The sequence below is a fragment of the Manis javanica genome, chromosome X, assembly GCF_040802235.1.
Source record: "Manis javanica isolate MJ-LG chromosome X, MJ_LKY, whole genome shotgun sequence".
NCBI lineage: Eukaryota > Metazoa > Chordata > Mammalia > Pholidota > Manidae > Manis > Manis javanica.
Genome location: NC_133174.1, coordinates 141,131,670 through 141,708,385, shown reverse-complemented (window position 1 = coordinate 141,708,385; position 576,716 = coordinate 141,131,670). Strand labels below are relative to the sequence as shown.

Here is a 576,716-nt window from a genome sequence, read left to right as displayed (position 1 = left end):
CCTGCTCCCGGGACTTCTCTCTCAGCTTCTCTCTGCCCCACTCGCAGGTGTCCTTTCTCCTCTCCCATTGCTTGTCCCTGTGCCGCTCGCCACGAGCCTGCTCCCTGGCACCATGGCCTTCCTGTCCAGCCATCCTCTCCTGGGGCTTGTGCTCTCTGCACCTGGGGGAGTCCGCTCCTGACTCCTTGGACAGCTTCCATTCCCTGTGCTTCTCCTCTTTGGGACCACCTGATGGTGTGTTCTGAGCAGGAGACAGGCCCTCACAGTCACACCCAGGGACAGACCCCCAGCTGTGTGCCAGCCCAGCAAGGCGGGCCTGGACCAAGCCTTTCAGAACAGACAGAAAGGGGGTCAGATGTAGCATTTCTATGCTTGCCATGGTACCCACTTAGCAGACCCTCACGCCTAATGGCAAATCAAATATAAAATTCCACACTGGTTAAAAAGAAAAGGAAGGGTACACTGGGCTGGGCTTTAAATCTGAGACATTAACTGCCTGGGTCCCACTCAAGGAGCAAAGACCCTCTTTATAAAATTCTCAGGAAGCCTCCATCCCAACTGCAAGGCCCCTCTATACATGCACACACACACACATGACCGCACAGACAAATGTACTCACACACATACACACAGAGACCACACATACATGTACATGTATACCCAGAGACCTCACACACATGCAAACATGTGTATACAGAGACCACACACAAATGTACACACCACACATATAAACATACACACACAAATGCATATACACACATGGAAACCACACCAATGCACATACCACACATGTATACATATACAGAGACCATATACACTACACACATGCATGTACACATACACAGACCAGATAAATGCACGTGCTATACATGTACACACATGTGCAAGCACATACCACACATACATGCACATCTGTAGACATGCACACACTCTCTCTTACACACACAAACACATACACACAGCCCAAATTCTGAACCATGACAGAAACCCGACCATGAAGGTGGAACACAGGCTGGGCTGAGAAACCTGGTACCACCACTTCCAGGGCTTTGTCTCTGAAATGAGCCACATGCAGGTGCAGCTGTGCAGTGCGACGTGGACACCACCACCGGAGAAGCCAGCCCAGCCCCAGAGACCCCAGCTCAGTTCTGTGAGCACATTACCCAAAGGTGTCTCCTCAGGTTGTCTGCTTTCCAAGTGTCATCTTTGGTTTTTCTCTAAAAAGAAAAACAGAAAGAACTTCTGTTTTTACATTTGCTATTTTTAATTTATTTAAGCAACACAGAAAAAAGTTCATCAAGTTAGAAATTTTATGGCTTTAAATAACTAACTTTGTATGCTCTAGTGAGCTGCTTTTTCTTTAGGCCATTTAAGTCAACGGCAATTAGTCCTTGATATGCAAGAAGTTACTGTCTGCCTACTGGAATGAAAGGCAAGAGAAATACAGATTTTCAGAAATCATTCACCAGTCTAAAATCACCAATAAACAATTGTAAGGTGCTCCTTTGGCTGCTTCACAATATAAAGTCCCTGCTGCTTTAAGGCTTGGGCACAGACTGCACTCACCCCTCACCTTGCCCACAACACCCGGGACCCTCCCTGGGCCAGGCCTGAGCCCGACACAGCGGGATGCTGAGGGAGAGTCACTCAGCAAGCCGGCCAAGGGCTTCCCGCCAGAGAGCAAGACAAATTCATCCTGTTTCATTTTCCCTTTGAGAGGCACTGCCTTAAGGGGTACAACTAAAGGAAAATTTGGTTGGTTCCAAATTTAAAGCAAATGCACAAATGAAAAATAAAAACTTATTCATGAGGAAGCCACCAAACATCTTCCTTGTGATGTGAAAATTAAGCACACAGGAAGAGCTCAAGTCAGCCCCTCAGCACATTAATTAGGAAAGAGTGAAAAATCAGTTATAAGAATCTAGCCAAAGTATACAATATTCACAAAATTTACTGTGATGTACTATCATTAGAAAACATATTCTTTTTTGATAAATTGGTCTATATAACAAAATGAGTCCACTGTAAGGGAGAGTGTAAGATGATCAGCTGCAATTACTGTAACTATAACTTACACTTTCTGAAATGTAAAATCTTTTCTCTCTCAAGCTACGAGCTCTGCATAGAGGTTATGATGTTCTCCAAACAAACAGTCCAAACTTCACACAGTTCAAACTCCAAACACATGGTCCAAAGACAGTGTGTGCTGCTGGAAGGGTTGACGACAGGGCAGAAACCCCTCTGCGCAGGTGGAACAGCCCCAGCTCAGGCTGGGTGTCTTAGGCAGCCCCCCTGGTCCCACTCATTTCCAGAAAGCAGTTTCCCCAAAGCACACAGATCCGCAGAAGGAATACCACATCCCAGCCAAACAGCTCGACCACCTGGGCCTGCCTCCAAGCCCCACAGCGCATGGCACTGACTCCCACAAGGTCTTGGGGTGTCCTGGACTGGCAGCACAGTGCCCCTCCCGCCATCAGCACCCAGCGCCAGCTCAGCTCAGCAAAGGCGAAAGTGGAATATCCACTAACTAGCTGGATGCATGTTCAGGAGTGCTTAGAGGAAGTGAGCGGCCTTGCTTACTACCCCATGTGGGAAACAGTCATGGTTCCTTGAGCCTGGGCGCTAGCACCCTTCCCCACAGGGCTGGTCTGCCTCCCAAGCCTGGCTGCATGGGTCAGACACACCCATCACCACGTCTAACTCTGCCACGGTTCCTGACCCCACACGTCCCGTGCAATTCCACAGCCACGCACCCAGCACAGGATCTCACGTAGTGGCAGACACAGCGCCTAACTGTCTACAGCACCCCTGGCCAGGCCCAGTCCAGGGGGTCTAGTTTGAAGCACCAGGGGTGGTGACCCTGCCTGACACCAGCAAGAATTCCCAGAACTGCAGGTCGGAGTGAGCAGGGCCCTGGAGACACAGAAGGGAGGTGACAGTCTAACTGGCACATTCGCCAAATGACCCACAAGGGGTGAGGCTGGTTCACACAATTCTAGGACCGAGATAGAACTTACCTTTGACTACCTTGTTTTTTAATTATCCCTCATACTAGAAATGATTTTAATTATCAAATTCAATTGTTTAGGAACAAACTATGAATGTGGCCTATTCAATTTCTTGGCTGCTTTTCCTTTTCCTTATCTGCTGTTTAAATGCTGGCTCCATGGCAATAAAGTGGCCTGGGAAGAAAACAATCATCAAGGAAACTGAGATTACTGACTGAGCCCCTGTTATTCCCTACAACCCCCACATTCACGCTTTACCATCAGCTCACGCCTGAGAGCTCGTAGGACGTTCACACTGCAGATGACAAACTCCTGGTCTTAGAGTCCATGTATCTGCAGACGAGAGCCCTGCTGTGGGGGTGCTGCACCAGCTCTGACAGCACTGAGTCAGAGGCCCATCCTGCCTGAGGGCTGCATTTCCAAGGTTCCAGAGACACAGTCCTGGGTTGTGCAGACACCCAGACATCTGAGAGGCACAGAGGAAAGACACACAATTGTAAATGTGATAAGAAATGGGGACAGGTCTGTCCAGGTGTTGGCCAAACTGTCATTCTTTTGAAAGCCAGTCAGTCTCTTCCTGCAGGAGACCCACACGAGTGGGTCAGTAAGGGCCAGCCCTCAGAGAGTCCAGTGCGGTCACACCACAACAGCCAGCCGCTCCACAGGTAGGGGGCAGCAGCCCTCACTGACCTGAGCAGTTCACACAAGCAGATGGTGAGCCGCTTAACACAGTAGTTTGTATTTCACATCAGCATTTCAAAGGGAGGGTAGAGATTTATTCTAAGGATAACCTAAACACAAACTACATGTATCTACATATGTAGTTACTTATGTACATACATTTAGATTTCTGTAGACACATATCTACTTCTAACCCTAACCCAAACCCGAATTCTAACCCTAACCCTAAACGCTCACCATCACCCATATATCACCGTATCCTTGAACCTCAATCTCGCTCTTGACCTCACATCAGAGGCAGACCTGAACTCTAATCACACCCCAATTTTCCACATAAACCTAACAAAACACTTAACCAAACCCTAGCACTGGCCCCTGGATCTGACCCCTCACCATCATCATCGTCATCACCCACATATCACCGTAACCCTGAACCTCAATCTTGCCCTCGCCCTCACATCAGAGCCTGACCCTAACTCTAACCGCAACCTTATCTTCCAAGTAAACCTAACTGAATGCCTAACCATAACCCTAGCCCTGGCCAGAGGACCTGACCCTTCACCAACACCATCTATGTCACCCACACATCACCATAACCCTGAAGCTCAATCTTGCCCTCGTCCTCACATCAGAGTCGGATCCTAACTCTAACTGTAACCCTATTCTTTCCGTACACCTTACCGAATACCTACCCAAACCCTAGCCCTGCCCCTGGACCTGACCACTCACCATCACCATCAACGTCACTCACGCTTCACCATAACCCTAAATTTCAATCTTGCCCTCTCTCGCATATCAGAACTGGACCTTAACTCTAACTGTAACCCTATCTTCCCCATACACATTACCAAACACCTAGCCCAAACCCTAGCCCTGGCCTGTGGACATTACCTCTCACTGTCACCATCAATGGCTACACCTCACCATAACCCTGAACCTCTATCTCGCCCTCGCCTTCACATCATAGCTGGACCCTAACTCTAACCGTAACCCTATCCACCCCGTACACCTTACCAAACACCTAACCCTAACCTTAGACCTGACCCCTGGAACTGAACCCTCACCAAAAGCGTCAACATCACCCACACCACACAGTAACACTGAAGTTCAATCTCACCCTCGCCCTAATATCAGAGCCAGACCCTAACACTAACTTATAACCATATCCTCCCTGTAAAACTTACCAAACACCTAACCCTAAAACTAGCCCTGAACACTTGACCATCGATGTAAACCACGCCTCACCATAACCCTGAAACTCTACCTCACCCTCACCCTCACATCAGAACAGGACCCGAACTGTAAACATAATCCTATCCTCCCCGTAAACCTTACTGATCACCTAACCCTAACCCTAGCCCTGGACCCTGGACCTGACCCTCACCGCCACCACTGACATCACCCACACTTCACCGTAAATCTGAAGCTCAATCTCACTGTCACCCTCACATCAGAGCTGGACCCTAACTCTAACCGCAACCCTCCATGTAAACCTTACCAATCGCCTAACCCTAACTTTAGCCCTGGCCCCTGGACCTGACCCCCCACCATCACCATTGACATCACCCATGTTTCACTTTAAATCTGCTCAATCTCACCATCGCCCTCACATCAGAGCTGGACCCTAACTCTAACCGCAAACCTATGTTCCATGTAAATCTAACCAAACACTTAACCCTAACACTAGCCCTGGCCCCTGGACCTTACTCCTCACTGTCAGCATTGATGTCACCCACAACTCACCTTATTCCTGAAGCCCAATCTCGCCATTGCCCTCCCATCAGAGCCAGAACCTAACTCTAACTATATGCCAATCCTACCCATACAGCTTCCTGAACACCTAACACTGACCCTAGCCCTATACCCTGAACCTGACCTTTTACTGTCACCATCGACTTCACCCAGGCCACACCGTAACCCTGAAGCTCTACCTCACCCTCGCCATCACATCACAGCCATACTGCAACTCTAACTCTAACCCTATCCTCCCCATACACCTTACCGAACACCTAAGCCTAACCTTAGACCTGGGCCCTGGACCTGACCCCTCACCATCACCATCAAATGCACCCATTCCTCCCCTTAACCCTGAACCTCAATCACGGCCTCGCCCTCACATCAGAGGCAGACCCAAACTCTAACTTTAACCCTGTCCTCCCCATACACCTAACCAATAACCTAACCCTAGCCCTGGACCAAGAACCTGAGCCCTCACTGAAACCATGGATGTCCCCCACACATCACCATAACCCTGAAGCTCAATCACACCCTCGTCCACACATCAGAGCTGGACTGGAACTTTCACCATAACCCAATACTCCCCTTATACCTTACCGAACACCTAACCCTAGCCCTGATCACTGAACCTGACCCTTCACCATCACCATCGATGTCATGCAACATAACCCTGAACCTCAATCTTGCCCTTGCCCTCATATCAGAGCCGGACTCTAACTCTAACCATAGCCTTGTCCTCCCTGTAAAGCCTACCAAACACTGAACCCTAACCCTAGCCCTGGACCCTGGACCTGACCCCTCACTGTCACCATCAACATCACCCACATATCACTGTAACCATGAAGCTCTACCTCGACCTCACCCTGACATCAGAGCCATACTGTAACTCTAACCATAACCCTATCCTGCCTGTACACCTTTCTGAACACCTAAACCTAACCTGAACCCTGGCCCTGGGACCTTACCCCTCACTGTCACCATCAACATCACCCGCATATCACTGTACCCTTGAACCTCAATCTCGCTCTTGTCGTCACATCATAGGTGGACCTGAACTCTAACCACACACCAGTATCTTCCATGTAAACCTAACTGAATACTTAACCCTAACCCTAGCACTGGCCCCTGGACTTGACCCCTCACCATCACCATCACCCACATATCACTGTAACCCTGAAGTTCAATCTCGCCCGCACCCTCACATCAGAGCCAGACCCTAACTCTACCTGTAACCTTATCCATGCCATACACCTTAACAAACACATAACCCTAACCCTAGCCCTGGCCCCTGGACCTGACCCCTCACCATCAGCATTGACATCACCCACACCTCATCGTAATCCTGAACCTCAATCTTGCCCTCATTCTAACATTACCCTCGGACCCTGACTCTAACCGAAATCCTTTCCACCCCGTACCCTTTACATGAAACCTAATCCTTATCCCTAGGCCTGATACCTGAACCCAGCCCCTCACTGTCACCATCAACGCTACCCCCATGTCAACATAACCCTAAACCTCAATCTTGTCCTCGCCCTTATATTAATCCTCATCCCCAACTCTAACAGTAACCCTATCCTACCCATTCCCCACACCAGAACACTAACCCTAACGCTAGGCCCGGCCTGGGAACTCAGCCCCTCACCATCACCCTCGACATCACCCACACCAGACTGTAACCCTGAACTTTAGACTCATCCTCACCCTAACATTTCCCCAGATCCTAACTCTAACCATAAGCCTATCCTTTCCATACCTCCTACCAGACACCTAACCCTTACCATAACCCCGGGCCCTGAACCCAATCTCTCAGCATCATCATCAACGTCACCCACACTTCACCATAACCCTGAAATTCAATCTCGCCCTCACCCTAACATTAGACCTGATCCCTAATAACCCTAAACCTACCCCAATCCTAACCCTAACAACCCTCTATCTAAAACTCTAAATCCCTAAAATCCTAACCCCCACTTCAATCCTAATCAATAACCCTAACCGTAAACCCAACCTGCACCCTAACCCATACTGTAACCCTAACCCTGACCAGTACCCTCACTAACCCCTCCTCTCATTCCTATCCCCTGATTTTAAACCAAATCCCTAAGACAAACTACTCCTCACTGGTTTTCAAACCTCTCTATTTCTTAAATTCTAGTAATTAACATTCTAATCCTAAATATCTAAATTCTTAAATCCCAAAGCTCTGAACTGTTAAATTCCCAAATTTAAGCTAGTAATCTGAGTGAAGTTAAAAGAGAACACATTTTTTTTTGTATACATGAGCAATGAATAATCTCAAAAGGAATTTTTTAAATTCCATTTTAAATAACGTCAAGATTAATGAAACACTTAGGATTAGAGATATTCAAGGTGCAAGTCTTGTACATTGAAAATTATAAAACATTGGCGATTTAAAAACTAAAGAAGAGCTAAATAAATGTAAAATCCACCCATATTGATGGAAAGACTTAAATACTGTTAAGGGGCAAAGGCAAATATTCTGCCTGCAGTGTCAACATGATTCCTTTGAAATTTCACACAGACTTTAATGCACCAGCCAATCCTGACACATGGAATTTCAAGGGGCCCCAAAGAGCCTTTGAAAACAATCTTGAAATAGAAAATCAAAGCTGAAGGCTCATGCCTCCCAAAATCAAATCTTAGTACAAAGTAACAGTAAACAAAACACTGTGACACTGGCATAAAGACACACAGTTGGCCCTTGGGCAGCAGGGGTGTGAATGGCCCAGGTCCACTTGAGAAGACTTTTTCCACAAATATTTTGAAAAAATGTTTAAAGACTTATGAAAATTTGAAACATTTGCTTTTTTCTAGCTTACCTTACTGTTAGAATACAGCACAAAATATATATAATGTACAACATGTGTGTTGATTGACTGTTTATATTATTAGTAAGGCTTTCAGTCAAAAGAGATGACCAGATTTAGGCTAACTTAAGCTTTGGGGTAGTCAGATGTTTTATGTGGATTCTGACTCTGTGGGATGTCAGCTACACAAACCCCCATGTTGTTCAAAGGTCAACTGTATGTACAGATCAACAGAACTGAGAGGATATCCCAGAAATTACCCCAACCATCTACAATCATTTACTTTCTGACAAGGGTGGACAACATTAAATTAGGGAAAGAATGGTCTTTTCGGTAAATGGTGCTGGGCAAATGGCTGTCCATGTGCAGAGAAATGAAACTGGACCCTTAATATATACCAGATACAAAAATAAACTCAAGATAAAGGGCTTACATGTAATAGGTAAAATTAGACTCAGGAAGAAAACATGAGGATAAACGTTCATGACCTTGGATTTAGCCATGGTTTCTCAGATCTGACACCAAAGGACAAGCAACAGAAGAAAGCTAAATTAGAGTTCCCCCAAATTAAAAACTTTTCTGCATCAAAAGTCACCAATCAGAATGTGAAAAGCAGCCACAGAATGGAAGAAAATATCTGCACATTGTACATCTGACAAGAGCCTGTTATCCAGAAAACACCACAAACTCATACAGGGCAACAAGACAACACCCAAATTTTTAAAGTGGACAAAAGACTCCAGGTAAGACACACAAATGATCAACAAGCACATGACCAGGCAGCACACAGCATTAGTCATAATGGAAATGCAAATTAAACCACAATGGCTCCCCTGCATGCATGCATCAATGGCCACACTCAGGAAAATTCAAAATCACATGTTGCCAAGGATGTAGAGAATTGGAACCCGTAATCTTTGCTTGTGGAAATGTAAAATGTGCAACCTGTGTACAACAGCTTGGCATTTCCTCATAATATATAATACAATTATCTAATTCTGGGTAAACACCCACTCTAGATAAATACCCAAAAGTAATCAAAATGTTGTTCAAACAGAAACTGGCCCGTGAGTTCTTGGCAGCACTGCTCATCCACAGCAAAAAGGTAGAAACAACTCAAATGCCAATCAAGATGTAAATGGATGAACAAGACAGTGTTGACCGATAAACTGCATTATTCTGCCAAATACAGAATTAAAGAAAAATGGTCCTAAGCTCTTTGAAAATAGTGGGGGGGTCCCCAGAAACTCGAACATAGAATTAACATGATTAGCAATTCAACTTCAGGGCATTTGCCCAAGTGACACAAAAGCAGGGACTTAGATGGTTGCACACCCATGTTCACAGCTGCATGATTCACAACAGCCGAAAGGTGGAGACAACCCAGGTGTCCACAGAAAATGGATGAACAAAATGTGGTCTCTACACAGTGGAGTGAATAAGGGAGTCCTGGCATCTGCTGCACAGATGGGCCCCAAAGCCATTATGCTCAGTGAAATGCCCCCCTCAAAGAAGGACAAATATTATGTGATACCACTTATGTGAGGTCCCGGAGAGCCCAACTGAGGGAAAGTCTTGGGAACAGTCCCAGAAAAAGGAAACTGCATCAGGACAGAAAGACGTGTGCACACAGCTGGGGCGGGTGGTGACAGCTGCGGTGGATCTGTGCACTGGATCATCATGTGGAGACCCTAATGCTTCCTTCATTTGGGGTCAGGTGGTGGTTCCCTGGGAATGTGTCCCTGTTTGGGGTAGGCGCTCCAGCATTTTGTGTGAAGTGGCAACTACGGTAAGGTGAGATGCTGGGGAATTCAGTATAAAGAGAATTTGTACTGACACTGCAAATTTTCTGTATTCTTGAAATTGCTGGAAAGTAAATTATTTTGCAAAACAACCATGAGAAAAGCAGAGCAGACATCACACTGTGTCAATAGGGGCCAAGCCTCCACATCCAGTTTACCCGAAGGGGATGCTACTCACCTTGCAGGGGTCCAGGGGTGACTAGAAGGCACGTGGGAGGATCCCCTGTAGCCACTGGGCCTTGGGATGACCTGCCGTACAATCAGTGGGATTTTAGAATTCCAATTTCCCACACCACTCCACCAAAGACTTTGTTAGAACTAAAAATGAATTCAATAAACTTGTAAGAGATGAAACCAACATACAAAAGTAGGTTGCTTGTATTCACTAATAACCGACCATCAGAGAGATTAAGAAAGCAATGCCCTTTAAAATTGCATCGTAAAATTTAAAGTGCTGTGGGTAAAACTGCAGTATTTCCAGAATCTCTTGTCTGGCCTCAGTGCATCACCTTATCAGCAGGTGTTTCCAAAGGGTGGAGAGAAGTAGTCCATCTCTCTATCAACAGGTGATTTCAAGGGCGAGCGAGGGCATATCTGGACTGCAGACGTTCAGCAGGGCCCCTTCTTCTGCAGCCAGGTTGTGAGAGACACTGGCGAGCAGAAGTGTATGGCTGCTAGTAAGTAATAAACTGATTTCTCCCACTTTATTTCTCCCTTCGACTGATTTCCGTTCAAAGGTACTTTGCCCCAAAATTTTCCCCTGGAGTTACAGGTACCTAAGAACAAGCTTAACCAAGGAGGCCAGAGGCCTGAGCTTTGAAAACTGTGGACACTGCGGACGTGGACGGGAAGAGTTAGATTATTACAAGTCCCCTCGGCCCACAGCACCGTGCAGACTCCGTGCGACCCCCACTAAAAGTCCGTCGCACTCCTCACAGCAGCAGACACCCCGCAGTCTGGATGGAACCCCACAGGACCCCATCCCCACAGCCGTCCTGGGAAAGCAGAGCCGGGGCGTTGCGCCCTGACCGCCCAGGACACTGAGACCCCGCGTGGCGGCAGAGCAGACGCGGGTGCGGAAACAGGACACCGGGCGCCCTCCGCCGCGCAAACCCGCTCTGCCCAAAAGGCCGGCTCACGAGGCCTGGGCGCAGGCCGCGGGTGGGGGCCGCCCTCGGGGAGCCGGGCTGGGTCAGCGCCGCGCTGCGCCCCGGGGGCCTCCCAGGCGGCCGCCACCCCGGGGACCCTTCCCAGGAAACCTCCCCGTGTGCTCGGCGCACAGCAAGGGCTGCGCCCCGGTAAGCGGGCCGCCTCAGCAGCCGCGTCCCCTGACCCCACTCCCGTCTCAGAGCCTCGTCAGGAAGGACGCCTGGAGCCGGAGGGCGTCCCGCAGGTGCGGCCCGTCCACGGGGGCCCGGGGCCAGGAGCGCGCGGCGCGGAGACACGGGCTCGCGGGGACGCACTGGGCGCCGCACAGCCGCCCCGGCCCCGCACCGCCCGCCGCACCCGCGACCCGAACTCACCCGCGCCCGCCGCGTCCCCAGACTCCGCGAAGACCCCGTTCCCCGCCGCAGGCCCTTCCTCCCCCGGCCCCTGTAAGGGAGCGCTCGGCAGGCGGCGCACGGGGAGCCTCTCCTCACCTTTCCGTTCCGCGGCTCCCGAGGAAACCGAGCCGTCACTGCGGGCGCGGCCCGCGCGGTCCCGGGGCCGCCGCGGAGCCGGAGGAATCTCGGCTCCCGTCAGCGCGAGGAGAAAGTCCCGCGGCCCGAAAGCGCATGCGCCTCGCGGGTCCACAGTGAGAGCATAGGCGCGCTCACAGCCCGGGAGAGGTGGCGCCCCCTCGTGGCTAAACTGACGAACCACAAAACTTTGGAAATTCAAACCCCAATGGGCACGAATTTTCCGTGTCTTCTCCAAACAGTTCGTTAGAGACCATACGGAATGAAATGAAGGTAGACACAAGCTATACAACTCACGCAAAAATTCACTCAGAATTGTCCATGGACAAATTTTAAATGAAAAATTACAAAAATTCTAGATAAGAGCAAGAAAATCTACACAATCTTGCTGATGACTTTTAACACACAACACCAAAAGCCTAAACACAAAAGAAAAATAATTAATCACGTGGGTTATATAGAATTATAATTTTCTACTCTAAAAACCTTGTTCAGAGGATCCAAAGGCAAGACAGAAACTGGGAGAAAATATTTGCAAAATACATATTTGATAAAGAATTTGTACTTGAGATACCTTAAAAATCCATAAAACAAAAAAGAACCATTAAAAAATATTTTACCATTAAAAAAATAAGTCTCACCTTAGGATCCAAAATTGCTGCTCCAGTATTTAGACAACTGCTTAGAAAACCTATGTCCCAACAAAAACCACCATGCGATTTTACATAGTAGCTCTATTATAATGCCTAAAAACTTACAGATATCAGAATGCTCTTCAGTAGATGAATTGGGTAGCAAATTGGGGTACACCCATGGGAAGGAGAGCAGAATATGCCACCCCAAAGTATGCTTCTTTGGCACAGGATTATGTTGGGCTGATTAATTTTTAAAAACAGCAGACAGAGAGACTCTCTGGAAATTGACTGTCTTGGCCCCAGATGTCCAACCCACCAGCCCACACCCTGCAGCCCACCTGGCTGGAGTGGGAGTGGTCACTGAGCTCAGGAGACTTGGGGTCACCAGAGCAGTTGGCAGCTGAACACATGCTAGATACATGGGAGCCCTGGGGCTGCACGTATCTGTGGCGGGGGAGGCATGCCAGGCTGATGGCAGGGCTCCCTGGGGCCCAGGTGGCTGCATAGCCGGGACCTTCCCCAGGGTGCTCCATGTCCCACTGTGTCCATGTCCTGAGTGGAGGGCAGCCTCCCCAGGGTGCTGGAGACCTGGGTACTGCAGGACATGGCAGAGCCCTGGACCCAGGACAATATGCTCTTGTGGGAGCCACGGGGCCCTCATTTGGATGTGCATCTGAGTCACTGCCCTGGCTGGGTGGGGAGGCCTCGGGGGTGCCCTGGACATCAGGACATGTGAGAGAAACATGGACAAGGTGGCTCCTGAGGTCCTCACGTGGCCTCTGGAGACACAGAAAGTGCTGTTCTGAGAGACAGAGATAGAGAGAACGCAGGAGAGAGGGGTCCAGCAGAAGCCAGGTGTCTTATAGCTAGTCTTGGAAGTGACACCCCCCCACTTGCCATTTGCTGTTCCTTAGACCCTGCCACAAAGTTCACCTGCCCTCCAGGGGAGTGAGGGGGGTGGCACATGAGAACCAGGAGGAGGGAACCCTGGGGCCGTCCTGCTGCCGCCCCCACACCCTGAGACAGCCCCTTGGACCTCAGTGTGAGCCTGGCAGAGGCCCTAGAGGTGTGTGTGTCTGTGGGGACCGCATCTGTCAGCACCATGAGGAACTGGGAACAGACAGGAGGGGAGGTGACCCTGTTGGATTCTCCCTGAGGAGGACGCCGCCCCAATTCACTCACGAAAGGCGTCCCTTGATGCAACAAGCAAGAGGAATTTATTCAGGAACCAGCTAGCTGGGGTCCAAGCATCAGCCCGACACAGCAGGTCTCAACAAGGACCCTGAGCACACAAAGCCAGAAGGTTTTATAGCATTTTCAAAGGGGGCAACATTTTCCACAATCACAATACAGTGTTTTTTCATAGACACATAAATCTTTGGCTGGCGCCACATCCTGGGGTCTGGTTAGATAAGATCACCTTCAGAATGTTTAGGGTGGTTCTAGCAAGATAAGCTTGGTGTGTATGATTAACTGATTTGAGGTCAGCTAACTAAAGGTCACTACATTTAATACTGGCTGACTGACTTGTTTTTCAAGATTCTAATAATTTTCCTCCTTCTAGGTTAGGGGGTGGTATTTAAGCCTTTAAGATGGCTGTACTTATGCTAACTTTTGATTTTTCAGATCCTACATTTCCCCACTTCTCTTCAGGGGCATTCCAGTCATGGAATGTTTGTATCTTCTTGTGGGGTGAGTGAATGATATTGTTGCCTCAACATCAGTACATGAACAGCACTCACTCTTTCTCTAACAAAAGTTATCAGCCGATTTAATATGCAGGGTCCTAAAGTGAGGAGCAACACAAGGATGAGTAAGGGCCCAGCCAGAGTGGATATCAGGGTTGTAAACCACGGGGATCTAGTGAGCCAAGATTCAAATAGCCCTTGGCCGGCTTCCCGTTCTTTCTTTCTCTGGTCTAGCCTTTCCCTAAGCTTTGACATTGAATCTCTTACTATTCCAGAATGATCTGCATAAAAGCAGCATTCTTCTTTTAAAGCTGCACACAGTCCTCCTTCTTTTAGGAACAGCAGATCCAGCCCTCGTCTATTCTGCAAGACTACTTTTCAAAGAGGGAAGTCAGAGATTCTTCAAGTTTTGTAATGGATTGCTCTATGGTTTTTAGGTCTTCATTAATAGCTGTCCTTAGTCCTTCATAATGTTGGTTCCCTTGGACAATAGCGGCTGCCCCCGTTCCCACTCCGGCTGCGACTCTTATCTCTAACAACACAGCTAAGGTCAGCGAGACTGGCTCTCTTCTAAACCTCTGGTTGGACTCAAATTCTGTTATGAATGATGAATTATCATGGTACATCAGTCTAGGTACTAGTTGGACCATAATACAGAAGTCACGGGAGGAGTTGAAGGCGGAAGTGGAGACACATGGGGTTAGTCCAGTATTACAAGCCCACTATCCCTCGGGAGGAGGGATTAAATACCTGTTTTTACCAGGGAAGGCTATGGGTATGGTCTCATTCTTTCTTCTACAGATAGAGACTCTAGCTGCTGCTAGGGAAAAGGGGCGATGACCGCTCTGGCTGCTTCGTGCTGAGAAGGGGGCGCAGTAAAGGGTGCAGCTAGGTCTCCATCACTGGTCAGTTGAGGGGGCCTCAGAAGGCTGGCGCTTCTATTCTGGGTTTCATTTCTATTACTATTTGCAGTTTTGTGGCTTCTAGGCAAGATAAAACAAATTGTGTTATTAGGTTTGTAAAGGAGTGCAGAGAGCATTAAGAGTCAGGAAAAAGAACTAATAAAACTTAGCTAAACCTTAACAGCAGACCATTCCGGAATAGTAAGAGATTCAATGTCTAAACTTAGAGAGAGACCAGATCAAAGGAAGAGAGAGCGAGAGGCCTGCCAAGGGCTATTTGAATCCTAGTTTACTAAATCCCCATGGTTTACAACCCTGATATCCACCCTGGCAGGGCCCTTGCTTATTTTTATACTGCTTCTCACTTTAGGTCCCTGTATCTTAAACCGGCTAATAGCCTTTGTTAGGGAAAGAGTGAGTGCTGTTCAGGTGCTAATGCTGAGACCGCAGTATCATTCACTCACACAGCAGGAAGAAACAAACATTCCATGATTGGAATGGTCAAAGGAAAGTGGGGAAATGTAGAATCTAAGCATTAGTAAGATTAGTAAATTAACATAAGCATAGCCATCTTAGAAACCTAGAAACCATTTTCTGAGAGTGTGACTCAGAGGAAAAAAAAAAACAAAAAACAAACCCTGGGCCTGGGTAAGGCCTTGAAAAACAAGTTAATCATGAGCACCGGGTGGTGGGCAGCTGTGACCCTTGGTCAGCTAACCTTGGTCAGTAAATCTTACATACCAAGCTTATCGTGCAGAACCTCCCTAACCATTGAGGAGTAGTCTTACCCTGCCCTTGCTTAACCCCAGGATATATGTCTTGCAAGAATAATGTATAGTTATAGAAAATTGCTATGAGTTAAGTGCTTTGAAATTGCTATATAAACCCTTGGCTCAGAGTGCTCGGGGTCCTTGTTGAGACCCGCTGCGTCGGGGCTGACTTGGACCCCAACTAGTTGGCTGAATAAAGACTTTGCTTGAATTTACATCTCTATGCCTGTGTAGTTTGTTCTCTGGGGAAGCCTCGGAAGCCTGCACCCTAACAGGTTATGTAGCAACATCTGGAGTTGGATTTTTTTATTCTGGAAGGAGGCTGCATTATTGAAACAATACTTCTCTCTAAAATCACTCTCATTTTTACTAGAAGTAACTAGGTTAAGAAAATAATTAACAGCTGGCTTGATTATTTGCACAGGTGCAGCAAGAAGAGCAATTGATTACACAGGCTCTTTTAAATATGCTTTGCTGGAACTTTTTGTAAGGAATTTCAGATTGAACTTTTAAAGGCCTCTTGAGGTCAGACAGCCAAGCTAGACTTGCCATCAGGCTTTGCCTGCAGTACCTGTAGATTTGGATGAATTCTTCTCTTCTCGAGGTCTCTGCACCTGCCAGGAAGTGACCTTCTTTACTCACCTGGTAAGGCTGCTGGGAACTCTGTAAGCAAGGTACCAGGCCAGTTCTTCCAAGGGGCTTTGTTGGCTTTATAAAGTCAATCTTAGTTCCTTAAAGTTGTTCACATCTGAGTCTATACACATGTCTCTCAGGTACGACATTCCAGTCAAAGCCCTGGTAGTATAACCAGTGTTCTTAAGTAGTCTTCTCACAAGGAAAGCAGATTCTTATTGAACTCGTGCAAATAAACATACTGCCATGGAATACAAAAACAGTCACTGAAAGTTTTTAAACTCTGGAGGGATCAAGTAGAGAGAAGGATGTTTCAATTCTGCTCATAAAGATAGTCATTTACTAAACTGTTGTCAGTTTAAGAGAACAAGGTTAAAACACTTTATCAGCAACATTTGAAACAAAAAGACACCAAATCATTTTCTTTAGTTTATGTAATCTTATGTAACTAATACCTGTTCTGCTGAAATCTAGTTCTTTACCAGTTTAGGGATAATACTATAAATGACAAAAGACTTACAAATGACAATGGTTAAAGATCTGATGAGAGCTTACTGTAAAACAGTTGACATAAGGAAATTCTGATATTTCTGTAATACAAAACATTCAGTAACAAAGTTTAGCATCATTCTCTTTGACAGTGCTTTCCTGGTAAATAAATAAATAAATAAATATATATATATATATATATATATATATATATATATATATATCAGATAAATAAGCAAATTAGTCAAGTACTTTCTCTAATGAGAAAAAATTCTTCTGACATGTTCCAGGAGCCCTCTGGAAAATATCAGAGTTAACTAGAGGTAAAAGCACTTTTTTTGCATTAATTCTATTAGAACTGTCTATCATTACACATTTATTATCTATATACCCAGCACAGTAAACGAGATACCTTAAAAAGGTGGGGCAGCAGGGGAGACTGCTGCTGTCAGTTTTAAAAGACAATATATAGAAAGTCAAAATAATTCTAGGTTACCAAGCATTCTTGAGAGAATGGTAGCAGATGGTAGATTCTTCTGCTTTCATCTTCAGGAAGGGAAAAAAAGCTACAATAAGAATTCACATTTAGCTGACAGAACTGTCTAAACTCAAGGCAGAGTATAATATCACCAGGCATACAAAAGACCTGTTAGAGATACATACAAAGAATGAATATGGCTATAGTCAAATTCAACTTAAAAGTTTAAGCAGAATCTCAAATTTAAATGTCTCTTTCCTTCACACAGATATTCAGATATGACCAGAAATATGCTTTGAGATGAAAGAGATCAGGCATTTTACTTCTTCATTTAGGGACTGAGAAATGATGACCTTTGGCTTACAATCAATAGCTTACAAACAGTGAAAATAATAAGAACATAACTCAGAATAAGTGTCTAAGACCAGATACAAAAAAGCAGAGAATGTGCTTAAGTCTACAGGTCTTCCCTGAAAGCTTCAAGAATGTTTTACTCTTTAATAGTAGATAGAGCTTTTAATAGAATTTGCATAGCAGCTTATAAGATCATTTGCATTAAAAAAATATGGAGTCCTCCATGTTTTTTAAAACATACAAACATATCCACAGCATATAAATTAAACAAGAAGACCTGGTGGTTCTCAAAAAAATCTATTACAACTTTTCTCAAAAGTGGTCACATGTTCATCCATCTAAACCTTTACAGTGAAACCTGTTTTTCTGGGAGAAACATAATCTTGTCTAAATTCTACACAGTAATTTTTAAGAATAAATTTTGGTTTGTTAACTAAGTGCATTTAATCAGCTGAAAAAAGCTTTGTTACCATTCTGCTTAGGATAAATTAAGAAAACAATCACTAACAACTTTAATCATTTGTTGGTTAGAGATTTTTCCACTTATAAAAATATATGGAATAAATAATTCAATTTCTCAGGCCATGCAATCATTTTCAATAACAAAATATTTCAAAGGCAAATAAAGGTTATACAGTTGTTAACAAACTTTAGCTTTTAGTCCCTTTAACATTACGATTTCATTTTTTTAAAAATATTCTGGCAACTCACTGAGACTTTAAGCATGAGAAACTGCTTTGATCTTTCAACATTACAGTTGAAACAGTTACAGACTAACAGTTAAAGAAAACTGTTTAACTGGAAACGAGATTCTAATTTTGCTGTGCACTTGATATCAAGACTCACTTGCTTTAATTTCACTAGGCACGACTATATCTGTAAGAATATAGTAATTTATTCCTCATTTGCCCCATGGTCCCAAGCACATAAGCAGGTGAGAATTATGCCTGGGCTTGCCTGCGGCTTGACTGGGTTTATCTCACCTTATCTCTAAACATCCTGACCCTCCCCCCAAAGCAACAGGCTGAGCGGATCTTCTACAACAAAAGGCACCACGCTGTTTTCTCTCTTTGTCTCTCTTTAAATAAATAGCTGTACTTTAGAACAAAGTTACTTTCTTTTATCACAAAACACATTCTTTAGCATGCAGAAGAGTTTTCATTCTTTATACTTTTTCTTATTAAAACATACATCTTTTAGCATAGAGAAATGTTTTCTTTATTACTTTAAGTAGTTTTAATTAGAACTTAAAACCATTAGAAACTTTAACTTCAAGTGAACACTGAGAAGCAGGACACTGCAAACTGTCAAACTAACATTCTCTAGACCGACAAACTTACGAACACATTCTACAATTTCTGCAACCATGAGCTTCACAGCACAATCTCCCAGCAAACACAGAGCACATCTTCTCAACTTAACAAAACTCTAAGGCTTTAAGTTACTACAAAGATTCTCAGGCTGCAGGTAGGCATACACACTGCAACACACAATTAAAAAGGTGTTCACTTGCCACACTTATCCAGCTCACCTACCTGCAACAACTATGCTAGCCTACTCACAAGACCCCCACTGAACACTAGACAAAGCCAAGCTTCTAAGCATTCTATTCTTAAAAGATTTAGCAGATAACATGACTCAAATGACTCTAGGTAAACTCAGGCAGCCGACAACTACCAAGACATGCCCGCCTTAGGCAAACTCAAATTAGCATTAATGCTTAACACTTTTTTATCAGGTTTTCTGGAAGTTTTAGAATACTCAATTTTCACAAGCGCTTGTCTTTAAATCAATTTCATTAATACCATCTGGAGGTAGAAAGATATATTCATTTACACACTTTGGGGGTTGTCTGAGTCTGTCCCATTGTCAGTATAACAATTATTAGGCACGTGAAAGACACAAAAAACAGAGACACACACAGATTAGACACACAGCGGCCGCTTTTTGTTTTCTTCAGATTTTTGACTAAAAACCGAAAAGAATCGGTGGGTTGATACTCTTGGTGCCCTAAAATCAACCCTATCTCATCAGATTCACCTTGCCGGAAAAACAGGTGAGAGGCCACCAGGCGTCCCTGGCCCTCCAATCTCCCTGAGGCGTCCCCCAGGGTTGCAGCCTGCGGTGCTCCAAGTACGTCTACCAACCGCAGTCTCGACCCCTTTACGGGATCGGGACGACTGCCAGACAGTGGGTACACCCTTTCAGAATTCCGACCGGTCTCGCTGAAAAACAGAAGACAAAACACAGACAACTCAAGGCGCCACTAATCTTACCTCTTCCTCCACGAGCGACTTCGGGAGTGAAGCGGGGTGAGCACATGATCCCAGACGAGCCCCCAAATGTTGGATTCTCCCTGAGGAGGACGCCGCCCCAATTCACTCACGAAAGGCGTCCCTTGATGCAACAAGCAAGAGGAATTTATTCAGGAACCAGCTAGCTGGGGTCCAAGCATCAGCCCGACACAGCAGGTCTCAACAAGGACCCTGAGCACACAAAGCCAGAAGGTTTTATAGCATTTTCAAAGGGGGCAACATTTTCCACAATCACAATACAGTGTTTTTTCATAGACACATAAATCTTTGGCTGGCGCCACATCCTGGGGTCTGGTTAGATAAGATCACCTTCAGAATGTTTAGGGTGGTTCTAGCAAGATAAGCTTGGTGTGTATGATTAACTGATTTGAGGTCAGCTAACTAAAGGTCACTACATTTAATACTGGCTGACTGACTTGTTTTTCAAGATTCTAATAATTTTCCTCCTTCTAGGTTAGGGGGTGGTATTTAAGCCTTTAAGATGGCTGTACTTATGCTAACTTTTGATTTTTCAGATCCTACAACCCCAGTCCCCAAGCAGACCCAGGCCCATTTCATTTGCACTCTGGGTGCCCCCAGCCCTCCACTTTGTGCTGCCAGTGCTGAATCTGCACATGAGCGACATGTGAAAGTAGGAGCTCCAGACATTTACAGCTCTGCACACCCGGTGACCTCCTAGGAGGTTGGCTGCAGTGACCCCTCTGTGTGCATGGGGACCCTCACAGATGATGAGAGGGAATGCGTTTGGCATGCGGCCGAAAACCAGGCTGATGAGTCACACACAGCACCAGCACCCTGCTGATCACACTCCAGCAGCCCGAGTGGTCTCCGGGGCCAAGCCCCAAAGCCCGAGTGGACACCCTACTCAGAGGCCCTGGGAGGGCAGGTCGTGATCACATGATCACTTGCCTCCTGGCGGGGATGGAAAGAAATGAAAGTAAACAGGTCAACCAGGAGTGCCTCAGGGAAATGACCCAGGGGGCAGATGAAAACCCAGCTCTCTTTATGAACCGCCTTTCAGAGGTGCACACACACCAGCCCTAACCCCCTGAGGGCCTTATTCTCCTACACCTACACTTCATTTCCCAGTCTCAGCCAGATATTCGTAAAAAGGTCCAAAAATTAGAAAATGGACCCCAAACACTCCAGAAAGAGCTTGTAGGCCTTGGCTTTAATTTTCAACAATCTGGATGAAGAACAAAAAACTCAGAAAGAAAAACAGGCTAAAGCCAAATATCAGATCCTGGCCTTTCTAGTTTGACCTCCCGCTGACATGCCTGCAAAGGGCTCCACCCCACACCCGCCTGGCAACTGTTTCCACTGTGGCAGTCGGGCCCCGGGGCAGGAGCTTGCCCCATCCCAGGCCTCCTACAAAGCTGTGTCTGCACAGTGGGGTCACTGGAGAGTGGATTGCCCTCTAGGGAAGTCAGCCCCTCCCTTGAGTTCTCTCCCCTCTAGGCAACCGGACACACCTGGCAGTCCTCATGGCCTTGTCTTCAGCGACAGATTGACAGAGCCTGGATCCCAAGGCCCCCTCCACAACGACACCAGCGGATCCCGGGTAACAATGGTGGTCGCAGGAATTCACGTTTCTGTCCTGGTCGAGGGGCCAGTCTCTCTGTGCCTACTGAATACTCGGGACCTCTGCTCCCCTCCTCTATCTGGGTCGCTGGGATGAAAGTCTTAATAGAAACGTTAGCCCAAAACCGCTCCTTTATATTGTTCCTTGGGCCCTTACTTTCACTCATCCTTTCCCGTAATGCCCCACTGCCCGAGCCCCTTCTGGGAGGAGATATTCTCCACCGCATGGGGGTGTCCTTACACCTCCCCTCACTTCCCTCGGAACCCTCCCTCATTCTCCCAGTCATACCCCCTAAGGAGGCCCTCCCCTCTGAGGCGGTACAGCTTATTAAATCACAAGTTGACCCTATCGTTTGGGACACGAAAAACCCTTCTAGAGCCTCACATCACCAACCCTTCAAAACAGCCCTGAGAGATCCTACTGGAGCTCACAGTTAACCAATACCCCACGAGCCCTGACGGCCATTGTGGCCTCCAGCCCACCGTCAGCCACCTTCTTAAGGCCCAGATCCTCATCCCTACCCACTGCCCCCAACAATAGTCCCAGCCTTCCTGTAAAAAAACCTGAGGGCTCCTTCCCGTTAGTGCAAGACCTCCAAAAGATTCACGAAGCTGTAGTTCCCACCCACCCAGCAGTCCCCAACCCCTACACCCTCCTCTGCCATATCCCCCCAGTACTCAGTACTTCAGTGTCCTAGACCTCAGACACACCTTCTTTACCATTCCCCTCAGCCCTGACAACAAGCAACTTTCTGCCTTCACCTGGAAAGACCCCGTATCTGTTGAGCCAACAACTCACTGGACAGTTCTTCCCCAGGGATTTCGGGACAAGACCCCGTCTTCAGCCAAGCACTGCCAGGGGACCTCCAATCCCTCGTCCTCTCCCCTAGCCGCCTGCTCCAGTACGTCGATGACCTCTTGCTTTGCAGACCCTCAAAAAATGATTCTATATCCCACAGTCCCCCTCACTAGATGCCTGGGGAAAGAGGGATACCTCTCCGACCTTCTCAGCAGCCATGCTCTAACCCTCTTCTCCCCAGCCCGAGTCCAAGTCTTACACTCTCAGCTCCTACAACCCTCAGTTACCTTCTAGCTCTCCTGGCCCCATTAGCCTTTATCACCCTCCTCCTTCTTTTCCTTCCCTGCTAAATTAACTTATTCCAAAGTTTTTAAAGGGATCGAATGGCAGCTATCTCCTAGGCAACTACTCGAGAACACCTCCAAATGGTGTTTCAAAATATCAGAAAATCCCCTTCACTGCCCCCCGTCCTCAGCAGGAAGTATCCAAGAAAAGAATGGTGACCCGTCTCCCTATACCCCTTTAGAGCCAGAAATGATAGAGCCTGGACCGGAGGACCACCTTTTTGAATAAGCAACCCACCATCTCAGAGAGACCCAGGTTTCATCTGACTTAGGCTGCAAGTATTGTCCAGAGGACCCGTCAGCAGGCCACAAGCCTACCTTTTCCCCAATCTCTCCCCTTGAAAGTCTGCCAAAAAACTGGCCCTAAAAAGCCTCTTAGCCCATAAGAGACACTTTCTTTGTTCTGCTCACCAGAACAGAGGGTTCCCTCTCAGGTTTAGCAATAAACCTGCTTGGACTATGGAGTTTGTGTCCCTTCTTTTCCTTTTACTGAGGACCATGCACCCTGCAGGGAGAGCTAGGACTTCTCCAGTCATTGCTTCGGCTTGGGACCCAGGATTGGATCATGAGCCCACATCCCTTTAGGAGAGCTGCTCCTGCACCAGCCTCTGCGGAGACCCAGAGCCGACTCAGGACCCTGCAGCCCTGCAGGGACAGCCTGTTCTAGAACCGCCCTCAGCACCGGCTCCCCAACCACTCAGTCCACCTGCTCCCCTATCAGAACCTTCCTTCCCCTCTCGTTAGTGTCTGCATTTGGTTTTGGTTGAGTTTTCCATTTTTGTTTTATATAGTGCATGGTGTATCTATTTTAAAGTACAAGGCCCTCAGGCTCCATGTGAACCGGCATGGTGATCAGCCTCAGACCAGAAGAGCACACAGTCCCGTCCCTACAGCAGCCATTAGAAACACAATGCAAAGGGTGTAACATAGATGGCAACATACCTGTGAACTCCATTCTAAAAAATACTCCAGTCATCCAAAAGGCAAGGAAGAAGAGAGGGAGAAAGATTAAAGGAACAAAAAAACACAGATGCACCATGTAGAAAACTCACAGTAAACTGGGAGACGTCAGTCTGACCATGTCCATGACATGAGATGTTATCAGATGAAGCACTCAAATTAAAAGGTAGACTTTGTCAGGGTGGCTAAAAAAAAGTACTCACCATATATGCACTGCCCATATGTGTAATGTAACAGGAAGGGACGGTCTGGTCTTTGTCCCCAGTTCCTGACAGACAGCTGCTAAAACCTGTTGCCTCTCTGGAGTGATGAGTGTCTTCTGTGTGCTCATCAGACAGTAGGTGGCTGGGGACCCCTGGAGGGCCTCAGTGTGGGGCTGGTCCCCAGAAGGACCAATGTGGGACAAGAGGGTGGTAACTCTCAGTCCCACACCCAACCTCCAGGGACGAGAGGAGCTAGAGGTTGAGCTCAATCACCAATGGCTAATGGTTTAAGCAACCATGCCTACATAGGGGAGGCTCCATAAAGAACCTAAATTGTGGAATCTGGAGCACTTCAGGGTGTGTGTCCAGAGGGCATGGAAGTTGTGTGCCACCCCACACCTCACCCTATATGCCTCTTCCATCTGGGTGTTCCTGTTTGTATCCCTTATGATAAACTTGCAATAGTAAACTGTGTGCCTGGCTTCTGTGAGCTACTGAGCCTGAAAGCAGGGGTGCACATCAGACATAAGTGTGGAAACCTGGGCCCAAATGCTGGCAGTGGGCCTCTGAAGTGGGGTAGTCTGGGGTCTGCCACTAACTCCAGGGAGTTGCTCTCAATAGAGTAAAAGTAAAATGGACAGAAGAAAGGGACGTCGTGCAGAAGAAATGCGAACGAAGGCTGGAATGACTACACTGACCTAAGAGAAGGTAGATTCCAACACTAACAATACTATAAGAGAGAAAATGTATCTCAGTAATGATAAAAGGGTGCATCTTTCAGGAAGACGGACGATCCCAATGGGTATGTAGTAACATAGCTTCCAAACACTTAAGGCAAAAACTGATGGAATTAGAGAGAGAGGGAACTCCTTCCCACCTGCCTGTAGCAACAGATCTAGGCAGGTAAGTGGTGGCCCAGGAAACACAGGCCCCTGTATGAGGACCTGAGTGTCAGAGGTCTGCCCTTCAACCATCCATACACTGGTGCCTGCAGGCAGGCTGTAAACTCACTGCAGCACCCGCTGTCCCATGGGCACCGCACAGCCCTCCTGCCCCATGTGCCCCAGGGCTTCACTAGTGCCTAGTGTAGAGACAGCACAGGTCCTGATTGCAGAAAACAGCTTCCAAGGAAACTGGATGGAGAATGAAAAATCTAAGAAGAGCTTCCCAGGGACACGTGAGGGCTGAGTTCTGAGTCTGCCAACTCTATTCCCCAAGCAGTGCTGCACGTCCCATGATGGCATGTGGCAGGTCCGCCGGTGACAGAGCAGAAGTCACATCACAGAGCAGAAGTCACGTCCCTGTTAGCATGTGGAGGCCTTGCTGCTCAACTGTGGCACCTGCTGGACTGCACGGCCCACAGTCAGCAGGACCCCTGCAGGTGGCCACCCCTCTTCCTGTTGCCCCAGAGGGCACAGGACCAGTCCCTTACCCCTGGAAGTAGGTGGAAGGGGCAACCAGTGTCAAAATTCAGGCTCTGGCTTGGGTGGAGTCCAGTCCTGAGTCTGAGGAAGGAGTTAAGGCAACACCCCAAAGGGCTGTGGGGAAACAGGCAGCCAGGACTTGGGGGACCCCCCCCAACCACAGCTGGCACAGGCCACCTCCACATGAGTGACACAGCTTGGCACTGTCCTGCTGGGAGGGGTCATGACTTACCTCCACCAAGTCCCCTTGGAGGCAGATTTCACGCTGCAACTTCCATGTAAATTCCTACTTTCTGTCTGTACATGGGCGACTTCTTCCTTGAGTTCTGTCTCAATAAGCACGTCATGGGACGTGCAGCACTGCTTGGGGAATAGAGTTGGCAGACTCAGAACTCAGCCCTCACGTGTCCCTGGGAAGCTCTTCTTAGATTTTTCATTCTCCATCCAGTTTCCTTGGAAGCTGTTTTCTGCAATCAGGACCTGTGCTGTCTCTACACTAGGCACTAGTGAAGCCCTGGGGCACATGGGGCAGGAAGGCTGTGCGGTGCCCATGGGACAGCGGGTGCTGCAGTGAGTTTACAGCCTGCCTGCAGGCACCAGTGTATGGATGGTTGAAGGGCAGACCTCTGACACTCAGGTCCTCATACAGGGGCCTGTGTTTCCTGGGCCACCACTTACCTGCCTAGATCTGTTGCTACAGGCAGCTTCCTGTGCTCAGCTTCCAAACCCAGGATGCTGGCTGCCACCTCCGTCTCTACTTCCAAGGTCATGTCCTCTGCACTCCCGAGTGGCATCTGAGCAAGCTCTACAAGGGGCTGAGGACGCAGGAGGACAGTCTGCATGACCATGGTGACCCCCACGGGCTGCAGAGAGAGGACACTGACCTCCAACTGCCTCAGAAAGTGCTGTGCCCCAGGCCACCGGAGACACCCACACCTAGCCACCAGCTCTTACCCTTCAGTTTGGGTACCAGATAACTTATCAGCCATGGGGCACACACAGCCTAAACCTGAAAGCTAAACCTAACTTTAAACATAACCAGAAACTCACCACCACCCAAACCGTAACCCCTGACACTCACCTTCATCCTGACCCACAGCTCACTGTTAGCTGAAAGCTAAACTTAACCCTCACCCTAACCCCAATCCTGGACCCTAACTCCAACAGAAAGCATAACTTCATCCTAACCCCAAACCAATCCCTAACCCAATCCTCACTCCTGATGCTCCCCCTTACCCACCTCTAACCATACCCTAACTATAAGCCTAACCCTCACCTTAATTCTGAATGCTAAACTTAATTCTAAGCATAACCTGCTCATTGAACCCAAACCATAAGCTTCACCCTAACCCTAAACATATCCCCTGACCCGGACCCGCACCCACACCTATTAGGCAAAAGCTAAACTTGACACTCACCCTAACCCTAAGCCCAAACCCGAACTCAAACTCTAACCAGAACTTCACCATACCCTAACCTTATCGCAAACCCTCACCCCTAACCTTCAGTCACCCTCACTCACCTCTAAATTACCCTAAACCTAAACCTCAGCCTAACTCTGAATGCTAAATGTAACTCTAAGCAAAATCAGAAACTCACCTGAACCTGAACACTAAGCCTCACCCTAACCATAACCACTGACCCTCACCCTCACATACACACATTAGTTGAAAACTAATCTTAACCCTAACCCTAACCCATAATCCTAAACCAAACCCTCACCCATAACCTTCAACCTAACTCTCAGCCTCTCACTTCTGTTCCTTAAAACTGAAGCTAACCCTTAGCCAAAACCTGAATGCTAAACCCCAACTCTAAATATAACCAGAAGCTCAACCTCAACCACACCCTAATCATAACCCCTGAACCTCAACCTTACCCATACCTCTGTTAGATGAAACCTAAACTTAACCCTTACTCTAACTCCAAACCCTAACTTCCCCTAAGCCCAAACCTACACCAAAACCTAACCCTATCCAAAAACCCTCACCCCTAACCTTCACTCTCTCACCCACCTCTAACCCTAAATCCAAACCTAACCCTCAGCCTGACCTAAGTCCATGCATAACCAAAACTCCTCACCTGAATCCTAAGCCTCACTAACCCTAACAATAACCCTTGAACCTCACCCTAATCCACACCTGTTAGATGAAAGCTAAACTTAATCCTCACCCTAATCCTAACTCAAACCATAACCATAACTTCACCCTAGCCCTATACCAAACCCTCACCCCAACCTTCACTTATCCTCACCCCAAGCCACCTCTAAATTACCCTAAACCTAACCCTCAGCCTAATCCTGAATGCTAAACCTAACTCTAAGCATAACCAGCTCACAGGAACATGAACCCTAAGGTTCACCCTAACAACCATATCACCTGACCCTGAACCTCACCAACATGTTAGCCCAAAGCTAATCATAACACTCACCCTAACCCTAACCCCAAATCCTAACTAAAATACTAAACATAATGTCAGCATAACCCTAATCTTATCTGCAACCCTAATGGCAAACGAAACCCTCACCCATAACCTTCACCCTCTCACCCACTTGTTATCCTAAAAATAATTCTAATGCTCAGCAAAACTGTGAATGCCAAACCTAACTCAAAAAGTAAACAGCTCACCCTCACATGAAGACTAAATCTCACCCTAACCCTAACCATATCTGTTGACCCTCACCGTCACCCACACCTCAGTGAGCCGAACGCTAAACTTAAAACTCAACCTAACCCTAACTCTGAATCCTATCTCAAACCCTAACTTCACACTAGCCCCAACCCTATCCCTTACACTAACCCACTCACTCCAACCTTCACCCTCTCACCCACTTCTAATGGTTACTGTAAAACTAAACATAACCATCAACTTAACCCTGAACACCAAACCTAACTCGAAGCCTCAGAAACTCACTCACCCTAACCCAACCCTGTCCCTATCCGTAACTGAAAATTTAGCCCCTCACCTTTATCCTAACCCTAACCCACATCTAACCATTACCCTAAACCTAAACTTCCCCCAACCCCAATCCTAACTCTAAGTGTAACCACAACCTCACTCACCCACACCCTTACCCTTAGCCTAACCTTAACCCTAACTATAACCCTTAACTCACCCTCACCCACACCTGTTAGCTGAAACTAAACTTAACCATCACTCTAACCCTAATCCCTAGACCTAACTCAATCCATAAACATAACTTCACCCTAACCCCAACACTATCCCTAACCCAAATGCAAATCCTAGCCCCTCACCTTCACCCTCACCCTCAGCCACATATAGCCATTAACCAAACCTAAACCTATCCCTTCTAACCCTAAATACTTACCCTAATTCTAAGCCTAACCATAACCTTACCCTATCTTACCCCTAACCCCCAAACCCAAACCCATATCCATACCCTAATCATACCCCTACTCTAACCCAAACTCCCAATCCTAACCCATAATCCTAACTAACCCTTATACCTAACCTTCTAAATGGAACCCTTACCCCTAACCCATCCTCTGAATCATAACCCCTCCTCTAAATCCTACCCTCTCATCCTAATTCAAACCCCTAAAGCCAGATCCTAATCCTCACTGGGGTCCAAGCCTCTATCCCTTAAATTATAGGCATTAATATTCGAATCCTAATCTAAATCATTAAATTCCAAAGCTCTGAACCCTTAAATTCCCAAATTTAAGCTAGTAAACTACCTGAGCAAAGTTACAACAAAAAAGACCAGGACACAAGCATGTTTTATTGGTACACATTCACAATGAGTAATCTCAAAGGCAGTTTATTTAAATTCCATATTTTAAAACATCAACATTAATAAAATACTTAGGAATAGACTTAAGGTGCAAATCTTGTACATTGAAAACTATAGAACACTGATAATTTAAAAACTAAAGAAAGCTAAATAAATGAAAGGTCCATCAACAGTGATGGAACACTTAATATCACTATGATGGCAATGGCACAAATGCAAACTACAGATTCAATGCGATTCCTGTGAAAATTCCCAAAGGCTTTTGGAAAGAAATGTGCCAGCTGAACGCAACACATATGGAATTTCAAGGGACCACAAGTAGCCCTTGAAATTAATCTTGAAAAAGAAAATCAAAGCTGGAGGCTCATGCTTCCCAACCTCAAATCTTAGTACAAAGCAACAGTAAATAAAGACACTGTGACACCAGCAAAAAGATACACAGTTGACCCTTGAAACTGTGTGGACTCCGTAGAAACTCAAACATAGAATTAACATATGATTTATTCCATTTCAGGGCATTTGCCCAAATGACACAAAAGCAGGGACTTAGATATTTGCACACCCATGTTCACAGCAGCATGATTCACAGCAGCCAAAAGGTGGAGACAACCGGGTGTCCTCAGGCAAAGAGGTGAACAAAGTATTGTCTCTACACAGTGGAGTAAACAAGGAAGTCCTGGCACCTGCTGCACGGATGGACCCTAAAACCACTATGCTCAGAGAAATGCGCCCCTCACAGAAGGACAAATATGTGATTCCACTTACGTGAGGTGTCTAGAGTCCCATTGAGGTAAAGTCTGCAGAACAATTCCATAAAAAGGAAACAGAATCAGAATGGAAAAACTTGTGCATACAGTTGGGGCGGGCGGTGACAGCTGTGGTGGGTCTGTGCACTGGATCATCATGTGCAGACCCTAATGCTTCCCTCATTTGGGATCAGGTGGTGGCTGCCTTGGGGTAGACGTTGCAGCATTTTGTGTGAAGCCGCAGGTGTGATAAATTGGGACAGCTGGGGAATTCAGAGATAAAGAGTATCTATAGTGACACTGTAAGTCCTCTGTACACTTGAAATCCCCAGAAAATAAATTACTTTGCAAAACAACCATGTCAGCCCTGCCCCAGAAAAGCAGGGCAGACATCACATCCGGTCCAGGAGGCCAAGCCCTCCCCGGTCCAGTTCACCCAAAGTGGGGTGCTACTCATCTTGCAGGGGTCCGGGGGTCATTAGGAAGCACCTGGGAGGAGTCCCCTGTGGCTACGAGATCTTGGGTGTGGGGAAGGCCTGGGGCAGAAACAGGACACAGGGAGGCCCTTCCGCAGGGGGCCGTTCTTTGGTGGTTTCAGGCCGCGGGGTGGGGCGGGTCCAGAGTGAGGTTCACGGCATCCAGCACGACTCCAGGAGCTCGTCTCTCCACGCCGCACACCCCAGACCCCAAGCAGATCTGTCAGCCGCACCTGCGGGTTGACTTCTGGGCTCTGGCTCCAAGGATCCAAGTTAAGCATCCCCGCCTCATCCCACACCCCGAACTCGCCAAAGACCCAGGTCTCCACTGCAGGCACTTCCTGCCCGGCCCCTCAAGGCGCTCAGGAAGCTTCTTCTCACATGCCTCACTTCTCCCCACTTCTCTTTTCCTCCCACGCAGGCACCTCCCTGTGTCCTGAGGGGATCGAACACCCGTCAGCGCGACACGGCCCCCAACTGTCCCCAAACCAAAAGAAACCACGGGTCCTGAGGAGACTGAGAAACTGTCAGCCCAACGCAGAGCCAAGCCCGGGAACTGGGCGCATGCGCCAAGCTGATCAGCGCTCTGGGGCGGGCGCCCCCTGCGGGCCCTGGGCGGCAGTGCAGACTGGGCGATCCACAGCTCAGAGGAGGGGTCGCCCCTGCGAGCTGTGGACCTGAAGGAAGAAACGGGAAAATCAAACTGACAGGGAGTCCAAACATCCTGTGCCTTCTACACATAGTTGATGAACAACTCAGGGGAAGCCATATGGAATGAAATGAACGTAGACACAGACTTTACAACTTACACAAAAATTTACTCAAAACTATTCATACACACATTTAAATTGCAAAACTGCACAAATTCTAGAAGAAAACCAAAAAGGAAAGCTGCAGGACCTTGGGCTTGGTGATGAGTTCTAAAACCCAACAGCAAAAGCCTGTCCACAAAAGAGAAAAATAACATGGACTTTGTAAAATTAAAATGTATCTCTGTAAAAGACATTGTTTAGAGAACCTAAATACATGCCACAAACTGGAGGAAACTGTTTGCAAAACATATATGATAAAGGATTTGTACTCAGAATATATAAAGAACTTTAAAACAAACAACCCCATTAAAAATGGGTAAATATCTGAACACACTCCTTGCCAAGGATACACAGTGAATAAGCAGATGAAAACATGTTCAACATCACTTATCATTAGGGAACTACAGGTTAAATGGCAATCAGCACTGCACACCTGTGAGAACTGCTCATCTCAAAACCGTGACACCGACTGATGGAGCACCCCCGACTGACAGCAGGGACTACCCCCACTGCTGGTGGGGCTGTCTGCACGCACAGCCACCTCGAGGACAATGTGGAGCTTAGGATGCAACAATTGCACCTCAAGTATTTACACAACTGCTTTGAAAATTTGGTTCCATACAAAAACCAGTATGGATTTATGAACAGATCTGTTCAAAGTGGCAAAAAAGGTAAAGAAGTAAGGATGTCCTTCAATAGATGAATGCATAAATAAATGGGATACATCTGTTAGGGAGGAAGAATTTTCCTCTGCCTCTCAAGGTTTCTCTAGCTGGTGTTAAGAATCAAATTAACATGAGAAAAAATAAGTTTAATTATATTTGTACAGGTAATCCATAGACATAGATTCCCAAGGCAGTTAGGAACAATGAGGTACTTTTGTCATCCTGAAGAAAGCAGAAGGGGGTAGGGGTCTGAGACTTCAAAGGAAAAGAGAAGCAATTCACAGGAATATGAAAGAGTAAATATTTGGTAAACAAATGTTTGCTGGGCCACACAGAAACCATGGGACATAGAGAGGAACTTTAGCACTCTGCCACATCCTTCCCAGACTACCACACCCAGGTAATAATATGATGTAGTTCTCTATGATGATAGCTCTCTTCCTGAAGCAGGTCCTCTATCAGAAATCTTTTCCTTCAGCTGAGGGAGGCATCTTCTTCTTTCTGAGTCTTTTGGGTCTTTATTGTTTTCAACTCTGAAATAATCTGCACGCCACAATGGCATAAATCGGGGCAGCATGCTCTTGGCCCCTACACATCCATGTGAAGGAGAGAAGACTATGCCACCCCAAAACAGGCCTCCGTGGCTTAAGAATCATTTCTGATCTGATTAACTTTAAAAAATAGCAGACATGAGAATCTCTGAAAACCAAGTAGAAAATACCCTTTCATCAGTGAAATCTACATCAGGGAAATCTCCCTTTTTAAAGGTGTCCCCCTCCCTAATCCAGGAGTAGAAGGGTGGCTGAATCTCGACACTTATCAATGGAGAAAGCCTACATCTGCTTAACAACTATGTCCTGGTTTACTGTGCTTTGCCAGATAACCTCCCACAACTGGCTTCCCCTCCCCCCAACATCATTTTTTTTTAGCTCAAAATGGAATTAAAGGTGATAGCTTGGGCTATTTCAGGGAGTTCCTAAGTTTTCCTGGGCACCTCTCACAAATACAGGGGGTATACATGTTATTAATCTTCTTACTGATGTAAAATAAATTAATAATATCTTTAAAAATAGAATTAATAACTGTAAAAGTCAAGTCTGACTGGATTTGGGCGTGGCAGGTCCAAGGGCTCACACTCTCCCAGTGTGAACTGGACCCTCTCCAACCCTCTGACCTGCTAAGTGCCTTTGGCCCCATTCACAGGCACAGTCTCTCTCGCTGCATCCGGGGCCTCCAGCAGCTCCAGGCTGACACTCACCGTTCATTCTACCAGGAATGGTTTCTCTTTCCCTAGGGATCCACAAAAAGCCTTGGATTTAAAAACCTTTTGCCTGGTTTTCACATTCCCATCCCTGAACCCATCAGCGAACCCAGAGGATGGAACATGGGGTTAGCTAAACTCGGATCACACACGCCTCTTCAGGGCAAGCAGAACGTGGGGCAGAACTGCTTGGACTGGAGCAGGGAGACATAGTTCCCAGGAAGCTGAAGTACTGGACTGGGCATGATAAAGATGCTGGGCGGGGAAAGCAGCAGACTGCACGTCACTGGCGGCCCAGTGCACATCTGAAGCCCAAGAGGAAGGACTCGCTTAGGGCTGTGGCTGCAGCCATCCATCTGCTGCTTCTGGTGTCCTCCCACAGCTGCAGGAAGCTCTCTGCTTACAGAAAAAGCAGTGCTCCTGGTGGTGGTAAATGCAAAGCTCCTACCTCAGGTATAGGGTCCTGGCATCTGAAGATGGGCCCAGAATAGCCCCTGTGCCCTGGGAAGGCACAGACCTCATCCACATCCCTGGGAGCTAAAAACTCTGATCCCTGACACTTGACCCCAACCCAAATCCCTATTTCAACTAATTCTTGAAGCATAAAATCACTTGGAGGAGTGTCTTGCAAATGGATTTCAGCCCCGGGCAAGTTCACTATGGATTCAGTGTGACCAAAGAAATGACAGTACAACATTCTTGGGGTGAAAGGGTTATACCCAACTTTGTTCCCACAGTGGCAGGTCAATCACTAAAATCCCATTCATTCAGAGCGATTCTACATGCAGCAAGCTGGTCTCTGCCCCTGGGCCTCTCTGCCTGCACAGCCGTCCCACGCTCTGTCCTCAGCACTGCCACCACTCCAGCCTCTGCTCTGCTCTCCTGCACTCTTGCAGACGTGCCACCATGTGGCCCAGAGCACTGGGCAGGGCTCTTTATATAGAGTCAATAACAATGCATTGTCCACACGTGTGTAGTGAGCTAGCCAACCAGGGCCAGGTGAGAATCCTGGCCACAGGAACCTTCATTTTATTCACACTCCACCCCTCCAGGATTCTTGTCTCTCAATTTATGTGCCCTCAGTCCTCTGCAACGGTCCCTGTGCAAGGAAGCTGGAGCATTGTAACCAAATTCCATAATCTACTGCAATATGCAAATAACAAAAATTACAACAAATTATAACCCTCAGGCCTGATGAGATCCACTGCCACCAAGTGGTCATCCTGGCTGTATTCAAACCAGTTCTACTCAAATGAGTTAACCAAAAGGACCATGGGTGGGCCTTACAGTACCCACCTTCTCCAGCCTCTCCAGCCTCTCCAGGAGAAAGTTGTGCAGATACACAGGCCGATCTTGTTGCTTTATCTCTGCCTCTGTGTCATCCTCAGCAGCCAGAACCGCTGCTCTGGTCCATTGTTGCCACAGCTCCAGTCATCCAATCTCTTTGTTTGCTCCTGCCTTTTTATCTGGGTCCTGGGGCCCTTTAAATTCCTTCAAGAAGCAGACCGTACTTCCTTTTATGCTTGAGCTTGAGGGTAGAAGCAGAGTATGGAGCGCTGCACAACCTGAGGAGGGGGCTGCACCTCTCCTGAAAGAAGCTGTGGTTGCCGAGTCCTTCTGGCTTTCCACCAGGTGGGGTGTCAACCAAGGAGGGGCCGATGCCTCTGGCACTGGCAAGGACTCCATCCCCACCTGTTAGTCAAACCTCCACTGCTCCACTTCTGGGGCTGACAGCTCCACTACATCTTTCTCTTGCCCCACAGCACCTGGCAGCCTGCGCTCCCATACTGCTGCTTCTTATGCTGCTCTTTCTCAGGCTGCTTCCTCTTGGGCCACAGAACTTCACAGTGACACCATTTCAGTTAGCTTTCTCTTGGGGTGGACCCCAGTCCTCCACCCCTTCACAGTACCACATGTCCACAGGGGATACTCAAATGTCCCCCCGTCCATAGGTGCAGCCTGCTGAAACACTCCTTCTATGAGGGCAATCTGTTCTTTTTTCTTCGGTCACCAATGAACCCTACCGATTGTCATCAATTGTCTTGCCAATGGGTTTCAGCCCTGGACAAGTTCACTATGGATTCAATGTAACCAAAGAAATGACAGCAGAATGTTCTTGGGGTGAAAGGGTTATACCCAACTTTATTTCCAGGTGGCAGGTCAGTCACTAGAATCCCGTTCACTCAGAGCAAGTCTGCATGCAGCCAGCCAGTCTCTGCCTTTGGGCGTCTCTGCCCGCACAGCCATCCTCTGGGCCTCTCTGCCCACACAGCTGTCCCGTTCTCTGTCCTCAGCACTGCCACCACTCCAGCTTCTGCTCTGCACTCCTGCAGCCTTGCAGCCATGCCACTGTGTCATCCAGAGCACTGGGCAGGGCTCTTTATATAGAGTCAATAATGATACATTGCCCACACATGTAGTGAGCTAACCAACCAGCACTAGGTGAGAATCTTGGCCACAGGAACCTTCATTTTATCCACAATGATGATCATATATCTGTTGTAGCATAACAACCACCCCCAAATTTAGTGGCACAAGCTTGTCCACACCAAGGCCAAGACACTACAAGCAAGCAGAAGCTCTTCCCCAAGTCCAGGTGTTAGTGAGAGCTCACATGCATGGAACAGAATGGAGAAACTATACAACTGTTGCAAAGATTGCTTCACCTTCACAAAGAAATCCAGGGCATATCATTTTATGGAGAATAGGGCATGTGTTGCACGAGCAGAAAAGCAATGTCAGTCCATCCCGTAAACATGTGTTTCCCCATCATCATCATCCCACTTGAATGTACTGTCCTGCCCCTTCCTGAATTTTCCATGGAAATTTCCCATAGAATTTAAAAAATGAGGAAACCTACTGAGAATATTGAGGTCCTCATCTCCTCCCTCTTGATGAATGCAGAATCATTCCATTTTAAACATTTCTACATGTTCCCCACCCGTAACCCTGCACACTCTGGCCCACCTGTCTTGCTTTTTGTCTGGAAACAGACCAGGTAGTGATGTAGGAGACAGTTCCTGAGGGTTTGTCTCCTGAGTCCCTTTAAAGAGGACAAGGGAAATCACTCTGTCCTGGGGAAGGGCAGATAGAGACCTCCCGTCTACTACCCCTCTTACATCCTCAGAGCCTCCCGCTTATAAAGCAGACCCCAGTCTCAGGCTGAAAGCCCCGCCCTGGGCAGGGGAGCCCCAGTCTTCTTCTCACCAAGAGCCTCTCACAGGATGATAGGTGTCCTGAGGCTGCTTCCCAAGGTAAGTGTCTTGGGGATTTTAGGAAAGGGACCTGGGCATGCAGTTTATGGTGTGTTGACTGACAATGATGCTCCTTATTCCCAGGTATCCTGTCCCAGGTGCAGCTGCAGGAGTCAGAGTGCGGCCTGGTGAAGCCCTCACATACTTTCTCCTTCACCTCTCTGTCTCTTGGTTCTCTTTAACCATCTGTGGTGTGAGCCGGATCTGCCAGGCTCCAGGAAAAGACTGGATTGGATTGGTGTGATATAGGATGATAGAAGCCAAACTATAATCCCCCTTAAGTCCTGAATCAGCATCACCAGGGACCCTCCAAAAGCCACATTTATTTAACACCACGCAGCCCCAGAATGGAGGACACAACTGTATGTTACTGTGAGAGAGGGAAGTCAGTGTGAGTCCAGACGCAAACTTTGCAAGGAGACTAGAGGGTGCTGGGCTGAAGTGGACACTCAGGACGAGTGGTATCTCAGGACCACCAGAAAGTATTCAGGACCACTAGAGTATACTCAATACTACCAGGTGAAGCTCAGGACACAGCAAACACAGAGACTAGCCCCAGAATAGGTTTGGAGGGGAGTGAGCATTTCCTGTTGAAGTACTGGTTTTTCCTTGCTACTGAGCTACTTATGAGGGCTTTCTTCCCATTTGATTAATGATTTCATGAATAGACTCAGTGCTTTCATCAATTTTTTGGACCCACTCCCTGTGCAGAGCGAGGGCCTACTCCAGCCCATGTCTCCTCTTCCATTTCCTTCCTCCACTAAAGGTCTAGTTGAATTTTAAGGGTACTTCCTAAATGTTTCCCAGATAATTGTATCTTTTTCCTTCCTACGTTTGCTCCAGTCATTCAGGCTTTACAAGTAACCTGAGTGTAATAAAATCCCCTACATCAATCATCTTGCATCCTCCTAGAGCAGAAATCCAACCTTCACACTGAAGGCAGTGTGAAATGATCATATAGTGTGTGTACCGGGCCCATTCAGTCCTTTTATATTACCAGAGATAAGCATTTTTCCCTATTCTACATGCACATTCCCCCATCAAAATAGCCTGTCTAGGCATTGGTGACAGCCTCACTTTGAGCAGACAGCACAGTGCAATGATGTTCACCTCTGAAAAATGTTCAAAAACATGATCAAGGTGCACAGTCAAGCATCAGTGTGACCAACTCAGTGCAAACTTGTCTGAGTGTGCAGTGGGCTCCCTTAGGCCTCATATCACATAAGTGATCATAGGGTCCTGCCTCAGGGCGATGGGGAATCTTACCAGACCACAACTGAATGGAGAAGCCTCTGGATGAGACCTATGAGACCTTGACATGAGAAGACACTGGGGCCAGGACAGCTGTGTGGAAATGCCTGGTAGGCAAAGACCCTGAGATGGTGAGAGGAGAGCTTGCCCTCTATCTGAGCATCACCATTCCTTCAATTCTAGTTTCTGGGCCTCCAGCACTTCCAACTCCACCCCAGCTTCATGTATTTTTGTCTCTGAAGCTCAGGGATAACACACCTTCAGAAAGTCAGTATCTCTGCCAATTAGTAGAAAAAGAAATGATGCTTACTGCCATAGCCTCATGCTCTCTGACCCTTGTTCTGGAAGGATCAGTGAAAACAGAAGCTGTGTTCACCCTGAATCACAGCTAGCACCCTCCTCCCCAGACAGTCCCAGACAAAGGGACCAACCACTAACACTTCCAGGCTTTATATACAAACATGCCATCCCACACAAATAATGCTCTGGGATCCATGGTGAAAACAAAGTACTTCTGCTACTCAGTCATCTTCCTGGATAAAGTTCTCTGGCTTCCATATGATTTATCCAAAAGAACATGAAATGCTTCTGTTTATTCCTCCTCTTGGTCACACATCTCAACCGTGAGCATCTCTGGATCCTAAGAATGGTGGTGAAGATAAAATCTGTCAAGTGGGTGGCTCAGTGTTTTTCCTGTTCTGCCTGTTCTGTCCCAAGTACAGTTGTAGGAGGTGGGCCCAGGACTGGTGAAGTCCTCCAGACTCCCTCACCTACTGTCTCTGGAGGTCCCGTGACAGTAAGTGATTACTGGCATTGGATCTCCTAGCCACCAGGGAAGGGACTGAAGTGGATGGAGTGCATGGGTGCCAGTGGAGGTAATACTTTAGCCCATGCTTCCAGAGCCACACCTCCATCTCTACAGCCATACCCAAGAACTATTTATCACCACAGCTGAACTCTACCACTGCTGAGGACATGGTATCTTGTATTACTGTACAAGATACACATGAAGGGACATCAGTGTGAGCCCAGACACAAACCACCCTGCAGGGACTTAGGAGGGGTGAGCTGCAGGGGGCGCTCAAGACCCACCAGGGAGTTCAGGACTACCAAGCACAGGGGCCCAGCTCAGGAGCAGGTGCCCAGAAGCAATGGGGAGGGGCTTCCTATAAGGATCATTGGCTTCCTCCCCACTTGTAGCTCTCAACGGCATCCTGAGACATTTCACGGTTTTTTCTTTGTGTCTCTAATTTCTCACACTCTCACTGCACCCATTAAAGTACAATAAATCTGCCTGCATTTGACTACTCACTAGGGCCCTTATTTTCACCATATTCCCATATTATGTTTTTCCTGACTGACAAACCATTCTACGGATTCTCAGAGTGTTCATTGTGAAATATTTCCCCAAGCTACAGAGCAGCGCTGTGCCATGCATCTGTGAATGTGTATGCTGAGCTCACGCTCTTCCTTCAGGAAGGCAAATAACCCCACATGAGCAGGATCAGCCCCCACAATTTCTGCCCCCTGAGGATCCCTGTCCTTCTGGGGGCACTTTAGCCTCTTGCTTTTCACCCACAAGGATGAACACTGATGCTCAGGGTTTGACACTTTTAGTGGCTGTCCCTCAGTCTCTTGGATGGAGAAGCACTGAACTTGAGAACCTCACACAGCTCTGAGAATTCTCCATGAAGCAGTCAGAAGGGCAACAACTGCAAAATGAAAACCTGTCACAGTCCTGCTGGGCCATGTTCTGAGACAGGTATCTAAAAGCAGTCCTGGGGACTGAGCCCTAACACAAGTCTCTCAGCTTAGAGAATCCACATGGATAATGGGAACTAGCTGGAATAGATTTCTGATGCCTGCCTACCTTTTGCTGTCCCTCAGAACACCTGCCCCAAAATCATCCTGTTTTCTACTGTCCAAACTCTCACTAAATCTGCCACTGAGCTCCATGAGGTTGGAGCCCTTCTCCCTTCTTCCCAACTTTCCCTTGAATTCCAGGTACAGAGGGGAGCCTTGCTAAAGTTGGGGCATAAAGGTATCCCCACTTCATCCCGTAATATCCACCTCATGCAGTTGTCTATCCCTGAGCTCCCCAGGGAAGGCTACACTCAGGCGGCCTGCAAATGGTCTCTACCACCCTACCTAGCCCACATTTTGTGCACACATGATTCCTGGTCACATAGCTTCTATTGCAGAATAGGCCTGTGTTAGGTGGAGACAGAGCCGGCTGCTGATCTCAGGGCACCTCTAACTACTCATACATTATTCTGCTGAGAGAACCTCCAGACTGTCCCATGAACTGCAGAGCATCAAGGGTGGACAACCCCATTGGTGACTGAGGTCTGACAGAGGTCAGAGAATGGTCTGGGTGGCCTTCTCATTCCAACATCATCGATGTCCCTATTGACCATAGCCCAAATACACAGGCAAATACCTGTAAGCCTGGAAGTGTAGGAACAGACCTGAAGTGGAACTGAGAGGAATCCACAGATTAAAAACCTATTAGGGAAAATTTAATAAATAGCAAAAAGAAATGATCTAAGAAATGAGCTCTAAGAAGCTGGACAAAAGATAAGGTGTATTAATGAGTGCATGTCTTAGTTTAAACAGTAATCCTGTTGCTTTTTATTTATACTCACATTCTCTAAAAGTACCAAATAGGTTATACACCTACATTGCAAAAATGAAATCAGATACTTTCACTAGTGTAACTAATAAAAACACTACAAATGTTGCAAGGTAACTCATCCTTTTCGACCTCCTGTTCCTCTCCTCTTCACAGCCTGCGGTAGAGGGTAAGGCATCTGGGTCTCACACATCTGCATGTCTCATAGTGACCCCTAGGGGACACTGTCACCTCCAAAATCCTGTACCTGCACATCTCCAGAGTGGTTTTATTAGCGACCTACCCTGGAGAGGCTTCAAAATCCCACTTCTTATCGAAGTGATAAGTATCTACTACTCTTCATAGACAAACTACTAGAGTTGAATAAGCAGCAGAGTTAACCCTCAGCATCCAGTCCCAAGAATCCTTTGCCACCTGTAACTCCCTATAATCCCGAGGCAGTGGAGGCACAAGCCTTGCTGGGCAGCGCATACAGGTCCCACCGGGGAAAGACATGCAAATGTTCCTCCCGATTCATGAAAATCAGCTCACCTCCTGTCCCTGCAGATCCTGCTGAGCACTCATTCCCAAGTTTGTGCCCTTCCTCAGTGTCCGTTCCATTGGGTCTGTGCTGACCTGGGCTTCCTTTCTCATCACTGTCAAAAGTGAGTTCTCTGAGCCTCTCATACAAAGCGTACACAGGTCTGCCAGGCTTCAGGGCAGGGACTGGAATGGGTGGCACAAGTAGCCAACCAACCAGAAAAAGTCCATGGTAAGCTCCACAGTTCAAGGAAGATTCACAATTTCCAGAGACAACCATACAAGCAGTTTCTCTTAAAACAACCAACTTGAAATCTGAACACAGATATGTATTACTGTGTTAGAAGCATGGTGAGGGAAACAGACACAAACCTCTCTGCAGGGAGAGAAGAGGGGGCTTGGCTGCATGGGGTGTTCACATTCACCAAGGAGGCTCAGGCTACCCAGGGGTAGATCAAGGCCACCAGGGGTGCTCAGGACACACTGAACACAGGAGCAGGTACAGTGTATATGCAAAGATTCATTTTACACCCTGGTGTTTCCTGTCTCTTAAGCAAAAGTTTTATCCAGAATTCTTGTTTTCTCCATTGGTAACCCTGGTTTCCCACTTTACAGTAGATACTGTAGAACAAAAATTAAATTCAATTCTCTTTATATAATGATGAAATTCATATACCATTAGGTTCAATATTTAACCATTTAAAATTGTACAATTCAGTGGTCCTTAATATACTGATACCATTCTGTTACTATCACCACTATCTAGCTGCAAAAAAATTTATTCCTCCTCAAAATGAAATGTCATACTGTACAAGCAATCACTTCCCATTTCTCTCACCCAAGCCTCTGGAAACCATTCATCTGCTTTCTTTCTCTAGGGATTTGCCTGTTCGGGATATTTATATGTGACCTTTTGCATCTGCTTTCAACCAGTATGTTTTCAAGGTTGTCCATACTATAAGCTATACCTGACCCCTAACCCAGACTCTAGCACTGACCTCGACCTGGACCCTGAGTATCTGTTTCCAAAAGCCAACAGTGCCAAGATTCAGAAACCCTGGTCTAAGCAAGACCTTTCTACTCTACCTAATACCATGTGAGTCATGAAGTTTTCCAGTCCATCTGGTGGGTACAGGCAATATTCCTGGTCCTGCATGAGTGTAGGATGCTGGTCCAACCTTTTCTGAGTTCCTTCCTTGGCACTGGGTAGTTTCTTTAGATCTCAAGTCCTCTCTCTGCAGCTCTCTCCTCTCCAGTGCCCTGCCGTGCAAAGACAATAGTCTTGGAAATCTCAGTCATGTGTCAACCAAGGGAATTTTCCAGGATCTTCCTGGATTCTTCCTTACTAGATCATGGCCTGGATACTCTCTAAACATACTAAGCTGTGGCTGTTGTTGGGTTCACCTCTTTAAAGTATCACTGCCCTTCACAGCCAGGAGTCCAGTGTCTTAAAAAGTGTTGTTTCATATATTTTGTTATTTTTTTAAGTTACTTAAGGCAGGAGGGTAAATACAATCCCTGTTTCACTCCCTCTTGACCAGAAGTGAAAGTACAAAAGGGGTGTACTCTTGAATTTAATGTTTTCTCCTTGGGCATGAAACTCTTTAAAGTTTTCTTTATGCTGTTCTAAAGTTGGAATCAGAATAAAAAAGGTAAGTCAGGGTATAAACCTGTAAATACGAATTTCTTATATTGTCATGGTTTTCATTCTCTTTGGAAAAGAGATGTAAAGAGTTACAACATATTTCAGATTTAGGTAATGTTTTGGTTTAATAAATAATAACCCACGAATCCAAAATAATTTTGTACAATGTACTCTAAAAAACAATGTTTCAACTTACCCAGAGGATCCCTCTCTTTCTCAGAGATAAAAGCAGTTGAACTGATCTAATGAAGAAATTAGATTCCAGGAAGAAATTCTAAAACAAAAACTTACTGCATTACTCTTAAATTTTATTAGTGCCTTCAGTATGTGCATCATTTAAAACAAGATATGTGCTTTCAAAAGCATTCTTATACATAAATAGACCAAGGGACGGTTGAGTAATTTATCCCTAAAACATGCACATCATTTTTAGTCAGGTGTGTATAAGAAAGGGAAATAAACTTGAAGTTCTTTTCTTTGGATTAAAGACATTTGGGAATTCTTATTCAGGAATGCCAAATGTTTTCTTGGAACAAACGTGTTTTCCAATAGGAAATGCTAATGTAATTAAAAAGCATTAGTGTTGATAAAAAAGACTGAAAAATATTTTCACTATGCATGATCATCAGGAAAAGTTCCACAGGGCCTAAAATATATGTCAAATAAATCAACCAGGTAGTATGAATTGAAAGGTTTGGATGGAAGAACAGGTAACATGAGCCAGATTATGTATTCAAGGCACATGACTAGGCTAAACAGGTGGGTAGGTTTTATAGACTAAGTTATTCTTTCATTGGGAAAATAGTCAAATGTAATATAATTTCCATTTACTGGCATTTATTCATAAATAAATGCAATTACATCTAGGGTAGCAAATGTTCTCCATTCAGATACACACCAAAAGTACATACTAGCTAACAGATGCTACAGTTGCTGAAGCAGCATGATTATACTCCAGTTTTCTCACACTGCAGTTAAACAGATGTTAAACTGTCTTACATTTCTTCTATACATCATACTGTCTACTCTCAAGTTTCACAAAAGAAGTCTTCAGATTAGGCAGATTAGAGAATTTATTCAACCACAAAAGGATGCTCAAACTAGTATTCAACAGCAGTCAAATACAAACCTTGAAGTTGACTGTTAACTATGTTCTGTTTGGGCCTTGCCCAGACTGGAAAAAATTTCCCTCACTACCTCTCCTCATACATCTAAAATGTTAGCACATCCTGTGTTTCTCTTCTTTTCCTTTGGTGAGCCAGAGGAATTTGCCTCTCCACCTCCTCCAATACCTTAATACCCACCAAAGAAAAAGAAATTTATAAAAAAAACACAACCTTCAACAATATTTAAACCATCATCTCCTCAACTCAACTGCAATGGGGAAACAGAGGAAATCAAGTTCCACAGGTTGTAAATGGTCAAAACTTTCTTCCTGAAAGTGAATATTAGAACAAGGATAATTCTGTGTGCTTCTAAGGGACTAGTGAAATGTTCCCCATCTGACTGAGATAAAATGTTGAATACTTACCTGTTTGGGCTCTTAGAAATAAGCAGCACCAGCAACTCAATTACAATTCCCCAAATAACGATTCTCCATTTATATTGTTTTCAAGCACCTAAAACTCTTCAATAACAAAAGACATTAAGATGAGATGTTAACAGTTTTATCTCTCCTGAATACTTCTGTGTGCACATACAAAGTTCATCCACAATTTAGCTCTTAAGACTGGTGGTTTCTATCTTGGTGCTAGCTTTGTGCAATGACAAACAAAAATGTTTCTCTAAGCAGATGACACTAGTTAACAAACCCAAGAAACAAACAAAAAGCCTTTTTAAGACTATCGCCACAATAAATGGTTCAATCCGAAGTGCACTGGAGTAAATTGGTTAACAGGGCAAAGATAAATCTGGAGGCATAGAACAAGATTTAAAAAAATAAAAAGAAGAGGGTTGAAGAGACTGGCAGATACCATCTGTCAGTATTAAAAGGCTTGAATCACAAGGATTGCTTTTAACTCCTCATTCTCTCATATCCTTGGTTAAGGAGAACTTTCTCTTATTTTTATTTCTTCACACAGCTTGGCCACGTAAATCCACCACAGAGAGGTGACACAATGATATAGATGAACACCTAGAGGGAGGGGGAAGGCAATTTTATTTTCTTGCATCTATCACATGTTCTTAAATAATACATAAAGCAAAAACCTATTAACAAATACTGATTCCAATAGAGTAGCAGTTGTATAATAATACAAATACACTAATCAAGTATTTTCAAAGGTAGAAATGGAGTTAAAATTATCCTTTCTGATACAACTCTCACCCACTTGAATTTCACTGTGCTTTCTTCAGTTGCAGAGAAAGCAGTGGGGTTGTTTTTCTTCACTGGGAACTAGGCAAAATCAAGGTGTATGAGCAACTCTTACCAATAACAGAATTAATAGTCATCAAGATCACAAGTGACCAAAACTCCCTGGAAGAATTATTTTATTATTAAGTACATTTTTACTTTTATACATGGATTAATTTTTCATTATTGGAAAGATAACATTAAAAAGCATGAGTAGAGACTCTACATCTCTATCACCTATGAGCAAGAATGTTGCTATGAACATTTCAGTGACACAATAATTATAGTTACCAAATCAAAGGAAAGCTGATGATACAAATAACACAGCAAAAATGCCAGTCCTATTATAGATGTGTTAGCTTTTAAATTATAGTATTTAAAATTACGATATCTGAAAGTTACATGCTTGTGCACATTAATATATTCCAAAAAATAGATTTATTTTAAACATAAGGTTCATTAAATTAGTCGTTTTATTTTGCTTGACATTACAACTTTTGAGATCTTTAAGTGACTGGTTTCATTACTCACATGCTTGGAAAAAAATAGTTATGAATTCCATGACCCCTCGCAAAAGTCAGCAAGGTGGTTTGCCTTACTTCTCTATAAATGTTGGGGTTAGGGGTGGGAGTTACAGCAAATTCTGGTCATTAATGAATGAACAGAATAATATGTCATATTCATGTATGTGTGCATGCATGCATACGGCGGGCGTGCGCACACACACATGCACATACACATAATCTGATTGGATATAAAGCTATCTGCCACAGTTGAAAATACAAGGATTTTTAAAGCTGAAGTACAAGCTAAAGTGACAACACCTTATGGCCAAGATTGATAGTGCATGTAGAGCAGTCCTCTGCATGTAATAAGTAATAAATATAATCTGAATTTAACAATAATCCAGCTTCACAAATCAATCTAAATTCTCAGACCAAAGAAGAAAGAAAAAGGTAACCTGAGAAAGCCTAGAAAGTACCACCTGAGTATTCTGAGCAAGAAGACATTCAAGGCCATGGCATAATTTCCAGTGTAACATTCACAGATCTATGGGTGCCCTTCTCTGTTAGGTAGACCCAGCTGTCTAAGGTGGAGGACCTTCAAGGGGGAGTTGAGAAGTGGAGCTGAGTCAGAGGTACCTGCCCAGAGTTAACTTTGGGCTTCTGCAAATGACAATAGGACAGGGAGGGAAGGCTGCTTTGTCCAGCCACAAAGTACTCCCAAGGAAAAGCACATACCCTTGTTTAGACCAGCAGCTCTCACTTTTGGTTTGAGACCTCCTTACACTCTTAAAAATTAGGACTCCAAAGAGCTCTTATATTTAGGTGGGTTATAACTATCAACACTTACCACATCAGAAATGAAAATTTAAAACATACCTATATAATTCATTTAAAAATAAAAATAATAAATCTATCACATATAAACATAACTGTATTTCTGTGAGGTCAGTTTTATCTACCACCTTGGCTAGGCTACAGTGTGCAGTTATTCAATCAAACACTACTCTAGGTGTTGCTATATTTTGTAGATTTGATTAAAGCTCATAATCAGTTGATTTTAAATCAGGCAGATTATCCTACATAATCTGAATGAGCCTGATTCAATCAGAGGCCTTAAGAGCAGAGCTGATGATTCCTCAATGAAGAAATTCTACTTGTGAATTACAGCTCTGCTCTTGCCCTACAAGTCCAGCCCGCCCTTCCTAACAGCCTGCCCTACAGATTTCAGACTTGCCTATCCAGCTCCCACTATCATGTAAGCTAATTTCCTGTAATATATCTCTTAATATATGTCCAGAGAAATTCAAGAGGGCACATCTGTTAACAAGAACAAGTTCCATGAAAAGAAGGTTAAACTAAGAGTTCTTAGAAAGTTAAAGCATGGCTGTGAAAAATAAATAAGCAGAAGAGTTGGACAGCAGAATGGACAGAGTTAAAACTAAAATCACTTTGCTGGAAGAGTTAGTGGAATGATTCTTCCAGAATGCAATGCAAAAAAAGGAGTGTAAACATATTAAAAAGGTTATTAGACATGCAAGATAGTTCCAGAGGTTCAATATCTGTTCATGTAGGGGTTCCAATAGGATAATAGCATATAGACTAATGTATATTTAAAGACAAGAGAATTACTAAATATTAGCAAATTGAACTCATGATGAATTAAAAGACTACATAATGACCTCTTAGTATTTATTCCAGAAATTAAAGGAGTTAATTACATTTATTAAAGTTATTGAATACAATAATATTAAATGTAAATAGTCACATTATCAGTTCATTGGGTAGAGAACTATCATTTCCTAAAATCAAATGCCCAACCCTGATAAAAACTTTTAGCAATGTAAATAGAAGAGTAAAGTTCTTTAACTTGGCAATAAAAATATAACAAGAATTTATAGTAAGTATCACTCTTGCAAATGAAATATTAGAACCATTCCAATTAAAAGCAGGAACTAAATAAAGATGTTCATTGACACTGCAATTATTCAACATTGCTAGTAAATGCAATATATATGTATGTAATTATAAAAAATTATATATACTGTGTGCAGGTATATGTGTGTACATATATAAAATCATTAACAGACTTATCATAATTTCATGTACCTATAGCGCTGGGGTAAGCCAACTATAGCTCTTGGTCTATGAGCTAAGAATGGTTTTTATATTTTTAAAGGGTTATTAAAAAAAAAAAAAGACTATGTAACAGAGACTGTTTGCAGCACTCAAAGCCTGAAATATTTACTATCTGGCACTTTACAGAATGTTTGCTGACTGCTGACCTACAGCATATAGAAGAATCAACTGACAAAACTATTAAAAGTAGTAAGAGTTTTGCAAGGTTGCCAAACACAAACCATCAACTATAAAAGAGAAAACAGAAATAGAGAATGGAGTCAACTGGAAAATATAAATACAATTTAAAAATATGGAGTCATTTAGAAAATGTAACTTTTAAAGAATCCCACTTTGGTAGAGACAACATTAAATATCCAGGTATACTTGAAAAGCCTTACATGATTCCTTACATACATACAAGAATTTTCAGTAGGGAAATGGGGTTTAAAGTAGTGATAGTATTTCGTAGTGACTTCATAGAAAAGCTACTGCTTGGTTCATGTATTTCACCACGAAAAGTTATATGTAGCTCATTTTATAGTGCTAATCATTGAGAAAGAATTCCATAACCTAATTTCTTAGAGATTGAAAAAATAAACTCACACACCAAAAGAACAAAAACTTACGACTGATACTATGATGACAATGATAGTGAGCTTGAGATTCTTCATACACATGGCTCGGGCAAGATTTCTGCTGGTTGTTTTGAAGGTGACAGACTAGAAAAGAAGCAAGAATTGTTTGACCTCTGGCACTGACTACATGATTGATTCACAGTAATACCTGTTAAATTTCTACTTTTGTTAGTTCTGTTGAAGTCTTAACATTCTTGACCCATTTTCTTTCTTCACAGTTACAGACTGGCAATTCATAATCATTGGTTCCCCAAAGCAGGACTCCGCCAGTCTCTGGCAAGCACTATGAGCCCACTGAAAAGGCTTCCCTCCTTTTGCTTCACCACTGAAGCAATACACATGATTGATGTTAAGCAATAGAAATGGCTCTTCCTGCTAGTGGAATCCTTTTCCTCTTTGTGCTTCCAACAGGAAAGGCTCCTTCTAAGCCAGCTGCCTGCAAATACATTTGCTTCTTCTGCTCAGTATAATCCTGGAATTTTGAGCCATAAAAAAGTGTTCAGTTTCCATAGAAAGATATGTATGTACTTGTATGAGGGCCAAAACCCAAAGAACTTCACTCCTTCAGTTATCCATTTTCTTTTGCAACATCAACTTCTCAACATCTGAACTACTCTCACCATGACAATGTCACCATGACAACTATGGCAATTTAAAACAAATAAACAATAAAAACCCTAATAGCCCAGCAAGTCCACTCCTAGGTATATATGCAACAGAGATACATGCTGAAGTTCACCAAAAGACACATATAAAATGTTTGTAACTGCACTATCTGTATTATTTCAAAATTCGAAAAGATCCAAATGCCCATCAACTGCACCGTGTACTAGAGAACTTAACCTTGCCCAAAAAGGGGTCTCACTTTTACCCTCAGCTCATAAGAGGTAATCTTTGCTGTTGTGGGGGCCATGGGCTAACCAAATAGTAACAATATGACTTAGTGTAGGGACTAGGCACTCTAGAAATACCAACTTAGGGTACAGGATTTGGGTCACACCTAGAGGAGCTAGAGACTGGGACTGAGATCAAGCAAGTGGGCAGTGAATATGTAATTATACCTCAATAAAAACTGAATGAGGATTAGGCAAGCTTCCTAACTGGACAGTACTCTGTGATACTGCCACACCTCTACGCTGGAAGAGTTATGCGTCCTGACTCCATGGGCACAGGACAACAGAAGTTCTGGGTTTGGTACCTCCCCAAACTTCACCCTGTGTGCTTCTTCCCTTGGCTGAGCTGAATCTGTATCCTTTGCCTGTAATAAAGCACACCTGTTAGTATAAAAGCTTTCGTAGTAGCCTGTGAGTCCTTCTAGTAAATTATTAAACCTGTGGGAGGTTTGGGGAAGAAACAAACTTGTAGTTGGTATTAGAATTGAGGGTAGTCTTGGGGACTGTGCCCTCTAAACTGCATATATGGTGAACTTCCTAGTTGCCTAAACCCTGCAATTACTCACAAACTAAACCACAGTAAAGAACCCAAGAAAAAGGAAACTAATGTGGAAGAGAAATAGTAGTGAGCAATGAAAGTAATAAAACTAAATATAGTCATGTGATTCAATAGGTTGAGGTAACAATTCCTCCACAATCCTTAGGTCAATATTTGAACATTGGCAAATCACCTATATAAAACCAGTTCAGCTATAAAGTGCAAGTGTTACACCTTACCAAAGCTTCCCTTGGGGATGGGGTGGGATGGGTAGAAGAGAACAAGGTAGAAAAATAACTGTGAGAATGAGAAGGGCAAGCTGACCAGCCTGATGGTCTCTTCAATTCTTGTAGATAGTTTCATTAGCACCTGATGATACCCTATTAAAAAATGGGCAAAGGACTTGAATAACTTCTCCAACAAAGATGTACAAATGGCCAATAAGCACATGGAAAGATGCTCAACATCATTAGTCATCAGGGAAAATGCAAGACAAAAACCACAATAAGATACCACTTCATACCCACCAGAATGGCTATAATAAAAAGATGGAAAATATCAAGTGTTGGTGAAGATGTAGAAAAAATGGTACCCTTGTACATTGTTAGTGGGAATATAAAACAATGCAGCAACTATGGAAAACAGTTTGGCAGTTCCTCAAAAGCTAAAGAGAATTATCATATGACCCAGCAATTCCTAGGAACAGATCCAAAGGAACTGAAAGCAGTGACTCCTACAGATACTTGCACACTAATGTCCATAGCAGCATTATTCACAATAGCCCAGAGATAAAAACAACCCAAAGGTCCATCAGCAGATGAATACATAAAATGTGGTATAGACATACAATGGAATATTATTTGCCCATAAAAAGAAATGAAGTTCTCATACACGCTACAACATGGATGAAACTTGAAAATATTGTGCTAAGTGAAATAAGCCAGATGTAAAAGGTCAACTACTGCAGGAATCCACTTACATCAGGTACCTAGAAAAGACAAATTCATAGAGAAAGGAAGTAGATTAGAGGTTACAAGGGGCTGGGGTACAGGAAACAGGGAGTAATTATTTAATGGATGCAGAGGGTACATCTAGGGTGAAGAAGTTCTAGAAATAGATGGGTGTTGGTTGCACACCACTGTGACTGTAACTAATGTCACTGAATTATATGTTTAAAAATGGTTAAAATGGCGAATTTTATGTAATATATATTTTACTACAATTTTAAAAGTTATAATGTAATATACCAAAACCCACTGAACTGTACACCTTAAGTGGGTCCACTGTATGTTCTGTGAATTATTTATCAATAAAGAAATAATTCAATAAGGCAGTTAAAAAACCAAAAGGTGATAAAATTAAACATTTTTAAATGAAAAAGAAAGAAAAAGAAGGACAAAGAGGACAGGACAAATAAAAATCAAAGAGCAACAAAACTTCTTAAATCCAACTCTATCAATATTTACATTACATGTAAGTGGAATAAACATTTCAATTATAAATCTACTTCATATATTCAAGAAGGTAGGGGAAAGCATGCACCTGGTAAGGAAACACATGGAAGATCCAGATCAAACTTCTAGAGATGAAAAACACATGAAATGGGAGTAATAGCACATTATAAACTACAGAAGACAAGATAAGTAAACTTGAAAACAGCAATAGAAACTATCCTAAATGAAACACAGAAGGACAAAAGAGGAAAATGGATAAATTATAGTAGGTAGATTTATACAATGGAATAGTACAATAAAAAGGAATAAACTATCAGTATATTCAACATGGATGAATCTCATAGGAACAATGGTGAGTGAAAGCGACCAGACATGAAAGAGTATGTAACATATGATTCTATATACATTTTAAGAATAGGCAAAGTATTATCTAGGATGATGTAAGTCAGAGAAATGGTTACCTCTTTGGGGGATTATTAACTAGAAGGGGTATGAAGGAGCATTCTAACGTATTAGAAATGTTTTATACCTTGACCTAGGTAGCGATTACATGGGTATAGACATATGTAAAAAAAATTACTGAGCTGCACAATTAAAAGTAGCATACTTGCTGTATTTTATTGTATGTATGTTATTCCTTCATAAAGAGGAACACCTGTTAGTTAATGACTACCTTTTATTATTCTGTGTCATGTAGTCAACAAAATTAAAGTGATTTTTCTTTGGAAAGTACAGACTATATACTACTACTAGTCAAACACAGACCATTCCACTTAAACAGGGTAATCTTCAGGGATTAAGAATAGCTATGAAATGAACTGGAAGTACCAAAGAATTTGGTCTAAAGATCTGGGATCACATACACCTTTGCCCTCTTTGCCCCCAGCAATGGGTTACAAAGTAAGCCATTATAGAACCCCAGTGTTTTGACTTGCTGTATGGTGCCATCCTTCTTCCAATGACCATGTGCTTTGATGAAAAAAACTGTTATTCTCCTAGGACCTACTGTTAATAGATGTCCCTGTGAAATCGACAATAACAGTAAACATTTAAATGGCCCTTACTATATTTTACATGAATTATCTGATTTAACCCTCAAAACACTATGAAGTAGGTACATTTCCATTTTACTAAGGCATAAAGAGGTTAAGTAACTTGTCTAAGGTCACATAACTACTTAAGTGGCAGAGACTGGATTCAATCACAGGCAGCCTAACTCTAAAACTTGTGCTCATAACCTTGAAAAACTCACGGATCAGTTTCAAAGTGTAAATTTCTCTGCATTTAAATTTGTAATTGTGTAGACCTAAGCTATAACTGATCTATATGCCCTCCTTCTATTTACTCTACATATATCATCTTTCTTAAAAACCTTCATCCACTTAAACCAGATGGAAAATGCAAAGACACATGTAACTGTAGCATATGTAGGTCACAGGGACACAATGATTCCTTTAAGACTCATCGGCCCTTCCTAATCTCTGACTCTTGCTTGATACAAGGAAAGCTCAAGCTATCACAGTAAGCAAAAGACTGAGTGAACTCACCAGTTTTCAGGATTCACAGTGGGTGGTAACTTTCTTTTGTTTCATGTTTTACAAGATGTACAGAAACAGCAGTGTATGCAGCTTAAGTGCAAAATTATGTAAGCATCATTCCAAAGCTTAAAAAAATTGTTTCTGTATACTGAGTATGTTTTCCACAAAAAAACTTTCTTAATGGTTTGTGGCTTTTTTTCCTATTCCTCATTATTGTCCTCATTATCACAATTTAAATCACATAATGGAGGTTAGAAAGAAAAAAAGCAGTATTAAATTTAACACATTTTCCTATTATGTTAGCCATCAACCATAGTTTCTCTACTTCACAACCTGAAAAGTGTTATCATATCCCATACTTACTGAATCCATGAGATTTTCTGTTTTATCTATCAGTAATTCCAATCTTTCTCCTCGCTGAGCTACCAGATCTGAAAATGTTGGAAAAACAGAAAATACCATGTTCATATTACAAACCTGCTACTTTTGTCATTAAGCAAACTCTGATTTTAATTACAGTTGGTATTCTTGACAACTCACATTTACTACAGAAGCACTTATATATTTAAGTAATAAAAGACTTTGTTAAAGACTATCAACTAAAGTATGAATAGCAGTTTTTTTCCTGTAAAGGGCCAGATACTAAAGATTTTTGGCTTTGTGTGACAAACAGTCTTGGTCACAATTACTCAACTCTGTCAGACATAAACAGTATGTGAATAAGTGGGCATGACTGCTTTCCTATGAACCTTTATGTAGATTTGACCCACGAACTATAGTTTGCAAACCTCTAAATTAAAAAGGTATGAGCTATGACTAAAAATATATATATATATATATATGTATATGGAACCCTGAAAATGAGTGAGAGTTGGGCACTTCTGGAATCGCAGTGTGAAGAAGCTCCACCAACCCTCTCTCCAACAAAACCACTATAACTGGCAAAAATTATAAAAACAAACAGCCACCATTTAAAGTCTCTGAAAACCATGAATGTCCTAAGATCATTCAGCAAGTAAGAAACATTTATACAAGAAAATCAACTAACTCTCAGTAAGAACAGTGAAAACTCTGTGGCATCTGAGCCATGACCTGCTCCATCCCTTAGCTCAGTGAGATGGAAGCTTTAATTGCAAGTAAAGCCTAAGGGCTCTCTTTCCCACCCCCAGGTCCCAGTCAAGGACTGCTTTTTCCCCAGGAGGGCAAAGTCAGCGGCATTTCTCCTCCCACCTCACCCCATCCTCAGCCCCATGATGCAGAAGCTCTATTCCAGGCAGGCATGACTGATACATCTGGGGTTCTCTTCCTCCACCAAGCCCCTAGACACAGGGCAGAGGCTCTACCTCTGGTGGCAAGCCAAGAATACTGGGCCTTGATTGCCCCTGCACCAACTTACTCATGGAGTGGAGATACCATGCAGGGAAAGGCAAACCATGGTTACCCAGCACTCCACTGGTAGATCATGGGTGTCATTCCCACAGAAACAGTCCACTGTCCCTATCCACAGCTCTAGAGCAGTGGCTCAGAAGTTGTTCCCAGGGGAAGAGGCAGGCCTTAGTAATAAGAGAGCTTTCACCAGAAATATAGACTTTATTTTGAGAAGACTATGGGGACATTCAAGCCTAAGGGTTGGATGGAGACTCTGAAGGTAAGCAGTTAAGATGAGATGAGGAGCTTCAAGAGAACTAGCTAAACCACAAGCCAGCTAAAACTTTAACTGACAGTACAAGGGGAAAAGAGAGCTAAGAACTCTCCTGCGGTCCGAACAAGCATCTAAGACTGGCCTCAAAGACAAAGGAGCCCAAATCTAATTAGATCAGACTGGAGCAATTTATGTCTAGGGACCTGTCAGGGAAAAAATAGAGCAATTAGACTGTAATTAGCATAGGCTAACAGCTGAATAAGACACCAAGAGAGGCAGACCAGCTAGAAGCTTAACAGGAAGATCAGGAAAAGAGATACTCAAAGAGAGTTGTCATTCCAAGGTGACCATGCACATGCTCGAGGCTGTTCCCTTTGAAAATTGACATTACAGGCTATATACTATGGGAAAATTTACTTCAAGAAAAATGTCCAGTCCAGTCACAAAATAATAAACAGGCACACACCAAACTGTGGGGGTTGGGAATCAGTATCTACAGTTACTATGACACATTATCTAAAATGTCCAGTTTTCATGAAAGAATTATGAGGTATAAGAAGAAACAGGAAAGTGTAACCAATACACAGGAGAAAGAGCAAATAAATTTACTTTGAGGGGCCTCAGCTGTTGGACTTGGCAATGGAATGAAATTAGAAATTACTAATAAAAGGAAAACCTATGGGATGAAGCAAAAGCAGTAACAGAAGGACATTTATAGCAGTAAACACTGATGTTAGAGACTGGATTGTGTCCCCACAAATTCATATATTGAATCCCTAACCCCCAATGTGATGGTATGTGAAGATGGGGGCTTTGAGAAATTATTAGATTTAGATAAGGCCATGAGGGCTTATGACAGGATTAGTGCCTTTAGACACCAGAAAACTTGCTCTCTGTCTCACTTTCTGTCATGTGAGGACAGTGAGAAGGTACCATCTGCAAGCTGAGAAGAGGGCTATCACCAGAATGTGACCATGCAGGCACCCTGATCTCAGACTTCCAGCCTCCAGAACTGTGAGAAAATAAGTTTCTGTTGTTTACACCACCCAGTTTATAGTAATTTCTTATAGCAGTCTGAGAAGACAAAGACAAAAGATCTCAAATTCTACCTTAATGTACTTGAAAAAGAAAAGCAAACTACATCCAAAGCTAACAGAGGGAAGGAAATAGTGATTAGAGCAGAAAAAAATAAATACAGAAGAACAATAGAGAAAATAAATGAAACCAAAAGTAAGTTTTTTGAAAATATCAACAAAATTAACACACACCTTTACATAAATTAACCAAGAAAAAAAGGACTCAAATTACTAAAGTAATCACTATTAATTTCATACAAATGAAAGTGATCATAAGAGAATACTATGAATAAGAGTATGGTCAACAAATTAGGTAACTTAAATGAAATGGATAAATTCCTAGAAAGACACACAACAGATTCAAGAAGAAATAGAAAATCTGAAAAGAGCTACAACAAACAGACTGAATCAGTAATTTTTAAACTTTGCACAAACAAAATCCCAGACCCAAATGGCTTCAATGGTGAATTCTACCAAACAGTTCAAGAAGAATACCTCTTTTTCACAACCTCTTCCAAAAATAGAAAAGGAAGGAACACATCTCAAGTCATCCTATCAGACCAGTAATACTCTGATAACAAAAACAAAATACATCACAGCAAAAGAAATCAACAGATCTCTTGTAAATACAGACATAAAAGAATCCTCAATTCCCTAAATTGACCTATAGATTCAACACAATCCCTATCCAAATTTCAGCTACTATTTTTGCAGAAACTGAAAAGATCATCCTGAAAGTGTTCTGGAAATGAAAGGTACCCAGAATCCTCAACAAGTATAACAACGAAGCAAAACTGAAGGAACAAAATAGCAGCAGACTCAAAGATTCCAAGGTACTAGCAGTTACCAAAGGGGAGTGGGGGAGAAGGAGGAAGAAGGGGATTATGGGGTATCATGATTAGTGCACATGGTGTGTGTGGGGTCACAGTGTAGGTCAGAGAAGACAAATAGGGTCTCTGTGGCATCTTACTACACTGATGGACAGTGACTGCAATGGGGTATTTGGGGGACTCGAAAATAAGTGTGAATGTATTAACCACATCATTTTTCTAGTGAATCCTTCGTAAGAGTGTATATCAATGAAACCTTAATAAAAAAAGAATCCTCAACAAAATACTTTCAGAATGAATCCAGCAATATATAAAAAGGGTTATACACCATAAGAAGTGACATTTATTTCGTAAATGCAAGGTTGATTCAACATCCAAAAATCAATTATTGTAATATGCTGTATTAACAGAATAAAGGACAAAAACCGTATGATCATTTCAATTTGTTGTATGATTATCCAACAAATGCAAAAAAGTACTTGACAAATCCAACACCTTTTCACTATAAAACCACTCAAAACAAAACAAGAAATAGAAGGAAAGTTCCTCAACCTGATAAAGGGCATCTATGAAAGACCCACATCTGACATCCTAATTTACTATAAAAGACTCCCCCTAAGATCAAGAAAAGACAAAGATGTCTACTCTTGCCATTTTTATTCAACATTGTACTAGAGGTGCTAGCCAGAGAAATTAGGCAGGAGAAAGAAATGAAAGGCATATAGACTGGAAATGAAGAATTAGAATAATCTCTTTTCAGATGGCATAATCCTGCACATAAAAAATCATAAGGAACTCACTAAAAAGCTATTAGAAGAAACAAATTCAACAGGATTGTGCACTACAGGATCAATATACAGAAATCAATTTTATTTCTATATATTAGCAATGAACAATTCAAAAATGAAAGAAAAAATCCATTTACAATAGTGTAAAAAATACTTGGGAAGCAAAGTAAGAAAGATGTTCAAAGAGGGACACTATTAAATAGAAATTATTTTGACACCCCTCAAAAATAGTAAGGAAGGAAACAATAATGATACGTTCAAAGTGTTCAAAGCAAAAACTGCCAACCAAGACTACCATAAGCAACAAAGTTATCCTTCAGATATGAGGGAGAAATAAAGATGTTCCTAGGCAAAAAAAAAAAAATGAATTCAAAAACAGATTAATATGATCATATGCCATGACCAAGTGGGATTTATCCCTGGGATAGAAGGGTAGTTCAACATACACAAATTAATGTATGTGAGATATACCACATTAATAAAACAAAAGATAAAAATGTATGACTATCTTAATAGGTACGATATAGGAAAAATGTTTGACAAAATACATCACTTCACAATAAAAACCCTCTAAAACTTGATCACAGAAGGACATAACTCAATATAATAAAGGCCATATATGACAAATCCAGTTAATATCATATTCAACAGTGAAATATAAGGCCAAGGACTTACACATCAAAGGTAGACGATGAGGAACTTGATCAGCCATCAAGGGTGATCAGCTATCAAGGGTATGGGATTGACTTAGCTGGATTCTTTGCTAACATGGGGCTTAGGCAGGCCAATGACAAAGTCAAAGAATGAGGCCTAATCAAAATGACCGTTCAGAGGAGCCTAATGTTTGGTGAAGGAGAAAGTCTTTCTCATGTAAGACCTGTACACTGAAAACTACAAAACACTGTGAAAAAAATTAAAGATGACCTAAAGAAATTAAAAGGCATCTCATGTTCATAGATCAGAAGTTTGATATTGTTAAACTGGCAATGTTCCCTAAATTGATCTATAGATTCAACACAATTCCCATCAAAATTTCAGCTACTATTTTTTCAGAAACGGACAAGACCATCCTAAAAGTCTTCTGGAAATGAAAGGTACCCAGAATAGACAAAGCAATCTTGAGAAAGAAGAACAGCATTGGAAGATTCATACTTCCTAATTTTTAAAACTTACTATAAACCCATAATAATCATACAGTGTAGTACTGGCATAAGGACAGACATATACATAAATGACACAGGACTGAGAGTACAGAAATAAACCAATGGATAATATAAATATTATCTACTATATTATCTATTATATTATCTATATTACCTATTATCTATAAATATTATCTATCTATAATAGAACTAAACCTATGGATAACTGATTTTTCATATGGATAACTGATAAGAACATTCAGTAGGGAAAGAAGTCTTTTCAACAAATGTTGCTGGGACAACTGGATATACATATTTGAGGGAATTAAGTTGGAACCCTTCCTTACCTTATAGACAAACATTAATTCAAAATAGATCATAGACCTAAATGTAAGAACTGAAACTACAAAACTCTTTGAGGAAAACACAGGAGTCCATCTTTGTGACCCTGGCTTAGGCAATAGTTTCTTACATATGACATCAAAAAACAGAGAGAAAAAAAATTAATTGAACATCAAGTTTTAAAACTTTGTCCTCCAAAGTTCACTATCAAAAAAGTGAAAAGACAACCAATAGACTGGGAAAAAATATTTGCATATCATGAATCTGGTAAGAGTCTAGCATCCAGAATATACAAAGTAGTCTTACAGCTCAACAATAAGACAACCCACTTAAAAAATGACAATGGATTTTGAACAAATATTTCTCCAAAGATATACAAATGGCCCATAGCTCATGAAAAGATGCTTAACATCATTAGTCATCAGGGAAATGCAAATCAAAACCACAATAAGCTACCACTTCATACATACTAGATTGGTTATAATAAAAAAGACAGATAATAAATTTTGGTAATGATGTGGAGAAATTGAAATTCAAACACTGCTATTGGGAATGTACAATGATGCAGTCAATTAGGAAAGTATGGCCTTATTCAAAATGTTAAACATGGAGTTCCCACGTGACCCAGCAATTATACTCTCAGGTTTCAGAGAACTGAAAACATATGCTCACACAAACACTTGACAAATGTTCACAGAGCACTATTCATATTACCCAGAAAGTGCAAACTACCAAAATGCCAAACAAATGATAAATGCCTAAATAAGACATATCAATATATGAAATACTATTTAGCCATAACAAGGAATCAAGTACTGAAACATGCTACAACATGAATGAATCTCAAAATCATTATGTTAAATAAAAGAAGCCAAGATACAAAAAGCCACATATTATATGATTCCATTTATATGAAATGTTCAGAGTAGGCAAATCTATTGAGACAGAAAGATTAATCGTTGCTAAGGTCTGGAGATTGAAGGAAAAAGGAATGATTATAAATGATTATTGGATTTCTTTTCTTGGGGTGATGTTCAAAATGTCCTAAAACTGATTATGGTGATGGTTGCAGAATTCTGTGTATTTACTAAAAACACTGGACTGTATACTTTAAAGGGGTGAATTGTATGGTATGTGAATTATACCTTAGTAAAGCTGTTGAAAAGTCAAAGGGAGATGATCAAAAATGTTTTTGCTACATTTTTAATTTGCTGTTTTTGTAACTATAAAAATAAATAAGTTGTTAAAAACAAGTTGATGAAAAATTCATTTTCGGAGATTCAAGATGGCGGCATGAGAGGTGAGACAGAGAACTACCCCCAAAACCACAAATAGTATGAAAATATAGTAAACTAAAAGAACTAACCCTAAAACAGCAACAGGAAAGAAGTCTGAACCAGACTGCATACAGACCTCACGAAAAGAGCAGACCTCATGAAACAGGGTAACGTACCAACGCCTTAATATGGCGGGATCCAGGCCCTTCCTCCACCCCAGCTCACCAGTTGGAGGAAGAGAAATGAAGTGGGGAGGGGGTGGAAGCCTGGGACGGTCTGCTTTGGAGCACAGGCCTACACTGTGTGGTGCTCTGGAGGTTGGTGGGGTTGGCAAGGTGGGACAGGCAGAGTGCTTGAGAGGCTGAGATTCCAGCCATTTGTGGAGGATGGGGATCCACATCTGGCCGCTCTGGGACAAAGGAAAGGTGGGTGGCCTGAGAGGCTTCCTAGCAGCTAGACAGCTACTGAAGGGGCAGGGTTTGCACAGAGCTTGCAATGTGGGGGAGGGGAGACCTGAACAAGGTTGCCTGGGCATGCTCTGCCCAGCTGGTTGGGAACTTTCAGGAGCTTCAGGCACCCATCCCCCTGGCTGCTCAGCTCTGAGTCCCCCCACTGTGATATGCAGCCTGCTGAGCCTTCCTCCTAGCCTGCTGGCACCAGTTCGCAAACTGGCAATCACTGCGCTGGCATCAGACCAGCCAGAGGGAGGCCCCGCCTACAACAGCTAGAGATGCAAAGTCCAGAGGCTGACACCTGTGTGCTCGGCCCACTGGCTCTGACACTGGAGACAGGCACTGCAGACAGGAATCAGGAAACAGCTCTTTCCTCCCCCCAGGCACCAACTCCGCTCACCTATGACCCCCAACCTTACTCTAGGAGCTGAGCAGCTTCCGAGACTGGAGCTTCTGGGCACTAGTCAGCACCACACAGAATTATGAAATGTCAAAAAAACATGGTCCTGAGCAAAATCTCACAAACCCAAGAAAAACGGCCTGATGAAACTGAACTCACCAATGTGCCTGAAAGAGAGTTCAAGATAAAAATCATAAACATGCTTATGGAGGTACAGAAGAATGTTCGAAAACTCAGGAACAAAATTAAGATGGAGAGTCAATCACTAACAAACTCCATATCTGAAATGAAAGATACAATGAGGAACTTAAAAGCAGATTAGATGTAGTAGAAGAGATGGTAAATGGAAGAGAAATTGGAGAAGAGGAATACAAAGAAGCTGAGGCACAGAGAGAAAAAAGAATCTCTAAGAATGAAAGAATATTGAGAGAACTGTGTGACCAATCCAAATGGAACAATATTCACAATATAGGGATTCCAGAAAAAGAAGAGAGAGGAAAATGGATAGAAAGTGTCTTTGAGGAGGTAATTGCTGAAAACTTCCTCAATCTGGGAAGGAGATAGTTTCTCAAGCCATGGAGGTGCACAGATCGCCCAACACAAGGGACCCAAGGAAGACAACATCAAGACATATAATATTTAAAATGGCAAAGATCAAGGATAAGGACAGACTTTTAAAAGCAGCTACAGAGAGAAAAAAGATCACATACAAAGGAAAACCATCAGCCTATCAGATTTCTCAACAGAAACCTTACAGGCCAGAAGGGAATGGCATGATATATTTAATGCAATGAAGCAGAATAGCCTTGAAACAAGAATACTCCACCTGGCAAGGATATCATTTAAATTTGAAGAAGGGGTTAAACAATTTTCAGATAAGCAAAAGCTGAGAGAATTTACCTCCCACAAACCACCTCTACAGTACATTTTAGAGGGACTCCTATATATGGAAATATTCCTAAGGCAAAAGAGATGTCACCCAACGGACAAAGAGTACAGAATATGATTCATAACATACAAAGAATGGAGGAGTAAGGAAAAGGAGGGAAAAAAAGAACCTCTAGGTTGTGTTTGTAATAGCATACTGAGTGAGTTAAATTAGAGTATTAGATAATAAGGGAATTAATTACCCTTAAACCTTTGGTAACCATGAATCTAAAGCCTGCAATGGCAATAAGTACATACCTATCAACAATCACCCTAAATGTAAATGGTCTGAATGCACCAATCAAAAGACACAGAGTCACTGAATGGATGAAAAAACAAGACCCATTTATATGCTGCCTACAAGAGACTCACTTCAAATCCAAAGACATACACAGACTGAAAGTAAAGGGATAGAAAAAGATATTTCATGCAACTAATAGCGAGAAAAAAGCAGGATTTGCAGTACTTGAATCAGACAAAATAGACTTCAAAACAAAGAAAGTACCAAGAGACAAAGATGGACATTACATAATGATAAAGAGGTCAGTCTAACAAGAGGATATAACTATTATAAATATCTATGCACCCAACACAGGATCACGTACATATGTGAAACAAATACTAACAGAATTAAAGGGGGAAATAGAATGCAATGCATTCATTTTAGGAGACTCCAACATACCACTCAATCCAAAGGACAGATCAACCAGACAGAAAGTAAGTAAAGAGACAGAGGCACTGAACAACACACTAGAACAGATGGACCTAACAGACATCTACAGAACTCTACACCCAAAAGCACCAGGTTACACATTCTTCTCAAGTGCACATGGAACATTTTCAAGAATAGATCATATACTAGGCAACAAAAAGAACCTCAGTAAATTCAAATTTTTGAAATTGTACCAAACAGCTTCTCAGACCACAAAGGTATGGAACTAGACATAAATTACACAAAGAATACAAAAAATCCCAGAAACATATGGAGGCTTAATAAAATGTTCCTAAATAATCAATGGATCAATGAACAGATAAAAACAGAGATCAAGCAATATATGGAGACAAATGACAAAAATAATTCAACCCAAAAAATCTGTCGTATGCAGTGAAGACCATGCTAAGAGGGAAGTATACTGCAATACAGGCCTGCCAAAGGAAAGAAGAACAATCCCAAATGAACAGTCTAAACTCACAATTAATGAAACTAGAAAAGGAAGAAAGATTGAGGCCCAAAGTAAGTAGAAGGAGGGACATAATAAAGATTAAAAGAGAAATAAATAGAATTGAGAAGAATAAAACAAGAGAAAGAATCAATGAAAGCAGGAGCTGGTTCTTCGAGAAAATAAGAGAGATAAACCCCTAGTCAGACTTATCAAGAAAAAAAGAGAGTATACTCACATAAACAGAATCAGAAATAGGAAACAAAAAAATCACAATGGACACCACAGAAATACAAAGAATTATGAGAGAATACTATGAAAAATTATATGGAAACAAACTGGAGAACCTAGAATAGACAACTTTCTAGAAAACTACAACCTTCCAAGGCTGATCCAGGAATTAACAGAAAAACTGAATAGACCAATTACCAGCAAAGAAATTGAACTGGTAATCAGAAAATTACCTAGGAACAAAACCCCTGCACCAGATGGTTACACTGCTGAATTTTATCAAACATTTAGTGAGGACTTAATACCCATCCTCCTTAAAGTTTTCCAAAAAGTAGAAGAGGAGGGAATACTCTCAAACTCATTCTACAAGGCCAGCATCACTCTAATACAAAAACCAGGCAAAGACACCACACAAAAAAGAAAATTACAGACCAATATCCCTGATGAACATAAATGCAAAAATACCCAACAAAATATTAGTGAACCGAACTCAAAAATACATCAAAAAGATCATCCATCTGGATCACATGGGATTCATCTCAGGGATGCAAGGATTGTACAACATTCAAAAATCCAGCAACATCATCCACTACATCAACAAAAAGGACAAAAACCACATGATCATCTCCATAGATGCTGATAAAGCATTCAACAAATTTCAACATCCATGCATAAAAAAAAACTCTCAACAAAATGGCACAGAGGGCAAGTACATCAACATAATAAAGGCCATATATGAAAAACCCACAGCCAACATCATACTGAACAGTGAGAAGCTGAAAGCCTTTCCTTTAAGATCGGGAACAAGACAAGGATGCCCACTCTCCCCACTTTAATTCAACATAGTTCTGGAGGTCCTAGCCACGGCAATCAAACACAAAGAAATAAAAGGCATCCAGATTGGCAAAGAAGAAGTCAAACTGTCCCTGTTTAAAGACCACATGATATTGTACATAAAAAACCCTGAAGACTCCACTCCAAAACTACTAGATCCAAAATCTGAATTCAGTAAAGTTGCAGAAAACAAAATTCATACACAGAAATCTGTGGCATTCCTATACACTAACGATGAACTAGCAAAAAGAGAAATCAGGAAAATAATTCTATTCACAATTGCATCAAAAAGAATAAAACACCTAGGAATAAACCTAACCAAGGAAGTGAAAGACCTATACTCTGAAAACTATAAGACACCATGAGAGAAACTAAAGAAGAGACCAATAAATGGAAACACATCCATGTTCATGGATAGGAAGAATTAATATTGTCAAAATGGCCATCCTGCCTAAAGCAGTCTACAGATTCACTGCAATCCCTATCAAAATACCAACAGCATTCTTCAATGAACTAGAGCAAATAGTTCTAAAATTCATATGGAACCACAAAAGACCCCAAATAGCCAAAGCAATCCTGAGAAGGGAGAATAAAACAGGGGGCAGATTATGCTCCCTGAGTTCAAGCTCTACTACAAAGCCACAGTAATCCAGACAATTTGGTACTGGCACAAGAACAGAGCCACAGACCAGTGGAACAGAATAGACACTCCAGACATTAACCCAAACATATATGGTCAATTAATATACGATAAAGGAGACATGGATATACAATGGGGGAAATGACAGCCTCTTCAACAGCTGGTATTGGCAAAACTGGACAGCTACGTGTAAGAGAATGAAACTGGATTACTGTCTAACCCCATACACAAAAGTAAATTTGAACTGGATCAAAGACCTGAATGTAAGTAATGAAAACATCGAACTCTTAGAAAAAAACATAGGCAAAACACTCTTAGACATAAAAAAATAAACATGAGCAACTTCTTCATGAACATATCTCCCCAGGCAATGGAAACAAAAGCAAAAATGAACAAGTGGGACTATATCAAACTAAAAAGCTTCTGTACAGCAAAGGACAATATCAGTAGAACAAAAAGACATCCTACAGTATGGGAGAATATATTCATAAATGACATATCTGATAAAGGGTTGACATCCAAATTATATAAAAAGCTGACACACCTCAACAAACAAAAAGCAAATAAGCCAATTAAAAAATGGGCAGAGGAGCTGAACAGACCCTTTTCCAAAGAAGAAATTCAGATGGCCAACAGGCACATGAAAAGATGCTCCACATCACTAATCATCAGAGAAATGCAAATTAAAACCACAAGGAGATATCACTTTACACCAGTTAGGATGGCCACCATCCAAAAGACAAACAACAAATGTTGGCAAGGATGTGGAGAAAGGGGAACCCTCCTACACTGCTAGTGGGACTGTACATTAATTCAACCATTGTGGAAAGCAGTATGGAGGTTCCTAAAAAAACTAAAAATAGAAATACCATTTGACACAGGAATTCCACTCCTAGGAATTTACCCTAAGAATGCAGGAGCACAGTTTGAAAAAGACACATGCACCCTTCTGTTTATTGCAGCACTGTTTACAATAGCCAAGAAATGGGAGCAACCTAAGTATCCATCAGTAGATGAATGGGTAAAGAAGAGGTGGTACATATACAGAATGGAATATTATTCAGCCATAAGAAGAAAACAAATCCTACCATTTGCAACAACATGGATGGAGCTGGAGGATATTTTGCTCAGTGAAATAAGCCAGGCAGAGAAAGACAAGTGCCAAATGATTTCACTCATCTGTGGAGTATAAGAACAAAGCAAAAACTGAAGGAACAAAACAGCAGCAGAATCACAGAACCCAAGAATGGACTAACAGTTACCAAAGGGAAAGGGACTGGGGAGGATGGGTGGGAAGGGAGGGATAAGGGGGAAAAAAGGGTCATTAGCATGTATAATGTGGGCGGGGGACAGGGGAAAGCAGTATAACACAGAGAAGACAAGTGGTGATTCTATAGCATGTTACTACACTGATGGACAGTGACTGTAATGGGTATGTGGGGGGGACTTGATAATAGGGGCAGTCTAGTAACCATAATGTTGTTCATGTAATTGTACGTCTAGCAAAATAAAAATAAACACTGTTAAAAAAATACTCATTTCCTGGGAACTTTGTGCATCTGAAGTAAACAATACTGTAAGCAGTTGGCTGCTTCCACTTTCAGGTAAAATAAATATATTTGGTGACTAAAAAATAGGGAAAAGAAGTATTAGTCTTTTTTTCAATAAGTTCTCTACGTCTACATCTAGATATACATTAAAACTAAAATGAATTGAAGAAAATCACTCCAAATAGCCAAGAGACATATATATCAAGAACTGCAAAAATGTTTCTGCCTTTTGATTATTAATCCATTTCTGGAAATTAATCTCAACAAAATAAGGAAAACACAATAGGCACAAAAACATTTTATAACAGTATGGTGCACTGCAACACAAACCTCTAATCAGTGGTACCTGTGTTTGCTACCGCTTCATTTAAGTTTCTAGCACACAATTTAGTCCATTTGACATTTTCATAGCAAGACGTTCTAAATGAAGGAAGCACAGCACTGAAGTACATTCTGGAGCAATCTCCCTATCTGGTTGTAAACAACATTCTGAGTAACCCTGCCCTAAAGAGCGAAAGTGCCCAAAATAAGGACATTATTGATAACTTTTAGGATATAACTCATGAAATACCATGAAAGTATAAAATAGAGTAATGGCTAACAATCATTCACCTCTTACTATGTGCCGGACACTGCACAAAGTGCTTTACACACATTACCTCTTTTATCCTGGTAACCTTAGGTTCTTATTATCTTCTTTTAACAGATTAGGAAATAAAGCTCAGGGAGGTTAGAGGATCGGTTAAGGGCCAACAGCAAGCAGGAGATGAAATCAGGACTCAAACTCAGTCACATATGACTCCAAATCTTGATCACTGTATTATACTGCCTCTACAAAACTGACTATAATTACAACTATGTATACATGTTGTATAGGCATAAATTTTGTGCCTATGTAGACAAAAATTTAAAGAAAATAGAAATGAATCTTTAGAATGGTGAGACCAAGAGTAAATTTTTTAAATGTCTTCTCATAATTTGTGACTGTTTAATAATAAACGTAAAGTAATTCAAATAGTAAATCTAAGATTAAATTAAATGGACATTTATGAAATTAGACATCGCAGTTAAATATAAAGAAATTATACAGTCACACTTATTCAATATTTTAAGTTACTGTCTGTGAGATACTGCCAATAGAAGATATATTAAAAAGAGTGGTTCTCAAACTCAGATATGCACTGGAATTCTCTGGAGGGCTTGTGAAAACATAGATTGCTGAGCCCCACTCCCACTTCTGATTCAACAGGTCTGGGGCGGGGCCCAAAAACTTGCCTTTCTAACAAGTTGCTAGGAGGTACTGCACCAGGGGATGGCCTGGAGACTACAGGTAACAACCAGTGCTTTTAGAAAATGAGCATCATCCTAAGTCTAAACACAACTGTATAATCAAATCAAAAATAAACTTATGTACTTTTGTACATTATTTTAATGTGCTAAATAGGTTCTTGACAAAACATAAGCCAATGGAATTTATATCTTAGTTCACTTTTTGAAGCATACAAGTCAATTCTTGGCCCAATTTGTTCTTTCAATCAAGAGCTACAAACTTTCTAAGGAGGTCAAATAGTTATTCTTTAAGTATCTACTGATAGTATCAGCTATCTAGGTAGCTCCAGCAAAAACTGACAAAATCATTCTTAATTGCTGAACTGTTGTAACAGTCTCAGAAATTTGTTTGACTAAGCAAACAAATTTAGAATGAAGAATAATCATAAGCACTGAGAAGAAACGATTCGTGCAGTAGTGTCACAGGTAAGTAATCTCCATATTTCAGCTGACAATCGGCTTCCAATAGTAAGAGTAAGGAAGTGCTATTTATGTCTGTCTAGAATAATTTGACAACAGTCAAGTAATCTATTATCATTTTTGCCCATACGCATGTGGACTATGCCATGAAACATACCTATGTTTCTGACCATGATTCCTTTCAGTTCATCCACTTGGGCTTGAGTCTCCATTACTTTGTCTAGGCCCTTATTCTCAGAATGATGCTTCTGTAAGAAAATAAGATTTAATTTATGGTATCTAGACAATATTTACAATGAGGAAGCAAAAAGAAAATGAATGGAATTGACTAATGCTATAAAATTATGTCTCTTGATATAAAAGATGTATGTCATTTCATTAAAAAATTGTTACTAGACCTAGGGAAAAATATAGACAGCAAAAAAAATGGTATTACATGAAATAGTGGTGTCGTAGCATAAAAATATCACTTTATTTTAAGCACAGCTAAATATATTATATCAGGAAGATTCAAAATGGCAGCATGAGAAGTAAGACAGAGAACTCCTCCCAAAACCACATATTATAAGAAAATATAGTTAATACAACTAACCCTAAAACATCAAAAGGAAAGAAGTCTTCATCAGACTGCTTACAGACCTCATGAACAGAGCAGACCTCACAAAACAGGGTAACGTACCAAAGCCTTGATCCGGCGGGACCCAGGCCCTTCCCCCACCCCAGCTCACGGGCAGGAGGAAGAGAAACACAGCAGGGAGAGGGTGGAAGCCTAGAACTGCTAAACATCCAGCCCTGGAGGTCTTCTTTGGAAGCAAAAACCTACATTGCATGGTGCTCTGGACTTTAGTGGGGTTGGAAAGCTAAGACAGGCGGTATACTTGGAGAGACTGAGATTCCAGCCATTTATTGAGGACATGGATCCCACATCTGGCCACTCTGGCACAAAGGAAAGGTGGGAAGTCTGAGAGGCTTCCTAGCAGCAAGAGGGCTCCTGAAGGGGCGGAGTTGGCACGGAGCTTGCTGTGCAGGAGAAGGGATAGGTGGACAAGGTTGTCTGGGCACACTCTGCCCAGCAAGTTGGGAACTTTCAGAAGCTTCAGGGGCTCCATCCACCTGGCTAGCAGCTCAGCTCCAACGCCCATCACTGTGATGAGCAGCCTGCTGCACCTTCCTCCTGGCCTACTGGCACCAGCTCGCAAACCGGTAGTCCCTGCGCTGGTGTCAGCCAGAGGGAGGCCCTGCCTATGGCAGCTACAGATACAAAGCTCAGAGGCTTACACCTGTGTGCTCGGCCAACTGGTTCTGACAGTGGAGACAGGCACTGCGGCCAGGAAGCAGGAAACAGCTCTTTCCTCCACACAAGCACCACCACCGCTCCCCTGCAAACCCCAGTATCACTCCAGGGGCTGAGCAGCTGCAAAGACTAGAGCTTCTGGGCACTAGAGGGAGCCACATGCAAATATGAAACATCAAAAGAAACCTGGTTCAAACGAAAATCTCAGAAACACCAGAAAAAGAGCCAAATTAAACCGAACTTACCAATCTTCCTGAAAGAGAGCACAAAATAAAAATCATAAACATGCTCATGGAGGTACAGGAAAATATACAAGAACTCAGGGATGAATTTAGGACAGAGATTCAATCATTAAGAAATTCCATATCTGAAATGAAACACACAATGGAGATATTTAAAAGCTGATTAGATGTAGTAGAAGAGATGGTAAATGGAAGAGAAATTAGAGAAGAGGAATACAAAGAAGCTGAGGCACAGAGAGAAAAAAGGATCTCTGAGAATGAAGACAGACTTTTAAAAGCAGCTAGAGAAAGAAAAAAGATTACATACAAAGGAAAACCCATCAGGCCATCATCAGACTTTTCAACAGAAACCTTACAAATATGAAGGGAGTGGCATGATATATTTAATGCAATGAAGCAGAAGGACCTCAAACCAAGAACACTCTCCCCAGCAAGATTATCATTTAAATTTGAAGAAGGAATTAAACAATTTTCAGATAAGCAAAAGCTGAGAGAATTTATCTCCCACAAACCATCTCTACAGTACATTTTGGACGGACTGCTAGAGATGGAACTGTTCCTAAGGCTAAATAGCTGTCACCAGGGGAAATAAAACCACAGCAAAGAAAGTAGAACAATTAATTACTAAGTAACTGCAAAATCAGACTAAACTACCCCCAAAGTCAATCAAGGGATAGATGGAGTACAGAATAGGTTGTGTTTCTAATAGCATACTGAGTGAGTTAAATTAGAGTATTAGATAGTAAGGGAATTACCCTTAAACCTTTGGTAACCACAAATCTAAAGCCTGCAATGGCAATAAGTACATACCTATTGATAATCACCCTAAATGTAAATGGTCTGAATGCACCAATCAAAAGACATAGAGTCACTGAATGGATAAAAAAACAAGACCCATCTATATGCTGCCTACAAGAGACTCACTTCAAACCCAAAGACATACACAGACTGAAAGAAAAGGGATGGAAAAAGATATTTCATGCAACTAATAGGGCGAAAAAAGCAGGAGTTGCAGTACTTGTATCAGACAAAATAGACTTCAAAACAAAGAAAGTACCAAGAGACAAAGAAGGACATTACATAATGATAAAGGGGTCAGTCCAACAAGAGGATATAACTATTATAAATATCTATGCACCCAACACAGGATCACGTACATATGTGAAACAAATACTAACAGAATTAAAGGGGGAAATAGAATGCAATGCATTCGTTTTAGGAGACTTCAACATACCACTCATTCCAAATGACAGATCAACCAGACAGAAAGTAAGTAAAGAGACAGAGGCACTGAACAACACACTAGAACAGATGGACCTAACAGACATCTACAGAATACTCCATCCAAAAGCAATAGGATACACATTCTTCTCAAGTACACATGGAACATTTTCAAGAATCATATACTAGGCCACAAAAAGAACCTCCGTAAATTCAAAACAAGTGAAATTGTACCAACCAGCTTCTCAGATGACAAAGGTATGAAACTAGAAGTAAATTACACAAAGAAAATGAAAAATCCCACAAACACATGGAGGCTTAATAACATGCTCCTAAATAATCAATGGATCAATGACCAAGTAAAAACAGAGATCAAGCAATATATGGAGACAAATAACAGCAATAATTCAATACCACAAAATCTGTGGGATGCAGCGAAGGCCGTGCTAAGAGGGAAGTATATTGCAATACAAGTGTACCTCAGGAAAGAACAACAATCCCATATGAACAGTTTAAACTCACAGTTAATGAAACTAGAAAAAGAACAAATGAGGCCCAAAGTCAGTAGTAGGAGGACATAATAAAGATTAGATCAGAAAATCGAGAAGAATAAAACAATACAAAGTATCAATGACAGCAGGAGCTGGTTCTTCGAGAAAATAAACAAAACAGATAAACTCCTAGCCAGACTTATCAAGAAAAAAAGAGAGTCCACACACATAAACGGAATCAGAAATGAGAAAGGAAAAATCATGATCGACACGACAGAAATACAAAGAATTATGAGAGAATGCTATGAAAAATTATATGGTAAGAAACTGAATAACCTAGAAGAAACGGACAACTTTCTAGAAAAATACAACTTTCCAATGCTGACCCAGGAAGAAACAGAAAAACTGAATAGACCAATTAACAGCAAAGAAATTGAATTGGTAATCAGAAAACTACCTAAAAACTAAACTCCTTTACTAGATAGTTTCACTTCTGATTTTTATCAAACATTTAGTGAAGACCTAATACCCATCCTCCTTAAAGTTTTCCAAAAAGTAAAAGAGGAGGGAATACTCTCAAACTCATTCTACGAGGCCAGAATCACTCTAATATCAAAACCAGGCAAAGACCCCAGAAAAAAAGAAAATTACAGAGCAATATCCCTGATGAACAGAGATGCAAAAATACTCAACAAAATATTAGTAAACTGAGTTCAAAAATACATCAAAAAGATCATCCATCACGATCAAGTAGGATTTATTCCAGGGATGCAAGGATGGTACAACACTGGAAAATCCATCAATATAATCCACCACATCAACAAAAAGGACAAAAACCATATGATCATCTCCATAGATGCTGAAAAAGCCATTCAACAAAATTCAACATCCATTCATGATAAAAACTCTCAACAAAATGGGTATAGACAAGTACCTCAACATAATAAAGGCCATATATGACAAACCCACAGCCAACATTATACTTAACAGCAAGAAGCTGAAAGCCTTTCCTTAAAGATTGGGAACAAGACAAGGATTCCCACTCGCCCCACTTTTATTCAACATAGTTCTGGAGGTCCTAGCCACAGCAATCAGATAACACGAAGAAATAAAAGGCATCCAGATTGGCAAAGAAGAAGTCAAAGTGTCCCTATTTGCAGATGACATGACATTGTACATAAAAAACCCTAAAGAATCCACTCCAAAACTACTAGATCTCATATCTGAATTCAGCAAAGCTGCAGGATACAAAATTAATATGCAGAAATCTGTTGCATTCCTATACACTAATGATGAACAAGCAGAAAGAGAATTCAGGAAAACAATTCCATTGACAATTTCATCAAAAAGAATAAAACACCTAGGAATAAACCTAAACAAGGAAGTGAAAGACCTATACTCTGAAAACTACAAGACACTCATGAGAGAAATTAAAGAAGATACCAATAAATGGAAACACATTTATTTAATCTGTAAATTGCTTTAGGCAGGATGGCCATGTAACTACAGGGTTATATAATCTGTGTTCAAACAAGAAAGAAAGGACTAAAGAAGACTGTACTTGGGGCATGGGGAACAGAGCAGGGAATGGACACCCTAAATTATTCCCCATTTCTGGGTAAGATGAGGTAGGGGCTGGCCAGCTTCTGAGCATGTGTTGGGATCAGAAAATGTGTCCTCATTTTCACTGGTTTCTCATAAGATCTAGAAATCTAAGACACTGTTGACATGACTGCTCATGGATAGGAAGAATTAATATTGTCAAAATGGCCATCCTGCCTAAAGCAATCTATAGATTAAATGCAATCCTTATCAAAATACTAAGAGCAGAAGAAATTCAGATGGCCAACAGGCACATGAAAAGATGCTCCACATAGCTAATTATCAGGGAAATGCAAATTAAAACCACAGTGAGATATAACCTCATACCAGTTAGGATGGCCAACATAGAAAAGACTAGGCACAACAAATGCTGGTGAGGATGCGGAGAAAGGGGAACCCTCCTACACTGCTGGTGGGAATGTAAACTAGTTCAAGCATCGTGGAAAGCAGTATGGAGGTTCTTCAAAAAACTAAAAATAAAAATACCATTTGACCCAGGAATTCCATTCCTAGAAATTTACCCTAAGAATGTAGGATCCCAGTTTCAAAATGACATATGCACCCCATGTTTATCGCAGCACTATTTACAATAGCCAAGAAATGGAAGCAACCTAAGTATCCATCAGTAGATGAATGGATAAAGAAGATGTGGCACATATACACAATGGAATATTACTTAGCCATAAGAAGAAAACAAATCCTACCATTTGCAACCACATGGATGGAGCTAGAGGTTATTATGCTCAGTGAAATAAGCCAGGTGGAGAAAGACAAGTACCAAATGATTTCACTCATCTGTGGAGCATAAGAACAAAGCAAAAATTGAAGGAACAAAACAGCAGCAGAATCACAGAACCCAAGAATGGACTGACAGTTACCAAAGGGAAAGAGACTGGGGAGGGTTGGTGGGAAGGGAGGTAGAAGGGGAATAAGGGGCATTAGGATTAGCACACATAATACAGGGGGGAACACGGGGAAGGCAGTATAGCACAGAGAAGACAAGTAATGACTCTATAGCATCTTACTATGCTGATGGACAGTGACTGAAATGGGGTATGTGGTGGGGGACTTGATAACAGGTGGAATCTAGTAACTACAATGTTATTCATGTGAGTTTATATTAATGATACCAAAAGTGTGTGTGTGTGTGTGTGTGTGTGTGTGTGTATATATATATATATAATATCAAATATACATCTGAGACTCTTGAGGCAGAAATAGGGGGTTATATCATCTGTGCTCAAACAAGGAAGAAAGGACTAAAGACTATACTTGGGGCATGGGGAACAGGGCAGGGAACGGGCACCCTAAGTTATTCCCCACTTCTGGGTAAGATGAGGTAGGGGCTGGCCAGCTTCTGAGCATGTGTTGGGATCAGAAAATGTGTCCTTATTTTCACTGGTTTCTTATAAGATCTAGAAATCTAAGACACTGATGACAATACATATTTTCAAATTATTATCCATTGCTAAGAACTATGGTGTGCTTAATACACAGTACTCCAGTCACTTCACTGTGCTAAATGCTTTAAATAAGGGTTATTATTTAATTCACCTAAAAACTCTATGAAGATACTATTATTATCTCCATTTACAGACAAGAGTCCTGGTACAGACTTCTTCAGAGGGTCACAAACAGATTTAAAGCTAATGACAGACTGGCTAAGTTGAAGGTTTTGCTGCTAGCTGACTCTCTTCACTTCTCACTATGCATTGGTATATTTTTGTTGGTGATGTTTCAGTTTCATATATATGAATGTTGGCAATATGAAACAAACCAACTTACTGAATAATAAAGATTATAACTATTTAAAGAAACTTCACCCCCAGGGGAGTGCACATTTAGAAGTGTAAGACTCAAAAATACTATTAAAAAGAACACTTATAGGAAAAGTTAAAAGGAAGTTACTCAATTACAGTAAGTCTTTTTTTCACAACACAATCATAGAATGTTATGTCTTTGCACTCAAATAGTTTCATGGATTAAATTTAGTAAGTAATTTTTAAAGGTCTCAACCATTAGTTATCAGGGAAATACAAATTAAAACCACAATGAGATACAACTACACACTCACTAGGATGGCTAAAATTTAAAAGACAGACCATAATAAGTGTTAGTAAGGATGTAGAAACACTAGAACTGCTAGAGGGAATGTAAACGGTACAACCATTTTGGAAAAATATTTAATAATGTATTATAAAATTAAATTTCATTCACCATATGAACCAGTCATTTCATTCTCAGGTATTTACTGAAGAGGAATAAAAAGACTTCTACATGGATGTTCATAAAAGCTTTGTTCATGATAGCTGAAAACTGGAAGCAACTCAAATATCCAAAAAAAAGTGGATGGATAAACAAATTGTGATATATGCATAGAATACTACTCAGCAAAAAAAGGAACTACTGATTTACACAACACAAATGAATACCAAAAGTCTTACAATGAGCACAACAAGATACAAAAGAATACATAATGTGTATGATTCCATTTATAGGAAATTCTAGAAAAGACAAAACTAATTTTTAGTGACAACAAAGACAGCAGTGGTTGCCTGGGGCAGAGTGTGAGGGAGGGGACTGACTGCAAAGGGACATGGAACTTTCAGGATCATGGACATGCTTTCTATCTTGAAAAGAGGGTATTTCACAGGTGTTTACATAAGTAAAACTTCACTGAGCTGACAATAAGGTATTCATACAGATGAACAGACTTTCAAATGACCAATCTGAGCTGTTCAAAAAATAATTCTGTCTCATAGGAGGGTAGGAGGTTAATATATACACAGGTTAAGAGATAATTTGGTATGGTGAGTGGACTTATACACTAGATCGGTAGTTGAAATAGACAGTCGTTAATGTTTCATCTCAAGACACTCTGACCACTATTAATAGAGAATATCACCAATTATTAACTTCTCACCCTAAAATGGTGCCTTAATTTTTTTTTATCCTGTAAGTTTTATTATGCTGGTGTATAATAACACAGTCAGAAAAATATATTGCAGGTCAGGGTTCCCTATATTCATGGCACTTTAAGGTAATACAGAAGATATAAATCAAAATACTGTATCTTGAAAAATATCTTACCAGCTGTGCAGCCAAGACACTTGAGAACTCACTATTCATGGCATATGGGAGTGCTGTCTGTGCTCTTGAACCATATGTAGTCTGGAACCTCTTCCTTATCTCATTTAGAAAATTAAAGGCTCGGGAACGTTCAAAATCCTGAAAAGAGACCAACACAGAGTTCACATTAGAAAGGAAACAAAGATGATATGCATGCATGATTAACAACAACCGTAAGAACAAATAACATTTACTGAGCAATGGTTCTATAAAGAGGAAGTAGCACTGACCTCACTTTATAGATAAGGAAGCAAAGGTTCTGAAAAGAAAACTAACTTTCCAAAGGTCAAACAACTAGTAAATGAAAGAGCTGAGTGTCCACTCCAGATGTTTGGTTATTGCCAACTGAAAATAACAGCACCTAGGTTAGCTTCCTGAGAGATGGAATTGGGTTTTATTTCCTCCATATCTTTCACAGGATCTATTATTAGAAGGCCTAGCACAAGATGATTAATAAATCCATAATAATAGTCTTTCACACATTAACACTACTGTCATAAAGTGTGAAATGATTTTTATCAATAGTGTTGGTACATTTAAAAAGAACAAGTGATGTACTCTTGTCTACTCCCAGCCATTCAAAAAGTGTGTGTGTGTGTATCAATCAAACAATAGCTCAGAAAAATGTAAGGCTAATCCACCATCCCAAATGTAGTGATATTTCTCATCTACTCTAATTTTTATATCAGTTATTTCAGATATGGCTGGATTTTTAAAATAATTGAATCCAGGGATAAAAATCATTGAGATGATCACTGTGATTGACACTCATCTCCATTTCACCCAAGATGATTAGTCTAAGCCAAGGGTTCTTGAACTGGGGTCAATGGTCCAAATTCATGGGGCCCATATACTTAGATAGAAAAAAAATTACACTGTAATTTTCACCATCTTTAAATTTCAATTGTGAATGTAGGTAACAAATCAGAGTAATATTACACAGTACCTATGATTCTGTCACCAACAGAAATCTTTTTTTCATACACTATCAGCTTTAGACATCTTGAAATATCATTTATACTCATTACCACTTCAAAATTATTAGTTACTAGACTCATGATTAGATCTTATTTAATGAATGCATAAAGAAGTATACACATCACCATATCAATTTTTAGAATACTTTGACTTCAATATAATTGGTTTCACTGATAAGCATGTGCTTTTTTTTATTAGGGTATAATTGAAATACACTCTTATGAAGGTTTCACATGAAAAACAATGTGGTTGCTACATTCATCCTTATTATCGAGTCCTCCCCCCATATCCCATTGCAGTCACTGTCCATCAGTGTAGTAAGATTATAAGCATGTGTTTTATTTCAAACATTTTAAGACATTCTGGGAGGGGCCCATGAGTATCAAAGGGGTCTATGACAAAACAAAGGTTAAGAACCCTGACCTATGGTAATCATGCAAATTTCATGCCTCTTGTCAGTGATCAATTAAGAAATAAGCATGTAACCTATTCCCAGCCAATAAGACATGAAAGGAAGTCCATACTGAAGGCAGGCGTGCACACTAGGAGAAGTTTCCTCATTCCTACAATAAGATACTCGGGAAGACATAGTCCCTCTTCTCTGGACATGAATAAATAAGCACAAAGCTCCATGCAACCATAAGGGGAATGTGTCTATGAGAAAGCTGACACTAATGATACCAAAGAGAAAGGACCATGATGGTGCTGTTAAGTTTTTGAGCATTTTGGATCTAGAACCTACAAACATTCAAAAAACAACCTAACAATGTGACAGAATTATAAAGCTGACAATGTATTGTGATTTTGATTTCCCAAAATCTACATACATTAAAATATTATTAATTATAGTATGAAATAATATATTTAATATTTCAGATAAAATTAGAAATGATTTGATACCAAAGGGTCATAATTATGAACATCAATTCTTACTACATGAAAGGATAAATGTGGAAGTCACAAGAGATTAAGCTAAAATTCTACCGAAAGTGAGTTGATTTGCATATAATCAGATTATCAACTTTTCTTGTCATTTGCTGCTCTATATGATAAATGCAAAGTATAGAAAAAAATTTCCAGCTATGGACAGTTACATTCACATCAGCTTTACCCACCATAGATACAGATAATTAGGAAACTGACTTTATTAACAGTACATACAGTTAAACAGCAACATGTCTTCAAATTACTTACATCATCAGTGATACAAAGATATACAATCCTGTCTTGGCAGATGTAATGAAACAAATAACTGTAGAATAAAAGACATAAAACTTATTGTGGTTATAAGCAATATCTCTCTCACTTCTATCTTTTATATTGTAAGCAAATTTAGGACTGTCAAGGTGACCATATTATTTACAGATATTGTCTATTCTCTTTCCCTCTCCTATATACCTGTTTCCCTCAAATCAAACTGACAGGAATAAGTAAGAAATTAAATGGTCTCCACCCTAGGTATATAGCACATCACCCATTAAAATGGTAGCTGAAAGTGTATGATTTGGACTCTGAAGGCCTGAACAAGAGACGACATTTCAGAAGGGACATATAATTAAAATTAATCTCCAATGGGCCATGAGGTCTTCCTTGCCTTCTTCTAAAATCTCAAAACAAAGACTTTTTCTACCAAATACTTAATAACATTTGTTTGGTATATACTTTGAGCCAGTTACTGGGCTGCATCTAAGGATACAAAATATGCAAAACTATCAGTTGTGTCTTCACAGAGATCACGGTGAAGGGATTAGAAAGAAGCATGGTAATGAGGATGATGAAGAGTTAAAAAGACAGTACATGGAGCTGTGTGAACATACAGGAGGCCCCTAACAGAGTTAAGGGTAACATGGAAGACGTCCTGGAGCAAGTTTTGTCTGAGCTGAGCCCTGAAGAATGAGTAAGAGAGAGCAAAGTGAAAAGCAAAAGAAGAGTGTTCCAGAGTGAGAGACCGATAAGCATAAGGGAGGGCCTGTAGATAAAAGAGCACATAATGGGTTTAGAAAGTAAAACTAGTTTCCATTACTAGAGTATAGAGCTTTGACGAAAAAACTAATTGCCTGTGACACTAGATAAGTAAGCAAATACCAGGTTACACAGGACTATTAAACCTCACTATGCATTATCCTAACAATAATGAAAAAGCATCAAAAGGTTTCAGCCTGGGGAGAGTGTGATCAGATTTGCCATATAAAAAAATACTTTGGCTAGAATGTGGAGAACTGACAGAAAGGAAGACCAGACAGGAGACTACTGCAGCACTGCAGGTAAGAAATGATAAGACAAATAAAGAAGAGAGAAGAAACAGAACTGAACTTGGTGATTGGCTGTTGGAAGATGCAGAGAGATAACTCAAGTTTGCTTCCTAGATCGCTACTTGGGCAAGTGGCTAGACAGAACTACTTGTTGAATTATATTATTAATGTTCACATAGAAGCTTGCTAAGAATTTCAAGGAAGTATGGGAACTCAGGCAAAATGTCTTCCCTTATTACTCTGAAACTGTTTACATCAGTTCCACCAATGACTTCCACACTGCCGTATGGCTCTCATATAGAGTTCACTACTTTCTTCTTCAAAATATTTTTCTGTCCACTAGATTCTTTATACCAGGCTTGCCTGGTTTATGCAGTAGTCTCCCTCTTTGTTGATGTTTTCCAGTATCCTCAGACCCCTGGCTTTTCTAACAAACACTCCCTGGGGGCAGCATCCTTGCTCATGTTTTATTGTTTGTTTTCAGCTACCACAATTACAATGATAATTCTGAAATCTATATCTGACTGAAAGGAAGACCAGACAGATGACTACTGCAGCACAGGAGACTACTCCTGAGCTCCAGGCCTGCATATGCTACTGTCCACTACCATATCCAACTGGGCATACCACAGACAACTTAAACACATGTCCAAAATGGAAGTCATCGTTTTCCCCACAAAAGTTTTTTGTCCTTCCTGGGAATAACTTGGTGCAAAGACACCAAAAGCAATGAGGTATGGTCCCTGCCATCCGGAAGCCTATAGTCAGGGAACAGAGACAAAAATAAAGATAGACTTCAATTCTAATACACAGTGGTAAGTGCTACAATATGAATAAACACAGGATGCTACGGAGACACAAAAAGGATGCACTTGGCCCAGTATTTGAGTTCAGGGGTTTCTAGAAGAGGAAACATCTAAGCTCAGGAAGACAGTCAAGTTTTTAAAAAGTAAGTAAGATAAACATATTCTAGTAAAAGGTAATAGCTACTGCAAAGACTAGTTATAGAGAAAGAAACCAGCACTGAAAGGCAAATTAGTAAGTATGGGTGGAGAACAAAATTGAGGGCTAAAGTAGCAACAGTTGGGGCCAGAGAAGGAAACAGGGCCAGATCCTAAAGACTCTTTCAGGTCATGTTAAAGAACTTTATTTACCCCAAGGTTTGGGAGTACCTGCTTATGGGAGGACATGATCAGAATGGTCCTTTTAGAAGGATTAAAGTGATAATAAGAAAGTATTTCATTTGGGACCTATAAAATGAGAAAAAGTTTACCAGGAGGCGTAGGAAAGAAAACATATTCCAAGATAAAAAAGCATGAAAAAGCTATACCAAAGATCAAAATAACACAGCTAGGTCAGGGAATGGCAAGGAGTCCTACAGAGATAAGGATAAAAGGTCAGGAGCAGACAAAATGGTGAAGACCAAGTTTGGACTTTATTCTAAAAGCAATGGGTTTTAAGCAAGAGAGTATTATCATAGGAATGTGATATACAGATTTATGGAAGGAGTGGCTAGAAGCAGAAAAAGCAGTTAAGAGGAAGCTATTAGAAATGAAAAACCATAAAGACCCAAACTAACAGTACAGTGAGGAGGGATAGAGAAGGACTGGATTGAAAATCCTCTTGTAGGAGATTGGCAAGGATTTGGTGAAGAAGTCAAATATGTTTCTGAAGTTTTAGGTGTAGCCAACTGAATGGCTGGTGGTGATACTGTTAAAGAGAAACGAATAGCAAGTGGAAGGTCATATTTCAGGGGGGAAATAATTGTCATGCAGATGGATAACATCACTTTGTTGTACTGTAACATTTTCATTGGATTACATATTCTACTTTCCCTGATAGCTACATTCAGCTATGTGACTAAGTTCTGGCTGATAAAATATGAGTGAAAGATGCATGCCCTATTTTCCAGTCTTGCCTCTAAAAGGACTTCATGTGCTCTCCCTCGGCATTTTCCTAGGAATTTACTAAAAACACAAAGATCATAAGCCTAATGTTTTTGAAGAAACTATGAAGGCACAGTCACAAGAAACTGGGATTATTTACCCCTAAGGCAACCTCTGGGCCCCTAAACTATATCGCTAAGCAACAGACTACAAAACCCGTACAGTTCCGAAAGATGACATATTCTCTAACTCCCACTCTGGGAGTGGCCCGAGATGATAGTGGACCAGGAATATCCTCCTGGAAAACAAAGCCAGGAGTCAGGAGGAAAAGATGAAAGAGGTCCTCCAATAAAGCAGACCTACTACCCACTCCTGTATCAGAACACAGAATCTCTGAAATTGCTGTGAAGTAGTTATTTGAACACTGCTAGGAAGCAGTGACCTCTATGTCCTTCTCATTCTTCCCTTTTCTAAGGAGGAGTTTATAACCTCCACTGTGATGATGATGTTCTTATTCCAGTAGCTATTGGGTTGGGCTGGAAGAACAGGGGGAACCTAGGATTTATCTTTAGGTTTATTGCCAGTGGGCCACAGAAACGAGCCCAGGTGCCTGTTGAAGAACCCAGACTCTGTGAACCTGGAGCTGGACACAATGACCAGGTGAATCTTTGGGATCACCTTCTACAGAAAGGAGGTATGTCCTATGTTTCGGAAGAACAGTACACCCAGGTATCTGGGTGAACCAGAAAAGTACACTGGAAGATTAAAAGCTGTCTCCTGATACCCTTTAACTTCTTGCAGAGTAACAAAATTTTAGCTGAGAATATGGCTACACAGCTATAAATGACAATTCCAGCCTCCCTTCCAGGCGGTTTAGCTGTGCAACTATGCAGAGAATAAAATGTAAACACGTAGCTTCTGAACAATACATTGTCAGGCTACTACTGGATTTTGCTTAAATATATATATATACTTTTGTGTGTGCATACTGTAATGGGCAAACACTGAGAGATACCAAAAGCTGAAGGAGTTGCCTTGGCCAGAGCTGGAAGATAGCAGAGTTATCCACGCAAACCCCAAAGTACACATCTCTGGGATATGTCATTTAAGTTAACATTGTATTTTGGGGTCTCTCTGTTATAGTAACTTACACTAGATACTAAATTTACAAGGAGTTAGTCCCTGAAAGCAGTAAGGAACTCTTTCTGAGATAAGAACCAAGGACATGAGCATGGGTTAAATAACAGAAGTTTCTTAAGTATTGATGAGAAAGGTTGAGTCACTTTTTATCTGATTACTAAGATTCTCCATCTGTGCCCTTTCTGTTCCATTTTCCAACCGGTCACCAGGGTGATCTTTCTAAAGCAAAACCTGACCATGTAACACCATGGCTGAAAACCTTCAGTGCCTTCCCACTGTCCACAGGGTAAAGTCCAATTTTAACATGGCCTATGAGTCCCAACATGACTTCTCTCCACTCATCTCTGTAGCTTTATTTTCATCATGTTCTGTACCAGTCACAGAGAACCACCTGCAGTTCCTAAAATATGCCCTATGATCTCATGCCTCCATACTTCACTACCAGCTGTTTTCTACCTAGAATGCCATCCCTCTGGTCTACTACCTCCTGCTATAATTATCTATGGATTTGACTGCTCCTTCATTGAACTATGACCTTTGTGAGGGCAAATACTGTGTAATTTCTTATTGTATCCCCAGCACCAAGAAAAGTGCCTGGCAAGGGCTCAATAAATAATCAAAGAGTGAAGGAGTATTATTTGTCTTACCTGTATCAAGTTTCACATATCCTAGAGCTCTGTAACAGTCATTTTTATATCTAATATTCCCATATCTTTAAAATATTAGTATCACTTCTATGATAGAATAAAATAATTTCAAGTTAAATTTATAATAGAACCAGACATTTTCCATGCTGATAAAAGTTACCATTTTGTCAACTTATTCAGGTTATCTTTACCAAGAAGATTGTTTTCTAGTTTTCTACTATTCTGATTATAGTACAATTCAGTTTTTTTACCCTCTACCCATGCAGAGCAGAACTCACTTGCCATGTGAGTATGTTAGTTTGTTATTTTCAGAAGGTATCTTAGCCAGAATCTGCTCTGTCACCTCCAGGAAGTTTCCTCCACACCAAGCATGTTTGGCAAGGATAGTGGTTCCCCTGGCAACAACAGCAAAAAGAATGGCCATGACTTCAATCTATTAAAAGGAAAAAAAGACACACAAGACTTAGAATATTTCTTTGACATGATCTTTCAAAAGTAAGTTACTATCATTTACCAACATCTACCTGGAGACAGTATTGCCCAAGGCACTATAACATTAATATCACAGACTTAATAATAGGCTTAACAAGGTCACAGTCTTGTACAAATTTCTGACCTAAACCACACTGATATGCATACACACATAAACACACCAAATATGTATATATATACTTTTGTGTATGTATAATGTAATGCATATATGATACACACATACATTTCATTAATAGGCTGCCTTTATAAATTGGACACCACAGACTAATATCACCCTTTGAAAAGTACTGACCATAGACAGGAAAGGGACATAATGATGTCTTCATTCCTTAATACAGTAATCCCCTCCTGATAAATTAATCCTAGGTTAACAGTTAAATGGAAGTTAGACTCTAGATTCACAAAGATACCTATTACCAGTAACAGCCCATATTTATTAAGTGCTTACTGTGTGCTAGGCACCACTGTAAGCACTTCACAATTATTACCTCATTTAATTCTTACATCAATGAAATTATGGACTTTATGATACACTAAAATGAAGAAACTGAAGTATGGGTAACCTAAACAATTTGCCCAAAATTACACAGCTAATAAGTGCTAAGAGTTGGGATTGAAACCCAGGCAGTGTGGTTCCAGAACACACAATCTTATCACTATACTGTGCACTGCCTCTCTTCCAAAGGCATTATCCATAATACAAACAAGTGAAAATAACCCAAACTTTTCACAAGAGAAATGGTTCTATAAACCATGGAAAAATCCTTAATTAAAAAACATTTCTAAAACAATAAACTGCATGAGTTTAAGATTACTTTTCTCATGTTTATGAAACTGTACTACTTTTCCCATGCTCAGTTTTTCTTATGTAACAGTACAAACTTATAAAAAGAAATTAACAAATGCCTTCCTATTCTTCAACTTGTGTTTACATGTTCAGTTTCATCCAATAAACCAGTGGTTCTTAAACTGTACTGTGAATGAGTTATCTTAGGTGACAGTTAGAATCACTTGGTAAAAAATAAAATTCTTGGCATCATCTCTTGAAATTCTGACTTAGTAGGCCTGAGGTGGGGTTCTAAAATAAGTATTTAAGGCAAGCCTGTCTGGATACATTTGATTCACACAACCATATTTTGTGAAACACCTTTACGTCCAGGAATCCACTGATTGCTTCTTGGAATCCCAGCACTGAAGGACAGCACACTATAAAAAATGCTCATCTGTCTCTTGAGCTGAACTCCTCTCAGGGTCTCTTCATTGAGGGTGTTCTCCATAATTATGTCCTCAGTCATCTTCTTTCTGGATTTATCCTTACACATATGTAGCAAGTTGTAATCTCCAAATCACTTCCTCATACATTATTTTCCTTGATCCTAAAAGCCTCCAATGATCCTGTAACATTCTAGGTACTGCTCCATTTCTTAAAATCATCATCTGCACACTATCTCTGCTTATCTACCTCCTTCTAACTCTTCAACTTACTATAATCTGGCTTTTGCTCTCAGCACTCCACAAAACCATCCTTACTAAGATCACCAACAGCCTCTATGCTGCAAAATTCAGTGGTCACTTCTCTGTTCTCACCTGACTTGACCTCTCAGGAACAGTCAACCCTGCTAAAGCTCCTTCTTGAAATACTCCTACATACCTAGCTGCTCCTTCTGTTTTCTTGCTGAGTCCTCCTCTAGCTGACCTCTAAATGTTGATTTGTGGGGAACGGTTCTGCACTCCTTGATCCTTAGATGAGCTCATCTAGACCTGCCATTTTAAACATGATTTACTTGCTAAAGATATATTGTATACAGAAAAAAACTAAAAGCACAACGAAAATTGAGGGAAAACCAAAGATAAAACCTAAAGTGCAATAGATAGTTGAGGGAAGGGCAGATGAATAGGGACCCACAAAGAAGACTGAGAAGCATCAACTGGAAAAGTAAGAGGAAACCCAGAAGAGTATGATGGCCTGGAAGCCAAAGAGAAAAAAGATTCAAGAAGAAACAAGTGTCAGCTCCTAGCTGTGTTCAATGATACACAGTGTGGAGACTGTAAAAGTCACTGAATTTTTTTTTTTATGTACAAACACTTTCATTGCAGAGCTATTTATAATAACAAAAATTAGGAAACAACCTAAATTTCCAAAAAAAAACAGACTAGGGGGCAGGTCCTAACTAGCTTTCCATATATCTTTTTTTAAATTTTGTTATCATTAATCTACAATTACATGCAGAACATTGTTTACTAGGCTACCCCCTTCGCCAAGCAAAGAGCAGTGGAGTGGAACAAAAACACAAAGAGAAATAGGTAGAAGAAATCATATGGTCCCTGAGGCATACAGATGAAAGAGCAGCAACCTCAGTCCCTTAGCCACTTCAAGAGCTAAACTGAGTTTGGCAACAATACAAAAAGACCTAGTGTCTTATGAACTGAAATGAGGCAATTGCTTAAAATGCTTATGTAATCTTCAACTGTATTAAGAAATGTGGATTTGCACACAGGTGCCAGTGTGGAAGAAGAAGTGGCAGGCTGCTTATCGTGGTGGGGGGAACTTGGGGCTGCATTGCCAGCCAGGGGGATGGAGCGCCTGAAGCTCTTAAAAGTTCCCAGCCTGCTGGGCTGAGTGTGCCATTATACTCTGTGCTAGTTAGAACACACGTGTAATACTGAGTTTAATTCCAGGTATAGCATTTCAAGATTGCATGAAAGAACAACAGCATAGGTAAAAGACATGGGCACTGTATCATTTGAAGAATAGCTAGAACTAGAAATGTTTAACATGAAAAAAAAGACTTAAGGGAACATGACAGCAGTCTTCAAGTTTATATAAAGCACAGACATACGAAGGAGGAAAAAAGATGGTGGCGTGAGAGGTGAGGCAGAAATCTCCTCCCTAAACCACATATAATACGAAAATACAGCAAATACAACTATTCCTAAAAGAGTGACCAGAAATAAGATTGCACCAGTGAGTCTACATCTGCGAAAAGAGAATATCTCACGGAAAAGGGTAAAATAATAAAACTGCGACCCAGCAGGACCTGAGCACTCCCCCCACCCCAGCTCACCATTGGTAGGAAGAGAATCAGTGCAGGGAGAGAGTGGAAGTCCAGGACTACTAAATATCCAGCCCTAGAAATCTACTCTGGGAACACAAACCCACATTGCATGGTGCTCTGGAGATTAGAGGGGCTGAAAACCGAAGTCAAAGACTACGACTGCGAACAGGTTCCCAACAACTGGCTGCCCTGGGACAAAAGAAATGTGGGTGCTTTGAAAGACTTCCCAACAGTGAGAGGGCTGCTTAAAGGGCAAGGATTCAGGAGAAGGAACAGGTGGACAAAATCGTCCCAGCACACTCAGACCAGCAGGTTGGGAACTTTCAATAGCTTCAGATACTCCATTCCCCTGGCAGGCAACGCAGCCCTGAGGCCCCTCACTGTGATCAAGCAGCCTGCTGCTTCTTCCTCCACGCCAGCAACTGTGCGAAAACCCACTGCCCCTGTCACCACTCCTGACCAGCTGGAGGGCAGCCCCACCTACAGCAACTACACAGCGTAACACAGAGGCTGCCTCCTGCATGTGGCTCACAGGTCCTGACACTGGAGGCAGGCACTGCGGCCAGAAAGCAGGAAAGGGCATGATTTTTAGGGCAGACACTGGCACCACTCAGCTGCAACCAATGCCATCGCTCCAAGTACCAGGCAGCTCCGAAAAGCAGAGCTTCCGGGCCCTAGGGGGCACTGCCTAAACAAACCTAGTATTTCTCACTATCCAATACAATTATGAAAAGGCAGAAGAACCTTGTTAATTCAAAATCCCTGAAAAACCAGAAATAGGGCTCAGTGAGACTGAAATCACCAATATTCCTGAAAAAGAATTCAAAATAAAAGGCATAAGTATGCTAATGGAGCTACAGGAAAATATTCAAGAGCTAAGGGATGAATTCAGGAGGAAGATAAACACGTTAAAAAATACAGTAGATGAAACATAAAATGGACATATTTAAAAGAAGATTAGATGAGATTGAGGAGACAGTAAATGAAATAGAAATGAGAGAACAGGAATACAAAGAAGCTGAGGCAGAGAAAGAAAAAAGGATCTCTAGGAATGAAAGAATATTAAGAGAACTGTGTGACCAATCCCAACAGAACAATATTCACATTATAGGGGTACCAGAAGAAGAAGAGACAGAAAAAGGGATAGAAAGTGTCTTTGAGGAGGTAATTGCTGAAAATTTACCCAAACTGGGGAAGAAGATAGTCTCTCAGGCCATGGAGGTGCACATATCTCCCAACACAAGGGACCCAAGGAAGACAACACCAAGACATATAATAATTAAAACAGCAAAGATCAAGGACAAGGACAGAGTATTAAAGGCAGCCAGAAAGAGAAAAAGATCACCTACAAAGGAAAATCCATCAGGCTATCAGACTTCTCAGCAGAAACCTTACAGGCAAGAAGGGAGTGGCATGATGTATTCAATGCAATGAAACAGAAGGGCCTAGAACCAAGATTACTCTACCCGGCAAGGTTACCATTTAAATTTGAAGGAGGGATTAAACAATTCCCAGATAAGCAAAATTTGAGGTAATTCACCTCCCACAAACCATCTCTACAGTGTATTTGAAAGGGACTGCTCTAGATGGAAGTGCTCCAAAGGCTAAATAGCTGTCACCATAAAAAATAAAACTACAGTAAAGGAAGTAGGCCAACTAATTACTAGCTAAATGCAAAATTAAATCAGCTACCCACAAAGTCAGTCAAAGGATACACAAAGAGTACAGAATATGACACCTAACATATAGAGAGTGGAGGAGGAAGAAAAAGAAGGGAGAGAAAAAAGAATCTTCAGATTGTGTTAATAATAGCATAATAAGTAAGTTAAGTTATATGGTTAGATAGTAAAGAAGCTGTCCTTGAACCTTTGGTAACCACAAATCCAAAGCCTGCAAGGGCAATAACTACATATCTATTGATATGTAAATGGACTTAAATGTAAATGTAAATGGACTGAATGCACCAATCAAAAGACATAGAGTCACTGAATGGATAAAAAAGCAAGACCCATCTATATGCTGCCTACAAGAGACTCATTTCAAACCCAAAGACATACACAGACTAAAAGTGAAGGGATAGAAAAAGATATTTCATGCAAACAAGCAAACAATAGGGAGAAAAAAGCAGGAGTTGCAATACTTGTATCACATAAAATAGACTTCAAAACAAATAAAGTACCAAGAGACAAAGAAGGACATTATATAATAATAAAGGGGTCAGTCCAGTAAGAGGATACAGCCATTATAAATAGCTATGCACTGTAGATACCCCAGCAGTTAAACTCGCTCTAATTTAGTTCCTGCTTAAGCTTAATCTATAGTCAAAACCAATCTAAGAGAAAAGAACAATAGGTGCTGCATCTTGGAATCTGGTGTGAGTCATGAGTGGTGTGACAAGGACTGCAAAACAGTTCTCCTGATCCTTTCTGAGGCAAACGCAGATAAGGAACACACCTTGAGACTCAAGTGGTGGATGACTTGAGGAGACATAAGAGAAACTTTAAGAGGATTGGTTTGCAATTGTTTAGATGATGATAAAACTTATCATATAATCCTGTCTTTTTGCTTGCTGTAACTTAATAAAAGTGCAGGGGAGCACTGACTTGGTGCTTAGTCTCGAGAGGATGTCTAAGCCCTCTGCATTAAATGTCATTCTGACTCGGTTTCTCATTTTCACAGGCCCTGACCGCAACAATGCACCCAACATAGGAGCACCCAAATATGTGCAACGAATACTAACAGAATAAAGGGGGAAATAGAATGCAATGCATTCATTTTAGGAGACTTAACACACCACTCACTCCAAAGGACAGATCACCAAGACAGACAATAAATAAGGACACAGAGGCACTGAACAATGTATTAGAACAGATGGACCTAACAGACATCTACAGAACACTCCACCCAAAAGCAACAGGATACACATTCTTCTCAAGTGCACATGGAACATTTTCCATAACAGATAACATACTAGGCCACAAAAAGAGCCTCAGCAAATTCAAAAAGACAGAAATTGTACCAATCAACCTCTCAGGTCACAAAGAATTGTACTAAGAAAACATAAGGGCTCACAAACACATGGAGGCTTAACAACATGCTCCTAAATAACTTCTGTGGGACGAAGTGAAGGCAGTTCTAAGAGGAAAGTATATAGCAATTCAGGCCTATTTAAAGAAGGAAGAACAATCCCAAGTGAACAGTTTAATTCACAATTAATGAAACTTGAAAAAGAAGAAGAAATGGGGCCCAAAGTCAGTAGAAGAAAGGACATAATAAAGATCATAGAATAAATAAATAAAATTGAGAATAACAAAACAATACAAAGCATTAATAAAACCAAGAGCTGGTTCATTGAGAAAACAACAAAATAGATAAACCCGTAGCCAGATTTATCAAGAGAAAAAGAGAGTCTACATACATAAACAGAATCAGAAATGAGAAAGGAAAAATCACTATGGACACCATTGAAATACAAGGAATTATGAGAAAATACTATGAAAAATTATATGCTAACAAACTGAGTAACCTAGAAGAAATGGACAACTTTCTAGAAAAATACAACCTTCCAAGACTGACCCAGGAAGAAACAGAAAATCTGAACAGACCAATTACCAGCAATGAAATTGAGTCTAATCAAAAAACTACGCAAGAACAAAACTCCCAGAACAGATGGCTTTACCACTGAATTTTATCAGACATTTCGAGAAGACCTAATACCCATGCTCCTTAAAGTTTTCCAAAAAGTATAACAGGAGGGAATACTTCCAAACTCATTCTATGAAGCCAGCATCACTCTAATACCAAAACCAGGCAAACACACCACAAAAAAAGAAAATTACAGACCAATATCCCTGATGAACATAGATGCAAAAATACTCAACAAAATATTAGCAAACTGAATTGAAAATACATCAAAAAGATCATACACCATGATCAAGTTGGGTTCATTCCAGGAATGTAAGGATGGTACAACATTGGAAAATACATCAATATCATCCACCACATCAATAAAAAGGAGGACAGAAATCACAGGATCATCTCCATAGATGCTGAAAAAGCATTTAACAAAATTCAACACCCATTCATAATAAAAACTTTCAATAAAATGGGTATAGAGGGCAAGTACGTCAACATAATAAAGGCCATACACGACAAACCCACAGCCAACATCATACTTAACAGTAAAAAGCTGAAAGTTTTTCCTCTAATATCAGAAACAAGACAAGGATGCCCACTCTCCCCACTGTCATTCAACATAGTACTGGAGGTCCTAGCCATGGCAATCAGATAACACAAAGAAATAAAAGGCATGCAGATTCGTAAGGAAGAAGTTAAACTGTCCCTGTTTGCAGATGACATGAGATATTGTACATAAAAAACCCTAAAGACTCCACTCCAAACTACTAGAACTAATATCTGAATTCAGCAAAGTTGCAGGATACAAAATTAATACACAGAAATCTGTTGTACTCCTATACACTAACAATGAACTAACAGAAAGAGAAATCAGGAAAATAATTCCATTCACAATTGCATCAAAAAGAATAAAATACCTAGGAATAAACCTAACCAAGGAGGTAAAAGACCTATACTCTGAAAACTACAAGACACCCATGAGAGAAATTAAAGAGGACACTAATAAATGGAAATTCATCCCATACTCTTGGGTAGGAAGAATTAATATTGTCAAAATGGCCATCCTGCCTAAAGCAATCTACAAATTCAATGCAATCCCTATCAAAATACCAACAGCATTCTTCAACAAACTAGAGCAATAGTTCTAAAATTCATTTGGAACCACAAAAGACCCCAAATAGCCAAAAAATAAAGCTGGGGGATTACACTCCCCAACTTCAACCTCTACTACAAAGCCACTATAATCAAGACAATTTGGTACTGGCACAAGAACAGACCCATAAACCAATGGAACAGAGTAAGAGCCCACATATAAACCCAAGCATATATGGTCAATTAATATATGATAAAGGAGCCATGGACATACAATGGAGAAATAAGAGCCTCTTCAACAACTATTACTGGAAAAACTGGACAACTACATGTGAGAGAATGAAATTGGATTGTCATCTAACTCCATACACAAAAGTAAACTCGAAATGGATCAAAGACCTGAACATAAGTCATGAAAACATAAAACCCTTAGAACATAGGCACCAAGGCTTTCCCAACCCCAGCGCTGCGCCTGGTCACCCAAAGGTATACCTGAAATCTTGTGGATCAAGAAAATGGAAAATTTAATCTAATGATTCTATGTTGGGGTGAAGGACATGGCAGCAGTATCCATGATCACGCAAATTCCCACTGCTTTCTGAAGATGCTGCAGGGAAATCTGAAGGGAGACATTATTTGCCTGGCCTGACAAAAAGTCCAATGAGATGATCAAGAACTCTGAAAGAACCTTGAGGGAAAACCAGTGTGCCTACATCAATGATTCCATTGGTTTACATTGAGCAGTGAATATTAGCCATACGGAACCTGCTTTGAGCCTTCACTTGTACAGCCCACCTTTTGATACATGCCATGCCTTTGATCAGAGAACAGGACATAAAAACAAAGTCACCATGACATTCCATAGCAAATTTGGAATCAGGACTCCATTTACAACTTCAGGATCACTGGAAAACAACTAAGGAGGACCAGATCCTCTGAGCTTTTACTTTAAGATCCGCTGAAAGTTTTACCTTTGACAACAGGGCTTCCCACCATTTGCTGTCCAATAACATACTTTACAAAGCCAATACTTAGATCTTCAGTAAGGAAGATGCGAATTATAGGGTGTTAAGTAAGCAAATAGTGCCCTAAGCTACTGCAGAAGAGAAATCCCCTAAAAAAAAGAGGCTTGTCCACAGGGATCCGGACGATGCTGCGGTTGTGGCTGCATCCAGCCCACCGTCTCCTGGACTTGCCATAAGAAGGAGGAGGGAGATGTCTAGGCTGGCATGTGCATACAGTGAGACAACGAATTTGACTGGATCTGTACTGTTGGAACTCAACCAGGAGTTGGGAGGGGTGCAAGTTGTAGCACCCCAAAATCTCATGACTATAGACTATCTATGGTTAAAAGAACATATGGGATGTGAACAGATCCCAGAAATGGGCTGCTTTAATTTGTCTGATGGTTCAAGTACAGTTCGAAAATATCCATCATATCATAGATAAATTTTCACAAATGCCTAGGGTGCCTAAATGGTTTTCTTGGCTTCACTGGAGATGGCTGGTAATTATAGATTTGCTTTGTTTATGTCACCGTATTCCTATTATGTTAATATGTGTGTGCAAATTAGTTAGTAGTTTAAAACCTGTACATACTTAAGGTACTATACAAGAAGATATGTCAAAGAAATAATCAATCCTCCCAAGTTTCCTTCATATGCTACATCTATAGCTTTTCTTCTTCCTTCCTAATTACAAACCTTAAATAGAATTCGTGCCTCATATCGAATTTACCGAGTATCATAGTTCCTCCAGGTGGTAAAGATACCTCGAGACAAGTGCTGGGCATAGAAGCCACAGGGCATAAATCTGCAAAGAAGTTAAAAGCTAACCTTTGCAAACAATATGGCTTCTCTCTCACTTACCAACTTTACATTTCCCTGTATGGCCCCGGAAGATGACTGGTTAGCCAGAGACGGGTAAGATTCCTCAAGGGAGGAACAACCTAAGACAGGCACAGTCGCAGGGGGGCCATCAGGTGAGAATTTGGGGATCAACAGAGGTGAGGCTCAGAACCTCACCCCCCCTGCTTTGAGAGAAATCTTCTGCATCCGTGGATGTCTTGCTGCCCTTGTCTAGCCTGGATTAATACTTAGTCCATAGGCACACACCTGATCATCTGATCATCTACATTTGCCTTCTTACAGCACTAAACTATGTTTTCTACCTTTATCTTGCATCTACCTACCACTTCAGCATTTTATTAAAAATAAAAATAATAATAATAATAGGAGAAATGTGGGATCAACATATAAATCAAGTACAAAAATCAAATGAATATTCATATTTGACCTGATGGTTTATAGGTCATATTGCATGATCAAAACCGAAAGTTTCTGTGATGAATGCCCTTGTACTGTTCACCATGTAAGAATTTATTCACTCTGTAAGAATTCGTTCACCATGTAAGAACTTGTTCGTTATGCTTCAGAAGATTGGAGACTGACGAGAATTAGGCTTGAGATGGATTAATGATTGTACATTGAGCATTGACCCCCCTATACTGAATTTTATTGTTGTTAACAACCATTTGATCAATAAATGAGAGATGCCCTCTCAAAAAAAAAAAAAAAAAAAAAAAAAAAGGCAGCCTGATCTACCTACCACTTCAGCATTTTATTAAAAATAAAAATAATAATAATAATAAAGGGAGAAATGTGGGATCAACATATAAATCAAGTACAAAAATCAAACGAATATTCATATTTGACCTGATTGTTTATAGGTCATAATGCGTGATCAAAACCGAAAGTTTCTGTGATGAATGCCCTTGTACTGTTCACCATGTAAGAATTTATTCAGTATGTAAGAATTCATTCACCATGTAAGAACTTGTTTGTTATGCTTCAGAAGATTGGAGACTGACGAGAATTAGATTTGAGATGGATTAATGATTGTACATTGAGCATTGACCCCCCTATACTGAATTTTATTGTTGTTAACAACCATTTGATCAATAAATATGAGAGATGCCCTCTCAAAAAAAAAAAAAAAAAAAAAATGCACATTAAATCATGCCCTTGTATTATGCCCAAAAAAAAAAAAAAAAAAAAAAAAAAAAAAGAGGCTTGTGACTTTTAAACGCCAAATCAAGTGCTCTCCTGTAATTAGCAATAAATAAAAACCAGAAACTGCAGACATCAAATGCCAGCCTTGTTACTTGGAGGACTAAATGTATTAATAACATACTTTGTATGTTCTTAATATTTGAAGAGGATTTTTTGAATCTGTGGATTTTAGTTTTTCAATCTTATTTTACAAGTTCCTGTTCTATAAACAATAGGGTATTGTAGATAAACTTCAGACTCTTTGCCATTTGGTAAGGAAATGAAGTCCAGAAGATTTAGAAAAGTACATGTACCCAAACCCACAACAAGCCAAATATATAAACTCGTATTTTTGTGTCCCGTGCTTACAAAGACTTTGTACTATTACCAAAATTGCCAAATAATTTTAATAAAGCTGGATTTGAACACACACACACACACAACATGGGCAAAAATCTCCTGAATATAAACATGAGCAACTTTTTCCTGAACACATCTCCTCGAGCAAGGGAAGCAAAATAAAAAATGAACAAATGGGACTACATCATGCTAAAAAGCTTCTGTACAGCAAAGGACACTATCAGCAAAACAAAAAGGCATCCTACAGTATGGGAGAATATATTTGCAAATGACACATTTGAAAAGGGGTTAACATCCAAAATATATAAAGAACTCACAAGCCTCAACACCCAAAAAGCAAATAACGCTATTAAAAAATGGGTGGAGGATATAAACAGACACTTCTCCAAAGAAGAAATTCAGATGGAAAACATGCACATGAAAAGATGCATCACATCACTAATTATCAGGGAAATGTGAATTAAAACCACAATGAGATATAACCTCACACCAGTAAGGATGGTCAACATAGAAAAGACTAGGAACAACAAATGCTAGCAAGAATGAGGAGAAAGGGGAACCCTCCTACACTGCTGGTGGGAATGTAAAGTAGTTCAACCATTGTGGAAACATAGAGGTCCCTCAAAAAAATAAAAATAGAAATATCATTTGACCCAGGAATTCCATTCCTAGGAATTTACCCTAAGAATGTAGGATCCCAGTTTCAAAAAGACATATGCACCCCTATGTTTATTGCAGCACTATTTACAATAGTCAAGAAATGGAAGCAACGTAAGTGTCCATCAGTAGACGAATGGATAAAGATGTGGTATACATACACAATGGAATATTATTCAGCCATAAGAAGAAAACAAATCCTACCATTTGCAACAACATGGATGGAGCTAGAGGGTTTTATTCTCAGTGAAATAAGGAAGGAAAAGAAAGACAAGTAACAAGTGATTTCACTCATCTGTGGAGTATAACAAAGCAAAAACTGAAGGAACGAAACAGTAGCAGATTCACAGAACCCAAGAATGGACTAACAGTCACCAAAGGGAAGGGGGATGGGGAGGGTGGGAGGGAAGGGAAGGAGAAGGGGATTAAGGGGTCTTATGATTAGCATACATAATATGGTGGGTGCACGGGGAAGGAAGTATAGCACAGGAAAGACAAGTAGTGACTCTATAGCATCTTACTATGTTGATGGACAGTGACTGTAATGGGGTATGTGGTGGGGACTTGATAATAGGGGGAATGTAGTAACCACAATGTTTCTCGTGACCCCTGAGCATAAGATTATATATCAATGATATCTTAATAAAAAAAAAATACAGTCACCTGGAACATGGAGGTTATTTGGAAAATAAGTAGGAACAATGGATTTAAGTTATAGAGTAGCAGTGTTTTTTTCAATAAAAGTGGTCCCCAATTTAAAAATGCCTGTTAAACACTAGATACACAGCAAATAGAAACTTACTTTCCTCTTAGATGTTACTAATAGTAATTTCTTACTCTCTTCTATACTGTTAAAAATCCCACCTATAGGGGTGGAGCCAACACGGCAGCATGAGTAGGACAGTGGGAATCTCCTCCAAAAAATATATAAATTTTTGAAAATACAACAAATACAACTAATCCTAAAAGAGAGACCAGAAGACACAGGGCAACAGGCAGACTACATCCATACGTGCGACAGCCCAGCACCTGGTGAAAGGGATAAGATACAAGCCCCAGCCCAGCAGGACCTGAGCACCCCTCACCCCAGCTCCCGGCGGGAGGAGAGGAGTCGGAGCGGGGAGGGAGAGGGAGCCCAGGACTGCTAAACACCCAGCCCCAGCCATCCGCACCAGAGCGCAGACACAGTGCATGCGTGGGGTCCTGGATACTAGGGAAACAGGGCAGCAGGACGGGTGAGCGGGTCCCGAAGCTGATGCCCCTGTGACAAAGAAAAGCGAGTGCTTTTTGAAAGTCTTAAAGGGACAGGGACGCAAAAGCTGTACGGAAACAACACAGGTCACGGTCCAGCGGCTGGAAATTACAGGGAAAACTGGGCGCCCTAACCCCCTGGGCAACAGCTCTGAGACCCCTCATGGAGGTAAACAGCCAAACAGCCCCCCGTCCATTACCCCTCCGGGGCGCAGCGAAAGCAGAGAAGCAGACTAAGGCTGGCCACGCCCTCAGAAAGGGAGCTTCCTCCATACCGGCTGGGCAAGACACAAAGACCCAGTCTACACGCAATTACCCAACACGAGCCACTAGGGGTCGCAGTTGTTCCAGTAAAGAAAGGCCTGGAGCAAGTGGAAAGTTTGGCCCCCCCAGCTGATAGTCAATAGCACCTATCAACATGAAAAGGCAAAAAAATATGATCCAGACAAGACTAACCCAGACAGCTTTGGCATCTGCTACATCCTCCCCTGAGAAGGAACCTGGGGAGATAGATTTAACCAGTCTTCCTGAAAAAGAATTCAAAACAAAAGTCATAACCATCCTGATGGACTTGCAGAGAAATATGCAAGAACTAAGGAAGGAGAATACAGAAATAAAACAAGCTCTGGAAGGACTTCAAAACAGAATGGACAAGATGCAAGAGACCATTAATGGACTAGAAAACAGAGAACAGGAATGCACAGGAGCTGATGCAGAGAGAGATAAAAGGATCTCCAGGAATGAAAGAATTCTAAGAGAGCTGAGTGACAAATCGAAAAGGAACAATATACGCATTATAGGAGTACCAGAAGAAGAAGAGAGAGAAAAAGGGATAGAAAGTGTCTTTGAAGAAATAACTACCAAAAACTTCCCCAAACTAGGGGAAGAAATGGCCTCTCAGACCACAGAGGTACACAGAACTCCCATGACAAGGGATTCAAGGAGGGCAACACCAAGACACATATTAATTAAAATGGCAAAGATCAAAGACAAGGACAAAGTATTAAAGGCAGCCGGAGAGAAAAAAAAGGTTACCTACAAAGGAAAATCCATCAGGCTATCATCAGACTTCTCAACAGAAATTCTACAGGCCAGAGGAGAATGCCATGATATACTTAATGCAATGAAACAGAAGGACCTCCAACCAAGACTACTGTATCCAGCACAATTATCATTTAAATATGAAGAAGGGATTAAACAATTCCCAGACAAGCAAAAGTTGAGGGAATTTGCCTCCCACAAACCACCTCTACAGGGCATCCTACAGGGACTGCTCTAGATGGGAGCACTCCTAAAAAGAGCACAGAACAGAACACCCAACATATGAAGAAGAGAGGAGGAGGAGTAAGAAGGGAGAGAAATAAAGAATCATCAGACCGTGTTTATAATAGCTCAACAAGCAAGTTAAGTTAGACAGTAAGATAGTAAAGAAACTAACCCTGAACCTTTGGTAACCACAAACTAAAAGCCTGCAATGGCAATAAGATCATACCTCTCAATAATCACCCTAAATGCAAATGGACTGAATGCACCAATCAAAAGACACAGAGTAATAGAATGGATAAAAAAGCAAGATCCATCCATATGGTGCTTATAAGAGAATCACCTCAAACCCAAAGACATGCACAGACTTAAAGTCAAGAGATTGAAAAAGATATTTCATGCAAACAACAGAGAGAAGAAAGCAGGTGTTGCAATTCTGGTATCAGACAAAACAGACTTCAAAATAAAGAAAGTAACAAAAGACAAATAAGGACATTACATAACGATAAAGGGCTCAGTCCAACAAGAGGATATAACCATTATAAATATATATGCACCCAATACAGGGGCGCCAACATACCTAAAACAAGTACTAACAGAACTAAAGGAGGAAATAGAATGCAATGCATTCATTCTAGGAGACTTCAACACACCACTCACTCCAAAGCACAGATCCACCAGACAGAAAATAAGTAAGGACACAGAGGCACTGAACAACACACTAGAACAGACGGACCTAACAGACATCTACAGAACTCTACATCCAAAAGCAACAGGATACACATTCTTCTCAAGTGCACATGGAACATTCTCCAGAATAGACCACATACTAGGCCACAAAAAGAGCCTCAGTAAATTCCAAAATATTGAAATCCTACCAACCAACTTTTCAGACCACAAAGGCATAAAACTAGAAATAAACTGTACAAAGAAAGCAAAAAGGCTCACAAACACATGGAGGCTTAACAACACACTCCTAAATAATCAGTGGATCAATGACCAAATCAAAATGGAGATCCAGCAATATATGGAAACAAACGACAACAACAACACTAAGCCCCAACTACTGTGGGACACAGGAAAAGCAGTCTTAAAAGGAAAGTATATAGCACTCCACGCATCTTTAAAAAAGGAAGAACAATCCCAAATAAATGGTCTAATGTCACAATTATCGAAATTGGAAAAAGAAGAACAAATGAGGCCTAAGTTCAGCAGAATGAGGGACATACTAAAGATCAGAGAAGAAATAAATAAAATTGAGAAGAATAAAACAATAGAAAAAATCAATGAACCTAAGAGCTGGTTCGTTGAGAAAATAAACAATAGATAAGCCACTAGCCAGACTTATTAAGAGGAAAAGAGAGTCAACACAAATCGACAGTATCAGAAACGAGAAAGGAAAAATCATGACAGACCCCACAGAAATACAAAGAATTATTAGTGAGGACTATGAACACCTATATGCTAAGAAGCTGGGAAACATAGGAGAAATGGACAACTTTCTAGAAAAACACAACCTTCCAAGACTGACCCAGAAAGAAACAGAAAATCTAAACAGACCAATTACCAGCAACAAAATTGAAGCAGTAATCAAAAAACTACCAAAGAACAAAACTCCCGGGCCAGATGGATTCACCTCAAAATTTTATCAGATATACAAGGAAGACATAATACCCATTCTCCTTAAAGTTTTCCAAAAAAATAGAAGGGGAGGGGATACTCCCAAACTCACTCTATGAAGCTAACATCACCCTAATACCAAAACCAGGCAAAGACCCCACCAAAAAAGAAAACTACAGACCAATATCCCTGATGAACGTAGATGCAAAAATACTCAACAAAATATTAGCAAACCGAATTCAAAAATACGACAAAAGGATCGTACACCATGACCAAGTGGGATTCATCCCAGGGATGCAAGGATGGTACAACATTCGAAAATCCATCAACATCATCCACCACATCAACAAAAAGAAAGACAAAAGCCACATGATCATCTCCATAGATGCTGAAAAAGCATTTAACAAAGTTCAACATCCATTCATGATAAAAACTCTCAGCAAAATGGGAATAGAGGGCAAGTACCTCAACATAATAAAGGCCATATATCATAAACCCACAGCCAACATTATACTGAACAGCGAGAAGCTGAAAGCTTTTCCTCTGAGATCGGGAACTAGACAGGGATGCACACTCTCCCCACTGCTATTTAACATAGTACTGGAGGTCCTAGCCACGGCAATCAGACAAAACAAAGAAATACAAGGAATCCAGATTGGTAAAGAAGAAGTTAAACTGTCACTATTTGCAGATGACATGATATTGTACATAGAAAACCCTAAAGACTCCACTCCAAAACTACTAGAACTGATATCGGAATACAGCAAAGTTGCAGGATACAAAATTAACACACAGAAATCTGTGGCTTTCCTATACACTAACAATGAACCAACAGAAAGAGAAAACAGGAAAACAATTCCATTCACAATTGCATCAAAAAGAATAAAATACCTAGGAATAAACATAACCAAAGAAGTGAATGACATATACTCTGAAAACTACAAGTCACTCTTAAGAGAAATTAAAGGGGACACTAACAAATGGAAACTCATCCCATGCTCGTAGCTAGGAAGAATTAATATCGTCAAAATGGCCATCCTGCCCAAAGCAATATACAGATTTGATGCAATCCCTATCAAATTACCAGCAACATTCTTCAATGAACTGGAACAAATAATTCAAAAATTCAAATGGAAACACCAAAGACACTGAATAGCCAAAGCAATCCTGAGAAAGAAGAATAAAGTAGGGGGGAATCTCACTCCCCAACTTCAAGCTCTACTATAAAGCCATAGTAATCAAGACAATTTGGTACTGGCACAAGAACAGAGCCACAGACCAGTGGAACAGACTAGAGACTCCAGACATTAACCCAAACATATATGGTCAATTAATATTTGATAAAGGAGCCATGGACATACAATGGCAAAATGATGGTCTCTTCAACAGATGGTGCTGGCAAAACTGGACAGCTACATGTAGGAGAATGAAACTGGACCACTGTCTAACCCCATATACAAAAGTAAATTCAAAATGGATCAAAGACCTGAATGTAAGTCATGAAACCATTAAACTCGTGGAAAAAAACATAGGCAAAAACCTCTTAGACATAAACATGAGTGACCTCTTCTTGAACATATCTCCCCGGGCAAGGAAAACAACAGCAAAAATGAACAAGTGGGACTATATTAAGCTGAAAAGCTTCTGTACAGCAAAAGACACCATCAATAGAACAAAAAGGAACCCTACAGTATGGGAGAATATATTTGTAAATGACATATCCGATAAAGGCTTCATGTCCAAAATATATAAAGAGCTCACACGCCTCAACAAACAAAAATCAAATAATCCAATTAAAAAATGGGCAGACGAACTGAACACAGTTCTCCAAAAAAGAAATACAGATGGCCAACAGACACATGAAAAGATGCTCCACATCACTAATTATCAGAGAAATGCAAATTAAAACTACAATGAGGTATCACCTCACACCAGTAAGGATGGCTGCCATCCAAAAGACAAACAACAACAAATGTTGGCGAGGCTGTGGAGAAAGGGGAACCCTCCTACACTGCTGGTGGGAATGTAAATTAGTTCAACCATTGTGGAAAGCAGTATGGAGGTTCATCAAAATGCTCAAAACAGACCTACCATTTGACCCAGGAATTCCACTCCTAGGAATTTACCCTAAGAACGCAGCGATCAAGTTTGAGAAAGACAGATGTACCCCTATGTTTATCACAGCACTATTTACAATAGCCAAGAATTGGAAGCAACCTAAATGTCCATCGATAGATGAATGGATAAAGGAGATGTGGTACATATACACAACGGAATACTACTCGGCCATAAGAAGATGGCAAATCCTACCATTTGCAGCAACATGGATGGAGCTGGAGGGTATTATGCTCAGTGAAATAAGCCAAGCGGAGAAAGAGAAATACCAAATGATTTCACTCATCTGTGGAGTGTAAGAACAAAGGAAAAACTGAAGGAACAAAACAGCAGTGGAATCACAGAACCCAAGAATGGACTAACAGGTACCAAAGGGAAAGGGACTGGGGAGGATGGGTGGGTAGGCAGGGATAAGGGAGGGAAAGAAGAAGGGGGGTATTAAGATTAGCATGCATAGTGGGGTGGGGGAGAAAGGGGAGGGCTGTACAACACAGAGAAGACAAGTAGTGATTCTACAACATTTTGCTATGCTGATGGACAGTGACAGTAAAGGGGTTTATAGGGGCGACCTGGTATAGCGGAGAGCCTGGTAAACATAATATTCTTCATGTAAGTGTAGATTAATGATAAGAAAAAAAAAAGAAAGAAAAGGGGGATTACTCCCTGATAGGATAAAACTGACTGAAAATCAACAATTAATACATGCTTTAAATATCCTTAATTTTGATCTTTCAAAGGGTGTCAGATGATCAGTTATGGAAGTACATTTTTCTGATAATATTCCTTTCTTTTAAAAAAAAAGCAGTTCCTGTGTGGTGACCTGCAATGAGTTCTACACAATGGTATAAAGGGCATATCAAAGTGTGGGCAAAGGGTCTGTTTGTGTTTATACAGAGGATCAAAGACTAATTTGGCTACCCAGAAAATGAACTAAGATACGATATGAAGAAGAACTTCCAACATCAGCACTCTCTGGAAGAGTCATACCAGAAGATGATCATCAAAAAACCTCAACAAAGATCCAGGCGATGCTACAGCTGTAGCTGCATTCATCCCACTGGTTCCTGGACTTGCCATGGGAATGAAGAAGGAGATATTTTAGCTGGCCTGTGCATACAGTAAAACAACAAATTTGACTGGATCTATACTATTGGAACTCAACCAAGAATTAGAAGAAGTGCAAGTTGTAGTGCTCCAAAATCTTACAACTACAGACTTTCTACTGTTAAAAGAACATATGAGATGTGAACAGTTTCCAGGAATGGGTTGTTTTAATTTGTCTGATTTCTCTCAGACTGTTCAAGTACAGTTGGACAATATCCATCATATCATACATAAATTTTCACAAATGCCTAGGATGCCTAACTGGTTTTCTTGGTTTCACTGGAGATGGCTGGTAATTATAGATCTGCATTGGTTATGTAACTATATTCCTATTATGTTAATGTGTGTGCACAATTTAATTAGTAGTTAAAAACCTATACATGCTGAAGTTACTCTACAAGAAGATATGTCAAAGAAATAATCAATCCTCCCATGTTTTCTTCCATCTGCTACCTCTATAGCTTTTCTTCTTCCTTCCTAATTACAACCCTTAAATAGAATTCGTGCCTCATATCGAATTTACTGAGTATCATAATTCCTCCAAGTGGTAAAGATACCTCAAGACAAATGCTGGGCATAGAAGCCACAGGGCATAAATCTGCAAAGAAGTAAAAAGCTAACCTTTTCAAACAATATGGCTTCTCTCTCACTTACCAACTTTACATTTCCCTGTATGGCCCCGGAAGATGACTGGTTAGCCAGAGACAGGTAAGATTCCTCAAGGGAGGAACAACACAAGACAGGCCATCAGGTGAGAAATTGGGGATCAACAGAGGTGAGGCTTAGAACCTCACCCCCCCTGTTTTGAGAGAAATCTTCTGCATCCGTGGATGTTTTATTGCCCTTGTCCAGCTTGGATTAACACATAGTCTACAGGCACACACCTAATCATCTACATTTGCTCTCTTACAACACTAAACTATGTTTTATCTTGCATCTACCTACCACTTCAGCATTTTATTAAAAATAATAGTGATAATAAAGGGAGAAATGTGGGATCCACATATAAATCAAGTATAAAAATCAAACGAATATTCATATTTGACCTGATTGTTTATAGTTCATAATGTGTGATCAAAACCGAAAGTTTCTGTGATGACTGCCCTTGTAATGTTCACCATGTAAGAACTTATTCACTATGTAAGAATTTGTTCACCATGTAAGAACTTGTTCGTTATGCTTCAGAAGATTGGAGACTGATGAAAATTAGGCTGGGGGTGGATTAATGATTGTGCATTGAGCATTGACTCCCCTATATAGAATTTTATTGTTGTTAACAACCATTTGATCAATAAATATGAGAGATGCCCTTTCAAAAAAAAAAAATCCCACCTATATTCAAGTCTCACCTGCTTCCACTGTAACTCTCTCACAATAGAATCTGCAAGTGTCTTAATGAGTACTGGAATAATAGAAACAATTGTGGCCGAAAGAATACTGCATTTAAAGTCAGAAAACCTGCCTCTGGCTAATTATTGGAAGTATATGAATGTCTAACAAACCATAAAGTGCTATATAAATATAATATTCAAGAAGAAAAAAGGATGATGAGATAAGCCTGAGAGAGAAAAAAAAGATAATGGAATATAAAGGAAAGCTGTGTTCCAACAGTGTTCCTCCCTATTCTCTTATTCACTCCTCACTTGGTCGCAGAGCCACCATCCAATTCTATTTCATTCCTATTAAGAATCCTCTTTGAGTTTCCTGTGGGTGCTGTGCCAAGTGCCAAATGCTGCAAGGCTTAAAACAACAAATTTATTGTCTCACAGTTTTGTAGGCCAGAAGCCTCAAATGAAGATATTGGCAGGGCCATGCTTCATCTGAAATCTGTAGGAGAGAATCCTTCCTTGTCTCGTCCTAGCTTCTGGTGGTTTGCTAACAATACCTGGTGTTCCTTGGCTTGCATATCCATCTCTGACTCCATAGTCACATGGCTTTCTCTGTGTCTCTTATCTTGTTATGAGGACATTCTGTTACTCGAGTATGACTTCATTTTAACTTACATCTTAATTACATCTGCAAAGACTCTATTTCCAAATAAGGAAATTACATACATTCACAGGTACCAGGGGTCAGAATTCAACATATCTTTTTTGAGGACACAACAAACCCTCATCTTGGAAGCTCACCACTCCTCCCAAATCACTCCTACCCTCCCCTCTCCACATATTCATAACACCCCTACTTGCCTCCCTCTTCTCTCCAAAATCTCTCACTTTCTCTTTCCTTACTCACAGTGGAAGTCTGCCCTTAGAGCTATGGGCCAGAAGGGCAACTTCCAACAGCTTGGAGTTAGAAAGGTATGTTTCTATTGCCCAGAAGGTTCCAAGAAAAGAATATTTTTGTTCCAGTTGCCAGGATTCAAAAAATAGATGATACGGGGGAATGCAGGTGAGAATTATGGATGCAGTTTTTTATAAAAGAACTATTATAAATTGTAGTAAAGTTCTTTAAGTCCATTAACTTAGCTGTTAAGTAAGGCATACTGATTGGTCTAACAACTGAAATGTCATGAACAGCATTATTTATAGAGGAAAATGCATCCAGAGTTTCAAACAATAATCTTACAAAGGAACTTTTGGAATATATCCATTTTTAAGTAAGGGACTGCCTGTATTGAAGGAAAAAAAAGTAACAAAATAGTTTGGCAATGATGCAAACACTCCTCTTCAGTGGAGACCTCTTCATGTGGAGGACAGTTTCAGGGAACCGAGCAAAGAAAAAAACCAAGTCAGCATTTCTGACACTTAAGTCCATGTATTCTGAGAAATTTTTTAATTTTGTATTTTTATTTTGATAACATTAAAAAATGTATATAAGTATTCTGGATCATCTATATTTACACCTTATAAATGAGCTAACACACACAATCTGGTGCTGTATTTGTGTTACGAGGGCACAGGTGCCAAGAAATTCCCTAAAATGACAATGCTTAATTTTTAATGTTTTAGAAGCATGTCTGGCTGCTCTGAGGTTGGTACATCATAAAATCATAATGATAATCATGACTCAAACACTCTTGTATTCCTGTTGTGTTTTTAAATCAGTTATAAAGACAAAATTTATCCATTGCCATAACAATTTACAATCAAAAAATATCTGCATGGGAAAAAACCTTTCAAGAACTGAGAACTTTTATCTGACATTCTGAAAATGATAGTGTGGCAGAATATCAACATGTAAGTTATCTCAGGCAAAGGAAAAAAGTAATACTCAAAGATGTGTTTATACCAGGTAGAAACCAAATGATACCATAATGTGCTGTACGAATAAACATTGCGAAACTGTTCAAACAGAAAAAAAGAAGTGTAAGAATCAACTCGTAACATACCATATGGCAATAGTCGATGCAAAATCAAAAGAAAGCTTTCTGAATCATTATTTATATTATTGCAAAGGGATGTATTATGTTAATTACATATTTAACATGTGTTAAACATTCAGTTCATTAACAGAATGTTTCATAGGAAATACACAATGGAAATTAGATTTTTCCACCCTTGCTTCATGGGGCATACTATTAGTCTGGTCAATTAAATTAAATGGGGGTGGAGGCATTGAAAGCTCTTAAGAAAGAAATGTGAACTCATTTTCGGGGAAGCTACGGAACAAGAGAAGGCATAGAAGTGAGAACAAGCTAGGGAAGGTAAATAAACCAGTCTGATGAGATAGAATGGTCCACATTTGGTGAATGAGAAGTTTAGGGATATGTTTAATGGCCTCATATACAGAAGACCTTGTATAAATTAATTTGGGTTGCATCAAATAGTTTTCCCACTTCAGTTCACCAATGCGTTATAAGGGTTTACTATACGACAGCCAGTATAGTAGGCACTGGAGGTATGAAGGCCGATAAGAAAGGACCTCTGTAGTCAAGGGAGCCACAATACAATAGGGAACACAGACATAAGTAAATGCAATAAAGTATAATGAGTGGATAATCTAAAAATGTACACAATTGTTCAGGAGTTTCTTATAAGTTTGGTGGTTATCTCACCTTGGATGAAGGAAGAAATAATGCAGGTGCCAGCCTACATATTAGGAATTTCCTCCATATACTGTTACAATTATTTCTCCTAGGAAGAGAGGTCAAAGTGTCTATTTCATCTTCACTACATTCCCAGTGCCCAGCACAGCACCTGACATATAATAGTCCCTCAATTATTTGAATAAATGAATGAACCCTGAGCATGTTTTGGTTTTAAATATACTATAAATGATAGATAACTTTATATTCAGTAGGTAAGAAGAATATTTTCTATCTCCCCAAGTAAGACAAAGCAATTGAGCTGAGAATCCAAACCCCAACCCTTCTGTCTGGGTTTTAGAAGGAAATACCACCAATTCAAATGTAATAACCTTAGAGAAGACAGAAGAATGAGAAGCAAACATTGATGACAGAGGAAAAGAGGTGTTTATGAAAAGCCTGAAGTCTGGTCACAGATCAAGACTATTCTTTTTGGTATTACAAATAGTCTTTTTCTGTGATGCTGTAAGACCAAACCCAATCCCTCTGATTTTCTCAGGATAGATGCCTACCCAGTCAAGTCACCTACCTCTTCAATTTTCCATTAACCACTAACACCATCTAATATCATGTTGATTATTCCTGTTTGCCCCCTCACACATACAAATATATAAACTACTGAGAATAGTGATCTCCTATGTCTTATTTTTAGCGATATCCCTTGCACTTAGAAGTGTCTAGCACCTATTAGGCATTCAATAAACACTTGTTAGACATATGAGTGGGTCTGCTCTCAGCCACAGCTATTCAAATGTAAAGAATGTCCCAAACATGACAGCGTCCTCTGGGTTCAAGGGTGGGACAATGAAGGTACAGGTAGTCCAGAGCAATTAATAAGTAAGAAAGGAAAATAAAGAAAGGAAAGGAAGGAAGAAAGAAAAGGACTTGATAACTGATTGCTTGTGGGGGTTTTGGGAGAGTAAGATGTGAAGTGTTTACCAAAGACAGTACATGGTCAGAGTTTGTTAAATATTGGTCAATAATAACAAAAACATAAGGGTCTGATGCTGAGGGAAAACTCTGGGCGGAGAGACACAGAGTTCCTATCCGAACTGAGAAAAAAGAGGAATGTCAACACTGGGCGGTGGAGGAGAGGCACGCAGAGGGCTAGAAACCCACGAAGGATCTCAGAAATAGGAGGTGAAGCAGAAAAGTGACGTCACTGAAACAAGGGCGTAACGAGTTTTTATAAGACTCCTGAGATTTTAACAGATTCAAATGCTACGGAAAGGTCTTGCACAATGCGAACGGAGGGAAAGTTAATTTTTTTTCCTCGTGTAACCAAAATTAAGTGACGCATTCTGACAGTCTTTAACTCGAGGCCATTTCCGCACCATCTAACGCACTTCGCCAAAACTAGACCTGGCCGACAATTCGAACAGTCGACACCACAGAAGCCCAAGTCACCCCTGCACTGCCACCTCACTCCACCCTAGCACCTTCTCCTTAACACCTCTGACCACCCTCCGCCGTCGTCTCCCCGCCTCAGACCAAGCGTGCCCCACTCCATTACCTGTCCAGGCACCCTCTGAGAGCGCGCGGACTCGGAAGAGAAGTGAGCGTATCGACGCGAGGTCGCGAACTGCCCGCTCCCAAAGGAGGATGGGACCAGACGCCACCGGCTTCCGCGTAAAGCGCCCCGCCGGCGCGCGGCCTCCTGGGAATGCGAGCGCTCCTCCAATGGGAGAGGGCGACGGGGCGGGGCCTATGCGTACCCAGCTCCTGCACGTCCCAAGAGCCGCACTGTATTCCGGGAATGGTAGTTCTGACTAGTATATCGCCGAGATCGCCGCACGTTGGGTCAATACCGCTTGTCGTAAACAACATCAAGCGCAGTTTCTCCGGAAAAAGAGAGAGTACAGGGCCAGAAGAAGTCCACCATCATTGAGTCGGCGTAGTAAATGAAGAGCCGAGCTTGTCCTGCCATCTCCACATTTAGTCTCAGGAGGTAATACCGCTTATGACTTCACAAAACAGAATTTATCTGACCGGAACTCTCAATTCTTGCCACGAAATTTTCTAACCTCCGTGGACCCCTCAAAAACCCTTTCTCTCATCCTTGCAATAGTAGTAATTATTAAATATTACAATATTATTATTTTATATTATACTGTTACTATTTTAAGAGTTATTTTTTTAAAAACTACTCTCCTTTGATCTAAGCTCCCTGTGCCCTTTACATCCCTATTCTCTCTTGTCAGCTCAGAGTCTAGCTCTAATAAACCCTTTTGACTTGTCGATGGCTCCATGCTTCCTGCTTCTTTATTATAAGCATTTAAGGAATGTCAAAGTTTCTCTCATCTAAAACATTCTGAAGTCTCCTTTCTCACCCCACATCCGCCAAACTCCCACCACGTGCAAACTTAACCGGGTGGTCTCTCTCCCACTTCTTTGCACTCAAAATTCTCAACAGTTTTATGAAAATAAATGGACAATTTTCAACCATTAACATACTTCAACTCTGCAGGATTTTACATTGATTATTCCCTCCTTCTTGAAACCATCTGCTTTAGTTTGAGCTGCTTTGACAAAATACCATAGACCAGATGACTTAAATAACAAATGTATTTCTCACAGTTCTGGAAGCTGAGAAGTTTTAGGCCAGGGTACCAGTATGATCTGGTTCTGGTGAAAACTTGCTTCCTGGCTTGCAGACTTAAGCCTACTTTCTGTATCCTCCATGGTGGAGAGACATCATCTCTCATAAAAGCACTAATCCTATTTATGAAGGCTCCAGCCTCAAGACCTTATCACCTCCCAAAAGTCCTGAGGATCAGGGCTCCAACATAAAATTTGGTGGGGAGGGGAAACCATATTCATTTCATAGCACTTTCTAAGCTGCTACACTCTCCTGGTTCCCTTCCCATTTCTGTGGCAGCTCCTCATTTTCCTTTGAAATGTTAATGTTCTGTAGGGCTCTGCCCTACACACTGTTCTTATTCTTTACACTTTTCTTGGGTGATCTTAACCATTCCCATTGCTTTGGTTGTCATCTGTATGCTGTTTTCCTCATACAGAAACCCAGACAAGATATCTGTAACACAGACTGAAATACCTAGTGAGAGCTGAGCATCTTAAAACTTAAGGTCACCTCAATTGACCTAAAATGTTTCTACTCTTCCCTCTCCCATAACATGTTCCTTCTCCTCTAATGTCATCTCAGTGAATGGCACAACCATGCAATCAGTTGCCCACACCAGAAAACTGGGTATCATTTTGAATGCTTTCACTCCCTCAAAGCTTTTATCCAAGCAATCAGGAAACCATATTAATTCTGTCTTCTAAATATCTCACTTGTCAAGCTTCAGTTTTCTCTTCATTAAAATGACTATAATAATAGCACCTTTTTTTGAAGATTGTTGCAATGATTACTGAGCAATAGTGCCAGACAGAGAGTAAGCACTCAAGGACAAGTATTAATTGAACAAGCATCATGTTTGTCATGAGTTTTCCTTCATTAGGCTTTACATAATGTTAGCTAGCATTTACTTTTATTTAGCTCATATATTTAGAAAGAAAGAAAAGGAAAAACAAGAAATGGTGAGAAAATCAAGAAATTATGTAAAAATTACCCACACTCAATTCCTCAGCGTTTTTCCAAGCATGACAAAATATAGTACTAGCCTTGAGGAACTATACACATGGTTCTACTCTAATAAGTGTAGGATATACCTTAGTTATTTTTATCAGCTATGAGTGGGCTATAGAGACCCTGAAGTACATTCAAAGAATTGAGACTAAAATGATCTGGACACTAAACATCAGCAGAAATGCCTCTGTACTGTAGTATCTCCTTCACCATCTTCCCCCTCCCCAAACTCATTGTTACTTGAGATTGCTCTATCTAAAACAAAATCTGACCAACTCCAAACCTAGTTAAAACCTTCACTGGCTCCCCGTTATATAGAAGGTAAAGTCTAGGATTCTCAAAAGAGAATACAAGGCCCTCTGTGATCTGACCTTTTTTTACCTATCCTGCTTAATATTCTTCTCTCACCAACACACCCTGTGTTCAAGCCATGTTCCTGTATGGTGGAATTCACCCATTCATCTATCCATTCCTTCAACACATACTTACTAAGTGCCTGGTATGAGCCAGGCCTGTTCTGGATACTGGAGATACATCAGTGAACAAGACAAACAATGCCCTTGCCTACACTGAGTTAACACTTTCATGCCCAAACATGAAACATGCTCTTTCATGCCTCAGTGCTTTTGCACATGCTGCCTCTTCTGTCTAAATAGTATTTATTCTTCAAGACCTATCTCAGTATTGCTTCTTCATTTTACAGCAAGGTATGTTTCTTTTTTCAGCTCTATCTACTCAAAAGTAAAAAGGTTTGCTTTTCATATTAATATTGATTTAACTTAATATTCTACACAGCATAGTATCTTAAAATGAGTTTTGAAGCCAGACTGTCCTGAGTTAACAACTGTGTGAACCTTAACATTGCCTTAACTTAGAGATTTTAGAGCTCTATCAAATCCCCTCTTACTCCATATTCCCTCCTAAAGTATCTCATCCATGCTCCAGAATTTGTATCTCTAGCACAAGCTTTTACATTGGGAAATCAGGGAAGGTCCCTGAGGAGGTAACATTTTAGCTGAAGGCTGAATGTCAGGAAGGAATCAGCCACAAGAAGAAAGGAGGGAAAAGAAATAAAGCCAGAGTGACTGTAAGGTAGTGGAAGTGAGGGGTGAGTGATAGGGGAGGAGCTCACACTGGCCTTCTTCCTGCTTCTCCGGAAGGTACTTCCCACTTTCTGATCTTCACACCACTTCTCTCTGCTTGGAATTCTTGTCTTCTTGTGGCCAGAGAGTCCTGCAAGGCTGTGTAAGCCAGGAATAGGAATTTGGATTTTATTCTAAGCATAATAGGGAATCACTAGAGAGGTTCACGCAGAAGAGTGTTATGATATGATGTATGGGTTTTAAAAAAATTATCTGACTTTTTTTAGCATGTCAATACACTGTCTATCCTGGTAATAAATTAATGTGTACAATTTTCAAAATATGTTGGGTAGCTTCCAAGAAAAGTGTTTCTGAGCATGTACACTGAAGTGCATGTAGAGCCATTTAAATAGATGGCTTTATAATTTTACAATTTTCGAATTCAGGGGTTCTGTTACAATTTCATAAAGTTGCTGAAGAATGGAAGCTCTTTCTTTATAATCCAGGCTTTAAGGTTGAATTTGTTTCAACTTCATTTCATGTCCTGGAACTACAAAGCCTGCAATTATAGATGATGATGGTTTAGATGACCTAATCCAGTCTCATAATTGTGCACATGAGAAATCTTCTGTCTTGACAAAGATTACAAAACTAATAGATGGAGCTTGAATTACAAACCAGCTCTCATGTACTCAATGTTCCAGAAATGTCTGTTGGGCTAAAACAAGAGATTTATATCACTCAGAACTCCAGTGTCATATCAGACAGACCCTGGTTTTACATTCTGCTTAACAGGATTGGATCCTGATGTGTTATTTTGTAGTTGTAGTCACTGTTGCTTTAGCATGAAAATCATTCACATAATTGTAATTTATCATGACCACCAGTGCTGTTTATGCCTCTTTTCTCCTGGATATTTGGATTTGGGCAACTTTTCTTCCTGCTGTCTATGCTCAAAACAGATCTACCTCAAGAATGCCTGTTCTCTTTTGAAATCTGTTATCAGCAGAATGAACTAACATGTCATCAGTATTTACAAAATCATCAACATTTGAGTATGAGATAGTTTGTTTCTCTTTGCAGCTCATTCTAGTCAAAGTCATTATGTATCCTGCTCTGTTCATCTGAGCCATCAGTGGTTCCAACATCAGCACTGACAAAGCAATTGTAGATTACATCTGAAGTGTGTATCCCACATAGCAATGAAATATTTTATCATCATATCAGGAACATGACATTCATTTACATCTGAAATACAACAATGCTACATAGCTGTAATGCTGGTAGGCAAAAAAAATAAAAAAGACTACAGACTTGTTTTCACTTAAACCTCTAGTGTCTGTGTGCAGCAATAAGTAATAGAATGTTCACATTCTGGTAAGACATTTTTCTCTCATTGTAGGAGCCATTTCACAAACAACCTGCCACACAATGCATTTTTGTTGATTTTATGTACACACAGGAAAGGTGTGCATACAAAGGGAGTTTTCAAATTTCCACATAAGTGATTCTGATTTCTTTGCTCCTCTAAGCACTGTAACTGAGGAAAGGCAGAGACCCATGTCTTTTTATAAAATATATTTCTTTTTCTTCTGGACAACATTCTCCTGTCAGAGTATGCCTCTGGTTAGGCTTCAGACTGTAGAGGTGCATTGGATGTGCTCTCATGGACACATCTAATCTGATTTGGCTCTCTGTTTTAAAGGTGATCTTTGACAAACAAGGCTATTGCAGATGCTTCACTTTTTACATGAAGTGACATGATATTGTGATAATGCTGAAAACATTGTTACTAGCCATAAAGACTTGATATCAGCTCCCATCTTGAGCAATTTCATCAGACTTTTCTAAAAACCAATGAGCATTCATATATAGAAATATCTGCCCTGGTCTGGAAAATTTCTAAAGCATTGTATTTACTAAATTGGCATATTTTGCTCCTCTCAGTCTCAGTTTTACCTCTCTTGGTTGCTTGACCTTCATCTTTTCCCAGTTTTCAGGAGATATACAGAATATTCATAAGGAAATTGAAAATTTTGTGATCATTTCATTTTTTGGCTTTTCTTTGCTATCCACTACTGGTTCTATAGAAATTGGTAGCCCACTATATTTTATCTTCAGTGGCATGACTAACACTGCATGGAGTGTAACAGAAAAGCCCTACTTCACAGAACACAAGTATTCTAAAAAAGACAAGACCAAGTGCAAGCCTAACATTTGGTACAGGAGCTTGAGGTACAGTACAGACTAGGAAACCCTTTCTTAAGTTTCAAAGTTTCTAAAGTAAAGGTGATGTAAAATTACAAGAAGCACTAATTTGAATCAACTGAATAACCAACTCTAAAATAAGGGATACTAAGGACTTTGAGGTAGATTCTGCCGCTATCAAATAGCAAGTGGTTAGGTTTAAGACCTTAAAATGGTCTAACAGGAAACAAAAGCACTGATTTGAAGTTATCCTCCTTTAAAATTTGGTTGGAAAATTAAGAACACTTCCAGCTCAAAGTTCTAAGCATAAAATCCAGGTATGTCCCTGTTGGCTTGCTTCTAATTTGATGTAACAAATCTACATTCTACTGGAATAGCAAAGCACAATACTGGCGTCCCTGTGAAAGAGGTCTGTAACTCAGCATTTGTTGTTGTTTCCACTTTGGCTCTTTCCCAATTGTTCAGGATTTTGACTGCTCAGGCCTTCAGTATTTAACCAATTATTTGTTGACGGTAGGGGCTGCAAATGCTTCTCCATATGTAAACTGATCATAGTCATCAATCACTTTCATAATGAGAGAACATTCAGGACACATAGCCACATCTTCCCCATCCTCCAGCTCTTCCTTGGTGAGGATGAAAACGGCCATATAATTATCCCTACACGTGCCAGGGTAGAAATTTATGGTAATCAAAAATTTTTCATTGCTTACTTGCTGATTGTTTATTTTCCCCATTAAATTTCATTCTATAATAGAAAGTATAAATTCTGTATGGGCAGGAACCTTATTGCACTTGCTCACTATTCTATCCAAGCTGCACAGAAATTGAGAGATGCCAAGGTTTGCCTCCCACGGTCTTGGCTTGTGGAACCTGGCCCCTCTTGCATAAATTTCAGGACGCTCTTTAAGAAGAAACACAAGGAGGGGTGAGCAATCAGTCCTGATTGACAAAATTGCACAGTCCCAGGTTGATACACAACCTGTTTGCTTCCACATGCCTCCTCCATTTCAGTTCCCACCTCTGAGGCCACTTAGCTTTGAAAGGAGGTAATTAGGACACCAGGATGGAGGAAAGAGCAGAAAGCATACATTTCACAGCAAAATGGTTGGAAGACAGTGAGTAAGTGCTAGAGAGGAGTGAAGTATTTCAGAATACACAGTTTAGGGACGTTGGCAGAAATGCCCCCAAGGGTTACAGACCTTCATGCAAGGACCCAGGACAGGGTAGGGAGAGAAGGAAAGGACCAGGCAGGCCAGATTTTGGGTCACTGCTAGCAGCAGTTGCTCTGCTGGAGGGATGGGGCAGGGTTCCCTCCCTGTAATTCTCTTCCCTCCAGCAGGGAGTGTCAAGGACGGTTCTTCTAGATACTGAACATAGTCCCTGAATGCAAGCTGGTGACTTGGGTTTGGGAAAGTGGTGGGCAATGGACAGAGCCTGAGACCTTCTTTGAGAGGCAAGGGGATGTAACAGTCATGTAGCCAGGTTAGCTTTGGTTTTCCTTTGTCTCTTCTATGGCTCCTTGAAAACAAAGTGAACAGGGTTTCACCTCATCTCCATCTCTATTGGACTCGGGATTAACATGGAGCTCTTCTCCGAAAGAAAGGAGACTTGGGTTAAAATAATTTGGGGAACACCGCTGATGGAGTCCACCCCTTTAGTCTAATATAGTACGCTTCAAAGGGGTTGCTCTAAATCACCCCATAGTTCCAGACAGCATTGCTAGAACTAGAATCCAAGGCAGCTGCCTCCTGAACCCTTGCTCTCCCTAATGCATCTCAAGGCTTTTTCTTCCCACTACAGCTTTCAATTGTATTTCAAATCTGGGGCACAATGGTTCCCTGTAAGAAAAAAACCAAAACCTACAGATAGCTTGCACACAAAGGTAGTGGCTTCATGTTGTTTTAGAGTATTTGAAAGCTGTGTGTCCATATGTAACACAAAATACATCAATATATGTATATATTTCATTCGTCCATCTTACTCCCTTCAGGAAAATAATGGCTGAGTGTTGTAGAAGCTCTGTAAAAGAAAGTGGTAGAAATTCATTCAGCGATACTGTGATTCACATCACTAGGATATATTTATCTCGACTTTGAAGATTGCTACATCTTCACACAGCTGTACAGGCTCTTGACTTTGTTGAGAGATGGAAATGCTTTTTGTAAGAAGACAGTAAGTTTCTAAGTATAATGGCAAATTATTACCATATAGAGATTTAAGAGGATAAAAGCAACATATAGGCCAATGGCTGCTATTTAGCAAGCCTTTATTTAAACCTGCTGGAGACCAGGAACTGGGAGACTGGGAACTGGGACATTACAAACAAGGATAAAACCATGTGTTCATAATCTGGGTGGAGGTATAAAATAGACAAATACATATGCATGGTATGATAATTGATATGAGAGATATTTTTTGAACAAAGTAGGCAGAGGAAGAAAAGGAAACACATTAATATTTTATTCATTGAACATATATTTATTGAGTTCCTGCTATGTCCAAGCAACTTTCACAATAGTATGCAAAACACAGTCCCTGCCTTCTTAGGGATCACATTCCTTGAGTTCCTACTAAGTATCAGGCAAGCTTTCTTACATTCTGGGTTTTTAAAAAATATACATGATCTCAGTTAATAGTCCAACAACTTTGGGTAGTATCATCTTAAGGTGTATCTCTTGAAATTTCAGCAACTAGAACTTTTTAAAAAAATCCATAGACATCTCCTTATGTAGATGTAAAAGGATGCAGTGAAAAGTGGTAAGAAAACTTAGATTTAAACAGGTTAAGTACCTTGTTAAAGGTTAATAGCAAAGCTGAAATTCAAACGCAATGTTTCTTTTGACTCCAAAGTCCCCTATATACCTTTATACAATGCAGCTTCCTGTGGGACCAAGCCCAGACTGACTTCACAAACAGCATCTTAAAGGATGAGTGGGACAAGAGCATAATAGAGAAAAAGCTTGCTATTTATGTAATATATCCCACAGAAGGAACCTTTTTTTTCAGTCAGAAAGGTAACATTATTCAGTTGTCTAGACTTATTGAGAGAGTTTTTATACAATTTTAGCCTGTCAAATTAGAAAGGCCAACATTCTAGGAATTTTTTTTTTACTACCTGCAATTAAACAGAACAGTTAAGTTCAACAAACTTTTACTGAGGTATTATGTGCCAAGAAGTATGCTAAGTACTAGAGGTACATGTGCTCAAGAACTCAAATAATACACATAATTGGTGCATTAAAAAACATGCAAGTATAAAAGTCATTGTGTCCTGGATTTTGTTACAACTCTGGTTTCAATACGATTAATATGACTTTACTTTTCTGACTCTGTAAAATTATGAGGTTGAATTGTATTACCTGGTCTTCAAGAAAAATTTTTATGATCAAGCTATATTGGATTCTGGCAAAAATACTGCTTTAAGTCATTGCTTTTCTCTTTCGAATTTTGCTACATTCTATTGTTTAGCAGTTGACACTGAGGAATAACAGGTATCTTCTGCTTTCTCTTGATTGGCAGGTGCCAGCATTTGATACAGACAGAAATTTCAACACATTTGTATTACCCATGGAGAGCTATACCTTAAGAAACTCTCTTCATTATATGCTCATGAAGAAATGAGTGTAAATGTCCATTCACCAAGAGTTTGGTGGTTTCCTCTTAGAACAATTGGACTAAAACATTGATTCTTTTTTTAATTTTTATTTATTTATTTTTTATTAAGGTATCATTGATATACAATCTTATGAAGGTTTCACATAAGCAACATTGTGGTCACTTACTACATTCATCCATATTATCGAGTTCCCCTCACCCCACCACAGTCACTGTCCACCAGCCTATCAAGATGCCACTGTCCCTACTTGTCTTGTCTGTGTTACACCATCTTCCCCATGATCCCCCCCACACCATGTGTGCCAATCATAATGCCCCTCAATCCCCTTCTCCCTCCCTTCCCACCCACCCTCCTCCACCCCTTCCCCTTGGAAACTGGAAGTCCCTTCTTGAAGTCTGTGATTCTGCTGCTGTGAAACCAGTGTATGGATAAGTCTACATCAAAATCACCTGGATGTTAACTGTTAACATAGATTCCTGGCCTACAGAGTCACATTTTTGAGGGGTGGAAGATGGCGATCTGTATTTGTAGCAAGAGACCAAGGTGATGGTGATAAGCTTATAAAACAATGGAAAAGCAGAGACTATGGAAACCTATTTATTTAATCCCCCAATCTCAACATAGAATCAGATTTTTCAGTTTGTGGTAGTGCCTATCAGAGTTAAAAACACGAAGTGTCAGAATGTTATTTAGTAGATATAACCTAAATCTTTCATTCTGCAGCTTCAAATCTCTTTACTATCCCTGGCAACTGGTCCCCTATAATTCTGGGCTTAATGACTCTAGGATATATTGCTTCGAAGGCCTAATTTCAGTCTCCAGTTTGTAAAATCAATGCAAATGAAATATGTCACTAAGAGACTATAAGCCTCATTATTTAAAAATATTATTCAAAGCTCACTTCCATTTGATAAGTGATAGATGTTTTTGTTATGCCTGCTCATCTCTGGAGCATGCCTACACTCCTTCCTTGAGTGTGTACTTTGCCTTATTAAACTACTCTTTACTTGTACCTGCTCTGCCTGCTTGTGATTCTTTCTCAATCAGAGTCAAGAACCCTCCCACGAATTGAGGTCTCACCTAATATGCAGGAAGATTTCACAGAATGGATTGCTCAACAACATTTTGGCAACCACAAAGGGACACTTAGCATGGTACTCATTAGTGGTCTAGTAGCTGGGCTTGGTGGTAGAGATACAATGAATACAGAAGTTTAACTTTGGTTTTTTTTTTCAGGATGTATTTATTTTATTAATATTTTTATTTTTTATTTTTTTAATTTTTTGTGGTATCATCATTAATATACAATTACATGAGCAACATTGTGGTTACTAGATTCCCCCCATTATCAAGTCCGCCCCACATACCCCATTATAGTCACTGTCCATCAACAGCATAGTAAGATGCTATAGAATCACTACTTGTCTTCTCTGTGCTATACTGCCTTCCCCACTACATTTGTGTGCTAATCGCAATGCCCCTTATTCCCCTTCTCCCTCCCAACCCACCCACCCGCCCCAGTCCCTTTCCCTTTGGCAACAATTAGTCCATTCTTGGGTTCTGTGAGTCTGCTGCTGTTTTGTTCCTTCAGTTATTGCTTTGTTGTTAGACTACACAGATGAGTGGAATCATTTGGTACTTGTCTTTCTCTACCTGGCTTATTTCACTGAGCATAATACCCTATAGTTCCATCCATGTTGTTGCAAATGGTAGGATTTGTTTCCTTATGGCTGAGTAATATTCCATTGTGTATATGTACCACTTCTTCTTTATCCATCCATCTACTGATGTACACTTGGGTTGCTTCCATTTCTTGGCTATTGTAAATAGTGCTGCGATAAACAAGGATGCATATGTCTTTTTGAGACTGGGAAACTGCATTCATAGGGTAAATTCCTAGGAGTGGAATTCTTGGGTCAAATGGTATTTCTATTTTTAGTTTTTTGAGGAACCTCCATACTGCTTTCCACAATGGTTGAACTAGTTTACATTTCCGCCATCAGTGTAGGAGGGTTCCCCTTTCTCTGCATCCTTGCCAGCATTTGTTGTTCCTATTCTTTTCTATGTTGGCCATCCTAGCTGATGTGAAGTGATAGTTCATTGTGGTTTTAATTTCCATTTCCCTGATAATTAGCGATGTGGAGCATCTTTTCATATGCTTGTTGGTCATCTGAATTTCTTCCTTGGAGAAGTGTCTGTTCATATCCTCCACCCATTTTTTAATAGGGTTATTTGTTTTTGGGTGTTGAGGCATATGAGTTCTTTATATATTTTGGATGTTAACCCCTTGTCAGATATGTCATTACAGATATTACATTTACATATGGGAGAAATATATTCTCCCATACTGTAGGATGCCTTTTTGTTTTGCTGACAGTGTCCTTTGCTGTGCAGAAGCTTTTTAGTATGATGTAGTCCCATTTGTTCATTTTTAATTTTGTTTCCCTTGCCCGAGGAGATACGTTCAGAAAAAAGTTGCTCATGTTTATATTCAGGAGATTTTTGCCTATGTTTTCTTCTAAGAGTTTTATCATTTCATGACTTACATTCAGGTCTTTGATCCATCTTGAGTTTACTTTTGTGTATGGGGTTAGACAATAATCCAGTTTAATTCTCTTGCATATAGCTCTCCAGTTTTGCCAACACCAGCTGTTGAAGGGGCTGTCATTTCCCCATTGTGTATCCATGGCTCCTTTATCATATATTAATTGACCATATATGCTCGGGTTTATATCTGGGCTCTCTAGTCTGTTCCATTGGCCTATGGGTCTGTTGTTGTGCCAGTACCAAATTGTATTGATTACTGAGGCTTTGTAGTAGAGCTTGAAGTCAGGGAACATAATCCCACCCCCCACCCCTGCTTTATTCTCCCTTCTCAGGATTGCTTTGGCTATTTGGGGTCTTTTGTGGTTCCATATGAATTTTAGAACTATTTGCTCTAGTTCATTGAAAAATGCTGTTGGTTTTTTGATAGGGATTGCATTGAATCTGTAGATTGCTTTAGGGAGGATGGCCATTTTTTATTTTATTTTTAATTGAAGTATTGTTAATATACAATCTTATATCAGTTTCAAGTATACAACACATTGGTTCAATAGTTACCCCTACTATTAAATCCTCCTCCCAACTAGTACAGTATCAGTCAACATAAGAAAATGTTACAGAATCATTGACTATATTTATATTCTACCTGCTGTACTACTATTCCCATAACCAACCTACATTATGATTGAGAATTTTTGTGCCCCTCTATCCCCCTCGACCTCCCTATCCACCCACCCCTACACCTCCTTGAAGAAAAAAAAATCCCTGATTTGAAAAGCTATATGCACCCCTATGTTTACTGATGCATTATTTACAATAGCCAAGACATGAAAGCAATCTAACTGTCCATCAAAAGAGGAATGAATAAAGAAGATGTGGTGTAGATACAAAATGGAATATTATTCAGCCATATAAAAAGTTAAAATTTCTTATTAAGCAAAAATGTGGATTCAGAAAAGTGCCCAGGAAGATTGAATCTCAAAGATAAGACACAGGAACAAATGGTAAAATATATAAGTGCTTTGATTCTTCCTGCAGAAGAAACAGTCTTTTATCTTTCTCCCTATCCCATAAGGACTCTTGCAAAGACTTTGTTTTCTTAATGTTGGGTTTACAGGCTGTGCATTTGGGTCAGCTGCTATCTGGCAATATGAATCACTGAAATTCAGAGCCCAGAGTTATTTTAACTGTATAAAAGCTGATTGGTTAGATAGCATAAGACCACAAAAAGAAGGAGACTTCAGAAAGAGTAACAAGTGGTGGAATAACCTAAGTGATGGCCAGCAGACTGTGACAGTGTTATTTACAGCGTAGTTATCTCCCTTTCTACTTATAAGGAAACTAGCTTTCAGAGAAGAAACTTTTTGAAGGTCACACTGCTAGTTTGGGTAAGAGCAGCTCAAATCATAAGGGATACATGTAATTTATTTTAAGGTAGAGTCCAGTCAGTGGTGAGGTGAAAAACCCCTCTCACATCCTACCTTCTCCCCTTCACTTTATTCCAGATATACTGGCCTTCTCTCATTTCCTAAACATACCAAGTTTTCTCCTGCCTCAGGCATTTACCCAGGTTAGTCTATCAAAACAACCCCCTTAACATAGCTTACTCCTACCCATTCTTTAGATCTCTTAACTATCACCTTTGGTATGGTCCCTTGAAGACTAGATTATGCACTCAGTGCTCTCACCACTGGTAATTATCTAATGACATGTGATTATTTAATCACATGCTTATTTCTTCTACTGCTAAAATATAAACTTCATGAGGATAGGGATAGTGACTGTGCTGTCTTTTGTTGTGTCCTCACTATCTGGCATACTGTAAAACTGCTGGAAAAAATAACACATGTCAATGTACTACAGTCTACTCCACTGATAAATAAGAAGTTTCAAAGTATTTCTCATTATAGATGATTAATGTCATTACTCCCTTATGCTAAGGCATAAAATTTACAGATAAATGTATTTCAATCATGTCTATGATACAGACCTAAATTTCATTCTCTTTTACAACCCTATCATAAAATGTGCCAGGCTTGTTGACTCACAATTTTTAATTCCTATTATATACTGCTTAAAACTCATGCATTATTCATTCAGTGTCAAAATGCCCAGAAGCACTTTTAATTCTTCCTTATTTCCTACTGTCATTTTTTCAAATCCTGCTGGGTCAGTCAGCACTGACTCATCTTAGAAAATATGCTCATTTGACTTCACTTTGACTTTCAAATAGGAGTTCCTTATATATAAAAAAGAAAAGAAACATTTTCTCCTCTCTTCTCTCTTCTCTTGGATACAAAGCCAAAACCAATTCTATGTTTCCTACAAGAGACTCACTTTATTATAAAGACACAGATAGATTAAAAGGAAATATGTGGTAAGTGGTATACAATACAAAAAATAATCCAAAGAAAACTAGAGTGGCTATATCAATATCCCATAAAATAGATTACATAATAAGAAATATTATCAGGAATAAAGATAGGCATTCCATAATGACAAGGTCAATTCTCTAGGAAGACATAGCAATGCTAAATGTGTATGCACCTAAGAATAAAGATTTAATATAAATGAAACAAAAAACAACAGAAATGAAAGTCAAAAGAGACAAAATACTATAGTTGGCTATTTCAACACACTTTTCTCAGTAACTGATGAAACAAGTAGACAGCATCAGTAAGGATATAAAAGATTTGAAGAATTCCACCAAGCAACATGATGTAATTGGCATTTATAGAAAACACCACTCAAAAAGACCAAAATGCACATTCTTTTCAACTGTACATGGAACATTATTTGACCAGAGTGGAATTAAATTAGGAATCTATAACTATAAGATATTTCAAAAATCCTTATGTATTTGGAATTAGAAACACACATTTGTGCATAGTACATGGGTCAAAGAAGAAAGCATAAGTTAAATTATAAAATATTTTTAACTGGATGAAAATGAAAACATGGCATACCAAAATTTGTGGGTTGTAGCTAAAGCCATGCTTAGGGGAAATTTATGGTGTTAAGTGCTTATTATATTAGAAAAGAAGGAAGTATTCAAGTCAACACTCTAAACTACCATAATAACTAGAAATAGAAGAGCAAATAAAGAAAGAGAATGAATGAAATTGAAAACAGAAAAATAGTAGAGAAAATCAGTAAAACCAATAGCTGGTTATTTGAAAAGAATCATAAACCTTAACTAATATGATCAGGAGGAAAAAGGGAAAAAAACTATGAATACTAGGAATGAAAGAATGTCATTCAAGTCTTACATATATTAAAAGGATAAAAGGAAATGTTATGAACAGCCTTATGTCAAGATATTTCACAACTTAGATGAAACTGACAATTCTTTGAAAAACCAAATTTTCCAAATTAACTAAAAAAATAGAAAACTGAGTAAGCTATATTTTCTAAAGAAAGTGAATTCATAATTTTAAATACTACAGGATCAGATGGTTTCACTGATGAATTCAATGAAACATTTAAACAAGAAATAATATCAATCTTACACAAATGCTTCCAGAATTTAGAAGACAGAATAGTTCGCAGGTAATCTTTAGGCCAGGATCACTTTGATATTAAAACCGGACTAAGACACCAAAAGAGAAAGCTACAGAGAAACATCCCATGTGAATAAAGATACAAAATGACTTAACAAAATATTAGCAAATTGGATCCAGTAGTATATAAAAAGGATAACGCATAATGACCAAGTGGGGTTTATTCTGGCAATGCAAAGTTGTATTAACATTTGAAAACAAATTGTTGTAATTCACCATATCAATAGAATAAAGGAGAAAAGCCACGTGATCATCTTAATAGATGCAGAAAAAGCATTTGAAAAACAAATCAAGACTAATTCATGATTTTAAAAAAGGAACGCTTAGCAAAAGAAAATGAAGGGTACTTCCTTAACCTAATAAAGGGCATTCACAAAAACAAAACCTTACTGTTTTACCTTTAAGATTGAGAACAAGGCAGGGATGTTCACTCTTGTCATTTCTTTCCACATTGTACTGGGGGTCCTAGCTGTTGCAATAAGGTCAGTATAAAGAATAAAAGAGATAAAAATTAAGAAGGAAAAACAACACTATCTTTTACATAGAAAATCCTAATGAATCTCCAAAAAAACTATTAAATACATAAGTGAGCATGGTCACATGATATAAGATTAACATATAAAACTCGACTGTAGTTCTAAAAACTAGAAAATAACAATTTGATATTGACATAAAGTGGCAATTACATGTAAAATAGCATCCAAAAACATGAATTAGTTTACATTTAACAAATTATGTACAAACTTGTACATACAAAACTTCAAATTTTGCTGACAAAAATTGAAGAAAACAACTAATTGGGATTGCTCTGAATTAACTTCCATGTAAAATTAAAGGGTAAGTGATCAAAATGTGCTAATTTGAGGGTTACATATAAATTGTTAAAAGTAAGTCTTAGAAGTAAACAATAACAGCATCAAATGTTTAGAACTTATTCCAATAACATATTTTATCAATAAAAGGATGTGAAAAAGAATATCACACAAATATTAAGAAAAGGAAAATGGTGTGCCTACATTTTTCAGATTTCAGATAAAACAGACTTTTACACAAAAATAATATTAGGTATAGAGAGGATCATTACCAAATTGTAAATGTTTAATTCAAAATTTAAATATACTTATAACATCAAAATGTGAAGCAAAAATTGATAGAATTACAGAGAGAAGTTGACAAATCTACCACACAGAGGGAGAATCTACCACATTTCTCTCAATTAGTGTTAGGTCAAGGAGATGAAAATAATTCAGAAAAATATAAAAGATACCAATATCACAATTAAAAAGTTTTACCTTAACTTACAAATATTGACCCAAAAAAACAAATATTTTGAATAGTCCTAGAATCATGAAATAAATTAAAGCAGTATTTTAAAATGTTCCTCCAAAGAAAGCATAGGCAAATTTAATGAAATTTCAAGATCATCCTAATTTTAATCAAATTCCCACAAGCAACAGATTAAAAAGGAATAATTCTTAACTTATTCTTTGAAGATAATATAATCATCATGATACCAAAACCAAAGACATCATGTGAAAGGAAAATGATATGTCCATTTCATTTATGAATATGAATGTTAAATTCTGTGTGAAATATTAATAATTGAATCTAGTGGTTTGTTTTATGCTGGAGTTGCAAGAGTGGTTTAATGTATAATATATAAAACATTCACCATATTAACAAATTAAAAGAGAAAACATGATAATAGACATTTACTATCAAAAAATCCTTTGAAAAAATTTTAACTGTGGGATGCAATTAAGTCTATTTTCCACTAGACAGGAACAAGGAAAGATGTAGTCCTGATGTGTGCCAGTAGCTATCTTATGACTTTAAAACATACCAGCTTTAAGACAAATCTGACACCATGGACGGAAGAATTCAAAAGAGAGATTTGAACAGGAGATACACATTTTGTATTATCAGCATACAGGCATACTTTGGAGATATGGTGGGTCCCATTTCAGACCACTGGAATATCGTGATAAAGTAAATATTTCAATTAAGTAAGACAAATGAATTGTTGGTTTCCCAGTGCATATAAAAGTTATGTCTACACTATGTTGTAGCCTATTAAGTGTGCAATAGAATAATATCTTTAAAAATGCACATAGAAGATGGCAGCATGAGTAGGGTGGTGGAAATCTCCCAAAACCATATATATTTTGAAAATACAGCCAATACAACTATTCCTAAAAGAGTGACCAGAAGACACAGTATACCACCTAGGCTACATCTACATCTGTGAGTACCCAACATCTCATGGAAAAGGGTAAGATACAAATCCATGACCTGGTGGGACCTGGGCACTCCCCCAACCCCAGGTCACTGGCGGGAGGAAGGGAATCAGAGTGGGGAGGGAGTGGAAGCGCAGGACTGATAAATAACCAGCCCTGGTGGTCTGCCCTGGGAGCACAGACTCACATCGCATGTTGCACTGGATATTAGAGGAGCAGAAAAGCAAAATCTGAGATTAAGACTGCAAACAGGTTTCCACAGCCAGCTGCCCTGAGACAGAAGAAAAGCAGGCACTTTAAAAGTCTTAAATGTACAAGGGTTTAAAAGGTGGACAAAGTCATCCTGGCACACTCAGCCCAGCATGCTGGGAACTTTAAGGAACTTCAGGCACCAAAACACCCTGGGTGGCAGCGCAGCTCTGAACCCTCTCACGGCGATAAGCAGCCTGCCATTCCTTCCCCCCCAGCACTTCAAGCAAACCAGCTGACCTGCCATTGTTGAGGAACAGCCGGAGAGCAGCCCTGCCTACAGCAACCACACAACTTAGCACAGAGGATTCTACTTGCACATGGCTAACTGGCCCAGACCTAGAGGCTGCTCCCTGTCTGCGGTTGGCCGGCACATCAGCAGAGACAGGTGCAGACACCAGAAGGCGCAAAAGGGCTTTACTCTTGTGGCAGAACACATGCCGCTGGCCTTCAACTCCTGCCAGTGGCTTAAGTCATCTCGAAGGTCATCCCACCACACCAGCTTAGGGGATTAAACCAGAGGCTGCTCCCTGTGTGCAGATAACTGGTACAGACAGTGGAGACAAGGCAACCTGCAAGAAGAAAGGGACTTTGTTCTCCCAGCTGACACACGTGCCACTCACCAGCAATCACTCCCATCACCATGAACAGGCAGAAGAACTTTGTTCAGTCCAAAATCCCTCAAACACCAGAGAGAGGACTTGGTGAGACTGAAATTGCCAATCTTCCTGAAAAAGAAATCAAAATAAAAGTCATAAGCATGCTGATGGAGCTACAGAGAAATGTTCAAGAGCTAATGGATGAATTCAGGAGGGAGATAAAAGAAATGAAACAAACAATGGAAGGATTTAAGAGCAGACAGGATGAAGAGTAAGAGACTGTTAATGGAATAGAATTCAGAGAACAGGAATACAGAGAAGCTGAGGCAGAGAGAGATAAAAGGATCTCCAGGAATGAAAGAATATTAAGAGACCTGTGTGACCAATCCAAATGGAACAATATCCACATTATAGGGGTACCAGAAGAAGAAGAGAGAGAAAAAGGAATAGAAAGTGTCTTTGAAGAAAGAATTGCTGAAAACTTCCCCAAACTGGGGGAGGAAATAGTCTCTCAGACCATGGAAGCCCACAGATCTCCCAGCACAAGAGACCCAAGGAGGACAACACCAAGAAGTATAATAATTAAAATGGCAAAGATAAAAGACAAGGACAGAGTATTAAAAGCAGCCAGAGAGAGAAAAAAGATCACCTACAAAGGAAAACCCATCAGGCTATCATCAGACTTCTCAGCAGAAGCCTTACAGGCCAAAAGGGAATGGCATGATATACTCAATGCAATGAAACAGAAGGGCCTTGAACCAAGAATACTGTATCCAGCATGATTATCATTTAAATTTGAAGGAGGGCTTAAACAATTCCCAGATATGCAAAACTTTAGGGAATTTACCTCTCATAAACCATCTCTACAGTGTATTTTATTATATTTTTTTAAACTTTTTTTTGGTATCATTAATGTACAATTACTTGAACAACATTGTGGTTACTTTACAACCCCTATTATCAAGTCCCCACCACATACCGCATTACAGTCACTGTCCACCAGCATAGTAAGATGCTACAGAATTACTACTTGTCTTCTCTGAGCTATACTGCCTTCCATGGGTCCCCCCCTCCACTACATTATGTGTGCTAATTGTAATGCCATTTTTTTCCACTTATCCCTGCCTTCCTGCTCATCCTCCCCAGTCCCTCACCCTTTGGTAACTGTTAGTCCATTCTCGAGTTCTGTGAGTCTGTTGCTGTTTTCTTTCTTCAGTTTTTTTGTTGTTCTTATATTCCACAGATGAGTGAAATCATTTGGTACTTGTCTTTCTCCACCTGGCTTATTTCACAGAGCATAATACCCTCTAGCTCCATCCATGTTGTTGCAAATGGTAGGATTTGTTTTCTTCTTATGACTGAGTAATATTCCACTGTGTATATGTACCACCTCTTCTTTATCCATACATCTACTGATGGACACTTAGGTTGCTTTCATTTCTTGGCTATTGTAAATAGTGCTGCAATAAACATAGGGGTGCATCTGTCTTTTTAAATCTGAGAACTTGCATTCATAGGGCAAATTCCTAGGAGTGGAATTCCTGGGTCAAATGGTATTTCTATTTTTAGTTTTTTGAGGAACCTCCATACTGCTTTTCACAATGGTTGAACTAATTTACATTCCCACCAGCAGTGTAGGAGGGTTCCCCTTTCTCCACAACCTTGCCAACATTTGTTGTTGTTGTTGGTTGGATGGTGGCGATCCTTACTGGTGTGAGGTGATATCTTATTGTGGTTTTAATTTGCATTTCTCTGATGATTAGCGATGTGGAGCATCTTTTCATGTGCCTGTTGGCCACCTGAATTTCTTCTTTGGAAAAGTATCTGTTCAGTTCCTCTGCCCATTTCTTAATTGGCTTATTTGCATTTTGCTTGTTGAGGTGTGTGAGCTCTTTATGTAATTTGGATGTCAACCCCTTATCAGATATGTCATTTATGAATACATTCTGCCATACTGTAGGATGCCTTTTTGTTCTACTGATAGTGTCCTTTGCCTTACAGAAGCTTTTTAGTTTCATATAGTCCCACTTTTTCATTTTTGCTTTCATATCCCTTCTGTGGGGTGATATGTTCATGAAGCAGTTGCTCATGTTTACGTCCAAGAGATTTTTGCCTATGTTTTTTTTAACAGATTTGGTTTCATGACTTACATTCAGGTCTTTGATCCATTTTGAGTTTACTTTTGTGTATGGGGTTAGACAATAATCCAGTTTCATTTTCTTCCATGCAGCTGTCCAGTTTTGCCAATACCAGCTGTTGAAGAGGCTGTCATTTCCCCATTGTATATCCATGGCTCTTCTATCTTATATTAATTGACCATATATGCTCGGGTTTATATCTGGGCTCTCTAGTCTGTTCCAATGCTCTATGGGTCTGTTCTTGTGCCCATACCAAATTGGATTACTGTGGCTTTGTAGTAGGGCTTGAAGTCCGGGAGTGTAATTCCCCCTGCTTTATTCTTGATATCAGGATTGCTTTGGCTATTCAGGGTCTTTTGTGGTTCCATATGAGTTTTAGAACTATTTGCTCTAGTTTGTTGAAGAATGCTGTTGGTATTTTGATAGGGATTGTATTGAATCTGTAGATTGCTTTAGGCAGGATGGTCATTTTGACAATATTAATTCTTCCTATCCATGAGCATGGATGTGTTTCCATTTATTGGTTTCTTCTTTAATTTCTCTCATGAGTGTCTTATAGTTTTCAGAGTATAATCTTTCACTTCCTTGGTTAGGTTTATTCCTAGGTGTTTTACTCTTTCCGATGCAATTATGAATAGAATTGTTTTCCTGAATTCTCTTTTTGCTAGTTCATCGTTAGTGTATAGGAATGCAACAGATTTCTGTGTATTAATTTTGTATCCTGCAACTTTGCTGAATTCAGATATTAGTTCTAGTAGTTTGGGGAGTGGATTCTTTAGGGTTGCTTATGTACAATATCATGTCATCTTCAAACAGGGACAATTTAACTCCTTCCTTGCCAATCTGGATGCCTTTTATTTCTTTGTGTTGTCTGATTGCCGTGGCTAGGACCTCCAGAACTATGTTGAATAAAAGTTGGGAGAGTGAGCATACTTGTCTTGTTCCTGATCTTAAAAGAAAAGATTTCAGCTTCTCGCTGTTAAGTATAATGTTGTCTGTGGGTTTGTCATATATGGCCTTTATTATGTTGAGGTACTTGCCCTCTATACCCATTTTGTTGAGAGTTTTTATCATGAATGGATGTTGAATTTTGTTGAATGCTTTTTTGGCATCTATGGAGATGATCATGTGGTTTTTGTCCTTCTTGTTGATGCAGTGGATAATGTTGATGGATTTTTCGAATGTTGTACCATCCTTGCATCCCTGGGATGAATCCCACTTGATCATGATGGATGACCTATTTGATGTATTTTTGATTTTGGTTTGCTAATGTTTTGTTGAGTATTTTTGCATCTATGTTCATCAGAGATATTGGTCTGTAATTTTATTTTTTTGTGGGGTCTTTGCCTGGTTTTGGTATTAGAGTGATGCTGGCCTCATAGAATGAGTCTGGGAATATTCCCTCCTCTTCTTTTTGGAAAACCTTAAGGAGGATGGGCATTAAGTCCTCACTAAATGTTTGATAAAATTCAGCAATGAAACCATCTGGTCCAGGGGTTTTGTTGTTAGGTAGTTTTTTGGTTAACAATTCAATTTCTTTCCTGGTAATTTGTCTATTCAGATTTTCACTTTCTTTCTGGGTCAGCCTTGGAAGTTTATATTTTTCTAGAAAGTTTTCCATTTCTTCTAGGTTATTCAGTTTGTTACCATATAATTTTTCATAGTACTCTCTCATAATTCTTTGTATTTCTGTGGTGTCCATAGTGATATTTCCTCTCTCATTTTTGATTCTGTTTATGTGTGTGGACACTTTTTTTCTTGATAACTATGGCTTGGGGTTTATCTATGTTGTTCATTTTCTCAAAGAACCAGTTCCTGCTTTCATTGATTCTTTCTATTGTTTTATTCTTCTCAATTTTATTTATATCTGCTTTAATCTTTATTATGTCCCTCCTTCTAGTGACTTTGGGCCTCATTCGTTCTTCCTTTTCTAGGTTCATTAACTGTGAGTTTAAATTGCTCATTTGGGATTGTTCTTCTTACCTGAGGTAGGCCTGTATTGCAGTATACTTTCCTCTTAGCATGGCCTTCTCTGTGTCCCACAGATTTTTTGGTGTTGAATTACTGTTGTCATTAAGCACAGCCTTTGCTGCATCCCACAGATTTTGTTGTACTGACCCTTTTGTCATTTGTCTCCACATATTTCTTGATCTATGTTTTTATATGGTCAGTAATCCATTGATTATTTAGGAGCATGTTATTAAGCCTCCATGTGTTTGTGGAATTTTTCATTTTCTTTGTGTAATTTATTTCTAGTTCATACCTTTGTGATCTGAGAAGCTGGTTGGTACAGTTTCAATCTTTTTTAATTTACTGAGGTTCTTTTTGTGGCCTAGTATATGATCTATTCCAGAAATGTTCCATGTGCACTTGAGAAGAATGTGTATTCTGTTCCTTTGGGTGGAGTGTTCTGTAGATGTCCATTAGGTCCATCTGCTCTAATACATTGTTTAGTGTCTCTATCTCCTTACTTATTTTGTCTGGTTGATCTCTCCTTTGGAGTGAGTGGTGTGTTGAAGTCTCCTAAAATGAATGCATTGCATTCTATTTCCCCCTTTAAGTGTGTTAGTATTTGTTTCACATATGTAGATGATCCTGTGTTGGGTGTGTAAATATTTATAATAATTACATCCTCTTGTTGGACTGACCCCTTTATCATTATGTAATGTCCTTCTTTGTCTCTTGGTACTTTCTTTGTTCTGAAGTCTATTTTGTCTGATACAGGTACTGCAACTCCTGCTTTTTTCTCCCTATTAGTTGCATGAAATATCTTTTTCCATCCCTTTACTTTGGTCTGTGTTTGCCTTTGGGTTTGAAGTGAGTCTCTTGTAGGCAGCATATGGATGGGTCTTGTTTTTTATCCATTCAGTGACTCTGTGTCTTTTGATTGGTGCATTCAGACCATTTACATTTAGGGTGATTATTAGTAGGTATGTACTTATTGCCATTGCAGGCTTTAGATTCGTGGTTACCAAAGGTTAAATGGTAATTCCCTTACTATCTAATACTCTAACTCACTTAGTATGCTATTATAAACGCAAACTAAAAGTTCTTTTTTTCTTCCTCGTTTTTCTTCGTCCTCCCTTCTTTGTATATTAGGTATCATATTCTGTACTCTATCCTTTGATTGACTTTGGGGGTAGTTAAATTGATTTTTCATCTGCTTAGTAATTAATTGTTCTACTTTCTTTGCTGTGGTTTTATTTCCCCTGGTGACAGCTATTTAGCCTTAGGAACAGTTCCATCTCTAGCAGTCCATCCAAAATGTACTGTAGAGGTGGTTTGTGGGAGGTAAATTCTCTCAGCTTTTGCTTATCTGGAAATTATTTAATTCCTCCTTCAAATTTAAATGATAATCTTACTGGGAAGAGTATTCTTGGTTTGAGGTCCTTCTGCTTCATTGCATTAAATATATCATGCCACTCCCTTCTGGCCTGTAAGGTTTCTATTGAGAAGTCTGATGATAGCCTGATGGGTTTTCCTTTGTATGTAATCTTTTTTTCTCTCTCCAGTTGCTTTTAAAAGTCTTTCTTCATCCTTGATCTTTGCCATTTTAATTATATGTCTTGGTGTTGTCTTCCTTGGATCCCTTGTATTGGAAGATCTGTGCACCTACATGGCTTGAGAGACTATTTTCCCAGATTGGGGAAGTTTTCAGCAATTAACCTCCTCAAAGACACTTTCTGTCCATTTTCCTCTCTCTTCTTCTTCTGGTACCCCTATAATGCGAATATTGTTCCGTTTGGATTGGTCACACTTTTCTCTCAATATTCTTTCATTCTCAGAGATCCTTTTTTCTCTCTGTGTCTCAGTTTTTTTGCGTTCCTCTTCTCTAATTTCTCTACCATTTACCATCTCTTCTACTACATCTAATCTGCTTTTAAATCCCTCTATTGTATGTTTCATTTCAGATATGGAATTTCTTAATGATTGTATCTCCATCTTAAATTCATTCTGAGTTCTTGAATATTTTTCTGTACCTCCACAAGCATGTTTATTACTTTTATTTTGAACTTTCTTTCAGGAAGATTGATGAGTTCAGTTTCATTTGGCCCTTTTCCTGAGGTTTGTGAGATTTTGGTCTGAACCAGGTTCTTTTGACATTTCATATTTCTATGTGGTGCACTCTAGTGCCCAGAAGTTCCTGTCTCTGGAGCTGCTCAGCCCCTAGAGTGAGGTTGAGGGTTGTAGGGGAGCAGAGCTGGTGCCTTGGGGGAGGAAAGAGCTGTTTCCTGATTCCCGTCTGTGGTGCCTGTCTCCAGTGTCAGAGCCAGTGGGTCAAGCACACAGGTGTAAGCCTCTGCGCATTGTATCTCTAGCTGTTGTAGGCGGGGCCTCTCTCTGGCTGGCCTGATGCCAGCACAGTGACTGCTGGTTTGCCAATCAGTGCCAGCAGGCTAGGAGGAAGGCACAGAAGGCTGTGTGTCACAGTGAGGGGCCTCAGAGCTGAGCCAGCAGCCAGAAGTATGGAGCACCTGAAGCTCCTGAAAGTTCCCAACCAGCTGGGCAGAGTGCGTCCAGACAACCTTGTCTAGCTCTCCCCTCCCTGAAGCAACAAGCTCCGTGCAAACCCTGCCCCTTCAGCAGCCCTCTCACTGCTAGGAAGGCTCTCAGGCCTCCCGCCTTTCGTTATCCCAGAGCAGCCAGATGTGGCAAGTTCCTTATGAATTCAATGAGACTGAATAAAGGCAAAGGCAAGAAGTTAGGGAGTTAAACAGGGTTTGATCCTCATAGCAGTAAGTCTCAGTCTCTCATCAGCTCTAGCTTCCCTCTTCCAGCCTCTGTTCTCTCCTAGTTCTCCTGCCATGCTTCCCTCCTCTGCTTTCCAAGCTCCCTGCTCCCACATTTGGGCTTAATTCTCCTAGGAGCACTGGGCTCCATGTCTCTCTCTCTCCATTCTCCCAGTGGCCTCCTACTTCCCTGACCCTAGCACTGGGAGGCACTCTGTGGGTGGGTGTCTGATGACTGGCAGACACTTGACCAATTATGTACCAGGAATGGGGGGAGGAGAGAATGGGTGTTTCCTCTCTACTCCTCCCATTGGCCAGTACTCCTGTGAATGATCAGCTGCTCTGTCCCCAGTAAACATTCCATGGATGTGCAAACAGACTCTTATTATATATGCAATGGGCATTTTTAAGGCCAGGTGGGAATCCTGATCAGAAAATTTCATTTTCTCCACAGATCATCAATGCTTTTCTGCAAATAAGTAAGTGTATTATGACTGTTACTTTGAAATTTTTATCAAAAACACTGGTGATCTCCATTTCATTTAGCCCTCTTTCTGGTATTTATCCTGTAGTTTTGTTTTGAACATATTCCTCTGCCTCCTCATTTTGTCAGGGTTTATGTGTTTCTTCCTTTGTATTAGATGGATCTGTTATGCTTCCTGGTCTAGAGAGTAAAGACTTTATGAAGAAGGTGTCTTGTGGTGCCCAGAAGCTCAAGACTCTTTATTCTCCAATGCCTGGTGCTCCTTTATGGTGGATACCCAGTTGCTGCTGGTGGGCAATGTGTGGGGCCACCTTTCTGTCTGTCTGCTGGCAGTGGCCTCAGTTTGCTTCTGCCAGCAGTTTGCCACAGCCAGCCTTCTGTGTTCGGAGCAGGGGCCTCTCCTGGGATAGTTGTGAATGGGACCTCTCTCTGCCTTCCCTGCAGCAATGGTGGGGCTGCCGTATAACAGAGTGGGCAGGGTGGTCGCATGGCTCTGGGGCAGGGCACAGTGGAGGCAGGCCACATGGGCGCCCCCTGGTGGCAGCGAGACACCGCACCTGGCTTCGTCACTCAATGGGAAGAAGGAGCTCTAGTATCTGGCTCCAGCAGACTCTTCCCCCATTGGGCTGAGACAGGGCCAAGAAAGCTGGGAGAGCCTCTCTCTGCCTACCAAGCAGCAAAGCCTGACACTGCTGGGCCGGTGGTGTGCACGGAAGAGCCTCGGGGATGAGCTGCCAGGGAGGGGGATGGAGCATCTGGGGCCCCCAAGAATGCCCAACCTGTTGGGCCAACAGAGGGATGGGGAGGTATCACAGAGCCTTCCTACTCCATCTGCCCTTTCTCCTGCAGAGAGAACTCCATCCAACCCTTGCCCCTCTGGCACCCCTCCCCCTACTGGCAAATCTTTCAAACTACAGCCTCTGTGTCAGGTCTCAGTAGGACCAGTAGAGCATACCTGTCCTCCATAATTGTCTGGCATCAGCCTCACAGAGTGTTCCAACTCTCCCTGGTGTCCAGCCCCACTAATCACCCAAGTCCAGTGCAATGTGGACTCGTGCTCCAAGAACAGATCTCCCGGGTCAGCTATGCAGAGTTCCTGAGCATGTAACCTCTCCCTGCTCTGTTTCTCTTCCTTCCACCTGTGGGCTAGGAGAAGGGCTTGGGTACCACATGATGGAGGCTCTTTCACTTTACCCTTTTCTGTGTGGTCTTTTCTTCTTCACCAGGTGTAGGTGGTCTGTTCTGCAGTCTTCGGGTCATTTTCAGTGTTAATTGTATTTCCTATAGTTGCTTCCTCGGTGTGTTGTGGGAGGTTTCCGCCTTGCCTTCCTACTCCACCATCTTTCTTCCCCATCTCTACAGCTTTTGATTTAAAGTGAAAGACATGCAACTCTTCTTTTCCTTGACACTTAGAGGCTATTGTAGGGTTATTAATTGGCCTAATTTCAATTTTGTTGTGTCTCAAGAAAAAGGAAGGCCTTTGGAGAGGGAGAGAGATTGGGGAATGGCTGGCCTGTGGAGCAGTCAAGAACACACACCTTTATATATTAAGTTCACAATCATATATGGGCATGGTTTGTGGCTCTCCAAAATAATTACAATGGCAACATCAAAGATCAGTGATCACAGATCATCATAAAAATATAATAATAATATAAAAGTTTGAAATATTGTGATAATTACCAAACTATGACATGAGAGAGTGAGAGAATGCTATTGGGAAAATGGTGCTCATAGACTTGCTTGATGCAGGGCTGCCACAAACCTTCAATTTGTAAAAAACAGAAAACATTAAAACAATATTTGTGAGATGCAATAAAGCAAAGCTCAACAAAATGAAGTATGCCTGTATAAATGGTATTTCACACTATAAAACTGGTTGAGGGAGGGGAGTAGATCAAAGAGTAGATAGAAGGGAGGGAGGGAGTAGATAGAACAGCTAGAAGAGAGTCAAGGATAGAGCCTCAGTATTTGGAAGCTATTCAGTTTTATGGGAATGAGGTGAGACTTATCTTAAAGGGTCAAGGGAACAAAATCATAGTCACCCTAATAAAAGAGCAAATTCTGGGCTAAGAATCAAAACTTGATAATCAAAGGGTCTATAAGGGCCTAAAGATACAGGTTCAGGTGTGGCCCGAGGCTGGTGTGACCTTCCTTGGATTTTTCTTATTTCTGAGAGAGAATAGGCCAATATTTCCCCCCGGTTGAGGAAAATATCTGTGACCTGGATTCAGAGGAGAAACTTTGGTAGGTCTGAGGATGGGATTAATCTAGGCCATGTCATTTTAAGGTTTAATTTTCAGTATTGCCTATATAGGGTTAAGGATGGAAGAATAAACAGATATAAGAAAATTATCACTGAGTGTAAGCAGAAGGACTTATTGAAAGTACATTAAGGAAAAAAAGCTGAACTGCGAGTTTCTATCATATGTGTTTCCAAAATTAACTGCCCTATGGTTATCTTATGCAAAATAGTAGTCAGAGGACAATGATGAATTAGAACAGTTCCACAGGGAAACATAAGGACCCTGATATATGTACATTTTTAATTAGACACCACAAGGGTTCATTATATGAGGTCATTAGAAGAACAACTGCTCCAGATTATCTCTCTGATATGTGCAAAAGTGGCAAGTTGCAATAGCAGATGTACTTCCTCAGCAACAAAAATACCAAGCCCTAACCTAAAGTAGAACATCACTGAACTGGAATTGGTCCAGAGGATAAGGAGGTGATAGGAAATAAAATAACTGCAGGAATTTTTAGTCTGAAAAAGAAATGATTCTAGGGTGCAGGATCACTGTCTGCAATTACTTTAAAAAAGTCATTTAAAAGATGAAAGAAAATTAATTTGTGTAGCTCTAGTTGAAATTGGAGTGATTTCTTGAAGTTGCAGAGTTGCTGATTTAAGATAGCTAGGTACAGTTCTAGCTCTTCAACAATTGAATAGTCTGTTTCATTAAATAATGAATTCTATGTTCAAAACAACATTTAGGATACAGAATGAGTCTTTTCTGAGATACTGGTGAGAGTATTATGGCATTCAGTGGCTGCTGGATGAAAGAAACTTTGAGATCTAATTTAAGATTATTTTACTTTATGAAAAAATATTTTATTTGATTCAATCCTGTATATTATTCATGGAATTATTATTTCCTTCAAGATTTATGTGATCTGCATTATTTTGTTCTCCCTTTCTCGTCCACTCTTTGACAAACCTATTAAATAGTACCACACTATGGCTTTTCAGGCAGACAGCAATCTATGAATGAAAACACTTTGGACACAATTGCACATAATAAGTATGCAAAGTAATGAATGAATGAATCTGCTATGAATATCTTAACAATACCATTCAACCTACATCTCATCATCCTATTTAAAAGAATAGCATCCAGACACCCTTAATATACCAAACCACAAGCCTATTAAGAAATGGAAATAATAACAATAACAAAAATGGCTGATATTTATTGATCACTTATTATGTATGAGACAGTCTTTTAAAACTCTTGCATATAATAAATAAATAAATAAATAAATAAAACTCTTGCATATATTATAACACAACTCTTTGAAGTAAGTTATTTCTATTTTAAAAATAAGGAAATAGAAGCATAGAGAATTTATGCATCTTGCTCATATACAGCTATTAAACTGTCAGGATTCAAACCCAGGAAGTCCCACTTCAAACCCTCTGTTCCTAACCACTTCACTATGTAGTTTGGTATGACTTGATTCCAGATAGTCACATGTAATTTCTCCATTCCCTTAAAATTAGATAAAAGATAATTTTGCAAGTAATATATAAATATCTTTTCATTATAAAATTAAAACACTACATATAAAAGCTAAAAGTCCTTTTGACCAGCCCCCAAATCCAGTATCTTATTCAAATATAACCAGTTATGTTTGTTGTATACATTTTGAAATGTTTAAATTTTTAATACATATACAAGTATATGTATACACATACATGTGCACACAAACACATAGCTTTTTTTAAGACTTATCAACATAGAAATAAAAGTATTCCTTTACAACTTGCTTTCCTTATTCAACATATATCTTGGAGATCCTTTAATTCCAGTACACAGATAGCCTGCACTTTTGAACTGTTGCATTGTATTCCACAATATGGAAATATTTTTAATTTAGCCATTTCCTTATTGGTAGACATTTGGATTGTTTCAGGTTTTTTTGCTATTACAAATAAGGTTGCAGTAGTATCATGTTTGCTTGTCATGTCTACATTTGTTCATGTGCAAATGTTACTCTAGGGTAGATAACAGAGAAGTGGAATTGCTTGGTCAAAGAAAATGTGCATTTTAGTTTTAATACATACTGCTAACTTGTCATCTAAAATAGCTGAACAAACTGGCACTCCTTTGTAGGAGTGGTAGAAACTGCAAAGAACAAAATAACCCCTAACTAATCTCCAAAGTATTAAAGACATGGATAGATGAGATCACATAGAGAAAGTGTAAACTATAGAATCTCGTGACATCCAAAGTTACATCTCCAGTGTGACCCTCAGCTGAGCACTGGACTCTTATATCCAATTACCTGCTTGATATCTACACTTCTACATTTAATAGACATTTCAAACTAAAGTCAAGTATCAAATACAGAACTTCTGATCTGCCACTTCCCTTGTCCCAATTAAAACCTATTTCTTTCTCTGAGTTCCCTAGACAGAGAAGGGGATACCATGCACCCAATTGCTCCAGCTAAAGCCTAGGTTCTTAGCCAATAATTAATCTATACCAGCCACCCATGGCCATCCATTTTGAAACAAGACCAAGATGTATCATTTCATCCAAAAATACTTCAGTATATATCTCTAAAAGATAAGGACTTGTTTTTAAGAATAATCGCAATACCACATCTAAAGATAACTATTCCCTAGCTGTATCTACAGATATTATCACACCTAAAGATAACTACTCCTTAATGTCATCAAATATCTACTCAGTGTCTAAATTTCCATGTTTGTCTCTTACATTTTTTAGAATTGGTTTGTTTGAATCAGAAGCCAAGCAATGTGCATAAATTGGAGTTAATTGATATACTTATTTAATCTCTCTTAATCTATAGGTTCTATTTCTCTTCTCCTTCCTTTCAATGTATTTGTGTAAAGTAAACATAGAGTTACTATATGACCCAACAATCTGATTCCTGAGTCTCTACCCCAAAGACATGAAAACTTATGTCTGAGCACCAATGTTTATATCAGGTGCATTCATAACTGCCCAAAACCAGAATTCAAATGCCCTTCAATGGGTGAATTCATGAACAAACTGTAGTACATCCACACAAAGAATACTACCCTGAATAAAAGGAACAAAGCATTGATGTACACAAGTTGGATCACTCTCAAAGACATGATACTGCATGAAAGAAGCCATTCTCAAATGGCTACATATTGCATTATTTCTTTTATATTGCATTCTGAAAAATGCAAAACTATATAAAGATAGAGAATGGATTGTCCTCTTGTATTCACTATTATGTCTCTGTGATATAGTCTGGCATAACATGCTGTAATTCTATTTCTTAATACTGATTACAGCTTATATCTACATTTGTGGTTTATTTTGATCGTATCTTGTTTCTCTCACATGGCATGCTTCTGGGCTAGTGGGGTGGGCAGGGTGAGTGCATGGTGGCCAGTGGGACCACCCAAGAGGAGGAAGGATCACTTGAAGCTGGATTGTGCCTCCCCAGTTGGGCTGAAAGAGGGTGGAGACAGTTGGGAAAGACTCCAACTGACTGCCAGTCAGCAAATTCTGACACCACTGGGCTGAGTGGGTAAGCATGCTGGTAGTGCATAGGGTATCGACTTGGGGCTGAACTGCCAGTGAAGGGGATGGAACATTTGGTGCTCCCAAGAGTGGCTGACCTGTTGGGCCACGGGAGAGCTGGGGAAGTGTTGTCCACTGCCTTTTCTCCTATGCATAGAGCTCGGTCCAACCCTCACCACTCTGGCACCCCTTCTTCTGGGGTATAAGATAATATACAGAACAAATCACCCTCCCTTTACTTCCTCAACAATGCTGCTCTCTTAATCTCACAGGAGATTTTAAATTCCCATTATCTTTACAACTTATACCAAAGGGCTTCCTACTTAACTGTATTCATTTTGTATGTGAATAATAAAGGCTGCCATTGCCAAATACCTACCATGTGACGGGCAACATTATCATGAGGTACATATGTATTGTTATTATCATTATTTTAATTTTACAAATGGGGAACTGAGGCTCACAGAGGTTAACTCCCCTAAAGCCACACAGCTAGTAAATGACAATGACAGGATTCAAATCCAGCTTTATTTGACTGTCAAACTGCCTGTCCTTTTTACAACACCATTACTACCTCCAGTCATTAACAACTGTATTGTCATTGCATGTGACTAACTCCTCATAACTTTAGTACTCTCACATATTATCTCATTGAATCCTGTTTCAAAGGTCTGGGAACAGAGCTCAGAGAGAAGTCCCTTGACCAAAGTCACAGAGTAATCTCATGGAATCCAAGGCTTCTGACTCTTAGGCCACAGGTCTTTCCATTATACCATGCTGTCTTTGTAAGTACTCTCAGACAGGAATCTCATTTCTTTCTCATGTTCTCCTTAGCACAGAATTGAGTACAAAGTAGCTGCTAAATGTGTTTCTTGGTCATCATTCGACTTAAAAAAATTCTCAAGTTTTTACAAATACAGGTCCGTCCCTGACAACTTGAATGATAATATCTATTTCTTTAGTTTCTCTGAAAATAGAAAATTTTCTCCATTGATCTGCTCACTAGGTATATGGCCAACTCTTACTTACTTCTCACTTTTGAATCTTCAATAACTTAACACTTTCCACAGCTCTCTAAACAAGATCAAACCATCTCACTTTATGATCCCTTTTTCTAAGCAACTTCTCTTTACCTTTAATCTAGTCTATCACTTAAATACCAGTTCAAAGAAATAGCAAAGAACTTTTCTATGTACCTAAGAACTATCACTATTGTACTCCTTTTGAATATTCTTATATTCAAATACATAGTGAATTAAAGATGGTTCTTGTCTCAACTATTCACATTTCATGTATGTATTTTCTTTCTGTGGACACTAACACAGGCACTGTTGCTATAGATCAAGCAATACTGTGTAGTTTTCTGTGGGGGAAGGAATCAGTCTTGGGTGAAAGGGTATAGTGACAATGAGTCAGGAGCTTGAAAATGGCCTACCCTGCTGCCAGCATTGCTACAGAATCTCTTGGTGGAGAGCCCAGATCATCCCTTCCAGTAAGCTGCTCCAAATGTTTGACTCCATTTTTTATTTGGTTGCCAATTCATTAAGTGGTTAACCTTGGACTGCATCTAGCCAGCATTTAATTAATTAAGGCCAGTTTGAAATACCTTTAGAAATCTTACTAATTTCAGTACACCAAGCTGGCACATTTATAAGCATCCAGCAATTGCTGAAATACTAAATCATCTTCACTAAGATGTAGTAGTTGCCAGCAGATCATTAATCAACTCAAGAGCTAATTGGTAAGCTGAGAGACTAAAAGCAATCCAACATTTCTTCTCATTCTCCCCACAGTTTGAGAGGAGGATAAAAAGTGGTGAGAATTTCAGCTTCATGGAATTTCAGAGCTACAAGGACCCTCAAAAACTTCTAAATTTATTCTCATTGTAAAATGGGGAAAGTGATTCACAGAACAGTGAGTTAGTACCAAAGTCAGGTTGGATCTCATGGCTCCAATATATAAGTATTCTCCATTTTCAGAATATTTCTTATTTGGAAAATGATTCTCACTACTTAACCACTTTACACTTCTATAGAGAATACTGGGAGGTAAAATGATGCTAAACAGCATATATGCATCCCGTAGAAAATTGCTGACCCACCTTGTTGTTTTATTTTGTATCATATTGGTACAGAAACCCAGGGCATATTCTAGGTCTAATTCTAGACCTAAAAAAGTCTAATTTTTTGAAAGTCTAATTCTAAAGCCATTGCTTTCTCCTAAAATGAGAAGTAATCATTTTCCCCATTACCTTTACTTACTACAGATGTGCCCCTGACACATGGAGTATCAGACCAGAGTGGTACCTATAGCCATTGAATTACAAACAGTGGTTTACACAAATAGCATTTCCATTTGGCTTTGAACTTTAAGATATGGTTTGTGGAAGCACTAAAACTCATTAATATTATATGAAGCCAAACAAAATGGCTATTTCCATTCTCAGTCCACACCATCTGAATGTGTGGTTCTACATGTGATAACATCAGCAGAAAGATAAAAATAAACTGTCTGTAGATTCTGGGAAACCAATTCCACCACAACACATTAACAGTGTCTGAGAGAAAAAGAGGGAAAGGGGATCAGATACAAAGTAACCCTGGATAACAATAAGTATGTCAGTGGTGCTCAAAATTCAGTGTGTATAAAAACCACCTGAGAAAAATTGCTAAAAATAGGCTGATTGTAGATAGAGGTAGCAACGATTCTCAAACCAGGCTATGTGTATGGTGGTTACTCAACTGTATATACAGTTACCAAAATTCATCTTATTGTACATTTAGAATGGATGAATTTTATTGCATATAAATAATGTCTTTATAAAAATTTTAATGTTATTGTGTCATTTTGTTCCCAAATCTACGTAGGCATAGAAGTAAGCTCAATAAAATCTTATTTCAAAAAACAAACAGTAAAGATGCTAATATTGACCTGAGGAAATACTAGGAGAAATAAATATTTAAAAGAGAAGCAATGAGCACTTCTCAAAATGAAATCATCTTATTCTTCAAGAAGTCAATAGGAACCACAATTGGCTATTACTTTATTTCTGTAACTATGAGAAATGAGGCCAAAACTTAATAAATTGGCCAGTGCATACACAGACCACATGGTGAAGGACTGGTAACAGAAACCCAGACACACCCATTGGCATAAGGCAAGCACCACAGAGCAGATTCAACACAAATGACACAAGAAATTTCAGTCAGGTAGTTAGGCAAAGCCTAATATCTGGAAAGTGTTAACAAGCTACAGAAATTGGTCCAGGTATACAGTCAATTTCTTGGGGGGTTTTGCAGCAGAGGACAGAGGCAGGAAGGTGACAACCATAGGAGTGAAGTTTAAGGTTATGACTACTACTATAGAAAAGAAGTATATGAATATAAGGAAGAATTTCAATATAACAGCACAGATTTGGAACAAGACAGGGAATGTCAAGGGATCTGTAATTCAAGTTGGTAGTCTGGTCATGTAAGGAGCTGAAGTGGGGAGCTGTCCAGAGGGTTGGTTAAGATATTTTGATAGGAAGTCCCAGGAATATATGAATCCTAACTTACTCTTACTATCCCTCCTTTCTATGAGATCCCTGGGGTAGATATAGCCACAAGGAAGACAAAGAGAAAAATGTTTTATTGTTAGCTAATAAGTTGGACTCTAATCTTAAATAAAAACTGCAGTAGGCTAGTCTGAGTGACACAGAAAAATTCTCTCTTTTTTAGCCTGAAGTCTTAAGTGGCTTCCTTCCAAACCTAAACCTGAACCTTTGATGTTACCTTCCATTCTCATGGAAGGCCACATCTTCCATTGCCAGAAAAATGGTTTAAGAAAGAAAAATATTGCTCAGTACCTAGAGCTGAAAGACCTAGACTGCTTTCCCTAGGCCCAGGTACCATATGAAAAGAGAGAAAGAGGACAGGAGAGAAAGAGCTAGGGTTTCTCCTAAGGGATGCAGGCTCCCAGTCATTTTATCATTAAAACTGCTTATATGCCAGTCTCCTACCTCTTTAACCATCTGCACTCTAAGACAGCACCCACTAAAGACTTCTTTTTAGCTGAATCAATGAACACTGCCTAGTCCTCATCTCATTTGACCACTCCATGCAGCGTTTTAATTAGTGAAACACACTCTATTCTTCTGCCTTCCATGACACCACAGTCTTCAGGCTTTTCTCCTACCTCTCTGGAGTCTAGGCTGCATTGGGAATGAAGTGAAGTCATATATGGAAGAATGAACAGCCTCTATTACCAAGTGCTGAAGGGGAGGCAGTATAATTTCAGGGTTTTAGTCAATTCCAGACATGGAGAAATAAAATAAATAGAGGTTCAGGGGGCAAGGGAAAAGTTTTGGGAGGGAAGAGAGTAGAGCAGTGCATAGAGCAATGTCTGGCGCACAAGACAGATTCAGTCAATATCTGTTAACTTCAATAAAGACTGTTCCAGTTTAAAGTTCCACAATATCCATTTATTTATTCATTCAACAGTAAAATATAATAAGGTACTAAGAAATCCTATGGGGGAAAATGAAGCAATACAAGAGGATAGAATGGCGAGCAATGGTGATTTAGGGTGATCAGGGAAAGCTGCCTTGAGGAAGGGACATTTGAGTGGACTTCTGAATTAAGCGAGAGAATGGGCCACGAAGATATCAGGAGAGGAACATGTAGGGTGTTATAGACTCAAGGAGCTGCTGCAGTTATCAAGAGAGAAGGCAATGGTGGATCAGACCAGGTAGTAGAAGTGATTATAGAAAGAAATGGTCAAATTCTGGATTTATTTTTAAGGTAGAGCCAGCAGGATTTTTTGACCTATTGAGCTGAGAAAAAGATAGGAGTCAAGGATACCTCCAAATGGTAGGCTTGAGTCATTTTCTGAGGTGGGGGAAAACTGAGGGAGGAGCAAGTTGCAGGGGTATAGAAATCAATATTTCTGCCTTCAATGTGTTGTTTTGTATTATCATTAAACTTTTAAGTGGGGATTTTAAGCAGGCAGTGTGAAATTCAGGGGAGACGTTGGGGCTAGAGGAATAAAGGTGGGATTTGTGAGTATATAAATTGTTTTTAAATGCAGCAGACCAGATGAAATAACAAAGAGAGGTATAGATAGAGAAGAGGACTAAGAACTGAAATCTAGGCCTTCTAATATTTAGAGTTCAGGGAGATGAGAAAGAACTATTAAAGGACTTGGAGAAGAAGAAGTCAATGAGGTAAAAAGAAACCTAAGAGTGTATGGTGTGCTGGATACCAAGTAAAGAATGTGTTTTTTTTTAAAAAAAGAAAAGGTCTGTTGAACATCTTTTATACCCATTTCACATACTCTTGGGCCACCTTTTTGTTCAGGACATTGCTGCAGAGCTGTACGAAGGTATAGCTTGATGCTGCGTTACTCACCTGCATCTCATATTTCCTGCCCAATGACTTCTCTGCTACCACCAGGTGAGACACCAGCAGGAGCCTGCATGGTGATTCTAGATCATGAAAAACCTACAAGTGCCAGTGTGTAAACACCCTCTAGGATTACCATGGGTCAGTGGGAGGTGAGACCTGGTGGATAAATACTCTTCTATGTCTGGTGGAAAATTCTGAGACATGTTCCACACAGTTCCAAAGAGATCCCTCAGTGTGAATAATCCACAGTTGCCTACAGTAGTAAACAGATAAATAACATACCCTTGAATTGATGGTTCCTCCTTTCATGGTTCACTCTTCTCAGTCTCCTTCTCCTGTTTCCTGAATCACCTCCCCAAATAAACCAACTGCATTCAAATCCTTGACTCTGCCTTTGCCAGGCTTTTCTGGGGGAAGCTAATGTAGAGGGCATGATCATCCTAGACAAATTCTGCTGATGAGTTGATAAAATGAAGACTGAGAATTGACCATTGTATTTAGCAAGGTAGAATCACTGTGACATTGATAAGAGCCATTTCTCAGTGGAGGGTTGGTCCAAAAGACTAGCTGGAGTGAGTTCAAGAAATAATGCTTCTATTTTCTTAAAGATATGTGGTAAGGTCATAGGCTGGAGTGGGTGTATAGAGAACATAGGAGTATTGGAAGTGTGATGAGAAAGAAGTGTGAAGTAGCTTTTTCAAAGAGTTGGAAAATAAACTGAGAAGGGAAAAAAGTAGAAATGCCTGGTCATACTGAGGACCCATTTGAAATTTATGATTGTACATTTTTCTCCAACCACATTCATCTATTTAGATGAAAATATGGAACAAGTGGTTTTACTTAAGGTTAAGATTTTGTTAGCACAAGTGTGCTAGAGGGCCAGAGAATGAAGGGCAGTGTTGTAATGGACCAGCAAATGTACTCTGGGTAAGAAGGGCTTGAGGTGGGTGGAGACAGCAAATAAAAAAATTGGAGGTAGGATCAATTTTAGGTGGTGTTTGAAGATAATAGAAGTGAAGGGCCAACATTGAAATTACCCAGATCTTTATTCATGCAATAATTTTATTAAAGTTAGCCAATTAAATATTTTGACTAGTATATGTTTGTGGATAAAATGAGAGTTCCTGTGGCCAGGATTTTCATCTGGCCCTTGTTGACTAGCTCATTGCACACCTGTGAGCAATACATGGCTGTTGACTCTAGAGCTCCGCCCAGTGCTCTGGGCATGACACGGTGGCAGGGCTGCAAGGCTGCAGGAGAGCAGAGCAGAGGCTGGAGTGGTGGCAGCACAGAGGACAGAGGTCCAGAGGACAGTTGTGTGGGATGGCTGTGCAGAGGGGCCCAGAGGATGGCTGTGCAGACAGAGAGGCCCAGAGGACAGCTGTGTGGACAGAGGGGCCCACAGAATGGCTGTGCAGGCAGAGAGGCCCAGAGGACAGCTGTGTGGACAGAGGGGCCCACAGGATGGCTGTGCAGGCAGAGGTGCCCAGAGGCAGAGCCTGGCTTGCTGCATGCAGAATCACTCTGAATGAACATGATTTTAGTGACTGACTTGCCACCTGGAAATAAAGTTGGGTATAACCCTTTCACTCTAAGAACGTTTTGCTGTCAATTTCTTTGGTCACATAGAATCCATAGCGAACTTGCCTGGGCTGAAACCCATTGGCAAAACAATCTTATATACAGGTCATCTCAAGATAAGTTCTCAGATGGTAAGTATTTTGGGAAACAGAGGTTAATGAGGCTGTCCTGGGCATATTGGGACATATTATGACTCTACTCATATAGCCATTTTTATACTGAAAAGAAGTAGATTCTCATAAAGAGCACAAAATTTTTAGAGTCATGGTTCTTCGGTTCAAAAACAGAAAACCACATCAAGAGGATCATACACCATGATGAAGTGGGATTCATCCCAGGGATGCAAGGATGGTACAACATTCGAAAATCCATCAACATCATCCACCACATAAACCAAAAGGACAAAAACCACATGATCATCTCCATAGATGCTGAAAAAGCATTTGACAAAATTCAGCATCCATTCATGATAAAAACTCTCAACAAAATGGGTATACAGGCAAGTACCTCAACATAATAAAGGCCATATATGACAAACCCAGAGCCAATATCATGCTGAACAGTGAGAAGCTGAAAGCCTTTCCTTTAAGATCAGGAACAAGACAGGGATGCCCACTCTCCCCACTGTTATTCAATATAGTACTGGAGGTCCTAGCCATGGCTATCAGACAAAACAAAGAACTAAAAGGCATCTAGATTGGTAAAGAAGAAGTCAAACTGTCACTATTTGAAATGACATGATATTGTACATAAGCAACCCTAAAGAATCCACTCCCCAAACTACTAGAACTAATATCTGAATTCAGCAAAGTTGCAGGATACAAAATTAATACACAGAAATCTGTTGAATTCCTATACACTAACGATGAACTAACAGAAAGAGAAATCAGGAAAACAATTCCATTCACAATGGCATCAAAAAGTATAAAATACCTAGGAATAATCCTAACCAAGGAAGTGAAAGACATATACCCTGAAAACTACAAGACACTCTTAAGAGAAATTAAAGAGGACACTAACAAATGGAAACTCATCCCATGCTCTTGGCTAGGAAGAATTAATATTGTCAAAATGGCAATCCTGTCTAAAGTAATCTACAGATTCAATGTAATCCCTATCAAAATACCAACAACATTCTCCAATGAACTAGAGAAAATCGTTCTAAAATTCATATGGAACCACAAAAGACCCCAAATAGCCAAAGCAATCCTGAGATGGAAGAATAAAGCAGGAGGAATTATACTCCCTGACTTCAAGCCCTACTACAAAGCCACAGTAATCAAGAAAATTTGGTACTGGCACAAGAACAGATCCCCAGACCAGTGGAACAGAATAGAGAGTCCAGATATTAACCCAAACATATATGGTCAATCAATATATGATAAAGGAGCCATGGACATACAGTGGGGAAATGATAGCCTGTTCAACAGCTGGTGTTGGCAAAACTGGACAGCAACATGCAAGAGAATAAAAATGGATCTTTGTCTAACCCCATACACCAAAGTAAATTCAAAATAGATCAAAGACCTGAATGTAAGTTCTGAAACCATAAAACTCTGAGAAAAAAACATAGGCAAAAATCTCTTGGACATAAACATGAGCACCTTCTTCATGAACATATTTTCCTGGGCAAGGGAAACAAAAGCAAAACTGAAGAAGTGGAACTATATCAAACTAAAAAGTTTCTGTACAGAAAGGACACTATCAGTAGAACAAAAAGGCATCCTACAGTATGGCAGAATGTATTCATAAATGACATATCTGATAAGGGGTTGACATCCAAATTACATAAAGAGCTCACACACCTCAACAAGCAAAATGCAAATAAGCCAATTAAGAAATGGGCAGAGGAACTGAACAGATACTTTTCCAAAGAAGAAATTCAGGTGGCCAACAGGCACATGAAAAGATGCTCCACATCACTAATTACCAGAGAAATGCAAAATTAAAACCGCAATGAGATATCACCTCACACCAGTAAGGATCACCACCATCCAAAAGACAAACAACAACAAGTGTTGGTTAGGTTGTGAAGAAAGGGGAACCCTCCTACACTGCTGGTGGGAATGTAAATTAGTTCAACCATTGTGGAAAGCAGTATGGAGGTTCCTCAAAAAACTAAAAGTAAAAATACCATTTGACCCAGGAATTCCACTCCTAAGAATTTACCCTAAGAATGCAGGAGCCCAGTTTGAAAAAGACATATACATCCCTATGTTTATTGCAGCACTGTTTACAATAGCCAAGAAATGGAAACAACCTAAGTATCCATCAGTAGATGAATGGATAAAGAAGATGTGGTATATATACAGAATGGAATATTATTCAGCCATAAGAAGAAAGCAAATCCTACCATTTGCAACAACATGGATGGGGCTAGAGGGTATTATGCTCAGTGAAATAAGCCTGGCAGAAAAAGACAAGTATCAAATGATTTCACTCATTTGTGGAGTATAAGAACAAAGCAAAAACTGAATGAACAAAACAGGAGCAGACTCACAGAACCCAAGAATGGACTAACAGTTACCAAAGGGAAAGGGACTGGGGAGGATGGGTGGGAAGGGAGGGATAAGGGGATAAAAAGGGGCATTACTATTAGCACACGTAATGTGGGGGGGGGGTGCAGGGAGGGCTGTATAACACAGAGAAGACAAGTAGTAACTCTACAGCATCTTACTACACTGATGGAAAGTGACTGTAATGGGGTATGTTGGGGGGACTTGGTGATGGGGGAGTCTAGTAAACATAATGTTCCTCTTGTAAATGTAGATTAATGATACTGAAATAAAAAAATAGCAAAAAAAAAAAAAACAGAAAACCTCAGTAACTTGCCAAAGTTGCCTAGCACATGGTGGAGCCAGCTATAATCCTTTGGATGAAACTTATCAACACTGGCTCCTCCCATCTTATACGTCTTGTGTGTTATTATATTTACTTTCTGATTCTAAATTCAGTGTTGCTTCTGGACTTCAGGTTATGCTCTAGCCTTTTAAGCAATAATTACTTTTCATTCTCTTTCTCAGGTCCAATCACCATTCTTCTGTTTATTTGAAGTTCTCTTGAAATAGTTTTCAATATCCCTACTATTAATGCCTGTCTGATACAACCAAGTTTGACCCTTCCTTTAGAACTATACAGAGTCTGATTTCTCATTCTGTCCACATGCTTTTTTATGCAGTTCATCCTATGTTCTTATGCTAATTTTTGTCAAGCAAAAGACAAGCTCTTTGTAGGCAGTGTAGCTGTCAGCAAGGAGCTTTTTGGGTTATATTTTGTAGAAAAGCATAGACCTCTGAAATATGGCCCTTAACAACCTAATTTTTCCTGATCATGGGTCACCACCTCTAAATTACCTGAGAGGTAACCCCTGACTGATGCAAGTCTGAATTATAAATTCCCATCACTCCACTTTCAGATCTGTTGATTCTGACTAATTCTTTATCTCTCTACCCCTCCTTAGAAAGGAGGCATTTCAAGATGAAATGAGGATATATTTACTAAATAGCATTTTAAAACTAGCTTGTAATGTAACATATAGAAATACCTAGTTTAATCATAGCTTGTTTTTATTTAACATGGCTCAAATAAGAGGATAAAGAATCACTTTATTAAATGTGTGTTTTTGTATTTAAAATAACTTTCAGGGGGGTGGAGTCAAGATGGTGGCATGAGTAAGGAAGTGGAAATCTCCTCCCAAAACCATATATATTTCTGAAAATACAACAAATACAACTATTCCTAGAAGAGAGACCAGTGGGTACAGTACAACAGCCAGGCTACATCTACATCTGCAAGAACTCAGCATCTCATGAAGGGGGTAAGATACAAAGCCACAACCTGGCGGGACCTGAGTTCTCTCCCCACCCAGCTCCCTGGTGGGAGGAGAGGAGTCGGAGCAGGGAGGGAGTGGGAGCCCAGGACTGCTAAATACCCAGCCCTAGTAATCCGCACTGGGAGGCAGACACAAATTGCATGGTGTGCTCGATATTAGAGAAACGGAAAAGCAGAATCTGTGAGCAGGTCCCCGCAGCTGGCTCCCCTGGGACAAAAGTAAAGTGAGTGCTTTTTGAAAGACTTAAAGGAACAGGGGCCTCACAGCTGGACCAAATCATCCTGGCACACTCAACCCAGCAGGCTAGGAACCCTGAGGAACTTCAGACACCCCAGCCCCCTGGGTGGCAACGCAGCCCTGAAGCTCCTCACAGTGATAAGCAGCTGGCATGGCCCCATCACAGTGGCTGAGCAGCCAGAGAGTGGCTGCACCACAGCAGCTGCCCAGAGTCTCCTCCCAGCGTGCAGCCACCTGGGCCAGACCCAGTGGCCACCGCCAATGCGCAGCTGCCTGGCGCAGGCAAAGGAAGCCAGGACAAGGTGCAAAGGGGCTCCGTTCTTGCAGGAGAGCACACCCTGCATCCTTGCCACTCCCTGCAGGGCTCTGGGCTGCCCCAATGGCAGCCCCACCCATGGCAGCTCAGGAGATTAACCTGGAGGCTGCTCTAGGTGTGCGGGTAATTGACACAGGCAGTAGAGAAGGGCAAAGCGACCAGCAAGCAGGAAGGGACTTTGTTCTCCCAGCTGACACACATGCTACCTGCCTACAACTACCTCTATCGCCATGAAAAGGCAGAAGAATATGGTCAGGTCAAGAATTACCCAGACAACCCCCAAGAGAGGGCCTGGGGAGACAGTTTTAACTAATCTTCCTGAAAAAGGATTCAAAATAAAGGTCGTAACCATGCTGATGGACCTGCAGAGAAGTATGCAAGAGCTAAGGGATGAAGTCAGGAGGGAGAATACAGAAATAAAATAATCTCTGGAAGGACTTAAGAGCAGACTGGATGAGGTGCAAGAGACCACTAATGGAATAGAAATTGGAGAACAGGAACACAGAGCAGCTGAGGCAGAGAGAGATAAAAGAATCTCCAGGAATGAAAGAATATTAAGAGAACTGTGTGAACAATCCAAACTGAACAATATTTGCATTATAGGAGTACCAGAAGAAGAAGAGAGAGAAAAAGTGATAGAAAGTGTCTTTGAAGAAAGAATTGCTGAAAACTTCCCCAAACTGGGGGAGGAAATAGTGTCTCAGACCATGGAAGCCCACAGATATCCCAACACAAGGGACCCAAGGAGGCCAACACCAAGACATATAATAATTAAAATGGCAAAGATCAAAGACAAGGACAGAGTATTAAAGGCAGCCAGAGGGAGAAAAAAGGTCACCTACAAAGGAAAACCCATCAGGCTATCATCAGACTTCTCAATAGAAACCTTACAGGCCAGAAGAGAGTGGCATGATAGATTTAGTGCAATGAAACAGAAGGGCCTTGAACCAAGAATACTGTATCCAGCACGATTATCATTTAAATTTGAAGGAGGGATTAAACAATTCCCAGACAAGCAAAAGTTGAGGGGATTTGCCTCCCACAAACCACCTCTACAGGATATTTTAAAGGGACTGCTCTAGATGGAAGCACTCCTAAGGCTAAATGGATGTCACCAGAGAAAATAAAATCACAGGAAAGAAAGCAGACCAACCAAATACTAACTAAAGGCAAAAAATAAAATCAACAATTTACAAAAGCAGTCAAAGGAAACACAAAAAAGTACAGAATAAAACACCTAACATATAAAGAATGGAAGAGGAGAAATAATAAGGGAGAGAAATAAAGAAGCACCAGACTGTGTTTATAATAGCTTAATAAGAGAGTTAAGTTAGACAGTTAGATGGTAAAGAAGCTACCCTTGAACCTTTGGTAACCATGAATCTAAAGCCTGCAATGGCAATAAGTACATATCTTTCAATAGTCACCCTAAATGTAAATGGACTGAATGCACCAATCAAAAGACACAGAGTAATAGAATGGATAAAAAAGCAAGACCCATCTATATGCTGCTTACAGGAGACTCACCTCAAACCCAAAGACATACACAGACTAAAAGTCAAGGGATGGAAAAAGGTATTTCATGCAAACAATAGGGAGAAAAAAGCAGGTATTGCAGTACTTGTATCAGACAAAATAGACTTCAAAACAAAGAAAGTAACAAGAGATAAAGGACATTACATAATGTTAAAGGGGTCAGTCCAACAAGAGGATCTAACCATTATAAACATATATGCACCCAATACAGGAGCACCAACATACATGAAACAAATACTAACAGAATTAAAGGAGGAAATAGAATGCAATGCATTCGTTCTAGGAGACTTCAACACACCACTCACTCCAGAGGACAGATCCAGCAGACAGAAAATAAGTAAGGACACAGAGGCACTGAATAACACACTAGAACAGATGGACCTAACAGACATCTACAGAACTCTACACCCAAAAGCAGCAGGATACACATTCTTCTCAAGTGCACATGGAACATTTTTCAGAATAGATCACATACTAGGCCTCAAAAAGAGCCTCAGTAAATTCAAAAAGATTGAAATCCTACCAACTAACTTCTCAGATCACAAAGGTATAAAACTAGAAATAAATTGAACAAAGAAAACAAAAAGGTTCACAAACACATGGAGGCTTAACAACATGCTCCTAAATAAGCAATGGATCAATGACCAAATTAAAATAGAGATCAAGCAATATATGGAGACAAATGACAACAGCACAAAGCCCCAACTTCTGTGGGAACAGCGAAGGCAGTTCTAGGAGGAAAGTATATAGCAATCCAGGCCTATTTAAAGAAGGAAGAATAATCCCAAATGAATAGTCTAAAGTCACAGTTATTGAAACTGGAAAAGGAAGAACAAATGAGGCCCAAAGTCAGTAGAAGAAGGGACATAATAAAGATCAGAGAAGAAATAAATAAAATTGAGAAAAATAAAACAATAGCAAAAATCAATGAAACCAAGAGCTGGTTCTTTGAGAAAATAAACAAAATAGATAAGCCTCTAGACAGACTTATTAAGAGAAAAAGAGAATCTACACACATAAACAGCATCTTACTACGCTGATGGACAGTGACTGTAATGGGGTATGTGGGGGGAACTTGGTGATAGGGGGAGTCTAGTAAACATAATGTTCCTCATATAAATGTAGATTAATGATACCAAAATTTAAAAAAAAGCAAAAAAAAAGCAAACAGAAAACCTAAGTAACTTATGTGTGAATTTGTGGGTATAGACACACATACATGAACAGAACAATTTGGAGCACCTTTGACACACACATACACACATGTGCATGCAGACCCACACAGCAATAGATAGTTTTAATCTCATGCTTTCTTTCGTTTTCTTAACCCTCCTAAAAGGGTGTAAATAATAGAAAGTCAGAGCTAGATCAGACCTTAGCAATTACCTAATTAGATCCCTTCATGCAAATGTAGAAATTGAGGCACTAGAGGGAAAATAAATTGCAAGGGTCACACAATGAGAGTAAGTTTAAGAATCTGAGTTTCTGACTCACAGGTTTGTTTTACTGTCACCATTCTGCCATATCAATTTTACAGATGGGGTAACCAAAGCATCCTAAGAATGTTGATGGTCAAGCTCCTGTTACTTGTCCATTGAAGCAGGACTTGGAATCAAATCTCTTTTATTTTAAATATGAGGCTTATTTTCATTCAAGTACTTCTGTCTGGATGCCCAGAAGGAAGACCCCTACTATTGAACAAAATAATGGGCTGAGGTTAATTTACAGAAAGCTTTGTCCTTCACTCTTTATGTAAAAGAGATACCTTATTTTCAGAAGCCTGCCAGTCCCAAGGAGGCGCCATGAAGGCAGGGATTCTGTCTGTCTTCCCTATTGAATCCACAATACGTAGCGCAAAGGAAGGCACTCAAAAAATATTTGTTGAATATAGGATGTACCAAAGGCAGGAAGGGAGAGTAGGTTGGGTAATGGTTTCCCAGTGGATGATGGATGGATAATCTTTATTAGCGCTGAAAAAGTGGGAATGAATGCAGGAAAGGGGTGGGAGAAGTCCTTAAACAAAGGAGATCGGTCTCTTTAATTGAAGCTGCAGTCACTCAGCAATGGCTGAGTGGCTTGGTAGGAGTGTAATTAGCAGATATATTTAAATGAGGCCTCCCTAAAACTGTTACTCTCCACCTCACCCCCTTCCCCTTTAAATTTTGTTTCAGTCATTACCCAGGGACCGGATACAGAGATTGCTATGGGGAGTTCCCATGGGTCGATTGCGTTTCAACTGCATGACGCCACTTAGCTAAGCATTAAGAGGTGCAGCTGCGGGAAAGCAAACGGCACAGAGAGAGGGAGAGAAAGAAATTGCAACAAGGCACAATAAATCCCTTCCTTCTTATCCTCCCCTATAACCCATTCACAAGACCTCCAGAAATCATCTGCATTCACAAAACAGCCAGCTAAACTGAGCTGAACACACTACAATGTCACCCCCGCCCCTCTCTCTGCGGATTATATACCAACACGCCCTGAGCTATATAAATAATCACACACTAGCGGTTATCGGTTGCTCTGCTGAGATGCCCTGTGTCTGCAACTGCAGTTTCTGCTGCTTCAGTTCATCGGTCAGATTGGAAGAGACAAGGGGAGGTGGAGGCGGAGGCAAAAGCGAAGCAGTGGGAGGAGGTAAAAGAGGAGGAAGCGGAGGAGGGAAGAGGGAGGAGAAGAGGAGGGGAAGGAAAACGCTGGAGGAGGGAGAGGAGGAGGAGAAAGAGGCGGAGGAGGAGGGGGAGGAGAAATAGGAGGAGGCGAACAACTTACCCTGCGGAGGTTTCTTTGGGGAATACGTGCATCAAGATTTAGATCTGCCTGTAAAATCTATACAAAGTATCTACCTCTACCGGTCTGAGCCTCCAGCCCTCCACCACCGTTTTTTTTCCCTTCCGTTCCGTTTTCTCTGCTGTGTCAGAAAGACCGCGACAGAACTATCTCTGCTTCTCGTTCCACTACCAGTGAAGGAGTTTTCATTCAGACTTTCCGAAGACAGGTAGAGAAACCCAGACTCAGGAAAAGAAGAGGTCCTTTGAGGCAGATGTGGCATTAGTTCTGCTTTCTTCAGCATGGATAAACCCTTTTCTCAAGGTAAGCCTTAGAGATTAGCTCTTAAAGTCTCCAAAATTCTTTCTATGCAATGTACAGATTACCATTCATTCCAGCTATCCTGAGTGTGTGTGTGTGTGTGTGTGTGTGTGTGTGTGTGCGCGCGCGCGCGCGTCCGCGTGTCTGTGTGCGCGCATAAGCGCAAGCGCGTGGGTAAAATAAAATGAAAACCATTTAAATGAGATTTAAATGAATCAGCTCTTACAGAAAACTTCCCGTATTGGAAATTTATAAATCAAAATGGGACTTCAAAATAACCCTTTTGTAGCCAAATGTCAATTAATTTCTATCCTGTTGCCCTTTAAATGCGTTTTGATGCTTGCCTGAGCCCCTTACAGCTCAGCCTAACCACCCAAGCTAATGCCAGTCTGGCTGTCCAGCCGGCATCCTGTCAGCGTGAGGCTAGTGTGCTATTGGCTCACAAGTCTGGGCTGTGCATCGTTCAGATTTCATCACATCACCTTGCCCTGGGTAGAAATGGCGCAAGCTGACACGGCATAACCCCCTGCTTACATTGAGTCAGAGCAATGATTTAGAAATCTCTGGATCCATGCCTGGGTGTGTGCGCACATGTTTCTGTGTGGCATATGGAAATTTTGTCAAAATAAGAACTTATGAGCATTTCTTGTTAGCCAATAGGCATTTGAGAGGACCAAGGGCAGTGGTTTACAAACACTCCCTTCCATTCCTTTAGCTTATAGTTATCACTCACCTCTGTATGCTGCAAACCAGGCAGGATGAACATAAAACAGACCTTCAACTCTTAAACAGAAAATCTATTTTGAAATGCAAACTATTGTTGCTACTGTGGGTATATATTAAAACCTCACTATAACATAATGTGTTATCACATGAATTTGGATGTACCAGGTGTTAAATCATGTTCCCAAAAAGTCCGCTGCATACATACATACAAATAAAGCACAGGCTAGCAGTTTATCTATAAGGAAGTATTAGTTTTGTTCCCTGTACCTCTAAACAAACATTTACTAAGACTTTAATTATAACAGTGTATACATTTTGTCTTTTTGTATGTTCTGTTTTTAGGTCTTTTTAGTTGTGTAACATTCTAGATAGTCATCTGAGTGACTTGAATTTGGAGGTATTTTATTCAGAGTTAAGAAGTGAGGAAGTAAAAATCCTGAAGTAAGGAGACTAATTCTTCATCAAAGATTTTTGAAACAGAAAAATGCAACCAATAAACCCAGCATAAAAAGTTTAGAGCATCAGGACAAAAAGAGGCTTTAAAAATCCTTCTTTCATACCCCTCATTTTACAGATGAAGAAACTGAGGTCTAGAAGAGAAGCCACTTGCCCACAGTCACACAGCAAAGTAGAGGCAGAGTTAGGACTAAAACTTAAGTTTCTTGTCTCTTATAAAATGATTTGGGGTTTAAAGAAAGATTCTTACTTTTTAAATGAACGACTAGAATTTCCTTCAAGATTAGAAGTATGTGAATTCATTTTATATTACAGCTTCTCCCTGTATTGCTCATTACTAAAACACCTATATCATTAAAAATGCAAGGTCTTAAAACTGCAAGCCTCCCTGGTTTAAAATAAACTGCTATGAGTTTTAATGAAACTATTAAAGTAATAAATAGGACTAGGGTAGCAAAGTGACAACTTAAGAGTTAAATGTGGTGAGAACCTGGCAGCTCCAGCAAGATGTATGCGGTAAGAGGGAGGCCCAGGCAGTGGCCTAGAGGTTAGTAATGTAAACTATATACAACTTGGTATTTGTAAGGGGGCAGTGCTTTGATAGAGATGCAAATGCTTTTGCACAGAGAGGGATTTTTAGAGAGCAGACTCTGGAACAGTAGAACTAAGAAAACATATAAAGCCATAGCAGAAATTCCCCCTATGTTTGCTTTCAGTTATTCTGAGAATGAGTGTATATAACAGCAGAGCACAGAAAAAAGCAACCCAACCCAGAGCTGTTACACAGCAAGGTACAAAACAGCATAGAACTCACAGAAGTCGGAGAAAACAGGAAACGCCGGGCTCTCCTTCTCTTTCCCCTCTTTGAAATCAAGATTGAGTCCTATTGTATCAGAAAGGATTTATTATAGAAATCAGAGTTCTAGCTTAAGGTGTTAGCATAGAAGGGCTTTGAAAGGAAAGTTTCAACTTTATTATCAACATGACAGATTTTAGGCTCCATGGAGGATATACATTTTTCTTTCATTAACAAACAGCATTTCTTGAATGGAGTTAGCTTTGTAGTCCCTAAATTGGCATAAGAAAATAAATCTCTGTTTAGGTTGAACATAGCAACATTCAGGGGTACAGAAAAACTGTTGAGAAAGCTTTGAGCACCTAGCCAGAGAGACCGACATGGGAGTGGGTTTACAATGCATCGTTCATTACTGTAGAGGCAGTACGTGACAGAAATCACTAGGTCCCATCACTGCACAGCCAAGAGTTGTAATCACCTTGGCTCCTGTTTAATGATATGTGATATGCATAGTCTCTCTCATTTAATAGAATATGGAATTGATGAAAAGAACACAGTTTCTTAACTGTTTCTGCTCACAATGAATGGCCCTTTAATGGGTGGATTTCTAAATCATAAACATGCATGCAATAATAGTTTTTTGTCTGATGTATGTGCTACAGCAGTCTCTTTCCTATTTGCTTCTCAACTGTTTTTCCCTCTTACCTTCCCTTACAGTATCCATTTCAGTTCATACTGTTAGCCAGATCGGATTTAGCACTACCGGAATGGCAAACAATTTATTGTCATTCAATCCTGTTTTATTCTACTCAACACCCTGATTTTACCCAGGTCCAACTGCTTACCATATTGCAGATCTTCCACAATCCATTCTAATAAGAGATTTTACAGGACAGAAACCTCCTGAGCTTATGAAGTTACCCTTACCCATAAGCATCCCAGACTGATGCCCAAAGCTTCCTTTAATCATGCAACCAAGCATCTCAACTCCTCAGTCTTGCATAGTAATATCTAATTAATATCCAAATACACCTTCTCAATCTAAGCACCATATGCCCTTCTGCTGCCAAGACAGTATCTCCTTTTAACATTGTTCTGAGTCATTTCTATTATGACCTAGATTCTTCCAAGCTTAGCTTTACAACCCTCTGGGCATGTCCCTGAGATACCTAGTGCCATCCTTGTGATCCCATATGATTACCTCCTGTAACTTTAAGACTTTGTTGCCTTCCTTTGAGTCATTGATTCTTATAATCTCCAATATGTTTTGAATCTAGTTTCCTTTGGGAAAGCAGTGAGTCTAAAATGCATCCAGTGTGTATTATTGTTCTTGTAGTGTAAAGGACCTAAAGAGTCCCAGACCTTCTTCATTTGATCAATGGGGAATAAATCCATTTCTTATTAATTTGTCAAAAGTCTTTTCCCGATCTAAAGCTCCTATATCCACATACCCTGCAAGTCAACCAAGCAGTGTCCTTGTTTATTTGTGTGTTCAAATGAAAAATACTTGTTCTTTTCCAATGATAAGATTATGAATCTTAATAAAGGTATGGGAAAGTTAGAGGTGGGAACCTGCAGAAAGCTGTGAGTCCAAGTAAATAAAAGAGACATCATTTTGCTTTTGAGTGCCCATATAAGGACATGATGCACTGTTTACTCTCAAAGACTACAATACTGAAGGTGTGGATGAAAAGAATTATTATGTCCAATTGTGTAGTTACAGAATTACAGACTATAATGGGGTAGAGTTCTTCAAAATCAGCTAGTTCACCCTTGTAATTATATACATAGTGAAACTGAGGCCCAAACAAGCAAGGGATTTGACACACTTTACATAGATATTTCAGTGTTAGAATATCCATAGCGTTTATGTGAGTTCTCTTGTGCTGCATTAAATAACATCAAAACAACAAGCTAAAAAGTGAAATCATAGTCACACTGGTTCTCTGAGATGATGTGCCAAAAGTTATTTTTAACCAAATTAAATGAACAGATGTAATTCAAATAAACTTTTTTGCATGGGGATATAGCCTAAAAAGTCAATGAGTCTGGTCACATTATTATTAGCCACTGAGTCCTTTATGAACTGTGTCCTTATTTTTCCTGTTATTGAGCTTTGGGAACATTTCAATGTCACGTTTGCTTGCTTTGAGAAACGTAATCAAGCACTGTCCTCTGTCACTTGTTCATTTCTATTATTCAAGCTTTACATCCCATATAGTAATGTGAGTAATCGATCTATTTTGAGAAGGCCTGAAATCTGATGGATTTCAAATATAAACTTTATTCATGCTAGTGTTTCCTAGGTCCTAATGCCTCCAGGATGACTCTGGGATTTGTATGTAGGTTTTCTTGTGTATGTCTTTTTGGCTCAACCAAAACCTTCAGGGAAAGACTACCAACTCTTCCTGATTGTGGTGGACACAAACATATGCTTTCTAGATATTCAACATATCTTAAATTCGATATAAGAACATTGTTGCTCTTTAAAGAACACCAGTTTATTGTGTAAGTAAAAGGTAGAGAAAAGCAGTCCAAGCAGATTCTGCCTAGTAAATCCTATCAATGTCGACTTGACTTAAGATGGTAGGTAATAGGTACAGTTACAGGTGATATTTGAAATAATTCAGGGATCATTTTCTGTGGTTTCCCCATTCCCAGTGTTACTGCCATACATATAAAAGTTTGATACTGGAGCCATACTGCCATTTAGAAAGAATTGCCTCCTCCATAAGATAAAGCAGCCTGTGAGGTGAGAAAAACTGCAAGATGATTAGTGGTGGCTTCCTTATACTCTTGGGGGCCTTTTTCCTATTATTCTACAGATTTTTGCTCTCTGTGTCTTTGCTGTATGTCTGCCTTTACTACATTTGGGTTGCTTGCCTATATTCATTGAATCAAGCGATTCTTTTCTTACCTGTTTATTTATGCTTCTCACAAATATTTCTCATGGAAGACTTTTGAAGCTTTCTCTTTTACATTAGCATTGCTTCAGGAAGTGGCCTAAAATTAGGTTCCATTTTTATTAGAATTCTGATGCCCAAGGCCTACATTTCTCTTCTAGCAAACATTTGAATGAGCGAGCTGCTCCTGTAACCCTAGTCATATGACAGAATACAAAAGGAATGAATGAGCTCTTTGCTCCCAAAGTGCTTTGCACTTTGGATAGGATGACCAGACATGCCTACACAGACGTAGTGGTGGTGATAGGGCCCAAGCTTTGTTGGTTCCCTGCAATGTACTCATACCTGTCTGTTCTTATTTACTGTTTCTATTCCTTCTCTCCTAGGATTTTCTGATGTGCCCTAACGTCCATGTAACTACAAGGGCTCTTTATCACCATAAGTGCCACCCTGACCCAAAACCACTCAGAACTCAAGAACCAAGGCAAAATGGATGCCACAGTGACAGATGATTTACAACAAATTCTGCCTATTGAACAGCTGCGGTCTACTCATGCTGGCAATGATTATGTGGAACGGCCTTCAGCCCCCTGTAAACAGGCCCTCTCCAGCCCTTCCCTTATTGTGCAAACCCACAAATCTGAGTGGTCCCTGGCTACCATGCCTACTGCTCTTCCCCGCAGTCTCAGCCAGTGCCATCAATTGCAGCCCTTGCCTCAGCATCTCAGCCAGTCTAGCATTGCCAGCTCAGTATCCCATAGCACCACTGCCTCTGATCAAAGGCTTTTGGCCAGCATTACTCCCTCACCTTCAGGCCAGTCCATCATCCAAACCCAGCCTGGATCAGGGGCCCACTTAAAGGCTGATGGTGCTCTGAAGGGAGAAACTGAGCAATCTGCAGTGCACCCCAGTGAGCACCTCTTCATATGCGAGGAGTGTGGGCGCTGCAAATGTATCCTCTGCACAGCAGCTCGTTCTCTCCCCTCCTGCTGGCTGTGCAACCAGCGTTGCCTTTGCTCTGCTGAGAGCCTCCTTGATTATGGCACTTGTCTCTGCTGTGTTAAGGGCCTCTTCTACCACTGCTCAACTGATGATGAAGACAACTGTGCTGATGAGCCCTGCTCCTGTGGGCCTGGCTCTTGCTTCATCCGCTGGGCAGCCATGAGCCTCATCTCGCTCTTCCTACCTTGCCTATGCTGCTACCTGCCTACACGTGGATGCCTCCATCTGTGCCAGCAGGGCTATGATAGCCTCAGGCGACCAGGCTGCCGCTGTAAGAGGCATACCAACACTGTGTGCAGAAAAATTTCTTCTGGTAATGCGCCTTTCCCAAAGGCCCAGGAGAAGTCTGTATGACCTTCCCAGAAAATGGATCCAGAGCTTTGTCCTTCTAGCCCCCATCAGTAAAGCTTAGGCCTCATCTTTGAAGAGGAGAGGATGGGTCAAGTTGCCAAAGTTAGGGACTCACCAGTTTTGTTCCTATAGTGTCAGGGGAACGGCCAAGTACATCCTGGTGTAGGATGCCCTGTTCTTTCTCACAGTATCTATCCCACTCTACTTAAACCTTTTACACCCTGCCATCTGCCCTTATGGCTGTCTTGGCAAATTCAGGTGATATATAGGCATGAGATTTGGACGCTGAGGACTGACAGAGCCAGCAACATGGAGGTTTAGGGGCCCCCCAATATAATGCCTCTCGATGCAGGCTCTGAGTGTTACTCTGCTTTCCACAGCGCCTTTGGAAGCTTTCTTCTAAGATGGTTTTCACAGGTCCATGTGGAGCGACATTCAATACTCCAGGGAATCTGACCCCTTCTCCCTCTTTACTGCTTTTCTCTTCTTTGCTCTTCTCTCTTTCTCCTCTCCTCTTCCTTCATTATTTTCTGTACTCCCTCCCTCTGCATTCTGACTGTCTCTCTACTTTAACTTTTCCTCTCTTTCCTTTCCCATCTCTTTCCTTTCTACTCCTTCCCTTCTCCTCTTGCAGACTAATCCTTTCTCTGCTTGTATTTCTATTTTGTTTGATCTATATCTCTCTACCTGTCTGTCTTTCTCTAACACATCCAGAAGTGCTGTTTTTCAGTAGGTGTTTCCTTCTATGCCAAACTTTGCTCTGTTACACTATTTACTGATTTTTATTAAGGGAAATGGATTAGTATAATGAACTGATCATTAGCAATAGTCTATATCTTTGATGTGTGTGTGAACCCATAAATACATTCACCTAATTTGTGAGCATATGAGGCAAAATTATCTTACATTTCCAGGTCTAATTAGTTGGAGTTGCACTCCCTTTCCTAATAAACTTATAGTACTGACAGATTCCACTAGCATGCTGAGTAGGATAGTAAATCAGGATGCTCATAATTTTGTATGTCTGACCCAAGTGCCAAAGGCAGACGTGCTTTATAGCTAAATGGACAAAGCAAAGGATATTACAGAGGTCTATTCTCCCTTAGAAGCTAACTTCCCTGAGACTGCATGGCTCAGGCCTTAATAATGGACATAGAAACTCATAAGACAATTTTAGAGCTGGAAGGAATCTTAACTGTTAATCTAGTTCAATGCCCTTATTTTACAGATGGGAAAACTGAGGCCTGGAGATAGGAAGAGATTTGCCTAAGGCCACACACTGACAGTTGGAACTGGAATACATGTCTTCTGACTCCTAGCTCAATACTTTCTACCCTGTGCCACATTAAGTCATGGGACTTTTCTCCTAGAACTCTATTAACAATAACAGAAAGCCATTGGCACTAAATTTTCAGGAACCATACCAAGTTAGTGTGATGGTTTTTATGCACTACATGGTGGGTAGCTAATTAACTATCAGGTGTTGAGGCTGCCCCCAGTGGATATCACCTTTGGCTCTGTCACCTTGTAGAAGCTCAAGTGTGGAAAAGAAGTACTTAAGAAAACCCTAACCAAGCTGTATCTTCACCACTGCACCTACCCTTTGCTGTACACACTTGTCACTCCTGGCTTTGTCTGCAATAGCAGTTGCCTGAGAACTTAAATATCAGCAACAGTGGAAAACTAAGATGAAAGATGTATAATGCAGAGAACTAACTTTTCTTTTAAAAAATATCAAGAGCCTGTGCTGTGAATCCCCTTCAATGGGAAAAGGCTGCAGTGCGGAAGGCAGGCTCCTAAAGACTGCTGCTGAAAGACACAAGAATTAGATACAGTTACCCTCTGTGAGTGAATCTGAAAATCCCTAAAGAATTCAGAGATTGAGGGCACTTGCTTGAAATCAAGGTGCTCCAACTTAGTTTAAGACTTCCATACTCTAAGTTTATATATCATCTCTTTTAAAGTGTGCATGGATGTGTATTACAGGGTAGAGAGGTGGAGAGAAATGTGTAGTCATACATGGGGGAAGAGGAAGGGAACATCCTCATCCCTTTGTTGGATACATCCTATAGAAATATGCGTCATAGTCTTTGGTGGCTCTGAAACTTCCTGAAGTGTATGACATTTGGGCTGCACATAGCCCCACACCTTCACTTTCACCTCCTCTTCTAGAATTGCTTTGCTCTATTTTTGTATATATAAATATGTTATGATGATTACTAATAATGTTAATAATATTGCTGCAAATGGTGCCATATATAAGGTTTGGCTTCTTGGAACATTTATAAACCCAGACCAATACCTTTAATCTCTTATGTTGCTTTCAGAGCCTTCAATTTTAAATAACTTTTTTAAAAAATCTTATAAGTCTTCCTGATTGAACTTTGAACTTACCTACCCCTAAAAGCTGTGCTCAGTTCTCTGAGTCAACTAGATGTTGATGAGTAGCAACACACTTCTCCCTGCGTCTGCCTGAAGTTTGCTTAGAGCTGAAATATATAAGGATTTTATGACACTAATGCATTGTTCCTGGAGCTAAAGTTACTATATGGATGTTTGCTTATTAGTTTCAGGGCCCAAAATAACACAAGTCACTCCTTCTTGATATCCCAATCCTGCAGTCCTGACTCAGGCAAATCATGCACTGCCAGAGGGGTCCTGGGCTCTGCCATACACCCAGTGCAGCTCTTCTCGGTGTATTTCTAAATGGCCTTACACATGGTATAAGAAACTGAAGGGTTACTCAAATGCAGATACATCTGCAATCTGCTGCTGAGTCACGACTTTCACTTGTGTCCAAGTTGGCCTGATATGGACTGCATCTGGTTTATGTAGAGATGGGTCCTGTTGGGGTATGTGCTCAGACATTTGAGTGTGCATATGTACACCTTCTGTGATTATATACATATATATATATACACATATATATATATATTCACACCTCTATATATTTTAATGTATTGCACTTGTATATTTAAAATGTATATGAAAGAACTCGAAATCCTGCAGAGAGGCTCTGTTTTCATTATTTTTCTACTTTGTGTCTGTATAAACAGGAATATTTAGAGGGTGTTTCTTGCTTAACATTTTTTTGCAGTTAAGTCATCTGTTACCCCCTAACTCTACTGCTTTTCACATATTGGTCCCTTGATACATTTAATATAGCTTTAGCCAAGAGTTTTCCTTGGTTCCAGCCCATCTTGCCTCATCATGATAGCTAAAATACATATAGTGAATACTTATATAGCTTTTACTATGTGCTAAGCACTATTTTAAGCACATTACCTATGTTAATTTACTTAATTTCCACAATAACTCTATGATGTAGGTACTATTATGATTGTCACTTTACAGATGAGAAAACTGAAGCACAGAGAGGTTAAGTGACTTGCCAAAAGTTAACAAAGCTTGTAGATGGTGAGGCTAAGATTTGAACCTAGGCTGTCTGACTCCCAAGTCCATGCTCCAGAGTTAGGTATAGAAGTCCAGAGCATAATGTAAACCTTTGTGGTGTAATAAGCCTCAAATGATGAATAGTCCTTTCCCTAACTCCAGTCTGCCTGCAGCCTAAGAGTTTAAACCAATGTGCTCCTATGTTAGTAGTGAAGGAATAGTTACAGACGTCATATATTAGCTCTCTTACCTCTCAAGATAGTGGCACTACAAAGTTCTCCACTACTTTGAAAACATGCTTGCAGCTAGTTGCCATGTGTCAGAGAGCTTATGGTGTAGAGCTAGTAGAGAAGTATTTTCACTTGTGCCAGAGAAGGTAAGTTTATTTGGCTTTATCTTTATAGGCCCAGGAGAACTGATTCCATTTCTTTCTGCAGAAAGTAAAACTAAAACTATTTTTGAACTTAAGATTGGTTGGAACTGTTAACATTCAAGCTCATGTATTATATTGAGTACATTCCGATTCAAGTGTAAGCAATCCACTGATGACCATTAGTAAATACCTTTTCCCATCACTTCCTTCACACTGACAGTCCTTTACCTTGGCATTATTTCAGAACCAGGAAGACCCTTAAAGAACACCTACTCCAACATCAACATTTTATAGTTGGAGAAAAAGACACACAGATAGGAAAATAACCTGTTCAAAGTCACACAGTTATGAGTTTGGGGGGAATTCCTAATTTCCAGATGCCTTAGTCTGAGTTTCTTAGAAAACAGAGCTTAAAGCAAAAGCTTACGTGAAATCCCAGGGAAGTAGGAGTCAGGAAAAGAAGTAGTGAGGTAGAGAAGGAAAGAGAGCAAACATAAAGCAGTATATCACTTGTTGGCCACAGTCTGTTTCATGACAATCTAAATTCTCAATCTCTTATGGTGGGCTATACTGAATTTTCATACAACCCATATGGAGGGAGAGAGGGAGAAGAATTCATCTCCTGTCTCTCATATCATCAGTCAAATTCCTTCCCTATGGGATATTAACTCCCCTGAATTTCTAACTAGTGCATGTATGGGTGCCCAGGCATGTACCTTGGCATCTCACATCTCAGCAGCAGTGGGGTAGCATTTGGCACCACTACAGACAGCAAGGCAAGTGTGTGGATATAGGGAGGCATATGAATTTAAAGTGGTACTCTAGGCTGGTGCTTTTCCCTTCTATCTTTAATCATATTAATTCAAAGCAACTTAGACATAACCTACCATCTTCAAAGTACATAAAGCTTTGTTGTGGTGCTCAGAAATGTACTCAATTTGCCTTCCTGAACCTACTGTTCTCTGACTTGTTTTGAAGGGCTTCATTCTGCATGGAAATGAAGGCTCTAGTTCAACTAGAGGAGTAGCAAAGTCTTCAAAAAGCGTGTCTAAACCAGTACATGTACATAAATGCACCTATGTTAATTTAGGCTCAATGAGCATAACAGCAGGAGAACTGGTCAAATTAATAAAATCAGAAAAAAATGGCCAAACAAAATTTTTGGCAACATAAAAATAAAACATTATTGGTTGATTGGATTCTTTTCTCTTTCAGCCACTAATTATGACATCATGTAGACACATTATATGAGCTATACTATCTTTTATTCTCATACACAATCCTTCTCTGTGCCCTATAGACCATTCTTACATGGAGCCAAAGCATCTAGGTAATAAAAACATCCTATTGATATGGTTTCATATCTGTCGGCAAGGTCATAAAAGCACTGAATGCATACCACTGATTTAATTCTTGCTCCTTCATGCAAGGCAAGATAAGCATAGGGGAATTCTGAAAAATGTTCAAGGTGAATAATAAAATCATGCTATCACTCCAGACAATTTACCAAAACTCTTCTCCAATGACTTCTACTTTAGTAAGAGTGATTACTTCTCAGTTCTTATTGTACCTGATCTATCAGCAACATTTGGCACAGTTGCTCATTCTGTCCTCCTAAAAACACTTCCACCACTTGGCTTTCAGGATACCACCTTCTGCTGTTTTTCCTCCTATGTCAGCATCTGCTCCTTTTCTATATTCTTTGCTATATCCCCTCATCTCCCTCACTTGTTCATGTTCAAGTATTATAGGGATTGGTCCTTGAAATCTGCTCTTTGGGTACCATTTACACAGTGACTCAAAATTATGTTTCCAGCCTGGACTACTCCCTCTAACTTCCCACTGATATATCCAACTGCCTGTTTCAAAGCTCTATTCCAATATCTGGTAAAGGTTTCAAACATAACATGCTCAAACCAAGCTCTTAATCTTTCCTATCTCCTTTAATGCCAATTACAAACTTCTAGTTACTTGGACTAGAGACTTTGTAGTTATCCAGTAGACTTTATTAGTGGTGAATAAATATAGCCAAAGTTCTCAATGTCTAAATCTTCAATTAGTCTTTTACTTTGGTGATTTTGGCTGGATCACATATGGTCATTAGTATACTTTTTGAACCTCTGACCTGAGATTTGGTAAGGCTGAAATCTTTGGTCCCTTTATCCTAACCTGGGTCCATATCCTATGACCCTCAAATTTATCATCACAACACTAACAGTATTGCTGTTTTCAAAGGCCAGGATAGACAAAACACATGGCCCTCAAGGGAAGACATCTTGGGAATGACACTGCTCATTGTTTAGGGATTTTGATGTAATTATGTTCAAAGTTATATATATTGCCCCAAAATGTTATTTGTTGACCACTTCCCTGGAAAAGAAGGAGGTAATCCTGACCTACAAATTATTCACTAACTCCCTAAAGACTCCACTCCAAAACTACCAGAACTGATATAGGAATACAGAAAAGTTGCAGGATACAAAATTAACACACAGAAATCTGTGGCTTTCCTATACACTAACAATGAACCAATAGAAAGAGAAATCAGGAAAACAACTCCATTCACAATTGCATCAAAAAGAATAAAATACCTAGGAATAAACCTAACCAAAGAAGTGAAAGACCTATACCCTGAAAACTACAAGACACTCTTAAGAGAAATTAAAGGGGACACTAACAAATGGAAACTCATCCCATGCTCTTGGCTAGGAAGAATTAATATCATCAAAATGGCCATCCTGCCCAAAGCAATATACAGATTTGATGCAATCCCTATCAAATTACCAGCAACATTCTTCAACGAACTGGAACAAATAGTTCAAAAATTCATATGGAAACACCAAAGACCCCGAATAGCCAAAGCAATCCTGAGAAGGAAGAATAAAGTGGGGGGGGGGGATCTCACTCCCCAACAGCAAGCTCTACTACAAAGCCACAGTAATCAAGACAGTTTCGTACTGACACAAGAACAGAGCCACAGACCAGTGGAACACATTAGAGACTCCAGACATTAACCCAAACATATATGGTCAATTAATATTTGATAAAGGAGCCATGGACATACAATGGGGAAATGACAGTCTATTCAACAGATGGTGCTGGCAAAACTGGACAGCTACATGTAAGAGAATGAAACTGGACCACTGTCTAACCCCATACACAAAAGTTAATTCAAAATGGATCAAAGACCTGAATGTAAGTCATGAAACCATAAAACTCTTAGAAAAAAACATAGGCAAAAATCTCTTAGACATAAACATGAGTGACCTCTTCTTGAACATATCTCCCCGGGCAAGGAAAACAAAAGCAAATATGAACAAGTGGGACTATATAAAGCTGAAAAGCTTCTGTACTGCAAAAGACACCATCAATAGAACAAAAAGGTACCCTACAGTATGGGAGAATATATTTGTAAATGACAGATCCGATAAAGGCTTGACAGCCAAAATATATAAAGAGCTCACCCACCTCAACAAACAAAAAACAAATAATCCAATTAAAAAATGGGCAGAGGAACTGAACAGACAGTTCTCCAAAAAAGAAATTCAGATGGCCAACAGACACATGAAAAGATGCTCCACATCGCTAATTATCAGAGAAATGCAAATTAAAACCACAATGAGGTATCACCTCACACCAGTAAGGAGGGCCAACATCCAAAATACAAACAACAACAAATGTTGGCGAGGTTGTGGAGAGAGGGGAACCCTCCTACACTGCTGGTGGGAATGTAAATTAGTTCAACCATTGTGGAAAGCAGTATGGAGGTACATCAAAATGCTCAAAACAGACTTACCATTTGACCGAGGAATTCCACTCCTAGGAATTTACCCTAAGAATGCAGCAATCCAGTTTGAAAAAGACAGATGCACCCCTATGTTTATCACAGCACTATTTACAATAGCCAAGAATTGGAAGCAACCTAAGTTGAATGGATAAAGATGAATGGATAAATAAGATGTGGTACATATACACAATGGAACATTATTCAGCCATAAGAAGAAAACAAATCATACCATTTGCAACAACATGGATGGAGCTGGAGGGTATTATGCTCAGTGAAATAAGCCAGGCAGAGAAAGACAAGTACCAAATGATTTCACTCATCTGTGGAGTATAAGAACAAAGGAAAAACTGAAGGAACAAAACAGCAGCAGAATCACAGAACCCAAGAATGGACTAACAGGTACCAAAGGGAAAGGGACTGGAGAGGATGGGTGGGTAGGGAGGGATAAGGGGGGGGAAGAAGATAGGGGGTATTATGATTAGCATGCATAATGTGGAGAGTGGGAGAAGGGGGAGGGCTGGGCAACACAGAGAAGACAAGTAGTGATTCTACAACATTTTGCTATGCTGATGGACAGTGACTATAATGGGGTTTGTGGGGGGGACTTGGTATAGGGGAGAGCCTAGTAAACATAATATTCTTCATGTAATTGTAGATTAATGATAACAAAAATAAAAGAGAAAGAAAAGAGGGATTACTCCCTGATAGGATAAAACTAACTGCAAATCAACGATTAATGCATGCTTTACATATCCTTAATTTTGATCTTTCAAAGGGTGTCAGATGATCAGTTATGGAAGTACATTTTTCTGATAATATTCCTTTCTCTTAAAAAAAAAGCATATCCATCATATCATAGACAAATTTTCACAAATGCCTAGGGTGCCTAACTGGTTTTCTTGGTTTCACTGGAGATGGCTGGTAATTATAGATCTGCTTTGGTTATGCAACTGTATTCCTATTATGTTAATGTGTGTGTGCAATTTCATTAGTAGTTTAAAATCTATACATGCTTAACTTACTCTACAAGAAGATATGTCAAAGAAATAATCAATCCTCCCATGTTTTCTTCCGTCTGCTACTTCTATAGCTTTTCTTCTTCCTTCCTAATTACAACCCTTTAGTAGAATTAGTGCCTCATATAAAAAATTACCGAGTATTATAATTCTTCCAAGTGGTAAAGATACCTCAAGACAAATGCTGGACATAGAAGCCACAGGGCATAAATCTGCAAAGAAGTAAAAAGCTAACCTTTTCAAAGAAAATTGCTTCTCTCTCACTTACCAACTTTACATTTCCCTGTATGGCACCGGAAGATGACTGGTTAGCCAGAGACGGGTAAGATTCCTCAAGGGAGGAACAACCTAAGACAGGCACAGTCGCAGGGGGGCCATCAGGTGAGAAATTGGGGACCAACAGAGGGGAGGCTTCACCCCCTCCCCTCGTTTTGAGAGAAATCTTCTGCATCCGTGGATGTTTTGTTGCCCTTGTCTAGCTTGGATTAATACTTAGTCTATAGGCACAGACATGATCATCTACATTTGCTCTCTTACAGCACTAAATTATGTGTTCTACCTTTATCTTGCATCTACCTACCACTTCAGCATTTTATTAAAAAATAATAATAATAATAATAAGGGAGAAATGTGAGATTCACATATGAATCATGTATAAAAATCAAACAAATAATCATATCTGACTTGATTGTTTATAGTTTATGATGCGTGATCAAAACCAAAAGTTTCTGTGATATGACTGCCCTTGCACTGTTCACCATGTAAGAACTTATTCACTATGTAAGACCTTGTTCACCATGTAAGAACTTGTTTGTTATGCTTCAGAAGATTGGAGACTGTTGAGATATAGGCTTGGGGTTGATTAATGACTGTGCATTGAGTCCCCTATACAGAATTTTATTGTTAACAACCATTTGATCAATCAATATGAGAGATGCCCTCTCAAAAAAAAATATTCACTAACTATGCAGGCAATTCTTTTGACTGTACCAGATCATGGTCATGTCTCAAATGGTAAAAGACACATGTGACAAGGATCCAGAAGCCCCAAAGTCCTTGAAGAACAGACTAACACTGCTGTTGCAGGTTACTAAGGAAGAAAAACAGAGACAGTTGCTCAGGCAAGCATCCTATTCTTAACAATATGCAACTTTAATCACAAGTTACCTGTATGATCTCCAGCCATTTGTGGAGGATGGACATTCACATTCGGCTGCTCTGGGACAAAGGAAAGGCAGGTGGTCTGAGAGGCTTCTTAGCAGCAAGAGGGCTGCTGAAGGGCAGGGTTTGCACAGAGCTTGCTGCACAGGAGAAGGGATAGGTGGACAAGGTTGTCTGGCCGTGCTCTGCCCAGCAGGTTGGAAATTTTTAGGAGCTTCAGGCACTCCATCCCCCTGGCTGCCTACTCAGCTTCAAGGCCCACCACTGTGATATGCATCCTGCTGTGCCTTCCTCCTGGCCTGCCAGTACCAGCTCACAAACTGGCAGCCCCTGCCCTGGTGTTAGGCCAGCCAGAGAGAGGCCCCACCTATGGCAGCTACAAACACAAAGCACAGAGGCTTATACCACCTGTGTGCTCGGCCCACTGGTTTTGACAGTGGAGACAGGCACTGCAGCTGGGAAGCAGGAAACAGCTCTTTCCTCCCCTCAGGCACCAGCACCACTCGCCTATGACCCCCAATTTCACTGAGCAGCTCCAGAGACAAGAGCTCCTGACCACTAGAGGGCACCACATAGAAATATGAAACATCAAAGGAAACTGGTTCAAACAAAAATCTCACAAACACCAGAAAAAGGGCCAAATGAAACTGAATTCACCAATCTTCCTGAAAGAGAGTTCAAAATAAAATCATAAACATGCTCGTGGAGGTACAGAAAAATTTTCAAGAACTCAGGAATGAATTTAAGGTGGAGATTCAATCATTAATAAATTCCATATCTGAAATGAAACACACAATGGGGGGATTTAAAAGCAGATTAGATGTAGTAGAAGAGATGGTAAATGGAATAGAAATTAGAGAAGAGAAACACAAAGAAGCTGAGGCACAGAGAGAAAAAAGGATCTCTGAGAATGAAAGAACATTGAGAGAAATGTGTGACCAATCCAAATGGAACAATATTCACAGTATAGGGGTAGCAGAAGAAAAAGAGAGAGGAAAGGGTTATAAAGTTTCTTTCAGGGGGTAATTGCTGAAAACTCCACCAATCTGGAGAAGGAGATAGTCTCTCAGGCCACAGAGGTGCACAGGTCTCCCAACACAAGGGATGAAAGGAAGACAACATCAAGACACATAACAACAAAAATGGCAAAAATCAAGGATAAGGACAGATTTTAAAAGCAGCTGGAGAGAGAGAAAAGATCACATACAAAGGAAAACCCATCAGGCTATCATCAAACTTCACAACAGAAACCTTACAGGCCAGAAGGGAGTGGCATGATGTATTTAATGCCATGAAGCAGAAGGGCCTGGAACCAAGATTACTCTCCCGAGCAAGATTATCATTTAAATTTGAAGGAGGGATTAAACAATTTTCAGATAAGCAAAAGGTGAGAGAATTTACCTCACACAAACCACCTCTACAGTGCATGTTGGAGGGACTGTTATAGATGGAAGTATTCCTAAGGCTAAATAGCTGTCACCAGGGGAAATAAAATCACAGCAAAGAAAGTAGAACAATTAATTACTAAGCAGATGCAAAATCAAATCAACTACCCCCAAAGTCAATCAAGGGATAGAAAAAGAGTACAGAATATGATACCTAAGATATAAAGAAGGGAGGAGGAAGAAAAAGGAGGGAAAAAAAGAACCTTTAGGTTGTATTTGTAATAGCATGCTAAGTGAGTTAAACTAGAATGTTATATAGTAAGGGAATTATCCTTGAACCTTTGGTAACCATGAATCTAAAGCCTGCAATGGTAATAAGTACATATGTATTGATATTCACCCTAAATATAAATGGTCTGAATGTACCAATCAAAAGACATAGAGTCACTGAATGGATAAAAAACAAGACCCATCCATATGCTGCCTACAAGAGACTCACTTCAAACCCAAAGACAAACACAGACTGAAAGTAAAGGGATGGTAAAAGATATTTCATGCAACTAATAGGGAGAAAAAAGCAGCAGTTGCAGTACCTGTATCAGACAAAATAGATTTCAAAACAAAGAAAGTACCAAGAGACAAAGAAGGACATTATGTAATGATAAAGGGGTCAGTCCAACAAGAGGATATAATTATTATAAATATTTACACACCCAACACAGGATCACCTACATTTGTGAAACAAATACTAACACACTTAAAGGGGGAAATAGAATGCAATGCATTCTTTTTAGGAGACTTCAACACACCACTCACTCCAAAGGAGAGATCAACCAGACAGAAACTAAGTAAGGAGACAGAGACACTAAACAATGTATTAGAGCAGATGGACCTAACGGACATCTACAGAACACTCCACCCAAAGGAACAGAATACACATTCTTCTCAAGTGCACATGGAACATTTCCAGAATAGATCATATACTAGGCCACAAAAAGAGCCTCAGTAAATTAAAAAAGATTGAAATTGTACCAACCAGCTTCTCAGATCACAAAGGTATGAAAGTAAAAATAACTTGCACAAAGAAAACAAAAAGCCCACAAACACACAGAGGCTTAATAACATGCTCCTAAATAATAAATGGATCAGTGACCAAATAAAAGCAGAGATAAAGCAATAGGTGGAGACAAATGACAACAATGATTCAACATCACAAAATCTGTGGGATGCAGCGAAGGCTGTTCTAAGAGGGAAGTATATTGCAGTACAGGCTTGCCTCAACAAAGAAGAACAATCCCAAATAAGCAGTCTAAACTCACAATTAATGGAACTAGAAACAGAAGAACAAAGGAGGCCCAAAGTCAGTAGAAGGAGGGACATAATAAAGATTAGATCAGAAATAAATAAAATTGAGAAGAATAAAACAACAGAAAGAATCAATGAAAGCAGGAGCTGGTGCTTTGAGAAAATAAACAGAATAGATAAACCCCTAGCCAGACTTCTCAAGAAAAAAAGAGAGTCTACACACATAAACAGAATCATAAATGAGAAAGAAAAAATTACTACAGACACCACAGAAATACAACAAATTATGAGAGAATGCTATTAAAAATTATATGCTAACAAACTGGATAACCTAGAAGAAATGGACAATTTCCTATAAAAACACAACCTTCCAAGGCTGACCCAGGGAGAAAGAGAAATTCTGAACAGACCAATTACTAGCAATGAAATTGAATTGGTAATCAAAAAACTACCTAAGAACAAAACCCCTGCACCAGATGGTTTCATTGCTGAATTTTATCAAACATTTAGTGAAGACCTATGTGTGTGTGTGTGTGTGTGTGTGTGTGTGTATAATTTCTAAGCAATTCCAGATCTCTGCCCAATCATAATTTTCAGAGACAAGAGATTTTCCTATGTAAATTCTTTTGTGGCTCAAACCTCTTCAATACTCTCAATGTTGACTTTTGAGTTTATCAAGATCATGCAAACCATTAAGGCTAATCTATATGTTCATCTGCAAAAGAGGATAGATTTACCGATATATTCATTCACCCACTTATTCAATAGCTATTTATTGCATACTAACTATGTGCCAAGCACTCTACCAACTAGATCAGGTCAAACAAAATAAGGTTTAAATTTTTGCTTCTCAATTTATAAGCTGGCTTTGGGCAACTCAATTTACTTCTTTGAGTCTGTTTCTTCATCTTTAAAATGAACATAACAATAGTACCATCATCACAGGAATTGTGCTATTTCCTGTAGATTGAATAAGGTCTTACATTTGAAAGGTTTAACATGTGTCTGGTCTATAGTAAGTGCTCACTGAACAGCAGACATGAATATTAAGAAATGTGCTTACTTAATGTAGCCCGTAAGAGAGGCAGGAGGTGATTATTTCAATTTGAAATCCTTTTATTTTTTTAAAGTCCAGCTTTAAATTTGACCACATATATGCCAAATGTATCCTCCTTAAATGTGGCTTATTTTCTCACTTTATTCCTTTGTTGCAAAACTTGTTTCTAATTCCTAGAACATTAAGTCTGAGATATTCTATCAATCATGTCATTCCCCAAATCTATACATTCTACTTCTTTCCTCAACATATCTCTGAAGAAAGATTGAATGTTTCACATTTCTCAAATACTAGTGCACAATGCTGGCTACCAATCCAGCTTTCCATATGTATCCTTCCAATGAATTATATTTATCCATTTTCTACCTTCAGATCCTAATTCTTCTGTCAATCCATCCTTGACTACTAAGGCTCCTTTCTGCTCTAAAGCTCTGTGATAGTTTTTACTGATACCCTAATTTATTTCTACATTTGTAATGCCTACAATATTTTCAGCTATGTGCTGTCCCCATTATTCAGTATACTCTGTTAGATATACTTTCCCATCTTTCAAAACCTTTTTGGGTCAACTGTCATGTCAGAAATTATCTAAACAACCAGTTGCTCTAAAGTGTGGAAGGATGTGTTTAAGTGCATACCATTATGATTTTAATACCATAACTTAGAGACTTCTAAAACAGTAGTAAAAAAGATACTTGGATGGCAGAGTGACTTTTCTGGTGTCCTTCAAGGTTAGAAATCACTGACTTTTAGAAATAGATGGTGAGATCTATGCTGAAATAGTATTTCCAAATTCAACTGGAATTGAATTAGTGTCAGCAAGGGATCTAGAAAAAGAAAAAGGCATGAGATTGGGAGACAGGAGATCTGTGTTTACTTCTAAGCTCACCACTGTCACTAACTAGCTGTATGATCTTGGACGACTCAATGAATCTGTCAAAATGTGTTTCCTGAAAAGCATGTCATTAACTAAAGAGCTAAGAAAACATGTTTCTTAAAATACATTGAATCTAACAAGTTTGTAAAACAAGTCATCAAGTAAGTATCACACAGTGAATGTTGTGATGTGTCAACATAAATTTCTATATATAATTGTACTATCCCAACATCCTATCAAAAATCGTGAAACTGCAAATTGCCTTTTAGAAATAAACATCTTAAAACGCAAATAAAAATATTCATGTAGATGTCCAAGAGTCATTTATTCATTCAATAAGCATTAATTGACCAGTGTGCCAGGCCCTGGGATACAGCAGTAAAGGCAAATACGATAAATGTTACATCTACCCTCAAAGAGATCACTGTGTAGAATGGGAGACAGATAATTATAATAAAGGGTGAAAAACAAGAGGAGAGATACCTAAATTGGTTTTTTGAGTAGGAGGTTACTAGGCAAGGTTTTTCCTGGAGTGAGTGACTTCTAGGCTGAGTTCTAAACCTATGGGTTAGTGAGGCATTTCAGGAAGAATTAACAAGATATTCAAGTCAAGAGGGTATACAGCAACATGGAATATTCCGGGATATCAAGCAATTTGGAATAGAGCAAAAATCCTTGAAGGAATCTGTGGATGAAAGGGTTCTGTGGTGTAATGGTTAAGAGTGTAAGCTCTAGAATGAGTTGGTCTGAGTCAAATTGCAGATCTGCAACTCACCAACTGTATATCCTTGGCCAAGTTACTTAATGTCTTTGGGGTTTGGTTCTCATTTGTAAAATCAATATGATTTATAAATATACCTCATAGGGTTGTTGTGAGAATTAAATGGGTTAAAACATATAAAATGCTTAGAATAGTGTTTGGCACAGAGTAAACATCTCTCCCTACCCATTTGAATGTCAACTCTGTGAAGAAAATAAATTTAGTTGTTGAATTTAGTTTAACACTTAGATAGTAAGTAGTCCATAGTAAGCATTGTTGAATGAATAAATGATCATTGACATAATAATTATTTTTGATTCTCAGGTGAGAAGGATGAATAATCTCAGCTGTTCTCATTGTTGCTTTAATATAGGCCCACAGGAAAATCATACAGTAATAAATTAATATAGAAAATAAACAAATTAATGTTATATTATTAATATAGGTATACAGTTACATATAATAATTATTGTTCATTAATGTGTAATTAGTGAATGAGTCCCTGCTCTCAAGGGGCTGATAACTTAGTAGGAAAAACAGCAAATAGACAACTGTAATAATAAAAGATGGAGGTGATGAATACTGTATCAAGCATCTGGCCACGTGATGCTTAGATTCTGGTATTTACTTAGCAGGACACTTCCCTGCCTGACATACATATCAACAGGCACTTCACTTTCTTCAGCTATGTAACTTTTTTGTCCACATTAATCAGAAGTTTTAAACCTTGGGAATGGGGCAAGGAGGCAAAGCAAGGCAAGTCCTTGCGAATGTCAGGAGTTCTGAGGTAGCTGATCTGTCCACACTGTGCATCCCCTACAGAGGAGCCCAGCCTGCTGCAGGTGACAACAGCACAGAGAATTACATTTGGCTCTGCAAGCAGTTTATTTTCAGAACTGACATCCTACCCAGTACTAAATATAGCCAGTCTCTTCGTTTCAAACAAGGGTTTCTTTTCTGTGAAACTTCAATAAAGCTCTTAGCTCTATATTACCAGGTCACACTCCCACTCCCCACCCCCTCCCACCCCTCCCATGAACCTTATTCTTGTTCTTCTCCCTTTCCCCAACCACCTACTTTCCTCTCCCTGCCTCCTTGGTTTCTTCTTCTAACTTTCTTCTCTTTCCTATTTCTCTCCTATGTTTTCTTTGTGTTTTTCACTATCTCTCTGATGACCCCAGTTTTAAATAGAGAATCTCTTAGGAACATCCTTCCCCAATAAGTCAAGATAATATAGTTGTCCTAAGGCTAAAATGAACTATTTTGTTTGCTCTTTTAAAATCTTCTCAGACTGGAAATAGCTATGTCTGTCTCCATATATGCCAACTGATTGACATGTAATATTAATGACATGCTAGCATTTATTGAGCATTAACAGTATATTATTCTAAGTACTTTATACATATAATCCTCATAGAAGTCCTCCAAGAAGGCACTAAAATTATCTGCAGCTTAGGATGGTGCGACTGAGAGCAAGAGAAGAAAGGTAAGTTACCTTGGGTCCAACAGCACACATATAGCAGAAATGGGATTTGAACCCAGGCAGTCTGACTCCGGAGCTCATACCCTTAACTCCCATAACATACTACTTCCATACAGTAGAATCATTGTCTATTTGTAACAAACTTCCTGAGCAGTTTCTCTGTCTAAAATACACATACTCTCACATACACACACATACACACATATTCAGCTAGATGTCATGGTATAAGATCAATATGCTAAAAAGACTGTATTTCTATACACTAGTTACAAACAATCTGAAAATGAAAAAAATAAAAAAAATAATTTCATTTACAGAGCATCATAAAGGCTAATATACTTAGGATTAGATTTAACAAAAGAAGTGCAAGACTTATACACTGAAAAATACAAAATATTATTGAAAGAAATTAAAGAAGACCTAAATAAAAGGAAGGCCATTCCATGTTCATGGATCAGAAGACTTAATATTGTTAAGATGGCAATATTCCCCAAAATAATCTACAGATTCAAAATAATCCCTTTCAAACTCCAAGCTGTATTTTTTGCAGAGGTTGATGAGTGAATCCTAACACTTTTATGGAAGTTCAGAGGGCACAGAACAACCAAAACAATATTGAAAAGAAAGAATGAAATAAGAATACTCAATCTTTCTGATTTCAAAACTTACTACAAAACTACAATAATCAAGACAGCATAAAGATAGACACATATATCAATGCAATACAATTGAGAGTCCAGAAATAAACCCTTTCATTTATGGTCAGTTGACTTTCTATAAGGCTGTTAGGACAACTTAATGGGGGTAAAGAATAATCTTTTTAACAAATGGTGCTGGAACAACAGGTTAGCTACATTCAAAAGAATGAAGTTGGACCTCTACTTCAAACCATATACACAAATTAACTCAAAATGGATCATAGAACCAATATATTAGCTAAAAGTACAAAATTCTTGGAAGAAAGCATACAAGTAAATCTTTGCAACTTGGATTAGGCAAAGTCTTTTTAGATAAATAACAAAAGCACAAATGACAAAAGAAAAAATAGATAAATTACACTTCCTCAAAATCGAAACCTTTTTAACTGTCAAACGTAACATCAAGAAAGTGAAAATACAACCCAGAGTGGGGTAGGGTAAAAATGTTCTCAAATCATATGTGTGATAAGGAACTTGTATCCACAAGGGATAAAGAAATCTTTTGACTCAACAACAGAAACAAATTGAAAAATGGGCAAATGATTTGAAAATGCATTTCTCCAAAGAAGACATACAAATGGTGTGTATGTGCATGAAAAGATGCTCAACATCATTAGTTATTAGGAAAATACAAAACAAAATACAGTTACATACACCTCTTCACACCCACTGTGGTTGCTAAAATTAAAACAATAGACAGTAAAAAATGCTAAAAAGGATCTGGGAAAATTGGAAGCCTTGTGCACTGCTGGAAAGATTGTAAAATGGTGCAGTCACTTTGGAAAACGATTTGAAAGTTCCTCAAAATGTTAACATAACATGGAGTTATCATATGATATTGCAATTCCTTTCCTAAATATATAGCCAAATTCTTGAAAACATATGTCCACAAAAAAACCTGTACACAAATATTCACAACAGCATTATTCAGAATAGCCAACAGGTAGAAATAACCAACCTGATAACTGGATAAATAAAATGTTGTCTATGCACACAATGGAATATTATTCGGCCATGAAAAGGAATAAAGTACTGATTCATGCTACAATCTGGGTGAACCTTGAAAACATCACAGTAAGTAAGAAAAGCCAGACACAAAGGTCCCACACTGTATGATTCTATTTATATAAAATGTCCAGAATAGGCAAATCCATAAAGACATAACATAGATTAGTAAAGTCAGGGGCTGGGGAGGAGGGGAAAGGGGAGTGACTAGTAATGAGTATGGGATTTCTTTTGGGTTGATGAAAATGTTCTGGAATTAGATAGTTGTGATTACTGTAGAACTCTCTGCTTAAACACCACTGAATTGTTCAGTTTAAATGGGTGGATTATACTGTACATAAACTATATCTCAATAAAGCTGTTTTTTTAAAAGAATACATTTTGGAGCCTCTTCAGTTCTCATAAAATGAGACTCCTGTCATGTATGCCTTTTTACTTTGCCAGAAATACCTGAGTCTAATCGCTGACTAATGGACATTTAGAATGTTTTCAGGTTTTTTGTATTTACAAACAATGCTGCATTAAATACCTTTTATATACATTTTTGGATATTTGTGCTGATCTACTTATGGGATAACTTTCTAAAGTGAAAATGCTGAGACAAAGAATACATGGATTTTAATTTTGCTTAATATTACCAAATTGTTCTCCAAAAAAACTTATACCAGTTTACACTGCTACCAAGACTTTAGGTGAATGCCCTTATTTCTCACATTCTTGCTAAGTATATTATCGAATTTCTTGAGCTCCCTCCATCTTAAAAATAACAAATGATACCTTGGGTTTCTAAAAATATGGGTGAGATTTAACTTTTTCATATAAATATTGGCTACTTATATATATATATATATATATCATTCCGAGAACTGTATTTTCATGCTTTTTGTCCATTTTTCTAGTGAGTTGTGTTTTCATTATGGACCTGTAAGAACTTAATATATACATTTAAATATCAATATTAATATATAAATATTAATGCAATTAGGTCTTTGACATAAACACTAATTTCTTTATCAGTTTGTCATTGGTCTTTTAACTATTTATAATGCTTCATGCTTTGTAAATGTTCTAAATTGTTATGTAGTCAAAACTGGTCAATCTTTTCCATTAAAGGATTATGACATCTAGGTGTAGTGCTGTATCTCCCCATGTTTTCTTCTAATATTTGTTATATTTTGATGATTTCATATATTTTGATAAATCTTTGATACATTTGAGTTTATTTAGGTGTAGGGATGAGTTAGTGGTCCAGCAGAACTACACCATAAGAATGTGTGCCTTATGCACTGCACAAAGGTGGCTTGAAGAGGATAGTTTCTTTGACTTCAGAGCTTAAATTTTTTACTAAGATCTATCTAGGTGTGCATAAAATGAGAGTTCCTGTGGCGAGGATTCTCACCTGGCCCTGGTTGACTAGCTCACTGCACACCTGTGGGCAATACATAGCTGTTGACTCTATATAGAGAGCTCCGCACGGCATGGTTGCAGGGCTGCAAGGCTGCAGAAGAGCAGAGCAGAGGCTGGAGTGGTGGCAGCGCTGAGGACAGAGGCCCCGAGTATGGCTGTGCGGGTCCACTGTGCAGACAGGCCCAGAGGACGGCTGTGTGGACAGAGGGACCCAGAGGCAGAGACCGGCTTGCTGCATGCAGACTCGCTCTGAGTGAATGAGATTTTAGTGACTGACCTGCCACCTGGAAATAAAGTTGGGTATAACCCTTTCACCCCAAAGAGCATTCTGCTGTCAATTTCTTTGGTCACATTGAATCCATAGTGAACTTGCCCTGGGCTGAAACCCATTGGCAAGACATTAGGCATATGTCATCATTCCCATTATTCTTGCTTGAGATTTGGTGGGTTCTTTAAGTCTGAAGACTTAAGTCATTCTTCAATTTAAGGAAATTTTAGTCCAGTATTTCTTTCATTCTTCCCTTTCTCCCTCCTTCCCTCCTCTTCTCCCTTCCTTTGTACCTTTCTTTCTCTTTTATCTCTGTTTCTCTGTTTGTCTCTGTCTCTCCCTTCTCTCCCCTTCGTTTCCTTAGGAGGTCTCATTAAACAGATATAAAAATCCATATATCTCTTAATTTTTCTTATCTTTTTTCTGTTTGTGTGTGTGTGTGTGTGTGTCTGTGTGTGTGTGTGTGTGTGGCATCCTGTGATAATCTCTATGTTCAATATTCAATGAAATAATTCTGGTTTTAGTTGTATGCATATTGCTAGTCACCAATTTAGTAATGGGTACACTTTTGGCAAATGTTTTTAATTTCTAAAACATCTATAGTACACATTTGTCATATTTGTGTCTGACCAACATATTATGAATAGCTTTTTTATATTTTGGAAATTCTTACCTTATAATTTTTACCTCTTAAATGTAGGAGTCAAAATTCAAACTTCTAGTATGTGTTCTAATATGTAGGAATATGACTTAGTTTCTTCCATATACACTGACATGAGACTTTGATTCAGAATTGAAGACATGCATAAAGTGATACTGTATGGTTTCCATTTTGCTAGAATAGGTAGTAGTGAAAGAACTTGGCTTTGAAGGATAGCAATGATTGCAAGGTCAAGTCCTTAATAAAGTAGTGGCATCAGTGTTGGCAGGAGAAGCTGTTGCAGTAAAGTAAATTTCTTGGCATCTAATGCAAGAGCAAGTCTTTCTTAGGCCAGTTCTGTGGCATTGGTCCTGGGCAATTGCTTCTGGAAACTGAGCCTCAGGATTGGTTTTCCAGCCTCTCTTTAATAAATAACTGTGCTATGTATATAACCTCAAATTGAGCATCCCTTTCTCAAACCACTTCTTCCTATCTTTTCTACTCACTCCTTCTAATGCCCCAATCCCAACTTTTTTTTTTTTTACCTCACTGAAACTTCCAATCCATTGATCCTGCTACTTTTCCTTCTAATGACTTTATATTTCATAGTCCATCATTACAATCACTGATCCCAGGCATATACCATTAACTCTTTTGTCCCTCTTTCTATTTATCATACTCACCTGGAAAAAAAACAAAACCTGCTTAAGTCCAATTCTCCACTTGTTCTGTTTCCATGTAAACTGGTTTGATCTTAATTTAATTTTAGTTTTCAAATTCATGACCACTAACCTCAGAGGGCTTTTCAACATTATGACATTTTCATGACTATTTTATGTCATCTACTCTCTCTTTAAGCCTCTAATATCTAGTACTCCATTCTCACTCTCAACTGATGACCCTATTTAATAAGATACCCTTGTTAAAGTTACCAATAACCTCCATATTGCTAATTTCAAAGGTTAATTATCAGTCTTCATCTTACTTGACCTGTCAGTATATTTACATAGTTGATTACTGTCCTTCTTGAAACACTTTCTTTACTGGAACTCCAGGACACCTTTATGCTTCTTTTCCTATCTCACTGGTTATTTCTTCTCAATGTCTTCTGGTGATATTTTAATTTCCCAGTTACACAATATTGAAGTAACACAAGACTCAATCCTTAGTCCTCTTCTCTTCTCCTTAGCTGATCTCATCTAGTCTCATGACTTTAAATTCCTTCTATATGCAGAGGACTCTAAAATTAATATCTATAGTCTAAGATCCCTTCCCTGAACTCCAGAGTAATATATCCTACTACCTACTCAACATCTCCACTTGGATATGTAATAGATGTCTTCTACTTAGCATATCTAGAACCTCAACTATTCTTTATCCAAGAAAAATAAAATGGTTTTCTACTGAGATTTTCTACATTATAATAAATAGCACATTAGAACTAATTGCTCAGGCAAGAGTCTTGAAATTATTATTTTCTTCTTTCTCTCATGCCCCAAATTCAATCCACCAGCAAATCCTGTCCATATTCCCTTAAAAAAATATCTGGAGTCTGACCATATATCCTTACTCACACTCCCAACACCCTGCTCCAACCATAATCATCTCATTCCTGTATCTGTAATACTTCACTAACTGGTCTCCCTATTTTTTACCCGTGCCCTCTGGCCTACTGTCTACACAACCACCAAAGTGAAACTGTTAAAATATCAGTCGAATTATGTCAGTCTTCTGCTCATAATCCTACAGTGGTTTTCTTTTTATTATAATTTGTTTGTTTAGGTATTATTGGTATACACTCTTATGAAGGTTTCACATAAAAAAATCAATGTGGTTACTATATATCGTGTTCCCCCCATACCCCATTGCAGTCACTGCCCAACAGAATAGTAAGATGCCACAGAGTCACTATTTGCCTTCTCTATGCTACACTGTCTTCCCCATGATAGCCCCAAAACCACGTGTGCCAATCATAATGCCCCTCAATCCCCTTCTCCCTCTCTCCCTACCCGCCCTCCCATACCCCTCCCCTTTGGTAACTGCTAGTCCCTTCTTGGAGTCTATGACTCTGCTGCTGTTTTGTTCCTTCAGTTTTGCTTCGTTGTTATACTCCACAAATGAGGGAAACCATTTGGTACTTGTCTTTCTCCACCTGGCTGATTTCACTGAGCATAATATCCTCCAGCTCCATCCATGTTGTTGCAAATGGTAGAATTTGTGTCTTTCTTATGGCTGAGTAGTATTCCATTGTGTTTATGTACCACCTCTTCTTTATCCATTCATCTACTGATGGACACTTAGGTTGCTTCCATTTCTTGGCTATTGTAAATAGTGTTGTGATAAACATAGGGGTACATATGTCTTTTTGAAACTGGGATCCTACATTCTTAGGGTAAATTCCTAGGAGTGGAATTACTGGGTCAAATGATATTTCTATTTTTAGTTTTTTGAAGGACCTCCATGTTGCTTTCCACAATGGCTGAACTAGCTTACATTCCCACCAGCAGTGTAGGAGGGTTCCCCTTTCTCCGCCTCCTTGCCAGCATTTCTTGTTCCTATTCTTTTCTATGTTGGCAATCCTAACTGGCATGAGGTGATATCTCATTGTGGTTTTAATTTGCATTTCCCTGATAATTAGCAATGTGTAGCATCTTTTCATGTGCCTCTTGGTCATCTGAATTTCTTCTTTGGAGAATTGTCTGTTCATACCCTCTGCCCATTTTTTGATAGGGTTATTTGCTTTTGGGGTGTTGAGGCATCTGAGTTCTTTATATATTTTGGATGTTAACCCCTTGTCAGATATGTCATTTACAAGTATATTCTCCTATACTGTAAGATGCCTTTTTGTTCTGTTGATGGTGTCCTTTGCTGTACAGAAGCTTTTAAGTTTGATGTACTCCCATGTGTTCATTTTTTCTTTTGTTTCCCTTGCTCAAAACAAAAGCTAGATGCATTCAAAAAAAGTTGCTCATGTTTATATTCAAGAGATTTTTGTCTATGTTTTCTTCAAAGAGTTTTATGGTTTCATGACTTACATTCAGGTCTTTGATCCACTTTGAGTTTACTTTTGTGCATGGGGATAGACAATAATCCAGTTTCATTCTCTTGCCTGTAGCTGTCCCATTTTGCCAGCACCAGCTGTTGAAGAGGCTGTCATTTCCCCATTGTATGTCCATGGCTCCTTTATCATATATTAATTGACCATATATGTTTGGATTTATATCAGGGCTCTCTAGTCTGTTCCATTGGTCTATGGGTCTGTTCTTGTACCAGTACCAAATTGTCTTGATTACTGTGGCTTTGTAGTAGAGCTTGAAGTCAGGGAGCATAATCCCCCCAGCTTTATTCTTCCTTCTCAGGATTGCTTTGGCTATTCTGGGTATTTTGTGGTTCCATATGAATTTCATATTTATAAATGGCATTTGGTTTCATTGATACAATCTGCATAACCATATGTTTACTATGTCCTTAAGCATGGTCACCAATTTGCATTTAACATATACACACATCTGGTGCTTAGCAGCAGCAGAGTTGCTTAAATTAGTAAGTTGCTTGAACCATACTCAATGGATTAAGCTGTCAAATGCAATCCTCATCCTTTCTTATTTGTCATGTGTTCCACCAACCAAGTCCTAAAACTGTTGTACCAGTCTCTGATAACTATGATAAATATACAAATCATACAAGTACAGTAAGTATACTGATCAAATATACAAACAGTAAGTAAGTATTTACAAATTTTAGAGCATTTTAATATTGCTCCTACATCCAAGTGCCTGAGTTCCTATTTCACAAAAGTCTATGACATTGGAATTAAAAATAAAAAGGTCTTTCACCACAGAGAGTTGAGAAGCTCTGCTCTGGAGTGTCTCAATAATGCTTTTGGTCAGGTGGCATAGTTTCCCTTCTTGCATTATGTTTGTCTTCCTCAGGGTTGGCCTTTACACCAGGGACCTGGCTGACTTCCAGGCAGTCATTTCTGCATAGTATAATAGCTATAGACAGTGAACTGAAAGTACATTTCCTGCCACAGTACTGTAAAATTATTATTAATGTAATAACAGATTGCACTCCTGGTTTTGGGACTGATGTTTGGGATGCTGCATCACGGCTGGTAGGTTGACAGAGTTGGGTAATAGTTTGGAGTATGGATTAACAGAGAAATACTTCCTGTTAAAACATGCTACATTTGATCCATCTAGAGATAACTTGATAAGATAATATGTTAAAGGAAAATAGGGAAAGATTGCTTCTTATATGTAACCATGAATCTTTTCTCAAAGAAAATTTTACAGAGGTGAGTATTACCTCATTCTAAGAAATACTTTCCTAACAAGTTATCAGGTTTAAACACTCAATCAGAAACTGATTTATAAACTATCATTCATTTGTAGTAATGAATTCTACAATGAGTTGAAAATTAGACAAAGCTCTTGTTCCCTTTCTAAAACAAGGTGCTGTAATTATGTGCTGGGGCAATTTAGGCATCTATGGAAAAAAAATTAATTTTGAATTAGGAATCACTAGGTGTGAGGCCCTGTGATTCCCCTTTAAAGAAAAATTCTGCTATACTTCAGAAAGGATGAAATACTAAGGGCACTTGAGCAATGAAAGATTACTTGGAGATATATATGGTCCTAAATCCATAGTTTGGAGCCAAGAGGAGACAATTAAGGAGTTACAGAAGGAATTAATGGAAGTATAGGCATAAATACAGAAACATAGTACCTGGAAACCTTATGTATAAAGTGAACACTTCCAGTAGCCTTCCTACATAGAACAATCCTGACCATTCAGTTATTCATCTTTCAAAAGCTATTTTCCCATGCTTATAGTCTAGACTAAGGTACATATTCTGAAGGAGTTCATTTATTGGGGTCATGCAGCAGTCCATTGTAGATCAACCAGGTTAGTCTTTCCAGAATTTGAGGGTACCCTAGTGAAGAAAGACTAATGAAGGTGTGCAGTTATTTATTAATGTTAGAGAATGTAAGACTCCAAACACAACTAGGGTAAAGCAGAGAGTGAAAAGTAATTGATTACTATAAGAACCATCTGAAGACTTGACAAATACATAAATAAAAATGCTATTCTCTCCTTTACAATTATACATTGAGGGTTAATAGCTATCCGAGTTACTGTTGGAGATATGAAATTCTGGAGAAGAGTTAAGTTGGTTGAGAGTGAGAAGTTGTTCCAATTGTTTATAAGGTCTTTATATTGTCTTTTGTTCATTACAATTTTTTAAATTGTAATAACAATATTAGAAAAGTAATATGTTACTGATGAGGATCTCCTCTACTGAACTAATTTCTTAAAATAAAAACAATAGGAAGAATTTAATGTCAAACTACCTATAGTGTCTGAATCAGTTTATTTCTGTAAATTATTCTTGACCAAATGTTCCAGAAACAAATCACTGTAAAAGACTATTAATATTTGTTTGCTTATGGATATAAGAAAAAGTAACATGACATGCTTTTTTAAGAAAAGAGAATTTTGTTACAAGCCAATTCATATTGCTGCAAATATCTTGGATCTAAGACTGAAAGGCAGAAATGTAAATAATGATAGCACTGCTGCTGCTGTGCTAGATTGAATTACACAGCAAGCACACATTTAGAAATTTATGCTGGAAAAATCCTTTCAAATGTGTCTGAATACAGAACAGTTACAGTGTTTGTGCAGTTATGAAGTTTGGACTTGTGCCAAATGTGACTCTCTTATTCCTGGTCCCACCCTTCTGATGAGGAATCTGAAGGCCAGGTTACGATTCAAGGAATCTGAGTCAAGTTCTTACCCAGTGTTTCAGAGCCTTTAGCCTTACTAAATTTGATAGTGAGTAATAATATTAACAATCATTGTTACTTACTATGTATCAAGCATTATATAAAGCTAATTACGTATTTTGTCTCAGTTAAGTTTCAGAAGAAATCTAACAGGTAAGTATTCTTATGTTCAGATGGGGAAATTTATGCTCAATGAGGTTAAAAATTTACTCAAGGTCAAATTATTTTATATGCTCAATTAGAAGTCTATTGAGATGACAGTAGTCTCTTCTGATGACAAAGATAATTTTTGTTTGGAAGACAAGCCAGGTATCTTAAAATAATAAGGTCTCCCAAGACTGAACGTTTAGCTGCCGCTCTCAGAGGTGACTCCCATCCACAGAAGCTTTTGTCTATCATTCCTGATGGCTGCTTTCAGCCACGCCTTTAAACAGTTGTTGTTGGCCCTCAGTAGCGGTGCTTCATGATAGTCCTTGTACCAGCCCCGAGTCTTATGAGTTCCTCAGTTGGGAAATAAGTTAATATTAGAATGGGGTCTCTAATGCATCCTTACTGATTATTAAGCAGTAAGTCAAAGACCTTTACCACTGCTTCAAGGAAACCAACCTATGGAACGCCAACTGGCTAACTCCTTCTAATTGCCTATCTTTGATTTAAACAAACTTTGGGAAATTAAAGTTGTTCTGGGATAAGTTGAGTTTCTCAAGCTTAAAGAAAGATGTTTTTCTCTAGAGCTGTTCCTGAGTCTGCAGTCGCATTGGATCTCTCTGTTCTCCATAAGGAATGTTGGAGTGGTGAAAAGAGATGAGGGATTGAAAAGAGCTTCTTAGACATGAGTTCAGACATTACTGGAAATTACTGGCTGGACATTGCATTCACTACTTTACCATCCTATTCTTCATTGATTCCCTGTTCTCCTAAAATACAATTAGAATCAGTCACACATCAGAAAGAGTTCCTCAGCCTCAGTCTAATGAAGTGTAAGAGCTTGAAAATCTAGACATCACCTGGAAAGACTGCCGTGAAATAATCCACAAGTAGAGTGGCCCTAGACCAGGTAAAGGGAGTACATTGCTAAGAGTGGAGCAGTAGGTTTCTATGGAAGGCTTTGTTTCCCTCAAGTAATGTTCTGCCCAATGTGATCAATGGTTGTGTGAGGCTGTAGCTCTGTCTCTCTGACCTTAGTACCCTGGATATGCACTCGTGTTGTACTTTTTTCTTCTTTTCATTTGTTTGTTGTGTGTGTGTGTGTGTGTGTGTTTAGCTAATTCTTTCTGCAGGATTAGTATTTTTCTGTACTGAAAGAAACATTTTAAATCACATTTGCCAGGAAAAGTCCCTTCACATTGGAATCTGAAGTGAAACCAATGCCACACTTTTAGGAGATACAGATGACAGAATTCTCTAAGGGAAATGTCACCCCAATCACTCCAAGAAGTAGGAGCCCTTTTGCTGGTCCTTAACCACTTCTTGCCCACTATTGTCACAGGTTGTGTCCTTCCACACAAATTACCTCAAGAGATCTTCTCAATAGTATCATGTCTCTCTGCCATTGCAAGAGCAGATATAACAGCAGGATGTCACCTGTTCATACTGTTCTTGTCTATCCAACACTCTTGCATATTCTTAGCACTTGGCTGGAATTTCTACTGTAGGGCTACCATGGAATACACACACACACACACACACAAAAAAAAAAAAAAAAAAAAAAACAGGGTTTCAGAGTTGCCTTGACACTTTTTGAAGTCAGACTTAATTTTCCCAAACTTCAACCTGGTACATAGGTGGCTTTACCTCCAAAATCCAAGAATGGCCAGATGCCCTGGGTCTTCGACTCTCTTCCCTCTCCCTTCTCTCCCCTCTGTACCCACTCCTGGCAGAGTTGCTGGGCGACACTAAATTGCGTGTCTTGCTGTGTTGCATGCTTCCTGTGGGTAAGCCAGCTCCCAAGAAGAGAAAATTGGGCTATGCAAACACAGTTTTTCCTTAATATAATATAAATATATAAAATATATGACATAAGTAGAACCATACAATATCTGCGCTTTTGTGTCTGGCTTATTTCACTTTGCACATTGTTTTCAAGTTTCCTCCATATTGTGGCATGTGTCAGAATTTCATTCCTTGTTAAAGCTAAATATCCATTGTATGGATAGCTTATCTACCTCTCCATTTTGTTTATCCATTCATCTGTTGATGGATATTTGGCTCCTGTGAATGGGTGTTCTATGAACTTTCACTTCTGAGTATATACTTAGGACTTTAATTGTGTGTCATATATTAATTTTGTTTAACTTTTTGAGGAATTGTCAAACTGTATTCTACAGTGGCTGAACCATTTAATATTCCCACCAACAATATACAAGAGTTCCAATTTTTCCACAGCTTCACTAACACTTATTATTTTCCATTAAAAATTTTATTGTGGCCATCCTAGTGGGTGTAAAGTGGTATCTCATTGTTGTTTTGATTTGCAGTTCGCTGATACAGGAGTGAGTGAGGATCAGAGAAAAGACAGATAAGTTTTTGTTTATCTTTCACATAAGATATACCAGGAAGAACTGTTTCCCTCATAAGAGATCTATTAGGTACATATTATTATTACTTTTATAAATGAAGAAACTAAGATTCAGAGAGCTAAAATGACTTTCCCAAAGTTACACAAATAGGTGGTGAAATCATGTCATCCATGCAGTTTGACTTCAGAGTCTGTACTACTCTTAACTGCAATGTCACAATGACATTCTGAGACTGAACTAAAAGTTCCCCAACAGCAGACACCATATATCCTGTGTCTTCTAGGCTTGCTCCACCTCTCTCACAAACTAGACAACATTGGACTTTGCACACAGGAAGAACTCTAGAAATGTCTGTTAACCATGGAAATACCAAAAGCCTTGCTGAAGGGACCAGAATTATTGAATTATTGAAACTGAGACTATGAGTACTTATAGTTAGAAAGGCTTTTATTAATACTCCTTGCTGCAGCTCTTCTGAACTGAGCACTTCTTATCTGTTTTCTCCCTGGAAGCTGTACATTCTTTTCTTGAGGATCTACATTTTTCTGTGTACTGTGTACATAAGAGAAAAATAAATTTTTTTCCTTGTGGGAAGATATTCTTCCTGCTTAAAGTTCAAACTTAAAACCCATTTTGCATTTTGCACAAGCATGTATGATAGGAAAAATAATTAAATAAAAGTACGTAACAACCTCCGCTCCTCATATATCCACTAAAGAGAATTCTGTTCCCAGACATTGTTCCAAAGGTCACAATGATTGTTAAGAGAGAGAAACGAAACAAGCCAAGATTGATTTGATTTGCATTGGAAAGGGCAGACAATAACTAAAGTAAGAAAAATTAACTGAGCCTAGATATCAGTGTGTTAGGGAATTTTGAATGTGATAGAAAGAAATAGGAATACGTATTTGACATAATGAGTGGGAATTTCAAGGAGTAAATGGGTGAAAATTATTTTTTAAAATAAACTTTGCTGTGTGTTGTGAAAGGCATATTGAGAGGGAAAATAAAATGTAAATTCTTTAAACTTATTTTTGGATTTTAGACAAGTGTTTATTTGGATATGACACCATGCTAAGACTGCCATGAGGTGGACTGATTTCATATAGGTCACACCTGGAATATAAGGTCTAATTTTAGGAAAGGTGTAGGAAAATCGTGGGAGTATAAATTGCTGAAGCCATTTTGGAGTACACTCTGGCAGTGCTGGTAAAACTGATAATGTTAATAACCTATGACACACTAATTCCATTTCCTTTCTGGAGAAAAATACACAGGTGTCAGGAGACATGTACAAGAATATCTTCTACAACCCTGCAGAAATTCAAAAACAGCCTGAATGTCCAATAATAGATAGTTAAATTAAAAACTGTGTATTCAGTAGAATGCCATAAAGCTGTCATAATAAACTAATTAAATCTGTATGTATCAATATGAATATATCTTAAAAATAAAACATTGAATGTAAAAAGCAAGTTACCATATGATATTATGTAGAAAGAAGCACACATAAATAACACTACATATTTACATATATTTTTATAAGTACATAAATGTGTGCATAAAATGTAAAAGAATTATGGAAGGATACATACTAAATTCATAGATGTAGTGAGATCTGGGATCTGGGAGAAGTGAATGAAATCAGGGATAGTGACCAAAAGGGATTTTAGATTTATATGTAATGTCTAATTCTTCCTAAAAACTTTATTTTCAAATAGGAAGCTGCAAAAATAGTCCAAAAATCCTGTGACTCTTCTCCAAGCTTCCAATGATGACATCTTACTATAATGTAGTACAATATCAAAACCAGGAATTTGACATTGATACATTACTGTTAACTATACCATAGACTTTATTCAGTTTTCACTGTTTTAAAATCTGCATCTGTGTCTGTGTTTGTGTGTTGGTTTGATGCAATTTTACCCCATGTTTAGCTTTGTGTAAGCAACACCACAATTAAGATACAGAGCTGTTCCATTACCATAAAGGAACTCTCCCTTGTGCTCTTTTATTCTCATTCACCCCCTACTACACCCCACCCTCATCCCTGTCCCCTGACAACCACTAATCTGTTCTTCATATTTCTAAATTTTGTCATTTTGTAATTTTATATAAATGGAACCATAAAGTATGTAATTTGGGGGGATTGAATTTTTTCATTAAGCATAATACCCTTGAAGTCCATCTAGGTTGTTGCATATATCAATAGGTCATTCCTTATCAAGGCTGAATAGTATTCCATGGTGTGGATATTAACAAAGTTTGCTCAACCATTCACCTGTTGAACAGCATTTGAGTTGCTGCCAGTATTTTTGTATTATTATATTAACACTCCTGTTCATTTTTATATGAACATAGGTTTTCATTTTTCTGGATAAATGTCCAGGTGTGTAAGTGCTTCATTTTATGGTAATTGCATGTTTAGTTTTATAAGAAACTGCAGCAATGTTTACCACAGTGCCTTCACTATTTGGCATTTCTACCAGGAATGTATTAGACATCCAGTTTGTATATCCTCACCAACATCTGGTATTATCACTATTTTTCATCTGAACTATTCTAAAACACAATTAAAACACTGTGGTTTTAATTTGTGTCTCCCTAATGGATAATGATGTTAAACCTCCTTTCATGTGCTTATTTTCCATCTGTATATTATTCATCTTCTTTGGTGAAATACATTCATGTCTTTTGACTACTTTCTAATTGGATTGTTTGATCGTTTTTATTGTTGAGTTTTGAGCACCCTTTATATATTTTAGTTACAAGTTCTTTGTCAAATACATGGCTTGCAAATATTTTCTCTCAATCTGCACCTTGCCTTTTCATCCTCTTAAAATTATTTTCACAATGCAAATGTTTTTAATTTTGATGAGGTCCAATTTATCAATTTTTTATTTTATGGGCTGTCCTGTTGGTGTCATGTCTAACAATGCTCCCTCTATCTCTAGGTCCCAAAGATTTCATCCTATGTTAAATTCTGAAACTTTTATAGTCTTACATTGTACATTAGGTTTCTGATCTATTTTGAATTAATTTTTGTATTAGGTATGAGGTTTAGGTCTTAATTACTGTTTTTAGGTGAATGGATTCATATATTACTTGGATAATTCAAATTTAATTAAAAATAGAAATCAGAGGTGGTAATAATAGAAGGTTAAACACACTACTATGTTTCTTTATTCCAATTCATTCTCCATTTTGAAGGGAGAGAATTTTTTTAAATGCAATTTATATTATGTCACTGACCTGCTTAAATTTCTTCAGTGGTTCCTCACTTCCCTTAGGACAAATTCCAAGCTCCTTAACATGAACAAAAAGCTTCACATAATTTGTATACTCTCTAATCTCATTTTGCCACCATGACATCTACCTTCCAATCACATTGCATAATCCATCCACAATGAACTTCTTTAAGTTCCTAAAAGTGCATTGCTAAGCATCATCTCCAGTTCTTCAAACATGTTTGGAACATTTAAAAATTCTCCTTTTCCTAGTTATCTCCTATCCCTCATTTAAGTCTCACTTTGGTCATAATTTCTTCCAAGAAAGCCTTCTCAGACTCCCCAATCTGTATTATATGTGCCCTACCTACATTCTTACATAGAACTCTGTATGACCCTCAATTATAGCACTTTTTACATAGTATTATAGTTGTCTGTTTGCTTGTCTGCATCTTACCTCTAGATTGTGAGTCTCACAAGAACAAGGATTTTATTTTGCCTATCATTGTTTCATAGGTAGCTAACACAGTGCCTGAATCATATTGATTTTCAACAAGTATTTGTTGAATAAAGGACATTAAATATTTGAATAATAAAATTAATTAACAATATTGAACAATTTAGCATATCGTTAAAAGTTATATTTAAATGTCTACATGAAAGTTATAAAATTCATTGTATAATATGCTATCAAGAAAATTCAAAATTTTTAAAAATAAGAAACTTAGAGGACAAATTCCCTGACCACAATTTAACTAAAATGAAAATCAAATAAAAAGCAAAATGCAAACACCTGGAAAATTTTAAACTTTTTACTTTAAACATGTTAGGCAGGGAAAATTCTTAAAATGTGATAACTTAAGAAATCACAAAAATTAAATTGACTTCTGTTTTCTGATATGACATGTAAAGAACTTGGAAGTCACCATTCCTGTCTTCACAACAGGAAAAACACTAGAAACTGAAAATGAACAACTCTTTTTAGATACATCAGAAAATTGAGGTCACAGGGCAAGCCACTTCCACAAAAACTGGAAAGAAGGCGGACAAGTGGATATGAAGAATCACAATTTAGTGGAAGGAGAAATTGCACTGAAGCCAATATGGGATAGAAACACTTAAAGGGTAATTGGCTAGCTGTTGGAGACTGAGTGTGGATTAATTTGAGAGATTAAAAGATCCCAGAGGTCCAGCCTTAAGGAAGCCCCCACGCTTTCATGCGTTTTACCACTGGGAGCCCCACTGTATTCTTAGGGTGGCAATCAGAGAAAAATCCTCTTATGCTTCCAGTAAAGGGAGGGAGAAAGTAACCATTTTGAAATATACCCAGAATGTTCTATTCTCCTTAACAAAACCCTGCCCTCAAGAGAAACTACTTTACCAGAGCCTAACCAATATGAGTTTTACCAGAGCCTAAACAATTTAGGGTAAGGGAAAAACCCAACTCTAGCCTGAAGCACTTGTGAGGGTAACATCCCAGAAGAACAAACTCACTAAAAGACTGTTAAATAATCATAAGACTATAGAACATTCCCCACACCCCCACCTTCCCATCACATCAGTCTGACTCCTGTATAATAAGAGGGGATGGCTTCTGAAAAGAACTATAAAGTTCAGATCCTATTTAAAAAGAACTCTCTAGGAAAATCAAAACAAAAGATAGAAAAACAATGACACTAGAGGAGATTTTAGCCTCTGATGCCTATAGCTACATCAAATAGTAAACACAGCTTAACTCTTAGACAGGTAAAAACCTCACACTAAAGGCCTACTTACCTCAGTTTCTTTTATCAAATAGACCATATTCATCTTTCAACAAACAATTAAAAAGCATGCTGAAAAGCAGAAAAACACAGTCTGAATAAATAGGGCAAGCATCAGAACCAGACCTGGAGATAGCCCATAGTTCAGAATGATAAGACCAGAAATGTAAACTAACCATACTTAATATGCTAAAAGCTCTAATGAAAAAAGTGGACAACATGCAAGAACAGATGGGTAGAATAAACAAAAACATGGAAATTCTAAGAAACCATCAAAAGAAAATGCTAGAAATTAAAAAAAAGCACTATGACAGAAATAGAGAATATCTTTGATGGGCTCATCATTAAACTGAACACAGCTGAGAAATAAATAGTGAGCTTGAAGATATGTCAATAGAAACTTCCCCAACCAAAAAGCAAAGAAAAAAAAAGACTGAAGAAAAAAGCAGAACAGAAAGTCCAAGAAACTACAAAAGGTGCAACATAACATGTAATAGAAATATCAGAAGGAAAGGAAAGAGAGAAGGAAATGTAATAACTATTTGAAGTAATAATGGCTGAGAAGAGTCCAAAGTTATTAACAGATACCAAACCACAGATCCAGGAAGATTAGTGAACACCAAACTGCACAAATGACAAAAAAATCAACACCTACACATATCATATTCAAACTGCAGAAAATCAAAGGCAGAGAAAATCTTGAAAGAAGCCACAGGGATAAAACACCTTACTTTTATAAGACCAAGGGTAAGAATTACAGACTTCTCATCAGACACCATGAAAGCAAGAAGACAGTAGACTGAAATATTTAAAGTGCTGAAAGAAAAAACCCTCCCACCTGAAACTCTACACCCAGTGAAATTATCCTTTAACAGTGAAGAATACTTTCTCACACAAACAAAAATTGAGAGAATGTGTCATCAGTAGAACTGTCTTGTAAAATATATTAAAAAGAAGTTCTTCAGGGAGAAGGAAAATTTTATAGGTCAGAAATTTGGAGCTACATTAAAAAAGGAAGAGTGTTAAAGAATGCACAAATTAAGGTAAAATTAATATTTTGTATTTACTATTCTTAAATGACTTAACAGAGAAGATTACTCAAAGTAATATTGTCAACAATACATTGGATGATTACAGCTTATGAATAAGTGAAATGTATGACAGCAATGTTATAAGGCATGGGAGAGAGGAACTGGCATTATTTTGTTATTATAGGGTATTTTCACTTACCCATAAGGCAGTACAGTGTTATTTGAAAGTGGATGAAAGTTAGTTGTAAATGTATATTGCAAACTCTAGGACAACCACTTAAAAATTTTTAAAAGGAGTATAATTAATGTGCTAAGAGGGAAGAAACAATGAAATCATATAAAATACATAATTAAAACCAAAGAAAACAAAACAAGAAAATAAAGAAAAATAACGATAATGATAATGACTAGAAAACAGTTACAAATAAGGTAGATGTTAATATATTATAACAATAATGACTTCAAATGTAAATGGCTTAAAAACACCAATTAAAAATCAAAGATTATCAAAGTGGATTAAAAAAACAAGATCCAACTATATGTTGTCTACAAGAAGCCCACTTTAAATATAAAGATGCAGCTATATTAAAAGTAAAGGGATGGAGGATGATAGATCATGCTAATACTAATCAAAAGAAAATAGCTGTATCTATATGAATTTCAGACAGAGCAGATTTGAGGGTAAGGAAAAGTTTCAGGGATAAAAAGGGGAATTACATAATAATAAAGGTGTCAGTGCTCTAAGACAACAATCCTTAATGCAAATGTTCCTAAAAACAAAGTCTCAAAATTCATGAGGCAAAAACTGATAGAACAGCAAGAACAGTTAGACAACAGATCCAGAAGACAGAAAATCTGTAGGGATATTATTGAACTTATTAGAACCATTAATTAACTAGATCTAATTGACAGTTTCTAGAATGTTTCATTCAACAACAGCAGAATATACATCCGTCTCAAGCTCACATGGAATATTCACCAAGACAGACAACATGCTGGGCCATAAAACATACCTTAACAAATATAAAGAAATAAAAATCATACATACAGTGTATGTTCTTAGACTGAAATGGAACTAAACAGAAAGACAACTAGAAAATCCCAAGTTATTTGAAGATTAAACAACACACTTCTAAATAACACATGGGTATAAGATTAAGTCTCAAAAAGAATTAAAAATTTTTTGAACAAAATGAAAATGAAAATACAATTTATCAAAATTTGCAGAATACAGCAAATGTATGGTTAGAGGGAAATTTATAACAATAAATGCATGTATTAGGCAAAAAAGAAAGATCTAATATCAATAATCTAAGCCTCCACCTTAAGAAATGGAAAAAGAAGAGCACATGTAATCCAAATTAAGAAAAAGAAGTAAAATAATAAAAATACGGTAGAACTCAATGAAACTGAAAACAGGAAATTAATAGAAAAATCAATGAAACCAAAGCTGGTTCTTTGAAAAAAAATCAATGAACAGATAAAATGTTAGCCAGGCTAACCAAGAAAAGAAGAGAGAAGACAGACATTACTAATATCAGAAATGAAATATGAACCATCACAACTGACCTCATAGACATTGAAAGGATAGTTATGTTATATTATGAGCAACACTAGCCCACAAATTTGATAACTTAGATGAAATTAAACAATTCCTTGGAACACACAATCTACCAAAACACACCAGAAGAAAAAGGTAATCTGATAAGGCTTATATTTAATTAAAGAAATTGAATCAACAATTAATAACCTTCCAAAACAGAAAGTACAAGGTCTAGATGATTTCTACCAAACATTTAAAGAAGAAATAATACCAACTTTCTACAATCTCTTCCAAAAAAACAGAAGCAGAGATAACACTTCCTAACTCATTCTATAAGGCCAGCATGACCTTTTTTAAATTAAACTATCATTGATATACAATCTTATAATGGTTTCACATAAACAACACTGTGGTTTCAATATTTGCCCATATTGTCAAGTCCTCACCCCCTTCATTGTAGTCACAGTCTATCAGCATAGTAAGATGTTATAGAGTCATTTCATTAATTGTCTTTTCCATGTTGCACCATCCCCATGACCTACCTATATTGTGATTGCAAATTATAGTGCCCCTTAATCCCCTACTCCCTCCCCACCCACCCACCCCAATCTCTCCCCTTTGGTAACCTTCTCGGGGTCTGTGAGTCCACTGCTATTTTGTTCCTTCCGTTTTGCTTTGCTTTTATACTCCACAAATGAGTGAAATCATTTTGTATTCGTCTTTCTCTGCCTGGCTTATTCTACTGAGCATAATACCCTCTAGAGCCATTCACATTGTTGCAATTGGCAAGATCTGTTCTATTCTTATGGCTGAACAATATTCCATTCTGTATATGCACCACCTCTTCTTTATCCATTCATTTACTAATGGACATTTAGGTTGCTTCCATTTCTTGGCTATTGCAAATAGTGCTGTGATAAACATAGAGGTGCATATGTCTTTTCAAAACTGGGATCCTACATTCTTAGGGTAAATTCCTAGGAGTGGAATTCCTGGGTCAAATGGTATTTCTATTTTGAGCTTTTTGAGGAACTTCCATATTGCTTTCCACAATGGTTGAGCCAATTTACAATCCCACCAATAGTGTAGGAGGGTTCCCCTTTCTTTGCATCCTTGCCAGCATTTGTTGTTGCTTGTCTTTTGGAGAGTGGCCATACTAACTGGTGTGAGGTGATACCTCATTGTGGTTTTAATTTGCATTTCCCTGACAGTTAGTGATGTGGAGCATCTCTTCATGTGCCTGTTGGCCATCCAAATTTCTTCTTTGGAGAAGTGTCTGTTCATATCCTGTACCCATATTTTAATCAGGTTATTTATTTTTGGGCTGTTAAGGCATGTGAGTTCTTTATATATTTTGGATGTTAACCCCTTATCACATAAATCATTTATGAATATATTCTCCCATATTGTAGGATGCCTTTTTGTTCTGATGATGGTGTCCTTTGCTGTACAGAAGCTTTTTATTTACTTTGATTTAGTCCCACTTGTTCATTTTTGCTTTCGTTTCCCTTGCCTGAGGAGACGTGCTCAGGAAAAAGTTGCTCATGTTTACACTCAAGAGATTTTTGCCTATATTTTCTTCAAAGAGTTTTATGCTTTCATGACTTACATTCAGGTCTTTGATCCATTTCAACTTTACTTTTGTTTATGAAGTCAGACAATAATCCAGTTTCATCCTCTTACATGTAGTTGTCCAGTTTTGCCAACACCAGTTGTTGAAGAGACTATCGTTTCCCCATTGTATATTCATGGCTCCTTTATCATATGGGAACTGGCCATATATGGTTGGGTTTATATCTGGGCTCTCCGTTCTGTTCCATTGATCTATAGGTCTGTTCTTGTGCCAGTATCAAATTGTCTTGATTACTGTGGCTTTGTAGTAGAGCTTGAAGTTAGGGAGCACAATCTCCCCAGCTTTGTTCTTCCTCCTCAGGATTGCTTTGGCTATTCAGGGTCTTTTGTGGCTCCATATGAATTTTAGAACTATTTGTTCTAGTTCTTTGATGAATGCTGTTGGTATTTTGATAGGGATTGCATTGAATCAATGAGGAGTACAAGAATAATGTTACAGTAAATAACAAGAAGCCAAGGATGCAGAGACATAGTTATGAAAGAGAAAATGATTTAATAATGAGGATTAGATCAGAAATTAATAAAATAGAGAATAGAAAATAACATAGCAAATTAACTCAAAGCTTGGTTCTTTGAAAAGACCAACAATATTGTCAAACCTTTACATAGACTGGCCAAGGAAAAAATATAAAAGACTCAAATTACTAAAACCAGGAAGAGACAACATCACTACCAATCTTACCAAAATAAAAAGGATTTATAAGGGAATATTATGAATAGGAATATGCCAACAAATTAGATAACTTTGATGAAATGGACAAATTCCTGGAAAAATACAAACCATTGAAAAAGACTAAAAAAGAAATTTAAAAATCATCATAGACATAACAATAAAAGAGATTGAAATAACAATTTAAAAAAATTTACACTAAGAAAAGCCCAACCTATATGGCTTCACTGGTAAATTCTATCACATTCAAAGAATTAACACCAACTCTTCATAAACTCTTCTAAAAAACAAAAGAGGGGGATTCCCATTTTATTCCATTAATTAGTATATCCTGATACCAAAACCAGGTGAAGATATCAGAAGAAAAGAAAACTAAATACCAATATCCCTTATGAATGTAGATACAAAGGTCCTCAACATCACATTAGCAAACTGAATCCAGCAGCACATTATAAGGCTTATACACCATAACCTAGTGGGATGTATCCCAGGAATGCAAGGGTGGTTCAACATATGAAAATCTCTCAATGCAATATACCATATTGAGAGACTGAAGGGGAAAAAACTCATATTCGATCATCTCAATAGATGCACAAAAATCATCTGAAAGGAAACCAAAACCTTTTCATTATAAAAACACTCAACAAACAAGAAATAGAAGGGAACTTCCTCAGCCTGGTAAAGGCAGCTATGAAATCTCCACAGCTAACATCATACTTAATGGTGAAAGACTGAAAACTTTTACTCTAAGATCAAGAAAAAGATAAGGATGTCTGTTCCCACCACTTCTACTCAACATTGTACTGGAGGTTCTGTTTGGCCAATTAGTCAATAAAAGGCCTTCATATTTGAAATAAAGAAGTAAAACTGTATTTTCAGATGTTATGAACTTGTATATAGAAATTCTAAAGAATACATACAAACCACTTAAGACTAATTAAACAAGTTCAGCTAGATAGTAGGATACAAGATTCATATACTAAAATATATTTCTGCTATATTGTATTTCAATGTGTTTCAATACAATAGCAATGATCAATCAGAATGAAAGTAAGAAAACAATTCCATTTACAAATGGCATCAAAAAGAATAAAATACTTAAAAATAAACTTTAAAAAAGAACTGCAAAAACTGGGCAGCTATATACAAGAGAATGAAACTGGATTATTGTCCCATACACAAAAGTAAACTCAAAATGGATCAAAAACCTGAATGTAAGTCATGAAACCATAAAACTCTTTGAAGAAAATATAGGCAAAACTCTCTTGAATATAAACATGAGCAACTTTTTCCCGAATGCATCTCCTAGGGCAAGGGAAACAAAATAAAAAATGAACAAATGGGACTACATGCTAAAAAGCTTCTGTACAGCAAAGGACACTATCAGCAGAACAAAAGGCATCCTACAGTATGGGAGAATATATTTGTAAATGACAGATCTGACAAGGGGTTAACATCCAAAATATATAAAGGACTCACATGCCTCAACACCCAAAAAGTAAATAACCTGATTAAAAAGTGGGCGAAGGATATGAACAGACAATTCTCCAAAGAAGAAATTCAGATAGCCAACAGGTACATGAAAAGATGCTCCACATCGCTAATTTATTTAATGCAAATTAAAACCACAGTGAGATATCACCTCATGCCAGTTAGGATGGCCAACATAGAAAAGAATAAGAACAACAAATGCTAGCGAGGATGTGGAGAAAGAGGGACCCTCCTACACTGCTGGTGGGAATATAAACTACTTCAACCATTGTGGAAAGCAGTATGGAGGTTCCTCAAAAACTAAAAATAGAAATACTATTTGACCCAGAAATTCCACTCCTGGGAATTTACCCAAAGAAAACAACTTCTCAGATTCAAAAGGACATATGTACCCCTATGTTTATTGCAGCACTATGTTTATCGCAGCACTATTTACAATAGCCAAGGAAAGGAAGCCACCTAAGTGTCCATCAGCAGATGAATGGATAAAGAAGAGGTGGTACATATACACAATGGAGTATTATTCAGCCATATTCAGCCATAAGAATGAAACAAATCATACCATTTGCAACATGGATGGAGCTTGAGGGTATTATGCTCAGTGAACTAAGCCAGGTGGAGAAAGATAAGTACCAAATGATTTCACTCATTTGTGGAGCATAAGAACAAAGCAAAAACTGAACAAAAAAGGAGTAGAATCACAGAACCCAAGAATGGACTATCAACAGTTGCCAAAGGGAAAGTGACTGGGGGTTGGGTGGGAAGGGAGGGAAAAGGGAAATATGGGGCATTACGATTAGCACACATAACATGTGGGGCGGCCCGGGGTAGGCAGTATAGAACAGAGAAGACAAGTAGTGACTCTATAGCATCTTACTACACTTATGGACAGTGACTGTAATGGGGTATGTGGTGGGGAATTGATAATGGAGGGAAACTAGTAACCACAATGTTGCTCATGTAATTGTATATTAATGACACCAAAAAAAAAAAAGAACAATGCAAAACAGAAGGAACAAAACAGCAGTAGACTCACAGACATGGAGAATAGACTAGTGGTTACAAAAGTGGGGTGGGGAATGGTGGTTAAGGGACACAATAATTCACAGTCACAATATAAAGTTGATCACGGGTTTGGTAGCACAGAGAATACAATTAATGATTCTGTAACATCGGACTATGTTGACAGATAGTGACCACACTAGAGGGGGTGAATATTTAATAATACGGGTAACTGTTGAACCACTGTGTTGTACATTTGAAACCAACATAAGATTGTATATTAATGATATTTTAATTTTTAAAAAAGGATAATTTAAACACTAAAATATAATTTTTAAAAACCTGCAAGGCTTGTACACTGAAAACTATAAAATATTGTTGAAAGGAATTAAAAACCTAAATATGGAAACACATTCCATGTTCATGGATCAGAGGGCTAAATATTGATAAAATGGAAATATACCTTAAATTGACTTACAGATTCAATCTAATTCTCTTCAAAATCCCAGCTGGAGTTTTTGCAGAAATTGATAAGTGATTCCTGAAATTCATATGGAAATGTAAGGGGCACAGAATAGCCAAAATGAACTTGAAAGGGATAAACAAAATAGAAGTATTTTGTTATTTATTGTCTTTCTAATTACAAAACTTCTTATAAAACTCCAGTAATCAAAAAAATATAGTATTGGCATATGGACAGACATATAGATCAATGGAATAGAATTGAGTGCCTAGAAATAAACTCTTACCTTTATGGTAAATTGATTTTTTACAAAAGTATCAGGAAAATTGTACCCCTATCTCACACTGTATAAGAAAATCAATTCAAAATGGATAACAGATCAAAATATAAGAGCTCAGACTATAAAAAATCTTAGAGGAAAATATAGAAGTAATCTTTACTACCTTGGATCAGACAATGGTTTCTTAGATGCATAACCACAAACACATGACAAAAGAAAATATAGATAATTTGGACTTTATCAAAATTAAAAATTTTTGTGCTGTCAATGAACATCAAGAAAGTAAAAAAGACAAACCTTGGAATGAGAGGATAATTTTGAAAATCATGTATCTGAAAAGGGACTTTTATACAGAATATATAAAGAACTTTTACAACTCAATATTATGACGATAAATATCTCAATTGAAAAAAGGTAAAAGCACCTGAATAGACATTTCTTCCAAATAATGACATACAAATGGCTAATAAGCACATGAAAAGATGCTCAACACCATTAGCCATTATGGAAATGCAAAGCAAAAGTACAATTAGATATCATTTCATACCCACTAGATGGCTGTAGTACAGACATTAAGAATGAGAGGATATGGAGAAATGTCAGCCCTTATACGCTGCTAGGATGGTAAAATGGTGAAGCTCCTCTGGAGAACAGTTTGGCAGTTCCTCAAAATGTTGAACCATAGAGTTGCTATATTACCCAGCAATTCTACATCTAGGAATATGCCAAAGAGAAACAAAAACATGTATCTACATAAAAATGTGTACAAGAATGGTCATAACAGAATTACTCATAATAGCCAAAAAGTGGAAATGACACAAAAGTCTATTAAGTGGTGTACAAGATCAAACATTGTGTATGCATACAATGGAATGTTATTTTGCAATAAAATGTGAAGTACTGTTACACACAATATCATTGATGAACCTTGAAAACAAATTAAATTAGTCCATTCACAAAATACCTCATTTGTATAATTCCATTTATATGAAATATGTTTTATAGGAAAAATTATAGATAGAAATTAGGTTAGTAGTTTCCTAGGACAAGGGCACAGTGATGGGAGGAAAGGGGAGTGACTTGTAAAGGGCACTGGGTTTCATTTTAGGGTGATGAAACTGTATTAAAATTAGATTGTGGCAATGGTTGCACAACTCTGTGTATACACTAAAATTCATTGAATTGTACACTTTAAGTGGGTGAATTTATGATATATGAATTATATATCAATAAGCTAATTGTAAAGATTAGGTACTTATTACCTACAGAGAAAATTTTGACATCTTCCAAAAGACAGACTACTTTTTCTGGATGTAGGCAGTAAAATTAGAATATAACAAAAACAGGAGAAATAACAAAACCTAAACTGGGACCATTGTGAAATTTTAAAGACTGTCTCCTAAATAACTCTCATGTCAAAGAGGAAATCAAAGCAGAAAATGTAGAGAATCCAAAACATAAAGTCTACATTATCAAAAGGTATGAGCTAAAGATAAAACTGAACTCAGAAAAATTTTAATATTTTGTAATAAAGAGTTTGACTCCTTTTTTTGATGTTTGACTGATGACAGCTTTTAAGCCGTACCCTTCCCTCTTCTCCTTCAGCCCCATGTCTGGACAAGCCAATGAATAATCCTGGGTGATCCCTCCTTTGGTGCAGGCAGGAGATTCAAACCACAGAATGCCCTCCCTCCCCATGCGCAGGAATCCTCACCCTGGCTGCACTCCTTAAGCACCATACAAATCTAACATCATCTCCTTTCCTTGCTCTCTCAAGCCATTTTCAGACCAGCTTGAAAGGCCTGCCCTGTTCTCTATAGAAAGTCTCATTTTCTAAGTAATAAAACCTTTCATACCCTCTTACTGTGTGGGTGTGTGTGTGCTATCACCAATCTTGACATCCAAACCAAATTTTGGATGAGAATCTATCTTGCTTTTGCAATATGGCCACAACATACTTTTGTTACATAACATGGAAAACTTAAGCTAATTAAATATTTAATTTAAAAATTCACAAATAAAACCACAGATAAAAGAACATTCTGTGGGAAGCATAAGAAATGCATCATAGGGATAAAAGGGGAAATTAATGATTAAGATTAATGAAATGTAAATAATTACAATAACCTTTTCTTAAAAAAAACAAAACCATTGGTAACAACTAAAATTCTTCACAAAAAGATCTCAAGATAGCCAGAAAACAAAATAGTGCTGAACTTCATTAATCAACATGAAATGCAAATTGAAACTGCTATGTGATACCATTACATTCGCACAAAAATAGATAAAATAAAAGACAGACAATATACTTTAGCAAGGATAAAGAACAAGTAAACTCATTATTGCTTTAAGGACTGTCAATTGGCAAACCATATTGGTTAACTGAAAGTATATGCTACAGCTGAGCATATACATATCCTATGACATAGTGTCTTGCCTGAGAGTTTCAGCCCCAGGTAAGTTCACTGTGGATTCAGTGAGACCAAAAAATGACAATGGAACAGTATGGGTAAAAGGGTTTATACCCAGCATTATTCTCATGGTAGCAGGTCGAGCACTAGAACTGTGTCCACCTCTGGGGCAGTCTACATGCAGCAATCTAGTCTCAGCCTCCAAGCTTCTCTGCCACCTCACATCCCTTACCTCCACTCCTGACTCTCTCTTGCTCTCTTCTCCAGGCTCTGCCTCTGCTCCAGGCTCTACCTCTGCCTCCAGTCTCTGCTCTCCTCAAGCACTGGGAAGAGCTCATTATATAGCAACACAGGCAATGCTGGCTTTATTGCCAATGGGTATGTAAGCATTAGCCTAGCAGTAGGCCAAATCACATCATCAAGTAGATGAGGGTCAGGTGAAGATCCTGGCCATGGGAAGTTCCATTTTCCCTACACTCCACCCTTCCAGGATTCTTGCCTCACAATATACACACCCTCAATCTTCTGTGATGGTCCCTGTGCTAGAAAGCTGGAGCATTGTAACCAGATTCCATAACAGCAACAGAGGCTACAACAACATACAGATAACAACAGAAATCATGTGATAATCCTCAAGCTTGAGGAGATTGATTGCCACCAAGTGATCACTCCAACTGTATTCAAACCAGTTCTATTCAGATGAACTCATGACTCACACTTTCCATGCTTACCCAGCAAGCAACAGTTTTTGCTAGGGTGTATGCCCAATTCAGTCAGACATTAGAGGAGATTAACCTTAAGGGTGATAAAACACATGTTTTAGTGACACCAATATAGGAAAATCTTGTCCATCAGGTAGGATGCATGTGAGAGAGTGGTCCTGTGATAGGACCATGGCAGGAAGGGGTCCTATTCAGCTCTAATATACCATAACTTTACCCCTCTCCTTGTGAAGGTTACTGAGGGGTCTAGGTATAGAAGTATATGCACTGGCCATAAAGATAAAATGAAGCTCCCTGGTAAGATGATCTTACCTTCTGGGCATTTAGGGTACACTACTGTGATCTCTGGGGGCCACTCTGCTATTACTCCAGGAAGACACAGGAGGCCCAGCCTCCAGGTCTTGTCCCCAAGGTGCCAGGAGGGCCAGCCATCACTGGACCATGTGTCAAAACATGCAAGGCCACATCCACTGATTAGAGTTTCCAGATTGCTGTGGAACTCAGTCACACAATGCACCCCTACCCCTACTGGGCTCTGCTGACTTCCTCAAAGGCCAAAGTCAAGCCCCACAAATGGGCTACAACCCACATTGTCTTCTGCCCCACAAGCAACAAACATTGATGTAACCACTGGGCCACATCAGAGGCAGTCTTTCCTTCTATCAAATGCACCTGGGCCAATGTGCCTGCTCATCATTTCCTTTGTTGGGGCTCTTCTGTTGATGGGCTCCATAGACAGCAAGGCATGGTACATGGTAGCCAATTGCTTCTCTGTGAAGGGGTGCTGGACCTCTGCTCATTTACTGAGTTGCGACCAGAATCCAATGAGTCATCAAGTCTATTCAAGCCACTGCCAGAGGCCCTGGCCATAACCATCTTTGGTTTCATGAACATCCAGCTCACAGGACCTTGAGAGATCTATCACACAAGGCGTACGTGGCCTTCACTGTCCATTTTGCAACAGCAAAGGCAACTGCACATGTTTCATTCCAGACCCATATGACACCCTTTCATATCAAACAGTATTAGGGCCTCAGATTTGTGCCAAGTGCAGGATAAACACTCTCCAGCAGCCTAAAAAACCCAAAACCTATACCAGCTCAGCCTGTGTATAAGGGCAGAGCACAGAGCGCTCCACAACCTCGGGAGGGGCCTGCACCTCTCCTGGAGGAACATGAAGTTGCTGTGTTTTTATTTTCTTGACTACAACTGGGAGGGCTTTCAAGAAAGAGAGTTGGGTGCCTGCATCACCACCCTCTCATCCTTCTCTGATGTACCATCTGTGGCTTCCAGAGCTGATGGCAGCTTCCCGGTTGCTGCCCTGAGCACCTCCTCTGCTACCTCCTGTACCCGTCCTACAGTGCCTTGCATCGCAACAACTCTCTTACCTTCTCTTCAGTACCTCACAGCTGGTGTTCTCACGCTGCCTCTTATGCTTCTCACAGGAGCACATCCTCCTCCTTCATGGCCTTTACCTCTTCCTGCAATGCTTTGCTGCAATGTGTTCTCATTCTTCAACAAATCCTTTTCCTCTTCCGCAAAACCTCACAGTTTACATTCTCGTGCTGCCTCTTCTCGTGCTCCTTGCAGGAGTTTGTCCTTTTGTTCTCTTAATAATGTCCTTCACGGTGTAAATGGTTGTTAAATTATAGTGAAATACAATTAATGATTTAAAATGGATTTTACTTTTGATATCAAATCTAAAACCTCTTTGCTTAACTCAAGGCCACACAGATATTTTCTTATGTTTTCTTCCAGAGATCTTATGATTTTACATCTGGGACTATGATCAATTTTGAATCAGTTTTTAACAGCTTTATTGAGTTGCTAATTGATATACAAAAGAACAACATATTTATAGTATATCTTTTTTTATTGAAGTATCATTGATATACAATATTATATTGGTTTCAAATATACAACACAGTGGTTCAACAGTTACATATATTATTAAATGTTCACCCCCTCTGGTGTAAAAGAACTGAAAATGTCTAATGGGTATAATTTAATGAGATTGGAATATGCAAACACCTGTGATACCATCACCACAACCAAGGTAAAAGACATATCTAACATCTTCCAGGGTTTCCTTGTGTCCCTTGTGTCCCTTGTGTGTGAGGGTCAGGGATCAGTGCTAAAAACACTTGACATGAGATCCATCTTTTCAACCAATTTGCAGTATGCAAAACTTTATTCATCACTATAGGTACTACGCTGTACAGCATATCTCTAGAACTTATTCATGCAGCATAACTGAAACTTTATGTTCACTGAATACAAACTCTCCATTTCCCCCCCTCCACCTCTTCGCAACCACTATTCTTTTCTCTGCTTCTGTGAGTTTCATTATTTTAGGTACTACATATAAATGGAATTATGTAGTATTTATCCTACTGTAACTGGCTTATTTCACCAAGCATAGTGTTTTAAGTTTCATTCATCTTGTAGCATGAGAGGATTTCCTTCCTTTCTAAGGCAAAATATTCCATTGGATGTATATAGCACATTTTTTATCCATCCATTTGTTGGTTAATCTGTCAAGTTAATTTTTGTATAGGGTATTAAATACAGAACATAATTTTTGGCACATTTGTCCAATTGACCCAGTGCCATTTTTTGAAAAAGATGTCTTTTCTACTCTGATTTATCTTTTTATTTTTTCAAATATCACATGACTGTATTTATATGGATTTATTTCTGGGATATCTTTTCCCTTCCATTGATCTATGTGTCTATACTTTTTTAAATATCATACTATATTGATTACTGTAAGATTATAGTCAGTCTTCAAATCAGTGTGAGTACTACAACACCATTTTTTTCAAAATTAGTTCTGATTCCTTTGGCTTTCCATGTGAATTTTAGAATAAACTCATCAACATCTACAAGTAAAAAAGCTTTCTGGGACTTTTATTGGAATTTCATTGAATCTAAAGAGCTAATTGGGAGAACTGACATCTTAATAATACTGAATCTTCCAATCTATGAGCATGGTATATATCTTCATTTATTTAGGTCTTTGATTTCTTTCAGTGGTGTTGTGTAGTTGTCAGTATACAAACACTGTATATATTATATATATATATTATATTTATACCTAAATATTTCATTTTTGTGCTATTCTAAGTAATATTTTAAAAGAATTTGAAACCCATTGTACATTGCTTGTCAATAGAAATATAGTTGATTTTTGTACACTGACTTTGTATCTTACAACCTTGCTAAACTCATATATTATATCTAGAATCTTTATGTGTAGATTCTTTGGTATTTTCTTCATAAATAAATTATGTAATCTGCAAGTATAGTTAGTTTTATTTCTTCTCTTTCAATCTCCATGCGTTTTATTTCTAATTCTCTATTACTGCATTGATTGGGACTTCCAGTAGTTTTCTGAGGAGTCATTGTGAGAGAGGATTTCTTTGCTTTGTTCATCTCTCAGGGAAAGTAGTAAATCTCTAACCATTAAGTATGATATTAACTGTCAGGTTTTTGTTGATCCCATTTATGATGTTGAGGATGCTTCCTTCTATTCCTAGTTTTCTGGGAGATTTAAAAAGTCATGTATAGATGCTTACATGGTACATATATACAATAGAATACCATTTAGCCATAAAAAAGAAATCCTGCCATTTGCAACAATATGGAAGGACCTAGAGGGTATTATGCTAAGTGAAACAAGCCTGGCAGAGAAAGGCAAATACCATATGATTTCACTTATTTGTGGAATATAAAAACTAAAGAGAATAAAATGAACAAAACAGCAGTAGGCTCATAGACACTGAGAAGTGATTGGTGGTTACCATGGGGGAGGGGTTGGGGCAGAGGCAGGAGGGGGAGGGAGATCAAAGGGCACAAAAATTCTCAATTATAATTTAAGTTGGTCATGGGGATACTAGTACAGCATGGAGAATATAGTCAATGATTCTGTAACATCTTTCTAAATTGACAGATAATAACTGCACTATTGTGGGTAGGGATTTAATAATATGGGTAACTGGTGAACCACTGTGTTGTATACTTGAAAGCAATATAAGACTGTATATCAATAATAGTTCAATACAAAAATTAATGCTTTCTCTGCATATATTTAAATAAACATATTTTTCCTATTTCGTCTATTAATCGGGTGAACTACTTTGATTTTTAAATGTTGAACCAGCCTTTTCTTTATTATAATAAACCATTCCCACATTGGTCATGATGTATTATGCATTTTATATATTTCTAGCTTTGGTTTGATAATATTTTGTGGAGTATTTTTGCATCTATGCTCTTGGTTTCCAGTTTCTTTTTCTTGTAATATCTTTGATTTCATATTTTTAATGCTTAAATGAGTAAGGAAGTGTTCCTTCTATACTCTTGAGACTGTGTAGCATTGATATTATTTCTTCCTTAATTAAGTGTATGGGAGAATGCATCTCTGAGACTGTCTGGGACTGGTATGTTCTTTTTTGGAGCATTTAAACAATAAATACAAAATTTTAAATAGACATAAGATTGCTATGGTTATCTATTTCTTTTTGGGTGAGTTTTTGTAGGCTGTCATTCAGGGAACTAGTCTATTTCATCTAAGTTTCATTTCTGAGCATCATAAAGTTTTCCATGCTATTCCTTTATCCTCTTACAATCTGTGTGGCCTTTAGTGACATTCCCATTTTTTATTCCTGATATTGTTAATTTTCCTGCTTTTTTCTTGGTCAGTCTAGTTAGAGGCTTATCAATTCTATTGACCTTTTAAGAGGCAACTTTTATTTCACTTATTTTCTATTTCAAATTTTGTTGATTTATCTTTATGATTTTCTTACTTCTGCTTGTGTTGGGTTTATTTTGAACCTCTTAAGTTGAAGCTTAGATTATTTAATTGAAACTCATTCTTTTCTAATGTAAGAATTTAACAATATAAGGTTTTCTGTAAGCACTGATTTAGTTGCAGCCCACAAATTTTAATCTGTGGTATTTTATCTTCATTCAATTCAAAAGATTCCAAAATTTCTATACAGATTTCTTCTTTGATCAATTTCCAAATATTTAGAATTTTCCAGTAATCTTACTGTTATCGATTTCTGGTTCAATTCTACTGTGACCTAAGAACATAGTTTATATGAGTGATAATTTTAAATTCATTGAGGTTTGTTTATGAAACAAGATGTGGTCTACAATAGTGTATGTCATCCCATGTGTACTTGAAAAGAAAATGTATTCTGCTTTTGTTAGGTGCAGTGTTTTATAAATATAAAACAAGTCTTGTTGTTTGATAGTCTTGTTCAGGTCTTCTACATTCTTACTGATTTCATGTTTACTTGTTCTATCAGCTACTGAGAAAGAATTGTTGAGGCCTCCAACTATAACTGTGGATTTATGTACTATTTTCAGTTATAGTAATTTATGATTCTGCCGATTGGTTTTTTAATTTCTGATGGAGATATCATTCATTTATTTATATTTATTTTTATGCTGTTTTTTCATCTCCATGACTAATTTGTATTACAATCAAGATTTTGTGCCTTGATCAGATTAAAGATGATGGAATAGGAAGGCAAGATGGAAACCTCCTCCCAAAAACACATAAAAGAGGAAAATACAGCAAATGCAACTAGACCTGAAAATGACCTGAAGACTGCAGAGAAGGCCCCCTGCACCTGAGGAAGAGGAGAGGACCACACAGAGAGGGGTGAGGAGGCAAATCCGAGATCAAGTGGGACCCAAGCACCCCCCCCCACAACAGGCTACAGGTAGGGGAAAGGGGAACAAAGTGGGAAGGGGGTAGGAGCCCAAGAGTGCTGCACACCTGGCCCTGGAGATCTTCTCTGGGAGCATGAGTCCACATTACATTCAGTTCTGGTGATTACTGGGGCTGGACACCAGGGACTGGTGTAACACTCTGGGAGGCCAAGACTCCAGCCAGTGTGGAGGGCAGGCGCGCTTCACCAGTCCTGAGACCCAAAGCAGAGGCAACAGTTTGAAAGACTTGCCAGCAGTGGAAGGGGAGCCAGAGGTGTTGAGTGTTGGATGAAACTCTCTGCTCAGTATGAAGGGCAGGTAGAGGATACCTCCTCAGGCCTTCCTTAGCCCAAAAGATCATGAACTCTCAGGAGCTCCAGGTGCTCCATCCCCCTTGCTGGCAACACAGCCATGAGGCCCCCTCCCTGCACGCTGCCAGGAATCAACCCACTTGGCCCAGAAGCAGCATAAACTTTGCTTCCTGGAAGATAAAGGAAGACTTCCTCAGCTTGCTTATCTCCATTTCATCATAACAAGAGAGGTGCCTGAAGGAGCCAACCCAAAGAGCTCCTTCTTCCCTGCAGGTATCCAAACCTGGTGCTGTGTGTCTAGCTGGGGCACATTGGTCATACTACTGTATTAATCCTGCAGCCCTGCCATTTATGCAGGCCAGACAGAGGGTGGCCCCACACACAGTGAGCTCAAGGGAGATTCCTGAGCTGATCACAAAGGAAGCAGCTCAAGCAAACTTCCCACCCAGACTTAGACCACTACAGAAGACAGACAGAAAGGTGCCCCATCCATAGCACACCAACAACTGGAGCCCCACAAAATAGAACCAGACACTACAGAGTAAAGAATCTTGAGCTTCTGGGCACCATAACATACCTTCTTCATAAAGCTATTTATCTTTAGACCAGAAAGCATAGTATATACATATAATGCAAAGAAAGAAACACAGAATCCCTGAAAAAATGAGCATGCATAGGAGTTTGATCCAATCAAAACTATAAGACAGAACCCCAGAAAGAGGGCTAAATGAAACAGAGATCACCAGTCTTCTTCATAAAGACTTCAAAATAAAAGTCATAAACATTTTCACAGATTTACAGAAAAGTATTCAAGATCTTGGGGAGGACTTCAACAAAGAGATAGTAAACCTAAAAAGAGCCACTCAGAGTTGAATAATACAGTATCTGAGGTGAAACATACAATGGAGGGATTTAAAAGTAGATTAGATCATATAGAGGAAACAGTAAATAAAGTAGAAATTAGAGAACAGGAAGACAAAGAAGCTGAGGAACAGAGAAAAACAGATCTCTAGAAATGAAAGAATGAAAAGAGAGCTATGTGACCAATCTAAATGAAACAATACTTGCATAATAGGGATACCAGAAGAAGAGAAAGACAAAGAGATAGACAATCTCTTGATGGAAATAATTGTTGAAAACTTCCCCAATCTAGGGAAGGAAATAGACACTCAGGTCATGGAAGTACAGAAATCCCATCACAAAAGGAACCCTGGCAAGACAACACCAAGACATATAATTAAAATGGCAAAAATCAAGGATAAGGAGAGAATGTTGAAAACAGCCAGAGAGAGAAAAAAGTTTATTATAAAGGAAATCCCATCAAGCTATCAGCAGGCTTTTTAACATAAACTCTTCAGGCCAGAAGGGATGGGCATGATAAATTTAATGTACTGAAACAGAAGGACATCCAACCAAGAATCCTCTATGCAGCAAGGTTATCATTTAAATTCGAAGCAGGGATTAAACAATTTGCAGATAAACAAAAGTTGAAGAGATTCACCACCATTAAGCCAGCCTTACATGAGACATTAAAGGGATTGCTATGGATGGAAATGACCCTAAGACTAAATCTTAGCTTTCTCCAGTGAAAATAAACCCACAGCAAAGGTAGTACACCAACTAATTACCAAGCAAGTTTGAAATTAAAGCAAAACAAAAGAAAAATCAACTATACACAAAATCAGTCAAGGGACACACAAAAAGACCAGATTATAACATCTAATACAAAAAAATGTGGAGGAGGAAGACAAAAGAGAAAAAAGTACCTTTAGATTCTGTTTGAAATAGAGTAATCAGCAATTTAAGATAGACTGTTATATACTAAAGAAGTTATCCTTGAATCTTTGGTAACCACAAACCTAAAGCCTACAATAAATACACACAAAAAAATAAATAAATTTTAAAAAGAGAGAAATTCAGTTATAACACTAAAGAAAACCATCAATAACAATAGAAGAATATAAAAACAGCAGAAAACAATTAATAAAATGGCAATAAGTACATATCTATCAATAATCACCTTAAATGTAAATGGACTGAATGCACCAATTGAAAGACATAGAGTGGCAGAATGGGTACAGAAACAAGATCCATCTATATGCTGCTTACAAGAGACTCATTTCAGACCCAAAGACATACACAGACTAAAAGTTAAGGGATGGGAAAAGGTATTGATATTTTATGCAAATAATAGGGAGAAAAAAAGCAGGAGTAGCAGTACTTACATCAGACAAAATAGATTTCAAAACAAAGAAAGTAAAAAGAGACAAAGAAGGACACTGCATAATGATAAAGGTGACTGTGCAATGAGAGGACATGACAATTATAAATATCTATGCACCCAACACATGAGTACCTAAATATGTAAAACAAATACTAACAGAATTAAAGGAGGAAATAGATTAAAGCATTCATTTTAGGAGACTTTAACACACCACTCACATTAATAGACAGATCAACCAGACAGCAAAAATAAGGAAACAGAGGCACTGAATAGTACACTAAATCAAATTAGCTTAACAGACATCTACAGGACACTCTATGCAAAAGCAGTGGATACACATTCTTCTCAAGTGTACATGGAACATTCTCCAGAATAGATCACATACGAGGCCACAAGAAGAGCCTCAATAAATTTAAAAAGATTGAAATTGTATCAAGCAGCTTCTCCGATGACAATGGTATGAAAATAGAAATAAATAGCACAAAAAAGACTTATAAACACATGGAGTCTAAACATGCTTCTAAATAATGGATCAATGAGCAAATTAAAATAGAAATCAAGCAATACATGGAGACCAATGAAAACAAAAACACAACAGTCCAAAATACATGGGATGTGGCAAAGGCAGTTCTAAAAGGAAAGTACATAGCAATACAGGCTTATCTCAAGAAAAAAGAACAATCCCAAATAAACAGTCTAAAATCAAATCATAATTAAAGAAACTAGTGAAAGAAGAACAAATGAAACCCAAAGTCAGTAGAAGGAGGGACATAATAAAGATCAAGCAAAAATAAATAAATAGAGAAAAATAAAACAATACAAAAAAAAAAAATCAATGAAACCAAGAGTTGGTTCTTTGAGAAGATAAACAAAATAGATAAAACCCTAGCCACACTTATCAAGACAAAGAGAGTGTACACACATAAAAAGAATCAGCAATAAAGAAGGAATAATCACAATGAATACTGCAGAAATACAATGAATTATTAGAGAACAGTATGAAAAATTATATGCCAATAAATTGGACAATGTAGAAGAAATGGACAAATTCCTAGAAAAATACAACCTTCCAAGACTGACCCAGAAAGAAACAGAAAATCTGAATAGACCAATTACCAGCAATGAAATCAAATTGGTAATGAAAAAACTCCTCAAAAAAAAAATTCCAGGTACAGATGGCTTCACAACCAAATGCTACCAAACATTTAAAAAAGAGCTAGTACCCATCCTTTTTAAAGAATTTCAAAAAGTTGAACAGGAGGGAATACTTCCAAACCCATTCTATGAGGCCAGCATCAGTCTAATACCAAAACCATACAAAGACAACACAAAAAAAGAAAATTACAGACCAATATCCCTGAAGAACATAAATACAAAAATCCTAAGCAAAATATTAGCAGTCAAATTCAAAAATATACCAAAAAAATCATCCACCATGACCTAGTGGGATTTATTCCAGGGATGCCAGGATGGTACAATATTTGTAAATCAATCAATATCAAACACCACATTAATAAGAAGGAGGATAAAAGCACATGATCATCTCAATAGCTACTTAGAAAGCATTTGACAAAATAAAACATCTATTCATATTTTTAAAACTCTCAACAAATTGGGTATAGAGGGTATGCGCCTCAACATAATAAATGCCACATATGACAAACCCACAGCCAACATCATACTTAATAGCAAAAAGCTGAAAGCTTTTCCTCTAAGATCAGGAAAAAGACAAAGACTCTCACCACTTTATTCAACATAGTACTTGAGGTTCTAGCCACAGCAATCAGACAACACAAAGGGATAAAAGGAAGCCAAATTGGTAAGGAAGGTGTTAAACTCTCACTATTTGCAGATGACATGATATTATACATAGAAAACCCTAAAGAATCACCAAAACATCTATTAGAAGTAATAACCAAATTCAGCAAACTTGCAGAATATAAAATTAACATACATAAATTTGTTAAATTCCTACATACTAACAATGAATGAGCAGAAAGAGAAATCAGGAAAGCAATTCCATTCACAATTGCATTAAAAAGAAGAAAATACTGAGGGATAAACCTGACCAAGGAGGTGAAAGACCTATACCCTGAAAACTACAAGACACTCATGAAAGAAATTAAAGAGGACACCAATAAATGGTAATACATCCCATACTCATGGATAGGAAGAATTAATACTGTCAAAATGGCCATCCTGCCTAAAGCAATCTACAGATTCAATGCAATCCCTATCAAAATACCAAAGGCATTCTTCAATGAACTAGAACAAATAGTTCTAAAATTCATATGGACCCATAAAAGACCCCAAATAGTCAATGCAATCCTGAAAAGGAAGAACAAAGCTGGGGGGATTACACTCCCAGACTTCAAGCTCCACTACAAAGCCACAGTAATCAAGACAATTTGGTACTGGCATAAGAACAGAACCACAGACCAGTGGAACAGACTAGAGAGCCCAGATATAAACCCAAGCATATATGGTCAATTACTATATGATAAAGGAGCCATGGATCTACAATGGGGAAGTGACAGCCTCTTCAACAGCTGGTGTTGGCAAAACTGGACAGCTACATGTAAGAGAATGAGACTGGGTTACTGTCTAACTCCATACACAAAAGTAAACTTGAAATGGATCAAAGACCTGAATATAAGTCATGAAACCATAAAATTCTTAGAAGAAAACAAAGGCAAAAATCTTTTGAATATACACATGAGCAATTTTTTCCTGAACACATCTCCTTGGGCAAGGGAAACAAAAGCAAAAATGAACACATGGGACTACATCAAACTAAAAAGCTTCTGTACAGCAAAGGACACCATCAGCAAAGCAAAAAGGCATCCTACAGTATGGGAGAATATATTTGTAAATGACTCATCTGATAAGGGGTTAACACATCCAAAATATATAAAGAACTCACATGCCTCAACACACAAAAAACAAATAACTAGATCAAAAAATGGGCAGAGGACCTGAACAGACTCTTCTCCAAGAAGAAATAGAAATGGCAAACAGGCATGTGAAAATATGCCCCACATTGCTAGTTCCAGCAAAGCACATTTAAAAGAGACTATGTAATCAATTGCTCTTCTTGCTGCACTGATGCAAATAATCAAGCCAAGTGTTTTATTTTCTTAATCTGGTTACTTTTAATAAAAATGAGGGTGATTTTAGAGGAAAGTATTGTTTCAATAATGCAGCCTTATCTATACTAAATCCTAATAGTCATTGGGACATAAACTAGATTCAGAATTCTAGTTTCTTCAAAATATCTGGCTATGATTTTCCAGATGTTTTAGTTTTCTCCCATCATTTCAATTACGGTTTTACTATTTCTAGTCCTCATATTCAGCCATACATTCTTAATCTCATCAAATTTGTCCTTCCAGAATGGAAAATTCAACTCCAGATATTGCTACTTAACCTAATAACACAATTTGTTCTATCTTGCCTACAAGCCACAAAACTGCAAATAGTAATAGAAATGGAACCTGGAATAGAAGTGCCCATCTTCCGAGCCCTCTCAACTGATCACTGATGGAGACCTAACTGCACCCTTTACTGTGCCCCTTCTCAGCATGAAGCAGCCAGAGCGGTCATGACCCCCTTTCCCTAACAGCAGCTAGGGTCTCCATCTGTAGAGGGGGGAATGAGACAGGGACCGTGGGTGTAGTCAGAGTAGGGTGAGGGCCTCTGGGAAAAACAGGGCAGAATATTTACGGTCAGATCAATGTAACAATGGGCAAAGAAGTCCCTATTGAAACTGTGTTAAGCATTATGCAAAGTCAAGGTCACACTAATTCTCTAGGGAAAAGATACTGGACTAGGAATATAGACATCTTCAGTGAGATCAGTTAAAGGTCAAAAGGCCAGGAGCAACTTGGCCTGGAATGTTTGAGTGTTCCGCAAGGGTATCAGCATAACCCGGGACTTCACTGTAAACAGCCCTAGCAAACAGACAATAACCCAGCTCAACTTGGGGGCAGGGCAGGTGGTACAAGTCCACACCCTAAGCCCTCAGTTCCCAAAAGTCCTCAACTGCCCATGAATCCCCTAGACAATGCACCACCCTGGGCTCTCTTGTCCCCTCCTGGCATGAGCCAGGAGCTCTTTCCTCTCACTTAAAGTATTTCCAAATAAAAGCCTGTACCTTGCTCTCCTACCTTGACTGTTTGCTAAGTTCATTCTTTGACTCCTCAAACAAGAACCCTGGCTTCATAAGGATAGGGATCAAATCTGTTGTTTGCTCATAATGAAAAGTTTACTGCCTTATATGTGTCTGACACAGTAGGAGTGCAAAAACCTTTGTGAAATGAATCTATCTTCTGTCAGTATAGGTTACGGTGTGAAAAAACTCACTATACTCTGATTTTGGTTGAAAAAATATAATTTTTCAAAATTCAACTTTGCTGAGAATATAAAACACACAGTAATAAGTGAGATTATAGATGATAGGTTTCTCACCCACATTTAAATAAGATCTCGTTTAGACTGACTTGTCTTGCATGGTTTACAAGGCAGTGCAATTTCCTATTTCCTTCCCTTGCTTCAACAAAGTATTAAAAAACACCGTCCAAAGCCACTCTTTTCCACTCTTTAACAGTATAGTTATTCCTCCTCTCCCTCTTTTTGTCCCTTTTTTTCTCCAAGGGAAAGGATGATTTGGGAGCTCTGGCAAAAACACAGACTGTTAATTTGCTAAGTATTTGCTAAGGGGTTTCTCCAGCCAGAAAAATAGGACATTAGAATTGGATACTTTATAGATTAACATAACAGAATCACAAATAGACAGGCCAGCATCTTACTCAGCATGGCTTTTCCTGTCCCTTTTGAAGGGTACTGGAGTCATTCTGCTGCAGTCCTCAGTTTTTTTTTCTTTCTCCTGATATAAGATTATAGGAATTCCCTCCTTACTGCATTTTAAGAAGTTGAGGGCAGATTGTTTTTTCTAAATTCAGAGCTCAGGCAATAAAGATAATGAGAGGAGAATTTATTTTACACAAAAGCCCCCTTTGACAACAAGCCCATTCAGTTTAGAAGTAATAGTCCATTAGAATCTGTAGGGATCCTCACATTTCAGACCAGGCCATCTCTTCCAATATAACAGTGCTGAGATACCCTAAAAATATGTCTGCCTTGTTCAAAAAGCCTACAAGCTTATATGCAAGGTGCCAGTATAGCCAAGCATCAGTCTAAGGTTTTTGATTAAGATCCAGATCTTGTGTGTTGTCTTTCTGGTGGGAGTTTCTCAAGGTTACTGGAGTGTTCAGTGCCAAATAATCACTCAGTTGGCATTTAGTCTGTTAGTGGAAGTAATCATGAAATCCACAAAGTTTTGGCCAGGAAAAATTATCTTTCTGCTCTGATAAGACATTTTTTTGAATGACTCCGCATATACACTGTAGAGCATAACTGAAGATCACAGAGCTTACATGTGCTTTCTAGGTTTGTAGGAGCTCTACTTTGTTGTAAAGCCTTTAGGAGGCCACAATAGAACTTCCCCTTTCTTTGCCTGAGTTTGGAACCACTTGAAAGATGATGAAGTCATGCACCTAGACATCAAAATGTCAGCTTTATTACTGATAAAGCTAATATTGATTAATGTGGATTCCCTAAAATTGCACCAAATAATTAGTCAGACTTACCCATCCACTCACAGGTATCCTTATGGGAAAGTCTGTCCCTGTAAAACTTAAGCAAAGAAACAGACAAGAACACATGCTTCCTGTGGGCAGCCAGCAACTCAGGAAACAGAGGAAGAGATTCAGTTACATATTCTCAGTTCATGCTCCCAAATTTGTCAGTTAGGTAGACTTAGTAGGTGAGGGAAAAGAAGAGTGAAGGGAAAATCTTTCCTCATGGAAACCAAAGGAGAGTAGAAAAGTTGGTCTCTACCTTCCAGAAGATCAGCTTTTCATGAGCAACATAAAAAAAGTCCTAAAAGTCAATGTCTAACATCCTAAAAGTTGATGTCTACAGGTAGAGTAATTAGAAATTTACTAGTAATTAGATATTTCCAATTAGTAATTAGATATTTCAAAGCTTTGCGTTATTGATGAGTATTTATTTTTAACTTGATGTTACTGGTAAATTTACAGTGCCTCTACAAATGATTATTTCTAATTTGCTGGTGTTTCTCACTATGGACATGCTGTGAGAGATGCAACTATATAATTCTATGATTCATTAACATCTATAATCACTGATCTGAATTGGCTAAAATGCAACAACACATAGACGAGATAAAAAAAAAACAACCATAGGAAGAACACTAAGGGGCCCAAGACGTCTGTAGGGACAATGGATAAAATAAAAGCGGTAAGCATTCATGACTATAGAAGTTTCAAATTCTAATATACTCTTAGCATCACAGAATCTGTAAAAGATCTTAGACATCATTTGTTCCACTTATTTAACACTGAGGTCCATAGAGAGGAAGCAATTTGCTAAAAATCACAACAACAAATATGAGCATAGGGAGGGAAGTGGGATTAAAATTCAGGTCTTCTGATTCCCATTACAAGATAGATCACCAAGATTTATCCCTTGATCAACATTCATTTATGATGATTCATGTGGGAAAAAATTATTGGGTCATATATTATGTTAACATGTGATAAAGAAAAAGAGAGATCAGAATTACTCAACTACCCTTTTCCCCCCATCCTCTCTACCAAAGGCAAAGATTTTATACTGGACATATTAAAACTTTGGGAAAAGAGATTTTAAGCCCAATGTAAGTGATGAAACAGAGAAAGTTATGGATGAGATCCTTCTTGGTGATCTTTGAAGACTTAAGAAGAATAGGAGAACTCTGAAAGGTGCTCAACATCACTAATCATCAGCAAATCTAAACTACAATAAGAAATCGTCTCACGCTTGTCAGGATGACTACTATCAAAAATAACAAGTATTAAGCAAGATGTGGAGAGACGGGAACCCATGTGCACTATTGGGACTATAAAATGGTGCAGCCACTATGGAAAACATATGGCAATTCTTTGAAATATAAACAAATGAATTATCATATGATTCAACAATTCCACTCTGGGTATATCTCCACGAGAATTGAAATCAGGATCTCAAAAATTTATCTGTACTCTCATCTTCTTTGCAGGATTATTCACAATAGCCAAGACATGGAAACAACCTAAAAGTCCACTGACAGATGAATGGACAAAGAAAATGTAGTATATATATTTATTGGAATACTATTCAGCCTTAAATAGAATGAAATATTGCCATGTAAGACAACATGTATGAAGCTAAAAGACATTACTCTAAGTGAAATAAACCAATCACATAAGGACAAATACTGCATTATTCCACGTACAGTGGGAGGTGTTTAAAATAGTCAAACTCATAGAAACAGAGAGTAGAGTGGTGTTTTCCAAAAGCTGGGAGAAAGGGGAAATGGGGAGTTGTTTTTCAATGGGTGTAAAGCTTCAGTTATGAAAGGTGAATAAGTTCTAGAGATCTTCTGTAAAACATAGTGCCTATAGTTAGAAATAATATATTGCACACTTAAAGTTTTGTATCTCATGTTACATGCTCTTACCCCACAATTTTAAAGTATGGGCAAAAGATCTGAACAGACACCTTGCCCAAGATGATGTACAGAAAATAGCTAATAAGCAAATGAAAAGATGCTCCACATCATATGTCAATAGGAATCACATATTAAAACAACAAAGAGATACCACTACACACCTATGAGAATGGTGAAAATCCAGAAAGGATGTAGAGCAACAGGAACTCTCATTGCTAGTGGGAAGGCAAAAATGGAAGACAGTTTGGCAATTTCTTAAAAACTAAACATGCTCTTACCATATGATCCAGCTGTCACACTCCTTGGTATTTACCCAAATGAGCTGAAAATTTACTTCTGCACAAAAGCTTATACATGGATGTTTATAGCAGCTTTATACATCATTTCCAAAATTTGGAAGCAACCAAGATGTCCTTAAATAGGTTGATGGATAAATAAACTTTGGTACATCCAGACAATGAAATATTCATTTATGTTTATTCATTATTATTCAAATATTATTCATAAAAAGAAATGAAATATCAAGCCATGAAAAACAGAGAAAGCTTAGATGCATATTACTAAGTGAAAGAAACCAAACAGAAATGATTACACACTGTACAATTCCATTTATATGACATTTTGCAAAAGGCAAAACTGTGGAAACAGTAAAAAGATCAGTGGTAGCCTGGGGGGGTGGGGACAGAGGGAGGGAGTAACAGGCAGAACACAGAGGATTTTAGGGCAGGTAATGTATTTGGTATAATTTGTCCAAACCCATAGCATTTACGACACCAAGAGTGAACCCTAATGTCAACTATGGACTTTGGGTGATAATGATGTGTCAGGGTAGGGTTATCAGTTGTAACAAATGTATCACTCTAGTGAGGGAATGTTGGTAGTGGGGGAGTAGCTATGCATGTGTGAGACAGAGGTCATATGGAAATTCTCTGTACTTTCTGCTCAGTTTTGCTGTGAATATACAAAACTGCTCTAAAAATACGCAGTCTATTTAAAAATACAGACTGGAAATACAGTCCTTAGTTTCCAAAGAATAAGGGCAAATTTCAGAACTTACAAAATATGATCTCAATGTTTAGTCAGGGCTTTAGAACTGATTACCAAAAAGAATTATTGAGGAGAAGAAAAAAAAAGTGATTGCCAGTAACTAATATGTATGAGCAACAGTTTTGACAGAATATTCTAATTTCCTACTGAAAACTCCATGCTGATTTTTCATAGAACAAAAAGCCCAAGTTAAGTTATTATGACTATTTTATTTTGACTTATGGTACAGCTAAAAATATCTGTTGAACTGAGGCAAACAGCTTTATCCCTACACATCATATTTTGCATATTGTATACCCTTGGCACAATGTTAAGAAGCAGAAAACAACAATGACATTGTCAGTACCTGGCATATGTAGCTGGCCAGCCATACATTTCCCACACTGCCTATTTCAGTCTTTTGGATGTCCTTTGTCTCACTCATAACGACCAAAGTTGTAGAAAATATTTCTGTTTGGGAACCACCATCTTTGTCGTGTGTCTCCTAAAATCTTGTCCATCTTCTCTTGCAGGTAAATTTGGAGTTACTGACATATCTTTAAGCTATGGGCTGGTCACTCTCAATTATTCTGATACATATCCCTTCTTATTCCATGACTCCCAAAACTTTCCTCTTCTCTTTCCATGCAGAGACATATTTCTGGTTTCCCTTGGAGCCTTTATCTTCACGCAAGCCAGAGACTCATCTCCACAAACTCTTCCTGTGTACTTACTGGCAAACAGCAGCTAAGTTTCCAATTTACAAACATGTTGCACTTCCTTTCTGGGGTTATTAGGTAAGTAGATAAGGTGAATGCTATATACACTGTGTATATGAATTGAACAATGCACACACTTGACAAAGTTTCATGAGGTACACTCATGAAAAAAAAAAGAAAGGTGACAGCACAATTAGATGGACTCACAGCTAATTAAACAATTTGACCAGAACAGTTCTGTTTACTGGATTAACCATAAGCTCCATGAGAATAGGAACTGCAGGTAATTTTGTTCATTATAAAAATGTGCTCAAGAAATATTAAGTGAAATGATAAAAGTATCAAATATAGGGATGAATGGAAAAAAATCCTTCAAATATACAGGATGGAGCAGACTTAGCTAAAGAACTTCATATGTGAAAAAAAGACTTAGAGGACTTAGTTGACAGTAAGCCTATGAGTAAACAGTGTGTAGTTACTAGAAAAGCTAATAAAATCTCAGTCTTCATTAACAAAAGTATAGTATACAGAGGAAAGAAAGTGTAAAAATTCTAATCAAATTTGCTCTGACCAAACCCTACCTGAAGGAATGTACTCTCTTCTGAAAGGCAAATTTTAGTTTGATAACAAGTAGAACTGTATAACCATTAGATGTAGTGAACAACGAAGCAGATTTCCTTCTTTGAGAGGCAATGAGATTCCCATCACTGGACATATTTAAGCAAATAGAAATTTCTTTGGACAGACTTTGTACAGGGAATTCATTTCAATATGAGAGGATGGTGAAAAATAAAGGAAATTGGAACCTCCCAATTGGTATGTTGTCTTTGGCACACTGATTCTCCACAAATGGACTATAATTATGCAATAAGATATTGATTCCTTCAGCTCTCATGGTGACCAGACATGGATGTGAGTAGCTGGAACCTCCCAGCCAGTTGCCTCTGGCTGCAAGCACCCTTACAAATTTGTCCCAGTGAGATATACAAACACTATTTTCTATTTGTGTCATGATATTAAAAAGATTGGAATGACTATCCAAAATGAATTCTGGGTTCCTTTCAACTATACAACTGAGTTGTCCAAGTTAGTGTTAGAATTGTCACTAGAAATTAGTCCAGGGTTCTTTCTAAATTACAGACCCATAAAAGAGAGTAAAACATCTATAGAGTACTGAATTGAAGCAAAATAAAGACAGATGCTATGGAATTTGATTTAGAAAAAGATGACAAACGGGATAGGCTACAGTGCTAATGGTTTGGTGTAAGGAGAAGAAATCCATCCCATCGCAGTGACAGTTCACTAGAGGCAAATAGAGCTGCCCTCTGCTTAAGTGTATCCCAAATCAGTCTTTATCTCTAAGTGCTTATCTTTAAGCTATGAGCTGATCACTCTCAATTATTCTGATACATACCCCTTCTTATTCCATGACTCCCAAAACTTTCCTCCAAAACCCTTGGAGAGGATTAGACTCTCCAAGTCCATAGCCTCTGAAAAAGAGTATAGATACACTTTGAGCAGCAAAAGACTAAATAGAAAAACTCTAAGCATTAGCTTCCCAAGTAAAGCAGATCTGAGTGAGATGCAAAAAGATGAGGTCTTGGAAAGCTGGGGGACAGTTTGAAGGCATTGGAGGTTTGAGAGCCAATAGTCAGGGAGGTTGGAAGGGCACCAAAAAATCTTGGCTGATTTCATACTTTGGCAGTATTTCTGACAGACTTCAGCCAGAAACCTCTCCCACAGTAACGTCCCCTCTTGAGAATACCAGGCAAATTTACTAAAGCCAATGAATGGTGTTCACAGGAGCAATACCAACATGTTTTCAAATCTACTTCATATTTAACAAGCAAAGAAGAAAAGTGTTATATACATGTAGTAGTTTGACAACATGTCATACTGATGATCATGTTGTGCTCATGACATGAGGTCATTTAAGGCAAAAACTGTCTTGAGCTTTTGTATTTGCATTCTAGTGCCTAATAGAGCACAGAATAGATGATAGAGGATTGATAGATAAATAGATGATGATAGATGATAGATAGACAGATGATAGGTATAGATAATAGAGACAATTGCTATACATAGATAATAGATGTAGATATAGATGCAAAGGTTATAGATAGATGTAAATAGCAATAGGTAGATTATAGATAATAGGTGATAGATAGATACAGACAGATGCTAGAAATACTATGGGTATCTGCTTCAAAAATGTTTGAATGAAATAGTTGGATAATTGTTAAGATTTGGAATGATAACCATTATAAAATGGAGAATGAGTTGTCCTAACCATTGGCAAGCCCTTCCTGCTTCTTCACCAAACCCAAACACAAACCTTCAAGATATCTCCATCCTCCAGACATTAGGAGAAGCAATAACCTTCCTGCAGAAGAAAACTGGCTCCTTGCCTCAGGGATCAGAATGACTCAGGGGAGACAGACAGTGATTAACAAAAATGTTATCAGGCTAAAAGATTACTGTTTAAATCATGAGGAACCTAGAAGAAAACTATTTAAAATAAGTAACTGTCTTCCTCTTCCCACCCCACCATTTCCCTGTCTTCTAGTTCTATATCCCCAAGCTCCAAGATTCCTCATCAACTCTAAAATAAAGTATTACACCCCAGGAGGTTGTCTCAGTACCTTCCAAAGCCTCAGAAGGTGGGAGTACAGTGGTTTAGCAGGAGATAGATAGAAGTAAATAACACAGGATTTGCCGATCTGGCCTATTTGTAAAATAGAAAAAAATAATACCTACTTCGCCTAACTCACAGGTTGTTATGAGGTCAGATGAGGAAGTATTACAAAAGAACTTTTAGAACTATAAAGCAAAATACAAAAAAAAAGAATTTTCTACTCCAATCTCTTCATTTTACAGAACAGACAATTCTGAAACCAAGAGATACAATGGTACTTGCTCAAAAATACATGGCTAGCGATTTTCTCAAGATGGCAGCATGAGTAGGGTGGTGGAAATCTCCCAAAACCATATATATTTTGAAAATACAGCCCATACAACTATTCCTAAAAGAGTGACCAGAAGACACAGTATACCACCTAGGCTACATCTACATCTGTGAGTACCCAACATCTCATGGAAAAGGGTAAGATACAAAGCCATGACCTGGTGGGACCCAGGCACTCCCCCAACCCAACCCCAGGACACTGGCGGGAGGAAGGGAATCAGAGTGGGGAGGGAGTGGAAGCGCAGGACTGCTAAATAACCAGCCCTGGTGGTCTGCCCTGGGAGCACAGACTCACATTGCATGGTGCACTGGATATTAGAGGAGCAGAAAAGCAAAATCCAAGATTAAAACTGTGAACAAGTTCCCACAGCTGGCTTCCCTGGGACAGAAGAAAAGCAGGCACTTTAAAAGTCTTAAAGGGATAAGGGTTTAAAAGGTGGAAAAAGTTGTCCTGGCACAGTCAGCCCAGCATGCTGGGAACTTTAAGGAACTTCAGGCGCCCAAACACCCTGGGTGGCAGCACAGCTCTGAACCTTCTCACTGCGATAAGCAGCCTGCCATTCCTTCCCCCCACTGGCACTGCAAGCAAACCAACTGACCTGCCATTGTTGAGGAACAGCTGGGGAGCAGCCCTGCCTACAGCAACCACACAGCTTAGCACAGAGGCTTCTACCTACACATGGCTAACCGGCCCAGACTCAGAAGCTGCTCCCTGTGTGCAGTTGACCAGCACATCAGCAGAGACAGGTGCAGACACCAGAAGGCACAAAGGGCACATGTGCTCTTGTGGCAGAACACATGCCACTGGCCTGCAACCCCCGCCAGTGGCCTAAGCCATCTTGAAGGCCATCCCACCATGGCAGCTTAGGGGACTAAACCAAAGGCTGCTGCTCCCTGTGTGTGGATAACTGGTTCAGACAGTGGAGACAACCAAGGCAACCAGCAAGAAGGAAGGGACTTTTTTCTCCCAGCTGACACATGCGCCACTCGCCAGCAACCACTCTCACTGCCATGAAAAGGCAGAAGAAACTAGTCCAGTCCAAAATCACTCAAACACTAGAGAGAGGGCTTGGTGAGACTAAAATCACCAATCTTCCTGATAAAGAATTCAAAATAAAAGTCATAAGCATGCTGATGGAGCCGCAGAGAAATATTCAAGAGCTAAGGGATAAATTCAGGAGGGAAATAACTGAAACGAAACAGACAATGGAAGGATTTAAGAGCAGACTGGATGAAGTGGAAGAGACTGTTAATGGACTAGAATTCAGAGAACAGGAATACAGAGAAGCTGAGGCAGAGAGAGATAAAAGGATCTCTAGGATTAAAATAATTTTAAGAGAACTGTGTGACCAATCCAAATGGAACAATATTCACATTATAGGGGTACCAGAAGACAAAGAGAGAGAAAACAGGATAGAAAGTGTCTTTGAAGAAATAATTCCAGAAAACTTCCATAATCTGGGAAGGAAATAGTCTCTCAGAACATGCAAGTCCACAGATCTCCCAACACAAGAGACCCAAGGAGGACAACACCAAAACATGTAATGATTAAAATGGCAAAGATCAAAGACAAGGATAGAGTATTAAAGGCAGCCAGAGAGAGACAAAAGATCACCTTCAAAGGAAAACCCATCAGGCTATCATCAGACTTCTCAGCAGAAGCCTCACAGGCCAGAAGGGAGTGGCATGATATGTTCAATGCAATGAAACAGAAGGGCCTTGAACCAAAAATACTGTATCCAGCACAATTATCATTTAAATTTGAAGGAGGGATAAACAATTCCCAGATAAGCAAAACTTTAGGGAATTTACCTCCCACAAACCATCTCCACAGTGTATTTCAAAGGGACTGCTCTAGACGCAAGTATGCCTAAGGCTAAATAGCTGTTACCAGATAAAATAAATCAGAATAAAGAAAGTAGACCAACCAAATACTAACTAAAGGCAAAATAAAATCAGCTGTCCACAAAATCAGTCAAGGGACACACAAAGAGTATAGAATAAAACACCTAACATATAAAGAGTGGAGGAGGAAGAAAAAGAAGAGAGAGAAATAAAGAATCATCAGATTGTGCTTATAATAGCATAATAATGAGTTAAGTTAGACAGTTAGATAGAAAAGAAGCGGCCCTTGAACCTTTGGTAACAACGAATTGAAAGCCTGCAATGGCAATAAGTATATATCCATCGATAATCACCCTAAATGTAAATGGACTGAATACACCAATCAGAAGATGCAGGAGTCCAGCTCCAGCTTAGGGGTGGGATGCCTGAAGGTGCAGGATGGAGTTGGCATATGGAAAGACAGGACACGGAGTCAGCTGGAGGAGTTCTCTCAACAAAGTGCCAATGACAGCTTTATTTATGCCATTTTGCACAAGGATATGATTCGTTTTTAATGTTCTGTTGATTAATTGGTATAGGCCATTGATTAATAGGTATAGGCAAGCTTTTTTCTTTCTATTTCTTTCTAATCTATACATGGTTGGTCAAGTGTTAGACAGGTGATCTTTTTTCTTTTCCTTGACCAAAACTTCTCCTAGCAACATGTACTCTTCTATGTTTTATGTTTCTATGCAACACAGTTTCTAAGTAGTGCATGTGACCGCAGGAGCATGCAGTATGTAGCAGTGACTATGGAGTCTATAGGCTCAGGGTGAAATACAAGTCACCTACTGCCACAGTTAGCTAGGATTCTTTCCCACAAAAATATTCTTAGAGGCTTTAATAAATTTATAATCAATCTAAAATCATAAACTCATATCTTCATTATACACCCCTTTATAGGGCACAGTAGGCAGCAAACTAAATTTCCCTTTCTTATCTATATTTCTCTTTCTTCTGGGTGGATACCAAAATCTCCATGACACATAATATGTAGGTCTTTATGACTCCACTACTGCAGGGACTAAAGAAGTTTTTACATGATGAACAATGCAAGGGCATTCATATCATAGAAACTGTTTCTGTTTTGACTATAAATTTTAAACTATAAACAATCAAGTCAAATATGATGTATAATTATTCATTTGATTTTGATTTTTATACTTTACATGTGAATCTCACATTTTCTCCTTTACATTTCTAATAAAATGTTGACGTAGTAGGTATATGCAAGATACAGATAGAAAGCATGATTTAGTGCTGTAAAAAGGCAGGTGTAGATGGTCAGGTCTGTGCCTATAGACTGAGTATTCATCTAAGCTGGAAAAGGGCAACAAAACATCCATGGGTGTAGAAGATTTCTCTCAAAACTGTGGGGGGGTGGTGAGGTTCTAAGCCTCACCTCTGTTGGCCCCCATTTTCTCACCTGATGGCTCCCCTGCGACTGTGCCTGTCTTAGGTTGTTCCTCCCTTGAGGAATCTTACCCATCTCTGGCTAACCAGTCATCTTCCGGGGCCATACAGGGAAATGTAAAGTTGGTAAGTGAGACAGAAGCAATATTGTTTGAAAAGGTTAGCTTTTTACTTCTTTGCAGATTTATGCCCTGTGGCTTCCATGCCCAGCACTTGTCTTGAGGTATCTTTACTTCTTGAGAAATTATGGTATTTGGCAATTTCACATATGGGGCACAAATTCTAGTACATGGCTGTAATTGGGAAAGAAGAAGAAAAGTTGTAGAAGTAGCAAATAGAAGAAAACATGAGAAGATGGATTAAGTGTCAGACAGGGTTATTCTATTCAATATTCTCTCATAACTTTATTTATATAAAACTCTCCATCACTAGTTTCACTAGCATTATGATAAAAAAGGGGGGGAATTCCCATTTAGAGGAGATGGGGCAGTCAATGTTTGACTAACTAACAGTAAGTTTCAGTATTTTATGCCAAGATCACCATCTGGCCCCTGCATGTTCCATTCTTTAGGAGCACTGTCCTGAAAAGCTTCTGGGAACCTTATGTTCTTATCTTCTCCACACTGTTCAGCAAAGGTTAGTTAACCATTGGCAAAAATGCAAGCAAAAGCAAAGCCAATAGTATAATGGAGGAAAACAAAATCAAGGTGGGTAATAGGGGGAGCCAGCTGCGAAGGCCCCTGCTTTGTGGGGGTCTTCCTCCAGCCTGAGCTTTGCTACACAGCTTGAGTAGCATGGCTCCCACCAAGAAGACACAGAGTAATAGAATGGATAAAAAAACAAGACCCATCTATATGCTGCCTTTGAGAGACTCACTACAAACCCAAAGACATACACAAACTAAAAGTAAAGGGATGGAAAAAGATACTTCATGAAAACAATATGGAGAAGAAAGCAGGTGTTTCAGTACTTGTATCAGACAAAATAGACTTCAAAACAAAGAAAGTCACAAGAGAGAAAGAAGGACATTACCTAATAATAAAGGGGTCAGTCCAACAAGAGGATATAAGCATTAGAAATATCTATGCACTGAACACAGGAGCACCTACATATGTGAAACAAATACTAACAGAATTAAAGGAGGAAAAAGAATGTAATGCATTCATTTTAGGACATTTCACACACCACTCACTCCAAAGAACAGATTAACCAAACAGAAAATAGATAAGGACACAGAGGCACTGAACAGCACACTAGAACAGATGGACCTAATAGACATCTACAGAACTCTACACCCAAAAGCAGCAGGATACACATTCTTCTCAAGTAGACATAGAACATTTTCCAGAATAGACCACACACTAGGCCACAAAAAGAGCCTCAATAAATTCAAAAAGATTGAAATTGTACCAACCAACTTCTCAGATCACAAAGGTATAAAACTAGAAATGAATTGTACAAAGAAAACAAAAAGGCTCACAAACACATGGAGGCTTAACAACATGCTCCTAAATAATCAGTGGATCAATGACCAAATGAAAAAAACAGAAATGAAGCAATATATGGAGACAAATGAAAACAACAGCACAAAGCCCCACTTCTGTGGGACACAGCGAAGGCAGTTCTAAGAGGAAAGTATATAACAATCCAGGCATATTTAAAGAAGGAAGAACAATCATAAATGAAAAGTCTAAATTCACAATTATTGAAACTGAAAAAAGAAGAACAAATGAGGCCCAAAGTCAGCAGAAGGAGGGACAGAATAAAGATTACAGCATAAATAAATAAAATTGAGAAAATAAAACAATAGAAAAAATCAATAAAACCAAAAGCTGGTTCATTGAGAAAATAAACAAAATAGATAAACCCCTAGCCAGACTTATTAAGAAAAAAAGAGAATCTATGCACATAAACAGAATCAGAAATGAGAAAGAAAAAGTCACTACAGACACCACAGAAATTCAAAGAATTCCTTAGCGAGTACTATGAAAATCTATATGTTAACAAACTGGATAACCTAGAAGAAATGGACAACTTCCTAGAAAAATACAACCTTCCAAGACTGACCCAGGAAGAAACAAAATATCTAAACAGACCAATTACCAGCATGAAATTGAATTGGTAATCAGAAAACTACCTAAGAACAAAATCCCTGGATCACATGGCTTCACTGCTGAATTTTATGAAACATTTAGTGAAGACCTAATACCCATTCTCTATAAAGTTTTCCAAAGAGTAGAAGAAGAGGGAATACTTCCAAACTCATTCTATGAGGCCAGCATCACTCTAATACCAAAACCAGGCAAAGACACCACAAGAAAAGAAAACTAGAGAGCAACATCCCTGATGAACAGAGATGCAAAAATACTCAACAAAATATTATCAAACTGAATTAAAAAAATACATCAGAAGATCATACACCATGACCAAGTGGGATTCATCTCAGTGATGCAAGGATGGTACAACATTCTAAAACCCAACAACATCATCCACCACACCAACAAAAAGGACAAAAACCACATGATCATTTCCATAGATGCTGAAAAAGCTTTCAACAAAATTCAACATCCATTCATGATAAAAACTCCCAACAAAATGGGTATAGAGGGCAAGTACCTCAACGTAATAAAGGCCATATATGACAAACAGACAGGCAACATTATACTTAACAGCAAGAAACTGAAAGCTTTTCACCTAAGATTGGGAACAAGACACGGATGCCCACTCTCCCCACTGTTATTCAACATAGTACTGAAGGTCCTAGCCACAGCAATCAGACAAAACAAAGAAATATAAGGCATCCAGATTGGCAAGGAGGAAGTCAAACTGTCACTGTTTGCAGATGACATGATATTGCACATAAAAATCCCTAAAGAATCCACTCCAAAACTACTAGAACTAATAACTGAATTCAGCAAAGTTGCAGGATACAAAATTAATACACAGAAATCTGTGGCATTCCTATACACTAATTATGAACTAGCAGAAAGATAAATCAGGAAAACAATTCCATTCACAATTGCATCAAAAAGAATAAAATATCTAGAAATAAATCTAACCAAGGAATTGAAAGATGTATACACTGAAAACTACAAGACACTCTTAAGAGAAATTAAAGAGGACACTAATAAATGGAAATGCATCCCATGCTCTTGGGTAGTAAGAATTAATATTGTCCAAATGGCCATCATTCCTAAAGCAATCTACAGACTCACTGCAAACCCCATCAAAATACCAACAGCATTCTTCAACAAACTGGAACAAATAGTTCTAAAATTCATGTGGAAACACAAAAGACCCAGAATAGCCAAAGCAATCCTGAGAAGGAAGAATAAAGCAAGGGGTGATCTTGCTTCCCAACTTCAAGCTCTCCTACAAAGCCACAGTTACCAAGACAACTTGGTACTGGCACAAGAACAGACCCATAGACCAGTGGAACAGAATAGAGAGTCCATATATAAACCCACACATGTATGGTCAATTACTATATGATAAAGGAGCCACAGATATACAATGGGGAAATGACAGCCTCTTCAACAGTTGGTGTTGGCAAAACTGGACAGCTACATGCAAGAGAATTAAACTGGATTATTGTCTAACCCAATGCAAAAAAGTAAACTCAAAATGGATCAAAGACCTGAATGTAAGTCATGAAACCATAAAACTCTTAGAAAAAAATATAGGCAAAAATCTCTTGGACATAAACATGAGCAACTTCTTCATGAACATATCTACATGGGCAAGGGAAAGAAAAGCAAAAATGAACAAGTGGAACTATATCAAAGTAAAAAGCTTCTGTACAGCAAAGGACACCATCAGTAGAACAAAAATACATCCTACAGTATGGGAGAATATATTCATAAATGACAGATTCGATAAAGGGTTGACATCCAAAATATACAAAGAGCTCATGCACCTCAAAAAAAAAAAAGCAAATAATCCAATTGAAAAATGGGCAGAGTATCTGAACAGACCCTTCTCCAAAGAAGAAATTCAGATGGCCAACAGACACATGAAAAGATGCTCCACATTGCTAATCATCAGAGAAATGCAAATTAAAACCACATTGAGATACCACCTCATAGTAGTTAGGATGGCCAACATCCAAAAGACAAACAACAACAAATGTTGGTGAGGATGTGGTGAAAGGGGAACCCTCCTACACTGCTGGTGGGAATGTAAATTAGTTCAACCACTGTAGAAAGCAGTATGGAGGTTCCTCAAAAAGCTCAAAATAGAAATACCATTTGACCTGGGAATTCCACTCCGAGGAATTTACCCAGAGAATGCAGGAGCCCAGTTTGAAAAAGACATATGCAGCCCTATGTTTATCGCAGCACTATTTACAATAGCCAAGAAATGGAAGCAACCTAAGTGTCCATCAGTAGATGAATGGATAAAGAAGAGGTGGTACATATACACAATGGAATACTATTCAGTCGTAAGAAGAGGGCAAATCCTACCATTTGCAACAACATGGATGAAGCTAGAGGGGATTATGCTCAGTGAAATAAGAAGGCGGAGAAAGACAAGTACCAAATGATTTCACTCCTCTGTGGAGCATAAGAACAAAGTGAAAACTGAAGGAACAAAACAGCAGCAGACTCACAGAACCCAAGAATGGACTAACAGTTACCAAAGGGAAAGGGACTGGGGAGGATGGGTGGGAAGGGAGGGGAAAGGGGAAAGGGGGCATTACAATTAGCACACATAATGTAGGGGAGGGGCACAGGGAAGGCAGTATAACAGAGAGAAGACAAGTGGTGATTCTACGGTTGGAAGTGCTGAAATGGATTCCAAAGTTACAAAACAGGAAAAGTTTGCAGTTTACAAGGCCACTTCACACATTTCAGATGATGAAAATACAGTCAGGATGCTGATCAGCACTGCCCTCGGGGCTCTTCACAGGCTCGTATAATGATGATGGCTGCGGTATTCCTACTAAGTGGGTTGTCAGAGCCCCGGACACCATGCCAGGAGCCATCTAGCACACTTAGAGACCAATCTGGACAGCAGGCAATCCCAAATGTGTGCTTATGGAAAAAGCTGTTGTTAGTTTTGTGAAGCCTTGCATTTGCTAGAGGAAGGGTTTAAGAACACTATAAATTGAGGCCTTGTAAAAGGATGGGGTTAATTGTTAATTATCCATAAACTGTAGGGAAATGTGGATGTTCAGCTGTTGGCTTTGCCTTTTATTCCTGCCATCAAGGACAAAGGCACCCATGTCACACACCACCTAGTCAGGTCCTGAGGCAGAAGTGGGGGCACTCATTCTATTTAGTGACCATATACCTTGAAGATACCATCTCCAAGAATGAATTGCTGTTGTGTATTTGCCCTGTAGGACTCAGGTGCCAAGGGCAGATGAATGATTTATTTTTTAAATGCAACAATACTGACAACAAAAGTCTCTATCAGAATTTTCTACACTGTCAACAGAGCCATGGAAATGTTAGGTGTATGAGGGTCTGGAAGTCCTACAGCTGCAGGCTTTTGTTGTGCTGTGATGACACTAACGCTCAAAGAAGCAGATGACCTACAGGAGCTGCCCCAGCAGAGGAGTGCGCTGCCTCCGTGCCCTGAGCACAACCACCTTGCCCTCTCTGCAAAGGGAACCTTCTTCCTGTACCATGACGATGGGGGTGGGGAGGAATCTAGCTCTGTCTTGCCCCAATCCAGTGAGCTTCCCAATACAGCCAGGACACCATTCAACCCGAAGTATTAAACTCAACCTGAGACAAAAGATGTATGAACATGCCAGGGGATACCAGTCCTTCCATCTGCCTCGGAGTTACTTTTGTTCATCATTGAGGCCTCTCCAACACCCCCAAAGATGCCTCGTCTTCTGAGAAGCTCCTTGAGAGCAGCTCACAGGGGCACCCACTCCCTCCACCGAAGGTGTGGGGAACATGGAGGGTAAAGCCTGTCATCTTCTCATAAGGAGTTGAAGAGCCAAGGAGGGAGTCCTAAGAGGCATAACTTTTTATTTAACTACTGCCTCCAGTGAATTCCCTTATTATTAGCCTCTTAATGGTCTAGCCTCAGATACAAAGTGCCCAAAGAAATGGGGAAATAAACCATGATCAGGAGAGCCTGGGACAAGAAGAAACTCAAATAACATTCTCTGATAGTACCCAGGGAGTTAGAGGTGTGGGAGGACAGGATCTGTTACTTGTGCAGGTCAGCCGAAATGTGTTCCCAGAACCTGGGCTAAGCCTCTTCACCAGGATGAAGATATCTGGGGCCAGAATAACCACCGATTAGTCCCCAGAAACCACAGAACCCAGGTGAGTGCAAAGGATCTGCAGGAGTGGGTGTCAGCACCTCAAAGTGGGAAGGAGGCTTTCCTTAATGGCCCTGCTTCAGCCTCTACTGCATCCCTTCCAAGGATATGCACAGAGCCTGTGTTTACTTGGAATCTTCCAGGCTTTCTGCACCTAATTAGATAGGGCCAAGGGGTGCAGAGTGTCACTCTCAGCTCCAGAACACACCAGTTAGAAGCCAGCATATGGTAGTGGTTAGGATACCAGGAACCATATGCCTACATTCAAAACCTGGTTCTGATGCTTTCTGTGTGACCATGGATCAATTAGTACATCTATCTGTGCTTCAACTTACTCATAAGTAAAATGGAGGCCTCACTGGGTTGTTGTTTGGATTCACATATGAAGTACTTATAAGAGAGTCTCGTATATATTGAGTGTTAGGTAAGTGTTTGCTTTTATCATCATTTCCCTCTGGGACTGTCACGTGTTGAATCCTACTACGCAAACACACAGGAAGCTGCTGTATTAGCCAGAAAGTCAATGCATAATTTTTCATTGTTACATATAACCAGCAAGTAGATGGGAAGTCAGATTAGTTGGATAGTATATTTTCATTCATGTAAAGTACATCTACTTGAGAAACTAGATTAAAACTAAAAAGTTGCTTTTTGAACCCCAAATCAGATCATCCCAGTGGTCAAGCAAAGAAAGTGTGAGCCACCTTTCCACTTCTAAGCATCCCTGCCAAGTGGGTCTGAATTCTGTGTCAGCTGGTCAGGACACACTCTGCCCTAAATGTGCTAAGAGGCAGAGGGACCACCTCTTCATGCCCAGTGCTTTTTGTTAATATTCCATTCCATGTTGAGCATTGGGAAAGTTTGGTTTCAGCTTACTCATAGCAAGACAGCAGGTTTTTCTGAGAGGGAGAAGACAGAAGAGGAGCTGTTGAAAACAGGAAGGCTAAAGCACCGTAGAATCAGTGGTGTGTCCAGAGAGGAGGGTCACGGCCAAATGCCAGCATCCAGAGTTGTCGAGGGCAGCTGCACTGAGGACAGTGTATTTACCACATTGCTTATATAGATACTATAGAAAGTTTATGAACGTGAAACTTGAACGTCTGCCCATCTCTGCTTTGTTGCCCAGCCACTCTGCCATGACTACAGAGGACCAGCTTGTAAGCATGTCTACCCGGTCTGGATTCAGGGACCCCACCTAGGTGGCTTTAAATCAGCCATGTTGGTAGTTTTTTTTGTTATCATTAATCTGCAATTACATGAAGAACATTATGTTTACTAGGCTCCCCCCTTCACCAAGTACCCCCCCACACACCCCATTACAGTCACTATCCATCAGCGTAGAATCACTACTTGTCCTCCCTGTGTTGCACAGCCCTCCCCATGCCCCCCCACATGCTAATTATACATGCTAATCATAATACCCCTTTTCTTCCCCCCCCTTATCCCTCCCTTCCCACCCATCCTCCTCAGTCCCTTTCCCTTTGGTAACTGTTAGTCCATTCTTGGGTTCTGTCATTCTGCTGCTGTTTTGTTCCTTCAGGTTTTTTTTATTCTTATACTCCACATATGAGTGAAATCATTTGATACTTGTCTTTGTCCGCCTGGCTTATTTCACTGAGCATAATACCCTCTAGCTGCATCCATGTTGTTGCAAATGGTAGGATTTGTTTTCTTCTTATGGCTGAATAGTATTCCACTGTGTATATGTACCACATTTTCATTATCCATTCATCTACTGATGGACATTTAGGTTGCTTCCATTTCTTGGCTATTGTAAATATTGTTGCAATAAACATAGGGGTGCATCTATCTTTTTCAAACTGGGCTACTGCATTCTTAGTGTAAATTCCTAGAAGTGGAATTCCTGGGTCAAATGGTATTTCTATGTTGAGCATTTTGAGGAACCTCCACACTGCTTTCTACAATGGTTGAACTAATTTACATTCCCACCAGCAGTATAGGAGGGCTCCCCTCTCTCCACAACCTTGCCAACATTTGTTGTTGTTTGTCTTTTGGATGGTAGCAGTCCTTACTGGTGTGAGATGATATCTCATTGTGGTTTTAATTTGCATTTCTCTGATGACTAGTGATGTGGAGGATCTTTTCATGTGTCTGTTGGCCATCTGAATTTCTTCTTTGGTGAACTGTCATTTGTGTCATTTGCTGTGTGTCATTTATGAATATATTCTCCCATACTCTAGGGTACCTTTTTGTTCTATTGATGGTGTCTTTTGCTGTACAGAAGCTTTTCAGCTTGATATAGTCCCACTTGTTCATTTTTGCTTTTGTTTCCCTTGCCCGGGGAGATATGTTCATGAAGATGTTGCTCATGTTTATGTCCAAGAGATTTTTGCCTGTTTTTTTCTCAGAGTTTTATGGTTTCAGGACTTACATTCAGGTCTTTGATCCATTTTGAATTTACTTTGGTGTAAGGGGTTAGACAAAGATCCATTTTTATTCTCTTGCATGTTGCTGTCCAGTTTTGCCAACACCAGCTGTTGAGCAGGCTATCATTTCCCCACTGTATGTCCATGGTTCCTTTATCGTATACTAATTGACCATATAAGTTTGGGTTAATGTCTGGAGTCTCTATTCTGTTCCACTGGTCTGTGGCTCTGTTCATGTGCCAGTGGCTTTGCAGTAGAGCTTGAAGTTGGGGAGTGAGATCCCCCCACACTTTATTCTTCCTTCTCAAGATTGCTTTGGCTATTCAGGGTCTTTGGTGTTTCCATATGAATTTTTGAACTATTTGTTTCAGTTCGTTGAAGAATGTTGTTGGTAATTTGATAGGGATTGCATCAAATCTGTATATTGCTTTCGGCAGGATGGCCATTTTGACGATATTAATTCTTCTTAGCCAAGAGCATGGGATGAGTTTCCATTTGCTAGTGTCCTCTTTAATTTCTCTTAAGAGTGTCTTACAGTTTTCAGAGTATAGGTCCTTCGCTTCCTTGGTTAGGTTTATTCCTAGGTATTTTATTCTTTTTGATGCAATTGTGAATGGAATTGTTTTCCTGATTTCTCTTTTTAGTAGTTCATTGTTAGTGTATAGGAAAGCCACAGATTTCTGTGTGTTAATTTTGTATCCTGCAACTTTGCTGTATTCCGATATCAGTTCTAGTAGTTTTGGAGTGGAGTCTATAGGGTTTTTTATGTACAGTATCATTTCCTCTGCAAATAGTGACAGCTTAACTTCTTCTTTACCAATTTGGATTGGTTGTATTTCTTTGTTTTGTCTAATTGCCATGGCTAGGACCTCCAGTACTATGTTGAATAACAGTGGGGAGAGTGGGCATCCCTGTCTTGTTCCCGATTTCAGAGGAAAAGCTTTCAGCTTCTCACTGTTTAGTATAATGTTGGCTGTGGGCTTATCATATATGGCCTTTATTATGTTGAGGTACTTTCCCTGTATACCTATTTTGCTGAGAGTTTGTAGCATGAATGAATGTTGAATTTTGTTGAATGCTTTTTCAGCATCTATGGAGATGATCATATGGTTTTTGTCTTTCTTTTTGTTGATGTGGTGGATGATATTCATGGATTTTTGAATGTTGTACCATCCTTGCATCCCTGGGATGAATCCCACTTGGTCATGATGTATGATCCTTTTGATGTATTTTTGAATTTGGTTTGCTAATACTTTGTTGAGTATTTTTGCATCTACATTCATCAGGGATATTGGTCTGTAATTTTCTTTTCTGGTGAGGTCTTTGCCTTGTTTCGGTATTAGGGTCATGTTGGCTTCATAGAATGAGTTTGGGAGTATTCCCTCCTCTTCTATTTTTTGGAAAACTTTAAGGAGAATGGGTATTATGTCTTCTCTGTATGTCTGATAAAATTCTGATGTAAATCCATCTGGCCTGGGGGTTTTGTTCCTGGGTAGTTTTTTGATTACTGCTTCAATTTCTTTGCTCGTAATTGGTTTGTTTAACTTTAGTGTTTCTTCCTTGGTCAGTCTTGGAAGGTTGTATTTTTCTAGGAAGTTGTCCATTTCTTCTAGGTTTTCCAGCTTGTTAGCATATAGGTTTTCATAGTATTCTTTTAAGAATTCTTTGTATTTCTATGGGGTCCATCGTGATTTTTCCTTTCTCGTTTCTGATTCTGTTGATGTGTGTTGATTCTCTTTTTTTCTTAATAAGTCTGGCTAGAGGCTTATCTATTTTGTTTATTTTCTCAAAGAACCAGCTCTTGGTTTCATTGATTTTTTTCTATTATTTTATTCTTCTCAATTTTATTTATTTCTTCTCTGATCTTTATTATGTCCCTCCTTCTGCTGACTTTAGGTCTCATTTGTTCTTCTTTTTCCAATTTTGATAATTGTGACGTTAGACTATTCATTTGGGATTGTTCTTCCTTCTTTAAATATGCCTGGATTGCTATATACTTTCCTCTTAAGACTGCTTTCGCTGTGTCCCACAGAAGTTGGGGCTTTGTGTTGTTGTTGTCATTTGTTTCCATATATTGCTGGATCTCCATTTTAATTTGGTTGTTGATCCATTGATTACTTAAGAGCATGTTGTTAAGCCTGCATGTGTTTGTGAGCCTTTTTGCTTTCTTTGTACAATTTATTTCTTGTTTTATATCTTTGTGGTCTGAAAAGTTGGTTGGTAGGATTTCAATTTTTTTGAATTTACTGAGGCTCTTTTTGTGGCCTAGTATGTGGTCTATTCTGGAAAATATTCCATGTCCACTTGAGAAGAATGTGTATCCTGTTGCTTTTGGATGTAGAGTTCTACAGATGTCTATTAGGTTCATCTGTTCTAGTGTGTTGTTCAGTGCCTCTGTGTCCTCACTTATTTTCTGTCTGGTGGATCTGTCCTTTGGAGTGAGTGGTGTGTTGAAGTCTCCTAAAATGAATGCATTGCATTCTATTTCCTCGTTTAGTTCTGTTAGTATTTGTTTCACATATGCTGGTGCTCCTGTGTTGGGTGCATATATATTTAGAATGGTTATATCCTCTTGTTGGACTGAGCCCTTTATCATTATGTAATGCCCTTCTTTATCTCTTGTTACTTTCTTTGTTTTGAAGTCTATTGTGTCTGATACAAGTACTGCAACCCCTGCTTTCTTCTTGCCATTGTTTGCCTGAAATATGTTTTTCCATCCCTTGACTTTTAGTCTGTGCATGTCTTTGGGTTTGAGGTGAGTCTCTTGTAAGCAGCATATGGATGGATCTTGCTTTTTCATCCATTCTGTTACTCTGTGTCTTTTGATTGGTGCATTCAGTCCATTTACATTTAGGGTGATTATTGAAAGATATGTACTTATTGCCATTGCAGGTTTTAGATTCGTGGTTACCAAAGTTTCAAGGTTAGCCTCTTTAGTATCTTACTGTCTAACTTAACTCACTTATTGAGCTATTATAAACACTGTCTGGTGCTTCTTTATTTCTCTCCCTTCTTATTCCTCCTCCTCCATTCTTTATATGTTGGGTGTTTTATTCTGTGCTCTTTTGTGTTTCCTTTAACTGCTTTTGTGGATAGTTCATTTTATTTTTTGCCTTGAGTTAGTATTTGGTTGGTCTGCTTTCTTTCCTGTGATTTTATTTTCTCTGGTGACATCTGTTTAGCCTTAGGAGTGCTCCCATCTAGAGCCGTCCCTTTAAAGTACCCTGTAGAGTGGTTTGTGGGAGGCAAATTCCCTCAACTTTTGCTTGTCTGGGAATTGCTTAATCCCTCCTTCATATTTAAATGATAATGGTGCTGGATACAGTATTCTTGGATCAAGGCCCTTCTGTTTCATTGCATTAAATGTATCATGCCATTCTCTTCTGGCCTGTAAGGTTTCTGTTGAGAAGTGTGATGATAGCCTGTTGGATTTTCCTTTGTAGGTGACCTTTTTCCTCTCTCTGGCTGCCTTTAAAACTCTGTCCTTGTCCTTGATCTTTGCCATTTTAATTATTATGTGTCTTGGTGTTGTCCTCCTTGGGTCCCTTCTGTTGAGAGTTCTGTGTACCTCTGTGATCTGATCAATTATTTCCTCCCCAAGTTTGGGGAATTTTTCAGCAATTATTTCTTTAAATACACTTTCTATCTCTTTTTGTCTCTCTTCTTCTTCTGGTACCCCCATAATGCGAATATTGTTCGATTTTGATTGGTCACACAGTTCTCTTAATATTGATTCATTCCTGGAGATCCTTTTATCTCTCTCTGTGTCAGCTTCTATGCATTCCTATGTTCTGGTTTCTATTCCATCAATGGCCTCTTGCATCTTATCCATTGTGCTTACAAATCCTTCCAGAGATTGTTTCATTTCTGTAATCTCCTTCCATATGTCATCCCTTAGCTCTTGCATATTCCTCTGCAGCTCCATCAGCATGGTTATGACCTTTATCTTGAACTCTTTTTCAGGAAGATTGGTTAGGTCTATCTCCCCAGATTCCTTGTCAGGGGAGGATGTCTGGGTTAGTCTGGTCTGTATCAAATTCTTTTGCCTTTTCATGGCGATAGAGGTATTTGTGGGGAGCTGTCACGTGTGTTGACTGGGAGAACATCCCTTCTTGCTAGTTGTGGCCTTCCTCTCCTGGGAGAACAGCAACCCCTAGTGGCTTGTGCTGGGCAGCTGCACGCAGATGGGGTTTCTAATTCTTGCCTGGCCGCTGTGAAAGAAGCTCTGCCCTGCTGACTCAGGCTGCTTCTCCACTATGGTGGAGCCTCGTTGGAGGGGAATTGGGTGGAAAGCTGTTTATCTCTGTGAAGGGCCTCCAAGCTGTGCTGCCGCCCAGGGGTTAGGGCGCTTGGAGTTCCCCAGGATTCCCAGATGCTGGGCTAAGTGTCCTGGAATGTTTCTGGTCAGCTGTGGGGTCCTTGTCCCTTTAAGACTTTCAAAAAGCACTCGCTTTTCTTTGTGCCAGGGGTTCCTGCTGCAGGGACCTGCTCACAGGTTTTACTGTCCTGTTTCCCTAGTTTCCAGCACCCCATGCATGCACTGTGTGTCTGCGCTCTGGTGCGGATGGCTGGGGCTGGGTGTTTAGCAGTCCTGGGCTCCCTCTCCCTCCCTGCTCTGACTCCTCTCCTCCCGCCAGGAGCTGGGGTAAGGGGTGCTTGGGTCCCGCTGGGCTGCTGCTTGTATCTTACCCCCTTTGCAAGGTGCTGGGTTCTCGCCAGTGTGGATGTAGCCTGGCTGTTGTCCTGTATCTTCTGGTCTCTCTTTTAGGGATAGTTGTATTTGCTGTATTTTCAAAAATATATATGGTTTTGGGAGGAGATTTCCACTGCTCTACTCATGCCGCCATCTTGGCTCCCTCTCCGCCATGTTGGTAGTTTTTATACCACTGAAATGTGTGAATATTTTAAAACAACCAGGTGTTAAACATTTACCAGCAAAGGGCTGCTTCACCACTGCTGGACTGAAATAACCCTTAGGGAAGCCAAATGACTTCATGTCTCTAAATCTAATGGATGCTGTCTAGTCTTTATTTTTCTTGAACCCACAAGAGTGTCTGGTGTTGATCATTTTCTCCCTCTTGAACCTCCTCTCATTCTACATTCTGTGATTCTTTGCCAACATTTATTTCTAAGCACATTTTCTTAGGCTCCACAAGATTCTCTTCTCCCACCAGGTCCAGAAATGTTGGTATTCCCCATGGTTCTATCTCTCTGATCATTGTAACATGTCCTTTAAGACACTGAGTCATTGCTTCCTCCAGCAAGACTTCCTTGACCTGTCTGGTCTGGGTTATGCCCATTCCTAGAACACTTCTCTCCTGACCTCCATCACAGATGAATGGCTATCTGCTAATGTGACCCCTCTGCAAGAGGGTAAGGACCAGGAAGACAAGAACTTGGAACTACAATAAAATACAATAATGAAAACAAGCTCTCACTGGCACCAATGATCAGCTAGGCACTGTCTCCAAGCTCCTTGCATAGATTTTTCCTTTTACTCTTTACACCAATGCATGATCTTTCCCACAAGACAGGTGACAGTACAGAGTTGAAATAACTTGTCCAAGATTACACCAACTGATATGAACCCCAAAGAGCAGACACAGAGGCCAACACATGTAACCATTGCCCAATGATGCCTTTTCTAGTTGTAGTGCCAGAATTTGATTCAACACATGTCTGAGAAAAAAATATGGAGAGGCAAGGACATTATGTAAATGTTCTGCAACATAAATACCAGCTCTTATTTATTACATTGTTGAATAAATGAAACATTTCCTAACTCTAACTTACTTAATTCTTTACAACTGCTGTTTTCCAGGTCCATGAGGCTGAATTTTGTATTGTGAAACACAACCTATGGTTCCTACTTACCACTATCTTAGTGAAAGTACTAGTGCAGTATGGAAGAACAAAAAAATGCTACTAAAATCTAACACTCTTAAATCTTTCCACACAAGAAGGAAAACACTTGAAACTATGTAAATCTATTACTAGTTCCACTGGGTGATTGGTATCCACGTATTGTCTCTATAGTGACTCTGTTTTGTTTTTTTATTAAATTTCAAGTTTCCAAAATATGAAATGAAAAGGTGTCCTCAGAGTCTGAACTCTTGTTAATCTTTGTGACTGGGAAGAAAAGTGCTGTGATACATTGGAGCAATCTGCAGAGCTGTGACTTGCTTCAGATCCTTGGGGCGATTAAAGCAGGCCAGGCACTTGCTGAAGACTTATGTTTTTGTATGTGCAGTGGAGGCAGTGTGTGCTCAGAAATGCTCAATGAAAGTGTGCAGGGGAGACTAATAGGTCACTAAATGGCCTGGGAATTCCTCTGAATTCCTCTCCTTGCACAACCCACAACACTTCTCAAGAGTGACCTACCCTTTACAGTGATGCTGTGGGATAGTTTACTAGAAAGTTCTGTACAGTTAGCCATGGAGAATCCTCCACTAATGGAAGGAATGTGACATGTGGGCAACAAATTTGTGCTTGGCTTTGAAGCCCAGTGGGAAAGAAAGAGTGACAGGGAGAAAGGGAAAGAGAGAAGGAAGAGGGGAGGAGAAGGGAAGCAGAGGAGGAAGGAAGGGGTAGGAAAAGAGAGAAAAGGAATGTCATTGCAAACATATGTTCTGGATCCATAAATCAGAACAGAATAGAGAGCCCAGATATAAACCCACACATGTATGGTCAATTAATATACCATAAAGGAGCCGTGAATATACAATGGGGAAATGACAGCCCCTTCAACAACTGGTGTGGCAAAACTAGACAGCTGCGTGTAAGAGAATGAAACTAAATCATTGCCTAATTCCATACACAAAAGTAAATTCACAAATATCTGAATGTAAATCATGAAACCATAAAACTCTTATTAGAAAACATAGGCAAAAAATCTTTTGAATATGAACGTGAGCAACTATTTCCTGGACACATTTCTTTGGCCAAGGGAAACAAAATAAAAAATGAACAAGTGGGACTACATCAAACTAAAAAGCTTCTGTATGGCAAAGGACACCATCAACAGAACAAAAAGGCATCCTATAATATGAGAGAATATATCTGTAAATGACATATCTGACAACGGGTTAAGATACAAATTTTTTAAAGAGCTCACAAGCCTCAACACCCAAAAAGCAAATAACCCAATTAAAAAATGGGTGGAGCATATGAAGACACAATTCTCCAAAGAAGAAATTCAGATGGCCAACATACATATTAAAAGATGCTCCACATCTCTAATCATCAGGGAAATGCAAATTAAAACCACAATGAGAAATCACCTCACACCAATTAGGATGGCCAGCATCCAAAAGACAAGAAACAACAAATGTTGGTGAGGATGCAGAGAAAAGGGAACCCTTAGCCACTGCTGGTGGGAAGGTAAATTGGTTCAACCACTGTGGAAAGCAATATGGATGTTCCTCAAAACACTAAAAATAGAAATATCATTTGAACCAGTCATTCCACTTCTAGGAATTTACCCAAAGAAAACAAGATCCCTAATTCAAAAAGACATATGCACCCCTATCCTTATTGCTGCACTACTTACAATAGCCAAGATATGGAAGCAACCTAAATGTCCATCAACAGATGAATGGATAAAGAAAATGTGGTACATATACACAATGCAATATTATTCAGCCATGAAAAGAAAACAAATCCTGTCATTTGCAACAACATGGATGGATCTAAAGGGTATTATGCTCAGTGAATTAAGTCAGGCAGAAAAGACTAAAAGCAAATGACTTCACTCATTTGTGGAGTATAAAAACAAAGGAAAACAGAAGGAACAAAAAGCAGTAGACTCATAGACACTGAGAAGGGATTAGTAGTTACTGAAGGGAAGGAATTGGGGAGGGTGGGTGAGGAGGGAGAAGGGGATTAAGGGCCACTACAGTTCACAATCACAATATAGGTAGGTCAGTGGGATGGCAGTACAGCATGGAGAATACCAGTAATGACTACAGCATTTTACTATATGCTGTAGAGAGTGACTGCAGAAAGGGAGTGAGTGAGATCTTGGTAATATGGGTAAATGCTGAACCACTGTGCTATGTATGTGAAACCATCATAAGATTGTATATCAATAATACTTTAATAATAAATAAATCAATTAATTAATAACATCTGTTCTGCCCAGTCTGCAGACCTTCCTGCTCCAGCCTTGTGCTGGGAGCCCAGGAATGAGATCCCTGCAATGATCCCCAGAGTGTAATTCACCAAGAATTTGACCCTATTCCCTTCTTTCCAGAAGAGAGTATGACTTCCTATACATTCTCTCTTGCCCTAGCACTGGATTTTGGTGAAATAAGTCCCTTTACACACCTTCACTGAGAGGGGAGGTCTGCCCCTCCACCTACCTTGGATGACCCAGTTCCCGAGGTAGCTGCATTTCCTGCATTATGCACATGAGAAAGCCTGAGTCTCATGCGTCACGTCTGTGATGTGACCGAGATGTGTCTTGTATGGATGGCGGCTCTAAGGTCACTCCCCTGTCACCACTGCCAGAGGAATGTCAGCACTCCTGGGTTTTAGGGAGCCAACAGATACTGTCCCTTTCTTCTCCTGCTGAATTGACAAAAAGCAGAAAAATTAATTGGAGAAAAGATACAGCAAGGATAGAGAGGAAAGTGTGAGCTTTGCTCCCGATAAGCCAGCCGGGGAACTGGACCTCAGACCTCTGAGTTGGTCAATACTAGGCCTTTGAGTTGACTCCTGAATTCCACAGCCCTGTCCGTGATCCCACGTACCTAAGGACAGCTGCAGTCTTGCTGGCAAAGGATTCCAGGCTCCTCATTGCTCTTCTGCTCCACAGCACAGGGTGGAAAGGCAGGGAGGCCCTGGTGACCCAGGCTCAGGAAAGCCAAGGCTGGGGGAACACAGGTTTTATTTTGAGCGTATTTTCTCCTGGCTACCTCCCAGCTTGGAGGCAGGCCTTTCAGGAAAGGAAGGCTCAGCCTAGTGGGGACAATTCAAAGTCACCCAGGCAAGAAGGAAAGAGGGTGAGCACCAACAGTGCCAGCCATCTGGGCCAGCACTGCCAGCATGGTACCAGCAGCAAAGCAGAGGCCGTAGCGGCTGAAAGATGTGGCTGAGCACTGTTCACAGGGAGTATAAGAAAAAGACTAAAGATGGGCTCTTTTCTGATCAGTCTTATAGATCTTCCACTAGAGTAAACAGCTTCATTTCTGTAGCCTTCTATCATCCAAGGAGAGAAACAAACCTTGATTATATCATTAGGGATTGCATTTGTAAAATGATTCTGCTGATAGCAGAAGCCTTTCCAAATAGCTGTCTATGACCTCTATGTATATCCTCTACCACAGAGGTCAGAGGTTAGAGTTGTCTGGGCTGCAAAACAGTGGACGAGCTCCCACGTGTCCAACCACACCACTAAGTGCTCAGATCCTCTTTCTAAACTTCCTCTGCCTGCTCTAAAGTTCATCAGTTCACGAGATTTCACCCTGCTGGCCCTGTCAGGATATGATGGTAGCAGGAGAGCTAGAGATTTTCTAGAACTACTTGAAGAAGTATCTGAGAGTGGAAACATGGAATGGGCAGAGAAAATCAAGCCCAGAATAACACACAAAAGTGCCAACTAATACAAATAGGTAACATTTCCTGAGCATATACCACAAGCACTGTTCATGGAGTTTTATGGGTATCAGTTCATTTCACCGCATACTGACCTTCAGGATAAGCACTACTATTAGCAACTTTGTACAGATGGAGAAATTGAGGCACAGAGACGTGAACTAATCCGATCACTCAGTTTGTATACCCAGCCAGGTCTTCGACCCTCTCCTTAACCACCATGTTGCACTACCGGACCGCAATAGTCAGGCACCGGCCTTCAAGGGGAGAACAGCCTCCCCCCTTAGTCCATCTCAGGGAATGGCAAATACACCTTCCCTAGTCAAGGAGTAATAGCTGCTGAGTCACAGAGCTTTCTTCTCCCCTGTGTCAGTGCTCAGCTGGAAATTCAACGACTGGCCCAGCCAACAGGTACATGAAATGGCGGTCACATTGCTGATCGTCAGGGTGACTGCCACAGTGAGAGATCACCTGTTGGAATGACTATCATCAAAGAGACAAGAGCTAATGAGGGAGGATATGGAGAAAAGGGAACCCTCATACACTGTTGGGAACGTGAACCAGCGCAGCCACTACAGAAAGCAGTATGAAGTTTCCTCCAAAAATTAAAGCTAGAATGACCATATGAACCAACAATCCCATTTCTGAATATATACCCAAAGGAAATGAGGTCAGGAGCTTGAAGAGCTATCTGCACCCCTATGTTCACTGCATTATTCACAATAGCCAAGACATGGAAGCAACTAAGTGTCCATCAGTGGAAAAGTGGATAAAGAAAATTATTCAGCCATAAAAAATAAGGAAATCCTGCCATTTGTAACAACATGGGTGAACCTTGAAGGTATTATGCTAAGTGAAATAAGTCAGTCAGAGAAAGACAAATACTGTATGTGGCTCATCGATATGTGGAATCCTAAACACAGCAGAACTGATAGAAACAGAGAGTGGAATGGTGGTTGCCAGGGGCTGGGGGTGGGGCTGGGGGAAATGGGAAAATGTTGGTCAAAGGGTACCAACTTCCAATGATAAGGTGAATGGGTTCTGGGGATGTAACTTCACGTGGTAACTACAGTTAACATGCTGTATTGTGTACTTGACAGTTCCTAAGAGGGCCTATCTTAATGTTCTCATCACCACCATAACAACAAAACAGTAATGATGTGAGGTAGTGGTGGTATTAACTACCCAACTGTGGTAATAATTTTGCAATATACACATACATCAAATCATCATGTTGTATACCTCCAACTTACACATCTCATGCGTCAGTTACATCAATTCTATCTCAATAAAGCTGGAAAAACAAAGACCTGGCCCATTCTAAGAGTAAGTGGCCATTTGCCTACAGGGAGGTGGGTATAAGCCTGGGCCACGGGGACAGAACTGGGCTTGAATATTTGCCACTCCCTTCTGTGTTGGGAGCAAATCTGTGAGCCTTTAGGCAGATTCGGTCACAAAAGCCTTAAGACAACAGCAACGTTTGAGTAAACATCTTTCCTGTAAAGTCAGCTAAAAATCTTTCCTGTAAAGTCAGCAACAATGAACTCATCCACGCGTTAGAAACAAGTTTTCCTGTATTACCAAGAAGCGCATTTAGTGAACTCCTAGGTTAGAGCTAGGGGTTAGGTTACCTCGCAACATATGCATTTCTAAGTTAGAGCTAGTGATTAGGCTACCTCGCAGCATGTGCCTTTTCTGTCCTTTGTTAAGCTAGAAACATCCTCTGCCCCAGGGGAAAGCCCCTCCCTTAAAACCTCCCTCCCAAGGGCCCCCACCCCCAAAATGGGGAACTCCCCGCTTCTCTTCCGGGTCCTCCGTTCCCGCCAGCGCCAACCAAGACCCAATCACCCTTCTACACCTCCCTGCCGGCGTCACCTAAGGTCCAATTATCTCCTGACCCACCCCTTACTTGCTAACCTGTATAAATTGAGCCTGCAAACAATAAACTGTGCCAGCTTGATCAGACATCCTGTCTTGCTGGTCGTTCTTTGTGTCCCTTGCCCCATTCTTTTTTTTTTTTCAATTCTCTCCTCCAGGTCGTCGACCCCCGTTGATAGTCCTGCAGGTCGGGACACTTCTGGGGTAACCTGGGCAAGCTGAGCCTCAGGTCCTCATCTACAAAATGAGTATGACAACATTTTGCTGCCAGTATCCTGACAGTGATTGAAAGAGCTCATACACACAGAGTGCTGGGTGTAGTGCTGCCACACCATAAGGAGTCAGTTAAGTGGGACCATTATCTCACAAAACACAGGGCTGCAGCAGAATATGTGTGTCCTCTGGGCTGGCTTAGGTCTAGCAGTAGAACAGAAACTGATGGGGAGCATGTTTCCCACATTCAAAACCATCAGGAAGCCTTAAGTTCAAATCCCTGCCTTCTGTTAGGAGCCTTGCTCCGGTTCCCACAATTATCCAGCAGATCTGGGAACCAGGGCCCCTATCTCCTGATGGCTGCTGTCCTCAGAACCTCAACGCAAGCTCAGCCAAGCATGTTACGGCAAGTGGGCAGGGCTGGACGGCATGGAGAGGGGCCTGGTCTATTCTCCATGAATTATCCAGCATCCTGGTCTCCCTGGGACCTAGGTTTTCTGCCTCTGGATGTGGTTCCATCTAAGAGGGCTCACAGAGTGGAGAGAAAGCAGTGTGCAGGTCAGAGGATGGGGCTCCGAGGGCTAGCGGTCCCCCTCCTGCAAGACCTCGGTCAGTTGCAGCCTCTCTGCTCAGCTGTATCATGAGGACAAAGCACCTGCCTCCACTTAAATTACAGAGCTGCTGTGGCTGCTTCCCACTCAAGGCTGCATAGCTGAGACAAGGAGAGAAAGGGCATTTCAGTTGGGTTTTTTCCTCCAACCTCAATTAGCCCCTGGCAGTCAGGACACCAATTACCCATATGATGCCCAGTTCTGCCCTGTGGTGCCCGGCCCCCACTGCCCACCCAGAGCACTGCAGACAGTCTGACTGCAGCCGCTCACTGGTCCTGCAGGCCCAGGCCCCGGAGAGAGGCTGGGCTCTTTTGCTTTCCCAGTAACTCCTGTTTCCAAGAGCTCCCCACCAAAGGGAGAGGAGGGAGCTGGCTGCAAACAGCCACATCCAAGGCTCTGTGCTCAGCCCAGGGCTGAGGCCGAAGTACAGTCCCCAGAGGCAGTGGGCTCTGCCTCACAGGCCTCCCTGCCTCATGCCCACCTTCACCAGCTCACTTGTGACAATTTCCCTTTTGAGTCATTGCTCTGAAGGCAGTGGACAGGAATTATACTGTCAAAGTTCTGCTTGTGTCACAGAACAGAGGCGGGGTAAAGCCACTGGAGGTCACAGAGAACCCGAGTGGCCTGGAATCAACAGGTGCTGGGAGGTTGGGTAGCTGGTGCCAAAATGCTGTTGACAGGTGGGCCAGGTGAACAGATGCCAACACAAATACTATCTACTACCCAGGGCCAGTTCTGGCCAAGGTGCATGTGTGTTTGTGTGTATGCCTGCTTCACACAACCTTCTTTCAGCCCTACATTGGGAGCCATATAGCTCGCAGGGGATGCCCAAACCCAGGAGCAGGCAGACCCGGGTTCCAGTTCTAGCTCTATCACTTTCTAGCCTCCTGGCTTCCACCTGTTCAGGCCTCAGGTGTATGCTCTGTAAAATAAAAATATCGTACAGGATCAGTATTTCCCCAAGTGTGATTCTATGGCACACTGGTGTCCAGGAAAAAGGATTCTGGGATCAACTTAGTTTGGAACACCTGCCAAGGCCCATGCATGCACACCCTCTGCCACCCCTGGGGATGCACACTGCAACTAGCAGTCATGCCCTTCACTTGTCTCTAGTTCTAGACACACAAGAGACAATTAACTGAGACTTGACACATTTGAAGCAATCCTTAGAAAAACTCCAAGTAGCACTTGCAAATATGTGGTAAATTCTTACTATTCTCAGGAATGAGTCAGCTTGAGATAATTAAGATCCTCAAATTCCTGGAACTCTGAACAGCATCAAGTAAGTGCTTCCAGAAAGTTCCCCAGAGAAGCTAGGCATGCTGATCTATGTCTTCAGTGAGACAGAAATTCAGTCTTCTCTGTGCAGATGCTGCCTGACACTTTTGCTAACAAGTCAAAGATTTACTATGTGTTAATATATTTCACTGATTGCTTATCAATGTGTGTCATCTTCAAAGGTGCTGGCACTTGCACTACTTCCTGTGCCCTGTCTCCACCAGCCCAAACTGCACAACACCCATCTTGTGGCATTGCCTGTCTTGCTACATTTGCTCCCCCTGAGACACAAGTCTGTACCAGACATGGACTTGGTTGAGCAGTAAAAATTGGGAAATACATGGGCAATGGTCTCAGGCCTCAGAAGCTGCACTTACACCCTGAGAATGCAGATAGGTAAACACGTATCTGTGATAGACAGTGACAGGAGCAGGGACTGCCAGCCAGGATCAAACCACCTATGAATGCTCTGGGAGTCCTGGGAAGAAACTGCCTGGGGCTCTGCCTGCAGATATGGGCCAGTGGCGCCAGGTGGCCACATGGTGCAGGCTGTGCAGCAGGAATGGATTTTTCAGGTGAGTGAAAGCATTCAGGCACAAGAAGGTAATGCAAAGTCCCAGAGACCTCCAGATGCACAGTGTGGTCAGTGGCAACATGTATTCAAAGGCAGCAGGGGTAAAAAATTTGGATAGGCAGATTGACTTGGGCCCCATTATGACTGATTTGGAGTGTGACACTAAGGAATTTGGTCTTGGCGTGGTCAGGTCTGAGGTTGAGAAGAAAATCAAGTGGAAAAGACACGGGACTGAGCTCAGACAGGTGCTAACCCAGGGAGTCAGCTGTGCTGCTACAGAGAGTTCTCCTTGGGTGCAAACATGAAGGATGGATTGCAGGAGGGCAGGCAGGAAGGCCAGTTAGGGAGGGGCTGGCTAGTTCGAGTAAGAAGCGTGCATGGCAGCAGGAGTGGAGAGTTAGGTAACAGACTAAGACATGCTCAGGGGAGAGATGCCTGAAAGACTGAGTAAATGGGTGCACCAGCAGGGTGGGAGGCAGAGGAGGGGCTCTTTCCCCTGAAAAGGTTGAAGGTGACTCCCAGGTTTCTGGCTTCAACAACTGCACAACTAGTGTCCCTGCACAGTGGGATGAGGAAGCAGCAGGAAAAGTCTGGTTAAGTGGGGACAAGGAATTTGGAGGACAACGCTGGGCTTGAGGTAGCCACAGGAGACTCACTGGGACCTATCAAACAAGCAGGTAGAAATGTGTGTGTGCAGTTCACTGGCTGGGCTGGGCTGCGCTCCAGTGTCATCAACTCTAAATTCCACCCAGTAGATGGACAGACAGACATATGGGCAGAGCATGTGCACTGGGCAGCCTCCACCCATGTCTGCAGGCCCAGCACAGGGTCAGAGCGTGAGATCAGGCAGGTACTCCACAAGCAAATGTGCGCTCAGTGTTCACAAAACATGCGTTGCTTCTCATTTTGACTTGCATTTGAATAGGGGCATTTCCTGTGCCCCAGGAATTCCAAAGGTAGATGGACCTATTGGCCAGAAGGGGTGGAGCTACAGCTGTCATCCAACAGAGCGCTCCGTGCACTGCATTCTGAAGGCCACACGCTCTGGCAGCATATAAAGAGTTTCTGTCACCCAGGAATCTTTCTTGCATTGGAGTTGTTCTCACACCTTTCCTGGATGGAAAAAGTAATTGGCCTAAGAGATTTTCTTATCTGAGGGCTGCTTTTGAAAGTGAGGTCAGTGAGATTGTGAACAGAGATGACAAACGACTTCATAATGAGCATTCTGATTACTTTACTGTAATCAGACTTTGCTTTGGATAAAGAACTGATCAAATCAAACAGTAGGTCCAAGGGAGTCTGGGAAGGCAGACAGAATCATAGGGGGAAGTTTTTCAAATCATGAGACAGGCATTCCCCTTATTCTGGAAGATTCTGAAGTCCCACTGTCTACAAGTGGCCTCAGAACAGAGCCTTTGCACGCAATCCCGTTGCCCTGGCCCAGGCAGGGGGCTTCCTGTCCTCTCCCAAGAGCTGAGCTCCCAGTCCAAGGTGCACCCAGTGAGCTGACTGGAGGTAGCAAGGTGGTGATAAGAAAGCCCTTTAATGCACCAAGTCCTGTGGACATCCTGGATCTCTGAGCACGGCACTGACACTCCAGTGTGAGAAGCCAGGCCAGGGGCTCCATAAAATTTAGTGACTGTCAGGACACGTGTCATTTCCATGTGTTTTCAGATAAAGAATGTGCCAGAACAACTATTCAGAGGACACAGAATGCCTGTGGCCAGAAGTTCCCACTACAGAAGGCTGAAAAAGAACATAAGGCCCTCCTGAGCAAGCCACTTGTATGGTTCAATAAATTAGGAGGATAATTCTTTATTAGAAATGTTGTAAAACGGATAGACTACCACACTTCCTCAGATCAACATTTATTAAACGAAGAAGCTTGGGATTTCCTTAGAAGCAAAACACAGGTTCACTGATGCCTCTATATTTTGTCTCAAAAAACAAAACCCCAAATGGGAATGGATTGCAGAGTAGAGACTCTTTACGGGTTCTGCCTTGAAGTACATAAATCATCTGAGTTAAAATGTAGGGGCCATAGTTTCTGAAATCACCCTGGGGTTGAAGAAGTCTCAAAGGGAATATTTAATCAGAATTGGGGGTGCCTGTGCAGCGCCCCACTTAAGCAGCAAGGAACTAGAATCAAAAGAACTAGTTTCTCCTCTTTTTCTTCTATATTGAGTATTTCTCCAACTTTCTACTTCCTTACAAAATGAGGCCACTTATTGATAACAGGCTTTTTGCCTTAATGTATGCATTCAAACATCTTCTAGTTGATTGTAAAGAATTTATATAATTTATACACCTTTTGGCATTCCTCTCCTCTCCAGAGGTGGCTGCTGGGGAGCTCATGGGACGGTCTCTGCAGCCTTTACCCAGAAGCCTGGCTAGAAACTGTGTTAATATTTCTGGATTCAATATCTCAAATGCCAAAAGCTCACAAGTGCTCATACAAACATGGTATCTCTCTTTTTTTAAATTAAAATATCATTGATATACATTCTTATGAAGGTTTCACACACACAACACAGTGGTTCAACATTCACCCATATTATCAGGTCCTCACCCCCTCCAGTGCAGTCACTCAAACATGGTATCTCTCCACCAGACAGAGCAAGCCACGGTGGCAGGATTCTCCCCCTGCCCCCCCAACCTGATCCTGTTCCTGACTTCACCATGTGATTGGCTTATCATGAAAGAGACTCCGCAGGAGGGGCCTCTGAAAGGGGCCACTGAAGGGCTGCAGCTCCAGCCTGGAGCTGTCCTTTACACATGCCTGAGTCCATACAGTTTCTCCTTCGAGGCACAGCATGCCTAATCCTGTGATGGCAGCTGGGTAACATGAAGTAATGACGTCTCCCAGGATCCAGTGAGCCAGATGTTGGAGTCTCTCACTCTACACTCCCATTCCCCTGCACCAGGCTCCAGGAGACGGCCATAACTACCCAAGAACACAGAAGTTCCAGCATCTTGCCTGAATTGACTGCGTCTCCCTCTAATCAACTCTTAAAATAGGGCAGGAGCTTGAAGGCCCTTTGTTTCCAACACTAACCCAAAAGCCAACCCAAGTTTTACAACTCAAGAAAACAGAATGAGTGGTCCACATAATCCAAAACAGGTACTAAGTCACCATTACTGCTCAATAAATAACAATGATAAACATTTACTATCAGCTATAGGACTGGATGGACCCAGACAATCCCAGACATGTGTATTGTCTTCCCTAATTTAAAGGGAGATTGCACCCCCTTTCTAAATTTCTGTATCTGTGCATTCTTTTCAATTACTGGATAGTAACTTTGTACATTTTTGCTGATCTCTAATTATCTTCCTCCTAATTAACTCCTAACCCCAATGCAGAGATTACATCACATCACACATATTGAGATATTTTGGCCTGTCTAAACCTAATAAAAATACATTTGCCATACCAGGCATTGCACATATAGCAGATAGCATGTCATTTACAGGCCACTCATTAACAGATTAATCTGCTTTGATTTGATTCTGCTTCCACCAGGCTGGGGCAGTCCCCAGATTGCAGAGGTTCAATGGACAACTGAAAAGCTGAGTTTCAGGAACCCATCGGCACAGGTCCTTTCTCCTTCCTTACAGCGCACATGAAATTCCAAAGATCATTTGCATTTAGCATTGCTTTATGAAAGTAAGCATTTTTAAGACTATGGCAAATTCAAAAAGGGAACCTAGGGATTTAACTTCTCAGTAAGGTGTTCTAAATCTATAGGGAAAAACCTAGCCCCAAACACACTCCATTTTCTTTCGAAAACAAGTTTGCTTCCTGAGTGTGTAAAGGGGTACCCAGCACATAGTAGGTACTCAATAAACAGTAGTTAAAACCTACCTGAGATTTCTCGGTCCTTTGTTCTCTTTGGTCCCCCATTTGGGTAAAGCTCAAACTGATGTATCTTGGGAGTTCTTTATGGGCAAAGTATCTGCATCATTCAAACGTTCTTATGCTGGAGAAGAGCTGGAGGAAATGAAGCCATCTCAGGCTGAGGTGGGCGCCCACACATGACCACATGCTTCGAGAAGATGCGCTGCCATAGAGGTCTACCACTGATGCACGTGAATAATGGAAAAACAAGCGAATATCCTTTAGTATTTTCCATTTCACAGCAGGGAGCCAGGTTCAGCTATTGCTTGCATGTGGCGACACTGAGAATCAAAGCATGAATGAGGTCTTTTTGAAGCTGAAAAGTGATTATCCTTCACCAAAGAAATGTGAGTGAAGTACTGCACAGGAAGGCATTCTGTGACTTACAGATTCAGGCTGTAGAGTACTGTTTGTCTTGACGCGAGCCCATCAGTGCCTGGGCTCTGCGTGTGTTTCTCATCTGTGGCGTCTAGCATGGTAACATACGCACTTGGTGCTAACAGCTGTTGCTGCTCTCTGATAATGATGACAACACCTACATTATGTCCAGGTCACTGTCCCAGGCGTTTTAACAGAACACACCTCCCAGAGATCTGGTTAGAGCACAAATAAAGCTCCCTAGCTCATGTCAGCAAGTATGAAGCTTCCTTCATCTAGGGAGAGCTCAGCTGGTGGCAGATGGTAAATACAGTCCTACGGCAGCTCAGAAGAACTGGCAAGATGGTATGGAAGAATTGGCCAAGGATATGAATGAAGCAACAATTTAGAGGTGGAATGGCTGCAATATGCAGGAAGGAGCTGACACCATCATTTGGGGGACACCTGGGCCACAGACATGCCTCTCTGTCAGAAGACAGACACCTGTGCTGGCTTAGGGTTCAGGTCATAACAGCCCCCTTCCATAACAGTTACTTGAGAGCCAATGTCCCTTGCTGCTGAAGTGCCTTCCAGAAAGGGAAATTCTGTTCCTTCCAGATGGTAAACGCATCTGTGGGAGGACACTTTCAACCCGGAAGGCCAACGACCTTGAGTTAGCAGAGCTGTGAACTGCAGGACATGGCCTCCAGAATGCCCCAGCTTCAATCACTGAAGTTCAAGTGTAGTCTCTGCAGCGGGAACAGCTGGAATGTCACAGCCGAGTTCATTTCTCAAGGGGGAAGACAGATATTCCATGACCATGGAGAGCATTACAGATGCACCAACACCCTGCATTCAGGAAATAAGAGCAGATACCACAGAACCCAAGGGTGATTTGAAAAGTGTTGTTTTGTTTTTTCCAAATAGACACTGCTCCCCACAGTGCATGAACCTAGCAAGGGGAGAAGTGCCAGCTTCCCTCTCGAGGCTGCAAATTCCTACAGGAAAGGAGCTGTGCATTTATTATTCAGTGTTCCCACTGACAGGGGCACTGTAGGGGTCCCATACATGTTGAGTGAAGTCAACCCTGAACTCCACAGATAACTTCATAGCCCTGTCTTACCATTTACCATAAACATCCTAGGTTACCTGAAGCACTCAAAGGAAAGAACATACTTTGCTCTCCCTTAACAATGAGAAAGTTAATAAAAACAGACAAAATAGCCATGAAAAAAGTGCAGAAAAGAAAAAATATATATGGGTGGGACAGGTGGCCTGGTGAGCATGGAGGAGAGGAATTGATCTGAAACATGTCTTAGCCAGGGTTTCCAGAGAACCTCCTGACTTAAATTCTGAGCCTCACCACAAGATTTCAGCATCAGAATATTTGAGGATAAGGATCCACGCATCTCCACTTTCAAACACCCTGCTTCCTAATAAGCAACACTAATTTACAGACTACAGAAGGAAGCTGGGGGGATAAGTCCCTTCCGTACACATGCCCTGCTCTCCTCCCTGCCTGTCACTTGGTCTTGCTGGGCCATCTCCCCTCCTGGGACTGATAGCTCCCTCATCTCCACCCTTCACAGGGCACCTTATGCATGCCAAGGATGCAGCCCACAGACTATATTCCCAGACTTCCCCATGGCTGCTTCTTCCCCAGCAGGTCCTGAGCCCTAGGTGAGCAGGGGGACAGAAGCAAGGCTGGGGCTGCTGCACACAGCCATGGAGGTGTTAAATTTATCCAGGGCCAGCTACAAAACCTAGAGTTCAGTGTAAAATTAAATGGTAGGGCCCCTTACTCAAAAAGCAGGGTGAAAAGTTTTTTTCCCCTGCATCCACAGTCTCTCTCAACTTGTTATGGTGTCTTTATTTGCTATTTAATGTCACATACCCTTGGGCAAAAAGATGCAGGCCAGTGCCCGCGTCAACCCCACTGCGGTCACCAACCGTCCCCATGTCCTTGCCCAGGCCAGCACTGTGGGGACTGCCAGTGGTCACTGGGGAGGGGCAGGTGGATGGGTGACTGAGAATCCTCCTGGAGAGGCAGTCAGGTTGTAGAGGTGGAAGCCCAGAGCATGTTCATCGGACTTGACTTGAAAAGCACAAATGCAAAGATAAAATGATTAATAATTTCAAGCTGGTCCTGGATTTACCACCCACCACAGCTGCAGATGTCCAAGGGAGCTAGGGGAAGGGCTGAGTCCACAGCCGGCAGCATCTTTAGTGATCCCCCAGATTTAGATCCTTCCTTCCATCTCCCTGGAATCATTTTGAGAATCATTCCTGGAAGCTCTGCATCTCCTGCGCTTCCAAGTGCATCAGCACCTGCCTCCCTCTGTCATGGGCTGTTTGAGTCCCAGCCCCTAAGCCCCAGTGTGAGGGGATCTGGAGATGGTCTCTTTGGGAGGTAATCAGGTTTAGATAAGGTCATGAGCGTAGGGCCTTCTGATGGAATTAGTGCCCTTAAGAGAAGTGAAAGAGACTTCAGAGCTTTCTCTCTGCCATGAGGGGCCACAGTGAGAAGGCAGCCATCCACAAGCCAGGAAGAAAGTACCCCCAGACACCAGACACCAAATGTGCCTGCACCTGATCTTGGACTTCAGCCTCCAGAACTGTGAGAAAACAAACATCTGCTGTTTTAAGCCACCAGCTGTGGTATGTTGTCACAGCAGCCCCAGCTGACTAAGACACCCTGTGCTACATCCTTTGTGCTTGAACAGGAGTTTCTCCTTCTGGTACTGAACCCTGACCAGTATACTCTATCCTCCCAAAGCCCTGGCTCCTGGTCCCCAGGTGTGGCTACAAGGTGGCTGTCCTAAGTCAACCACTTCCTGGGACCTCTTAAGCACCACAAGCAGGCCAGAGCAGATGGGAGCCACAGAATCAACCCCCTGGGAATAGTTTTTGTTTCTAACCAGGAAAATGAGTGTCTGAACAACTATGCATTTCCAAGAAGACAAACTGCTTGTAACCTAAACTAGTCTTTAACTTCCTGATCATGGGAAACACTTCTTCATCTGTGACACTGAGCAGCCTGAATTCACTGACTCCCTGAAAACTTACTACAGTGTGGTAAGAGCATAAAAGAGGTTTAAAAAGACAGAGCCATCATAACTCTGAGGGTTCCACGGCCCCTCTAACTTTTGGCTCTGTGGAGACTGAGGCTCAACTGCAAGGCATTCATAAGGCAAGAGAAATACAACTGAGATCAGCACATCTTAAAGTGTAGCTTGGAAATTAGTTACCTATAAAAATAAGGATCACATCTATCGACTTTAGTGTGGTTGAGCAAAACAAACTAGTTTGGTATAAAAGAAATTACTGCACCTTGAAATACTTGGGGTAGGCTTGCTAGGCAGTGGCCAGGTTCCTCTAAATCACATTACCAACAATTGGACATGGCCTAGTGTTCCTCCCTGTAATATAAATGCCATCAGGCTCTTTAGATGAGCTCATATCTCATAATGACATACACAGTAATTTTACTCCCAAGTTTTAATTAGAGAAGAAGGGATCGCAAATTCCCATCTGGCCCAGTAACTGCCCAAAGGTGATTACCAGTTGAATGGCCCAAGCTTAGGAGGGCAGGTAAGTCCAGAAGGCTCTAGACTGGGGGAAGGGGAAGGAAATAAAGGCCACAAATCACTGAGGATTTTATTTTAAAGAAATATTCAGAGCTAGAAGATAAAGAACGGTTTGGCAAACAGACCGAGGACAGTTGGTGTGTTGTTACCAGAAATCACAAAGCGGACCTCAAGGCCTACTGCATTTCCACCTCATTCACTCATTCACTCACTCGCTCACTTCTTCATTCACTCATTCATTCACTAATTCACTCACTCATTCATTCATTCATTCAATAAATGTGCCCAGCATTCTAGATGCAGAAATGGACACCAATCAGTCCTTGTGTTTGATAAGCTTCTACCCAGAGGGAGAAAGATAATAGTCACATAATCATACTGTGTAGATTATGTGCCCTAAAAACTGCTGGCAACGGCCTACCACTTGTTTTTGTAAATAAAGTTTTTTACTGGAACTCAGCCCACTCATCATTTACATATTGCCCATGGCTGCCCTTGCATTACAACAGCAGAGTAGCTGCTTGTATGGCCTACACAGTTTGATATTTACTACTGGGTTCTTTTCGGAAACACTTCCTGAGCTCTGGTCTAAGAGAATAACATGGGACCCTAATGTAGACTGGAGTTTTGGAAGTCTTCCTGGAGGAAGTGACATTTAAGAGGCGTCTGAGAGATGAGGAAGAATAAGCCAGGCAGAAAGAAGTGAGAGAGGTATGAAGCAGAAGGAACTGTGTGGGTAAACGCCAGAGGTGGCAAAGAGCTCGGCATGTTCAAGGACTGTAAGGGTGAAGCAGACACGGCTGAGAGGTAGTAACAGCTCCAGGATTTCTATCTGTAACAGCAGTAGGAGAAGGTAGCCACCGGAGGAATGGCAGCAGACACTGAATGGCTATGGGCCAGGCTATGTTCCAAGCACTCAGAACATTAACTTTTCTCCCTTGAAGGGGCTTATGGGTTCAATGTGTTTGGAATGAGGGATTTGTAACTGTGTCCACATAGCACTTTACCTAATGTTGAAAAGATGCCAACTGGTCCTATCAGAGAGCTAGGGGATGAGGCTGGGCTGAGAACTCTGGAGGACCAAATCCCTGTCCCCCGCCCTGTCAAGTACCACCACTGTGGCAGTGTCCTTGTTCAGAGGAACTGACGTGCAAGATCTTGATCCCTGAGGCAAAATAATTTCATCTATTTAAAGTTAACTGTTGACATTCAAAACAAAGATACCCTGGGCCAGTAAATCACAAACTTTATTTGTGATTTCAGATCTTAAATCTGTACTGAAAATACTGAATAATAAGAAAAATCCTGATTTTCAAAATAAGAGAAAAGGGTGGATTCCAGAAAAGGAAAAGAGAGTTGATACCTGACATTATCATGCTTGTGAAATTATAGTGTGAGTAATAAATGGGGCATGCAGAAAACACTAAGGTGATGGCTGAGCCATGCCAGCCTCCTTTCCTGTCCTGGCAGGGTCACTGGGGTGGCAGGTCAGGAGAATGCCACGGAGGGTATATGTTCATTTCAGCCCAGATGGAACAAAACTTTTGATAAAGGAAGACACAAACAGGCTTTTAAAACCTCTGTTATGCAGATGTCTAGCTTGCTGCACAATCAAGACCAGAGAGAACACTGAAGTAGGTGGGAATTGTCTTATTTCTGGGTCTTCCTCCACGTAGGCAAAGCCCACCCAATGAGAAGTGAAGGCTGGATGCTGAGAGCTAGGCAGAGCAAGGGAGTCAGCCCCACCACTCGCTGATCGCCATCACTTGCATTTGAGAGACCCAGAGGCAGCAGGCAGGGGAGTGGGAAAGCTTGGGGGTGACAGGGGTGTACGGGGGGGCTCTAAGTGTGCCCTGACTAGAGGCTGTCAGCATGGGGAAGCTGCAAACAGGGCCAGCTGGAAGTGCGGCATCCTCTGTGGCTGGTTAGGGGAGCATATCGGGCTTTCCCTATGCTGAAAACAAAGACAAAACTTTGTGAAGTGTCAGTAACTGATCAAGTCTTGGCCATTTAGGGCCAACTACCACGGTGGGTATTGCTCGGCTCCCTGGACTGGTTGCTGCAGATTAGGGGTCAGAGTTCTGGTGCTGCATATGGTCTAGCCACTGTCTGTCTGTATCATTGGTCTTCCACCCACCACATGCGGACAATGGTTAGACTGTTCAGATCGGATTCCTTGAAAGTAACATAAAGACGTTTTAGAAAGTAGACAGAGGGAAAAAAACAAGCAATTAATTAGCCCTAAATTCAGAGGAGATGAAATTAAAAATCAATTAAATATATTCCCCAAGGAAAACCAGGGGCCTCAAGACTGGTGAAATGTAAACGCACCCACCCCGCAGGTTTCCCTGGGGCAGATCCGTGTACGAGCACAGTGGATGTTCGATCACATATGCTACATCTGCCACCCTGGGCAAGCCACTTGATCTCTATCAGCCATTCCTGCTCACCCGTGAAACAACTAGGTTGAATTAAAATCTCTCTGGTCCTTTGTGGTGGTCAGATTTTATGGTCTATGTTTCTGGTCACTGACCAGTTCTTTTATTCTCCATGTGGTCGCTTTATTGCTTTATCAGCTAGATATGATGATTCATTAGGAGCTGAATTTGAAAAACAAAGCAAATCACAACTGTGTTTTGTAAAAATGCATTCAGGTAACATCTGATAAAACAGTAATGTGACTAAAGCCTTCCCCTTGGGGCCATGGGAGAAACAAGAGAGAAGACTGAAACCTGGCCCCAAAGGGTCATACTTGAGAAGTAAAAATATGCACAAGATTAAAGCAAGAAGCAAAATAGGCTGCACCCTAAAATGGATACAGAAAGGGCTACAGAAAATGACAGATACTCCATACAAGCTGAATGCCTTCCCTAAAGGTTATAAAAAGAATGATCAGCCAGCGATTGTATTTTTAAGCATACTGTGCAAAGAATTTTCATTTGCTCCCATTCCTTTTCCCCTGGCTTTGGGGTTGGGGGGTACACTGGAGTTATACTAGCAGGTCTCTACAGCAAAGGACATTAAAAAAGAGAGCTTTGCAAGAATATTGGCAACTCTACACTTTACAGGATGTTCTGGCTAGAGAAAACCTGGCCTCAGAAATGACTAAGTAGATACAATGGAGAAGCACACATGTTCCGATGAGGCTTATTTTCTTTAAAGTCTCCGTTCCTTGCAAGTGGTACTTGATGAAAATTGCCATTTCCTGCTACCCTCCACCCACATCTGAACTACTTGCTGTGTTGGAGGGGTGGATTTTTAAAAGATGTAGTTTTGTACCACTAGACTGCCTTCCATTTTCACTAGCAGGAGAGGGGCCAGGGAAGATTATTCACTTGCTCCTTCCTGCCCAGGAAACCTGTCCTGCCATCCAAAAATGCTTCATTTTTCTCCAATTTAAGAGAAACACATGCAAATTACAAAAACAAAATGCGCTCTCTACCCAGCACAGCCACTTTATGCAGCCATGCTCTTCAGTCTGTCTCCAGCTGCAGTAAACAAGTCAGCCTCCCTTGAACACCACACAACTCCAACTTAAACTTTACAGTCCGCTCCCTATGATGAAAAAGACACAGAAAGAGATATGCCTCCCACGCAGAGGGAATCACAACTCCGCAGAGCACAAGTAACTTCTTGAGCAGCAGTCAAGAACGGCAATTGGTCCACTTCAACGGGAAAGGCTTTCTTTCTCTAATTTCTTCCTCTCCTGGGAGAGATGGTAGCAGGTGCACTGGAGGCAGGGGGAGCTGCTAGCAGGAAACAGGAAGTTCTCAGAGACCAGTGGCTCCTGGCTTGTCAATTGCCAAAACCACACACTCAAATTCTGACTTAATATTTACTAAACCTGACAAAGGATTTGGAAGTCCCACCCGATATTTGCAGTATTTATTGCAAATCCCCAAACAATTAGCAGACACTTTTTGAGAGTAGGGTTTCTCCTTGTTTCCTACAAACTCCCATGGGTGTGCCTCCTATTTAAATTATTTGACTGAAAGCCTGGGAGATGATGCTAAGTATGCAGCCAGGGTGCCTAATCATTATTCTTAAGAAGTTCGCCATCTTTGGGCAGCCAAACCAGCTGCAGGGCTCTCCCCACCCAGTCACATCTGGCAGAGTTCTGTGCCTTGCAAGCTGTCATCCATATATGAGATACAAAGGGACAAAGAGTAGCTGCAGTCCCCAGATGCCCTGCCAACTGCAGTAAGTACTGAGATACCCCAGTGTTTTTCATGCCCTTTGGAATAATCACTTATTTTGTACTGATTTGCTATAAACCAACTCATTTCAACACTACATAGATGTGAACTCCTTTACTTAATATTCATGTTCTTCTGCAAAGCTCCATGTAAATATATCTTCTAAAAAAAACCCACTAAGGAAGTCACTGCTTAAAAGAGCTTGAAGGCAGTGTCTTCGCTAACTCAGCATATCCTTTCTGCAGCACGGCTATTCCTCATTTATCTCTTGGGTTTACTGACCACAGGGCCATGTAACTACAAAAACATCTACAGAGATGCACAGGCAACTCTGCGTGTTCTCTCTTGAGCATGAACAAGAAGGGTGGGTGAAAATACTTTTCTAAATGGTATGGAAAATGAACTGGTTTATTACAAGAAGAAAATGAATCCATGGCAGCCTCCACACACCACCACACTTGTCCTTTCCTCCAGGGCATCACTGTTCCTGTATGTGTGTGTTGGTCTTGTCCAAGGGTTCTCAACCATGGCAACACATTGGAGCCACTTGTGTTTTGTTTTTCTTTTTTTTTAATACTCATGTCCAGACTCCAGTGGTTTTAGTATTCAGCCAGAGTCCAGAACACAGGCTACAATCAAAGCTGGTAAGTCACTGCAATCCATCACCTAACCCTGATAAACGCAGGCAAATAGAAAGTCCACATGCTGCTAGCTCCCAATCTCCTGGAATTTTGTACACAGGATATTATTAGAGGGGCTCTAAACTGCTGTTTGCACCTGCTTATTGTGAAAGTCAGAGTGTATTTTAGGAAAGCAGTTGTGGGCTGGCTACCCCTCAGTTGTTGCTTATTAAGTTTAGGTTATTTACCATCACAACCTCTCTCAACATGGCAGAAAGTCTGTTTTACTTTAAAAGGAAAGGAAGCCATAAAGCCTGAGTATGGTACTCAGAGATCGTTTAACAACTAGACAAATTTATAAAGGAGGAAACTGAAGCCAGGAGTGAATAAAATGAAAACCACTGGTGGAAAGGCACACAAGGGAGAGGAAAGCAGGAAAACAGGACCACAGTCCAAATTTCCTTTCAGTGGGTGAGGAGGTCCCAGGCCAGTCTCTGCTCCTGGATAACTCCGGTGACTCATGCCCCCTATCAGTGTAACAGGAGATCGCCAAAGCTGTTCTGAGCACCTGTGTCACACAAGTTCTCACCTGTCAGTGATGGAAAAATCTGTACAGGAAAGGGAAGGGCTCTGGGTTTTGTTTTCATTTTTTTATTATTTTTCATAAATATTTATTCTTTATTCTGAGATTCCCACCTTTCCTGTATTTTTAACAATGCAAAGTTTTTTTGTGAAATAATTTTCACAACAGATTTAGTTGGTTTGGATGTGTGTCAACAGCATAACTGTTTGACAAATGTTTCCTGAACAACTGAAGTGAAAGCTCCTGCACACGGAAGGAACTGCATACTGTGAGGCACTCTGTACATTTTTTAACCACAAGAGCAGAGATTGTACCCTCTGGCAGGCAGCAACTAATTAGTACTTCAAAGAAGAGAGAGATCTTTGCTCACCCACCACATATTTCAATGATTCTATTGTGAAGGTAAGTGACAGAGAGAGCCCTCCCCGTGCACGCATGTGGGTCTCTCTCTTGATCTGTTGCTCTCCTTCGGTTTCCCATACAAATGCCTCCACTGAAATCCACAAGGAAAAGAGCAGAGGTCAAAACACGGTTTGCCTGAGAAATTAGGTTATTGTTTGCTGCCCATCACCTGGGGCATGAGAAGGGGCCCTCTAGGGACAGGAAGCGAGACCCCAGAAGTGAACAAGGGAAGGGAACCAGTCCTTCCTCTCTCCACCTACATGTGAGGAGGTCTGTACACCCCGCATTTTCCTTCCAGGTGGCAGGTGAGAGAGAGCAGAAGCACCTGGGAATGAGCAGGTCCTCAGACAGACTACAAGGACTGGACATTACAGCTGGGCTATGGAGAGCAAACTCTACCCCTTGAGGGACAGAAATATCTTGGTTTATGAAACTCTGCTTAACTTTTTCCCTTGTAGTAACAGTCTACACTGGTATCCTCCGAAGTGCCCCAAGTAAGAGACCAAAGGAAGAGAGACCAAAGAAGGCTTTGTTGCCGGCATCCAGGCCCATGCGGAAAGGGACAGTGATGGGTGGTCACACTCCCCATTATAAGACATTGAGCAAAACGTTCCTCTTGGGGCTGTGGAGAGGCCATGTGCCAGGCTCCCTCTCTTTGGTGAGGTCTTCCCCTGGAACTAGGTTCAGAGAGCTGGTGCAGTTTTCACCAAAGGAAGTCAGACTTCCTGGCCAGGTGATTGGATCTTCGTGCAGCTTTTCTTTCGTACATTGCATTGGCTCTCACATAAACTTCCAGACTTTTCAAATACATAATTGGTCTAATTTTATTGAACCAGGGCTCTTTACCACTTGGAGTCCCAGAAGATGGCACCATCAGGGGTACAGCAGCTCCCCCTGCCCTGTCCCGCCATCTCCCCACCTTGGAACACTAGGACCTGGGCCATGGCTTTTTCAAATCCAGCCTCCAGCCTTGAGGAAGCCTCTAGCTCTGAGAAGATCCCTAAGGGGCTTAGGAGCCAGGTAGAAAGTGAGCGCTCTGAGTGAAGAGGACAGAAAGAAGCCGTCTGGAGCCTGGGCCCTTGCTGCAGCCCCTGCAACACACAGTAGGACACAACTCTGGGGGGACCCGGCTGCAGGAGGAAATGTCAGTGCCGTGGGGCTATCACATGCCTGACTCTTGGATTCAAAATTATCTGAGAAGTTTACAAAGGATTAAAAACAGTTACAAAAAAAAAGAGGACATTTTTCTTGCAAAAAATCAGCCAACAGGATGCTCTGCATCTCTCTGAAGGCAGAGACCCTCCTTACAAAGCACCCTTGTAAGAGCGAGTAGAGAATTTTACTGTAAGCAGAAACAAGTTCTAAATGCCTCAGTTCCAATAATTATGCATTTTTAAATCCCTGAACCCCATTTAAAAGTGAACACACTTTTGAGAATCACATAGGGCAGGTAACTTTTGGTGGGGTGCTGGGTTCACAAGGATGCCCCCTTTCTGGGCACAGGTCCTGAAGCACCAGGATGGGCACCCACAGGCAACAGGTATGCCATGTGAGCCTGACTCTACCTGCCTGGTCCAAGGATAACTCTTGAGCCAAGATAGATCGATGCAAGTTTGGAAAAGGAGAGAGAGAGAGAGGGATGAGTGGGTCAGACTTAGGGTTGAGCTAAACTAACAGTTATACCCTAGAAAGATGATTATGAATTCCTAAAATGACATTCCAGGAATAGAATTGATTCCAAGAGAATCTTGGTTGTTAGTTTTTCCTTTGGTTAGCTAAGATAAACTAGTATTCTCCTAGTAAATATCTTTTGCTTAAGCTAACTGGAGTTGCTTTTCCTTAACAAAGAAATGCTAAAGGTCTGTGTAAGCTGAAAAACAGAGTATGAACAATTTAAAGATATTTAAAATATCTTCCATAACTTGTGGAAGACATCATATTGGTTTGGTGGGAGAAAGCCATTGTGTTACTCATCCAAAGCAGGCCTTCCATTAGTGTTGGAGTCTATGAATACAAATGTCCCCAAGGGCTGTACCCACAAGGCCACTTATCAGAGCAGTGATCCTGGCAAATCTCTTGTCTCAAAAGGCTGAGCAAAGTGGATAGCATTGGTGGTTTATCCACCGCAGCTGACCCTCAGTTAAAACTTGGGCCAGGCATACTTCAGAGTGCTCCATTCTCTGAGGAGGAAATGCCCTCTCGCACAGCACACATGCTTCTGTCCTGAAGCCTCTAGTGGGCCTCTGAATGACCCAGATGGCAGGCCACTGGAGACCAGCCATTGCAGTTCGGGCTGATCTTCATGGCCCCCTGGGCTCTGTACCTGGTCGCTGCAGTTAAGAAACAACTGCAGTCAGAATGGAGACCCTGGGCTGAGGAGAGTCTTGGGCCATGGAATCTGTGGCTGAGCCCAGCAATATGGGTTTTCACCAGCCCTCCGGATAGTTCAGAAGCCCCTGACGTTTTGGAGTCACCACTTAGATCTACAGTTAGTTTCAAAAAGGAGGCTGAGTCATGAATTTCTCAACAAGGGCTTCTCCTCACTGTCCCTCTTTGTAGGGGTGACAACACATGTGGTCTGCCTACCAGCTCCCCGCCTAATGACAAACCAGCCTGTCCAAACAGACCCCCAGCTTTCGTAGCCTTTTCAAACAGCTATGTGTGGTTTCCGGTATTGCAGTTGGTTAGCTTTCTTTAACGTAGGAACTGGAATACATATTTGTATTAAGAGGCAATACAGTATACAAGAAAAGGCTTAGATTCGAGGAAGACCTACATTTTAATCTCAGTTTTGGCAAGCCACTGAACCTTTCTGAGTTCAGTCAGCAAAATGGAGATTCAATACCTGCTCTGTGGTGTTGGTATAAAGCCCAGAGATAAATAGGCACCACAACAAGAATACGTGTGCTCGCCAGTGGGAATGCTGCTGTCATCACCATCCCGCCTCCTCTGCCGAGTCGTACTTACGGCTGCCTTCTTGGACAATGGCCTCTATGGCTTTGGCAAAGGAAATCCAATTTTTTCTTCCTGGAGAATCATGTTACTCATCCTTAACTATTGCTTACAACTTATTGCTGCTTTTCCAAAGAAAGCAATATACCCGTATAACAAGCCTCTTAGCCTTGTTAACTTTTTATTTTCTTACTTCCATAAATCTGAAGGTTTAGGCATCCTTTTAATAATCTACACTCACACTAACCAGAACCTGAGATTTTCAAGTCGAGCTTTCTGCTCTCCAAGCACACAAAGACAAAAAGGAAAATAATGCTCCCAGGCATGCAAAAATTGTCTCTGCTGAAAATATGACAATACTGTCCTCAGTCTCAGGGAGGGCTGGGCCTTGGCATCTGCTGCCTTTAGAAGCCCTGCCCTTTTCTGATTGTGTGCTCATCACGGAGTCGAGCTGAGCTGACCAATCCCTATACCAGCCTGTCTGGGCCAAGAATGGCCATTTCTGCCACACCTCCTGCCACCCCAAAGAGCCAGGTTCTCGCTCTTGAAACTGGCCAGGAGCTGATGCCTGCTCCCCACTGACAGGATGATGGGCTCAAGTCCATTCTCCTCTCTCATGAGCAAAGCATGTTGAGTTGTGGTGCTGCAGTTCATGCAGACAGTGCCTCTAACCAGGCTGAGCCTCAGTTTATCCAACTATTAGGAAAAGGCTACTTTAGATACGGTTGTTTTGCTTCTCCCATTTTCCATCTTTACACGTCTCCTTCTCTCTTCGTCTCTTACATCAATGCAGACTTTTTCTATATCTGCTTTTCTACTTCTTCAAAAATATTTTATGTGTTGCCTTGAAATTAGATTTGGGAAGTGTCTGCCCTGTAAGTAAATAACACCACAAAAACTATAAGCTCCATAATCCACCTGCGGTCTATAACACTGATGATGGGATATACTGTAATAACAAAAGACTCCATCCGTGGGACCAGGGTGGGGGTAAGGCTCACGCTGAATCTCACAGATCTGTCCCCTGAAAGCCAGAGTCAGACCAGCAGCTCTCTGCTGCCTAGCAACCACCCACCATGATGCTTGCCACTTTTTATTCCCTCTGAGCTACGTTTAATATCTACTTATCAAGTAGAAAATTCATTTCAGAACTATTTTCAGAGCAAGTATAAAGACTCTTTAAGGATATACGATCTACGTTACTTTAATCCAATGAAATACAGCTAGGGAATCAGTTTCTATTTGTGGAAATACACTTCAAACCAACTTACCTTGACCCAGGGGAGCATTCATTTTAAAATACAGGTGCATTACCCCTTTGTTCTTGGGCTAGGAGACTCACTGGAAAGGATATCTAATGCTTGAGTGAGAACGTCTTTCTGTAAGTTTGCTTTTATACCTAGAAAATGTTACGTACTGGTGCATACAAGTTGGAGGAAAATTTCGTGGCTTCTTGAACAGGTGGGCCTCTCCTACAAACAGTTCCTGTTCTTGGTGGCTAACTCAGGCTCTGATCAGTGGCTTCCCCGTCTCTGCTTCACCCACCCTGGGCCACTCTCAGATGACCCAGCATCTCTCAAAGCCCTCTGGTGTCCGTGGCAGCCCTTCCCTTATTTCTAGAACATCCTGGAAAGGTACAGAGAGGGCAAGGGCCAAAGGGGGCAGAAAAGGCCTAGAGGCGGGGCTTGAGTATTCAGCACGGGCCTCTAGCGGCAGGCAGCCGACAGGGAAGGTGGGGAGGACAACCTCACTCCCCGAGCAGCACTTCCCACGTTTTCCAAAGTACCGCCCAGTCTGCGGCTGGCTTCTCCCTGGTGAACCTCGGAGAAGCAGGATCTTCATTCTAGCGACAAGAAAGTGGCACAAACGTCACCAAACACACCTGAACTGGGCACGAAGCATTCCTGATGCTTCATCCTAAATGCTGGCTCTGGACTGGGGCTCAAGCTCCTTTCCAGTGAGCTACAGAGGACAGGAGGCAGCGCGCGCCCGAGCAGGAGAGTGACACTGCAGCACCGCATTACCATGAAGGCAGGGGAGGAAGGGACAGCAGCACATCCAGCTGGGTCACCCAGGGAACTTTTGGAACCAGACACCATACCCAACACCAGACGCTGGCCGAGCTCCGGGGCGGAGTCCAAGTTCCTGCCAAACATGACAGGGGATTTGAAAGATGAGGAGGAGTTATTTTTCTGCATCCCCAGAGGGGCGCTCTACCACAGAGCCTGCATGGTTTTGTGGGAGCAGTTCTCATTTAGGCCAGAAACCATTACTGTGGCTGCACAGGTGCTTGAGTTAGCTACATGACCTTGTGCCAGCCACTTAAACTTTCCAGACCTGTTTCTTCACCTGGAAGTCAAGAGGACTGGACCAAGATTTCTACACTCCATGTCCAGTTCTAATGCCCTATGACCCATGTTAGGGAAGCTGACACAGAGAGAAAAAAAGGGGCAATTTCTATAGTTGTTTTCAGCAAGAAAAACAGGAAAGCTGACATACTCTTGACCATTCTGCAGCTACACTGGATTTTATCAGAGCAGCACCCTCTCCTGGACGAGGGCCAGCCCCCTGACTGCTGCTGGCACCATTTCCTCTGCCAGCAGGGCTCCCCTGTACTCCAGTGGAGCACCTTCCAGGGAAGACACACTTGGGTGATGTTACTTCTGGAAGGCGCCATCTCCCTATTCCTCATCTAGTAGGGCATCCCCTGTACAGGTAATAACAGAAACAGCCGACATTTGGAGAAGCCACACTATGTGCCAGGAATGGTTCTAAGTCCCTTGGATGAACTGGTTCTTTAATCCCTACAACTGTATAAGTCAAGCACCAATATATCATCCCCATGTTCCTGACAACAGAGACACAGAGAAGAAATAATTTGTCTAACATCACACAGCTTCTAAGTAGAACAGTCCGATGAAAACAGGCAGAGTGGTTCTCAGATCTCCACCACTATTTTATACTGCCTCTCTAATGACAGTACAAAATAAATAATTTGAGATTTTTCTTTTCACCGTGAATGAGCACCCTTACATGCAGTGGGCAGCTGCCTACATCAAGAATATGTGGCCCTGTCTTAAAGAGACAGCATGGAGACACCAGACAGATCAAACCCATAATGGAAAAGATGGATTGACCTGGGTCTGACCCCCTACTCTACCTGTAATTATGTGGCTCCCAGAAATTTCTTTAAAAGTCCCAGTTCCTCATCTGTAAGATGTGGATAAATGATATCCACTTCATATGTTTACTGTGGGGATTACATAAAAAAAATTCATTGTAGAAGGCCCAGCTAGTTTCTAAATTATGACAGTGAGTATATATATCTGTATTGAAATCTCAAAGGACAGATATAAAATTGCTCAAGATTTCATTTGCTACGTTGGGGCAAGAGGTTGAATTCTGAGTTTTAGAGTTACCAGTCTGTTAATTTAATTCATTGACATCTATTTCAATATAATGAGTCATAAGCAATACATACTTGGTCGTTCAGATGACCAAATATGTGTTTCCCAGGAATATCTGATCTCATCTTGTCCTGTTAATCAGAGACTTTTGGACTCCATCCAACGGGGCTGGAGGTTGGATCAGCCAATGGTCAATAGTTTAGTCAATCATGACTAGGCAATGAAGCCCTCACAAAACCCAGGAGAAGAGCTTACTGCTTTCTGCTCTCTGGGATCCTGCTTCTTTGTCCCAGAGAGAGCTTCTATGCTTGGGGAACCAGAACATGCCTCCATATGCCATGAGCCAGGCCCCAAGCTCTACAAGGACAAAAGCTCCTTTATTTGGGAACTTGCCCTGTGTATCTCTTATCTGACTGTTGTCTCCTTTACAGCATCCTTTATTAAACTGCTAAACCTAAGTGTTTTCCTGAGTTTGTGAGCTGCTCTAGCCAATTAATTGAACCTAAGGCATAGGTTGTGGGAACTTCCAATCTGTAGCCTGTAGGTCAGAAGCACAGGTAATTTGGAATCAGGGGTGAAGGGCAGTCTTCCAGGACAGAGCCCTTAACCTGGGGAATCTGGTGCTGTCTCCAGGCAGAGAGCATCAGAATGGAGTTGAGTTCCCTGACACCCTGCTGGTGTTTGAGAACTGCTTGGTGGTGTGTGTGTGGAGGAAGGTATTCCTCCTCCCCACCCACACACATATTGGAATTGGTCCGAGAACCTAAAAGAAGTTAAGCACATCAACGCACCACCTGTTAACATCTATTGACATCTATTTTCTATTGAAATCTATTGACATTTATTTCTTACTATTCTTTGGGAGTCATAAGATTGTGGATCCCTCTCAGTTGTTCCTAAAGTATCCAAAGTTCCAATAGTAGATTCCTTAAAGAGGGGGAGGCCAGGTATCCTAAAAGATGAGAACAGTTCTGCAAGCGAGAAGCTCTCTGCTGTCTGCCCTGCTCTATCACTCACCCGAAGACACACTCTGCCCTTCAGTTTCTCCTTCCATGATATGGATACAACAGTTTCTGCTGAGCTATACTCTTCCTATGTTTTTACCTTACTTATTCTGAACTCATATAATAGTATAATTGGAGTGGTAATGTCTAACATTTAAAAATTTTGAAGTTTAAAAAGTCTTTTCATGTGCCTTATTGCCTTCTTTAGTTTCCTTGACAACACATTTTTAACAGCCTTGAGGGTAAATTTACTAAATTAAGCAAAAAGGACTGTTTTGCTCTTCAGTGGAAAGATATTAGAAAACTAAAATGTGTTTCAAATGTGTGTTTATGTGTATATATATACATATGGACTATATTACCTATACATGCATCCGTGTATGCACATATACACATACATATGTGTGTGCACCTAGCAGACTGAGCCTGTGGCCTCCAAGAATGAGGACACTACATCTCTCATGGCTCTGTATCTGCTCACAAATATTCTTGCCTAAAAAAATTAGGTTCCCCAGTAACACCTACCACATGTCTGAATCACACAGGTAACAATATCTGCTAAATATTTATAAAGGAAAATGGCAAATGGCTACAAAATGGATATTAAATCCAATTTATTAAATTCCATGCCACTACTATTTTAGAAATTATTCCTTTAATTGTGTGTTTCCTGAAAACTTCAGACCACCAAAGACTCTGGCCTCAATTTTAAGCTGATTCTGAGAAAAAAAAAGTCACTTATACAGCTTTAAAATGTTTAAACCACCCAAATGGTGACCCTGGATTTCAAGTATATAACATAAAATGTATTCACCAAATTATATATAGTTTAATCTAGATGAGTCACAAGTAAAACTTCATTAAAGTCATTTATCTACCTATAAAAATGAGGCCAAAACCATGCATGTAAAAAAAAAAACAAACAGGATGGACACAACCTAAAATTTAACAGATCTTTGGTGTATTTTTTTTCTGTTATTCCCATCCTGCTCCATCTCAGCAGGACCCCTTGTACCTAATCTTTCATGCTGTACAATCCTGCAATATAAGCAATTCTGACTTTTTGGGAATATTCTGCAGCAAGATCAATATACACTTCTATTAAAATCACTTAGTGAAATTTGCATAAATCATTAGCTAAGTAAATTTACTGAGGCGGGGGAAACATTTGCCAAGATACACTGTTAGAGGAATTTAAACTACCAGCTAATCTACTGTGGGCTGCCTGAACCTCCCAGCCCACACCCAGATTAGATGACGGAGACAGACCAGGGAAATAAGCATGCTAATAACTGACACCGTTCCTAAAAGTGCAATAAAATACACTGTTTCTTCAACTATGCTAAATATCTGCAGGGTAACATATATAGTGCAGTAGGTGGTAGGAACAGCCAGACTAGATTTAAGCCGACTCTGTTGCCTTAAGAGAATCGTCTTCCCCAAAAGCACACCTCCTCTTCTAGAGCGCCCCATACTGGCTGATGCACCTGCCATCCCTGGGGTCACCAAAGCCACAGAGACAGGCTCAGCACAGATATCCTCTGCACCCTAATCCGTCTTCACTGAGTCAGTGCCAAGCCCGGTGTTTCTAACCTCCTTACCATCACTGCTCCCACCGGCTCTCACCACCACTGGCATGCTTTTAGTTCTAGGCTGGAGCCAGGAAATCCAGTCTCAGGAAGCAGGCCTCACAGACAGAGTCCAGAGGGACAGAGGTAACCTTGGTGCCATGGTGTCATGTCTAAAGGGATCACAAGGAACGGCCCCCCAGCAAGTACTACCAAGTGGGGCTCCTGAAGCAGGGGCATCTCAGGCAGGGGAGGGAGAGAGGCAGGGACCGGGTCATTTGGGCAGGAAACCATCTGTTCCATTTGGGGTATAAACTACAGGGAGGTGCATGCCAGTCAGGAAGGTCACAGAGGAGTTAGGATTCTCCCCAACAGGTGACTGTGGAAGGCGGGGAGGGTCAACATCAGACAGGCACCGAAGTGCTCATCTGCCTGGTGTTGCAGGAGCAAGGGCTGAGGAACTGAGGCGGCCTGTTCCATGGAGTCACATGTCATGCAATGTTGGGGAGGCAGAAACCACGGGCAGGGGAGGCCCCAGAGGCTTGTGGTCACCGGACAGATGATAAACCAACACACCAGCTCAAGCTGCTCTGAGCGCTCCCGCTCATAGTTAGGGATAGCCCCAATTCTATTTGCCTGCCTCTCCTAGAGTTCTGTAAGTAATGCCCAAGAAATTGACCGCATTCACTGGTGCTGGATTTCAAATCAAATAAAAAATGATTTTTATTATCTGCCATGGACAAAGCACTGCATGAGGCCACTTGTAAGCACCCAATGAATCCTCCCTGGCTGTAAAGTTGCACTGGTATCAGACCAGTTTTACTCCTTAGATACATACACACTGTTAAGATGAAATAAACAATGACTACCAAATGGTGGTGTGAACAAAGCTGAGTCTACTGTCTGCCTGGCAGGGGCGTCAGATCTGCAAGGGCTTTGCTCCCAGAAATAGGGGCCTTAGGTACAGAGCAAAAGCAGGAAGCACCCCTATGAGGCAAAATTTCGAGGTCAGGTCTCTGCCAGGGCCATCGGGAAGTGTCAGCTCTCTGAGACTCAATGCTGTCGTTGAGCCTGCTTTGAACCGGTCCAGGATGGGCTGGTGAACATTCTGGCAGGCCTGTGGCCAATCAGCAGACATGCCCACACATGCATGCTCCAGGTTTGGCAACAGTGTCACTTCAAGCACGAACACACACAATACAGCAATAACCTCCACCAAATAACTCATCATATCCCTCAGCCTCTGTTTTACTTGTATTGCACATTTTTGTTTTTGTTTTGTTTCATTTCAAAATCAAGTAACTTTTAGTAAGGGTTTTCCAGGACAGCCAAGGGCTTTCTAGGATCAAAAGAGATATACTTGACTCTTTATTTGTTACCATGTGGCCATAAACCATGACTTTTCACACTTGCTGCCTGGGTCCTTAATTCCAAAACTACCTTTCCAGAGAAAAGGTCTCTCTGTATTAGAACACTGTGTTCTACACAGACAAGATAGATTCTTAAAAAGCTGCATTGGTGTCTGAGAAATTGAAGTATCAGCCTTACCAGCTTGGCCATTTTCAGTCATTGGAAAAGTGGTTTACTTCACCCTGAATTGATGAATTTCTATTGAGGGGTATGTTTCTCTAACACACACAATAAACTGGCACTTGGCAGTAATTTAAACAAGTGAACAGAGCCAGCCTGCCATAAGAACAAAGTCACAGAAGCAGAAGCAAGACAGATCTAAATGAGTTAATCTGCAGAGAAGCCTCTCTCTGCAGACCATTAATACAAAACCAGCTGTCCTCTCCTTTGGGCACTAAAGCTGCTCCTCCGGTTAGTCTGCACGGAGAGAGACACGACTGGTCCAAGGACCAGAGAGTCAAGCAACTGCAAGGAGCACCTGGGGCCTGTGGAATCCCGCTGTGGCCTGGTTAAGGTGCTGACACGCTCTCCCCATGATCCACCCTGCACTAAGCCCAGCACGTGAGAGGGCACGCAGTCTCTCAGATGGGCCTGCTGGGATGGAGGAGAGTGTGCAAACACCCAGATGAGCAGGGCACGGGCAAGAATTTGGGGTAAAGCTGGTCTCTGTGGGACCCTGTCTACAATGATTTAAGTATGGAAAGTACCAAGAGTTTTGTTTGTGTATGTTGTTTCAGAAAACTCTGACATCCAGCAAGCCCAGATCACAGCTGTGCTCCAGGCCTCGAGGGTCTGCAGGCCATCTCCGTCGGGCTGTTCCCAGGATCCACAAGCACAGCAAGTCTGCTTCAGAACTCATCACCTGCCCTCCTGTTCTTGTATTTTTATCTCAGGGAATGAGATCGTTACCCACTCACTTATCCAATCAGAAGCCTAGTAGTTATCTATCTCCCCTCAAACCTCTCTGCACTCCTTCCAAATCCTGAAGTGCTAGAGATTCCATGTTGCAAACACACTCCTATTTATCTCTTCCATCCCAACCCACAGCCTGTTTTAATGCGCTGCTTCACAGACCCATCCAGTGGCCTCCTAAGTGCTCCCCTGCATTGAGTCTTGCCCCCTCTAATCTAGTCTCCTAAATTCTGCCACCTTTATGAGACAATCCTGATCACATTGCTCCGTCCATTGAAACCCTTCAATGGCTCCCCACTGTCTGCAGGATGAAGTGGAGTGTACAACACCCCACAACCCGACCTCTCCAATCTCATGTCTCCCACGCCCCACCCTGAACCCTCTGTCCCAGTCAGATGAGCCAGGTGGAGGTCCCAGCACTCCAGCCTGCCTCCCATCTCCTTACGCCTGTTTGGGCTGCTCCTTCTAGCTGGACTGTCCCTCCACCTTTCTGCCCTCAGCAAAGCATACTCATTGTCTGGCCCTACCTCCTCCAGGAAACCTTTCCTCACCCTCGACCCCAAAAGAAGAAGGGGCTGCCCTACCCTGAGCCCCCAGTCAGACATCTCTCAAAGCATCTACCATGTTACTGCACTTGCTTACTAACACCACTGGGAGCACCTGGAGGGTGAGAATTCTACTGTATCTTTTCAAACTCAATGCCTACCAGTGCTGCCTGATGCAGAGGAATTTAATAAATATTGGGTACATGAATGAATGTTTCAGTGACAGCATTTTAACTGTGGTTCCAAAACTATTTTCTTTGCAACTTATATACTTTGCTTTCAACTGCTTATGATGTGGAACCGCCTCTTACTCTACTTGTAAATCATTTGCAGAGGCCCAAAAAATAAATCAGCCCAGGAGATATGTCACCTTCTCATCCCCTGAGAAATCATTTCTTTGTTCTTTTTTCCCGGAAAAGAGGTCACACTTCGAGGCACTCCAGCAGCTCATAGTGAGAAACTATCAAAATTAATTATTCCAGATTCCTGGCCCTCCCTGCTTTTAAATGCCTCTTCCCTGGAAGTGGTTACTGAGTTGAGCACAGGGTGAAGAAACGAATTAAATCAAAATGACCATGGCATAAACCAAGACTCACTTATGAAGTCTACATCCATGTCCCCTGCCCGTGTAGCTAGACGGAAAATAACACAGAGCAAACACGGACATCCCCAGCTTTGTGGCCTCTAGGCCTATGAGGGAGACACATGGAAACCAAGGCACTGTTCTCATGTCACCACCCCTGTGCCCCAGGTGGAGCCTCTGGAAGGCTCTGGGCCCACCCAGAACCCCATCTAAAATGTCAAATACCTGCAAAGTGGCTGCAACTTAACACCAAACAAATACTCTCTTTTCCAAGTGATTCCATATTGGAAAATGAGCAATTTAAATAAATATTTCATTAACATGGCGTTTTTATGCTTGATGCTAATGTACTTAGAGTAATTTGTTTTCCCAAATTCTCTTCCACAGAATTATTTCATGCAATGCACCACAGATCCATCTGCAACTCTTTTGGTCCCTAATAGACAACCCAGGGAACCTAGAAACCAGCCAAACAATGAAACAAGTAAGTGGAAACCCTTTCACTGAAAAGCTATCTAGACCCATTTGCTCTGGGACACATATCACACGTGCTGCCGGATGGGACAGGCACCCCTGACCCCCTTGGTGGCCCTGGGTCTGTTCACTGACCAGGCTCTGGTGGTCCCAGGCAGGGACAAGGGGCAGAGGAAGGTTACTCAGGAAGAATGTGGGGCTGTGACATTTTGTTTTGTGGGCCTACAAGGCTTGTTGCCATTCTGCTTTCCTTACTCGTACAAGTCTTGCTATGGACTGACCCCAAATCCCCAAAATTTCAAGGCTATTTCTAATATCCTTTATTAATAGAAGCTTTTAACTTTTTTCACAGCACAGTGCTCAGATATGCTCTGAACACACAAAAGCAGGTGCCATATAAGGGTCTGCTCCCCTAAACATTTTGAGGAGTGGTGGAACAGCTTGATCGTGATGATGCGAGAAGCAAGCTGGACACCACACTAGTGAGTGATCACTTTTTGGGTGGCTCCTCTAGACTTCTGCTTCCCTTGGATCAGGGCCCTGATTATCCAGTCAGCCAGGGAAAGAGGTCCATCCCACTGGTTACCTTCTCAGAACCGCTATCTCATTCTCTATGCTGCTTTCTTTGCCCTTCAGCGCCTTCTTAGGAATGCATTTCACTGCAAAGAGTTTACCAGTTGCCTTCTCTTCGGCTAAGACCACTTCAGAAAACGCTCCACTGTGGACAAAGAGAGAGAAAAAGAAGTGGCTTAGATTCAGCAATTTACATTCAGGAGTCCATAATGGCTCCTCCTATTCCACTACCTCAGTTGGAGCAATAATCACATGAACAAACACCAGTATGACAGTTGCTATTTTTATCCAGCATCTCTCCTTGCCATACTTGTTTATGCAAAGAAGTGCACACACGCAAATGTGCCCTCGTGCAAAGAGCCATGTGGATGTCCACATGGGTCTGGCCAACTCCCAGGGCCACCTGCCACCCTGCAGAACACCACTGTAGAAGTCACACTGGAGCCAACTGGGAGGTCCCAGAAAGGTTCCCACAGAGAAAGGTGGCCTCCATCTGAGATTGTCAGTTCCCCCACCCCAAAGCAGATGAGAGAGTAAAACTAACATGTCTAGGTTCCACACAGACCCTTTTATCCCCAGAAAACTTCAGAGCACTTCACAAACATTTAATTAATTCTCACAGATAGGTAAGGATATAATTTAAATGTGAGTTGGTGCAACACATGGTACTGACATGGGGTTAATTAATTGGTAGGGGCAAGCTCGTCTTCAAAACGCAGCTTGTTTTTTTTGAAACCAAATAAACAGACAGAATATATATGACATCCTGAGTGGGGGACTCGGTTGCCTAGAAATATGAATTTAACTCTTTGAGGGCAGAGCAACAATGTATGTAACCAGGACATTCAGAGCTAGAGAGCTTGTTTCTCCAGAGAGTCCTGTGGTCAGTGAGCCCCGGAGCCAGCACCTCAGTGGCCTCCTTGTCCCTCCATCCTGGCCCCTCCTCTATTGGCCAGCAGGTAGTATCCAGGCACCTGCTCAGGTTAGGGACAAAACTTGCCTGATGACTCAGAAACAAAAATAGGCTGTTCCACTGTCCACTCTTATCTCAGCAACTCTGGCTCTGCGCACATGGGCCAAGGAAAGCCACGACCCACTGAGTCATTCTCTGTCCCCAGACTTCCAGGAGCAACTCTTATTTCCTCAGAGAAACACTAAGCATGGTCTCCACACAGTTATGATTAGAGACACACCCTCCTGCCTCTAGAGAAGCCATTAGAAAGGCCAATGTCATCCCAACATTGGTTCCTCAGTGGCACCAAAGAGAGGCCTCGGCAAGGAGGACCCACTCTTCTCTTCCTCTGCCTGCCCATCTGACAAGGAGAGGTATTTGTCACTGGCCCAAGGAAGACAAATATATATGTTTTAGACCCTTTCTGGTGAGAGAAATTAATTTCCCTTAGTTCAATTAACTATGAGTCTTTGGGTCCATGTTCCTACTGGAACGTAAAGTCTTGTGAGGGAAGTCTGTCTTCCTTCAAGCTCTGTACCTAATCATACAAGCCTGACGGGCAGAAGATGGGCATTCACAAATGCACCACATGGAAAATGTCAGAACAGGAGATATTCCAGCCAAATCCACAAATTATTGGCCAAGTGGAATTTCCCCCTCATGGTAACACATGCTTCCCATATACTCATAGACATTGAGAAGGGACTAGTGGTTACCAAAAAGAAGGGGGTGAGGAGGGAGGGAGAAGGGGATTAAGGAGCGTTATGATCAGCACACATAATATTTGGGAGTCACAGGGAAGGCAGTACAGCACAGAGAAGACAAGTAGTGACTCTGTAACATTTTACTTACTACACTGATGGACAGTGATTGCAATGGGTTTGGCAGGGGGCTTGATAATATGGGTAAATGTTGAAACCACAATGTTGCTCATGTCAAACCTTCATAATATCAATGATACCTTAATTTAAAAAATTCTTGCTCTGAGGTTTTAAGTGTTGGAGTTGGATTGAGACTTATTTGAGTAGGTCCTATTAGAACTGGTATCTTTACATTCTGAACACATCTATTCCCTATTTTTAAGCCATTTAAAATATCTCTTTGTATAGCTTTATGATTTGAGGTAAGAGTTCTTAAATATCTCCATTTTCTTAGGTATATAATATAATTTTAAAAATTAAATGTAAACTTTTTTACATTAATGAAAATTAAAATTAAAATTTTTGAACTAACACTCAACAAAATGGATTTCTCTTCTTTTGGTGTACAAGTTCACAAATTTAAAAACATACAGATTTGTGTAATTACTATGTCAATCAGGATACAGAGGAGTTCCATCATACAGAAAAAAAACTGCTTGCTGTTTCTTTGTGGTCATTCCTCCCTTCACACCCAAGCCTTGGCAACCACAGCTCTGTTACTATTTCACTTTTTGAGGATGTCACATAAATTGAGCCACACAGTATGTACCCTTTAGAGACTGGCTTTTTTTTTTTACTCAGTATGATGCTTTTGAGGCTCATCCAAGTTGTTGCCGGTACCAGAAGTTTATTTTTTTATTGATGTGTATTATAACATTTTATGGATGTACCACAGTTTGATTAGGTTGACCTGCTGAGGGGCATTTGCATTGCTTCCTGTTTTCAGGAATTTCATTTCATTAGAGCAAACATCTAGGGGTAGAACTCCTGGGTCATTAGGTACATTTATGCAGAAGATTTTGTAAGATGTCAAACTTATTTCTAGAGGGGCTATAACATTCTGAATTCCCATCCCTATTCTGTAAGAGTTCTAATTGCTCCACGTATTCACCAACACAGTGATGTCAATGTTTCTTATCCATTCTTATAAATGTATAGTGGTATCTGTCGTAGTTTTAATTTGCAATTCCCTAAAGGCTAAAAATGCATATGTTCTAAAGCACTTACTTGTCTTCTAAATATATTTGTGGGCTGTCTGTTAATCTTTTGCTTGTTTGTATAATTGAGTTTTGAAGTTCTTTGTGTATTTGTATGTTATATCCTTAATGATTTTGCTGAGACCAGTGTTTAAGACTCCAATGTAATTGTAATATATGTTTCTGCTTTCAGTTCATTCCATTTTATAATGTATTTTGAAGCTCTGCTGTTAAGTGCATATATGTTTGGGATTATGTCTTCTTGATGAGTTGAGTCTGTTGCCATTATGTAATGTTGCTTTTTTATCCCCAATTTTCATAGCTCTGAAGTCTCACTTGTTTGCTATTAGTATAACCATGGAAGCCTTCACATGGTTATCATTTTCAGGATACATTTTGTCTTCCTTTTATTTATTAATTACTTATGTCAATATTTGTGATGTAAGGTCTGGATAAAAACTAGTTTTTATGTCTTGAAAAATTGGTATTTTAATTGTGATTTTGACCTTTTATATTTCAGGTATTAATTGATATGTTTGGATTTAGTTTGATCATTTTATTATTCCTGAATGTCCCTCTTCTCTTTCCCCTTTCCTGTCTTTTCAGTTATGTCAACACTTCCTAGTGTTACATTTCAGTTTACATTCTTTCTTACCATATCCTTCTGTGCAAGATATATTTAGCAGTTTCTGGGGTGGCAATATATATAAATTTTAATCTTCTTAGAATCAATATTTAATCACTTTAATGGAATGTGGACAACATAGGTCTCTTTGTGTCCCCTCCACCACTTTTATGGTTTAGTCTTATTTATTATATCTACATGCAATTAAAACCACATTAGTCAATGCTGTAATTTTTGCTTTCAGTCATAATGTATATTTTAAGCAACACATGAGGAGAAATATTCTATGTGTGGAGTATTTATCATTACTCTTGCTTTGCTTTATTTCATTTGTAGTATAGTTTTACTATTTATGATCCAATAATGATGAATTATTATTAAAATCCATAATTACATTGGGGTACACTATTTATGTTGTGTAGCTATGTGTGTTTGAAAGAAATACTGCCCTAAAAGTCCTCTGTGCTCCACTTATCAATCTCTTACCCTTCCAACAATTCCTGGCAACCACTGATCTTTTTTATTCTGCTATGGTTGCTTTTTCCAGAAGTCATATAGTTTGAATCCATCAGTAGTTAAACTTTTCAGGTTGGTTTCTCTCACTTAGCAGTTTCTTTTATGTATTTTCCCAGCTTGATAGCTTATTTCTTATCACTGAATAACATTCCATGTAGTATGGAAGTACCACATTTTTTTAGCCATTACCTGGCTGAAGGATATCTTGGTTGCTTCTGATTTTTGGCAATTATGATTAAAATGTTATAAACATCTCTATGCAGGTTTTTCTGTGGACCTAAGTTTTTTTGCTTCTTTGAGCAACTGCAGCCACATGGGTCCCTCCCCAGCACCGGATGCCAGTCACGAAAACTGCCAGACTGCGCCTGCGCACAGGACACTTCCTGAAAGACACGCGCATTAGCCAAAGTAGCCAATCCCGCAGCAGGGGCAAAGGCCAGCCTGCTCTGCCCACCTGAGTCCAGGACTGGGTTCTGCTTGTGACTGACAGGCACGGCTTGCCATACAATCCTCCCGTTCAGTCCCTCCTGGCCTCCCATTGGCGGGACCGCTCTGATCACAGCCCTGATTGGCGGGTTGTGCCTGAAAAGGCACAGCAAACCCGTACCTCGCCTTCTCTGACATCCCACCTTCCAGAGAGCGGGAATTGCACGGACGTCACAGAGAGTTCCCGTCCAGGGTAGGCCGCATAGTAGCAATGTCGGGGAAACCAAGAGGAAATTGGGAGCCTTTGCCTTTATTAAGGGGCCATGTGAAAACCTTTCTGAACTCTCCACCCTAGATCTTAAAGAGAGCCTCCAGCCTGAGACAGCCCGATCCCCTCACCCACCCTGAGAGGGTCCAGATCCCCTCAGCCTCACAGGACACCAAATCCCACCACCTTGAGGGATCCTAAATCCGCTAACATGGAGGGATCTCCCATCTCCTCAGCGTGAGGAGCACCTCACCCAAACCACCTCATCTTCAGAGAACTCAGAGCCCTTCACCCACAGAAATACTAAATCCTCTAAGGCTTAGACCCCTCCCCATACCCTCAGTAACCCCAGCAACCCTCAGCCTGAGGCACTCCCCAAACTCTTCGCCCAAGTAACCCTAACTATAGCAACTACAGAGAGAACAAATTTCCTCAGTCTCAGAGACCTTGACTACCCCAAGCCTGAGAACTATTAATTCCCGTTCAGCTTCAAAAATCCAAACTAACCTCAACGTCAGAGGTCCTAAGCCCCTTTAATGAGAGACTCCAAATTTCCTTAGCCTGACAGACCTCAAATTTCCTCAGCCTCAAAGATTTAAAATCCTCTCAGCCTGAGCATTCCAAATCCCTTCAGCCTAAGACTCCAAACCTTGTCCTGAGAGACTGCAAATGCCATCAGCCTACGGGATCCCAATTCTCCTCAGCATGAGACCCCAAATCCCCTCACTCAGCAGCCTCAGTTTCCTGAGCCCAAGATCTGCATTCCTTAGAGATCAAGGCAGCTTTACACCCAGATTTCTCCAGAATCCACAGGTGGAGAGCCCCAGATCTCTTCTTTGAGAAATATTCCTTTCCTCTCGCTGTATCAGTTCCATGATTGTCAGCCTGACCCCAGTCCTGGCATCCAGTGCTCCGCATCTCCCTGCAACTCCTCCAGCCATGCCCTCTGAGGACTGCCCTCAAACACCCGCAGCCAGGGCCCTCGAGGCACCTTTGCCGCCTTTCCTCAGAGGGCCTGAGCTGCAGGGAACTAAAGAAACAAAATTCAGCTCATGTTAGGCTGGTTGTGGCCACTGGAGATGCTCCCATCCCACCAATGCCCCCCCCATCTTTCCCCACTGGTTCCCCACATCTTCCTGCCCTGGACAGGAAGACAGACCTGCATCAGGGCAGTGGTCTGGGCTGTCACCCCCTCTCAGTACCTTCTCCCTTCACAGGTGTCTTGGTTTTGGGGCTGGAAGATTTAGGGACACTTGCGGCATCAAAGTCCCAGCAGGACCTGTCTGGCCGTCCCAGCACCATGAGCTCTGACAGGTCCCTGGAGGAGAACAATGAGGGACACTCAAAGGCAACAAGCTGGAAGGCCACGGTGAGAGGTGTGGGAGGTGAAACCAGGCTCCAGATGGGGTCTGTAAGAAGGAAGGGAAGAGGGGCTCGGTGACAAGGAGCCTGCACCAGTAGGCGACCCTCTCTGTGAGTGCATGCAGGATGTCTGAGACATGGGGAGAAAACAGCACCCTAGCATCAGCAACTGCTCCACATCAGGGGAGGGATGGGAAAATTCTCGCTTGGTGTTTGCACAGTAATTCAGGACCCAGTCAGGAGACAGAGTCTTCACCCTTATTTCAGAGACCACCCAGCGGCCTCAGGCTACATACACCCTACATGAAGACGGAGCAGAAGGCCCAGCTCACAGTTCTAACTTGTATTAGTAAATCACTGATGGAACCTTTTATTTTCTCTAGGCCAGAGATGCTTTCAAAGACATTTCCAGATACTTCTCCAAGAAAGAATGGACAGAGATGGGAGACTGGGAGAAAACCCGATACAGGAATGTGAAAAGGAACTATGAAGCACTGGTCGCTACAGGTAACACGACATGTGGAGTGCAGAGTAGCCTGGGAAGCAAGTCTGCAACCCCTGCATGAGCCCGGCTCTCTCTCAGGTGGCTCCATCTGCCCAGTTCCCTTCTGTGTGGAGACAAACCCAGAGGGAAATGCCCTCTGTATCAGTGTGCGGCCAGTACCGGTGATGCGGAGCTCACCTCCTGCCTTACTCTAGACCCTCCCAGCACATCCCACTGAGTCGCTATGACTTTATAGTGCTTTCATTTCTTGCTGTGCTTTGTTCATTCTTCCAGCTCTTCCCTTTTAAGACAAAGATTTTGCTTCTTTCCAGGTCTCATATCTCCTCGACCAGCTCTCACGCGTTGTCGCAGGCAGGCCACCAAGCCCCAGGTGGATGACACTGAGGATTCTGATGAAGAATGGACGCCCAGGCAGCAAGGTGAGGAGCCAGGAGGATTTAAAGGTGTCCTGAAGCTGACCTGGGTTCAGGTACCAGCTGCGTCTCAGGAGGGAACAACAGAAACACTATTTCCTCAAAATCACAGACGTTCACAAAGCAAGCAAGATACAAAATAGCATATTATACAGTAAGAGGCTATTCATATAAAGTTTTTAAATGGGTAAAGTAATTATATATGTTATTTAAAGATATATTAATAAGCAGCAGATGTATAACAATCGGAACGTGATAAGAAATACCAAATTCAGAATAGTTATCACCACAAGAGAAGAAGGAAGGGCTGGCAGGTGGCGTCACTGTATATTGATTAGTTTTCTGTTTGTTTTTATTTTTGTGTTTGATTTTTGAAGTAGAAATAAAGACCTGAAGCCTTTTGTAGCAGAATGTTGCAATAAGACTGAATGGTAGTCGATATATAGGTTTTCCAGTGTTAACTCTCCATATTTTAAAATATATTGTTATTTGCTTTTGTAAAACATTGTTAACTAATGAAAAGGCAGTTAAGGAAATCTTAATTAGACTATAAATCCAAAAGGGAGCTTTCTAACACTAATCTCATGATAGTTCAGTCATTGGATTAAATGTCTTAGAAGAGGGAATGATTAATATATTATGTGAAGTTACATGATTTATGTATGTATATCTAATCATACCACATGGTGTTCTTACCCAAAAGTGAATGTGATTCTTTGCCTGTATTCCAAGAAAGTGTTTGAGAGCTAGTTAGGGTCGCTGATCTTTCCCCCCTGTCCCTGACCAGAAACAGCATCAGCTAAGTAAGTGAGGTACAATCACTATAAAACAGAAATGAGAGGCTCACTTCTGCTGCCCCTCAGACAGGAGAGTTTAAGAGAAGAGTCAGTCTGCCTAAACTGGGGAAAGCAGCTTGGATTAGGTCCATTATTCTCCATGTACACATTTCTGAGTCCTTAGGATCTTAAAAGCAGTGTAAGAGATCTGAAATCCACTAAGGTTCTGACATGGAAGGAGAGTCTTCGGGGGAAACCGTATGCCCATGGTTCATCGTACATCTGTGCATCGCTATCTGGATGCAATTAAAACCCCCACCCCAGTCAACTTCTTTATTTATTTTTATTGTGGTTTAAAAGAAAACAAGAAAAAATATTAAGTTTTTCCTCTGAGCAGTTTTTAAGTAGGCAACATGGTATTATTATTTTTTTAATTAATAGGCTTTATTTTTTAGAGAATTTTTAAGCTTACAGAAAAATTAAACAAAAAGTACAGAGAGTTCCCTCTTTCCCTCTGCCCACAGTTTCCCCAATTATTAACATCTTGAATTGCTGTGGTGCGTCTGTTACAATTCATGAACTGATACTGATAGACTATTATTGACTGGAGTCCACGGTTTATAGTAGGGTTCAATCTTTGTGTTGTTCAGTTCTATGGGTTTTAACAAATGTGCAATTCTATGTGTTCACCTTTTACAGTTTTACCCAGAATAGTTTCACTGCCCTAAAAATCCTCTGTGCTCCACCTATTTATCCTCCTTCCCCCCAGCCTCTGGCAGCCACTGATCTTCTTACCATCTCTACAGTTTTGCCTTTTCCAAAATGTCATATAGTTGGAATCACACAGTATGTAGTCTTTTACACTGGTTACTTTTACTTCGCAATATGCATTTAAGTTTGCTCTCTCTCTGTGTGTGTGTGTGTGTGTGTGTGTGTGTGTGTGTGTGTGTGTGTGTGACTTGATAGCTCTTTTTTTCCCACACTGAATAGTATTCCACTGCATGGATATACAACTGTTTGTTCATCCAGTCACCTTTGAAAGACACTGGTTCCAATATTTGGCAATTATAAATAAAGCTGCTATAAATATTCATGTGCAGTTTTTTATGTGGACATAAGGTTCCAAGTTATTTGGGATAATACTAAGTATGGTGATTGCTGGATTATATGGTAAAAGTATATTTAATTTTGTAAGAATCTGCCAAACTGTATTCCTAAGTGGCTGTGCCACCAGCAGTGAATGAGACTCCCTGTTGTTCCACATTTACTGTTGTTAGTATTTTTTTGTAGTCAGTACTATTGTTAGTTAGCCATTATAATAGGTAGTTGATGGCATCATTGTTATTTATCTTTTCATATGCTTATTTGCCATCTGTGAGTCTTCTCTGATGAGATGACTGTTCAAATCTTTTTGTTTGTTTGTTTGTTATCATTAATCTACAATTACATGAAGAACATTATGTTCACTAGGCTTCCCCCTTCACCAAGTCACCCCCACAAACCCCATTACAGTCACGGTCCGTCAGCATAGTAAGATGCTGTAGAGTCACTACTTGTCGTCTCTGTGTTGTGCAGCCCTCCCCGTGCCCCCCCCACAATATACATGTTAATCGTAATGCCCCCTTTCTTTTTCCCCGCCCTTATCCCTCCCTTCCCACCCATCCTCCCCAGTCCCTTTCCCTTTGGTAACTGTTAGTCCATTCTTGCGTTCTGTGATTCTGCTGCTGTTTTGTTCCTTCGGCTTTTCTTTGTTTTTATACTCCAGAGATGAGTGAAATCATTTGGTACTTGTCTTTCTCCACCTGGCTTATTTCACTGAGCGTAATACCCTCCAGCTCCATCCATGTTGTTGCAAATGATAGGATTTGTTTTCTTCTTATGACTGAATAATATTCCACTGTGTATATGTACCACATCTTCTCTATCCATTCATCTACTGATGGACACTTAGGTTGCTTCCATTTCTTGGTTATTGTAAATAGTGTTGCAATAAACATAGTGGTGCATCTGTCTTTTTCAAACTGGGCTGCTGCATTCTTAGGGTAAATTCCTAGAAGTGGAATTCCTGGGTCAAATGGTATGTCTATTTTGAGCTTTTTGAGGAACCTCCACACTGCTTTCTACAATGGTTGAACTAATTTACATTCCCACCAGCAGTGTAGGAGGGTTCCCCTTTCTCCACAACCTCACCAACATTTGTTGTTGTTTGTCTTTTAGATGGTAGCCATCCTTACTGGTGTGAGGTGATATCTCATTGTGGTTTTAATTTGCATTTCTCTGATGACTAGCGATGTGGAGCATCTTTTCATGTGTCTGTTGGCCATCTGAATTTTTTCTTTGGAGAACTGTCTGTTCAGCTCCTCTGCCCATTTTTTAATTGGATTATTTGCTTTTTGTTTGTTGAGGTGCGTGAGCTCTTTATATATTTTGGATGTCAACCCTTTATCGGATCTGTCATTTATGAATATATTCTCCCATACTATAGGGTATCTTTTTGTTCTATTGATGGTGTCCTTTGCTGTACAGAAGCTTTTCAGCTTGATATAGTCCCACTTGTTCATTTTTGCTTTTGTTTCCCTTGCCCGGGGAGATATGTTCATGAAGAAGTCGCTCATGTTTATGTCCAAGAGGTTTTTGCCTATGTTTTTTTCTAAGAGTTTTATGGTTTCATGACTTACATTCACGTCTTTGATACATTTCGAATTTACTTTTGGCAACGCGGTATTATTCACTACATGCACATTGCTGTACAGCAGATTGCTTGGACTTTTCGTCTTCTATGACTGAAACTCTATAGCCAGTGAACAACTCCCCAGGGGATCCTCCCCCAAGCCCCAGGCAACTACCATTCAATTTTCTGTTTCCATGAATTTGATTACTTTAGATATCTCATATAAGTATTTGTCATTTGTGATTGTTTTATCTTGTTTAGCGTAATGTCCTCAAGGTCCATCCATGATGTAGCATATGAGAGGATTTCCTCCTCTTTTAAAGGCAGAATAATATTCCTGTGTGTGTGTGTGTGTGTCTGTGTGTATAGCGCATTTTCGTCATCCTTTTGTCCATCATTTAGGGTGCTTTCATACCTTGGATACTGTGAATAATGCTGCAGTGGCCATGAGTGCAGAAATATTTATTCAAGATCTTGTTTTCAAATTCTGTTCATATATACCCAGAAGTTGGGTTGCCAAATCATAAAGAAGTTCTATTTCTAATTATTTGAGGAAACTACACACTGTTTTACATAGTGGCTGCAACACTTTACATTTCAACAAACAGTGTGTAAGCATTTCAGTTTCCCAACATCCTTGTCAACACATGTTATTATATGTTATTTTCATATTGGCCATCCTAACAGGTATGAGATGACATGTTGCTGTGGTTTTCATTTGCATTTCCATGGTGATTATTGATATTGAGCATCTTTTCATATGTTTGTGGGCCATTTACATGTATCTTCTTTGGATAAATATATATTCAAGTCCTTTTTCCATTGTATTAGTCAGCTTAGGCTGCCATAATGAAATACCATAGACTGAGTGACAATCCACAGAAATGTGTTTTTCTCATTCTGGAGACTGGAAGTCCAAGATCAAGGTGCTATCATGATAAAATTCTTTTCCTTGCTTTTAGGCACCCTCCATCTTGCTCTGTGTTGGTACTCTTCTTTGTGCATGCTCTTAGGGAGAAAGACACAGATCTTTCTCTTCTTCTTGACAAGACCAATCCTATCATGAAGGCCCCACTCTCATGACCTCATCCACCCCTAGTTAAGTCCAAAATGCTCCATCTCCAAATACCATCACATTGGGGGTTAGGGTTTCAACATAGGAGTTTTGGAGGGACACAATCCAGTCCATAGCACCCAATTTTTAATTAAGTCACTTGATTTTTTACTGCTGAACTGTAGGAGTTCCTTATATATTCTGGATATTAAACCCTTATCATATGTATGTTTTACAAATACTTCCTCACATTCTACATGCTGCCTTGTCACTCTGTTGGTTGTGTCCTTTGTTTCACAGAAATCTTTAGTGGTCTCATCTATTTTTTATTTTGTTTCTTGTGCCTCTCATGCCATATCCCAGAAATCATTGCCCATTCCAATATCAGGAAGTTTGCCCTTGTTTTTTCCTAAGAGTTTTATACTTTAAGGTCTTCCATTTGGGTCTGTAATCCACTTTGAGCTGATTTATGTATATGATGTCAAAAAAAGGGCCCATTTTCATTCATTTGCATGTAGATACTCTCAGCCCCACCATTTGTTAAAGAGACTGTGTCCTTTCCATTTACTGTGTCATCTTTAATTTCTTTCCACAGTGTTCTCTGATTTTCAGTGTGCAAGTGTTTCACTTCCTTGGTTAAGTTTACTTTTAATTACTTCATTCATTTTGTTGCTGTTCAAAATGGATTGTCTTCTGAGCTGCCTTTTTGGATTGTTCCTTGGTAGTGCATAGAAGTACAAGTCATTTTTGAGTGTTAACTTTGTATCCTGCAACTTGCTGAATTTATTAGTTCTAACAGGATTTTGGGAAGAATCTTTACAATTTTCTCCATATGAGATCTGCAAACATACATAATTTTACTTCTTTCTTGCCAAGTCGGATTCCTTTTATTTCCTTTTCTTGTGTGATTCCCTGGCTAGGTCTTGCAGTACTATTTTGAATGGAAGTGGCTAGAATGGGCATCCTTGGCTTGTTCTTAATCTTACAAGAAATGCTCTCATTTTTTTCACTGTTGAATACAAGGTGGGAGGTGGACTTTTCATATTTGACTTTTATTATAGTGAGGTAATTTCCTTCTACTCCCAGTTTGTTTGGTATTTTTGTCAAAAAAAAGGCCAATTTATTATTTAACGATGAATGCAATAGATAATTTATGAACATAGGAAGAAATATAAATGACATTTTCTCTAGTTTTTAAAAAAACATTTTTTTTTTTGCTTTGTAACCGCTTTATTAAGAATAATCAGTACAGAGAAACAGAAGAGCTTTTCCTGAACAATATTAAGGCTTCTGATCCATGAAAATGGGATGTCTTTTCATTTCTTTAGGCCTGTAATTTCAGGTACAAGTTTTGCACTTCTTCTGTTAAATTTATTCTGAAGTATTTTATTCTTCTTGATGCTGTTATAAATGTAATTGTTTTCTTAATCTCATTTTCAGATTATTATAGCTAGCATATAGAAATACAAATGACTTCTGCCTCGTATTCTGCAAATTTGCTTATCTTATTAGTTCCAATAGCTTTTTAGTAGATTCCTTGGGTTTCCTATATCCCAGCTCACGCTCTCTGCACATGGGGATAGATTTACTTCTTCCTTTCTGATCTGGATGGCGTGTGTCTTGCTCTTCCCTGATTACCCTGCACAGAACCCCCAGTAAATGTTGAATACAAGTGGCAGGAGCAGAGTCCTGTTCCTTTTTTGTTCCTCATGGCAGGAGGAAAGCCTCTAGTTACTATGCATGATAATAGCTGTAGGTTCACTTCTAATCTTAGTTTGTTAAATGTCTCTAGAAGTGTGTTGAATTTTGTCAAATACCTTTTCCACATCTACTGAGATGGTCATGTGGTGCTTTAAAAAAAATCCTATTGATATGCTACATTACATTAATTGATTTTTAGATATTAACCTAACTTTTTATTCCTGAGATAAATACCATTTGGTCATGGCATAGAATCCTTTCTATATGTTGCTGGATTCAGCCTGCTAATATTTCATTGAGGTTTTTGTGTCTATATTCATAAGGTATATTGGTCTGTAGTTTCCTTTTCGGTCATGTCTTTGATGTCTGTGTCGTTTTTGTTTTTTTTTTTGAGAGGGCATCTCATATTTATTGATCAAATGGTTGTTAACAATAAAATTCTTTATAGGGGACTCAATGCACAATCATTAATCCACCCCAAGCCTAATTCTCAACAGTCTCCAATCTTCTGAAGCATAACGAACAAGTTCTCACATGGTAAACAAATTCTTACATAGTGAATAAGTTCTTACATGGTGAACAGTGCAAGGGCAGTCATATCACAGAAACTTTCGGTTTTGATAGCGCATCATGAACTATAAACAATCAAGTCAGATATGATTATTCATTTGATTTTTATACTTGATTTACATGTGAATCCCACATTTCTCCCTTATTTATTTATTTATTTTAATAAAATGCTGAAATGGTAGGTAGATGCAAGATAAAGGTAGAAAACATAGTTTAGTGCTGTAAGAGGGCAAATGTAGATGATCAGGTGTGTGCCTATGGACTAAGATTAATCCAGGCTAGACAAGGGCAACAAAACATCCACGGATGCAGACGATTTCTCTCAAAACAGGGGGGGTGAGGTTCTAAGCCTCACCTCTGTTGATCCCCAATTTCTCACCTGCTGGCCCCCCTGCAACTGTGCCTGTCTTAGGTTGTTCCTCCCTTGAGGAATCTTACCCGTCTCTGGCTAACCAGCCATCTTCCGGGGCCTTACAGGGGAATGCAAAGTTGGTAAGTGAGAGAGAAGCCATATTGTTTGAAAAGGTTAGCTTTTTACTTCTTTGCAGATTTATGCCCTGTGGCTTCTATGCCCAGCATTTGTCTTGAGGTATCTTTACCACTTGGAAGAATTATGATACTCGGTAATTTTCGATGTGAGGCATGAATTCTACTAATAGTTTTTAAACATTTTTTAAAAATTAGTTGATGACCCCAATAGAAAGCCCCGATGATGCTTCAGAAACCATTTTCCTAGCGCCCTTCAATGCTCCTTGTAGTCATCACTCTAGTTCAGACAGCCATGGCCCTAGTGCGAATGTCCAGAGTTTGGAATTACTCACAACTGAAACATCGATTTTTCTTCACCTTTAGGTGAACCTTCTTGGGTGGCCTTCAGAGTGGAACGGAGTCAACACCGGAAGGTGAGTATTTCCTAAATCCTGTTGACAAGAAAATCTTTCTCACGGACCGAAACACAGGTAAGACGAGGAGAAGGCGCCGAGTGCGCTGGAAGCTGCTGCCTGCCTCTCCTGGTCCCTTCTGCACAGTGTCTGCTATTACTTTCATAGCGAGTAAGAACAGCAGCAAAGCAGCTACCACGTGTTTCTATTTTCACAATACTTCAGACTTTATTTTAAGCATTTTACATGAATAACCTGACTTGAGCCTTGCAGGAACCCTATGAGGTAGGTACTATAACCATCACCATTTATAGATGAGGAAACTGAGGTAAAGAAATGTTTGATTACAGGCCTTGGATCACAGTTTCAGTGGTAGTGCAATCTGATCCAAAGCTCCTTCTCTAAACCACTTACAAGCCCATTAAAACTTTCCTAGTTGTCTAAAACTCACACTGTCTTTATTCGTAACTTCACTCATCTTACATGTGATAACAGCTTAAGCTCCTGTCTGCTATGCTACAGTGGGAGATATGCTAAGACCCTCTGACTAAGGGAAGCTTACAAATGGTCAGTACTGACACTGAATAGTCCCATATGAAGGAGATAGGATCCCCACCCTCACAGCCCCCAACTCTAATCCAAAGAGGCATCTCCCAGCCCAGAGGAAATCCAGGTTTGATGGTTGAGGAACAACAAATAAGAAAATAGGACTTCATATAGGCTACACACTATTCAACCAAAACACATCCATCTGGCACTGCTTTCCAATGCTCATCCTTGTAGGAGGAAGTGAGTCTTTCCTCCGAGCCTTACTCAGGCCATCACATTTATTTGTAATCATCTGTGTAGCCTGCCTCTGAAATGGGAGCTCTTTGAGAACCTTGTTCATACCTCACTCTTCTCAGAAGTCCCAGGACCAGCTCAAGGCCCTGTATATTTTCTGAGTAATTCGCATTAAACTAGATCAAACAAATTAAACTAGATTTAAGAGGGTCAAGGAAAGCTGAAGATCGTATCTATAAGATAGACTTCAAATATGGAGGCCAGGGAGGAGGTAAGTTGACAGCAAGACTAACCTCACATTCATGCTGCATTAGCTCACAAAATTATTTGGTCACAAAACAGTATGACATTGCATGTTCATTATAACATTAAGAATTCACATATTTGCCAGTTTATGGGTCAGGAAACTGAGGAAAACTAGCTGGCGTTACAACCTTATTCAGACAGAATTGACAGGGACCAGCTAATCCAATTCCAGACACTCTTTCCAGGACCTGGCAGTCTGCAACCTTTGCCATCTTTCCTTTATCGTCTAGCTTTCTCGGTTCTCTTCCCAATCTCATGTTTGGTCACTTCATTTCCCGGATGTACTTGATACCCTCTGTACATTTCTACATTTCCTCTCCTGAGCAGGCCCAGAAGCCAGTTTCCCCTCCTGGAAAAGCAAGTACCTCTGGACATCACTCTAGACAAAAAATGGGTAAGAGGAAAAACTTTAGTCCTCAGTCCTTTAGGAAGGCTGATGAATATGGTGAAAGCATGCGGTTTGCACTTTGGATAGGCCCGGGTTTAAGCTGGACTAACCTGAGGCCTGAAGTTAACACTAGGGCCTCGGGTAAATCTTATAAATTCTCTGAGTTCCTGAATGTTCATTTGTAAAGTGAAGATAAGGATGCATAGCTCATGTATTGTTTGAAAACATTAATTTAAAAATAAAAGAATTGGCCTGTGCAAGTTGTCCAATAAATCCATCTGTGATAACAGACCATACTTTCTTGGTATTGTATGCCCAGACCTTTGTTTAATGCCTACCATGTTACATGCCCTCAACAAATATTCTCTGAATGAATAAAAGTGTGAATGAACCATTTTCGAAGTACAAACTTTGGGAAGTTTAACCTGATAATGAGAATAACTGAAATTCAATTGAGCATCCCTAGTCAGTGTTGAATGGTAGTCTCTCTGCACCAGTGGTTAATGGGGTGAAAACCAGTGTGTGTAGAAGGACAGGGGGTCATTTGATGGGAAGAGATTTCAGTTTCTGACCAAACATGGACTAACATTCCAGACCTCACCAACCTCACTTACCTACCCTTCTCCAACTTAGAACTTGCAGGAGAGGAGACTGAAGGAAAGACGTATAACCTACGAGAAAGAAAGGGCTGTGTGTACCAAGAGGTCAGCGAGCCCCAGGATGACGACTACCTGTGTAAGTGACCCTTTTGGCCCACTCACAGAGAAGGCTGTTGTGTCTTGGTACAATAATTTCATGTTGTCGTTTTCAATTCCCACATTATTCCCTTCCTCTAATGACTTGGAATGCGGGACTGAAGCTAAATGGTGTGAGTGCCTGCACTCTTTCTGGAGCTCTTTACATCCAAGAACGTGCACTATGCTTTCCCTGACCCCTGCTGATCTCACCTGCAGATTGTGAGAAGTGTCAGAAAGTCTTCATTGACAGTTGTGCTGTTCATGGGCCGGCTGTGTTTATAAAGGACACTGCAGTGGACAAGGGACATCCCAATCGGTCAGCTCTCACTCTGCCCCCTGGGCTGAAAATCAGACCATCAAGCATCCCTGAGGCTGGGCTTGGAGTGTGGAATGAAACATCTGATCTGCCGTTGGGTGTGCACTTTGGCCCCTATGAGGGCCAAATCACAGAAGATGAAGAGACAGCCAACAACGGGTATTCCTGGCAGGTTAGAACATCTATCTCTTCCCCTGTCCTCCGGCTTCCCACATCCCTCCTGTGGATTGATGGGACCTGACCTTCTACATACCAGAACATGGATGGAGATAACATGGTCAGCTCTGTGCAATGGGTGGACTTTGCATCAGCATGGAGCTCCCAGGTAACGATCAGAAGGTAGGTGGGAGCACAGAAGTACAGACATAGACAAGTGGCTCCTCCCTTGCAGGGCCCTTGCTCTGAGTGGGCAAATTGACTCAGATATGTTGACGATGGCTGAGGAGCATGTCACATTCAGTTGGTGCCTGAATCCATGCAGGATGAAAGCACATTGATAACAATACGGTGTAACACTTCTTCTGTTACCTCCCCCGGCAAAAAATCCTTTAACTTCTCTTTCTGAAATTCAGATCACCACAGGGAGAAACTCCTGTTTGTACGTGGATGGAAAGGACAAATCTTGGGCCAATTGGATGAGGTAAGGCCAAGTTTTCTGAGTTTCAGAGAGGACATCTGACTCTCACAAGCCCACACTCCTTCCCTTCTCATCATGCCTCCCTCAGTTGTCTCCCTCAAGCCTCTGTTTCTCTGTTTACTCCATACAGTGTTTTATTTCAAGAGCCATTTAGAAAAAAACAAGAAATAAAAAGATAGTACGTGTTCTAAAATATAAATCTCTATGCTAGACAAAATTTCAGCCCTAGAAGAAACCTTGAGGAGCCTAGATTCACACACTTTAACTTATCTAATCAACATTTATTAGGCATTTACTATGTTCCAGTTCAGACAAGGGAATTCTTTAACTAAACACATTATAATTCATGTCCTTATGGAGGACATATTGCAAAACCATTAAAAAATTGATTTCAAGATTTAACAATAATTTTCCTATTTTTTCAAGAAGTACACAGTGCCAAGATAAATTAAAACAAGGGAGGGAAGCACATCTTTAACCTGTGAGAGCAGCAAATCTTCTTAGATTCACTTCTAATTAGAACTGGGTTCTGAAGGCTGCATTCAAATAAGCTGTAGTATGGCCGCAGGCCTCTGGGCTTCATGACCCAGCCCCTTCCCTTACCAGGGGGACACAAAATGTGAATGAACCATTGTTGTCCTGTGCTATTATGCTAAGGTAAAAGGACCTCCATTTTCTATAGAAGCCCGGGGGAAGCAAGTAAATGGTACCTTAAAAAGGGTGGAGAGATTGGACAAAGGCATCTCAAAACAGGATATGAGTTAGGCTGATATGTGCTAATCTAAAAGCAGAGTCCATAATCAAGCCTAAAGTGCTGTGTTACAAAACAGACTTAATTTAGGGAAGCTAAACATCAATGGATTTTATGGCAAACTGAGGTGGAGGCTAAATCTGAAATCAGGCTTTGGAAAACACTTACTTAGGCAAGGGAGGGAAGCATTCTAGGCAGGATGAGCACAGTAAGAAAGACATGGCAGTAAGAATTCACATGATATCGTGAAAGAGACTGAGGTATGTACGGAAGCTTCCCCAGGAACAGTGAGGGGAGGGGGCAGCGTCCAAGCCAGCCATAAACACCGGGCATGGAGCTGGACGTGGACATGGTAAGCGGCAGGAACTCACTGCCGGTGGTTTCTTCCCTTTTGCCCTCTGTGATCCCAGGTACGTAAACTGCGCCAGGGACGACGAGGAGCAGAACCTGGTGGCCTTTCAGTATCACAGTCAGATCTTCTACAGAACGTGCCAGCTCATCAGGCCGGGCAGTGAACTGCTGGTCTGGTATGGAGATGAGTATGGCCAGGAGCTGGGTATCGAGCGGAGAAGCAAGTGGAAGGGAGCGCTCACAGCAGGGAGAGGTGAGCACCACTGTTCTTTAAAATGGAAAGAAATGAAAGGATTCTTGGGAATTTCATAGTCCAACTCTTAAGAAGAGTGAAATCCAGAATAAAGTCAGTAAAATTGCAATTCAGATGCTTCAGAAATTAAGGACTCATTTCATATGCCTTTGACACTTAGGAACACTTTTTACTTTTAAAATTTTGCTCTGATTTTTGTAATACTTTGTGCGTAAAATATATCACAGCATACACAGAGTACTGGAAGACTTAGGGGAAAAAAAAAAAGTTTCCAAGCACCTACCGACTCTCTCCCCAACACAGTTTCTTCTGGCCCTTTTAGCTGCTGCTTCTTAATTTGTTCCATATTTCTGAATGACGTGTGTGTTGATGTGCACTCATTCACAGTTCAGTCAGTTCTCGTATGACTTCCTGCTCTGTGCCCAACAGCAGCAATCGAGAATCACCCCTCGAGCAGCTGATGGGTGAACAAGGGTGGGTGTATGTGCACAGCATCAAACAGCAACGAGTGCTTTGAGGGGGACTAATCTAGGGAAGGTGTCTAGGAACCATGAGGGGGGCCATGAGGTGTGGCAGAGAGGTCAGGGAAGGGCTCTCTCAGGAGATAACATTTGAGACATGCAAGTACGTGTGGGCAAAGAAGTCCAGGCAGAGGCACCAGCTAGTGCGCCATCCAAGGCAGGAGAGGTGGGGTGACAAGGACTGGCTGGGAGACCAACCAGGGGAAGGAGGCCTAGAGGGCAAGAACAGAGGTTGGGTCCATACATGGAAGCCCACGGCCTATGACCTATAAAGACATGGGATTTTCCTGAGTGAGATGGAACCAGTGTGCAGTTTTCAACTGGAGAGTCACATGTGCTCTGGTCTGAGATAATGTTTTCATTAATTTCTGGAAAACAGACTGCAGAAAGAGGATGGTGGGTTGATTGGAGAGATGGGAGTTGGGGCCATAAGAAGTATGATTTGGGATATATTTGAAACAGGACTTGTTACTGCAATTAAAATGCTAAGGCTGAATGAAATAAGTCAAGTATGAATAGGTGGTGTGACTCTTGAAGAAGGATATACTTTCATTTTGTGATTTGTAGAAAACTGACGAAGAATCAATTTGCAGTCTAATTGAGGCAACAGGAGCCCAGCCCTTTAGTCAGTGGGGCCTGGACCACTCGCCCTTGTCCAATCCGAATCCCACCTCCTGGTGGGTATCCAGAAGCACAGGGGTCCTCAATTAAATATGTCTTTTTGAATGTGGATGATCAAATTCAGACTTACCCACACATGCTCTCTTTAAGCACTATTCTAGCCTGCCTTCCACATTTCTACATCTCCAGGCTGAGTGGCTCCTAACTTAGTGGATCCCATTCCCCTCAGAGGAAATACCTAAGACCGATTACACCTGAGTCATCAGGAGCATTGTTACCTCTCCAAAGAATAAGATAGCTGCAGACACTGTCACAGGCAGATAGGACATTGACAATACTAGGATGTAGGAAAAGGCCACTGCAGGTCCATCTGTGGGAGGGGGAAGCTGCCTCTGAAGACACTTGAAAGTTCCTGGACTGAGCGATACATATAAAATGCCCTGGATGTGGGTTTGGGGGATTTCTGAGGAAGATGCAGTGAATAAAAATGGAGTGGAGATGTGTGAGAAATACTTTCACTGGTCCGAACTCAGTAAGCCAACACAGAGACAAAAAGAACGACGGAGCGAGGCTTTAATGGCTGCCTTGCAAGATCAGGTGTCTGGGGAGCAGGCCCACTCAGGGCCCTTACAAAAAGCAACTTATTCTTTAGCACATGAGTCCCTCCCCTGGTTCCTCATTGGCTAATCTCTCCCTGATGTTGCCTAAGCAAGTTATATCAATATTAAGCTTTCTTTATATTTGTCTTAATTTTTTTGGTTGGTTCAAAACTTTTTCTGCATTTTTCTGAAGTGATGCACAGCCCACACTTTCTCAGTCTCCCTCCCCAGCCCAGCTGGAGTGACTCCCTGGTACATGTTCTGACACATAGGCTGCTTGTCAATACCCTTTTGTTTAAACGTTAATTCCTCTGAGAATAAATCACATTTAGTTTTATGCCATTCCTAATAGATGCCACACACAGCTTGTGCTGTTAGCACAATAAAAATGATTAGTGGGGCAGGCCCACCAGAAGACAAAGCATCCCACCCAGACAGCTTTGTCAACATCTATCTGACCAGAAACTTCTTCTTTCAGCAGAACCAAAGCCAGAGATCCACCCCTGTGCCTCCTGCTCTCTGGCCTTCTCCAGTCAGAAATCCCTCAGCCAGCATGTGGAGCGCAATCACCCCTCTCAGGTCCCCCCACAAACACCTCCGGGAAAACATCTCCAACCAGAGGATCCCTGTCCAGGCCAACACAGCTGGAGTGACAAAGCTGAAGGTCAAGAGGTCAAAGAAAGTTCCAAAACTTTGCTTAAAAGTTTAAGGCAGAAGAGGATTTCGGGGACCTTTTCCAACCCACCCAAAGGACAAATGGGGGGCTCCAGGACACCTAAAAGAATGATGGAGGCCAGCACAGGCCAGAAAGTGAATCCAGAAGACACAGACAAATCATTTGTGGGGGCAGGTATGTCAACTGGAAGAGTCAAGAACAGAGGGTGGGGTCAAGGCTGCACTGATAGGTCAAATCTCACCCAACACCAGAAAGGACACACCAGGGAGAAGCCCTATGTTTGCAGGGAGTGTGGACGGGACTTCATGCACACAGCACACCTCATCCGACACGAGAGGATACACACCAGGGAGAAGCCCTATGGTTGTGGGGAGTATGGGCGGGACTTCACAGAGAAGTCAAGCCTCATCCAACACGAGAGGATACACACCAGGGAGAAGCCCTATGTTTGCAGGGAGTGTGGGCGGGGCTTCACGCAGATGGCATACCTCATCCAACATGAGAGAGTACACACTGGGGAGAAGCCCTATGTTTGCAGGGAGTGTGGGCGGGGCTTCATGCAGTCATCACACCTCATCGACCACAAGAGGATACACACCGGGGAGAAGCCCTATGTTTGCAGGCAGTGTGGACGGGGCTTCACGCAGAGGTCACACCTCATCCGACACGGGAGGACACACACCGGGGAGAAGCCCTATGTTTGCAGGGAGTGTGGGCAGGGCTTCACGCAGATGTCACACCTCATCCGACACAAGAGGGCACTCTCTGGGGAGAAGCCCAATGTTTGCAGAGAGTGTGGACAGGGCTTTGCATTCAAGTGGACTCTCATCCAACATGAGAGGACACACACCGGGGAGAAGCCCTATGTTTGCAGGCAGTGTGGGCGGGGCTTCACGGTGAGTTCACACCTTCTCCGACACCAGAGGACACACACCGGGGAAAAGCCCTATGTTTGCAGGGAGTGTGGGCGTAGCTTCACACAGAGGGTACACCTCACCCGACACCAGAGGACACACACGGGGGAGAAGTCCTGTGTTTCGGTTATGGTGAGTGAGCCATTGCCAATAAATAGCATCCCAACAACCACAGGAGAACAAATGTAACCATATATACTCCATACTCATGCTGTGAGCAATCTTCAAAGGAAGCCTCCTGACCCCTTACACTCCAATTATGAGTGCAAAAATAAGTGGTGCAGAAATCTCACTTTCAGTACAAGAAATGAAGTATACAAGTGGGGGAGAAATTCCTCAAGTGCTTTGGGGATGTTAACACCAACCCCCTACATGGCTTTTTGGCTTCCTGTTCCAATAAATTTTGTCTCCAAACAAATCTTAAGTCCAGACCCCATGCTTCCTTCCCCCCTTATCACTGAAAGCAGGATCTGAGAGGACCACAGAGAACACAAACTCTCAGCCCAGGTCTCCACAGGCACTCAGGCCCTGGAAAGGCATATGTCTGCAGTCAATTGGGGTAGGTCTTTGGAGAATTGATTAGTGGGCCCAGGGAGAGAAGTCTAGGATTTGAGACAGACTCATAAGGAAAGGGAATCCCCTGGTATCCTGAAAAATGTGGTGTTTCCTCCTATAGACCCCTTCCCTCCACTGCCGCCCTCCTCTCTTGCCTTCTCCTGGCTCCACTCCTAGTTTCCTCGGACCACTGTAGCCTCACAGATGAAAGCCAGAAAGGGGTGTGTGCATGCACATGTGCCTGGCTCAGCTGGGTCACCTGGTCTTCCTCTCTCTCTCCTTGCTGCCTGCTCAGCATCAGCATCTCATGGTGCATAGCACATGGACTCCGTATCAGACTACATTGGGTTTACGCTCTGATCAGACTATATTGAGCTCTGCCTTCACCAGCTATGTGGCCTACGGCTACACATTCACTCTCTGTGTGCCTGTTTCCTAATCTATGAACTGAGAACGTGGCACAGAGGGTGGCTGAGAATGCAAGCCCCTTCCTCATTGTCAGTCTCCAACTGCACTGCTTTCAATGCCTATGCCTTCCAGGTCCTTAGTGCTGGGCAAGGGAAGACAGACACCATAGGGGCTGGGGAGCCACATTCAGAGACTACACAGACACCACTGCCCCCTCTGCACAGACTGACTTCTCAGAATTCTCATCTACCCTGAGAAGGAGGTGAGAGGTCAGGGATGCATCTGTCCTCCCCACTGAGCCTGGAAGCCTCGGAATCTCCCTCCACACAGGCAGGCAGAGCTGTCAGTTACATGTGAAGCCAGCCCCCGCCCACTCTTTGATGATCCAAATGGATTCTAGAGGAGGAGTAGAGAGAGGTCTGTTTCCTCTTCCTCCCCTTCAGTAATAACCCTCATTCCTAGGCTGACCACCAGCCTCCAAGGTGGCCAACAAATCCCCCTCCTGTTATCCACACTCTGGTACGGCGTCCTCCTTCATGGGACAGGACTGACAGGTGTTGTGAAAGTGCTGTACGACTCCCTAGGTCATAGGAAGGCATTTGGCTTCAGCCTTGCTCTCACCATCTCGCCCTGTGCAAAGCAACTGGGGGTTCATATTATTTTCAATGTGCATTGAACATTCACAAAGACACAACCACCTGGATCATCATACCAACCTAAAAGTCATGTGAAAGAATTGAAGTCATAATTATCAAATTATGCTCTCTGATCAGAATGCAATTGACTTAGGATTAAATCACAGAAAATTAAAAAGAAAATCTCCAAATATTTGTAAATTACATACATCTGAATAATAAATGGCCAAGAGGAAGTTCAGAAATATTTTGAACTGAATAAAAATTAAAACAACATATCAAAATTGGTGTGATTCAGCTAAAGCGGAACTTAGGGAAATTTACAGCATTAAATGCTTAGGTTAAGAAAAAAGAAAGGTATTAAATCACTGATCTTTAAAAAACTTTTTTAAAGGACCAAAAAATAAACCCAAATCAAACAGAAGGAAGGGGGAAAAAAAACTAAGTACACAAATGGACAAAATTAAAAACAGAAAACTAATAGAGAAAAATCAATGAACTAAATGGTTATTTAATATCAGTGAAATTTATAAATGTTAACAAAGAAGATACAAATGATCAGGATCAGGAATGAATGAGAAGATCTCAGTACAGACTCTGTTAGATATTAAAAAGATAGTAAGGAAATACAATGAACACACATAAATATGACAACCCAGGTAAAAAGGACAAATTCCTTGAGAGAAAACTAACTCATCAAAGAGAAAATAGATAACCTGAAGAATCCTTTAATTATAAAGAAATGAATTCATAATTAAAAGCCTCTCAAAATTTTTTGCTCAGCCTAAATTCTATTAAACATTTAAAGATGAAATGATACCAATTCTACACAAACTCTTCCCAAAAAGAGAAAAGGAGGGTACACTTCCCAGCTCATTTTTACAAAACCAGCATTAACCTGATACCAAAGCCAGAAAGAAAAGAAAACTATGGGTTAATATCTCTCATAAACACTGATACAAAAATCAAACAAAATCTTAGCAAACGGAGCTCAGAAGTATTTATTACATTATGTACTACAATCAGGTGGGGCTTATCCTGAAAAGGCAAGTTGCTTCAATATTTGAAAAAAAATCAATCAGAGAAATGCACTATATTAATAAAGAAGAACAACTATACAATCATACCAACTGATGCAGAATTAGCATTTGAAAAACGTCATCCATTCAAGAGTTTCAAAAAATTGTCAGTCAACAAAGATAGAAAGGAACTTCCTCGGCCTCACAAAGGTCACATAAAAAAAGCTGAAATGTGATATTATACTTAATGATAAAAAGACTGAAAGCTTTCCCCTGAAGATCAGGAGCAAGGGAAGGAAACAAGGGAAGGAAACCTCTCTCACCACCGTTATTTGAATTATACTAGAATTCCTAGGCAGTATAATAAGGCAAGAATAAGAGATAAAAGGCATACAGATGGGAAAAGAAGAAATAAAAATGTCTCTACTTGCAGATGACATGATTAAAACCAAAAAAAGTAGCCCAAAACACTTCTCTTAGAACTGAGTTAATTAAGGTCATAGGACATCAAGAAAAAGCTCTTAAAATAATTTTAAATCTATATACCAGCAATGCTGTTTCCAATAGCTCCAAAAATATTGAAATACTTAGGAATAAATTTAACAGAACATGAACAGGATCTGTAAGCTGAAAACTATAAAACACCAATGAAAGAACTTGAAGAATATACCTCTCCACCCAACTGTCAGCTGCTGGTAGCCAGAATCCTTGTTTGGAGAAGAGGCTCATAGGTGTGAGTACTGCCTAAGATTCCACTGGATTCCAAGTTTCCATCTCCTGGCAAACTGCTGAGAAGCCCTTCACCAAGGCCACCGTCCAGTGCCTGTAACACCTGGCAGGCCTCCAAGACCTGCTGGCTTCCAGCACCTCCACCTGACACTGTGATTGCCCTCGTTGGGGCAGGTCGATAGTCCTTGGGCAAACACACCACCAGCTGAAACGATGGGACACATGGCCAGCCTCACCTGTTTTCGCTCTGCTTGTCTGCTGCCAGGTAAGGATGCTGTTGGCTTGATTGGGCACCATAGCTGGCAGGTGAGGGGGTCACTCACCAGGACAGTCAGCCAAGAGCTCAGAACAGCAGAGTACCCAACACAGCTGGGGTCTGGGAAAGCCTCACAGAGGGCCAAGAGCACATGACAGTCATTTGTCTGAAATTTGGTAAATTTCTCTTTGACCCCTGGACTCTGCCCTGCCTGGCCCCAGGTTAGGTCCCAGTCCTATCAGTCTGGCCTATGACCCCATTACATGAACCAGTCTCCCTTGGGGAAGGGTGTTGCCCAGAGTTGCTGTCTTCACAGATCAAGCTTCTTGAAACTTACAGAAGAAAGTGTTTTAAAAACAGCTTTTTTCAAAGTAACAGGCTGTTAATCATATCACCAAGAGAAAACTCCTGTAATACTTTGAAATATGCACTTTAAGATATTTTTCAAGTTCTCACACTTAATGGAAACAACTTTATTGTTCTTTTCCTTATATGCAGTTGTTTGTTCATTTGTTTGTTTTAAAGTTTAGAAAATAAAAACCACCCATGTCATAATCTGGAGGGAACACAGCACAGCAAATTAGAACTTTCTGTCCATCACACACAGACAAATGTGCACTCAGACAGACACACTGGCACTCTTTTCTTTTACAAACACTGTAGAGCCCCAATCTCCCTTCCTCACTGGCCTCTTTTGCTTTCTAAAGGAACTTAAACTCCTTCCCTTCATTCACATCATGGGTTGGTCTCTGGTTGAACCAACTGCCTCTTGCTAGACAGGAAGGATATTTATGAAAAGAGTTTGTGAACCAGAACCTGGCCTAGTTTTGGTACAGATTTAAATACACAATGTGTTCAGGGCCCAGAAGATTCTCATGATATGAAGTGAGGGAGAACACATTCGACCGCTCTGGGACAAGGGAAAGGCCAGTGGTCTGAGAGGCTTCCTAGCAGCAAGAGGGCTGCTGAAGGGGCGGGGTTTGCATGGAGCTTGTGGTGCAGGGAAGGGGAGAGCTAGACAAGGATGTCTGGGCATGCTCATCCCAGCTGGTTGGGAACTTTGAGGAGCTTCAGGCACCCCATCCCCCTGGCTGCCTGCTCAGCTCTAAGGCCCCCCACTGTGGCACACAGCCTGCTGCACCTCCCTCCTAGCCTGCTGGCATCAGCTCGCAAACTGGCAATCACTGTGCTGGGATCAGGCCAACCAGAGGGAGGCCCTGCCCACAACAGCTAGAGACGCAAAACACAGAGGCTTACACCTGTGTGCTTGGCTCACTAGCTCTGACACCGGAGACAGGCACCACAGACGGGAATTAGGAAACAGATCTCTCCTCCCCCGGGCACCAGCTCCACTTCCCCTATGACCCCCAACCTCACTCTAGGGGCTGAGCAGCTCCAGAGACTGGAGCTTCTGGGCACCAGTGGGCACCATACAGAAACAGGAAGCATCAAAAGAACGTGGTTCAGACCAAAATCTCACAAACCCCAGAAAAAGGGCCAAATGAACTGAACTCACCAATCTTCCTGAAAGAGAGTTCAAAATTAAAATGATAAACATGCTTATGGAGGTACAGAAAAATATTCAAGAACTCAGGAACGAGTTTAAGTCAGAGATTCAATCATTAAGAAATACCGTATCTGAAATGAAACATACAATGGAGGGATTTAAAAGCAGATTAGATGTAGTAGAAGAGAAGGTAAATGAAATAGAAATTAGTGAAAGGAATACAAAGAAGCTGAGGCACCAAAAGAAAAAAAAATCTCTAAGAATGAAATAATATTGAGAGAACTGTGTGACCAATCCAAACGGAAAAATATTCACATTGTAGGGGGTACCAGAAGAAGAAGAGAGAGAAAAAGGGATAGAAAGTGTCATTGAGGAGGTAATTGCTGAAAACTTCCCCAATCTGGGGAAGGAGATAGTCTCTCAAGCCATGGAGATGCACAGATCTCACAACACAAGGGACACAAAGAAGACAACATCAAGACATACAATAATTAAAATGGCAAAGATCAAGGATAAGGACAGACTTTTAAAAGCAGCCATAGAGAGAAAAAAGATAGCATACAAAGGAAAACCCATCAGGCTATCATCAGATTTCTCAACAGAAACCTTACAAGCCAGAAGGGAGTGGCATGATGTATTTAATTCAATGAAGCAGAAGGGCCTGGAACCAAGAATGCTCTACCCAGCAAGGTTATCATTTAAATTTGAAGGAGGGATTAAACAATTTTCAGATAAGCAAAAGCTGAGAGAATTTACCTCCCACAAACCACCTCTACAGTGCATTTTGGAAGGACTCCTATAGACAGAAGTATTCCTAAGGCTAAGTAGATGTCACCCAAGGGATAGACAAAGAGTACAGATTATGATTCATAACATACAAAGAATGGAGGAGGAAGGAATAGGAGGGGGAAAAAAGAGCCTTTAGGTTGTGTTTTTAATAGTATACAAAGTGAGTTAAATTAGACTGTGAGATAGTAAGGGAATTACCCTTTAACCTTTGGTAACCACAAATCTAAAGGCTGCAATGGCAATAAGTACATACCTATTGATAATCACCCTAAATCTAAATCATCAGAATGCACCAATCAAAAGACATAGCGTTAATGAATGGATAAAAGACAAGACCCATCTATATGCTGCCTACAAGAGACTCACTTCAAACCCAAAGACAAACACAGACTGAAAGTAAAGGGATGGAAAAAGATATTTCGTGCAACTAATAGGGAGAAAAAAGCAAGAGTTGCAGTACTTGTATCACACGAAATAAATTTCAAAACAAAGAAAGTCACAAGACATAAAGGACATTACATAATGATAAAAGGGTCAGTCCAACAAGAGGATATAACTATTATAAATATCTGTGCACCCAACACAGGAGCACATACATATGTGAAACAAATAGTAACAGAATTAAAGGGGGAAATAGAGTGCAATGCATTCATTTTAGGAGACTTCAACACACCACTCACTCCAAAGAAAAGATCAACCAGACAGAAAATAAGTAAAGAGACAGAGGCAGTGAACACTTTTAGAACAGATGGACCTAACAGACATCTACAAAACTCTGCACCCAAAAGCAGCAGGATACACATTCTTCTCAGGTGCACATGGAACATTTCGAAGAACAGATCATATACTAGGCAACAAAAACAACTTCAGTAAATTCAGAAAGATTGAAATTGTACCAACCAACTTCTCAGATCACAAAGGTATGAAACTAGAAATAAATCACACAAAATGAAAAATCCCACAAACATGTTGAGGCTTAATAACATGTTCCTAAATAATCAATGGACCAATGACCAAATACAAACAGAGATCAAGCAATATATGAAGACAAATGACAACAATAATTCAACACCACAAAATCTGCAGGATGCAGCAAAGTCCGTGCTAAGAGGGAAATATATTGCAATAAAGGCCTACCTCAGGAAAGAATAATCCCATATGAACAGTCTAAACTCACAATTAATGAAACTAGAAAAGGAAGAACAAATGAGGCCCAAAGTCAGTAGAAGGAGGGACATAATAAAGATTACAGCATAAATAAATAAAATTGAGAAGAATAAAACAATAGAAAGAATCAATGAAAGCAGGAGCTGGTTCTTCGAGAAAATAAACAAAATAGATAAAACCCTAGCCTGACTTATCAAGAGAAAAAGAGAGTCTACACACATAAAGAGAACCAGAAATGAGAAAGGAAAAATCATGATGGACACCACAGAAATACAAAAAATTATTAGAGAGTACTATAAAAAATTATATGCTAACAAACTGGATAACCTAGAAAAAATAGACAGCTTTCTAGAAAAATACAACTTTCCAAGGCTGACCAGGAAGAAACAGAAAATCTGAATAGACCAATTACCAGCAAAGTAATTGAATTGGTCATCAAAAAACTACCTAAGAACAAACCTGTGGACCAGATGGCTTCACTTCTGAATTTTATCAAACATTTAGTGAAGACCTAACACCCATCCTCCTCAAAGTTTTCCAAAGAGTAGAAGAAGAGGGAATACTTCCAAACTATGAGGCCAGCATCACTCTTATACCAAAATGAGGCAAAGGCACCACAAAAGAAGAAAATTACAGACCAATATCCCTGATGAACATAGATGCAAAAATACTCAATAAAATATTAGCAAACTGAATTCAAAAATACATTGAAAAGATCATCCATCATGATCAAGTAGGATTTATTCCAGGGATGCAAGGATGGTACAACATTCAAAAATCCATCAACATCATCCACCACATCAACAAAAAGGAGGACAAAAACCACATTATCATTTCCATAGATGCTGAAAAAGCATTTGAAAAAATTCAACATCAATTCATGATAAAAACTCTCAAAATGGGTATAGAGGGCAAGTACCTCAACATAATAAAGGCCATATATGACACACCCACAGCCAACATTATACTTAACAGCAAGAAGCTGAAAGCTTTTCCTTTAAGATCAGGAACAAGACAAGGATGCCCACTCTCCCCACCTCTATGCAACATAGTACTGGAGGTCCTAGCCACGGCAATCAGACAACACAAAGAAATAAAAGGCATCCAGATTGGCAAGGAAGAAGTTAAACTGTCCCTGTTTGCAGATGACATGATATTGTACATAAAAACCCCTAAAGAATCCACTCCAAAACTACTAGACTTAATAACTGAATTCAGCAAAGTTGCAGGATACAAAATTAATACACAGAAATCTGTGGCATTCCTGTACACTAATGATGAACCAGCAGAAAGAGAAATCAGGAATACAATTCCATTCACAGTTGCATCAAAAAGAATAAAACATCTAGGAATAAACCTAACCAAGGAAGTAAAAGACCTGTACTCTGAAAACTACAAGACACTCATGAGAGAAATTAAAGAGGACACTAATAAATGGAAATTCATCCCATGCTCTTGGGTAGGAAGAATTAATATTGTCTAAATGGCCATCCTGCCTAAAATAATCTACAGATTCAGTGCAATCCCTATCAAAATACCAACAGCATTCTTCAATGAACTAGAGCAAATAGTTCTAAAATTCATATGGAACCACAAAGACCCTGAATAGCCAAAGGAATCCTGAGAAGGAAGAATAAAGCTTGGGGGATTACGCTCCCCAACTTCAAGCTCTACTACAAAGGCACAGTACTCACGACAATTTTGTACTGGCACAAAAACAGACCCATAGAACAACAGAACAGACTAGAGAGCCCTGATATAAACCCAAGCATATATGGTCAATTAATATTCGATAAAGGAGCCATGGACATACAATGGGGAAATGACAGCCTCTTCAACAACTGGTGCTTGCAAAACTGGACAGCTACATGTAAGAGAATAAACTAGATTATTATCTAACCCCATATACAAAAGTAAACTTGAAATGGATCAGAGACCTTAATGTAAGTCATTAAACCATAAAACTCTTAGAAGACAACATAGGCAAAAATCTCCTGAATATAAGCATGAGCAACTTCTTCCTGAACACATCTCCTCAAGCAAGGGAAACAAAAGCAAAAGAGAACACATGGGACTACATCAATCTAAAAGTTTCTGTACGGCAAAGGACACCATCAACAGAAGAAAAAGGCATCCTACAATGTGGGAGAATATATTTGTGAATGACATATCCGACAAGGGGTTAACATCCAAAATGTATAAAGAACTCACATACTTCAACATGCAAAAAGCAAATAACCCAATTAAAAAATGGGCAGAGGCTCATAATGAAATTATCGAGTATCACAATTCTTCCAAGTGGTAAAGATACCTCAAGACAAATGCTGGGCATAGAAGCCACAGGGCATAAATCTGCAAAGAAGTAAAAAGCTAACCTTTTCAAAGAATATTGCTTCTCTCTCACTTACCAACTTTACATTTCCCTGTATGGCCCCAGAAGATGACTGGTTAGCCAGAGACGGGTAAGATTCCTCAAGGGAGGAACAACCTAAGACAGGCACAGTCACAGGGGGGTCATCAAGTGAGAAATTGGGGATCAATAGAGGTGAGGTTTAGAACCTCACACCCCCAGTTTTGAGAGAAATCTGCTGCATCCGTGGATGTTTTGTTGCCCTTGTCTAGCTTGGATTAATACTTAGTCTACAGGCACACACCTGATCATCTACATTTGCCCTCTTACAGCACTAAACTATGTTTTCTACCTTTATCTTGCATCTACCTACCACTTCAGCATTTTATTAAAAATAATAATAATAATAATAAGGGAGAAATGTGGGATTCACATATAAATCAAGTATAAAAATCAAATGAATATTCATATTTGACCTAATTGTTTATAGTTCATAATGCGTGATCAAAACTGAAAGTTTCTGTGATGACTGCCCTTGCACTGTTCACCATGTAAGAACTTATTCACTATGTAAGAATTTGTTTATCATGTGAGAACTTGTTTGTTATGCTTCAGAAGATTGGAGACTGTTGAGAATTAGGCCTGGGGGTGATTAATGATTGTGCATTGAGTCCCCCATACAGAATGTTATTGTTGTTAACAACCATTTGATCAATAAATATGAGAGATGCCCTCTCAAAAAAAAATGGGCAGAGAGGATATGAAGAGACTATTCTCAAAAGAAGAAATTCAGATGGCCAACAGACACATGAAAAGATGCTCCACCTCACACCAATAAGGATGGCCAGCATCGAAAAGACTAAGAACAACAAATGCTGGTGAGTGAGGATGCAGAGAAAGGGGAACCCTCCTACACTGCTGGTGGGAATGTAAGCTAGTTCTACCATTGTGGTAAGCAATATGGAGGTTCCTCAAAAAACTTAAAATAGAAATACCATTTGACCCTGGAATCCCACTCCTTAGAATTTACCCAACGAATGTAACTTCTCAGACTCAAAAAGACATGTGCACCCCTATGTTTATTGCAGCACTATTTACAATAGCCAAGATACGGAAGCAACCTAAGGGTCCATCAGTAGATGAATGGCTAAAGAAGAGGTGGTACATATACACAATGGAATACTATTCAGCCATAAGAAAGAAACAAATTCTACCATTTGCAACAACATGGATGGAGCTGGAGAATATTATGCTGTGTGAAATAAGCCAGGCAGAGGAAGACAAGTGCTGAATGATTTCCCTCATTTTTGGAGTATAACAACAAAGCAAAACTGAAGGAACAAGATAGCAGCAGACTCACGGACTCCAAGAATGAACTAGTGGTTACCAAAGGGGAAGGGTGTGGGAGGGTGGGTTGGGAGAGAGGGAGATGAGGATTGAGGGGTATTATGTTTAGTACACATGGTGTGAGGGGTCATGGGAAAACAGTGTAGCACAGAGAAGGCAAACGGTGACTCTGTGGCATCTTACTATGCTGATGGACAGTGACTGCAATGGGATATGGGTGGGGACTTGATTATATGGGTAAATGTAGTAACCACATTGTTTTTTCATGTGAAACCTTCATAAGAGTGTATATCAATAATATCTTAATTAAAAAATTTAAAAAAAAAGAACCTTGACTGGTGCAAACCATTACTTTGTCATGCTTTATAACAGGTGCTTAGTATTCACTATGCAATTTAATCTTCATTTAGAGAAATCATTTCTTGTAGAAACTAAAGCAATTGGCAAGAGGCACTTATTTCTTTTTTGTTCTTTCCTGAGGTATTTCTGTATTGCAATATGCTTCACTCTTAGCACAGCCTTTGCTGTGTCCCACAGATTTTGCAGTGTTTTGTTATTGTCATTTGTCTCCATGTAGGCTATTGATCCATTGCTTAGGAGCATGTTGTTAAGCTTCCATGTGTTTATGGGATTTTTTGTTTTCTCTCCATAATTTATGTCCAGTTTCATACCTTTAGCCGCCCTCTTGCTGTTAGGAAGTCTCTCAGACTGCTGGCCTTTCTTTTGTCCAGAGCAGCTGGATACAGATCCCTGGTTTCTACAAGTGGCTGGAATCTCAGTCTCTCCAGGTATTCTGCCTGTCTTAGCTTTCCAACCTCCTAATCACGAGAGTCTCGTGAAAGCACCATGAAATGTAGGTTTGTGCTCCCAGAGATCTCCAGAGTTAGGTATTCAGCAGTCCCAGGCCTCCACTCCCTCCCTCACTGTGTTTCTCTTCCTCCTGCCGGTGAGCTGGGGTGGGGAAGGGCTTGGATCCAGCCAGGCCACAGCTTTGGCACATTACCATGTTCCTTGAGGTTTATTCTTTTCTCCAGGTGTATGCTTTTCGGTGCAGCCTTCATTCCTGTTGCTCTTTCAGTGAGAGAAGCATGAATGCACAAGCGAGTGAGCATGACAAAAAATAAAGTATGAGACTTTTTGCATTTTCAAGGGAATATTTCTGAGAACTTCATAAATTCTCCTAATTAAATATGACCACTATAACATAGAATTTCTTCATAAAACACAGTAAAATATGATTGTGTAGTATACAATCTTGTACGATTGTCTTAAGTGTCTCTTACCCCTATTAACATGGGTACCACTAGGATAACCAACCATCCCAGTTTCTCCTGGACGGGACTGGTTTCAGCAAAGTCTTGTGTCCCAGAAAATCTCTCAGCCCCAGGGAATCTGGGATGGTTGGTCACTCTTGAAAACTGTCCTTTAGCATAGTATGGCATTGTTCACCTTATTACAGTTGATTGATCCTGGATGGTTACCAAACTTACACTTGGCCGGATTTATGGAAATGGGACCATAGTGTCTGTGGCAACCATGGAGGTGTCTTTCAGCTTTTCTTTTAAGAGAAAATCTACTGTGAGGAGTGGAATCAGACAACAGCCTCCAACTGTAGCACTTTTGAGATATTTTAGCATCATTCCATCTAAGGACATACCCAACCCAACCAATTTCTGAGCACAGGAGTGATACTAGGGCCATTTCTGCTCAATGTGGGGTTCCTCTAATCAGCACCCTTTGCTCTGGAGTTCCCAGTTGGGCTGGCTGAGACTTTCATAGAGTTGCACTGTAATCTGAAGCATTGCCAACTCATTCCTTCTTCATTTCCTCTCATCTAATAAGTGTCAGACCTGTTCTGTGGTCTGAAGTCTCTCCCTGCCTATTACCACTCCTCATCTTTATCTTATACACCATTACTCACAGTAGATCTCTGGACTTCTTACTCTATCTTGGCATCCACTTTTCAGAGGACTCAGTGTGACATAGTGTCTCTTACCAGTGGTTGAAGCTGGAAGATGAAAATTAAAGAAGGTGTCAGTAACTGTATTTCCTGCTGCATGCACTTGAGAAATTAAAGGAGCTTTTGGGGGTAAGTGAAGAGGGAAGGTGGAGGGAGAAGGAGGGAGACAGATGGGGTGGGGGGTGGAGAGAGAGAACATACAAATAAATGTACAGGGAAGGGTAGAGATAAAAGAATGATTATAGTCTTACTGGTATTTTCCTTGGTTTTGACCATTCTTGAGGCCTAAGTGTAACTTGCCCTTTCCAAGTTTTGATTGTTCCACTCCTTGAATTTTGTAAGACACAAAAAAGTTATGGGACATAAATCACTCTTTCACTTAAGTTTCAGGTAAGTTTTTTTCACTTTCAACTAATGAAATACCTCTACACTGCAAAAGTCATTGTACAGGCTACTGAGTTTGTACTGAATTATATTTCTGTGACAGTCATAAATGTTCATATCCTCAGACACAAATTAATACACTTTTCAGTTTTTACCAAATTCTCAACTATCAGTAGTCAAGGAAAATTTTGCGTGGCCTAGATGATTTCTGAAAAGTTTGAGCATTTATTTGTTTCTGTATAGGGTATATAGCAGAATTGTTGTCATAGTCCAAGGCCTCAGCCAAATTCAATATTGCACTGTGTCCAGAATATTTATTTTCTGGCTAAAAGCCACTTCAATTACATAATAAAGTCACTTTTACTATGATTCTTCTTCATTTTTAAGACTTTTTCAAAGATCTGTAATAACTGCTTCTTTTAAGGATCACCTTGACAAATCAAAATTCAAAATCATATTACACAGTTTGAATCACTTTTCAACAACTCTTAAGGTTCTGAACAGGATTGGAGAGCATGAAAGATTCATTGAGACTGATAAAACTAGATGTAGATTTTGGCCAAAGATGATGGCTCCTACACATCATTCTTATACAAAAGTCCATGGAAGAAACGGAGATAATTTAGTCTAGGGCAAGGTCATCAAATTATAGCCTGCAGGCCAATTCTGCATCCTGCCTGTTTTTGTAAAGTTTTGTTGGAACACATTCACACTCTTCATTTAAGTATTTTCTGTGGCTGCTTTTGCTCAATGAAGGTAGAATTGAGTAGCAGCAAAGTCTTGGTGTGTCTCACAAAACCTAAAATATTTACTATCCGACCCTTTACAGAAAAAAATCACCAACCCTTAGCCTTGACTGTTAGCAGGGCAGGTAGAGAGAAATAGATAAGCAGATCATATTTTTGTAAGCAGAGCAGGAACAAATCTGGTGTATTCTGGGAATACAAAGAATACCAGTGTGGCTGAAACATAACAAAAGCCCAGATGGTATTGGGTTTTTTTTCTTTCTTATTTTACCTATTTGTACCTATTGCTTTTATTCAGACATTAATTAATTCTTTCAACAAATACTCTTTTAAGTTTCCACTCTGTGCCAGACACTGTTAGCTGCTTCATGCACACACAAACACACAGAAATTGTAATGAGGGAAACCAACAGGTAAACAATTACAACATAGAATAGTAAGTGCTAACTGAAAATGAGGGGGGGAAAGGATGCAGTTGATGCAAATAGGAGGACATACACTTCTGTTTCACTAACCATTCAATATTTATCTGATATTCCATGTCATCTTCCTCAAATTGAACCTGAACAACGTCCCTGACTGATCATGCCTCTGCTCCTTCACTCACTTAAAATGTATCATTATAATAGTAATAATCATCATAGCAGGTAATACTTATTAAGCATTTACTGTGTGTCACACATGGTGTACTTTACACACATTGTCTCTTTAATAATCACAGTGACGCACAGATACTATTATTATGCCCAATTGTGAAATAGAAAATTGAAGGTCAGAGAGGTGAAATCCTTTGCTCTGTCCTTTGCTTTGTGCTCCACAAAATAGCACTCAGGTCACTACTATTTTCTTCTTCCTCTGCTCTAGCATGCTTCTGATGTGCAATGTCATGATCATTTCTGCTTGATTGTATCACCTACTAAAGACACTACTATCACTGCCAATACCAACCAATGTCTATGCCAAAATCATGTCTAGAGCATTAATATTTGAGTGCAGAGTATTTCTTGAAGCTCTTAGTATTATTTATCATAGATGCCAAAAATCTGCGAACAATGAACAAATTCTGTGAAAGAGTTCTTTGTAGTTTTTATTTGTGCTTTTATTACAATTCCTACCCTTGGGTCTGGAACCAGGTTACCTATGTTTGAATGCCAGCCCAAACTTAACTGATGTGTGATCCTGGTGAAATTGCTTAACTTCTTTGTACCCCAGTTTCCTTACCCTCAAAGCAGGTAATAATATTATCTACCTTGTTTTAAAACACTTAGCCCAGCATTTGGCATACAGTGAAGGTTTAATAAATGTTGGTTACTATTACTCAGACAACTGGCTTCTTTTTCCAAATCTTAAATTAACAGGCTTTATCAATCAATTTCTTGCCTCTTTTTGGGTATTTTATCTGCTGATTTCACCTTACCTTTATTGATATTATTCACTCTAATTAATACTGTCATGCTCCTTCCTATTATAGGATCTTGATCATGCTGTTCCTTTTGTCTAGAATGTTCCCTTTCCTGTTTTCCCAGCCGATTCTTAGTTATTCTTTAGATTCCGTAAAGGCGTGGACTCTATCCGGTTTTTGTTTACCATTTTATGTCAAGAGCTTAATACAGCACCTGGTGTACAGCAGGTACTTATTAATGTTTGTTACATGGCTGAATACCATTCTAGAATCTTACCTTGTTCAGTTATTTCTTTGTATATTAATTCAAATTCCTACCTATAACTTTTTTTCTGTGCACTCACTGGGTCTGCACAATTTTCAACAAATATTCACTAAATACATATTGTATGTTAGGTTCTATACTCAGGTCTTGTAAAATAAATTTTAAAAATATGAGTTTTCTCCTCAAGAAGCTACCTGTTCATTGGAGGACCCAGGCATTTTAATTATAATTATAATTATATCAAATTATAATCCAGAATGATAAGTGGTATGTTCAAGGCCTATATTGGATCCACTCGGCACAGTGGACCCATTGAAAAGGAGAATACAAAGTTATGTGGTAAACAGAGGGAAGCATTCACAGAGGAGGTAATACCTAATTTGAGCAAAAAAAGTTTTCCAAATTGACATGTAGGGGCAGAAAGAATTTCAGGGTGGAGTATGAAGACTTTTTCTTCTTTTGTTGTTCCTGACTTGTACAAACTATCTCCTTTACTACCCTTTGACATTAGACTAATATTTTCCATTTGTAATAACTCCAGTACTGCTGAGTTTCCCATTTTCTCATGTCTACACATTACATTTCTTGTTTGTTTGCTCTTACTTTTGATTTTTTTCTGTGCCTTGGATTCACATTGTATATACTATCCCAGGGGACTTTTTGGTCCTTCTTTGTAACACTTATTGTTTGATAAGGCACGAGGGAAATCGTGATAGACATCTGCTTGGCCGAACTTAAGGGTGGGTCTAGGATCAGCTGTGTGGCAGGACCTGGTAAATGCTTTGGCCATATTTTTACTCTGTTCATTCATTCTTTGCCTTATCGGTTAAATAAGATGTATATTTCTAATGGTCCGTTATCCTCTGGTGCTCACTGTATTTAGCACTGTACTTGGACCCCGGATTCAAGGTGCTCAACTGAATTCGTGGGAGTCCAGCAGTGAGTGGTACGTGATATTCGTTCAAGAAAGCGGTGGAGGGATAGTGGAAGTTTTTACTTCCAGGAAGCATCCATAAGTAAGCCGCCATAAACAGGAGCGCAGTGGAGAGACTCCAGAGGAGCACCGAAACGCTAGCGCGGCCCCCCGGGTTTTACAGGCAGGATCGACTTATGCGTCCGTCTGTTCTCTGCGCCTGTGGCTGTACATCTGTTAAATGAAGGCGATTGACTAGAGCTCCCCAACTCGATCATCCTGGACCCGAGGCTCTTGGGCACCCCCACTCCACCCTGCCAGCCGGAAAGAGCGGGGCGGAGCCTCCAGCGTAGCTGCTGGTACCGAACGGGCTGGGGGAGGGGAGCGCGCGGCCGACAGTTTCAGGGAGAAAGCAAAAGGCAGGCTCGAGGCTGCCTTTCGGTGCTCTCCTTGCTTGCAGTTCCTCCCGCTTTGCTGCCCTGGGAGTCGCGACCTCCAGCACAGGTGAGTCCCGCCCCGTGGATCGGGAAACGGGTGTCTTGGGTGGGTGCGATGTGGATTTGTCCAAGCGCTTGTTTTCGGGGCTGGCGCATTCGGAGACGGCGGCTCCCACCCCGGTTGCTCGGCCCTAGGGCGGTGGTACGCACCTTAAACCGGGAAGAAGAGACGGCCACCCGTGTCTTACTGCAGGGCTGTCGTCACAGTTTGTGCCAGTTGAGTGACAGCGTCCGCTCAGGGATCAGAGCAGGGCCAGAAGGGCCTAGCGCTGAGAAAGAGCTGCAGCAAGCTTGCATTGGGACTGACCCCCAATGTACATTGTTTCTAACGCGATCCTACTTCGCCGTGTATTTGTCACTAACTTGGTGTCTAGCTTTCAGCGAGTCCCCACCCAGCCCTTACTGCCCTTTGCTCGGCAGTGGAGTGGAAGGTGAAATTTGGCTGTCTGCAAAACCTTGCAGCACTGACTTTGTTTCGTTCTAATATCCACTAATGTTCTCTGCCCAGATTTTACCCATTGTCTGCCCCTCCCCATTGTCTGCCCCTCCTGAGCAGGGATACCTAGTAAGAGTCGGGAGTGGCAGCACAGTGAAGCTAGGCAAGGAAGCTCTCTCTCCGTTGTAAATACAGTTGATGCCAGGGTTCTTGTTCACGAAGCCGAAAAATGAGCTTCACAGTCAAGGTAGGACAGCAAGGTACAGGCTTTTATTTAGAGATAAAGTGAAGGAACAGAGCTCCCGGCTCTCGCCAGGAGGGGACAAGAGAGGAGGGGTGGTGCGTTGTCTAGGGGGTTTTATAGGCAGATGAGGGCTTTTCGAGAACATGAAAAAAAGCTTAGGGGTGTGGACTTACTAAGTGGTCCTAGAACATTTACAAGTACCTTGATACAAGTAACCCCCTGCTCTGTTGATTTCTCCCCGAGATACCAGCATCTTGGTCTCGGGGCATATGAAACAAGGCCACCTGCTCAGCCCCCAAGGTGGGCTGAGGCATTGTTTGCTAAAGAGTAGGTCAAGTGCAATCTTATCTTTAAGGTGGAATCCTTCTTGCCTTTTACTGTGTTATGGCTGGGCTTGCGTGCTAAATTAATGTGCCCAGTTTGCAAAATCACCTCATTAAATCTGAAGGAGGAAAGACAGCACATAGGCCTGGGCCTTTTAGCCTGTTAAAGTGAATCTTATACATAATTATAAATAATTGGCATAAAATAAACATGTGCTACTCTTCTTTATCTGGGGGTACACCAACAGATCTCACTGAAGAATGACTCCAGAGCTGAATGTTTAACACAGAGTTTTACTAGGGGGTTTCCTTGCATGTAGTTACATTGCTCTGACTGCAGATATTCTGCCTTGCTTTTTTTGGAGGCCCTCACCCTACTCTGACTACACCCATGGTCCCTGTCTCACAATTATGAAAAGCCTTTTAAATACTGTTGACCGCTCTGAAAACTGGGGAAAAAACACATTCATTCATTCAGAGCCTTAGCTGAATGTCAGTTCTGAAAAATGCCCTTCTGAATGCTTTACCGTTAGATGATTGTTTTACCAAAATGTTATGTGTTGAATGAGCATAATACACTGCCTAGCAAAAAGTCTCATCATAAAAGACTTGAGTGACTTAACTGTATACCTAATTGCTGGAAAAAAAAAACCTCAGCCTGTCATGCAGGAACACTCACATAACAGTATAGCAAAAATTACATACAATTTATTTTACATTAAATTAACTATAAAGGCAAAGAAGAATTACAAACACTATGGGCCAACACTGTGATGTTATTCTGATTCCACCTTACAGGGAACTTGGGATAATGATAATAATAACAATGATACATTATGCAAAACACTATAATCTTCACAACAGGTGAGAGGTGAATGTGTTTATTTCTCACCCTACCTAAAAGAGGTTATACTTTATCTCAGAACTAGTATGGTGAAAGGCATGTTCACTGGGTTGGTTGAGTCTGGGGGTACCTGTTGCATACCCCACCTCATTCCTTATTTCTGGGAAGTCTGGACTGGGACGGATCACTTCCTTGTTTTGGTATCCCTATCAAGAGCCACAAGCAGCTCTGTGTCTCTGCTTGTCAACCCTGGGAACGGCAGTATAATACCCAAACTAATCAATTGGTGTCTGTATTGTTTGTGGCAGCTATGTTTTCCGCCTGCCAGGACTGGGAGGGAGGGGTGGTGTGGTGTGTGTGTGTGTGTGTGTGTGTGTGTGTGTGTGTGTGTGTGTGTGCATGCACATGCGTGCGCGTGTGGCCGGCCTGGGTTAACAAACCTCTTTGGTATCAAGAGTCTCTTACTGCTTGGAGCCAAAGTGAGCTCCCCAACCCGATCATAGATCCCCCCAAAGTGAACATAGATCCGTCAGTTGGGCACCACCGTGACCCTCTTTCTACAACTCCAGAGGTCCCCCTTGCTCATATAGGCTGTACATGCATCTGCCATTGCCTTCATGTAAAGAATACAGGCTCTATGGTAAAACCCGGGCTGTGCCACATCTGCAGGTTCTAGGCAAGGATTGGCTGATATGACGCTGGGTGTTCTTCTGGCCATGGGCTCTGATGGTTTCCCAAATGGTCGATAAGGCACGAGGGAAATTGTGATAGACGTCTGCTGGGCCCACCTTGAGGGTGACTTTAGGATCAGCTGTCTGGCAGGACCTGGTAAATGCTTTGGCCATATTTTTACTCTGTTCATTCGTTCTTTCCCTCCAAAGACAGTCAGTTAATGCTTACTCTGTGCCAGGAGGCTGCTTCACTCAGAGGTTAGTAGCACCGGAGGACACAGTAAATTTGGGAGGACAACAGGAATTGCACTTGGAGCATGCTGTCTGGGGCATCCTCACTCTTTCCCATTCCCTATGTCTAATCAGTACAACACCTTGTCACTTTTGCATCCTGAATATTTTTTAAACCTGTCTACTTTTCTTTGCACCCACTGCTACTCCAAATTTCAAGCCAGCAGCTATCTTTTAAATTTTTTAAAATTTTATTTTAAAAGATCCAAATCACTATTTGACCCTCAGCCCTTATGGGAAAACCACCATTCATGCCATTACAACAGCAACAACATAGAGCAGCCTAATGAGCTCTGTAGGGTCCCTAATAAGTTGGCAAAGATATGAACTGACTTTCTTTGTTCCTCTGCTTCCTAGGGTGTTTTTAAAATTTTGTATTGAGATGTAATTTACATACTTTAAAATTGATCCATTTTAAGTGTACAGTTCACGGATTTTTAGTAAATTTATTGAGTGGTGCAACCATCACTACAATCCGGTTTTTTATATTTCCATCACCTCAGTGGCATCTCCCTTGCCCATTTTCAGTTAATCCCTGTTACCACACCCAGCATCAGGCAATCTAAGCTACTTCCTGCACCTATGGATTTCCCTATTCTAGACATTTCATTATACATAGAATCATACAGTATATAGTCTTTTGTGACTTGCTTCTTTTATTTAGCATGGTATTTTCAAGGTTCATCCATGTTACAGCATGAATCATTGCTTCATTCCTTTTGAGGGCTAAATAATATTTTGCTGTGTGTGTATACCACATTTTGTTTCTCCATTCATCTCTTTATGGACATTTGGGTTATTTCCTCCTTTGGGCTATTGTGACTAAAGCTGCTATGGATATTCATATGAAAATTTTGGGGTGGACACATGTTTTCAATACCTAGAAGTGGAATTACTAGGTCAATTTGCAACTGTATGTTTACATTTTTTCCAATTTGTTTTTCCAGGGTAGCACATTTTACATTTATTGTATTTACATGCACCAGAAGCAATGTATGAAAGTTCTAATTTCTCCACATCCTCACAAACACTTGTACTTTTTCCTTTAAAAAACATTAGAGCTGCTCTTGTTAGTGCGAACTAATAACATCTCATTGTGGTCTGGATTTGCATTTCCCTGATCACTAATAATGAACATCTTCATCTGTTTGTTGGCCATTTGTATGTCTCCTTTGGAGAAAAGTCTATTAAATATGTTGGCCATTTTTTTAATTAGTTTCCCTTATTATTGATATGTAAGTGATCTTTCTATATTTTAGATAAAAGTCCTTATCAGGTATATGATTTGAAAATATTTGTTTCTAGTCAGTGGCTTGGCTTTCCATTTCTTAATAGTGTCTTTGGAAGGGCAAAGGTTTTGAGTTTTGATTAAGTCCAATTTATTATTTTTCTTTTATGGATTGTGCTTTTTAGTGTTTTATCTAAGAACTCTTTGCCTAATCCAAGGTCATGAAGATTTTCTTCTAAAAATTGTGGTTTTACCCCTTACATTTAGCTCTCCGATCCATTTTGACTGACTTTTTGTGCATGGAGTGACATAGGCGTTCTAAATTCATCTTTTTGTATAAAGATAACCAGTTTTTCCGCCATCATTTGTTTTAAAAGAACTATCCTTTTCATATTGAATTGCTTTGAAACCTTTTTTTGAAAGTCAGTTGGCCAGTTATAAGTGTTTATATCTGGACTCTCAATTGTGTTTCATTAGCCTATTTCTATTCTTGTGTCAGTCCAGTGCTGTTATAAATACTGTAGCTTTGTAGTAAGTATTGAAATTGGGAAGTGTGAGTCCTTAAATTTTGTTCTTCCTTTTCAAAATTATTTTCGCTATTCCTTAATTTCCTTCAACAATATTTTATAGCTTTCATTGTAAAAGTCTTCCATTTCTTTTGTTAATTGATTCCAATTTTATTCTTTTTGATGATACTGTGGAATTATTTTCTTAATAATACTCTCTGAATTTTCTATGCAAGTATGTAGATATACAGTTGACTTTTGTGTATTGATTTTGTATCCTGTAACCTTGCTGAATAGAATTATTAGTTATAATAATTTGTATGTGTGTGTTGTGTATGGGTCAACATTAGGTTGCAGTGGTGTGTGTGTGTGTTCCTTAGGATTTTCTCATACAGGATTATGTCAAAGACCATTTTACTTCCTTTTTTCCCCCATTTGGATACTTTTTCATTCTTTTTCTGACCTAATTCTCTCCTTGCTAGAATCTCCAGATCAATGTTGACTAGAGGACTCGTCTACTTATGATCTTAGGGGAAAGCAGTCTTTTACCATTAAGCATGTCTTAGCTGTATCTTTTTTGCAGAATTTTTTTTTTAAATCATGTTGAGGAAGTTGTTTGTTTGAGGTTTTTTTTTTGCTAGTTGGTTGGGATTTCTTTCATCATGAATGGGTGTTGGATTTGCTCAGGTGCTTTTTCTGCATCTATTGAAATGATCATGTGTTTTTTGTCATGTATTCTGCACTATACATGATTAACTAATGTAATATGGTGTATTACATTAATTCATTTTTGGATACGTAAAACAAGCTTGCATTCCTAGAATAAATTCTTCCTGGCCATGGTATATAATCTTTTCTTATATGTTTATAGGTTTGGTTTGCTAACATTTTACTGAGGATTTTTGCACTTGTATTTATTTGGGACATTGGACTGTAGTGCAGTTTCTTTTCTTGTGATGTATTTGTCTTCTTTGTTGTAAGATACCAATCTCATGGAATGAGTTGGGAAGAGTTTTTTTGTTAATGTGTGTATGTTTATAATTGTTATGTCTTTGTGATGAGTCAACCCTTCCATCATTGTAAAATGTCCTTTTTTTTCTCTTTTCTCCTAAAGTCTATTTTGTCTGATATTACATATAAGTCTAAGCACTCCAACTCTTTTATGGTTGCTGTTTGCATTGTATAAATTTTTTCATTCTTTTGTTCTTTCAACCTACTTATTTCTTCACATATAAAATGTGTCTAAAGTAGATGGCATATCCTTGGAGTCTGTTGTTTTATCCAGTCTCAGAGTCTTTGTCTTTTGATTAGACTGTTTATTTACATTTATTGTAATTAAAATCACTGTAATTAATTTAATTTACTTTGGATTTTTATATTTTTATTATAATTTTGAACTCTTTTATTGATTGCTCTGGAAATTATGTGTATGTCAACTTAATATAATATACTTCAGAGTAATACTATTAAAAGTTTAATTTCAGTAACAGGGAAGCTTTTAAATTACTGTTTTATGTAGTTGCTCTTTAAGAGAAAAGAAGAAATATGTACACTCTCTTTTATGTTTACCTGCATAAATACCTTTACTAGTGCTCTTTATTTCTTCATGTGGATTCAAGTTACCATCTAGTGTCATTTCCTTTTAGACTAAGGACTTCCTGTAGTGTTTTTTGTAAGGTAGGTCTGCTAGCAATGAATTCTGTCTGTGTATTGTGGAATTTCTTTATTTTACCTTCATTTTTTTTGAAGGAAAGTTTTGCTGGATATAGAATTCTTGGTGTACAAGGTATTTTTCTTTTTCTTTCACCATTTTGCATATGCCATTCTATTGCCTTCTGGCCTCCCCTGCAGTATGTGGCTTCTGATACCTCTACTCAGTTTTTGTTGCTGTTATTCTTATTTTTTAAGAACTAGCTTCCTTGGGGTCACTCCTGGACCAGTGTATCTTAGTAGTCAGCCAAAAAATCATTGGTGACATGATTTTCTAAAATAATGAATAATTTTGTATATTTGGAATGAGAGAATCACTCTTCTCTCAGTTTAATTGTATTATTAGAAAATTCGGTGTATATCAAATTCATGCAAGCATACCCTGCTTATATATAACTAAAGGAGTTAGGATCTAGGCTCCAGTAATCATAAGGTTTTTACATCTATAGGCATGTCAAGGGTAATATTAAAAAGTTAGTCAGAATTCTCCATTGTCCAAGACTGTCCAGAATATTTCAGGATACCTAATAGCCCTGGTCCCATTAAATACCAGCAATGTCCTGCAGTCATTTTGATAACCAGCCACCCCTGCACATGTTCAACATATTCCCTAGAGCTGGTAAGATGTCTGTTGAGAACCATCATTCCTGTACAGAAGTTTTATTGTTAGGTGAAAGTATATGCATATCTTCAACTCTAGTAGATAATACCAAATGGTTGCATCATTTTTTTTCCATGTAATTTTTTTGATATCATTAATGTACAATTACTTGAACAACATTATGGTTATTAGACTCCCCCTATTATCAGGTCACCCCCATACACCCCATCATAGTCACTGTCCATCAGCATAGTAAGATGCTTTAGAATCACTACTTGTCTTCTGTGTGTTGTAAAACCCTCCCTGTGCCCCCGCACATATTATGCATGCTAATCATAATACCCCCTTTCTTTGCCCCCACTCTCCTTATCCCTCCCTTCCCACCCATACATTCCAGTCCCTTTCCCTTTGGTAACTGTTAGCCCATTCTTGGGTTCTGTGAGTCTGCTGCTGTTTTGCTCCTTTAGTTTTTTCTTTGTTCTTATACTCCACAGATGAGTGAAATCTTTTGGTACTTCTTTAATACTCTCTAGCTCCATCCATGTTGTTGCAAATGGTATGATTTGCTTCCTTCTTATGGCTGAATAGTATTCCATTGTATATATGTACCACCTCTTCCTTATCCATTCATCTACTGATGGACACTTAGGTTGCTTCCATGTCTTGGCTTTTTGTTCAAAGTTTTTATCATGAATGGATGTTGAATTTTGTCAAATGCTTTTTCAGCATCTATGGAGATGATCATGTGGTTTTTGCCCTTCTTTTTGTTGATGTGGTGGATGATGTTGATGGATTTTCGAATATTGTACCATCCTTGCATCCCTGAGATGAATCTCACTTGATCATGATGGATGATCTTTTTGATGTATTTTTGAATTTGGTTTGCTAATATTTTCTTGAGTATTTTTGCATCCATGTTCATCAGGGATACTGGTCTCTAACTTTCTTCTTTTGTGGTGTCTTTGCCTGGTTTTGGTATTAGAGTGATGTTGGCCTCATAGAATGAGTTTGGGAGTATTCCCTCCTCTTCTACTTTTTGGAAAACTTTGAGGATGATGGATATTAGGTCTTCACTAAATGTTTGATAAAATTCAGAAGTGAAACCATCTGGTCCACGGGTTTTGTTCTTAGGTGGTTTTATGATTACCAATTCAATTTGCTTGCTGGTAATTGGTCTGTTCGGATTTTCTGTTTCTTCCTGGGTCAGCCTTGGAAGGTTGTATTTTTCTAGAAAGTTGTCCATTTCTTCTAGGATATCCAATTTGTTAGCATATAATTTTTCATAGCATTCTCTAATAATTTTTTGTATTTCTGTGCTGTCCATCGTGATTTTTCCTTTCTTATTTCTGATTCTGTTTATGTGTGTAGACTCTCTTTTTTTCTTGATAAGTCTGGCTAGGAGTTTATCTATTTTGTTTATTTTCTCGAAGAACCAGCTCCTGCTTTCATTGATTCTTTCCATTGTTTTATTCTTCTCAATTTTATTTATTTCTGCTCTAATCTTTATTATGTCCCTCCTTCTACTGACTTTGGGCTTCATTTTTTCTTACTTTTCTAGTTTCATTAATTCTGAGTTTAGACTGTTCATTTGGGATTGTTCTTTCCTAAGGTAGGCCATTTTAATTATTGTATGTCTTGATGTTGTCTTCTTGGGTCCCTTGTGTTGGAAGATCTGTGGATCTCCATGCCTGAGAGACTATGTCCTTCCCCAGATTGGGGAAGTTTTCAGCAACTACCTCCTCAGTGACACTTTCTATCCCTTTTTCTCTCTCTTCTTCTTCTGATACCCCTATAATGCAAATATTGTTCCATTTGGATTGGTCACACAGTTCTCTCAATATTCTTTCATTCTTAGAGATTGCTTTTTCTCTCTGTGCCTCAGCTTCTTCATATTCCTGTTCTCTAATTTCTATTTCATTTACCTTCTCTTCTACTACATCTAATCTGCTTTTAAATCCCTCTATTGCATGTTTCATTTCAGATATGGAATTTCTTAATGATTGAATCTCTGACTTAAATTCGTTCCTGAGTTCTTGAATATTTTTCTGTACCTCCATAAGCATGTTTATCATTTTAATTTTGAACTCTCTTTCAGGAAGATTGGTGAGTTCAGTTCATTTGGCCCTTTTTCTGGGGTTTGTGAGATTTTGGTCTGAACCACGTTCTTTTGATGCTTCCTATTTCTGTGTGGTGCCCACTAGTGCCCAGAAGCTCCAGTCTCTGGAGCTGCTCAGCCCCTAGAGTGAGGTTGGGGGTTGTAGGGGAGCGGAGCTGGTGCCTGGGGGGAGGAAAGAGCTGTTTCCTGATTCCCGTCTGCCCTACCTGTCTCCAGTGTCAGAGCCAGTGGGCCAAGCACACAGGTGTCAGCCTCTGTGCTCGGTGTCTCTAGCTGTTGTGGGTGGGGCCTCCCTCTGGCTGGCCTGACACCAGCACAGTGACTGCCAGTTTGAAAACCAGTGTGGACAGGCTAGGAGGGATGCTCAAGTAGGCCAAGTGTCACAGTGGGGGGCCTCAGACCTGAGTAGCCAGCCAAGTAGATGGAGCTGCCTGAAGCTCCCCAAAGTTCCCAACCTGCTGGACAGATGGCGCTCAGACAACCCTGTCCAGCTCTCCCCTCCCCCACGCAGCAAGCTCCATGCAAACCCCACCCCTTCAGCAGCCCTCTTGCTGCTAGGAAGCCTGGCAGGCCACCTGCCTTTCCCTTGTCTCAGAGCGGCCAGGTGAGGATCCCATCCTCCACAAACGGCCGCAATCTCAGTCTCTCAAGCACTACGCTGTCCCAGCTCCCCAACGTCCAGAGCACCACACAGTGTAGGTTTCTGCTCCAAAGCAGATCTCCAGGGCTAGGTGTTCAGCAGTCCCAGGCTTCCACCTCTTCCCCTGCTCCATTTCTCTTCCTCCCACAGGTGAGCTGGGGTGGGGGAAGGGCTTGGGTCCTGCCGGATCAAGGCATTGGTATGTTACCCTGTTTCATGAGGTCTGCTCTGTTCTCCAGGTGTATGCAGTCTTGTGCAGCCTACTGTCCTGTTGCTCTTTTAGGGTTAGATAATTTTAGCTTGAAAACTCTTCAATGGTTCATCACTTCTGTCAGAGTAAAAACTAGAGTTTTTATGTGTTAGTGTACAAAGCCCTACATAATCTCATCAACCTGTCCCCATCTTTCTGACATCTCCTATTAGTCTACCCCTTGCTTACTTAGCTTCACACTATTTTTATGCTGTTCTTTTGCCACAACAGATACAATACCAGCTTAGAATCTTTGCATTGGCCTACTTTGCACTGGATATGTTAATGACTAACTCAATCTGTGTTCAAGTGTTATCTTTTTCAATAAAGTCCATTTTAAAAGTGCTGCTACTTCCAGCACACTCCTTTATCTTGCTGGAGTTTATTCCATAACTCTTATCACCTTATACTGTATAATTACTATGTTTATCTTTAATTGTCTACCTCCTCTCACTAGAAGGTAAGCCCCATGGAAACAGGAATTTTTGTCTGTTTTGCTCACTGATATATCCCAAGTGTCTAAAATAGTGTCTGGCACAAAGTTGGTACCAAGTAAATATTTGTTCAATGAATTAACTAATTATTTAACAAGGATGTCATGGAATGTTTCTTCAGTGGATTTATATTTAATCCGAGACCTGAAGAATGAGAGGGAGAACATAGTAGGCAGAGGAAGCAACATGTGTGAAGGCTCTGAGGCAGTGGGGCAAGATGGATGGGGCCAGTTATGTAAAGCCTTGAATGCCATTATAAAAAGATGACTAAATCTTTTTGTCTGCCCTCAAGGAGCTTTCAGCAAATGGGGAGACAAGAATAATTAAATAGGTGATATGTGTTAGGAAGATTTCACAAAGAAGGTGACATTTGAGCTAGGTCTTGGGCAGAAGAGTGACATGATAAAAGTGTTTTAAGAAGATTAATCTGGCACTAGTATGGAAAATTGATTGAAATATAGATGGACTGGAGGCAAGGAAATCATCTAGTCTATGGCAGTAGTCCAGGTATGAGGTGATGAAGGCATCTATAGGAACGGAAAGAGAAGGACAAATCTAAGACATTTGGAAAGAAAAATTGATAAGAACCAAATGGACTCTTGGCTTTAAGCCTTGCAGGAGGTAATGCTTCTTCCTTAGTAATGACCATGAAGAGATTCAGATTGACCTATTATGTAACTGCATACTCTGACTAGAATTTCTAGCTATAGCTATTCTCCAAAAGTTTCTGTTACTGTGATTGATACTTGTTGGACCTTAATGTACACTAAGATGGCTTTAGACTCTAAAGGTTGGGAAGCTCTCAGAAAAATAATTTTGTCTGTGAAACAGCAAATAATTCTATCAGAGGAGAAATGAGGAACACCATGGGGCTGCATAGGAAGTTTTCCAATGAGTTCATAGTTCCTTTTTTTTTAAGGATAATATATAAAGGATGAATATAACAGGTGGCATGCACCTAAAGGATTAGAATTTGGAAGGATAAGGCCCAAGATTACCTCAGGCTTGTACAGATAAATATTTGCAAAGACAGCAAGAACAGTATTTGGAGTATGTTTCAGAAATAAAAAGTACCTGTGAGCTGGCATGGATGGATAAGTTATAACTCAAATGATTATCATTAAACTACTCTCAAAGATCAAAGGAATTAAGAAGGATAGGAGAGGTGCTTAAAGACTGGATTTATGCAAATATATTACCACTTCTAATAATGAAAAAGAAGGGAAAGTTTTCAATCTACGAATCAGTGAGCTAAATATCTCCTGGGTGAGCTTATAGAACAGATTTTCAAGTAGGTACTTAGGAAATTACAAAGGTATCAACAAAGACATTCACACAAATCTAATTTTACATCTGACATGATTATTAGAGGTAGTTTATGGAAATACAGCAGACATAATGTGTACATTGAATGAATGAAATTTCAGCAAGATTTTAATTTCTTTTATGACACTCTTATGAACAATAATTATGAACCTCTATTGGTGGGTTAGATAATTAATACAATTATATATTAATTAAATTACTACATTCAAAGAGTGCTGATTAACAGACCATAGACAAAGGAAGAGTTTTTGATGGCCTACTGCAAACCCTACCTTTGGCTTAATGTAGTCATTATTTTCCTAATATTCTACTTAAGCTAACATTTAGAGCAGATGTCTTATAGATTTAAAGAAAATATGAAGCTGGAAGAAAAGTAATTCAATCCAATTCCCACAAACATTTATAGATTCTTCTAAATACTAGGAACCGTGTGATCTTCAGGTACAAAAATGAATGAGACAGGTCTTCCTATTGAGATGCACCCAAGTGTTAGTAGTATTAAAGACATAAAAACATAATTTCAACAAAATATATTAAGAAGGAAGATAGAGACATAAGCAGAGTATTAAGAGAGAACACAAGAAAAGCTAGTTCATTCTGGAATGTAGGGAAAAACTCTTAGATGACACGATATTGCCACTCTTTCTTGAAAGATGAATGTAAGGGAGAGTAGGAAACGCTCCCAGTTTGAGGGAACAAAGAGCATGAACATGAATTTCCTAGAATCAGCAAAGAGTATACTGAGTCTGGGAAACTATAAACAATAAAGTACAAAAAGGTAAATAGCAGGAATGAAGCTGAGATTTAGTTTGGAACCAGGTAATCTGAGGCATTACATAACATGATAGGAAATTGGATTTTACCTTGAGGGCCCTAGGGATCCAGTCAAAGGAAATGACATACATACCTGTTTTAGTTCATTCTTCCTACAGTGTGCAAAAGTGGTTTGAAGGGAGGACAAATGTGTGTATGGAGAGACTAATTAGGAGGTTATTTCAATCTCTGAGTGAGAAATAATGGTGGTCCTGGGCTAGGCTGGTGGCAAGTAGAGGTATAATACATTGGATCAAGTTTTAAAATCATTTATGGGGTAAAAGTTATTGTAATTTGACAGTTATCAACAGGGGAGAAATTTGAAAGAGAAGGTACGAAGTTTGAAATACAGATTTCTGATTGAACCAGTTGTAACTGATTGTATGGTTCAGCACTTGACTGTGAGGAAGAACTGTATGGAAGGGGCCAGTTTAAGTGTAAGGAAGATTACGGTGACAATAAAAGGTGGTTCATGAAGACAGGAATATTTGTTTTGTTTGGTGATATATTTCCAGTACTTATAACAGTGCCTGCCACCTAGTACATGAAAAGATGATATATTTGTAATAGGAGTTTTAGGAGGAGAGGAGAGAGAATGGTACAGAAGCAGTATTTGAAGAGATGATGACTAAAAGTTTTCCAAAACTAGCAAAAGCACTGTATCATTTGGTATTGCTGCATACCAATTTACCACATACTTAGTGGCTTAAACCAACACCCATTTGTTAGCTCACAGTTCTGTAGGTCAGAAGACCTGGCATGGCATGGCTGGGTTCTCTGGTCATTGTATTAAAGGGTGAAGTGGGAATGTTGACAAGGCTGTGTTCCTTTCTGGAGGCTTTGGCCAACAATCCACATCTAGCCTCATTCAGATTGCTGCAATTAGCCCTCCATGAGATTAGTCTTCTAGCAGAAGACTGCTAAGAGGTCCTGAGTGGCCATGCAGCAGCCAAGATAACGGGATGTTTGTTTCTTGAGACAGTGGAAAGTGTTATCAAGGGGAGAGACACACTTCAGCATCGCCTGGAGGAGCTGGGGAATGACCTATGGGATGCCCTTAAGAAGGAAAGAGTTATTGAGAATACGTGTTCTAGAAGCCACCGGGGGCAGGGAGGGAAGAGTGGTGCCTTCAGCCCTGGAGATGGTAGAGTAGATGTCAGGGCAGGATGAAGGGGTGGGGCCAAGGGCCTAACTGTTGCCGAGGCCACCACCTGAGGCACCAGCCTCTCCCGTATTAAAGTCCCTTCCCGGTTGTAATTAAGAAAGTAAAAACGCAACAACCATGGGCTCCTTGGGGAGAAGCAGCCCCCTCCCCAAGGTGTGGAGCACTCTATGCTCCGCCCCTATACCCAGGATGAGCTGGGGGACATGAGCATCTGATTTCAGCAGAAGCCGTAGGAACCTCTGCCTACATGGCTTTTGCATCTCTGGGATATGGGGTTGGAAAACATTGTTGTGTCGGGTTCTGACGTGGACCAAGTGTCCAGCGGTCCTCTTCCTCCGGCCTGTGGGCCGGGGTAGGGGTAGGGGGTCAGTCCTGCTGGATCACGGCTTTGCCACTTTACCCTTTTCTGTAAAAAAATAATAATAAAAAGAAAACTAGAATATCCCTCTAAAATAAGTATCATCCTTTTAAATAACCTGTAGGTCAAATTTTAAAAATCACAATGAAAATTAGAAAATAATTTAAACTTACTAAAAATGAAAATATTGCATATCAAAACTCATGGTGAACATCACAGTAGGCAGAATACAGAGGATTTTTAGGGAAGTGAAGAGGTGAGACTCGGTATGATACTGTAATACATGCCATTATACACTTGTCCAAACCCATAAGCATAGAATGTACACCACCAAGAGTGAACCCTGATGTAAACAAACTGCGGACTTTGTAGATAATGATGTTCAGCAGTTGTAAGTAATGTGGTACAGGATGTTGACAGTGGTGGGAGCTACGTGTATATGGGGAAGGGGTTATATGGGAAATATCTGTATCTTTCAATTTTACAGTGAACCTAAAACTCTAAAAAGTATGTATCTTTATATTTATATATATTTCTGTTGTAGTTGATACACAATATTATATTGGTTTCAAGTGTACAACATAGTGATTTAACAGTTATGTACATTATTAGATGCTCACTGCAATTAGTGTAGTTACTATCTGTCCAGTTAGAAAGATGTTATGATATTATTGACTATATTTTCTATGTAAAAAAGTAAAATCTTAATTTAAAAATTTATCAGTGGCAAAAGATCTGAATAGACATTTGACTAAAGAAGATATATAGATGGCAATTAACACAATGAAAATATGCACAACAGCACCATACATAATTAGGGAAATGCAAATTAAAATGAGGTATCTCTGTACACCCATTAGAATGGCTAAATCCAAAAAACTGATAATGCCAAGTTGTAGTAAAGATGCAGAGGAATGGGAGCTCTCATTCATTACTGGTGGAATGCAAAATTCTACAGTTTGGGAATTTCTTATGCTGTTAAATATAGACTTAGCATATGACCCATTAATAGCACTCTTAGGTATTTACCCAAGTGATGTGAAAGCTGTGGTCACACAGAATTTTAGTATTTTAGTATGTGTGTATGGCAAGTATGGAGATTTCAACTGTGTATGATCTGGAAGCTGGTCCTGCAAACTGTTGATTGTTGATGAGGTTTCCTTGAAAGAATGGGAATGATAAATAATGAAGAAAAGAGACTTTCAGTTTTTATTCTATGTATTTCTGGGCTGTTTAGGTCATTTTTCTGATCTTTTTTCTTTGTCCAATAAACAAGTTTTATAAGTAAACACAAAACAGTGAAACACCTCTACAAAAAACACTAATCACTTGGGGTGCTCCTGTTTTTCCTGGGTACAGTTAACTACTTTCTTCTTTGCACATTTTCACTGTACTCTGCGCTAAAGAATATCCTAGGTAGTATTCATTCTCATCCTATATTTGTCTTTGTTCCCCATTAGATTGTGAGCTTCTTGAGTGTGCCTAGAATTGCTGACTAATTTGTGTTTGTATTCTCAGTACCTAAGAATGTTCATATTGTACACATGCTCAGTAATATTTTTGGGGTGAAATAATGAAGAAATGAATGAATATACTTCCTTAAGAGTAGACTTGTATGGAGTAATCCAGTGTAAAGTGAAAAGAGTATTTGATGAAGGATTGAGCATTAGACCAGGAGTTGGAAAATGTTTTCTCTGAAGGGCCAGATAGCAAATATTATAGACCCTGCAGACCACATATGGTCTTGATCTCATATTCTTTTGTTTTTATTTACAACACTTAAAAAATGTAAAATCCATTTTTAGCTTATGGGCCATATTAAAATAAGCATAGGCCATAGTTTGCCAGTCTCAGTCCTAGACAATACCTGTAGTTGGGAGGTTGAAATGAGGAAGTGTAGAAAATAATGTAACCCAGATACCAGCAGAGGCCTCTTTATGCTCTGCTCCTTGCCTCCACCTGTGAAATCTCAATAGGTTTGAAGGTAGCTCTCAATTTCCTAGCCTGTCACTTCAGAACCCTCCAAAAGTCATTAGCAAATTATGTTATAGTTCTAGCTGTGACCTTTGTAAGTGATTCGTTTCATCCCACATCAACAAGAATCTCAGTTTCTTCATCCGCTTACATCACACACACGCACATGCACGCATCTGCTCAAAATAAGCATTTTGTGGGTTTAGCGACCTTAAGCAGTTATTGAGAAGGTTCACATCAAGCACCGTACAGCTTTTCTGCAGTTACATGGCTTTCTCCCTCTTTTTTTCCACAGGACAAATTAATTCTTTTTAAGGTCTTATGCATATAAAGTTGCTTTATTAATCTTTCTGAAACCATGACATTCAAGGAGTCATGATCACGATGATGACGGTCAGATCTAGGGCTTACTGTGGAGAGACACAGTTCCAAGTACTTTAGTCCTCACACTAAACCCATTAGGTAAGTATTATTATTATCCTTATTTTACAAAACAGGAAACCACAATCACTGATAGTTTAAGAAAGTTGACCATAATCACACAAAATCAGTGAAAAAGAAAGTTTCAAGGAGTCAGGATGAGGATGATCAATACTGTCACAATTGGAGAGGTCCAGAAAGAGGAAACCTGAAAAGCAATCTTTATATGTTGTTGGAAAGTTAAAATTAGTGAATTTTAAAGAACCACTTCAGTCAGGTAGTGGAATAGACGCAAGATTGTAAGGCGTTAGGTAAGAGTGGCTGGTGAGAAAATGGAAGTAGTGGTTATAGAACACTTATGCTTAACTTTTCCGAATTTCTCCTTTGTTTAATCGTGTGCAATTGAGATAATTAAATCTGTTATTTTACGTAGTTACATCTGTAGTGTTACTCGTATAGCCTCATAAAAGCTTTTTTATATTGGTACTAACTCTCTCTTCTTATTGTCAAATTTTCTAGGATGTGGGGCCACAAGTTGTCGCATCTACAAAGCAGGCTCCAGGACCTGCTGAAGGGAGGAGTTGTACATTGGGCCCTTCAACAGTGCAATTTCAAAAGCTTATTTCCATTAGCTATCAATTCTATCAATTGGCACCATACAGCCTCCAAATCTCTGACCTGTGCTTGGCAACAACATGAAGATCATTTTGGTAAGATACGTGGAGACGGAAACTTTATTTTTAACTGTGATAAAAACATCACATAAAACTTAACATCTTAATCATTTTTAAGTGTATAGTTCAGTAGTGTGAAATATATTTACATTATTGTGCAATGACAGATACTTTTCATGTGGATGGAAAGTACTTTCCATGGAGTTGTAAGGACCTCTAACTATTTATTTAAAAGATTATCCTACAGTTTACAAGAAACACAAAAATAATATAGGGCAACAATAAAAGCTCATCCCAGCTATGGAATGCTGACAAGGGAACACTGCCCTTCTCCAACCCTGTCTCCTTATCTCATCTAAATAAAAAAGAAAGAAAAACCTCAATGTACAGGCGAGAGGATTTCAAAGACACAGACTGGGAATACTACAGCTAAGGAAGGGTTAGGTATCAAAGGGGAAAGAAAACTTGACCCCTGTGTATTAGTTTCCTAGCACTCCTGTAACAAATTGCCACAAACTAGTTTAAAACAACAGACATTTATTTTCTCATAGTTCTGGGGGTTAGAAGTCTGAAATCAAGGCACTTGTAGGACCGTGTTCCCTGTGAAGTCTCTGGGAGGAGATTCTTCCTTGCTTCTAGATCCTTGGTATTCCTTGGGCTGTGGCAACATTACTCCACTCTCTGCCTCCCTCATCACATGCTTTCTTCCCTGTGTCTCCTCTGTGTCTTCAAATCTCTCTCTCCTTATAAGGTCAGAAATTATAAAATTATTAGATTTAGGGACCACCCTATTCCAGTATGACTTCATATCTTTTCTTGATTATCTCCAAATATCCTACTTCCAAATAGCATCTATTTCACAGGTTCTAAGGCCTAGCACATCAACATATCTTTTTGAGAAACGGTCAACCAGCAACACCCTGGAAAGGGACAAAAACAATTGTGACTCACAATACACAGGCCCACTGTGTAGTCCAAAGACTGAGATTTAATCCAAAGATTAGAGAATGCCCTGCTCCCCACCAACACCACAACCAACTAATAAACCTCCAGTTAAAATAACAGTGGATTACAACTGGAAGAGCTGCAAGAGACAGACTGTTTCTAAGGTGCAGCACAAAGGGAAGGGCCAAGGCCAAGAGGGGAAACAAAAACAAGATCACTAGAAGAATTTGATGCCTCTGGTATCTATAGAGAAAACAAACATCAGGTATAGTCTAACTCATGACCAGATTGATATAAATAGTCACCTTGAAGTCCTGTTTAACTCAGTATCTGGTACTCTATACATGTCTTGCTTTCAACAACACAGTTACAAAACATGATAGAAGGTAAGAAGTAACAAAATTTTAAGTGACAAAGTACCATCAGAACTAGATTCACATATGACATGGGTGTTGAAATTCAAAATAATTATGTTTAATAACTTAAGAACGCTAATGGAAAAAGTAGACAAAATGAAGGACCAGATGGATAGCAATGTGAGGGAAAATACAAGAAATAAAACAATCTGACAAATAAATCACAGAAACAAATGAATAATGACTTTGTTTGGTTCATCAGCAGACTTGACACATCCAAGGAAAAAATCAGTGAATGTACAGACAGGTCAAAATACTGCCATTTGTGATACCATGGATGGACCTAGAGGGTATTGTGTTAAGTGAAATAAGTCAGACAGGAAAAGACAAATGCTGTATAATTTCACTTATTTGTGGCATGTCACAAACAAAACATGAACAAATAAACACAGAGAACAGACTAGTGGTTGCCATATGGGAGGGACCCAGGGAATGGGTGAAATAGGTGAAGGGGGATAAGTGATAACGTTTGCTATCTTGATCTGGGCAATGGTTACATGAGTGTATACACATGTCAAAATTCATCAAGCTATACACTAAGATTTGTACATTTTATCATATGTGCCCCAATGTAAAAAATTTTATAAAGTAAAGAAAATTACAATCAAAAAAGGGAAAAGAAAAAAGATTAAGTATATGTTGTCTATAAGAACGAAAGTTTAAAATGTTAAGACTTAGATTAAAAGTTAAGGGATGGTGTAGTGGCAGGGGATATATGGGAACTCTGCGCCTTTGTCTCAAATCCTAAAACTGTAGCAAAAACTGATAGAATTATACATAGAAATAAACAAATCCATAATTTTAGTTGGAGATTTTAATACATTTCTCTCAGTAATTGATAGATTAAGTAGGTAGAAATCAGTAAGAATATAAATAACCTGAATAGCACTATCAACCAACTTGACCTAAATGACATTTATAGAATAACCTATCCAACAACAGTGAACTATACATTGTTATGAAGTATAAATGAAGCATCCACTAAGATAGACCACATTTTGGGCCATAAAACAAAGCTCAACATATTTAAAATCTAAAACCATAGAGTATGTACTCTGATCATAATGGAATCAACTAAAAATTTTTTTTAAGTCCCAAACATTTGGAAATTAAGCTATGTACTTAAGAAGTCTTTTCTTAAGAAATCTCAAGGAAATTTTAAAATATTTTGAACTCAATTAAAATGTATATACAACTGCAGCTACAATAGTGATTGGAGGGAAGTGTATGGCAATAAATAAATGAATACATTAGAAATGAAGAAAGGTCTAAAATCAATAACCTACTAAATTAGGAAATTAGAGAAGAGCAAATAAACCTAGAACAAGCAAAAGGAAAGAAATGATACAAATTCGAGCAGAAATCAATGACATTGAAAATAGAGGGGAAAAACAAGAAAATCAATGAAACCAAAAGCTGTTTATTTGAAAATATCAGCAAATGGAATTAAGTGGTACAAACTTCCAGTTATAAAATAAATAAGTCATGGGGATAAAAAGTACAGAATAGGAAATATAATCAATAATATTGTAGTAATTCAGTATGGTGACAGATGGTAACTACACTTATCATGGTGAACATTTTGTAATGTACTTAATTGTCAAATCACTGTGTGTTACACCTGAAACTAATACAATATGTCAACTATACTTCAACTAAAATTTTTAAAACTAAAATCATAAACGTTAATCTTATCTTTAAAAATGGATATACCTGTAGCCAGAGTAACCAAGAAAAGACAGGAAAAAAATAAATTACCAATATCAAGATTTTTTACCACTGATCCTACGGACACTAAAAGGACAATAAGAGTAATACTCCAAACAATTGTATGCCCATAAATTTGATAATTTAGATAAGTTGCACCAATTCCTAGAAACATACTACTATGGACTGAATTTTGTTCTCTCCAAAATTTGTATGTTGAAGCCTTAACCTCCCACATGACTATCTGGGAGATAGGGTCTTAAAAGAGCTGATTAGGGTTAAATGAGATCATGAGAGTGGATCCCCAAACTGATTGAACTGGTGTCCTTATAAAAGAGGAAGAGCCTCCTACACTGCTGGTGGGAATGTAAACTAGTTCAACCATTGTGGAAAGCAGTATGGAGGTTCCTCAAAAAACTCAAAATAGAAATACCATTTGACCCAGGAATTCCACTCCTAGGAATTTACTCTAAGAATGCAGGAGCCCAGTTTCAAAAAGACATATGCACCCCTATGTTTATCGCAGCACTATTTACAATAGCCAAGAAATGGAAGTAGCCTAAGTGTCCATCCATAGATGAATGGATAAAGGAGAGGTGGTACATATACACAATGGAATATTATTCAGCCATAAGAAGAAAACAAATCCCACCATTTGCAACAACATGGATGGAGCTGGAGGGTATTATGCTCAGTGAAATAAGCCAGGCAGAGAAAGACAAATACCAAATGATTTCACTCCTGTGTGGAGTAATAAGAACAAAGGAAAAACTGAAGGAACAAAACAGCAGCAGAAGCACAGAACCCAAGAATGGACTAACAGGTACCAAAGGGAAAGGGACTGGGGAGGAGGGGTGGGAAAGAGGGATAAGGGGGAAAATGGGGCATGACGATGAGCACACATAATGTAGGAGGGGGGGACACGGGAAAGGCAGGATAGCACAGAGAAGACAAGTAATGCTTCTATAACATCTTACTACACTGATGGGCAGTGACTGTAATGGGGATGTGGGGGGGTCTTGATAATGAGAGGAGTCTAGTAACCACAGTGTTGTTCATGTGATTGTATATTAATGATACCATAATCAAAAAAAGAGGAAGAGACACCAGTGGTCTCTTTCTGTCATCCCTTCTCTCACCAACCCTCTCTCATAGATATTAAGGCAGCCATCTACAAATCAGGAGGAGAGCTCTCACCAGGAACTCAATTGACTGGCACTTCGATCTTAGACTTCTACCCTCAGAACTGTGAGAAAATAAATGTCCATTGTTTAAGCCATCCAGTCCATGGTATTCTGTTATGGCAGCTGGAGCACACTAAGACAAATACAAACTATCAAAACTTACTCAAGAAAAAAATTAATAACTTGAAAAGCACCATATCTGTTAAAGAGGTAGAACTAATACTAAAAATTTTTTGAAAAAAGAAAACACCTGGCCAAGATAGTTTTATTCATGAATTCTACCAAACATATAAGAAAGAAGTATTACCAATTCTACACATTCTCTTCCAGAAAATAGAACAGGAACACTTCCCAACTTATTTTATGAGGTCATCATTACCCTAATACCAAATCTAGACAAAGACAGTAAAAGAAAGAAAATTACAGATGACTATTACATGAACATAGACTTGAAAATCCTTGCCAGAATATTAACAAATTGAATCCAATGATATATAAAAAGAATAAATACATCAAAACCAGGTAGGGTTCATCTCAGGTATACAAAGCTCTGTCAATAATAAAAACCCAATCTATATAATTCACTATATGAACAGACTTAAGAAACACCATATTATCATCTCATTAGGTTCAGAAAAATTTACCAGAATTCAATACCCATTTATTATTTTTAAAAATCTCAAAGAATTAGAAATAGGAAGGACTTACTTAACCCAATAAAAGGTATACATGTCAAGAAACTGAATGCTTCTCTCTGAAGATAAGAAACAAGACAAGGATCTCCTTTTCTCACCACTCTTATTCAACATTGTTCTGGAAATCCTAACTAGTACAAGAAAGCAAGAAAAATTAATAAAAGACATGCAGATTGGAAAGGAGGAAATTAAACTCTTTTTCACAAATGATATTTTCTATATAGAAATCCCCAAAGATTCTATAAAAAAACAAACAGGTTTAATGAGGTTGTATAATACAGGGCCAGTATACAAAAATATAATTCTTTCCTATATAACAGCAACTGACCGTTGGGATTTGAAATTAAGAAAACAATGCCATTTACAATAAAACCAAAAACTAAGTACTTAGGTTAAGTACTTACATATATATATATGCATAATCTGTATGATAAAAGACATGAAACAACTAAATAATTGGGAAGAAATTCCATGATCATAGATTAGAAGACTCAGTATTGTTAAGGTGTGAATTCTCAATATGATCTCTAGATTCAATGAAATCACACTCAAAATACTAAAAAGCTTTTTTTGTAGATATCAACAAACTGATTATGAAGTGAATGTAGACAGGCAAACATACTGGAATAGCTAATACGATTTTGTAAAGAAAAAAACCATAGTCAAAGGACTCAAATCACCTAATTTCAGGACTTACTGTAAAGCTACAGTAATCAAGACAATGTGGTGTAGGGAAAAGATCAGTGGCATATAGATCAGTGGAACAAAATAAAGAGCCTAGAAATAGACTCATAAAAATATAGTCAGCTGATTTTTGACAGAAGTAAAAGGTCAATTCAATCCAGAAAGGATCATTTTTTTTCCAATAACTGGTGCTAGAACAATTAGATATCCAATATACAACAAAACAAAACAAAACCTTGATGCCTTCTTCATATTTTGTGTAAAAATTAACTCACAGTTGGTGCAGCCACCTTGGAAAGCAGTATGGAGGTTCCTCAAAAAACTAAAAATAGAAATGCCATATGACCCAATAATTCTACTTCTAGGAATTTACCAAAGAAAACAAAAATCCCTGATTTGAAAAGATATTTGCACCCCTACATTTATTGCTGCATTATTTACAATAGCCAAGCTATAGAAGCAACCAAAGCATCCATCAATAGCTGAATGGATAAAGAAGATGTGGTACATATACACAATGGGATATTACTCAACCATAAAGAAGAAAGAAATCCCGATAATTGGAACAACATGGATGGACCAGAGGGTATTCTGCTCACTGAAATAAGCCAGGTGGAGAAAGACAAATACCATATGATTTCACTTATTTGTGGAATCTAAAAACAAAATGAACAAAATAGCAGTAGACTCAGAGACACTGAGAAGTGACTGGAGGTTACCATGGGGGAGGGTTTGGGGTATGTAAGAGGTATAAAAAGGCACAAAATCTCAATCATAATACAGGCTGGTCACAAGGATGGAAGTAGAGCACAGAGAATATAGTCAATGATTCTGTGACATCTTCCTATGTTGTTAACAGATAGTAACTGCACTAGTTGGGGTGAGGATTTAATAACGTGAGTAATGTGAACAACTGCATTGTATACTTGAAACTAATATAAAATTATATATCAACTAAACTTCAATTAAAAAGCAAAGTAAAAAAAATTAACTCAAAGGTGATCATAGGCCTAAATATAAAATGCAAACAGGAGAAATTGTTTACCTTAGGTTAAGCAAAAAGTTCTTAGATACAACTTCAAAAGCAAAATCCATAAAGGAAAAAATGATAAATAGAATGGTATCAAAATTCAAAGTTTTTTCTCTGTGACATACATTGTTGAAAGAATAAAATGAAGAGGCATGGAGTTGGAAAATCTACTTGCAAACCACATATCTGAGAAAACAGTTGTATGAAAAATATATAAAGACCTCTTAAAATTTAACAAAAAGGAAACAACCCAATTTTTGAAAGCGTGGAAAAATCTGAAGAGACAGTTCACCAAAGAAGATATAAGTATGGCAAATAAACATATGGAAAGATGCTCAACATCATTTTCATTAAGCAAATGCAAATTAAAGCCACAATGAGGTACCATTACACACACATCTATCAGAATGACTAAAATCCAAAAAAGCTGACAATACTAAATGCTAGCAAGGATGCAGAGCAGCAGAAACTGCTATTCATTGCTGGCGATAATGCAAAAAATGGCACAGCCGCTCGAAGACATTTTGGCAGTTTCTTATAAAGTTAGACATGGACTTGTCAGCCATTGCCCTCCTAGGTATTTACCCAACTGATTTGTAACTCTGTCCACAGCAAAAACCCACACATGAAACACAGCTTTATTTCTAATCATCAAAAATGGAAAGTGACAAAGATATCCTTTGATAAGGTTAATTAATATATAAACTGTAGTACATCCATACAATGGAATATTATTCAGCAATAAAAAGGGATCTATTAATTCAGACAACACATGAATCTTAAATGTAGTGGCAATGGCTCTTCATTTGAAAAAAACTCCATAGAACCTTACAGCAAAAAGTGAACATGTATACACATTTTAAAAAATTCAACCAGAAAGTAAGTTACTAGGATGAAATTCAGCCTGTGACAAATCTGACTAGTACAAACATGTAACATAATCCATTGAAGGGAATGGTGAAGGTGGTGGCATAAATAACATTGGAAAGAATGTTTTGACTGGAAACCTTAAGGCTATAAACAAGGAACTATATAAACACTACACTCTAATTGGTAAAGTTGTTTGTTACATGGGTACAGATTTACAATTCTGGAACTGCTATATATGTGTACTGGGAGTGAATATATAAGAGCATAGCAGATGGTGGGAGCTAGGGTAACAAATAAGCATAGAGGGAATGCTAGAATGAATCATGTGGTACTGGATTACAGTTGGAGACATCATTATGAACTCATGTTTAGCTTAATACAGATACAGATGGATACATGGGGAAATAATTATATAAATGTTTTACACATGGATTAGCATATTTCCTAGCCCTGTCCACTGAGAAGGCCTAGAAGCAATGACACCCAGTAGCAATGAGCATACTCAGTGACCAGATCTTGGTTTCTGAAACTACTCTGCAATCAAAGGAACCAAGGACTCCTGAGAGAAATGGATGATTCTAGGGCTGGGTCAGGGAAAATACTAGATGAGCCAGGAGAATCTTGAAGTGCTAGAAAGTAAGGAAGTCCCCCATATCCCCCTCCCCAAAAAAGGATGAGACAATGTTAAAGAGTTTCCAGTGGCCAAAGCTGGAACAATTTGAGCAAGAAACTGAATAACATAGTATCGGCTTATAACCTAAAGTACAAAATAAATATCCATGAGTCCATGCTGATATAAATAAATGATTTAACAAATGAATAAATGGAGAGAATGAGACAAATCTTCCAAATTCCAAATACTTTATGTGATATCCCCCCAACCCCCACTATAGAGGTGGGTCTTAACTCCGTAGTTCTGAGGAAAGCATCAGACAAACCCAAATTGGGGAACATTCTAACAAAAATGCCTGGCCAGTACCTCTCAAAACAGTCAAGGTCATCAAAAACAAGGAAAGTCACAGCCCAGAGGATCCTGGGACTGAAAGTAATGTGGGTCCTGGATGGGATCCTGGAACAGAAAAAGGGCATTATGGAAAATTAATAAAATTCAAATAAAAGTATGGGATTTGATCAATAAATAATGCATCAATATTTGTTAGTTGTGACTAATGTAAATTATAATGTAAGATATTAATAGGGGAAACTGGATGAGGGCCATATGGGAACTCATTGTATTTGCAACTCTTCTGTAGATCTAAAGCCATTCTAAAAATTTAAACAAGTTTATTAAGACAGGGAATTGGAGAAGATAATGGAAACTTCAAGCTGTAAGTTTCACAATAAAGAGTAATATAAATGAGATGGGGTGGTAATGAGAGGGGTACATAGAGTGAAGGGCAATACTGTTTTAAGATGGGAGATGTTACAACATGTTCACTGATAAGAATGATGGAATAAGGAGGGAAAATTTGATGTTGCAAAAGAGGGGGATGGAGCAATTTCAGAAATGTAGTACCTGGCTAGGAGAAAAGAGGATCTAATTCATTAATGGAAGTGTTGGCCTTTGTTAAGAGCACAGATATTTCAACCATAGTAACAGGAAAGAAGGTAGAACATATGGGTACAGATGTGGGTAAGTGGGTGGATGTGGAGCATGAACTTATGGAGATTTCTCTTCTAATTGCTTCCATATTCTCTTTGAAGGAATAAACTGTCATCAGTTGGGAGTGGGAAGGCAGAGGTGTTGGCAGTTTGAGGACACAAGGTGACAGTGTGAAATATTCTTGGAGAGAGTGATTTTACTAAGAAATTATGCAAGAATTGTTTGGCAGTGTTGAATACTCATTTGAGATTTTTGATGATTTTAAAATGAAAGTAGCTAATGCAGTTTGAAAAATTTTCTCTGGCAATGTTCATCTACTTGGCTGCAGGGACAGAGGAGGTGGAGACTTGAGTTTGTGAGGGTTGAGGCTTTGCCAAAAAAATATGGCAGAGGGAGAGAGCAATCTGAATGAGCATTGGTGGTACTTAATCATTTTTATCACTTCAAGGTCATGATTCTCAATATTTTTAGGTTATGGATCCCAAAGAAATTCTGTTGAAAACTATGGATCCTCTGTGTTGAAAAATGCAGGGTTACTCACACTCACACACACACACACAACTGATCCTAGGTCACGAACTCCAACTTTAGGTGACCACCAAATAAATAGCCCAATTCCACAGTATCAGCAGTTGTTATATCCGAGACTTCCAACTAACTTCAGAAATCTGTATTTTTAAGCATTCAATTGGTATATATATGCCTTGAAAGCACAGATGCTTTTATAAAGCATGAATGTCATACAAAATGACTCCATGTAAACCAACTGCTAACTCATAACTAGATTATACAGGTACATGGAGATGATGCGATGCTGGTCCACTCTGCTCCTCTCCTATAAACCCAAGGATGGGAAACACTTTCCTGTTTCTATACATGTCTCATGATTTTTTCGTTGAAAACCTGGGCATTTTAGATAGTTTGGAAATTGATATCTGACTTCCCCAGGGAGATTGTTGCTGTATATATATCCCCACTGTTCTTTCCCAAAGTTCAGCAATTTTTCTTGAACAAATGCTTCTTAATTTGTTGTATGCCTTTGATCAATTTCCAGAGTCCTAAAATGATTGTTTTTGATAATTTTATTCAGTTTTATCATTCAGTTGATAATTTTATTCAGTTACTGACTCCTGGAGTAAGTTTGTGGAAATCTGTCTCCCCTTCAATATGTAGCCACTGATGTTGCTGCTAAGGTTCTATTTTTACTTTTTGTTTTTAACTGTGGATTCCTAAGTATCACATTGGAATCAGCATGGCTCAGTGGTTTTCAACTGGGGGAAATTTTGCCCCCCAGGCGACATTTGGCAATGTCTGGAGGAGGATGCTTCTGGCATCATGTGTGTGTCAAGTAGGGATGCTCCTAAGCACCATAAAATGCACATGACTTGCAACAAAAAATTTATCTCACCCTAATTGTCCATAGTGCCAAGGTTGAGAAACCTTGGATTAGCTTAGTGGCCAGCCAACAGTTGGTCAGAGGTTATGCTTAAAAACCACAAGCCAGTAAGGCTTCCACACTTTGCCAATGGATCTATGTTTGGATTGGTGGACACATTTGATTTTAAGCTGTTTATAAGTCTGCCCAGGTTTTTACTTTGTGCCATTATTCATACGTCTTCTTTGTGCCTCCACAAGACCCCACATTCTTCCAGAACATGGAGATAACTAGTGCCTTTTCCAGTCCTGAGTATACACACAGCTCTGCGTGTGTGCACAGCCTTACCAAACACCAAGGTCTGGTCTGTTAGATTTCTGGCTGGTCTAGTCTGTTGCTTTACCCCAACTCGTATGCCTTCCCTGATTGTTTTCAATGCCCAGAGACATGGAGTTTTTTGCACTGTGATGCAAATTGACTTAGTCCCCTTCAGCAGCAAAGCTGATGCTTTTCTTGATAGAACTACTATTGATAGGGCTGGTGCAGGAGATGGGGGGAGGTAGGAAGCATGAGCACCCCAAGCTAAAACACACATATCCCCACTGTTCTTTCCCAACGTTCAGCAATTTTTCTTGAACAAATGCTTCTTAATTTGTTGTATGCCTTTGATCAATTTCCAGAGTCCTAAAATGATTGTTTTTGATAATTTTATTCAGTTTTATCATTGTTATTGAGGGAGAGGATTTGCCAAACTCTTTATTCTGCCTTTCTAGAATTCTCACCTTCAGAAATTCCCAAGGCTGCACTTTGAGAGACAACAGTGTAGTGGGCTTTGGGGTTGGACAACTTGAGTTCATGTCCTAGCTCCATCACCTCATGATTATATGATCTTGCAAAGTTATTTAACATCTCTAAGCTTTAGTTTCCTTGACTTTAAAGTGAGAATAATAACAGGCAAAGTCAATGTGAAGAGTACAGGTATGTTGCATTTTTTTAAAACTATTCCTTAGTATCTTATCATGTAGATATACCACAGTTTATTCAGCTATTTCTCTACTTCCCCCACTGATAGACATTTAGTCTTATTTTCTAACCTTTTTCTATTATATACAACACTATTATGAATATATTTATGTGCACCTCCACATGTGTGACAGTTTCTATAAAGTAAATACTGAGAGATGAATTTCTAGGTCAAGTAATAAATACACGTTTAAAAAAACTTCCTCACTGCCATCCAGTGTGGCTTCACAAATTTTTTATATTCATTCCCACTACCAATGTTTGAGAGTATGCATTTACCCACATCTTGTGAAACACTTGCTTTAATCAAACTTTAAAAATTTCATTCTGATGGATTAAGAATGGTATCTTAATATACATTTCTCTGATTAATAGTAAGGTTGGTAGGGTGGGAGGGTTCATGTGTTTACTGATCATTTCTGGATATCTTCACTCATTTTTCTGTTGAGTTTTTATCTTAATGATCACAGGGATTTATTTTCTGTGTGCTTGGTATTAATCTTTTTATGTTAAAACTGTTTTTTAACTGTTTCTTGTATTTGCAGAACAATGTTTTTATTTTCATTTAGACAAATTTATCTTTTATGCTTTTTGTGTTATATTACAACAGCGTTTCCTACTTCAACATCAACATATAGTCTGTTTTATATTTTAATCTATCAGTAATTTACTGTTTTGAATGGTGTGAATCCCTTGATTTGTTCATATGATTCGCTTGATCTGTTCATCTACTCAGAATGAATACCATACTTTTTAAGTCACTATAGTTTTGTTTTTATATCTGGTAAAACAGTTCCCTCCCAGATGCCTTTCTTCTTTTTAAAAACTGTAACTCTACTAATTCTAAATATGAATTTTGGAATTACCTGCCCAGTTCATGAAAATTTCTACTGGGATTTGGATTGGAAGTACATGAAATTTTGTGTATTGATCTGTGGGAGAATTTTTATCTTTTCATTCATTATTGAATCTGTCCATCTGTGAGCATATTTTTTCATTCAGGTTTCCTTCAAGTCCTTCAGGATAGTTTTATAGATTTCTCTGTAATAGTCTTCCACATTTTTGTTTATACCCAGACACATTATAGCTTTCGTTCCTCTATAAATTTGATCTCATTTTTATTTACTTTTTCTAAATGAGTAACCTAGTGTATAGGAAAGTGTTTGATCTTTTGGTAGCTTCTTATTTTGTTATAACTTCAAACTAATAGAAGTTTCAAGAATAGTACAAGGAACTTTTTTATATCCTCTATCCACCTATGTTTCCTTTTTATATACTTGAATGGTTTCATTTTCCAGATTTAGAACTCTGATCTACTTTGAGTTTATGTTGGAGACCTGGTGACAATATGAGGTATGAACCCAATTTTATCTTTTTCCAAATGGCTATCTAGTCCCAACACCGTTTATTTTAAAAATTCATATTTTCCCCAGTGATTATAGCTGCCAGTTTATTACATACCATATTACTATATGCATTCAGGTATATTTTTGGGCTTTTTATACTTTTATTGTTTTATCTGCCTATTCCTATGCCAACATCACACTTTTAGTCATTGAAGTGTTATATCTAGTGTCTCCTTGTTTCTTGGTGGAAGACTTTTTGAAGAAAGTTTTCTGGCTAATGTTTTTTTTAAGTTTTCCTAAATAAATATATCATATATTATATATTATATTTATTATAAAAGAAATAATATACTAAATACTAAAAAGTAATTGATCTTTTCCCTAGAATTGCAGTATGCTAACACCATGATGCGCTTTGATTATGTTTGGCTTCGAGACCACTGCCGCTCAGCATCTTGCTACAACTCTAAGACTCACCAGCGCAGCCTGGACACTGCCAGTGTGGATTTGTGTATCAAGCCAAGGACCATTCGTCTGGATGAGACCACACTCTTTTTCACTTGTGAGTGGACAGGAGATTTGGTCTTCTTTGGGGCACTCTTCTAAAGAACAATTTGCAAAAGAATGGTTTGCCCCTTTCCAAAATAGGATATTCTTTAGTTACTTCTCCTTTTTCCTCTGTTTAGAAGCATGTATTTTTTGAGCCTTTTATTTTTCTCTTTAAATAAAATTGCTGTAGTTATTGGTTTACAGGCTCCTCAAGAGCTTCCCAGGTATGATCTGAAACCTGCACTGACACTCAGAGGTTGGGGAGAGACCAAAGAAAGAGGCGAGCCACTCCAGATTGGTAGGTGGCATGTTTAATAAACAAGGGAACTTACATGGCTTGTCTTGGATGGCCATAAGAGCAACAGATCTCCACAACCACCAGCCAAACCTTAAAAGTTTATACAGAAGCCTTAGCTCGATTTAGTCATGTATATTTCACAAATGGTCTTAATTTTACATCACTATCTCAAGGCTGTTTCCTTTGGTCAGCCTCTGGGAGTGGGGAGGGCGGGCAGAACCCATGTTCCAAGGATATGTGAAGTTGGGGAGGAGCCTCTGAGTGCTGAGGCTCAGCTCACAGGTCATCTTTTTGGTGACCTCTTCAAACAGTAATCCACAGCTAACATCATACTTTTTTAAATTATTTTTTCAGCTTTATGGAGATGTATTTCACATATAACATTGTGTAAGTTTAAGGTATACAGTGTGATTACTTGATATCTGTATACATTGTGAAATTGTTACCAAAATAAGCTCAGTTAACACATCCATCAGGAAAGAGCATAGGAAAACATCTTCTGGACCTAGAACTAAATCCTGACTTGGACTAGGACTGGACTCTCAAAACTCAACATAGAACAACAAACAATCCAATCAGAAAATCAATAAAAGACACACACAGACATTTCGCTGAATAGGATATGCAAATGGAAAATAAACACATGTAAATATACTTAGTATCATTAGCCATTAGAGAAATGAAGGTTAATATCACAATGAAATTTCACTGTATACCTAGCAGAATGACTAAAATAACAAATAATGACAACATGAAATGCTATAAAAGGTAGAGTAGTTCTACCAATTGTGCATTGCTGGTGGGAATGTAGAATGGTACAGCAACTCTGGAAAACAGATTGTCAGTTTCTGAAAAAACTATACAACCCAGCAATTGCATTTCTGGGCATTTATCCCAGAGCAATGAAGACTTATATTCACATAAGAACCTATACATATATGTTCACAGTAGCCTTATTTCCAGCCAAGACCTGGAAATTACCCAAATGACCTTAAAAGGGTAAATGGTTAAACAAACTATCCATATAATGGAACACTACTCAGCAATAAAAAAGAATGAACTATTGACACACACAATTTGGTAAAACCTCAAAGGAATTATGCTGAAGGAAAAAAGTAAATCTGCATGATTCCATTTATGTAACATTCATAAAATAACATGGTTATAAAAATAGAGAAGAGATTAGAAGTTGCCAAGAGTTATAGATAAGAGGAGGAGTGGGTGTGGCTATAAAGAGGTAATATGAGGGAATCTTGTGCTGATAGCACAATTGAGTATATTGACTGTACTAGTGGTTACACAAAGGTGCACATGTAATAACACTGCATAGAGCTACACACACACAAATGAGTATATGTATAACTAGTGAAATCTGAATAAGCTCTATGGATTTTGCCAATGCCACTTTCTTGTTTCTGACATTGTATTGTGGTTGTGCTTGCACCTTTCCCTGAGCCTTTCCCAAAGTTAGCATCTTGCACCACCACAGTGCAATATGCATTTCTCTGCAACTTCCTGTGAATCTATAATTATTTCAAAAGAAAAATTATTTGCAACAAAAGTATTTAGCATCAATACATTTGACTCCAATTTCTCTAAAAAAAAAAGGCCAAATAAATTTCTATCAAAAAATAATTGCCTTCACAGAATACTTTCAAAATATAGGACAAAGACTAAAAAACATAAATACTAGTGCTAATGTCATTTTCTAAGAAAAGCACTAGTATTTCAATAGAAAAATGTGAAGAAGTAAACAGACAGATCATTAAAGCATGAGTCAGCAAACATTCGGACCAGATAGTAAAGATTTGTGGGCTTTGTTGGCTATAGAGTCTCTGTCACAACCATTCAACTATTCAGTTCTTCAGTAGTAGGGTGAAAGCAGCCATAGACAAAATCTAACCAAATGGGTATACATAATACCAAAGCAGGTATTACAAAAACAAGTCCCACACAGGTTTGGCCTATGGGCTATAGTTTGGTAACCTGTGCATTAAAAAAAAATAGATGTCTAAAAAATGTTTGTACTAGCTTTATTATTAAGATAATAAATTAAAATTTACTTATTAAATATATTTTACTTATTAAATTAGAAGAGTATATTTTAAAATAAGAATACTCAGTTTTGATGGACATGCATATGTTGTTGGAGGGAATGAAAATTGGTAGACTTTCTATAAGGTAATTTGGTTATGTTAATCAAGACATTTTTTGGAGAGAAAAAAGATGGCAGACTAGGAAGGCCAGGTGGAAACCTCTTCCCACAAACACACCAAGGAAGCAACTGCAGCAAATACAACTAACCCTGAAAATGACCTGAAGACTGCAGAACAGACCATCTACACCTGGTAAAGAGAAGACAACACAGAAAAGGGTAAAGTGGCAGAGCTGTGATCAAGCAGGATCCAAGCCCCTCCAAGTCCTTGCCCACAGATGGAAGGGAGAGGATAGGTACTCAGGAACTCTGCACACCTGGCCCTGGAGATCTGCTCTGGGAGCATGAGCCAACATTGCCTTAGGCTTCGGTGATTAGCAGGGCTAGACACCAGGGAGAGTTGGAACACTCTGGAAGGTTGAGACTTCAGCCACTTGTGGAAGATAGGCATGCTGTACTGGTTTGTTGAGACCCAAAGCAGAGGCAGCAGTTTGAAAGATTTGCCAGTAGTGGGATGGGTACCAGAGGGGCAAGGGTTGGACAAAGCTCTCAGAAGAAAGGGCAGGTAGACGATACCTCCCCAACCCTCCCTTGGCCCAACAGGTTGGAAACTCTCAGGAGCACCAGACACTCCATCCCCTTCACTGGCAATACAGCCCCACAGCTCCTTCCTGCACACACTGCCAGCCAACCCACTCAGCCCAGAAGCAGCATCAGACTTTTCTGCCTGGCATACAGAAGGAGACTCTCTCAGCTCCACTTCAGCCCAACTTGGGAGGCGCCTGCAGCAGCCAGCTCTGGGAGTTCCTTTCTCCCTGCAAATGGCCAAGCCCAGTGCTGTGTGCTTGGGCACAGCCTGGGGGAACCCAAATGACTCACTGCTGCAGCACCCTGCCCTGCCCTACAGCTGTGCAACTGCCACACCTAACCCCACTAACCCTCCAGCCCTGCCATCACACAGGGCCAGCAGAGGGTAGCCCTGCCCACAATTATCTCAGCAGAAACCACTGCTCTGAACACAAAGGGCCAGCTGAGACAAACTGACAACTGCAGAAGACAGACTACTTCCAGCAGACAGAAGGGTGGCCCTGCCCATTAGCCACCAGCTAATTAGCTCCACAGCAAAGGAGAACCAGGCACTGGAGAGCAAACAGTCTTGAGCTTCTGGGCACCATAGAACACCTTATTCATAAAGTCACTACTCTCTAGACCAGGAAACAACAGATCCATCTAATACAAAGGAAGAAACACAGAAACCCTGACAAAATGAGGAGGCAGAAAAATATGTTCCAAACAAAACTATAGGATAAGACACCAGAAAGAGGGCTAGATGAAACATAGATCAGCAATGTTGATAAAGATTTCAAGGTAACAGTCATAAATATAATCACTGATCTTCAGAAAATTATTGATCTCAGGGAGGACTTCAACAAAGAGATACAAGAGCTGAAGAAGAGCCATTAAGAGCTGAAGAATACAGCAACTGAAAAGAAATATACGATGGAGGGAATGAATAAGAGATTTCTGCAAGTAGAGGAGACAATCAATGAGAGGGAAATCAGAGAACAGGCATACAATGAAGGTGAGGAACAGAGAGAAAAAAGAATTCCTAGGAATGAAAGGATGAGAGAGCTGTGTGACCAATCCAAACAAAACAATATTTGGATAATAGGGGTACCAGAAGGAGAAGAGGGAGACAAAGGGATAGAAAGTCTCTTTGAGGAAATAATTGTTGAAAACTTCCCCAATCTGGGGAAGGAAATAGACATTGAGGTCATGGAAGCACAGAGAGCCCCTAACAAAAGGAACCCCAGGAAGACAACAAGACATATAATAATTAAAATGCAAAGATTGAGGATAAGGAAAGAGTATTGAAAACAACCAAAGAGAGAAAAAAATTACTTACAAGGGAAACCCCATCAGGCTAACATCAGAGTTCTCAGCAGAAACCTACAGGCCAGAAGGGAGTGGCAAGAAATATTTGATGTACTGGAACAGAAGGGCCTTCAACCAAGAATCCTCTACCCAGCAAGATTATCATTCAGATTTGAAGCAGAGATTTAACATTTCCCAGAAAAATGAAGGCTCAAGAAGTTTATAACCACTAAACCAGCATTACAGGACATGTTAAAGGGACTGCTGTAGATGGAAATATTCCTAAGGCTAAATAGCTTTCACCAGTGAAAATAAACCAACAGTAAATGTAGTAGACTAAGTACTTGCCAAGCAAATGTGAAATTAAAACAAAATTAATAAAACCAACTATCCATAAAATCAGTCAAGGGATATGCTAAAAGTGCAGATTATGACATCTAATACATAAAATGTGGAGGAAGAAGAAGAAGAGAAGTACTTTTATATTGTGTTTGAAATACAGCAATCATCAACTTAGTATAGACTGTTGCATAGTCAGGAAGCTATCCTTGAACCTTATGGTAACAACAAACCTAAAGCCTATAATACACAAAAATTTGAAAAAGAAATCCAATTAAAACACTAAAATAAATACCAAATAACAAGAGAACAGTCTAAGAGAGGAAGAAAGAAACAGAGAGGAGCTATAAAAACAACCAAAAAAACAATTAATAAAGTGGTAATAAGTACATACCTATCAATAATTACCTTAAATACAAATGGACTAAATGCACCAATAAAAACACACAGAGTGACAGAATGGATAAAGAAAAAAGACCCATCTATTTGCTGCATACAGTAGACTAATTTCAGACCCAAAGACACACAGACTAAAAGTGAAGGGATGAAAAAAGATATTTCATGCAAATAATAGGGAGAAAAAAAGCAGGAGTAGCTGCACTTATATCAGACAAAATAGATTTCAAAACTGCAGCAAGAGACAAGGGCAATACATAATGGTAAAGAGGTCAGTCCAACAAGAAGATATAACCATTATAAGTATCTATGCACCCAGTATAGGAGCACCTACATATGTAAAACAATTGCAAACAGAATTAAAGAAAGAAATTGATTGCAACACATTCATGTTAGGAGACTTCAACACACCACTCACATCAACAGACTGATCAACCAGACAGAAAGTAAGTAAGGGACAGAGGCACTGAACAATACATTAGGTCAGATGGACCTAACAGACATCTACAGAACTCTACACCCAAAAGCAGCATGATACACATTCTTCTCAAGTGCACATGGAACATTTTGCAGAATAGATCACATACTAAGCCACAAAAAGAGTTTCAGTAAATTCAAAAAGATTGAAATTGTGCCAACCAGCTCCTCAGACCACAATGGTATGAAACTAGAAATAAATTAGACAAAGTAAACAAAAAAGCCTGCAAACACATGGAGGCTAACCAACATGCTTCTAAATAATCAAAGGATCAATAAACAAATAAAAACAGAAATAAAGCAATACATGGAGACAAATGAAAATAGACACACAACAGCCCAAAATCTGTGGGAGGCAGCAAAGGCAGTTCCAAGAGGAAAGTCCATAGCAATACAGGCCTACCTCAAGAAACAAGAACAGTCCCAAATAAACAGTATGAACTCACAATTAAAGAAACTAGAAGAAGAAAAACAAATGAAGCCCAAAGTTATTAGAAGGAGGGACATAATAAAGGTCAGAGCAGAAATAAATAAAATAGAGAAAAATCAAACAATAGAGAAACAGTGAAACCAACATCTGGTTCTTTGAGAAGATAAACAAAATAGACAACCCCTTAGCCAGACTCATCAAGAAAAAAAGAAGGTGTACACAAATAAACAAAAGCAGAAATGAAGGAATAGTCACAACAGATACCACAGAAATACAATGAATTATTAAAGAATACTATGAAAAATTATATGCCAATAAGTTGGACAACCTTGAAGAAATGGACAGAATCCTAGAAAAATACAACCTTTCAAGATTGACCCAGGTAGAAACAGAAAATCTGAACAGACCAATTGTCAACAATGAAATTGAATCCATAATTGAAAAACTCCCAACAAACAAAAGTCCAGGACTAGATGGCTTCACAGCTGCCTACCAAACATTTAAAGAAGAGCTAATACCCATCCTTTTTAAAGTTTTCCAAAAAGTAGAAAAGGAGGGAACACTTCCAAACTCATTCTATGAGGCCGGCTTCACTCTAATACCAAAACCAGACAAAGACACCACAAAAAAAAAGAAAATTATACATCAATATCCCTGATGAACTTAAATTCAAAAATTCTCAACAAAATAGTAGTGAACCAAATTCAAAAATACATCAAAAGGATCATCCTTCACAACCAAGTGGTATTTATTTATTTCAGGGATGCAAGGATGGTATAATATTCATAAATAAATCAATATCATATGCCACATTAACAAAAAGGATACAAACTATCTATTGAGACAATAGATGCTGTAAAAGCATTTGCCAAAAATCAACATCCATTCATAATAAAAATCTTCAACAAAAGCAGTATAGAGGGAAATACCTCACCAGAATAAAGGCCATATATGATGAACCCACAGCTAACATCATACTGAATGGCAGAAAGCCAAAAGGTTTTCCACTAAGATCAGGAACAAGACAAGGATGCCCACTCTCACCACTTTTATTCAATATAGCGCTGGATGTCCTGGCCATAGCAATCCGAAAATATAGAGATAAAAGGCATCCAAATTGGTAAGGAAGAAGTTAAACTGTCACTATTTGCAGACAACATGATATTACACATAAAAAACCCTAAAGACTCCACCAAAAATCTACTAGAACTAATAACTGTATTCAGTAAACTTGCAGGATACAAAATTAATACAGAGTAATCTGTTGTAGTCCTATATACTAACAACAAACTAGCAGAAAGAGAAATCAGGAAAACAATTCCATATACAATTACATCAAAAAGAATAAAATACCCAGGAATAAACCTAACCAAGAAGGTGAAAGACCTATACTCTGAAAACTAGAAGACACTCATGAGAGAAATTAAAGACACAAATAAATGGAAATCTATCCCGTGCTCATGGATAGGAAGAAGTAATACTATCAAAATGGTCATCCTTCCCAAAGCAGTGTACAGATTCAATGCAATTCCAATCAAAATACCAACAGCATTCTTCAATGAACTAGAGAAAATAGTTCTAAAATTCATACAGAACCACAAAAGACCCAGAATAGCCAAAGCAATCCTGAGAAGGAAGAATAAAGCAGGGGGGATCTCACTTCCCAACTTCAAGCTCTACTACAAAGCCACAGTAATCCAGACAATTTGGTACTGGCACAAGAATAGACCCATAGACCAGGGGAACAGAATAGAGAGTCTAGATATAAACTCAAGCATATACAGTCAATTAATATATGATAAAGGAGCCATGGACATACAATGGGGAAATGACAGCCCTTCAACAGCTGGTTTTGGCAAAACTGGACAGCTACATGCAAGAGAATGAAACTGAACTACTGTCTAACTCCATACACAAAAGAAAACTTGAAATAGATCAAAGTCCTTTTATGGTTCATAAGTCATGAAACCATAAAACTCTTGGAAGGAAACATAGGCAAAGATCTCTTGAACATAAGTATGAGCAATTTTTTCCTGGACACATCTCTTCAGGCAAGGGAAACAAAATAAAAAATGAACAAGTGGGACAACATCAAACCAAAAAGCTTATGTACAGCAAAGGACACAATCAGCAGAATGAAAAGGCCACCTACAGTATGGGAGAATGTATTCATAAATGATTTATCCAATAAAAGGTTAAAACATCCAAAGTATATAAAGAAGTCTTATGCCTCAACACACAAAAAAAACACAAATAACCCAATTAAAAAATGGGTGGAGGACCTGAACAGACATTTATCCAAAGAAGAAATACAGATGGCCAACAGGCATATGAAAAGATGTTTCATATTGCCAATTATCATGAAAATGCAAATCAAAACCACAATGAGATACCATCTCACTCCAGTAGAATGGCCACTGTCCAAAAGACAAGAAACAACAAATGCTGATGAGGATTTGGAGAACAGGATGTCCTCCTACACTGTTGGTGGGAATGTAAATTGGTACAACCGCTGCGGAAAGCAGTATGGAGGTTCCTCAAAAAACTAAAAGTAGAAATAGCATTTGACCCAGAAATTCCACTTCTAGAAATTGACCCAAAGAAAACAAAAATCCCTGATTTGAAAAGATATATGCACCCCTATGTTTATTGGTGCATTATTTACAATAGCCAAGATATGGAAGCAACCAAAGTGTACATCAGTAGATGAATGGATAAAGAAGAGGTGGTACATGTATGCAATGAATTATTATTCAGTCATTAAAAAAAAGAAATCCTGCCATTTGCAGCAACATGGATAGATCTAGGGGGTATTATTCCCAGTGAAAAAAGCCAGGTGGTAGAAGACCTAGTGTACAAAGCATGACCATTTGAAGTCTTTGTCAAAATGAAACAAAACAAACCAATAAAAGAAAAATACCCAAGAGGCCTAGGTAGCTAATTGATTTGTACCAAGTTAATAAAACAACCAGACAAATCAGTGAAAATTTTTACTAATTCAATTAAATAACATTTTCAGTTAGTAAAATTTCACTAATTTCAATAAGCTGATTGTCTCAACTGACTGGTGGTTTAAATCAACAGATGAATCGGTATAATGATAGCTTCATAAAGCAGCAGTACAATAATCAGGAGATAAATCATAGAACTCTGTATTAATTACATAAAGAATGCTAATTTGTAGGTGCTGTTTGATCATCTCATCATGCAAAAAGACTATGATATTAATTCTGTCTTCCAGAATGCTTCATAATTATTACTACATACTTGATATTGGGAATCAATATATCCTATATCCCACTGTGATAAATATGTCCTTCATATTGTACATAAGTCTTTCTTGAGTTTTAAGTGGAAGCAGTAGCCTCTTAATTTGTATCGTACCTATCTGAGCCCATCTTTCATGTGGTAGTCAGAATAATCTTGTTATAAACATGAACTGGAACATATTCCTCCCCTTATCAGAATGTTTAATGTCCCATCATCCTAAAGATAAGGTCAAAAGGGTCTAAGTGGCTGAAAAGGCTGAGTTGTTCAGATAGCTGCCTCTGCCCCGCTTTAGTAAAACCACTTACCTTTTTGTTTTCAAAGTTTTTCCCTTACATGACTTCCATTTCTGTAAGTGTTCCAGTCTTCTCACGTAAGGAAATGAGGACATTCAAATTCCATCTACTTATGTCAACCTGCTTACCTATTCTCCCATCTTTGAGTTCTTCACCATACTGAGTTTAAGAGAAAACTTTCCTGACCCTGTAACTAGGACAAATCTTGCTATATGTTAGCATATTAACCTATATTGTTCTTTTGGCAAGAGTTATCACATTTTTAATGACTTGTCAATCTTTCCAACTTGTTTTAAGACCCGTGATCGCAGGGCGCTATGTGTTCTCTTCATGCAATCCATAGGATATATAACATCTATGAGTAGATATGCAATTCATAGTTATAGATGGAATTGCTCAAGGAAGTTACATACTGATTAAAAAAAGAAAAGCAAGTAAAGAAGCTTAGTAATTTATTTGGTCACCAGAATACTTCGTATTTAATATTTCTATTTGTGACAGAGTCATTTGATTCCAAGCTGTTACATTCACACATTGGGGAAACAGTTTCACACCTCAGGAAGCAGTGACAATTTTTCCTTGGTGGTATGCAAACAAACCAATTCATTCATTTGCAAGTGAACTCATTCATTAATTCATTCATCCAGTTAACATTTATTGATCACTAAATGCCAGAAGCTGGAGGCTTAGGCATACATTATTGAATATTGAGTCTTGCTTTTGAATAACTCACTGTGGAGTAAAAGAGATGAACCACTAGCAGATAATTACAGATAATTACTGTATGATTTTATAATTTCTCTAATTAAAGCAAGTATAGGAGCTATGGGATCTCTTTAGTTTTCCATCAGTTGTTTTAGCTTTATGTAGACACAGCCTTATGGCCTATTTTTTGTTCACACTTTATTGACAGAATGAGTAAACAATCATAAGAAAATGAAGAAAGATATGTTGAGCTAAAAACACAGAAGTGGATTTACTTGCTTCATACTGACTTCATCAAACTCACATCTTGCTTAACAACTGTCCTCACCATCTGATTTTCTTCCTCTCATTGAATATTAGGAACACTATTCCTCACTTTATTATCTACCCAATCTCACACTGAGTGTTTTTTTTCTGACACTAGCAGCTCATCAGGGACCTGTTCATCTTGCATCCTGGTTTCATGAAACAATGCACAGCCTCTATCTATATATTTTCCTAAAAATAAAAAAAGGAATGTAATTAAAATACGTTAACATTATTTTAAGTGGAAATTTCAGATGATTTTGACATGGTATCACCTCAGGAAATGTGTTTCCTGAGGTAGCCTGTCACATTGGTTGATTTACTGACAGAATGTTTTATGTGATGAGTTTTTGTGATGTTACCCCAACCTAACATCTTAGCTGCCTTTCTGCCTACATCTAAACATTGAAGTAACATCTTCATTGAGTCGTTCACAATAATACCTGGATATTCTCTTTGAGAATTACTGCTAATTTAGAACCCATTAGTATGTACACATAATTTACATTGTTCAGTTAAATGTGCAATAGCTTGCATGAATCTACAGTGAATCATCTGCCATCCAGTACCGGTTATCCAGCTGTGTTTGCTCTTGCCCATGTTATGCAAAAGTCTGCTTGGTTTTGCTTCACTCATGTAATTGTATGTCAACAACAGATTGTGAATGCTGTTACTCTATCATTTACTTCCTCTTCCAGGTTATTTATATATATCATATTATCATGTGTATGTGTATGTATGTGTGTTTATGTGTGTTTGCAAAAATGAGAGTACTGAAATAATGAGAGTACCTGAATAAGGATAAGATAAGATATTTAGGTGTTCATAGGAGGGTATTTTTGTACTAGAGAAAAAAAAACTTAAAATTTTACCTAATTTGCATTGCATAAATAAGACAGCATTATTTATTTTCTGAGACTTTTATGTTGAATTTATTAATCTTCTTTATTCAATCTCTTTTCATTCTTTCATATTTTATTCATGAAACAAATATTTACTGTATACCTAGTATATTTCAGCCACTATGTCAAATGCTAGTGATTAGTGGTGAACAAGAAAATGTGGACCTTGCTTTACCTTCTAATGTAAAAAAACAGACCAAACCCAGAATTGTAAATTGAAATAAGTATATATGAAGCAGTACTTACTCCCTTTTTTATACTTGAATGCTTCATACCATCCCCATTTGTTTTACTCTCCTCCTTTTTAATGCTTGAATGCTTTGTATACAAAGTAAAGTTACCTTTCAGTAAGGCAAAAAAAAAAAAAAAAGCCAGGCGGAGAAAGACAAATACCATATGATTTCACTTATTTATGAAATCTAAAAAACAAAACAAAATGAGCAAAACAGCAGTAGATTCAGACACTGAGTAGTGATGACTGGTGGTTACCATGGGGGAGAGGTTGAGGTGTGTGTGTGTGTGGAGGATAAGGAAGATAAAGGGGCACAAAAATTCCCAATCATAATACAAGTTGGTCACGGGGATAGTAGTACCACATAGAGAATATAGCCAATAATTTTGTAGCGTCTTCCTATGTTGACAGATAGTAAGCACACTGGGGCGGGGAGTAAAGGTTTAATAGTATAAGTAACTGTTGGACCACTGTATGGAATATTTGAAGCCAATATAAGATTGTATATCAATGATATTTCTATCAAAAAATTAAATTGGTAAAAAAAAGACTTTGGCTTTAGTAATTCCACCTTCTGTTTCTATTTCAAGAAAATTATCAGAAATATAGATAAGGATGATAATTATTAAAAGTGAAATTTTTCAAAAATCAAAGTACATGCTCCAAAAGATGAGACTAGCTATGTAAATTTTGGTAGTACATATTCTGCAAATTACAAGACACTTTATGAATATTTAATTTTTAATGATAAATCATTAAAATGTTAAATGACAAAGTACAACCTTTCATGTACATACATATACACACACACATATACCATCTGGTTTTATCTGCATGTAAAAATGATGAGCATAGGTGATTTTTCTATTTCCTCATTTTTCTCTCAAAATTCTTTATACTTTGTTATCAAAGGGTGAGAAGCCAAAGAGAGAAAAAGCAGAGACAGAGGCAGAAAGTTTAAAAAAAAGAGAGATAAAATTCCAGCATAGCCTTTCTCTCCTCTTGCTGTATCCTTTGCTTATCCTGAAGATTTTCTAAAGCGTTTTGCTTCTTTGGCACAGTGGGAAAAGTCACTTGCGAAGTCACTGCATAATGTATCTATGTAATATCATTAGACCAGAGTGCCCTAATTCATTTAGAAGAGGAAGGAACTGCTGGAAGCAAGAGGCCAGAGTTCTAGTTCCAACTGTGGCACTTATTGGCTGTGTGATCTTGAGTGAGTCGCTGACGTTTTCCACCATTAGTAAAATAATTAGACCCTTGTATCTCAAAAAGTTTGTGTAGAGAGGTGAGAATGGGGCAGGGAGATAGAGAGAGGAGTAGCCCAAAAAGTAACTGGGATTTTTGTCATCATTCTTTAACGATTTAGTGAATGCTCTGAAAGGTCCTTTACTATGTAACTATAATTCCATAAACTTATTTACCTGATGGGGAGATTTATTTGTTCATTCATTGACTTATTAAATCATAGTACTCAATTCACAAATACTTCTGTCTTAGAAACATTCTAAGCACTCATTTTAATTTGGCTTCATAAACAATAAAACAATGGGTAATTGGTTGCTAAAAATAAAATTCTTAAGCAGTAAATTATTGGCAGTATTCATAATTACTCTTTGTAATGCCTCTTATTTTTCTCTTAAAAGGGCCAGACGGTCATGTGACTAGATATGATTTGGATTGGCTGGTGAAAAACAGCTATGAAGGGCAGAAACAAAGGATCATCCAGCCTAGAATTTTATGGAATGCTGAAATCTTCCAGCAAGCCCAAGTTCCATCTGTAGATTTCCAGAGCTTCTTAGAAACCAATGAGGGACTAAAGGACTTTCTGCAAAACTTTCTGCTCTATGGGATTGCCTTTGTAGAAAATGTTCCTCCCACTCAAGAACACACAGAGAAGTTGGCAGAAAGGATCAGCTTGATCAGGTAATTCATTAGTTTCCTGTTATCTGCAATTTATTTCCAGAATATGAATACCCTTGTTTTTAATCTAGAATATTTTGTGGCCTGAATAAGGGTATTCTCATTTATAGTGCTGTACTTGAGGCTTGGATTTCTAATCTCTAAAGACACGTATATGTTTATTATGATGAAGACTTCAAAGTTACTGGTATATTTTTCAAGATCCTCAAAGTGAGAGGTACCACTGCATTCTAGAAAAAACACTAACTGAGTAAAGAGAACAGGTAGTAGTGTGAGTTCTACCAACAACCTGCCTTCCCATGTAATCAATAAAAGGATTGAATAAGATGGTGCCAGACTATCATACAGTTTACTTTCTATGATTACTAAGGTTTCGTCAGAGACTGATAGTTAATAATACTGCCTTATACCATATAGCATTTAACCAGCATATTCACACCCATTATTTTCTTTTGGTCATTACAGAAATCCTGATAACTGTGTGTTTTATCCCCTGTTCTACTGATGAAGCAGTTGAGTCTCAGATATGTTAAATGCCTTGCCCAGGATTGCTCTACTAGTAAGCAATTCAGATTCAGATTCCGGTAGGATTCAGAGAGATCAGATTTCCTGATCCTAAATACAGCGTTCTTGCCACTTGCCAGTCTGAATTTCTAGTTAGTATATAGATGGATCTTCTGTAGTATTAAATGAACTTACTTTATTATAATTATTACTTTCCTTTTACTTAACAGCCAGATATACTTCATTGTGTAGTAGATAGTATGCTAGGTCATTTGCCCTATCCCAATAGAGTATAGTCAACATTTGTCAACCATTCAGTCTAAAAGGCAATTTGAGAACTTTCAAGTAAAAGAAGCAATAAATAACCTGAGAATGCTTTAGAGATGATAGTTCCAGTGGAAGAACACTTCCTGTATAGACTTTGAGGGTTCAGAGAATAACATGAACTGAAAGCTAAGGAATTAAAGTGACCTTTAGTCAGATCCTACCCCACCGGGAAAATAACTATAAAATCAGAACCTGTGATGTATATCTCAAGAAGAGATACAACAACAGTGATACACCAACAGTGATACAGCATCTCACTAAATACTTGGTAACATAAGTATCATTTTCTTTTTTTCTTATTTCTCCATGTCCAAAAGATAGATGAGAATTTACATTAATTAATTCTAAAAATAGCTGCATAAAAACATCTTTTTCTATGCAAGGAAGGTGAGCACAGGAAAGAACCTTGAATATGAAAACTATTAAAAGTAGGCACATGAACAGAGTGGGATGATTCCCTAATGTTTCAGACTACATTATACTTCCACAGGTTTCCCCATGACTTCATAGAATATTAATAAGTAACAGAATTGTTAAGACTGGTGGAATGTTCAGCTGCCATCATCACCTTATAGATCTGGAGCCAAAAAAAAATCTATTGTTATTTGTGAATAAGTAAAGAAATGACTAGAAAGTTTTAAAAGATAAGAATGAAAAATTCAAACAGCTAAAAGATCTTCCTGTATTTCATTTGACAGAGAAACTATCTATGGAAGGATGTGGTATTTCACTTCATACTTCTCCAGGGGTGACACTGCATACACCAAGATGGCTCTGGATCGGCACACTGATACTACCTATTTTCAAGAGCCCTGTGGGTAAGTGGATTAGAATTATCCATAGTGGGTCTTTACTTGTGTTGGTCTTGAATAGTTTCTTCAGTCATTTTCCATTCTATTTGAACCAAGATCATATCTGCTGCTGATGATTTGTATGAGTATTTATTTCTCTCTTCCTAGAAACATGAGCATTTTGAAACACCATAGCCCAGCCTTCTTTAGACTTACAGGAATAAAATTTTGGGGAATTATTGAAAATCCACCTTACTATATAAATGGATCTTAATTTTGTTTAAACCACACTTTTTTTCTCAAAGTGATTACAAATAACTTACCAAAAAACTATTGTCTAACCATTAGTTTTGAAATTCATATAGTTTTCTTATATTTAGTTGTTATATTGCAAAGGGGTCAATCTTCCAAACACAGCTACCTTAGGTATTATATTGAAAGGAACTTGAATCCATTTTACAAGAAATTGGAGAGAAGGAATGAATGAAAAATAACCTTACATGGAATCAGAAGCTATTGAGCTTTAACTGAGATATAATTGACATATATAACATTGTGAAAATTCAAGGTGAACAGCCATTATATATAGCAATATGATTATCACGATAGCTAACAGAAAGTAGATCTTAAATGTTCTCACCACAAAAAACAAACGGTAATTATGTGACATGATAAATACCTACTTAACTTTCCTACCATTTGCCTCTTATTTAGAGGTACTTCTGTGGTTGTTATTTTGTTGTTTTATTATTGATCTTGCTTCTGCATATAGATGACGAGCCAGAGACACACAGATATTAGTAAAGTGAGTGTACATATGGATTTATAAAGACAATATGAGAGGGTGATGAACTGGTGGTGTGTTGAACTGTTATCTTGATCTCATAGAGGGAAATCTGAAGCCAGTTTATTCAATTGATTGTGGTACAATTGATTTCCTTCAGGGTTTGTAACTTAAGAATGTTTGGTTTGGGGGAGGAAGAATAAAGCAGGTTTTAGAGCTCCTGCTAAATGTTATCAATATATGAGGAGACCAACAGTTTGCATCCTTATTCTAGGGAATACAGAAGGAAGAAATAAGAAATAGGATGAGAAGCAGCTGAACATGGGCTGAGGTTCAAATATTGACTAACTGTTCTCTCTGCCTACTACCAGAGATAAGTAGTTTTCTGTGCTTTTAGTTTAATCCTTCCTAATCAACAGCAAGGACCAAGCACATTTATTAACACTTTAACAAGAATGGTTAAGAAAGGACATCATCAACAAAACAAAAAGGCATCCTACAGTATGGGAGAATATATTTGTAAATGACAGATCTGACAAGGGGTTAACATCCAAAATATATAAAGAACTTACACACCTCAGCACCCAAAAAGCAAATAACCTGATTAACAAATGGGCAGAGGATGTGAAGAGACGGTTCTCCAAAGAAGAAATTCAGATGGCCAACAGACACATGAAAAGATGCTCCACATCACTAATCATCACAGAAATGCAAATTAAAACCACAATGAGATATCACCTCACACCAGTAAGGATGGCCACCATCCAAAAGATTAAGAACAACAAATATTGGCGAGGATGCGGAGAAAGGGGAACCCTCCTACACTGCTGGTGGGAATGTAAGCTAGTTCAACCATTGTGGAAAGCAATATGGAGGTTCCTCAAAAAAAATAAATAAAAATACCATTTGACCCTGGAATCCCACTCCTTGGAATATACCCAAAGAATACAACTTCTCAGATTCAAAAAGGCATATGCACCCTTATGTTCATCGCAGCACTTTTTACAATAGTCAAGATATGGAAGCAACCTAAGTGTCCATCTGTAGATGAATGGATAAAGAAGATGTGGTACATATATACAATGGAATACTATTCAGCCATAAGAAAGAAACAAATCCTACCATTTGCGACAACATGGATGGAGCTGGAGGACATTATACTCAGTGAAATAAGGCAGGTGGAGAAAGACAAATGCCAAATGATTTCCCTCATTTGTGGAGTATAACAATGAGGCAAAACTGAAGGAACAAAATGGCAGCAGACTCAGAGACTCCAAGAAGGAACTAGTGGTTACCAAAGGGGAGGGGTGGGGGAGGGCGGGCGGGGAGGGAGGGAGAAGGGGACTGAGGGGTATTATGTTTAGTACACACAGTGTGGGGGATCACACAGAGAACAGTGTAGCACAGAGAAGGCACATAGTGGATCTCCGGCAACTTGCTGCACTGGACAGTGACTGCATTGGGGTCTGGGCGGGGACTTGATAATATGGGTAACTGTAGTAACCACATTGTTTTTTCATGTGAAACCTTCATAAAAGTGTATATCAATCATATCAAACAAAACCCTACACAACACACCACCCTGGGACTCTCTAGTCCCCTCCTGGCCTGAGCCAGGAGCTCTGTCCTTTTGCTTTATGCCTAAATAAAAGTCTCTGCCTTGCTCTCCTAAAAAAAAAAAAGAATGGTTAAGAATTCAGGCTATGGCACCAAGCAGATCTGGATTTGCATCCCAGCTGGAACATACATTAATGAGCTTCAGATCTTGAGCAAGTAGCATTTCTGTGCCTCCTTCCTTTTGGCTTCTCATGTCCTAAATCTCTACTTCTGTACACTTCCTTGGATTCTGTCTCCGTCTAGTTACAGCCTCTCCTTACTCCTCCTTCACTAAACTTATTAAAAGAGTTATCTACGTTCAGTATCTTTTCATTCTCACTTCCCTTTCACTCCTCAAACCCTTAGCTAGTTCATCCAAGCCCCTCCCAATTAAAATTACTCTCCCCAAAGTCACCAGCAACTAACTTATTGCCATACCTAGTGTGTACCTTTCAGTCTCCATCTTACTTGACCTCCTGGGACATGCCATTAACCACTACCTCTTCTTAAATATTACTTCTTTTCTGGTTTTCCTCCTATATCTCTCATTATTTTTCTTCAGTCTCCTGTGCTGGCTTATTCTCCTCTGTCCATGTCCTAAATATTGTTGTCTCTCAAGGTTTATCTGCTTGCCCCTCTTTTCTCCCGCATTGTTGGCTTTAACTGTCATGTACAGACAACTGCCAAATCTACCCCTCTTCTGAGTTAAACCCCTTCAGCTGGCTACTCAATAATCCTGACCGAGAAGTTCCACAGAGAGCTCAACAGACCAGAACTGACCTTTGTCCTTTTAATTGTATTTATTTATATTACGTTCTCCTTGCTTTTATTCCTTCCATCTTTATTTGTGTTTATTTCTTATTCTACTTTCTTGTTCACTTTCTCTAATTTTTCTTTTTTTCTAAATTGCTATTAGCTTTATTTTGCCCTCATTAATTGGAAAATTATATTTCAGTTTTCCAGTCCATTAATAGTTGCCTTTGCTTTCCCTGTTAACATTTCCAACCACATATGACAACTGTTTCAACATGCCCCTAAACTGAACTTCTTCGTCAACACCTCACAGTCCCTCACTATCATCCAGTTACATATCTTCCTGCACTCTCTGTTTTGGCAAATGGCATTATCATCTATCAGGTTGCATAATTGAGAAACCTAGAGTCATTCTAGATTTTTGCTTGCTTTTCATCCTCCACATATAATACGTTATCAAATCTTTCCAGTTCTACCACTGTAGTATCTCTTAAGTATGTGTTCTTTTCTGTAACACCGTTCTCTAAGCTTAAGTGCACAGTGTTTTTCTCTACTCTTTCAGTTATCCACTTTTTTTGTCATCTTGCTTCCCATCACTTCATCTCCTATACTATCATCATAAGCAAGTCTTAAAAATGTTAATATGACAATACAGTCTCCCAGTTTAAAATCCTTCTGTGGTTCTCTGTGCTATACTGATAGGAACTTCTTACTCTCTTCCTTGAATATACGTTCTTTTACATTGGTATCGTTGGTCATACTTTTTCTCAGCCTGGAATGCCCTCTCCTCACCTCAGTCTCATCCCAATTCAACTCTTTCTCATTCTTTAAGACTAAAGAAAGCCATCCTCATCCACTCTAAAATGTGTCTCTTTACAACACCCTACTAGGGTAATTTCACTTCTTTACAGCCCGACTATATCTTGTATACAATCTTATTTTAGTGCCTATGATACTTTATTTGTAGTTATTTGCTTTATCTCTTCTTAGTAAACTATGAATTTTTTAAAAACAGAGACTGTACCTTATTCATGCTAGTATTCCTAGGGTCTGGTACATACGGACTTCAAGATATGTTGCATATGTTTAGAAGAAACCAACAGAGGCTTTAATATTTGAAAGAACAGAAGTAGTTCAATTGGCTATGAAAGGAAGATTATTGGGAAATGAGATTTATTTATTCATGAAAATAAATGACACAAGTAGGTTCAGTAATCATTTTATATATAATTTTCTAATTTTTGATACATTCCATTTTCTCCACTGAACAGAATAATTTTATTTTTTCCTTCTCTAGCATTCAAGTGTTTCACTGTCTTAAGCATGAAGGAACAGGTGGCAGGACACTGCTAGTAGATGGATTCTATGCAGCAGGACAGGTACTTCAAAAGGCGCCTGAGGAATATGAACTCCTCAGCAAAGTGCCATTGAAGCATGAATATATTGAAAATGTTGGAGACTGTCACAACCACATGATTGGGGTTGGACCAGTCTTGAATATCTACCCATGGAATAAAGAACTTTATTTGATCAGGTGAGTACCAAAGAACTATCTCCCAGTGTAATTTATTTACCAAATATTAGCCTAATGTAATGAAAATCTCTAAGATCCTTATATCTGCCACACTTTAATCTTGCTATTCCATAGATTCTTCTCAGTATAATTCCTATTCCTAGTCTAATTCCCATGGAATAGTAAACAGACCAACAGGCAAGGAAAACTAGATTTTTGTAGTTGGTGGAGGAGAGTTGAGATAGTATTTTAAAACGAAAACACTATTAAAATAAAGAACAATTATTTAATTGTGCTAGTGACCAAGCAGCTATGGTATCCAAAAGCATGATGACCACATTTGTCTGTAGCCCAGATTTATGCAAATCTCCTAACCTGTATATCCAGTAGTCTACTAAAATACCACCACTTAGATATCTTCTAGGATCATAAAACACATCATATTCAAGACTGAACTCATCACCTCTACTCATTTCCAGCCTGTTCTTCCATATCCAGTTCTGAAGAAAAAAATTAATTATTACCCCTAACACATAGTAGGAACTATGTAAATACTAATTCACTTCCCTTGGATGCCCTCCTCTGGAAAACTATCAGTCATCTCTTGTATCTCCATTGCCTAGAATAATGAGTAGGTGCTCAGTATTTTTTCCAACATTTTATTATGAATATTTTTAAACATACCAAAAACTTGAAAACACGGGAGAAACCCATAGACCTACAACCTAGATTCTACTATTAAGATATTACTATACTTGCTTTATTACCTAGCTATCCATTTATCAACTAATCTTATTTTTGATACATTTCAAAGTACATTGCAGATAGGAAAGGAGTACATGTCTCTTTGAAATGCTTCAACAGTTGTATCCTTAAGTAGAGTTCAATATTTGTTTACATATTTTTTATAGTGAGGTAAAATTTACATACAATGATGTTAAAAATAGTAAATATACACTTGCTGCATTTTGACAAATGTATACACCTATGTAGACCAAACCCATATCAAGATATAGAATGCTAACATCACTGCAGAATGTACCCTTATACCCCTTCCCAGTCCAGCCCTACACACACACACCCCCAGAGGAAACCATTTTTATTTTTCAGCACCATATATACTTTTGCCTGTTCTAGAATAGTAAATCCATTCTTTTATGAATAAACAACTGGGCTGTTTCCAGGTTGGGGTTATTATGGATAAAACTGTCATGAACATTCATGTAAAAGTATTTTTGTTATATATGTGTTTTCATTTCATTCACATAAATACCTAAGAGTGGAACTGCTGGGTCATAGAGTAAGTGTGTGTTTAGTTTCATAAGCAGTTGCCAACAATGAATGAGAGTTGTAGCTTCCCCACATCCTTTCCAACACTTTATGTTGTCAGCCATTGTGATGGATATGTCCTTGGGGTTTTAATTTGCATTTTTTTGATGATTGATGATGTTGAGCATCTTTCCATGTGCTTATTGGCCATTCATATGTCATCCTTTGTGAAATATCTGGTTAAATCTTTTGCCCGTTTTTTCACTGGGTTGTCATTTCATTATTGAGTTGTAGGAGTTCTTTATATACCCTGGTCACCAGTTATTACCTCATATATGTTTTTAGAATATTATAGTCTGTGGCTTACCTACTAATTTTTTAACAATGTCTTTTGATGAGCAGAAATTTTAATTTTAATGAAGTGTAATTGATCAGTTTTTCCTTTAATGATCATTGTTTCTGTGACCTGTGTAAGAAATCTTTGACTACTCCAATGACATGATGATATTCTATTTTTTCTAAAGGTGTTCTGGTTTTATCTTTTACATTTAAGCCTGTAATCTATCTCAAATTAATTTTTCCATGTTGTGAGGTAGGGGTGGAAGATCATATATTTCACATGTGGATATCCAGGTGTTATTACTACCATTTGGTGAAAAGATCTTCCTTTCTCCTATTGGATTGCTTTTGCAACTCTGTCAAAAATCAAATGACCATATAAATGAGGGTTTCTTCCTGGCCTCCCTATTTGGTTCCATTATCTATTTGTGGATCCTTGTGACAATTCCACACTGTCTTGGCTACTTGAGATTTATAGTGTTTTAAAGTCAGGTAAAATGTTTATGAACTTTGTTCTTTTTCAAAATTATTTTGGATATTCTAGATCAGGGGTCTACGGAGTTTTCTATAAAGGGCCAGATAGTACATTTTTAAGCCATATGTATTTTAAGCCAGATAGTACTTTGTGAGCCATATGATCTCTGTCACAACTACTTAATACTATTGTGGAAGCACAACGGTAGCCATAGACAATATGTAAATGAATGGGTGTGGTTGTGTTCCAATAAAACATTACTTACGAAGACAGGCAGTGAGCTGTATTTGGCCCACAGACCATAGTTTGCCAACCCTTGTTCCAGACTATTTACATTTCCATATAAATTTTAAAATCCTCCATGTAAGAACTTATTCACTATGTAAGAATTTGCTCACCATCTAAGAACTTGTTCGTTATGCTTCAGAAGATTGGAGACTGAAGAGAACTAGGCTTGAGATGGATTAATGACTGTGCATTGAGCATTGACCCCCCTATACAGAATTTTATTGTTGTTAACAACCATTTGATCAATAAATATGAGAGATGCCCTCTCAAAAAAAAATTTAAAATCCTCTTGTCAATTTTTTAGGATAAAGCCTGTTAGGATTATGATTAGGATTGCTTGAATTTATAGATCATTCTGGGGAGAAGTGACAAACTAACAGTTTTGAGTCTTCCAATCCATGAACATGATCTTATCTTTCTATTTATTTAGGATTTTCAGCAGTAATTTGCAGTTTTGAAGACACGGATATTGTATATATTTTATGTTTTGATGGTATTATGAAATAAAATTTTAATATTATTTTCCAATTGTTTGTTGCCATTATAAAAAGTAACTGTATTCTTTTTAAGTTACCATGGTATTCTATAGCCTTGCTAAGATCATTCATTAGTTCTAAGATATTTTTGTTTGTTTTTTTAGGTGTCTTGGGATTTTCTACATTAACAGTTGTGTTTTAGGGACAGATTCATTTCTTCCTTTCCAACATATATACTTATTTATTTGTTTTTCTTGCTTTATTACACTGCTAGCACTTTCAGTACTATATTAAATAAGAGAGGCAAGACCAGACATGCTTAGGATGAGAGTGTTCAGTATTTTGCCATGTATGATGTTAGCTATAAGGGTTTCAAGTGGTATCTTTTATCCACTTGAGGAGTTACCCTTCCAAGTTTGCTCAGTTTTTTAAAATCATGAATAGATTTTAAACTTTGATAAATGCCTTCTCTTCATTTCAGTTATCAATTAAAATAATCATGTGATTTTTCTTCTTTATTCTGTTAATATGGTAAATTATATTTATTTATTTTCAAGTGTTAAACCAACCTTTCACTCCTAGGATAAACTGTACTTCATCATGATTTATTACTGTACACACATGTGTATATTAATAGTGTAGTCCAATCAAGAGATACATATCACACAGTATGTTAAACAGGTAAAGTTTAATATAAAAATTATGAACTCTGATAAAAGAGTAACTATAAGATATAGGGAAATTCTGTATAGTGCCCTAGGACTAAGGCAGGGTATCCAAGGAAGAATAAACCTGGAAGTGGTTCAGACCTTAAAGAAAGAGTGTTTCAGCCACCTTGAAGCAGACAAGTTGTTGTTTTGGCCAGGCAGGTGCTGGTCTAGAGTTGTTTAGCAAACAATAGGCCACCTTACCTGACTATAGGGAAAAGGCAGAGAAGACAGTCAGCAAGATGGTACAAGGAGATCTGGGTGCAAGTGAAAGCAGAAAGATTTAAGAGCACATAGATTGCAGGAGATGGGAGTTAGGGATGGGAGCTTGCTGAATGACTCTTCAGTATACAACCCTGCCAAACATGGGAGGCTGCACACAAGTCATGCAGGAGCTTTCCCAGGGAGTCTAGACAGGTGGCTGCATGCAGGAGGAGGCTCTGTGAGAGGGTTGTAGAAAGGTTATCGCCAAGATGATGTTTCAAAATCACACAGGTAATAACTCCTTGGGCCCGGAGGGCTGGTACTACCTAATAGACTCACATCACAGAGCCAGACTCTGGCCAGGGCCCGAAATAGCAAGAGAAACACTTTATCCTTCAGTTTCCTTCCACCTTCCTCTACTGAGAAAGTTTAAAATTGAGAGAGAGGATTAAAAATGGTGGTGAGAGATGTGAAGCAGAAACCTCCTCCCAAAATGACATATAATATGAAAATATAGCAAATACATCAAATCCTGACAGAGCAACAGGAAAGAAGGCTGTGTCAGACTGTCTACACCTGGGGAAAAGACCAGGCCTCAAGGAACAGAGTAAAGTACCAAAGCCGTGATCCAGCGGGACCCAAGCCCCTCCCCCACCCCAGTTCACCAGAGGGAGAAAGAGAAACAGAGCAGGGAGGGAGTGGAGGCCTAGGACTGCTGAACACCCAGCCCTGGAGGTCTGCTCTGGGAGCATGAACCTATATTACATGCTGCTCTAGAAATTAGTGGGGTTGGAAAGCTAAGAAAGGTGGAATACTTGGAGACACTGAGATTCCAGCTGCTTGTGGAAAACAGGGATCCACATCCAGCTGCTCTGAGACAAAAGAAAGATGGGCAGTCTGAGAGAATTCCTAAGAGAGAGGGCTGCTAAAGGGGCAAGGATTGTACAGAGCTTGCTGCTCAGGGGAAAGGACAGGTGCAAAAAACTGGGCACAATCTGTCCAGCAGGTTGGGAACTTTCAGGAGCTTCAGGTGTTCCATCTCCCTGGCTGGCTATGCAGCTCTGAGGCCAGACACCATGATATGCAGCCTGCTGTGCCTTCCTCCCAACTAGCTCACAAATTGGCTGTCCCTGCTATTGGGCCAGACCCACCTATAGCAGCTACAAGTGCAAACCATAGAGGCTTCTCCCTGCACACTCAGCCTACTGATCCTGGCAGTGGAGACAGGCAGCTGCAGCAAGGAAGCAGGAAAGACCTTCTTCCTCCCAACAGGCACCAGTGCTGCTCTTCTGCAACCCCTGCCATGGCTCAGGACCTGAGCAGCTCCAGAGAGTAGACTTTCTGGGCACTAGAGGGCACCACCTACAAAAATGAAATGTTAGGAAGTTGGCGGCGTGAATAGAGCAGCGGAAATCTCCTCCCAAAACCACATATACCTATGAAAATATAACAAAGACAACTCTTCTTAGAATAAAGACCAGAGGACACAGGACAACATCCAGACCACATCTACAAGTGCGAGAACCCAGCGCCTCGCAAAGGGGGTAAGATACAAACTCCGGCCTGGTGGGTCACGAGCGCCCCTCCCCCCAGCTCCCGGTGGGAGGAGAGAAGTCACAGCTGGGAGGGAGAGGGAGACCAGGACTGCTGAACACCCAGCCCCAGCAATCCGCACCAGAGCGCAGACACAGTGCATGCGCAGGGTCCCGGATACTAGGGAAACAGGGCAACAAGACGGGTGAACGGGTACCGGAGGCCAGCGCCGGATGACAAAAGAAAAGAGAGCGGCCATCTTTTTTGTTGTTGTTGTTGTTGTTGTTTCATTGTGGCGTGTGCTTTTTGGAAGTCTTAAAGGGACAGGGACCCCAATACTAGGGAAACAGGGTAGCAAGACTGCTGAGCAGGTGCCCGAGGCTGTCGCCAGAGAATAAAGAAAAACGAGGGGCCATTTTATTTATTTATTTATTTTTTGTGGTCGTTGTTTGGTTTCGGCGGGTGCTTTTTCGAAGTCTTAAAGGGGCAGGGCGGGACACTTAGTCCAGAGGTAGGGATTCCAGGGATCTCTGGGCACTCTAATCCCCTGGGCTACAGGGAGCACAGAGGACCCTTATGGAGATAAATAGCCTCCCGGCCGCTCCTCCTAGAACGCAACTCCACCACTTTGGAGCCACAGCCCAAGCCAGGCCACGCCCACAGCAACAGTGGAGATAAACTCCATTGCAGCCGGGCAGGAATCAGAAGCCCTGTCTGTGCACACCTGCCCAGCAAAAGCCACTAGAGGTCGTTACTCTCCCAGGAGAGGAAGGCCACAAACCAACAAGAAGGGAAGTTCTTCCAGCCGACACTAGTCCCAGCTCTGCAAACTATTCCTATCACCATGAAAAGACAAAATTACATGCAAACCAAGATCACAGAGACACCAGAGAAGGAGGCAGAACTAACCAGTCTTCCTGACAAAGAATTCAAAATAAAAATCATAAACATGCTGACAGAGATGCAGAGAAATACGCAAGAAAAATGGGATGAAGTCCAGAGGGAGATCACACATGCCAGAAAGGAGATCACAGAAATTAAACAAACTCTGGAAGGATTTATAAGCAGAATGGATAAGATCCAAGAGGCCATTGATGGAATTGAAACCACAGGAACGCATAGAAGCTGACATAGAGAGAGATAAAAGGATCTCCAGTAATAAAACAATATTAAGAGAACAGTGTGACCAATCCAAAAGGAACGATATCCGTATTATAGGGGAACCAGAAGAAGAAGAGAGAGGAAAAGGTACGGAAAGTATCTTGGAAGAAATAATTGCTGAAAACTTCCCCAAACTGGAGGAGGAAATAATCAAACAGACCACGGAAATACACAGAAACCCCAACAGAAAGGATCCAAGGAGGACAACACCAAGACACATAATAATTAAAGTGGCAAAGATCAAGGACAAGGAAAGAGTTTTAAAGGCAGCTAGAGAGAAAAAGGTCACCTATAAAGGAAAACCCATCAGGCTAACATCAGACTTCTCGACAGAAACCCTACAGGCCAGAAGAGAATGGCATGATATATTTAATGCAATGAAACAGAAGGGCCTTGAACCAAGGATACTGTATCCAGCACGACTATCATTTAAATATGATGGCGGGATTAAACAATTCCCAGACAAGCAAAAGCTGAGGGAATTTGCTTCCCACAAACCACCTCTACAGGGCATCTTACAGGGACTGCTCTAGATGGGAGCACTCCTAGAAAGAGCACAGAACAAAACACCCAACATATGAGAATGGAGGAGGAGAAATAAGAAGGGAGAGAAGAAAAGAATCTCCAGACACTGTATATAACAGCTCAATAAGTGAGCTAAGTTAGGAAGTAAGATACTAAAGAGGCTAACATTGAACCTTTGGTAACCACAAATTTAAAGCCTGCAATGGCAATAAGTACATATCTCTCAATAGTCACCCTAAATGTAAACGGACTGAATGCACCAATCAAAAGACACAGAGTAACAGAGTGGATAAAAAAGCAAGACCCATCTATATGCTGCTTACAAGAAACTCACCTCAAACCCAAAGATATGCACAAACTAAAAGTCAAGGGATGGAAAAACATATTTCAGGCAAACAATGGCGAGAAGAAATCAGGGGTTGCAGTACTAATATCTTTCAAAATAGACTTCAAAACAAAGAAAGTAACAAGAGATAAAGAAGGACATTACATAATAATAAAGGACTCAGTCCAACAACAGGATATAACCACTCTAAATATATATGCACCCAACACAGGAGCACCAGCATATGTGAAACAAATACTAACAGAACTAAACGAGGAAATGGAATGCAATGCATTCATTTTAGGAGACTTCAACACACCACTCACCCCAAAGGAGAGATCCACCAGGCAGAAAATAAGTAAGGACACGGAGGCACTGAACAACACAGTAGAGCAGATGGACCTAATAGACATCTATAGAACTCTACATCCAAAAGCAACAGGATATACATTCTTCTCAAGTGCACATGGAACATTCTCCAGAATAGACCACATACTAGCTCACAAAAAGAGCCTCAGCAAAATCCAAAATATTGAAATTCTACCAACCAATTTTTCAGACCACAAAGGTATAAAAGTAGAAATAAATTCTACAAAGAAAACAGAAAAGCTCACAAACACATGGAGGCTTAACAATATGCTCCTAAATAAGCAATGGATCAATGAACAAATTAAAATAGAGATCAAGGAATATATAGAAACAAATGACAACAACGACACCAAGCCCCAACTTCTGTGGGATGCAGCGAAAGCAGGCCAAACAGGAAAGTATATAGCAATCCAGGCACACCTGAAGAAGGAAGAACAATTCCAAATGAATAGTCTAATATCACAATTATCGAAATTGGAAAAAGAAGAGCAAATGAGACCTAAAGTCAGCAGAAGGAGGGACATAATAAAGATCAGAGAAGAAATAAACAAAATTGAGAAGAATAAAACAATAGCAAAAATCAATGAAACCAAGAGCTGGTTCTTTGAGAAAATAAACAAAATAGATAAGCCTCTAGCCAAATTTATTAAGAGAAAAAGAGAATCAACACAAATCAACAGAATCAGAAATGAGAAAGGAAAAATCACGACAGACTCCACAGAAATACAAAGAATTATTAAAGACTACTGTGAAAACCTATACGCCAACAAGCTGGAAAACCTAGAAGAAATGGACAACTTCCTAGAAAAATACAACCTTCCAAGACTGACCAAGGAAGAAACACAAAAGTTAAACAACCAATTATGAGCAAAGAAATTGAAACGGCAATCAAAAAACTACCCAAGAACAAAGCAACCGGGTTGGACGGATTAACCTCGGAATTTTATCAGACACACAGAGAAGACATAATACCCATTCTCCTTAAAGCTTGCCAAAAAATAGAAGAGGAGGGAATACTCCCAAAGTCATTCTATGAAACCAACATCACCCTAATACCAAAAACAGGCAAAGACCCCACCAAAAAAGAAAATTACAGACCAATATCCCTGATGAATGTAGATGCAAAAATACTTAATAAAATATTAGCAAACCGAATTCAAAAGTATGTCAAAAGGATCATACACCATGACCAAGTGGGATTCACCCCAGGGATGCAAGGATGGTACAACATTCGAAAATCCATCAACATCATCCACCACATCAACAAAAAGAAAGACAAAAACCACATGATCATCTCCATAGATGCTGAAAAAGCATTTGACAAAATTCAACATCCATTCATGATAAAAACTCTCAGCAGGGGGCGGAGCCAAGATGGCGGCGTGAGTAGAGCAGTGGAAATCTCCTCCCAAAAACACATAGAGCTATGAAAATATAACAAAGAAAAATCTTCCTAAAATAGAGACCACAGGACACAGGACAACATCCAGACCACATCCACACCTGCAAGAACCCAGCGCCTTGTGAAGGGGGTAAGATACAAGCCCCAGCCCGGCGGGACCCGAGCGCCCCTCCCCCCGGCTCCCGGCGGGTGGAGAGAAACCGGAGCGGTTTTTTTTTTTTTTTTTTTTTTTGGCGAGCGCTTTTTGGAAGCCTTAGAGGGACGGGCCCCCGTTGCTGGGGAGGCAGGGTGGCGGGACCGGTGAGGAGGTGCCTGGGAACGGCGCCGGAGGACAAAGAATATCCCGCGTTTCTCCCTGCGAGACCTGGGGGCGGGTGCCTGAGACCGGTGCCTGAGGACGGAGGAGGTCGCGCGTTTTTCCCCCTTTTTTTTTTTTTTCTCTTTTTGGCGAGCGCTTTTTGGAAGCCTTGAAGGGACGGGGACCCCAGTGCTAGGGAGGCACGGTGGCGGGACTGGTGAGCGGGTGGCTGGGACTAGCGCCTGAGGACAAAGAATATCCCCCGTTTTTCCCTGCGGGACCGGTGGGCGGGTGCCTGAGACCGGCACTTGAGGACAGAGGAAATCGCGCGTTTTTCCCCTTTTTTTTTTCTCTTTTCTGCGAGTGCTTTTTGGAAGCCTAAAAGGGACAGGGACCCCGGTGCTAGGGAGGCAGGGCGGCGGGACTGGTGAGCGGGTGCCTGGGACCGGCACCTGAGGACAAAGAATATCCCGCATTTTTCCCGGTGGGACCGGTGGGTGGGTGCCGGAGACCAGCACCTGAGGACTGAAGAAATCGCGCGTTTTTCCCCTTTTTTTTCTCTCTTTTTGCCGAGTGCTTTTTGGAAGCCTTGAAGGGACAGGGACCCCGGTGCTAGGGAGGCAGGGCGGTGGGACTGGTGAGCGGGTGCGTGGGACCAGTGCCTGAGGACAAAGAATATTGAGCGTTCCTTCCCTGCGGGACCGGTGGGTGGGTGCTTTTTGGAAGCCTTGAAAGGACAGGGACCCTGGTGCTAGGGAGACAGGGCAGCAGGACCAGTGAGCGGGTGCCTGGGACCGGCACCTGAGGAAAAAAAAAAAAAATCGCGTGTTTTTTCTTTTTTTTTTCCTTTCTGTTCCCTCTCTCATTGTTGCTGTTGTTGTTTTGGTTTGGAGAGTGCTTTTTGGAAATCTTAAAGGGGCAGGACAGGTCACTTAGACCAGAAGCAGGGAATCTGGGGATCTCTGGGCACTCTAACCCCCTGGGCAGCAGGGAGCACAGAGGCCCCTTACGGAGATAAATAGTCTCCTGGCTGCTCCCCCTCTAACGGGGCTCCACCATTTTGGAGGAACAGCCCCAGCCAGGCCAAGCCCACAGCAACAGTGGAGATAAACCCCAAAGCAACTGGGCAGGAAGCAGAAGCCCTGTCTGCGCACAGCTGCCCAGCACAAGCCACTAGAGGTCGCTATTCTCCCAGGAAAAGGCTACAAACCAACAAGAAGGGAAGCTCTTCCAGCGGTCACTTGTACCAGCTCTGCAGACTATCTCTATCACCATGAAAAGGCAAAACTACAGGCAGACAAAGATCACAGAGACAACACCTGAGAAGGAGACAGACCTAACTAGTCCTCCTGAAAAAGAATTCAAAATAAAAATCATGAACATGCTGACAGAGATGCAGAAAAAAATGCAAGAGCAATGGGATGAGATGCAGAGAAAAATGCAAGAGCAGTGGGATGAGATGCAGAGAAAAATGTAAGAGCAGTGGGATGAAGTCCGGAAGGAGATCACAGATGTCAGGAAAGAGATCACAGAAGTGAAACAATCCCTGGAAGGATTTATAAGCAGAATGGATAAGATGCAAGAGGCCATTGAAGGAATAGAAGCCAGAGAACAGGAACGTATAGAAGCTGACATAGAGAGAGATAAAAGGATCTCCAGGAATGAAACAACACTAAGAGAAATATGTGACCAATACAAAAGGAAAAACATTCGTATTATAGGGATACCAGAAGAGGAAGAAAGAGGAAAAGGGAGAGAAAGTGTCTTTGAAGAAATAATTGCTGAAAACTTCCCCAAACTGGGGGAGGAAATAATCGAACAGACCATGGAATTATACAGAACCCCCAACAGAAAGGATCCAAGGAGGACAACACCAAGACACATAATAATTAAAATGGCAAGGATCAAGGACAAGGAAAGAGTTTTAAAGGCAGCTAGAGAGAAAAAGGTCACCTATAAAGGAAAACCAATCAGGCTAACATCAGACTTCTCAACAGAAACCCTACAGGCCAGAAGAGAATGGTATGATATACTTAATGCAATGAAACAGAAGGGCCTTGAACCAAGGATACTGTATCCAGCACGACTATCATTTAAATATGATGGTGGGATCAAACAATTCCCAGACAAGCAAAAGCTGAGGGAATTTGCTTCCCACAAACCACCTCTACAGGGCATCCTACAGGGACTGCTCTAGATGGGAGCACCCCTAAAAAGAGCACAGAACAAAACACACAACATATGAAGAAGGGAGGAGGAGGAATAAGAAGGGAGAGAAGAAAAGACTCTCCAGACAGTGTATATAACAGCTCAATAAGCGAGCTAAGTTAGGCAGTAAGATACTAAAGAAGCTAACCTTGAACCTTTGGTAACCACGAATCTAAAGCCTGCAATGGCAATAAGTACATATCTTTCAATAGTCACCCTAAATGTAAATGGACTTAATGCACCAATCAAAAGACATAGAGTAATAGAATGGATAAAAAAGCAAGACCCATCTATATGCTGCTTACAAGAAACTCACCTTAAACCCAAAGATAAGCATAGACTAAAAGTCAAGGGATGGAAAAACATATTTCAGGCAAACAACAGTGAGAAGAAAGCAGGGGTTGCAGTACTAATATCAGACAAAATAGACTTCAAAACAAAGAAAGTAACAAGAGATAAAGAAGGCCACTACATAATGATAAAGGGCTTAGTCCAACAAGAGGATATAACCATTCTAAATATATATGCACCCAATACAGGAGCACCAGCATATGTGAAGCAAATACTAACAGAACTAAAGAGGGAAATAGACTGCAATGCATTCATTGTAGGAGACTTCAACACACCACTCACCCCAAAGGATAGATCCACCGGGCAGAAAATAAGTAAAGACACACAGGCACTGAACAACACACTAGAACAGATGGACCTAATAGACATCTATAGAACTTTACATCCAAAAGCAACAGGATATACATTCTTCTCAAGTGCACATGGAACATTCTCCAGAATAGACCACATACTAGCTCACAAAAAGAGCCTCAGTAAATTCCACAATATTGAAATTCTACCAACCAATTTTTCAGACCACAAAGGTATGAAAGTAGAAATAAATTCTACAAAGAAAACAAAAAGGCTCACAAACACATGGAGGCTTAACAACATGCTACTAAATAATCAATGGATCAATGAACAAATCAAAATAGAGATCAAGGAATATATAGAAACAAATGACAACAACAACACTAAGCCCCAACTTCTGTGGGATGCAGCGAAAGCAGTCTTAAGAGGAAAGTATATAGCAATCCAGGCACACTTGAAGAAGGAAGAACAATCCCAAATGAATAGTCTAACATCACAATTATTAAAACTGGAAAAAGAAGAACAAATGAGGCCTAAAGTCAGCAGAAGGAGGGACATAATAAAGATCAGAGAAGAAATAAACAAAATTGAGAAGAATAAAACAATAGCAAAAATCAACGAAACCAAGAGCTGGTTCTTTGAGAAAATAAACAAAATAGATAAGCCTCTAGCCCAACTTATTAAGAGAAAAAGAGAGTCAACACAAATCAACATAATCAGAAATGAGAATGGAAAAATCACGACAGACTCCACAGAAATACAAAGAATTATTAAAGACTACTATGAAAACCTATATGCCAACAAGCTGGAAAACCTAGAAGAAATGGACAACTTCCTAGAAAAATACAACCTCCCAAGACTGACCAAGGAAGAAACACAAAAGTTAAACAAACCAATTACAAGCAAAGAAATTGAAACAGTAATCAAAAAACTACCCAAGAACAAAACCCCGGGGCCGGACGGATTTACCTCGGAATTTTATCAGACACACAGAGAAGACATAATACCCATTCTCCTTAAAGTGTTCCACAAAATAGAAGAAGAGGGAATACTCCCAAACTCATTCTATGAAGCCAACATCACCCTAATACCAAAACCAGGCAAAGACCCCACCAAAAAAGAAAATTACAGACCAATATCCCTGATGAACGTAGATGCAAAAATACTCAATAAAATATTAGCAAACAGAATTCAACAGTATATCAAAAGGATCATACACCATGACCAAGTGGGGTTCATCCCAGGGATGCAAGGATGGTACAACATTCGAAAATCCATCAACATCATCCACCACATCAACAAAAAGAAAGACAAAAACCACATGATCATCTCCATAGATGCTGAAAAAGCATTTGACAAAATTCAACATCCATTCATGATAAAAACTCTCAGCAAAATGGGAATAGAGGGCAAGTACCTCAACATAATAAAGGCCATATATGATAAACCCACAGCCAGCATTATACTGAACAGCGAGAAGCTGAAAGCATTTCCACTGAGATCGGGAACCAGACAGGGATGCCCACTCTCCCCACTGTTATTTAACATAGTACTGGAGGTCCTAGCCACGGCAATCAGACAAAACAAAGAAATACAAGGAATCCAGATTGGTAAAGAAGAAGTTAAACTGTCACTATTTGCAGATGATATGATACTGTACATAAAAAACCCTAAAGACTCCACTCCAAAACTACTAGAACTGATATCGGAATACAGCAAAGTTGCAGGATACAAAATCAACACACAGAAATCTGTAGCTTTCCTATACACTAACAATGAATCAATAGAAAGAGAAATCAGGAAAACAATTCCATTCACCATTGCATCAAAAAGAATAAAATACCTAGGAATAAACCTAACCAAGGAAGTGAAAGACTTATACTCTGAAAACTTCAAGTCACTCTTAAGAGAAATTAAAGGGGACACTAATAAATGGAAACTCATCCCATGCTCATGGCTAGGAAGAATTAATATCGTCAAAATGGCCATCCTGCCGAAAGCAATATACAAATTTGATGCAATCCCTCTCAAATTACCAGCAACATTCTTCAATGAATTGGAACAAATAATTCAAAAATTCATATGGAAACACCAAAGACCCCGAATAGCCAAAGCAATCCTGAAAAAGAAGAATAAAGTAGGGGGGATCTCACTCCCCAACTTCAAGCTCTACTACAAAGCCATAGTAATCAAGACAATTTGGTACTGGCACAAGAACAGAGCCACAGACCAGTGGAACAGATTAGAGACCCCAGAAATTAACCCAAACATATATGGTCAATTAATATTTGATAAAGGAGCCATGGACATACAATGGCAAAATGACAGTCTCTTCAACAGATGGTGCTGGCAAAACTGGACAGCTACATGTAGGAGAATGAAACTGGACCATTGTCTAACCCCATATACAAAGGTAAACTCAAAATGGATCAAAGACCTGAATGTAAGTCACGAAACCATTAAACTCTTGGAAAAAAACATAGGCAAAAACCTCTTAGACATAAACATGAGTGATCTCTTCTTGAACATATCTCCCCGGGCAAGGAAAACAACAGCAAAAATGAGCAAGTGGGACTACATTAAGCTGAAAAGCTTCTGTACAGCGAAAGACACCATCAATAGAACAAAAAGGAACCCTACAGTATGGGAGAATATATTTGAAAATGACAGATCTGATAAAGGCTTGACGTCCAGAATATATAAAGAGCTCACACGCCTCAACAAACAAAAAACAAATAACCCAATTAAAAAATGGGCAGAGGAACTGAACAGACAGTTCTCTAAAAAAGAAATACAGATGGCCAAGAGACACATGAAAAGATGCTCCACATCGCTAATTATCAGAGAAATGCAAATTAAAACTACAATGAGGTATCACCTCACACCAGTAAGGATAGCTGCCATCCAAAAGACAAACAACAACAAATGTTGGCGAGGCTGTGGAGAAAGGGGAACCCTCCTACACTGCTGGTGGGAATGTAAATTAGTTCAACCATTGTGGAAAGCAGTATGGAGGTGCATCAAAATGCTCAAAACAGACCTACCATTTGACCCAGGAATTCCACTCCTAGGAATTTACCCTAAGAACGCAGCAATCAAGTTTGAGAAAGACAGATGCACTCCTATGTTTATCGCAGCACTATTTACAATAGCCAAGAATTGGAAGCAACCTAAATGTCCATCTGTAGATGAATGGATAAAGAAGATGTGGTACATATACACAATGGAATACTACTCAGCCATAAGAAGTGGAAAAATCCAACCATTTGCAGCAACATGGATGGAGCTGGAGAGTATTATGCTCAGTGAAATAAGCCAAGCGGAGAAAGAGAAATACCAAATGATTTCACTCATCTGAGGAGTATAGGAACAAAGGAAAAACTGAAGGAACAAAACAGCAGCAGAATTACAGAACCCAAAAATGGACTAACAGGTACCAAAGGGAAAGGAACTGGGGAGGATGGGTGGGCAGGGAGGGATAAGGGGGGGGAAGAAGAAGGGGGGTATTAAGATTAGCATGCATGGGGGGGAGGGAGAAAGGGGAGGGTGGGCTGCACAACACAGAGAGGACAAGTAGTGACTCTACAACATTTTGCTAAGCTGATGGACAGTAACCGTAATGTGGTTGTTAGGGGGGACCTGATATAGGGGAGAGCATAGTAAACATAGTATTCTTCAGGTAAGTGTAGATTAAAAATTTAAAAAAAAAAAAAAGAAAGAAAGAAAGAAAAGGGGGATTACTCCTTAACAGGATAAAACTATTGGTAAATCAAAGATCAACGCATGCTTTAAATATCCTTAATGTTGATCACTTAAAGGGTGTCAGATGATCAGCTATGGAGGTACTCTTTTCTGATAATATTCCTTTCTCTTAATTAAAAAAAAAAAAAAAAAAAAGCAGTTACTGTGTGCTGACCTCCAATGAGTTCTGCACAGTGGTATAGAGGGCATGTCAAAGGGTGGGCAAAGGGTCTGTTTGTTTCTACGCAGAAGATCAAGGCCTAGCTTGGATACCCAGAAAATGAACTAAGATACGATATGAGGAGGAGCTTCCGGCATCAGCACTCTCTGGAGGACTCGTGCCGGGGGATGATCATCAAAAAGCCTCCACAGGGATCCGGACGATGCTGCGGTTGTGGCTGCATCCAGCCCACCGTCTCCTGGACTTGCCATAAGAAGGAGGAGGGAGATGTCTAGGCTGGCATGTGCATACAGTGAGACAACGAATTTGACTGGATCTGTACTGTTGGAACTCAACCAGGAGTTGGGAGGGGTGCAAGTTGTAGCACCCCAAAATCTCATGACTATAGACTATCTATGGTTAAAAGAACATATGGGATGTGAACAGATCCCAGAAATGGGCTGCTTTAATTTGTCTGATGGTTCAAGTACAGTTGGAAAATATCCATCATATCATAGATAAATTTTCACAAATGCCTAGGGTGCCTAAATGGTTTTCTTGGCTTCACTGGAGATGGCTGGTAATTATAGATTTGCTTTGTTTATGTCACCGTATTCCTATTATGTCAATATGTGTGTGCAAATTAGTTAGTAGTTTAAAACCTATACATACTTAAGGTACTATACAAGAAGATATGTCAAAGAAATAATCAATCCTCCCAAGTTTCCTTCATATGCTACATCTATAGCTTTTCTTCTTCCTTCCTAATTACAAACTTTAAATAGAATTCGTGCCTCATATCGAATTTACCGAGTATCATAATTCCTCCAGGTGGTAAAGATACCTCGAGACAAGTGCTGGGCATAGAAGCCACGGCATAAATCTGCAAAGAAGTAAAAAGCTAACCTTTGCAAACAATATGGCCTCTCTCTCACTTACCAACTTTACATTTCCCTGTATGGCCCCGGAAGATGACTGGTTAGCCAGAGACGGGTAAGATTCCTCAAGGGAGGAACAACCTAAGACAGGCACAGTCGCAGGGGGGCCATCAGGTGAGAATTTGGGGATCAACAGAGGTGAGGCTCAGAACCTCACCCCCCCTGCTTTGAGAGAAATCTTCTGCATCCGTGGATGTCTTGCTGCCCTTGTCTAGCCTGGATTAATACTTAGTCCATAGGCACACACCTGATCATCTGATCATCTACATTTGCCTTCTTACAGCACTAAACTATGTTTTCTACCTTTATCTTGCATCTACCTACCACTTCAGCATTTTATTAAAAATAAAAATAATAATAATAATAGGAGAAATGTGGGATCAACATATAAATCAAGTACAAAAATCAAATGAATATTCATATTTGACCTGATGGTTTATAGGTCATATTGCATGATCAAAACCGAAAGTTTCTGTGATGACTGCCCTTGTACTGTTCACCATATAAGAATTTATTCACTCTGTAAGAATTCGTTCACCATGTAAGAACTTGTTCGTTATGCTTCAGAAGATTGGAGACTGACGAGAATTAGGCTTGAGATGGATTAATGATTGTACATTGAGCATTGACCCCCCTATACTGAATTTTATTGTTGTTAACAACCATTTGATCAATAAATATGAGAGATGCCCTCAAAAAAAAAAAAAAAAAAAAAAAAAAAAAAAAAAAAAACTCTCAGCAAAATGGGAATAGAGGGCAAGTACCTCAACATAATAAAGGCCATATATGATAAACACACAGCCCACATTATACTGAGCAGCGAGAAGCTGAACGCATTTCCTCTGAGATTGGGAACAAGAAAGGAATGCCCACTCTCCCCACTGTTATTTAACATAGTACTGGAGGTCCTAGCCACAGCAATCAGACAAAACAAAGAAATACAAGGAATCCAGATTGCTAAAGAAGAAGTTAAACTGTCACTATTTGCAGATGACATGATATTGCACATAAAAAGCCCTAAAGACACCACCCCAAAACTACTAGAACTGATATCGGAATACAGCAAAGTTGCAGGATACAAAATTAACACACAGAAATCTGTGGCTTTCCTATACACTAACAATGAACCAATAGAAAGAGAAATCAGGAAAACAATTCCATTCACAATTGCATCAAAAAAAATAAAATACCTAGGAATAAACCTAACCAAAGAAGTGAAAGACTTATACTCTGAAAACTACAAGTCACTCTTAAGAGAAATTAAAGGGGACACTAACAAATGGAAACTCATCCCATGCTCATGCCTAGGAAGAATTAATATCATCAAAATGGCCATCCTGCCTAAAGCAATATACAGGTTTGATGCAATCCCTATCAAATTACCATCAACATTCTTCAATGAACTGGAACAAATAATTCAAAAAATTCATATGGAAACACCAAAGACCCCGAATAGCCAAGGCAATCCTGAAAAAGAAGAAAAAATTAGGGGGGATCTCACTCCCCAACTTCAAGCTCTACTATAAAGCCATAGTAATCAACACAATTTGGTACTGGCACAAGAACAGAGCCACAGACCAGTGGAACAGACTAGAGACTCCAGACATTAACCCAAACATATATGGTCAATTAGTATTTGATAAAGGAGCCATGGACATACAATGGCGAAATGACAGTCTCTTCAACAGATGGTGCTGGCAAAACTGTACAGCTACATGTAGGAGAATGAAACTGGACCATTGACTAACCCCATATATAAAAGTAAATTCAAAATGGATCAAAGACCTGAATGTAAGTCATGAAACCATTAAACTCGTGGAAAAAAACATAGGCCAAAACCTCTTAGACATAAACATGAGTGACCTCTTCTTGAACATATCTCCCCGGGCAAGGAAAACAACAGCAAAAATGAACAAGTGGGACTAGATTAAGCTGAAAAGCTTCTGTACAGCAAAAGACACCATCAATAGAACAAAAAGGAACCCTACAGTATGGGAGAATATATTTGTAAATGACAGATCCGATAAAGGCTTGATGTCCAAAATATATAAAGAGCTCACATGCCTCAACAAACAAAACTCAAATAATCCAATTAAAAAATAGGCAGAGGAACTGAACAGACAGTTCTCCAAAAAAGAAATACAGATGGCCAACAGACACATGAAAAGATGCTCCATATCACTAATTATCAGAGAAATGCAAATTAAAACTACAATGAGGTATCACCTCACACCAGTAAGGATGGCTGCCATCCAGAAGACAAACAACAACAAATGTTGGCGAGGCTGTGAAGAAAGGGGAACCCTCCTACACTGCTGGTGGGAATGTAAATTAGTTCAACCATTGTGGAAAGCAGTATGGAGGTTCATCAAAATACTCAAAACAGACCTACCATTTGACCCAGGAATTCCACTCCTAGGAATTTACCCTAAGAACGCAGCAATCAAGTTTGAGAAAGACAGATGCACACCTATGTTTATCGCAGCACTATTTACAATAGCCAAGAATTGGAAGCAACCTAAATGTCCATCGGTAGATGAATGGATAAAGAAGATGTGGTACATATACACAATGGAACACTACTCAGCCATAAGAAGAGGGCAAATCCTACCATTTGCAGCAACAGGGATGGAGCTGGAGGGTATTAGGCTCAGTGAAATAAGCAAGCGGAGAAAGAGAAATACCAAATGATTTCACTCATCTGTGGAGTATAAGAACAAAGGAAAAACTGAAGGAACAAAACAGCAGCGGAATCACAGAACCCAAGAATGGACTAACAGGTACCAAAGGGAAAGGGACTGGTGAGGATGGGTGGGAAGGGTGGGATAAGGCGGGGGAGGAAGAAGAGGGGTATTAAGATTAGCATGCATGTGGGTGTGTGAGAAAGGGGAGGGCTGTACAACACAGAGAAGATAGGTAGTGATTCTACAACATTTTGCTATGCTGATGGACAGTGGCTCTAAGAGGGTTTATAGGGGGGACCTGGTATATGGGAGAGCCTAGAAAACATAATATTCTTCATGTAAGCGTAGATTAAATATAACAAAAAAATAGAAAGAAAGAGAAGGGGGATTACTCCCTGATAGAATAAAACTAAGTGTAAATCAACGATGAATCCATGCTTTACATATCCTTAATTTTGATCATTTAAAGGGTGTCAGATTATCGGCTATGGAGGTACACTTCTATGATAATATTTCTTTCTCTTAAAAAAAAAAAGCAGTTCCTGTGTGGTGACCTCCAATGAATTCTACACAATGGTATAAAGGGCATATCAAAGTGTTGGCAAAGGGTCTGTTTGTGTTTATACAGAGGATCAAAGCCTAATTTGGCTACCCAGAAAATGAACTAAGGTACGATATGAAGAAGAACTTCCAACATCAGCACTCTCTGGAAGAGTCACACCAGAATATGATCATCAAAAAAACTCAGCAAAGATCCAGGCAATGCTGCAGTTGTAGCTGCATTCATCCCCCCAGTTCTTGGACTTGCCATTGGAATGAAGAAGGAGATATCTAAGCTGGCCTGTGCATACAGTAAAACAACAAATTTGACTGGATCTATACTGTTGGAACTCAACCAAGAATTAGGAGAAGTGCAAGTTGTAGGACTCCAAAATCTTACAACTACAGACTATCTACTGTTAAAAGAACATATGGGATGTGAACAGTTCCCAGGAATGGGTTGTTTTAATTTGTCTGATTTCTCTCAGACTGTTCAAGTACAGTTGGACAATATCCATTATATCATAGACAAATTTTCACAAATGCCTAGGGTGCCTATCTGGTTTTCTTGGCTTCACTGGAGATGGCTGGTAATCATATATCTGCTTTGGTTATGTAACTGTATTCCTATTATGTTAATGTGTGTGTGCAATTTAATTAGTAGTTTAAAACCTATACATGCTTAAGTTACTCTACAAGAAGATATGTCAAAGAAATAATCAATCTTCCCATGTTTTCTTCCATCTGCTACCTCTATAGCTTTTCTTCTTCCTTCCTAATTACAACCCTTAAATAGAATTCGTGCCTCATATCAATCTCACCAAGTATCATAATGCCTCCAAGTGGTAAAGATACCTCAAGACAAATGCTGGGCATAGAAGCCACAGGGCATAAATCTTCAAAGAAGTAAAAAAGCTACCCTTTTCAAACAATATGGCTTCTCTCTCACTTACCAACTTTACATCTCCCTGTATGGCCCCGGAAGATGACTGGTTAGCCAGAGACGGGTAAGATTCCTCAAGGGAGGAACAACCTAAGACAGGCACAGTCGTAGTGGGGCCGTCAGGTGAGAAATTGGGGATCAACAGTGGTGAGGCTTAGAACCTCACCCCCCCTGTTTTGAGAGAAATCTTCTGCATCCGTGGATGTATTATTGCCCTTGTCTAGCTTGGATTCACACATAGTCTACAGGCACACACCTGATCATCTACATTTGCTCTCTTACGACACTAAACTATGTTTTCTACCTTTATCTTGCATCTACCTACCACTTCAGCATTTTATTTAAAAAATAATAATAATAATAAAGGGAGAAATGTGGGATTCACATATAAATCAGGTATAAAAATCAAACGAATATTCATATTTGACCTGATTGTTTATAGTTCATAATGAGCGATCAAAACTGAAAGTTTTTGTGATGACTGCCCTTGTACTGTTCACCATGTAAGAACTTATTCACTACATAAGAATTTGTTCACCATGTAAGAACTTGTTCGTTATGCTTCAGAAGATTGGAGACTGTTGAGAATTAGGCTGGGGGTGGATTAATGATTGTCCATAGAGCATTGACTCCCCTATACAGAATTTTATTGTTGTTAACAACCATTTGATCAATAAATATGAGATGCCCTCTCAAAAAAAAAAAATGAAATGTCAAAAGGAACCTAGTTCAAGCCAAAAATCCCACAAACCCAGAAAGAGGGCCAACTGAAACTGAACTCATCAACCTTCCTGAAAGAGATTTCAAAATGAAAATCATAAACATGCTCAAGGAGCGACAGAAAAACATTCAAGAATGCAGAGAGGAATTCAGGAATGAGATACAAATGTTGATGAATACCGTATCTGAAATGAAACATACAATAGAGGGATTTAAAAGCAGATTAGATGAAGTAGAGGAGAGAGTAAATGAAGTAGAAATTAGAGAACAGGAATACAAAGAAGATGAGGCACAGAGGGAAAAAAGAATCTCTAATAATGAAAGAATATAGAGAGAACAGTGTGACCAATCCCAACAGACTAATATTTGCATTATAGGGGTACCAGAAGAAGACAGAAAAAGGGATAGAAAGTGTCTTTGAGGAGGTAATTTCTGAAAACTTTCCCAATCAGGCCATGGAGGTGCACAGATATCCCAACACAAGGCACCCAAGAAGACAACACCAAGACATATAATAATTAAAATGGCAAAGATCAAGGATAAGGACAGTATTAAAAGCACCAAGATAGAGAAAAAAGATCACATACAAAGGAAAGCCCATCAGGCTACCGTCTTGGCTACTCAGCACAAACCGTACAGGCCAGAAGGGAGTGGCATGATGTATTTAATTCAGTGAAACAGAAGGGCCTCTAACAAAGAATACTCTACCCAGAAAGATTATCATTTAAATTTCAAGGAGAGATTAAACAATTTTCAGATAAGCAAAAGGTAAGTGAATTTACCTCCCACAAACCATACTTACTGTGTATATTGGAGGAACTACTCAAGATGGAAGTATTCCTAAGGGTAAATGGCTATCACCAGAGGAAATAAACCACAGTAAAGAAAGAACAATTAATTACTAAGCAGATACAAAATCAAATCAACCACCCCCAAAGTCAGTCAAGGAATAGCAAAGAGTACAGAATATGATACCTAATTTATATAAAATGGAGGATGAAAGAAAAGAACCTTTAGATTGTTCTTCCTTCTCAGGATTCCTTTGGCTATTCAGGGTCTTTTGTCATTCCATATGAATTTTAGAACTATTTTCTCTAGTTCATTGAAGAATGCTGTTGGTATTTTGATAGGGATTGCATTGAATCTGTAGATTGCTTTAGGCAGGATGGCCATTCTGACAATATTAATTCTTCCTAGCCAAGAGCATGGGATGAATTTCCATTTCTTAGTGTCCTCTTCAATTTCTCTTTAGAGTGTCCCATAGTTTTCAGGGTATAGGTCTTTCACTTCCTTGGTTAGGTTTATTCCTAAGTATTTTATAATTTTTGATGCAACTGCAATGCAATTGTTTTCCTGATTTCTCTTTCTGCTAGTTCATAATTAGTGTACAGGAATGCAACAGATTTCTGTGTATTAATTTTGTATCCTGTAACTTTGCTGAATACCGATATTAGTTCTAGTAGTTTTGGAGTGGGCTGCTGTATTCTTAGGGTAAATTCCTAGAAGCGGAATTCCTGGGTCAAATGGTAAGTCTGTTTTGAGCATTTTGATGAACCTCCATACTGCTTTCCACAATGGATGAACTAATTTACATTCTCACCAGCAGTGTAGGAGGGTTCCCCTTTCTCCACACCCTTGCCAACATTTGTTGTTGTTTGTCATTTGGATGGTAGCCATCCTTACTGGTGTGAGGTGATATCTCATTATGGTTTTAATTTGCATTTCTCTGATAACTAGTGATGTGGAGCACCTTTTCATGTATCTGTTGGCCATCTGAGTTTCTTCTTTGGAGAACTGCCTATTCAGCTCCTCTGCCCATTTTTAAATTGGATTATTTGCTTTTTATTTGTTGAGGTGCGTGAGCTCTTTATATATTTTGGATGTCAACCCTTTATCAGATCTGTCATTTACAAATATATTCTCCCATACTGTAGGGTACCTTTTTGTTCTATTGATGGTGTCCTTTGCTGTACAGAAGCCTTACAGCTTGATATAGTCCCACTTGTTCATTTTTGCTTTTGTTTCCCTTGCCCAGGGAGATATGTTCATGAAGAAGTCGCTCATGTTTACGTCCAAGAGATTTTTGCCTATGTTTTTTTCTAAGAGTTTTATGGTTTCATGACTTACATTCAGGTCTTTGATCCATTTTGAATTTACTTTTGTGTATGGGGTTAGACCGTGATCCAGTTTCATTCTCTTACATGTAGCTGTCCACTTTTACCAGCACCATCTGTTGAAGAGACTGTCATTTCCCCATTGTATGTCCATGGCTCCTTCATCAAATATTAATTGACCATATATGTTTGGGTTAATGTCTGGAGTCTCTAATCTGTTCCACTGGTCTGTGGCTCTGTTCTTGTGCCAGTACCAAATTGTCTTGATTACTGTGGCTTTGTAGTAAAGCTTGAAGTTGGGGAGTGAGATCACCCCTACTTTATTCTTCTTTCTCAGTATTGCTTTGGCTATTCAAGGTCTTTGGTGATTTCATGTGAATTTTTGAACTATTTGTTCGAGTTCATTGAAGAATGTTGTTGGTAATTTGATAGGGATTGCATCAAAACTGTATATTGCTTTTGGCAGGATGGCCATTTTGGTGATATTAATTCTTCCTAGCCAAGAGCATGTGATGAGTTTCCATTTGTTAGTGCCCTCTTTAATTTCTCTTAAGAGTGTCTTATAGTTTTCAGGGTATAGGATTTTCACTTCTTTGGTTAGGTTTATTCCTAGGTATTTTATTCTTTTTGATGCAATTGTGAATGCAATTCTTTTCCTGATTTCTCTGTTAGTTCATTGTTAGTGTATAGGAAAGCCACCGATTTCTGTATGTTAATTTTGTATCCTGCAACTTTGCTGCATTCTGATATCAGTTCTAGTAGTTTTGGAGTGGAGTCTTTAGGGTTTTTTATGTACAATATCATGTCATCTGCAAATAGTGACAGTTTAACTTCTTCTTTACCAATCTGGATTCCTTGTATTTCTTTGTTTTGTCTGATTGCCATGGCTAGGACTTCCAGTACTATGTTAAATAACAGTGGGGAGAGTGGGCATTCCTTTCTTGTTCCCAATCTCAGAGGAAATGCGTTCAGCTTCTCGCTGCTCAGTATAATGTGGGCTGTGTGTTTATCATATATGGCCTTTATTATGTTGAGGTACTTGCCCTCTATTCCCATTTTGCTGAGAGTTTTTATCATGAATGGATGTTGAATTTTGTCAAATGCTTTTTCAGCATCTATGGAGATGATCATGTGGTTTTTGTCTTTCTTTTTGTTGATGTGGTGGATGATGTTGATGGATTTTCGAATGTTGTACCATCTTTGCATCCCTGGGATGAATCCCACTTGGTCGTGGTGTATGATCCTTTCGATATATTTTTGAATTCAGTTTGCTAATATTTTATTGAGTATTTTTGCATTTATGTTCATCAGGGATATTGGTCTGTAATTTTCTTTTTTGGTGGGGTCTTTGCCTGGTTTTGGTATTAGGGTGATGTTGGCTTCATAGAATGAGTTTGGAGTATTCCCACCTCTTCTATTTTTTCGAAAACTTTAAGGAGAATGGGTATTATGTCTTTTCTGTATGTCTGATAAAATTCCGAGGTAAATCTATCTGGCCCAGGGGGGGGTTTCTTGGGTAGTTTTTTTATTACCTCTTCAATTACTTTGCTGGTAATTGGTTTGTTTAGATTTTGTGTTTCTTCCTTGGTCAGTCTTGGACGTTTGTATTTTTCTAGGAAGTTGTCCATTTCTTGTAGGTTTTCCAGCTTATTAGCATATTGGGTTTCATAGTAGTCTCTAATAATTCTTTGTATTTCTGTTGGGTCCGTCATTATGTTTCATTTCTCGTTTCTGATTCTGTTGATCTGTGTTGATTCTCTTTTTCTCTTAATAAGTCTGGCTAGAGGCTTATCTATTTTGTTTATTTTCTCAAAGAACCAGCTCTTGGTTTCATTGATTTTTTCTAGTGTTTTATTCTTCTCAATTTTGTTTATTTCTTCTCTGATCTTTATTATGTCCCTCCTTCTGCTGACTTTAGGCCTCATTTGTTCTTCTTTTTCCAATTTTGATAATTGTGACATTAGACTATTCATTTTGGGTTGTTCTTCCTTCTTTAAATATGCATGGATTGCTATATACTTTCCTCTTAAGAGTGCTTTCACTGCGTCCCAAAGAAGTTGGGGCTTTGTGTTGTTGTTGTCATTTATTTCCATATATTGCTGGATCACCATTTAAATTTGGTTGTTGATCCATTGACTATCTAGAAGTGTGTTGTTAAGCCTCCCTGTGTTTGTGAGCCTTTTTGCTTTCTTTGTGCTATTTATTTCTAATTTTATACCTTTGTGATCTGAAAAGTTGGTTGGTAGAATTTCAATCTTTTGGAATTTACTGAGGCTCTTTTTGTGGCCTAGTATGTGGTCTATTCCGGAGAATGTTCCATGTGCACCTGAGAAGAATGTGTATCCTGTTGCTTTTGGATGTAGAGTTCTATAGATGTCTATTAGGTCCATCTGTTCTAGTGTGTTGTTCAGTGCCTCTGTGTCCTTAGTTATTTTCTGTCTGGTAGATCTGTCCTTTGGAGTGAGTGGCGTGTTGAAGTCTCCTTAAATGAATGCATTGCATTCTATTTCCCCCTTTAGTTCTGTTAGTATTTGTTTCACAAATGCTGGTGCTCCTATGTTGGGTACATATATATTTAGAATGGTTATATCCTCTTGTTTGACTGAGCCCTTTATCATTATGTAATGTCCTTCTTTATCTCTTGTTACTTTCTTTGTTTTGAAGTCTATTTTGTCTGCTACTACTACTACTGCAGTACCTGCTTTTTACTCCCTATTGTTTGCATGAGATATCTTTTTCCATCCCTTGACTTTTAGTCTGTGCATGTCTTTGGGTTTGAGGTGAGTCTCTTGTAAGCAGCATATAGATGGATCTAGTTTTTTTATCCATTTAGTGACTCTATGTCTTTTAATTGGTGTATTCAGCCCATTTACATTTAGGGTGATTATCGATAGGTATGTACTTATTGCCATTTCAGGCTTTAGATTCATGGTTGCCAAAGGTTCCAGATTACTTTCCTTAGTATCTAAGAGTCTAACTTAACTCACTTAGTATGCTGTTACAAACACAATCTAAAGGTTCTTTTCTATTTCTCCTCCTTTTTCTTCCTCCTTCATTCTTTATATATTAGGTATCAAATTCTGTACTTTTTGTCTATCCCTTGATTGACTTTGGGGATAATCAATTTAATTTTGCAGTTGCCTCGCAATCAGCTGCTCCACCATCCCTACTGTGGTTTTACTACCTCTGGTGACAGCTATCCAACCCTAGGAATACTTCCATCTATAGGAGTCCCTCCAAAATAGACTGTAGAGATGGTTTGTGGGAGGTAAACTCTCTCAGCTTTTGCTTATCTGGAAATTGTTTAATCCCTCCTTCAAATTTAAATGATAATCTTGCTGGATAAAGTAATCTTGGTTCCAGGCCCTTCTGCTTCATGGCATTAAATACATCATGCCACTCCCTTCTGGCCTGTAGGTTTCTGCTGAGAACTCTGATGTTAGTTAAATACATCATGCCACTCCCTTCTGGCCTGTAGGTTTCTGCTGAGAACTCTGATGTTAGCCTGATGGCCTTTCCTTTGTATGTGATCTTATTTCTGCCTCTGGCTGCTTTTAACAGCCTGTCCTTATCCTTGATCTTTCCCATTTTAATTACTATGTGTCTTGGTGTTGTCTTCCTTGGGTCTCTTGTGTTGGGGGATCTGTGGATCTCCATGCCTGAGAGACTATCTCTTTCCCCAGATTGGGGAAGTTTTCAGCAATTACCTCCTCAAAGACACTTTCTATCCCTTTCTCTCTCTTCTTCTTCTTCTGGTACCCCTATAAAGCGAATATTGTTCCACTTGTATTGGTCACACAGTTTTCTCAATATTCTTTCATTTTTAGAGATCCTTTTTTCTCTCTGTGCCTCAGCTTCTTTGTATTCCTCTTCTCTAGTTTCTGTTTCATTTATTGTCTCCTCCACTGTATCCAACCTGCTTTTAATACCCTCCATCGTGCTCTTCAACGATTGGATCTCCGACCTGAATTCATTCCTGAGTTCTTGGATGTCTTTCTGTACCTCCATTAGAATGTTGATGATTTTTATTTTGAACTCCCTTTCAGGAAGAGTCATGAGGTCCATATCATTTAAATCTTTCTCGGGAGTTGTATTAATAATTTTACTCTGGACAAGGTTCCTTTTGCGTTTCATGTTTGTATATGGCGCCCTCTAGTGTCCAGAAGCTCTATTCTGGAACTGCTCAGCCCCTGAAGCAATGACAGGGGTTGCAGGGGAGTGGTACTGGTGCCTCGGGGGAGGAAGGAGCTGTTCCCCGCCTCCTGGCTGCTGTGCCTGTCTCCACTGCTGAGCAGGGATATTGGTCTGTAATTTTCTATTTTTGTGGTGTCTTTGCCTGGTTTTCATATTAGATGTTGGCCTCATAGAATGAGTTTGGGAGTATTTCCTCCTCTTCTACTTTTTGGAAAACTTTAAGGAGAATGGGTATTAGGTCTTCACTAAATGTTTGATAAAATTCAGCAGTGAAACCATCTGGTACAGGGATTTTGTTCTTAGGTAGTTTTTTTATTACCAATTCAATTTCTTTGCTGGTAATTGGTCTATTCAGATTTTCTGTTTCTTTCTGGGTCAGCCTTGGAAGGTTGTATTTTTCTAGAAAGTTGTCCATTTCTTCTAGGTTATCCAATTTTTTACCATATAATTTTTCATAGTTTTCTCTCATAATTCTTTATATTTGTGTGTTGTCTGTAGTGATTTTTTCTTTCTCATTTCTGATTCTGTTTATGTGTGTAGACTCTTTTTTTCTTGATAAGTCTGGCTGGGGATTTATCTATTTTGTTTATTTTCTCGAAGAACCAGCTCCTGCTTTCATTGATTCTTTCTATTGTTTTATTCTTCTTGATTTTATTTATTTCTGCTCTAATCTTTATTATGCCCCTCCTTCTACTGACTTCAGGCCTCATTTGTTCTTCTTTTTCTAGTTTCATTGATTGTGAGTTTAGACTGTTCATATGGGATTTTTCTTCTTTCCTGAGGTAGGCCTGTATTGCAATATACTTCCCTGTTAGTACGGCCTTCCCTGCATCCCACAGATTTTGCGGTGTTGAATTATTGTTGCGATTTGTCTCCATATTTTGCTTGGTCTCTGCTTTTATTTGGTCATTGATCCGTTGGTTATTTAGGATCATGTGGTTAAGCCTCCAGGTGTTTGTGGGCTTTTTCATTTTCTTTGCATAATTTATTTCTAGTTTCATACCTTTGTGGTGTGAGAAGCTGGTTGCTACAATCTCATTCTTTTTAATTTACCAAGGCTCTTTTTGTGGCCTAGTATGTGATCTATTCTTGAAAATGCTCCATGTGCACTTGAGAAGAATGTGTATCCTGCTGCTTTTGGGTGTAGAGTTCTGTAGATGTCTGTTAGGTCCATCTGTTCTAATGTGTTGTTCAGTGCCTCTGTATCCTTACTTATTTTCTGTCTGGTGGATCTGTCCTTAGGAGTGAGTGGTGTGTTGAAGTCTCCTAGAATGAATGCATTCATTCTATTTCCCCCTATAATTCTTTTTGTATTAGTTTCACAAATAGGTGCTCCTGTGTTGGGTGCATAGATGTTTATAATGCTTATATCCTCTTGTTGGATTGAACCCTTTATCTCTATGTAATGTCCTTCTTTGTGTCCTGTAACTTTTTTTGTTTTGTAATCTATTTGGTTTGATACAAGTACTGCAACACCTGTTTTTTTCTCCCTATTAGTTGCATGAAATATCTTTTTCCATCCCTTCACTTTTAGTCTGTGTGTCTTTGGGTTTGAAGTGAGTCTCTTGTGGGCATCTTATAGAAGGTTCTTGTTTTTTTATCCATTCAGTGACTGTGTTTTTTGATTGGTGCATTCAGACCATTTACATTTAGGATGATTATCGATAGATATGTACTTATTGCCATGGCAGACTTTAGAGTCATGGTTACCAAAGGTTCAAGAGTAATTCCCTTACTATCTAACATTCTAATTTAACTCATTTAACTCACTTCATGAACTATTACAAACATAATCTAAAGGTTCTGTTTTTCCCCCTCCATTTCATTCTCCTCCATTCTTTATATATTAGGTATCATATTCTGTACTCTTTGTCTACCCCTTTTTATTACCTCTGGTGACAGCCATTTCACCTTAAAAACACTTCTATCTATAGCAGTCCCTCCAAAATACACAGTAGAGATGGTTTGTAGGAGGTAAATTCTCTCAGCTTTTGCTTATCTGGAAATTGTTTCATCCCTACTTCAAATTTAAATTATCATCCTGCTGGATAGAGCATTCTTGGTTTGATCCCCTTTTGCTTCATTGCATTAAATATATCAAGCCACTCCCTTCTGGCCTGTAAGGTTTCTGTTGAGGAGTCTGATGATAGCCTATGGGTTTTCCTTTGTATGTGATCTTATTTCTTTCTCTGGATGCTTTTAATAGTCTGTCTTTATCCTTGATATTTGCCATTTTAATTATTATATGTCTTGCTGTTGTCCTCCTTGGCTCCCTCATGTTGGGAGATCTATGCATTTCCATGGCCTGAGAGACTATGTCCTTCCCCAGATTGGGGAAGTTTTCAGCAATTACTTCCTCAAAGACACTTTCTATCCCTTCTTCTCTCTCTTCTTCTTCTGATACCCCTATAATATGAATATTGTTCTGTTTGTATTGGTCACACAGTTCTCTCAGTATTCTTTCATTCCTAGAGATCCTTTTTCTCTCTGTGCCTCAGCTTTTTTGTATTCCTCTTCTCTAATTTCTATTTCATTTATCATGTCCTCCACCATATCTAATCTGCATTTAATACCCTCCATTGTGTTTCTCAACGATTGGATCTCCATCCTAAATTTATTCATGAGTTCTTGAATATTTTTCTGTACCTCCAGGAGCATGTTTATGACTGTTATTTTGAAATCTCTTTTGGGAAGATTTATTAGTTCAGTCTCACTCAATCCTTTTTCTGGTGTTTTGATTTTGCTTTGAACCATGTTCCTTTCCTTTGATGTTTCATATTTGTATGTGGCACCCAGAAGCTCTACTCTCTGGAGCTTCTCAGCCCCTGGAGCGATGTTGGAGTTTGCAGGGGAGCAGTGCTGGTGCCTGGGGGGAGAAGAGAGCTGTTTCCTGCTTCTCGGCTGCTATGCCTGTCTCCACTGCCAGAACCAGTGAGCCGAACACACAGGTGTAAGCCTCTATGCTTTGTGTTTGTAGCTACTGTAGGCAGGGCTTCCCTCTGGCTGACCTGATGCCGGTTAGCCGAGAGAAAGTCACAGCAGGCTGCATATCACATTGGGGGGCCTTGGAGCTGCATAGCCAGCCAGGGGAATGGAGCACCTGAAGATTTTGAAAGTTCCCAACCTGCTGGGAAGAGTGCACCTGGATAATTTTGTCTATGTGTCCTTTCTCCTGAGCAATAAGCTCTGTGCAATCCTTGCCCCGTTAGCAGCCCTCTCACATTGAGGAGGTCTCTCAGACTGCCTGCACAGATCAGCCAGATATGAGTCCCTGTTTTCCAGAAGGAGCTGGAATCTCTGTCTCTCCAGGTATTCTGCCTGTCTTAGCTTTCCAACCCCACTAATCACCAGAGCACCATGCAATGTAGGTTCATGCTCCCAGGGAAGATCTCCAGGGCTGGGTGTTCAGCAATTCCAGGCCTCCACTCCCTCCCTGCTCTGTTTCTCTTCCTACCACAGGTGAGCTGGGGTGGAGGAAGGGCTTAGGTCCTGCTGGGTCACAGCTTTGGTACATTACCCTATTCCATGAGGTCTGTTCTTTTCTCCAGTTTTATGCAGTCTCATGGGCCTTCTTCCCTGTTGCTCTTTCAGGATTAGTTGTGTTAATTATATTTTCTCATTATATGTGGTTTTTGGAGGAAGTCTCTCACCTCTCACTCTACCATCTTTGATCCTATCAGTTTCATAAATTTTTTTTCTATTTTTTCATTATTCTCTATTTTATTTATTTCTCCTCTTATCCTTGTTAAGTCCCTCCTGCTAACTTTGGATTTCATTTGCCCTTTCTCTAGTTTCTTTACTTGTGAGTTTAGACTGCTTATTTGGGATTGTTCTTGTTTCTTGCAGTAGGCCTGTATTGTTATTTACTAGCTCTTAAAACCACTTTTGTGGCATCCCATATATTTTGAACTGTTGTATTTTTTTTTCATTTGTCTCCCTGTATTATTTGGTTTGTTTTTATTTGTTCATTGATTATTTATAAGCATGTTGTTTAGCCTCCATGTGTTTCCAGGGTTTCTTTGTTCACATAATTGATTTCTAGTTTACCACTGTGATCTGAAAAGATGCTTGATACAATTTCAATCTTTTTTAATTTATTGAGGCTCATTTTCTGTCCTAATATGTGATCTACTCTGGAGAACATTCCATGAGCAGTTGAGAAAAATGTGTATATATATCTGTTAAGTCCATCTGTTCTAATTTGTGTCTGGATGACTTGTCCATTGATACATGATGTGTTAAAATCCCTTAATATGATTGTGTTGCTGTCTATTACCCCTTTAGATCTGTTGGTATTTGTTGTATATATTTAGTTGCTCCTATGTTGGATGTGTAGATATTTATAATTGTTATATCTTCTCCTTGGACTGATCCCTTTATCATTATGTAATAATATCCAAATGAAACGTCCTTCTTTGTCTCGTGTTACTTTTTTGTTTTGAATTCAATTTTATCTTATGTAAGTACTGCTGCTCCTGTTCTCCTTTTATTTGCATGAAATATCTTTTTCCATCCCTTCAGTTTCAGTATGTGTGTTTTTAGGTCTGAAAAGAGTCTCTTGTAGATGGCATATAGATGGTACTTATTTCTTTATCCATTCAGCCACCCTATGTCTTTTGATTGGTGCATTTAGTCTATTTATATTTAAGGTAATTGTTTGTAGGTATATCCTCACTGCCATTTTATTAATTATTTTCTGGTTGTTTCATAGTTCCTCTATTCCTTTCTTCCTCTCTCTTAAGCTCTTCTCTTGTTATTTGATGGTTTCCTTTAGTGTTATGCTTAGATTTATTTACTTTCTTTTTTGTGTACCTTATATAGGCTTTAGGTTTGTAGTTATCCTAATGTTCATAACTAGTTTCTTTAAAATATAGCAGTCTATATTAAGTTGATGGTTGCTCAGTTTTTAACACAATCTAAAGGTACTATTCTTTTACTCTTCTTCCTCCTCCACACTTTATGTATTAGATGTCATAATCTACATCTTTTGTATATCCCTTGACTAATACTGTGTACAGTTAATTTTACTCCTGTTTCTTTCTAACTTCATACTTGCTTAATAAGTAGTTGGTCTACTAACTTCACTGTATGTTTATTTTTCACTGATGAAATATATTTAGATGTAAGAACATTTCCATCTACAGAAGTCCCTTTAACATAGTCTGTAAGGACAGTTTAGTGCTGATGAATTCTTTTAACTCTCATTTATCTGGGAAACTTTTAATCTCTCCTTCAATTCTGAATGATAACCTGGCTGTGTAAAGGATTCTTGGTTGTGGGTTCTTCCCTTTCAATACATTAAATATTTCATGCCACTTCCTCCTGGCTTGTAATGTTTTGCTGGGAAATCTGCCTCTCTCTTGCTCTTTTAAGATTCTCTCTTAACTTTAAACTTTGCCATTTTAATTACTATATATCGGTATTGTCTTCCTTGGGTTCCTTTAGTTAGGCGGTCTCTGCCCTTCCAGGACTTGGGTGTCTATTTCCCTCCCCAGATTCGGGAATTTTTCAGCAATTATTTCTTTAAAAAGACCCTCTACTTCTTTGTCTGTCTCTTATCCTACCCCTATTATATGAATACTATTTCATTTGCAGCTGTCCCACAGCTCTCTTAGCATCCTCTTGATTCTAGAGATTTTTTATCTCTGTTCCTCAGCTTCATTGTTTTATTGTTCTCTAATTTCCATCTTATTGATTGTCTTCCCTACTTGCAGCAACCCCTTATTCATTTCTTCCATTGTATTTTTCATTTCAGTTACTGTATTCTTCAGTTCTGAGTGGTTCTTTTTCAAATCTTCTACTTCTGGGTTGAAATTGTTGCTGAGATCATTGATGCTTTCCCACAGGTCAGTGGGTGTATTTATAACTGTTAGTTTGAAATTTTTATCAAGAAGATTGGTGATCTCCATTTTATTTAGCCCTCTTTCTGGTGTTTTACGTTGTTCTTTTGTTTGGAACATATTCCTCTGCCTCCTCATTTTGTCTGGGTTTTTGTATTTCTTCCTTTGTAGAAGGCATCTCTGTTGCCCAGAAGCTCAAGACTCTTTGCTCACCAGTGCCTGGTTCTCCTTTATGATCAAGCCGTAATTCTGGGTGGGACCACTTTTCTGCCTGTCTGTGGGCAGTGGCTGATCTCTATCAGCAGAGGCTGACAGCTCACGTCTGCATGCCCTTTGTGTTCTGTGAGGTGCTTCTGCTGGGATCACTGTGGGCAGGGATCCCCTCTGCCTGCTGGGCAGAAATGGCAGCTGCTGCTGGAGTGGACACACAGTAGAGGGCCACTGCTAGGAAGAGTTGGCTGGCTGGGTCAGGTGCACAGAGATGTGTGCCATGGGGCTGAACCACCAGTGAGAAACACTTGGAGTTGGCTACCATGAGCACCTGACCAGCTGGGATAGGGAGGTGTCATCCATCTGTCCTTTCTCCTCTAGATAGAGGTCCCTCCAACCCATAGCATGCTCTCAACTGCTGGTAAATCTTTGAAACTGCCCCTTGTGTGTTGAATTTCAGCAGGACCAATGGCATGTGCCTGTCCTCCACAAGTGGCTGGAGTCTTATCCTCCCAGTGCTCCAACTCTAACTGGTGTCCAGCTCTGTTAATCACAAAAGTCTAATGCAATGTGGACTCATTTTCCAGAGCAGATCTCCAGGGCCAGGTGTGCAAGTTTTCTGAGCACTTATTCCCTCCCCACTCCATTCCTCTTCATCTGGCTTGTAGGCTGGAATAAGGGAATGGATTGGATCCTGCTTGATCACAGCTTTGGCACTTTACCCTTCTCAGTGTGGCCTTCTCTTCTTCATCAAGTGTAGCTGATCTGTTCTGCAGTCTTCAGGACATTTTCAGGGTTAGCTGTATTTGGTGTAGTTGCTTTATTCCTGTGTGGGAGGAAGTTTCCACCTTGCCTTCCTACTCCACCATCTTTTCCACCACAAATCAATCACTTGTGTTTCTGTCTTAATGTCTCCCCTATCATTTACAATTTTAATTATGTGATTCCTTACTTTCTTTTTCTTGGTAAATCTAGCTATATATTTGTTCATTTTGTCTATCTTTTCAAAACAACAGCTCTTAGTTCCATTAATCTTCTCTATTCCCTTTTTAATTTTTATTTCATTTGTTTCTGCTCTGATCTTTGTTATTTCCTTCTTCCCACTATGTTTGGGTTTCATTTGTTCTTTTTCTTTTTCCTTGAGGTATAAAGTAAGATTGTTTGAGTTCTTTCTTGTTTTCCAATGTAGGTATTTATCACCATGAACTTCCCTCTTAGAACTGCTTTTGCTGCACCTGATGAGTTTTTCTATGTTGGATTTCCATTTTCATTTTCTTAAGATACCTTTTGATTTCCTCACTGACCTACTGGTTGTTCAGTAGCATGTTGTTTAGTCTCCATGTGTTTATGAATTTTCCAGTTATCTTCTTGTAATTGTTTTCTAATTTCATAACATTGAGGTTGGAAAAGATGCACAATATGATTTCTTTTCTTTTTTTACAATCCAGATGTCTTTATTTTCTTTACATTTATCAAGCCATGAATTCATAGGGAATGGGTTCCTGAAGCTCAGGCTCCTTTCCATTTGTTCTCATAAAGTGTGCTTCTCTGTGTGGAGTTGACTGGTGTTATCAATTGAAGCCAAGTACCTTTCTCTTTGGCTTCCTTCTTTTTCTGATCATTTTCCTTTACAAGCTTCAGGAAGCTATCTTGACTCTGAGTGCTTAATATGCTCACTACATACATACATTCTCTTTGCAAGAATCTTGCCCTTGTTTGTTTACAACAATGCCAACAGCATGCTGGGTAACATTGTAGATTCTTCTTCCAGTTTTGCCATGGTAACTTTTGTGGAACATTCCTCTTTGAACAGTGCCCATTCCTTTGATGTCTACTGTATCACCTTTCTTGTAGATTTACATGTATATGGCCAAAGGAACAACTTCACATTTTCTAAAAGGTCTAAACAACATATAGTGGGTCCTTCTCTTCTTCCTTTTATGTTGGTCATATTTGCAAATTACTGGAATATGGCAGTTCTATCCAAAAGGCAATATGATTTCAGTATTTTAGAATTTTCTGAGACTTGTTTCATGACCTAACATGTGATATATCCTGAAGAATGTTCCATGTCTGTTTGAGAATAATGTGTAGTATGCTGCTGCTGGATGGAATGTTCTGTAAAGTTCTGTTAAGTTGATCTGATGTGTAAATTTAAGTACAACGTTTCCTTATTGATTTTCTTTCTGAACTATCTATCCACATTTGAAAGTACTGACATTCTCTTCTATTTTTGTATTTCTGTCCATTTCTACCTTCAGGCTTGTTAATATTTGCTTTATATTTAGGTACTGCTATATTAGATGCACAGATATTTACAAATGTTATATACTCTTGTATTGACCCCTTTATCATTACACAGTGACCTTCTTTGGGGGTGGCCCAAGTTGGTTACATAGGAAGACCCTGCACTAACTTCCTCCCACAGATATAACAAATGTAAATCTTGAACAGCTCCTTCTGGAAAAAAAAAAACTAGCTAAACTGTTCCTCTACAACAAAAGATAAAAGGACCACATCAAGACATGTAGGAGGGGCAGAAACATGGTCTTGCCAAAAACCTCACCCCAAGCATGGTGACCCACAATAGGGAAGTATCTCAAGTCCGGACTTTCTCCCAAAGGAGAAAATCGTTTGTGCCCCACATCAAACATCCCAACCCTTGGGAGCTGTATCAGAGAAATGAACCCCCAAAATGTCTGCAATAGAAAACCAATGGGACTTACATACCAGGAACTGAAAAGTTTGTAGGGAACTGAGATTCTCTTTTTAAAGGACACATATGCAGTGTCATTCACCCCAGGGCCCAGCATAAAAGCAGCAGATTAAATAGCACCTAGACAATATGTGAAAGATTCATTTCTCAGATTTTAAACCATCTTCCAGAGGGACAAGGGATGGTTGGGACCCTCTCTGGTGGTGGAGGTGCTAGTGAGCACCATTTTTGCACTCTCCCTCCACCCTCCTAATACAGGCATGCACACATGAATGCAGCATTCTCCTACTGCCTTGCTGGGGCCAGAGGGTATGAGCAGTCATGGCACTTTTCCACTCCTTGCTAAAGCTGGTAGGCATGCCCCCATGCCCTCCAGCTACATCACTAAAGCCACAGACAGTTCTTGGCAGGCTACCACCTTCAGGGCACTGCACAGACAGCAGACTGAAACAACCCCAGTCCTCCTTTGAAAAAGGTCTCTCTGTTTCCCAGAGCTTCAATCCATGGGACAGACTTCAGGTTTGCCACTCACCTAGAGACTACAGTAGAGTTCCCAGGGAACATTATCAGAGAGACACCATCATTGGACCCTACCCTGGTCTTGCTACAGGTCACTGGCAATACCCAGATGAGAGTTTATATACCTATCTGGATCCCTGATTTTTGCAACTGTCACCCAGGGGATACCTTCATAACTCCTGGTCTAGAGGCCAGCAAAGTTTACAATTGCAGCCCCATGGAACTCTATATATTTATATACTTTAAAAGCTGCAGCCTGAGGGTCTGCTTACAATCAACCTAAAACTAGGTGCTGAGTTCCTTCCCCTTGGAATACTGACAGGTCTTGTACACATCCTCAACAATAAATACCTATCAAGAATAAATCAGGCTGCTTAGACAACTCAAAGGTTTAAGAGACAACCAAGAGCTAGGGCAAGGTTGAACAATGAAGTTCATCTCCTATACAAGGCCACTCCTTCAAGTCTGAGAGATGATGCTGTTTTGTCTAATACATAGAAATGAATACAGAGAGTCAAGAAAAATGAGGAAACAGAGGAATATGTACCAAATGAAAGAACAAGAAAAAAACTTTAGGAAAGACCTCATGAAACAGATAAGTAATCTACTGATAGACTTCAAAGTAATGATAATAAAGATACCCAAAGAACATGGAAGAAGAATGGATGAAAACAGAATTTCAACAAAGAAAAGAAGAAAGTACCAAACACAAGTTACAGGGCTGAAGAATACAATAATTGACCTGAAAAATCAACGAGAGGGGTTCAACAGCAGACTAGATGAAACTGAAGAATGGATCAGCAATCTAGAAGACAGAGCAGTGGAACTCACTGAGAATAGCAAAAAGAAAAACAATTTTGAAAAGTGAATTTACCTTAAGGGACCTAAGGGACAAAATTAAGCAGAATAACATTTGCATTATAGTGGTTTCACAAGGAGAAGAGAGAGAGAAAATAGTAGAAAGCTTCATTCTTTTTTCCCCTTGTTCCTTGAGATATAAAGTTATGTTGTTTATTTAAGATTTTTCTTGTGTCTTGAGGTAGGCCTTTGTCACTATGAATGGCCTCTGGGAACTGGTTTTGCTGAATCCCATAGATTTTGGATTGGTCTATTTCCACTTTCATTTGCCTCAAGGTATTTTTCTGATTTCTCCTCTAATTTCTTCATTGACCCAATGGTTGTTCAGAAGCATATTGTTTAATCTCCACGTATTTGCAATTTTGCCAGTTTTCTTCTTGTAATTGATTTCTAGTTTCATACCATTGTGGTTGGAAAAGATGCTTGATATGATTACAGTTGTCTTAAATTTATTGAGATTTGTTTTGTGGCCTAACATGAGATTTACCCTGGAGAATGTTCCATGTGCACTTAAAAAAATGTGTATTCTGCTGCTTTTAGGTGGACTTTTCTGTATTACACTTATTAAGTCCATTTGGTCTAATGTGTCATATAAGGCTGCTGTTTCCTAATTTTCTATCTAGATGAGCTATTCATTGGTGTAAGTGCAACATTAAAATCCCCAACTATTATTGTATTGTTGTCAATTTATCCTTTTAGGTCTGTTAATATTTATATATTTTGGTGTTTTTACGTTAGGCTCATATATAATTTACAAATGCTATATCTTCTTATTAGATTGATCCCTTTGTTGTTATGTAATGCCCTTCTTTTCCTTTTATTAAAATATGTCTTTTAAAGTCTATTTTATCTAGTATAAGTATTGCTATACCAGCCTCCTTTTTGTTTCCATTTGCATGGAATATTTTTCTCTATCTCTTCATTTTCAGTCTTGTTAGTCCTTACATATGAAGTGAGTCTTATAGGCAGTATATAGATGAGGATTATTTTTTTATTCAGTCATTCTATGTCTTTTGACTGGAGAATTTAGTCCACTTACAGTTAAGGTGATTATTGATATGTATGTACTTATTGTCATTTTATTCATTGTTTTCTAGCTGTTTCATAGTTCCTATTCCTTTTTTCCTCTCTTGTTTTCTTCCTTTGTGGTTAGATTCCTTTCTCATTATATTTTGTGTGTCTACTATAGGTTTTTGCCTGGTGGTTACCATAAGATTCACATATAACGTCCTATATATATATATATAAACAGTCTGTTTAAGTTTATAGCAAATTGCATTCTAAAACTCCATATTTTACTCCCTTCCCCATTTCATTTTTTGATGTCATATTTTACATCTTTTTACTTTCTGTATCCCTTAACTAATTATTGTAGTTATAGTTAAACTTACTACTTTTGTCTTTTAACCTTCATGCTAGATTTATGTGATTAATCCACTACCTTTACCATATACTTACCTTTACCAGTGAGGTTTATACTTTCATATGTTCTGTTACTACTAATAAGTGCCTTTTCGTTTCAGTTTAAAGAAGCCCCTTTAACATTTCTTGTAAAGCCAGTTTAGTGGTGTGATGAAGTACTTTAGTTTTGCTCGTCTGAAAAGCTGTTTCTTCTTCAATTGTGAATGACAATCTTGCTGAGTAGAGTATTCTTGGTTGGAAGGTTTTTTTTCCTTTCAGCACCTTTAATATATCATGCTACTGCCTTCTCTCCTGCAAGGTTTCTGCTGAAAAATCTGCTGGTAGTCTCTTCTGGGTCTTCCCTTATACATAAGTTATTTTTCTCTTACTGCTGTTAAGATTATCTCTATCTTTAACTTTTTTTTTTGTAATCTTTTTATTTTTTTATTATTTTTTTTTGAGAGGGCATCTCTCATATTTATTGATCAAATGGTTGTTAGCAACAATAAAATTCTGTATAGAGGAGTCAATGCTCAATGCACAATCATTAATCCATCTCAAGCCTAATTCTTGTCAGTCTCCAATCTTCTGAAGCATAACGAACAAGTTCTTACATGGTAAACAAATTCTTACATAGTAAATAAGTTCTTACATGGTGAACAGTACAAGGGCAGTCATCACAGAAACTTTCAGTTTTGATCACGCATTATGAACTATAATCAGGTCAAATATGAATATTTGTTTGATTTTTATACTTGATCTATATGTGGATCCCACATTTCTCCCTTTTTTATTATTATTATTATTATTTTTAATAAAATGCTGAAGTGGTAGGTAGATGCAAGATAAAGGTAGAAAACATAGTTTAGTGTTGTAAGAGAGCAATTGTAGATGATCAGGTGTGTGCCTGTAGACTATGTGCTAATCCAAGCTAGACAAGGGCAACAAAACATTAACGGATGCAGAAGATTTCTCTCAAAACAGGGGGGTGGTGGTGAGGTTCTAAGCCTCACCACTGTTGATCCCCAATTTCTCACCTGATGGTCCCCCTGCGACTGTGCCTGTCTTAGGTTGTTCCTCCCTTGAGGAATTTTACCCGTCTCTGGCTAACCAGTCATCTTCCGGGGCCATACAGGGAGATGTAAAGTTGGTAAGTGAGAGAGAAGCCATATTGTTTGAAAAGGTTAGCTTTTTACTTTTTTGCAGATGTATGCCCTGTGGCTTCTATGCCCAGCATTTGTCTTGAGGTATCTTTACCACTTGGAAGAATTATGATACTCAGTAAATTCGATATGAGGCACGAATTCTACTTAAGGGTTGTAATTAGGAAGGAAGAAGAAAAGCTATAGGAGTAGCAGACGGAAGAAAACATGGGAAGATTGATTATTTCTTTGACGTATCTTCTTGTAGAGTAACTTCAGCATGTATAGGTTTTAAACTACTAATTAAATTGCGCACACACATTAACATAATAGGAATACAGTTACATAACCAAAGCAGATCTATAATTACCAGCCATCTCCAATGAAGCCAAGAAAACCAGATAGGCACCCTAGGCATTTGTGAAAATTTGTCTATGATATAATGGATATTGTCCAACTGTACTTGAACAGTCTGAGAGAAATCAGACAAATTAAAACAACCCATTCCTGGGAACTGTTCACATCCCATATGTTCTTTTAACAGTAGATAGTCTGTAGTTGTAAGATTTTGGAGCGCTACAACTTGCACTTCTCCTAATTCTTGGTTGAGTTCCAACAGTATAGATCCAGTCAAATTTGTTGTTTTACTGTATGCACAGGCCAGCTTAGATATCTCCTTCTTCATTCCCATGGCAAGTCCAGGAACCGGTGGGATGGATGCAGCTACAACTGCAGCATCACCTGGATCTTTGTTGAGGTTTTTTGATGATCATATTCTGGTATGACTCTTCCAGAGAGTGCTGATGTTGGAAGTTCTTCTTCATATCGTATCTTAGTTCATTTTCTGGGTAGCCAAATTAGGCTTTGATCCTCTGTATAATCACAAACAGACCCTTTGCCCTCACTTTGATATGCCCTTTATACCACTGTGTAGAACTCATTGGAGGTCACCACACAGGAACTGCTTTGTTTTTTAAGAGAAAGGAATATTATCAGAAAAGTGTACCTCCACAGCTGATCATCTGACACCCTTTAAGTGATCAAAATTAAGGATATTTAAAGCATGCATTAATCGTTGATTTACAGTTAGTTTTATCCTATCAAGGAGTAATCCCCCTTTTCTTTCTTTTTTTAGTCTTTAATCTACACTTACATGAAGAATATTATGTTTACTAGGCTCTCCCCTATACCAGGTCCCCACTATAAACCACTTTACAGTCACTGTACATGAGCATAGCAAAATGTTGTAGAATCACTTCTTGTCTTCTCTGTGTTGTACAGCCCTCCCCTTTCTCCCTCCCCCCCCATGCATGCTAATCTTAATACCCCCTTTCTTCTTCCCTCCCCTTATCCCTCGCTACCCACCCATCCTCCCCAGTCCCTTTCCCTTTGGTACCTGTTAGTCCATTTTTGGGTTCTGTAATTCCACTGCTGTTTTGTTCCTTCAGTTTTTCCTTTGTTCTTATACTCCACAGATGAGTGAAATCATTTGGTACTTCTCTTTCTCCGCTTGGCTTATTTCACTGAGCATAATACCCTCCAGCTCCGTCCCTGTTGCTGCAAATGGTAGGATTTGCCCTCTTCTTATGGCTGAGTAGTATTCCATTGTGTATATGTACCACCTCTCCTTTATCCATTCATCTACCGATGGACATTTAGGTTGCTTCCAATTCTTGGCTATTGTAAATAGTGCTGCGATAAACATAGGTGTGCATCTGTCTTTCTCAAACTTGATTGCTGCGTTCTTAGGGTAAATTCCTAGGAGTGGAATTCCTGGATCAAATGGTAAGTCTGTTTTGAGCATTTTGATGAACCTCTATACTGCTTTCCACAATGGTTGAACTAATTTACATTCCCACCAGCAGTGTAGGAGGGTTCCCCTTTCTCCACAACCTCGCCAACATTTGTTGTTGTTTGTCTTCTGGATGGCAGACATCCTTACTGGTGTGAGGTGATATCTCATTGTACTTTTAATTTGCATTTCTCTGATAATTAGTGATATGGAGCATCTTTTCATGTGCCTGTTGGCCATCTGTATTTCTTTTTTGGATAACTGTCTGTTCAGTTCCTCTGCCCATTTTTTAATTCGATTATTTGTTTTTTGTTTGTTGAGGCATGTGAGCTCTTTATATATTTTGGACATGAAGCCTTTATCGGATCTGTCATTTACAAATATATTCTCCCATACTGTAGGGTTTCTTTTTGTTCTATTCATAGTATCTTTTGCTGTACAGAAGCTTTTCAGCTTAATATACTCCCACTTGTTCATTTTTGCTGTTGTTTTCCTTGCCCGGGGAGATATGTTCAAGAAGAGATCACTCATGTTTATGTGTAAGAGGTTTTGGCCTATGTTTTTTTCCATGAGTTTAATGGTTTCATCACTTACATTCAGGTCTTTGATCCATTTTGAATTTACTTTTGTGTATGGGTTAGACAATGGTCCAGTTTCATTCTCCTACATGTAGCTGTCCAGTTTTGCCAGCACCATCTGTTGAAGAGACTGTCATTTTGCCATTGTATGTCCATGGCTCCTTTAGCAAATATTAATTGACCATATATGTTTGGGTTCATGTCTAGAGTCTCTAATCTGTTCCACTGGTCTGTGGCTCTGTTCTTGTGCCAGTACCAAATTGTCTTGATTACTATGGCTTTGTAGTAGAGCTTGAAGTTGGGGAGTGAGATCCTCCCTACTTTACTCTTCTTTCTCAGGATTGCTTTGGCTATTTGGGGTCTTTAGTGTTTGCATATGAATTTTTTAATTATTTGTTCCACTTCATTGAAGAATGTTGCTGGTAGTTTGATAGGGATTGCATCAAATCTGTATATTGCTTTGGGCAGGATGGCCATTTTGATGATATTAATTCTTCCTAGCCACGAGCATGGGACGAGTTTCCATTTGTTAGTGTCCCCTTTAATTTCTCTTAAGAGTGACTTGTAGTTTTCAGGCTATAGGTCTTTCACTTCTTTGGTTAGGTTTATTCCTAGGTATTTTATTCTTTTTGTTGCAATTGTGAATGAAATTGTTTTCCTGATTTCTCTTTCTATTGGTTCATTGTTAGTCTATAGGAAAGCTACAGATTTCTGTGTGTTAATTTTGTATCCTGCAACTTTGCTGTATTCCGATATCAGTTCTAGTAGTTTTGGAGTGGAGTCTTTGGGGTTTTTTATGTACAATATCATGTCATCTGCAAATAGTGACAGTTTGACTTCTTCCTTACCAATCTGGATTCCTTGTATTTCTTTGTTTTGTCTGATTGCCGTGGCTAGGACCTCCAGTACTGTTAAATAACAGTGGGGAGAGTGGGCATCCCTGTCTAGTACCCGATCTCAGAGGAAATGCGTTCAGCTTCTCGCTGCTCAGTATAATGTGGGCTGTGTGTTTATCATATATGGCCTTTATTATGTTGAGGTACTTGCCCTCTATTCCCATTTTGCTGAGAGTTTTTATCATGAATGGATGTTGAATTTTGTCAAATGCTTTTTCAGCATCTGTGGAGATGATCATGTGGTTTTTGTCTTTCTTTTTGTTGATGTGGTGGATGATGTTGATGGATTTTCGAATGTTGTACCATCCTTGCATCCCTGGGATGAATCCCACTTGGTCATGATGTATGATCCTTTTGATATGCTGTTGAATTCTGTTTGCTAATATTTTATTGAGTATTTTTGCATCTACATTCATCAGGGATATTGGTTTGTAATTTTCTTTTTTGGTGGGGTCTTTGCCTGGTTTTGGTATTAGGGTGATGTTGGCTTCATAGAATGAGTTTGGGAGTCTTACCTTCTCTTCTATTTTTTTGGAAAACTTTAAGGAGAATGGGTATTATGTCTTCTCTGTGTGTCTGATAACATTCCGAGGTAAATCCGTCCAGCCCCGGGGTTTTGTTCTTGGGTAGTTTTTTGATTACCGTTTCAATTTCTTTGCTCATAATTGGTTTGTTTAACTTTTGTATTTCTTCCTTGGTCAGTCTTGGAAGGTTGTATTTTTCTAGGATGTTGTCCATTTCTTCTAGGTTTTCCAGCTTGTTGGCATATAGGTTTTCACAGTAGTCTTTAATAATTCTTTGTATTTCTGTGGAGTCTGTCGTGATTTTTCCTTTCTCATTTCTGATTCTGTTGATTTGTGTTGATTCTCTTTTTCTCTTAACAAGTTTGGCTAGAGGCTTATCTATTTTGTTTATTTTCTCAAAGAACCAGCTCTTGGTTTCATTGATTTTTGCTATTGTTTTATTCTTCTCAATTTTGTTTATTTCTTCTCTGATCTTTATTATGTCCCTCCTTCTGCTGACTTTAGGCGTCATTTGTTCTTCTTTTTCCAGTTTTGATAATTGTGATGTTAGACTATTCATTTGGGATTGTTCTTCCTTGTTTAAGTGTGGCTGGATCGCTATATACTTTCCTCTTAAGACTGCTTTCGCTGCGTCCCACAGAAGTTGGGGCTTAGTGTTGTTGTTGTCATTTGTCTATATATTCCTTGATCTCTATTTTGATTTGTTCATTGATCCATTGATTATTTAGAAGCATGTTGTTAAGCCTCCATGTGTTTGTTAGCGTTTTTGTTTTCTTTGTAGAATTTATTTCTAGTTTTATACCTTTGTGTTCTGAAAATTTGGTTGGTAGAATTTCAATATTTTGGAATTTACTGAGGCTCTTTTTGTGAGCTAGTATGTGGTCTATTCTGGAGAATGTTCCATGTGCACTTGAGAAGAATGTATATCCTGTTGCTTTTGGATGTAGAGTTCTATAGATGTCTATTAGGTCCATCGTTCTAGTGTGTTGTTCAGTGCCTGTGTGTCCTTACTTATTTTCTGCCCAGTGGATCTATCCTTTGGGGTGAGTGGTGTGTTGAAGTCTACTAAAATGAATGCATTGCAGTCTATTTCCCTCTTTAGTTCTGTTAGTATTTGTTTCACAAATGCTGGTGCTCCTGTATTGGGTGCATATATATTTAGAATGGTTATATCCTCTTGTTGGACTGAGCCCTTTATCATTATGTAGTGTCCTTCTTTATCTCTTGTTACTTTCTTGGTTTTGAAGTCTACTTTGTCTGATATTAGTACTGCAACCCCTGCTTTCTTCTCACTGTTGCTTGACTGAAATATGTTTTTCCATTCCTTGACTTTTAGTCTGTGCATGTGTTTAGGCTTGAGGTGAGTTTCTTGTAAGCAGCATATAGATGGGTCTTGCTTTTTGATCCATTCTATTACTCTGTGTCTTTTGATTGGTGCATTAAGTCCATTTACATTTAGGGTGACTATTGAGAGATATGTACTTATTGCCATTGCAGGCTTTAGATTCGTTGTTACCAAAGGTTCAAGGTTAGCTTCTTTAGTATCTTACTGCCTAACTTAGCTCGCTTATTGAGCTGTTATATACCCTGTCTGGAGATTCTTTTCTCCTCTCCCTTCTTATTCCTCCTCCTCCATTCTTCATATGTTGTGTGTTTTGTTCTGTGCTCTTTCTAGGCGTGCTCCCATCTAGAGCAGTCCCTGTAGGATGCCCTGTAGAGGTGGTTTGTGGGAAGCAAATTCCCTCAGCTGTTGCTTGTTTGGGAATTGTTTAATCCCGCCATCATATTTAAATGATAGTCGTGCTGGATAGAGTATCCTTGGTTCAAGACCCTTCTGTTTCATTGCATTAAATATATCATGCCATTCTCTTCTGGCCTGTAGGGTTTCTGTCGAGAAGTCTGATGTTAGCCTGATGGGTTTTCCTTTATAGGTGACCTTTTTCTCTCTAGCTGCCTTTAAAACTCTTTCCTTGTCCTTGATCCTTGCCATTTTAATTATTATGTGTCTTGGTGTTGTCCTCCTTGGATCCTTTCTGTTGGGGGTTCCGTGTATTTCCGTGGTCTGTTCGATTATTTCCTCCCCGTTTGGGGACGTTTTCAGCAATTATTTCTTCAAAGACACTTTCTATCCCTTTTCTTCTCTCTTCTTCTGGTACCCCTATAATATGGATATTGTTCCTTTTGGATTGGTCACATAGTTCTCTTCTATCTTTTACTTTTGACAATGTATTATATTGTGTCTCAGTGTAGATTCTTATTTGGGGACTCTGGGATTCCTAGATCTGGATGTCTGTTTCTTTCTCTTATGTCAGAGTAATTTTCAGCCATTATTTCTTCAAATAAGCTTTCTGTCTCTTCCTATATCTTCTTTTGGGACCTCTGTGATGTCAAATTGGTCTTCCTGATGGAGTCCCATAATTCCCTTAAGCTGTCTTCATTCTTTTTCATTTTTTTTTTCTTTTTGCTCCTCTGATTAGATAAATTCCACTTCCTTGTATTTTAGTTACGGATACTTTATTCCACTTTATCTGTACTCCTGTTGAACCCCTCTATTGAAATTTTCAGTTCAGTTATTGTATTTTTCTGCCCTTAATTTCTGTTTGGAACTTTTTAATATTTTCTGTCTCTTTGTTGAAACTTTCACTTTGTCATGCATTGTTCTCCTGACCTTGGTGAGCATCTTTTGGCCATTATTTTGAACTCTATCATATAAATCATTTATCTCAACTTTATTAAGATCTGTTTCTGGAGTTTTATCTTGTTCTTTCTTTGTTTAGAACACATTCCTGTTTTGTCAGTTTCCTTGATTCTGTTGGTTTCTGCACAATGAATAAAACAGTCAATTCTCCTATTCTTGACAGAGTGCTTTTGTGTAGATGATGAACTTTATCATTCATCCTCGTCCTAGCTCTTGGTTGTCTCTCAAACCTTTGTGATTTTCTAAGCTATCTTCTTTTTTCTTAGTATCTCCCAAGAGTTGACGGTATGCCAAGACCTGTCAGTGTCCCAAAGAGGAGGATCTCACTCAGCACCTAGATGCAGGCTAATTAGAAGCTAGACTCTAAAGCAGCAGCCCTTTCTTCTACCTGGGATACCAGACTGTAGCTAGGTCTGCTATGCTGTAGCAGGGATTGCTCCCACAAAGGGAAACACCTGAGAGGTTGTAAATCATTCTATGAAAAAGAAATCTTTGTTAGTACAACCCCTCTTTCCCATCTCAGCTTGGTGAAGAGAAAGCTCAGATCTTTCTCCAATGCATATATGAAATTTAGCCAAAGGAATGGGAATTAGGTAAAACATCCTATCATAAGGTGGGAGAAACAAGCTAGAACCTAACTTCTATCCCTTCTCTCCAGATTGTCTAATGAAAAATTAAATATGTTCAGCACACAGTGGTGATCTCTACAGTCTTATAATCTTGAGAGAACACTGACTTATTATTGTCACCTCACCTCTGGGACAAGTAATGACTATAGGGAAAGCTTTACATAAAATTTCTCAGTAAACCTCAGATGTTTTTAACATGTGTTTGAGATCTTTCTTTCTCATGATTTCTTAGGTACAACAACTATGACCGGGCTGTCATCAATACCATACCTTATGATGTTGTCCACCGTTGGTATACAGCACACTGGACTCTTAACAGTAGAGTTGAGGAGACCTGAGAATGAGTTTTGGGTCAAACTAAAGCCTGGAAGGATGGGTGCCAAACTTGAAATGTCAAGTAAGCTTTTTATACTGAAGCAATGAATGATATGAGTCATAATCTTGCGAAGGAAAAAGAGAGAAAGTCCTAGGTATTGGCGCTGGTCCTGCTACTCACTCACTGGATGACAGACATCAAAGCAGACCCTACCCCATATGTAGGCATCAGTGACTCTATTTGTATGATGAGGGGATTGAACTAGATGGTCCCTAGGGGTCCTCCCAGCTTTATGATTCCTTTTTTTTTTTTTTTTTTTGCTCTTTATGGTTTCTCTGGATAAAGAATATTTTCAGCTTAGCATAAAACAATGAAATACTTTAACGCTTTGAGAAAGTGCATAATAAGAATTAAAGAGAAGGAAAACAAAAAGAAGCCAATTGTGTGATTTGCTTTCATGAGAGAACAATTATTCAAGAAGTGCAAGGCCTATTACTTACTGTTGCCTTTGTAACTGCCATTTAACCCACTACAGAGCTATGCACATCCTACTTTCCAAATGTTTGTTTAATCTCAAAAGAAAATGCCTCATTAAATGTAACCAGAGAACAACCTAAATTTTTCCTTTAAAATGATCTCTTCTGATTAGCGTTCCTTGGTCTGCACTTGTTCTAATGGTTTGTTTCTTTTCTCTTTTTGCTCATTACAGGTTCTGTTTATAGACAACTAGCGTGTCCTACATGGCAGGGAATCCTTCACTGGTTACCGCCAACTCTGTGGCTGCTATTTAACAAGGGATGATGTATTAAACACTGCTCGTCTCTTGGGGCTTTAGGCTTAATATTGACAGCACTGGTATTATGAACACACTTGGCACCCTGGCTACCAGTATTTTATATGAACAGAATAGTATTGTGTCAAAACCCATTTCAAATTGTCTCCTTATCCCTTCACATAAAACAGAAGTCACCACTTTCTCTAGTAGGGAAACCCATTAGAGAGATGCTTCCAGTTATCTGATATCAGTCATTTAGTGTGATACTCTCTTCTCCAAGTTGTAAACATGAGGTCATTTGTTTTTTAGACATTTTGATATAATTTTTGTCAATCTACTTCAGAAATACAATGTCCACGCTGACAGGGAAACAAAAATAGTCACTAGGTAAAAATTTATTGCAACTAGATCGGTTAGAACAAAATGCATTCTAGGAATAACAGTCTTGATAAAGCAGTGATTTGCAAAACTTTTGGTCTTAGGATACCTTAACACTCTTAAAAGTCATTGAAGACCTTAAGAGTTTTGGGGTGTTGGTTATATCTAGTGATACTAATTGTAGTAGATACTAAGACGGAGAAGGGTTTAAAATTCAAAAACACAAAAGCACACATTCCTTGGCTATCACAGAGATGACATCATCACATGTCACATAGCCTCTGGAAAAGTCCTCTATACATTCAATAGATAATGAGAATAGAAAAGACAAATATCATCTTAGTGTTATTATAAAAAAATTGTTCTTAACCCACAGACCCACTTAAAGTGTTTCAAGGACCCTCCAGGTTTCTTCAGACCGCACTTTGAGAACCAGTGGGCTAGGGGATACCTTGGGACAGTCCTTTACATAAGCCTGTGGATTAAAGAGTTTAGTTGAAACCCTAGATTTTTCTCTATAGTCACTAGATCTACAGACACCATAGGAATTCCTTAATAGCACAAGCTCCGTGATAAGGTAAGAACTGAATATAAACATAGTGTTTTATCTTGTCAAAAAGATCATCTCCATCCAAGTCATCTTTTGAGGGATTAAACTAAAGAGTCACAATAGCTCCTGTGGAACAAACCCATCAGTTGCAGAAAGTTTTTAGAGACTTCTGAGGTCCCATATGATAATTCATACATCCATACACATACACACACAACACAGGAGAGTGCAGAGGGTTAGTCTATAAGATTGTTCATGGAACTCATCATCATGGATGATGTACCTCCAAAGATATGGAGTCATCCAAACTTTCATTCTGGCTTTTGATGGATTTAGGATACAATCTGTTCTCCACTTCTGCAGATTTCTTATAACTTTTTTTCCCTCTCTTAAAATATTATGCATGATAATTGCCAAGATTTGACTGGATTAAGGATAATACATTGCTTCTTTTATTTTTTTAATGGCTTCTTTTATATATGGAGACTCAGAGATAAGTATGAAGCTTATTTCGCCCCGGCTGTCATTGCAATGAAAGCTGTATACAATAATAACTGCATTGACCACTGTAGATGATGAACAAGAATCCAGGGCAGGGTGTGCACAAGAGGGAAACCAAGCAAAACATTAGTGAGTATAGGAGTCACAAAGCAAAGCAACGTCAGTATTCTGACAGAAAGAGCCTTACTTGATGTTTCAAGGAGTTACTAGTTCACATTTAGAAATTCACTTTATTGACCCATCTAGTGCTCCAAAATATGTTCACAAAAGATTTCTGCACTTTATTTGTACTATATGGGAATCTTCATGGGTCTTCCATGAAATCTGTTTCCCTCTTAGGTCAAAGGATTGATAAAGTTCAGGCCTGAAAAAGTATATACCCATTAGCAATCAAAACAGAAGTAACATTTTAATATGCAATCTTTTCTGTCTAGTTGTATGTACTTCTAAAATATGTCACCATTAGTCTACATCAGGATATTTACCTTTCTTGAAGTTTTGCCCAAATATCCCTTAAAATTATACTATAGCTGAGGTCAGCATTGATTAATGAGAAGCAAAGGATATATTCATGGCCCTGGAAAGATAAGGATACGGACGAATTTTCTCCCTTACTTAAGTATTCCTTTTACCTTCTGTCTACCCTGGGACCTTGATTCTTTAATTATTTCATCTTCACTTTCCTAAATTTTCAATCAATACTTGTCTACAACATACTCCCTTCAGAGGGAGAAAAAAAGGAAGGGATTTATTTGAATGCACTGAATTCATGGTGCACTGAAGATTTTCTATGTGAAATGTTTCTTTTTTTGCATCTCTTTCTAGTGTCCCTGAGAATGAAAGCACAGGTGTATGTCTACCAAGCTCACTGTAGTCACTCCTACCTTTTGTTATGATGTAACAGAATCAGTAGAGTCTAGAGCACAGGAACCTAACATAGTGTTTCATAATACAAATTTGTTGGAATAAGAATAAATTAATGAATCCTTTTCAAAGAAACTCATCAAAAATTGCCACACTGTAACTATGTTCTTTTGTGATTGGCTTAACTGGCACCGAATTTTGTTCTAGAGTGACCAACCATCCAAGTGTGACCAGGACTGACAGGTTTCCTGGATGCAGAACTTATTTTTTTTTTTATTAAGGTATCATTGATATACACTCCTATGACGGTTTCACAAGAAAAACAATGTGACCACCACATTCACCCCCATTATCAAGTCCCCCCATACTCTATTATAGTCACAGTCTACCAGTGTAGTAAGATGCACAGAGTTCCCACTTGTCTTCTCTGAGCTACACTGTCTTCCCTGTGACCCCCTATACACCATGTGCACCCATCATGATACCCCACAATCCCCTTCTCCTTCCCTCTCCGTCCACCCACCCTCATCCCTCCCCTTTGGTAACCACTAGTCCCTTCTTGGAGTCTGTGAGTCTGCTGCTATTTTGTTCCTTCAGTTTTGCTTTGTTGTTATACTCCACAAATGAGGGAAATCATTTGGCACTTCTTTCTCTGCCTGGCTTATTTCACTGAGCATAATGTCCTCCAGCTCCATCCATGTTGTTGCAAATAGTAGGATTTGTTTCTTTCTTATGGCTGAATAGTATTCCACTGTGTATATGTACCACCTCTTCATTGTGTATATGTCCACCACTGATGGACACTTAGGTTGCTTCCATATCTTGGCTATTGTAAAAAGTGCTGCGATAAACATACGGGTGCATATGTCTTTTTGAATCTGAGAAGTTGTATTCTTTGGTCACCCTACCTTATTGTCACTAGCCATGTATTTTTATTTAGTATTCATTGGTTCCCATTTCTGACCAAGTGCTTGTGTATCACAACCTATTGTAGTCCATGATGAAAAAAAAATGTTGAACTATGGCGTGTTATGGTGATTCCCAAAGTAGGATCCCCAGACCAGCACCATCAGCATCATTTGAGAACTTGTTAGAAATGAAAATTCTCAGGCCCCACCCCAGACTTATTAAATCAGAAAATCTGAGGATGGAGCCCAACAGTTAGTGTTTTAATAAGACGTCAAGAGTATACTGATGCCTGTGGGTAAAATTGTAACACTTCCAGAGAGTATCTTGCCAGCTTCAGTGCATTTGCATATCCTCAGGGGTGGAGAGAAGTTCGTCCCATGTCAGTGGGTAATTACCTGGGCAACCCAGGGCATGCCTGAACCTGAGAGGTTAAGGGGAGGGGCTGGTGTGCTAGCTTGATGGCTTCTTCCAGAGCGGAGGAAAAAGACAGCCCGTGACTGCAGTTTGTGAGCAATAAACGGGTTTGAAACTTTATTTCTCCCTTTGACTATTATTTCGGTTTTTAGAGGTATTTTGACCCAAGATTTCCTCTCCCCGACTTACACCACTGGAGGGAAGCGGCTTGCTGCCACTGACCCACTGAATGATTTGAGGCATATGGGTACAGTAAGGAAAATACCTGCTTCACAGCGTTTTCTAACAAATCGTGATTATTAAATGTTTGCAGCACATAATGACCAATAATAAGAGCTAACTCTCACATAATGCTTTTCATGTGCCAGACACTCATCTATGTGTTGTCAAGGTCCACAGCAACCATATCCCCATTTTATAAATGAAGAAATAGAGGCAATGAGAGATTTAAGTGGCTTACCCAAGGTCACACAGCTAAATGAGTTTCAGAATTTAGATTAGTATCTTGATATCTGGCCATAGAGACAATACTTTTAATAATATGCCATACTGACACAATCTAGCTGATGACTCATAGACAATAATTATCATCCCCACTTTCACAGTTGCCGGAGTCCAGCTCCAGTGAGTCCAGGAGTCCCTGAAGGAGGAACGGCGTCGGCGACTGAGCAAATGAGGACACAGACACTAGCAAAGTTAAGCTGAGCCTGGCCTTTAATGAAAAGTAGCAGACTGTTTTTATACTCTTTGATTACATAAAGTACAGATATTAATCATTTGACATACAGCATGGTTACATGAGTTTGGAAAATGAAATTAAATCATTTGGCATGTCCTAGCAGTTGACTTTTTCTGAGTAAGCTTTGTTTCTAGTCATTGCGGTTAAAAAGTCTTACAAAGGTTGGGTAGGTGCCAGACTCTTGTTTTTTTTTTACAGATGACTAAAGTTCACTATTTTATTGTTTTTATGTAGGGCCCTCATTCTTTCATAGCTATACTCCCATTCCTCATCTCCGGTAGGAAAGAAAGAGGCTCTCTCCAAAAGGACACGACTTTTTGGCAGGCAGGGACAAATTTCATGGACTGTGCCTCGGACCCATTTTCAGTAAAACTTACAATGAAGATTTTTCTGATCTGGAGTCAGGTAATGCCCTGTTCTCATTTGTTTTATAGTTTGCCAGTCTGTTCTTTGGCGGGCTAGCCACAGAATATCATTTGTTCTCTGTACCCAGCTGTCACCATCAATCACTGAATATGCCATTTGGAGGCCACGTAGGGGCGGGGGAAGGAACCTCAACCCAGGCAAATTTTCCGTATCTTTTTTCTCATAAACTTGGGTCCAGTACTCATGGGGTCTCACTTTCCCATCACTGGGGGTAGTCACAGGGCAGTAGTGGTTTTTTCCAATTTCCTTTAGGGTCAATACCCAAAATTTTCAGGGACAGTTGGATATGGCCTCTTCTGTGAATGGGCAGCTTGAATTTAAGCTGAAATAAGCAAATTTATTAGGAGGGACATTTTGAGCAGGAGGGATATCGGGGTTGCTCCCCTGGGAAGGCTGCGGTGCAGCCCCTTCCATCCGACTGCCGGGACTGTGTCATCAGGCCAGCGGTTCGGACCGGCTCCCGACACACGGTCATTGCAACAAAGTGTTAGGAGAACCATGAGAATATCTGGACTGCTTTTGCAAATAGTTTGCACACATCCACCAAAAAAACCCACTTTCTAAAAAGTGTCTTTCATCTTCTCTAATTTTACATCTTCCACAGGTGGAAGCTTGATGATAGAAGGAAATCAATCTCTTTAGCATATTTCCTTCTTACTGCATTCTTGCGAAACACCAGTCAGTTGTTAGGATCAAAACCATTTAACAAGACATATTCATGTCACTGCTCCAGGAAGCTCTTGGGCACCTTAGCTCAGCTTGTAGTTGTGAGTCAGGCTTGTCTGTGTCCTCAGCTCCTTAGGACTGCAACAGCTCACCAGACCCAAAGACCCCGGCAAATTTTCTAGTAGTTTTGTTTGTCAGATTTACATTCAGGGGTTCCTGGGTTTGTGGGCAGTTCCATCCTAGACCTTGGCTTTAAGCAGTGAGCCTAGCTTTTGTCCTGCATCTTGCTCAAAGTACTTTTAGATCATTATGCCCTGCAGGAGCTTAACTTCTGGCTATCATTATTTGCTTCTAGTCCAGCAAGCCTGCCAGTTCAACACAGAAACAATTATCTTTTTTTGTCTACACAATTCTTTTCCTAGTTTACCTTTTTGTATTTTGTCCATCATTGCCATGTGTTTGGCATTGCAGGCCATCCATAGCATGAACTCACTGTACCATCTTGGGCTTACAAAATATGACTGTACACTTTCTTGATGATTCAGGCTTATTGTTATGACTATATTTGTGACAGACCGTGAAGCGGTATAAAATCCTATCTTGATTAATGGAATCCAAGCTCCCTTTCTGAAAAAAAATAATCAGGCATCTTTTATAATCATGAAAATTGTCTTTAGCTGTGTCGGTGTTGTATCATATAGATTAATGGTGGCGTTCTGACTTACTCTCTGTGTGGGTAGATAAGCATGGCAATTTATCCCGCGCGCAACTGAAGATCACAATGCTATGCAGACCTGATGAGTCAGTGAAGGTTTTCCTCTGTAAGCCCCATCTTTTTCCAGGGTCTACTCTTTGTCCCACTGATGGTGGCCACTCCCTCCAACTCAGGTACTCAGTACCCTCTCACTTGGTGCTTTCTAGCTTCCTCTCTAATGCCTTGACTGAGGCAGTGTGGTGGTGTAGGACGAGGATGGACTTCGACCAACCTGGGCTTGAATTCCACCTCTGCCTCTTATTAGCCTGGTGGATTTTTAGAAGCTACTTTCCCTCCTTGAGCCTCTGTTTCTCCATCTGAGGAATGCCATCTACCTGAGAAAGCTGTGATGAAGAATGAAATAAGATCATGTATACAAAGTGTCTACCACAGTGAACAGCACATAATAAACAGTACTTAGTAATTGTTTATCATTGTTGCCAGTATTGTTATTTGAGCAAACAGGAGGGACCAGTGCTAGCCTGTGTTTTTGACAGAAATCATCTTTCTACTTAGAAGAAGCAAAGTTATGAGAGTCTGAGTCGGGAAAGCATGTCTAAATGGTAGGGGTCAGAGAGAGTATACAGGTCATAAAGTGCAGACATATTGGCAAGGCATCTGGACTTCGGGCACAGCCTGAATATTTATGGATAGGACATTGGTTCAGGGTAGTGTGATTGTGTGATTTTTATTCTTTTTGTTAATGTGGTGTAAGACGTTGATTGATTTATGAATATTGTACCATCCTTGCATCCCTGAAATAAATCCCTAAGATTCTGGCAGCTGGAAGAGTCTTCTTAGGGTCAGAGTTGGAGAAGCTGAGATTTACAGCTTGCAGGATGTATACATCCACTTAGCCGTCTGTTTTCAATATGGGACTTGAGTCCTTGGCTGGGTTTAGGAACTCCCAGTCCACAGTCTCTCTGCTTTACACTTTCCAAGGAATAACACTGCGGACTTCTGTCAGGGAAGGGAAGGGCCAGCCCCTCAATGCAGGCAGGCATCAACTTCAGGAGGGGATTTGGAAAGGAGAATAAGGATATTGACATTGGAGCGTCCCCTCAAAGGTCCCCGGAGGATTAATCTACAATGAGGTTCACAGTTTGATACTGTGAAGTAGGGCGGGAGGAGGAGGAGACTCGTGCAGTTGAGGAAGGGAGGGAGGCCTGAGCATTCATGTTACTGCAGGGGAAGGAGCCAGTCAAGACAAAATGGAGAGAGGAGATTCTGAAGAGAAGAGGTGATAGAGTGAAACGTGTGAGGACGCAGGGTGGTATGGACACCAGAGCATGAGTAGAGGAACAAGAAAGAACACCTTTAGTCTCCACTAGGATGATTCATGATGAAGGTCAAGTCATACATGGTATCACGGAGGGCTAGGGATTTCACGGCCAAGTACTGAAGCTAGCTTCTTAAAAAAAAAGATGTCAAGATGTGGCTTGGCTGCAGAGTCGGGGCAAGTTGGCTGAAAAATGAAACTGGCAGTTTCATGTACTCAGATTTCCAACTGTGCTCTGATGTCCAAGGCTATCACTTAAAACAAGAAATAGGGAACTCCAGTCAAGATTCCTCTGTATAAGAATTTTATTAATGCCAGAAAGTAAATAGTAAAAACACAATGAATTTTTAGAAATCAGCAAGATGGTGGGTACAAAGACGGTGTGAATAGGAGCCAAGGTGGCCTTACTCTGCAGTGAAGCAGCCTGGACACTGGGCCCCACAGGATCTCTCTGTATCCTTGTAGCCAAGCTCTTTGCTGGGCCCAGGGCTCCTCCCTCCTGATGCGCTTTGTGGCCGTGGGGCCTTGGAGGCTTGGGGGGGTCCCTCAGTGCCCCATTCTGCACAACCCCCTATAGGGAGGAATTTCCCAACAAAGTGAGATAGAAGGAAACCAAGCAAAAAGGATCACCAAGCGCACTGGGGAACTGACTGCTGTTCCACTGATTCCCAAATCTTCTCAGAAGGTGTACCCTGCACAGTGACCAGACACGCCATGTACACTCGGGATCATTTCTGCTACAAAGCCCTCCAACTGTCAGACCCTGGTGAGATCACAGACCTATGTCACACATGCACTGTGTCCTCCAGCACCGTGGTGATTCCTTTGCGAGGCACACACACTGCCATCAGCTCAAACGCTACCCAGCCTTTGCATCCTCGAGTCACTGCCTTGGTGTGGCCATCCATTAGCAGTTTTCTCAAAGCAGGACATAATCCCATACACACTGGCAATGAGGCTCAAGTCATCCTTTCGTTTAAAACCCTAATTAATCACTTCTAAGCAAGACAGTTCATGTGTGTGTTGCTTTGTGCAGTAAATATGTTCCTTGAAATATTTTATAGAAAGAGATTTTTTTTAAAGTCAATTGGGTCATATTTTTACTATCAACAGAAGTTTAGCTGTATTTTCTTTTCTGATCTATATTCAATCTGGTATGGTTTTTGATACTAGGACATACAATTTTTCTACATGAGCCCGTGTCAGGTAATCAAAAACCTGAACCGAGATGCCCCATACATGAGGAATCTACCATCTATGGGAACTAGCAGGCTGCACCCCTGGATTCTTGCCTGAGGCTGTGACGCATTTACAAGCACCACAGGGAAGGCCGCAGTCCTGTTGGGCTCTGGCCTGTGTGTGTGACAGAGCTGGCTGAGGGGCACAGTGAGCCTGTCATGGTCCCAACCTGGCTCTAAAAGGATTCTTAACTCAGTTAAATCACTCAGCAATTTTCCTCCACCTTGCTCCAGGAAGCAAAGGATGTCACCAGATCCTGCTGCTTTGAACATCAAAATTACTTCTTTTTTGGTCTGAAAAACCAAGACTGGTATTTACTCACTCTTACATTAGTGTAAAACTGTGAAACCCTACAGCACATAGAAGATGCAGCACAGTCGGCACAGCACATGCACCTTCTGGCTGCAGGGGCTCCAGTGATCAGGAAGGAGCGTTAAGGACAATCCCATGTCCAGGTGAGACTTATCCCTGGTCCCCTGAACCCCCTGTGCCCATAAAGAAAGGGGTGACATAATACCCTCACTGCAAAGGGGTTATCTTTGCCGTCAGATTCTAGCCATCACTAAAGCAGAAGGTAAAAATTTGCTAGAAACCTGAGAATGGAACTTGTTTGTTTGTTCTCTGATCCTTTCACTGCTCAAAAGCTTGGGTCCAGGTTCAAGTTATGCCTTCCCTAAGGTGGCAAATATTCTGCCAGCATTAGCTGGCTCAAGGGACCAAACAATCCAAGAGCAGACTGCACAGTGACCAGAGGGAGGTATTTGTAGCGGTGACTACTGACTTCTCCGTTTGAACACCACGTAAAGAAACCCTGGCTTGCCACACATACCTTATAAATATAAAAGCACCTGCTCAAAATTCTATGAAAGGGAGAGAGGATAACTCATCTCACGTCTGCACATTTCCCACGTTTCAGACATTGACCGAATTGATAAATTTCCTCAGAATTCTCAGAAGCATGTAAACTGGAATGAGCCTGCAATGGGCGGCCCAGCCGGCTCTACTTGAAGCCTGATGCTGTCTTGGCTCCATGAGTGATCTTGGGCAAAGTGCTCCCACCTCTGGTTTTCAGTTTTCTTCAAAGTGGGAGCAGCAAACTCTACCAAGCCTAGCTTCTGAGGTCTTTTAGTGGGAGAAATGGGATGATGCGTGTGAGAGCATGCTGGAAAAAGGCCAGCAGGGACAGAATACCCAGGCACCGGTAGCTGCTGACCCATGATGCCCTCAGAGCCAGCAGTGTCATCTCACTGGTCCATCATGGAACCCAAGACTCACTGCCCATCAGCTGAACTGTCTTCGGGACAGAAGTGATTTGTCCACTGGAGTCTTTGCAGTAAGGAGTGCAAATATTGCCACCATTGCTAGCTTTGATCTCCTCAACAGTGTCTTCAGGGGCCAGAACAAGATGGTCTCCAGGGACCTCTCTGCTAGGTTAACTTACGATTCCAGTGGAAGCACAGGAGAGAGGTCAGAATTTCAGGTATTGGAGTCAAGTTAGGTTATTCTCCTCGTAGCAATACTGACTCTCATCTGTACTGAAAATGCTCCACTGGAGGGATTTCTAACCAAATTCTGGGGAAAATATTCTCGCAAGTCTTGTTTTTATTGTTCCTAACGTCCCTGAATGGATAGAGTTTTATACACCCCAGTCTGTGCCGTGGAACCCCCCATCTCTGCCCCTTAAGACCACAGCCCCAGCCCCAGGCATCCCCGGGGGCGGCTCTGGGCTGGAAACCAAACCACTGCAGCAGGGACCGGGCACGCGCACTCCCTCACAGCCCCCTGCTGTCCCCATCGGTACTTACCACTAGCTCCCCTCCCCCAGAGGTTCTTGCCAAACCCATGGAAATTATACATTATTTCCGGATCTTGCTTTTCACTAAGCATTGGTGCTATTCTGGCAAAAAACCTCAAGGCGACCCACATCTCCACTGACTCCCACTCGGCCCAACCGCACGTCACTCACACTTTGGACTGCCTCTCATCCGTCCACTCCTGCTTTGTGTTCTGAAGAGCCTGTGTCTTCTGCTCATCCACTTGGACATAGTCAACTCTTTGCTCTTCTGACAGGAGAACTTTCTGAATGGGAAGGAAAACAAAGGGTTTTCATTAGTACATGGAATCAAAAAAGTCAGGAAAGTCGGCCTCTCTGTGGTACTTCACAGTGTGGCTACATATATTTGCCACCCCTTCCTCCTGGGCATCTCCTGCGGACGCATCATTATGCTTTGTGTGTACATGTATAAGTATCTCTTCATCTCTGCTCCCTTCAACTCTGCTCTAGCCATTTGACTTGCTCTGGCCAATATCATGTGAGTGGAAGAGACACATGCCAATCCTAAAGAGAAACGAGGCACCCTGTGACTCTGCAGTCACCCTTGCCCTCTGCCAGGAGACCAGCATGCCTCAGATGTGGCTGCTCTTCCTGCCTCGGCCCTGGATCAAAGATGACCTGGAACACCAAGGTCCTAGCCTGAAATGCACTGGCCCATGAGCAACAACTGAGAAAGGCTTTGCCGTTGCAAGCCACTGAGATGGGGACTGCTTTGCCTTGCCTGCACAGTGACCTACACTGACTAAGGCACCTTCTGCTCTTGCCTGTCGCACCCTTCTGACCAGCCTTTCTGGTTTGTGGAATGACATTAAAGGTAAAGGAGAAGTGAGAGTTCATTCAGCAAAAGGGAAGGAAGTCTTCCAGGCTTTGTTTTCTACACATACACACAAAATGGAATCATACTGTATACCCTGATTTTAATATTGTTCCCTGTACATGTCTGTACATTTAAGACTTTCCAAAGAGAATATGCATTGCTGAATCACCAGAAAAATCTAAACAGAAATGCAATCACCTGGGAATTCTCAGACATGAAGTCCTTCCTACCTGCTGTACAGGAGCTGGTGATGCCGAATTGAAGTCCAGGGCTAAATAATCCAGGCTGAATTTCTTTGTCCACGTCAGAGCACCACTGCTCAGGGAACTAGCTGTTCTGTGCTTCTCCTAGAAAGCAACATCACAGGACTCAGGTTAATGATATCTGGCTGGGTTGCCCAAGGGAAACAGGGTGAGTCGTGTTTCCACTCGAACGGTTGATGAGACCTGCACAGATCATCCTGCATGTCTGAGGGACAGCTGGCATTTGACATCCAATACATACAATTCAGCCACACCTTTATTCACCATTGAAAGAGCAGGCCAAAATTTCCCCCAGTAATTCATTTTATGGATCTGACAGGCCTATGATATGTTGGAGAGTAAATCCTGAAAAGATCAATCCCACTTATTAAAGTTCTAATAAAGGCATCCCAAATGCATTTAAAGATACTTTATCCAATACAAACAGTGATAACATGTGCAAGCCCCCCCACAACCCCATGGACTCACCACCCGGCCTCAGGCATGGAGCACGACCAACACCCATGCACTGCCTGCTTCCGTCTGCTGCTCCCTCCTCCCACTAAGAGATCAAGCACTACCTTGAATTTTTGTGTTTGCCACACCTTTTCTTTTTAAATGTGCTTCTCTGAGTGTGTAGGTATCCTTAAATCACAGCTTAGTTTTGCCTGTTTTGGTTTTATCAGTAGAGCCATGTTGAACATACTTCTGGAGACGTCAATTCTTGCTCTGTAGTACATGCTTCACATTCACCCAGGTCGATGCACTAGCCCTACCTCATGCATTTTCACTGGACTAGAGGATTCTGTGTAATGATTTAGTGAACCATTCCACCACCAACGGACACTTGAGTTGCTTCCAGTTTGAGGACTCTCATAAGCAATGCTGCCACTCTAGCACCTACAGAAGAATTTCTAGGCTGTACACCTGGGACTAGGATTGCTGAGTTATAGGACGTGTGCACCTTCAGCGTTACAATCACCAAGCTAAAGGGGCTGTGATTGCATCAATCTACATGCATACCAGGTGTGTACACCCATTCTTGTCGCTCCCCCTCCTGGCCAACACTTGGTAACTTGGTATTGTCAGACTTCTTAATGTTTTTCTAACCTGATATGGGAGAATGGTATCTTACTGTGCTTTGATTTTCCATGTTTAAGGGTCATTTACTTTTTCTCTTCCATGAATTGTATGTTCACGTTTGGTTTGGTTTTGCTAATTTTTATATTCAAGTACTGGTATTTTTTTTCTCAATATTTTGCTTATCCTGGAGAGTAATCACTTGTTGGTTTCGTACAAATAGCACATCAGTCTGTACTTGTTCTTTCTCTTTTTATAGCATTTTTTAAAACAAATAGTTCTCACTTTTAACATAACGTATCAATCTTTTCTTAATGGCTTGCTCTTGTTTTTTGCTTAAAGAATCCTTCCTGTGATGCGGTCATACTTTGTTTCCTCATCATTTCTCCTAAAATAAAGTTTTGCCTATCACAATCAAGTAATCGTCTACCCAGAACCGATTTTAAGATATGGTACTGAAATAGGTGGTGAAATCCTTTTTTTAACCCCACATGCATAGCCATCCTTTCCCCAGTAATGCCACCTCCATTCATGTCTCAAGTTCCCGTGTGTGAATAGATGTTAAGTTCCAGCAAAATACTTTTTCTGCATCTAAATAGGATAATAAGTTTTTCTCTTTAGTATGCTGATATACTTGTTCTTTTTTTTTTTTTCTGAGATACCTTTCTTTATTTGCGGAACACTCAAACATTCCAGACCAAGTTGCTCCTGGTCTTTTGACCTTTAACTGATCTCACTGAAGATGTCTATATTCCTAGACTAGTATCTTTTTCCTAGAGAACTATTGTGACCTTGACTTTGCATCATGCTGAACACAGAGTTTCAATAGGGACTTCTTTACATCTTTACATTGCTCTGACTGTAAATATCCTTCCTTGCTTTTCCCAGAGGCCCTCACCCCACTCTGACTACACCTACGGTCCCTGTCTCATTCCCCCCTCTACAGATAGAGAGCCTAGCTGCTGCTAGGGAAAGGGGGTCATGACCACTCTGGCTGGTTCATGCTGAGAAGGGGTGCAGTAAGGGGTGCAGTTAGTTAGGTCTCCATCCCTGGTCAGTTGAGAGGGCTCGGGAAGATGAGCACTTTTATTCCAGGTTCCATTTCTATTACTATTTGCAGTTTCATGGCTTCTAGGCAAGATAGAACAAATCGTGTTATTAGATTAAGTAACAACATCTGGAGTTGGATTTTCCATTCTGGAAGAACAAAGTTGACAAGGAGATAAAAGAATACATGGCTAAACATAAGGATTAAGAATAGTAAGATTCTAATTGAAATGATGGGAGAAAACAAACATCTGGAGAATCAGAGCCAGATATTTTGGGGAAACTAGAATTCTGGATCTAGTTTATGTCCCAATGATTAGTACTAGGATTAGTATAGATAAGGCTGCATTATTGAAACAATACTTTTCTCTAAATCACCCTCATTTTTATTAGAAGTAACCAGATTAAGAAAATAATTAACACTTGGCTTGATTATTTGCATAAGTGCAGCAAGAAGAGCAATTGATTACATGGGATCTTTTAAATGTGCTTTGCTGGAACTTTTTATAAGGAATTTCAGATTGGACTTTTAAAGGCCTCTCGAGGCGAGAAAGCCAAGCAGACTTGGTGTAAGTCCGTGGAGAGGAAATCCCAGGGCAAAATACCTCTAAAAACCGAAATCAGTCAAAGGCAGAAATAAAGTTTAAAAACCCATTTATTGCTTACAAACTGCAGTCCAGCCCATCTCTCTCTCCTCCAGCAGCAGCAAAGCTGGCCCTCCCCCTCCCCTCTCAGGCACAGATAAGCCCTCCTTGCCCAGGTGAATTTCTCTCCACCCCTGAGGAATGATGCAGATGCACTAAAGCCATACTTCTTTCCAGCTTTGAACGCCTATTGATTTGCAGATGTACTAAAGCCAGGTGAGATATTCTGGAAATGTTACAATTTTATCCACACTTGCCATCAGGTTTTGCCTGCAGTACCTGTAGATTTGGGTGAATTCCTCTCTTCTTGAGGTCCCCAAGACATCCTGAGGTTCCTGTACCTTCCAGGAAGTGACCTTCCTTACTCACCTGGTAAGGCTGCTGGGAACTCTGTAAGCAAGGTACCAGGCCAGTTCTTCTAAGGGGCTTTGTTGGTTTTATAAAGTCAACCTTAGTTCCTTAAAGCTGTCAGTTCATATCTGAGTTTACACACGTGTCTCTCAGGTATGACATTCCAGTCAAAGCCTTGGTAATATAACCAGTGTTTTTAATTGGTCCTCTTACAAGGAAAGCAGATTCTTATTGAACTTATGCAAATAAACATACTGCCATGAAATATAAAAATAGTCACTGAGAGTTTTTAAATTCTGGAGGGATCAGGTAGAGAGAAAGATAAAGTTTCAATTCTGCTTATAAAGATAGTCATTTACTAAACTGTTGTCAGCTTAAGAGAAAAAGCTTAAAACACTTTATCAGCAACATTTGAAACAAAAAGCCACAAAATCATCTTCCTTAGTTTACCTAATCCTATGTAACCAATACCTTTTCTGGTGAAATCTAGTTCTTTAGTAGTTTATGAGTAATTAAACAGTGACTATAAATGACAAAAGACTTACAAATCACAATGGTTAAAGACCTGATGAGAGCTTACTATAAGATAGTTGATATAAGGAAATTTGGATATTTCTGTAACAAAACATTCAGTAACAAAGTTTAGCATCATTCCCTTTGACAGTGCTTTTCAGGTAATTAGGCAGGTAATTATATATCTGATAAATAAGCCAAATTAGCCAAATAACTTTCCTTAATGAGAAAAAATTCCTCTGACATGTTCCAGGGGACCTCTGGAAAATATCAGAGTTAATTAGAGGTAAAAGCACCTTTTTTAATTTGATTTTGGGAAGCTGTGAGAAGAAAGTTTTTAAGGCACTTGCCTAAACAGAATCATAGGTCACTATGAAACATTATCTATTTAATCAGAATGGCAATAAGAAGTTTAAAGGCAAATACAGAAGGCCACTTACACAACTCACTGAGACTTTAAGCAAGAGAAACTGCTTTGATAAATAATTAAAAAATCCTTTGCAATCTTTTACCATTAAGAGCAGACAAATAATTCAAAAAAACTTTTTCCTTTTAACAAACAGAAAAAAATTCTAGTTTTGCTGTGTACTTAATATATCAAACTCACTTGCTTTAATCTCACATAGCATGACCATATTAAATTTTTCCACAAACTTTCTACAACTTTCCTTTTACATTCAGTGTTCTCCCTCTTTAAATAAACAGCTGTACTTTAGAACAAAGTTGCCTTTTACTTTCAATAAAACACATTTTCATTTCTTACACTTTCTCTTACCAAAACACACATCTTTTCTATCATGCAGAGATGTTTTCCTTATTACTTTAAGTAGTTTTAATTATAACTTAAAATCATTAGGAACTTTAATTTTCAGTGAACACTGAGAAGTAGGCTATTGTAAACCATTACACTAGCATTCTTTAGATTGACAAATTTTTTAACACACTTTATAATTTCTGGAACCGTGTGCTTTACAGCACAATCTCTCATGAAGCACAAAAATATGTCTACTTAACTTAGCAAAACTTTAAGGTTTTAGGTTACTACAAAAATTCTCAGGCCATTTGTAGGTATACACACTGTAACACACTGTAACACACAATTATTAAGGTGTTCACTTGCTACACTTATTTAGTTTACTCATTCCTACCAACTATGCTAGATTACTTACAAAACTTACACCAAACATCAGACAAAGTCAAGCCTCTAGGCATTTTATTCTTGAAAGATTTAGCAGATAACATCGACTTAAAAGACTTTAGGTAAACTTAGGCAGCTGATAATCATAAGGATATGTCCCATTTCAGTTCAACTTAAATCAGCATTAATGCTTAGTATCTTCTATTAGAATTTTCTGGAAGTTTTAGAATGCCCAATTTTCACAAGAGCTTTTCTTTCAATCAATTTTTATTAATACCATTCAGAGGTAGAAAAATATTTCTCATTTACATGCTTAGACATACAAACATACAGATTGAGACGTAATGATTAGAGTTGGCAACACTTTTCATAAAAGAACATATACACAGACATAAACTGATACAGAGATTTGAGTTAGTGATATCCAACTGCCCTTCCTTTTAGCTTATTTGACTAAAAGTATCTCAGTTTTTAAGAATACACTCTAAGGGCGAGCAGTTTATATATAACTGGGTTAAGGTCTAACAGGGCTGATGAAGGCTCTGAAGTGATAGGGACTGTGTGTGTCCAGGGGGCTGGAAATGAAATGCAAGTACAATTCTAGCACCAGTCATTTAAAACCAGGCTGTATTGCAGAAGATAAATTTGTTGTTTCAGGGAGTCTAGTTTAAAAACCTCCCAATTTTTGAGGATAATGATGAACCCAATAAGTAGAATAGATTTCCACCAAAAATATTTAGAAAAATAGTCCCATATTGTAGTAGTTCACGGGCTTTTGACTATTTTCCTTCCTTGCATTAAAATAAATTTAGCCGCATCACCTTATTAGACTGTCTACTTCTCTTGGGGGCCAAGCCTCTCCGTTAGAGAGTTTGTATTGAGGCGAGGCTTGTGTGCAGAAGATAAGACACTTCTTTTTCAGGGTCTGGGATCAAATTGCTCCCAGTTCTTCAGAATGCATGCCAGAGGCATGTCTGGCTTTAACCTTGAAGAGGATGCTCCCACCTGGAAGAGAGAGAAGGACAGGCGTGCGACACCTGGTCGGCCTTCCTATGTGAGGTTGTCCCCTTGCCTTGGAGCCTGGATGACAGTGGTCAATCACCTCCTCTGCCAGGCCTACTGGATTTAACCACTCCTTACCAGCGTGGCCTGCACCTTGCCTTGATTCCCCTCTTGCCTTCCCACCCAGCAAGAGTTGCCTCAGAGCTCTGGATTGAGTGGGACCTTTTATGCCTTCTGGGAGTTTTCCTGGTTTTCTGTGCATGAGCTTTAGTCATTCCTTGAGCGCCCCCTGCCTGTCCGATCAGTGCAGGGACTGTGTGACCTCTCGCTGCCAGAGCCCTGATCCAAGTCACAAGCCTGTTCCCCTTCCCTGGGACTGCAGGTAGGGAAGTGCCTAGTCCCAGGACGACTGCCTCTAAGGAAGGGAGATCAATGGAATAGAGCCATGGCTAGAGTTTAAAGGGGCCATTTACATGTACAGTTACGGAAGGGGGTGTCTATACTCAAACAACGGGTCTCTGCACTGGGGGGACACTAGACACATTTGACCAAGAATACAATACAAGAAACAAGGTGATTAAGTAAATACACATAACAGGTATGAGAACCTTTTCTGAAACCTTTCTTTCCCCAGCCCTTCTTTTTCAGTGTTGACAACTAGACCTTAACATTTGAGTATGGATATTGGAAGGTAGCCCTCTGGACTATTGGGGCAACCCAAGAGGCAAGACCTAGGGCCTGACATCAGGGGTTCCCCAAGAAAACTGTCTAGTGAGGTCACCTTGCAGTGAACCCCAGTTGACAAGCACTATGCATGTACTCAAAGCATGAAGGGTAGAGACCAAGGTAGACTGGAGGAAATAAGAACTATGCCAAAAGGAGAAACGTAAAAAAAAATCTATTAGTTACCAATATTCTCTACTTCCGTAACTATGTGCCATGGGTAATTCCTGAACCTTCTGGGTATTTCTCCAGTGAGGTGCTTCTTGCCTTCCTCACTTATTTAGTATTTATTTCTTGGGTCTGATAAGTCATTTACTACATATCTGTTTTCCAGTTTCCAATGCTACTGCTGTCGTCTTCTTCCAATCCTCACACCCTCGTGGGTTTCATGCCTTTAGCAAATACCTTTACTGTGACTTTAGAGGATACTTTTGGATGGAGGAAAACCAGAAGCCTGTGGTCAATCTACCATCTTTACCAAGATGGCCATGAACATATTCTCAAATGTCAAAACCACTTTGCACAGCTGGGATAAATCCATCTGGTTTGTGTATATTCTCAGCTTTATACAGTGGTGGATTTCTTTTGCTAAAATCTTCTTTAGGATTTCTTTTTAACAGCTTTATTGAAATATAATTCCATAAGCATAGAATCCTCCCATTTAAAGTGCATGATTTGGTAGTGCTTAGTACAGTCACATATATGGGCAAGCATCACCTCCATCAATTTTAGAACACTTCCATCACCCGAAAGGAAACCCTGTACCCCTATGCCATAATCTCCCAGTCCCACCACCTCCCCAAGCTCTAGACAACTTCCACTAATCTACTTTCTGTCTCTATACATTTGCTATTCGAGACATTTAACACAAATTGAATCATACAATATGTGTGGTCTTTTGTGACTGGCTTCTTTCAATCAGCGTATTATTTTCAAGGTTCATCCACGTTGTTTCATGTATCAGTACTTGATTTCATTGTCTGGCGGCATAACATTCCATTGTATGGATGGATCATATTTCATTTACCCTTTCATCAGTTGATGGACATTTGGGTTGTTTCTACTTTTTGGCTATTATGAAAAATGCTGCTATGAACAGTCACTTACAAGATTTTAGTGTGCATACTCTTCTTTAGGATTTTTTTTAACATGCATGAATGAGATCGGTCTATAATTTTGTACTTATGTTAACTGCTATTTGTTTTAGTATCAAATTATTTCAGCCTTATAAAATAAGCTGAGTGATATTCCCCATTTTTCTATTCCCTAGAGGTCTTTATATAAGACTGTAACAATCTCTTCCTTTCAGCAGGAAATGTCTGGGCCTTTATAGTAAAAATTTCCCTACTGATTCACTTTCTCTAATGATTACATAACCATTTGGGTTTTCCATTTCTACTTGAGTACATTTTTGGTCATATTTATCTGAGATTGTGCCTATTTTCACCGAAGTTTTCAAATTCACTGGTATGAAGTTATATCATTAATCTCTGGTATAGTTGCAATTACTTCTTTTACATTTTTAATACTGTATTTGTATCCACTGCTTTTTCTTGATTGGTTATGTTGATTTTGTTGTTTATTTTATTTTGTTAACTGCTGCTCTGCCTTTATTCATTTTCCTTTCGTGTGGTTCATTTCTTCAACTTACCACTGTGAAGATTTTCTACCAATCAGGCAAATTAAGGAAAATATACTGTGAACACTCATATACCCACCACCTACATTCTACCACTAACATTTGCCTATACTGAACTGCTTGTGAGTCTTTGGACTGTCTGAGGATTGGTATCTTTCACAAATTGTTAGAAATTCTGCCATTATCCCTTTTCCTATTCTCTCCTCTTTTCTTCTATTACCTCCTGCAGCTATGACTTGACAGATTTTGACCTTCCCATATTATCTTCCATGTCTCAACTTTCTATGTTTTTATCTCCTTGCCCTGATTTATTAGTAACTTCTTCACACCCATCTTCTAATTTACTAAATCCCTCTTTGGCTTTACTCTAACTCAGGCATTGAGTTTCTAATTTCATCCCTATTTTAGAAGTTTTAAAAGGTCCTTTCTCCTCATCTCATTTCATTAAATGTGTCTGTCAGGTCCTTTCTCCTCATCTCATTTCATTAAATATGTCAGACACAATTATTTTATACTCAAGATCCAATGTTTCTAATAATGGCTTACTTCTATATTTGATTCCATTATTTTCAAAATTAGAGAAAATGTAATTCCAATTCTTAGTACTGTTGGATTAAATAATTTTGACCACCCTTCCTGCAGAGAACAATATTTCTTTTTTGGTAGGATTTTATGAATTGCTACTAAAATTTGCATGGGAATAAACAGGAGCACAAATAACCAAAGAAACCTCGAGAAGATTAGCAAAGCAGGAGGACTTCCTTGCCCAGATACTGAGACTTACACAGCTGCAATCACTTGTGTACTGTGGCATTGTCCAAAGAGACACTCAACACTTGATTTATGACAAAGATGGTACTGCAGGATACTGGTAAATGACAATAATTTTAAATCTGTGGTGTCAGAACAGTTGGGGAAACATATGAGGGGAAAAAATGAGACCTAACTACTCCCTCAAACCATAAACAAAAAGTTAATTCCAGATTCACTGCAGACCTACATGTGAAAGGTAAAAGGGTAGAGGTTCTGGCACATAGCCAAAACTCACCCAAGATTACAGAAATCACGTTAACAGTCCTATAACTATTAATGAAACTGAATTCACCGAGATGGTTTCACTGGTGAATATACCAAAAAAACTTAAATAATGAATGACACTAATTCTACACAATCTATTCCAGAAAATAGAAGAGGAAAGAATACTTCCTGAGGAGCCAGTATTACTTTGATAACAAAACCAAACACACTATGAAAAACCTACAGATCAACATCCATCATGAACACAGTCACAAAATCCTCAATGAAATGTTAGCAAATCAAATCCAGCAATACATAAAAAAAATACACCATGAACAAGTGGGGTTTATTCAGTGAATACAATACTGGTTCGATATTAAAAAATAAAGTAAAATCCACAATACTAAAGCAGTCTAAAAGAACTAAATGATCCTGTCAATGAATGCAGAAAGGCATTTGATAAAATTCAACACCCATTCATGATTTAAAAACAAAACAAAGAGGCGGAGCCAGGATGGCAGCGTGAGTAGAGCAGCAGAAATCTCCTCCCAAAGCCACATATATCTATGAAAATATAACAAAGACAATTCTTCCTAGAATAAAGACCAGAGGACACAGGACAACATCCAGACCACATCCACACCTGCAAGAACCCAGCGCCTTGCAAAGGGGGTAAGATGCAGAGAAATACACAAGAGAAGTGGGATGAAGTCCAGAGGGAGATCACAGATGCCAGAAAGGAGATCACAGAAATGAAACAAACTCTGGAAGGATTTATAAGCAGAATGGATAAGATGCAAGAGGCCATTGATGGAATTGAAACCAGAGAACAGGAACGCACAGAAGCTTACAAAGAGAGAGATAAAAGGATCTCCAGGAATGAAACAATATTAAGAGAACTGTGTGACCAATCCAAAAGGAACAATATCCGTATTATAGGGGAACCAGAAGAAGAAGAGAGAGGGGGAAAAGGGACGGAAAGTATCTTGGAAGAAATAATTGCTGAAAACTTCCCCAAACTGGAGGAGGAAATAATCAAACAGACCACAGAAATACACAGAACCCCCAACAGAAAGGATCCAAGGAGGACAACACCAAGACACATAATAATTAAAATGGCAAGGATCAAGGACAAGGAAAGAGTTTTAAAGGCAGCTAGAGAGAGAAAGGTAACCTATAAAGGAAAACCCATCAGGCTATCATCAGACTTCTCGACAGAAACCCTACAGGCCAGAAGAGAATGGCATGATATATTTAATGCAATGAAACAGAAGGGCCTTGAACCAAGGATACTGTATCCAGCATGACTATCATTTAAATATGATGGCGGGATTAAACAATTCCCAGACAAACAAAAGCTGAGGGAATTTACTTCCCACAAACCACCTCTACAGGGCATCCTACAGGGACTGCTCTAGATGGGAGCACGCCTAGAAAGAGCACAGAACAAAACACACAACATATGAAGAATGGAGGAGGAGGAATAAGAAGGGAGAGAAGAAAAGAATCTCCAGACACTGTATATAACAGCTCAATACGTGACCTAAGTTAGGCGGTAAGATACTAAAGAGGCTAACCTTGAACCTTTGGTAACCACGAATTTAAAGCCTGCAATGGCAATAAGTACATATCTTTCAATAGTCACCCTAAATGTAAATGGACTGAATGTACCAATCAAAAGACACAGAGTAATAGAATGGATAAAAAAGCAAGACCCATCTATATGCTGCTTACAAGAAACTCACCTCAAACCCAAAGACATGTACAGACTAAAAGGCAAGGGATGGAAAAACATATTTCAGGCAAACAACGGCGAGAAGAAAGCAGGGGTCGCAGTACTAATATCAGAAAAAATAGACTTCAAAACAAAGAAAGTAACAAGAAATAAAGAAGGACACTACTTAATGATAAAGGGCTCAGTCCAACAAGAGGATATAACCATTCTAAATATATATGCACCCAACACAGGAGCACCAGCATATGTGAAACAAATGCTAACAGAACTAATGGGGGAAATAGACTGCAATGCATTCATTTTAGGAGACTTCAACACACCACTCACCCCAAAGGATAGATCCACCGGGCAGAAAATAAGTAAAGACACACAGGCACTGAACAACACACTAGAACAGATGGACCTAATAGGCATCTATAGAACTCTACATCCAAAAGCAACAGGATATACATTCTTCTCAAGTGCACATGGAACATTCTCCAGAATAGACCACATACTAGCCCACAAAAAGAGCCTCAGCAAAATCCAAAATATTGAAACTCTAGCAACCAATTTTTCAGACCACAAAGGTATAAAAGTAGAAATAAATTCTACAAAGAAAACAGAAAGGCTCACAAACACATGGAGGCTTAACAATATGCTCCTAAATAAGCAATGGATCAACGAACAAATTAAAATAGAGATCAAGGAATATATAGAAACAAATGACAACAACGACACAAAGCCCCAACTTCTGTGGGATGCAGCGAAAGCAGTCCAAACAGGAAAGTATATAGCAATCCAGGCACACCTGAAGAAGGAAGAAAAATTCCAAATGAATAGTCTAACACCACAGTAATCGAAATTCGAAAAAGAAGAACAAATGAGGCCTAAAGTCAGCAGAAGGAGGGACATAATAAAGATCAGAGAAGAAATAAACAAAATTGAGAAGAATAAAACAATAGCAAAAATCAATGAAACCAAGAGCTGGTTCTCTGAGAAAATAAACAAAATAGATAAGCCTCTAGCCAAACTTATTAAGAGAAAAAGAGAATCAACACAAATCAACAGAATCAGAAATAAGAACGGAAAAATCACGACAGACTCCACAGAAATACAAAGAATTATTAAAGACTACTGTGAGAACCTATATGCCAACAAGCTGGAAAACCTAGAAGAAATGGACAACTTCCTAGAAAAATACAACCTCCCAAGACTGACCAAGGAAGAAACACAAAAGTTAAACAAACCAATTACGAGCAAAGAAACTGAAATGGCAATAAAAAAACTACCCAAGAACAAAGCACCCGGGCCAAATGGATTTACCTCAGAATTCTATCACACACACAGAGAAGACATAATACCATTCTCCTTAAAGTTTTCCAAAAAATAGAAGAGGAGGGAATACTCCCAAACTCATTCTATGAAGCCAACATGACCCTAATACCAAAAACAGGCAAAGAAACCACCAAAAAAGAAAATTACAGACCAATATCCCCGATGAATGTAGATGCAAAAATACTTAATAAAATATTAGCAAACCGAATTCAAAAGTATATCGAAAGGATCATACACCATGACCAAGTGGGATTCATCCCAGGGATGCAAGGATGGTACAACATTCGAAAATCCATCAACATCATCCACCACATCAACAAAAAGAAAGACAAAAACCACATGATCATCTCCATAGATGCTGAAAAAGCATTTGACAAAATTCAACATCCATTCATGATAAAAACTCTCAGCAAAATTGGAATAGAGGGCAAGTACCTCAACATAATAAAGGCCATATATCATAAACCCACAGCCAATATTATACTGAACAGCGAGAAGCTGAAAGCTTTTCCTCTGAGATTGGAAACTAGACAGGGATGCCCACTCTCCCCACTGCTATTTAACATAGTACTGGAGGTCCTAGACACGGCAATCAGACAAAACAAAGAAATACAAGGAATCCAGATTGGTAAAGAAGAAGTTAAATTGTCACTATTTGCAGATGATATGATATTGTACATAAAAAGCCCTAAAGACTCCACCCCAAAACTAGTAAAACTGATATCGGAATACAGCAAAGTTGCAGGATACAAAATCAACACACAGAAATCTGTAGCTTTCCTATACACTAACAATCAAACAATAGAAAGAGAAATCAGGAAAACAATTCCATTTACAATTGCATCAAAAAGAATAAAATACCTAGGAATAAATCAAACCAAAGAAGTGAATGACCTATACTCTGAAAACTACAAGTCACTCTTAAGAGAAATTAAAGGGGACACTAACAAATGGAAACTCATCCCATGCTCGTGGCTAGGAAGAATCAATATCGTCAAAATGGCCATCCTGCCCAAAGCAATATACAGATTTGATGCAATCTCTATCAAACTACCAGCAACATTCTTCAATGAACTGGAACAAATAATTCAAAAATTAATATGGAAACACTAAAGACCCCGAATAGCCAAAGCAATTCTGAGAAAGAAGAATAAAGTAGGGGGGATCTCACTCCCCAACTTCAAGCTCTACTATAAAGCCATAGTAATCAAGACAATTTGGTACTGGCACAAGAACAGAGCCACAGACCAGTGGAACAGACTAGAGACTCCAGACATTAACCCAAACATATATGGTCAATTAGTATTTGATAAAGGAGCCATGGACATACAATGGCAAAATGACAGTCTCTTCAACAGATGGTGCTGGCAAAACTGGACAGCTACATGTAGGAGAATGAAAGTAGACCATTGTCTAACCCCATATACAAAAGTAAACTCAAAATGGATCAAAGACCTGAATGTAAGTCATGAAACCATTAAACTCGTGGAAAAAAACATAGGCCAAAACCTCTTAGACATAAACATGAGTGACCTCTTCTTGAACATATCTCCCCGGGCAAGGAAAACAACAGCAAAAATGAACAAGTGGGACTATATTAAGCTGAAAAGCTTCTGTACAGCAAAAGACACCATCAATAGAACAAAAAGGAACCCTACAGTATGGCAGAATATATTTGTAAATGACAGATCCAATAAAGGCTTGATGTCCAAAATATATAAAGAGCTCACACACCTCAACGAACAAAACTCAAATAATCCAATTAAAAAATGGTCAGAGGAACTGAACAGACAGTTCTCCAAAAAAGAAATACAGATGGCCAACAGACACACACATGAAAAGATGCTCCATATCACTAATTATCAGAGAAATGCAAATTAAAAGTACAATGAGATATCACCTCACACCAGTAAGGATGGCTGCCATCCAGAAGACAAACAACAACAAATGTTGGCGAGGCTGTGGAGAAAGGGGAACCCTCCTATACTGCTGGTGGGAATGTAAATTAGTTCAACCATTGTGGAAAGCAGTATGGAGGTTCATCAAAATACTCAAAACAGACCTACCATTTGACCCAGGAATTCCACTCCTAGGAATTTACCCTAAGAACGCAGCAATCAAGCTTGAGAAAGACAGATGCACGCCTATGTTTATCACAGCACTATTTACAATAGCCAAGAATTGGAAGCAACCTAAATGTCCATCGGTAGATGAATGGATAAAGAAGATGTGGTATATATACACAATGGAATACTACTCAGGCATAAGAAGAGGGCAAATCCTACCATTAGCAGCAACAGGGATGGAGCTGGAGGGTATTATGCTCAGTGAAATAAGCCAAGCGGAGAAAGAGAAATACCAAATGATTTCACTCATCTGTGGAGTATAAGAACAAAGGAAAAACTGAAGGAACAAGACAGCAGCGGAATCACAGAACCCAAGAATGGACTAACAGGTACCAAAGGGAAAGGGACTGGGGAGGATGGGTGGGTAGGGAGGGATAAGGGGAGGGAAGAAGAAAGGGGGTATTAAGATTAGCATGCATGGGGGGAGGGAGAAAGGGGAGGCCTGTACAACACAGAGATGACAAGTAGTGATTCTACAACATTTTGCTATGCTGATGGACAGTGACTGTAAAAAGTGGTTTATAGGGGGGACCTGGTATAGGGGAGAGCCTAGTAAACATAATATTCTTCATGTAATTGTAGATTAATGATAACAAAAAAAAGGAAAGAAAAGGGGGATTACTCCCTGATAGGATAAAACTAACTGTAAATCAACAATTAAAGCATGCTTTAAATATCCCTAATTTTGATCATTTAAAGGGTGGCAGATGATCAGCTATGGAAGTACATTTTTCTGATAATATTCCTTTCTCTTAAAAAAAAAAGCAGTTCCTGTGTGGTGATCTCCAATAAGTTCTTCACAATAATATAAAGGGCATATCAAAGTGTGGGCAAAGGGTTTGTTTGTGTTTATACAGAGGATCAAAGCCTAATTTGGCTACCCAGAAAATGAACTAAGATACGATATGAAGAAGAACTTCCAACATCAGCACTCTCTGGAAGAGTCATACCAGAATATGATCATCAAAAAACCTCAACAAAGATCCAGGTGATGCTGCAGTTGTAGCTGCATCCATCCCACCGGTTCCTGGACTTGCATGGGAATGAAGAAGGAGATATCTAAGCTGGCCTGTGCTTTCAGTAAAACAACAAATTTGACTGGATCTATACTGTTGGAACTCAACCAAGAATTAGGAGAAGTGCAAGTTGTAGCGCTCCAAAATCTTACAACTACAGACTATCTACTGTTAAAAGAACATATGGGATGTGAACAGTTCCCAGGAATGGGTTGTTTTAATTTGTCTGATTTCTCTCAGACTGTTCAAGTACAGTTGGACAATATCCATCATATCATAGACAGATTTTCACAAATGCCTAGGGTGCCTAAATGGTTTTCTTGGCTTCACTGGAGATGGCTGGTAATTATAGATCTGCTTTGGTTATGTAACTGTATTCCTATTATGTTAATGTGTGTGCGCAATTTAATTAGTAGTTTAAAACCTATACATGCTTAAGTTACTCTACAAGAAGATATGTCAAAGAAATAATCAATCTTCCCATGTTGTCTTCCGTCTGCTACTCCTATAGCTCAGCAAACTAGAAATAGATCAGATCCTTAACCTGATCAAGAACATCTATAAAATACCTACAACTAACATCATACTTAATAGTGAAAGACTGAATGGTTTCCCCAGGAGATGGAGACACAGAGATTCATCTCACTGTACCTATTCAACATGGTAGGGAAGCACTGCACTGGTGTTAAGGCAAGCAAAAAAATGAAAGAGCATCCAGATTGAAAAGGAAGAAATAAAGTACTGTATTCACAGATGAGATGACCATGTAAACAGAAAACCCCAAAGAATCTAAAGAAAATATAAACCTCCTACAACTAATAAGTAAATTTAGCAAGGCTGCAGGACATAAGGCCAACATACAAAGTCAATCATGTTTCTACATATCACCAATGGACAACTGGAAACTGGAATTACAAAAATATCATTTACAATAGCCCCTCAAAATGAAATACTTGGGTAGAGATCTAATAAAATGTGCATAAGATCTATATGTTAAAATCATAAAATTCTGAGGAAAGTAGTAAGGAAAATCTGAATAAATTGTGAGACATACCATATGCATGAATTGGAATATTCAGCATAGCAAATACGTTTATTCTCAAATTTATTCATAGATGTAACACAATTCCAATCAAGATCTCTTCAGGATATTTTTGTAAATAAAAGCTTATTCTAAAATTTATATGGAAAGGCAAAGGATGTAGAATAACAAAAGACTTAAAAATAAGAATGAAATTGTAAAAAATATATTGCCCATTTTAAGATTTTTCTGTAAAGCTTCAGTAATCAGAGCTGCATGGTACAAAGTGATAGACACATAAGTCAGTGGAACAGAATAGAAAGACTACAAAAATATGCCCAGCTGATTTTTTACAGAAGTACAAAGGCAACTCAATGAAGAAAGGACTGTCTTTTCAACAAATGGCATTGGAACATTTGGACATCCATATGCAAAGAATTGTTCTCAATACCATCTCATGCCTTATATAACAACTCAAAATGGATGACAGACCTTAATGTAAAATGTAAAACCATAATACTTTGATAAGAAAACATAGGAGAAAATCCTAATAGCCTCAGATTAGGCAGTTCTTAGAAATGCTAACAATCCATGATTGAAAAAAGTCACTAATTTGGGCTTAACCAAATTTTAAATCTTTGCTCTGCAAAAGACAGAAGAAAATGAAAAGACAAGATCCAGACTCAAAGAAAATACGTGCAAGTCACATATCCATTGGATGACTTTTACACAGAATATATAAAGAGTTCTCAAAACTCAACATAAGAAAACAAACAGCCCAATTAAAATTTGGACAAAAGGATTCAACAGATAACTCTACCAAAGAGGATATACGGGCCAAGTAGGCACAGAAAAATATGTTCAACATACATTTCCCTAATGTTAAAATCACGAGATACCGTTACACATGTATTAGAATGTTTAAATTAGAAACAAAAACAAAAACTTCAATCAAGGGCAAATGAATTAAATAAGCTATGGTACATTCAAGCATGTGCTCCCGCAATGCACGTGAACTACAGCTACACCCAACAACATAGGCTGTTCTCACAAAAAAATATTAATCAAAGAAACCAGAAATAAAAGACAATACATACTATATGAGTCCATTTATATGACATTTAAAAACGGTGTTGGACTCATGATAATGACTACCTTTATGGGCAGCAGAAGGGGTTGAGGGAGGCCTAGAGAGGCTTCTTTGTGGATGGTGTTCATAGCAGTGTTTGCTTCTTGATAATACTTTGATATGTACATTTATTTGTTTTTCACTTTGTTATACTTCCCAGTAAAATATTTTTTTATTAAAGTATCATTGATATACAATCTTATAAAGGTTTCACAAGAAAAACATTGTTGTTTCAACATTCACCCATATTATCAAGTCCTCAGCTCCCCCCAACCCCATTCCAGTCACTGTCCATCAGCGTAGTAAGAGGATGTAGAGTCATTACTTGTCTTCTCCATGCTGTTTCGGTAAAATATATATATTTTTTAATTGAATTGTATAGATTTAGAACAATGTTAGGGAGTTTGCTCATGATTTGTCACTTAAAGCTCTGATAGATTAAAAAAACTCAAAATAGAAATACCATTTGACCCAGGAATTCCACTCCTAGGAATTTATCCTAAGAATGCAGCAGCCCAGTTTGAAAAAGACATATGCACCCTTATGTTTATCGCAGCACTATTTATAATAGCCAAGAAATGGAAGCAACCCAAGTGTCCATTAGTAGATGAATGGATAAAGAAGATGTAGTACATATACACCATGGAGTATTATTCAGCCATAAGAAGAAAACAAATCCTACCATTTGCAACAACACGGATGGAGCTAGAGGGTATTATGCTCAGTGAAATAAGTCTGGAGGCAAAAGACAAGTATCAAATGATTTCACTCATGTGTGGAGCATAAGAACAAAGCAAAAACTGAAGGAACAAAACAGCAGCAGACTCACAGAACCGAAGAATGGACTAACAGTTACCAAAGGGAAAGGGACTGGGGAGGGATGGTGGGAACGGAGGGAGAAGGGGATTAAGGTGCATTATGATTAGCACACATAATGTAGGGGGCGCACGGGGAAGGCAGTATAGCACAGAGAAGACAAGTAATGGGGTATGTGGGGGGGACTTGATGATGGGGGGAGTCTAGTAAACATAATATTCCTCATGTAATTGTAGATTAATGATACCAAAAAAATTAAAATAAAATTTTAAAAAAAACTAAACTTATTCTCAAAAAAAAAAAAAAACCCTGCAATACCAAGTATGCTCCAGTAGAGCAACTGGAACTCTCATAAATTGTTGATGGGAGTGCAAAAGGTACAGCCACTGTAGAAAAGATTTTGCATTACCCTGTAAAGTTAAACATACAGTTGATGACAGGTTAAACACAGCTAATGACCCAGCAGTGTCACTTCTGGGTATTTACCCAAGAGCAGGATTTTTCAACAGTGGCACTACTGACTTTTGGGGCCAGATCATTCTTTGTTGGGGGCAGGGGGGTTGTCCTGTGCATTGTACAATGTGCAACTGCATCCCTTAACTTTTCCCACTAAACGCCAGTAGGTGGTGCTCCCACCCCTTTGCCTCAAGCTGTGGCAATCAAAACTGCCTCTAGACATTGCCAAATGTCCTTTGGCAGACGAAATCACCCGGGTTAAGAACCACTGCCCTAAAGAAATGAAAATTTATGTCTGCATAAAATCTGTTAAAAAAAAAAAGACCCTCAAGATCAGGAATTAAAAAAACGATATCCACTTCTGTAATTCTATTCAACAAAGTATTACAAGTTCTAAGCAAAGGAATTAGGCAATAAAAAGAAATAAAAGGCATCCAAATTGTAAAAGAAAAAGCAAAATAATCTGCTGATAATATGGTCTCATATGTAGAAAACACTTGATTCCATGCAAAAAAAATTAATAATAAACAAAAAAATAAACAAATTCAGCAAGGCTGCAGGATAGAAAACCAACACCCCAAATTCAGTTGCATTTCTATACACTAACAATTAGCAATCTGAGAAGGAAATTAAGAAAACAATTTCATTTACGATAGCATCAAAAAGAGTAAGATATTTAGGAATAGACTTAAGCAAGGAGACAAACTTGTACATGAAAACTACAAAACATTGCTGAAAGTAAAGCTGACATAAAATATGTAAAGACATTTCCATTTATGTTCCGGTTTACTGAGTGGAAAAGATGGTGGAGTAGGAAGGCAAGGTGAAAACCGCCTCCCATGTACACAGCAAGAGAGCAACGACTGACTCTGAAAACATCCTCAGGACTGCACAACAGGCCCCCTACAGCCTCGTGGGTAGAGGACCACACAGAGAAGGGACAAAGGGCAGAGCTGCAGTCAAGTGGGACCCAAGCCCTTCCCCACCCCAGCCACGACCAGGAGGAACAGGCACAGTGGGGAGAGGACAGATGCTCCGGGACCGGGTACAGGATAAAGAAGGGTACCTGACTTTAATAAACTTGTATTTTCGCCCCTGGCCTAAATGTTTACATTCAGATCAGAACCTGTCCTCAAGGAGTAAAACAATTAAATGCATATGATTATGTGCAAAATCAAAATAAAATTATATTAGTTCTGTCCACCATACAGTGTGGTTACATGGAACAAGTGAAATAATGTCAATCAAAGTCATTTGGCAATTATATTACTGAAGCTAAAAAAACACAAGTGAATGAGATGAGATAGCCTTTATACACACTTATCTGCTGATTCCCTCACAGCTACCTTCCTTTGGCCTACTTAATCTACTGTGTAGTATTGCCTATTAATGCACAGAAACAATGATTATAAACTGAGGCAGGAAATCAATCCTTAACTGTATTGTTAGTGAAACAACCTGAAAGATCAGAAGTGAACTGCTAGTGTCTGGAATAACTCTGCACTTGCTTCTATTAGGTTATAAATTCACTTCCTTTTCTGCTCTCTAGAGACAGAGCACAGCTGGTCAGCATCCTTTATAAGAGTGTTTTCTTCTAGAAGTTTACCAAGGGCCATTACTAAGTGTGAAAAACATTGGGAAGATCACGGTAGATTTGCATATGAGTCACTTCATCTGCATATGGTTAAATGCACTTACGGCACAATTTTTATCAAACAGAAAGGCAAAATGAGGTAATCTCATTACCACCGCTTCACTGGAGATTAGTGTTTTTTGAATTTTTAACTGCCTATTATCATCATGCATAGGAGGGCAGAATTGTTTTCTCAAAAGTGTATATATGTAGTCAGTGCCTTGACTACTGTCCTTCTAAGATCTCTCTTCAAAATTTCATAGTTAAAACAGATTCTCTCTGGAGTTCCCTACATTTTTATATTGCAAAATAGGTACAATTCTGGCTGAAGTGCTTGAAAATTGCCAGAGGTACTGAAAACCTCTCTCTTCAGGAGGCCACGCTCTCAAAAGAATCCAAGGTAAAGAGAATAGAAGGGCCAACAGAGATTAGGATTCTTGAAGTGTAAATGGCTAATCAAAGGACAGAGCTATCAGGCCTCTATCCTCACAGGTCTACAGAAACACCCTATAACACTAGTCTCCACAGACTGACACACACCCACAGCACAGAACACTCTACCCCCAGCCCAGTGGGACTTTAGGGATTCATCCTTCAATTGCTGCCTCAGCCCTGGGTACTGTTGACATCCTGTGGCCTTAAAATGGTACGAGGAGCTGAATATGGCAGGAAAGAAAACCAGCTTCAAAATCAATTTGTTCCCTGTCTAGAAATCACTGCGACACAGTATTACAACCGAGTGATTGTTTTAAGATTGCATGGGGCTTTCTGAAGTAAGTATGTTTCCTTTATGATGAACTCATAAGAATACAGACTGCGGTGAAGAACGAGAATAGTGAAAAATACAGTATTACCATTTGGATGTAGCTTTCTTCCTCTTCTCTGGAAACAGAATGGGCAAAAAATCTTGCAGAATGAATACCATTTCTTTCTGGAGAGAGAAAGCTGGTTCGATTGCTATGAACAAAAATACAGATGAGGTCAAAGCAATGTCTTACAGCTGCTCTGAAAGCCAGCCAGGAACTGGACATGGCCTCTGTGGGGTTTCAGCCCTCTCTTTCGGATACAACTTCCTCTGGCCAGAGCAATTCCTAAAGCAGTAGAGACTACCTGGCAGCATCTGGCCCACCCTGGGGCAAACGGCTCCCAATTCTCAAAGGCTACTTTTTTCTAGGCTCTCCACGTGACACAGCTCACTAATTTTCTAGAAACAGACCAAGGCATCATGTCATTTGGGAAAACAAAAACAAAATTTGGGGTGCTTTTGTTTCCAGTCAAAGTAACCAGGAAAAGTAAGGAAGTGTGATCATTCCTTTGATGGATAAGAACAAGACTGCACACCAATGTTCATCCTACTCCTGAGACAGAAGCATAGGCTGAGTGTCTCTGTAACCTTGGCTGGAAATATAGCTGATTGCAGAATTTTGCTTTACAAAGTAATTATGTCCTGTGGCATTTAGCATTAACCAAGAAACTCTTCGGTCCGGCTCAGGACTCTGAAAATCTATGTTCTAAAAGGTGAGTTGGGAGGTGCAGATACATTCACAAAGCTGGGCTTCTGGAAGCCAAGTCGGTACTACTGGCGCCCCCTCCCCCCGGGCCATAGCTGATTTCATTCAGGCTGGGTCAGGAAAATTCCCCCTGCCAAGAGACGTGAATTGTGATTTAAAAAGAGGCTGTCTTTGTTGGTACTGGAATTGCAGCATGTAAATAAATAAGCTCAGGATCTACGTTACAGCTATCTCTGGACATGAAGACTGTGCAACTTAGAAAGGAGTTCCCCAAAGAAAGAGCAATGAGCAAAAGTGAGGAGAGAAGCCAAGAGAGATGGAGAGGATTCACTGGGTTCTCAGCAGCACCCTAGTTCTTGATTCCCGTATCCCCCGAGATTCAGTTCTATTCCTTTCCGTGTGATCTAAAACACACTTGTGGCCCAAGGTAATAAACCCATCTCTCCTTTGGTTTGAGCTAGATCAAGTGGACTTCAACTACAATTAATCAAAGGGGCCTAAAACTGAGAGAGTCTATGCTGGATAAGGCCCCCTTGTGCAATCAAAGACTTACCAAGGCACAGTGCAGGACCTGGTTAGAGATGTGTGCTCCCGGATGGTGGACAGGTTTCTCAGATCCAGAGGAGGTGGCCGTGCTACAGGATAACAGAATATCCAGTATGGTTAGTTCTCAGCAGTTCAGGGTGATATGTCTCTAGTTAATATCCATTTATTGAGTACTCACTCTATGTCAGGCAGTTCTAGGTGCTGGGAGCACTGTGTGAATACAACAAATGAAAGTCTCTGAGCTCAAGGAAATGCTACCACAGGCAGGACCCAGTCAGTCCCCATCTCTCTGCTTGGTTGGTCATCTTTGGATCTCAGCTCAATATCCGCTGCTGAGGAAGGTCTTCTTTGACCTCCAGATAACATCAGCCCCCACATCATGGGCTCATGAGTTCCTGTACTTACCCTTCACAACACTCCCCCCAGTTTGCAAAGATGCATTTATCTGTGATTATCTGGTTTAGATCTAGACTGTGTTCTGGGAGGACAGGCCTTTACTGTTCACTGCAGTAGCCTTGGCATCTAGAGCAGCGGTTGGCATCTGATCTTTCCCCACATCAGCAGCCACTGCCTGGACCATATTTTGTATTTCTTTCTATGGGCAGAGACTGCTGAACTTCCCTCCATTATCACCAGGGCGTAGGACAGTGATTCTCCTGCTGCCCAATCAGTCTCCCAGGAGAGACGTGCTTTACTTCTTTCCCTCTTCGCCTTTCTCCCCTTCCGTCCATGCTGCTTAGACGACCAGAAAAGCTGTTGGACAGTAATGCAGATGCTCCAAGGACTCTTGCAACCCCAAACACCTCTGCTGATAGACATGCACAGGACAGTGACACATATGACCAGGTCTGACATTCAAGGATTAGCGTCAAAGGTCATTCTTCTCTGCTTTACAGAAGGGGCCACCTGCGATCTTACATTCAAGCACTATTTAAATGAAGAGATGCCAGGTACATTCCATTCCTACCCATCATCACTTATTTCTGGGCCTCTGCTAAGGAAGCAGACAAAGATGAGCCCTTTGGAGTGAACTCGGCTTTGCAGGACATATGTGCGTATAAGTACCCAGGCCTTCCCACTGAATCTAAGCCACTGCTCCTTCCTCCTATACTTCATGGCCCTCTGGGATAGTTTCTCTAGTGCTTCCTCCCCAGAGCAGGTCAGGAAGGAAGCTTTCCCACATGGCCAGCAGGACGTTGCTCCCCTCTCCTGCACAGTAGGCCTGCTCAAGTGACTTACGTTTCCTCTGAGGCTTGAGATCTCTATTCACTGGGGGTGGCTCCAGGTCTGCAGGCAGCTCAGACAATGGGCTTGGGATGCTTCCTGAGCTCATTGGGATGTAGTCATCAGGGCTGAAGTGAGGTCCAAGACCAGAGGCAGTGGCCTGGGGGCCCATGGGCACGTAGCTGTCTTCAACACTGGCCGAGGCTGTGGGGCGCACTGGGGAGAACCTGCATGGCTACACAGAGGGCTTCAGTTGCAAATGATCGAAGAATAACTCTAAACTTCCTTAGTAAAGTCAGACAAGCCTCTAACTCCAGCTCTACCCTGGGACTTGCTGGAAGATAAAGGGTCATGAATTTATACAAATGCTCTAAGTATACTGTGACGCGTGAAGTAACTACCCTGAGTCAAGCATCAGAACTGGCAGGGTCCTTATAGAAGACTAAGTCCAGTACTTCCCAGACAAGTTCAAGCCTTAAGGGGGGTTCAGAGATTCAGAGTGCTTAGTCTCAAAACAGTTCAAGGGAACATACATAGGTTAAGCTATTTTTGGTAAAGCTGAGGCTGAAAAGAACTCAAGCATCAAACTTACCAAATTTAAACTAAGCCGCTTGTCTCGGTGTCTTAAGGATTGGCCTTCTACATCAGCTGCAAGAAACAAGCCAAGCTGGTGAGAAATGCAGGACAACATCAACTGAAGCTAGGGTCCAAGTCCCTATACATCTCAGGCCCTGTGCTCAGCTCTGGAGAGGTAGGGAAGTGTAACACTTTCTATATGCAAGGCTTCTTATTAAGTCTAGTTGGGCATCAGAATACATTCCCCAACAGATAGAAATCCGAGCAGATTTTGAAGAATTTTCTGTATGACGCTTCAGGTATAGGCATGGAGAGAGAGGAACACTGGATTAATAAATGGTTAGAAACGTGTCAGGTGGATATGACAAGTAGTGTGACAGAAAATTTTTAAATAATTGATGAATTGAAAGAAGAGATGTCCAGAGGGCAGCAAGAAATACAGGCCTAGACAAATGACATATAATTCTGGGTAATTACCAGCTTACAGATGGCAGTCAAAACCACAATAGTAGATGATATTATCCTGGTTGCAAGTGTGAACAGATGTTTAAGAACAAAACCCTAGAGAATCCCAATACTCAAAGAGCAGGAAGATGAGAACTGGCTCATTCAGAAAGAGCAACCGCAGAGTAATCAGGAAAGTCAGGGTGGAGGGGCCTGGTGCCATAAAAGCCCAAGGAGGGAGAAAATGGCCAACAATGCAGACCAGAACAAAGTGTCCCCCAAGAACTTAGAGATGTGAAAAGTCTGATTGCCACTGAGAAAGAGAGTCAACATCATCTTAAGGGAAGAGAGTAACTCCAAGCTCAGAAAGATGTGATACAGATGAATGAAATTATCAGTATGTATTATACAAAGGTCTTCCCCAACTTACTTTATCAGATATGTCCTGATGAACATTATAATTGAACATATCCTAACTCAAAAATACATTTAAGGCACCTAACTTCCTGAACATCTGACCATACCTTGCCTGCCTTAAACATGCTCAGAACACTTAACATGAGCCTGCAGTTGGGGGAAATCATCTAACACAAAGCCTCTCTGAAAATAGACTGCTGATATCTCATGTACTGTATTGAACAAATAAAGCAGGGGGGATCACGCTCCCCACCTTCAAGCTCTACTACAAAGCCACAGTAATCAAGACAATTTGGTACTGGACCCATATTGAACAGACCCATAGACCAACGGAACAGACTAGAGAGCCCAGATATAAACCCAAGCACATATGGTCAATTAATATATGAAAAAGGAGTCGTAGATATACAGTGGGGAAATGACAGCCTCTTCAACAGCTGGTGTTGGCAAAACTGGACAGCTACATGTAAGAGAATGAAACTGGATTATTGTCCAACCCCATACACAAAAGTAAACTCAAAATGGATCAAAGACCTGAATGTAAGGCATGAAACCATAAAACTCTTAGAAAAGAACACTGGCAATGAGAGGATTAAAGATGGCAGTGTGAGAGCTTAGAGAGAGGCTTCCTCCTAAAACTGCATATAACATGGAAATATAATTAATACAACTAATCCTGAAAGAGCACCAGGAAGGAGGACTGCACCAGACTGCATACACCTGGAGAAAAGAGCAGACCTCACGGAACAGGGCAATGTACCAAAGCTGTGGCCCGGCAGGACCCAAGCCCTTCCCCCACCCCAGCTCACTGGCGGGAGAAAGAGAAACGGAGCAGGGAGGGAGTGGAAGGCTTAGGACTGCTGAATACCTAACTCCGGAGATCTGCTCTGGGAGCACAAACCTACATTTCATGGTGCTTTCATGAGACTCGCATGACTACCGGGTTGGAAAGTTAATACAGGCAGAGTTCCTGGGAAGACTGGAATTCTGGCCACTTGTGGAAAGCAGGGATCCATATCTGGCTGCTCTGGGACAAAAGAAAGGCAGGAAGTCTGAGAGACGTCCTAACAAGGAAGCACTTAGCAAGAGGGCTGCTGAACAGGCAAGGATTGCACAGAGCTTACTGCTCAGGAGAAAGGACAGGTAGACAAAATTGTCCGGGTGCACACTGCCCAGCAGGTTGGGAGCTTTCACGATTTCCAGCTGCTCCAGCTCCCTGGCTGGCTACACAGCTCCAGGGACCCCCTCTGTGATACACAGCCTACTGAGCCTTTCCGTGGCCAGCCCCACCTGGCTTGCAAACCAGCAAACCCTACCCTGGCATTAGGCCAGCCAGAGGGAAGATCTGTCCACAGCAACTACAAATGTAAAGCATAGAGGCTTATACCTGTGTGCTCGGCCCACTGGTTCAGGCAGTGGAGACAGGAATAGCAGCCGGGAAACAGGAAACAACTCTTTCCTCCCCCAGGCACCAATACCGATCCCCTGCAACCCCCGACATTGCTTCAGGGGCTGAGCAACTCCAGAGAGTGGAGCTTCTGGGCACAAGAGGGTACCATATACAAATATGAAATGCCAAAGGAACCTGGTCCAGAGTAAAATTATGAATACAACACCTGAGAAAGATTCCAATGAAATCGACCTCAAGAATCTTCCTGAAAGGGATTTCAAAATAAAAATCATTAACATGGTCATGGAGGTATGGAAAGACATTCAAGAACTCAGGAATGAATTCCAGTCAGAGATCCAGTCATTGAAGAGCACAATGGAGGGTATTAAAAGCAGATTAGATGTGGTGGAGGAGACGATAAATGAAATAGAAACTAGAGAAGAGGAATGCAAAGAAGCTGAGGCACAGAGAGAAAAAAGAATCTCTAACAATGAAAGAATATTGAGAGAAATGTGTGATCAATTCAAACGGAACAATATTTGCATTATAAGGGTACCAGAAGAAGAGACAGAAAAAGGGACAGAAAGTGTCTTTGAGGAGGTAATTGCTGAAAACTACCCCAATCTGGGAAAGGAGATAGTCTCTCAGGCCATGGAGATCCACAGATCTCCCAACACAAGGGATCCAAAGAAGATAACACCAAGACACATAGTAATTAAAATGGCAAAGATCAAGGATAAGGACAGACTATTAAAAGCAGCCAGAGAGAGAAATAAGACCACATACAAAGGAAAGCCCATCAGGTTAACATCAGACTTCTCAGCAGAAACCTTACAGGCCAGCAGGGAGTGGCATGATGTATTTAATGCAATGAAACAGAAGGGTCTCGAACCAAGAATACAAGATTATCATTTAAATATGAAAGAGGGATTAAACAACTTCCAGATAAGCCAAAGCTGAGAGAATTTACTGCCCACAAACTGTCTCTACAGTGTATTTTGGAGGGACTGCTATAGATGGAAGTGTTCCTAAGGTTGAATAGCTGTCATCAGAGGTAATAAAACCATAGTAAAGAAAGTAGAACAATTAAATACTAAGCTAATGCAAAATTAAATGAACTACCCCCAAAGTCAATCAAGGGATAGACAAAGAGTACAGAATATGATACCTAGTACATAAATAATGGAGGAGGAAGAAAAAGGAGGGGAAAAAAAGGAACCTTTAGGTTGTGTTTGTAATAGCATATTAAGTGAGTTAAGTTAGACTCTTAGATAGTAAGGAAGTTACCCTTGAACCTTTGGTAACCATGAACCTAAAGCCTGCAATGGCAATAAGTACATACCTATCAATAATCATCCTAAATGTAAATGGACTGAATGCACCAATCAAAAGACACAGAGTCACTGAATGGATAAAAAAACAAGACCCATCTATATGCTGTCTAGAAGAGACTCACTTTAAACCCAAAGACATACATACACTAAAAGTGAAGGGATAGAAAAAGATATTTCATGCAACTAACAGAGAGAAAAAAGCAGGAGTTGTGGTACTTCTATCAGACAAAACAGATTTCAAAACAAAGAAAGTCACAAGAGACAAAGAAGGACATTACATAATGATAAAGGGGTCAATCCAACAAGAAGATATAACCATTATAAATATCTACGCACTCAACACAGGAGCACCTACATATGTGAAACAAATACTAACTGAATTAAAAGGGGACACAGAATGCATTGCATTCATTCTAGGCTTCAACACTCCACTTACTCTGAAGGACAGATCAACCAGACAGAAAATAAGTAAGGACACAGAGACACTGAACAACACATTACAACAGATGGACCTAACAGACATCTACAGAACTCTACACCCAAAAGCAGCAAAATGCACATTCTTCTCAAGTGCACATGGAACATTTTCAAGAACAGATCATGTACTAGCCCACAAAAAGAGCCTCAGTAAATTCAAAAAGATTGAAATGGTACCAACCAGTTTCTCAGAGCACAAAGGTATGAAACTAGAAATAAATTATGCAAAGAAAATGAAAAATCTCATAACCACATGGAGGCTTCACAACATGCTCCTAAATAACCAATGGACCGACCACTGACCAAACAAAAACAGAGATCAAGCAATATATGGAGACAAATGACCACAATAACTCAACACAGCAAAATCTGTGGGACACAGTGAAAACCGTGCTAAGAGGAAAGTATATTGCAATACAGGCCTACCTCAGGAAATAAGAACAAACCCATATAAGCAGTCTAAACTCACAATTAACAAAACTAGAAAAAGACGAACAAATGAGGTCCGAAGTCAGTAGAAGGAGGGATATAATAAAGACTAGAGCAGAAATAAATAAAATCGAGAAGAATAAAACAATAGAAAGAATCAATGAAAGCAGGAGCTGGTTCTTCAGAAAATAAACAAAATAGATAACCTCCTAGCCAGACTTATCAAGAAAAAAAAAGAGTCTACTCACATAAACAGAATCAGAAATGAGAAAGGAAAAACCACTACAGACACCACAGAAATACAAAGAATTATTAGAGAATACTATGAAAAATTACATGGTAACAAATTGGATAACCTAGAAGAAATGGACAACTTTCTAAAAAAAATACAACCTTCCAAGGCTGACCCAGAAAGAAACAGAAAATCTGAACAGACCAATTACTAGCAATGAAATTGAACTGGTAATTAAAAACCTACCTAAGAACAAAACCGATGGACCAGATGGCTTCACCGCTGAATTTTATCAAACATTTAGTGAAGACCTAATACCCATTCTCCTTAAAGTTTTCCAAAAAATAGAAGAGGAGAGAATACTTCCAAACTCATTCTATGAGTTCAACATCACCTTAAGACCAAAACCAGGCAAAGATACCACAAAAAGAGAAAACTACAGACCAATATCCCTGATGAACACACATGCAAAAACACTCAACAAAATATTAGCAAATCAAATTCAAAAATACATCAAGAGGATCATATATCATGATCAAATACATTCATCCCAGGGGTGCAAGGATGGTAACATTCGAAAATCCACCAACATCATCCATTATTATATCAACAAAAGATGGACAAAAATAACACGGTCATCTCCATAGATGCTGAGAAAGCATTTCACAAAACTCAACATCCATTCATGATTAAAAACTCTCAACAAAATGGGTATAGAGGGCAAGTACCTCAACATAATAAAGGCCATATATGACAAACCCACAGCCAACACTATACTTAACAGCGAGAAGCTGAAAGCCTTTCCTTTAAGATCGGGAATAAGACAAGGATGCCCACTCTCCCCACTTTTATTTACCATAGTTCTGGAGGTCCTAGCCACAGCAATCAGACAACACAAAGGAATAAAAGGCATACAGATTGGAAAGGAAGAAGTCAAACTGTCCCTGTTTGCAGATGACATGATATTGTATATAAAAAACCCTAAGGAATCCACTCAAAAACTACTATATCTAATATCTGAATTCAGCAAAGTTGCAGGATACAAAATTAATACACAGAAATCTGTTCATTTCCTGCACACTAACAATGAACTAGCAGAGAGAGAAATCAGGAAAACAATTCCATTCACAGTTGCATCAAAAAGAATAAAATACCTAGGAATAAACCTAACCAAGGAAGTGAAAGACCTATGCTCTGAAAACTATAAGACACTCATGAGAGAAATTAAAGAAGATAGCAATAAATGGAAACACATCCCATGCTCATGAATAGGAAGAATTAATATTGTCAAAATGGCCATCTTGCCTAAAGCAATCTACAGATTCAATGCAATTCCTATCAAAATACCAAAAGCATTCTTCAACGAACTAGCGAAAATAGTTCTAAAATTCATATGGAACCAGAAAAGACCCCGAATAGCCAAAGCAATCCTGAGAAGGAAGAATAAAGTGGGGGGAATTATGCTCCTCAACTTCAAGCTCTACTACAAAGCCATAGTAATCCAGACAATTTGGTACTGGCACAAGAACTGACCCACAGACCAGTAAAACAGAATAGAGAGTCCAGATATTAACCCAAGCACATATGGTCAATTGATATACTATAAAGGAGCCATGTACAAACAATGTGGAAATGACAGCCTCTTCAGCTGGAGTTGGCAAAACTGGACAGCTACATGCAAGAGAATGAAACTGGATTATTGTCTAACCCCATACACAAAAGTAAACTCGAAATGGATCAAAGACCTGAATGTAAGTCATGAAACCATAAAACTCTTAGAAAAAAACGTAGGCAAAACTCTCTTGGACATAAACATGAGCAACTTCTTCATGAACATATCTCCCCGGGCAAGGGAAACAAAAGCAAAAATGAACAAGTGGGACTATATCAAACTAAAAAGCTTCTGTACTGCAAAGGACACCATGAATAGAACAAAAAGACATCCTACAGTATGGGAGAATATATTCATAAAGAACATATCTGATAAGGGGTTGATAACCAAAATATATAAAGAACTCATGCACATCAACAAAAAGCAAATAATCCAATTAAGAAATGGACAGAGGAGCTGAACAGACACTTCTCCAAAGAAGAAATTCAGATGGCCAACAGGCACACGAAAAGATGCTCCACATCCCTAATCATCAGACAAATGCAAATTAAAACCACAATGAGATATCACCTCACACCAGTAAGGAGGGCCAACATCCAAAATACAAACAACAACAAATGTTGGCGAGGTTGTGGAGAGAGGGGAACCCTCCTACACTGCTGGTGGGAATGTAAATTAGTTCAACCATTGTGGAAAGCAGTATGGAGGTTCGTCAAAAACCTAAAAATAGAAATATCATTTGACCCAGGAATTCCACTCCTAGGAATTTACCTGAAGAAAACAAGATCACTGATTCAAAAACACATAAGTACCTCTATGTTTATTGTTGCACTATTTACAATAACCAAGATATGGAAGCAACCTAAGTATCTATCAGTAGATGGATAAAGAAGAGGTGGTACATATACACGATGGAATACTATTCAGCCATAAAAAAGAAACAAATCCTACCACATGGATGGAGCTAGAGGGTATTATGCTCAGTGAAATAAGCCAGGTGGAGAAAGACAAGTATCAAATAATTTCACTCATCTGTGGAGTATAAGAACAAAGAAAAAACTGAAGGAACAGAACAGCAGCAGACTCACAGAACCCAAGAATGGACTAACAGTTACCAAAGGGAAAGGGACTGGGGAGGATGGGTGGGAAGGGAGGGAGAAGGGGGAAAAAGGGGCATTATGATTAGCACACATAATGTAGGGAGGGCATGAGGAAGGTAGTATAGCACAGAGAAGACAAGTAGTGACTCTATAGCATCTTAGTACACTGACGGACAGTGACTGTAATGGAGGGGGGTGGGGAGTTGATAATAGGGGGGAATGTAGTAACCACAAAATGCTCATGTGAAACCTGAGCACAAGATTGTGTATCAATGATACCTTAATTTAAAAAATCATGTGAAACCATCACAAACTGAGGACTATCTATCTACATGTATAGACATAGATAAATATGCTTGCTTGTCTTGAAGGCTGCAGAAGTACTGATTAAAAGTTGCTCTGAAATCATACTATTTTTAATTCCCTACACTTTACTACTTGTTAGCATGTAAAGGACTGAGAATAGTGCCTGGACACAGACAGTGATCACCAAGTCCTAGAAATCATTATGGGTGTTAACAGAGTGTGCAGTTTGCATATGTGAACAAACAACAAAGACCCCTAACTCCCTTTCCATTACCAGATGCCTACTGAAAGCACCAAACAACACAAATACAGAGAAAATGCTGCATTAATGTCATAGTTTAAGGAATTTATGATAGCATGAAGGTGGGACCAGGCTAAAGGAAAGCACTAAGAATGAGTCCTATCCACAAGGGCTCAAAAAAAAGGGGGCATAAAATTTTTGTGAGGAAATAATGGTTCAACGCTTCCCAAATTTGATCAGTAACATTAATCATCTATGTATCTAAGAAGCTCGATGAACTCCAAGTAAGATAAAGACAAACACATTGATACAGAAACACATCATAGTCAAATTGCTGACACATCATAGTCAAACACATCAAAGGCAAAGAAGAACTCTCAAGTGCAGTAAGAGAAAACCAGTTCTTCATGGACAAGAGAACTGCAATAAGATTTAATAGCAGACTATTCATCAGAAATGTAGCAGAATTATATATTCAAAACGCTCAATGTGAAAAATCTGTCAAAAAAGAATCTGACATCCTGCAAAACTATATTTCAAAAATGAAGGTGAAATAAAAACACTCCCAGATAAACAAAGATTGAACGAATTTATTGCTAGCAGACCTTCCTTACAAAAAATTCTAATAGAAGTCTCATACAAGCTGATAGGAAATGATTCCAGATGGTAATGTAAATCCTTACCAAAAAATAATGGGTACTGGTTAAGAGAATCACGTACGTAAACATAAAAGACAATAGAAGCATTTCTTCTTTTAACTGCTTTAAAAGACCACTGCATAAAACAATAATTATAAAACTGTATTTTGGGGACTATAAAACATAAACATATAATATATTTGATAATAGAGGAGTGGAGAATAGAGCTATATCACAGCAAAGTGATGACAACAGATTGTAACTCAAAACCACAGGAAGAAATAAAGAGCACTAAAAATGATTAACATGTGGACTCATTAGGAAAGAGTATAAAACCTAAATGTGATTTATTCCCACCAGGATGTTTAAACATTTTAACAGTAAGGTATTAACAAAGGGCCACGTGGTGGAAGCTGCTTGGGCTGAGAGTGGGGGTGGGGGAATTGATAAGGGCCTGGAGATACCTGTTTGAGTTTTTTTAAACCTACCAATAAAATTAAGACAAATGTAAAGGAAAGATATAACTGGCTTAGGTGACGTCCGGGGAAGAATGTGAACCCTGTAGTACCCAGCCAATGAGGAACCAGGGGATGGACTCGCATGCTAGGAGATAAATTATTGGCGCCAAACTCCCCAGGTGTGCCTGCCCACCAGACCCCCGATCTTGCAGGACCGTCATTAAAGCCTCGCTCCGCTGTTCTCTTTGTCTCCGTGTCCACTCACTGAATTTGGACCAGTGAGTGTGTTTCTCACAATTTGGGGGCTCGTCCCGGATCCTCTTGCCTGTGCGAGGTGGGGGCCCAGGCGGAGTGGGAGGACACGTCCCACCCGGTTTTGGGGGCCCGCTGTGTCTGGGCGTCTCACCTTCACACGGAAGCCGAGGGGAGACCCGAGACTTGTGTGGAGACAGGGTGACCGACGCAGGGGAGAAAACGCAGGCACCACGGCAACCAGGCGACCTCATGACAAGCCAAGGTGGGAAAACTGGGCTATAAGTACTGCCTTGGTGGTTGGGCATTTTTCAGAGGTCGAGTGTGTGTGGCTGAGACATGTAATCTCGGGGTGTGTGCAAGAAACTTCCATTATGGGGGGTTGAGTACACAGGGATCTCAGACACAGGGACCTCTTGAAGGATGGGAAATACAAATTCTAGGCCTAGGGAAGCAGAGAAAGGGAACCAGATGAGCTCCCTTGGAATTCCCCCCAGATAGCCTGCTGGGGTGAAGGTTGCGGTACTGGGGGGACGCCTCCTGTACCGGGTTAAGGACAAACAGAAGATGACCAAATTTCGCTGTTTTGTCTGGATTAAAGTTAGATCAGATGAAAACTGGCTTTGCCAGGTTTGAGTTATTTGTTGATAGTAATAAAGCCTCCAGTTCACCTGAGGAATTTGTTGGTTACCAAGGGCGCTTCCCCTATTTCCCCTCAACACCAGGGAAGGGAAAGTTAGGGAGGAGGAAATACAAGAGACATCCCAGGACAAGCCCTGGTATTGGGAGAGCGCTGTGTGTTTTCCTCGGTCCCTTTCCCCGCCGCAGCCGCAGTGGAGAGTTGAGAGGCGGGGACATGGCGGTGACGCGGGGTGAGTTTTGTTTGGAGTTACTGGGGAGAGAGAAAGTGAGGCCGCCTCAGGAGGGAGGGGCGCCCTGGGAGGTTGGAGAGAGAAAGTTTTAAGTTAAAAGGTTGTGCGCTTTGAGGGTGCTGGTGGCCTCGGAGAGAGGAGCGCCCCAGGGGTTGGGGGTTCCCTCTTCAAGGATTCTTTAGGAGTGTGGCCGGCACCCAGAAGTGTAGACTTGTTAGGTGGTCTCAGGTATCTTTGATGAGACATTATGTTTCTTATCAGTCCTCTGGGTAATTCTGCAAAATTAGCTAAACCCAAGAAATTTACTGCTTTTAGTCCCCTCCCAGGATGGCAGCTTCCTGGTTTGGGAGCTTATCAGGACTGGCTGCCCTTCTTCCAAGGAAGTCAGAGTTATTGTCTGTTTGCTAATGAGTAAATTGAGGGTCTTGCTTCTTGACCTCCTGGGTATTAAATTGCAGTCTTCGGGGTGGAATCCTTCCTGCCTTTTGCTATGTTGTTTACGGCTGCGCCTGCATGCTGAATTGATTGCCTGGGTTGCAGACTATTTGAATTCAGAAAGAAAAAAAAATAGCATATAAGTAAAGTTAAAAAAAAAAAAAGAGAAGAGGCTGGGCCTGTATGATTAACATAATAAAGACAGGCAATGCTGAGGGACCCTCACCTTTATCTGAGGAATATTCAAACATTCCAGGTCAAATTGCTCCTGTCTTTTTGAGCTTTAATTAATTAACTCTGGCTCTTTTTAGCAGACTTTCCTGGCCTTTTTCTCTTTCCACCCCACTCATATCTCATATCAACAGGCGTTCAGAGGTGGAAAGAAGTATGGCTTTAGTGCATTTGCATCTTTCCTCAGGGGTGGAGAGAAGTCACCTCCGTATCAATGGGTAGTTACCTGGGCAACAGAGGGCTTACCTGTACCTGAGGGGGGAGGGGGAGGGGGAGGGCCGGTTTTTGGCTGATGCTGGAGCCTGAAAGAGAGAAACGGCCCCAGACCGCAGCTTGTGAGCAATAAATAGATTTTAAACTTTATTTCTCCCTTTGACTGATTTCAGTTTTTAGAGGTATTTTGCCCCAAGATTTCCTCTCCCCGGACTTAATGTAAGAAGGACTTAGAGTTTCCCCTTGCCATCTGGGGAGTCCACCAGGAATCCCAAGACATTTCCATTGAGAGAGGTCCCACTAGGACAAGGGGAAATTTGTTAATGCTCCCCTCACGGGTACTGAGGTGAGAAGTTGTAAGCATTGCTAGAAGATCCCCTTGGCCAAGTGGACCCACTAAATCAATTCCTGGGACCTAATATATAACTTAGGTTGAACTGATGTCCATCGTGAATATCCCATTCCCTGGTGGTGAGGGGGGGGATCAGGGGAGCTGCTGTGGCCATTTGGGAACAAAGACACCCCACCGGGCCGGGGTGTCCAGTCAGCAGAACAAAAGTTCCCAAGTGTAGATCCTAGATGGGATAATAATAATCTAGGGGATAGATTTAAAAATGCAGGATCTTCGAGGGCTAATTATAAAGGGAATTAGGGAATCAGCTCCAAGATCTCAAAGTGTTTCTAAGGTGCTTGATGTCCAATGGGAAAAGGAAGAAACCCCAACTGCATTTTCATAGAGACTCAGGGACCAGATGAGAAAGTATTCAGGGCTTGGCCCAGAAGCTCAGGTAGGACAGGATCTTTTAAAAGTCAATTTTCTAACCAAAAATTGGCCAGATATATCTAAGAAATTATAGAATTTAGATAGATGGAATGAAAAACCTAGAGAAGAATTACTGAGAGAAGCTCAAAAAGTGTTAGGAGAGAGGCTAGAAGCTTGTATTTCAAATTGTTAGAGGGAGAGCCAGACCCTCTCCAATGGACCCAGGGAGCTGGAAATTCTAGAGGAATTGAAAGCAATCCTTAGTCACCACCCCAGCCCTGGCACTCCCATCTTTAGAGAAGCCATTTCACTAGTTTGTTAGTGTTGAACAAGGTTCTCTGTAGGGTTTTGACCCAAGCCTGGGGAGGAAAGAAACAACCAGTGGCCTTTATGTCTGAATTATTGGACCCTGTCTCTTGAGGATGGACTGAATGCATTCAGGCCATCGCAGCCATGGCCTTACTGGTGGAAGAGAGCAGGAAATTAACTGGGAGGAACCCTCACGGTCAGTACTCCTCACCAGGTTCGGGTCATGCTCACTTAATCACTGGGCTGGGCACTGGCTAATAGGTGCTCAAATTTTAAAATATGAAGCAAGTTTACTTGAAAAAGATGGAATATGTGCTGGCCATGTCTTCCAACTTATCTTCTCTCAAGCTGAAAGGACTCCGCACCCAGACTCCCCCGCTTGAGTTCTTCGCTCACTGCTTCCAGCCTAGAGACCTGGTGTTAGTGAAATCCTGGAAAGAAGACCGACTCCAGCCCAGCTGGGAAGGCCCCGCCCAAGTGCTCCTGACTGCGGAGATGGGCAGTGAGGACGGCAGGAAAGGGCTGGACTCATTGCACCGGAGTAAAGAAACTGACTGGGGGATCTGGGGACAAAACAATTGGCAGGTGTCCCAGGTGGCGAACTAACCCTTAAGGCTGAAACTAAAAAGAACCTAAAAATGTTAACTTTTATCCTTCTAACTCTGTATTTCACAGGCAAGTCGCAGAGAGCCCTAAGATGGGAAGGAACTCCTGGTTATCCTGTCAAACTGGTAATATTACTAAAACATCAAGCCCCAAGCCATTAGGTTTGATGCTTGTCAGGTTCTCTCTTGTGGTGACCTAAATGACCAAAGACAGCTTTCTGGAGATAATAAGTATCTCTGTCCTGAATGGACAAATCTTAATAGAATAAAAAAGGCAAGTAGGCCCCCATGTCCAAGGTGGAGCAGTGTTTGGTGGACTACCCAGTTTCAAGGGTGGACGGCCCCTCATGCAGCAGAAAAGTCTTTAAAAAGAAAACTCCACTTAGCTAAAGGAATTCTTCCTGACAATTGCCAGGATAGACAGTGTAAACCCCTTTTGTTAACTATACATAAACCTCAAGACACACTCGGTGCAGATGTCATTGGAGTAGATCCTGTAGGAAAGTTTGGTCTTTATTTAATCAAAGGCAAGACTTCACCCACAGTGGCCACCCCCAATCCTGAGGGAAATATTGAGCCAGAGCTTCCCAAAAATGACCCTAGACGAGTTACTGTAACAGAGATAAAATATCTAAAACAGACTCTTGAAATACAGATTATGGAGACACCAATGCCTGGGTAGAGTGGGTTAAATTTTCAGTACTCGCTTTGAATAAAAGCGATTGTTACGCATGTGCTGCTGGATGACCACAGGCACAGGTGGTCCCATTCCCCTGCTGGGACACAGACCCCACTGAGATGAACTGCATGTTGGCCCTGCACCAGGACAAGGACGCTTGGGGAAATGAGACTTGCAAGGGCTTGTCTTTACTCTTTCATGCCCTAAAGAAGTCAGACCCGAGGGCAATCCCCTCTTTTTCTATAGGGAAGATGAATCACTCCTCGTGCCTCTCAGGCAAGGGGAAGGTTTCAGAACCCCTGCGGGGAACTACCGACTTGTACCCACGTCCTAAATGTCTCTAAAGAGAGCAACTTCTCAAAATTACGCATCCCCCGAGACGGCTGTTTGGTGGTATTGTAGAAAGGAGAACCTGCGCTACTTGTTGCCACCCACCTGGACTGGGACTTGGGCTTTAGTCCAATTGGCCCTTCCATTTACCCTGGCATTTCTCTCCACACCCAATGAAAAAAATTTTTTTCATAGAAGTTGTAGATCATTACAAGGCACCACTTTAGCTAATGAATTAGCTGGAAACTGGCACCAGTGACCCTTTCATAGACTGGCTGGAAAGATAGTTTAAAAAAATATATAGTTTTAAAAAAATAGAAAGATATGGTTGCCTCTGTTTTAACATCCCTTGTTATAGCTGCGAGAGTTTTAACTGCTGTAGATGCTGTATCATTCCTTGTGTGAGAGCCTTGACTCAAAAGCTTATAGAGGCAGCCATAAACAAGATTAGAGAAATTTGAGAAAGGACCAAGCGTAAATTAAAAAACATTACTGGGAATAAAATCAGAAATTCTTAAATAAAAAGAGGGGGGAACTGTTAGGAAAGAGTATAAAACCTAAATGTGATTTATTCCCACTAGGATGTTTAAACATTTTAACAGTAAGGTATTAACAAAGGGCCACGTGGTGGAAGCTGCTGGGGCTGAGAGTGGGGGTGGGGGAATTGATAAGGGCCTGGCAATACCTGTTTGAGTTTTTTAAACCTAATAAAATAAAGACAAATGTAAAAAAGATATAACTGGCTTAGGCGAGGTCTGGGAAAGAATGTGAACCCTGTAGTAGTCAGCCAATGAGGAACCAGGGGATGGACTCGCATACTAGGAGATAAATTATTGGCACCAAACACCCCAGGTGTGCCTGCCCACCAGACCCCCGATTTTGCAAGACTGTCATTAAAGCCTTGCTCCGCTGTTCTCTTTGTCTCCGTGTCCATTTATTGAATATGGACCAGTGAGTGTGTTTCTCACAATGTAAAAGCTGCTATAAATGTTTTCATCTGTGTGCATTTGTATGTGTATTTTTTCTGAACCATGGAGAGTAAGTTGCAGCCATCAGAACCCTTCACTCCAAAATCTTTCAGCGTGTACATCTGTAGAGTAAGGACATTCCATCATATAACCACAGTGCTTTTATCAAATTCAACGAATTTGACACTGATATACTATCGGCTAATATACATAGAGAACCATCTGATTCTTTTTTATAGGTATGAACCATCCCATTGGGTGGGTGGATAGGGGATGATTTATTTAACCATTTCTCTACTACTGATCAACATTTAGGCTAATACCAATCTCTTCACATAGAATTTTTCAATCACCAACCATGTAAATGTCATTTTTGAAATGTGTTAAGCACTTGCAAAGCCAAAATTTACAGGAGTTGAACCAATTTACACCATCTACCAAAATTTCAAATACTACACAGCCCGTGTTCAAAATTGCATATCAAGCATTAATAGCAACATTAAACCTAGAGGTGAAATTGCTGGATCAAAAGCTATATAGTATTTGTAGTAATGCTTAAGAGCAAAAGCGAACAGTATAGTGTAAGAATGCTATTTGCATTAAAAAGCAGAAGACTATGTAGCCACGTTTTCTTGAATATCCATGAGTTTCCCTACTCATAAACATTACAAAAGAAAAAACATGAAATGCTTCACGAGTTTGCATGTCATCGTGCAGGGCCCATGCTGATCTAAGCCTGTGCGCTGCCGAAGTGAATACTGTATACCTTTTTATAAACATGACTTTGAAATAAAAATATACTTTCAAAATTAAATGAAGCTTAAACTCAAAATATGAGTTATGTTAGTACATTAGGCCCAGATGAAGAGATATTTCAAAAACTGATATTACTAGAATTCAGGACAAAGATGAAAACTGTCTAAGAGAATCTAACACGCAAAATAGAATGCAAAGTCTAAAATACATAAAACTGGGGCCCCAGAGGAAAAATACGGATAATGGAGAAGAGGCAATGTTTGAAGACATAATGGCTTAGATTTTTCCAGAAATGTTGAAGGACATTGGTCTTCGAATTCGGGAAGCCCAATGATTCACAAGACAAGAAATTTATACATGAACACATTTTACAGAAATTAAAGAATAACAAAGATAAGATTCTTAGAAACAAGAGGAAAAAGAATTCCTTTGTAAGAGACATTCCTAAAGAGACTAACAATAACAATTAAAACAAGTAGAATGAGATCTTCAAAGAGCTGAGCAAAAATAACCATCAGACTAGGATTCTATATCCAGTAAGTTATCTTTCAAGAAAATGTTTTAAAAAGTCACCTTTAGACAAATGGAATCTGACAGAATTTACCAACAACAGACCTTTATTAAAGGAAATCTTAAAGAATAAGCCACAAAAAGAACTAAAATAATCCCAGAAGGAAATTAAGAGATGCTAGAAGCAATGATAAAATAGAAAAATAGTGTGAGTGAAACTAGAAAAAATTGTACAAAATAATACCAATATTGTTTACCTGATAGGATTTTAAAAATCAAGATTGAAGTAAAATACTATATGGTATTAGCATATTAAGTTGAGAGGTTATTAGATCAAAATCATTCTAAGGTCTTTGTATGATATGAAAGAGTAATGATACTGAATAATCTTGGATATTAAGTTGAAAATGCATGGTAAAATGTAGATGGTAAACACTAAAGAAATGGAAATGGAATGTTTAACTTCCAAATTACCAGAGGTTAAAACTGAAATAAGAAAGTGAACTCAATTCGGAAGAAAGCAAGGAATGAGATTATAAATAAGAAAATTTGCATAAACAGGACAAATAGAAATCACAAAATAATTGGTAAAAGAGTCTAATTACTGTACATGGATTAACCTTTCCAGTGAAAAGAAAGACTATCAGAATAGACTAAAAAATTAAAATAACCACAAGAAAATATGGCTATATGATTTTTATAAGAACTGTACCTAAAATATGAGTATAGAAAAGGTGAAAGTCAAAAGATGAGAAGATATGTACCATGAAAATACTAACCAAAAGAATGCTGGCTAGTATTTATTGTTAGTATTTAGTATTTAATATAGGCACAGCTATATTAATATCATATAGAATAAACTAAGACAAAAAAAATTAATAGGAAATTCTCAGGTTCAGAAATTAAGAAATGCTTTTTTAAATAATGCATGGGTCAAAGAAAACACCACAATGAAAATCAGAAAATATTCTGAACTGAATGATAATAAAAATACAATATCGAAAACTTAAAGGATGTGGCTAAGACAGTGTTTATAGAAAATCTGTAGCATTAAATGTATGTTACATAAAGAAGAAAGGAAGAAATTTAATATGCCACCAATCCATTAAAAGATTTTAGAAAAACATGCAAATCATCTCTAAGGAAGTAAGTATAACAGGGGTCAGGAAACTTTCTGGACAGGGTGAGATAGGTTTTTTTTTTTTTTACAAACCTTTTCAAAGTGGAAAAACTTTTCTTAGTTTGGTGGGCTGTGGACTGTTAAAAAACAGGCTGTTGGTTGGATTTGGCCATAGGCCACAGTTTGATGACCCCTGAAGCAGAAGGAAGGAAATAATATCCAATGGGAAAAAAAATAAGCAAAGGCCAATTTGTTTTCTGGAAAAAAACTAATAATATTGATGAACCCCCAGCAAGACTGATTAAGAAAAACAGAGAGAAGGCCCACATTATCAATATCAGAAATGAAAAGGAGGGGATTAGTACAGATCCTCCAGATAACAAGAGGCTATTATAATCAATTTTATAATTGAATTATATCAATGAATTTGAAAGAAAAGGTGAAATGGACAAATTCCTAGAAAAATATAATTTACCAAAAGGAGTGCAACAAAAATAGAAAATCTGAATATATAATATATACACCAGACAAACAATATGTGTTAATTGATCATTTGTTATCAGTAAGGCTTCGGGTCAACAGTGGGCTACTGGTAGGAGTCAAAAGTTCTATGTGGATTTTTTTACTGGATGGGGGGTCAGTGCCCCTAACCCCCACCTTGTTCAAGGGTCAGTTGTACTCATTTCATTGAAGTTGTAATGATCACATTTCCAGGGAACTTAGTTCCTCAGTCAGAAGGAGAAATTTATATAATTTGAAATGACTTCATTCTTTAAACTCCCTTAATTCCTTTAAAATGTGGCTGTGTAGGTAGCAGTGTGGGAGTGAGTATGTCTGGATGGGAGATGCGGAGGAAGGGAGATAGCAAGACAACTCTGTGGGAATGAGTGAAAGAGGGCTCCAGGAGGGCATGTGCAGGGACTGACAGGGCTGACAGGGCTGAGTTAGCTAGTGTGCAGCCAGTTAGGATGCAGAAAGAGCGTATCACGTGGGATGCTTAATGAGGCTGATGGGATTGTTGAAAACTAGAAGAAAAGAGCTCAGGTCTCACTATGCATGTGTGAGGCAAAGACCACAATTAGGCCAAGCTGATTTTGTACCAAGTGGGTCCCCAAGCGACTCCAAACAAACCTCAGGAGCTTAGTCTCAACGGGGGAGCCAGCCCATCATGTGGTAGGGGCACGGCCATGAGACCAGGGCTGCAACCCTTTCAGCATCTACAAGGACCTAAGTATCTCTCCTTGGTGGCCAGAGTCAAAGAAGGAGGGGGACCTTGGGAGACTGGGCCGTCTTGAGCAAGGAACACTGGGCAATGGCAACACTAGGAGGGAAGAGGAGCAAGGCTTTCTCTGCACCTGAATTTCAGCGTCCAACACTTACCTTTCCAGGCTGGCACATTATCTAAACCAGAAAGAGAGATTCTTCTCTGTGCCGCAGTGCATTCTGCCTTCTGGATGCTGCTGTGCCCACTCCACATGTGCTGCTCCTCTTGGCGCCGTTCAGAGAGATAGCTTGGCTTAGGGGGGCGGGGAGGTGGCGTGTTGAACATGATGTCTACTTCTTTTACCCCATAGGGCAAGGAACCTTGGTTTTTATCTACGTGAATGGTGGAATTTAAGGAAGTTTCCAGCAATGGTGAAGAAAAGCGGTCCATGGATGGCCCACTGATATCTCTACTCCAGATCGGGGCAGCCTGAGGCCTCATGGGAGGTGCCTCCTGAGATCCATTCCCAAGGCGTGAGGCATGGACCAAGGTACTAGAGGGCAGGGGCTGCAGGCAGTCAACAAAAACGTCATCGAAGGAAGCCTGTTCCAACGAGCGGTCTGAGTTGGACCAGCTATCACATCTGGTGGGTAGACTGAGGGAAGAAAAGCATGTGACTTTGATGGATACATACTCACCACAGCCTCATTCCTACTCCTCTGATATCACCTGTTTTCTGTCTCCAACCCTCTACAACTCCCCATTACATTACACCAACCCTTGGATGCAGGGGAAAAAAATGGTTTGTTGATTTCTGTCATCCTACAAATGTTAGATACATATGAAAATGCAAGGTTAGAAATGAAAGCCACAAGGCTGAAGTGCCTGAGTCATTGTGTTTAGCACACCACATGCTTCACCGTCACGGTGGTTCAGTGATCTGTCCTGCCTTTGCAGGGCCAGGAGGAGAAGTGAGGACAGACACACCCACCAGAAGAAGCTACATCCTGTGACAGAGCCCACAAGAAGAGGCAGCATACCTGGCCTGGCGTGGTCTTCCAGTCTCACAGTTGGACAGAATCATGTAATCAGGAAGGGAGAGGAACTCTGACTCACTTCTCCTTTCCTCAGTGACTGTGGTATTAGTCCCTGGGTCATCTCCAGATGAGGAGGAGCTGACAGCAGGGCTGGTATGAAGGCAGCTGGCGGGGGATGGCTGCAGGGAGGATGCCATGCAAGAGCAGCTCTCCATGGAATCTGCTGGAGAAATCATTTCCCAGGTTCATGTTTAAGAATGGCTGTAACACTCACTCACAATTTCTCAAACAGCATCTAAGAAGCCAAATACAAGATGCAAACCACAGCTGGTGTTTGTACTGATAGAGGAGACCATTTCCCCAAGCTATAAACAATGTCTGGGAAAGAAAGCCCATGTTCCAAGAGTGAAGTGTTGAATCAATTAAGAGTAAAAAAAACCCAAGCATACTTGGCCTAAAAATCTGTAGTTAAGTAGTCTACACACAGCTTCTTTCTGGCCCTCAGCCGCAGCCCTGCATCACTGCTGATTCACTCACTACACACACACATTTATGTATGATGACTATATATATATATATATACTTATATACACATCTGTGCATATACAGATAAGTATGCCTGTACACAGTACCTACTATTGCACCTACTATGTGTCCAGAACTGAATGAACTCTGCCAATGCAGCCAAGAAAAAGTCTCTGCCTTACTGGAATTTACAGTTTACCAGAGGAGAGAGACAAGTAACACTAAATAAAGAACAGTGTTAATGATGTACAAGGAAATGGAAGGAAAGAAACGGAGTGTGACTACTGCTAAAGGCCACATTGCTCATTGAGGACGACATTCAGAAACTCTCAGTGAAAAGCCTGCTTTGATTTCCCTTCTGAATCGAGTTGGCGGGAGTTCAGGACTCCTGAGTCAGAGCAGCCCAGAGCTGCCGGGGTTCAAGTCCAGGTTCCATTATTTAGCTGTCATGACTTTAGGAAAGTTACCTGCCTGCTCCAAGTTTTCTTCTCTGTGAAGTGGAGATGCTAATAGTACATGTGCCACAGAATCAGTCTGGGGATAAAACAAGCTAATACTCAAAAGTATTTAACAGAACTCCTGGCCAGAGTACACGTGATGTGTTGTTGACTACTTCTGGTTGCTGGAGACAGAACCAAACACCTTACGTGAAAAGCCACAAGAAAGCCCTTTGGACATCGTTCTCAGATGAAGGGGATTCTGCCCTTATATCCTCCTAAGAACTAAGTGGGAGTTACAGGGAAGGATAAAGGTCATAGAGGGGGTTTCTGGCTCCTTCCAACTTCATTCCCGAGCTTTCCATTTTCTAGCTGGTGCCTTACTCTTGTCTCTCTTCACATATTGGAAAGTACGTCATGTATCTATGTTTTAGGATAACTCCTGGAAGAGGAGAAAACGGAGCAGTCACATTATATGACACATGAATATGTGTCTACTGTGGGCTAAGGCAGGGACTAGGGTGGCAGAGAGCAAGTGGAAGGCCAGATGAGTTAGCCCCTATAGGAGCTCTGCTTGTCTGCACGGTGCTGGACTCTACCCAGGGTGGATTCACTGCAACTTTGCAAGTAAGCTTCATCTGCCGGAGCAAGGATAAAGAACTTGCCATCATTTCATTTCCTTTGAAGTGTTCTAAAAGCCTAGCAATGTGACTTAGTAAGTTTCCTGATTCCTGAAGAGAAAAGGACTTTGTCCTCAGGAAGTACACTCTCCAGATGCAACTCTGACCCTCCGCTACCACCTAGTGGTTTACTGGGGACATTCCTGTGGCAGGTGACAAGGAGACTGTGAGGGTGGAAATGTTGAAGCAACTGTAGACCACAGGATTTAGGGGTAAGGTTTTGTCCATTAGACTAAGAGGACAAAAGAAATCAGAATTAAAGTATCAGATTCAAAGTCCCACAGGTTGAGGATCAGGGCATGCTGCATTGAAGCCAGAGGTCAACAACAGGAAGGGAATGAATTACAGCCCTAGGAGAATTATAGTTGGTATATATTGTAGAAAAGGCAGCGTGTGTGTGTGTGTGTGTGTGTGTGTGTGTGTGTGTACACATGTACAAAAGAGAAACGGCAAGAATCAGGGACAAGAGCCTTGTGGGTCATTTGCTTCCATTGCCCAGAAACGGCCCAGAGTCAACTTAGAGCTCATTTCCCTTGCAAAGACCGTAAGCCAATGGGAGATACAAGGAATTCTTCCCTGCCTGTGATAAGTAGCCAAGTTCTGTCTTTATATTCTCTACTGCCAAACAACACAATAGGTGACAAAAAAGCTGGAGCTCTACACATTTTTTTGAAAGATGGTGATATTTAATATTTCTAGAAAACCAGCAGCAAAATGGGGAAAATCAGAGCCCTACAGGACAGTGCTCACCCCGTTTTACTTCCACTGTACACATTCTCTGTGGTCGATGAGAGCAAAGGCATGGAGTGGCTTTAAAGTCTTTGAAATCACTCGTAATGCTCAGTGCATGGCACGTTTGGGCCTGAAGCCTAGAACCAAATGGTAGGGAGCAAATCTTGGAATGTACTTTGTGAACAGTTTGGATACAAATTAGTGTGCCAGAACACCCTCAACAAGGCAGGCTTGGCACCTGCAGCAGCCCAGGCCACCCCTCAGCACACAGGAGCCCCGACTCTGCTCTCACCTGCACCACCCTCCAGGTGGCCGAGGTTACAGACCTGAGTGATACTGTACACCCACACCTGCATTTCTACCTCGGTCTTGGCCACAAGATAGAATGTACGAGACGTAGTCTTGACAATGAACACAAAATTATTCTGAAATTCCTTCCGAACGAAGCCAGGGCCCATGTGCTTCCACACTGCACACTCGCTGAGGTCTATTGCACGGATGGGCTTGCTTGAGTGCTTGTTCCTGTAGTACTCCAGGACGTTGGGGTCGCCGCTCATGCGGCCCCGCCGGAGGATAAACCAGCGCTTGCGCCAGGCCTGCAGAGAGGCAATTCGACAAGGAGTTACTGGACCAATGGCTCTTGCTTCTCAGACTCTGCCAAGAACCTATTTTGTGACAAGGACAGCAGAAAAGAAGCAAGTCAGTCATTTTCATGATGAAATGCAAAGTCCACCCAGTTTTGGATGAAGGGTCTAATGCACCATCTTCAAGCCTGCTTCATCCAGCCATTGGAAGGATAGCCCCTACTGGGGATTCACACCCACCATCAGCACCTGTAATACAGATTTCTGTAAGCCTATAACTTCCAGAAAACTGTCCCAGAAGAAAAGCCTATACATTGCAGCAGAGAAAGGATTATGATTAGCTGAAGTTGATATGATTATCTTTCTGTAAAATTGCCTAGCATGATTAAAATACAAGGAGAATTTAAGAGAAGAGGGTAGCACAGCTGGTTATATTCCCTACGTGAGAGACCATTTTCTAAGTGCTTTACTGTAAACATTTAATCTCTAAAACTACTTTTACATCCATTTTATGTATGGAAACACTGAGGCTGAGAGAAATCAAGTCATGTGCTTAAGGTTACACAGCTAAGCAGCTATAGGGGTGAATTTGAAGTCAAGTGAGGTGGAAGGATCAGTAAGGAAATGTGAAGTAAAAAAATAGCCAGTTCTCTAGAGATGTGTGACTGTAAAGGGGGAGAGAGCTCTGGGGCTGAGGAGAGACATTTATGCATTCACGCCCTAAACCAGTTTTTCTCACCCAGGGATTGAGATACCTAGGGGGGCATCTGAAAACAGGTGTGTTCTGCTTGTCAGAAAGGCTGGGGCTGGGGCTGGAGGTCAGGAACTGCCTAAAGCTCTTGGTGCCCAGCTGAGAAACACTATTAACAACTGAAACGAGCTTTCCTCAGGGCAATGGGAAGCTAGGAAAGAGCCAAGTGCTTTGAGGTGGATGACTAAGCAAAGCTTAGTCCATACTCCCGAAAAGAAAAAAGAATGATGCTCCAAGGAATCTGATGCCAAGATCCCTCTGCTGGACTTACTGAGGAGGACTTTGGGCTGCTCAGTTTCCTGCTTACCCTGGTCCTACAATGTTTGCTGCTGACCGCAGATGAATGGATGAGCTGCCTCCCTTAAGGTGAGGTCTGGGGAAACAGGTATTTCGGATTGACCAGAGCCCCATTATTCTAAGAAGTCCTCAGTACCTGTAACTTCCCTGCCACTGCCTGAAGCCCCTTCTCCAAGTCTCCTGTCTTCTCAGGTTTAGATGCCCTCTGTTCCATGCCAGCCCCTGGCCAGCCCACAATGAGAGCCTATCCTTGTTTTCTGCTGTAGGGAACTGAGCACAGCCAAGGGGCTTTCTTCCAGTGCAAATGGAGAGATTTACAGCTCTGTGGTTTGCTCTCCTGTGCAGTGGCATGTGTGACAGCAGGAAGCACAGGGCTGTGCCAGGAGGCATGGTGACCACCGGGACAGGAAGTCCTTTGTATCTCTAGCTTCATTGACGCCTGACACATTTATAAGCCCACCAGCTTTGACGAAGAGGCCGGGGAAAAGGAAAAGCCACTGTTTGGCGGGTTCTCAGCTCTCCTCCTGCAGAGGGAACAGGAGATCTGTGGCAGAAGAGCTGGTTAAGGCACTGAAGAGGAGAAAGGTCAATGGTCACAAATGACCTGCAACCATGCCTCAGAATAAAAAGTCCTCCCAAAGCTGCAGCAAGGGGCACCATCGGAAGGAGGGGGCAGAGAGAGGGAAATGGTGCCTGGCAGGTAAGCCCTGGCTTGGCTCTTTACAGACAGTGTAAAGCTCTGAGGAGAGGTTTGGCCACCTGGAAGGGGGACAAAACAGTGTGATTAAGTCTTAAAAACAGGAGAAATAACAGCCTGTTTCTATGCTTATAGGAGTGATCCAGTAGGGAGAGAAAAATCAAGGATTCAATAAATTCCTGTTGCAAAAACTTGATACTGTGTAGGGTGGAGCCACTAAATATGAGAAGAACACCTCAAGTGTCACCGTGGGGCACAGGAGGTGGGCAACTTGGGCATCTGGCAATGACTGAGGCAAACAAGGATGTGAGGCCTTGCCCTGGGGTTCCCCAGACAGTGTGCACCAAGGGAAGGGGCCTGGAGCATGAAAGATGGCCATGTGTGACCAAGGAAAGCCTTCATGGGGAGCATGGGGTACCCCCAAACTTTCCAAAGGCCACTATGGTGGGGAAATGTGAAGAGGAACTTTGTTGTACTTCCCAAAAATCATACTAAAAGAGGAAGTCAAACTGAGGGAAGAAAAAAGTTTCAAGTTAACTATTCTTAGTTTTATGGAAACAGATTTCTCATCCTTTAGTAACAGTGTTGGGGGGTAAAGTAACCAAGAGTCACCATGCAGCCAGCCAGAAGATGGAGCTAAGAGAAGGGGTTGATAGCCTACAAATGTGCCAGTCACTGTGCAGCCACTGGCCTTGTCACTCAGAGTCTCCTGGGTAGCAGGGGAAGTGGGCAGATGGATAAACAGAAAAGTGTGGTTGGTGAGATCAGTGGTATGACAAGGAAAAGCCAAAACACCATGGGAGCACACAAGAGGGTTGGCCTGCAGAAGCTTCCCCAAGGAAGTGATGGCTAAGCTGAGACTGAAGAAGGGCCCAGGAAGCTGCGCTGACAGTTATTTGTTTCTTTGTTGTAATGTGCCTGACTTAAGCTTTGATTGCCTCAGCATCCACTTCAAAGACGCTATCTCAATGAACACACTGCCTACCATGCATGCAACTAGATACCAGATGATGAGCAACTTTGTTTTAGAGACCTTGGCAGATGTTGATAACTCACCCTTTTGGCCACTGCTTTTGTCTCTTCCTGCCTTATGTCTTCATTTCACCAAAGAGGAGTGAGCCCTCAAAACCCTAGGCCCCCACCCTTGACCCACAAAACAACAGAACACCCCCCCATCCCCACCCCACACCCTCACTCTCTACCCGCAAGCTGGCTGTGCAGGCCCAGCGGTGCTGTGTAATCTCCAGGTCTTGTAAGTAATAAACCTTTATTTTTTCAAAGTTTCCTGATGGTTGTGGCTGAAGGGAATCTGCAATCAGGGTAACAACCACAAGGGTTGGTCTAGTCGCAACATGGTTACTGATAGTCTGAAACCAGCACAAAAGAGGCATTGAGATGGAGGAGCATGAAGCTTTGTGTAAGTGCAGGTAGTTCATCAGGGCTGGAAGGCAGAGAAGGAAAAAAGAACAGTCACCCAGGACCCTGAATAGGATGCAGCATAATCTTCATGTGAACTCCCCAGCATGCCCTCCCTCAGGTTTTTCAGTCTTTACCTAAGAGTTGTGATTATGCAACAGCAGAAATGATGTGTTCTTGGAGCTCTTTGCTAACTAGGTGGAACTGGAGGCCATGTATAGCCCTATCCCACCAGGTTTATGGGCTTGCAGAAGTGGCAGACATGTGGCAGACATGTGACAGAGACCCCCAAACGCAGTCAGCCAATACCCAGATGAAGCTGTATACAATGAAATGGTGCCATAGGGTCATGTCAAAAGGACTCAGGAGCCAACCTGAAGAAGCTCCCACTCACCAAAGAATGAACAATTTGAACTTTATTAAATATAATAATCACAGTGGCTTGAACTCTATCAAATATGTTTAAATCCATGAGTTCATCATGATATTAAAAAGGAAAAAAGAACTTATTATCCTCAGAGGATGTGAGCAAACCACTTTGTTATCTTGCAAACTGGTAAGTAAGGGGAAAGGACTGTTATCCTGCCATCCCACTAGACAGATGAAGAGAAACCTCTTTTTATAAATGTATTCTGACTGATAAAGGAAACAAAGGACAGAATCAGAGTATCACAATTTTGCTATGTCCAGTGAATTCATGGGTATAGGTATGAAGCATCAACAGTGGCTAACTCAGGAAGAAAAACAGGCAGACACCCTGTGCCTTTAACAGCCTGGCATGAGGATGCAATCAGCAAAGCCAAATTGTGGGAAATTCTGCAGGTCAAAGGCATAGGTTCATCACAGATGAATAAAAAGAAACAGAAAGGACAGGGGGAATCTAGTGACTAAATGCAACTTAAAACCTATATAAACATTTTTTAAATGTGCTAGACTAACTTATAGTACCCAGGGGATGCTCATATGAGTGACAGAAACATAAATGCAAAAAAGAAGTTTCCACACATGCCAGGACAGTCGTTACTTACAAGAGGGTGGAGATGGGGTACATGGAGGAACCTGGGCAGTGGGTGGCAAAGTTATTTTTCAACTGGCTGGTGGTTACAAGTGGGCTCACCTAGTAATAATTCATTAGCCCATACATTTATTCTATGTGCTTTGCTATACTGGGTTTTCTTTTGATAAAAATGATTTTAAAACAATTCATCTGGACAAAGCATATTCATGGATTCATTCAGTAAACAATTGCTCGGTGCCTACCACGTGCCCAGCACTGTGCATGACAGGACGAAGGCGCTGGTTCATCAGGGAATTGGTATACACATGGTGGTCAGGAGGTGCAGCACAAAGGATGGAGGTCACCAGTTCAGGACACAGGACCTGAGAGCCACTGTCTCTTCTGGCTGGGGAGATGGCTATGCTTCACAAGTGCAGGATTGCTGGGCAGGGCATGAGCAGCTTGGGAAGCTTAATGTGGAAAAGTAGGAGGTCAATAGTTCAGGATAGACTGTGAAGATGAGCATGTCCTGGACCAGGAGGATCTAGAAAGCAGAGTCACTGTGCAAACAACTATGCACAATTGTGACTCAGAGAAATGAGTACAAGGAGGGGGGTGCACTGAACAGAAAGTTGAGCAATGAAGTCCACTCCTACCATTTGTAAGTGGAAATAATAAACCTTGCCCTGCCTCCCTAATGGTGTAACTTCAGTGAACCAATGAGTTATGGAAAATGAAACACTATCAATTTGAAAGTAACTTATAAAATGACAATGGGATGGTTGGCCCCAATGACACATGGCACCACCTGCCCTGATGAAACTGCTTCTCCCCTTCTGATGGGTTCTGAGGGCTTTTTCAGCTCTGACCATCAAAAGACCAGTCTCCCATCAGCCATTCCTGCCAGTCACCAAGCTGACTCATTACCACCCCACCAATATCATCTCCAACAACAAAAACCTGCAACATCCTGTAACTTTGTGGAAATGTGTTTCTGCTCATTTTTAGAATCTGAGGGAGGCTAAAACTGAACCCCTCCAGGTGTTTGTTTTTATGGAAATTAAAGAATAACTGAATGTTATCCTTCTGAAAGTAAATATGGCATTTGCCTCTTAAAGCAATCCAACTTGCTGTTTTCATAATGTACAAATACCTTCTAGCTTGTTTCCTGATAGAGAGTGACCCACCAGGTCAAACAAAGGCACAAGCACCTACAAGGCTGTAGTATCTAGGGAAGAGAGACTGAGACCCAAATTTCAACTCCCCTGGCATGACTATGTCCTCTTAAGTTTCTATGCTGAAGTCTTAACCCCCAGGACCTCAGAATGTGACCGTATGTAGAGACAGAAGTGATCAAGTTATAATGAGGTCACCAGGGTAGGCCCTGATCCCATAGGACTAGGGTCCTTATCAAAAGGGAAAATTAGGACACAGACAGGTGCAGAGGGCAGGTGATGTGAAGACACAGAGAAGACGGCCATCCACCGGCCAAGGAGAGGCCTGGACCGCGCCCTTCCCTCCTGGTCCTCCGAAGGCACTAAGCCCGCCCACACCCTGATCCTGGACTTCTGGCCTCGGGACTGGGACACATGCATTTCTGCTGTGCGAGCTGCCCAGCCTGTGGTGCCTGCTTACAGCAGCCCCAGCAGACTCATACATTATGCATTTAAATCACCTGGTTGAACTTCTACTTCCAGACACACCAGTGTACCAGGCACTAAACTTGCCTCCTACCCATAAAACCAACTAGAAAACTAGACCAAATATATTGTAAAACAGCTGCTTTTAGACACCAACAGTAAGTGTGGGGCTGTGGTCTGATGACGGAATAAGCGGTCAAGAATTTTAAAACAATGTTTGAGATTTAAAGGAAAATGTACATAATGAGAGAAATAGACAAGAACAAAATGGAATTTGTGGAAGTAAAAAATACAGTATTTGAAATGACAGATTCACTGGATAGGCATAGCAGCACATCAGACACTGAAGATGTGATTAGTTACCCTGAAGCACAGAAAGAAAAGGCCAGAGGAGAAATGAACAGGGAGTTGCTCAAAATGCACATTCCTGAACCTCATCTCCAAAGAGCCAGATTTACCAGGCCTGGCTTGTGGCCCAGGAATGTGCACTTTGAACAAGTATCTCTGCAGATTGTGATGCATAAAAGCAGTGTCCTTTCCAGAGGTAAGTGGACAAGGATGAGAAGAAAGGAAGGAGTCGAGAGGCATAGTATACACAAAATCTACCTGAAGGGGAAGATAATGCACACACACACACACACACAGTGTTCTGGACTGCCTTCCCTTACTTAACTACACACACTTTCCCTTGGTGGCCTCATCCAGTCTCATTTCCCTTAACTACCATCTATTTGATGATGACTCACAAAATTATGTTTCCAACCCAGATTTTTCCCAAGAACTTCAGACCCATAAAACCACCATCTGACATCTCTGCTTATATGTCTTCAAAAACATGAATCAGATGTTGCTCCCATGAGTGGCCCCTTTCAGAGGCTTCCCAGTGCCTTAATGATAAAATCCAAAATGTTGTTCAGGATTAATCTGGGGGCAGGGCGGGGTGGGCAGGAGAGTGGTCACCCACCCAAGTAAGCTTCCCTAAGGTGAGCTGCTGTCAGTTAATGAGAAGGCTATCAAGGCTGGATGCAGTTTGCTTTCTTCCTGCACTCAGTTTACCTTGCACAGTAAAATCAACCTGGCTGGGTTACAGCAAGTTTCACATCTTGGGCTCCAGAAAACACTGCAATGAAACCAAAGTGGCCTGTCTGGACTGTACCCCTTGTTGAGAAGACACTGAAACAAACTGAGGAACAGCCTTAAAGTCTCTGAAGCTGTAAAGAGACACCTCTGATTTAAACTGCTTTTCTGGCAGGAGTGATTACTGTCCCTTTGTTTGAGCAGAATTGGCCCCCTGCCCTGTCGGCAGCGGTAAAATCCCAGAGCCATGAAATCATTTCCTTCGCATGTGCACAGGGTGGGTCAACAACCTGCCTTCAGCCAGGCTTTCCAGCTCACGCTGAGGGAACAAAACCTACGTCTAGCTGCATTTGGAGCTCTGGGTTTTGATCCTTCAATACTGCTGTCACTTCAGCAAAGGCAGTTCTTCATTAAACCTGCCAAAAGGAACTATTGGGCCTCTTCCCCTTCTGACACATGGACGTGCTCCATACTGTCCTGGCCAAGCTGTTCTGACTCTGCTGGCTCTGAGCGCTCACAGGTGTTGGTCTCCTCCTTAGCACCTCTTATTGGTCAGGCTGCAGATTACAGGCCAACAAGAAAATACGTTGCTAAGGACCTGCTCTCCATGAGACTCTAGCCTGTGTTGACCTAGCCTGTATGCTCTGTGATGGCAGGAAGGTCACCTGTCTTAGTCCCACAAGGCCCTCCTAAGGCATCTTCAATGGCTGTAAAAGGTGAGCAGGTGTGCGTAATGATTGCAGTGTGGGTCACATGCACTTACATGTGATGAAATCGTGCTGCAACAAACACACGTGCACATACAACAGGTGAAACCTGCAGCACCTCTAGGTTGGTACCAATGGCATTTGCTGACTGTGAGGCTAGGTTAGCTGTGCAAGATACTGCCATTGGGGGAATGTTTCCTTACAACCTTCTGGGGATCTAATTAAGTTTCTAGGTAAGTTTACAAAAAGATAATCTGAACGAAGTCAAGGAAGTACAGAAAAGGAAATCTGGAAGAATGGGGCAAATAAAAAGCACAAAATAAGATGCCTAATTTTAATCCAAATGCATCAACAATTACATTCACTGGAAGTGAACTCAGTGCTCTAGTGAAAAGACTTTTTAGTGAGCAGGATGCTCACAGCAGCCCTGTGGTTGGCTGGTGACCCAGTAAGCTACCTTAACATTTTACCAGGCAGGTGTTCAAGCCACTCCTGCAGCTTATTGGGAGGTATTTAGAGGGAAACAGTGACAGAATTTTACCCTCAAAGTCACATGTTAAAGCACTTTGATCAGAGATTGTTCTATCACACAGAACGAGCAAGCTGTTTCCGGTGGTTTTGCTCTGTATTCAAAAGGGGACCCTGTGTCGTGCCAATGGGTTTCAGCTCCAGACAAGTTCACTATAGATTCAATGTGACTAAGAAATGATGGTAGAACGTTCTTGGGGTGAAAGGGTTTATACCCAACTTTATTCCCACGGTGGCAGGCAGGTCAGTCACTAGAACCCCATCCACTCAGAGCGAGTCTGCATGCAGCAAGCCGGTCTCTGCCTCTGGGCCCCTCTGTCTGCACAGCCGTCCTGCACAACCATCCCACATAGCTGTCCTCTGGGCCTCTCTGCCCGCACAGCCATCCTCTGGGCCTCTGTCCTCAGCACTCCCACCACTCCAGCCTCTGCTCTGCTCTCCTGCAGCCTTGCAGCTGTGCCACCATGTCGCCCAGAGCACTGGGCAGGGCCCTTTATATAGAGTCAATAACAACGCATTGCCCACACATGTGTAATGAGCTAGCCAGCCAGGGCCAGGTGAGAATCCTGGCCACAGCAACCTTCACTTTATCCACACCCTGTCTGTCCCTTCATATAGAAACATTCTTCTCTGGTGTCCAGAAGCCACAAGGAAAGAAAAGAAAGAGGATTAAGACTTGCTCTTGTCTGGCTGACTGACGTATCATTTCCTTTTAGATGCTTCCTCATCCCCGTTCCTTTGGCTCTCAACAGGTCCCCCCGCTGACTGTTTTTCTTGTTGTCATGTTGCCACTGACATGTACTTGGTAAACGCTAGCTAGTGTGTACAAAACCTAACAACTCAATCACAGACTGCCATTTATAAGGCCCCCCGGTATCTTGGATATGGCCCCAGAACATGAGATGAAAGGAAGCATTTGGTAACAACTTGGAGATTCTCTAATAAGCCTAGCTCCCATTCTCTTCCCACTGGTTTCACCTTGAAAATGCTCAGGAAGTCTGGGGTGCATGTATGTGTTGCAAAAGGTAAACATCACTGAAGAAACAGAATTCTGGCTAATGTTCTATTTTCTACTGTGCTTTATTCCAGAGTGCCCCTCTGCCTTCCACTTCCTCATGAAAGGAGACCACAAAAGCCATGGGACTCAAGGGCAGTGGGTTGGGAATTTCCAGGAGCAGGTTATACTGCTCCTCTCTGTCCTGGCTCAGCGCCACCAGGCCTGGGATTGCTGGTGACCCTCAGCCTGATGGCCTGTAACCTTCTGCTTGCTGCCAGATAGAGGTAGGACTTGTCCCAGGCACAGAGGAACTTCCTGTGATTGTCCTGGAGATGGCCTGGCCCACAGGATCAGCTTCCATGGCTTGTCAACAGAGGCAGAAAATCCCTATAGCTCTACAGTGTGATGGGTCTTGGAAGGAGGAATCCCGAGGAGGAATGTTCAGCAGAGATAAGTGTGCCACACAACATGACATGGACTTGACCTTCCTCATATATTGTCAACCTAAGCGCCACTGAATGTCCTGGCTAGTTTCTCATTATTCCTTGTGTGGCAGAATCTTAGAGGCCATTAAGACCAATTAATAAACCTTGCAGGTGTTATGAACCTGGGAAGGTTCAGTACCAGGCTCAGGATGCAAAATGATGGGTTGGAACAGTGGGCTAAAACCAAGTCGGGAATAAACAGTTATTCTAGGAAGTTCTGTGATAGATTAAGAGCCTGGGGTGGGATGGAAACACAAAGGAGGCAATCAAGTCTGCAGGGAGGTTTGGGGAAGGTACAATATGGGGAAGTTATACCTGAGCTGAGCTCACCAGACCAGAAAAACTGAGGGGAGGCTCTTGCAAGCAGGGTACCTGCAAAGGCATGGACACATTAGAGTAAAATTACCCTCATGCCAAAGTGCTGGGTACAGACAGTGGTGATGCTTACACGATGTATTTAATGCCACTGCACATACAAATGGTTAAAATGATCATTATATGGATATATTTCACTATAATTCAGAATGGAAAAAAGGTTATTCTTACAGCCATGGGTGTCTCCTATGGGAATTCCCCACTGCTCAAGCTGAGCACACAGGTATGAGGTGCTGTCTCCAGATTAACAGAAAGACCTGTACACGGGACCTATGAGGTACACACATGAGGAAACCAAGGTGCACAGAGGGGAAAGAACTTGCCTAAGGCCAGCACGTAACTGTGAATCAGTAGAAGCTACTGTGCCCAGGAGACCACAGGGCACCAGTGTTTACTGAACTGCCTGTCTCAGCATGGGAGAAGCTAAGACCCCAGAGGGAGTCGGACTGCAGCTGCCCTCTTATTCCCTGGTACCCAGAGAAGCAAAGAACATTCTCAGTTTCAACTTGATTTCACTACTTGCTTGGCTCAAAGCACATCCTTTCTTGTTTACAGTTTAAGGAAAACTCCCTTGGCCTCCTCACTGCTGACCCAGATGCCCTTCCTTTCCCCCAGGAACACATGTGCAAGTCAGGGTTCAGAAATGTTTGTTGAGTGAACCGATGAGCACTGGTCCAGAGCAAGCTTGCTCACACACAACAACACTCTCACTTTCAATTCTTTTTGCCAGCTTTCCCAGAAATCTTTTTACAAGCTCAGGCAGTCACACAGGTCAAAGAAAGAGTGTCTTGTTTAAATTTACATTTGTTTTACCATTTGACCCAGGAATTCCACTCCTAGGAGTTTACCCTAAGAATGCAGCAGCCCAGTTTGAAAAAGACAGATGCATCCCATGTTTATCGTAGCACTATTTACAATAGCCAAGAAATGGAAGCAACCTAAGTGTCCATCAGTAGATGAATGGATAAAGAAGAGGTCGTACATATACATAATGGAATATTATTCAGCCATAAGAAGAAAACAAGTCCTACCATTTGCAGCAACATGGATGGAGCTGGAGGGTATTATGCTCAGTGAAATAAGCCAGGTGGAGAAAGACAAGTACAAAATGATTTCACTCATCTGTGAAGCATAAGAACAAAGAATAAACTGAAGGAACAAAACAGCAGCAGACTCACAGAACCCAAGAATGGACTAACAGTTACCAAAGGGAAAGGGACTGGGGAGGGTGGGTGGGAAGGGAGGAATAAGGGGATTAAGGGGCATTAATGATTAGCATACATAATGTAGGGGTGGGCATGGGGAAGGCAGTACAACACAGAGAAGACAAGTAGTGACTCTATAGCATCTTACTATGCTGATGGACAGTGACTGTAATGGGGTATGTGGGGGGGACTTGATGATGGGGGGAGTCTAGTATCCATGTTGCTCATGTAACTATGAATTAATGATACCAAAACAAAAAATAAATAAAAACTAAAAAAAAATACTTCACGGATCAAAGAAGAAATCATATAGGAGATAAAAAATATTTTAAATAGAACAATAACAAAAAATATTACACATCAAAATGGGAGATGCAAATAAAGCAGTTGTTAGAGCATAAAAAAAATTTACATTTGTGTGATGTCTAATGAGGTCGGATTCTGTTGCTTATGTGTCTTGCTTGTCCTTTCGTGGGCCTTTTTCTGTAAACTGTTGTTTGTAGAATTTGCCCATTTTTCAACTGGGATGCTGATCTTTTTCTAAGGATAAGGATTATTCATAGGGGTGGAAGATATGAAGTTCCACATAAGACACAAAAATTTTTCACTTTCTCATTTGCCTTATCAGTTTATATTATTGTATCTGAATTAGTACGTAATGCCTAAAATAGTGCTTTGCATGTAGGAGATGCTCACTAAGTATCTGAAGGCCTGACTAAATGAAGGAATGAATGAACAAAAGAGTTTTATTTTCATCTAGCAAAAATCTCAGTCTTTTCCTGTATATCTTTTCCCTGTGCTATCATATTTAGAAAAGTTTTTCCTACCCCAAGATCAGATTGACATTGTACAACATTCTCTTCCAGTAATTGGACTTCATTTTCTTACATTTAAATATAACATGCCCGGGATTAGTTTCTCATACCTATCTATATTAAGTGAGCTTGATCTAGTTTTCTTTTTTGTACTGTGATCTCCTTACCTAACTTGGTAGCAGGGTTACTGAAGAAGTTTGCATCTTTTTCTGTGTCTTAATAGTTTGAAGAGTATGAGTTTGTTTGTTCTTTAAAGATCAAAAGATGTCAAATATTAAAACTCTCTGAGTCAAGCATCTTAGAAGTAATTATCTGATGACACATTTCATTTCTCTCACATTTACTTTATAATATTGACCAGGATAACATTTCAGGGTCTGAGACTTTGAAAATGTGCTTCCTTATGGCAAGGCAATGTTAGAATTCTCATTTGAGGTAAAAATTCCAGTAGGGTCAAATGACTACTTACACTTGAGTTTAACTAAGTTCTAATCACACTGTTCTCCTACCAAAAGACAGCAGAGTACTAATTCTTGTCAGCACTGAAAGCCACAATGTAACAGACTTGCTTCTTGTGCAATAGGAACTGGTGGTGATGAAGCGATACAACTACCACAAAGGAGGCCCGGGAGGGAACAACAAAGCAGCCCATTAGGGGACCTAGCTGCTGTGTCGCTGCTGCAGCCTTTTAGTAACTAACAGCACAGCCTTTATCTCCATGGAAAGCAAGGCAAAATTCTTATTTGTGAAGAAGGCAAAATCAGCTGAGTTACTGGAACAGAAGAAAGTCTCTAGTGAAAGGCTTTGCTGAGTGCTGGGGCTACAGACATGAGTAAGTCACACAAATCATCACACCACAGCACGCTAGACACAAGAGGGGCGAGGCGAGGGCCTGCGGAGGGAGTGTGAGAAGGCTGAGTACACGATGGCATGAATATGCAAACTGCACTCACGTGCGCCTCCACCCTACCCTGGAAACCTCCGTCTCTCCGCTGTTGTGATTCTCTGAGTTCCCATTTCCCTTATCTCATTATAAGTGAAATGAAGAGTAAACTTTGTAATTCCAAAACAAAACCAAATTTTCAAAACCCAAATTGAGCAGAGGCCATTCACAAGAGATCTTCCTATCATGTAGCCCTTCAGGCAATCTGGGTCTCCTGAAACCTGTTCTTTCCACAGGATTCCAAATCTCAGTATGTGGTAACTTAGCCCTCCAGGTGCCCAGGCCAAAACACCCTGAAATTCTTGACTCCTTTTTTGGTTCTTGTACAGAAAAAGCAATCCGTCCAAAAATCCTGCTGGTTCAACTTTCAGAATACACTCCATTCCACTGCCCCCTCCCTAGTGAGAACCACCACTGTGTTTCACCCGGATCACCACGGTACCTTCTCGCCTGTTTTGTTTCTGCCCTTGTCCTATGGTCTATTCTCCACCAGTTGCCAGAATGATCCTATTAAAATTCAGGCAACTCATGCTATTTCTGTGCTCAGAAGCCTCTGATGACCAATGACTATGACAAGATGCACTACTCCCTTAAGGAGAAATAGAATATCACCACTTGTAATATTTAATGAAGTAATCACTTAGGGCATTAACCATCAGTGACAGCTAAACATCACAATAAGACAACCAAATATGATTTCCCTCTTGATGGAAGGACAAGAATACCACCTATGAAGGTCATGCATTCTATTGAGAGGGGTAATAGAGTCATTTTGTTCATCACAGAAACTAACGTTGAATAGTATAATCTAGAGGCAGGTGGGCCCAGAGGCACGGTGGTGGTGAGAGCTGTCAATGTCCAATTTAAAAAAGAACAAAATGCTAGAATTGGAGTTCTCTTTTTGCTTTTCTGTGGTGTATATTTTGGGGCTAACCGTTGTCATTCTCCTGACAGTTTCTTAGAAGCTTCTATCAGATTCATGACAAAGGTTTAAGCTGGACTGACAGGCTCTTGACCATGTTCTAAACAAGTGGGTACTTACATTCTACAGAATTGTGGAAAGGGCTTTGACGGGGCTTTTCCTGTTAAGATTTCTAGCCAGTGCCCTGTATGCTGAATCTCACAAATACCTGTGAGCACAAGTCATTGAAAACAAATACTTCAATGCCAAATGATTTCCCTCACTTGTGGAGTATAACTACAAAGGAAAACTGAAGGAACAAAATAGCAGCAGACTCACAGACTCCAAGAAGGGACTAGTGGTTACCAAAGGGGAGGAGTGTGGGAGGGCAGGTGGGGAGGGAGGGAGATGGGGATTGAGGGGTATTATGTTTAGCATACATGGTGTGGAGGGTCACAGGGAGAACAGTGTAGCACAGAGAAGGCACATAGTGGATCTGTGGCAACTTGCTGCACTGATGGACAGTGACTGCATTGGGGTCTGGGTGGGGACTTGATAATATGGGTAAATGTAGTAAGCACATTGTTTTTTCAAGTGAAACCCTCATAAGCATGTATATCAATAATACCTTAATGAAAAATTAAAATAAAAGCAAACAAACAAAAAAAGACAACAAATACTTCAAGTCCTGAAGATCCTGCTATCCTTTTGGAAAGCTGCTTACTTTGATACGTTCTTGTTCACCACTTGGCTGTATTTCTTTCTCTACTATGCCTACATCTGGTAGCCTGCACCACTTGATTCCTGATTACTTTACACTGCAAATGAATATAATCCTTCCATCTCCTTTGCCTTCCACCACCATCTCATCCCTCTTCTCTTCCACTGCTGCGCTTCTACTGTCCTCCCTACCCAGTTCTTCCTAAACAGCTAATACTGGTAATCAGCTTCACCAGAAAAAGTAGGAAGCCCCACTGTGGACTTCAGTCCCAAGTAGCGTTGTGTTCCGCAGCTTGTTTCAGCAATGAAACAGCTGTTTTACATGTATCTGCCTCGTCTTGGGCTCCTAGTTGTTCCTCGGGTGTGTTCTGCCAGAGCCCTGGAGGGAAGGAGGGCCGCCCAGCACTCCCTGTGCACAAGCTGACCTTGAGCAGCGCTCTCCTCGTAACCTCTGTGGGTATCTCCCAAAGTTCAGGCCTACGTCTTTTTCCTTCTTCCTTATCATATACTCACTGGTAATCTCATGCAGCCCCAGGACTGTGACTACTACCTATACACCAGTGACCGCCAAATCGGTCTTGGGCCCAGCTCCCACCCCTGAGCTCTGGACAGATTTATCCAAGTGATTGTTGCATGTCCCTCCCACAGTCACCTCAAACTCAGTCTGGCCTAGGCTGAACTTGCCAGCTGCCAAGGAGTTGCCATCCAACTAAGGTCTCTTTTCCCATGCTCCCTCTCAGAGTGTGTGCATGACATGGCAGGGCCCAACAAGATCTTGACAGACTGGCATGAAGGACCAACTGCAAACAAAAAGATGACACTTAGGAGTAATAAACATAAGGTCCAGTTCTGGGCTTAAACAAAACAAAATACTAGTTATGATGATATAATGTACAGCATGGTGACTACAGTCAATAATACTGTATTGAAAATTTGTAAGGTGGAAAGAAAGTAAATCTTAAAAGTTGTGAGCCCAAGAAAAAAAGTGCAGATTTGTATGATGACTACCAGTAACTGGAGTTCTTCGGGTGACCATTTTGGAATGTCTATGAATGGTGAATCATTATGTTGTAAACCTGATACCGTTATAAGATTGTATGTGATCTGTACTTCAGTAAGAAAAGAAACAATGTACCAGAAAAAGAAAAGAGCAACAGCATAAGAGCCTGGGGAAAAGACAGTTTAGCAAAAGTGCAGAGGATAACTGAGTTTACTTGACAGGAAGCTCAGTGTGAGTCAGCGGTGTGGTACGGCTGCCAGAACAGAGCTGAGGGGCTCTCCAGCTGCCTTCTCAGAAGCACAGCATGCAGACTAGGAGTGACCATCGTGCTCTGCTCTGCTCTGCTCTGGACACTCTCAGGATGGAGGAGCTCATTCAGTTCTGGCACTGGTTCCCAAGAGGCATACCAGGATGGTGCAGGAACCCAGAGGGAATGGCTTCATCAACTGGCACCCTTTACACTAGGTATGTGCAGGGCTCTCATGGTGAAAAGGAATGGATGTGTTCTGTGTATTCAACACTCACAGTGAGAGCTATGACACAGTTCTTTGGGGAGCATGTTATGTAATCCTTTTCCTGTCACTACAAGTGTCCAGATAAGAAATAAGCAGTCAACAGTCTGGCCAGCATTTCATGAGACTGCTGTTCCTATTCCTTCCAATCAATTGGGGCTGCCAATCACTTTTCTGAATGTCCCCTCTCTGTCACGTCCCCTTTAATGAAGCCATCACAAGTCCCATGGATCGGTTCTGTAAAATCATTCTCCTATTTTCCCCTTCTGCTTCATTTCCATTAACACCCTTTCCAGTCTCTGTTACCGGTAGAGTATAGAGTCTGATAGTCTTCCCTGACAGTTTAGGTTCAAATTGCTTCTGGAGACTACACAACAGTACTTGTGTTAGCCACCCAATTAAAGGTCATCTAGTTACCTGAAATGATGTGCCCACTGAAAATAAGGGTTTTCTGGGGGTGGGATGAGGAGAGCGCCACGAGGCAGTCTAGGACTCCAAGGTAGGCATTTGCTTCTAAATGTGCTGGAAGTCATAAAGAAAAAGGATGACAAACTCAAAGACCCTAAAACCCACCGACAGGCCCAAGAAAGAGTCAGACTCCTCAGGAAGGAAGTTTAGGTCACATTTCCAGGTAAAGAATCCTATCAGCTGAGGCACTGGCTATGGTATGCTAGCATGTTACTCATTTTCTGTATCTCCCCTTTCTTTTGCCTACTATTTTATCTGGGATGTGTTGGTGGTAGTAACTTGACAGTTTAATTCAGGGCTTACACACTCTTAGATAAGTGGCATCATGAGAGGAGGAGCATGTAGGCAGTAGCAGCAGTGGATTTCTCACCAGAACTAGGTCTGAGCTGTGGTTTGGGGTTTTTCCTGGCTGTTTAACCTCAAAGCTGGCTCTCCAGCCTGTTCAACATTTCTGTGAGCTACCCAATATCATTTTGATAAGGCTTCTTTTCTGCTTCAGTCAGTCAGAGTCAATCCTGTTGCTTACAAATTAAAACTCTGACTAGTACAACATCTGCACAGAGTAGGTGGTCAGTCTAAGTTGCCTCATATCTACAATAAAATAGAAAAACCACCAGCTAACCAAACCAAATTCACAATGACAAGGAAGAAATACTTCTCAAAAGAGTAAAAACAAAGTTAAAAATCATAAGAACTATTCTGTAAAAATTATACATAGTTAACTTTGATAACCAGGATAAAACATACCTTTCCAGAACAAGTATAATTTACAAAACTGATTCAGGGAGAGACAGACTAAACGCATCAATTTCCACAGAAGAAATGAGAGCATTAACAAAGATCTAAACTTACAAAAAAAAGCATGAGATACAATTTAGAAGGGAATTCTGACAAAATTCTGCCACTAATTCCAATGCTACTTAAAATATTCTAAAATACAGGAAACTTCCAAACCTGTATATCAACCAAGGATAATGCTTATGCAAAAATCCATTGAAGACCATACAGGAATAATAAAGCCAAAGACCTATCTCGCTTGTGCATACTGATGCAAAATCAAATATAAAATATTAACATGTATCATTCAGCAACACAAAAAAATATATACCTTATCCAGCTGAGCTTTATTCCAGAAAAGTAAAGATGGTTCAGAATTAGATAACAGAATTTCTTGCTTTGCTACATTTAATGAAAAAACCATATGATCATCACTAGAAATGCAGAAAAACTTTCTGATAAACTTCAATGATCATTTTTGATTTAATAAAGAACAAATCTGTAATACAGGAATCCTTCCATAAGATCTACTGCCCTCAAAACTACTTAAGAGCATAATACAATATTGTCAACTACAGGCACAATGCTGCACAAGAGATCTCTAGGACTAACTTATCTTGCAGTTCTGAAACTACACCAGAGTAAGATCCAGCCATGCCACAACTGAAACAGGACCGCCAGCAGGGAGGGCTGTACTCCCCTGTGCATTCACTGCAGCCCTTTTCACATTAGTCAACATAGGGAAACTAAGTGTTCAACAATGGATGAATGAATGAAGAAAATGTAATGTATCCCTACAATGAAATATCATTCAGCCTTAAAAAAAAGAATGAAATCCTGAAATTTGTAACAACATGGACAAACCTGGGGACATATACTAAGTAAAATAAGCCAGACACAGAACGACAAACACTGCATGATTCCACTTATATGAGGAATCTAAGATACAGAAAACTCACAGAAGCAAAAAGTAGAAAGGACACGAGGAGGAGGAAACAGGGAGCTGTTCACTTGGTATAAAGTTTTAATTTCTTTCTTACTAGGAAAACATTGAAGGCATGCCTGTAAAATAAGATCAAATCAGACTTCCCATTTATCAATATTACTGCTTCACACTAGACTATTAACCAACACATCTGGACAAGACAGAAAAAAAATGAAATACATTAAGAATTACAAAACTCTATTTCACATGAGATGACTATATCCAGAAAACCCCAAAGAATCAATCAAAAAACAGCTACAAAAAAAGAGAATTCATAGGTAAGAGGGTAGAATATTACTATGTAGAAATTACACTGGACCTAATTTTGTGCATCCCCAGATGAATCTGACCCCACCTGCCTTGCAGGCCTTGCCCTCTCGTCTAGTAGACGGCAATGGCCTCTGAGGAAAGTCTCTCCCATACTGCCTAGTTCAGCCTCCCTGGATAAATGCTGGCCTCTGGAGTAGCTTCTATGCAGCTCCTATGCCCAGGCCCAATCCAAATGAGCCCTCAAATGCTTTAGTTCCACCACTTCTGGAATCAGAAGTGCCACTAACTATGGGAATGGGATCTGGCTTTCCCAGTGGCTGCCCAGAAGGACAAGGAGAGACAGGAGCCATAAGAGAACCAGCAGATAAATTTCTCTCTCCTCTTCGCTACAAAAAACCACTTCAAGGCACAGAGGTTCTATGGAGCCTGTCCAAATACATCCAGATGACCCACTAACTGGCTATGCTTCTCATGAAGCTGATTTTAAAGTTCAGATGGGAAAATAAAAATAAAAAACAGCTAGGAAAACTATAAAAAAAAATACAGGGGGACTAGCCATGCCAGTATTAAAGTAAACTATAAAGCCTCTGTAATTAAAACGTGTAATTAACGGCATGTGGGTGGATAGGCAAAACTGAAAGAGAACAGAAAACCCAGAAATAAATATGGGAATTTCATATTATGACAACAAAGGACAGCATCTCAAAACAGTGAAGGTACAGATGAACTTCCTAACACCTAGTGCTAGGACATCCATACAGCCATTTTCAGAAAAAAAATAAATTGGGATCTATGCCTTACATCTGCACCAGAATAAACTCCAAATGGATTACAAATCTAAACCAACTAAAAAGCTCCTCTAAGGTGATGGAAACCATCAACAAAATGAAAAAGCATCCTACAGAATGGGACAATATATTTGCAAATCATATATTAGATAACGGGTTAATATCCAAAATATATAATGAACTCATATGCTTCAATGCCAAAAAAAAAGCCAATTAAAAAATAGGCAGAAGACCTAAACAGGCACTTCTCCAAAGAACAAATACAAATGGCCAACAGTCACATGAAAAGATGCTCCACATCACTAATCATCAGGGAAATGCAAATCAAAACCACAGTGAGATATCACCTCACACCAGTCAGATTGGCCAATATCCAAAGACAAAAAAATAACCAGTGTTGGCGAGGATATGGAGAAAAGGGAATCCTTCTACACTGCTGCCAGGCATGTAAAGTGGTGCAGCCACTACGGAAATCAGTGTGGAGGTTCCTCAAAAATCTAAAAATAGAAATAACATAGGATCCAGCAACTCCACTTCTGGGTATTTATACAAAGAAAACAAAAACACTAATTCAAAAAGATGTATGCATCTGTTTATTGCCACATTGTTTACAACAGCCAAGATAATGAGACCAACCTAAGTGTCCATCAATAAGTGAAGATGTGGTACATGTACACAGTGGGACATTACTTGGCCATAAAAAAGAATGAAATCCTATCATTTGCGACAACATGGATGGACCTTGAGTGTATTATGCAAAGTGAAGTAAGTCAGACAGAGAAAGACAAATACTGGATGATTTCACTCATATGTGCAATGTAAAAAAAAATAAAACATACAAACAAACAAAACAGAAACAGATCCAAAAACACGGGTGGTTACCATCAAGGAGAAGGATGTGGGGACAGGAGAAATAGATGAAGGGGAGAGAGCGGGAAAAATTTCCAGTTATAAAATAAGTAAGTCACAGGGATGAAAAGCACAGCATAGGGAATACAGTCAATAATATTGTAGTATCTTTGTAGAGTGACAGATGGTAACTACATTTATTGGGAAGAGCATTTCATAATGTAGATAACTTTCAAATCACTATATTGTACACCTGAAAATCATAATACTGTATATCAACTATATGTCAATAAAATGGATCTGAAAAAAATCAGTTTAAAAACTTAAATATAAAAAATAAAACCATACACTGCTTTGGTTATGTAGCTGTATTCCTATTATGTTAATGTGTGCATGCAATTTAATTAGTAATTTAAAACCTATACATGCTTATGTTACACTACAAGAAGATATGTCAAAGAAATAATCAATCTTCCCACGTTTTCTTCCGTCTGCTACTTCTATAGCTTCTCTTCTTCCTTCATAATTACAACCCCTAAGTAGAATTCGTGCCTCATATCGAAATTACCGAGTATTATAATTCTTCCAAGTGGTAAAGATACCTCAAGACAAATGCTGGGCATAAAAGCCACAGGGCATAAATCTGCAAAAAAGTAAAAAGCTAACCTTTTCAAACAATATGGCTTCTCTCTCATTTACCAACTTTACATTCCCCTGTATGGCCCCGGAAGATGGCTGGTTAGCCAGAGACGGGCAAGATTCCTCAAGGGAGGAACAACCTAAGACAGGCACAGTCGCAGGGGGGCCATCAGGTGAGAAATTGGGAACCAACAGAGGTGAGGCTCAGAACCTCACCCCCCCTGCTTTGAGAGAAACCTTCGGCATCCGTGGATGTTTTATTGCCCTTGTCTAGCTCGGATTAACACATAGTCTACAGGCACACACCTGATCATCTACATTTGCTCTCTTACAACACTAAACTATGTTTTCTACCTTTATCTTGCATCTACCTACCACTTAAGTATTTTATTTAAAATAATAATAATAATAATAAGGGAGAAATGTGGGATTCACATATAAATCAAGTATAAAAATCAAACAAATAATCATATCTGACTTGATTGTTTATAGTTCATAATGCGTGATCAAACCGAAAGTTTCTGTGATGACTGCCCTTGCACTGTTCACCATGAAAGAACTTATTCACTATGTAAGAACTTGTTCACCATGTAAAAACTTGTTCGTTATGCTTCAGATTAGAGACTGTTGAGAATTAGGCTGGGGGTGGATTAATGATTGTACGATGAGTCCCCTATACAGAATTTTATTGTTGCTAACAACCATATGATCAATAAATATGAGAGCTGCCCTCTCAAAATAAATAAATAAATAGATAAATAAATAAATAAATAAATAAATAAAAGCACCAGAAGAAAGTACAGGTGGATTCCTATAAAACCAGGAAGTGCAAAAGACTTTCCTAATCTGTGTATCCAGAAGCTATAAAAGAAAATACTGACATATTTTACTAGATATAATTTTTTTGCATACAAATAACATAAGCAAAGTCAAAAAAAGATTAACTGGGTAAAAAAACAATTGCTCTCACAAAGGACTTATCACCTCATAGAAATTGAGACTAAAAAGAATAACAGTGGAAGAATAGCACACGGGTCCTAGGAAAACAGATAAATGTTCCCACCTCCCTCTGAATAAAAATACTGCAAATTGAAACTACACAGAAATACCACGTTTCATCTATCAGATGGCAAAAATTCCAAAGTCTGACAACACATTCTGTTGGCAAAGCACCATTTTACATCGGTATGGACTGCTGGTAGAAATGCAAACATGATATAGCGACACAACAGCATCATTATACAGCTGTCAAAAATGATGAACATCTCTGGGCACTGATACAGAGAGGATTCTTGAATAATATTTTTTTAGAAACTTTTAAGATCTACCCTCTCAGCAACTTTCAAATACATAATTCAGTATTACTAACTAGAGTCATGATGCTGTCCATTACATCCTCAGGACTTATTTTATAACTGGAAGTTTGTACCTTTTAAACAACCTTCACTGATTTTGCCCCCCAACCCACCCCGCCACCAACTCCCACCTCTGGCAACCACCAATCTCTTTGTATCTCTAACTCATGGCGGGGGGGGGGGGGGGGGGGTATTTGTTTTAGATTCCACATATAAATGAGCTCAGATGTATTTGTCTACCTCTGCCTGGCTTATTTCACTTAGCATAGGCTTATTTCACTTAGCATAATACCCTCTAGGTCCATGCACGGTATCCCAAATGGCAGGATTTCCCTCTTTTTTATGGCTTTCACAGTATTCACACATATATGTACATCACACTGTCTCTATCCATTCATCCATCGATGGGCACTTAGGTCGCTTCCATGTCTTGGCTATTGTAAATAGCGCTGCAAGAACATCAGGGTGCGATACCTTTTTGAATAAGTATTTTCATTTCCTTTAGATAAATACTCAGAAGTGTAGTTGCTGGATCCCACGGTATTTCTATTTTTAGTATTTAGAGGAACCTCCATACTGCTTTCCACAGTGGCCATACAGCTTACACGCCCACCAGCAGTGCATGGGGGCTCCCTTTTCCCCACGTCCTCTGACTGGTGGGAGGTGATAGCTCACTCTGCTTTTGATCTGCATTTCCCTGATGATTAATGATATGCTATATTTATTTACATGTTTCAAATTTTTTAAATTACTTATTTAATAACAGTTCTAAAACTGAGACAAAGGCTAAGAATTGACAAGAAAATCAAGTGAACAAGACTACCCAAAAGAGACCCAACTAAGGATTTAAGATGTAGGTTGCTGTTAAGATCATGTTGTAGAAACAGAATATAAATTGCTTTTACATATGAAAGGATGCTCAACCTCACTACACAAGCAATTTAATTAGAACAAAATACTATTTATCAACTATTGACTTTGCAAAGATCAAAAACATTTGCAGGGTTGCAGAGGAACAAGGACTTTAATGCACAGGGAGTGGAAAATGGACAGACGCTTCAGACAATTTGGTATCTATTGGCGTTTTACACTCACATGCACATACACTGTGACTCAGCAATTCCACTTCTAAGAATTGTTTACAAGCATAACTGCACACGACCACAAAGACGTATGTACAAAGATATTCACTGCAGCTTTGTTTATAGCAGCATGAAACTGGGAATGAGAAAAGGCCTATCATGACACTGTCATACAGTGAAAAATTATAATGCTGTTATAGATACTGAGAAACAAGGGCGGGTGGGGAGGGTGGGAGAAGGGGATTGAGCAGTATTATGTTTAGTACACTTGGTGTGTGGGGTCATGGGGAAGACAGTGCAGCCCAGAGAAGACAACTAGTGCCTCTGGCATCTTACTACACTGATGGACAGTGACTGCACTGGGATGTGGGGGGGACTTGATAATATGGGTGAGTGTAGTAATCACATTGTTTTTCATGTGAAACATTCATAAGAGTGTATATCAATAATACCTTAATAAAAAAAGATAATGAGAAACATTTATATGTGCTAATATGGAACAATCCCCAAAATACATGTTAAGAAAGGGGATTATAAAACAGTGAGTATAGTATTCTACCATTTATGCAAAAAATATGCTTGTATAATATATCTGGAGGGAATATTAAGAAGCTGGTTTCAGTAAGTGCACCTGGAGAGAGAAACTGAGTGGCTGGGAGAAAGGGGAAGGAGGGAAATTTACTTTTCACTGTTGTACTTCAATATGCTTTGATTTTGAATCATGTGTATATATTCCTTAAAAATATACTGTCTTAAGTAGTGACTGTGTGGCACCTTACTAAACTGATGGACAGTGACTGCAATGGAGTATGGGGGGGACTTGATAATAAGGGTGAATGTAGTAATCACATTGTTTTTCATGTGAAACCTTCACAAGAGTGTATATCAATGATACCTTAATTTTTAAAATTGTAAGAAAAAAATACTCTGTCTCTGGCAACATATATACAAAATATGTATAGAGGAAGGACTACAACAAATAGTGCTGGATCAGTTAACGATTTGTAAAATAAAGTTATCCCCTCACCTTACACTAATAGAAATACCAACTGAACTAGAGAAATAAACATTAAAGAAAAAATGAAACCAGCCTTGGTAATGATGGCTGTGTAAATCTGAAACTTCCAACACATCCTCTACATATAGCTCAGAGGCTGAGATCACGTAAATGTCAAAAACTAAGAACAGAAATTAATAAATACCAAGAAATAAAATAGTAAGAGTTAATTAACTCAAACAAGAACTAGAAGGGGTTACCATTTCTGCCTAGAATGTAGAAAGCTGCAAAGAATATCCCTTCTACCCTGACGAGAAAAATCGGACAAAACCCAGAATCTTCTTTTTCCTGAGCCCATCATGGAACTGAGCTCACAAGACACAAGGTACCAAAGTAGATGGGACTCATGGTGGTGGTGAGCCTACGTATAGAGATTTCTAGTTGCTGTGAGAGCCAAGCACAGAAAACAAACTAGCCAACCGAGGTCCCAGCCCTCCTCTTCCCCATAACAAGAAATAAGCTCCTATTATTGAAACAGGTACTTGTCAACAGGATCCTCATTTCAGTGTAAGAAATTCACTATTCAAACTGAAACAGAATTTCTCACTCTCCGCACTAGTGACAGTTTGGGCCAGATGACTCTGCTGTGGGGGCCACCCTGTGCACTGTAGGATCTTCAGCAGCATCCCTGGGCTCTACTCGCTAGATGCCAGCAGCATCCTCCCCACTAGCTGTCACAGCAAAAATGTCTCCAGATATTGCCAAATGTCTCCTGGGGACAAAGTGGGCATACTTACATATATTTTCTAAATTGTGTTTACTATCTGAAATGCAAATTTAACCACTTTTACTTTTTGCTAGATATCACATCCCTACCTTGAAGATTAAGTCTCACCCCCACTGAGAATCACTGGTCTAGACCCTTAGACACAACCATGAGCAGACAACCAAGAATCATCAAGCATTTGAAGAAAACAAAAGCAAATTCAAAAAGCTCCTCTTCAAATACAGCAAATCTATTCCTTCTGCCTCAGGGCCTTTACACTTTCTGTTCCCTCTTTCTAGAACCCTGTTCCCCTAAATATCTGTATAGATGTGAGGGAGCACACCAGGGTATGATACATATGCTAGGGAAAGTTCTCACAAGAGGTTTCATTTCCAGAAAAGATGGGCAGGCTGATGTGAAAAGGAAGCAGGTTTTAGAAATTAAAAGGATGACTACCAATCAACAAGCTGAACAGCACTTTACAAAGTCAGTGAGCTGAAAGCTTCACCTGAGGAAGTCTCTCCAAACACTGACCAAAAGGACAGAACGATAATATATATAAAGAAAAGATGGGACATACTGGAGAACAGATCCAGACTATTCCAGTTGTTTATTATGCACTGTTTCTCAACCCCAAGACCACCCCTCTACACTCTCTTCTGATTCTGAGACTGGGACTCTACCAACCACATTTCTCAAACTTCGTTGCTGGCTTTCTTCCTGTTGGGTTCTGCTAATGGGAAACACTGGCAAAAAATGGCAAGGCAGGAAGAAGGGAGAAGGGACTCTCAGCATCCCTCCAGTGGTAGGAGACAGCACCAGCTCCAGCTTCCAGCTTCATCAGGTTGCCTCAAATGTACCAGCACTAACTTCATAGCAACTGCTCCATCAGAAGCAACAGATGAATGGCTACAGGTGCCCCTCCTCCAACCTCCTAGTTTCTAGTCATGCCAACCTTCACTTCTATGCCTGAGTTCTTGTAATAGTAGCTGATCTCTGTAGTTATTCATATCTGAATGCCCCCTTTTGCTCTTTCAGTCTTCTTATACATGTAAACCACACCCTGTATTGAATCATCTCTGTCAAATACCTACTGTGGCTTCTGTTGTCCTGTCTAGAACCTGACCGATACAGTGTTTGGTGCCAGAAATAGTCCTAGAAAATAAACCCTTACAATGACCCTGAATATCAGAAAAATCAAATTTAGAGCAAAGAAGAGTGCTAGGAATAAATAAGGTCATTTCATGATAGAGGGGTTAATTCATCAAGATAAAATAACAACCCTAAATGTGTACAACTCAACAGAGCTTCAAAAAATACGAGGCAAAAACTGACAAAATACCAAGGAGAAATAGACAAATCCACAATTAGAATCTGTAATTTCAATATCCTTCTTTCATTAATTGGAAAAACACAAAGACAGAACATCAACAAGGATAGAGAAATGAACAACATGGTCAACCAACTTGACCTAATTGATATTTATAAAGTGCTCCACCCAACAACAACAAAATGCACCTTCAAGTGCACACAGAACATTTACCAAGATAAACCACATGCTAGGTCAAGTGTGAACAAATTTACAAGAATTGAAATCATGCAAAGTATATTGTCTAACCACAATGAAGTTAGAATTCAAAAACGGAAATACATTTGGACATTAAACAACACACTTCCATTAAATTAAATATATTCAGACATTAACACATGGGTCACAGAAGAAATAACAAGGGAAATTAGAAGATACCTTGAAGTGAACAGAAATGAAAACAGAATGTAAAAGAATTTGTGGAGTGCCACTAAAGCAGTGCCAATGCTACTTGCATGAGTGTGTATGTGTCTGTCTGTGTGTGCCCCAACAAAGCTGTCTTTAAAAACCATTAGAATGTGTGAAAATGTGTTCTAAGGATGTTGGGCCAAGGAAGACAGAATAAAATACTGGATCAAGCTAAATATACTGATATGGGTGCACTCACCAGAAATTCTACATTTAATGTGTTAGTTCAAGCATTCAGAGTGTTCTAAGTTTACCCGACTGAAACATGGACTAAACATAGTTACACTTAGTGAGGTTGAGATATCAGAATTTCCTTGTCGTTATATAAAAGGACAAATACAAAGGCACAGAAAGACAGAAAAGTCTCGTGGAGTTCCCATGTGTGACTCTTCACTTACCCATCTCCATTAGATCTCCTGAAAGAGTATTTTAGGGAGGCTAGTTGATAAATGCAGTTTTAACTTAACTCCATCACAGAGTGGGCCCAGTAGGTCTATGGCCATTTATCCAGTTCTTGAATGTGTAATTGGGACAGACATCCCTGGCAACCAATCAAACCCCACATGAGCGTTCTGGTCCAGAGTGATGAATGTGATGGTAGGAATGGCCAAAGTCACTGGAACGCCCCACACTCATGACCGTTACAGTAATTCAAAAGCAATACTGCACACATAGGGGAATCACAGAGATTAGCCACCATCAAAGACTTGAAAGATGCAGTGGCAGTGATTCCAACCACATCCCCATTTAACATGCCTGTTTGGCTGCTGCATAAGGTAGATGGATCTTAGAGAATGGATTATCATAAATTTAATCCAATGCTGATACCAATTACAGCTGCTCTTCTAGACAGTCTCTTCACTAGATCAAATCAACACAGCCCTGGCATCTGGTATTCAGCTATTGATCTGGCAGATGCTTTTAACTCTCTGTCAACTTGCAAGTATCAGCAGAAACAACCAGTACATCTTTACAATCTTGCCTCACAGCTATGAAAGGTTTGCTGCTCTCTGCCACAATGTAGACCACAGAGAAAATGATTGCCTTAATGTCTCACAGAACATCACACTGGCCCACTAAATTAATGACATCGTGCTGATTAGACCTGTTGAGTACAAAGTAAAGAATATCTTTGTTTAGTAAGACAATGCACACCATAAAGTATGAAGCTCTTTCTACAAGTTTCAGGAGCCTGGCCCATAAATAAAGTTTCTAGGGCACAATGATTTGAAGCATGCTATCCCCTCCAATGTGGAAGAGAAGTTGGTGCACTTTTCATCAGTAGACAAAGACAGTAAGACAGTTATAAATATATTCCACATGCTCAAGTAGGTAGAGGAAAACATCAGCGTATTAAAGAGAGACACAAAAGAAAACAAAGACACAAACTGAACTTCTAAAGATGAAAAATATATTGGATGGAATTAACAGCAGTTTAGACATGGAATAAAAAAATCACTGAACTTGAAAGACCAAGCAATAGACCACCCACAACAACAGAGAAAAAAATACTGAAGAATAAGAAAAGTGCAGCATCAATGAGCTGTGGGACAATTTCAAGCAGCAACTATTCACACAGAAATAAAATGCATGACAACAGTAGCACAAAGTTTGACAGATGGTATATGGTAAGTTTCTTCTACCATACAGGAAATGATATATTAGTTTAAGGTAGACTGTGATCAGTTAGAGATACAAACTAAACCCCTAAAGCAACCACTGTTAAAAAACACAGAGGCATAGCCAACAAAGAAGATAAAAATGGAATTTTGTAAAAAATTAATTAATCCAAAACAGGGTAAATAAGAAGAAAAATGAAAAAAAGAATAAATGAGACAATCAGCAAGATGGTAGACTGAAAATACAAAATCTAAAGTTCAATGTCATGCAGACACTAAGAGAAGGCAGCTCTGGCAAGCAGCTTCTACCCTAAATAGAAGTTATCACTAGAAGAATCTGAAGACAGAAGACAGACAGAGGAGAGACATCTTTAAGGTGTTGAAAGAAAAAAAATCGTGAACCCAGAATTTCAGTGAAAATATTTTTCAAATATGAAGGAGAATAAACATTTCAGACAAACGCAACTGAGAGAATCCATTGCCAGCAGATATAAACTACATAAAATGTTAAAGGAATATCTTCAGGCAGAAGGAATATGACACCAGACAGAAACTTGAATCACCACAAAGAAATGAAGAGTGCTAGACAGATGTGGAATAAATAAAGGCAAATAAACTTGAATTTTTCTCCTTTGTTTTAACTGCTTGAAAAGATAACTGGTTGTTGACTGTGAAGGGGTATGTGCGGGGGACTTGGTGAAGGGGGGAGCCTAGTAAACATAATGTTCTTCATGTAATTATAGATTAATGATACCAAAATAAAAAAATAAAAATAAAATAATAAAATATATAATAAATAAAATAATAATAAAATAACTGGTCTAAATTTATTAACAACATATCATGTATTTACAGCTTATGTCAGAATAAAATGCAATGACAACAATAGCACAGAGAACATAAGTGCAGAATTGTGAATATACTGCTATAAGGCTCATGAAGTGGTATATTATTTATTTAAAGGAAAACTAATTAATTAAAGATGTATATTTTATACCCTAGGGCAACTACTAAAATTTAAAGTTATTTTTAATCAATTAATTAATTTTGTTTTATTTATTTATTTTTTATTTGTTTGGTATCATTAATATACACTTACATGAGCAACATTGTGGTTACTAGATTCCCCCCATTATCAAGTCCCCACCACATACCCCATTATAGTCACCGTACATCAGCGTAGTAAGATGCTGTAGAATCACTTTTTGTCTTCTCTGTTATACTGCCTTCCTCATGCTCCCCCCCACATTATGTGTGCTAATCATAATGCCCCTAAAAAGTTATCATTGATAAGTTAATAGTGGGGATAAAATGGAATAAAAAAGGTTCAGTTAACCCAAGGGAAGGCAGAAACAGAAGACAGAAGAAACAAAGAATAGATAGGACAAACAGAAAACAGCAAGCAATACTGTAGACTTTAATCCAAACATTTTAGTGACCACATTTTATGTGAATGAACTACATATACCAACTAAAGAGCACAGGACTGCATAAAAAAGCAAGACCCAACTATCTGGTGCATATAAGAAATTCATGTTAAATATAGACACAGACAGGTTAGAAGTAAAGAAAAGAATGGAAAAAGATCCCATGCAAACACATGTCCAAAAAAACCTGGGGTAGTTATATAAGAAAAAGTAGACTTCAGAACAAGGAATAGCATCAGGAATAAAGAGAAACATTAAATAATGAAAAATGAGTCCATTCTCCAAGAAAACATAATTCTAAATGCATCCAATTAACAGTAGAGCATCAAAATACACAAAGCAAAAAGAAATAGAACCAAAAGGAGAAACAGACAAATTCAGTTACAGACGGAAACTTTCACACTCCTCTCTCAATAATTAATAGTAAAAGTAAGCAGAAAAATAGTAAGGATATAAAAGAACTGAAGAACACTATCAACCAACATGACCTCATTTGCATTTACAGAAAACTCTACCCAACAAGAAAATAATACATGTTTTTTTTCAAGTGCAGATGTAATATTCACCAAATGAAACTACTTGGTGGGCCATAATATAAACTCAACAAATTTTAAAGAACAGAACTCATACAGAGTTTGCTGTTAGACCATAATGGAATTTAACTAGAAAAATATAGAATGGTATCTAGAAAATTCTCCACTATTTGGAAAAACTTCTAAACAATCCTTGGATCAAAGAAGGAATCTCAGTGGGCTATTAAGGAATATTTTGAAATGAGTGAAAGTGAAACACAGCATATCAAGCTTTGTGGCATGCACCTAAAGCAATGCTTAGAGGGAAGTTTACAGCATTAAATGCTTATATTAGAAAATATTAAGATCTCAAATAAATAATTAAGCTTCTGCCTTAAGAAACTAGATAAAGAAGAAATAAAACTAAACCCAAAGCAATCAGAGGAAAATAAATAGTAAAGATAAGAGGATAAGTCAATGAAATTGACAGCAAAAAAACAATAGAGAAAACCAATGACACCAAAGGCACGCTCATAGAAAATATCAGTAAAACTGATAATACTCTAGCCAGTCTAATCAGGAAAAAATAGAGATAAAATAAATTACAAAATCATAAATGAAAAAGGAATATGACTACAGATCCTACAGACATTAAAAGGATAATAGGAATATAATGAACAAATTTATGGCAATAAATTCAAGAACTTGGATGAAATAGAGAAGAGAAAATAATTGAAAAACATCAACTGCCAAAGTTCATTCAAGAAGACATGCATAACCTGAATAGCCCTATTTCTGTTAAAGAAATAGAATTTGTACTTAACCATCCCACAGAAAGAAGTCCAGGACCAGATGGCTTCAACAGTGAATTTTGCCAAACATTTAGGGAGGAAGGAATACCAGTTCTATAGTATATCTTTCAGAAAATAGAAGAGGGGGGAATACTTCCTAATTCATTTTATGAGGCTAGCATTATGTTAATATCAAAATATCAGACAAAGACAACAGTACAAAAAAGGAAAATCATAGACCAATATCACTCACGGACAAGGACACAAATATCCTTAGCAAGATATTAGCAATTAAATCCAGCAATATATGAAAAGGATGAAATATCACAACCAAGTGAAGTTTATGCCAGGAATTCAAGGCTGGCTTAACATGCAAAAATCAATCAGAATAATTTACCAGAGTCACAGACAAAAAAAGAAAAAGCATACTATTACTTTTATAGACTCAGGAAAGGCATTTAACAAAATCCAGTTCACAAAAAAAAAATCTCAGCAAAGTAGCAATACAAGTGTACTTCCTTGACTTGATAAAAGGCACTGTCACAAAAAGCCTACAGCTAACATACTTAAAAGGTGAAAGACGAAATGTTTTTCCCCTAGTATCAGGAAAAAGTCTAGGACGTCTGCTCTCATCATTTCTATGTAACATTGATAGTACAGCTGGTTCTAACTAGAAACAAGACTACTAGAACAAATATGTGAGTTTAGCAAGATTGCAGGATGCAAGGTTAATGTGCAAAAGTACATTGACAAACTAATTCTAAAACTGATATGGATAGGCAAAGGACCTAGAATAGCCTGAAAAGAAACAACTCTGAAAAGAAAAACAAATTTGGAGGCTAAAACTGCCTAATTTCAAGAATTGTTATAAAGCTATTGCTATCAAAACAGCATGCTATTAGCATAAAGATGAACAAGTATCAATGGAAGAGACTAGAGAACACAGAAATAGACCTATATAAATATGACCAATCGATTTTTAACAAAGTTGCAAAAGTAATTCAGTAAGGACAATCTATGGTACTGGAACAAATGGAATCAGTTTGCAAGACCATGAACCACAGCATAACCTCACACCTTTTACAAAATTTAACTCAAATAGATCACTGATCTAAATATAAAATGTAAAACTATAAAACCTTTAGAAAAAAAAACAGGAGAGAAAATCTTCAAGATTGAGGATTAGGTGAAGAGTTCTTAGATTTGACACTAAAAGCATGATCCATAAAAGAAAAATTGATGAATTGGATTTAATCAAAATATTAAAATTTTTGTTCCACAATGATACTGTAAAAGAGAATGAAAAGTCAAACTATAGCCTAGTAGAAAATATTTGCAAATTATATATCCAACTTGCATCCAGAGATGAAAACAGTACCTGACTCTTAGTGTCATTTTGAAGACTAAATGAACAAGTCAAGTCCTTAGTTTAGTGCCTGGCACATACAACCATTCAATAAATGTGAATTATTATTTATAATTTTATTATTACTGCTGTTACAGCATTCTTTAAAACAGAGAAAATAAAAGCAACACAAATGCTCAACAGAGAAATTGTTAAAGTGTTACATCTGTTACAAGGAATATTAGGCAATGGCTTAAAAGAATGAAGTCTGTATATACTAACCTGGAAAGATGTCCAGGATTGTTACAAATCCTGTTTTTTTGATTTTAGTTTTTGAAAGCAAATCACAGGACAATTTGTACAGTATGTTCTCATTTGTGCAAAAACACAACTTTATCTTCAGTAGAAATTTTTCTAGAATGATACTCACCAAAATGGTAACAACAGTTATCTGTAGGAAGGGAAGTGCAGGGAGGAGGGGTACACAGAAAGGGTTAGATGTGGGGGAGAGTTAAAGGGGGCCTTTCACTTTTTATTCTATTCATTCCTAGATCATTTCATTTTTTACAAGAATATACCACTATATTATTTGTGAAACAACAATTACAAAAGAAAGCAATCAACTACCTTTTACAAGAGCAATCATAAAAATAACTTTCTTCTTGCCTTGGCTCATGGACTCAGGAGGATGAAGCACAAGCTTACCTTGGACTGAAATATTTACCCTAAAACCAGATTCAGCTTCCATTTGTAATCTAATAACAAACAATGGAGTGTTGCTAGTTGGCCTGGCAGTGCTAACAAATGATTACTGCCCTGTAACATCTCACACTACAAACGTTAGACCATGGACTTCAAAAGGACAGGGATTAAGTCTTGTCTGTCTATCTAGCCCCGTGACTCAAAGCCTGGGTCAGAATTGGCGCTCAATTTAAAGGGCAGAAGGAAAAACTTCCTGCCAAGAACTGTGTTTAAGGTTCGTGCCCCATTGAACCGACATGTGGTTGCCATCTAGTGGCACCAAAGGATTCCTGCAGAACTTAGAAATGAGAAGAAACGGAGTTTTTGTCGTGTGTTTCAACACCTTTCAACAGGAGCATTGACTGTCTCAATGACTATGACCCTCAGAAAAAGTTCCCAACCAACCATGGACTAAAAGTTCAAGGTTTATGTCTTGGAGTGTTGGCAAGATGATATCTAGGTACTCTTGTCTCTTCAACTGCTGTCATCACCACTGTACCATTGCACGTCCTACACACGTGTTAGTGCAAAGTTCACACTTGCCACACTTTCCTGTCACCAAAAAAGAATGAACCATGTATGGTAATAGGTATATAACACCCATGCCTTTTCAAGGTTGATGAAGTGCTAAAAACTTTACTAAACCAGTGTGGTCGGAACAAGAAACAAAACAGGATTGGGAAAAAAATCTGCCACAAACTTTGCCCTCCAGATGCACCATCTTTCTGAGTTATCTACTGAAAAGTGAGTGCCACTCTGCAAATATCTGGTGAACCCTGAAAATGTCTCACATTCCACAGGGCAACAAGGAAAGCCACTTTGCACTGTCCTCGGAAGTACCCCTGTGAAACAAACCCTTACCCACCCGTGCAGATCATGGCGAGTGGGTTTTTTTCCCTCACCTCCTTTGAGTATCAAGACGTCTTCAAAGCACTTCATTGTACCTTGTGTTTACGGACTTGGGGACTCAAAAAAAAATGATGAAGGGACACACTGGCAGTTACTCTGAAAATTGTCACTATGTATAGACCTCTGACACCTCCATGGTAAGTAGCATAATGTGCATGTAAAATGTTGCTCACCAGAACAAACAAAAATCTTCCCAGAGAGTCCTATGAGAGTGATCCTGCGTAGTCCAGAGTAAATGGGGAAAGGGGCCCTGAGTATCTGTATGGTCAGGAAAAGCTCCTGTCCCATCATGTGAAAGTACTTACACATTGTGGAAGTAAAGTCTTCTTACTATCCCACCTTCTCCACTTTCACGCAGAATGTGCCTCATAAATGTGGGAACAGAAACAGTGGTGAACTTTGGCCTAGAGGTGCACAGCAGTTTGGGAGCATGCTCTCCCCAAGAGCACCGCCCTTTGGGGGTGGGCTGTTCTGTAGCGGGGCCCACGTGGGTGCCTTTCTTTTCCTACCCTTGTGCTCAGCGTTTGCCGAGAAATCAGGAATTAAGAACAACGTGGATCCATCAAGCTACTCCCAGCCTAAAAAAATCAAGCCCTACTATCTATTTATATGCAACTAACTCCCTGAGGGCTGGAGTGACTATTCTTAACGTCTGCGGAACTCTCTGTAACTACCAGGTCTTTGGGCGGAATGTTTTAAGACCCGATCCTGAGGGGACTGATGGAGCTCAGAAACATTTGAGCTGTTGGTAGTACATTTCCCAGGGTAATGGGTCGTGCAGGCAGATGCGCGCTTCCCAGCGTCCCTTAGTTCACACTGGCACAAGTCCTTCGTTCCTGACGGTGTCGGCATAAGGTAAAAGCTGAGAAGCGACACCAGGAGAAACAAGGTGCAGTCTGTGGAAGGCTCCAGACTGCACTGTCCAATGACAGGCACACGAGAGAGTACTCCTGGCGGACCCAGGGCAGTGCTGGAGCCTCCCTGCCCGCCTGTTCCGGGCAGGCCCCGTCCCGCGGCCCCCTGCCCTCTCCCCTGCGCTGCCCTGCCCTGCCCTCCTCGCCAGGCACGGGGCTCTGGGCCAGCCCCGCTTTCGCCACGTCTTCCTGGCCGCTCTTGCACCTCGAGGGCCAGCGGCGGGGCAGGGCCCCTGGGTCCCGGCCGGCTGCTGCGCACAGCGGCGAGCGGGCTCGACGGAGCGATTTCGTCCCGGCTGTCAACCCCGCCAGCAGCCAAGGCTCCGGCGCGCGGGTCCCCGAGGGGCGCGGGCGGTACTCACGTAGCGCTGCAGCTTCCTCTCGGGGGGCGACTTGACGAGCCAGCCTGTGCACACCGCGTCGCCCGCGCTCATGGTCGCGCCGCCACCGCCGCTTCCTCCAGCTGGGCCGGCCGAGGCAGGAGGAAGTCGGGCCGGGGATGCCGGCGGGGCGGGCCCAGCGCCGCCCGCCCAGCGCCGCCCCGAGCGGCCGCGAGACCCCCGCCTCCGGCCGCCGCGGCCCCCTGGGTGGACGGGCGCCACCGCCCGCGGCCGAGCCGGCGCGAGAGGCGGGTGGCGGGGCCCGGGAAGCCCCTTCGAGTCAGAGCAGCAGGGCTGCTCCCCGGCCTCCGAGCCCCCGCAGCCAAGCCGAGGCCCCGCACCTGCGAGCGGGACAGCGGGGAGGAGGCGGGGCAGCTCCCTCGGACTTGGCCGCCGCACTCAGCCGCCGGCGGAGGAAGGGCGCTCTCGGCCACTCCCCCAAGACCATTGTCTCCGGCGATAAGCGCGGCTGCAAAACTGTTGGAACGTCCTCCGGAACCCGAACCGGCCGAATTTGAAAGGTGGAGACGTACACATGCTGTGGGCGTTCTCCTGGACGCTGAGGTCTTAAAAGACGGGTCTCACACTCAGTTGCAGGTCCGCGTGCAGTAACGAGGCACGCCGAACGTCCGCTGAGCTCCCCTTCAGTGCCCCTTATTATGCTAAGCACTTGCCTGGCGTGATCTCACGGGATCCGCACAAACCCCCCTCTCAAAAAGGGCCTTATCACTAGCTCAGGCACCTGAGTAAAACTTTCAGAAACGGGAACCACACAGCTAGGGAATCAGCAGACAGGGGCCAGGACCCTCTGCGCCATCTTTCGAAGCCCCACCCTCTGCCCTTTGCGAACACACTCTGAACACAGGAAAGCACTGATGTATAAAGTTAGGGGCAGCACCCAGGATGCTAATCCGTGGGAGGCTTGCTGCTCTCTGGTCAACTCTCGGTGTGATGTCTCTCACTGGGAATTTCCACTTGGAAGAAACAAATGTCGCATCATTTCTGTGACGGGCAAAGATACTTGTCAGCCTGCTTGCTACCTTACATCCAAAATTTCCACGGAAATTACTCTTTTGTATGACAGGGTTCATTTGTTGTCCAACTAATCCAACTTAATTTGCATCTAGAAATCAAGATTCCAGAGGCAATGTGAATTATCTTGTTTAACATTCCCACCTTTCCAAATACAATGAACTACAAGTTGAAAGAGACACCACATATCCAGCACAGTACGCCCCCTCTACCTGTTCAATATCCACACACAGCCTGTGCACAAAAGAAACTTACTATAGCAGTAACAGCTTCTTCCCACCACAATAAAGCTGCTCTCCCTCCTGCAAACTGAAAACCATTCCTTAAAACAGGAGACCAAAAGTTGCACCACTCATTTGAGCCATCTCTAGGGGATAGTCACTCCTCTTCTAATTCAGACACCACTCCAGCTCAACATCCTCTAACCTAAAGAAAAAACATTATAAAGCTAACCTCTTTCAGCCTTTATTTGACATGTATAAAATACAGAGAAAAGAGAGAGATTAAAGATGGCGGGCAGCATGAGAGGTGAGACAGAGACCTCCTTGTAAAACCACATATAATACGAAAATATAATTAATATGACTGATTCTGAAAGAGCAACAGGAAAGAAGGCAGTGCCAGACTGCATACACCTGGAGAAAAGAGCAGACCTCACGAAACAGGGTAACGTACCAAAGCCATGATGCAGTGGGACCCAAGCCCTTCCCCCACCCTGGCTGACCAGCAGAAGAGAAACGGAACAGGGAGGGAGTGGAAGGCTGGGACTGCTGAAAACCTAGCCCTGGAGATCTGCTCTGGGAGCATGAACCTACATTGCATGGTGCTCTGGTGATTAGTGGGGTTGGAAAGCTAAGACAGAGGCAGAATACTTGGAGAGACTGAGATTCCAGCTGCTTGTGGAAAACAGGGATCCATATCCAGCTGCTCTGCATGGGCAGTCTGAGAGACTTCCTAACAGCGAGAGGGCTGCTAAAGGGGCAAGATTGCACAGAGCTTACTGCTCAGGAGAAAGGACAGGTAGACAAAATTGTCCGGGTGCACACTGCCCAGCAGGTTGGGAGCTTAAACTATCTTGAGGTACTCCATCCCCCTGGTTGGCTACACAGCTCCAAGGCCCCCCACCGTGATATGCAGCCTGCTGTGCCTTCCTCCCAGCCAGCCCGCACCTGGCTCACAAACCGGCAAACCCTGCCCTGGCATCAGGCCAGCCACAGGGAAGCCCCGCCTACAGCAGCTACAGACACAAAGCATAGAGGCTTACACCTGTGTGTTTGGCCCACTGGTTCTGGCAGTGGAGACAGGCATAGCAGCCAGGAAGAAGGAAAAAGCTCTTGCCTACCCCCAGGCACCAGCACCACTTCCCTGCGACTCTGACATCACTCCAGGGGCTCAGCAGCTCCAAACAGTAGAGCTTCTGGGCACTAGAGGGCGCCACATACAAATATGAAACATCAAAGGAACGTGGTTCAAACCAAAATCTTAACAACACCAGAAAAAGGCTCGAGTGATACTGAACTAATCAATCTTCCTGAAAGAGATCTCAAAATAAAAGTCATAAACATGCTCCTGGAGGTACAGAAAAATATTCAAGAACTCAGGAATGAATTTAGGACAGAGATCCAATTGTTGAGAAACACAATGGAGGGTATTAAAAGCAGATTGGACACAGTGGAGGAGATGATAAATTAAATAGAAACCAGAGAAGAGGAATAAAAAAAAGCTGAGGCACAGAGAGAAAAAAAGGACCTCTAAGAATGAAAGAATACTGAGAGAACTGTGTGACCAATCCAAATGGAACAATATTTGCATTATAGGGTGACGGTGCCTGCCGTTGAAGTCAAACAGTCCCGAAGGGGAGGCGCGGAGCTGAATAAATGTACAAATCACTCTGAGAGGATGCCCAGTCAAGCTGGAACATAACATATAGCTTTTATTTTCCTCTTTTTATACACACTCAGGAAGGGCAGGTTAACCAGGGATCAAGAAGCATGTGACTGAGTATTGACATACTTTTTTGCAAAACAAGCATATTCTGACCTCAGGATAGGTCCTATCTCAGCACACTCAGACTCAACAACTGGGACTTGTGAATTCCCTTATCCCTTGACCGTTATTTCACCCCAGTCCCTCAGCTGTCCTCTCCCAGTTCCCTTTAGGTTTCAACCATCCCCAACAATAGGGGTACCAGAAGAAGAAGAGAGAGAAAAAGGAATAGAAAGTGTCACTGAGGAGGTAATTGCTGAAAACTTCCCCAGTTCTGGGGAAGGAGATGATAGTCTCTCAGGCCATGGAGGTGCATACATCTCCCAACACAAGGGACCCAAGGAGGACAACACCAAGACATATAATAATTAGAATGGTAAAGGTCAAGGATAAGGACAGACTATTAAAAGCAGCCAGGGAGAGAAAAAAGATCACATACAAAGGAAAACCCATCAGGCTATCATCAGACTTCTCAGCAGAAACCTTACAGGCCAGAAGGGAGTGGCATGATATATTTAATGCAATGAAGCAGAATGGCCTCTAACCAAGAAAACTCGACCTGGCAATGTTATCACTTAAATTTAAAGGATGGATTAAACAATTTCCAGATAGGCAAAAACTGAGAGAATTTACCTCCCACAAACCATCTCCACAGTGTATTTTGGAGGAACTGCTATAGATGGAAGTATTCCTAAGGCTAAATGGCTATCACCAGAGGAAATAAACCACAGTAAATAAAGTAGAGCAATTAATTACTAAGCAGATACAAAATCAAATCAACCACCCCCAAAGTCACTCAAGAGACAGATAGAGTACAGAAAATATGATACCTAGTTTATACAGAATGAAGAAGGAAAAAAAGAACCATTAGATTGTGTTTGTAATAGCATACTAAGTGAGTTAAGTTAATACTCTTAGACAGTAAGGAAGTTACCTTTGAACCTTTGGTAACCATGAATCTAAAACATGCAACGGAAATAAGTACATACCTATTGATAATCACCTTAAATGTAAATGGTCTGAATGCATCAATCAAAAGACATAGAGTTACTGAATGGACACACAAAAAAAGACCCAACCATATACTGCCCACAAGAGACTCACTTCAAACCCAAAGAAATACACAGACTAAAAGGGAAGGGATGGAAAAAGATATCTCATGCAACTAATAGGTAAAAAAAACCCAGGAGTTGTAGTACTTATATCAGACAAAATAGACTTCAAAACAAAGAAAGTCACAAGAGACAAAGAAGGACATTACATAACAATAAAAGGGTCAATCCAACAAGGAGATATAACCATTATAAATATCTAGGCACCCAACACGGCAACTTCTACACATGTGAAACAAATACTAACACAATTAAAAGGGAAATAGAATGCAATACATTCATTCTAGGAGACTTCAACACACTCCACTCACTCTGAAGGACAGATCAACCAGACAGAAAATAAGTAAGGACACGGAGGCATTGAACAACACACTAGAACAGAGGGACCTAACAGACATCTACAGAACTCTCCACCCAAAAAGAGCAGAATACACATTCTTCTCAAGTACACATGGAACATTTTCAAGAATAGATCACATACTAGGCCACAAAAACAGCCTCAGTAAATTCAAAAAGATTGAAATTGTACTAAACAGCTTCTCAGACCACAAAGGTATGGAACTAGAAATTAATTATGCAGAGAAAACTAAAAATCCCACAAACACATGGAAGCTTCAAAACATGCTTGAAATTGCCAATCAATGACCAAATAAAAACAGAGATCAAGAAATATATGAAGACAAATGACAACAATAATTCAACACTGCAAAATCTGTGGGATGCAGCGAAGGCAATGCTACGAGGAAAGTATATTGCAACACAGGCTTACCTCAGGAAAGAAGAACAATCCCAAATGAACAGTCTAAACTCACAATTAACAAAACTAGAAAAAGAAGAACAAATGAGGCCCAAAGTCAGTAGAAGGAGAGACATAATAAAGATTAGAGCAAAAATAAATAAAATCGAGAAGAATAAAACAATAGAAAGAATCAGTGAAAGCAGGAGCTGGTTCTTCAAGAAAATAAACAAAATAGATAAACCCCTAGCCAGACTTATCAAGAAAAAAAAGAGTCTACACACATAAATAAAATCAGAAATGAGAATGGAAAAATCACTACAGACACCACAGAAATACAAAGAATTATTAGAGAATACTTTGAAAAATTATATCCTAATGAACTAGATAACCTAGAAGAAATGGACAACTTTCTAGAAAAATACAACCTTTTTGTTGTAAGAAACAGAAAATCTGAACAGACCAATTACCAGCAACGAAATTAAATTGGTAATCAAAAAACTACCAAAGAACAAACCCCTGTACCAGATGGCTTCACCGCTGAATTTTATCAATCATTTAGTGAAAACCTAATACCCATTCCCTTAAAGTTTTCCCAAAAATAGAAGAGGAGGGAATGCTTCCAAACTCATTCTATGAGGCCAGCATCACTGTAATACCAAAACCAGGCAAAGACACCACAAAAAAAGAAAATTACAGTCCAATATCCCTGATGAACATAGATGCAAAAATACTCAACAAAATATTAGCAAACTGAATTCAAAAATACATCAAAAAGAATATTCACCATGATCAAGTAGCATTTACTCCACGGATGCAAGGATAGTACAACATTAAAAAAATCCATGAACGTTATCCACCACATCAAACAAAAAGGAGGACAAAAACCACATGATCATCTCCATAGATACTGAAAAAGCATTCAACAAAATCCAGCATCCATTCATGATAAAAACTCTCAACAAAGTGGGTATAGGGGGCAAGTACCTCAACATAATAAAGGCCATATACGACAAACCCACAGCCAACATCATACTTAACAGCAAGAAGCTGAAAGCCTTTCTTTAAGATCAGGAACAAGACAAGGATGCACACCCTCTCCACTTTCATTCAGCATAGTTCTGGAGGTCCTAGCCATGGCAAGCAGACCACACAAAGAAATAAAAGACATTCAGATTGGTAAAGAAGAAATTAAACTGTCACTGTTTGCAGAAGACATGATATTGTACATAAGAAATCCTAAAGAATCCACTCCAAACTACTAGATCTAATATTTGAATTCAGCAAAGTTGCAGGATACAAAATTAATACACAGAGATCTGTTGCATTCCTATACACTAATGATGAACTAGCAGAAAGACAAATCAGGAAAACAATTCCATTCACAATTGCATCAAAAAGAATAAAATACCTAGGAATAAACCTAACCAAGGAAGTGAAAGACCTATACTCTGAAAACTACAAGACACTCATAAGAGAAATTAAAGAAGATACTAATAAATGGAAACACATCCCATGCTCATGGATAGGAAGAATTAATATTGTCAAAATGGCCATCCTGCCTAAAGCAATCTACAGATTCAATGCAATCCCTATCAAAATACCAACAGCATTATTCAATAAACTAGAGAAAATCATTCTAAAATTCATATGGAACCACACAAGACCCCAAATAGCCAAAGCAATCCTGAGAAAAATAAAGCTGGGGGGATTACGCTCCACTTCAAACTCTACTACAAAGCCACAGTAATCAAGGCAATTTGGTACTGGCACAAGAACAGACCCATAGACCAATGGAACAGACTAGAAAGCCCTGATATAAACCCAAGCATATATGGTCAATTAATATACGATAAAGGTGCCATGGAAATACAATGGGGAAATGACAGCCTCTTTAACAACTGGTGTTGGCAAAACTGGACAGCTATGTGCAAGAAAATGAAACTGGGTTATTGTTTAACCCCATACACAAAAGTAAAAGTAAACTCAAAATGGATCAGAGACCTGAATGTAAGTCATCAAACCATAAAACTCTTAGAAGACAACATAGGCAAAAATCTCCTGAATATAAACATAAGCAACTTCTTCCTGAACACATCTTCTCAAGCAAGGGGAACAAAAGCAAAAATGAACTCATGGGACTACATCAAACTAAAAAGTTTCTGTATGGCAAAGGACATCATCAACAGAACAAAAAAGGCATCCTACAGTATGGGAGAATACATTTGTAAATGACATATCTGACAAGGGGTTAACATCCAAAATATATAAAGAGTTCATGCACCTCAACAAACAAAAAGCAAATAACCCGATTAAAAAATGGGCAAAGGATATGAAGAGAGAATTCTCCAAGGAAGAAATTCAGATGGCCAACAGACACATGAAAAGATGCTCCACATCACTTATCATCAGGGAAATGCAAATTAAAACCACAATGAGATATCACCTCACACCAGTTAATAATGGCCAGCATCGAAAACACTAAGAACAACAAATGCTGGCAAGGACGTAGAGAAAGGGCAACCCTCTTACACTGCTGGTGAGAATGTAAGCTAGTTCAACCATTGTGGAAAGCAATGTAGAGGCTCCTCAAAAAACTAAAAATAGAAATACCATTTGACCCAGGAATTCCACTCCTAGGAATTTACCCTAAGAATGCAGGATCCCAGTTTCAAAAAGACATATGCACCCCTATGTTTATCACAGCACTATTTACAATAGCCAAGAAATGGAAGCAACCTAAGTGTCCATCAGTAGATGAATGGATAAAGAAGAGGTGGTACATATACACAATGGAATATTACTCAGCCATAAGAAAAAAACAAATCCTACCATTTGCAACCACATGGATGGAGCTAGAGGGTATTATGCTCAGTGAAATAAGCCAGGCAGAGAAAGACAAGTATCAGATGATTTCACTCATCTGTGGTGTATAAGAACAAATAAACTGAAGGAACAAAACAGCAGCAGACTCACAGAACCCAAGAATGGACTAACAGTTACCAAAGGGAAAGGGACTGGGGAGCATGGGTGGGAAGGGAGGGATAAGGGGGAAAAAGGGGTATTACAATTAGTATGCATGGTATAGGGGGAGGGGGCATGGGGAAGGCAGTATAACACAGAGAAGACAAGTAGTGACTCTATAGCAACCTACTACGCTGACGGACAGTGACTGTAATGGGGTATGTGGTGGGGACTTGATAATAGGGGGAGTCTAGTAACCAAAATGTTCTTGTAATTGTGCATTAATGATACCAAAATAAAAAATTAATAAATAAAAATAAAAATAAAAATAAATACCAGTTGACCCGGGAATTCCACTCCTTGGAATTTACCCAAAGAATACAAGTTCTCAGATTCAAAAAGACATATGCACCCCTATGTTTATTGCAGTACTATTTATAATAGCCAAGATATGGAACCAACCCAAGTGTCGATCAGTAGATGAATGGATAAAGAAGAGGTGGTACATATGCACAATGGAATACTCTTTCAGCTATAAGAATGAAACATATCCTACCATTTGCAACAACATGGACGGAGCTAGAGAATATTATGCTCAGTGAAATCAGCCAGGCAGAGAAAGACAAGTACCAAATGAATTTCCTCATTTGTGAAGTATAACAACGAAGCAAAACTGAAGGAACAAAACAGCAGCAGACTCACAGACTCGAAGAAGCGACTAGCGGTTACCAAAGCGGAGGGGGGTGCGGGGGCGGGTGCAGAGGGGGGCAGAAGGGGATTGAGGGGTATTATGATTATGTGGGGGTGTCACGGGGAAGACAGTGTAGCACAGAGAAGACAAGTAGTGACTCTGTGGCATCTTACTACCCTGAGGGACAGTGACTTCAATGGGGTATAGGTGGGACACGATAATATGGGTGAGTGTAGTAACCACATTGGTTTCTCATGGGAAACCTACATAAGAGTGTATATCGACAATACCTTAATAAAAACATATATAGGCAATAGGAAAATTGGAAAACTTTATATGTACACATACACACAGGGTGAGTGACACTGAAAGAGTGTGAGCCAGTACAATCCTCATTTCTGTAACTGGTCTTCAGACCATAATTGGTCTTGTCTTCTTTTATTGAAGTATCATGGATGTACAATCTTACAGTGGTGTTAAGTATATAACACAGTGATTCAATAGTTATACCTATTATTAAATCCTCACCCCCAGTGCAGTTACTGTCAACCTAAGAAGATGTTACAGAATCATTAGCTATATTCTCCATGCTGTACTACCATCTTCATGACCAACTTATATTATGATTGAGAATCTTTGTGCCCTTTTATCCCCCTCACACTCCCTGCCCACCCACCCCAACCCCTCCCCCATGGTAACCACCAGTCATTTCTCAGTATCTATGAATCTACTGCTATTTTGTTCATTCTGTTTTGTTTTGTTTTTGGACTCCACAAATAAATGAAATCATATGGTATTTGTCTTTCTCTGCCTGGCTTACTTCACTGAGCATAATACCCTCTAGCTCCATCCATGTTGTTGGAAATGGTAGATTTGTTTTCTTCTTATGGCTGAATAATATTCCATTGTGTATATGTACCACTCCTTTATCCATTCATCTACTGATGGACACTTAGGGTGTTTCCATATCTTGGCTATTATAAATAATGTGGCACTAAACATAGGGGTAAATATATCCTTTAAAATCAAGGATTTTGTTTTATTTGGGTAAAATTCCTAGAAGTGAAACTACTGGGTCCTATGGTATTTCTATTTTCAGTTTTTGGAGGAAACTCCATACTTCCTTCCACAGTGGGTGCACCAAGTTACATTCGCACCAACACTGTAGGAGGGTTCATAATTGCTCTTTATAACTTCCTTCTTCCACTACCCTCCCTATCCTCCCTTTGCTCTCCAGCCAGGACTTCAGCTGGTCAGAATTCTTTACCTGGTTAAGTGACCCAAACCTTTATCCCCTCTGAGTCTGAATCCTCAGTAGTCCTGCCTAGATATGGCTGTAATAAGAGATGTCCCACAGGATTCCTTGGATTCAGGACATAGTCCTTCCCAGTCCCATTGTTTAAGAGCAACCCTGTTTCCACTTGATAATAGCATAACCACTCAAACCAGCTCGGTAGTCCTGTGGTTTGCCTGTTGGTTCAGAGACATAAGGAACCCTAAGTGGCCAGATGGCAATCTCAACTTGCAATTTGATTGAACCATTGTTGTGGCCCTGGTGGATGCATTTCTCACTTGGGAACAAGCAGAACTCAAAGCTGTGGGAATGGGAAGAAACACCTTGACAGTGGATTATTAAGTGTGATAATAAGAAGAGTTGCTCCCTCTTCCACCTCTTTATTCCTAGACCCACAGACTCTGGACATGGAGAAACAGCACCCTAGAGTATTCACCAATTCAAAGTCTCTACCTCATCCTGGAAGACAGAACTTCCACCTTTCAGTGTATCAACTAGCATAGTAACTGAGTCTTCAATTATACCCTCCTCAGTTCAACCACTTGAGTCCACCATTTGCTTCCTCAGTTCAACCCATTCCGTCTACCATTTGCTTCCTTCTCAGACACTGACCAATATACCTAGTCACAAGAACTCCCTATGAGGTTATACGTGTGAGTCAAGGGAAAGGGTGCCATGCAGCAGTAAGGGTCATGGAGATGTGAGGCACTTGCTCAAGCAGCTTTCTGGTACCTTTCAGACCTGCTTGAGTCTGATCTGAAATATCCCACTTCCAGTGGATGATCAGTTAGCATCCACTTTATCAGGGCCAGGTGAGGTTACATGGTTCCTTGGTGCCTCATGGTCAGGCACTCAAACTTCACCATAGCCCAGGAGAAGCCAGAAGCTGTCGATCAGAAGGAAAATACTTGTTTTGTGGTATAGGGCATGATTTGCTTCAAAACTCCAACAGTCCCCTGAATGTTTCTCCTAGGGCTTGCCAGAGGCTCCAAGTAGTCTCCCAGTGTGTCAAAGGCTCTATGCATGCTGGATCTGCGTGATCAGAAGGGTCAAGTGGCCTGGACCTGCCACAGAGTCTTTCCATGCCCTGGGTCCTACTGAAAATGCACAACCTTACAGAGTACTTGCTGAATGTGTTGGTGTGGCACAATTAAATGTAGTACATGTTGCTACGAAATCCAAAGAGCCCCACCAAACACTGTGCCTCTTTCTGGCCCAGACCATCTCAAAATGTCACTGAAGGTCAGGCTTTTGAGTTCTCAGGAGCTTTATCTTCCGCCCTCTAGTGCACATATGCCTTAATAAAGCATCTATGTGACCTCTTCATCACCAGGTACAGAAAGAAAAATGTCTTCAGTGTAATGAACCAGCGTGATGTTCACCACAGTTTTCACAAAAATCAAGTTCCAGTCACCCTAGATTACAATAGAGCCAGAGGATAGACATAGATAAGGCACTAAAGTCGTACTTCAGCTCCTGCCAGATGAAAGCAAGCTGCTTCTGGTAGTCTCTGCTGATTGGGACAGGGATAAAAGCATTCATCAGCCAGAGGGCCACTTACCAGGAGCCAGGGGCTATGCTGATTTGCTCGAGGAAAAAAAACCATCTGGAATAGTGGCTTTGATTCAAGGTACGACCTAATTAATTCTACAATTACCCACCATTCCCAGGCTAACTAGGCAGGGTAAATAAAGATGTGATGTGAATAATCATTCCTGCATCTTTCAGGGCACACTGTTCTCCCTTCTGGATGATTCTAAATTACTTCTTCTGCATGGTTGCTCCTCCTAAGTTTTGTATTGCAACTTTCATCAAGCCGTTTCCTAGCTTCTGTGCACTCCAGCCTGGGGAGAGGAGATAATTTGAATAGCAAGTGGTTTCCAGCACCTGGATTTCCTCTGTGGCTTCCCCATTTATTATTTATTTAAAACAGGTTTAATTGGCCAGTTCATTAAGTACTGTGAATCTTATAACTTTGAAGTATTTGTGAAAAAAAATGTCCACCATCAAGGAAGAGTTTCCATTTCAATTATGTTGATGGGCAACATGGCCATGCATCTAACTTACTCTCTGTGAAAAGAGAAAGTTTGAAAAGAAAATGCCTCTCTAATTTCTGGGTCAGGAACAGACATGGGGAGATAGCTATACATGTATATGACAGGCCACGGTGAAGGAAAAGGACTGTGTCTTCCTATAGCCCCTCCTCCCACCCATCTCTTATTTTAATAATCTATGAAAATTAAAGGCCTTGAGTGCCATGGTATAATTTCAGATAGGGAAACTCTTTTTCCTGCTCTATAAAGTGCTTCACAGAGAGTGAAAGAAGCCTAATCTCCACATGAAATAAGAAATTTGACTTAATTTTTATCAATGGTAGTCTTTTTCATGTCTTATGACAAATCCTGACATCATATCCATTATTGTTATATTTAAAATAGTATGAAATTGTCACAGGTCCAAATCAGATACTTCTTAGTTCATTCCATGATGACAGTGTTACTCTGATACAAAAACCAAAAAAAGACAATTAAGAAAAGAAAGAAAACTACAGACCAATATGCCTCATGAATACAGGCATAAAAATCCTTAGCAAAATATCAGCAAGTAGAACTCATAAATACCTAAAAAGAATCATACACCACGACTAGGTGGGGTTTATCCCAGAGATGCAAGGCTCATTCAATATATGAAAAATCAATCAATGCAATCAACTATATTAACAAGTAAAAGAAGAAAAGTCACATGATTATATCAATCAATGCAGAAGCACTTGACAAAACCCAATACTAATTCATGACAAAAAGTCTCATAAAAGTAGGAATAGAGGGGGAACATTCTCAACTTGTTAAAGAAGATCTACAGAAGGCCTATGACTAGCATCACATACTTAATGGTGAAAAACTAAACACTTCCCCCTAAGATTGGGGACAAGGCAAGGATATCTGCTCTCACTACGCTTATTCAACACAATATTGGAAGGTCTAGTCAGTGCAGTAAAGGCAACAGCAAAAAATGAAACAAAAGTCACACTGATTGGGAAGGAAGAAATAAAATTGTCTCAATTTGCCGCTGATATCATTGTCTTCATAGAAAACCCCAAGGAATCTACAGAAAAAACTCCCATAACTAATGAGTTTTACAAGGTTGCAGGGTATGAGATCAACACACAAATCTCTTTACACAATTTCAAGACCATGTGATATTGGTAAAGGAATAGACAGATAGATACATGGAATGGAATAGAGAACCCAGATAGAGATCCACATAAATTCACCCAACTGACAAGGCACAGAAGCTATTCAATGGAGGAAGGATCATCCTTTCAACAAATGAGCAACTACATACCCATAGGCAAAAAAATAAAAAACAGCTTTATCCAAAACCTCATACCTTAAACAAAAGTTAACTCGAAATTCATTGTCACAGCGAGCCAAGATGGCGGCTTGAGTAGAGCAGCAGAAATCTCCTCCCAAAACCATATATATTTTTGAAAATACAACAAATACAACCATTCCTAAAAGAGACCAGAAGACACAGGACAACAGCCAGACTACATCCACACCTGTGAGAACCCAGCACCTCGCGAAGGGGGTAAGATACCAGCTGCAGCCCAGCAGGACCCGTGCGCCCCTCACCCCAGCTCCCAGCGGGAGGAGAGGAGTTGGACTGGGGAGGGAGAGGGAGCCCAGGACTGCTAAACACCCAGCCTTAGCCATCTGCACTGGAGCGCAGACACACAGTGTGTGTGGGGGATGCTGGAAACTAGGGAAACGGGACAGTAAGACCTGTGAGCGGGTCCCCACAGCTGGCGTCCCTGGGACAAAGAAAGGCGAGTGCCTTTTGAAAGTCTTAAAGGGACAGGGACCCCACAGCTGGACAGAAGCATCCCGGCGCACTCAGCCCAGCAGCTGGGAATCCCAGGGAAAACTGGGTGCCCTAACCGCCTGGGTGGCAGTGCCACTCAGAGGCCCCTGACAGCGATAAACAGCCTCCCACCTGTCTCCTCTCCGAAGTGGCTCCGCCATATTGGAGCAGCAGACTGAGGCAGGCCAAGCCCATAGGAATCATGGAGCTTAACTCCACAGCAGCCAGGCAAAAATCTGAGACCCCATCTTCACACAGCTGCCCAGCACAAGCTGCCAGAGGTCGCTATTCTCCCAGGAGAGGAAAGCCACAAACCAGCAAGAAGGGACGTTATCCCAGCCGACACACAGTGTCAGCCCCGCACAACTATCTCTATTGCAATGAAAAGGCAAAATAATTGGATACAGACCAAAATCACAGAGTCAGCCCCTGAGAAGGAGATAGACCTAACCAATCTTCTTGAAAAAGAATTCAAAATAAAGGTCATAACCATGCTGACAGAGCTGCAGAGAAATATGCAAGAGCTAAGGGATGATGTCTGGAAGGAGATTACAGAAATGAAACAATCTCTGGAAGGATTTATAAGCAGAATGGATAAGATGCAAGAGGCCATTGATGGAATAGAAACCAGAGAACAGAATGCATAGAAGCTGACGCAGAGAGAGATAAAAGGATCTCCAGGAATGAAACAATATTAAGAGAATTGTGTAACCAATCCAAAAGGAACAATATCCTCATTATAGGGGTACCAGAAGAAGAGAGAGAAAAAGAGATAGAAACTGTCTTTGAAGAAATAATGGCTGAAAACTTCCCCAGACTGGGGGAGGAAATAATCAATCAGACCACGGAAGTACACAGAACTCCCAACAGAATGGACCCAAGGAGGACAACACCAAGACACATAATAATTAAAATGGCAAAGATCAAGGACAAGGACAGAGTTTTAAAGGCAGCCAGAGAGAGGAAAAAGGTCACCTACAAAGGAAAACCCATCAGGCTATCATCAGACTTCTCAACAGAAACCCTACAGGCCAGAAGAGAATGGCATGATATATTTAATGCAATGAAACAGAAGGGCCTTGATCCAAGAATACTGTATCCAGCATGATTATCATTTAAATATGAAGGAGGGATTAAGCAATTCCCAGACAACCAAAAGAGGTAAAATACCCTCTAAAAGGGTATTTTAGAGGGACTGCTCTAGATGGGAGAACTCCTAAGGCTAAACAGATGTCACCAGAGAAAATAAAATCACAGCAAAGAAAACAGACCAACCAAATACTAACTAAAGGCAAAAAATAAAATCAACTACCCACAAAAGCAGTTAAAGGAAACACAAAAGAGCACAGAATAAAACACCCAACATATAATGAATGGAGGAGGAAGAATAAGAAGGGAGAGAAATAAATAATCACAAGACAGTGTTTATAATAGACCAATAAGCGACTTAAGTTAGACAGTAAGATACTAAAGAAGACAACATTGAACCTTTGGTAACCACGAATCTAAAGCCTGCAATGGCAATAAGTATATATCTTTCAATAATCACCCTAACTGTAAATGGACTGAACACACCAATCAAAAGACACAGAGTAAGAGAACGGATAAAAAAGCAAGACCCATCTATATGCTGCTTACAAGAAACTCACCTCAAACCCAAAGACATTCACAGACTAAAAGTGAAGGGATGGAAAAAGATACTTCATGCAAACAACAGGGACAAAAAGCAGGTGTTACAGTACTAGTATCAGACAAAATAGACTTCAAAACAAAGAAAGTAAAAAGAGATAAAGAAGGACATAACATAATGATAAAGGGCTCAGTCCAACAAGAGGATATAACCATTATAAATATATATGCACCCAACACAGGAGCACCAGCATATGTGAAACAAATACTAACAGAACTAAAGGACGAAATAGAACGCAATGCATTCATTTTAGGAGACTTCAACACACCACTCATTCCAAAGGATAAATCCACTGGACAGAAAATAAGTAAGGACACGGAGGCACTGAACAACACACTAGAACAGATGGACCTAATAGACATCTACAGAAGTCTACATCCAAAAGCAACAGGATACACATTCTTCTCAAGTACACATGGAACATTCTCCAGAATAGACCACATACTAGGCCACAAAAAGAGCCTCAGTAAATTTCAAAAGATTGAAATTCTACCAACCAATTTTTCAGACCACAAAGGAATAAAACTAGAAATAAATTGTACAAAGAAAACAAAAAGGCTCACAAACACATGGAGGCTTAAGAACATGCTCCTAAATAATCAATGGATCAATGAACAAATTAAAATAGAGATCAAGGAATATATGGAAACAAATGACAACAACAACACAAAGCCCCAACTTCTGTGGGATGCAGCGAAAGCAGTCTTAAGAGGAAAGTATATAGCAATCCAGGCATACTTAAAGAAGGAAGAACCCAAATGAATCCCAAATGAATAGTCTAACGTCACAATTATTGAAATTGGAAAAAGAAGAACAAATGAGGCCTAAAGTCAGCAGAAGGAGGGACATAATAAAGATCAGAGAAGAAATAAACAAAATTGAGAAGAATAAAACAATAGAAAAAAATCAATGAAACGAAGAGCCGGTTCTTTGAGAAAATAAACAAAATAGATAAGCCTCTAGCCAAACTTATTAAAAGAAAAAGAGAATCAACACACATCAACAGAATCAAAAATGAGAAAGGAAAAATCATGACAGACTCCACAGATATACAAAGAATTATTAGAGACTACTATGAAAACCTATATGCTAACAAGCTGGAAAACCTAGAAGAAATGGACAACTTTCTAGAAAAATACAACCTTCCAAGACTGACCAAGGAAGAAACAAAAAATCTAAACAAACTAATTAAGAGCAAAGAAATTGAAGCGGTAATCAAAAAACTACGCAAGAACAAAACCCCCAGGAAGATGGATTTACCTAGGAATTTCATCAGACATACAGAGAAGACATAATACCCATTCTTCTTAAAGTTTTCCAAAAAATCGAAGAGGAGGGAATACTCCCAAACTCATTCTATGAAGCCAAGATCACCCTAAGACCAAAACCAGGCAAAGACCCCACTAATAAAGAAAACTACAGACCAATATTCCTGATGAACATAGATGCAAAAGTACTCCACAAAATATTAGCAAACCAAATTCAAAAATATTTCAAAAGGATGATACACCACGACCAAGGGGGATTCATCCCAGGGATGCAAGGATGGTACAACACTCAAAAATCCATCAACATCATCCACCACATAAACAAAAAGAAGGACAAAAACCACATGATCATCTCCATAGATTCTGAAAAAGCATTCGACAAAATTCAACATCCATTCATGATAAAAACTCTCAGCAAAATGGGTATAGAGGGCAAGTACCTCAACATAATAAAGGCTATATATAATTAACCCACAGCAAACATCATACTGAACAGCGAGAAGCTGAAAGCTTTTCATCTGACATTGGGAACAAGACAGAGATGCCCACTTTCCCCACTGTTATTTAACGTAGTACTGGAGGTCCTAGCCACGGCAATTAGACAAAACAAAGAAATACAAGGAATCCAGACTGGTAAAGAAAAAGTCAAACTGTCACTAACAGATGACATGATATTGTACATAAAAAACCCTAAAGACTTCACTACAAAACTACTAGAACTGATACCGGAATACAGCAAAGTTGCAGGATACAAAATTAACACACAGAAATCTGTGGCTTTCCTATACACTAACAATGAACCAATAGAAAGAGAAATCAGGAAAACAATTCCATTCACAATTGCATCAAAAAGAATAAAATACCTAGGAATAAACCTAACCAAAGAGGTGAAAGAGCTATACTCTGAAAACTATAAGACACTCCTAACAGAAATTAAAGAGGACACTAACAAATGGAAACTCATCCCATGCTCTTGGCTAGGAAGAATTAATATGGTCAAAATGGCCATCCTGCCCAAAGCAATATACAGATTTGATGCAATCCCTATTAAATTACTAACAACATTCTTCAATGAACTCGAATAAATAGTTCAAAAATTCATATGGAAACACCAAAGACCCTGAATAGCCAAAGCAATCCTGAGAAGGAAGAATAAAGTGGGGGGGTATCTCACTCCCCAACCTCAAGCTCTACTACAAAGCCATAGTAATCAAGACAATTTGGTACTGGCACAAGAACAGAGCCACAGACCAGTGGAACAGAATAGAGACTCCAGACATTAACACAAACATATATGGTCAATTAATATATGACAAAGGAGCCATGGACATATAATGGGGAAATGACAGTCTCTTCAACAGATGGTGCTGGCAAAACTGGACAGCTACATGTAAGAGAATAAAACTGGATCACTGTCTAACCCCATACACAAGAGTAAATTCGAAATGGATCAAAGACCTGAATGTAAGTCATGAAACCATAAAACTCTTAGAAAAAAACATGAAAAAATCTCTTGGACATAAACATGAGTGACTTCTTCATGAACATATCTCCCAGGGCAAGGAAAACAAAAGCAAAAATGAACAAGTGGGACTACACCAAGCTGAAAAGCTTCTGTACAGCAAAGGACACCATCAATAAAACAAAAAGGTACCCTACAGTATGGGAGAACATATTCATAAATGACAGATCTGATAAAGGCTTGACATCCAAAATATATAAAGAGCTCACGCACCTCAACAAACAAAAAACGAATAATACAATTAAAAAATGGACAGAGGAGATGAGCAGACAGTTCTCCAAAGAAAAAATTCAGATGGCCAACAGACACATGAAAAGATGCTCCACATCACTAGTTATCAGAGAAATGCAAATTAAAACCACAATGAGATATCAACCTCACACCAGTAAGGATGGCTACCATCCTTATGACAAACAAACAACAACAAATGTTGGCGAGGTTGTGGAGAAAGGGGAACCTTCCTACACTGCTGGTGGGAAAGTAAATTAGTTCATCCATTGTGGAAAGCAGTATGGAGGTTCCTCAAAATGCTCAAATTAGAAATACCATTTGACCCAGGAATTCCACTTCTAGGAATTTACCCTAAGAATGCAGCAGCCCAGTTTGAAAAAGACAGATGCACCCCTATGTTTATTGCAGCACTATTTACAATAGCCAAGAAATGGAAGCAACCTAAGTGTCCATCAGTAGATGAATGGATAAAGAAGATGTGGTACATATACACAATGAAATATTATTCAGCCATAAGAAGAAAACAAATCCTACCATTTGCAACAACATGGATGGAGCTAGAGGGTATTATGCTCAGTGACATAATCCAAGCGGAGAAAGACAAGTACCAAATGATTTCACTCATATGTGGAGTATAAGAACAAAGAAAAACTGAAGGAACAAAACAGCAGCAGAATCACAGAACCCAAGAATGGACTAACAGTTACCAAAGGGAAAGGGACTGGGGAGAATGGGAGGGAAAGGAGGGATAAGGGCGGGGAAGAAGAAAGGGAGTATTACGATTAGCATGTATAACATGAGGGGGAGGAATGGGGAGGGCTGTGCAACACAGAGAAGACAAGTAGTGATTCTACAGCATCTTACTATGCTGATGGACAGTGACTGTAATGGGGTTTGTTGGGGGGACTTGGTGAAGGGGGGAGCCTAGTAAACTTAATGTTCTTCATGTAATTGTAGATTAATGATAACAAAATAAAAAATTAAAAAATTAAAAAAATTTCATTTTATATTTATATGTAAAATATAAAACTATGCCTTTTAGAAGACAACATAGGAAAAAACATTTGAGGCCTAGGACCTGGTGATGAATTTTTAGATATGACACCAAAACCACAATCTATAAAATAAAAAAATGATAAATTGGACCTCATTAAAATTAAAAGTTGCTCTACAAAGTACCTGTTAAGAGTATAAAAAGACAAGCTACAGACTGTGAGAAAATGTTTGCAAACCACATATCTGCCAAAGGACTCATATCAAGAGTATGTAAAGAAGTCTCAAAATTCAACAGTTAAAGAAAGAAAAAGAAAACAGTAATAATCCAATTAGAAAATAGATAAAAGACAGGAAGAGACATTTCACTGAAGAGGAGGCAAGGATGACAAATAAGCATGTGGAAAGATGTTCAATGTGATATTGACTAATGATAGTCATCAGGACATGCACATTAAAACCACAGTGAAATACCAGTACATGCCTATCAGAAAGGCTAAAATTTAAAAAAAATCAGCAGTATCTCCACACTGATTTCCTGACCCATGGAATAAGGCAGTCATGACAGAGAGGTCCAAATGGAAACCCCTGGAACTCCACCTTTCTACCACAGTGTGAGTCAAAAGAAATACCACACATCTTACTACACTGATGGACAATGACTGAAATGGGGTGTGGGGGGGGACTCGGTAATATGGGTGAATGCAGTAACCACATTGTTTTTCATGTGAAACCTTCATAAGAGTGTATATCAATAATACCTTAATAAAAAATTTTTAAAAGATACCACATACTTAGGGGAAAATGTCAGAAATTAGTTACATCATCAAAAAGATATGAAAAGGGAAGGAAATTCCTCTCACATCCCCATTTAATTCACCAGTTTGACCTGCACAGCAGTTGGTTATGTCTCAATGAATGTGGTAGTTTTAAGCCAAGGCTTCCAAATTCTTTAACATTCTCTGTGGCCTCAGCCAAGAGGACTCAATGGCTGAGGGTGACCAGGTGGCTGGAGCCTATAATCCCTGGAAGCTTCCTCACTTACATGCCTGTTACCTGTGTTAGGGTGCCTATTCTGATGAAAACAACAACTCCAAACCCCAAAATCTGTGGGATGCAGTGAAGGCTGTGTTAAGAGGAAAGTATATTGTAATACAGGCCTACCTCAGGAAAGAAGAACAATCCCAAATGAACAGTCTAAACTCACAATTAATGAAACTAGAAAAATAAGAACAAATGAGGCCTAAAGTCAGTAGGAGGGACATAATAAAGATCAAGGAAGAAATAAATAAAATCAAGAAAGAACCAATGAAAGCAAGAGCTCGTTCTTTGAGAAAATAAACAAAATAGATAAACCCCTAGCTAGACTTAATAAGAAAAAAAGAGAATCTATGCACATAAACAGAATCAGAAATGAGAAAGGAAAAATCACAATACACACCACAGGAACACAAAGAATTATTAGGGAATACTATGAAAATCTATATGCTAAAAAACTGGATAACCCAGAAGAAATGGACAAATACAACCTTCCAAGACTGACGAAGGAAGAAACAGAAAATCTACACAAACGAATTACCAGCAATGAAATTGAATCGGTAATCAAAAAACTACCCAAGAACAAAACCCCCGGACCAGATGGCTTCACCACTGAACTTTATTGAACATTTAGAGAAGACCTAATAGCCATCCTTCTTGAAGTTTTCCAAAAAATAGAAGAGGGAACACTTCCAAACTCATTCTATGAGAGCAGCATCACTCTAATACCAAAATCAGGCAAAGACACCACAAAAAAAGAAAATTACAGACTACTATCCCTGGTGAACAGAGATGCAAAAATACTCAACAAAATATTAGCAAACTGAATTCAAAAACACATCAAGAGGATCACACACCATGACCAAGTGGGATTTATTCCAGTGATGCAAGGATGGTACAATATTTAGAAATCCAGCAACATCATCCACATCAACAAAAGAAGAACAAAAACCACATGATCATCTGCACAGATGCCGAAAAGACATTCCACAAAATTCAACATCCATTCATGATAAAAATTCTCAACAAAATGGGTACAGTGGGCAAGTACCTCAACATAATAAAGGCCACATATGACAAACTCACAGCCAACATCATACTTAACAGTGAAAAGCTAAAAGCTTTTCCTCTAATATCAGGAACAAGACACGGATGCCCACTCTCCCCACTTCTATTCAACATAGTACTGGAGGTCCTACCCATGGCAATCAGACAACACAAAGAAATAAAAGGCATCCAGATTGGCAAGGAAGAAGTTAAACTGTCCCTGTTTGTAGTTGACATGATATTGTACATAAAAACCCCTAAATAATCCACTCCAAAACTACTAGATCTAATATCTGAATTCAGCAAAGTTGCAGGATACAAAATCAATACGCAGAAATCTGTGGCATTCCTATACAGTAATGATACACTAGAAGAAAGAGAAATCAGGAATACAATTCCATCAAAAAGAATAAAATACCTGGGAATAAACCTAATCAAGGAAGTGAAGGACCTATACCCTGAAAACTACAAGACACTCTTAAGAGAAATTAAAGAGGACACTAACAAATGGAAACTCATCCCATGCTCTTGGCTAGGAAGAATTAATATTGTCAAAATGGCCATCCTGCCTAAAGCAATCTACAGATTCAATGCAATCCCTATCAAAATACCAACAGCATTCTTCAATGAACTAGAGAAAATCATTCTAAAATTCATATGGAACAACAAAAGACCCCAAATAGCCAAAGCAATCCTTAGAAGGTAGAATAAAGCTGGGGGAATTATGCTCCCTGACTTCAAGCTCTGCTATAAAGCCACAATAATCCAGACAATTTGGTACTGGCACAAGAACAGACTCATAGACCAGTGGAACAGACTAAAGAGCCCTGATATAAACCCAAGCATATATGGTCAGTTAATATATGATAAAGGAGCCATGGACATACAATGGGGAAATGACAGCCTCTTCAACAACTGGTGTTGGCAAAACTGGACAGCTGCATGCAAGAGAATGACACTGGATTATAGTCTATCCTCATACACAAAAGTAAACTCGAAGTGGATCAGAGACCTGAATGTAAGTCATGGAACCATAAAACTCTTAGAAGACAACTTAGGCAAAAATCTCCTGAATGAGCAACTTCTTCCTGAACACATCTCCTCAAGCAAGGAAAAGAAAAGCAAAATGTTAACACATGGGACTACATCAAACTAAAAAGCTTCTGTACAGCAAAGGACACTATCAGCAGAACAAAAAGGCATCCTACAGTATGGGAGAATATATTTGTAAATGACATATCCAACAACGGGTTAACATCCAAAATATATAAAGAACTTACACGCCTCAACACCCAAAAAGCAAATAACCCTATTAAAAAATGGGCAGAGGATACGAACAGACACTTCTCCAAAGAAGAAATTCAGATGGCCAACAGGTACATGAAAAGATGCTCTACATTGCTAATCATCAGAGAAATGCAAATTAAAACCACAATCGGATATCACTTCAGTTAGGATGGCCAACATAGAAAAGAATAGGAACAACAAATGCTGGCGAGAATGTGGAGAAAGGGCAACCCTCCTACAATGCTGGTGGGAATGCAAACTCGTTGAACCATTGTGGAAAGCAGTATGGAGGTTCCTCAAAAAACTAATAATAGAAATACCATTTGACCCAGGAATTCCACTCCTAGGAATTTACTCTAAGAATGCAGCAGCCCAGTTTGAAAAAGACATATGCACCCCTGTGTTTATTGCAGCACTATTTACAATAGCCAAGAAATGGAAGCAACCTAAGTGTCCATCAGTAGATGAATGGATAAAGAAGAGGTGGTACATATACACAATGGAATATTATTCAACCATGAGAAAGAAACAAATCCTACCATTTGCAACAACATGGATGGAGCTGGAGGATATTATGCTCAGTGAAAATAGCCAGGCCGAGAAAGACAATTACCAAATGATTTCCTTCACTTGTGGAGTATAACAACGAAGCAAAACTGAAGGAACAAAACAGCAACAGAGTCACAGACTCCAAGAAGGCACGAGCGGTTACCAAAGGGAAGGGGTTGGGGAGGGTGGGTGAGGAAGGAGAGAGATGGGGATTAAGGAGCATTATGATTATCACACATAATGTAGCGGGGTTGGGGTGCATGGGGAAGGCAGTACAGCAAGAAGACAAGTAGTGACTCTATAGCATCTTACTACACTGATGGACAGTGACCACAATGGGTGTGGGGGGGACTTGATAATATGGGTGAATGTTGAGACTACAATGTTGCTCATGTGAAAGTTTCATAAGATTGTATATCAATGATACCTTAATCTTAAAAATCTCACTTTAAAAAAATATAATACAAGTCAAAATCCAGAAATAAACATTTAATAGAAGACATGATCTATTTGTATCAGCACACATGCAAGTCAATGTGACTATTCTAATAATTAAAGAGTCCAGTAGCTACATATGCTTACTTGAGTACACTTATCTGTGTTATGATTTAAATATGCTCATATGGTGAAATGGTTAATTTTACAAACATTTATTTAATTGAATCTGATATTTCACATTCTTATGTATTTAATGCATTGACTTGGACTATGTGATTAATAAAATGTATGTAGTGTTTGCTCTAAAAAAATGCCTATTTTGGCTGTTTCATATGAGCGGGATCGTACAATAGTTGTCCCTTTGTGTCTGGCTTATTTCATTTAGCAAGATGTTTAAAGGTTCATCAATGTTGTAGCAATGTTTCACTACTTCATTCCTTTTTATGACTGAATCATATTCCATTGCATGGATAGACCACATTTGCTTATGCAATCATCTGTAGATGGACATTTGGATTGTTTGCACCTTTTGGCCGTTATGAATAAGACTGCTATGAATGTACATGTAAAAGAATCTGTTTAAATACCTGTTTTCAATTCTCTTGGGTCTATGCAGAGTAGAACTGCTGAATCCCATGGCAATTCTTTGCTTAAACTTTGAGGAACCAGCTGACTGTTCTGCCCAGCTGCCACACTGTTGTACTTGATGGTGGGGTGCTGCTGTTCACACCTGACTTTATGGCTTGCTTGGTTAAACAGTACCCAGTTCATGATGTGCAGCTCAGATCTTAACATCAGTCATTCAGTTTCAATCAAGGATCCATGCAAGTCCGGAGCTTTTCCTCCTAGCAAATTGGTTTATGTGTGTGTGTAGCTCGGAGCTTCATTATTATCCCAAATTCCAGAGGCCTAAACTGTGATTCTCTTATCAGGGCTTAGAAACACCAAGCACTGTGCTTCTTTCTTAGCAGCACTGGGTTTGACATACAGCAACTTGTTTTTCTCTTTAGAGGGACCATGTCAATATGCCTCAACCCATCAAATGTCCAGAAACTTCATGGAGGTGTTGGGCTCCTGAGTTTTCATGGGGCTTATTTCTCACCCTGTGGTAAAATATTTGCCACTTCCTATACGTTAGGCCCAATTATCATGATGTCATTAATGTAGTGGAGTAGCATGTCTTAGGGCACAGTGAGATGATCAGGGAAGTCCCCAGGGACTTAATTATGATAGTGTGCCAGAGAATTGAAGTGACAGTACCAGGGGCTTCTTTGTGGGCCTTTCTTTCAATAACTGTCCTCAGTTCCTGAGTCAGGAAGCCCCTGTGGGAATTTTTTCAGCTGCCAATTGTGTTTATTCCAATAATGCAATCAGGAACCAGGGAAAGAGCCATGGGGTGGGGGTAGCCCACAGTGAAAGGGGTGCGAACTGAGTCTCCATCTCTGATCAGTGGACCACAGTGGCATTCTATGTCCCCCAGGGAAAGTAAGAGGAAGGTTTAAAGTATATACTTGTAATGTCACTTGTACCTGGCTGGCCTCACCTTCACTTGAGGATGCTGACCTTATGAACTGACTGGGTCCAGAAGTTAGATGAGAGGCCATGACTTTCCACTGTGGTGATTTGAGGCAGGCTGCCATTCACCAGACCTAGAGTATTTGTTACTGGGGTTGTAAAGATCATGCATTACCATACGTGGCCTATTAACAGGACACTATGATCAATTAGCCACCACCAAAGATTTCTGGGGGAGAAACCACTCTGGTTCCAGCTGCCAGTCCTGCTGCCTATCATCATACTCATCCTGTTTCTATGAGATTTAGTGCCACCACTTGGCCTCTGCTGCTCCAGGATCCCATCATTCCTACTGAGAGTAGAAGCCTGTTTCCATGGCAACACCTCCTACCTCCTGTCCCAGACCAGCTTTCCAAAACCTTCACCAAAGTATGTCTCAATGTTTTGATGAAAGGAATGTCCTTTGAACCCTCTCAGGGGATGTAGTTAAGGGGTGAGCCAGTGGGATGCACATGACAACTCCATTCCAACATTCCCACCTCCATGAGTTTTGGGATTGGAGACAATGAGGGATGGGAGGAGTTGGGGCACAAGGAGAATTAGCATCCCCTTGCCCAATAACTGACAAGATGGTTTGCTTACAAGATCTCCAAGAAAGGCAGGATCAGCCTCATAAGACAGGGAAGGATGAACTGTTTCTGCTGGTAAGGAAATGTCCATGGGTTTCTGGGTTCCAAAGACACAAATTCATTCAAAAAGTACTTACTGCTAAGAATCTGCTAGGAGCCTGGGATATAGCAGTGAACAAAACAGGCAAAAATCTGCTTTCGTAAGCCCAACATTCTAGTGAAGAGACATACCGTAAACAAGGTACATTTAACGGTGGACTGAAGAACAGGTGCAAAAGACCTGAGGTGGGCAGTGTGCTTGGAGTAGTCCTGAACAGCCAAGAGACAGTGAGTGTGCCAGGAGGAGGGTGATAGCATGAATGGAAGGAGATGGACTCAGAAAGAGAACTGGTGGCAACCATCATAAGCACTTTGGCTTTTACTTAGTGAGATGGTATATTAGGTTCTTGGGGTTGCCACAACAAATTACCCCAAACTGGGAAGTTTTAAACAACAGAAATTTATTCGCTCACAGTTCTGGAGGCTGGAAGTCTGAAATCACTCCCCTCTCTGCCTCAGTCTTCACATGGTCTTCTCTTGCTCTGTCTTTTCCCTTCTCTTGTAAGAACACTTGTCATTGGATTTGGAGTCCACCTGAGTAATCCAGGATGATCTCATCTAGAGAGCCTTAACTTGATGACATTTCCAAAGATTACATTTTCCAAATAAGGTCACATTCACAGGGTCCGAGGTTAGGATCTACCTTTTGGAGGACTACTCTTCATCGTACTATAGGTGGGAAGCCACTGAAGGGCTTTGGGCAGAGGAAGGAAATAGCCTGACTTACAGTTTAATGGCTCTTTCCAGCTGCTGTATGGAGTAGACACCATCGTTGGAAAAAGTGGAAGCAGGGGGAACCTGCAGGAGGCCACTGGAAAAATCTAGAACCACAATGATGGCATGCACTACAATGACAGCAGATTCTGGATGTCTTTTGAAAACAAAGCTGACAGGCTTTGCTAACGGAACGGATGAGGAGCACCGCGAGAAAGATGAAGTCCATAGGAGAACCATCAATGAATACTTGAAACTCACTCAGTGAAGTATGTACCACTGAAGCATTACCGAATAAGGAGGGAAGTAATGAACTACTCATGGATTGGTTGATATTGCGGACTTTGGTTATGCATAAAAAGTCCATTTAGATTGTTATTATTGCCTTGGCACACACCACAATAAATTCTAGATAGAATAAAACTTAGGAAAAACAATCACTTTTTTTTTAAACCACAGTAAAAAGTGAAAAATTTCTTATCTTTGGATGGCAGAGAAGGAATGGAAAAGAAGCAATAGCTGTGCTCTTCTGTCAGCAGCAACTCATTAGAAAAGATAATGGCAAAAGATTCCATTTACAATCACAATAAAGAATTAACTAGGATCAGTCAGGTTCACAGAGGCTGGGTTACGAATCGCTGCTTGAGAGACAAAGGAGTGAGAAGGGCAAAGACAGAAGAGGACTTGAACCAGGAGCCGCTACTTCCTGGCAATACCACAGCCACTAAGTGACCTGACTATTGAGCACCTGACGTGGGGCCTGGTTGTGGAGTCAAATCGAGGTGTGCTAGTTACGTGTAATAAACACAACATAAAGACTTGGCACAAAAATCCCACTCATATTGTGCATTGCTTACATGTTGAAACGATAATATTTAGGATCGCTCTCTGAAATAAAATTCATTATTAAAATCAATTTCACCTTTTTAAGTTTTTTTCCAAGTGGCTGCCGGAAGATTTAAAAGTCCACAAATGGCTCGCGTACTCTATTCCTACTGCCCAGCGTCGCTGTAGTGGATGGGAAGTGCAAGTAGCAAAAGGCTTTTAACCTCTCTGTGCCTCAATGTCGTTTTTCAGTCGGGACTGAACCGATACCAACCTCAAAGGGTCGGCGAGTGAAAGCAAAGCACTCAACCGGCGCTCAGGTGGGCAAGACACCCAGCAAAGGTGAGGGAACACCGGCATGTCCAGGACCTTACGGCCCGTCGGAGCGGAGTGCGCAGGCGCTCCCAGCGCAGGCCTCCGGGTGCGGGCGGGGCCCACAGTGCACGCGCGAAAGCGCCACCGCGGTGCAGAATCAGCCAATGAGATCGCGCGACCGGCCCGCGCGCCTGGGGGTTCTCCCCCACTCCCAGCCTGGCACCGCCCCACTCCGCCTCGCAGCAACGCACGCACACGGCGGCGTGCGGGTGGGCGGGTCCTAGCGGGGCGGCCTGACGGCGGTGGGAGGCTGTGGTCGCTTCCTTGGCGGTGGCTCGCGCGGCTCGAAAGCTCTGCGGGGCAATATGGCGGAAGCGGAAGGTAAGGGTAGTTCCCACGCGGGTGGCCAGATTGAGGGCCAGCTCCACCAGCTAGGAAAGCTGAGGCGGGGAGGGGGGGGGGACGGCGCTGGGGCCGAGCCCTCTGGTAACTCTACCCGCCAAGCTGGTCCCGTCGCCTCCGGGCCTCCAGCCGGCTTTTGCCTCCTGGCCTTGGCACCGCGTGTGAGGCTAAGAGCGAAGGGTCCTCGCGGTGACATGGCGCTGCGAGGCCCGTTCCTCCCGCCGACTGCACGGCCCTCTTAGCGTCTGTGTCACTGTGCTGGCATCAGCCGTTCTGGCGACCCCGCGGTTGTGGAGACCTAGTAGCGCTTGTGCCGGTGCCACCCCGGATGCCCCGGTGAGCGCCATGCGATGAGGGGAGAAAAAGGGACTGAGGGGCTCGGGCGTGGGCGTAGCTCCAAGTCGCAAGAAAGCTCTAGAGGCCACATGCCCATGAGGTCAGTTCATCGGTCACTTAAGGAACTTATTGGGCCTGCAGGCCAAGCGCTTCTGCGGCATGTGTAAGCCCCACTGGGGCCACGTGGTGACTGCGGAATGGAAGCCGACACGTGCGACTGCTGGCAGTCAGTTACGGAGCCGTGCAGCCCACGCGTTTGATCTTACACAGTTTGTTTCCCCAGTACTTGTAGACCGAGCATCCATTTTCTGCTTGCCCTGATTTCGTTCTCTGTTTTAGACTTTGCTGTCTTCATTTCCGGGGAAAACTCCCAAATCTTGTGGGTTTTTTTTTTAGTATTTATTTTGCCGAAGAAGCATAAGAAGAAAAAGGAGCGAAAGTCGTTACCAGAAGAAGATGTAGCAGTGAGTAGGACTTGACTTTGCTTTGACTAGAAAGAAAAGCTACACAGATAAAAATTACAGAAAAGAGCTGTTCTTAAAGGTTTATAAGGAATGGGTAGCATTCAGTGGTGGTTGTCTACACAACCCTGGCCAACCTCAGTGTCTCCTGTCAGGTATAGTTCACTAAATGGTGTGGACCATACTACCTGCTCTCCCTGGAATTCTTTTTCTTATCCCACCTGCAGACCTGCCATCCCTCTTTCTCTTTAAGTATCTGTACCCATCTTGGTGGAATGTCAGTTACCCTTCTGAGACCCCACTTTAGTTCTTCTCTTTACCTTAGAGGTGCCAGAAAACAACTCTGTTGTTTCTTTTGGAAAGCATAGACTCCCATGGTAGCGATATAATTGTTAGAAATCAGGTGGAAAGTCTAATAGGGGGTGTGTTTCTCTCCCATGGAAGGAAATACAACACGCTGAAGAATTTCTTATCAAACCTGAATCCAAAGTGGCTCAGTTGGACACATCTCAGTGGCCCCTGTTGCTAAAGGTATGTGGTTATGTGTCAGGTCTGTGCCTAGCTTCTACATTATTTCTGAGTGTTAAACAGTTCATTAACTGCTTAATGCTGGTATCCTTGAGTTAGGAAATGCCAGATAAAACAGTCTAGAGCAATGCTGAAGGTGTCTGAGGTAAAGGACCAGGCTATTAATTTAATTTCCAGTGCATACAGCACTGTTGTAGACTGCAGTTAAATGTCGCAACAATTAGTTCTCAGTTTCTAGAATTAACTCTGCCTTATAGATGTCTGCCAGTCTGTGGGCCACACTTGGAGTAGACTCCTTTAGTCTTTTAAGAACATGAACTTTGGAGCCAGACCAGTTTGGGGCAGGACATGTGTGACCTGGGGCCAGTTATTTCAACTCTGAGGCTGTATACTCGTGTTATCTTCTCTTAGGAAGGCAAGCTGAGGGCTGTGGGAGGTAATCCATGAAACATGTTCAGCCGTAGTGCCCAGTATGTAACATGGCCTCTAGAAATCATTAACTATTATGTTAGGCTTTCAACCGGCTAACTCAGTAATGAGTTGGATTACAAATTTCACAAAAGATTTAATGGACACCACTGATGAGATTAGGAGAAAGGGTGAGGGTAGCAAAAGTTAGCAAGATATTCTTGACAAATTGGTTTAATAAACTAGTATTTATGAATTAAAAGATGAGATTTGCTTATATACTTCAACACAGTTGAGTTTCTCCTTGGCCAGATGTGTGTGCCAGTTAGTATCTGTTTTGCTGTTGTAGGCCCTGGGGAGTGTGCTAATGAATTAGCTTGGCTAGGTCTCTACTCTCATGGAACTTAAAATCTAGGGGTAGAAGATAGATGAAAAATAATTGCTATTTGTGTTAAGTTCCATGACGAAACTAAACTGGGTGATATGAAAGATGGGCTTCAACTGAGGGGAGCTTTTTCATACCAGTGGTTGAGTGTGGCAAGGGAGGAGTGAAAAGGAGCAGACATAAGATGGGAGCATCTGGAGAAGGTGTTCGAGAATCATTGTTGCAAGTCCTCAGTTTGGCTCTCTGGTCCTTGAGAAAATCAAAGGTAGTCCATATTTTACTTATTTGTAAGCCTGCACCACAAAGCCCAATCTGTTCTGTAGTATCCCAAAGAACTCTGTTTCTAGAGGAGTGATCAAATGTGTGCTAATCTTACTCATGGGAAATTTTCTAGTATAAAGGCTTAACAGTCTGTCACAGCAGATAATGAAAACAGGAGCAAAATCCAAGTTCATGAACTTGAAGGGTAACCATGTCATGGTTAATGGTGCTGATTTGTTTATATATGTCAATAGTTTATTAAGTTTACTTTGTGTTCTATCTTTTCTAGAATTTTGATAAGCTAAATGTAAGGACAACACACTATACACCTCTTCCTTGTGGTTCAAATCCTCTGAAGAGGGAGATTGGGGACTATATCAGGTAGGTGTGTTGGGAGCAAGCACTATTCAAACTTCGTTGTTTTCAGAATAACTTGTTGCCATTAGTTATTTAAGACGGTAGTGGCATCTTAGAATGGCATTGTCCTGAATATCATATAGCCTGTACCCATGGTGAACTAATACTCTTTACTCTTCAGATTCAGTTTTTATTGGAGGATCAGAGATGATGGCATGTTAATTTCTTTTCATTCCAGGACAGGTTTCATTAATCTTGACAAGCCCTCCAACCCCTCTTCCCATGAGGTAGTAGCCTGGATCCGACGAATACTTCGGGTAGAGAAGACAGGACACAGTGGTACTCTGGATCCCAAGGTGACTGGCTGTTTGATCGTGTGCATAGAAAGAGCCACCCGCCTGGTAAAGTCACAACAGAGTGCAGGTATGTACGGAGGAGGTTGGCTACTTTGAGATTGGAAGGCGTTCTGTGTTTTGGCTTTTGGAAATGATTTTCCATTAGTTTTAAAAAAGTCCTCAGCAGGGATACTCCTGGTTTCTATGTACCTTCTGTCATCTGCCAGATCTGGTAGGTCTGTTTCTAGCACCGAGGCAGAGCTGTGTCCGAGTGTAGCTCTGGGCTTCTCATTCAGGCTTCTCTTAAGTCCATGCTGCTGCTTCTGCCTGAAGTGCCCTTCCCTCATTTTCACCTGGGATAATTCTCCCACTTGATCTTGCAAGGTTTTTTCCAGGCAACACTGGGTGTTCCAACTGTCCTTGTCAGCACGCTGAAAGTTAATTTCCAACAAGAGAAAGTGTCTTCATTCCTCTTCTCATGTCTGTGCCATGAAATCTGTCTTGTTGCAAATTTCACAGGAATAGGTGGTCAAACTGCTTGGTTTTCCTACTGTGCAAAATTGTATTGGTATGGGCACACATAAAAATACAGAAAACTCAGTGGCCACACCTGACTACTCTTTTGTCATTTTTCAGGCAAAGAGTATGTGGGAATTGTCCGGCTGCACAATGCTATTGAAGGGGGGACTCAACTTTCCAGGGTAAGTCTGCAGATAATTGTAGGGAGGACATCTTTTGGCAACTTGAGTCTCTGAGCACCTAGACATCTGGGGACAGGTCTGCTTTTCTGCCTGGCCTCTCTCGCACCCTTTTTAGTGGGCTACCCTAGCCTGCCTGGACAGGTGACTGCAGATGACAGGGGCAGTTCTGGCCACATCCCTTCTGAGGAGAGGGTTCTGATCAGTACTGAGCCATCACTAGTTGAGGAAAGAGCAAAAATTGAAAAGGCATTTGAAATATTAAATGATTCAAAGAAGCCTTTTGTGTTTCAGTTTTATTCTTAAACTCCTAAAATATGCCCTTTGAGTTTATTTCAGAGAGTCCATGCAGTGAGTCTTTACTTTGGTTTGTGCTTTTCTTTTCTAAGGCCCTAGAAACTCTGACAGGTGCCTTATTCCAGCGACCCCCGCTTATTGCTGCAGTAAAGAGGCAACTCCGAGTACGGACCATCTATGAGAGCAAAATGATTCAGTATGATCTGGAAAGACGGCTGGGTAGGTTGCTGGGCCTGTGAGGAACTGAATTGACATGAACTGCACGTGGGTAATGCATTCTTGAGAATTACATTCTCTTGTTAAAAGAATTAGCATATAGTATGGTCATGGCCTATTTCCATCATCTCTAATCTCATGGGCTCAGATAAAGAATAACTCTGGGATTCTCAATTGGTGATGTGTTTACTTTGGGAAGATGTGCTACTTGTGTGTATGTGTGTGTCTTAGGAATCTTTTGGGTGAGTTGTGAGGCCGGCACCTACATCCGGACACTCTGTGTACACCTTGGTTTGTTATTGGGAGTTGGAGGTCAGATGCAGGAACTTCGGCGGGTTCGTTCCGGAGTCATGAGCGAAAAGGTAACACCATGGTGGGGCTAGAAGTTTTAGAGCTGGCACTTAATATCTTCCAGCCCTTGGTGGAACTCCCACTTGTCTCATGTTCTGGAAAAGGCCATTTCCAAAGTGTTGAGTTCAGTTCAGGGCAGCTTCCCTGTTCTGTTAATTAAGCTTTGGGACATTGAAACATGGACTAGGGGAGGTGATTGAACAAAAGCATTACTCTTTATTCATTGACCTCCCAGCCTACAAAAATGCCTGCTTAGATTTAAATACCTCAATACTTTAAGATGTCCATTAGAGGCGATCCTGAAGAGACTGAAGACTAATGTGCTCGGACTAGCAGACAAGACTAAATTGATTCGGTGTTTGGAAATTTGGAGTCCTTGGACAACTTAAGATAAAATGGCACAAAATAATTTTCATACATGGCTGCTTTTCAGGACCACATGGTGACAATGCACGATGTGCTTGATGCCCAGTGGCTATATGACAACCACAAAGATGAGAGTTACCTGCGGAGAGTCATTTACCCTTTGGAAAAGCTACTGACATCTCATAAACGGCTGGTTATGAAAGACAGTGCAGTAAGTTCTGGGTTTCAAGTCCATGTTTGGACAAATTGTGACTAAAGCTGAGACATGATCTGTGTTGTGAAAACTTCATTCTACTTAAAGAGATGAAACAATGAATTTAGGTTTATGATTTTCCTTTGTGTTTACTATTTTTTTCTGGTTTTGTAGATTTGATACTGGATTCTTCCACTCTTTAAATAATGGAAGCATTTATGATTAACTTTTTATTAAATCAAAACCAAATATTGTAAAAGTTTATTGCTAAGCTTGGTTCCATTTCAGAATAAGGTAAATAAATTAAACATTTATGTTAAGAGTTTTTCCAGAGTAAGTAACTTGATTCAAGAAATTGTGGTACATAAAATTTGCCTTCCTGGAACCTGGTAGTTCTACATGTGCCTAAGAAATCTTGATTTATTTCAATTATTGCTAGAAAAGGTTATCTTGATGGGGATAAAAAGTTGAGACCAGAGCGTTTCCGAGATATGGTATTTCTTCTTTAGGAATTTAGTAAAGAGTTTTATTCTGTTTAAATTCTAATTTGAAACAATGAAATAAATGTCACTGAGCTTATCAAGCCTTTTTTCTTCGTGTAAAACTAAATGACTTCATTGAGAGTAGTCCCCCTAATGATGCAGGTAAATAATATAATTATGTCTGTTTGGATCTCCTTAGTAGTTATTTATATGAAGGGATGAATTTCTCACTTCCTAAGTGATCCAGAATTTTCTAAGTAGGCCTTCTTTTCTAATGGTGAAAGTTCAGATTGTCTCTGTGGTCAAGTGCATATTCAAATTTTGTTACGTACTATGTAGCACTAAAAACTTCTCTAACTTTGAAGGTTGTAAGTTTCTACATAGATATAATTTGAGATTGATCATTATTCATATTCACATCTTCAATTACACAGATGATGTATCTTTTGTATGTTACAGTTTGTAATAACAAACAAAATGAAAAAGAGGTATGCTAAAATGCCACTATGATGATTGAAGAACTTAATCACATAGAACAACACAAATGTCCTATATATACCTCCTTATACTGGGGTCAAACTGGTGGCTTCTGGGTAAATGGAAGAGGAGGGTGGAATATGGTCAGCAAAAGAGGTCTAGGTTAATGAAGACAGGATGGCACGAGGCAGGGATGCTTTGATTGCCACTGAAATCAGGGAGATGTGGCACTTGTGTTTATTGCTCTATTAATGTGTCAAAATTTGTGTGTGATCGGTTCAACAGGCCTCAGTAATCTTGCTTATCAGTTACTTGGTCTATTATTACCCAGATCTCCCAATAAAGCTAATACGTTCTCCCACTTCTGTCAGGGTTTTTTTTTCCCCTTAGTGATAAGGGATAGAGAAGAGCAATCAAAGAAAACTAAGTCTGGGTTTGGGTTCAAGATGAAAATATCTTTAAGTCCCATGGACATAGGTGGAGTAGTTATTGAAAGTCCTCTTGGACATGCTGCTGAGTCAACATACATGGAGTGCCTAGCCTATGGTGGGGGGTTGTTCATATTCTCCATCCCTTCGTATGCTGGACTGCGAGCACTGGCTATGGAGGCTGTGAGCCCTAGGGGACGTGAGCAGGTCCCCTCTCCCTTGTCTTCTTTTGGTCTGGTGTAGGGGTGGAGGGTAGGGCAGGGGCTAGTGCTGTGGCTGGACCTGTCCTTGGTGATGCTACCCTGCAGGTGAACGCGATCTGCTATGGGGCAAAGATCATGCTGCCAGGTGTTCTCCGATATGAGGATGGTATCGAAGTCAATCAGGAGATCGTGGTCATTACCACCAAAGGGGAAGCAGTCTGCATGGGTAAGGGGGAAGTTGCCCTCATTCCTTCCATGCCTTCGTAGCCAGGCTTACTAAGAAACAGATCTGCAGGTCCTGGCCCCTTGGGTTGATCTAATTACCTTGGGGCCTGGAGGGGTGGTCACACTGAAGGGCCATGTCAGATGGGCACAGGTGATGAGGTAAGTGGGGTTTCCCCCTTTCCTACTGACTGCTTGTGGAAGCCATGTCTCAACAGCTTGACTCTCCAGTGAGAAGATGGGGAAATCATCAGTGAAGGGGAGTAAATGACTGTAGTAGTTGAGATGGAGAGCTTTTAGTCCACTCCTCATTTGCTAATAGCAGTTAACTTGTGAAATCTTAGGTATTATCAGACTGTCCCTTAAAACCTCAAATGCTCCATGGCTCTAAAGGGGGTGTGCATGCCATTCCGTGTGTGTGACCTGAAACCCACGCCTGATGTGTGTAACTTTAGGGTGCATTGTTGAGGGGTGCCATTTCCTTCTGGGCTGTTGTCCATGAACTTGGAGCCCTCCATGTCTGTCTTGCCCACTCATAGATGAGGAAAGCATGCTGCTTTGTTTTTGCTGCAAATTAGGCACATTAATGAATCACTCTGATTGACTTATTAAGAGGTGTTCTGAGGACCTAGGAAGGATTTATTGGTGTTAGTGTAATAGTACCAGTATTTCTTTAACTTGGTAAATTGAACATGATTTCAAAGAGTTTCTTCCCATAATGGTTGATTTTCTCCATATTAACATCCGTAACAAAGAAAGCCTTAATAAGCAGTAGAGATTAAAGCGGGCTTTAAAAAGTTGTGTAAAACAGCAGAATTTGGGCTCATCAGTTGTCAAGTCTTTGCCCCTTCAAGTCATTCTTTTATCTTTTCCCAATGACTGCAGCTATTGCGTTAATGACCACAGCAGTGATCTCTACCTGCGACCACGGTATAGTAGCCAAGATCAAGAGAGTGATCATGGAGAGAGACACTTACCCTCGGAAGTGGGGTTTAGGTCCAAAGGTAAGTGGGATTGGATTTGTACTGTGTCATGTTTTTTGTTTTTGTTTTGATTTGCTTTTTATGTTGTTGAATATTCACTTGGTATGTCCCCATTGCCACAGCCATGCCTTGTGCTGGGCTCTGGGGAATCTGCAGTGAGTAGAAATAGACCCATTGCAAACTGTACTTTAAGTCTAATGGGGTGAAGAAGATGGTTTTCACTCAAATTGCACGATAGAATGGTGAATTTCAGCCAAGTTGAGGTCTTACTGAGAAGTGTAGAGATGTGCCTGGTACCTCGAGTTTACAGTGAGGGTTTGACGTGGGTAAGGCATCTCCACTTGAGCCATGCCAGTGCAAAGGACGTTAGATGTTGATGGGGAGGAGTCTTACTGGAACAATCCTAGTACCTGCGTCAAGTATTGACACTACCGTGATGTCAAAATCCTGATGGTCCACTAGGCAAGTCAGAAGAGGCTGATGATCAAGCAGGGACTGCTGGACAAGCATGGCAAGCCCACAGAGAGCACGCCTGCCACCTGGATGCAGGAGTATGTTGACTACAGGTGAATGAGTCGACTGCACTGGGGATGGGAGGGTGGAGAGCCCAGAAGGGTAGATGCAGCATGCTGACTTACTGGATGAGTATGTCAACTATGAATGAGGACGGGAGGTCATGGTGCCCGGGTTGTCAGAAGAGGGAGGGGTTTGGTTTGGAGAAACTCGCTAAATGCAGGCTACCATGGGAACCCATGGGATGGCTCATAAGGCCGTGGGGGCTGCAGGGTAGCAGCTGGTGCTTCAGCCTTGACTGCCTGGGCCAGTTAGGGAATTGGGCCTGCAGAGCAGTGATCCCTTCTAGCCTGGCTCATGGGACTCTAGAGGGAATCAGTCTGCAACAGTAAGTGGTAAGTTCTTCTGTCCAGCATGGTGGACATGTGGTGGCTTTAGACTTGCCAGATACCATGGATTACCTGTGGATGCAGCAGTATCCCCATGGAAAGCTGTTCAGTGAATCTCACCTATTGCCATATCTCCTCTGCCAGTGATTCTGCGAAGAGAGAGGTGGTGGCTAAAGCAGTAAAAGCCCCAGAGGTAGTCACCGAAGCAGTAAAGGCCCCAAAGGTGAGTGGCATGCTGTGACAAGTTTGGAATGTGCTTTGGGAAATGATTGGCCTGTCTTGGTGACTCTACAGTCCAACCATGTATCCTGCCTCGGTGTGGTAGGGCTTCCTGCCCAGGGGTGTGCACCGTGGACACAGACATTGTATCCCATCCCAGGGCACTAGTTTCGGCTCACCAGACTCTAACTTGTTCTCTGTTGTCTCTGCTGGGAGGAGTGTGGGTCTGGGAATCAGACTGTCTCACAAGCAGAGACAACACTGGAACAGAGTGGGGGGGTGAACATTACTGTGGCCCCCCACCCTGGGTCAAGTGGCAGCATAGTTATGTTGAAATCAGAGCTGTCTGAAACTCAACAGGGAGCAAAATGACTGACAAAGATGGACAAACACCTTTAGGCAGCACCTGCTCAAGTATTTCAAAAATCAAAGCTGGTGGTGACAGCCTGGCTTCCTAGGGTTGGGGAGCATTGGTTGGTTTTAGAGCACAGAATGACACGTCTAAACTCTTGGGCCCTTGGGAGACAGAGTGACCTTGAATGAGCTGTCTGGGGAGAGCTTCCCCTGGCCTGCTTTGGGCCTGCCAAATGTGAATTCCCGATTGCTTGCCTTTGACGTCTTGTGGGAGCACTCCTCAAGGGCGTGTCGTCCTACTTCTTATAGTCCCCAAGCCCACACTGCTGCTTTGCGCTCCTGCTGTGTCCATGGCTCCCTGGTCTTTGGGGAAGAGACCATCTTTTCTTGGTAAACTGTAAACTAAGGCCTTGTGAAGGTGATGACTTCCTGTTTGATCCCGTTAGGATCTTTTCTGCTGGCTCCCCTCCTTCTGACTTACTGAACCTTTCTCATCCATTTTTGCCCAAGATCTAACATTTGACTAGTTGTTTCCACCTTAGCGGAAGCGCGAGAGTGAAAGTGATGAGACCAGTCCGGGGGCTGCCCAGTTGATCAACAAGGAAAAGAAGAAGAAGGACAAGAAGGCCAGAGCTGCAGGAGAGAGGGCAGGCGAGCCGGGAGATGCGGTGCGCACAAGTGTCTTCAACGTGCTTGGGCTTCGTCCTTGGAAGGGACGGACTGTGCCCAGCCGCCGCTGCCTTGCTTGCTTGGGGAGCTGCCCCGTCTTCCAGAGTGCCTTTGCTCTGCACTGCCCCTGCGCGGTGGACAGCGGCCTCAGCATGTGATAAAATTGTTGGTGGCGTGTGGGCAGTATGTGTAGCTTGGGAATCTGAGTGGTTCTATCTAGGCACTATTTGGGGCATCACTGAAAAAGCTCGGGGCTTTGTGTTGTGTGCAGAATTCATTCAGCCGAGAGTATATTTACAGATCTTACTTGACTATGTGGAACTTTTATTATTTCCTTTTGGGAGAATGGTAGTGGTTCTGTTAACAGATGCTGTGAGCTTTCTCTTTGTCTTTCTCCCAGGACAGTGACACCACCAAGAAGAAGAAGAAGAAGAAGAAAATAAAAGTGGAAGTGGTTTCTGAGTAGTGGACCCCCACTTGAAGTGCTGTGTCCAGTTGGGAGGAGAAATTAAAGCCTTATTGAGAAAACAGTTCTTTTGTTCTTGAGGGAATGGGACACAGGTCCCAAGAAAGAGGATATACAGGGTTCCAGCACATTTTAGCTGCTACCTGCGACTTCAGTGATGTTACCTGGTGTGGTCATCCCATCTTGTCCTACTGTAAGGATATGGGTGAAAGTGGCAGATTTGACACCATCCACTTCTCTGCCTGGAAGAGTTGGGAAGCCTCACCTGCAGAGCCAGCACTGGCTGGTGACCACGAGCAGCTATGCCCGGTGCCCATTTTTAACATGCCAGTCCTCCTCTCCTTTTTGATTCCTTCCAGTTAATGTTACTAGAAATTACTCAATGCATTGGTATACAGCACGTAAAAAAGATGTAACGACCATGGATCTCACCCTATATTGCCCTCCTTGTTAAAGCCTGGCAAGGACTCACGTTCCATCTTGTGTGTGTCCAGTCCTGGCCTAGCAGGCCCCTGTGCACCTCCCACCTGGTGTGTGCAGCCTCATGCACCTAAATCCATCTGGCTGTTGTGTTTGCAATAAGCCAAAACCTTTGTGTGTGTGCTTCTCCTAGCCCTCATTTACTTTCAAAGGATAATTGGTCACTGCTGAGAAAGGAAGTTGTAATTATTAAAGTGTACTCAAGTTTTTTAAAGGTATTCCTGTTGGGTTTTCTAATTGTTGGTGATTTGGTGATTGCAAACTGGTGGAACAGAAAAAGTATTTTTATTAAAAACCTGGGGACCTTTATGTCCTATTTGAAATTTGATGCTTTTCCTTTATTTGGTTAGTTTTTTTTCTCTGGTTCTATGTCTTGGAACAGTCATTATGGGCTATCACCTGGCATGGGATCAAATATTCTGGAATCTTCAAGACATTGACTAGATTTAATAAAGAGTAATCATCACAAGTTCAGCAATCTTCAAAATTATTGAGAGAAGAAAGGTATAAAATATTAGGGGCCTGGCAGGAGGTGGAGATGTTGGTGAGGAGTTGTTGGTACTCCACTGTATTAACAAGGGAGTGGAGTCTTTACTTCTAGACATAGGTTAATTTGGGCAGTCAGTCAGGTGGGTCTTCTAAAGACCATGTCCCTGAAGAGAGCTAAAAGAAGAGGCTGCCAGGAGAAAAGCTAGCAAAAACTGCAAGAAATGCATGTCATACCCAAGGCCAATGCAGGCAGATGATCCCCTCTGCCTTTGCTCTCAAAGTGTGTGTGTGTACAGTGTACGTATGTTCTTCCACACCTGCCAGTGCAGGGTGCCTCCCTACACAAAACATGGATACCCTGCTTTCACGTGGAGGTGACATTATTTTCACCTCTAGACTCAAGATTTACAGGCTTGAGGGAAACTTCTGAACCCAGAAGAGGCATCCAGTTTTGGTGCCATCCTCCAAGAGCTTCCCTTTGTACAGGCTTGTGTACGTAGAAACAGAGTTGCAAGGTCACTGGCATTTTAACAGCAACACTTTTATTGCTTCTGAGAGTTTCCCTAAAGCAGGCATCATCCTATTGCACAGATGTTTCGTTCTCACATTTTAAAGAGTTGCAGTTAAAAGCTTCAAAGTAAAGACAAGTAAAATACCCAGTGTAACTGGAGGTGAGTGAGTGTGGGCTTTAAGGGGACAGGGTCCATTGTTTTTCCTTCACATGTGTACCATCTCTGATTAGCAGCTGCATTTGGATAGCACTTCTGGCCCCAATTTACAGAGATCCTTTTGAAATCAAACTGGGACCCCATTTATCAAGAAAATCAGAGCCCAGACCTTCAGGAACTTGAGTACTGACACCCACTGGCTTAATTAGGATAGTAGCAGAGAGCTGAAGGCTGACACAAAAGTGGCTGAAGTATCCCTGTTTGTCTTAAAGGGGAATGGAGTTCCGAACGCAGGGGAGGGCATATGGTAGTCTGCCCTACCCTGTTCTGCAAGCTTAGTAAACCCAGGAGACAGGCACCCACTGTGGAGAACTGCACGCCTGGTCAAAGGCTTCTTGCAATTTCTTAAGGGTTTCATCAACGCCATTATTGACCAGTGAGAAGTCAAAGTAGTGAGCGTACTGGCCGCAGATGGCTTCTGAGTCCCTTTGCAACTGCTGCAGAGCTTCCGTCTATAAGTAGAGAAAGAGCCACAGATGAAGCAGGCTGCAGCACACCCAGCTGTATTGTGACAGCCTTTAAGTGGGTATTGACTGTGACTACTGCCCACTCTTGAGTCACCCGCTTAAAGACTCAAACCCTGCAGACCTTGCCTGAGAATGTTAGCAGGGTAGAGCATGGAAAGGCAATCAAGAGCACTGCAGTTCTCAGAGGGTCTCAAACTAACCCCGATCACGAATAATCAGAGCTCTCAGAATCAATGGCATGGACTTAAACAGCATCTCCTAGTTCATGGCTTTGACCAACCTCCAGAGCTGCAATCCCAGGGCAAGAATAAGGGGGACTTACAACCCTAGGCCTCTGTGGGACCCCAAACCAGGTGGCCATGTAAAGACTGATAATTTAGCTCCACTAAAGTAAAAATGCAGAAGAGAAGCCAACCTGGGAAAACCTATTTGCAACTGATACCACAAAGGGCTAATTACCCTAACACAGAATTCCTAGAAATCAGTAAGAAAAAGACCAGTAACTCAACAGAAAAACTTAAGGACAGGATCCGGTAGTGCACAGAAAAGGTGATACAAACGGCTCTTAATAGTCTGCCAAGATACTCAACTGTGAATAGTAAAAGATAAGTGTACAATGAGATTCCATTTTTCCCTATTAGGTTGGCCAAAACTCAAACTTTGGATAACATGCTCCTGGCACAGGGGAAGCAAGCACTCTCTCAGGTAATCTCTTTCCCAATTCCCAATGTATGCAGCCTTGGACCCAGCAATTCTGCCTGGAATTTCTCCTAGATATATTTGCACACATGTGAGATGTCACATGTACAGGGCCATGGATTTCAGTGCTATTTATAATAGTCAAAGTTTTAAAACATGAAAAATAGCCATTAAGAAAGGAATGGTGGAGCTAAATAACTATACTCCATACACTCAATGGGAGACCATGCAGCCACTCAGAAACACTGAAGCAGCTCTCTATACCCTAATATGGGGAGATCTCCATTGTGTTTGGAGAAAAATCAAGGTGTGGCAAAGTACACATAGGGTAGGTGTGGAGTGGGTGGTAGGAACTAACCTCCTCCTGCCCTGTCTCTCCCCTCAGCCATGCCCCATGCCAGCCTGTACCTTCACAGCTCCTGAAACTGCACCAGTGTCAGGATGTGCCCCATAGTCCATCTCTGTCACTGGACCCTGCCCACTTTGGGAATAACTGTGTCTGATTTGTTTTGTCCCTGTTACCTAGCATGGCCACTGGCCTAGGTAGTAATTTCATAACTGCTGAATGAAACAAACATGCATACGGCTTTTGGCTTCTTGGCCTTGCAGGAAGGATGGCAGTAGCCAGGAGGCTCATGGGAGATGTGGTAACAAGCAGTCTGGCCAATAATCTAGATTGATGTCCCAGTCTAGGCAGGCCCAGAGAGTGAACCCCCATTTGCCCTGCACGATCACCTCGTTCCTACCTGACTGCCCTGGTCAGTGGGTGCAATAAACACAATGAAAGGTGAAAGTTCTGCTGTCCGAACAATCTTCAGGGTCTAAAAGAGAGGAAGAAAAGAAGAAAAAAGAGTTAGCCATCATGACAGATTCCTTCTAAGAAGCATCTGTGAGCTTCATCAAGGCCAATACTCTTTCCATCATTCCCAGTACCACTGTTTCTTCCAGGTGACCCCACCTGAGCTCCCTGAAGATTCCCGTGAGCTTTGCTCTTATGCAGCCCCTTCCCCATCCACTCCTGCCTTTCCATGGCTACCCACCTGGGGCTCAATGTCAAGGATGGCAATCTTGTCCTGATTATGAATCTGGTGCACCGTTTCAAATTTGGTGCCGAACATGTTGCCTTGGTAGCTGCCAAACTCCAAGAACTCGTTGGCAGAGATGCTCCTTGTCATCTCCTCTGTGGAGATGAAGTGGTACTCCTTCCCGTCTTCCTCACTCTTCCTAGGTGGCCGTGTTGTATCTGTGCACAAGAACCACCTCCTAAGGGCTTGGAGCACGGTGTCTGTACTGAAGCCCTCACTGCCTTTCATGCAGCACTTAACTCAGTTGGAAGGGCTGATGACAGGAGATGATGCAGACCAGGAAATCCCCTGCAGGACCCACTGAACTTTTAAGAGGCAAAGCCCAACATATAAAATTCCTATCACCATTTTCTATGAAGTTACATCCCTTAAACCACCAACCCCAGGTATATCAAGGCTCAGAAATAGAGAAATGATAGTTGGAAATATTTTAAAAACAGATCTGTGGGCCATCTGCTTTCTGCCCCCATTGTGTCACTATGTCCCTAAAGGCAAAACAGAGAGGCAAGGAATAAAAAATACTAATATCAGGTTTGGAATCCACCTCTCTACTTTGACTTAGCAGTATCTCTTCCTCGGAATACACACAACCACACTATGCAGATCCACCTTCCCACTGACTGGCTCAATTCTCCTGCTAGGACAGCTGCCAAGGTGGTCTGTGCCTTTCCTGATCACCTCTTTGATTTAGAAGATATTTTATGAAAACTGGAGGCAGCCTAGACATCAAACAATTGTGGGATCGCTGAGGAAATTACAGTACAGCCACTCAGTGAACTGGAAGAGAGTTTTCAAAGTGATTTAGGCACATGAGAAAATGTTTATAACATAAGGTAAAATGAAAAAAGTAATACATTTTTAGGAACATATTATTCACTTAACTTTTTAAAACAGGATAAAAATGTCTTACTCTTGCTTCTGTTATGCAGACAAACAGCATAGAAGAGAACAATAAGAAAACAACATACTTTGTTAGCTCGAGTCATGATGGGTACAAATTGGTACCTTTCCAAATTGTTTTCTTTTTATGATCAAACATTAAAATAAAATCACCCTCTGAGGCCCCCATAGCTACTTACACGGGGCAGGGTATGCAAACTTCTCCGGGCTCTGGCTGAGCAGGGCATTCTTAATGTGGCTGCGACCCACCCCACTGGCTCCTGTGTAGGGAAAGAAGGCGGGCTTGCAGGAGAGAAACAACGTTGCTCATTCTGTTTCTTTACCCAAAGACAAAGGCGGGAACAGGAGCAGAAATGGGATATGGGTTTACATCTCTCAGAGCGCCCCAAATCGCCTACCGGTGAAAGCGAGCCAGTGTGGTGCCATCAGGAGGATTTGGGGCTCCAGGCCCTTGTTTCCCAGTTGGGGAGGAGGCTCTATCTAAGGACTAATGGTCAGGACTCAGCACATAACTGTCATTTACACCAAGGAGCCAGATAACACATGGCGTTTTCTGTTAGTTTTCTAAAGATACTTGCTTTACTGAACTCTCCAAAATGAATGGAACTGAATCGAAGCCAGTGTTTTTATTGGAAATTTCACTAGAACCCTAATACAAATCCTCTAGGCAAGTAATATTTTAAATCTAAAGACAGGAGCTGAGCCACGCACCTAAAAGAATTAATTGCTGAAAAGCTTAGATGATGAACCCAGACGGGGTACCCATAAGGACTCAGAGAACCCAGGGAATTCAGTCCTGTTTCTTTCCCACAGCTTTTTTTTTTGAAGGAGGGGGTTATATGCCACAGGCCGGAAAATGAGGGCAGAAATGTACTGTAACTAGCAAAGCAACATGGGGCCAACAAGAAGATACCGATCAGCACCAGGGTCTTCCTCTTGAACGCAGGGAGCCGAACCACTTCCTCGTAGGAAACAACGTCCAACTGGTCAAAAACTAGAGAAAAGGAAAGCCAAGCAATGGTCATTCCCAGGGCTGGGTGAATAGAGGTCCGGGTTCAGGCAGTGAGGTGGGAGACTGAACTGAACCCCAGTAGGCCTGGCCGCATCCCACGCAGCAGGGAGCACAGGCACGCAAGGCTGCGGAGGAAGGACTCTGGACTGTGATGAGGGAGTTCTTAGCAAGGGCGTGACATGATCCTGTTTAGGTTTGGAAAGGTAGGTAAATGGGTGGAGACCGGTGGGCAAACCAAACTTAATCTCATCTAGCCAAGGAATGATGAAGGCTGAGACCAACTGTCCATGCTAGGATGCTGGCAAGGAACAATGTAGGAGCTCCTAACCTAACCCCCTGCCCTTCCCACCTGCCACACCTGTGTGCCAGGTTCATCCCCCACTGCTCTGCGGGGTCACTAGCGACGGTGGGCAAGGCTCCTCCTGCCCTGGCCCTGGCCTTGCTCGGGCTCCTCCCCTCACCTGCCACTGAGGCTCTGGTACACCCACTTCCTTGCAGGCTCCTGAAATGCCAGGTGATTTCAGGTTCTGTGATTTGCTCACGCTCTTGTCTTTATCTAGACTGGTCCCAGCAGGATGGAGACATTTAATAAATGGCAGATTATTATTCATTATCTATAATCTGTTTGAACCCATTTATAATATTAGTGTTTTACCAACCACAGTAGGTAAAAAAGCCAGATTTAGTTCTCAGAAAAATATGCCCCTCTCTGGGGCTGCTCAGATCTTGCAGCTGGTCAAGGTGAAGGCACAGACAGTGACATTGAAGAAGGTCTCACAGGCTGTTCAGTCAGTCACCTGAGGGGTAAGAATGGTGAGCAGGTGGGGGCACATCACCAACCTGCCTTTACATGGACTGGCACTGTCTCGCCAAATGCAGTGAGCTTGGGAAGATGAATGTACTTGAGGAGAACCACATGAAATGGCATGCTTTCTGTATCATGTATGTTCCACTGTGAACTGCACCATCTCCCCTTTGCTGCCCAGAAGTCACAGAGAGGAGGCCTGGGAAGCTTACTCGAGCTATGCTTGGCCAGGTACTTGTCTTTACACTTCTTCTTCTTCCCGAAGGGACTGCAGCTCGGGGCTTCCCTGGGAGCAGACTGAGCCGCACTTGCCACACGCCTAGTAGGAAAAGATCACCAAGGATGTTGGCAGACACTCACTATGCAAGCCCAGGGTCATTCACCTGTGCTGGGACAGGGCTCAGAGACTCCTTTTCCTTGTACACTAAGCCTCCAGGCAGATCTGCCTTGGCCCCTCCTCTCCCTCTCCCTCTCCCATTGCTTCACTCTCGTTCTGAGACACGTTCTTGGTCTCGAAGGCTCTCTGTCTTTTTCCTTTGGTCTCTCATCTCCAATCAGTGTCTCTCATATGTCTAACATTCTAGTAGTTTCGTTTGATTTCATTAAAAAAAACAACTTGTTGCAACCCACTAAACTGATTTTACACCTCCTTCAATATGGCTCACAATTTGGACATCACTGTGCTCTCAAGATCTCCTATGGGTCCTCCTCTGCCATCTGCTGCTTTGTGACCTCGAGCTCCCAATCCTGCAATGTTCTTCACTAGGTGTTGCCTCTGAAAATGGCCTAGAAGCCAAGGCCAACATGCTTGGACCCTTTACTAGTATCATGCAGGGCTGGAGTTGTATTTCCTTTGTTGCTCTAATTCTAATAGTTTATGTGTATAAAGCACTTCCCATGTTTAGGTGCCATGTTTATGATCTCCTTCCATTGTATCATCCCCGGACATGAGGTCAATCGGAATTTAGCTTAAAACTAAAGGCCTGGTATGTGAAAAACACCACTCGAGGTTGTGATCTTTTCAACAGAGTTAACTTTGCGGAGGGGATGGCCAGTATGGAGATGTAGAATCACTTGGACTTGTGCTGTGTGGAGGTTGCTGCTGCCACTCCTATGGCCCTGTAGTATAGCCTAGGCCAAGTGCGCAACCTGCCTTAAGGATAGGAATTGTCTTTTCTATGTGCCAGGAATTGGCATAAAGGACACATGCTTAAAATGTGACTTTTCTGCAGGACTCAGATGTTCTCAAGAAGGGCACTAGCCTTGGAGGCAGTCCTGTCCTTGTGCTTTGAGGAAACAAAGGCCCAACAGACAAATGAGGAGTTACTCAGGCTCTTGAACCTGTAATGGCCTACCAGTCAAGCTTATCAACTCACTGTCACCCCCACCTCACCCATTAGGCCAAGGAAGCGGGGACACTGACTTGGTCAAGTAACAGAAACTACACCCAAGATGACAAATTTTTTTCGGCTGACCAATTATTTGTGATAGGCATGGTTCCCTACTGCCCTCAGATTCCACCTGTATACAAGTAGCTCACCACTCCTGCAGCTCAGGAGAAGGGATCAATCCTGCTGACTCCTTGGAGGAGCCTTCCACCCGCCCCTGCCACCAGTTACTGTCATCCTTGTTGATGATTTTGATAATGTCTCCAGTAATAAACTTCAGTCCCGCCTCCTTGCAAGGGATCAGGTTGTCCTTTTTGGGATCATAGTCAAACTGAGCTCTCATGAACATCTGAAAAAGAAGGCAAAGGGAACCACAGCAGCAGTTTTAAAAGGAGCACCAGTATCAGCACATGGAAGTGGGAGGTTCTGCAGTCAACAAGTAGGGTCTGAACTGAATGAACAAATTGTTCACAGAGGGTCAGCCTGATACCCCAACAAGAAGGCATGATGGCCTTTCTGGGGCAACAGGCTTATGGTTATTAGGCCTGAGATGTCTGTTCTCGACAAAGCAGCTACTATCTGAAATGCATGTATTTCCTTGGAGAATCTTTTCACAGGTATGTTAAGTAAACTTAACACCAGTTATCTCTGATAGGAACATTAGGTGAGCAAATCCAACCCAAAGAAGGAAGGAAAGAAATAATAAAGAGAAGAAATAAAACAGAAAATAGAGTTCAGGCTGATTAAGAAAACAGAGAACACACATCTTCCCAACAGAAATCCTAGAAATGTTTAAAAGATTATTATAATAAGATGTTACGAACAATTTCAAATGAATGCATTTGAACTGAGTGAACGAAATGACATGCAAAAGAATTCATACTGTATGATTCAATCATCTATATAAATTTCTGTCTCAAACTGGTGGTCACATGCTTGTCTTCAGGTTGTGAAAATTCATCTAGTTTTATATTTATGATTTATGTATGTTGTATGTATGCCCACAAGTACAAAAAGTTAGTTTAAAAACTTTACTTGAAAATCATACCATCATAGTATAAGGAACTTGTGTTACAAATGTCAGAAATACTTTAAAAAAAAAAACAGCTATTTCTTTTTTCCGCCAATGGCTAGCTGTGTATAGACTGGGAATGTGCCTACTGCTCTTTATATCACCTGTATTTTCTAGCAAAGTAATTTGTACATGGTAGACTCTCAATAAATTTTGAGTAATGGCTCAAAAGACTCTTTCCTTTGGCACTATTAATCACAGGGCTTACTATCGTTTTTGAAAATATCAATTTGCTTGGTGGCAACTGATATCGCACACATATTTTATTTTGCATTTCTTTGATGACTGGTTAAGACTGGACATTTTTTCATATGTTCAATGCCTATTTGTATTTTTCTTCCTGTGAATGATCTCTTCATTCTCTTTCTTTCCACATCTATTACAAACAGGCAGGCCAAGTGATAGTCAAGCCAGTCAGTGGCCAGAAAGATGCCTGCCTGTTTGTACAGATATTTAGTTCAGAGAGCACTTTTTAGATATTTAAAACTTAAAAGTTAAAGTCCCATCACTTCAATTAAATCTCAAAGGACACACCACAGGACCTGAATCCTGCCATCATCACAACAGAAAATAGCGCCACCTACCTGCAATGCAGGAAGACGATTTTGCTGGTTGGGGATTACTTTTAACGAGATCATTCCTTTGGTTTCTTTCTATTACAAAAGGGGAAATAGAATTGTAAGGAAAACTGACTTGGATGATTTGCTGTCTGGTTGTCTCTCTTTTTTTATGACAGTAGCATATTTTGAAACTCTGACCTCAAACAGCCATGTGACTCTTCAATTCCCTCATCTCGGTCTCAAGTGAAAAACTATGTTCTGGTTCAAATGACACTTCTTCCCGATTTGCTGGCACATAGTAGGTGCTTGACAAATAGCCGAATTTAAAGAGCACACTCAACTTTTCATTTATAATATCCCACTCACTGTTCATAACAAATCTGTGACATAAGAATAGGGATTACTCTCTTCATTGTACAGATGACTCAGAGAACTAAATCCACCTGCTCAAAATTGCAGGGCTAGTATAAAGGAGACCAGGGTTTCAGAGCTGCCATTAAAGACTGAGGCCTTCCAGTATCTAGTCCACTGTTCTTTCTAGGTAGATGCTCTGGGCTATTTGCCTTGTCCTCAAGGTTTACTAAAGGAAAGCAGAGAACTGTCATTTCTTGCACAGAAGAAAGATTAGCAGTGATAAGAGTCCCCTAAAGGAGGTATAAAGACTTGGACAGAAAAGTGAGGTACACTGATACCAACTGGATCCACACATTACAAAGACAGCAGCAGAAGAAATACCCACCATCGCCTTCTGCAGCTGATCTACCGAGTGATTGGTCACATTTGTGCCATTGATTTCTAGGATCTCATCCCCGACGTGAAGGGAGCCTACCATGAAATGAAAAATCAGCCCACAAAAGTATAACACAAGAAAAGAAACCAAGGTCTAGAGCATGTTATACAACAGATTGTGTGAAACACTCAGGATTCAAAACATTCAGCCAGGAGAGAATGGAATGTCTGGATTCCCTTAAGGGATGTGTCAAGGTAATATTATTACCAATATTTATGCTACCTTAGATTTTAATAAGAGGCTTAAGTAAACATAAAAGGGCAGGAGATAATGGAGTAGGACTCAAAGCCTGGGATGAATCTGGTGGGCAAAAACAAGCTATCACCTACTAAAACCATGTCATATCTTAATATATTACTCTGTTCTCTCCTCATTCCCAGAACAGCTTTTACTATACGATGCATCTGAAAATTGATGGTACCTTCACATTAAGGAGATAAAAGTTACTTGTAATTATTTGTTCAATTTCTATTTTCTCAGTTGAACTTTTAGCTCCAGGAGGCAGAGATAGGTCTGTTTTTTTCACTGCTATGTATTCAAAGTCTAATGTAATAGGTCGCATATAGGAATTGCTTAAGTATTAACTCACTGGAAAAATATCAGTATAAGAAGAGTAGAAGAATGCTTGGAGGGGGAGATGGTGGTGGCACTGGGCAAATCACATGAAGACCTGAACACATAATTATTCTAAAAAGCCAGTTATTAAGCCACAAAAAGTCTCTTACCAAACACACAAATGCTCCAAGTTTTGAACATTATAAACGTCATGTTCCTCACCAGCGAACAGGGAGTAGATGACTGATCCCTGAATGAATCCCTAGGTCCTACCTTGTCTATGAATCATGCCACCATGAAGAATTCTTGCCACCGTACATGACTGATTTTCATTCAGCTTCAGAGTGATTCCCTGAAATAAAGACAACGGCAAAGTAAGATTTTGATTTCTTCCTGAGGCGATCTTCAAGAGACAATTTAAGACGACTTCTCAGGAGAACTACTTTCCATCTGTACCTGGGGCGGCCCTCAACCAGAACAGGCCTGAGGCCTGCTTTGAGAAGGAGCCCGAGATGGGGATGGAGAGACAGTATGGGAGCTGGCCGCTTCCTCTTGTAGCCCAGTGACCCATGGGGTCGAGGGTAAGCAGTGGATGAGAATATGGCAAGGGATTACCATGGGCTCCTCTGTGACCTTCTCGAACTGTATGAGTCGCACCTTCCGCACCTCCTGCCCCTTGGCATGGACAGGGCTACCCGGGGTGGCAGACCCATTGGTGTACATGTCCTCAGTCATGGCATTCAACTGGTGCGACACTGCCTGTCAGGTGAAAACAGCAGAGCGGTAGATGAGGCAAGCAGCAGAGGCTGAAAACCCATGGTTACTCCTCAAGTTTGCGTTGATACAAAGTTTTCTGTTAGGTGCTGTTTCTCCAAATTAATTGACGTGCTGCAGAAATGGAGAGTGAAGAAAACAGACCCGCACACAAAGGTGGCACTGTAGTGCAGTGGGACAAGGATGGGCCAACCAGATAAGCATACAGGAAAAATAAATGTTGATTCCCACGTCATTTTATATACAGAACAAATTCCACAAGGATTACAGCCCCAAATGTGACAGGGAAGAAAACCGAGCTCAGCCTCAGACCCTCAAGGTATGCCAAAATGTCTTACATAAAAGATCTTATAAAATGAAAATTAAAAAGACAAACACTTTAAAATTAAGAACATCTGTTCATCAAGCACTCTGCTGATGTAGCTGGAAGTTTGGCGGACACAGAGAGCAATAATCATTAGAGCAAATGATTGACTTCATCAAAACTAAAAAATTCTCATCAAAAGACACTTAAGAAACTAGAAAGGCATAATACAGCTTGCCAGTAAAAACCTGCAGTCCCTATAGCTGACAAAAGACCTGGACCCAGAACATAGAAAGAACTCTTACAACTCAGTAACAAGATCACAGCCATGAAAAGATGAACCAAAGATTCGAACATACGAGCAGCCAATAAGCCATGTGGCAAACCAAACGAACGGCCTAGGAAACCTCACGTGGAAGTGACGCGGGACACCACGTGCTGGCGCTAGGAGCGCTGAATGCGTCGGCTGCGGGTGAGAAGAGTTCCGGCAGCTTCTTGTAGCAAGTGAGACATACCTTTGCCAGTGGCCCAGCAATCGACTTCTAGGTACCCACCCAAGAGAAAAGGCTTGTACACGAATGATCATCAGAGCTTTATTCATAATAGTTGAAAAGTGGGACCAACCCCAGAGTTCACTTACACTTCATACACACTTACCAATAAAAGGCTCTAGACGCCAATACATGCAGCAACATGGATGGATCTCAAAAGCACTATATTGTGTGAAAGACAGAGCACTACATGGTACAACCTATGAGGTTTTAGAAAAAGGAAAATTCAGCAAAAAAATTCAGCTGTCTCTGATGGGCTGGGAGGGAGCATGATAGAACTGTTTGGGATGCTGATAATTTTCTATGTCATGGCAGGGTTTTGGGTAAGAGCTACTACAGTGGGAAAGGCCAAGTGAAAACCTCTGAGAGTGTCCCCCACTCACCCCAGATAAAATATCAAACAAAAAACACTATGGCCAGCTGGAAAGAAGAGGAACAGGCCTGAGCTTGGTTTCTGGAAGGTCCAATTTGATATTTGGGTACAAGCTGAAAATGGATGGCGGCTGCATTCCAGCCACATGGAAGGGTGTCCCTCAAAGACAGCGGTGAGGAAAGATCTTCCCAACTGGTGGGGCTGTGACTACCACACCTTGTCATCCACATGCCTCTATCCTCCTTGTGTTCCCAAGGGTCACTTCTCCTTCCCCTTGGTGGGAATATCTATCATTTATCTATATCTAGTCACTCATTTTCTTTCTTTCTTTCTCTCTTTCTCTCATTCATTCATTCATTCATTCATTCATTCCTGGGCAGTATTTAACCAAGGACTTAGAGGGAACACAAGGAGGATAGAGGCTTGTGAATGGACACGTGTCTCATAATATAGGGGGCACTCCTTACAAAATAACAGAATGCAACATTTTAATTTTAAATGACTTCATCCTTTCTAAGAGGTCGGTAAGAACTGGTAAAATGGTGAAGTCTGAAGTAGGGTTAGTTATTGGGTGGACTCAAATGAGGGAAGTACTGAGAAAGAGAAACTGCCTTCTGCAGCAACTAGAGCTTCAGAACACTCACATGACAGCAGATGATATGGCACATCAACAGTAGCTGCTTCTCGGGAGAGGGACTGGGTGGGAAGGAAACTGTTCAATGTGTAGCCACTTAACCCTTCCAAATGATGAGCTATGTACCATGTGTAACTTTGGTGAGAGAATCAGTAAAAGGAAAAAGACAGCACAGACTACAAATTGGAGGCACACCTTCTAACAGAAATATATACAGACCGTCTGGCACTGAGTCCCAGCAAAGTGAGGAGGGAACCAGAAACCCATGAAGAAAAGAACAAAACATAAGGAAGTTCTGTCCCAGAACTTCTCTGCTCACACTGACTGGTTAGAATCTACCTATGGGGAACAAAAAATGAATAGAGAGAGAGCGAGAGCGAGAGCGAGAGCGAGAGAGAGAGTGTGTGTGTGTGTGTGTGTGTTGACCACATAATTTTGTTCGGTTTGGCCCCCTCCTCCCATGACAAGCTATCTTGCATCAGATGCTTGTCCTCTGGGCCTGCAGTTCGTGCTCAGCCTCTGCTGTACGTCGCTTCTACGCAGAACAAGGGCTCTGTCCCCGAATGAGCGGCCGTGTTCAGTTTCGCTGGGAGGCTTACTGGATAATTGGAGGAAGGGGAGTCTTTTCGACACACGGTGCCACAGCAGTAAGACACCTATATAGTGGATCATGGATCTCAGCGCAAAGTATAAAACTATGTGGCTTTTCAGGAAAAAACATAAGGAACACTCATCAGGATTTAGAGCTCTTATACCTGGTACTAAAAGCAGGATTCATAAACGGAGAAACTGATAAGTTGAAAATTGCAAACTTTTGTTCTGTGAAAGCCTGTGAGAAGATGATGAAAAGACAAGCTATGGACTGGGAGAAAACATTCATGAACCACACATCCAACAAAACACTAGTATCTAGAATATATAAAGAATGCTCAATATTCAACCATGGAAATAATCCAAAAAATGGGCAAAAGACACGAATAGATATTGCACTAAAGAGGATATGTAAGGAAATGAGAATATGAGATGTTCAACATCATTAGCCATTGGGGGAAATGCAAATTAAAACCATAATAAGATACCATTCGTTACACATCTATCAGAATAGCTAAGATAAAACAGTGACACTACTGCTGGTAGGAATGTAAACAGGCACAGCCATTGGGCAGTTGGGCACTTTCTTAAAAAAGTGAATTGCTGTGTTACAACCCAGCAATGACACCCCAAAATAAATGTTCACGTAAAATCTGTACATGAAAGTTCCTAACAACTTTATTCACAACAGCCCAAACCTGGAAAGAACCAGAATGGCCTCCAACAAGTGAGCAATTCAACAGACTGGGGTGGGGTGGGGTGGGGGGGTCCATCCATACCATGGAACACTTCTCAGCAATAAAAGGGAACAAACTATTGATACATGCAACAACTTGGGATAGATCTGAAAAGACTGCATACTTACTATATGATTCCGTTTACATAACATTCTTCAGATGAGAAAATTATAAAGATGGAGAAAAGAGTAGTGGTTGCCAATAGTTAGGTACAGTGGGAAGATGGGAGATAGGATGAATGACAAAGAGGTGGTACCAGGGAGGTCTTTCTCTTGATCGTGGTGGCAGTTACATCTACATGTTACAAAATGGGACAGAACTACAGTAACACATCCTACCAATGCCAATTCTGTGGTTTGGATACTGCACTATTGTTAAGCTCCCAGTAGAGTTGAACTTATATATAGAATGAGGAATTCAAGGACCACTCATTGAATGATTGCTGTGAAGAAATGATGCACAAATCTCCAATTTCTGGCCTCAAAGCATGAAATAAAACTCAGGACTTTCCTTTGACCCTGACTTATGAATCACTATCATTTGTGGGGCTGAGAAAGCTGAAAGCCAAACTCAGAAGAAATTAATTCTAGGGGTTTATCAGCAACCACCAGTTACATGTGTTGGTGACTGTAACAGGATAGAGGTGGCCATAAAGTCTGCAACATGGACCATACTATTTTATCTTGTGTTGTAGTAGATCATCAATAAACCACTGATGATGATTCACCTGTTTCCAGACTTGGTAAGGCCCCTGCACAACACTCCCAACAATGTCAGGTTAGGAAGTCTTAGTCCACAAAATGCAAAATGACCTCGGAAAGGGGGATAAGCCTATGTGATAGTGTACCTAGAACAGGCAGATAAAGTGGCACCCTTAGCTCATATTCTTCTTATTCAGCTATATTACAAAGATTGTTTTTAACATGTCAGCCTTTAAATTAAGGACTCAGCAAAGCTTACCAGAGGCAGAACACATTCCAGCCAGAAAAGTTCAAGAGTTGCTATCCCAAAGGTTGGTCTTTCAAATGTGCTTATCCATCAAGACGTTCCCCCTTCGCGATGACTCAGAGCCACTATCACACTCACCCAGAAACTGCAAATGATGACTAAGATAAACAGAAACCTCCAACGTGGTAAGTAAAGAACTGACCTGCAACAGTTAGGCTTCAAAAAGCAAAGCATGATTTTCTCCTCACCTTACAGCAAACTCCTTCAACTAGGCCCAGATGTTCTCACTAGACAACTGGAGGAGCAATCATTCACTCACTCATTTATCCAACACAAATGATAACTGGGAAAGATATCTTACATCAGGTTTAAGATTGTCTAAGACTATATGAGCTCCAAGGACACAGAGCAAGGTTGTCAGCCTTCTTCAGAAAAATGGAAAAAAGAATTTAAAAAAATGGAGCCTCACAAGAAGCTTTCTGAATGGCCCAAACTGAGCTTAGGAAAATGAGGAAGGTATTTGCCCAGGCTGACAACTTAAATCTGCAGTCTGTCCCATCTGTTCATCCGTTCACCTGCCACTGTTGGGCCCCTGTGATCTGCTCCAACTTTTGTTTCCACAGCTGGTCATATATTCCAGTATGCTATATATATTTACTGGTTCATACCGTTAATCTGGTCTCCCCAAGCTGGACTGTAAGTCCCACACAGGCAGAATCATCATCTGTGTTGACTGAAATCAACACAACTGCTGTATTTAAACAGAGACATGGTTCATTCCTAGTCTTTCTGAGGCTCCGATTAAAGTGCTTTCAGGCCCCTTCATTTGGAGACATCTTCAATACTTTCTCGACAGCACAGGATGCATGCAGAAAAGAGGGTACATTTATCAGTACATCCAGCAAGGTGGCATGGCTACTGGCTAGTGTCCTAAAGGACCTGCCATCCACATCCTGTGCTATCTGTGCGTATGAGAGGAGGTGAGGATCAGGGTCTCATTAGGTGGGTGACCTTACCTTCCTTTGGTGATGGAAAGGGCATGTGTGACATTAGCTTATCCAGGCTGACCAGAAAACTCCTGACTGGATTTCTGGGAGAGGCTGAAACTGCAATTAGGTTAAGCATTCAGGCCTGGTTTGGTAATGTGGCCCAGAAGTGACCCCATGTTGAGCCTCTGTCTTTCTTCTTTTTAACATCTGTTCTATTTACTCACAGACCCAGGCTTGTAGAGCAGTGAGCTTGCCAACAGGAACCGACAGAACAGTCACCGATGACATGAATGATTTCCAAGGCTGTGCTGCTGAATTTGAGTCATTACCACCAGCAAACAGCACCACAGCCACACAACTGGTAAGTGACATGAACAATGTTGAACAAGTTGGAATGGCCAAAGGCACTAGACTGCACTCCAAGGTTCACATCCCAATTTCAAAACCACCACCCTCATCTCCAGTGGACATGGGAGGCCCAAGGCTATGGTGGGCCTGCCCCCAACCAATGACAAGGATGGGTGGCAGTGGCTCTGCTTAAGGGGATTGCTCAGATTCAGAAGAAACTGGGGTATAAACACCCACCCATGACTCTGGCATCTGGCCTCTGCTATGCAGCCTTTTGGCCTTTAATCATACAAACTGCTGGAGTGGCAATGCCTGCTGTTCTGAAACCCCCTTCAGAGGAAACATCTGCAGTAGGGTTCAAAGGGCAGAGGCAGTTGCTCAAAGGAAGTTGGGATTAAAAGAGATGAAAAACAAACTGGGCGGGGGCGGGGCACAGAGCGTGTGGAGGTGAGGGGGAATACAGCAGAGAGAACTAAAGTGGGCTTTCTCCTCCCGACTGCAGTGAACGCGAGTGACAGTGAGCACAGGAAAGAACAAACATTTGTTCAGCCTACTGGTAGGCTCTTTGCCAACTGGTTCCACAGGAGACTCAGGAGAAGGCCTAGGCCAAGAAGGCCTGATCACCAACGAGAGCAGAGCCTGGGAGCTGCCGACAGCTGCCATCTCCCCACAGACCTGGCCGGGGCATGAAAATACCCATTCTTTGCCTGGGTGAGATCCTATATTTCACTTTGGGAAAAAACAAGAAAAGTGCTCCAAGGTATCAGAAAGAGATTAGCACTGTTCAGCAGCAAGAGCTGGGGTACAGGAAGGCTGAGGAGCCAGGGTTTCCTTAAAATCATCCATTAACCAGGCACGCTTATTTTTTTATCTTTTACACTGATTGTTTATCAGGCACTAAATCCATTCAAGAACACACATCAATCCACCCAGAGCCCAAGTCTCTAAAGAGCCCTTCCCACTGCACTTCAGCTTCTCCTTCCACGACAGACTTGCAAGGCCAGCTCTCTGCCCCCCAGCACCTCCCTCATTAACTGCAAGCCAAGCTCGGTGGGGCTGCGTCCCCGAGAGGACGAGGACTCACCTAACAGATTTCTGGAGGTGCTCCCAAAGTTCACATTCCGGCGGGAAGATCTGGCTACTAAACAACCCATTGCTTAGACAAAATATTCAAAGACGGTGATGCATATTATGGAGGAATATAAAGCAGAAACAGGGAGGGGGGTTTGCAATTCCATTTAGGCCTTGCAGGGAAGGTGACTTTTCAGTAAAAACCTATGCATGTATTTTGCTCACATATGGTTCTTTATATGAAGTAAAAGACAGAAAGTGACAAATCAAAAAGAAAATTCCATGGTATGAAAGTTGTATTCTGGTTCCCTAAGTCAAGAGCTTTTCTTCCTGTTCCCCACCCCCAGGGTCACTTCCCCTCCCACTGCCCCCTGCCAATTTTGGAAACACTCCCAACCCAGAGTCCTTTTTTTAGCAACACTGAAAGGCCTGAGCAATTCACTGCTTGGAGGAAAAACCTCTATTGGATGACATATCAAGTGATATTGCTTCCCTTGCCACAAGGGACATTTTTTTTTTGGTATCATTAATCTACAATTACATGAGGAATATAATGTTTACAAGACTCCTCCCTTCACCAAGTCCACAAGGGACATTTTTGATTGTCACAGCTGGGTGGAGGGCCAGTATTACTTTTCACAACAGAGAATTATCAGACTCACAATATCAGTAGTTCCAAGGTCAGCAAATCCCTGATTTAAGGGAATTGATGTTGACCTAAAATGTCTAATTCAGCATCAGATAACAAATGAGTTAGAAAAGGTTATCTCCTCTAATTTAAAATACTGACTAGAATGTATATGATAAAATTCAACTTAGCCTCCAGTGGTCACAATAAAATGAGATTCTTATGTCCAATGTAGATCAATTCCTTCAGTTTTGAAAGAAGGTCATAAAGTTACTGGGAGGAAAGTGGGGAGAGACTACATAACTTGAAAATTATACTTTATGTTCCATTATCCTTCCTGTGAAAAGAAAAACGTCAAATGGAAAAATTCTCTCCTCAAATGAAGCAACCAGATCTAAGTCTGGAGCAAAAAGTTACTCCTCAGGCAAAACCTGACAAAAGCAGAAGCAGCCTCCATACAACGCATGCCACAAGCTCTGGCAAGACTCCCAGAATGCGCTGCACTCCGCAAGACCCTGTGTCTTCACACCGGTGGTTCCCCCTGCCTAGAAGGCTATTCACCAAAGACACCGTAGATACAGGAGCCTCGGCCCTACAGCTTTGCAGAAGCCTACACCTGCCTCTGGGCCGTCCCTTATTGACTTCTCAGCCCCAGAACCAGGCCTGTACACAGCAGGCAATCCACAGCACCGCGTCAGCACGAGTGATTACCAGTGCGGAGTAATGCCACATCAAAGACAGGTCTTCTTAGTGGAAACTCACCTGGGGCCTAACTTATTTCTTAGGTCATTTTTCAGTGTGGGATAGATTTGCCCAAGTGAACTGTCAGGATTCTCAATGTATTGCTTCAGGTCATGGGAAAAGTGCTGCTTCACATAGTACTGAAGAGAAAAGCAGTATTAGGAATTTTATAATCAATTTTATGTGCACTAATGGATACTGCAGCGAAGAATAAGGCCAGAGAGATCTGGCTCCACAGGAGCATGCTGTTTACTCAGAGGGTGTGCCGACACCGTAACTCTGGTGGTGATGGGGCCCCTTTTAAAAAAGGCACACAGCCTCTTCAAGCCTGTCCAGAAGGGGCACACAGGTTTACACAGGTCTGGTTATTTAGTTATAGATGTGGCTCAGGTTGCGCTTGAGTGAAAGGGGCCAGATAAAAAGACTACAGACAGCTGGATTTATAAGACAATCTTGAAAGGGCAAAAAGACAGTGTCAAAAAGCAGATCCATTTCCAGGGTGGTTTCCAGGTTTCCAGGGATGGGAGGAATGGCTGTAAAAGGACCACGAGGGAACCTTTTGGACTGAAGCACATGTTCTATCCATATTTATGACTTTGATGAGTTATACAACTGTATGCATTTACCAAATTTCACTGGACTGCACAATTAAATTCAAGAACTATATGTTTGCTAATTATATGTCAACAAAGCTGCGAAAGTAAATTCAATACACAATTTTTTTTTAAGTTAAGGCTCAGCCAAGTGAGTGGACTGTGGTGAAGTCCAAGCTTATGGGGAACCATGTAGTTTCAGACCCACATTCCCTCCTAGTGCACATTCCTCTGAATAACTTCCATATCTGTCTTGTCGTCTGAATAGCAATAGCGTCTCCCAGACTTGTTCATTCTGGGACTCTTTTAAGCCTCAACAACTGCAATCAAGATGTGAAACAACAGGCATTGCTTGTGTACTCTGGACGCAGTATAAAGGGGAGGCAACAGGGTGAAGCAGAAAGTACACTGAGCTTTGACTCCTCAGACACAAAACCTAGCCTCAGTTTTGTTGCTCATCAATTGTTTCCTTGAGCTGATGCCACCCAGCCAAATAGTGTACAGCTCTACTGTTTGCTTTACCTTGTGCACCTTTAGTTTCCTCATCTGTGAAAGCAGAAGTTCCATTAAGTGTCTAATGTCTACCTCTTCAGTCATTTTATCAATTCAGCAAACATTTGTGAGGATCCACTTATTGGGCATTTAAAATAAAAACAGAGTGTGAAACAGGCCTGCCCTGCCCGGGAAGATCTTGTAGTCCAGGAAAGCCTTCTAAGGTTGGGTGAGCAAGGGCAACACAGCTCCTGCCTGGCCTTGTCTCTCCCTCTCTGTGGGCATTCATTCACTCTTGGTACCTGGCCACCACGCTGTGAGGAAGGCCAGGCCACAGGGAGGGCTGGTGGCCTATCTTGCCTGATGGTGCCCACTGAGAGCCAGGCTCAGCCTCCAGAAGCGTGAGTGAGCATTCTGGTGGCTGCGCCACTGCCCGAGAGACCCTGAATAACCTTACCTTCCTGTGTCCCCACTACACCCAGAACTATGAGAGCGAATAAGAAAAGGGTCAACCTCTCCTCTGGGCATCTTGAAGACAGAGGCTAATAGCTATTTCCATGCCGTCACAGGAATCTGGAGGGCAGAATTACTTCTGAAATCTCTGGGCTCCCTGTCTGCTGACAAATACACAGGCCACCCCATTTGTACCCTAGCACTAAGGGCTCTCCCTAAATGCTGGGACTCACAGTGAGGTGGCTTGTAGAGCCCTTTCTGCTGACCCAAACACGGGCACTTCCACAATGACCAGGCAGGTCTACTCTTGGTTCTGCTCCTTAAAGTCCTTCTGTTACCCTGACTTCAGTCCACGAAGTTTCCCTTGACCTTATTAGGCGCTCTGTCCAGGCCGCGGCCTCTCCTGCTGGCCACCTGGAAGGGCTGTTGGGGACAACGACCTACGGCGCCCGAAGCCCCGCTCGGCCCCACCCCGGGCCAGCCCCCAAGCTCAGCGGTCGGCCGTGCAGGTCCGGACCCCGAGCCCGCGCGCCCTGGGGACTCGCGAGGGCCGCTCACCTCGGGCCGGATGCGCTTCTGCAGCAAGTGCTCCAGGTAGAGGTCGGAGAGCGCCGTGCGCATGCTGCCTCCTGCCTCGCCCTCGCTCGCCTTGAGCGTCATCGGCCAGAAACCGGGCCGCGGGCCGCGGGCACACAGACTCGCGGCGAGCGGAGCCGGAACTGCGAGCGCCGGCGGCCTGCAGGGCGGCGGAGGCGGCGGGGACGCGGCGCGCTGCTGCCCGTCACGAGCCCGCCGGCAGCGCGCCCCGCCCCCGGACCCGCCCCCGGACCCGCCCCCGCCGGCGGGAATTCAAACGGCAGCGGGTCCGCGGGCCTCCAGCTGGTGGAGCAGCCCGCCCTGTCCGTGGCCGAATTCGTGGGAAAGGCGGGAAGCCTCCCCTTCAACTCCAGGCCCCACCCAGAAGCGCTGCGCCCACTGGACGTTGCGAAACTGCCTGCACCGCGGGTAGCCTGCCATCTACATTGCTGCGTGCAGTTCCTTGATGAGAGACCTGATTGCCTCCAACAGCAGCAGCGAGCTGTTTTTCTTGCCTTAGGCCACGTGGCCTCTCCTGCTGTTTAACGCCACAAAAATGATCTAGGATCGGTGGAAGCAAAAGGAGTGGATGTTCCTTAGGTGCAGCAGGGTTCCTTAGCATCCCCGCGCCATGGTGGCGTTAAAACAGTAGTCGAGATGATGGGAGAAAATCCAAGGCCAAGAGTTTAGAGCTGAATAGTCCACTTTTCTCTGCTAAGAAGCTGAGCTCACATGACTGATTACCCTAAAGGGACTATGAAAGGCAGAGAGAGCGCCACGGCTGTGAAATTATGGGATAGATTACAGCATGCAGAAACATACCCTTGCACGTATAGAACTGTGGTATGTTATAGAGGTGGCAAATTAAGTAACCAAAGAGGCACTTTTCATTAACTGAACACAGAAAATAGTAACTTATATTGAAAGATGAAATTTAAACCCTCCCCCATGCCGTATGCAAAAAACAAAAAAAAATTTGTTCCATATAGATTAAGGACTTAAGTGTCAAAACAACTTTAAAGCTCTTGAGAAAAACAGCAAGGAACTTTGAGGCTTTGCGATAGAGAAAGATTTCTTAATACAGACAAACCATTGACTAAAACACAATATCGGTAACTTTGACTGTTAACATTAAGAACTTGTATTCATCAAAGGACAAAGTAAAAAGAGAAAAGAGCACATGTGCATTAGGAGAAAATACTTTCAACACACATGAGTGACAAACGATTCCCATTATGAATATATAAAGAACAACAAATCAAAACGAAAAACACCAATTATCCAGGAGAGAAACATGTAAAAAACATGAATCAACATTTAAAAGATGGAGAAACACATGTGACCAATAAAGCTAATGAACAGATGTTCAGCCTCATCAGTGATCAGAGGTGTGCAAGTCAGGACTACAATGGAATACCACCACTGTACCCCATATAGTTATTAAAAATCAACAAGTCTAACAATATCAAGTACTGGAGAGGATGTGAATCTATATGAGTTTCTGAACATTGCTGGTGGGAGTCAAAATTGATACAGTAGTTACAAAAACAGTTCTCCATTATCTCAGAATTGAACATGCATCTACCCTCTGAGCCAGCAATTATACTCCTAGCTCTATATATCCAAGAGAAATTCTTGAATATATACAACAGAGGACATGTTCAACAATGTTCAAAGAAATACTTTTGTTAATAGCAAAAACTATCAACGATCCAAATGCCCATCGACTGTAGGGTATTCACACAAAAGAATATTACTGAAACAAGAGGAAAACAAATCAGAAATACATAAATATAGAAAAACCCTTCCTTCATCCCCTCCCACTCCCCAGAGGGAACAACCTTCCCCAGTTCTGTGTGTCACCTTCCAGTCCTTCCTCTATGCACATACAAAATATTCATAACTAGAGTTGCCTTCTCTGTCCAGATAGAGAAATCATAGTGTGCATGGCCTTGCTCCTTCTCACCTGAACCATTTTTCCTTTCCCCACCTCCCCGTGAAGCAGGTCTCTTCTGAAAAAGAAGTCAAGAAGACCCCATGGATGCCATACCGTAGAAACTACAGATAACCAAACTGGACCAAAAACTTCAGGTATTGGAAGTCAAGATAAGCTTAATATTAGAAAATTTATTACTCCAATTTATACATTAACAGAATAATGAGAAAAATCCTGTTATCTCAATAGGTGAAAAATACACAATGCAATTCAACATCTATTCGTGGTAGTAAAAAAAAAAAAAACACTTTTAACAAACTCAGCATAGAGTTTGTTATCCTTAACCTGAATTCTAAAACATCCTTAACCTCAATTCCAAAAGTTATTTTTAAAAAGCTACAACAAATATACTTAGTGGTAAAAAGCTGAATATATTTCCTTTAAGATTTTAAACAAGACAAGGATGCCTCTGTAACTACTTTTTCTTCACACTGTGTTATAAGTCCTATCCAGCACAGTAAGGTTTTAAAAAAAAGCTATAAACATTGGAAAAGAAGAAACAAAATTGTCATGATCTGCAGATACTTTATTATTCATAGAATATTTAAATATCTACAAATGATAAATGGTTAAAATGAATAAGCCATATTAGTAAGACTGTTGGCTACCATCATTATACAGAAACCAACTGTATTTCTCTATACCAATAACACATAGAAAATGAAAATATAACTTGAAAAGATACCATTCATTATGTCATCTAAAATGATTGAATACCTGGGAATATATCTTACTCTACATACTGTATGGAGAGAATTACAAAACGCTATTGGAATCCATTAAAGGAGAGCTAACATGTAGAGAGAAATGTTTGTGGTTTTTGGAAGCCTCAACTTTATGAAGATGTGAGCTCTCCCCAAATTTTGGCCTATAGATTCAATACAATTCCAATAAAAATTTTAACAGATGATATGTTTTGTGAAACTTGACAGTCTAATTTAAAAATATGTGTGGAATTGTAAAGAGTAGCAAAAGTACCCCCAGAAGAACCAGGTCGAGGGACTGGCCTTCCAGATAGCAAGATCTGTAATAAAGCTATGGTAATAGAGTGTGGTTTAGGCCCAGAAACAGGCCACTAGACCAATGGACTAGGAGGGAGACTAGAAATGGACTCGTGCATATTTAGACCCTTAGTAACATAACAGGTGGCATCGCAGAGCTGGAGGGAAAGGACAGACTTGTACTAAGTGGTACTGGGCATGTTGCGGGGGCCCATATTATCAAACCAGAAAGTAGGACTGGTTCAAAGACAAACACCTTATCCAAACCACTGCAGTTGGAAGAATTTCAGAGAGAGCGACTCCTTGAGCAAAATTTAGTTCAAGTTTGCACTGAGGCAAGGCTTGTGGTGGAAAAGTACTGGGAGAGCCAGTCAGCCGACTCAGAGGATGGATGTGTTTTTTCCAAAGTTCCCATGCCTTTCTCTGGGCAGCCAGTTCCAGTCCAAGTGCTCATTGCTCAGAATCTGAGTTTGCTCCTCGGAATTTATTGCTTCTTGGAATTTATTGCAACTGTCTGCTTTTCTCAATTCCTAGAACTGCCTGTAGGC

At 40.4% G+C, this 576,716-nt stretch overlaps 7 protein-coding genes, 2 non-coding genes and 2 pseudogenes across 20 annotated transcripts; 7 read left to right on the top strand and 4 right to left on the bottom strand.

Moving 5' to 3' along the window:
- Window positions 1-31,891: 31,891 nt before the first annotated feature.
- VAMP7 (vesicle associated membrane protein 7) lies at window positions 31,892-107,671 on the bottom strand. 3 transcript variants are annotated; one of them, XR_012127587.1, is made up of 9 exons: window positions 107,522-107,671; window positions 82,564-82,718; window positions 77,555-77,612; window positions 75,344-75,481; window positions 67,561-67,651; window positions 52,727-52,794; window positions 47,932-48,024; window positions 40,696-44,462; window positions 31,892-38,172 (listed from the first exon to the last, which is right to left on the bottom strand). XR_012127587.1 is itself a non-coding variant. In XM_037025065.2 (8 exons), exons 2-8 carry the CDS (start codon window positions 82,707-82,709, stop codon window positions 44,394-44,396), a joined length of 663 nt encoding a protein of 220 aa, XP_036880960.2. In that variant the 5' UTR covers window positions 82,710-82,718; window positions 107,522-107,671; the 3' UTR covers window positions 31,892-44,393. The 3 variants fall into 3 exon arrangements, 2 of the variants coding, with proteins under 2 accessions (XP_036880960.2, XP_073084217.1); XM_037025065.2 differs by having other exon boundaries at window positions 31,892-44,462; XM_073228116.1 differs by having other exon boundaries at window positions 31,892-44,462; window positions 82,629-82,718.
- On the top strand, window positions 89,474-91,820 carry LOC140847409 (cysteine dioxygenase type 1 pseudogene; annotated as a pseudogene).
- A 46,820-nt stretch (window positions 107,672-154,491) lies between the features above and the next one.
- SPRY3 (sprouty RTK signaling antagonist 3) lies at window positions 154,492-166,406 on the top strand. 2 transcript variants are annotated; one of them, XM_073227746.1, is made up of 3 exons: window positions 154,492-154,830; window positions 160,095-161,023; window positions 162,290-166,406. In XM_073227746.1, exons 2-3 carry the CDS (start codon window positions 160,198-160,200, stop codon window positions 162,313-162,315), a joined length of 852 nt encoding a protein of 283 aa, XP_073083847.1. In that variant the 5' UTR covers window positions 154,492-154,830; window positions 160,095-160,197; the 3' UTR covers window positions 162,316-166,406. The 2 variants fall into 2 exon arrangements, with proteins under 2 accessions (XP_073083847.1, XP_017521785.3); XM_017666296.3 differs by having other exon boundaries at window positions 160,095-166,406.
- A 119,504-nt stretch (window positions 166,407-285,910) lies between these two features.
- On the top strand, window positions 285,911-302,755 carry LOC108389203 (histone-lysine N-methyltransferase PRDM9-like). Its single transcript, XM_037025074.2, has 10 exons — window positions 285,911-285,986; window positions 286,363-286,479; window positions 286,789-286,896; window positions 294,515-294,564; window positions 295,960-296,026; window positions 296,654-296,755; window positions 296,974-297,245; window positions 297,646-297,713; window positions 298,872-299,065; window positions 301,288-302,755. Exons 1-10 carry the CDS (start codon window positions 285,911-285,913, stop codon window positions 302,583-302,585), a joined length of 2,352 nt encoding a protein of 783 aa, XP_036880969.2. The 3' UTR covers window positions 302,586-302,755.
- A 16,215-nt stretch (window positions 302,756-318,970) lies between these two features.
- Window positions 318,971-423,309, top strand: TMLHE (trimethyllysine hydroxylase, epsilon). Of its 3 annotated transcripts, XR_012127477.1 has the most exons (9): window positions 318,971-319,332; window positions 335,611-335,777; window positions 336,255-336,445; window positions 349,673-349,849; window positions 363,161-363,440; window positions 364,967-365,086; window positions 369,490-369,726; window positions 417,996-418,160; window positions 418,789-423,309. XR_012127477.1 is itself a non-coding variant. In XM_073227856.1 (8 exons), exons 3-8 carry the CDS (start codon window positions 336,256-336,258, stop codon window positions 418,099-418,101), a joined length of 1,110 nt encoding a protein of 369 aa, XP_073083957.1. In that variant the 5' UTR covers window positions 318,971-319,332; window positions 335,611-335,777; window position 336,255; the 3' UTR covers window positions 418,102-423,309. The 3 variants fall into 3 exon arrangements, 2 of the variants coding, with proteins under 2 accessions (XP_073083957.1, XP_073083958.1); XM_073227856.1 differs by having other exon boundaries at window positions 417,996-423,309; XM_073227857.1 differs by lacking the exons at window positions 417,996-418,160; window positions 418,789-423,309 and adding an exon at window positions 372,507-372,572.
- Window positions 403,115-406,585, bottom strand: LOC140847509 (large ribosomal subunit protein eL21-like; annotated as a pseudogene).
- GAB3 (GRB2 associated binding protein 3) lies at window positions 423,074-540,412 on the bottom strand. 7 transcript variants are annotated; one of them, XM_037025028.2, is made up of 11 exons: window positions 540,299-540,412; window positions 476,755-477,127; window positions 474,092-474,311; window positions 473,228-473,706; window positions 454,743-454,798; window positions 454,166-454,385; window positions 452,934-453,015; window positions 451,724-451,826; window positions 430,455-430,571; window positions 429,540-429,652; window positions 423,074-426,905 (listed from the first exon to the last, which is right to left on the bottom strand). In XM_037025028.2, exons 2-11 carry the CDS (start codon window positions 477,017-477,019, stop codon window positions 426,881-426,883), a joined length of 1,680 nt encoding a protein of 559 aa, XP_036880923.2. In that variant the 5' UTR covers window positions 477,020-477,127; window positions 540,299-540,412; the 3' UTR covers window positions 423,074-426,880. The 7 variants fall into 7 exon arrangements, with proteins under 7 accessions (XP_036880923.2, XP_036880922.2, XP_036880924.2 ...); XM_037025027.2 differs by having other exon boundaries at window positions 540,122-540,401; XM_037025029.2 differs by having other exon boundaries at window positions 476,755-477,058; window positions 540,122-540,401.
- Window positions 540,413-540,510: 98 nt separating this feature from the next.
- Window positions 540,511-552,141, top strand: DKC1 (dyskerin pseudouridine synthase 1). The gene is made up of 15 exons (XM_017648307.3): window positions 540,511-540,720; window positions 541,474-541,541; window positions 541,983-542,069; window positions 543,410-543,501; window positions 543,716-543,900; window positions 544,449-544,513; window positions 544,900-545,026; window positions 545,255-545,385; window positions 545,808-545,951; window positions 547,629-547,749; window positions 548,631-548,749; window positions 549,191-549,294; window positions 549,775-549,853; window positions 550,746-550,871; window positions 551,273-552,141. Exons 1-15 carry the CDS (start codon window positions 540,705-540,707, stop codon window positions 551,336-551,338), a joined length of 1,530 nt encoding a protein of 509 aa, XP_017503796.1. The 5' UTR covers window positions 540,511-540,704; the 3' UTR covers window positions 551,339-552,141.
- On the top strand, window positions 545,484-545,618 carry LOC118973672 (small nucleolar RNA SNORA36 family). The gene has a single exon (XR_005063164.2). It is a non-coding gene; the product is annotated as a small nucleolar RNA SNORA36 family (small nucleolar RNA).
- On the top strand, window positions 549,567-549,694 carry LOC118973673 (small nucleolar RNA SNORA56). Its single transcript, XR_005063165.1, has one exon. It is a non-coding gene; the product is annotated as a small nucleolar RNA SNORA56 (small nucleolar RNA).
- Window positions 552,142-552,827: 686 nt separating the features above from the next.
- On the bottom strand, window positions 552,828-573,382 carry MPP1 (MAGUK p55 scaffold protein 1). Its single transcript, XM_037025031.2, has 12 exons — window positions 573,154-573,382; window positions 562,984-563,127; window positions 562,642-562,720; window positions 561,763-561,848; window positions 561,048-561,116; window positions 559,544-559,740; window positions 558,216-558,322; window positions 557,100-557,180; window positions 556,366-556,446; window positions 555,242-555,444; window positions 554,948-555,022; window positions 552,828-553,487 (listed from the first exon to the last, which is right to left on the bottom strand). Exons 1-12 carry the CDS (start codon window positions 573,253-573,255, stop codon window positions 553,311-553,313), a joined length of 1,401 nt encoding a protein of 466 aa, XP_036880926.1. The 5' UTR covers window positions 573,256-573,382; the 3' UTR covers window positions 552,828-553,310.
- Window positions 573,383-576,716: the final 3,334 nt, after the last annotated feature.

Coding starts and splice junctions, on each gene's coding strand:
- TMLHE (XM_073227856.1), top strand. CDS start 336,256: ATGTGGGGCCACAAGTTGTCGCATCTACAAAGCAGGCTCCAGGACCTG. Junction 336,446..349,672: donor ACAACATGAAGATCATTTTG/GTAAGATACGTG, acceptor TCTTTTCCCTAG/AATTGCAGTATGCTAACACC. Junction 349,850..363,160: donor GACCACACTCTTTTTCACTT/GTGAGTGGACAG, acceptor TTCTCTTAAAAG/GGCCAGACGGTCATGTGACT.
- DKC1 (XM_017648307.3), top strand. Junction 544,514..544,899: donor GGGGGACTCAACTTTCCAGG/GTAAGTCTGCAG, acceptor TTCTTTTCTAAG/GCCCTAGAAACTCTGACAGG. Junction 549,854..550,745: donor AAGCAGTAAAGGCCCCAAAG/GTGAGTGGCATG, acceptor TTTCCACCTTAG/CGGAAGCGCGAGAGTGAAAG.
- VAMP7 (XM_037025065.2), bottom strand. CDS start 82,709: ATGGCCATTCTTTTTGCTGTTGTTGCCAGGGGAACCACTATCCTTGCC. Junction 52,795..67,560: donor AATCATGGTCAGAAACATAG/GTATGTTTCATG, acceptor CAACATTTTCAG/ATCTGGTAGCTCAGCGAGGA. Junction 48,025..52,726: donor CAGAAAATCTCATGGATTCA/GTAAGTATGGGA, acceptor CTTCTTTTCTAG/TCTGTCACCTTCAAAACAAC.
- LOC108389203 (XM_037025074.2), top strand. CDS start 285,911: ATGAGCTCTGACAGGTCCCTGGAGGAGAACAATGAGGGACACTCAAAG. Junction 286,480..286,788: donor TGAAGCACTGGTCGCTACAG/GTAACACGACAT, acceptor GCTTCTTTCCAG/GTCTCATATCTCCTCGACCA. Junction 297,714..298,871: donor TCTTGGGCCAATTGGATGAG/GTAAGGCCAAGT, acceptor CTGTGATCCCAG/GTACGTAAACTGCGCCAGGG.
- GAB3 (XM_037025023.2), bottom strand. CDS start 512,554: ATGAGCGCGGGCGACGCGGTGTGCACAGGCTGGCTCGTCAAGTCGCCC. Junction 454,799..473,227: donor TAATGTGCCAGCCTGGAAAG/GTAAGTGTTGGA, acceptor TGTTTCTTGCAG/CTGATGTAGAAGGCCAATCC. Junction 429,653..430,454: donor CACCAGCTCCTGTACAGCAG/GTAGGAAGGACT, acceptor CTTCCCATTCAG/AAAGTTCTCCTGTCAGAAGA.
- MPP1 (XM_037025031.2), bottom strand. CDS start 573,255: ATGACGCTCAAGGCGAGCGAGGGCGAGGCAGGAGGCAGCATGCGCACG. Junction 559,741..561,047: donor ATCGTCTTCCTGCATTGCAG/GTAGGTGGCGCT, acceptor CTTCTTTTTCAG/ATGTTCATGAGAGCTCAGTT. Junction 555,023..555,241: donor TCCTTGACATTGAGCCCCAG/GTGGGTAGCCAT, acceptor CCTCTCTTTTAG/ACCCTGAAGATTGTTCGGAC.
- SPRY3 (XM_017666296.3), top strand. CDS start 160,198: ATGGATGCCACAGTGACAGATGATTTACAACAAATTCTGCCTATTGAA.